This window comes from Lepidochelys kempii, chromosome 21 (genome assembly GCF_965140265.1).
Source record: "Lepidochelys kempii isolate rLepKem1 chromosome 21, rLepKem1.hap2, whole genome shotgun sequence".
NCBI classification, from domain to species: Eukaryota; Metazoa; Chordata; order Testudines; family Cheloniidae; genus Lepidochelys; species Lepidochelys kempii.
Window position 1 is genome coordinate 7,672,992 of NC_133276.1, and position 515,590 is coordinate 8,188,581.

The following is a 515,590-nucleotide window of genomic DNA, read 5'->3' on the forward strand; positions in this document are numbered from 1 at the left end:
GGCTCATTGCAATGAGGTGGGAGGTGTCTCTTGGTTCCTCTGCCGCACCAGGGTGCCACAAGCCATAGCAAGTACCCCAGGGCTCCTTGCGCCACTGTGGCTGCTGACCCCTTGACACCCAGAGCTGCTTCAGTGCCAACCTGCCATGACACCAGAATAGTGTGGGGAGCCCTACAGTGCCTTAGTGCCAAGATACTGGTCTCCATGCTAGCACCGAGAAACATAAGGAACCCCAGGGCAGCGTGGCACCATGGCACCACAAGCCAGTATCGTGTGATGGGAGCGGGAGGAGCCATGGGCACGCTGGGGCTAGGGCCCTGGCAAGCCGGACGGGCACAAACCAATTGCTAGTTCATCCCACAAAGGCTTCCCTCCGCATCTCGGCCTTTTCAACAGCCCCAAACGGGGGAGGCGGGGTGGGGGAAGAGCTCAGACAGAGAGAGACACGTGTCACGTTGAGGGACGCAGGGAAGCCATCTGTGTCCCCAGAGGCGCCGATCTTCAAACCTATTTAAACAGGACGAGCTGCAGTTGAGTCCTTTGATGCTCCTGCCTGTGCTGTGAGGCTCAGCCCTGCCAGCAATCTGCTTGGCTCCCTGCTTCTGCCAGGCGTCTCTCGGCCTTCCGGCCCTCTCTGGCCCCCCTTGTTTACGAGGCAGAGCTTGCTGGCGCCTCAGGGGTTAAGTGGCACAGCAGGCAGGAGCTGATTCAGGTGGGTGGCACATTGCAGTGACAGGGCTCCAGCGAGGAGGAGGGAGGATGGAGAAAGAGGAGGAGGAGGTGGTGGGAAGCTGCTGAAAGCCAAGGAGAGTGGAGTGTGTGTGCTTACAAATGCGACGGTGAGAGGGGGAAGAATGATGGTCCCTCCCTGCTGCTTCCAGATAAGTAGCTGAAGGAGAGAGAGCGGGAGAGAGGGGAAAATTGGCTGGCCATCATCTCTGAGAACAGAAATAAAGTGTGTGTGTGGGGAGGTCGGGTGTGGGGGGCATAGAGCAGAAACTCCTCAGCTTTGGCTGGTCCATTACGCCGGCTGCAGAGGAAACCGCAGCTCCCCATTGTCTGTCAGCTCCGGGGCTCCGTCTGAACCTGATGTGTGCATGTCCGTGTCAGGGAGCAGACAGGCAAATGACAGAGGCGCTAGAAGACCAGAGGAGAGTCCAAGGGTAAGTTGGGATCCATCTATTTGGTGGCGGGCATCGTCAGTGCACAGAAGGCAAGGGGAGATGGGGAAAGCATGGGTGCATTCATGGCTGCATGGTGCGACTCTCGGCTGAGGATGGGGAAGCCTTGGCACCCAGAGTTGGGTGGTGGTTGTTTTTTCCCAGTGCATTTCTTTCTCTCTCTCCCTCTTATTTCTAGGACAGATGCTAAATGCTGAGAAAAAAGGGGCAAAGGGTGTGGGGGGATGTGCATGGGGGGGATGCTGTGGTTCCTGTGTGTTTCAGTTGCGCTAAGATGAACAGGTGAGGAAAACAAGATTGAGTCAGGGACGGATAAGGCAGCTGATAGAAAGGAAGGTTTTCTGTGGCACAGATGTTAAGGGCCTGATTCTGATCTAATTTACACTGGTGTAAATCTGGAAACTCCACTGGAATCAATGGAGCCAGGGCCAGATTCGGCTCTCAGTGACTGGTGTAAATCTGGAATAACCCCAGTGAAAGCAATGGAGAGGCGGTGGACTTTTACCGGTGGCAGTGAGATCAGAATCCAGCCTTGGATAAGAACACCAAGAGGATGTGATCTGGCCAGGAACCAACATTTCCAGCACATTAACCCTTCTGTGGCTGAGATGAATGAAAACCATCAAGCGAGAGAAGTTAGATGTGGGAGAGAGGCTGTGTTAAATAACCTAGCCTGGTCCATTAGCCTCCTACCTCCACCCCTGCCAGCACAGAGCTCAGCTCGCAGATGGGAGAGGGGAAAGCGGAGCAGAGCACAAGAGACTGCAAAGTAAAAAGTGATCCTCAATCCAAAACCTGGGAGCAGCTGACAAATACAGTGGACATTGACTCTGGAATAGCACTGCAAATGTACCCAGTGCTTTTGCAAAGGGGATCCCTGCTCTGGAGAGCATCTGGCAGCAAGCAAACAAGCAAAAGAACTACCCACCATCCACCCTCCAGAGCCCGCAGAGCCCAGGGAAAGGAAAGCCCATGCAGATGGCTGTCTGTCTGTCATCCAGCACCCAGAGGTGGAGGCAGGGTAGCAAGGGGTGAAGCCCATGTGTCAGTGTTAAGCACAGAAGGGAGCAGTCTCATCAGGCTGCTGTAGCAAAGGGCTGGTTAAGCAAGCTGGGGTTGGGGACAGGGTGCCTCCTCCCCTCTCTTGCCCCGTGGTATCAGCAGGAGAAACACCAGGACAACTGATGGTGTTGGCAAGGTCTTGCTGTCTTGCTGTTGGCAAGGTCTTCTCCACACCCCCCCACACCCCACCCACATAGGCTCACACACACCATGCAGGCACTCGCCACCCTATACACCCCTCCCGCCATGGCATGCTAAAAATCCCAGCCCTCTTTTGATGTTTCGTGACTCCAGCCTGCCAGAGCTGTGCAGTGTATAATCATGTGCCTAGCAAGGCTGAGTTGGGAGGTTAGGGTGAGCTCTTGTTTCTAGCAGATTGATGGGGATTTGTTTTTCCTCTGCTATTGTGTTCCGTCATAGACTCCCCCTGCCCCCATCACCAGTAGCACTGCCATGAAACCCGCCCTAGTAACAGAGTGGAGGCTCAGGCTGCAGGGGAGTGGGAGGGTAGCAGCCATGCCCCCGGGTGCTCAGTGTAAATAAGGTTGTGTGATTCCAGTGTTGCTATGCTTAGCAGTGACATCAATTGTCTTCTCTCTCCCCCTCCTCTGCTCCGATGCCTGGACAAGAACCAGGTCTCTCCCTCCTGCTCTGCCTCTTGCTCTGTGCTGGAGCCTGGAACAAAAATGGGCTTGAAAGATCTCAGCAAGTCCCTTGCTCCCTCTAGTACCTGGTTAAGACTCCAGACATGATAGGGTTGTGCCCAGAGAAAGTCATGCCCTGCGGATATCAGCAATGGCAAGGAGAAACTGACCAAAGGAGAGCCAAGCCCCTTTGGGTGGGGAGTGCATGAGAGCTGTGGATACTAGGGATCGGGCATTGAATGGAAGGGAAATGCCCTTTGTGCAGGAGGTCTTGAACAGGTTGCAGGCCGTGGGCCAGTGGCGATGGCCCTAGGGGATGTCATGTGCTCAGTTCCAATGTGTGCCCTTATTCAGGACTGGAATGGGAAAGAATGAAGGTGTGAGAACCTGCAGCTCCCCTTGGTCTCAGTGGGCAGCAGCGGGCGCTCAGCACCTCGGACACTCAGGATCCTGTTCAGAGGCTCTCAGAGGGCTGAGACTGTGGGAATCTCCTTCCCTTTCACCCCCTCACACGGCCATGCTGGTCCTGAACCAATGGGGCACACAAGGCAGGTAGTGCAGATCCTTATTCCTGGGTCAGCAACTAAAGTATAAGCCCCATGAGCGCTTCAGGGCAGGGAGTTTTGTGCTTTGGGTAGTCCCGGCCACACTTCTCGCATTTAGCAAATGTTAAGCAAATGGTGGTAATAATACATGCGAGGGTCCTGGGTCCAGTGGTCCCTTCTTCAGCTAGGGCAGGTTCCACGTTAAATCCGAATCTGTATAAGGAGACTTGTGGGTTTGTTTGAGATTGCCAGTTCCAGTGCACAGCCCAATGCAGCTTGCCTTGCAGCCACAAGAGGTCTGATCTGGCAGCCCAGAGGCAGGGCAAATGCCTAGCAAAGCCAGGGTGAGTTTTGCCTGCATAAAGGCTTCAGGGTCAGATCCTCTGCCTTTAAAAGATTGAGTTGATACTCACAGTAGGGTAACGAAACCAACTCTCAGTGCTAGCATCACGATCCTACCATGCCACCTGCTCCCCAGTCCCTTCTCTGCTCAGGGGATCAGGGAAGTCTGGATTCATTGATCTGTCCCCTGTTCCCGGCTCACCACTCATGGATGGGAAACACAGCCTGACCCTCTGATTTGACTCCTGCTGTTGGCGCCCCCCATAGTTGTGAGGGAACCCCCCTCATCTGTCTCCTACTCCTGGCTCACCATCCTAGGTCACCCCAACTGACCCCCACCCTCCAGTTCATAGAATCCAAGAAATGAAGGGCTGGAATGGACTTCCAGGTCCATCTAAATCATCTCCCTGTGCTGAGGCAGGATTCCATATACCTAGACCGCTAATCTGGTTCTAAATAAAGGGCCTGATTCCCAATCAGTCTGCAATCTGCACCCTCTTACAAAGCGCGTGTCAAACGCTACCAACTCAGAACGCACTGGCTCACTGTGTGGTGGTGGTGTACAGGTGTGAATGCCAGCATTTTGCAACCACGCTGCTCTCACTTTTGCACTAATGTAAATGGCTACCCATGGTGCAAGGCCAGGGAGACTCTGACTCCCCCAGAGGTGCATTGATTGCTGGGGAAAGATAGCCGACGGACAGCCTGGGGGCTGTTATTCATTCCTAGATCAGGCCCAACCTGGGAGCAGCAAGGCAGGCACTCACCCTGCTACCCTCTTTGTCCAATAACTGCCCTCCTTGGAGAAGGGACATTGGTGGGTCTGAAATGAGCCCAGCTAAATATCGCTGTCCTACTATTAATCCCATTCATTTCACCTGAGTTATTTTTGACAAGGGGATGTATATTCCCCCACCCTTACATTTCAATCTTGCCCCTTATCTTCTCCCATAGCCGTGCGGCTGTAATGTAAAAACAAGGAAATTGTCTATCGCTATTGGGAGTGGGGGGGTGGAGTGGGTGAGCAGCGATAACGCTACCTGTCTTTATGAAGTGGCGTCATTAGAACCCTGATAAAATTCCGCTCGCACAATGGAAATGAAAGTGGTTTGTTGAGTAGGACCCTTTGTACCCAACCAGAACAGATCTGATCTTGTTATGCATTATGTGGCACTGAGCCACATTATCTGTCACATGCGCCCGGAGATGTGTCTCAGTTCCAGGGAGATAGTTGTGAGGGCGGAGGGAGGGAAGAACTTGCATGCAGGATACAGAGAGACACAGCGCTGCCTCTGCGTTCCACTGCATGGGCACATTCAGCAGAGTTGGAACCCTGCTGAGCTCCCGGTGGCATCCAGCAAGAGATGTCTGCAACTCTGGGCATAGCAAGGTCAGCACCTAAGTTCTCCACACAGGAAGCAGAGGAATTATTGGTTCGAGGGGAATATAACTGGGAGTCACCAGAGGAGATTAGGAAAAGGGGAAAATTCTGCCTAAACTTCAGAAGATAACTTCCTGACAGTGAGATCTATTAGCCTGCATAATCACCTCCCAGAATGAGTGGTGGGAGCCCCATCGCATGGCACATTTAAAAGTAGGCGGGGAAGGCACAAATTCCCAGGGACAGATCCTCGACTGGTGAAAATGGACTCAGTTCCATCTACTACAATGGAGCAATGCTGATTTACCCCAGCTGAGGATCTGACTAATATTCCTGGCCATCCCTAACTGATATAATTGTGTGTGTAATAAGCCTAAGAACCAAGAATTAGCCAGAGATGGAGATGGGAGAACCTCAGAAGGCTTGGGGTTCGGTCTAGACAAGCACTTTAAAGGCTGGGTGCATCTCTGAACCTCGTGAGATTGCAAAAGTGGGCTGAGGGATTTGATTGGAGCAGCTTTTCCTGGAAGTTTTCCCATGCTGCCTTCTCAGATGATGATGATAGGCTATGGGACTCTTTCCCCATGGGTAAAGTTACCTCCAGCCTGGTGCACTAAGGATCTCTCTTTGCCTACACTTTTCTTACTAGTTGAGTCACTGTGTTCCACTGGAAGATGGCCACTAAGCACTGACCTTGCTTCAGATTGCAGGTGATTGAAAGAGTCATAGAGAGTTTCCTAGGAGGGGAATCGTTGTGATCCTCATTTCTTTGCATATGCAACTGACAAGTTGCATTGGGACAGACAGCTAGATAGAAAGGCAAACAAAAGGATGTACTGGACATATCCCAAGAACAGCTTTACACATGATATTCTGGCTTGTCTACTTCCAGCTGGAAGCCAGGAGTTCAGAGGCTGCCATAAAATTAAAAGGAAGTGGCGGGGAGAGAGTAGGAGATTATCCCAATGTTTCTCAGGCTACGTCTACACTACGAGCTAAGGGTGTGATCCCCAGCTCATGCAGACATACTTTCGGTAGCTTGGTGAGAACTAGCAGGAATGTAAGTGACAGTGTAGCCACCAAAGCCCAGGCAACTGCAGTGGCAGCATGGCTCAACCGTGCCGAGTACAACACACACCCCCCCGAATCCCATAGGTACACACGCTGCGCGGCTAAGGCAGGCTGCCGCTCCAGCTAACCAGGCTACCGCAGCTTGGCTACTATTTATACTTGTGCTAGCTCTCACCCAGTACGTCTGTGCGAGCTGGGGATCGCACACGGGCGCCTAGTGTGGACATAGCCTCAGAAACATGCTTCAGTCTGAGGCTGGGAGGAAGGTTCCACCGTGAGGAAAGTTCTTTTCACCCATCCACAGTGCGGGAGCGACGGCAGCTTCGGATCGCCATGCCCTCAGCGACTCTGTCGCATGTTACTGTGTTGCGGTACCATGTTGCAGAGCTCACCTTGAGCCAGTCACCTAGTTATGTTGGCTAGTCGTAGATTTATAGATTCCAAGGCCAGAAGGGACCACTCTGATCATCTAGCCTGACCTCCTGTATAGCACCAGCCAGAGAACTGCCCCAAAATAGGCCCTAGAGTCACCCCTGAATGCTGCAGGTTGGACAGTTTCCTTGGAACATGGCAGTCCAGTTGCACCTAGCTGACTTAATGAAATCCATAAAGCTATACCATTTTACATCACTGAAGACCTGGCCCTGGCAGCCAGAAAGTGATCTCAGAGGGGCCCATGTGAGGGGCTTGCTAATTAATTCCCTGTGTATAGAAGCTTGCTGCAACCAATCACTTTTGCAATCCAGCCCTTTTGCCTGGAAACACACAGGAGATCAGTGTTTCGCTTGGACTCTGTAGGCAATGAGGTATGAGCCATCAGAGCACTGACTGATGAAACATCCTTCTGCTTCTTACTCTGGAGTGGGAGGTGCCAGCGACTTTCTCTGATTCTGCTAAGCAGCCTCCTGGAAATGAAATTGTCACTCCCAGGAGAAGTATCTTCCCCTATCCCTTGCATTGGAAACTGCAGGTTTCTGCCCACTTCTGGAACTGGAAACCCCCCAAAAGGAGAATAACTAGACCCTGCAAATCAGGACGATGGCGTGCAAGCTACTTCTCTGAAGCGAATTAAAACTAAAGCAAGATAAAAGTGAATGACACCAAAATTTACCTTTAAGAGGAAGGATGGTCTTGTGGTTAAAGCTCTCAGTCGGGACTCAGGAGAGCTGGGTTCAGGTCTTAGCCCTGCCACAGACTTCCTGTCTGACCTTGGGCCAGTCACATGGAATCAGATTTTCAAAAGTGCTCAGCAGCCATTGCACTGGCACATCATCACTCTATGCCTTAGTTTCCCATCTGTAAAATGGGGATGATAATCCTTCCTATCTCTTGCCCTTTGTACATCATGTTTATTTAGATTGTAAACTCTCTTGGTCAGGGACTGTTCTATGTACAGTCCCTAGCACAATGGGCACAAGATTTCAACTGGGGCCTCTGGCTCCTACAGTAAGACAAATCCTGGCTCATACTTGTCCTCTCATAGAGAAAATCCAGGTGAGTTTATGGACAAGGATGTGTCAGAAATGCAGACAGGGGTTGGAGTTTGCTGGGCTGAGTTGGTGTGATGGGAAGCACAGCTAGGCACATGGTGAGTCAGAAGTTTTTGCTTCTCTTCTGTTTAAGGGTTGACCCTGCCCTTGGACTTTGGATGCACACAGTGCACGTCCCTAAAAAAACTATGGACGCAACTTGCAAAGGGGACTTGGATGCCCAATTCCCAGGGACAATTAAAATAATCTAGGTCCCTAGGTACCCCACACACAGTGCCCCCTGCCACCGTTCCCATGCCACAGCCCTGGGGGTGACAGTAGGCTGATGAATGGGGCAGTTCATGCTTCTTGGGGCTATTATTTCAGGGTGTGTGGTCTCAGGCAGGCAGGTGGCAGGCCATGCAAGCTTCCTCCCTTACCTCAGCCAATGTAGTTCAGTCCTAACTTGCAGCATTCCTCCTTTTCAAGTAAGGGTCGTACGCACACACCTGACCTTCTGCAACCCCTGCTTTTCCAGTAATGGATCACCACACATATTCTCCAGTGCACCTCAGTCCAGACCTCCGCAGTTCCCTTCTGGGGCTCCCATTGCCCTGTCAGTGCACCTCAGGCACCGCCTGATACATCCCGCAATGCTGAAGCCTTCCAACATCTCTGCCAATGCACCCTGATCTTGTACACCCCTGCTTTCCAGCTCTGAGTCCTTCCCATGACGCTCCCGGATATTGCAGAACGGCCCTGCAGTTTGACTGCCTCCCATGCTTCCCAGCCCCCACATTTTTTCCAGGGGAAAGAAAATGAGATGAGAGAGAGAGAAAGAGAGAGAGTGCTGTTTAAAAGCCTGAAGCTGTTCCAGGGCATCAATCAGTGTATAGGCAGTAAAATATACGTGCAGGTTTGGAGATTGTTGATGGGGTAGAGTATTTTGCGATACATATATTTATTGCTGGTTTTGTAAAAGGCTGTTCCAATGAATGGGTTTTAGTAAGGCAATAAATGGTAAAGAAAATTGCTCCGATCGCATCTCAGACCATCTAAAACCATTAAGTCAATGGGGGCCCTGCAAGCCCCTCTGACTTCCACTTCTCCCAGGGGGAAAGGCAGGGTCCAGCAGGGATCTAGGTGGGAAGGTGTGTTGCTGCTTATATGAAGCTGACATTTACATTATAGAAGCAGCTCCCACAGAGATGGAGGGTCTATGATGCTTGGTGCTGTTCATGCACAGAGTGATAGACACTTCCTGTCCCAAAGAGCTTGCAGTCTAAATATCCAACTGGAGGGAGGGAAAACAGAGGCAAAGAGAAGTGACTTGGTTTGCCCCTGGTCACACAGCCAAGCTGAGAATAAAGCCCAGGTTTTCTGAGTCCTGGTCCTGTGCCCTATCCACTGCCTATCCACACTCCCTTTCTTGATCCCTATGGCCCTCAAAAGTTTGTATGCTTGCTCATTTGTGAGCGACAACTTCTCTCCATCTCAGCGTCAGCCATCATGAGTCACTGCTCCAAGACAATTGTGGCATTTCCAGTGCTCCTAATCCCCGCTGAGCTTGATGGCAGGGGTGCTGGAACAATTTTGATAGTAGGGGTGCTGATGACAGAAATCATGGAAACCATGTATGTGGCATTTGTTATTACTACTGCAAGCCAGGCGGTGCGGCAGCACCCCTTGTTCCAGCACCACTGCTTGATGACATCCCCTGCCTTGATTGGGAGCATTTAAGAAATAAAGGGCCTGATTCTCCTCTCCCCTGCACTGGCATAATTCAGGAGTCGCTCTCCTGATTCCAGTAGAATTACCCCAGCATGAAACTCGTGCAAGCAAAAGAAGAATCAGACCCAACAGATCCAAAGCTGCTGCTCATACTCACTTGGGGTGAAATTCAGCTCTGTGCAGAGCAGCCAGCCCAAAGTCTACTATGCCCCACTTGAGTCCCCTTGAATATAGACCACTGCACATGGGTGAATTTCATCTTCTAGCCACAGGGCATCTGGGATTAGGGATAGGCAGATAGTGCAAATATCTCCCTCCAGATGTTCATACAGATTTTCAAATGAATTCAGTTCAGCTGTGTTCATGCCTAATGGCTTTCCATGAGTATTCCAGCCAATGAGTTTACTGGCAGGAATGTTTGTAAGGGATTATTGAAGAATATTTCCAGAAAGAGTTCTGAATTTTTACTCACAGCTATTTGCAAGGGAAACCTGATTCTAAGTGTTATGCACATCCAGTCAGGGAAACAGCAGCATGCCATGTGGCCTGTTGTGGCCTATAAAAACAGCTTGAATTTCAAATGTCAAGCACTCACTGTGAACTGTTTGCAAACAAGGTGTGGAGCAAGAATTTTGTGCAGAATCTGTTTGGTGAATAATTTTGAATAACAAATAAATATGGGAAAGTTGGGATCTGTTCCCAGACAATTCACAAAGGGCTTAATTGGAACTTAAGTGGTGCTTAGGGCTTATGCTGGCTCTTTGCAGTGGGTGCATTTCACCCAAACAGGAAAAAGAGACAAACTTAGTCAATACATTACTCGTGTTGAATTATTCATTCACCAACTCTACTCAGATTTAAAGCCATTTCCCCCTCTAGCACTCTGGTATCCTCTGACCCCAATGAGACTCTAGTGATGCTCATTAGAATTAAAAGACTATCCCCAGGTTCTGTTATAAAACTGTATTTTGTGGAGTTTATAACCAGCCATAAAAATTCTCTCCAAGATTCAAGTTGGCACACAAGGTCTGAGCTTGACTGTCATTGTTTTCCCTTTTCTGTTGACCAGATGTGAGTTGTTTGTTTTAAAGTTCAAGCAGGGGAAATTATTTTATACTAAAAAGAGTCTTTTATGCTTCTGTGAAAAACGTAGTATCACCTGCTTTGATTTATTTTAAAAGCCTTAGTAAAGCATCTATCTCCAACATGGGGCATTTTAACAAACCTCCTCCCAAAGCTAGGAAGAGAACTCAGGCTTCCTGACTCCACTCACCTGTTCTAACCAGGAAGACACACTGCCTCACAAAACCAGGAATAGAAAACAGGATCCCCACTCCTGTGTCCTAACCCATCAGCCACATTCCCTCACACACAAAAAGAACCCAGGAGTCCAGACTTCCAGTTCTAATTAGTAGATCACACTCTTCCCTTGAGAAGACTAGACCCCAGGAGTCCTGACTCCCAATCCCCTGCTCTAACTTCTAAATGAAAGGAACAAGGAAAAAAACCCAGGAGTCCCGAGTCCCTGTCCTCGCTATGTTTTGTTTTTGTTTTTTAATGTACAGGTGGGAGAGACAGTAACTGCCTGTGTGCATTACAGTGCTCAAGTAGCATTGCACTAAAGCCTAGGATATGTAATTAATGACCTCTTCAATACACACCTCAGAGCAGAAAGAGACCCCATCTAAAACACTTGAGAGGAATAGGAGCTGGGGATGCTCCATTGTGACACTGCTGGGTTTTACACAATCTCCCACTGCCACCATAGTAAGCCAGAAAGGCTCTGAAGGGCTATCATGCAAACGATCCCCAGATTACATTGGAGTATCATATTCCACCACTGAGATTTTTTTTTATTGTTTTTTCCTTTTTATTAAACTGCCATTGAAATAAGACAAAGATTTCAATGACACTCTCCAGACATCTTTATGGCTTTTTAATTTTTTTGTTGGCTCCCTCTTTGTTTGTAATCCCGCCCCCCCCAAGGAGGCACAACAAATATATCCTCCCCCTGGCCTCCCGGATCTTTACTGAACTTGTCCCTTTCCATTTGGCAAACAGTGGATTTTCTTCATGTTGTTTTCTGTGTTTAATGGAAGTTAAACGAAGAGGGTTGTTTATGTTTAAAAGTGATAACTTATGCCCCAAATCTATCTCCGTTTATGCACCCGCACCAACGAAGCGGCTAGTGCTGCAATGTGAGAAATAGCAGTGATTACTTCCCTGCTGGTACAGAGCAGCAGGACAGCTGCAAATGGTGGGGTTTGGGTGGTGGGGGAGGGAGGTCCTACAGAAATAGGTTTTCTTTTTAAAATTGCTGGTAAGTTTAAATGATGGGGGGAAACACACACGAAACTATATCTAAGTAACATTGGTTGTTAATAATGGGATATGCTTCCTTTCACTACTTGATAGGGCAGGGTTTGCTCGGCCAAGATTTCCAATACAGGTCAATGCAACTGTTGCCTGAGTAAGGGCTGCAGGATGGGGCCCCTAGTGAGTAAGGATTGGATGCTGATTGGTGCTCCCAGGTAGATGGAGAGATGGTTTGATGGCTGGGTCTGGCTATAGCGAGCACAACACGAATGGACAGATGGATAGAGGGACATATGTATCATTGGAGGGACTCTGGAGTTACACTAGTGTCAGTGAGAGCAGGGTCGGGCTCGATTTGTGTATAGTACGCACAGCCCAATGCAATTTTGTTGTGCATAGGGCCCTTCATGCAAACAGTCTTCCTTACAAAGTTGGTGTGGATAACCTATTTACAGAGTTAAATTACTTTAAAAAGCCAAGGGGAAGAGATGTGAAGAGCCAGACGCAAAGGAAGGTAGAGAAGTTGCTCCAGCTCCCTGTGGCCTGAGTCCTCCATTTGCAACGTCCTACAGAACAGAAGATGCAATCTGCTTTGCCTTTGCGCACTTGCAGGGTCTGATTCTCCCTTGCCTGACCCTTATGCAGTCATTTATCTCAGTGCAATTTGGGGGTGACGCATGCCCATTCTGATATGGCAGGCACCATGCTGTGCCCCACTTTGCACTGATGTAACCTGTTGTCATTCTCTGTATTACTGTAGCGCCCAGCCATGGACTACTAGACCCCAGGCTGTACAAATGCAGAACAAAGACAGTCCCGGCCCCAAAAAGCTTACTGCAGAAATTATAGGGCAATGGAGAATAAGCCCCCGCTCACAGGTGCAAGAAGGAGCCCGGGGAGAAACTGTGCCTAGCAGAGGCACCCTGCCCTCTGTGCTCCTGGGAGGGGTGGCGACAGCTTTGCCCCTCCTCTCCTTCCCCCCAAGACCTGTGGTGTAGACAGCCCTGTACAGACTGAGATGCTATTTCATTATCTTCTGTGATGTGTTTTCCATGGGGCCAGAACCAGAGCCTGAGCCTCAGAGCAGTATAGCTCCAGATCAGAGCAAATCAGTATAGCTCCACTGCCTTCACTGCATATGAGAGGCTTCGCACTTCTAACGAAAATCTGAAAGAACTAATTACACAAACAAGCACGACTATCAGGGTGAAAGCGATGTCTATAAATCAGAGACAAACTGAGTGATATTTTTGAAAACCACGTGCAGTGTCAGAACTAGCTGTGGGTAGTGTGTCCACCAGCAGGGGGAGGTGGAAAGTATCGGACGTGCATGACTGCAGGTAGCTCACAGGAGAGCATGGCCATGCTCAGCAGTGAATGTCTAATTCCCATAGGAAATGAAAGAGAGGGCAGTGTCTTCTCCTGCTCGTAGAACAGAAAGAATCCACGCTGGTAGGTACAGTAAGCCAGATCCTCAGCTGGTGTAGGTTGGCATAGCACCATTGGCTACAGGGGAAATTCTGAGCTGAGATCCCCAATTGGTGTAAATCAAGGTCACTTCATCATCCTAGATTAAATTCTAGCCATACTGAGGTGAATAGAAAAACTTTGCTTCACTTCACTGAGGCCAGAATTTTACCTTCTGTGTCAGATGACTTCACTATAACTATGCTGCCTTACACCAGCTAAGATTCCAGCCCAATATTTTCAGGGAACATTATTGTATCCCAGTGACAGCCAGACTTGTGGTTTTCTGGTTTGATGAGGACTGGAACAAGCTTTTTCATATTTGTGGGTGCTCTGCAGGGCAGATCCTCTGGAAAAGAATATCACTGAGGGGGGGAAAGGGCAGTCATCATTCTAAAGCAGCTGTGGCCGCTGAAGAAAGAGGTCTCTCTAATTTGATTCTTAAGAATGGAGGAAAAAAAGCAGAGAGCAGCCCAGAATGGAAAAGGTGACACTTTTCTAAAGTGTTTCTCAAAATGAGCTTTGGAAAATGAGCACTGGCAGAGGCAAGTCATTGTCACTCACAGCTCAGGAGTCAAAGCAGGGCAGATGGAAATGGCCAGTCAGCACAAACTGAAAGCAAAATTATTACATACCAATATAGTGTACAGTGCATTGGTGACTGGGATGCTGCTTGACCTTGGCATAGGCTTTCTAGTGAGGTCAGATCTTATTGTGTGATTTTATTGTCCAGAATCTCAGAGTTCCTCGTGCCCTTCAGTTTCAATTATTTTTTTTAAATGTATTTCAATAGCTCCTTTCATCTAAGGATCCCAAAGAACTTTGCAAAGAGAAATGATCTTAGTCTCAGCGGTGGGAGGTGCACAGTGAGTGCATACTGACTTTGCACAGGGACACACAAAGTGTAAGGCTGTGGAGACTCAGGACCAGAGAAGGTAAGGCCAGAATTTTAGGAGGCTCAGCACTCACCGTGGAGGAGTGATTATCCAAAGATCTCAGCTCCCATTCAGGCACTGTCCTTTGAAAGTGGCCAGGTTTGTCAGGACAGTTCACAATGCTGGCTGTTGGGTTGCAAAATCCAGCCTTTGGTGTCACAGTGGGAACTGCTGGGCACTGCTGCAAAATCTGGTCCAAATAGTGGGGGCTGAGCTTTAGAAATCAGTCCCAACGTGACTTCCTCAAGATCACACTGAGAACAAGTGGCGGAGGGAATCCTATTTGTTATGATATTTGAGGATCACTAACCAGGCCCATAGCTCACTTTAGGAATCTAGCAAAACAGACAACCACTAGTTGCCGTAGCAGACAAAATCCTCTTCTAATGACGAGTTCAAATCCCTGGAACAGATTTATTTCAGCAGAGGTACAGAATGCCACACCCCAGTGATCAGGTGGAATACGACAGGCCAAAGGTTTGGCTACATTTACATAGACAAAGACTGTACATAAACAAAGGCAAAGCTTAAGTCTCAGCACAGACTTTGTATACCCAAGATGACACCCTACTTTTATCAACACCCCCTCTTCTGATTCATTATATAATCATATAGCTGATCAAACATGAGATTTTGCAAGACACACAGCATTATACAACATGTTTATCTGCTTATTAACAATAACAAAGCTCTTAATCTTATTATTTGACAGGGATTTTTAGGACTTTCCCTGTTTATCCTGATTATATCTGCCAGGTCACCATAACTTGATCCTTGTCCTGCACCCAAATCAGGGACATTCCAAAAACTGAACAACAGGAAGTCAAATAGGTTTTGTTTGCACTCCTTCTCGAAAAAGGTTATTCAAAGGCCACACTAAAAATGAACCCACAATTATATTGAGTACGCATTTTATTATATATTGATAACTAATGTGTGATCCATTAAACCCATTTAGGCCCTTACCATTTTATATGAGGTAAATTCACCTAATCACTGTTTCACCTTCTCACGCTGTTCGTTAGCCCTCTACTGTAATCACCAGACAATCTCTCCCACTCGCTCTATACAGAGAAGTATAGCATGCACTGCATTCCTATGCTTTCAGGATGCAATATGGTTCTTAAAATGTTCCTTTCTGCAATTCACCTGGGCTCACCAGAAACCTGGGACCATTTTTCATCACAAAACATCAGGTCGGGCTTCCACGCTTGACTTTCCTTAGCCCAGCATCCCCCCAAATAAGTAATGCCATAGAATGCCATAGGTCTCCCCAAGAAGAAAATATCCAGGTTTTATGCTCGCAGAGTCCCTTTCCTTCCCTTGCTATCCGTTCCCCCCGGTTCATGTGTTATGTGAAGTGGGTAAATAACACTTCGCTATTCACTTTCTCCCCACCATTCATGACTTTATAGACCTCTATCATATCCCCACTTAGTCGTCTCTTTTCTAAAATGAACAGTCCCTGGCTTTTTAATCTCTCCTCATACGGAAACTGTTCCACCCCCTTAGTCATTTGTTGCCCTTCTCTGTACTTTTTCCAATTCTAATCTCTTTTGAGATGGGGCAACCAAAACTGTATCCAGTATTCAAGATGTGGGCGTGCCATGGATTTATATAGTGGCATTATGATATTTTCTGTCTTATTATCTGTCCCTCTCATGGTTTTCCTAACGTTTTCTGTTAGCTTTATTGTCTGCTGTGCACAGTGAGCAGATGTTTTCAGAGAATTATCCACAATGACTCTTTCTTCAGTAGTAACAGCTAAATTAGACCCCATCGTTTTGTATGTATAGTTGGGATTATGTTTTCCAACATGCATTACTTTGCACTTATTAACACTGACTTTCATCTGCCATTTTGTTGCCCAGTCACGCAGTTTTGTGAGATCCCTTTGTAACTCTTCACAGTCAGCTTTGGACTTAACTAGCTTGAGTAATTTTGTATCATCTGCAAACTTTGTCATCTCACTGTTTACCCCTTATTCCAGATCATTTTTGAATATGTTGAACAGCGCTGTTCCCAGTACAATGGTTGGAGGACTCCATTATTTACCTTTTTCCACTGTGAGAACTGACTATTTATTCCTACTGTTTTTTCCCCATCTTTTAACCAGTTACTAATCCATGAGAGGATCTTTGCTCTTATTCCATAATTCCTTACTTTGCTTAAGAGGTTTTGCTGGGGGACCTTGTCAAAGGGTTTTGAAAGTCCAAGTCCATTATACCCACTGCATCACTCTTGTCCACATGCTTGCTGACACCCTCAAAGAATTCTAATAGATTGGTGAGGCATGATTTCCCTTTACAAAAGCAATGTTGACTCTTCCCCAGCATTGTTTTTGTATGTGAATATGATAATTCTGTTCTTTACTATAGTTTCAACCATTTTGTCTGATACTGAACTTAGGCTTACTGGACTGTAATTACCAGGTTTGCCTCTGGAGCCTTTTAAAAAAATTGGTGTCCCATTAGCTATCCTCCAGTCATCTGGTACAGAGGTTAATTTTAGCAATAGGTTACATAACACAGTTAGTAATTCCATAATTTCATCTCTGAGTTCCTTCAGAACTCTGGGGTGAATACCATCTAGTCCTGGTGACTTATGACTGTTTAATTTATCTATTTATCCCAGAACCTTCTCTACTGACCCCTCAGTCTGGGAAACTGTCCCAGATTTGTCCCCTAAAATGAATGGCTTGGATGTGGGAATTTCCCTCACATCCTCTGCAGTGAAGATCTGTACAAAGAATTCATTTAGCTTCTCTGCAACAGCCTTCTCTTCCCTGAGTGCTCCTTTAGCACCTTGATCATCCATGGCCCCCACTGATTGTTTGGCAGCCTTCGTGCTTCTGATGTGCTTTAAAAAATTGCTCCTGGTTTTTGTGTCTTTTCCTAGTTGCTCTTAAAGTTCTTTTTTGGCCTGTCTAATTATATTTTTACACTTGCCTTGCCAAAGATTTTGCCCCATTCTATTTTCTTCAGTAGGATTTGACTTCCAGTTTCTAAAGGATTTTTTTTTGCCTCTAACAGTCTCTTTTACTCTGTTGTTTAGCCATGGTGGCATTTTTTTGTCCCTCTTACTGTTTTTATTTGTGATATTCTCTAGTCGTACATTGCCTAGGACATGCTGGAAGGGTAGGTCTCACATCCTTTACTAACAAATGGACACCACCCTAAAGCTGTCTTCTCCCAAAGGGCCCCAACTGTACTAGTGACCATATAACATCAGCTATGGATGATCGTCAGGGAATAGGCCAACACACCAGGGATTGAATCGAAGATCTGTAGAGCTAAAGGCATTAGCTGCTACGGCTTGAGCTAAAAACACAACCTCCTGTAGTGTGTACTGTAACAAGCTACGATCCTCTGCGGATTGCTATGGAGGGACCCAGAATACATACATGCTAGAGGGTTATGTGTGCACGTTTCAGTCCACTAGCAGGACTTTCTGAAATTAAAGGTCTCCAGTGCATTTACAGGGTTCTCCTGCAGCACCAGTGATTCTTCTGCTGGTGGCAAAGTACCTTTGCTTCTTGGAGCCTCTAATTAGGGTGACCATATGTCCCATTTTGGCTAGGACAATCCCTTTTTTAAGCCCTGTCCCGGCCGTCCCGACTTTTTTGGCAAAAGTGGGCATTTGTCTTGTTTGCTCTTGCCGATTTGATCAGCTAGCAAGAGCCAATGGGACAAATGTCCACTTTTGTCAAAAAAGCTGGGTGTGGTGCAGAGGGCAAGTGGAGATGCCAGCCCTGCGGGGGGGTAGGGGGCCAGGATTCCGGCCAAGGAGGACGGGCGTGGGGCAGGATTCTAGCACATGGCGGGGCTCGCAGGGTTTGAGTGACAGCCTTGCACGGGGGGCCAGCAGGGTTCAAGCGACTTGCAACAGCCTCATGCAGGGGGTAAGGGGGTGCCTCGGGCCAGCCCCACAGAGTGTCCCATTTTCCCTTTGCGAAATATGGTCATCCTAAGCCTCTAGCTCAACCACCTTATATTAGAAAATACTAAAATCACAGAGCCTGAGGGATGGCTCCTCTCACCTTTCAGCTCTGCCCAAACTGCTCCTCTATGACTTTGAGAACAAGCCTCTTGGTATTGTACATTCTTCCCTTATGTGCCTTTTCTGCTTAAAATTCTCTCTGGATGCAGTCAGGCTGTGTACCCTTCTAAGCCTCATTTCCCTTTTCGAACATTCAGGGTTTCTTTTTAATTCCACAAACCTTGCAGGTGGCATTTGCCTTTCCTCCATGATGCTGTAATCCCATTTCTTAACAGTTACAGAAGGTAGAAGCCGCCTTGCTTGGAGATGTGGTGTGTGGGGGTGGGGCAGAGGGAGGTGGGGGGATATAGGACAGGAAAAGGAATGGAGAGTGGTATTGCAAGGGAAACGGAGTGTGTCATGAAATGCAATCCTGGTGATGGGATTCCAGCACATGCATCCCCCTGCATTGGCTTAGAGATGGCCCAGCTTCAAGGGCATGATGAAAATAGGCTACTGGAGCTCCCTTCTGGAGAAGGAAGGCAAGAGAGGAAACAGACAGAGGGGGAACTTTGATCGTTCCCTGGACTGAAAGAATCAGCTACCCTGGTCCCATAACAAATATAGGGTGAACCCCCACACATACAAAATGAGAGCATTTGATACCCTTGCGGTGCTACACAAGTCCACAGAACGTGTACAGTATAGGCAGGGCCAGGACAGGCATCTCCCTTGTTTACCTTGCTTGTGTTCCTCACTCTGCCCTGGAGGGACCATGTCACAGGGTGCTCTACTCACCGCTCGACGGTGCCTCCTCCTGGCCATTCTGGGGATTAGCTCTGCCTGGCGGGTGCCCTCCGTCATTCTCTGTCTCTCTCTCGGTCTGCAGCCCCTCTCTTGCTCCAGGAGCTGCTGCTTCCTCTTCGTGACTCAGCCCTCTGGCCCGGTCACTAAGCGGTTTTCCCTTCCTTTCCAGGGTATCAAAATCTTTCAGGAACCACTGTCCCAGGCAGTCTTCTCATTCACTGCCCCTTCATGGTGCCACTTCCCCCGGCCCGCCCATATACTGGGCTGCAGCCCAGGGACCCTACAACAAGCAGTCATGGTGTGCATAGTCCCGAACCGTACTGCTGTATCCCTGGACAACTTTCTACCTCGCCTTCTCACCCTCACAGCGACGGCAGCCCCCCGTTGCTCTCAGGTACTGCCCTGTACGCAGGCCCCTCCAGTTCTTGTCCAGCCGTGCTTCATCCCGAATTAATCCTTGCTCCCTGGCTGCTCCTCCAGGTGCAGTGAAGGCGGTTAATTGACACACCTGGTGGCCACCTTAACCCCTTCAGGCCTTGTGTGGGGTGGACAACCCACCACAGACCCCCTCTAGGGGCATGAGGGGAACTCACTCTCCAGGACCCATTCTCTCCTCCTTGGCATCTCTGCTCAGAGTGCCAACAGTATAGGGAAAAGGGGGGAAGATATGGGCTTTGAGCTGTGGCTGCCTCTCCACAAGGACTGGGGATGAGACCAGTTTATGCGTCTCACGCAGGCTGCTGGAGAGCTGTGAAACGGTGACCTCGGTGACGTCTACACGGCAGCGCGTCTCAGAGCCCAGGTCGACTGGCTTGGGCTTTCGGGCCTCACACCACAGGGCTAAAAATAGCCGTGTGGACATTTGGGCTCCGACTGGAGCTCGGGTCCTGGAACCCCATGAGCGGGGAGGCGGGGCGGGGGTCTCTGAGCCCAACGGTCTGCACGGCTATTCGTAGCCCTGCAGCCCGCGCCCATGTCGGTCGAGCCAAGCTCTGAGACTTGCTGTGGCGTGTCAATCGTTGGCTGTGTAGACGTACCCATAGAAGCGGAAAGGTCTGTGTCCCTCACCCAGCACTCTTGGCTATTCGGTCTGCTGCCCCCACCACACACACACAAAATGGAGGACAGCAAATGGGGAAGTTTTTCTCAGCGTCAGCCATCCAACCCGCTAGCTGAGGGGCCTGTGAGCTGAGCTGGGCCCTGAGGCCACGCGGCACCTAGCAGGGTCGGGCCCTGAATCATTTTGCACTTGAGGGGGGACAGAAAGGTGAGGTAAACGGAACACGAGCGAAGGGGGGAGGGGCAAAGTCCTTTCGCAGGTGTTCTGAGGTAGTGACTCCGGAAGAGCAGCCCTCCCCTAGCCCACCCCCCAGTTCTTCCTCTCCCTCATGGAGTGGTATGAACGTAATCTGGAGTTGGGATACAGCTGATGCATTGATCGCCTGGGGCTTAAAGCACACAATGGTCAGGCTTAACCCATGCATGCAGACATGAGGCTCACGCATGCGCTCACACATGCCGACGCATACGCAGGCACCCATGCATACACGTACACGCATCAAAATGCAGGCAGACACTCGCACGCATACATACATGCCCGTCTGCACACGCCCACATGTGCACACGCCAAGGAAAAGGGGCTCTATAACAAAGGCTTTGGTGTTCCTTGCTGAGACTCTGCCTGGCCGGTCTGAGTATTCCCTTCATAACCACGCAAGCTCCTTTCTGCCCGGTGCTTTGTCTCCCCCGCCCCATCACCCCGGTGCGGCTCAGAGCTGCTCCTCTCTTTCTAGCATGTGCCGTGCGCACACCTGAGGAACGAAAGAATATGGCCCCCCGGAACATTGGCCAAAAGCTGTGAATGTCAGTTGCCATGACAACCTTACATTTTTCTTGCACTTCCTAATGACTTATTGGCATTTGTGGTAATTTACAGCTCTCTCTTCGGCAGCTAGAGATTGGCTTGTCTACCCCACCTCCTTCCACCTCAACCTCTTTTGCTGTTAGACATGTTAATTAAGCTGAATTGTGAAAGCAACCGAGCAAGTCTCACATCTCACTCCAGTTTGATGTTTGGGGAATCCACCCCTTCCTCTCATGCGTGCAGCCAACCTTTGTAAATGGATCTACCTCCCCTCTCCCCTCCATAGTACTCCCCACCAGCACTCTCCGAGTGAAACAAATAGACAGGGATTCATTACCCAGCTTGTGGGGAGGTGCTGGTGGTAAATCACTGCTTATTTTGTTCCTGCCACGGCTGGGATGAGGTGAGCAGGATATCTTCATCAGGGATTTGCTTTGGAATCAGTGCCACTCTCATAAGATAGGGCAACCCGCCGTGTTCTAGTGTAGGGTGACCAGTGTCCCAATTTTATAGGGACAGTCCCAATATTTGAGGCTTTTTCTTATATAGAAGCCTATTACCCCCCCCCATCCTGATTTTTCACACTCGCTGTCTGGTCACCCTACTCTAGTGTGCTGAGCACAGCAAGAATCACTGGGGCACAGAGCGAGCCTCCATTTTTCTTCTTAGCCTATGTGCAACGTGCCTCAGGTGGCGTGTGACCAGGATGCATCAGCGAATTTGGGCTGCTGGGGGGATCATTAGCTTCCCCAGCCTGGGCTGGGTTCTGACGGGGAGCGCGACATGAACGCCGATCCATGCCCCCCCCCCCCAGCTTCATTTAAAACAGTAGCACATTCCTAGCCCTTGTGCTGGCGGCAGAGAACAGTTTGAAAATGTGACTCCTAAGGGTTCAAACACCAGAGGGCAAAACAAACAGACAGGCAGACACCCACCCGCCACCCTCAATTTATTACTTTTAAAAATCTTGATTTATTTTTAAGCCACTCCCATGAATTTTGGAGCCTGATTCGCGGTTTTGGAACACTTGGCTTTGGCAAAATACCAAGCGTGTGTCTATACTGCAGTCATGGGGTGGGAGTGCAGGACATGTAGACCTACCTGAGCTAGCTGTCCTCAAGCTGGAGCAGTGAAGATGCAGCAGCCTGGGCTTCATCACGGACTAGTTGCCCACGTATGTACCCAGGGTCCCAGATGGGCTTCACTGCTATTGGTCCCTGAGATAGCTAGACTTAAAGCTAGCTCAGGTATGTCTACATGATCTTACTCCAGTTTATGGGACAGTGGAGGGAGCTGGCTCTGAATACCCCGTGGTTCTAATCACAGAAACAGCTGCAGGAAAGATGAGTGCCTCTCGGGTGTGCCCCGCAGCAGAGGAGCCTGTCCTCAAATCAAAACAACTACAGCAGGACCAGAGAGACTGGAGGAGAAGACAGGCAAACAATCAATAGCAACCGCACTGGCGGTACCATCCGACACTGCACTCAGTCCTCATAGGCTCTAATTGAGGTCAGGGTGCATGTTGGGATGTGCACATGGGGTTTGTGGCAATGGGTGTGGTGTGTTTGTTGTGGGTGTGGTGTCTCTGTGCTGTGCTGTTGGGCTGTGTATGGCTTTTGGGTATGGCTGCATTGTGTGTCGGTGTGTGTGGTATGTTTGTTGTGGGTGAGATTTGCATGTGCTGTGGTGTCTGGGTGGAGGTGTTTGAGGTTATGGGTGTGAGTGTGTTATGTGGGTGCAAGTGCGGTGTGTAGGTGTACTGAGGTGTGTGTGTGCATACTGGAGTGGGTATGGGATGGTGGATGTGGATGTGTTGGTGTAATATACAGTGTGTGGGAGGGTGGGTGTACAGTGATGTGTTGGGGGGGAGTGTTGGTCATTAATGTGTTGTGTAGGGGGGGTGTGTGTGTGTTTGAGATTCTGAGTGTAGATATAGTGCATGGGAGGGTGCTGCACTGGGTATGAGTATGTAAGCTTTCTGATTGTGCTGTCACTTGTGATTCATTGAACAATAACGGGAGGAGGGAGACTACACAAAGAAAACTGTCCATGTGTAATGCCAGAATAAGGCCATGTCCTACCTTAGAAGTGTGCGTGTGTGGGAGGGGGTGTCAGGTGAGGGAAGGCAGAGAGAACTCCATACAGATGGAGGGTCAGATGGCAGGTAAAAGCGGATTCTCCTTTGTCCTGCACCGTGCTTCATTTGCTCCAGTGCAGAGCAGCTGTAAGATGTCACCACTCTGATTTGGCACGCTGTTTTACACTCACTTGGCAACTGGTGTGAGTGACCACGGCAACAGAGAACGGAGCCCACAGAGCCCTGGTCTGAGCATTGGCCGATACGCCTGTTTCAAGGCTTGCTGCCAAGTAAAGAGGTTAAGGCACTTGTCTGGGACCCAGAAGTTGTTGCTCAGTTCCTGGCTTATCCCTAGACTCCTTACGCAGGTCATTTTGTTCATAAAATTGTAATGAATTTAGCTCTCCTCAATACCAATAACTCATCAGCCACTATAATGCAGCTACACTATAACCAGAATCTTGTCTTCACCAAACCACAGACCAGATCCTCAGCCACTGTAAATCAGTCTGTCTCTGCTGAAATCCACGGAGTTACATCGCTTTATGCCAGCTGAGGAGCTTTTTGTGGTAGGTGTGATGCTTTCTACAAAATCCTTTGCCTATACCTTGTCTGGCCTAATTTTAGATAACCCAAGTGGTGGGGCTTTCACCACCACACTGGGGAGACAAAGCTGCAGCTTAATAGACCTTGTTGTCAGAAATTTACCCCACAATATTCAATCTCAATTTTCCTATGCTCAGTTTAATCCTATTACTCCTAAACAACCCTCTATGGACCACTCTAAGTGGTTTCTTTCCCTTCTGGCTATCAGCAGCATGTCATAGCAAGGTGGCTGGCTTATGTTCCAGCAATTGTAACAGGGTTACCCATTGTCTGTTTGTCGCTGGGAATTTTCAGACATCATAGATTATGTGACAGCACATGTCCTGCGTGGCTTGATTTTTATTCTTCCAACCACTTCTGCAGAACATCCTATCTTCTCCTTAGTGAAATGTAGCACCTCAGTTAAAACCAATGAGTTCTTTTTTTTTATTAATATATAATACGATTTTGGATATCTCTTCTAGATTTATTGTATTGGATTAGATGTCTGTTAGTTATTTACAAACTTTACCATTCAGTGTAGCAGGATAGGCTATGTGCATCAGTTCCCAGGGTGGGTTTGAGCCACTAAGTCTTGCTAAAAGAAAAGGAGGACTTGTGGCACCCTAGAGACTAACAAATTTATTTGAGCATAAGCTTTCGTGAGCTACAGCTCACTTCATCGGATGGTAAAAGCACTTCTTGTAGTTTATCTTTAGCAAATCTATAATTTAAAGGCATTTGTTCATAGATTTTAAAACCAGGAGGGACCATTATGATCATCTAGTCTAGTGGATCTCAAACTACTCTGTATGGTGATCAATGGATGAAAAGCCCTGCAGAAGACCTAGGTATAAATAATAATGATTAATATTATTATTTCATTCCCAGCTCTGGCAGAGACTCACTGTGTGACCTTAAGCAAATATCCTAGCCTCTTTGTGCCTCAGTTAATGTGTGTAACATTGTTTAACCACTTTGTAAGAGGTGTTGTAAAGCATCTTGATATCTTTGGATGAAGGGGGCAAGACATGTGCCGTAAAGGTCAAATCCAGCCCCACAGATTCAACCCCTGTTTCCTGAGGCCCCTCTTGGACATGAGGTAATTCTATCGAATCCACTGGAGTTACTGCCAATTTTACATCAATCTGAGAGGAGAATCAGGCTCTTAAAGCTGTTATCATCTGCTTATGTGGGAGGAGTTTGGTGGGAGTCCTAGTTCTCCTTGACAGCTGTCCTGGCATCTCAAACACCATCACTGCCAAGACAGTGCTGCAGAAACTTGCATTGATGTGGTCCATGATGTCAATTACTAGAAAAATCCAGTCTCCGACCCTGTCAACCTGACTCCTCTCATGAGCACATCATTTACAGGCAAGCAAAATATTATCACTAAGCTACCAGGATGTGATGAGACACCAGTGCATGGATGATTTTGAGTGAAATGGTGTCAATTGTCAGACAGGGGGGGAAAGGCCATTGTAGGGAAGAAGGAGACTTGAGAAAAGAAAATGTTTTTTCATCCCTCCATGATAGGCTTCCCCACAATCGTCTGTTTAAAACTTCAGGGGCCAAAAGAGCTCAGTTCCCATTTAGTCACCTACATAAAGTCCAGGGGTAACATTTTCAAAAGTACCTAAGTGACACAGCAGTCTGTCTGACTTAGGAGACTACAGCATTGGCTGCCCTACGAGCATTTTATCATCAGAAGAATATTGGTATCCGATACTGGAAAAGAGCTCCTCGCCTGGATGCCACAAGCTAACCAGCAAAGTGGTGCTTTGTCCCAGTGTAATAAAAGTACTCCCCAGGAATGAAACAATCTATACATGTAAAAGCACAGCTTTGCCAGTATAGTTGCATCTACCCTAGGAACATCTTCTGGCACAGCTATGTCGGTTGGGATCACACATCTTCACACCCTGACTGACATAGTTACGCTGGCAGAAGACTGTAGTATCGATATTTCCTGGGTCTCATTGAAAGTAAGAGGGACTTGAGCCCCGAAGGGTACGTCTACGCTGCACCTGGCTCAGACTCAGGTGTGAGCCCAACCTCCCCCTGCACCGTTCACGCACAAAACTTTCTGACTCAAGTCAGTAAGTTCTTCAGACCCACCTTTTGGGGAGGGGGGAAGTGATATCTGAGCCCAAGTCCTGCTGAATCTCTGGCCCTAGCCCTATTATTTTGCAGGGTGGACGCAAGCCTGGGTCCCCAGCAGCAGACGGCCTGACAGGTGTTAGCACAGCTGTGAGACCTAGGTCCAGCAGCGTGGGCACCCAAGTGCAGGCCTGGAAACAGCGAGTCTGCAGGCATGAGTTCCACAGCCCCAGGTTTACAACGCAGTGTAGACACAGCCTAATTACCTACACCTCTTTTGAAAATGGTACTTAGGATCCTAAATCACTTCTGAAAATGTTACCCCAGATTTTCAGAAGAGCTCAGCAACCAACACACATCCAGCATTCTGGGCTCACCTGCAAATCCAATCACTTATTTAGGCGCTGAAATGCATGCTGAGCTCTCTTGAGAATCTGGCTCCAGATGTGCCCTGTATGATGCTGGACCTCTTCTCCTAGTCTCTCCAGAGCCATTAACTGGTACCCATCACTCTTCCTTTCTTCCAGTGAACAAGTGCCACCAGCAGCAAAAGCTGCTACAAGGTTTCATTCCCACTATCCCAGCCCCATCAACCGAAGAGACTAGAAGGGATCAGGAGGAGAATGGTAGACAATCCTTCTTAATTAGAGATTAGCCTGATCTGAGTCACTTACATGAACTCATGTTGCTGTCCTCCTGACCTTGTGGCTTTTAAAGATTAACCCAACCGGTCTGCACTCTAGAAGCTTCTGCTTGGTTCCCTCTTTGCATGTATGTGGCATTGTCTGCTATTGCTAAAGCTACCCAGTTAATTGGAAACTCCATTTGCTGATATTCAACTCCTCGCTGAAGCTTCTGCCATGCCCTGCGCATGGGATTATCTGCATTCACTCTGCACTGCTGTCCTCAGACAGTTCAAGGAGTGTGGGTTGCAGCTGGGGTCATTAGCATTTCACTCTTCTCTGGGCACTTGGTAGCAGTCACCATCTATTTGTCAGCTGCTGGTGAATCTGCCTTGAAGGTGATAGGCCTGTTCCATTCTTAAGAGGCTCATTTAGTCCACAAATGAAGAGACAAAGGAGACGAAAATTGCAATGGACAAGCTTACATGGGGTGGTTAAGTTTCAGAGTAGCAGCCGTGTTAGTCTGTATTCGCAAAAAGAAAAGGAGGACTTGTGGCACCTTAGAGACTAACCGATTTATTAGAGCATAAGCTTTCGTGAGCTATTGACACCATGACACCTGTCCTGCAGCTCCTGCTTCCTGCAGCTCACCAGGAATTGGGAGCAATCTCCCTGCTATGAACTAGCTATCACCACACTTTTATTTCCTCTCCCCAATAGAACCTGTCAGTCGAAAAGGGCATGGGGTAAAGAGTGAGAGGCAGAAGCAGTGAGCTCAGGGGTGAGTCTGAATGTGATAGCAGGATGCAAAACAAAGAAACATCTGTATGGCAGCTCTGGAAGAAAGGGAATGATGCTGAGGAGACAGCCCTCTCCACAGCGGGGATCAGCTAGGTTTTCTTTCCCTCCTCCCACAGAAGTGGATGTCACAATGCAGCTCTCTAAGCAATTTGATGCTAAGTGCCTTGTTTGAGTCTTTGTTCCCAAATCTCCCTGTCCAAACAGGGAGGGCCAGGATCCCAGGTCTCTTTGCCATCTGTGCAGATGCTGTTAGGTGATGCTTTTAATTTTTAAACATATTTCCTTTCGTTGAAAGCGAACCCATCATTAAAACCAGGGCCACACGAGGATGCAGTCTCCTGCATCTTGCCTCTTTACTGGGCTCTTTTTTTGAGACACTTCCCACCTGGGGCTAGACTGCTTAGTTAAAAAAATATTGTTTCCCACAACATGCATCTCTGGAGAAATAATATAAAATGTAAAATTATCTCTGGAGAAATAACATAAAATGTTATAAAATAATATAAAATGTTCCATCAAGGTTTGGATTTTAATTACATCCAAGAACTTTTTTTCTGACTTTGTTTAATAATCTTTCCCACCCACCACTCACCTCCTAGATTAAAAAAAAAAATTAAAGAGCCTTAATTTATTCATCTCAAAAGATTGACATCAAAGCACTGCAGCCCTGGAACATTCCTGCTTAAAATATCTCTGGGTAGGAGGCAGGAGCATTGTTAAGTGGGTAGAGCAGGGGTGGGGAACGGAAGGTAGGACAATTCAGTTCTATTCCGGGTTTGTGTGAGATTAGAAAATGCGGCTGTAAGAGACTTGCCTGAAGTGGCCCCGGTTGTGCAAAGATTTATGCACGTGCTTAACTTTATGTATGAGGGGTGAGGTCCTGTGCTGTGCCTCTTAGAGGTGAACTCAGAGTTGCAGTCCAGAAGGGGGAGGGGGCTAAGCTGGAATAGTCCCCCCCACCATTATTTAGGCAGCTCTGAGGTTCTGTTAAAGTTACAGCAGCTTTGCTGGGCTGCAGTGCTGCTCAGAATTACCACAGTGCTGCATGCTGCAGCCACACTCTTAACTGGCCTTTCCCACCCCACCATTCCCCCTACTCCAGGGTTTCTGGGGGGGTCCTCAGAAGGCAGCTTAGGCCTGTCATCCACAGTGCCCGAGGTGGGGGAATTCTCCCCCAGCTAGAGTCAGGGCTTCTGGAAGCTTGCCCTGTGCTGCACCTGGTCCGTGGGGAGGGGAAGGAATATAAATCCTCCTGCCCCCGGGCATGAGCCAATCTCACTATTGGGGGTGGGGTCTGGAGGAAACTTTCCCTGGCCTCAGGTTAGTAGCCATCACTGAGCAGCCTGCAGCTGATGCTGATCACTATGGGAGACAGAATTCTAGGCTAGGGTGACCACTCATCTAATCATGTGGCAATTCCCCTGCTCCTTTGGGGGTTGGGTCCGTCTGGTCTTTGGGGATGCTAGGCTGCCATTTTCCCCCAGCATTACCTACATCTACATCTTGCTGCCTTAGACTGCTGCACTCTTGTTCTGGGGATGTTCTGCTTTGACTCTTCACAGGAGGAAATAATCAACCTCCCTGGGCAGTGCCCCCTCGTCTTCGTCCTCTTTGAATTCCACAGCTCACATTTACTTCTCCATGACAGTGCTGTGTGGCATGCAGCCAGCTCCGTTCAAAGGCAAGGCTTTGACATTGCCTGGAGCTCCCTCCTAGACAGGCTCCTCCTGGCTTCAGTGCTGACACGTCTCCCTGGTCTTGCAGAGGGGGAAAAGCTCCCCAAAATAGCAACACCGTGAGAGCCTCAGCATCCCAGCCCTTCCGCCCCCACTCTGGCTTGCTTGTCTGCTGTGTAGGGAATACTGTCTCCGCACCAGTTCGAAAGGCCAGCTGGGGATAGTCACTTGGGCTGATGCAGCAGTAACACACCTGCAGTTGTGCTAGCGAGGAAAAAAATTACCTTGGCCATCAATCTTCTTGCTTTAGGGATAAGATGCTCACCAACTGGGCTGCAGAGAGAGCCTTTCTTCACCACGCAGTGCAGTGTCACACAATTGGAGGGGGACATGGCGGGGGGGGAGGGAGGGGAGCAAGAATGGTTACATTTTCCTATGAAACAGCCAACAGACAGGTTACCAGACTAGAAGGACAGCCCCTTCCAATTCTTATGCTCTAATGAAAGGTGCAAACAGCTCTTGGTCACATGCTGATGTACTGGGTGTGGAATTCATTGTGGCTTGTTCGCTGGATCAGAAGGATGCAAAAATAAATGCAGGCAAATAGGAAGGACTTATGTTAATCCACATGCATCACAAGACATTTTGCTCACAGGTTTCATGCATCTGTGGTCATATTTTTCAGAAGTGCTCAGCACTCAGCAGCTCTAAGTCCATCGGCTTCATTGAGGTGCCTAAATGGGAGCTGAGCTGTTCTGAAAATCTGGCCCCAAATGGTTAACCAGGACCTTGCTCTTTCTTGTACACTGTGGAAATAGCCTATTTTCCTTACTTGCATCGACTGATCAATAAGATGTTTCCATATGCTGGCAATATACAGATGTTGTATACCCAAAATAGACCAATTCCATGTCACCAAAATATGTGGCACACAACTATATATGTCACAATTTCAGTGTACGCACACTCATGCACACACACAAGTCTCATGCTTATTGTAGATGTTGCCATTTCCTAGTACATGTATATATATTGTGACAGGGTCGGGCCAGATGGCTACAGGAGAGTAATAGAAGGCAGATATATTAGCCCCAGGCTAAGTAGGTCCCTTTTCCCTGGGTAAGGTAACAGGGAAGGTTCCAGAACAATCAGGAAACTTCTGGAGACAATTAAGACCGGTTGATTAGAACACCTGCAGCCAATCAAGAAGCTGCTAGAATCAATTAAGTCAGGCTAATCAGGGCACCTGGGTTTTAAAAAGGAGCTCACTTCAGTTTGTGGTGTGCGTGTGAGGAGCTGGGAGCAAGAGGCACTAGGAGCTGAGAGTGAGAACGCGGACTGTTGGAGGACTGAGGTGTACAAGCATTATCAGACACCAGGGGGAAGGTCCTATGGTGAGGATAAAGAAGGTGTTGGGAGGAGGCCCTGGGGAAGTAGCCCAGGGAGTTTTAGTTGTCGCACAGCTGTTCCAGGAGGCACTCTAGACAGCTGCATTCCACAGGGCCCTGGGCTGGAACCTGGAGTAGAGGGCGGGCCCGGGTTCCCCCCAAATCCTCCCAATTCCTGGTCAGACACAGAAAGAGTCGACCTGGACTGTGGGTTCAGAAAAACGGCCAAGCTGAGGGCTGCTGTGAAGCTCCAAGGCGAGCAAATCTGCCAATAAGCGCAAGACCCACTAAGGTAGAGGAGGAACTTTGTCACAATATATATACATACACACACACAATTACTATTATTGTCATAGCTTCTATAGACATACAGTCACATACTTATCAAGTTATCCTCATGATCCTCCAATCGTGGACTAATATTGACATCAAACCTCATGGCTGCAGCCCTAGTAACCCTCCCGGCTCAGTCCTGCACTTGAAAACATCTGAGCAATCCATTCGAGATCCAGCAGGCATTTGTGTCACATATCACATGTGAACGGGAAAGAACTTCATGTGCACTCTGCTCGGTGGGATCTCTATGGAATAATGCAATATTCCCCAGCGAGAAACAGAAGAGACCATGTTTGGATCTGGAGTAAGTTTTGGATGGGGTTTTTGAGGGTTAGGTGTGTGGGTTAGGATCAGCTCTGCAGCTGCTGAAATTTTGCAATCTGTGCTTATAAAACTTTGGCCTCAAATTGTCGCCATCTGTCAAGATCTGCAGTGTGAGATTTTTTTCATCATCCTGGGCCACACCCGAGGCGAAATTCTCTGCTGCATAAATTGATTGTAGCTCCTTTTGGACACAGAGGAGCTGTGCCCCTTCATGGCAGCAGAGCGTGTGGCCCCTGAACTGGATCTGGATTATTGCCTGCTTTTGGTTTGGATCCAACCCAGGGTCAAAACAAGGATTTAGATTGAAGATTAAGGCCTTTGACTCAGAAGCCTCCCAAAACTGGGGGGCAAGGTTCACATTTAAGATTCTGGTTCACCCAAAGAATCTTGCCTACCTGTACCCTATTACTAATCTCTTAGTGTAGCTCTCAAAGCTAGCCCTGGGTGAAGCACTACCCTTTCGTTGTAAAGGGAGCCTGTTTTCAGAGACAAGTTCTGCTATACACAAGGCTCAGTAAACTGCTTGTTCACCTAGCCCTTGATAGATGGAACTCCCGGAACATATTGGTTTTGCGGAATGGGAAGTAATTTTCCTACAGAGGGCAGGGGGGGAGGGACATGGCTCCCTGTTTAGCTGTTCCTTTGGGCTTGTTGCAGACGTGCTAATAAAGTGTGTGTGGATTGACAACAGCCCAGGCTTGTAGCTGGAATGCCAGCATCACTGTTTAATAATAGGTTTCAGAGTAACAGCCGTGTTAGTCTGTATTCGCAAAAAGAAAAGGAGTACTTGTGGCACCTTAGAGACTAACCAATTTATTTGAGCATGAGCTTTCGTGAGCTACAGCTCACTTCATCAGATGCATGCCGTGGAAACTGCAGCAGACTTTATTTATACACAGAGAATATGAAAAAATACCTCCTCCCACCCCACTGTCCTGCTGGTAATAGCTTATCTAAAGTGATCATCAGGTGGGCCATTTCCAGCACAAATCCAGGTTTTCTCACCCTCCACCCCCCCCCCCACAAATTCACTCTCCTGCTGGTGATAGCCCATCCAAAGTGATGGTCCAAAGTGATCACCTGCTGGTGATAGCCCATCCATTCACTTTGGATGGGCTATCACCAGCAGGAGAGTGAATTTGTGTGGGGGGGTGGAGGGTGAGAAAACCTGGATTTGTGCTGGAAATGGCCCACCTGATGATCACTTTAGATAAGCTATTACCAGCAGGACAGTGGGGTGGGAGGAGGTATTTTTTCATATTCTCTGTGTATAAATAAAGTCTGCTGCAGTTTCCACGGCATGCATCTGATGAAGTGAGCTGTAGCTCACGAAAGCTCATGCTCAAATAAATTGGTTAGTCTCTAAGGTGCCACAAGTACTCCTTTTCTTTTTATTTAATAATAAATGCCAAAGGGAAATCAGGATGGTCTGTCAAGTGAAAGCATGCTTGGACCTCACAACTAATTAACCAGGAGAGAGAGAGTTCACAGGACGTGCCACATGTTGGAGTATAGTGTGATTCCTTTAGCTGCTGTGTTCAAAGAGTGGGAGCCATCCAAAGAGGAAATGTGTAGTGTGTAAAATGCAGGGCTGCTTTCTCTATTTGGGTCCATGAGTGGATGTTCTTAGAGACCCCCAGTCCTCCAGTTATTCATGGAAACTGTTCTATTCTGGCTGGTTCCCTGAAGAGGATATAAAAATAACCATCAGCTAGAGGCACTGTAAGAAAGAATATCCAACTTTTGTGGAGAAACACGCCACTACAATCTACGCCACTTTCTAAATAGTAGCAGACAGCTGGTGTGAAAGCACAGGACTGGGAGGTAGGCAGTCCTTTTCACAGCCCTCGAGGCCCTTTCCAGCGCTATATTTCTATGATTCTATGACATCGGGAAACAGAATTTTCAAAAGTCACTAGTGATTTCTGGGACTGTGCATTTTTGGGTGCTCAGTGTGAGATGCCTTCAAGGGGCCTTGTTTTCCAGGTGTGCTGAGCACCTGCTATCTGAAAATCAGTCTCTTTTGAGGTGTCTCATGTAGGGCAAGCAGAAATTTAGGCATCCCAAATCACAACCTAGGGTTTGATTCCTAACCCTGACAAAGATTAATCTAGTTGCCCTCAGGTGACTCACATCCCAATTCAGTGCCTCAGTTTCCCCATGTATAAAACGGCACAATAAAGCCGTACCTACCTCACAGGAGTCTTGTGAGGCCTCTCTTATTCATGTGCAAATGTAGAGTTTGTTTGAAAATGGGACAGTTTTCCTCCCCCACAAAAAGTTCTTCGGAAAATGTTGTTGATATAAAATTTTCCATCCACCTCTTTGTGAGACACTGCATGTAGAGATGGGCATGAGCCGAAGCCCTCAGTCCATCCCCAGCTGGACTCTGGGGAACATTGATTTGGATGCTGGGACTTGCCTGAAATCTGTAATGAGCAGAATTGGGACCCCAGCTCTGAAGTTCCAATGTGATTCTGTGTTTTGCAGCTCAGACCCATGTAGTTTGGAGTTCCTCAGGCAGAAGGCAGTGTAAGAGCAAAAGCGTTATTAATCATAGAATATCAGGATTGGAAGGGACCTCAGGAGGTCATCTAGTCCAACCCCCTGCTCAAAGCAGGACCAATCCCCAATTTATGCTACAAATCCCTAAATGGCCCCCTCAGGGATTGAACTCACAACCCTGGGTTTAGCAGGCCAATGCTCAAACCACTGAGCTATCCCTCCCTTAATGATCACGATTAAACCCTCAGGGGTCTGCCAAAGCAGCCTCAGCAGATGAAGGTCTGCAGTCTCTTACAGTTTCACACAACCTCACCCCCTCCAGCCACCAGCATATGTTAACCCCATCCTAATAGCCACCAAAATCAAGGTCACTTCTCAATCAGCTCCAAACCTGAATCTAAATTCACACTGAATCTAAAATGGGAAGGCAGCCCAAGGCCCGGCACAGCAGGCTGTATGGCATATCTCACCACTTCTGGCTTAAGCTCCTTCCACAGCCAATTAACATTGCTTCTTTATTATCTGAATTCTAGTAGCACCCAGAGGCCCTGGTCAAGATGAGGACCCCATTGTGCAAGTCACATGTGATAGAGACAGACACTGCTCAAATAGCTTACCATCTAAAAAGACAAGGCAGGCAAAGGAAGGACTGATCTCTCCATGTTACAGCTGGGGAACTGCGGCACAGAGACATGAAGTGACTGGTTCAGGGTGAGACAGGGAGTCTGAGGCAGAGACGGGAATTGGGGGCCCAGTCCAGGGACTTACCCACATCAGCATTCCTACTGGGCATCATTCCAGAACAACGGGAAGTGGTCTGTCCACTCAGCCTCTACAAAGCATTCTCCAGCCAGCTTCCTCTCCCCTCATGCCAGCCAGGAAAGTGAAGGCAATATGAGGAATTGAATGATGACACAGAATTTATTGGTGCCCCACTAGACAGGGCAATATCAACATCGTATAGTTGAAGCCAACTTGTCAGGTGCAGGGAAAGCTATCCCAGCTTTGAACCACTGGGAATCCAGTTCTGAGCAGGTCAGTAATGGAAGGAAACAGAATCAGCAGCTGATTTCCAGGACTTGTAAAAGACTTGCTGAGCCCTGAGAGGAGCCCTCTCATGTTGATCGCTTTTCAGACTAGGCACTGTTCAAAGACATGCTGTGAAAAGACCCAAAGGTTCCCTCCCCCCATACTTGTTTTACCTTTTAAAGATGTTAAGAAAAAATACCCTTGCTGTTCTTTTTGTGGGGGAATGCCAACACCCTGGATAACAGCAGCAGGAGGGATGTGAAACAGTGACACATGGCACATTGTTCTAGCTATGGCACAGTCCCTGAGTGGCTTGCCCATGGCAGCCCTTCCAATGAATAGGTGCATGGCAGGAAGGGAGGCAGAATCAGTCTTGGGGTGCCATAAAGCTTATGAGTTAAGGGTCTTATTATTCATAAGAAATATGGTAATTTACTGGCTAATGTGAATGTGCAACACTGCCAGCTGCTGGATGTAATCCAAACTGAGCAACCTTGTGTCTTAGGCCCTATACAGAAACAGCACTAAAAGATTCTCCTTTAGATCAATGTGGCAGGGCCTGCACTTTGGAACAAAATGACCCGAGTTCTATCCATGAACTGCCAGACACCCAGGGTGTGCCGCACCGTAACAACCATGAGCTGACTATGCATTTGTCTCGCAGCTTTGCCCTTCTGTAGCACCGCTCTCTCTCCAGGGTCTCAACACATTTTACAAATAGTATTTCATTAAGAATCATCGGCTTGGTAAACTGAGTGTCAGAGTGGATAAGTGACTTGCCCAAGACCACATACTGGCCAAGTGGCAGAATTAGGAATCAGACTCATGAGCCTTGCTGCTTAGTGCCATGTGTTAATCACAAGACCATGTGACCTCCTGTGCTTTGAGAAGCAAAACACTAGATGAGGGGCTGAATGGCAAGTTTCTCTAGAACAAGTTTAGACAGAACTGGTATTTCTCTCTCAGCCTGATGCCTGCAGTTGAAAGGGGTGGGAATGAAGCCCAAATATTCATTCACCCTGTGAGAGAATGATCAAGCCCTGAGAGCACAATTTCAGGGCCTGATCCGCAGCCCACTGAAATCAATGGACTCACATAGACTTCAATGGGCTTTGGATCAGGTCCCTAACATCAAAAGGCACTGAGCTGAAACCTGCATCCCACATCTGCTTGGAAAGGAAAGGTGTGGTCAGAGAACTCGGGCGAACTCCAGAGAGGCAAACAAATGTGCTTGCACAGGTCTGTGTTGAGGCAGAAAAATACGAATCAAAAGCATAAGGTCTCAATTTTAATTAAAATCTGGCACCTTCCTTCTCTCTGACAGACCAATTAAGAGTTATAATTACATCATGGTGCTAGTCTGTAACAACCCTTTCCCTCAACTCCCTAGAGATGAAGGACAAGAAAGACTCTCTGGCATGGTAGATTTGATTGATGCCATCCTGTTTATGGGTTCTGTTTTGATGTAGGAGCAGCAACGCCTGGTTATGCTTAAAAGCCCTGCAGCTTTCTAGCTAGGAAGGCAGCTTTCTTATCTCCTCTCCAGCCCCTTTAGCTGAGTGGGAGAGTAAATACATAAGAGGGCAAACCCACTTTCATCTTTCATCACTAGGCAGGCTGGGCACTTCTAATTGTATCGTGCTGTCTCACAGACCTTCACAGATTCTCTCCCTTGAATGCCAGGGGAATGGGCACTCAAGGGCTGTGAATGTATTGTCAGAAAAGTGACTGTAAAAGTGCATATTTATCCTGTCATGCTCTAGCAAAGTGCTGGTGATTTCCACCTCTCAGCTGGTCAACTGATGTCTTCCATTAGTTTAGTAATAGGATGACAGACGGGGGCTTTGATTTTGTACTTTCACCCCACACACTGATGGTGATTTTATAATGAATAATAGGAGACACATGTATGTTCTGACAGGTTTCAGAGTAACAGCCGTGTTAGTCTGTATTCGCAAAAAGAAACGGAGTACTTGTAGCACCTTAGAGACTAACAAATTTATTTGAGCATGAGCTTTCGTGAGCTACAGCTCACTTCATCAGATGCATCAGGCTGAGAGAGAAATGTATGTTCTGTTTCACACAAGGATTTCAAAGCTCTTTGCAAATACAGGACAATGCCCTGGGGTGAGTTGTCAGAAGCAGGGACTGAACCTCAGACTTCTGGATCTAAAAGCAGGAGCATTGTGCTGCTCAAGCTAAAAGATCCTGCCCGGGTCATTCAAAGGTTGTACAGATTCATGATTCTAGTATGAATGTAGTCCAGCCACCAGAGGAAGACAGAGAGCCACCCAGTGTTAGCCTGGTTTACAAAACCATGAACAGGTGATGGGAAAATGCCCGATATTTTTAGTGGGAAATTTTGAGAAAACGTGGTGGGTTTTTATGCAAAATACCCCAAGGGAAAAAATGTTCAGCGTAAAAACAAGCAAGCAAAAGAAACAAAAAACCCACCCCACCCCCCGAAAACAAAAACTGACAAAGGTTCTTATTTTCAAAACCTGGTTTTGGTCGTTAAATGAATAAATAAATAAATAAATAAATCAGAAACTAAAACCGGCACTTTTTTTTCTCAAAAAAAAAAAATTTTTGTATCAAAATCTGTTTTTTTTAACCAAAATATTTTGATTTTCATCAAAAAATACAAAAAAAAAAAAAGATGAAATTTGCCTGCAACAATGTTTGGTTTGGCTGAAAAGCCATTTTTCATCCCCCCCACCCCGCCCCTCAAAAAAAAGTTTGGATGAAAAAAAATCAGCCAGCTATAGTTGTTATCCTGGCTTTATAAATAAAGAAACTGAAACGAAGGAACGCCCAGTGGCGAGAAGAGTAGCCTATGACTGGGAAGACCTGGGTTCAAGCCCCCTGCTCTGGCACAGACCTTGTGACCTTGGGCAAGTCACTTGGCTTCTTTGTACCACCATCAATTAAATGGAGCAAAAACGCCTTCCCTCCCTCACAGGGGATAATACATTAAAATTGTGAGGTGCTCAGATACTGTAGTAATGAGGGGTTTACAAGTACTTAAGATGGCATCAGAAGGTGAAGTGACTTGTCCAGGATCAAACAGTGACTCAGTCAGTAAAAGACCCTAAGCATCCTGTTCTGCTCACAGTCCTGCAACGAACATATAGGAGGGAATTCCTCCCAAACACTCCCAGCAACAGAGACAGGCCTTTGTTGCTCTCCAAGGTGCTGAGTTTCCCATGCACTGAGCAGAACAAGGCCAGGTTCCCCAGGCACCAAGTGGAAGGAGCTACATAGTTCTCGCTCCAAAGAGTTTAATTTCCTCTGCAGGGTTCAAAACCAATCCACCTGGGATTGCGAACCATTAATTTCCCCAATCTGCAGAACGATCAGCTTCTGAGAGAAACAATTAGCTGGTCACAAATTGTAATTGTCATCTCACTTCTGATTTTAATTTGGAGTAATGAAGGCTAAGTGATTCTCTCGAACTTCTTCCCCCTCAGCTCCCCCCATCCCTAACCTGCTGTGGTATTGTCATCAGCAGAATTAACACTTGGTGGCACTTGTCCCAGTGCTTCCTCTCCCTGGAGAGCTGAGTACGCGGGGCCAGGCTGGTGGAAATAATTAATTCCTGTTGTAGGCTGTTTGTTTTCAGATATCATTTCCAATAAAAGTTTTATTTCAGGGAATTCACTGCCTGTGTCCACATGCTCTGGTTTGTTACTGTTGTTAGCTTTCCCTGCAGCCCTTTGAATTGGAGGTTGTCATTTAATCTTCATCCCTTTAACATGCTGGGTTTTTTTTTCCTTTCTAACTTTGACTCCCTATCTGCTTGTACGTCTCTCTGTCTCTTTCTCTCTCCCCCTGTATCTCTCATGTTATCATCTGCATCTCCTCTGGGATCCAGCTGCATTTTCAAATGAACTTGTGATTTCACCACAGCTTGCTTTTCACTTTAGTATTTAACTTAGATTAAAGCGGGCAATCCCTGGACTTCAACTACCAAGGGGCTCTTCGATGTAATAGTGGTTGGAAGTTGAACTGTGTCTATAGAAGTAGGGATGGGAAAAGCCAGTGGAATTTGAGAAATTGCAACCCGCTTGAACTGCTTTTGGGGCTTGCAAAATGTCATGCTCACAAACCTTTCCCCCCCGTAATGTAAACCAGGCATGGAAGGTTGGCATGAGAATTTAGCAGCTTAGGCACCAAATCCATTCTCACTCCCTTTGCATCTTCCAGCCTGAAGAAACCCAGGGTATGATCCTCTCCTGTGCAGCATCTTGTGTGCAGTCATTTAAACCAATGCAAAGTGACTGTAAAATGCTTCCAAATCAGAATGGTGGTGTTTTGGGTACACTTTGCATTTATTTTGCACAGGTGTAAATCACTGCATGAGAGGGAAGGCAATGAAATATTAGGCCCCCAGCGTACGTTACAAACAGATACAAAAACTAAGAGTAGGAGCCACTTCTGGGGTGGGGCACAGCAACTGTTTAATAGCACACAGAACCAATTAAAACTAAAGGGGGAGCTTGAAGTTGAGAGGCTGTAATTATCCAAACTGGAATTGGGCCAGGGCACCAAAGTTTACACCCCCATGTTTGTGGAAAATGTAGCCTTTGTGGACCCCAAGTGATCAAGACCCCACTTTTATACTCTCATCCAAAAATCAGCAACTCCAGCAGCACAATGTCCCCTGACACCATGCTGGGGCATTGGTTCAGTATTGACTCAAGGAGGACGACTGCAGCAACTAGGTGTGCCTTCTGCTGTTCAAAACAGATTTACACCACTACATAAGAAGATCTCTTAGGAAAAAGTGCCACCCCCAGTCTTTTTGTTTGTTTGATTGCAACAAACTTTTGATGATGATGAAATCTTTTTTAGGATCACTTAAATAACTGAAACCATTTCCTGCTCATCAAATTTCTGCAGCAGCACAGTATATAGTCAGTATCAGTATTGTGTGACTTAAATTGTACATCAAAACCAATTTCCTATCTGGTGATGTTCCACCTGATAGCCAGGACAACCCTTTTATTTCACTGGCCCCATAGTAATTTTGTTTCTCTGATTCTCCCCCATTGCCTACTGATGAGTTGAAGATGATTATTCCACAGCTGTGCCCCATCACCTGCTCTCTCGATTCTTGACCCAAATGGCTGCTATGTTATGTAGACATCTTGGGCTCAGTTATCACTGATCTGCTTAGCCTTTTGCATGCTACTGGTCAAAGCCCATCTTGCTTAAAGATAGAACCAATGAATATGCCTAGAAGGCCCAGGTCTTCTAATATGGATCCAGCTAAATTCAGTTTGATCTCTAGCCTTTCTTTTATCTCAAAGGTGGTTGGAGAAGATTTGACTGGCTCCCCCAAATCCTTCTCCCTATATAAAATATTCATACTACTCCCCCCTCCCACACCCCCAATGACTCTGCAGTAGCCTGCAGATTGCTGTTGACCAAGGGCTAATGTGATGGTTGGATGTATAAACAGGTGACTATCAAGTAGGAGTAGAAAGGTTATATTGTCTCTGTGTTTGGCACTGGTGCAACCACTGCTGGACTACCCTGTGCAGTTCTGGTGTCCACAATTGAAGAAGCATGTTGATAAATTGAAGAGGGGTCAGAGAAGAGCCAAGAAAATGATTACGGGATTGGAAAATATGACTTCTAGTGATAGACTCAAAGGAGCTCACTGTGTTTAGCTTAACAAAGAGAGGTCAAGGGGTGGCTTGATCCCAGATTCTAAGTACATGCATGCAGTATAGAAATTTGATAATACAGGGCTCTTTAATTTAGACAACAAAAATGTAACAGGATCCAATGGCTGGAAGTTGAAGCTAGACAGATTCAGACTAGAAATAAGGTGCACCTCTTTAAAATGAGGGTAATGAAACATTGGAACCATTTACCAAGGGTTGTGGTGGATTCTCTATCATTGTATATTTTTAAACAAGATTGGATGTCTTTCTGAGAGACCTACTCTAGTTCAAACAGGAATTAATTTAGAGCAGTCCTATGGCCTGTGCTATGCAGGAGGTCAGATGAGATGATCTACAGTGGTCCTTTCTGGCTTTGTAATCTATGACTAATGCTGCTCCTTAGTGGATGCTTTTGTTCAATTTGCAAGTTCCTTGTTTACCGTCCTTGTTCCAAAAAGCTTAATTTGTGTTCCCTACCCTGGGACCAGACACTTCTGGGGTCTCAATGGCTAGCCTTTGTCCTGATTCTTTTCGAGCCAGTTTTACACTGCTTTATAACATCATTGACATAAATGAAGTTGCTCCTGATTTACTCCAGTGTCAGTGAAAGCAGACGCAAGCCCCTAGGTTTTATTTAATTACAATCGTAGTCTACTGTATGATGTCTTTTATGTAGAGAAGGGGCCAGAGTTTCAAAGTAGGGACCAAACTTCCCCACTGTTTGGGAGCATTTGGGTTTAGACTTTTCTTCAGTTATCACATAACATGATTCACCAACATGGTCACCAGTGCCATCTGCAGGGTGAAGATGATATTCCCCCCGAAACAGCTGCTTGCTTTCCACAAGCGCACTCAATCAAGGGTGTCATCATAGATTCTGTAGATTGACCAAATCAAAGCTACATTGTTTCCTCTGATGCAGCAGCTTCAGGCGTCACCAGTGACGGGCCACTTCACTGGGAGCGCTCTCTGCCATTTGGATAATGACAGCTTATGGATTCGTGACTCAGAGTCGCTCTGGGATTCTGAGCCCTCAGCTGACTTTTGCAGCCTTCGCACAAGGATGGTGCCTTATCAGGGCCTTAAGGATACAGTTAGATCCACTTTATTATTGTTTGGCCAAGTGCCAAAATCTTGCGTTGCATCACCACATTCCTGCTGCAGTTCTTTGTTTTGTGGGTGATAGGCTAAACAGATTCACATGGCGCCCTATCCACCAGCTGACTTAAGCTCTAAGGGACTGACCAAAAACCTACTGAAGTCAGTGGAAAGACTCTCGTTGACTTAGTGAGCTTTGGAGCTATGTCCTGCTATCCAATTGTAAGAGAGATTGACTGATTGACTGGAGTGAACTGATTTATATGAGCCTTGAAAATAATAAAGCACATTTCTGGCTTACAACCCCTTCATGAATTAATATTTCACTGCAGTTGTTGAATGTCTTCCATGTAGAGAAGTAATTTACAAATAGTAATTGAGCTTGTGTAGCTCAATTATCCCTACTTTATAGAGAGGTAAACAGAGGCATACAGATGCTGTAAACTGGCAAAGGAGATCAAGCTAGGAAAACACCTTAGAGTTCCTGACTCCCAGTTCCATGTTGCAAAACACATAAAACCTTCCCAAAAGTCAAGTCTCTATAAACCATTTGGAAAAGGGTCTGTGACTGCCTGTTTGTAGAGCATCCAGCCCAGTCTAAGGCCCTGATCTAGTGCCTTGGGGAACGATCTCAATAAAAACAATAAGCAGCCTTTTTGTTCCATACATTCAAGCAGCCACTTATGGACGATGAACATTAGCTTCAGCATCTCTGGCTGTTTTGAAGCTTAACATATAGGGGTAGATTCTCAGCTGGTATGAATCGGTGTGGCACTATTGACCGGGGGGGTTCACCTTCCTCTGCAGCATGGGGCATGGGTCACTTGCTGGAGGATTCTCTGCACCTTGAAGTCTTTAAACCACGATTTGAGGACTTCAATAGCTCAGACATAAGTTAGAGGTTTGTTACAGGAGTTGGTAGGTGAGATTCCGTGGCCTGCATTGTACAGGAGGTCAGACTAGATGATCATAATGGTCCCTTCTGACCTTAAAATCTATGATTCTGTGATTTCAATGGAGCTTTGCAGGTTTACATCAACTGCGCACCTGGCCTCAAACCCATCCACATGATTCAGCTTTTTGAACTCATTTTGGTCGTGTGGCACATTTAAAGTGAATAGCCTGGGGCCAGCTGCCCAAGGGGAACTTTAGGAAGGTAAATATGATTGATATTTTTTCTACCTTGCAAGGAAGAATAACTTTGCATGTCAGTTCTGTGGTAGATTTTTGTCCTGACTATAGCTCTTTGAATGTCTCTTCTTTATCTTCTCTTGTGCTTTTTCAAACAATACTTTTAGGATTTGAGGTTTTTATTACAGCCCTTTAAACCAATACAGGCATATTTGAAAGCTCCTCCAGAAACTGCCACTTTCCCTTTTGTTTCTTATATGAATGGATGAATACCTGCTCAGTGCTCATTCATGGCAAATATGATTTTCTATCTTTTGGAAAATAGTATTTTGTCAGTTTCTACTAAGGAATCAAGCCCTAGGGGTGTTTTTTTCTCCTTGAAGTACATCCAGCCAGGTAAGCAGAAGCAGGCTAAGGTGGAGAGTTTGGGTGCATACATTTCCAGGGATTGGAGTAGTTTTAGGGGCACAGCCATTCAAAATTTGGGCACACACTGGTTGCGTCTCGCACACTGATCCTCTGCTTGATGTATTTTATTATTATGGCTATTTATTTATTCTTACGGTAGTGCCTAGGGACCAACCAAGACCAAGGTCCCATTGTCCTAGGAGCTGTACAAACACAGGCACTTGTGATTGTACAAAACTTTTACAATCTGAACACACAGGATAGTGGTATCCCCATCATGTGCCATTTCACAAATCATCGCTCAAATACAATCTCTCCTACGTTTACAGCCAGGCTGAGTTATTTCCATTTGTGGATGGGACATAACCTAGTTTTTAACTGTGTACCAGAAATGCAATAAAGCCTTGGACACAGTCAAGTCTTTCGCACAGTTCAGGAGAACAGCGAAGGTCCCATCTACACTACAAAATGGAACAAACTGGAATGCTGTAACTTGGTCCCTTGAAACAGATGCAATTATAGTACAATTGGGGCCGATGTGTCATGGTTGCCCTGAGATAGAAAGATAGAACATGTTGTTGTTAATAGGCCAGGTAGGGTGTACAGTAGCTTGTCAGTAGGCTGGTCTGAAGGCTTGAGATGCATCTTTAATGCTCTTCATCTTACAGGCTAAAGCGGCTGTTGCTCTGAAGAGCGCACACGTCAGTCCAGTAACAAATGGGTTAACCAGAGACCGGTTTTCGTGAATGAAAATTTCTGTCAACAGGGTCACCAACAAAATGGCCTGGTTGAGAATACTCTTCCTGCTGCTGCTGCCTTCCCCTACCCTGCCCATCGTCTCCAGGCTCGGGAACAGAGCTAGACTGGACAAAGTATTTCCCTGTCAAGCTGTATTGGGTTGTGTGGGGGTAATATATATCCATCCCCTCCTCTCTGCCCCCTGCCTTCTGGAAAGAGCCTCAGTGACAGGGCCCTGTGTATAAAATTGATGGGTAGAGACAGAATCTTCGCTGGTCTCCATAGAAACATAGACTTAGTTCCCTGAAGAGAAACGATGTGAAAATAAAAGATTTCTTCATGTGAATGAATAATTTTGGAGCAGTAAATCACTCTGTCTGCACGGGTTTGGTTATGCTGGCAGCTTTCAGGAAATAATACACTGGAACCCACTGAATACAAGGAGGACTTATCTTCTGATTTACTGTGAGTGGGTCTTACCTCAAAGGGGACCCTTCCAAGGTGGCACTGGGGGAAAGGGTGCAAAATACTAGCTAATACAAGGCCAGAAAGCTTGAAAGTCCAGTCTGTACTGACAGCTAAAGCTCAAATGGTGCCAGACTGGGTCTAAGCACTTGTCTACACTGCAGATTTTGGCCAGGACTAGCTGCCCCAATGTGTAGACAATCTAAACTGCTCTGAGATGTCACTGGCACTGGTGCAGCTTAGGCCATCTTGAAACGCTCTACGTTAGTAGTGAAATTGAAGTCAAGGGGAATTCTGGGAGGCAGTGACTTCGATGGAGCCAAGATATCACCCTCGTGGTTTGTCCTGGTGCAACACCAGTGGTTATAATTCGGGCATATACTTAGTCTAGCTGGGCTAAGAAAATCCAGACAGTCTGGTTGTAGTCCCACTGACCAGTGGTGGATTCACCCTTTCTGGTGCCTTCAGCAATGATTAATTTTGCTCCACCGAGGTCAGGACACTTGTTCCCGTTCCCTGGAGTTTCCCCTGTAGGAAACTGGTGCTTTCAGCAAATCCACCTATCCTTTAAGTATAAGGGAAAATATACTGGACAAAGTATCCGTGTAATCAGAGAGCATCCACTAGGCAGTAGTGAAAGGTGGAGTGAGTCAAATGGAAATGGAAACATCCTGCAAAAAATCTGCATGCGTGTGTATGTGTGTCTTTTTTTTTTTAATGGTTGGCCTTTGCCCTTTGTTTGCAGCCAGCTTTGACCCATAGGCTCATACATCACTGTCCATGGTGCACATGTGCTGTTTAACTCCTTTAGGCGTGCGTGAGTTACGTGAGGAGTTTACAGATTGGTGACCAAGTGTTAGATTTAAATTCCTGAGAATCCCGGTGGTTCCCACCTGAGAATCCCAAGAGGGAGCTTGGTCTAAATGTACTGTGTACACTGCTGCTCCAATATACCTGCTAGCAAAGGGCGGGGTCTCCTTTAGCGCAGATGGTACAGTAGGTTGGGATTACATGCTGTAACCCGTCCATCACAGATGCATGGTGCTGAGTGCAGGCTGTGGGGTATCTGTATGGTACATAAAGCCACCGACTGAGTATTACAGGAGAGCACCACTTCTAAAACATGGCATCAGAGCTATGCCATTCAGCCCAGCTCCCTGCAGTAAGGACCAACGCTGGAGTTTGAAATGAACTGTGGAAAATTCTCAGTCACTGGAAGGAAAAAGGTTAACCCTTTCCCTGCCAGCCTCTGGGTGGGGTATATGTGTCCAGATACAGGGAGAACCCTTTAAAGGTTGGATGTTTGGATTGGGGCTGGATATGCTCTCTCAAGATCATATACTTATCCCAAGCTGAGTGAAACAATCTATACTTCTTATGCTGGAAAAATGCACAGCACAGGCTTTCTCACTGGATCTCCAGCATTCCCACATCAGGGCAAGGCTAGGAGTAATGGGGGTCCAGACTTACCAAAGGCCTTTTGTCACTTCCTCTTCATCTCCCCCAACTCTAATTCAGACCTCCAAAGGGGAGCTGGGGGTGGGGGTTGTGAAGGAAGGGCAAGGGAGAACCTGAGCAGCCACAGAGAACCTGCCTCCATAACACACATTGCTGTGAGGAAGGGTGGGCTGGGGCTTAATGTAGCGGATGGGGAGTTAGAAGCTCCAAATCCAATTCCTGGCTCTGCCACAGACTCCCTGTGTAACCGTGGGCCAGTCACTTTCTCTCTCTTTGCTTCAATTCTCCACCTTTAAAACAGTGATGATAATCCTTCCTTCATCTTGTCTGCTTAGCCTGTAAACTCTTAAGTGCTGGGACTGTCTCTCACTGGGTGGGTAGAACCATGGATCACCCTAGGCACTCCTGTAATAATAATAATAATAATAATTAATAATAAACTTCCCCTCACGCTGGTGTAATGCCGTTGGCCTCTCTGGAGCGACACCTGACTTATACCAGTGCAAGCGAATGGAGGATCAGGCCTCACATGTCCCCTCCCCAGAAGGGAGGGCAGAAGGGAGCAGTCAGGGCCTTTGTGAGGCTCCCGTTGAAGCTCATGGGAATTGTGCCACTTGTTCCTGGGGCAGCAGGATCAGGCCACAGCGCTGAGCAGACTGGGACTCGGGAATCATGGTCATTGCTTCTAAACAGGCTGCTCAACAGCGATTCCTGCACCGAGGCATCAGCTGCTCTTAACCAGGCTGGGGCGGAAGTCACCCCTGTGCAGAGGGCCGGGCCTGAGCACTCCGCCCCAATATTGCCCCTTGAGACCTTCCGTGGTGGGAGGTAAGTGGTGCCTTGACCTTCCGTGGGGCCTTTGTACTGAGGTGATTTCACCTGCCGTTCTGAGGGTCCGGCTGCTGGTGACAGCTCCCTGGCTCCAGGCTTCAAATGGTTAATCTCTGCGAATAGAATAAACGGCTCCTGCTGGGTGTTTGGACTAGCTGAGGGCTGCTCCAGTAAGTGAGAATTCCAGCAAGGCTGGCAGCGCAGAGCAATGAGGAGCCTGAGCACTACGAGGCCGGATTCCAGTTCTTGTGGTATTCGTATTCTCCGAGGACCCAGTCCCAGGCTGACCAGTTAAGCATTCATCTCCCTGGGCCCACGCTCATTAGCCTCCTCCAGGAGGCACTTGACAATGCAAAGAGGAGCGATGAAGAGGGGAAGCTCTCTGTGGCTGCAGCCTGTGCTCCTAATGCAGCTGGGAGAGGGGAAGATGCTGCCAGTGAGGACAGTGGGTGGAAGGGGAGACGGCGCCAGGACAGCATAAACTGGAACACCCCAGAGTTCTGAGCCCATTGCCTCCCCCTGCAGCTGGGCATGGTCAGGGTGGTTCAGATCCAGCTCTGGTTTGTGCTGTCAACGGTCAACACTGGGGGTGGGAAGAGTTTCTCACCACTATTATTTCGCTTTTGCCCACAGCGCAGACACTGAAGGCTAGACCCTGCCATCCTTACTCACGCTAATTAGCCCCTTACGCTGGGAGCTGTCCCATACACTTCCATGGGGCTATGGATGGAGCGAGGCACTATTCATCTGGAGTGAGGATATCAGAATCAGGCCTTGAGGCATCTGTTGCCTTTGCCTCATTCACAGCTTCTGGAATCTGCTTTGCCTGATCTGTTCTGGTCGGTTATCTCTTCCCTGCCTGCTGCTGCCTTGGACTCATGCTAATTGTGCCTGCAGTGTGCAGAGCTCATCTACTCCCCCACCCATCACACTAGGAGAATGTTTTTCTTTCCTACCGAGTGGATAATTTCCACTCTCAGCCCCAGAGAATGAAGTGGGATTTGTTGCCTGAAATGAGTTGTTGCCCTAGATTTCCAAGGTGAAGCTCTAACCTCCATGTTCTTTGCCAACTCTCCTCTAGAGGAACAGTAAAATATAACAATATTATTTGTAGCTAATTCAGTGATTTATATGGAGCCGTAGAGCAATCATGGGAAGGATGCACAGACACATAATGACACATTGCCCTACCATCCAGGGGGGCTACTTTGCAAGGGTCAGTAAAATTTCCCTAACATCACCAGCACAATTTTACAGGTGGAGAAGTGGAGGCACAGAGCAGGGTTAAGTAACTTGGTGGACATCCTGCAGCGACTCAGTGGCAGAGTTAGTAGGAGAATCCAGAAGTCCTCATATCCAGACCCTTTCTCTAACTACACGACTTACCCCCCTACACTCAAAATTCAGCAACTGTAAACATCCTTTACCCTACAAAAGCTTTTTTATAGCTTCCTATTGGACATTCGGCAGCCATGTGCTAGTTTACATCGAATTATCCCTAACTCTGTCTTTCTCATACAAGAACAATAATACCAAATTGATTGGCTTTTAGATGGGTAGGTTTAAAAAAACCCAAGACTATAACAATCTATGCCCCAAATCCTGCAATTTGGCTGCCTAGCAGTGCCCCTGTATCTGTGTGTAGCCCCATTGACTTTCTTGGAGCTTTGAACTGATGCAGAGGTTAATACTAGCAGAATCAACTGCAGGGTCAGGGTTCCAAGGTGGTTTGACTGTGTTAGTCAGCATGGTCTAGTCTTCAGGAGACCTGAGTTTTATCCTAATGTTGGTTGGAAACAGTGTGTCAAAATGGATTTTCCAAAAATGTGTTAATTTTGAGAAAATTTTGTTTTGGAAAAAAGAACCCGAAATAAAGGATTTTAATAATGTCCCATTCGATGTATTCAAAATGAAGCATTTCCATTTTTCTTTTCTGAAACAAAATTCATTCTTTTTTATATATATATTTTCTGGTCTGTTTTAAAAGATTGAAATCAGAATGAAATGTTCGGATATTATTGAAATGAAACATTTAGATTGACCTGAAACTATTTTTCTTTTCGGAATTTCATTTTGTGGGAAAAGTAGAAATTTTCTTTTGTCTTCCTTCCTTTGTGTAACAAAAAAATGTCAAAGATGTGAAATTTACCATGAAATGGAAAATCTTCTTCCTGGCCAGCTCCAGTCTGCTCCAGGCTCTGCCCTTTGGTGAGATCTTGAGCAAGTCCCTTTACATCTCTGTTTAGACTGTAAGCATTTCATGTCAGGGACTCTCTTTTGCTATATGTTTGTACAGCACTAAGTGCCTTGCACTGCTACCATAATACAAATACACAGTAATGGTGATAATATGAATTTCTGTCAGCACCATATTCCCATCCATGACCACATCCTACCAGTGGATTCAGTGGAGTTGCTCTTATGTAAATGGGGCATGGGGGGAAATATGGACTTTAGCTGTGTCTTTAAAAAAAGCTTTCCTTCTGGCGTTACTTGGTTGTTTTCCTTTCCATCCCATGCACTTATCAGTCTTTGCATGTGAATCTCTCTCCCCAATCCCAGTCTTGGAAGCTATGACTACATTGCAATAAAAATGCCATGGAGTCTCAGAGCCTGGGTCAATTGACTCCAGCTCACAACTGACTCAGACTGCGGGGCTAAAAATTGCAGTGTAGGCAATCGGGCTTGGGCTGGTGCCCCCAGCTCTGAGACCCTCCCCCTTTGAGGGCTTTTAGAGCCCGAGCTCCAACCCAAACCCGAACGTCTACATTGCAATTTTAGCCCTGCAGCCTGAGTCCTGGAAGCCCAAGTCAGCTGAACCAAGCCAGCTGCAGCTATGCTGCAGGTCTCATTGTAGTGTAGACATACCTGGAATGCACCAGAGTGCCTTATTGTCAGGCAGGGAACCCTGATACCAGTAAGACAAAGGTGACAAATGTTTTGCATTTACATTCCAGTTCCTATCTAATTTTTTTAATTTATTTATTTGTTTTATTTTAGGGCCCTTTTGAATGACATCTCTAGCAAAACAGCGCATTTGGAAATGGCAGGTCCATTCTTGATGTCATCAATCTGTGTGATTGGTGCTGACAGATGCCCTGTAACAGTGCTGTGGTATCTAATACACTGTGCTGCTGCCTTTTGTAATATCATATTATTTTATTTATTCAGTGTGGCATGAAATCTCTCCTGCAGGAAAAATGGAAGCGAAAAATTAACTCTTACGATGACATTTTCATTTCCTTTTTTTCTGGACACTTTCAGGACCCAATTCAGGAAAGCATAGGTATTCAGGATAGGACTAAGCTCCTGTGTAACTTTAAGCGAACATTGAAGTCAGTGGGACTTAATTACCCCCTATCTATTTTCTTCTTCCCTGTTTGCCTCAGAGGATATCTACTCACTCCTCATCTCCTCTGTATGTGCCTCTTTCTCTGTTGTTCTGGGTTCCTTCTTGTCTAGCAGGTGCCATTCATAAACAGTGTCTTCAGTGGCAGGTGGATAGATTTTATTGTACAAATGAAACTGCTCTGTGAAAACAATAGCCAATCTTCCCCTCTGTCCCAGTGTGTCTTTTGGAAACATCACACACACTGAATGAGCTCAGGGACCTGGGCATATTAAATTGATTACGGAAAAGCACTGTGGATTTCTTATAGAGGGAAGCAAGAATTTTCTTCAACAAAGCAACTTTATCCAGCAATGCACTGAAGTTCATGCTCAGCTTTATGGATATGACTTCAGGGGGACTTCAGCATGTGCTTAAAGTTAAGTGCTTTGCTGAATCTAGTCCTGAGATTCAAATTCTACAACTTTACTCAAATGGAATGATATTCACCCCATGCAGAACGTCAATACAAGACTTATGAACTTTAATCCCACTTTGGCCCCCAGATAAGGTTGAAGTGGTGCATTGCCTTGGGCCAGTGGTGAATTTTATCCATTGACTTTAATGAGAATATTATTGGCTGGATTAAGGCATAGGTCTGCACCTAAGACCCAGCACCTGGAGTCATGTGACAAAATCAGACTCCAGCCAGGTCTATGCTAAAAAGTTGAGTTGGTTAAGTTTGTAAAGCATGTTGGTGTCCTGGACAGATGGGCCTCAGCTTCAGAGTTTGGATCCAGATGTGAGTCTGAACTTTCCCAAAGTCTGGAGGTCCAGGCTTTTAGCTCTGGCCATATCTCTGGTCTCCTTTGGGACAAAGCATGCTTCAGAAATGTGTGATCATTCTTGTGGTTAAACAAGAGAAGGACAAGCAAACAACATCCTTCAGAACATAAGGTGATCTCAGGCTGGACTCAGAAAGGAAGTTTCGCCCCTTATACCTCATTCATTGTACATTTGCCCTGCTGTGTTATAGAGGATTTGATTGACTGGGGGTTTTTGCTCTTCTCCGATGCGTCAGGTATTGGCCCCAGCTGGAGGCAGGATCTGAATTTCATGGACATAATACATTTAAGGGGGCTGATTCTCTGTTAGCCGGCACCCTGCCTAAGATGCTATTGTTCAGATCTGGTAGCCTGGCTACTGCCACTTGTCACAGGGGAGATCAGAGGCATGTGGTGCAGAGAGCTCAGAATCAGGCCTTTTATATCTGCATTCGTTTCTGAAGCCCCACATTGATGAAGAGCTCTCTTGTTGCCCTGGAATCACTTCCTTTCCCTTTGCACACAGCAGATGACAACGACTGTGAACTTTGCATTAACACTGGGTGCAGGAATCTTTCCCCATCCTGGGGGAGCGCACTGGGTCTGCATGATCCCAACTCTGGGCTGTGACTGGAGAGGGAGACTGGTCCCCCTTCCTTTAGTGACAGACAAGGGAAATAAAACATGTCCATGGAGCTACCAGAGAGGAGAGCCTTGCGGGCATGGCACCAGCTTCATCATTATAAGTGGGGCCCCAGGGGATGGGAGGGGATGGATGGTGATGCTGCTCATGCCTTTTTCACTGTGAATTTCTGCTTGGCTGATGCCAGAGGATCAATCCCAGAACACATGAGCTCCACCAGCTTAGCAGGCTGGAGGTCTGGGTCCTATCACCATTAACCCTACTCTGTACTTGGAATGGCACACTTAGCTGGGGCACTCTGTACATGCATGGCTGTTGGCGTGAGTGGACAGCAGGGAAACCTCCACCCCTTCATGAGCTGTGTGTCTTGTTAATGCCCACACGCCACACAGCAAAAACACAAACCCAGGAACCTATCCTTGCAACAAAGCCCGTTGCCTAGTGTGTCCACATATCTATTCAGGGGACACCATCATAGGGCCTAATCACATCAGCCACACTATCAGAGGCTCGTTCACCTGCACATCTACCAATGTGCTATATGCCATCGTGTGCCAGCAATGCCCCTCTGCCATGTACATTGGCCAAATCAGACAGTCTCTACATACAAGAACAAATGGACACAAATCAGACGTCAAGAACTGTAACATTCAAAAACCCGTCGGAGAACACTTCAGTCTCTCTGGTCACTCGCTTACAGATCTAAAAGTCATAATTCTTCTACAAAAAAACTTCAAAAACAGACTCCAACGAGAGACTGCTGAATTGGAATTAATTTGCAAACTGGACACCATTACATTAGGCTTGAATAAAGACTGGGAGTGGCTGTGTCATTACACAAAGTAAAACTATTTCCCCATGTTTATTCCTTCCCCCTCCTCCCCGTACTGTTCCTCACACTTTCTTGTCAACTGCTGGAAATGGCCCACCTTGATTATCACTACAAAAGGTTTTTTTTCTCTCCTGCTGGTAATAGCTCACCTTATCTGATCACTCTCATTACAGTAAAAAGAAAAGGAGTACTTGTGGCACCTTAGAGACTAACCAATTTATTTGAGCATAAGCTCAATATTTGAGCATATGCTCAAATAAATTGGTTAGTCTCCAAGGTGCCACAAGTCCTCCTTTTCTTTGTGCGAATACAGACTAACACGGCTGTTACTCTGAAACCTCTCATTACAGTGTGTATGGTAACACCCATTGTTTCATGTTATCTGTGTATATAAAATCTCCCCACTGCATTTTCCACTGCATGCATCCGATGACGTGAGCTGTAGCTCACGAAAGCTTATGCTCAAATAAATGTGTTAGTCTCTAAGGTGACACAAGTCCTCCATCCCATATGTGACTCAGTCTTATCAGTTCCAGTGTAGCTGTTTGCTCTGTCATGGAAATGGCCTGAGGTGATGAATCTCATCAGGGCTGCAGCCTTATCTCTCCTCTCCGAGTAGCTTAGACAATACAAAAAGAAAAGGAGGACTTGTGGCACCTTAGAGACTAACCAATTTATTAGAGCATGAGCTTTCGTGAGCTACAGCTCACTTCCTCAGATGCATATCGTGGAAACTGCAGCAGGCTTTATATATACACAGAGAATATGAAACAATACCTATTCCCACCCCACTGTCCTGCTGGTAATAGCTTATCTAAAGTGATTTCCAGCACAAATCCAGGTTTTCTCACCCTCCACCCCCCCACACAAATTCACTCTCCTGCTGGTGATAGCCCATCCAAAGTGACAACTCTTTACACAATGTGCATGACAATCAAGCTGGGCTATTTCCTGCATAAATCCAGGTTCTCACATCCCCCCCACCCCCATACACACACAAACTCACTCTCCTGCTGGTAATAGCTCATCCAAACTGACCACTCTTCAAGTTAAAATCCAAGTTAAACCAGAACATCTGGGGGGGGGGTAGGAAAAAACAAGAGGAAACAGGCTACCTTGCATAATGACTTAGCCACTCCAAGTCTCTATTTAAGCCTAAATTAATAGTATCCAATTTGCAAATGAATTCCAATTCAGCAGTTTCTCGCTGGAGTCTGGATTTGAAGTTTTTTTGTTTTAAGATAGCGACCTTCATGTCTGTGATCGCGTGACCAGAGAGATTGAAGTGTTCTCCGACTGGTTTATGAATGTTATAATTCTTGACATCTGATTTGTGTCCATTTATTCTTTTACGTAGAGACTGTCCAGTTTGACCAATGTACATGGCAGAGGGGCATTGCTGGCACATGATGGCATATATCACATTGGTGGATGTGCAGGTGAACGAGCCTCTGATAGTGTGGCTGATGTTATTAGGCCCTGTGATGGTGTCCCTTGAATAGATATGTGGGCACAGTTGGCAACGGGCTTTGTTGCAAGGATAAGTTCCTGGGTTAGTGGTTCTGTTGTGTGGTATGTGGTTGTTGGTGAGTATTTGCTTCAGGTTGCGGGGCTGTCTGTAGGCAAGGACTGGCCTGTCTCCCAAGATTTGTGAGAGTGTTGGGTCATCCTTTAGGATAGGTTGTAGATCCTTAATAATGCGTTGGAGGGGTTTTAGTTGGGGGCTGAAGGTGACGGCTAGTGGCGTTCTGTTATTTTCTTTGTTAGGCCTGTCCTGTAGTAGGTAACTTCTGGGAACTCTTCTGGCTCTATCAATCAGTTTCTTTACTTCTGCAGGTGGGTATTGTAGTTGTAAGAAAGCTTGACAGAGATCTTGTAGGTGTTTGTCTCTGTCTGAGGGGTTGGAGCAAATGCGGTTGTATCGCAGAGCTTGGCTGTAGATGATGGATCGTGTGGTGTGGTCAGGGTGAAAGCTGGAGGCATGCAGGTAGGAATAGCGGTCAGTAGGTTTCCGGTATAGGGTGGTGTTTATGTGACCATTGTTTATTAGCACTGTAGTGTCCAGGAAGTGGATCTCTTGTGTGGACTGGACCAGGCTGAGGTTGGTGGTGGGATGGAAATTGTTGAAATCATGGTGGAATTCCTCAAGGGCTTCTTTTCCATGGGTCCAGATGATGAAGATGTCATCAATATAGCGCAAGTAGAGTAGGGGCTTTAGGGGACGAGAGCTGAGGAAGCGTTGTTCTAAATCAGCCATAAAAATGTTGGCATACTGTGGGGCCATGCGGGTACCCATAGCAGTGCCGCTGATCTGAAGGTATACATTGTCCCCAAATGTGAAGTAGTTATGGGTAAGGACAAAGTCACAAAGTTCAGCCACCAGGTTAGCCGTGACATTATCGGGAATAGTGTTCTTGACGGCTTGTAGTCCATCTTTGTGTGGAATGTTGGTGTAGAGGGCTTCTACATCCATAGTGGCCAGGATGGTGTTATCAGGAAGATCACCGATGGATTGTAGTTTCCTCAGGAAGTCAGTGGTGTCTCGAAGGTAGCTGGGAGTGCTGGTAGCGTAGGGCCTGAGGAGGGAGTCTACATAGCCAGACAATCCTGCTGTCAGGGTGCCAATGCCTGAGATGATGGGGCGCCCAGGATTTCCAGGTTTATGGATCTTGGGTAGTAGATAGAATATCCCAGGTCGGGGTTCCAGGGGTGTGTCTGTGCGGATTTGATCTTGTGCTTTTTCAGGAAGTTTCTTGAGCAAATGCTGTAGTTGCTTTTGGTAACATTCATAAACCAGTCGGAGAACACTTCAATCTCTCTGGTCACGCGATCACAGACATGAAGGTCGCTATCTTAAAACAAAAAAACTTCAAATCCAGACTCCAGCGAGAAACTGCTGAATTGGAATTCATTTGCAAATTGGATACTATTAATTTAGGCTTAAATAGAGACTTGGAGTGGCTAAGTCATTATGCAAGGTAGCCTGTTTCCTCTTGTTTTTTCCTACCCCCCCCCCCCAGATGTTCTGGTTTAACTTGGATTTTAACTTGAAGAGTGGTCAGTTTGGATGAGCTATTACCAGCAGGAGAGTGAGTTTGTGTGTGTATGGGGGTGGGGGGGATGTGAGAACCTGGATTTATGCAGGAAATAGCCCAGCTTGATTGTCATGCACATTGTGTAAAGAGTTGTCACTTTGGATGGGCTATCACCAGCAGGAGAGTGAATTTGTGTGGGGGGGTGGAGGGTGAGAAAACCTGGATTTGTGCTGGAAATCACTTTAGATAAGCTATTACCAGCAGGACAGTGGGGTGGGAATAAGTATTGTTTCATATTCTCTGTGTATATATAAAGCCTGCTGCAGTTTCCACGATATGCATCTGAGGAAGTGAGCTGTAGCTCACGAAAGCTCATGCTCTAATAAATTGGTTAGTCTCTAAGGTGCCACAAGTCCTCCTTTTCTTTTTGCGAATACAGACTAACACGGCTGTTACTCTGAAACCTGTCAATTAGACAATACAGTTAATTCCCAAAGCGGCTTTAGCGTTTCCCAGTTACTTCAGCTGAACCTCAGACTGTGCTGCCCTCCTGATCATCTGAAATATATTGAAGAACTGGTGGCTCAGGGCCTGGGATATATCCTGCCTCTTTCACCCCCTTCCCCATCCCTCAGATGGGCATGCACAGCTACATGACAAATATGATTCCTTGAGTTCCTGACCACTGTCTGGCCCCTTCCCTCCTCATCCGCACTGACATGGAGCCAGGGTGAAGGGCCACAGGGGAATTATTGTTTTTACTATTTAACTTCATAGCCGTAAGTGTTGGTTTCATCAGAACATTTTATTGCAACCCACATGCTAATGTTGTCCTGTGTGTGTGTAACCCACTGGTGAGTGTGTTTTACATGTCCCTCATGTGCCTGACCCACAGAGAATATCAGTCTGTTACAGCTCCAGCAAAAGTGCCTTGTTTCTTTAGCTCAAGCTGTAGTAGCTCTTGCTTTTAGCTCTGGGGGTCCCTGGCTTGATCCCCAGCGTGCGGCTGTCACACCTGCATAGCTGGTGACACTCGTCCATGGACAGAGATCACTTAGGTCCCACGAGCCCCCTATACTGACAGTTTACGTAAGACTAGAGGTGTATAGACCTCGAGCTGTCTGCTGGGGGCGTAACTTCACCCAGTATGGGTAATATGTATATAGTGTGCCGGCATGTGTTTAGTGATGCATGATATGTCCTGCTGCCAGGACCTAACACCTCACTCCGCCTGTCTCTCAGCCAGAGATGAACCTTTCTTGGCAGACACGGTCCCACTTCAGAATATTCACACATGTGGTGTGGTGTGCCATTCGGTAACCCATCAAAAAGGATCCACAGCACACGTACCTGTGAAGATTGGGCTGGGCTATCCATCACATTAGAGCTGATGGCTTCTGTTGGTACCAGGAGAACATGGTGATGGGTACAGTGGAAACACCCAATAGATTAGATTCTGGTGGGCTCCATTTCATGATGGGCCTAATTCAAAGACAATAGGACTTTTTCCATTGACATCCATGGGCTGCCAATGTCTATATGTCCCTGTATGTACCTTTTCTTAGAGACAGGATTCCTCTATAAACACAAGATACAGACAGGCAGGATGACCTCACAACATCAACTCAAGCCACCTTGAGCACAACAAACTTTGATAATGTCTTTAGATCAAGACTGGATGCCTTTCTGCAAGAGATGCTATAGCCTAATTACTGGGCTCTGTACAGGGGTAACTGGGTGAAAATTAATGGTCTGTGAGAGGACAGGAGGTCAAACTGTCTGATCTAATGGTCTCTCCTGCCCTTAAACTGTTTGAATCTATGACTATGATGTAGGGCTTTCAATTATTTGTTTTAGAAGGCAGTGGGAAGATGCATATTTTAGGGTGCTTTCCATTACTTACCTGGGAATGGTCTGTGTAGCCCCTCAAATGTCTCAGCGCAGGAGGGTTGGGGGCTTTTGTATATACAGTTATTTTAAAGACAGGCAAAACCAGGACTCAGGTGGGTTTTGATTTTGCAAAAATAAACCCAAGGGAAGTTCAGGTCTGAGTTCAGTTCTGTGCAAACCCCGGAAAGTGTAGGAATGGGAGGGTGGAGGGATAAGATTGAGCCCCCCTCTAAATTTTTTTTGCAAAATAAATGATGAGGATAAGGAAGCAGCAGCAGCTGGAAGAATAATCTACCTTTCCCTTGAAAAAAGGAATGCTTGTTGCCTGGTTTAAAGAGATGGAATTGCTCCTTATAAGAAGTCCTGTTTGCATGAACTGATCTGAACTGGGTTCTGCTGAATGGCACCTGCTTTGCTTGCTGGAGAGTCCAGCATTTTGGCATTGTGCTGAAGGAGCCCGGGTAAGATTGTGTGAGTCACCTCCATGGTGCTCCTGTGTATATCTCGCCCGCCCAGAGTAAATTGGTATAAGTGAGCGAGGGGCTCAGACTACTGTGAAGGACACTGTCTGTCCTGGGAGCTGCTTTTCCGCAGTCCCTAATTTGCATCCCAGAGTCTTTGTTTGCTCTCATTAAAGTGTGTGCAAAGTGCCTGATGTGTGAAATATCCTTTTTATTAGCTGGAATTGACAAGTCCATCTGGGACTCAGGTCTGCTCTGCTTTGTGAGGCTGGGGCTCTAAACACACCCATTGTCTAGTTCAGCGTCTCTTGTGCTGATGGCTGAGCGCATGGCATCTGCTTTTGTATTGCTCCTTTCCAGCATATAGAGCAGGCTTGGGATTGATGCCTATGTGTCTCCCACTTGCATCTTTCTGTCCAGAACTGATCGCTTACCGAAAACTTTCCAGTTTCAAATATAACAACGGTATCTAATGGCTACAGCAGGGGACTGAGAGCTAGGACTACTGAATTCTATTACTGGCTCTGGGAGACAGGTCTGGTTATTAGCAGGAAATTGCAAGCCAAGACTTCTGGGTTATTTCACTGGCTCTGAGGATACACTCTAGAGATTACAGAGAAGATGGAGAACCAGGGCTGCTGGGCTTTATTCCTTATTCTGGGAAGGAATGTTTCCAAGCGGTCAGAGTTAGCATTCCCAAATTCTTATCTTTGTCACAGACTTACCTTGTCATCTCACGCTGAGCCATCTGCAAAGTGGGGATATCATTCATTTCCCTTTGTGAAGCATTTTGAGCCCCTGAAATGAAGGATACCTCTAAGTGCAAAGCTGAGAAAATGCATCCTACCAACAAAATGTGTCTGGGAGACTTATTTCAGCTAAAACAAGGACCCTGTGAATTTTTGTCTGAAAGTCAAATGTAATCTGAATCTTTTCTGAGATTCAAAAAAGTGCGGTGAGATATCTTTCCAGTCCCACATGCCTCTGCTTTCCAGGGTCGTTCTGGCCAGGAATGGAAGCATAACAGCCAAAATGCTACTACGAAGGCTCTTCTCAAGAGATAACCAGCTCAGTCGTACGGATCCAGTTATAATCCTTTGGCTAACATTATCCAGAATCTGGGAGAGTTTTGATGCTCAGGTCTATCTCTCCAATTGACCCAAATAGTCCTAGGGGGTCTCTCCTTCCCTTGCAGTTATCTCAGTGCTCTCCAGTAACAATCCAGGGTATCCCAGTCAAGACTCATGTTATTGCTGCAGGCTGTGGGTCTGGACAATGCTGGAGAACAACAATGGTTTGTTCTTGTAAGATCAAGGCAACTACTAGGATAAGTCCAGTTGTTTAACCCTGACCTTTTAGCCCAGGACATTGCTAAATTTCTGGAAAGGCAGGTAGTTTCCATAACAGTCATGTGTTTTCAGCCTCTTCTCGTTCTTTTCTGTCTCCTCTTCCTTCACCCCTCTTCACTGGAATTATTTATTATTTGTATTATGTTAGAATTTAGAGGCCCCAGCCAAGATTGCGATCCCACTATCCCAGGCACTGTACAGACACAGAGTAAAAGAGTCCCTGCCCCAAACAGCTTCCACTCTATGTAGACAAGACAGAGACTGAATTACAGATGGGGAACAGAGGCACCAGAGGGAGCATTTTCAAAAGCACCTATGTGATTTAGGAGCATAGGCCCTATTGAATGTCAATGAGACTTAGACACCCAAACCAATTGGGTGCTTTTGAAAATGTTACCAGAGATTAAGGGCTAGATTTCCAAGACTGCTCAGCTCCCCTGCAGGGCATCGAAATAAGAAACAGATTTCCAGAAGAGCTCAGCATGTTCTGGAGAGCTCACCTGAAGGGCACATCTGGAGATAGAACTGCCAGCTCGATTGAGCTAGAGCACTAAACATAGCAGCCCAGCTGTGGCGGAATGTGCCACCTGAGTGTCACCCCATCCGAGTGCCTCGGCGTGTCCTTGGGCAGCCAGCTGCAGCTACACTGCCATGTACAGCGTCCGAGCTTGGGTACCTGCGCCCAAGCTGGAAATTACCCATCCAGCAGCAGTGTAGACATACCGCTATGCAGAATGTTACATAGCGAGGCCATAGCAGAGGCAAGAACTGAACTAATCTCCTGAGTCTTAACCACGAGACCCCCATCCTTCCGCCCTCGTTTTCTGTCCACTTTTGGTGCTAGCAGCAGCTGTGTCCCATGCAGTAGGCTTTCAGTTCTGCGTTTGCAAACTCCACCCCACTGCCAGAGGTAGCAGAGCGAATATTAAACCGGCTTAATAATGACTAAACTCCGCCTCCCACTGAGGAGCTTCCATCATGCACCCCCATCACCCCCCCCCCCCGCCCACACACTCCCCCATCTCTCAGATGCTTCCATTCCTCTTGGTTTCGGAGGGCTCTGGGGGAATTCACATCCCATCGGCACAGCGTCTACCATCAGGGGTTGTCACCGAGAAGCAGGACGTGACAGGATGTGGCAGATAGAGGTCCGTGGCGATGGAACGAATGACGTTACTGCACTGTCACTCCAGGCATATGAAAGATGAACCAGCCACGGAGGCCCCTCAGACTGGCTCAGGAGTCTTGCTACCGCTGCTGATGGAGCTCCATTGCTGTTTCATCCTTCATACCCCCCACATCGCCCAGCTCCAGTGCCCAGAAGCCACTACCCAAGGCCAGCTGGATTAAAGGGGGAGTCTGGGCATCAGGAGCCCAGTGGCTAGAGAGGGGGGATCTGGGAGAAACTGAGTCTATACAAGTGGCAGGTGGGGATTTAGGAGGTAGAGGAGTCTTTTGGAGAGGTGGGGCAGGAAGATGAGAGCTGGGAGGGAAATTCTGCAAGGGGATGACGCTGCTGAGCCAAAAGACCCTCATGTCACACAATAAGGTAGCGATGGAGGAGTCAGACCAGACAAGATTGCCCTGCGGACGAGAGACCCTCCTGCAGAATCCTGGGGGTTGAGAGCAGAAAGCCCTTGGGTCCATGAGACAAAATCCACCCCCGTGCAGAGGGCCAGCATGAGGACCGAGCACCGCTTACGTGTCTGACTTACTTCAACCCTTGGCAAATGTTGATTGCGCTGTGCACAAACAAACCTCTGAAAAAGTGTTTCCATCAATACCCATCTAAATGTACAGATCGGCGGTGTAAGAAAAATGCTGCTTGAGAACGTATTAATATTTGATTTAAGGATACTTGCTTTGTCTCTTTTGACATGCGATGTCGACATCTGGTGTTTTAACAATTATCAAGCTTTAACTTTTTGAATTTCAAAATCCACTGCTGTTAAGTAATTATTGTTTGATCCCTCCCTTGTCTGACACCTCCCCATAATTTCTCTGAACTGCGAGAAGCTAAATCAATAAAAATCAAAATACTTAAGACCCGTAAGTTTGCACAACTGTGAACATTTAAATTGATAAAAAATTGCTTAAAAATAAACGGCAAGATTATCCATTGAAATTACAAAAAAAAAAAAATCAAATTCTACCAAGCCTATACACAGTATATCTATTTCATGTATAACTCTCTATGCCAATGTCAGAAGGAACAAAGATTCAAAGATTGAAGCAATACAGAAGGAAACCCACAGTCTATGCTTTCCCCCCACCTCTGTCATTCCACTCCACCGTCCCCTCTCTTCCATTTCCAAAAGCACGTGCTTTCTCTTTTCTAATAGGCCTAACTAATCATTTGTTTAAACTACACATTCGGTGCATAATGACTCCTGGCTGCTAGCAGAAATCTCTCAGCAATCTACTGCGGAAACAAGCTGCCTGACCCCTCCCCACCTTTGGCTATTAATATCCGAATGTAGCCAGTCACCTGTGGCGGAGAGAGGAAATGGAAAGAGCCCACCAGGTATCAGCTACAGTTACGCTGGAAGTAAATATTTCTGGAGCAATAATCCCAAGACGAAACAAATCAAAGGAATTTGCGAGGCTCGATGCAGGCGTCTTTCTTCTCTTCCGCTCATGGAGCCTCCACTACGGCTTCTGCTTGACTTTGAGCACTGAATCGAGCGACACAGGAAAGGCCGACTGTACAAAGTGCATGGAGAGGCATTTATCCAGAACGGGGTAGAGAAGAGCCTGCTATATCTTTAAAGGAAAGTTGAGGGCATGTCTGCATTGGAAAGTCTTTCTGCTTTAATTACACCAGTAGAGTTAAACTGGCAATCTTCCCCCTAGTGTGGATGCAGTTATATCGGTATAGAAGTGCTTATACCAGGCCAGGAACCATCATATGCTATACCAGTATTAGGCACAGTTAGGATGACCAGATGTCCCGATAAAATCGGGACCGTCCCGATATTTAGTTGTTTGTCCTGTGTCCCGATATTTTGCTTCAGCGGCACTCCGGCGTTTTTTTGGTTTTTTTTCCGCTTGGGGCGGCAAAAAACCTAGAGCCAGCCCTGGTGGGGGGTGAGCCTGTGGCTGCCCCCCCCCCATGTGTCCCGATATTTTGTTCTTGTCATCTGGTCACCCTAGGCACAGTTGTTCTGGTGTACCCATACTCGGGCTTACACCAGCATTGCTATGTTGGTAAAATTCTTTCTGTGCAGACCAGGCCTAAGATCTGGCATCAGAAAAGAGAGAATTTTTCAAGCGATCCATATTTCCACCCCTTGCACACTCCTTTGGTCTTTGCAAAGCCGTCTGCTGGGGCTGTCCAGCTTTCCCATATTGCTCATTTCATCCAGAGCTGGCATTGGTAAATGCATTGGTTTCTCAGAGCTCAATGTCCTCACCTGAGCCAGTGCCTCCATCACCATCCCTCTACCAATGTGGGACCAAGTTCTCTAGACTACATTTCCAGGAGGACTAGGATCCTGTGCTTGACCTTCCCAGGAAGTGGGCTTTGCCCTCTCTGGTTGGAGGTTCACGCACATCTGGTCCAGCAGGGAGGAGGCTGGTAGAGGATACAAATCAGCAGCTCCTGAGTATGGGCACATTCCTTTTGTCTGGGTCTAGTGGGGAGTACATGCAGGCCCACAGTCTGGCATATACTGGGAAATCTCAGCACATGTCCCAGATTCATGCAGGTAGCCAGAGACATGCAGTAGAACACCTCTGTCCTTAGGGAGGCAATGCTGCCTAGTGGTTGGAGTTAGGCTACCTGGGTTCTCTTTCCCCATCATGAGAATAATGATCTTTATGAACCTTTGTGGAGTGCTTTGAAAGGCTAACGTGAGAAGTGCAGAGCAGGCTAGATTCATAGATTTCAAGTCCAGAAGGGATCATTATTAGGTCCTCTAGTCTGACCTCCATGGAATTTCACCCACTTACCCTTGCAATGTGCCCAATAACTTGTGTTTGACTAAAGCATCTCTTCCAGAAGGGGATCCACGTTTGGCTTGATGATTCCAACATGTGGTGAATCTCCGCTTCCCTCTGCAGTGTGCTTCAATGGTTAATCACCCTCACTGCTAACAACTGGTGCCTTTTTTCTCATTTGAATTTGTCTGGCTTCAGCTTCCAGCCGTTATTATTAGCCCCGAAAAGTGTCCCTGGCTCAGTTAGATGCACAGAACCAGATCCTCAGCTGGTGTAAATTCACAAAGGTCCATTGCAATTCACACCCACCAAGGATCTGTCTGAGCCTGTCACTGCACCAGCAAGTCCCCTTCAGAGCACTCATCTTGCAACCAGATATGCCTCCTGCTACCTGAAATGTTAACATGGGAAGCTGCTTTCTGTGCAAGGCCAGTCCCCTTCCCTCTGCTGGAAGGATGCTTTTCTAAGGCTGATGGCTTCGATAGCTGTGCTGAGGAGACCCGTCCGGCTGACCACAAGCTCCCAGAGCTTCAAGCAGCAGCATAACGGTGCGCAGTCCTGTGAAGTGACTGCCTCTTATGGGGCAGCCTGTTTGTTCACCCTCCTTTGAAGAGCACTCCCTTGTCTTTCAGGGGCATCCCCCCAGTTGCGCGATACATGCTCATGGAGGTGCTTGAGTTCGGCTGCGGTCTGTTTCCTTCCACTCCCCCTTTAGCTGGCTATGGATGGATTGCCTGTGGCAAGCTCATTAGAAAGGACCTGGAGGTCTTTTCTAGGCAGTTCAGGATCTTACCTGAATTATTTAGAGTATCACCCTACCGCACAGCATTCAGGAGGAACCTCATTAAAGGGCCAGGAATGTTTGTCTCCATCTGATAGGCTTGGCCACAGCAGTAACAGGGAGAATAATGTGTATGCAGCAGGATGTTTTATTACCTCGCAAGTGAGGGCCTGGGTAAGTGTTTGCTGGGAAGTAAGCCATGCATATTGAAGTGAGGGCCTGGGTAAGTGTTTGCTGGGAAGTAAGCCATGCATATTGATCCAGGGGCTCGGCTGATTGGAGCATGGTCTTTAGAATAGTGCTGTAGCCTGGAGACCTTTGGTCTCAAGCAATGTAAGTTGGGTGGTCTCTTAAATTGGTCTTCCCCAGGGAATATTTGTCCACATCTCAATCCCACCCCTCATTTGGCGTGGTCTGCTGGGAAGAAGCACAGGACTGGAATAACAGGAACTGCTGCAGGGCAGGTTTGAAATGCTTCGGCAGAGCAGTGCAGGAGCGGGGAGCCCAAGACTGCAATAACCAGGAGGGCTGGCAGGGCAAGACAGAGGTGCATTTGCAGAGCTGGGCTTGGGGAGCTCAGGGTTAGAATAATGGTGGTGTTGAGGTGCAGTGTCGTAGCTGTGTGCAGGGGCCCAGGGCTGGAATAACAGGGGTGCTGCAGGTCAGGACTAGGTGTAGAGGGAGACCAGAACTGGAATAGTGGGGTGTGGCAATGCAGGATTGGGGTGCAGTGGCAGAACTGGGAGGGGGCTAGGACTGGAAGAAACAAGAATGAAGAGCACAAGGCTTTTAGACATTTACACCACCCTCATCCGAGCACCTACAGAGCAACTGCCCTCACTGCTCCTCTCCCCAGTCGGTGCATCTCGGCATATGGTGGTGGCATAGTCAGCAGATGAACAGTGGTGGAAGCCTTGCCTGAAGCCAGCCCAGCCGGATGCAAAGCGCTGGCTTAGTCAGCAGCCAGCCTTGGTGCTGGTCCTCCTGCATCTCAGGCAGCCCATCCAAAGTGGAGGTAACATACTGCTTGCCACAAGCCTCTCCGGGCAGCGTGAGGCTTTTGGGGACCCGGGAGTTAATGAGGAGGCCGGAGGGCACATTGAAGAGGGTCGCAGCCCGAGTCTTCAGCTGAAGGAGAGTAAACTGGCCTGTTTCCATAGCTCCGGCAGCAGAGCAGGAGACACCTGGAGAGATCAGGGCTCCAGGAATCATGCCTAATCATGACGCGGGCCCACTGAAGGGGAGAGAAGGGGATGGAATGTGAAAGAGGGAATGAGAGAGAGAGGAGATGAGGGAGATCATGGAAAGGGACTGAAGGGGGACAGATGGGAGCAGAAGGAGAGAATGAGAGTGAAAGAGAAAAGGAATAAGAGAGAGAGGACTCTCTGGACAAGCTGGGGTTTCTGGTAGGGCAGAGTGGGTCTGTACCGTGCTGAGAGGCAGGGACTGTCTGTCCTGTATCATGGCCAAGCTATTCCATCGACCTCCTGTGTGTCTCCAGGCTTGCAGCTCACCTCCAGAAAATCACCTGCCCCTCCAATCCTTCTGCAGGGGGGTGGGAAATCCAGCATGGTTCTCAGCTGGACGCTTCGGTCCTGCAGGAAATCTATGCCCGGTACGGTGCACCAGAGCCGGTCTAAATTGTTTGTGTCGCAGGGAAATGTTTCCTGTTGGAAAACGTGATTTCACTGGAAAATGTTGAGTTGCAGGAAACAGTTCAGTTTTCCAGCTGGGGGAAGTGAAATGGGGAAATGTCATTTTGTCATGTCTGAGCATTTCAGTTCAATCAAAGATGTCAAAACCTTCTGTTTTCCACGGTACTTATCTGGACGTCTCACAGTTGTCAGTGCGTTTCACGCGATGCTCCTGTGAGGCAGGGAAGATTATTCTCCACATTTTACAGATGGGGAATGGAGGCACAGAATGACTGGGTGACTTGCTCAAGGTCACACATGGATCCTGTGGCAGAGCAGCGGACTGAACCCAGGTTTCCTGTGTCCTGACCATTGGGCATTCCCTCCTCTTTTAATTTTAACAGTTCTGATTCAAGACTTCAGAGAGTGTTTTGGTTTTGACCTTCTGACTCTTTGTTCCAATTTGGAACAGCCAGTAATTTTGAAATGTCGACACTTCTCACGGGAGGAAAATTCCCACGGAACAACTCTAAGGATCACACCCAAAAATGGCCCCTACACAGCATGACCAGCACAACAAGGACTCTGGGACATTGTGGTGCACCTGCTGGGCCTGACTCACGACAGCCACCTGGCACGCGGGAGCCTTTAGATTCTCTCTGGATCATGGCTTGTCCCTCACTTCTGCGTGTTAAGTGGCAGTGACGGGGGGCACCTCTTGCTCACGAATGCCAAGCGGATGCATTAGCAATTGCTAGGGTGAAGAAGGAGAAGGAACACTCTGAATAAAGTGCCACTGTCACCAGAGGCCTCCCTAAGGGAACTCCAGGGCTCCCGTGTTTACAGCTGGCTTTATCATGCCACCCCTCTGGTACTGCAGTCTTCAAGATGGACCTGAACCAAGACGCTGGGTCCAGTTTCTTCCCAGAACTTGGGCAAATTACTGAGCTCGATTCTGAGCTTGTGACTCTGAATGCAGTAGGCCTGATTCTCCTCCCTCCCCCACACTGCTTTTGCACCACTCTTGCTATATTAACTTCAATAGAACTACCCCCGATTTAGCTGAGTGCACATGAGAAGTGACTCAGGCCCAGCATAGTGGCTTTTTTCTCTACGGTGTGTCCATGCAGACAGTGTCGTTCCCTAGCGCTTTCCCAGGATTAATAAGAAACAGGGCGGGGAGTCCAGTGTTCTCAGGTGGGGGTCCTTAATAGCATCTCCAAATCAGACGCTGGGCTGCTCAGATCAACATTTAGGCCGGGGAGAATACACAGTTGATGTAACCCCAGTGACTATCACAATTAGATCAGCACAGTGTCCATCCCATGAATGTCAGCTTCGCATGCATGCACTCCAACCTCAACATCCAAACTCAGGATCTAGACAGAGCCGGATTTACATCTTACGTGCCTCTAGGCAAAGCATCTTCAGCACCACCACCACCACCCCCCCACCTACAGCTGGCCTTCCATAAAAGGTGTTTTATGGTGTTTTCCATAAAAAATTAAACAAAAAGAAATATAAACACAGCCTCCCTGTGAAGGCACGAGACCCTGCGCCATGCACAGCACTCCCAGCCCACCCGCAGCAGGACAAATCCTCCTCTGTTCCACTCTTGTCTCTCCACTGCTACTTGTCTCCTTCTGGGGCCAAAGGATGGCCCAGAATGCACCATGAGACATGGTCATCTGCCATCCCGCTGCATCCTTTATGTGAAGCTAATCTGAATTTCTAAGAGAGGATAGGGTTTGCTCGGTCTGACAGATGTGTGGGGAGTTCTGATCTGCTCTGCATGCAAACGGGAGATAGTCAAATCTCTCTTAGTTTTTACAGCCAGCATTATCATAAACAGTGTCCTGCATCTATTATTGAGTCAGAGGGATTCTTCTCTGGTTGTGTTGTTTCAGAGCCAGAGCTGACAGCTTGGCATTACTGGACTGATCCAAACCCCACTAAATTCAATGGGAAAGGCTCCCGTTAGCTTCAATGAGTTTGGGTTCTGACCCTACGGCTGCAATTTTCCAAGGACCTCAGCCCCCATTGGGATACCTAACGAAATGGCCAGAATGATGTTCAGGACAGCCCAGTGCAGGGCATGGTGCAGCGAGTGCTTCTGAAAAATCAGGCCCCAACTGTGAGGACTGAGGACTTGAAAACCTGGCTTGGAAAATCTGTCTGTGTGGGGTTAGTGTTGTGTCCCCAGTCACTGGGACGTGCTGAAATCCAAGCACGGAGACTCCATAACTCTAAGCTTTGGTGATCACTGGTAGCATTTCCTAAAGCAGCTAAGTGATTTAGGAGTCTAAATTCCATGTTCACAATTGACTTTGGCACTTAGGAGCCCTAGTTCCACTGACTTGGAATGAGACTTAGGCCCTTAAATCAATTAGGCCTTGCAATGCTGACTAAGTCGTTTTTGAAGATTGGATTTAGACTCCTAAGTCACTTAGACACTTTCAAATATTTTACCCCACATCTGTACTGTGTGGGGTTCCCTGCCACACTGACAAAGTGTCCCCAGTGTCATGCCTGACTCCGTGTAATACCCCGGGTGAATTAGCTGGGGGCTGATCTCATAATGAGGCGTTCCAAAGGTCGGATCAGAAATATGGAGGGGATGTCTTCTGGAAATCTTAGGGTACCTCTACACTGCAACAAACCCCAAGTCAAGCACCTCAGGCTCACAAGGCCAAGGGGGAGGGTCTCAGAGCCCAGCTCCAGCCGGAGCCAGAACATCTCCACTGCTATTTTTAGCGCACTAGCACAAACAGTCAAATGAGTCAGGCTTTGAAACTTGCTGCTGTGGGTCTTTTTTTGCGGTGCAGATGTACCCTTAGTGGCTTGCCCTTTTCTTTTCTTTTTTGCTAGCGATGCTTACTTCTATGGACAAGTGAAGCACCAGAACTGTAACACTGGTGCTGAGAAATGCACATTCGATGTCCTAGTGTAGCCGCAGAGCCCAAATAAGGCAAGAGTTCAATAGGCCCCAGCAGGGTTGCTAGTCATTTGTGAAGCTTCCAAAAAGGCAATGTGATGCAGTCCAGTGCAGCATGAATTTTGTTAAATGAAGCAAATTTTACAGGGTAAAGACCGATTGTGCTGTGAGCTGAAACTGAGACGCCGGCTCCCCGGCCTTTTATTTATTCAGGAAAACCAGAGCTGAGATCAGCCGGCTTTCTTCAGTTTGCTTTTGCAAGACATTTACAAATGCAGAAGTTAACTGTGTGACCTGCAGCCTACCCCCGTGATTCTCTGCGATAAAATGAGGTGGCCCCTGCTTATCCATGTATAATGATCAGAGGCTTCCCACATATACAAGCATCATGGTTGTTCACATACTGCTTGGGCAGTAGGAATTTGAAGCTCTCGGCTTTGATGCCCACAGGCCCTTTATACGTGAGCTAAAGGAGAATCTCCATTAGCTGTTGGCAGTACTGGGCCTATGACACAATTGAGCAGAGCTGATTCGAGCCAGTAGGGGCAGTGGCATGTGCCCATGCATACACACACAGTTCCGTACAGCCTTTTTAGGCCTCCAACCAGTAAGGGGTGAGACTATAACAAACTAATGATCACCGCTATTCCGTATTCAGTAGCAGGCAGCAGTACACATGCACAGACAAGTCACTTCGTTGCATCAGCCATGCTCTTCCCCGTTCCTTTTTTCATGACTCCCTGTTGGAGAGTGTTCTTCTCTCTCTCCTCCATTCCCTTCCCATCTCCTTGTGCCGCTTCAGTTTTATCTCCTCTCCCCTTTCTTGATCCCTTCCTCTCCCCATTTCTCGGCACTCACACACTCATCAGGGGTGTTTTAATTCCAGTTTGTCCCGTGAAAGAGGCATGTTTCCTGCTACTGCGTTGGCTGGCTCTGAAGTTTTCCACTCTGGACTGGCTGAAGCATGGCACAAAAGGATTTAATTCTTTGGCTATCCTTGCCACAGACTAGCCTTTGCTCTTGGGGTGTGGCTGTCACTCAGGAACCTAGGTGCTTTTTCATTACAAGCTGTCCACAGTCACTGTGCAGGGGCTGCTCTGGTCTGCTCACTAGACTGAGTCCAGGACAACCTCTCCAGAATTGCTTTACTCCACCAGCTTGGGGTTTTGGTTGGAGCCTTAAAGCTGTGAAGCTTTGGTGATGGTTGGTCTCCTCCACCTAACTACGCCTGGAACCACTATTCCCAATGGGATCACACTGAGGCTTCTTGCCAGACATCTTTATTCTGACCCCAACATTTCATATTATGATGTGTATTAAGGTAGCACTTAGAGGCCCCAACAGAGATCAAGGCCCCATTGTGGTGGGTGCTGTATGGACTTATGTCAAGAGACAGTCCCTTCTCCGACAGCTTACAGTCTTAGCGGACAAGACAGACAAAGGGTGGGAGAAAGGAACCTCCAATTTACAGATGGGGAACTTTAAGAAATTAACCCCCCAACATGCTGAGCTCCAGAAAATCGCATAAAAGTTGGGGGTGCTGAGCAATTTTGAAAAAATTGGTCTCTGTGTGACTTTCCCAAGGTCACAGAGGGAGTCTGTAGCAGAGTAGGAACTCAAACCCAGATCCCCCGAGTCGGTGCCTTAACCACAAGACTCCTCTCATCACCTCTGTTATATCCCCCTTGGTAAAGAAGACTAGCTCCTGTACAGCATTTGAAAAGATCCCCAGAGGCCTCTGGGATATATTCAGAGGCAGCCAAAGGCCAAAGTCCCCTTCCCAAAAGCAAAACTGAAGACCAAACAAAGTATTTTATAGTCCTCATTAAAAAGCATACAAAGCCAGGAGAGAACATCAGGATAAGAACCAGGCACTGTTCCTGCCCATTGGCTCTTGGAGGATTCAGAGAGATAACAAGGCACAGCCAGCTCAGGCTGTTTCTTTAATGATCTCGTAGAGCAGCTTTTCATCTCCCGGCTTCCTCCGAGACAAACAGAATCAGTGCCGTGGCCCTCCCTACAAGGAAATACACAGGAGAGGGCCTGCAAAGAACATCCCAGTGTCTTGCTGCACAAAATACAAGGGTTAAAAAAAATACAATAATTGGTGAATTGTGTTTGAAACAAATAAGATACAAAAATAAGAAGTATGTAAATATGGGCTTTGAAGAACCTGTTTGTTGTGCTGCCTTTCTGTGTCTGGGCAGGCACGTTGATGGCGTAGCTTATTCTCCTTCCCTTGTGGGAATAAGCTATACCACTGTAAGCACTCTTACACTGGTATAACTGTGTCCACACTGGGGCAGGCCCTGTACCACTTTAACTATCCCAGTATATTCAAACCAGTACAGTTTTTGTGTGTACATCAGTTAACAATATGGGTGTTACAGTAGCACTTATGTAGCTCTCTACATCTTCAGACACTGGATCAAATTCTCTTCCTTGGAGCCAAGGATGTTACACCAGCAGGGAATCTGGCCCACAAGCTAATGATTCCTCACCGCCCACCACAACATCCAGCAATAAGTATTATCATTCCTGTTTTATTGAGAGTGAAACTGGGGCAGAGAGAGGAGAAATAATTTGCCCAAGACCCAGAGCTTCTAGGTATTTAAGCAAATAGCTCCCATTGATTTCAATGAGAGTTAGGTATCTAAATACCTTTAAGGGCCTGGCTCCAAGATCACGGAGCAACTCAGTGTCAGAGCAGGGAGTTTAAAATCCCCAGCCCTGTGCTCACTTCAGTAGAGCATGCCTCATTCTCTGGCTGGCTGGTCAAAGAAGGAGACACCCTCTGCCTCAGGGGCAGACATCTTTACTGACTTTAGGCTACAGATGCCCGCAGGAAGGACGATGTGTATTGCACATCTTGCTGGAGGGAGGACGGAGTGGCCAATGCTGGTTGGAACGGCTTTTCAGAGCCAAGCCAACATGGAATAATGCTACACAGGAGATTATCCACTGACCAATGACAGGGTGCCTTTTCTCCCCCACACCCTTCCTCGTATTTTATTTAGCTGTGTTTGAAATAGAAGAAAAAGGTGTGGGAGCTTGTTCTTACTCGTCTAAGCAGATAGCAGAGATGCCGAGCTGCATAATACAATGGAATTTAATAAAACTGACAAAAGTTTTCCCCTTTACCAGCTCCTTAATTAAATTGCCTAATGCCGTTTGCAATCACGGCACAAACTCCTGTGTTTAAAGACCACGGTGTTGCCATGGTGCTAACCCAATGGATGGCACAAGGCTGTGACAGAGCATACAGATTAGGAAGGCTACAGCCGCTGCAGGAGAGTCTGTTGCCATGTTACAGGGGAGGTTTGACACATTTTTTACATATCACCTAAGACTTCTCCAGGCTCTGTTTCAGGGTCTTGCTTTAATCAAAGTAGTGGCCAAATGCACCCCTGTATTCACACCCTACACCCTACTGTAATAATCTTTGTACAAATAATGCCTTCTGAGGTATCATCTGAAAAGTAACAACTCCCTGGTCAGTAATATCATGGTGATATGTGTGAAGCAACATTAGATGTGAAGTTATGAACATAAGCTGGAATGTTGACTGAAATGTGTTTACCAGATAAGTCGGGGAAATGGGGGCGTAAACTTGTTTCTCAAAGACAAAGAACAAACTGATGCTTCTAGTCAGGTGACCTCACAGTTGATTGGCAATCACCAGTCAAGTGGCCATTCTTTGGCAATGGAGCGGGGCAAGAATAGGTCAATCTGTATTTTAACAAACGGAACCTCTTTCACCATGAGACTCCATGTCTCCATCCTCACAGTGGGAAGGAGTTTTGTCTAGGGTAGTCCTCAGGAAGATGCATTTCAAAGGGCAACTAGACTATAAAAGTGAGGGGCAAAAACAACCCAGGGAGTCTCTCTGTCTCTCTCTCACCTAAAAAGACAAAGGAATCACCTGTTAGACTTTGGGAAAGGTTCTGACCTGAGAATTTGGTCAGCCCTGTAGCTGGGAACATGTGGTAAGACTTTTACCTTGAACCCAAGTTTAGTTTGCTAAGTCTTAGTTACTAGAAAAGAGTTTTATCTTTATTCATCTTTATTTATCTTTATTTCTTTTGTAACCATTTTTTATTTTAATGCCTTATGCTTGTACTCAGTTAAAATCTATCTCTTTGTAGTTAAAAAGTTTGAGTCTTTCATCAAAATTAATCTGGTGCTGTGTTAAAACTGAATGGGTTGGAAATTCCAGTTAAAGTAGCAAACTGTTGCATATTGAACCCTTACAGGGGTAATGGACCTATAATATCTGAACTGTCCAGGAGAGGGCTGGACAGCGCAGAACACATGTTTTGGGGAAAATTCGGGACTGGGACTGTAATGGGGTCACCCTGCAAGCAGTAACCAAGGGTGATGGAAGCCGGAGCGTGGCTGGGGTTTGCTAACAGGCTGCTGGGGTCAGAGTTGCTGAACCAGGACTATAGCTATACACAGACACACAGGAGGTGAGCTGCATGCTGAATGCCCACTTGGGAGCTACAACAAGGCAGGGGTTGCAGGGCAGGGGGTGACACAGCCCCTCACAGGTCTGGATTGCACCCTGGAATGTCACAAAAGTAACACTTTGTCTTTCTGCACCTTCCACATGAGGATCTCAAAGCCCCTTACTCAGTGATTTAAACCTCACAACACCACTGTTAGAATATCACAAGCCCCATTTCACAGATGGGAATACTGAGGTACAAGGAGATTGCAGGTCTGTTTTCCAGAGATCATATTGCAGCTCATATTGACTTCAGCTGGAATCGTGGCTACTCTGCACATCTGAAAACCAAGCCCCAAGTAACTTGCCCAAGGTCACAAAGTGAGTGGGAATAGAACCCAGGTGTCCTGACTCCCAGTTCCAGAGCTTTAACCAATCAAAAATAGTTAATTAGACAGAGAACAAACCTCTTTTAAATGAAGGATGTAGTTAAGCCAAAAGATTAGGACCAGGAGAGCTGGGTTCAGTGCCCAACTCTGCCACAGAGTCTCTGTGTGACCTTGGGCAAATCACTGAATCTCTCTGTGCTTCAGGTCTCCATCTGTAAAATGGGAATAATAATCCTGTCTTTCTCTCATGCTTTGTCTGTCTTGTCTATTCAGACTGTAAGCTCTTGAAGGCTGAGAGTGCCTCTGTATGTGCAGCACCTAGCGCAATGGGATGTTTATAACTAGAACATTCTAGTAATTTAGTAGCGAGTCCAAAACAGCATTGAGGTCAAACTATATCTGTAACGTTTCACTGTTTCTGATCCTGGCTGGAGCCAGGAAATGCAGAGGCCTCCGAACAAATGAAAAATAATGTGGAGAGTTGTAGCTGATCTATTTTTCATCACAAAAACAAGGTTTGGTTGGTGAATTGGGAGAACACTGGAGATGGTTATTATATTGGGACTGGTTCCCCATCTCAAGTATCATTTATGCAGCATGGAATCGATGCCGCTTTCTATTCATGAGCAGTGTGGGCAGCTGCAGCTACTGTAAAATGGCTACTCAGGGGTCCAATACTGACAATTACTCACTAAAGGTTTTGTTTGCCTCTTGGTGAAACTGGTGGAAAACTACTGAAGTCAATGAAGGTATGCTTGGGTAAAACTGCCGGGAGGAGAGCTGAGCCTTTAGGGCCACCTGGTGTTCTCAGCTACGTGACTGAAACTCGGAGTAACTCAAGTGAAGTCAGTTGAATTACTTCAGATTTACACTAGGATATAAGTGAGAGCAGAATCTGACCTTGGGATCTTTCACGTGCTTCTTCAGGGTGTGTAATTCTTTCTGGTGCATCACTTTAGTCCTGCATAAGCCTTCAAAATAGGGCTTGAGTGATGCCTAGGCCTCTGCACAGGGATGAATTTCTCCCTTGGTGATTAACCCCCCCAAATACCCCATAAGTTAGAATGCCAACAGCTCTTTTGATTTACTAAGTGATATTTGAAGGATATATCTGCTCTTCAACATGGTGCCCGAGGAGTTACAATCACACGCAGCTCCTGTCAGCATTAGCCGCAGCTGAGCACTTGACCTGCACAGTTTAACTGAGATTTAATAGGACAGTTATTGTATGTTAAGCAACAGACATTACAAACATTTATTTCAGATTAACAACTATGTAACAGATATTGTTAGCACTGCAGTTGTCCTGAGTGGCTGATTCAGAACGCATGTGATTTAATGATCCATTGGGATTTGTTTACCATGCAATTGCTGTCATTTTAAATCTAAATTCTGCGGGGCCTGATTCTGGTGTAATTGACTGCCCAAGGAATAAGGCACTGGAGAATCAGGCCCGAAGTCTGGCATACTACACAGAAAAGGTTTGCCCTCGTGGCTGTAACGGTATAGTTATAGTGGCAACCCAGTCTCCTGTAGATGCTGCTTCTACCAGTGAAAAAGGGCTTTTTCCAGCATAGCTTACACAAGTTCCTCAAACAAAATAAACTGTACCGGGAAAGGATTTTTATGGTGGTTTAACTGCATCTCCGCTTTTTATGAAAAGAAGCAAAGAGGGTAAGACTCTCAATGCTTAGCACAGGGTAAACAGGGCGATGATTTTGCCAGTATAAAAATGTCATTAAAAAATATCTCACATATCCCAGCCAACATTATTATATTGCCAAAAGTTTCTAGTGCAGACTTGGCCTGTTTGGTTCAACTCCTGGGTCTTTACAGCCTGGGTGGGACCCAGCAGAGCACCAACAAGGAAGGAAGACAGGGAAGGAGAAACCATCTTCAAACCTCCAGGACATTATGGATTGAGATTTGGGCGAAGGTTTAGATTGGTTAATCCTTATTCCATAGAAGCTAGCCACTAATTCCTGTGCAAAATTGTCCATGGCTTGTCTGCCCTTAAGACTCTAGTTCAAAGTCCCATCCAGGCTCTATTATTAGAATCAAGGAAGCTTCACTCCCTGGAAACATTTTGAGATTGAACGGAGAGAAAAAAAATCCAGAGAAAGTGTCAGTCAAGTAGCAGGTCCACATAGTCCGACCCCCTCCCCTGAGACTTGGGGGATGGGAAGAACTTCATTAACCAACATTATTAACCCAGAGCTCATCTGGAGACTTTATGAATCATCACTGAATAATTCTAGCAGAGGCTTTTCGGGGTCAGTCGCTAGCAATCATTGCAAGTTTTGCCCAAAGCCAGGAACGTTGCCTTTGCCTTGGGTACAATACAAAGCCAAATAGGTCATTAATTACACACCAGAATGCTGCCGAAGAGGAATGGTTCTTCTTATTAACATCCACCCTGAGCCTTCGGATACAACCACTTTCTATACTGAGCCTGAATTTTATGTCATGTGTATTTATTTATTTTATTTTATGAAGATTTAGTATTGGGGACAAGCTCTGCATGGATGGCCATGTAACCTGAAGGCTCCCACTTTACAAAGGAAATCAGGATCAATATGTGCATTTACAGACAGGGAAACTGAGGCATGGAGCAAATGAGAGCTAGAGAGATGGTTACATAGGGCAACAGAGGGATGCGTATACCGATAGATAGAGCGGCTGCAGAAGTGGTATAGATGTAGCCTCACTCCTGATCTGGAGGGACTTCTTCAAAATTTGTGAAGGGAGTCCAGTCTCCAGAGCTCATTCGACTTCTTCCCAGACTCTGGTGTATATGTAGAACTACACAGAAAGGAGGTGACTGGGGGGAGGAGTCTGTTCTGTGTCAGGTGCAGGTGGCTGGGTGGCATTTGGGGAAGAGGATGCTGAGAGGCTGGAATCCCTCCTGAGACATAAGATTGTGGCATGCTCCTTGTGGAGTACCGTGGTTGTGCTACATGCCAGGTGGGTGTGGGCAGGGGAGAAGAGGTAGCCTGTTGGTAGCCTGAACTTTTCATTTCCTTGCTTGTAAGCTTTGTGTTGGGCCTTTTGGGATTGCTTTTCAAAAGAGCACAGTTCCCCATGAAGAACCTAAATAAGGGTCAGAGTTTCACAAAAGCCATCACGCAATGTGCAAGGCTCTGCCAAAATCTAGTCATGTATTTTGGTGCCTAAGCATTTCTGCGATAATACAACTTGAAAACAGCAAACAGCCTATTCACCTTACTGCATAGTCACACATCTTCCAGTGGAGACCTTGGCAGGTTTTAAAGGACTTCAGGTCCCCTTACTGGGCCTATCTCTGCTCACCGACTCATGTCAGGTCTTGGATCAAGTGGCAGTGCCCATCTCCCAGACTAGGGCTGTCCTTTTTAATACTGTTTCAGGTCCTTTGTCTGTTAAGGCCTCTTGAGCCAGGTCAGACTGGTCTCTGCTATTTCCCCAGGAGCAAAACTTCAGAAGACTTGTTACCTGCATTGTTGCAGTATTGGGGATTTGTATTAAATACCCCCCAGTGTCTTTAGTTTCTGCAGGTAACATCTGTTAGCTCACCCATTGAGTCAGAAATACAATCACTAGCTACCCCACAAAGAGACATACTGATAACATGAATACAATAGTCTTTGAATAATCCATGTTTCCAAAGCAAGCATGCATCTATCTATCTATCATGCACATCACTGTAATGTCTGGGTCCCAACAAAATTGTGAAAAGCAAGGGCAGACCCGGATCAACACAACTGTTCCAATATTTCACAAAGAGGAACAGTCTTTTAAGGTGTCCAGGGACCAGCCCACCATGGCCTCAGAGATCAGAACCAGGATCTTCAAGCAGATCTGGTTGGATGGGAAGCCAGTACAGCACGTGGCACGTTGGAGAGGCAGATGGATTAAAAAGACAGCTCACAAGTCTGTCCATCCCACAGCCACGCCTGCTGGTTATATCACACCAGGGCAACTTTCAATCTCTGGGCCAAATTCAGACCTGGTAGAGGTGAAATGGGAAGTCAACTGAGTTGCTGCTATTTACATCAAGTCTGAATTTGACCCATTTTCAGCCTTGTCTCGCTCTCCCTTTTTGCTCTCTTTGTCTACGTTGGCAAGCGAAAGGCAAAACTTTTGTCGTTCAGAGGTGTTAACAACCCCCCGCCCCCCAAAAAACCAAACATTTTGTCAATGACAAGCGCTGGTGTGAACAGCGCTTTGTTGGCAGAACCGCTCTCCTGCTGACAACACCAACACCGCTCTCTGGGGGGGAAGTTTTTTGTCGGCAGGAGAGCTCTCCCCTGCCGACAAACAGCGGGTACACTGCACACCTTTCAGCAGCACAGCTGTCGCGGCACAGCCCTGTGGCTAAAAGCAGAGTAGTGTAGACAGAGCCTTTCTCTCTCTTTCGCTTTCCCTCTGTTGACTGGACATCAAACTCACTGTCACAAACTCATCAATGATCAGATGGGCAGAGGAGAACAGACCCTCCCAGCGCCCTTGATAAGCATCCCCAGGGCAGCTTCTCCGCCTCACATGGTCCAAACCTAGCATCTCCCAGCCAGCCAGGCGGCCCTCTTGCAATCGAGTATGTGACAGACCCTTCTCACTGCAGTAAGGGAGCGGAGAGGAGAGGAGGGAAAAGGCTGGAACTCAGCTGCAACCATTCATCTCCCAATGCCGGGCTATTAGACAGATGACAAAGGGAGAGAGGCAGCCAGAGCAGGCATCGAGACCTGGCCTCCTTCCACTCTGTGATTTATCTCCTAGCTTCATCTGGCAAACTTGCTGATGAAAGGACGCTTCCCTTCTCTGCGCCTCATCGATTCCCATTCTCGTTGCATTTTTTTTTCTCCCTTTCAGAAAAAGGCTTCTACTTTCTTTACCTGTTATCTCTCTTGTTCTTACGCATTCTTTCTCTCCCAAGCTCTCGGCTCTTTTTCCTCATCCTCTCTCGTTCATATCCTTTTCTCTCTCCCTCTCATTATCTCTAGTCATTTCTCATTCTCTTTAATTCACTGTCTGTCTCTTTCATTCTCTCTTATTTCCTCTCTCATTATTTCTCTGCATCTTCTCCTCTCTCATTCTCTTGTTCTCATGTTCTTGGTTCCTCCTCATTCCGGCTATCGTTATCTCTGCTTCATTCTCTCCTGCTCCCCTCTGAGTGTATCTAGCTGTGGGCAGGAGCAGGGAGAAGACCTTGCATGATCTCCTAGACACCCCCCGCAATGAAAATGGCGGTGGGGTAGGTCAAAGGGTAGGGCCAGATGGAAATCAGCCCACCGGTCCTCCACGCTATGGGTTGGACAATAGGCCAATAACCTAGCCTCATTTTTAAAAAGGTTAATTTAGAGAAACATAACAAGGGAACCAGTCTGTTCAGGGACAGCAGCGCCCCGTTTGTGCCCTGAGCAGTGTTTGGGGGTACAGGAAGCATTCAGAATCAGTCCTCTGGGCCTTGTCAGACCTTCGACGATTGCACATTTCAGTCCCCACACTGTGAGTTTATGAAACTATGCGAACGAGGACTGATGGTAATTACTTTATAGCAAGCTATTAGTTAGTGGATTATCTATCTCATGTCTGATATTTGTAAGGTGCCTATTGTTTTGATATCCATGTCACCCTCTAGTGGCAGCAGCTCGCCGCGGATATAGAGGAAGGCTGTGATTTTCAGAGGGTGCTCTGGCTGTAAGCTCTTTGGGGCAGGGACTCTCTTTTGTTCTGTGTTTGTACAGTGCCTAGCACAGAGGGGTCCTCACCCACACCTGGTGCTCCGTGGCACTACGGTAATTAGTAATTCAGTAATAGTAATTCAGTGGGTACTGCAGATGCTCAGATTAGACACTAATTCCTAATACTATTCCAGCTAGTGAATGTCTCCTTTAGTGCAAGAGACAGGCTTGTGTTTTCATAACACGTGGTCCTGAGCTCCATCTTTTCTGAGGGCAATGAAAACTCATGTGGTCACAGTAAGGAGGGACGAATAACTGCTGTGAAATCCATGCAGCCATGGAATTGCTCCAGAGCTCTCTTGCCCAGTGATCTTCCCCCAGAGAAATGGTTTCTCTGCTTAACTCCCAGCCACATCAACTCAGTCTCATAAGCACAAATCCCAGCAGCTCACCGCCGTAATGCTCAAGGTCGAGGAAGTGTATTTACAATTTATTTGGCAAATAGAAATCCTGGAACTGGCTCCATGGTGTATTTAATTAGGTGGTTAATGGGAGGTATAAAGCAGACAGTGTCAGGGTGGGCTGTAGGGATTAGCATGGTTCTTTTTCTTTTCCTTTTCAGTGAAAACATCTACTCCCTGCTGCCTTCTAAAACATACATTAGCTGTTTCTTGCTATTCTTCTCTCTTTAAGCGCTTCCTTCCAGGTGGAATACTTGGGAGCTGGCAGGTTTTCCTTTTCCACTCCATCAGAACACCACATTGGGTCTCCCAACTTCCTCATGATGATGGCACAGTCCGCTCTGATGCCATCATTCCCCATGTATGGACTTGAGGTCCAGCAGGTCTTATGCATGCACCATTCGCCTGGCTGCAGCTGCCACAATCTGCCCTTTCCTTTGCCCTGCTGGGAGGATGCTGGCTTCCTGGCTGCGTGGAACACCCTCCTATCTCAGAGCCCTGTTGTTTTCACCATATGGAGTTGTGCAATTAAGATGAGATATATATTTATAGGTAGGATTGTTGTAGCTAAATCTCATCTTTAAGGCATGAGAACCAACAGAAGACTCTACCTGAGCCCAGGAACTAGGCGACACCTTTATGAAATGCAGAAGCGGGTGACTTCAGTGACCCATGCAGTTGGCGGGGCTGTGAGTTGGGTTGAGTAGTGGGGGGCACTAGGTGTTTTAGTTCTTGACAAGTCCCTGGCCCCTGGTGAGGAGAAGCCAGAAATGGCAGCAGGTGCTGCCAGTGAGGATTGAGGTGTCTTGACAGCGCAGTAGGGAGGGTAGGACTGGAAAAGCAAGGAAACAGGTTGCATGTCAGGGCTGAGTCACAGAGCCTGAGCTGTGTAGGGGAAACTTGTGTCGCCCCTACGTGTACTGCTCTCTGCTCCACACTTCTAGACTCATCCCAAAATGTAGTTTTAAAAAATTAAGAAAAGATTTGTCTGTGTATGGAAAAAGGGGTGGGGGGAATCATAGTATTTATCTGTCAATGTTTAGCCTATAGTCTCTCCAATCACCTTCCATTTGTATTGAAGGTGGGTTGGGCATGGCACCACATCTGTTTTTGCTAAAAGCCTTCAGTTACCTGGCCAACATCTCGCCATCACCATTCAAGGCAGTGAATCTGTCTGACAGTGGAGATGGGAGCTTGGGCAGGAGCAGTCACCCTTATAACCTCAGCCTCTTCCTTTTCCTGACCTCTCAATTTGTTACTGTCAAATTTGCAGGTCCTCCAGCTCGTAAGGGCTGTTCGTGCCCTAAGCTCTGTTTGGAGTGACACGAGGAGGCTCCCTTGACCTGTTCATTTCTCTTCTCTGTCACAAAGAGCTCTTATTTGGAAGAAGTGTGCGTGCGTGTGTGTGAGACTTTTGCGGGAAAGACCCATAGGGATTAAAGTGCATGGATCACACAAAGATGATGCATCAGTTAGCCAATGTCTAATAAAAGGAATATCTAAAGGGTTTGTCTACACTTGAAGCTGCACAGCTGTAGAGCTTCAGTGTAGATGCTATCTAGGCGAACAGGAGGGGTTATCATATCGGCATAAGTAATCCACCTCCCCAGGAGGCGATAGCTAGGTTAAGAGAAGAATTCATCCTTCAACCTGGTGCTGCCTACACCGGGGGGTTAGGTCAGCTTAACTGCGTTGTTCCAGGGTGTGGATTTTTCATGCCTCTGAACGACGTAGCTGGGTCACCCTAACTTTGTCATGTCGAGCAGGTCTTAGAAACATGAAAGGACCATCATGCCTAGTTAAGGACACTCTTGCCTATCCCATGCATGTTCCTTGCACTCTCTCAATGTGTGGAGAGTAAGGAGCTAAGACCAGGTTTACACTAATCAGTGAGATCAAAAATCCAACCCCTTGAGCGACACAGTTAAGCCAGCATAACCCCCGGTGTAGACAGTGCTAGGTTGACTGAAGAATTCTTCTGTTGACCTAGCTATGGCCTATAGGGGAGATGGATTAATTACAACGGCAGGAGAACCCCTCCCACCGCTGGCGTGACTACACTGAAGGGCTACAGCAGTGGTGTAATAAAAACAGCCATCCTCCAGGTATGCGAACAACTGTGGCCCAACAGACTAAAGGACTCATTAAACTACACATAGAGACCAACCAGTCCAGTGCATTGTCTGTAGCTCAACTGTTCTGCCTGGGCAAGAATCTTGTTCATTTTGTCACATGCAAATAATATCAAGGTAGCCACATGTTGCCATGTTGTAGATCTCTGTGGGCCGTGTTGGGCCTGAGGGGGTGCACCCAAAGCCCTCTGAAATCAATGAGAATCTTTCCACTGACTTCTGTGGGCATTTGTCTCAGATGCCCTGGTCGCCCTGGCTCTGTTATTTAGAAAGAAAGCTGCTGCTGGCTCCTGCAGCTTTACTTTGCACACCAGTTGCCTGGGCCACTGGCAGGTTCCATACAGGAAGGGAAAACGGCCGAGGAGCAAAATAAATGGAGTACAGAAATCCAGGAAATTAAAATCTCTGGCTCCAAACAGAGCAGGAAAGCAGCAGCAACAGAAGTAGCCCAGTTGCAGGGAAGGCACTGCCATCCAGTTTTAGCACCTCCCCTCAATATGCCTCCGAAAGAAAGAGGGGAACATTCATTTGAGTCCAAGATGCTCAGGGTTCTATTGGCTCTATGGGCCAGGGAGTGCTTTGCAGGACACCCCTGGGTACGTCTCAGAAGGAGGTACCGTGGGGGGGCAGAGTGTGGAGGCCACTTTCTTTCATGCAGCTCTGGCGTTGCTAGTGATGCTTCTATGGGCTACAGGTGAGGACAGACCCCATTGCTCAGGCATGTCGGTGGTGATCTCCTGAAGCCATTGGCAACAGGAGAGCTGCATCTCAGCTGCTGTCAGCTGAAGGGAGCAAGGTCTGAAGCCGTAAATTGCCAAGTGCTGACTGACTCCTTGGCATGGCAGGCCTCCGCAGTTCCAGCAGGTGTCACGTGGCTCAGACATTGAATTCCCAGTCACACAGCGAACGCTTGTCTTTCTTACAGACTCCAGCAAGCAGCCCTGTAGGGCCAGTCATTTGAACTGAAGATAACAATCATAAAAAAAAAAGCCTCTTAAAACCCACATTCTGAGCCCACAACTCCCTGAAAACAAGCAGTAACAGACCGCAGGCATCATGCAGTGAGCATGCGCACTTCGGGAAAGCTAAGAAGCAAGTGCCCTGTCGGCTATTCCCTAGCCAGCGGGGGCGGCGGGGGAGGGTCTGATCCAGCTCCCATTAGAGTCTTTCCATTGACTGGAATGGGAGCTAGATCAGAGCCTAATATCTTGCATTTCTATAGCTCCTTTCCTCCCAAAACACCTGACAGCTTTCCAGGCATCGTCTTTGCAAGCCACTGCAAATGCAGTCAGTTCTGGGAAGGAACCTCACAGCAGCTTAACAATGTATGCTGAGAGTTAAGGACAGGGAATGAAGAGAAATATTATATCCCGTTAGAATTGGAGGAGGAAATCAGTTAATACCCTGGGATCCAGAGAGAACAGCAGGTTTAACAATCCCCACCCTTGTGAAAAAAATCCATGGATCCTCAGTAAGAACATAGGGATTGCCAGGCTGGGTCAGATTTGGGGTTTATGTAGTCCATGATCCCATTTCTGACAGTAGCCAACACCAGCTGCTATAGAGGAAGGTGCAAGAACCCCGCAGAAGACAGAGATGGACTAATCAGTGACTACAAGTGGCTAAGATGTTGGCTTTACGTCTCACCCACAAGACGCAGTGCTGGGACTGGACCTGGAGCTGGCCTAAATTCTAGGAGGTAAAGTTACATCTTTACTTTAAATGACCAGCTTTGCTACTTGGGCAAGTCACTTTGTTTCTCTTTCAGAGTAACAGCCGTGTTAGTCTGTATTCGCAAAAAGAAAAGGAGTGCTTGTGGCACTTTAGAGACTAACCAATTTATTTGAGCATGAGCTTTCGTGAGCTACAGCTCACTTCATCGGTGAGCTGTAGCTCACAAAAGCTCATGCTCAAATAAATTGGTTAGTCTCTAAGGTGCCACAAGTCCTCCTTTTCTTTTTGTTTCTCTTGTGGTAGAGAAGAGACAGGGCTGCATTGTAACGGGTATAAATGTGGTTCTCTCTGACGCCCAGACTGGTTGACACAGCTTGTGCTGCCTAATGTCACGCCCTAAATTCTGGCCTGGACTCCACATTAATAGAAGGGGCTGTTAGCAACACTAGGGTGGGGCATTGCCTTCTCTGCAGCCGTGGGATAATAATACCCACCTTTGCAAAGTGCTTTGAGATCTACAGGTGGGAAAAGCAGTTAACAAGAAATTAGCGCTGCTGACTTCTGCTTGCTTCCCAGCCTCAGGAATAAAGAGAACCACGCAAACTCGCTTCTTATATCCACAGACTTCCAACATCAGCATCTCCATTTGCTGAGATTATTCCCCTACTGTGCCCAGCTAAACACATCAGCGATGGGGAGACATTACAACTCAAACACGAGCGTCTCGGGTGGCTCTTCCCACTTCAGAGTCGCTTCCCCTTCCTCCCTGCAGCCACACTTTGGCACAGTGCAATAAAACAGTAAATGATTTGCATGCTACCTACAGGCATCTTCAGTTCCTAATTAAGAAGTAATGAGGAACACTTCATTCTAGGCTGCGTAACGAATAAATGACAACCAGCAGGTTCCCTCCCCATCCCCCTCTACCACCCATCGCAGCTGTATTTCAGCTAAGGAATTAATCTCCCTGGATCCCATTTTCACAAGGCAGAGAGCGTGAACAACGGGTGAGTTCCTGTTACATTGATGGGTGACGGGGACGGGAATAGAATGGAAACCTTGCGCTATGTTCAGATTCTGAGATCCCCTCCCATCGACGTTGTGCGTGTCTACACGGAAGCGCTACAGCTCGGCAGCTGCAGCATTGCAACTGTAGCATTTTCCGTGTAGACGTCCTCTAAACGAGCCAGAGAAAGGAAGGGTTATTATCCGCGCGGGAGGGGGCAGTCCTCAGCTGATGTAGCTTCCTATGTAATCCTCCCCTCTCCTGGGCACAGTGTAGGGGTGTGTGAGGAGGAGCAGGAAGGGGACTGGCAGGAGCAGGATGAACTCCAGCAATCTCCACCCCTTTGGTGTGGTTACTAGTCACTGTACTTTAGAGTAGCCTTGAGGCTGCTCTAAAGAGCACTGGAGCCGAGGCTAGCGCAGAAGCAGCTTCAAGATCAGGGATCTGTATGCGCCTCCTGCTAGCTCCGCTGTGCTTAATGGATATGGGGCCCAGCAGTGAGCCTGGCCACCCTTGTCACACACCTTCTATCATGCTGCACGCCACCCATCCCCACCTGCAACTGCCTCCCGCTTCCTTCGCCATCAATTATCCTCCCCCTCACCCAGAATCTCTCCACACCCTCCACCCTTCCTGCTCTGAGCATGATGGAGGAAGCATCTCTTTTCAGGCAGACGCCTCTGAAAGTGGCAGCGGTGAGGAAAGTGGGAAGACCAAAGGGAAAAAAACACCTGGCAGTTTAATGGGATTATTGTGCTCTGAGGAGCCCAGCAGGAGCCCTTAAAAGGAAGTTTGTCAAAAGGAGCACAAGTGCATCGTGTGCACTTTGCTGAGGTCTTTCTCCCTTTCCCCCTCCCGCCCTCTCCCTTTCCTGTGGTTTATCTCCTCTCAGGGGGACTAAAGTTTATCAGAGTTCAACTCGATTACACCAGCCATATGTTTGCGAGGCCTCAGCCCCGTGCAAGGGGAGGCGATGCTGTAGCAGCCAGCACAACGCAGGCGTGGGATGGTCAATCCCTGCTCAGAGCTGCAATGTGACTGGTACCTGGCTGCTCTCGCTGAGTTCCTGCAGCATAAGCCAAGAACTGACAGGGGAAGAGGCAGGAAGGGTGGAGATTAGCAGGTTCCCGCAAGTTTCCTTTGCTGTACAGTAAACACTTGAAAGGGGCACCCGGTTTCTATGGGTCCAAATCCTGAGGGGCACCATGCCACTTATTTCTACATAGGAGAGCTCCACCCCAGCATGGCCAGTCCTGGGCATGGCCAGGCTGGGACAGCAGAGGGGCTGCTCAGGTGTTCTTAGCCAGGGCCCACGGAGGCCGAGGTGGGATGAAGAGCTGATGCCAAAGACACACCCATCTCTGTGGATCCTGCCCCCTCCAGATTGCAGTAAGCCCTGCAGAGGGGCCTGTGCTCGGCAGGCAGAGGGGCCTGGAGACTCAGAACAGTGTCCTGTACCCAGGCTACATGTCCCAGGCTTTAGCACTGAATGGGGACAGGGTTTAAGCACACTTAGGGCTCGTCTACACTGCATAATGGAACCGTGCTCTCTCCAGATTCTGCCTGCAGTTGATATGGGTGCTCAGCTTGCTTTCTAGCCAGCACCTCTCCTATTCAGAATCCCCTGCTCGTTGCTGACAGCAGTTTGGACAGGCCCAGGAGACAGACAAACCCTGCTCGCAGGGAGGCTCGGAGCTTCCGTATGTTGCTTTTGTGGGGAGAGTGACCATGCCACATCATCTGCCACTACTGCCTTGCTGCGATCCAAGCCTGAGGGACGCTAACATCCGGTGAGAGGGAGCGGGAAGAGCGGAGCGGAGCCCAGTGCCACGGGAAGAGAACGTTAACCTTCTATTCTAATAGGACCTGTCATCTGCCATGTGGACGTCACTCCTCTCAGCACAGAAATGCCGGCAGCTCCTAGCCATGCCACAACAGCTCTTGAACAGCGCACAGTCTGGCAGTGTAGAGGGGGCAGTGAAGGAGAATCTACAAGGGGAGTTGGAGATAATGGGTGGGATTTTGAAACCCTACAGAGACCAAGCCAGTCTGGCCCAGACATTGCTGGTGCAACTGCCTGGACCCACGCCACAACCTTTAACCAAGCTCCCTGGGAAGTGCTGCCTAGAATCAATGCTGCCCCAGTACGGTGGGGTGGAGGCAGCCCTTCTGCTTTGCTCTGTCACAGGGAGGTGGGGAACCTAGCAGGTTTACAGATGATAAAAGCCTAATGGCTTATAAGCTTTTCCTGCCAGAGCTGCTAAACAAGTGTTTATCCGATCAATTTAGGGCAGGCGAGAGAGCAAGGCCATGAATCCCCATGGCCTAATGCTTTATAGTCTACAGAGACAGCTTTCGCTAGAGCTTTACCAAGACCACCTTCTCCACGGCACTCAACAAAGGGGAGAAATATGGCCTCAAGTGGTTAACAATCCCTCACATGTTTGGGCTTTAAAGACCAGGGACAAGTGGGAGAACAATGGGAGAAAGAGCTGCCTATGGTCCTATGCTGTGGACTCTTAATGTCCCCCTCCATGCATTCAAATAGGAAGACAGCACAGGGGAGGAGAAAGAAAGTCAGAAAAAAAGAAAATGCCCTTGCAATCCATATGCACAGTGTGTGTTGCATCCTGCTCTCCTGGCTGGGCAACATAACAAGATGAGTTTCAGAGTAGCAGCCGTGTTAGTCTGTATTCGCAAAAAGAAAAGGAGGACTTGTGGCACCTTAGAGACTAACCAATTTATTTGTGCATAAGCTTTCGTGAGCTACAGCTCACTTCATCGGATGCATTCAGTGGAAAATACAGTAGGGAGATTTATATACACACAGAACATGAAACAATGGGTGTTACCATACACACTGTAACCAGAGTGACCACTTAAGGTGAGCTGTTATCATCCAGAGTTCCTGGTAAAGTGTTAAACACTTCGACAATCATCTCACTAGATAAACAGGCATGCCACTAAAGAGCTTAACAACACTGCTAGTGTGAACACTTGCTCTCATCTGCTGTGTCTGATGAAAGCATGTTGCAGAGTTAAGAAGAAATTATACCCCCATGTTAGGTCTCATCCTAATCTCTACTAGTTAGAAAATGATTTAAATCCTGAAGCATGAGGTTTAATATGCAAAATGTAATACTCCAGGCGAAGTTTTAGCATTCACTGTCATAACCCTATATATTTTTGTTCTCCATATAAACAGCCAATCTCTTTTTTGACTCTGGCTAAATTCTTGACCTCCATGACACCCTATGGCAATGAGTTCGACAGTCTAATTACAAGCCATGTGAAAAATAATTTAAAAAAATAAATAATCTATCATCAGGTACTAAGCCAGAAATGGTCTCAACAGAAAGGCTTTTGACGCCATAGGCTGGAAGCTGAAGCGAGGTGCTTTTCCTGGGTCTCTTTTCATGACCTTGAAGAAATAAAATAGTTCTTCAATATTATTATAGTAAAGAGGAAAGAATTCTAGAGTATTTTCAATGGCCTGAGCGATTTACAGCAGCAGAAGTGCCCATGGGTTTTAAAAGAAAAATGAGGGTCCATAAGGAAAGATGTAAAAATCAATACAGCCTTCTCCTCCTTTAATGCTGCTTTTGTGGGAGACAGCTGAAAAGCTGATGCCCTCGCAGCAGACAAGCAGGGTCAGTTCTGGTGCAGAGACCAGAGTGAGTCAATGCAGAATAAACTTTGCTTGGAAGACTTTTATAGGGAGAGTTGAGGAGCTGTAAACCATGGCAGCCTTTGGAGAAACCTCCCTTCTTGCTCCTGTTTGCTTTGTTTTCTGGAGCGTGAGGTTTTCTGAGATGCGGAAAAGCCACAGGAATGGGTATGATTTGTTTTGTAACACTGTTGGTCAAATCGAAGACAGGGGCAGTAGGTTTGTATAATTTTTGGTGGTGTCCAGGATGGGTCCAAGTCCTGCCACACACACACACACCCCACACCCCCCGCCTTGTAAGCTGATAAATATTTTTTAAAATAATCTAAAAATGGACTGGAAACAATAAGCGTTTAACAGTTTCCCTATATTACACAATGTGGGGGGATGAGGGCTCTGGCTGGAGGTGAGGGCTCTGGGGTGGGGATGAGGGGTTTGAGGTGTGGGAGGAGGCTCAGGGCTAGGGCAGAGGGTTGGGGTGTGAGGGGTGAGGGCTCTGGCTGGGGCGGAGGATGAGGGGTTTGGGGTGTGGGAGGGGTTCAGGGCTAGGGCAGAGGCTTGGGGTGTGGGGGGGGTCAGGGCTCTGGCTGGGGATGAGGGGTTTGGGGTGTGGGAGGAGGCTCAGGGCTAGGGCAGAGGGTTGGGGTGTGGGGGGTCAGGGCTCTGGCTGGGGCGGGGGATGAGGGGTTTGGGGTGTGGGGGGGGTTCAGGGCTAGGGCAGAGGCTTGGGGTGTGGGGGGGTCAGGGCTCTGGCTGGGATGAGGGGTTTGGGGTGTGGGAGGAGGCTCAGGGCTAGGGCAGAGGGTTGGGGTGTGAGGGGTGAGGGCTGCGGGCTGCGGGGTTCACATTGCAGAAGGGGGCTCAGGGCTGGGGCTGAGGGTTGGGGTGCAGTCAGGCTGCCCTGGGGCTGGGGCCAGAGAGGAGCACTCCAAGTCCCCCCAGCCCCGTCCCCCCCAGCAGCACAGTCACCAGGCACCATCCCTGCATGTGCTCCTTGGGGCCAGGCCCCTCTCCGATCCAGGAAGCCCCTTTGCCTCTCCTGGGGTGGGTGCTGGGGGGGAGGCGGGGGGAGAAGCTGCCACCCTGTGTGCGCCTCCTCCCTCTGCAGACAGCGGCTCCGCTGCCACCTCAGCCTGCTGCCGGCGTCGCTCCCTTTGGTAGCCAGCAGCGGCCGGCGAGGGAGCGCAGCCCAGAGTGGCAGGGCAGCCACCCGCAGCTCAGGGCGGAGGCAGGGACGCTCCAGGGGAGACAGACGGGGGTAGCAGGTGGGGCTGGGGGACACTCTGGGGGAGGCACGTGGAGTGGCAGGCGGGGCCAGGGGAGAGACCCAGCCCCGGACATTGGTGGAGCCAGGCCCCCGGGCCCTAAATTTGCTGGAGCACGGGCACCACGGGCCCCATATAACTCACCGCCCCTGATCAAAGACCGAGGTTGGTTTTGGTTCTGGGTCCTGTTTTCTTTGAAACCACAAAATATGGAGGAAAAGGAGATGGTCAGATTGTTACAGATAGCACCCACAATGCATTAGCTGCTGCGTACATGTAACAACCCTCATCTTGGCTGTCATCAAGGCCTGAGCCCAGGAATCCCAGAGATAAAGCATGCGTCTCTCCAGCTTGAGTTAAAGAACTACGGGCTTGTCTACATGAGAAGGTTGCACTGATAGCCCTTGCACTGGATTTTCTAAACTGATGCAAACCCATGAGTGGCTTATATCAGTTTAGTTAAGATTGGAAACTGTTTGTATTTCTCTTTTAATGAGAAAAGAGCCACATTATTTTGACGTAAAAACCCCAACATTCGTTAGTCTGGAAGATGAATGGGGACTAGAGCAAGATGCAGGGGCCAGGATCACATCCAGCACAGAGCGGGTTAATAATTGTCCTGCTCCTACACAGGAACATTGGATAACCACTGAAAAACCCAGTTAGAGCTTCTGACTAGAAGGAGAATGGGCCACACCTGGGATCGCTTCGGAGCAACCAGTCAGATGCCTTTAAAAAGAGACGCCTCCCAGCAGCTGGAGCTTAGGGACTGTGGTTAGTAGTAGGGGTAGCTGAGAACTGTTGATACAGGGGCTAGTGAAATGGCGTTGCTTTAGTTTAGCTACAACTCTCTTTCATCCCCACATTGCCTCAAGATGAAATAGGTGTTTTTCTTTCGCTTTCTGAGCAGGGCCAATTCTTTCCATCAGAGGCTCTCACAAAAATTCTCCCCTTCTTCGCTTGGGGTAGCTCCAGGGCAAAGAGAAGCGAGGTGCTGCGTTTGATTCCTTTGTTTCCCCCCTTCCAACACACGCGCTTTCTCAGACAACCAAGAGAGGCGGAAAAAGAGCGGATGTGACAGGGCTTTGCAGGGAGTGCTCCTGAAAACAATAGCTGGCACGTGCGGATGGTCTAGAGTATCTCCTTGATACGATGGTGGTGAGCATGATGTAAGAACTGACAGAATAGGAAATACAGGCAGCTGGACCCCTCTTTGGTGACAGTGGCAGCAGGGCTCTGGGCAGGTGCAGGAGTCTGCAAAGAGAAGCTCACTGCAGGATTGGGGCCGTGGTTAAATTAAGACAGTGAAGGGGTGGGTCCCACTCCTCCCAGGGAAATGTTATTGAAAAACTCTTGACGCTCGGTGTAATCAGTCCATTCTAGAGGCAGCTAGGTCTTCTCTTCAGTAGAATCGCTGACAGTCCTGGGGCAAAGTCATCTCTGTCTGGGATCCCACTGGGGCATAGGGGTTGAGCTCTATTAGGGATGGGGAAATCATATCATTTCCATTCCTGGACAGAAAAATGAGTCTCCTAGAACATGGCATTTCTCCAGACAAACCCTGAGGGAAGCCCTCTCGGTACAGCTGAACTCTTGTAGGAGGAGTTGGTGGGGATGTCTCTCACACCCAAAGAAATCTCATATGGACAGCTTCCCTGCAAAGAAGCTAAACTCTGTAGCAATCAAACCTTCAAAATGACATCTATCACTCATTGTTGTTCATCCTCTGCCTACCACTCGTTATTAGTGATTCCCTGTCTGTCACTCATCATTAGCACCAACACAGCATATGGCCTGGTCAATTCACGTTATGGATTTAGCAATTTGACTTAATGGAGAAGCTAAAGAAAAGAGGTGCTTAGAAAAGGGACCGGGGACTAATCCATGGCTGGTGAACTCTTTTGAGATTGGTTTCTGTTTTGTAGCACTCTTTCGTTATTATTTATTTATATTATAGACTCATAGGACTGGAAGGGACCTCGAGAGGTCATCTAGTCCAGTCCCCTGCACTCATGGCAGGACTAAGTATTATCTAGGCCATTAGTGACAGGGGTTTGTCTAACCTGCTCTTAAAAATCTCCAATGTTGGAGATTTCACAACCTCCCTAGGCAATTTATTCCACTGCTTGTTCAAGGCACTATGGTAGCACCTAGAGGCCTCATCCAGGATCAAAGCCCCGTTGTGCTAGGTTCTGTATATACACTGAGTGAGAGACAGTCCTTGCCCCAAACACTGGCTTTACAGACCACCACAGTTTGCCTGAGCTATCTAGTATGCCTAATTTTTAGGTACTTAAAATATGTGGTATGGTATGTCACACAAGGTACTTCCTATGCAAGGGGTGATGTAGCAATGACAAGAGAACAGCGTTCCCAAAGCTCCCCAGTGATAGTTCGAGTACTTGGTAGTGCAGGAGGTGTCTGGTGGAGACATCCACATGCCAACTCCTTGGCAGCAAGTTGGGAATCTGTGTTTGGAGAGTGAGAAACACACGGGATTGTGATTGCTTGCAGCAAACTTAAAGGCCTGGGGTTTCCTTTTTTAAGAAAAAGTTCCCCTTGGGTACGTGATGAGAAGGATAAGAGCAGTGAAGGTGTAGGTGATCCTACTTGCCCCCAGAGTTTGGGAATAGAAGAGGAAAGTAAGGACTGATTGTAAGACCTACGTACGGTTTTAATAATTTCATAAGGTGCTTTGGCACATGGTACGAATGCACAGATAGATCAGGCCTGGCCCAATGCCCACTGAAGTCAACACTGGATCAAGCCCATAACAAAGGTGTCAGTTTGTACGGAGACAGGGAGATACAATAATATACCACAACGGCATTTCAAACCCTGTGAAAACAGGCACATCTTGCAATCATGTGAGTGAGTTTTAGAGAAGCCCATGCCCAACTCCCCCCAGATCTGAACCGCTCTCCATCGCCCAAAGTGTGAAGGGGTGGGTTACAGAAACCAGATCTGGATCCAGATTGTACATCTCTTGCCCTTCTATGCTGTATTTCCTAAATGGTTGCTTACAGGTTTCATGCATGCATGGTGTATTTGATAGGAACGTACTAGTTTGTTCTACAAAGGTTTCTATACACTGCTCATCACTGTAGTACTTGATAACTGGGGGAAATAATAGGAGTTGAAAATATAGTCGAATCCCTTGTCATCTGCTTGCATGAACACCTGAGCCCCTTAGGAGGTCAGGAACCTGGAATGTCTCTGCTACTCGGACACTGTCTTCCCTTTATTCCTTTCTAGTGTTTGTGTCTGTCAGGCATCGCCGCAGTCATATCTCACCTACTCTCTTAGTACGTTAATACTCTGACAAAGAATAGTACAGAGTCCTGCTGTAGCCACTGGCTCACAGCCAGAGCTCTCCATTCCCACAGCAGCTACCTGCAGGAAAATCAATGGCAAGGAGTGAGTAGCCTAAATAACCAAGTGGAGAGTCCAGGCCCCAGGAAACGGGGAATAGAAAGGCTGTGAGGTCTCACCCTCTAAGGATTCGCAGGGCATATGCAGCTGTCACACTCCCGCCGGCTAAGGAAACAATGAAAGGCTGGTGGTGCAGAAGAATGCCCGGTTTGGCTGTCCCACCTATTGCAGAGGAAAGTTCAATTCCCTGTAGTGTGGGAACGGTCAGATGCAAGCTCCTTACAGACTAATGCTTCTCAAACTGGAGCCTGTGAAGCACTGATATGCAATGGAGCTGCTACCCCTCCACTGGGTCGCTGTAGGCTGGTGCAGGACACTCAATGGTTCCCATGTTTCTTTGAGCAACTTGACTCAAAAGTGCAAACCCCTCTCTTCACCCTACTTTCTCTGTTTGGGGTTTTTCTTGGGTGTAAATCCAACTGTGACCCAGTTTGCAGGGGACACCAAAACTGGTGGAAGGTTAGGTGGCCCTCCCAGAAAGGTACCTAGCTCTAGGTTTGTAACATGGTCTCAGGTTGGAGTCAGCATCCTGTACAGAATGCGATCTGGACATCCCGGCTGTAGGAACAATTCTACCATGTAACGATATTTTGCACCTTTCATCCTAGGACCTCAAAGCATTTTGAATTTACTATTTCTATGAATCTCTTTTTCCTTTATCTTGGTACTTAGGTGACCCCATTACTGTCATATCTGAACGCCTCCCAGATGTTAGATTTATCCTCACAGCATCCTCACATGGGAGGGAAGAATCATTACCCCATTTCACAGTGATAAAGAAGGGAAAGAATTTGCCCAGTGTCTGGGGAAGGGAGTCTGTGGCTGCTGGGAACTGAATGCAGATCTCCCCAGCCCCAGCTCTGTGCCTTGGGGTACATCTACACAGCAAAAAGACCCTTGGCAGTGAGTCTCAGAGCCCAGCAGGCTCATGCAGCAGGGCTAACAATGGCAGTGTAGATGTTCAGCCTGGATCCCACGCTCCAAGATCGTCCCCCATCATTGGGTTTCAGAGCCTGGGCTCCAGCCCAGCAGGAATGTTTACATGGCTATTTTCAGTCCCGTAGCACAAGCCCGGGTCAGTTGACCCTGCTCTGAGACTTGCTGCCTTGGTTTGTTTTATTTTTGCTGTGTAGACGAACCCTTAGCCACCAGATCATCCTCCCTTCTCTCATTCCCCTTTTCTGCTTCTCTCCTCTGGCTTTCCCTTTCCCATCTGGTAGAAGAGCTGTGGAGAGCACTGTGAGAACAGGGCTAGTCCCTGCCAACCCTCCTACTGCTCATCTTCCCCATTCCCTGTTATGCCATACTGCTCAATACTCACTGACATACCTGTCTCCACTTGGGCCCTGGACCCAACCTCCCTGTAAACAGACTGCAGGAGCGGAGTGAGGCTCTGGCAGGCTGTCAGGGACAGCAGCTTGTAAAAATCCATCTGGCTCAGAGCTGCACCTCCGAGGCGCTAATGAACTCTGCCTTACCGAGCGAACGGCACATCAGTTGGGGAGGTGAAGCTGACAGATGACATGGGCAAAAATCTCCTCCAAACCCAAAGCCCAAGATATCTCACCCTGCACAGACGATGCCTTCAGAAAAGACTGCCACTGGCATGAGGTTCCTGGCACCACCAGATGCCGTTCCCCTATTTGGTATTGGGAGCACATAGCATGGTTCTGTGTATAGATTGGGGAGCCAGAGAGAGTCACAGAGTCGGTCTGTGTCCAGCAGCCTCAATAACGTATTCATTACAAGCGAGCTGGGGCTTTAAGAAAACCACCAAACATCGCAAGACTTGGCAGCACTGCAGAGGGTCCAAACAAACCCCGTCCTGTGAGCAAGAGGAGGTGGTGCCAGGGTCCACCAAACCCAAACCAGGTCTTGATGGAAACCTGCAGGCCAAAGAGACAGGAGAACATGGGTCAAACCCCAGCTCCAGTGCCGTCTTGGCCTCTGTGCTCACAGCAGACTCACTCTGTCAGCGTTGGGTGGAGCATTCCTTCCTCTTGGCTGTGAGTAAATAACATTGTCTGGGGACCAGAGAGAGAGCCCAGAGCACCAAGGCTTTGCCCCAGATGATCTGTTCTGGGGATGCATCTTCAAAGGCAAAGACAGCAGAACTCCATGTGCGACCTGCACTAAGAGTATGGGCCTTTGGGCTCTGGCTATTCCACACAAGAGATCGAAGAGCTACTACTGCTTCCAGCTCACAGGCTTGGCATTTTAGCTCCAGTGGTTGAGACTCTTAGATTTTAAGGTCCTAGATTCACCCCCATTTCCCCAGGATATTTAGAACAGGAAATAGTTGGCGTGTCGTAGACCACCACTGCCCCATAACCGATAGCAAACATTGACTCTTTCATGGCAATCCACCATCACAACATGGCTCACCCACATTTTCCCTTTCCATGGGAGAGCCTTAGGGAGCCCAAGAATAATCACAGCAGTGCTGTAGTGATGTGGGTGGGTAGTTGATGGGAAACAAGACTTTTCAAAGGAAAATATGTCTCTCTGCACCAGGAGGAGTGTTTGATTAAAATGTCCCTGGCGCTACCCTCCACATTAGTTGCATTCTTCTAATGGAGTATCTGAAGGTTTGCCTGCAGCCTGTACTCTGAAAAGTTTGTGTACATTGGAGGCATATACCCTAATCTTCCCCCTCGCAAAAGAGGTGACTGCTGTGATAATATTTAGGCTTCCGATTTTTTCCCTACAGGGAGAGAGAATGAACAAAGGAATCTCTTGATCACTCTCTGTGGAGATTCTTCTACCTTTGGTTTCATGCCAGTAGACTTTTTTGCTGTGATCAAGAATTCAGTCCCTCATAGAATCATAGAATATCAGGATTGGAAGGGACCTCAGGAGGTCATCTAGTCCAACCCCCTGCTCAAAGCAGGACCAATCCAACTAAATCATCCCAGCCAGGGCTTTGTCAAGCATGACCTTAAAAATATCTAAGGAAGGAGATTCCACCACCTCCCTAAGTAACACATTCCAGTGTTTCATCACCCTCCTAGTGAAAAAGCTTTTCCTAATATCCAACCTAAACCTGCCCCACTGCAACTTGAGACCATTACTCCTCGTTCTGTCATCAGCTACCACTGAGAACAGTCTAGAGCCATCCTCTTTGGAACCCTCTTTCAGGTAGTTGAAAGCAGCTATCAAATCCCCCCTCATTCTTCTCTTCCGCAGACTAAACAATCCCAGTTCCCTCAGCCTCTCCTCATAAGTCATGTGTTCCAGTCCCCTAATCATTTTTGTTGCCCTCCGCTGGACGTTTTCCAATTTTTCCACATCCTTCTTGTAGTGTGGGGCCCAAAACTGGACACAGTACTCCAGATGAGGCCTCACCGATGTTGAATAGAGGGGAACGATCACGTCCTTGATCTGCTGGCAATGCCCCTACGTATACATCCCAAAATGCCATTGGCCTTCTTCCCTGTGTGGCTCCCCAATACCTGACTCCATCTCTGTGGTCACTTATCGCTTTTATGTGACTCCCAGCTTATTCCTCAGCTGTGGTATTAGGGACTGTACCTTTAAGGGCTGAGCTTCCCGGACAGGGTCTGGGCAGGGCGCTGGGCAGCTCTTGTTATGCACAGCCAGCTGGTACTGGGCACAGAGTAAAGCAGAGCTTTTGCAAACACCTTAAGCATGGAGTGATCACTGAATACCACCACAGACACATTGATTCTTTCAACCCCTTGTAAAAACCTGCACGAACTGTGCCACACATAGGGATTGCCAGACTGGATCAGACCCAGGGCCTATCTAGCCCAATATCTTGTCTCTGGCAGTAGCCAGTACCAGCTGCTTCAGAGAAAAATGCCAGAAATCCTTTAGGATGATGGGATAACTAGCGCGCAGGGGATGTTAATTCCTGGCCCCATTAGATGGTTTATGCCTTGAAGCTTGCGGGTTAATATCCCTTCCAAAATTCTTGGATTATTTTACTAATATAACACACTCACAATTTGCCCTAATTGGAGACACTGATTCTGAGATCCCTTGGCTTCATTTTAATCCCTTAGTTTTGCGCAGAGACGGGCCCGGGATGGGAACATTCACAGCTAGGTTTAAAGGTTCACAAAGTTCAGGAGGCATGGAGATCCAGAGGCTTGGTTCATTCTGGGGGTCAGGCACTAAGTCTGGAACAGGATCTGGAAGACCAGAGGATGCTGGGTTCCAAGGTCTTGGTTTGACCTCTCTCTAGTTTTCAATTAAGCCAGATAAAGAAATGGGTTATTGTTATTTATATTACAGTAGAATCTAGAGGCCTCTGAGAGCACGGCCCCATTGTGCAAGGTGCTGTACACTCAGACAGTAAGAGACAATCCCTGCCCCAGGGAGTTCACAACCTAAATAGACAGACAAAGGATGGGAGAAAGGAAATATTATCAGCCCCATTTTATAGCTGGTAAGGCACAGAGCGATTAAATAACTTGTCACAAAAGGAGTCTGTAGCTGAAGCCAGAGTTCCTGACCACAAGACCAACACTCCTCTCATTACTGCTGGTGCTGGATTAATCTATATTGCTCTGTCTTGCTTTGTTTGCCACTTGTGCAGTTCTCCTCTAATGTGACCTGTTCCTTGGGCTCTTTCAGGAACGACTTTGAGAGGAAACCTCAAAAATGCAGCAGAGTGAAAAAATAAATCACCTTGGGAGGAAGAAAAGGAGAAATTCCGATTAAAGGAGCAAGCTCCACCCAGCACATTATGACCTCTTCTACAGGGAAGGCCGAGCTGTACAGCCTTCAACAGGAACAATAACGCTGCTGGGAACACCCGTGAATGGTGGAAGAGGCTTGGGGCAGGGGTTTTCTGTGTGGGGCGCGGTCCTATTTCCACCTCTATCTCTCCCCGTGCCAAGTTCTGGATGTGCCCTGTGAAAGTTTTTGCCCTGGAAGGAAATTGGTCTTGCCAGTTGAAAATGAGACACTTTCAAATGAACTTGCTTCTCATCTGTGTGGCAACTGCCACAGCCGTCCCCATAGTGCCCTGGAAGGTGAAATGCCCACTGCAGTGTGTGTGTCAGATCAGACCCTGGTACACACCCAGGTCTGTGTACAGGGAGGCCGCTACCGTGGACTGCAATGACTTGCTCATCTCCACAGTGCCCGAGCGCTTGCCAGAGGGGACACAGACCCTGCTTTTGCAAAGCAACCGCATCGCCAGGGTGGACCAGAGTGAGCTGGACTATCTGAAAAACTTGACAGAGCTCGACCTGTCGCAGAACAGCTTCTCCGACATCTGGGACTTCAGTCTGAAGAACATGCCCCAGATGCTGAGCCTCCACCTTGAAGAGAACCAGCTGGCCGAGTTGTCCGATAACAGCTTCTCTGGCCTGGCCAACCTCCAGGAGCTGTATCTGAACCACAACCAGCTGCGTAGGATTTCCCCACGGGCCTTTTCAGGCCTCAGTAACCTCCTTCGACTCCACCTCAACTCTAATCTCTTGAGGACAGTTGACAGCCGCTGGTTCCAGGTGCTCCCCAACCTGGAGATCCTCATGATTGGAGGCAACAAGGTGGATGCTATTTTGGATATGAACTTCAGGCCTCTGTTAAACCTGAGGAGCTTGGTTCTGGCTGGGATGAACCTGAGGGAGATTTCAGATTTTGCCCTGGAAGGGCTGAGAAGCCTGGAGAGTCTGTCTTTCTACGACAACAAGCTGGTGAATGTTCCCAAGCGGGCACTGCAGCAAGTCCCTGGCCTTAAGTTCCTGGATCTGAACAAAAACCCTTTGCAGAGGATCAGGCAAAGTGACTTCACAAATATGCTACACCTCAAGGAGCTGGGACTTAACAACATGGAGGAGCTGGTTTCCATAGACAAGTTTGCCTTGATCAACCTCCCCGAGCTGACCAAACTGGACGTGACCAACAATCCCAAGCTGTCTTTCATCCACCCCAGAGCTTTCCATCACCTGCCCCAAATGGAGACCCTGATGCTCAACAACAACGCCTTAAGTGCCTTGCATAAGCAGACAGTAGAGTCCCTGCCCAACCTACAGGAGATCAGCATCCACAGCAACCCTATCCGCTGTGACTGCGTCATCCGCTGGGTCAACAGCACTGAGAACCATATCCGCTTCATTGAGCCCCAGTCCACGCTGTGCGCTGATCCCCCAGACCTGAAGAGGAGGCACATCCGGGATGTCCCCTTCCGGGAAATGACTGACCGGTGCCTGCCTCTCATCTCCACCAAGAGTTTCCCCTCCCACTTGGAGGTGGCAGACAGTGAGAACATCTCACTACATTGTAGGGCCCTGGCGGAACCAGAACCAGAGATCTACTGGGTCACACCGTCTGGGGTCAAGCTGATCCCTTACTTGGAGGACAGCAGGTACAAGGTGCACCCTGAAGGGACACTGGAAATTCACAAGATAACTGCACAGGAGGCCGGGCTCTATACCTGCGTGGCCCATAACCTCATCGGTGCCGACACCAAGAGTGTCAGCCTGATGGTCAACAGCTCCTTCCCTCTCAGCGTGGACAACCTGGAGCTCCTGGTGAAGGAAGTCCAGGCTTACCATATCCTTGTCACCTGGAAGCCCCACCTCAACACGGTCTCCTCCAATCTCACCTGGTCCAGCTTCTCCTTCAGCTCCAGTTTGGATGTGACCAACGTGGCCAGGATCCCTGCGGGCACCCACCTGTATAACATCACCAGGCTCCACCAGGGCACAGAGTACTGGGCCTGCCTTCATGTGGCCTTCCTAAACTTGCAGTCCAAGGTGGCCTGTGTGAATGCCAGGACTAAAGAGGCTGGCTATGGCTACCGGTACCTGGAGAGCAGGCAGAGTGTCTTGACAGTGCTGGCCCTCTGCATCTTACTGCTCTCAGCCATCCTGGTTGGCCACTATGGCTTTGGTTCTTACAGGCCGCAGCCTGGGAGCCCTGGGAAGCTGCTCCTGCACTGCCTGCCATGGAACCCAGGCTCCTCTTCGGTGCGCGTGGTCTACCCTCCTTTCGTCAAACACTGGGATCAAGGGAGGCCTGGGGAGAAGCTCCTAGCCGTGGAGGTGCAAGCAACGCCGCTGGACTCTTGAAGGTCGACTCTTTGGAGGAGCGTGGAGTTGTGGTGGCGGTTTCGGGGGTCGGGGAGAAGGCACGTGAAACTATTTTTTGCCAAAAATAAAAAGAAGACTTGACTGACAAACAAAGCAGCGTGGCAAGTGGAGAGGGACATGGCCAACATCCAGGCCTTGCGGTGCCCCTCTGCCCCCATGCCCCACCCAAATCACCGATCAATATTTGGCCAAACAGATTGTTTCTCTTACAGACAACCTGCTGTTACTGGGGGAAAGGTTCTTGAGTGAATCTTCAGCACAGACAGGAACAATGAAAGGCAATGCCCAGAGCAGAGAGCACGAGCAAGAACAGCCATACTGTAGAACCACAGATGACACCAAGCCCCCAGCAGCACAGCTGTTAGTCTGCTATCTGGGTGGTCCCTGTCTCAGAAATACACAAAGGCCTTTCCCTTTGGGACTTTTTTTGTGTGTACAGCCATAGGTAACCACGATTCAAACCTGCCAGCCCCCTTATTCGCTCACCCACAACCACCTCAAGGAACAGAGTGGGGAGGGGGGGAAGATGACAGTTGGGCTAAGAAAACAAGGATGCTGCTGTATCTCTTAACTGGCTAGTGACGTCTTCGTGACTCCGGCTGGATTCTGCCGTGAAAAGCCTATTGGATCCCATAACCCCAGAGCTTGATTTCAAGGCTATTTTGTAAACTTTTGTGGATAAATGTTACAAAAAAAAAAAAAGAGGAAATTCTTGCTTTTCTGTTTTTGTAAAAAAAAAAGAAACAAAAAATCTTTGTACACTGGTCTATAGCGTGAAGGGTTCGTGCTAGAAAAACGTTGCAGAGACAAAGGGGGGAGCGGGGAGGTATGGAAAGGTGAAATCTTTGATGTGACAGAGGTTCCAGGAACAGAGTGTCTTACTTCCAAATAGCTGCACTTTGCTCTCTGCACATGTCCCACTGCATAACTTGAAACATCCCAGGAGATGAAAGTGAGAAGAGGCTTTATGGGTGCGAGGAGAATAAATATTCTGGTCTCCAATGCTGTCATCACCTCTCTTTCTCTGATAAGCAATTAAAATTGCAAATGAAACATACCGGTGGACAGCATGAGTCTCTCCCCCTGCCCCTTCTGTTTCTAATTATGCCAAACCAAGGGATGATGCTGTCTGTAGAATTTCAAATCAGTGAGCTTGGGAGAGTCAGCTTCCCTTCGCTAGTAGCGTATGGATGTTTTTATTTTAAAAACTCATTTGTTTACTTTTAAATTTCTAAGAAGCCTTTAATTGGGTGGGAGGGGGAACCACATGGAAAGAGAAAGGAAGGACAGGTGAGTTGGCTGAGGGAGAAAGAGATGGATAGCTAGAAAGAGAGTGATAGAAAGAAGCCACCAGAAAAGGGTCAGTGTAAATACATGACAAAACAATTTTCCCGCCAGGAAGTATAATGTTCATGGTTATGACCGTTGCTTTATCTTTCAAAATCTGGGCAAGATGGTGGTTGTAAGGAGACAGAAGACAAATGAGTTGGCTATCTGAGATCTGAGACCAGCGCCGATGGTGCCCTGGTGTACTGAGAGTTCCAGGTTAAAAGGCATGGGGAGATGAGGAGCAATTTGAACGAGACACATGCATGGGCTGATCCGATGTGCCCTCATCACCATCTCCGTAATGACCTGCCATCATCCGTGCTCTGACAGCAGCAAATTCAGGTAGGACCAAAGCCTTTTGAAATCCATGGGTTGTGGAGCAGGCCCTTTGACCAGTCACTCCACATAATACTCCCTGCTCCACACAATGCTCCCCATCCACTGTGGGGCACATGGTGCCCATTGCAAACATTAAGAAAAGCTCTACCATAATCATGTACAGTTTTCTGACGTGGTACAATGGCATAGGGAGAAAAATCTCCATCTAGATCTAGCAGATGTGTATCCACATAAAAAAAATCGCTGCATAATTTGGCATGGTTGGCAACCTTTTCTTAGGAAAAGGCCAGGTCTGGAATCGCAGGGACTGCTGGAGGTCAAGAGCAGGGCGCACTGGCAGAATAGTGTGTGTGTGAGAGCCCTGCACTAATAACAGCAAGCTACAGGTCAGGACTGAAGGCATCAAAAGAGCTTTGCAGAGGAAAGTTGCCCAGCCCTTGGCGGTGCTATAGCCGTCTCTTGCTAGGATAATAATTCCCTTTCTTTCCTCCAGAACCAAATGTGTTCCCTCAATTATAAGGGACAGTGCCAGAGGGAAAATTTCAGCCAGGTTAGCTGTAATCACCTGAAACAAAACGTGAGGTACCAGCAAATAAATAAGACCCAGAGACCAAAGTGTACACAGCTAAGCTTTGCTAGAGCGTCTGCAAACATAATCATGCCTTCCCCCCCTTTGGGAGGGGCTCTGAGTTGATCAGAGAGAAGAAATAAAACAAAGATGAAGAGAGATTCCCCTCCTGGTTCTTCTGAGCCCAGCCTAGGGATAATGGCAGACAGATACCTTTGCATTGGTGGTGGGGGGAGTAGGGGGGGTGTCTGAGAGAGGCTTTCATTAAAAATTTAAATGGCCTGGGATGTGAAGTCCCAGACTCTACAGTTTGCTAGCTCTGTTGAGGTGAACAGCAAGGAGAGCAATGAAAAGAAGCCACTATGAGTGTGTGTGTGTCTTGTTCTCTTTCACTCACACGCACAGCTGACCCCTCTACTCCGCAAGCACCATCAGTGATGGTCGATTTTGGGGGATGCACAACCATTGCTGAGCGAGCCCTGGCTAATTTGCATGGACATCTTCATGAATGTTAAGATGCACAAATCAATGAGGGCACCGTGCCCTGCTTGCCTTGATAAAGGAGTAGACATTGCTTGTTCCTGCAAGTCCACCAGCAACACATGCCAGCAGCCCTTCCAGCTCTGTCCTTGCCCTGCAGTTACAGGGAGGCTGTTGGATGCCTTAAGCCACCCGTTTAAAGCCATCCCTGCTTTAGAATACCCTGATATTCTGTTCTCTCTCTCCCCCAAACCCCTCATTCACAGAAAAGAAGCCCCTCAAATGGAGCTGTCAAGACACTACCACCATCTCTTGATGAAAAACCCATCACTCCGTAACTGGCGCTAACTGGCCACCTTAGCAGAGACACCAAGGATTGACTGGGCCATAGAGCCTGAACTTTCCTCTCAAGTCCAGAGGAGGTTGCTCCACGCTGGGGATGAGGTGTGTTGGTGAAGTAGGTGGGGGGAGCTTGCACTCTTCATAGTGGCTGAACTATTCCTTGGATAAACAGCAGCTGGAAAATGACTCCCCTTTAAAAAATGGACATGCCACTCTCCCAGTCAGAACTTGGGAGAAACGCACAAGAAAATGGCACATCCTCCCCAAAGCAAGACAGCCCACCTACAGACCTGTCTGATGTTGTGCTGCAACACAATGTCCTTAACACTTAAAGCTAGAAGGACTATTTGACATGGTGGAAGAACACTGAAGAAATTATGCAATTGATGCAGCCTGTGTAGACAACTTCAAGTGTGGGATTCCATGGCCCAGTCCTCTGTGACCTGCCTAACCTCAGACCTCTACTCTTCCGTGCAGAGTTGGGCTCCAACCCCACATCCCAGTACCTCTCCCCTGCCCTGAACTCTGGAGGGTTTCAAATCCAGATGGGAGGTTTACAGCTTGACTCTGTCTCTGCTTTAAAGTTAGGAGTTTTGTTTCCTGGATCCTCATTCCCAGCTGGGACTGGCAATGTTGTTCTGCTTCAAACATCAGAATAAAAGATTGTCCCCACCAGGCGTACAAACATAACAATTACTGAGTCCCTGTCCCAGCTGGGAGCAGTGAGCAGGTGCCTTCAGTGCGATGCCAGAATAACTCATCCCAGGCAAAGCACGCCCCTGCTTCCTGGGCTGACACCACTGCATGGGGGTTGCCTCTTGCTGGCTGAAATAAAAATGCTGAAAAAGTAGAGAACAGTTTAATTCCCAAAACCAGGGAAAGAGCCTGCGAGCTTGTCCGAACTGGATGAAACTGGAGCTCGCACATCTCACGTGGGAATTGCAAGGCCTGATTAACATTGGAATGTTAGCCACCAGGGCAAAGGGCTACCCCCGGCAAGATTGACACCAGGGCAAATCACACTAGAACACTTCCGTGCTCTAGGGCCAGGTCAGCACTTAAAACTTTTGCTAGTATAGCAATGTCAGCTAGGGGTGTGGTTATTTTTATGACATTTCTATGCTGGCAAAAGCCCTAGTGTAGACACGGTTATACTGGGGACAAAAAATGGTTTTGCCTGTATAGCTAATTTTGTTTGGGAACTGGGTGCATTACAGTGGCAAAAGCACTCTTTGGCTGGTATAAACTTGGTCTACACTAGGGGGGATTTTCTGGTCTAGTGGTACTGGTATAACTATACCAGCAAACATTTCCTAGTGTAGACTAGGCCTAGGGCTTTGACAAGGCTATTAAATCTAAAGACAGATGCATGATAATTCCCTATGTAGCAGAAGCTTTTGCTGCAGCCTTCTCTGATCCATTATTCCATAAGATAGTTCTTACCAGCCACAATTCAGCCAACCAGCACTAATCAGCGAAGTACCTAATCACTGTGCTTGGGACCCATTGAAGATTTGCCATTATCTTCAATGGGACAGGCTGAAAGCTAAGTATGTGCTTAAGCACTTCGCTGAATGGAAGCCACTCTGGAGATTCTATAGGATCCCAAGTGCCTTGGATGGAACTACTCACATATGTCAAGTATTTGGAGGGTCGGGGCCTAACTATCCTTTCTCTTCTGCCTTTCTTTACACTGGGGAAATTTACAAAAAAATCCCCACTGGTTTAGCTGGATCAGTGTGAGATCAGTTGGGAATATTAGCCTGTAAATTTCCCAGGAGAAGGCGTGTCTTTGATTTAATTCCATTCCTCCCAGTTATATAAAAAGCTCCCTTATTAATCAGTCACGGGGCCATATTTTCATCTCTTTCCATTTGAGATGATCTTGTTCCTACGCGTGGCAGAAACGAAGCTAACCCTCAAGCAAAACAAACACACAGCCCTTTTAAAGGCTGTAATTTTGTAGGTGTAGGGAAAGGACATCTGTGATCATTACTATCATTACTGCTAATGTTACACTGAGACCGGAGGTGAGGTTTCAACAGCTGCTTGGTTTGTTTATTTTAACCTACAACTAATTCCTGCAGGCAGAAGATTCTACTTGTTTATTTCTTCTTCTATTTTCTCAGTTGCCTTCAGCTGACTTTGGGAATCACAGTGATACTTACAGAGCTTCAGAATATAATTAATACAAAAATACACCACTCTGATTGCCAGCACTGACACATTGAATTGTTCTCTCCTTTATGGATGCTTCCTTTTCCCCACTCCTGTATGCTCTGGTATCGCAACTGTACTAGCTAAAACCCAGCTGTGCTGGCTACAGCTGCATTTAAACAGTAGTTAGAGCAGGGCACTGGTAGTTGGGAAGCCTGAGTTCTGTTCTTGACTACCACTGACTCACTTCCTGACCTTGGGCAAGTCACTTAGCCCCACATTTTCAAAAGCGGCTGCTGATTTGGTGGGCCTCGGTCATTTGGCAGCCCAAACTGAGAGTATTTGGGGTTGATTTGCAGAAATGCTGACCTGCCATGGCTCGGTGCCTATGAAAATCACATCCTAGGGTCAAATTTTTCAAAAGAGCTCAGCAGCCATCAAGCCCTGAGCTCTTACGAAAAGCTGGCCCCTTACAGAATTTTGGTGCCTGAGCTCTTTGGATAATCTGGTCCCAGGGGTTTCCAGGTGGGCCTCCAAAATGAATGGGCACTTCAGAAAACGTTGACCTCTGCTTCTCTGTGCCTCAATTCCAGCCTCTCTGAAGTGGGGACAATGATACTAACCCCTCCCTTCTAACATGCTTTGAGATCCTCATCTGAAGAGCACTGTGTGGAATACACTATTTATTATTGTGATGATGGTCTGATTCTCATAGTTTCCATAACCAGTGATTGTTTTCCCTGACCATCATGCTAGCTAAATAGTACCATGGACCCTGTCTATCCTGGCTGTACAACCAAATTCAGCAACCGTGCTTAAATATAGGGTTTCTTTCTTATAGGGTTTGACCAGCCAATGCGGAGAGAGCCAAACTATATTAGTATAGAATGGTTCAGCTAGTCACATAGACTGGAACAAATTGATAACAGCTGACCTAGTCCTGTATTCTGCCTCCTATGGAACTTTAAGGGGCCAATTCTTCATCTGCTCTGGGATCTTTACTCTGACAAAGGCCACGGCTAAATGCTAAAGAGGAAACTATTAAACCCCACAACATTCATTTCATGGTGAAGAATGGTATGATTGGGAAGGAGATGGGATTACTTCCTGACCTCTAGTTGGTAATGTGTTCTCTGCAGCCAAACCCCTGCCTAATTTTTACCCTAGCTAATGTAACTGTAGAAGATATTCATCCCGCAGTGAAATTCACTCCTGTGCAGAGGGCCAGCCTGAAACCTTTGTACCACTTAAGCCCTCTTTTGAAGGGCTTACGTGCCTTGTACTAATTTCTGTGCACAAAGGTAAATTTCACCTTAAATGTCCAGTCTCTTTTTTGCAACTTAAGTTGTTTGCTTCAGTAACATCACACACAGATACACACATGGCTGCTACTTCCACTGTCTGTTTTTACCTTGCTTCCAAATGCATTTTCCTTTTGCTGCTTGTAATGTGTTCCTTTCTGAAATGACAGAGTGGCTTATTGTTCTTGTATACGCTGATGGCATAAACAAGGGCACCAGCCTGCCTTGCTCTCCCCTGTTCATTTTGCATAGCTCTCTGCCATTCTCTCTCCTCCCTTCCAAAGTAAACAGTCCCGGTCTTTCTGACTGATGCAAGAGGCGACAGCCTGATTACAAGGGAGGAGCATCTATTTAAATACAGAGCTCTCTATGATTGGAATGGGAAAACGTACAAATGCAACGGGGTTTGGGTAAAGCACTATTATCTCTGCAGCAATTCCGGAGCGTGGCACGAGCGCCACCATTCCAAATGTTTTTCAGAGGAGCAGCATTTTAGCCCCCTACGTAACGTAATCGCTTATCATGTGAGCAGGCTGTGCACGCTCTGTGGACGCCCTTTCGCCTTCCTGCTCTATCAGTTCTGCCCCCCTTTCCTTGCTCTGCTAATGCACCTCAGTTCCCACCTGCAGCCCCCTCTTCTATTCTAGTCCTCATTCCCCCACACTGTCTGCTGATGCTCCTCATTCCTGACCTGCAACACATACTAGTTTCAGCCCTGGGCTTCCATCCTGGAAACCCACTGAGCTCACCCCAGTAAACCCACTCCAGGGTCTGATGGAGTCAAAGCTCACACACGCTGAGCTTGGCAGGGGAGCCTGAGAAAATTCTTTCCAACTAGTCTATGCACGAGAGAGAACAGAATAAGCCGAACTCTCTGAACTGGCCATAAAAACGACCCAGCTCTGCCTACACAAATCATTGCCTGGAAGGTGCCACAGTGATAATATTACTAATCAGGAAGGACTAGTCCAAGAATGAACCTTGCTCTGTGAATTACAACAGATGCAAAGTTTTATAGGACCTCGTGATTGGGACTTATGGGTTCCCATCCCGTCGGAGGCTGGATCGTGCAAATGAAACAGTTGTGCAGATGTATGAGGGGTAATTTTTTGACTGCCAGGAATAAGTCACCTCAGGATGTCCTCTCATGGAGAGAAAGAAAAATGGCTTTTCATTGATAGGTTCCCCTGGTATTCCTCACCTTCCTTTGAAAAGCCCATTGGCTTCTGAGCTAACACAGCAGGATTGCCCGGATAGGAATGCCAGATCAAAACCCCTTGGATCTTGGGGGTAGTTAGGGTGACCAGCTGTCCCGATTTTATAGGGACAGTCCTGATATTTGGGGCTTTGTCTTATATAGGTGCCTATCACCCCCCAACCTTTGTCCTGATTTTTCACACTTGCCGTCTGGTCACCCTAGGGGTAGTTCAGACCTCAGCTTTGTGGCTTGGTCCCAGTCCCTATAACACGATCCAAACTGGAACATTAGCTCTTCTACCTCCTTCCCGCCTCCGCCTCTTGCAAACTTCAGATCTGGATTTGGAGCCAAGCTCTGCGGTGAGGGCATTCAAACACCGAAAGGAATGCTGGCAACTTTCCAAAGTGCCCCAAACACACATAAAAATGCACTGGAAAGAAATGCAATTGAAAAGAAATGCACACAGCCCTAATAGTTGCTTGTACTTGTCTCTTGCCTCTGACTCAGTGAATATAAATAGCGTGGATTTACCAGCAGTATAATCCTGCCCTTGATCAGCTTTGTCCTTGTCACCCTGAGGTTACTGGGAGACTATTTTAGGACTTTATTGGCCACACTTTGGGCATATATGCCCCTCTGCCTCAAATCAGCTTTTTATCCCCAGCTACAGCTTAAAATCAACACTATTCCAGGCCATTCATAGAGGTAACACACTGCAGATTTGAGTTCCAACTCCGCAAACTACATATTCCAGCAAAATGATGCGAGAGTGTGATGCAGTTGCTAGAAAGGGCTAATATCATTCTTGGCTGTATTAACAGGAGTGTCATATGTGAGATATGGGTTGTTCCGCTGTACTCAGCCCTAGCGAGGCCTCAGCTGGAGTACTGTGTCAAGTTTTGGGGCCACGCTTTAAGAACGATGTGGACAAATTGGGGAGAGTCCAGAGGCGAGCAACAAAAATGATCAAAGGTTTAGAAACCCTGACCTGTGAGGAAAGATTAAAAAACTGAGCATGTTTAGTCTTGAGAAAAGAAAACTGAGCAGAGACCTAATGAGAGTTTTCAAGTATGTTAAGGGCTGTTATAAAGAGGACAATAATCAACTGTTCTCATGTCCACCAAAGGTAGGACAAGAAATAACTGGCTTAATCTGCAGCACTGGAGATTTACGTTAGATATTAGGAAAAGCTTTCTAACTCTAAGGATAGTTAAGCACTGGAACAGGTTACCGAGGGAGGTTGTAGAATCCCTGTTCTTGGAGGTTTTAAAGACCAGATTAGACAAACATCTGTCAGGGATGGTCTAGGTTTACTTGGTCCTGGACTAGATAACCTCTTGTGGTCCCTTCCAACCCTCCATCTCTATGATTCCATGAAATCATCCCTCTCCATCAAAAAATTCACCAACACTGACTTAATGAAACTTAAACATAGGCTTAAAATTAAACCTGTGCTGAAACACTTTGCTGAATCAGGGCCTTTATGGCCACTAAATGGAGAGGTATAGCCCTCAGCACACCGGGGCCTTTAAGGCGGGACACAACGTGTGATGAGGATCCGAAATTAGGGAGACACATACTATGATTCCTGCAGGGAACTCAGAATGCAGCGGGATACAGTCATCTAGTGCAAATGACTCAGCGACCTCATTTCATGATCCTTTAATTCTGATGTGTGAGGAGACCCCCAAATATGTGTGGAATGGAATGTACCTTTGGGTCTAAAATGAATGGCATTTGAGCAGCGTGCAGAAAGGCTGTCTTCTATGGTAAAGAATTAGTCTTGGTCAATTTAATAGATTATATATTTGCTAAGGATCCTTTCATGATTACATTCAAGCTGCATTTCCTGCAATAGGAAACTTGGGCCAGATTTTCAAAGAGCTCAGTATTCATTTAGGCACTTAGCTAAGTGGCTGGATTTGCTGGAGACCCCAGCATATTGGATGCTGAGCTAATCTGAAAACATTTTCAAAAGTGTCTCTGACCTAGGCACTTCAGAGCCAAAGTCCCACTGACTTTCAATGAGATTTAGGCTCTTTGAGTGGCTATCGCTTTTGAAAATGGGATTTAGGCACTTTTGAAAATGTTACCCCTCTATTTAAATGGGAAATGAGCTATTTTGAAAATCTGTCTATATGCAAAGTCACCCTGGTTTAACTAAAGGTGTAATTTAAAATCGTTTTAGTTAAACCAGTGAAAAGGGCTGGGTGGACACCCTTAAGCTGATCTAAACCTGGCTCATATTGATTTAGCTTAAATCAGTTAGGAACAGGTTTCAATAAAACTGACATAAACCACTTTTGAACCAAAATTAGAGTGTCTATACAGGGTTTTGAACTAAACTGGTTTAGAAACCAATTTAAATTAAACCTTTTCAGTACGCCTTCTGAGTCTAGACACTCCGAGGGAATACATAGCATGCGACAGGCTGTGTGACATATTCTGCCACCTTTACACTGAGTATGAGAATAGTCCCACTGGTTTCATTAGGGCTAGTCATGGAATAAGTTATTATTTAACAGATGAAATTCCCCCTATGCAACAGGCCACCAGTTAATTCCAACCTACGTCCTATGTTACACACAAGTCATCAGCAGAGATAGGCCCAAGCTGCCAAGTTCCCAGCTGCAGTAGGACCTACATGCCCCAAGTTCATGCATGCTGGTATTTGGGGTTCCATGCTGAATGCCCAGAGTTCCCCAGAGCCAGGATCTGAGCTTGCCCACATTTTGGGAAACAAGTGAAGGTTTGATATCTGGGGTTCATTGTCACAGAAATATCATAGAATCATAGAATATCAGGGTTGGAAGGGACCCCAGAAGGTCATCTAGTCCAACCCCCTGCTCAAAGCAGGACCAATTCCCAGTTAAATCATCCCAGCCAGGGCTTTGTCAAGCCTGACCTTAAAAACCTCTAAGGAAGGAGATTCTACCACCTCCCTAGGTAAAGCATTCCAGTGTTTCACCACCCTCTTAGTGAAAAAGTTTTTCCTAATATCCAATCTAAACCTCCCCCACTGCAACTTGAGACCATTACTCCTCGTTCTGTCATCTGCTACCATTGAGAACAGTCTAGAGCCATCCTCTTTGGAACCCCCTTTCAGGTAGTTGAAAGCAGCTATCAAATCCCCCCTCATTCTTCTCTTCTGCAGGCTAAACAATCCCAGCTCCCTCAGCCTCTCCTCATAACTCATGTGTTCCAGTCCCCTAATCATTTTTGTTGCCCTTCGCTGGACTCTCTCCAATTTATCCACATCCTTCTTGAAGTGTGGGGCCCAAAACTGGACACAGTACTCCAGATGAGGCCTCACCAATGTCGAATAGAGGGGAACGATCACGTCCCTCGATCTGCTCGCTATGCCCCTACTTATACATCCCAAAATGCCATTGGCCTTCTTGGCAACAAGGGCACACTGCTGACTCATATCCAGCTTCTCGTCCACTGTCACCCCTAGGTCCTTTTCCGCAGAACTGCTGCCTAGCCATTCGGTCCCTAGTCTGTAGCTGTGCATTTGGTTCTTCCGTCCTAAGTGCAGGACCCTGCACTTATCCTTATTGAACCTCATCAGATTCCTTTTGGCCCAATCTTCCAATTGGTCTAGGTCCTTCTGTATCCTATCCCTCCCCTCCAGCGTATCTACCACTCCTCCCAGTTTAGTATCATCCGCAAATTTGCTGAGAGTGCAATCCACACCATCCTCCAGATCATTTATGAAGATATTGAATAAAACCGGCCCCAGGACCGACCCTTGGGGCACTCCACTTGATACCGGCTGCCAACTAGACATGGAGCCATTGATCACTACCCGTTGAGCCCGACAATCTAGCCAGCTTTCTACCCACCTTATAGTGCATTCATCCAGCCCATACTTCCTTAACTTGCTGACAAGAATACTATGGGAGACCGTGTCAAAAGCTTTGCTAAAGTCAAGAAACAATACATCCACTGCTTTCCCTTCATCCACAGAACCAGTAATCTCATCATAAAAGGCGATTAGATTAGTCAGGCATGACCTTCCCTTGGTGAATCCATGCTGGCTGTTCCTGATCACTTTCCTCTCATGCAAGTGCTTCAGGATTGATTCTTTGAGGACCTGCTCCATGATTTTTCCAGGGACTGAGGTGAGGCTGACTGGCCTGTAGTTCCCAGGATCTTCCTTCTTCCCTTTTTTAAAGATTGGCACTACATTAGCCTTTTTCCAGTCATCCGGGACTTCCCCGGTTCGCCACGAGTTTTCAAAGATAATGGCCAGTGGCTCTGCAATCACAGCCGCCAATTCCTTCAGCACTCTCGGATGCAACTCGTCCGACCCCATGGACTTGTGCACGTCCAGCTTTTCTAAATAGTCCCTAACCGCCTCTATCTCCACAGAGGGCTGGCCATCTCTTCCGCATTTTGTGATGCCCAGCGCAGCAGTCTGGGAGCTGACCTTGTTAGTGAAAACAGAGGCAAAAAAAGCATTGAGTACATTAGCTTTTTCCACATCCTCTGTCACTAGGTTGCCTCCCTCATTCAGTAAGGGGCCCACACATTCCTTGGCTTTCTTCTTGTTGCCAACATACCTGAAGAAACCCTTCTTGTTACTCTTGACATCTCTGGCTAGCTGCAGCTCCAGGTGCGATTTGGCCCTCCTGATAACATTCCTACATGCCCGAGCAATATTTTTATACTCTTCCCTGGTCATATGTCCAACCTTCCACTTCTTGTAAGCTTCTTTTTTATGTTTAAGATCCGCTAGGATTTCACCATTAAGCCAAGCTGGTCGCCTGCCATATTTACTATTCTTTCGACTCATCGGGATGGTTTGTCCCTGTAACCTCAACAGGGATTCCTTGAAATACAGCCAGCTCTCCTGGACTCCTTTCCCCTTCAAGTTAGTCCCCCAGGGGATCCTGGCCATCCGTTCCCTGAGGGAGTCGAAGTCTGCTTTCCTGAAGTCCAGGGTCCGTATCCTGCTGCTTACCTTTCTTCCCTGCGTCAGGATCCTGAACTCAACCAACTCATGGTCACTGCCTCCCAGATTCCCATCCACTTTTGCTTCCCCCACTAATTCTACCCGGTTTGTGAGCAGCAGGTCAAGAAAAGCGCCCCCCCTAGTTGGCTCCTCTAGCACTTGCGCCAGGGAATTGTCCCCTACGCTTTCCAAAAACTTCCTGGATTGTCTATGCACCGCTGTATTGCTCTCCCAGCAGATATCAGGAAAATTAAAGTCACCCATGAGAATCAGGGCATGCGATCTAGTAGCTTCCGTGAGCTGCCGGAAGAAAGCCTCATCCACCTCATCCCCCTGGTCCGGTGGTCTATAGCAGACTCCCACCACTACATCACTCTTGTTGCACACACTTCTAAACTTAATCCAGAGACACTCAGGTTTTTCTGCAGTTTCGTACCGGAGCTCTGAGCAGTCATACTGCTCCCTTACATACAGTGCTACTCCCCCACCTTTTCTGCCCTGCCTGTCCTTCCTGAACAGTTTATAAGCATCCATGACAGTACTCCAGTCATGTGAGTTATCCCACCAAGTCTCTGTTATTCCGATCACGTCATAGTTCCTTGACATCACCAGGACCTCCAGTTCTCCCTGCTTGTTTCCAAGGCTTTGTGCATTTGTATATAAGCACTTGAGATAACCTGTTGATCGCCCCTCATTGCCAGTATGAGGCAGGAGCCCTCCCCTCACAGACATTCCTGCCTGTGCTTCCTCCCGGTATCCCGCTTTCCCCCTTACCTCAGGGCTTTGGTCTCCTTCCCCCAGTGAACCTAGTTTAAAGCCCTCCTCACTAGGTTAGCCAGCCTGCTGGCAAAGATGCTCTTCCCTCTCTTCGTAAGATGGAGCCCGTCTCTGCCCAGCACTCCTCCTTCATGGAACACCATCCCATGGTCAAAGAAACCAAAGCCTTCTCTCCGACACCACCTGCGTAGCCATTCATTGACTTCCACGATTCAACGCTCCCTACCTAGGCCTTTTCCTTCCACGGGGAGGATGGACGAGAACACCACTTGCGCCTCCAACTCCTTTATCCTTCTTCCTAGAGCCACATAGTCCGCAGTGATCCGCTCAAGGTCATTCTTGGCAGTATCATTGGTGCCCACGTGGAGAAGCAGGAAGCGAGGAAGAGAGACAAGGATCAGGCATGGAGCAGGAGCATGGTGGGAACCAGGAGCAAAGGCCCTGGTGAGGCAGGAGCATCCAACTGCTCTGGAGTGGTGGTCAACTCTCGGATGTGGTGCAGGAGGCAGACCCAGCTGCGGAGCTGGGATTGGAACCCTGTCTGACATCCCAGCTCTCAAATCCGGGCCTGGGAGTTCTCAGACAGCTGTTGCATCCTGGCCTCCACCCAATGACTGCTGAAGCTTGGTGAGCGTCAGCCAAGACACCACCCATGGGAGTGCTGATTGGAAGATTGCTCAGCTTCACCAACTAGTCCACCCATGCTATTTAAGCCAGAAGGAGGCACAGGAATTCATCTGAGCAACTAAATGATTCCCCGTTGCCGCTGCTGCATTGGACCCTGATTGTGCCTTCACCCAACTCTCTTCCTGATTCCTAATCCTCTCCTGCCTCACCAGGGCCTTTGCTCCTGGTTCCCACCATGCTCCTGCTCCATGCCTGATCCTTGTCTCTCTTCCAGTTCCTGCCCTTACACCTCGCTTCCAGCCATATCAGTCCTGGCTTTGGCATTTTGTATCCGACCCTCAGCTTCAATTCCTGGCTCTGACTCTGGTAATCAGCAGTTGGCTCTGGTGCTGACCCTCGATTCCATTCCCCAGCTGGACACCTGCTCTGCCCACTAGACTTGACTCCTGCTCTGCCCACTAGGCCAGACCACCTATGCCCCACTCCTTAACATCCTGGTCCCGAAACAATAGCCTCTACCCACTTAAATTGGAAGAGCTCCCCAAGTGGAAAGTAGTAGTAGGTCCTTTATCTTCCCTGTGGGCTATCCAGTAGAGGCTGATATCATTCACATAACCAAAGCTAGTATATTACCAATTACCCCTGCTCTCCCCAGTGTACCGCTAGTCAGAAGCATCTGAAGTTGAGAGTGGAACTGGTTGAACTATATTCCCCATGAAGATAAAGCTACACCCGTTTCCTGAAGGTGTTTCCCATTCTGACATGACATTAGCCAGGGGCTGTACTTAATGCAGAGAAAAGTTTAGGCACAGCAAACTCTTAAGAGCATCTTAAATTCATTTCAAGGTCAGTCCCTCATGGAGGGAAAGCATCCACCCATTGAAACACTGAATGAACAGAAAATTGCTCAATCAGGTTTTACCTTTGCAGTCTGCTGCTCATTTATTTGGGAGAATGAGGCTTGCAGCACAGAATAATGGTTGAAGATGCTTCAAAAAGGGGGAGATTTTTAGGTGAGTGTCTGACCTAGGATGACTCTATATGTGAGGGCCCTTTCATCCGGAGGACAAAGGCATAACAAGAGCCAGTGGCTGGAAGATGAAGCTAGAGAAATTCAAACTGGAAACAAAGAACAACTTTTTAACAGGCAGGATAATTAACTATTGCAATGGCTTCCCCAAAGGTGTGGGGGATTCTCCATCACTTGCAATTCTACATCTGCTTTTCTAGAGGCTAGTTCAACCACAAGTTATTGGGCTTGATGCAGGAATTTTACTGGATGAGGTTCTCTGGCCTGTGCTATGCAGGAGGTTAGACTAGATAACAGAATGGTCCCTTTTGGCCTTGAAATCTACAAATCTATGAACATAAGGAGGGATAGTCTTTGGGTTCCATTGAGTCTCACTTAAGGGAATACTAATGGGAGTAAGGGCGAAAGATCTATTTGAAGGTGACTATCAAAGGGCAAAGAATGAGTATGTACTATTACACCGGTTTCAGAGTAACAGCCGTGTTAGTCTGTATTCGCAAAAAGAAAAGGAGTACTGGTGGCACCTTAGAAACTAACCAATTTATTTGAGCATAAGCTTTCGTGAGCTACAGCTCACTTGCTGTAGCTCACGAAAGCTTATGCTCAAATAAATTGGTTAGTCTCTAAGGTGCCACAAGTCCTCCTTTTCTTTTTACTATTACACCCTGAGTTTTCATTTGCAATGAAAAGGCTTGTTTAAAATACTTTTCCCCTCATCCTGCCCCAATCAGGTTTAACACCTGTGTTGTGGTTTCTTTCCCATAAACCACAGTCCTTCCTGGCTTTTTGTCCACCTCCCACCCTGCCCCTCATTCCTGTTTTACTTCTATTTGCTTTAGGAATAACAGTGAAGCAATTGCTACCGCTCCTTCTGCTCTTTCTTCCCCTCTTTCTCGGTGTAAACAGCATTGTGGATTTCATATGCAACTTAGCTTCTTGACAAATCCAGTTGAGAACATTGTGTGCCAGATTCTATTTTAAGCACCTAATAAAAATGTTTTTGGAATGAACCCAGGGCTGTGTTCTTCTTTTGCAAGAATCTGATTACTGGCATTATAGAAGCATCCAAAAGCCCCAATCAAGATTGGTGCCCCATTGCACTGGGCACTGTACGGACACATAATAAGAGGAGACAAAGGGCAAAGAGGGGGGGAAAGAGATTTGCCCAAGGTCAGTGGTAGAGCTAAGGATAGCACCCAAGTCTCTGGACTGCCAGTCCAGTGCCCTACCCACTGGGTTATACTGCCTCTCCTGAGAGTAGTGTGTTTCTACCATTCTGCCTTCAAAGAAGGATATACACTTTACCCAAAAGAAGTGCTTTGCTGAACAGGGATGGGATTACTCACGTCCTTAGAGTTAAACCTATGTTTAAGTGCTTTGCTCAGTCAGGGCCTTTACTCTTTTTAGATCTCAGTTCTCCATCTATAAAATGAGGCTAAGACTCCGTCCTTTCCACCCACCCTTGGTCTGTCTGGTCTGTTTAGATCGCAAGCTCTTCAGGGCAGGGACTGTGTCTCACTAAGCATATGCACAGCACCTAGCACCATGAGGCCTGGATCTCAGCTGGGGGGATTTTTGTGCTACCAAAACACAACTAATACATCATGACAGGTTTCAGAGTAGCAGCCGTGTTAGTCTGTATCCGTAAAAAGAAAAGGAGGACTTGTGGCACCTTAGAAATAATAAATTTGTTAGTCTCTAAGGTGCCATAAGTCCTCCTTTTCTTCATACATCATGGTAACAAATGAAGTGGGGAGAGGTCTGGCATAGCGGGACATGCTGCCGTCTGGAATGAGGCATGCGGCTAGAACACTTGCTGTGACTGTAGCCGTGACTAAGGTACATCAGTGTGTTCAACTTTGCAGTTCAGGCTTAAGGGGTTGGAGGATTCAAAAAAATCCCCAGTGATCTAAGAACATCCGCGTGCAATGTAATAGAATTCATTAGAGACATGTTTCCTAGGCACATTAGATCAGATGGGGAGCTGTCTGCCTGATGAGCTCCAAGACCTGCTGGCGCCCTGGGGTTTAACTAGAGTAGGCTGCAGGCAGATTCTCCACTCTGCAGGTGGATTGCTTTGGGTTTCATAGGCTGAAAGAGCTGCGAGCACTGGAGGCAGGTTGCCACTCACTGATGCATCCGGAAGTGCCTGCAGGCAGCAGCCCGGTGTCACTGTGAGGGGGCTGAAAGTCTGGGCTCTTACATTTATCTCTTTGCAGAGGAGTAGCTCCTTTGCAAAGAAGCCCTTTTGGGTGAAAGATCCAGCACTTCATCCCATGGGAGCCTAATGGTGGCCAGGTCATAGGGAGGCCCTGTGTAAGGACACTAAAGGGCCAGAGAGAACCACAGGAGCTGTCTTGTGTCCAGCAGCCTCGCTAAAGAATTCCCTTCTCATTCACAGCTGAGTCCTGTCTTCTCTATACTGCAAGGGAATCTCTTTATCTCAGTGCCAGCTAAAGAGCACCTCATCTGCTGGCTTGTGAGTCCATGGGGCAGAGGAAGGGGTATCAGAGGAGAAGGTGGCCTGTGAGATGAACCAGCAGGGTGCAGCATGACAAAGCGTGGCCAAGGAAGTGACTTACCCACCCAAACTTTCTGCCGTCCTTTTTCCAAAATGGTGTGACCTGGATCCCCCAATGGCACTGGCTGGAGTTTTAGGTAATTGGACTGAGTGCTGCTGAAATGTTGGGGGGTCCTGCATGCTAAGGCTACCTCTACACTGCGAGCGAGGGGGTGGAATTCCCCAGCTCGCGTACACAAGCTGGGTGAGATATAGTGAGAAATAGTCGTGCAGCCGCGGGCAGTGGCGTGGCTAATGCAAACACTCCTGGAAACAGTGGGTGCAGACTCTGCCCGGTGAAGCCACACCTGTGCTGCCCCTGCTATAGCTATCACCATGTCAAATCCCAGGGGAGACAAGCGGCCCAAGCCCTTTGTACTTCAGTGTGGCTAGTCAAGGTCAACCCTACACCCCCTGCCTGGGGCTGACTTCAATGAGATGTACAGTGTGTCTGTGTGGCCCAGAGCTCAGTTGGGGCATCAAGGCTCAGCTATCATACAAACAACAAGAATAGCTTCAGGGATGGAGACCTTGCTGACAATGACACTCTTTAGAAGCCAGGACCTTTTCTCTGCTCTTGTCCCCACAGCTCTGGGTGGGGGAAAATGGGGCACCGATGGGCAGGCCACATTCTTTAATACCATTAGCTGGCATTCATTCCATTGATTGAATGCACTCTGTGTCTGTCACATGGATTCATTCATTATTACAACCCTTTATTTGGCTTATCACCATGGTATCTGGGCTCCATTCAAGCCTTACAGGGAGACTTTCCAGATCTCAGAACAACTCATTGCAGGTACATATTTATTAATCACAATTAGTCTGATTAAATTAGAACTAAAGCAGGCACCCCTTTGTCTCTAAAGTACACATTCAAACTGCAGACGTATTTGTGAAACATTGGCAGTGTTTTCCATGTGCGTGACGATGTTATTATGAAGTGGGTACATTACAAAATCCTAGACAGCTTTATAGAATCATAGAAGATTAGGGTTGGAAGAGACCTTAGGAGGTCAACTAGTCCAATCTCCTGATCAAAGCAGGACCAACCCCAAATAAATCATCCCAGCCAGGGCTTTGTCAAGCTGGGCCTTAAAAACCAATAAGGATGGAGATTCCACCACCTCCCTAGGTAACCCAGTCCAGTGCTTCACCACCCTCCTAGTGAAATAGTTTTTCTTAATATACAACCTAGACCCACTGCAACTTGACACCAGGGCTCCTTGTTCTGTGATGTGCCACCACTGAGAACAGCCGAGCTCCATCCTCTTTGGAACCCCCCTTCAGGTAGTTGAAGGCGACTATCAAATCCCCCCTCACTTTTTTCTTCTGCAGACTAAATAAGCCCAGTTCCCTCAGCCTCTCCTCGTAAGCCATGTGCCCCAGTCCCCTAATAATTTTTGTTGTCCTCTGTGGACTCTCTCCAATTTGTCCACATCCGTCCTGTAGTGGGGGGCCCAAAACTGGACGCAGTACTCCAGATGGGGCCTCGCCAGTGCTGAATAGAGGGGAATAATCACTTCCCTTGATCTGCCGGCAATGCTCCTACTAATGCAGCCCAATGTGCCATTAGCCTTCTTGGCAACAGTGTGCCCTTGTTGCCTCATATCCAGCTTCTCGTCCACTGTAATCCCCAGGTTCTTTTCTGCAGAACTGCCACTTAGCCATTCGGTCCCCAGCCTGTAGCAGTGCGTGGGATTCTTCCGTCCTAAGTGCAAGACTCTGCACTTCTCCCTGTTGAACCTCATCAGATTTCTTTTGGCCCAATCCTCCTATTTGTCTAGGTCACACGGAACCCTATTCCTACCCTCCAGCATATCTACCTCTCCCTGCAGCTTAGTGTCATCCACGAACTTGCTGAGGGTGCAATCCATCCCATCATCCAGATCATTAATCAAGATGTTGAACAAAATCGGCCCCAGAATCGACCCCTGGGGCATTCCACTTGATACCGGCTGCCATCTAGACATTAAGCCGTTGATCACTACCCATTGAGCCTGATGATCTAGCAAGCTTTCTATCCACCTTATAGTCCATTCATCCAATCCATACTTTTTTAACTTGCTGGCAAGAATACTGTGGGAGACCATATCAAAAGCTTTGCTAAAGTCAAGATATATTCAGTTCACCGCTTTCCCCTTATCCACAAAGTCAATTATCTCATCATAGAAGGCAATCAGGTTGGTCAGGCATGACTTGCCCTTGGTAAATTCATGTTGACTGTTCCTGATCACCTTCCTCTCCTCCAAGTGCTTCAAAATGGAGTCCTTGAGGACCTGCTCCATGATTTTTTCAGGGACTGAGGTGAGGCTGACCGGTCTGTAGTTCCCTGGATTCTCCTTCTTCCCGTTTTTAAAAATGGGCACTACATTTGCCTTTTTCCAATCATCCGGGACCTCCCCTAATCACCACGAGTTTTCAAAGATAATGGCCAATGGCTCTGCAATCACATCAGCCAACTCATTCAGCTCCCTCGGATGCATTAGACTTGGACCCATGGACTTGTGCATGTCCAGCTTTTCTAAATAGTCCTTAACCTGTTCTTTCACCACTGAGGGCTGCTCACCTCCCCATACTGTGCTGTGTGATAGTTATGTATCAGAGCATATATAGAACTTGTCTTCTCCAAAGTGCTTTAGAAACCTTACCTGATCCGCCCCCTCCCCCATCTCATGATTATTATCTCCATTGCACAGGTCGGGAGACTGAGGAACAGAGAGGTTCTGTGACTTCCCTTGGTCACACAGCCAGTTAGTGCCAGAACTGGGATGAGAACCCAGGTGTTCCTGAACCCCTCTGCTCCCTTTCATTTCCATGCTCAGGCCAGGAGATAAACATTTCTGAGCTCTGGCCTTTCAGTACAGCAATTACCAGAGAACGAGATGGAGTTGGAAATCAGGGAGGAATTGTTTTAATTCATTTATTTCCTTCTAGGTCTTTTCAGAATTCAAAGCTAAAATTATATCCCCTCTCCACTGGAACAATAGGCCTCACCCAGCTTGTACCAATTAAGTGGTTTCTACTGTATTCAAGTGGGCAATTTACTTTTAAATCATGCTTATTGAAAAGCGCCAGGGCTAGGAAAGCAGCACAGGGTCAATTTCCAAGCTGTCTGGGGCGAGGGATGAATAATCCTTCCCCAGTCCTGATTTGCAATTAAACCACTTTACACATTTCGAATCACATCGGTCTTGGCCCCGTGCAAACTCTGTCAGTTGACTCATCAACTTTCTCCTGTTCATCAAACGCCCCATTGGGCTGTTCTGTATGCTGGGGGACTCGGAGCTGGGCTTCCTGTGCTCAGGAGGGTAAGAAAAAGAACTCAGCCCAGGATGTGACATGCCCCACTGCAGACAGACGAGCACTTGCAGGCTCCCGCATGGTACAGCGGTTCTGAGATTATTTTTGTAGCCCTTGCTCCCTTCCGCAATGCTAACATTCTATCAGGCGATGAGGAATATTACCTGTGCTGTGGTGTAGCATTTAACATGATCTCTGGACAGGAACAACAGCAACATAATACAACAGCAGTGCAAACCCAGCCCTGCCCGGTGACCTTTCAAGAGAATGTCTGCAATTTGAATTTAAAGCGTAGCTTAGAATGTTCTAAAATGAGTGGTGGGGGGAGCGGGGGACGACTTGCTTTAATGGAATAATCCATTTTGATTGAGAACAGAGTACCTGCGGTGTGTTCTGATGAGCTACTGAAAGGCTCCGTCGGGCAGGGAGCCTGGATATCATTGTGTGTGTGGGGAGGGGGGGAAGGGGCAAACAAAGGCTTTTAAGAATGACCTAAATGAGAGGCCATAGCTGGACAGAACAAATGCCAGTGCATGACAAGCGGGGACTCCCCAGCCCTCGGGCGGTCTTTTTGATTTAATGGTAGGTTTCAGAGTAGCAGCCATGTTAGTCTGTATTCACAAAAAGAAAAGGAGGACTTGTGGCACCTTAGAGACTAACACATTTATTTGAGCATAAGCTTTTGTGAGCTACAGCTCACTTCATCGGATGCATTCCGATGCTCACGAAAGCTCATGCTCAAATAAATGTGTTAGTCTCTAAGGTGCCATAAGACCTCCTTTTCTTTTTTTGATTTAAGACACTTGGCTGAAAAGTGGGAGATCTGGGTTTTATCCCCAGCTCTGCCACAGAATCGCTCTGTGTCCTTGGGCCACCCACCTCACCTCTCTATTTCTCCTTCTCCCCATGTGCAGAGTGCGGTTGTGAGGATAAGCCCAGGGATCTTTGTCGGGTGCTTAGGTGGCATAGTGATAGGGGCCACAGAAGCAGCAGACAGACGCTCATCAAGCAAAGTCTGAATAACCAGATGAGTTGTAGAGGGTGCCCTGACAGTCACCAATCTCCGGCTCTGTCAGACCAAGACAGGAAAGCCCATTCCCTAGCAGAGGATGCCAGGGCCCCTGAAGTATAAATCATGGGAGTGTCACCACACTGGGAAGTGGCGGTATTTCCTATCAGGGAATCACCAGTTTAAAGTGGATAAGAGCAGCACGGAAGGAACACAGTAAAATCCACACAAGATCAAGCCTCTGTGCTTTAGCAAGCACCTGACTTGGTGGCTGTAAGATTTTAGCGGGACATCTGGCACCTTCTCTCTGGCTGAACCCTTCCTTCCTGTTGGTTCTCAGAGCCCTTCATTCTGCAGGCCCTGGAACATCCTGAGGGCAGCCCAGCCAAGTTATACACACCATGACAGACAGACAGATGGACATGTATGGTGAGGGAGTGGTTACTGGCCAAGACTCAGGAACAAGCAGAGATAGCCATCCTCCATCCTCGTATGCTGAGCCCAGTGCACACTGGGACAGGACTCTGGGGATACAGTCAGTACTATGTGCATCGCGGACAGGATCAACAAAACAGTTATGAACCTGGCTAGTTGGAACCTGGGTGTAAAGACCTGCTGGTGAGCAAAGGGATGCAGAGAATAGACTAGAGCTCATCCCTGTGCTGATTGGATCTTGGAGCATTTTGTTCTCTGGGTCACCAGGAAGAGCCTTGATGGCCACAATTAGATCACTAGCCCCATCGTCTAGTGATTTCCCAGCCACTGCCCCGGCCCCAGCCCCTCCTCGGGGAAGGCAGAAGCACAATGCAGCTTTCAGCAGGCTGACTGGGCTGTGTCTGGCTTAGCTGGGGAAGGCATCTGAGATGTCAGGGAGGGGAAGGATGGAACATACGTCAGGAGGGAGAAAGGCCCAGGACGGAGGCGAAAGGGAGAGAAGGGTAGTGACTTTTTGCAAGCAGGCAGCTCCAGCTGCCTGCAGTGACAGCTCCAGCTTGTACCTTTCGACTAACGGTCTCCAAAGGGTAGAGCTCCATGTTCAGCCATCAGCCAGACACTGCTGAATACTGCTGTGGATGGCCAGGGTTTTCAAATGGGACAGTGGAGGAGCTGATGGACAAACTCCCCCTCTGGGCTGAGCGGGATCATAAACCATCCAGAAAGCCAACAGCCAGGCACAGAGACAAGATGGGCCTCTTCCCAGGGGTTTAGCTAGTCACACTGCATTGCTATTGGTATGACAGCAGCGCCTACAGGCCCGCTGGTGCATGGTGCTGTACATACACGCTGTACATACACACAGTGATAGCGCCTACCCTGAAAGCTTACAATCTAAACAGACCAGAGAGAGTGGGAGAAAAAGAGGATTATCATCCCCATGGGAGCTGGGGCACAGGGAGATTAGGTGACAGGGAGCTTGTGGCAGAGTCAGGATTTGGAGCCAGACCTCCTGAGTCCCAAACCAGTGCCTTAACCACAAGGCCACCTTTCTTCTCTATGACAAGTAATGGTTCCTCCTGATCAACAACCTTACACCTGTATACAGGGGTCGGCAGCACTTTGCAACCTTGGATTTAGCCTCACTGCTCCCCTGGGAGGTACGTAAAGATGATCAACCACTCTTTACAGACGGGGAAACTGAGACACATTGAGAGGAAGTGGCTTGCCCTAGGACATGCAGCCGCAAAGCCAGAACAGAATCTGGATTCTCTCTCCCACCACCCTCCCCTGCCCTGGCACTTCCGACAAAGGAAGATCCTGGCCAAGAAGGACTTACTTCCATCTAGTCTGCCTCAAATATAGCTCTGAGAGACATGAAAATGAGACAGTCCATTGTATGGTAAGAATAAAGCTTCCGCTTACAGAGCAACTTTAATCTTAAAAGGGCTTTACACACACAGAGGAAAAACTTATCCCGGCCATCTCTGGGGTGGGGGGCAAGACAACACTACACTGGCAAACTGGCACAGAGACGAGGGGGGAGATTTCCGCCCAAGCGCCCCAGAACAAGCCTCCTGATCTCACAGAACGTGCCACAGGATCCTTAGCAGCTGCAAAGAGTTCGGCTGCATGGAGTTCGGCTCCGCTACCATGGAAGGACAAAGGGTCCTTCCCTGTGGGTCTTGAATGTGTCTCACAAGAGAAGAGAGGGTGTAGCCATCCTGATGCAGAGGCCGTTAAGCTCTCCCTTCCAGAGATGATAGCAATAGATAGCAATGATGATAGCAAAGATAGCAATGATCTTTCCCACCCTGAGACAGGCGACGAAACCTTTGTGGCACTAGACCAAGGCCCTGCCAGGCCTAATCCAGGTGGTGGTTAGAACGCGTGTGACCAAAGTGTCACCTGCTCTTTCCCGGCAGCTGTAACTGCTCATCTCTTCAGGGCCATGTTTATTTCTCTGCCAAGCACATGCCCTGAGTGCTGATGAGCTGCCTCTCTGTGTGATCCAAGCTTTGCTTCCCTTTCGGGTGCCCAGAGCAGAGCCGGAGTGCGGGAGCAGCCCAGGCAGCATATGATCTGCAGCAAAATCCCAGGGAAATGGAATCACGGTGAAAGGAAGCAATGTTCCACCCCAGTGGTACAATCACCGCGGGCTGGCAAGGGCTGCCGGGCTGCTGCTGCTGCTGGGCTCCGCATGCCAGCTGGCAATATGGCAGGGACAGACACCCCAAGAAAGATTCAGACAAACACAAAAAAGCTAGAATGAAATGGGTTCTTCTTTGAGTGTGTAAATTCCATTGTCAGGGTGAATGCATCCCCATGCACTAGAGTTCAGCTTTTTTTTGACCAGCAGCATCCATTGTGGCTGCATCTGTGCCCCGAGTGAAGCCTCTGAGCAAAGGTATAAAGGGCAGGTGACCCCAATGGTCCTTCAGTTCCTTCTCAGTGCCTGTGGCTACAAGTCAGACCTTTGCCGTGTCCCAGGTTCTTCGCGCACTGTGCAGCCTATTCTTCACTGTGTGCCTAGCTAGGTCCTTCGCAGAGAGTTGGTGATCAGGGTTAGTGTTGGTGATTTTTGATAGTTTTACAAGGAAACTTGCTTCTCTGTTTTGTCTGTGAGTTCCTCCCGGTACCAGGCTCGACTCCAGGCTTCAAAAATGGCCCTTTATACCAGACTGGTATCCAGACACTTGCTGTGGCTGGGGTGAGAGGCACACTCCAGAGGGATGTGCCATCTCTAAATCTTTTTCTGAGAGAACCCAGAAAGCTAGGGAGTTTATTTCCAAAGGTTTCTTTTGGAGGGATCAATGCATCCCTCAGATTCTGGGTGCCTAGGACAGGAAGTTGGCTCATCGTCTTCTTTTTCTTTTTGTCTGTTTGTGAACTATTTATTTTATTTAGGATGTTTTAACAAGTTTACAAATCCTTGCCATGTAAATATCAGAAACAAAACAATCATTACAACAGTTAGCCTTGGTTAAAGAGACATTATGCAGGACTATAGTCATCAGATCTTGCTGTTTAGCAGGGTGTTACCATAATACAGAGTGAGCCTCATTACAACATCTAAGGGGCAGAAACTTTGGAGCACACCTCCTCTAAAAGCGCTTCCTATTGGCGCCTCTTCCTGTGGGCTGACGTTCTTGCTGCCAAAAATGCAACCTCCTTATCTGATAAAATCTTGGGTGATGGGGGAAGAAAGAGCATCGAGTTCACAAGGAGAAGGTCTCCTTCACCAGGTCTTTTCTCTGCGAGCCACAAAACCTCTTGAGACTCAGAGGTTAAGAGTAGCACAAGCCCCGGACCCTCTGGCACCACATAAAGTGCCTGGTACCAACCTCCCAGCACTGAAGCGTCTGGTGCCAATATGTCTGGCGCTGTCTACCCTACTACCAATGCCAGCTGCTCATTTGCAGTGGAGAAGGTGCCTCTTCCAGTACTGATGGCTGCTCCAACCCCGGAACCGAGGACATGAGTAATATCAATCACAGCACATTTGGAAGGTGTTCTCAGCACACCAGCTGGTACAACTCCTCTTATGCACCCTCCTCCTGAGAGGGCAGTAGGTTGGTATCATCCGTGTGCTCCCTGGGGTCAGGTATCCAGGCCAATTTACACCTAAGGGGAAGTCAAGAGCTGAGTTTCATTACCCTAGGTATAGAAGCTCAAAGAGGGACACTTCTCCCTGGTATTCTTCCCTCCTGCCTTTGGCCACTGTCCTCTCATGCCTATCAATATCCCTGGCCTTAGTGGGCCCAGTGGGAGATGCACCATGCCAGAAGACGAGTGTCTGCTTCCCAGGCCTGGGCAAGATCCTCTTCCTCACCTCAGAAGGGAGCTTTGCAACCAGCTCAGTGTGCTCCAACAGAGTAGATGATTCAGAGTTCTGATGAAGAATCCCAAGTAGAGGATCTTTCTACCCTGGCTCACAGCCTGGATGAGGCTGTAGTCCCCGAGTCATCTACATCCACCCCAAATGACTACAGGCCATTCCAGGACTAGTTATGCAGAATAGCTAACATGCTGGAGATTCCCGCTGATGAGTCTAGGAAGAATCACACAAGCTCCTGGACATCCTTCACGCCATGATACCAGGGTGTCTTGCAATGCACACCAAAGAGAGGCTGACATGTGCCTCTCTGGCAACAGCATTGGCACACTGTTTCCGGATGCTGCCCCATCTGTCTGTGTCTGTCTGTTCTCTCTTGTCTTATATTTAGACTGTAAACTCTTTGGGGGCACAGGCTGTCTTTTTCTTCTCTGCTGATACAGCTGTCACACTCCCCAGGGACCCCCAGGGTTGTGAGGCACCCTCTGCACCACCTGCCCTTAGCGCGAGGAAGTCCTGTGTGTGCCTGCTGTCAATCATCTCCCTGAAACCCCCAGCCTCTGGCGACACAAGCACTGTCCTCCAGGCCCCACGGGCCTTGCTCTCTCTCTGTAGGTTAGCCATAGGCACACACTAACGCCTAAGTCCTTGGAGTGCCCTTTTGAATGCCTGGCCTCTGTTCTACTCAACAGTCACAGAATAACCAGGCCTGCTGTTCCCAAAGAACCAGCACACACCAGCTTGTCAGGCACCACTCTGGGTCAATATTTTTCTGAACCCCATGGCACTCCGATATATTTATAATGAAGACAAGAATAAGTTTATTACCATAGAGCAGACATTCAAGTGGTAGTGAGTAAGAATATTGGAAACAAATGGTTACATGTAAAACAAAATCATACCACGCTTCCTAGAGACTAAACTTCATTAACAAGTTCCTCTCCTGTCTAACAAAGTGTCTCACCTGAAGTTCTCTTCAGCCTGGTTGAGCCTCTTTCATGAAGCAAATTCATGGTCCGTTTATTTCCTAGGTGAAAGATGACAGGGCATCTTCCTTCTCCCCAAAAAAACCCTTTGATGTGCATGTCAAGATAGTCTCTCCGGGCTCCCACCCTTTAGTTCCTCTGGTTTCTTTTCTTTCTCTGAAGTTTTCACAGTCCTTCATTAGCATTCAGTTCAGACTGGTGAGAGGAGACCCATTGTGAACTGGACAATACTTAATTTACATGTAAACAGATAGATAAACATTTCCTGGGTGAAAGAAAACCTGTTTTTCACCTTTCTTGGGGCCCTGTCCCTAGACACCGACCTTTAGAACAAAATTTTTGGTGTACATACTTAACCCCTTACACAATAGCCGTATGTGCGTTTCGCAATGATATCAATGACCAGCGTGGCCCAGGGTTTTATTAGAGACCTCACATAACATTCCTTTTGTGAATGAGAATGTAAATACCAGATGCAGGAGATCCACATAACCCCGAGGCACCCCCTCGGGGCCTCCTAGGAGGATCCTGGGTCACAACAGTGCCTCGCACAATAGGGTCTTTGTTCACGATGAGGTGCTGCGGAAATACAAACAATAAGAATAAAATCAGTAAAATCAGCCGAGTTATGCCAATATACACCTGCACTGAAATACAGCCCATTGTCCAGCAGACTTCCTTCTCGGGGAGGAAAATAAGCAGCGTAGCTGTGGCAGAGGGCTGAAGGTCAGGAGATCTCGGTTCTATTCATTGCTCTGCTATAGACTTTTTTGGGCCAGACACTTCACTGCTTTGGGTTCCAGCTACATCTCAGGAATGCTAGATTCGCAGATGCTGTTACGGTGCTTTGAGATCTTCCAACAGACAGTGTAAAATAGGACCAAAAGAAGCCAAAATTGTTTCTCACCCTAGACTTCGGCCAGGACACAGCATTTGACACCTCCAGCCTACTAAAGGCTCCCCCAAGATCTTTGAGGGTCACAAGTTCAAAGCTTCTCCTTGCCGGTAGGGGATCGTTTGTGCGCTTGCCTCTCCATGGATTCATAGCCCGGCATGCAGCAAGATTTCTCATTTGCTGAAAGATGACCAGGAGAAAGAACAGGCTGTGGTTATGTTTCAGAAACCTCTTGCAAGCAAACGTGCTGCGTCGCAGATTCCACCTCTGAGTCCGCTCACAGCTTTTAGCCGGTCACGTGGAAAAACCTGGGACCTTTTTATAATCTCACTGCTGCCATGTTATTCTGGAACCATGTTCCATCTTAATTAGGAGAAAAATCGGTTTCAGATTTGCATGCAGCAAAAGAAAAAAGAAAAGAAAAGAAAAGAAGGGCTGCATTTGTGCTGATGAGAATTGAATATTAATACACAATAACAATTGTAAAAAGAAAAGGAGGACTTGTGGCACCTTAGAGACTAACAAATTTATTTGAGCATAAGCTTTCGTGAGGTACAGCTCACTTCATCGGATGCATTCAGTGGAAAATACAGTGGGGAGATTTATATACACAGAGAACATGAAACAATGGGTGTTATCATACACACTGTAAGGAGAGTGATCACTTACAGTGAGCTAATGCCAGCAGGAGAGTGGGAGGGAGAGAGGGGGGGAGAAGCTTTTGTAGTGATAATCAAGGTGGGCCATTTCCAGCAGTTGACAAGAACATCTGAGGAACAGTGGCGGGGGGGGGGGGAGGAATAAACATGGGGAAATAGTTTTACTTTGTGTAATGACACATCCACTCCCAGTCTCTATTCAAGCCTAAGTTAATTGTATCCAGTTTGCAAATTAATTCCAATTCAGCAGTCTCTCATTGGAGTCTGTTTTTGAAGTCTTTTTGTTGTAATATTGCGACTTTTAGGTCTGTAATCGAGTGACCAGAGAGATTGAAGTGTTCTCCGACTGGTTTATGAATGTTATAATTCTTGACGTCTGATTTGTGTCCATTTATTCTTTTATGTAGAGACTGTCCAGTCTGACCAATGTACATGGCAGAGGGGCATTGCTGGCACATGATGACATATATCACATTGGTAGATGTGCAGGTGAATAAGCCTCTGATAGTGTGGCTGATGTGATTAGGCCTCTGTGATGGTGTCCCCTGAATAGATATGTGGACACAGTTGGCAATGGGCTTTGTTGCAAGGATAGGTTCCTGGGTTAGTGGTTCTGTTGTGTGGTATGTGGTTGTTGGTGAATATTTGCTTCAGGTTGGGGGGCTGTCTGTAAGCAAGGACTGGCCTGTCTCCCAAGATTTGTGAGAGTGATGGGTCATCCTTCAAGATAGGTTGTAGATCCTTGATGATGCGTTGGAGAGGTTTTAGTTAGGGGCTGAAGGTGATGGTTAGTGGCGTTCTGTTATTTTCTTTGTTGGGCCTGTCCTGTCGTACATGACTTCTGGGTACTCTTCTGGCTCTGTCAATCTGTTTCTTCACTTCGGCAGGTGGGTACTGTAGTTGTAAGAATGCTTGATAGAGATCTTGTAGGTGTTTGTCTCTGTCTGAGGGGTTGGAGCAAATGCGGTTGTATCGTAGAGCTTGGCTGTAGACGATGGATCGTGTGGTGTGGTCTGGGTGAAAGTTGGAGGCATGCAGGTAGGAATAGCGATCAGTAGGTTTCCAGTATAGGGTGGTGTTTATGTGACCATCGCTTATTAGCATCATAGTGTCCAGGAAGTGGATCTCTTGTGTGGACTGATCCAGGCTGAGGTTGATGGTGGGATGGAAATTGTTGAAATCATGGTGGAATTCCTCAAGGGCTTCTTTTCCATGGGTCCAGATGATGAAGATGTCAGCAATATAGCGCAAGTAGAGTAGGGGCGTTAGGGGACGAGAGCTGAGGAAGCGTTGTTCTAAGTCAGCTATAAAAATGTTGGCATACTGTGGGGCCATGCAGGTACCCATAGCAGTGCCGCTGGTTTGAAGGTATACATTGTCCCCAAATGTGAAATTGTTATGGGTGAGGACAAAGTCACGAAGTTCAGCCACCAGGTTTGCCGTGACATTATCGGGGATAGTGTTCCTGATGGCTTGTAGTCCATCTTTGTGTGGAATGTTGGTGTAGAGGGCTTCTACATCCATAGTGGCCAGGATGGTGTTATCAGGAAGATCACCGATGGATTGTAGTTTCCTCAGGAAGTCAGTCATGTCTCGAAGATAGCTGGGAGTGCTGGTAGCATAGGGCCTGAGGAGGGAGTCTACATAGCCAGACAATCCTGCTGTCAGGGTGCCAATGCCTGAGATGATGGGGCATCCAGGATTTACAGGTTTATGGATCTTGGGTAGCAGATAGAATACCCCAGGTCGGGGTTCCAGGCGCGTGTCTGTGTGGATTTGTTCTTGTGCTTTTTCAGGGAGTTTCTTGAGCAAATGGTGTAGTTTCTTTTGGTAACCATCAGTGGGATCAGAGGGTAACGTCTTGTAGAAAGTGGTGTTGGAGAGCTGCCTAGCAGCCTTTTGTTCATATTCCGACCTATTCATGATGACGACAGCACCTCCTTTGTCAGCCTTTTTGATTATGATGTCAGAGTTGTTTCTGAGGCTGTGGATGGCATTGTGTTCTGCACGGCTGAGGTTATGGAGCAAGTGATGCTGCTTTTCCACAATTTCAGCCCGGGCACGTCGGTGGAAGCACTCTATGTAGAAGTCCAGTCTGTTGTTTTGACCTTCAGGAGGAGTCCACCCAGAATCCTTCTTTTTGTAGTGTTGGTAGGGAGGTCTCTGTGGATTAGTATGTTGTTCAGAGGTGTGTTGGAAATATTCCTTGAGTCGGAGACATTGAAAATAGGATTCTAGGTCACCACAGAACTGTATCATGTTTGTGGGGGTGGAGGGGCAGAGGGAGAGGCCCCGAGATAGGACAGATTCTTCCGCTGGGCTAAGAGTAGATAACAATAACACAGTAACAATTGTGCACGCAGCACTGAGGCAATGGAAACTGACACGGAATACAGAACTCAGAGGAGGCAAAGTAAACAGGGCTGCTTCTTGAAAGCACCTCACAATTGATTGGCTTTGGCTCTGTCGAGCGAGGGATAAGAGCTATCTGGGTAGAACAATCTGACCTCATGGTTCTCCCAGCCTGGCATCCTGGCCTTTCCAGAGACCCGGTTCAGCACTAATGGGAACAAGGGCCAGAGTCAATCCAATATGCAGATGAGCTTTATCTGAAAGGGACAACCATTTAATTAAGGCACTGTTCTCACTGCATAGGCTGTCACTGCCACAAAAATCCCTCTGCCCACCCCTCTGTGTTATCCCTTGCAAAGGAAAGGAGTACTTGTGGCACCTTAGAGACTAACCAATTTATTTGAGCATGAGCTTTCGTGAGCTACAGCTCACTTCATCAGATGTTTACCGTGGAAACTGCAGCAGACTTTATATACACACAGAAATCATGAAACAATACCTCCTCCCACCCCACTGTCCTGCTGGTAATAGCTTATCTAAAGTGATCAACAGGTGTCCCACCTGTTGATCACTTTAGATAAGCTATTACCAGCAGGACAGTGGGGTGGGAGGAGGTATTGTTTCATGATTTCTGTGTGTATATAAAGTCTGCTGCAGTTTCCACGGTAAACATCTGATGAAGTGAGCTGTAGCTCACGAAAGCTCATGCTCAAATAAATTGGTTAGTCTCTAAGGTGCCACAAGTACTCCTTTTCTTTTTGCGAATACAGACTAACACGGCTGTTCCTCTGAAACCCTTGCAAAGGGTGTGCATTAGGCTGACTGCCCCAATCTTGCAATTCCCTAGCATGCCTGTAACACCCTGCATCTACAATTACACAAGTATTCTTCATGTCCGGCTTGGTTTCCAAAGGTGCAGAGCACTCGCCTCTCCAGGAAATGAAGCTTACCTGCTATTGGGATTGCACCTGTGCTGAGCAGGGCATAGTGCCATGTTTCCACCACCATGCCATCCTGCACCCCTGGGAGAGCAGGAGTGTCACACGGAGGTTGGCCCTTTAAGGGGAGTTGAGTCCAGCCCTACCTGTGGCTAATCAGTTGCCGCCCAGCTGATGCTAAGGCTAGGGATGGCTTGGAGATCATGTGGTCCCCATAAAAGCCAGCAAGTAGCTCGGTTGCCAGTGAGAGCTGTAGGGAGCAACCCAGGAAGGTTTCTGCCGGAGACTGTACGGCAGGGGAAAGAGAACTCAGTTTATACGTGATTTCCAGATAGATGGCTTATAACGGATAATCTTGCAGGGAGCAGCAGGCTAAGGAAGGAGAAGAGATCAGAGAGGTTTGTCTTGACTCCCAGGCAGACAGGCTGTGGAATGTCATCCTGGAGAGCAGTGGTATTCAACCTGTGGTCAGTGTACCCTTGGAGGTCACAGATTAGGTCTAAGACTTCCAAAGGGGTCTGCACCTCCATTTGAAATTTTTAAGCAGTCTGTAAATGAAAAAAGGTTTAAAAGCGCCACTGTAGGAATTAGACAGGCACCTGCAGAGGGACCTGGGATCAGGGGGAAAGGAGACAATTGAAATGCTGAACGAGCATTAAATAATTTTATTCTGAAGAAATAAAACTTGGGTCCTGAAGAAAGGGGACAGGAATCGGGTTCCTGGAGAGTGTTCTAGCCCACTGGCTGACAAGGGAGTGCCACAGGTCAAGATTAAGGGGCATTGATAGAGCTGGGGGGGAATCCTTGAACTGGAATAGCAAGGTTGGGACCTGAGTTGCCGTGGCAGGAGTGAGGTGTATCAGGAGAACTGTCGGGCAGGAGTGAGGTGTATCAGGAGAACTGTGCATAGTGTATGCACTCAGCTCTGCTGTCATGAGTTCCCACTCCAAATAAATGTCCACGAAAAGAGCAAGGCTGGGCATAAAAAGATTAAGAAAAAGCAAAGGCAAAAATAAACAAGCTGTCTGCCCTAGTGGGATCTGAGCTGTTACATGCGTAGGGAGAACTCTCAGGTCCTACCTAATACCTCCAGGAAGCTGGTGACTTCCAGCACGAATACTAAACAGCTTTGATCTTCACCAGTCCTTTCTAAATCTTGAGCAGTGTCTTGTAAATCTTTAATTACAAGAAAATTGCAACCTGAACAGTGAACACACAAACTGCGTTGATAAATATTTAAAATTGCTACAGCGCCAGATCTGAGGGGATTAAGAAAAGATATATTGGAGTGACAGTTATTAAACACTAAATCCCAGTAAATGTTACAGAATGGATAAATAATGTAGATCTCTGACAGACATTCCACTGCTGACAAACTAGGAGAGACATCTGCTGTGGGGGAAAGAGAGGGGGTTTGGCATTTGCTAAATGATTGGCACCTTGCAAAAAGCAAAACCCTGGGGTATTGGGGAGAATAAAGAAGAATAAAAGTGTATTCATCCCTGAACAGAATCATACTATTTTGTAGGTTCAGATAAGGAGCTGCACGTTTAAGTGTCTCTTAATCCCTTGGGTATGCAAAGCTAGAGTGGAAATCTAGCAAGATCTCATCTTCTGGAAAAGATTTCTAGGACTCTGGTGGCCTAAGGCCAAATGGGGCCTGGATCTATGAGGCGACCTGTAATTATTACCTACCAAGAGAAGCTATCTGTTACTAGCGGGCTCGCTAATCTACCGTGCACAGGCAGAATGAGATCTGACAGCTGGAAGATGAAGTTGGCAAAGTTCAAACTGGAAATAAAATATTTGTATCAGCGAGGGTAATTAACCGTTGGAACAGCTTCCCAAGGGTCATGGTGAATTCTTCCTCACTTGAAAACTCTACATCAAGAGCATGTGATTTCTAAGGCAGATGTTCTAGCTCACCTCCAAGTTATTGGGCTGGATGCAGGGATCACAGTGGGAGGTTTCCTAGCTGGGGTTATACGGGAGGTCAGAGTAGATCATCACAATTGTCTCTTCTGGCCTTAAAAATCTAAGAATCTATCAGGGAAATCTTCTTCCCATCTTCCTTGAGCCACTCCCCTTCTCAGTCTCCCTGATCCTGCTTCCCCCCTCGCAGCCCTTGTGGAGAGTTGTTGGGTTTCTCAGTGACCTACGGCCAGTGGGCCCAAATCGGAAAGATCCTGCATTGCTCCGCATCGGCTGCCACTTGGGGCGGGTAATGCCATTGGAACAGGGACCGTCTCATGAATATATGAGCGTACAGTGCCTAGCACAATGGGCCCATGTCCTCCTGGTGCTACTGCAATATATATAAACAATCATAATAACAGTCCTTCCTGGGGGTGGGGTTTTAGGGTTTCCAGTTGCAATTGGAACCTGGAAGTGCAGAGGCTTCTGTAAACATGAAATATAACCCAGAAAAACAGGACAGCAAGATCCGAAGCATCCTGGCATTTGACGTTTGGCCCTACAGGAAGGGCATGTAGGTGGGGAGGGGCAGTTCTTCTGTAACAACTCTCCCATCTATAATTAACCCATTCACTAGGCTAACAGAGAAGGACTGGAATGTGCCCCAAGCAGTTTTGAGGAAACACTGACCCCTTTTTCAGTTTTTCAAGTGTATTTAGCACTGATGAAAGATTCCACCCTAATGGATCCCCGCAGGGTCCGAACACACACCCACACCCACCTCTCAGCAAACAAGAAGGAAGGGAAGGGGGAGGGCTATGAAAGAACAAAGCTCAACTCATTACAGGGAGCAAAGAATGCAAAACCAGACAAATCAAAGGGCCATGGTAGGGAACAGGATTGCCTGCCTTGTCCTCAACCTGCTCATAAGGTTTGCAGCTCTGCACTGAGACAATAAGTATTATCAACACTCATGCTTCAGGGCTTCAGCCATGTACCTGCAGGGGTGAGGCAGGAATTTTTTCTTCCGATGCAGTTGGCCAGATGTGTTTAGGAGTGGCGGGGGTCTTCCTCTGAAGCATCAGAGATTGGCCACAGCTGGAGATGGGGCACTGGGCAGGGTGGCCGAGCGCTCTGAGGTGGCTGGGAGAAACCTCTTTCTAGATGTCTGGCTAGTGTGTCTTGCTCGCATCTGGGCATATCCCACCTAATCAATTCCCTGCCATTCCAGGACCCTAAGGCATTGGTGGCACTTTGGTCCCACCTGTTCTCTGCCTGTGGCACATCACAGTGTAGTCTGTGGCCTGGAACGCTTTAGTCTATCTGAAATCATTCCGCTCAATATTAGGGTAACCGGGGGACATGTAATGGCCTGTGTCATACAGGAGATCAGATGAGGGGATCTCATGGACCCTTCTGGCCTTAAAGCCTATGGAAAGGCAATCGGAAGGGGACAGCTGGCAGACAGCACTGGACAAAGCCCCCTGTTCCAAAAAGAATCTAGGGAATTACTGGATGTTACCCAGCCAAATTCTGCCCAGACACATGGTTTTAGGGGAGAAAGGAAATATGCCCCACAGCCACAGAGAAACCCTCCTTCCACATCTCCATCGAGCTTCCTCCTCTGGCGAAAGCTTCCAGCCTGACAGCCCTGGAGACTGAAGGCCTCTGTATCCACAGAGCAGACAAGGCATGGGCACCAGCAGGACAAACTGTGCTCTGCCACCTTGTGCTTCAGCCCTCCCCTAGGAAAGCCACCTCTATGGCTGAGGGGGAGGTCTGTCTCTGCAGCCCTTTTGGTCACTGTTGAGCCTGCCAGCAGGGTGGGGTGATCAGTGCTAATTGGAAGGGTCTTCTTCATGGGACGCCTGTCCACTACAGCTGGACTGGGGGCCCCAGTTTTTTTCTGGAAAGGGGCAACTGAAGAGCTATCAGACAGTAACAACTTTTGGTCTGTGCCGACCTGGACTGAATTCAAACCAGCCACCCAGAGGTGAAAGGCTCCATTCACACCCTCTGCTGGTGCGTGGAGGCCCCCCGACTCCCCCGGAACAGTGAGAGTTTGGAGTTCATACTCCCCTGAAATGCACAGGACAGCTCACCCCTCTAGGAGCTGCTGTTTCAGACTCAGGCATTGGTTACACTCGGGTACACTTTCAAGCTTTTCTTCCTGACTATGAGGGCTGGAAATTTACTTTTTTTTTTTTTTTTTAATGAAAGCTGAGATTCTCATCTCATCACATGACTCCACGAACTGGGGCGCTAGGCACGGGCCTGTAGTGACTATGCCTTTAATGCAGCACTGACTTAATCTGTGATCAAAACCCCTTCCATGCAGCCAACACCCTCTGCTTCACCCCACAGCGAAAGGGGACAATGGGTCATATTTAGGTTGCTGGCTTGGATGTTTTATAATTTGGATCAGGACACCAGTAAACACAATTTCACTACCATTTCCACTTCTTCCTGGCTCAGCAGGGCACCATACCTGCCTTCCCAACAGGTTCTTAAATTAAATGTTGCACTAGCAGATTCAAAGGCGGTTTGCAATCTAAACCCTCAGAGCGAGCTTTGCTTTGTTTTGTTTTTTATCCACAGGGATGCCTGGTGGCTATAGAATTGTCTTCCCATTGAAATTTGGAAAGCCAAATCCGTTACAGTTCTTAAATCACAATGACAAAGGCGCGGGGGGGGGGTGGGTGGGTGGGAAGGTTTATGCTGGATGTTGCTTGTTACTGGTCTTTAAACTGCAAGATACCTGGGGACTCTTTGTGGAAGATGCTGTCCTGCTGTATTGAGCTTCTGCTATTGTGTCTGGTGTCAGGAGATGACAAAAATGTGGCAGGTTTCAAAAATTGAGGTTTTTATTGCAACTTGGACAAAAATAATCAAATGTTTACAAGCCCAGACCAGGGATGTCAGCACCCTGAATTTCTTCTTTGGAAAATCTAGTGTTTCCATTGTGTCAGTTTTACCCACAGGGGCCCCAAAGTCTTCCCTTTAACCAAAGGGTGTGAGTTCTTTGGAGCACAGACTGTCTTTTATTGTGTGCTTGGCCTTGTGCAGTGCCTAGCACCTTGGTTTGAAACCTCCAGTAGTAGCGAGCCCCCAAGGCCAGCACTGGGACATTGGGATCAGTACTGATTCAGAGGGAAGATACCCCCTACTGACTCATTCACACCAGTTCTAATCTATCATATTGGTTCTCAGCCGAGCAATCCATCGCTTATTACTAAATTATTATTCATTTATAGTGTTATTAATTATGATTAATTAACGCAAGAAAGAGATGAGAATGCATATAACCACTCGACAGTCAGCTCCCTTGTTGTTCATCATCAGGACTTGTTTTCATTTGTATATTAACATTTCTCATCACCAGAGCAGTCTCAGTTGAATTCCATTACTGTACTTCTTAGCCCCAAACCACCTCCTCCTTACAGGTTTCCCCCACTTCTCTCTTCCCCCTCCCCTCCTTTTCCTTTAAGTTTTGAGGTCGTTGACTAGATTTCCATTGCCCAATTCCCAGCTAGCATTAAAGATTCATTAGTTCACTAAAGGCAACTATCAAAAAGTTAATTATTCCCAACAGTCCAGGCTGCAGTCACACAGAGAAAAGATGCCATAAGCAAGAATTACCCCTGCTTCCTACCTAATAAAATATTGATCCAAAAAAAAGTCCAAAAAGTTTGCTAATTACAAATATTAAGGCGAGGACGTGGAGCATTTGTGGTTTTGTGTAAAGCTGCCTCATTGCTATTCTTTCTCAAAGAGGCCGGGCCCATGCATCAATGCATGAGATGATCAAATTCTCACACAAGAAATCAGGGCCACATTCAGGAATTGAACCCAGGCACGGTGGTGGTTTATACTGCAGTAGTGGCCTTGGGGTCCAGCTGAGATCAGAGCCCAGTCATGCTGTGGGCTCTGCATACGCACCGTGAACTCCTGCCGTAAGAGCGTATCATTCTAGACAGACCAGACGTACAAAGGAAGCTGTATTCTCATCAGGCAGAGAAGCTAAGCAGCACAATCTAACTAGTTTGAAGGAGCTTGCTCAGTTTATGAATGGGATTCTATGACAGGGCTGCCTTTGATTCAGGGGGTCCCTTCCAGTCCTGTGCCTTCCTCAAGGTCACACAGGGAGGTGGGTTTTTTTGGAGGAGCCGGGAATTAAATCCAGCTCTCCTGAGTCCCAGACCTGTGACTTACCCAGAAGATCACCCTCCCTCTCTGAAGCCCACAGACCCTTGAAGACCCTCAGGCACCGAGGGCCCTCAGAGCAAGGTGGACCTGCTGATAGAGAGTGCCCTAGTCAGCACGGTGGTGAGAATACATCCAAGGAGGAATGCTTCAATGCCAATCCTGACCAAGAAGAAGCATAGGGAGAAGAATGGAAGTGCAGTGAGGAGGGAGGAAAAAAAAAACAACCCTTCTTTCTATTTACATTTGATTAATCCTAATAGCATGGAAGTTCTCCGGAGACACCTCTGCAGCTGCTGATCCATATGTGCTGCATTTCTAATTTAGTAAAAAGAGACAGCGCCTGTCTCTTGGTCCATCAGCCAGTGTCAGCAGCATCAGTCATCGGGAGGGGCTCTCCTCCTCCGCTCGCACTGAGCTTCTCTTGGGACTTTGGCAGCTCTCTGATTTGACCCAATCCTGGAGGAAGACCAGGATGGAAACTCTCGGATGTTGTTAGGGAGGGAGGGAGATGCACAAAAGGGCCAAAGGGGGGAGGGGAAATGGGATAGAATGTCTTGGGATATTTGGTGTTTTTCTTAAATCCCCAGTTCCTGGAGTCGTGAATACCCCAGAATCTCATCTTTCATTTAAGAACAAAAGTAAATTTCTAGACTTCTAGCTTATGGGGAAAAGTTTGAAATACGCGACCCCTTAAAGCTTCAGAAGGCATAAAGATCCTGTATTCTTTTAAAAATCTCATGAATTTCCAACCAGTCTCGTGATTATTTGAGGCCTCACTCATGTTTTTGGAATGCTTGGGGTTGGCAACTCTGTACATGAGCCATGTGTTGGGGACATGAGGAATGCCGGGGAATGAGGTACCTGGGTAATATGTACGCTGTGCACTTAGGTAGCAACTTGCATGCTAAGAGCCTACGTTACTTTGCAATCATTGTTGAAGTCTCATAATCTCCTTCCCCCATGACGCAGTCAAGCATCACTGTCATTTTACAGATGGGGTAATTGAAAAGCTACATCACTTGCCTAAGGTCCCTGTTAAGAGCCGCACAGAGGAAGCCATTTATAGTACACAACTAGACAGTTTATTGATCCAACAAAACCCAGGAACTATACCGTCAAGCTGCCTGCAGGGACTCAAGAGCTTGAGCACCAACCTCCGGGCAAACTGTTAGGAACCAGGGCACAAACCCCAGATTGGTTGCGAGTTGTATACTTAGATTTCACTACCCAAGTGTCCAGTGTAAACTCCTCAGGCACTAAAACAGCTTAAACATGGATAGTCACAGATAGTCCCCTTGGGTACTCCAATCTCTCTCACCACCCAGATGAGTGTGCCTTTGCAATAGATGGTCCCTTACACCCAGAATCACAGCAATATTCAGGTTACTCGCAGTCCCAAAAGACCAGTCACTTACCCCAGGTCGGTTCCACCTTAGAGCTCACTCCAAAGATAAGGATCTAAAGATTTATTAATAGGAAAAGGAAACAGAGTTATATTTACAAGGTTAAAGCAGGTAAACATAGATACACAAATGAATCACAATCTTAAGTTTCAAAAGTAATAGAAGCTTCTACCATAAGCACATTCTCTATGTCCCTTAGGGCTAACCCAGGCTAAGCAGATTGGAATCTCATGCTTATACCTAGAAACCTTGCCCTCCAGAGTCCAAGAAGCACAGAGGTACTCAGTTCCTTCTGTGTGGGGTTTTTATTCCCCTTATCCTGTGTGCTCTGATTGGCAAATTCAGCTGATGGGAGGAATCCACTAGTATGACTCATCTCTATGGGGGCAGTGGGGAAGAGCAGAGGAACAAAGGTCTTTTCTCCTCTTCCATGCCCCACAATAGTCTGTTTGGTGTTGATGGACCTTCACTGTTGGGCAGTCATAACACCTTCTGTTGGAGACCGGCACTTCACACTAGTTAATGTCTCTCTCCTGTCTGGTGGTTTACACAGTCACAGAGGCTTTCACTATAAGTGCTTACAATATGGGATACAGATGCTGTTCTAAGTGAGATTAATGCACGCAGCAACTCACATGCGTTCAATAAAGTCTAAACACATGCTTATAATCCTAATACCTATTTTAACAATATTAACACACAGGTGAGTTAGACTCACTCCAGCTGTGTATTTTTTCCATGTTCAATTGAGGCATGGGGACCTTGGCATGAGCTGGCATCTGGTCTGCCAGCGTCACATATACTATATATCGTTGAATGGCATCTACCAGCACCATATTTATTAATTACCTACTTACAGATATAAATCACTCTAGGAACAGTCCCAAAGTGAGTCAGTGGTGGATTTAGAGGGGCTAATGCACTGGACTGGAGTCAGGACACCTGCGTTCTAGTCCTGGCTCTGCAATTTATTTCCTGGACAACTTTGGGCAAATCACATCACCTCTCCATGTTCCTTACAATCCTGTCTATTTAGATTGTAAGCTCTTTGAGTCAGCGATTGCATCTATGTGTATGTGCCTAGTGCAATGGAGCACTGATCTAATAAAACATGGAAGGAAGATGGGTGGATGGATTAACTGTTTTGTGGGTTTTTTTTAAACTTGGACAGCAGCCTTTTAATCAGCAAGACTTAAACTATAGCCGCTGCTTCTTTAGACACATTTCTGTGACCAAATACATGGGCACATAGGGCCCGATCCTGCAATGTGCTGCATGCCTCCTGTAAATTGCAGCACTTGGGGAGTTGAAATGGCCTCAGCATCTTTCCAAGAGGTGTTTGATACTGTGCAGGATCAGGCCCTTAAGCCCTCTCCTGCCTGAATTACTGATGTGCCCTTTTAATCTGCTGCATCAGGACATCAGGGGATAATTATACTGACCCTGATGGAAGCATAGATTGTATTCCCATTTACAGTGAGTGGAGAAGACATAAATAAGCCAAGCAAACCTTGAACTGGGCGCCTGGCTCTGGGGCTGTGAAAACACCGGGCTGAGTCAGTGAGAATAAGCTGCCATGACTTCTCAATGCTTAGACATCGCAGTAGGGACTTCTGTCAGTGGTTTGTCGAATAAAGCTGAAATGGTCACCCTCGTTTGGCTTGCTCTTCGTTTTAGTGATTGTTCAGGCTGTTATACAAATATAGTATGGCTGGACGGATGATATGTTATAGAAATACTATCGATAGTGTACCAGCGATTATGTTCCCTAAGTTGAAGGCTATTTCAGTATCTTGTGCAGTGGACCTTTCTCCAGTAGGCAACAGAGATGGATGGAAAATTATTGGTTTTGCCTTTGAAAATTTTAGATGAGGATGGAACATTTTTCATTTTCACCAAAAAATTTCCAGGAAAAATGTTGAGTCTTCATCATAAAATAAACAAATACAAACAAAACTGAAAACTCACACATTTTTCTTTTTTGTCAACTGAAATCAGACAATCTGATGTTTTAAATTGACAACTGAGGGTTGGGAAGAGTTCACAAGACAGGGTGCAGCAGAGCACCCAGATGGCAGCACCGACTCATCTGATTTCCTGAGAACTGTAGAAACATCAGTGCGGGCAGCGTTCTTGGGCAATTTCTGGCCCTGCTGTCCTGGTAGACTCAGCAGCCGGTAGCCCAGCCTGCCCTTCCTGAGCCTGAAGGGAGGAGGGACTCACAGCCCAGTGTTCTCTGTGCTGGTGGGACTGGAGGTATGAGTCCATTCACAATCCACATCCCCACCTCTGGCAGCACGGAGCCATGAAAATTGTAAGCCTAGCCCTGCTGGGGCCTGCAACCCCGGATCGCAGACAGAACCAGGAAGCACAGAAGGGCAGCAATATGAAAAAAAGCAATGTGTCTCCTGTTTAAGTTTATAGGTGAAGGTCCAGGCCAGGTTTTCTTTGATCTAAACCCATTTCACACACCTCTTACTGGAACACTGCTGCAGGCAGCCCTTTCTGAGGGACAGAGCTCTAGCTCTCTGCAAAGTACTCCAAGGGCACGGGTGCAGGACTGGCTCCTTAGCAGAGGCTGGGAAGGGAGAAGGAGGGGTAGCAATTGCACTGGTTTTGAACTGGCATCTCCTGTCAATTCAGAGTGTAGCTGCTGGTCTCTGCATGGGGTCCCATCTAATCTAGTCACAGCCTGGGGAGGGAGGTGTAGGCTTGCGGTATAGAAGACCTGAGTTATATTCCCAGCTCCACCAGATGCCTTGTGCAACCGTGAGCATGTAGCTCCTGGGAAGTGACAGAGAAACTGTAGCTGTGGGAACAAACAGCGTAAAGTTTTTATACTGCTAGGTGCATCCTTGGCCTTTGTGCAGGGCTCTGCCAGGCAGCGGGGGGCTCCATGTCACCGGTTGCCCCCCATGCAGATCAGCCCCTGGGCTAGGATACAGGAGGAAAGCAAGGCAGTTGGCAGATCCCCAGAGGAACACCCCACTTGTGAGGGTTCTGGGGGGATGTGCTGCTGGGGGCTGGGTGGATGGAGACTGAGGGGGCCCCAAGCCCAATTAGAAGCGATAACAGCCATATCCCTGGAGGGTGACTTCCGCTGCCCCACATGCAGCCACCATGGCGCAAGCCCCCTGGGGAGCAGCCCAGAGACAAGAACGAACGACCCCAGGACTGCGCTTCCCTCAACCCATGACATTATTCAGATAAAGGGATGGGAGAAGTGTTTTCAGTTGCCATGGTCATGCTGCCATGCCAAGCGGTGCTTGGGGCAACAGTGCCACCTTCTGGCCAAGTGGCAGACTGGCACGGGCAATGCAAGGAGAAAAGGTCTCCTTGTCCCTTAGTCCTTCTTGGGGTGAGGGGCTGGGTGTTAGCAGAGGTTTTCCCAAGCTATGGTGGTCCCCCACAGCTCATGGGTGTTTGGAGCCAGGCTTTAGCTCAGCCCAGCGTGGCGCTGGGCCCACGCTGTGAGATTTAGGGTCAGACTTTCTCGGCATTTGGATTTGAGGGAGCTTGCTTTGAGGCCTCAAATAAAATCAAACAAACAAACCGTGGAGGACAAACCAGGCCGCCTTTCCCGATAGCAGCTCCTTTAAGCCATTCTTGGCCTCTAGATAGAGGGTGGCGCATGGCTCCCCTGCTGAGCCCACCCTCCTTCACTCCCAACAAAACCCACAGGCATCCCCGAACAACTGAGCTTGTGGGGTTTCCAGCCATGAAGCCTCCGTTGCACTACGAGGGGCACAATTCTTAGCTAGTGTCATGCTGCACCGATGAGTGGAACTTGGCTTTTGGGTCACGAGGCCTTCAACATGGGAGAGATCCTGAGCAGGAGTAGAAACATAAACAAAAAGATAATCAAGTGACCAAGCACCCTCGACTCTTTCTGGCTTGACGAAGGTGGCTAGAGACGTGAAGCACGCTGCACCCAGCAGCTCCCGCTGTGACACTGATGAGCAGGTTTTCAGATCTGTTCCGTGTCCAACGTGCTGGGTCTCCAATCATCCAGCCACTTGTTTAGATGCCTAAATGAGAGATGAGTTCTTTGGAAAATCTGGCCCCACGTCCGCTCCTGGACTCCTTGGATGATGATTCTGCCCTCCCAACCCACAAACCCTGGCTGGAATCACAGACAGATGTGTGTGTTCTGGAAAGCAAAGCCCCACCACAGATCCATTCTAGGATCCCTGTCTTGGCAGCACACGGCTGCTGCTGCTATGCGTTATCCAAACACTCCCTGCCTCAGCGCTGCATCAATTTATCAAGGCGGTATAAGTGTGTGAGTTTTTCAGACCTAATTTACAGATTGCTCCGCCAGAGCTAGGATAACAAAGCACTTAAAAAAAACTAACAAGGGAGGCTGGTTTGAAGGTCCAGAAGAAGTCCCAATGCCCACGTAGTAAATCTTTAATTAAAAGAGGAATGGAACAGGGAAGCGAGTGAGTACAGACGAGATGGTAAATATTTAATCTGGACACAGTCATTACACTACTGAGATCGGAGGGGGAGAAGATGTATGAACGTGGCACCTGTAGAACATTCAATCCTGATAAAGTCACGGAGGAGATAAATAAAACATCCTGCTGCCAGCAAAGACAGGAATAAACTGATTCCCTAAGAGCTGCTGCTGGGAGGTAAGAGTTAGACGAGGAGACTGAGGACAAGTTAGGGGGCACCTGGGGATTGCCCTGCTAGCAGCAAGGGCCTGGAGTGCCCACTGAAATCCGTGAGACTGCAGTATGACTCCAGCTCTCGGCTCCACCCCTGGAGACAGAGCAGGGGAAGTTTTGGAAACCAGGAGGGGTAGCTTGCAATTGTCAAGGGAAAGGAGAGTGGGAGTGACGGGGCCTCACTTTCCGGACTGCCTCAGAGTCACCCTTTGCTCCTTCGTCACTGTCAAGCCACCCTGTCATGGCTTAAGACTATGAGGACCAACCTCAGGGCAAACTGCTAAGAGGCAGGGCACAAACCGTCAATCTCACACCAAAGACAATGCTTGTAGCCAATCCTATAACAAACTAGCTAAAGATTTATGAAATAAGAAAAGGAAATAAGAATGTTATTTACTAGGTTAAAGCAGATAAACATACACACACACACACACAGATGAGTTAGTTGTAAGTTTCAAAAGGTAACAGAGGTTTCCGTAATAAGCAAGCTCTACATATTGGTTTGGGCTAACCCAGGCTAAACACTGGGGATCTCTTGCTTATACCCCGGAAACCTTGCCCTTGAGACTCCAAGGAGCATAGCGATATAAGAAAAGGAGTATTTGTGGCACCTTAGAGACTAACAAATTTATTTGAGCATAAGCTTTCGTGAGCTACAGCTCACTTCATCGGATGTATTCAGTGGAAAATACAGAGGAGAGATTTATATACCTAGAGAACATGAAACAATGAGTGTTACCATACACACTGTAACGAGATTGATCACTTAAGGTGAGCTATTACCAGCAGGAGAGCGGCGGGGGCGGGGGGACACGACCTTTTGTAGTGATAATCAAGGTGGGCCATTTTCAGCAGTTGACAAGAACGTCTGAGTTTATTTCCCCCCCTGCACCCCCCACTGTTCCTCAGACGTTCTTGTCAACTGCTGGAAGCAGTACAGCACCTAGCACCACTGGGCCCTGATCTCTGCTGGTAATAGCAGTAGTCATAATTGAATTCAGTGGCACTTTGGCTAAGAACTACAGAATTTGGCTTGTAATGAAGACCCAAAAAATGCAAGGACTAATAATAGTCCCTCCTCTGGCTGTCTTTTCTGTTTCTCTTTTAAACTCTTTGGGGTGGGGACTGTGTGTCTGACAGCACCCAGCACAATGGGACCTGATCTCACTTGGGGGTCACTGGAATACAAACAATAGTATCAGCTTGCAGCTTCCCACCAAGTGTATTGCAAGAGACAATTTTTGCCTGGGGCTTTGGCTACAATTAAAATCCTTCACCGGTGGATTAGAAAAGGTCAGTGGGGATGGGCTTGTGATAGAAAGGAGAGTGCTATAAACTAACCGATCTCCAATTAGCACGTCACTAGGGCAGCAAACTGTTGTACCTCATTTTTTGCTGGTTGCACCTTCCAGCCCGCTGCTAAAACCCTAAGCAGTTGTGCTGCTTCAGCTTCTATTCCTAAGGGTGCCTGGCTCTGGCATTGTTTGGGATCTGGGTTTGTGTTGCAGGCTAAGATTAGACAAACATAACAACCTTCCTCTCTTGTTTCAGCATCTATAGGGAGATTTGCTGTCCGTTAATGCAAATGTAAACATCACCCATAGACTTCAGTGCAGTTAGTAAATTACTTTAGTTCTAAAATGGGGTGTTTTGCGGACACCAGAACCCAGAAAAATGCAGAGAGGGGTGGTGCCAACATCAACCACACAGCTGTCATTGGAGCTGCCAGCTGGGAGCATGAAATACAACAGGAGGCAGAAGTTTTCAGAAGTGCATTTTGCTAACCTGAAGCATTTGGTCACTGAACACGTCCCTTGCCCTCTGTGCCACACCCACTGTTTACTTAAATCACTGGAGAGCTGCATGGCCTTGCAACTGGACTTGATCGATTGCAATGAATGCCCGAAAACTGGGAAACTCAAAAGAACATTCAGGCATGGAGCAAGCAGGCACAATGGAGTTATGTATTTCTATTGCAGTACCTAGTTGCTCCAACTGAGAGCAGGACTGGGTTACAGTAGGCATTGTAAATGAACATAATAAGAGACAGTCCCTGCCCTAAAGAGCTTATTATTGGCAGGATAAAGGAAAAATTATCTCCGTTTTCCAGAGGAGTGAACTGAGATCCTGCCCCAGAGAGTGTAAAGGCCAGATTTTTAAGGGCTCACCACCTGCAATTGTGGCCCAATTTTCAAAAACAGCTCAGTTCCCATTCAGGCACCTAAATGAAAGCCAGATTGTCAGACCTGCCCAGCACTCACAGTGATGTTTTCTTTTGAAAATGTGGCTCCAGCTGTGGTTCTTCAGCCATCCTGAAAATATTGGCCAAAGCAACTTGCCCAAGCTCAGACAGGAAGTCTGTAGCAGAGCTGGGAATTATACCCAAATCCCAGTTCAGTACCTTAACCCCAAGACCATACTCAGACTTGGAATTTGGCCTCAAACCTTGCAAAACTGAGTGACACCTTAGAAACCTGCCAGGATCCTGAAGGCCCCACTACATTTGTTTAATTTTTAACATCAAAACTAAATGCACACCACCACCCTTGCTCATCCCTGAATCTACCCTGTCAGATAAATAGACATTACTTGTTGGGAGTTGGCCAGCTGATTAGCTTTCAGCACCTGCTGCTGTTACAGAAGGAGGTCACCAGTTAGCCACACGTTGGGCATCCCAAATCTTTATGAAAATGCTGCTGGGATACAGTTATGCTCCAACACCAAACGGAAGGTTAATCTAGGCTTCTCTTTAGCAGCTGAAGGAACTCTTCCCATTGTCAAATACTAACATCTGAAGGGGAATTTTCAGCTCATTGCATCAAAAGCTGGTTTCTGAAACCATCCTCAAGTCAGCCTCACCTTACCTTATTGCAATTGTTCTAAAAATCTAGTGTAGACTGCATTATTACAGCAGGGTGTTCACATTTCACTCCAGCTGGCCACTGAAAACAGATTAGTCAATTTTTCTTCTAGGCTAGAAAGGCAGGATGGTTTTGTGATTAAGGTTGTGGATTAGGATTTAGCAAATAGTAATGCCTAGCTTTTATACCACGCTTTTCATCAGATCTCAAATGCTTTCCAAAGGAGTATCATCATCCCCATTTTACAGGGGAAACCGAGGCACAGAGGGTAAATGACTTGCCCAAAGTAACACAGCATGCCCTTGGCAGGGCCAGGAACAGATCTGAGCCCCAGTCCAGTGCACCATCATCTAGGTATTTGATTCCTGGCTCTGCCACAGACTGCTGGTGTGACTTTAGACAAGTCACTTAATCTCTCTGTGCCTGCTCTGCCTGTCTTGTCTGATTAGCGTGCAAGCTCTTCAGGGGAGGGACGGTCTCTTACTACATGTCTGTGCAGTGCCCAGCACAACGGACCCTGAGCTCAGCTGAGTTCTCTGGGTGCTACCACAATACAAATAATAGCTGCTTTTGTTTACTTACTTTTAATGTAGGGGTTGCAAATTCTGCTGGGAAAGATTTAAATCCCACCCCTATAACTGAATTAATTAGAATTAAACAAAACATTCCTATTGAACTTAGGTCTTGTTGTTGTTTTGGAAACAAAATCAAAATTTGGGGGCTTTCAGGTCTCAAAGCATTGGTCACCTTTCCTGGGTAGGTGAGACACAGGGAGTGATGGCCTTTCTCATCCACATCTCGTCCCTGCTTTGGAGGGGGAGTCAGTAAACTGGGGAAAGGAGAGTCCCACGCAGTCTCTTCCTTCCCTTTCCCGCCTGCTTTCCTCTGGAGACTTCCATGGTGGAGATTGCGATAGGGCTGTAGCACGGTCCCCTCCCCAGTTCGCTTCAACCTGGCATGCCAGCCAGCCAGCTTTCCTGCAGCAGTAGTCAGTCCAAAGACAAGGGAGAACCTAGACTCTGCACTGCATTGACCTATCTATATACCTGTATGAAAGAGCAGAAAGCAGCCAAAGGCGCCCATGAAGAGCAACGGGAGTTTTGCCACCCGTTTCACTGAGTGGAGGATCCGGCTGTAAGAAGCCCAAACTGGTGTAAGCTTACAAGGGCTTGGAAACACTTGGGTGTCAGTGCAAAGAAAGAGGCTTGAGGTCAGCTTTCAATGGCATTATAAATTGCTGAGTGGATAGCAGTGCATGCATCGTGTCAGCATGTGCCTTTTCAACAATATTCTGGCACAGACAGTGCCAGGGGTGATCAGGAGCAAATCCACTGACTGCAATGGAGCGACTGGCTTTTCACCAATGTATCTAAAAGCAGGTTTCCACCAGTTTTAAGTGAGCTTTCCTGCATGACGCCGTTGCTGTGAATCGTTATTTGTATTAAATTAGAGGGTCCAAAACTGATCAGGGACACTTTGTGCCAGGTACTGTACACATGTATAGTACAACACAGTTTCTTTCCCCAAAGAGCTTGCAATGTAAACAGACAAGATCAACAAAGGATGGGAGGGTAAGCAAGAGGCACAGAGCAGAAGCAGATGCAGGAATTGGACTGAGGTCTCCCGAGTCCCAGTCCTTGACGTGCTACACCACACTATGCAAGAAAAGCTCCCCTTCTCGTTTGCTAAAATGCCAAATAGCAACCTCTCCCAAAAGGAAAGTATCATGGCCCTGTCTGTAAAGAGGATCAGATGCCAGTTGTTCGGCTGCTCTTAACAGGATGTGAGCACATTGACAGGAACTGGATGCATCTACTTGACAAGTCCTCCTCTCCAGAAGTCAGATGGAAGGGTGAACAATTCCATTTCGCTCCAATACATTTTCTAGCTTCATTTTAAACAGAAGATTTGTTTTGCCTGCGGGGCTCTCTGGTGACAGACAGCTGCTATTCAACCAGGGGCAGGTAGAGAAGGGGAAGGGAAATCTCACCAGCAGAACATAGCTTATGGGGAACAGAATTGACGCAAGTTCTCTGAAATCGATTCTACCTGCCTCTGGCCAGGCTGCTCTAAACATCTGGACAGCTGTAGACACGAGGTGAGCGTGCTGCTGCACAGCTCCTCGTCAGGGAAAGCTGATGGAGCTAGGGGAACCAGGTATGCTAAGAACTATTCAGGGTATTGTTTACAAGTGACAGAGGCCACTGGTGGCAGGTGTGTAGGGTCCACAGCAATGGCAGAGTGAACGGGCAAGAGAACACAACGCAGGCACCCAGGAGAAGTGGTTAGTTGTCCAATGTGATTCGCCTGGTGAAGAGAGGTGCAGAAGCAATAGCAGATTGGAAGGGCAATTCTACTTAAGGATGGGTCCATTCTCTTTTATCACACCCCGACCGGAACCCGCATGCAGAAATGTCAACGGCAGCTCTGCATACAGGGTAAGAGCAGCGTCCCACCCTCTGTGTACAGGTGCCAGCAATGCTGCGGGGGGAGTGTGTGCGCGGGGGGCATGTAAGAAAGATCTGAGAAGTTTCTGCCAGCCTGTAAAATGACAATTTCTCTTGACCAGACATGCACATGGGGCTGTGAGGAGTCTTCCGGAGATAGGCAGGAAGGCCCCCTGCAGAGCTTGGGTTTTTATCTTCCCACTGAAGGTCCTGCTTTACGCTGCAAGCCTAGGCTTATGAAATTCTTGGCAGAGTGCAGAAAAAGCTGCCTTAGGTAGAAGACCGTGCAAGTAGACTGAGTATGGAGATCCGGAGGCTCTCCCATGTAAATCGCTAGTTTGTGAGCACAATTACTGCTCTCCGACAGCTGTTTGGCATCTGAAATGGTTGGTGGTCATAGCCCAGGTGTTAACCAACAAGTATTCGCTAGCGAAGCATCACTGCAGAGCTCCCTTCCTGGCAACGGTCAATGACTAAATGGCAGCGTGGCATCTGAACAATAATTTTACCCCCAGGAAGTGGTCCTTTTAAGAGAGGACAGAGCACGGTATGATGTGGGCAAGCTTCCACTGCCCCATCCTTGTGCTATGGCTAAAGAACTCAGTCTCCAGTTCTTTTATTCCGCCACCTTTCACCAACACCGGTTGCATTTATTTATTTATTTTTCTTAGGGAGCATTCCATCTGCTGTTTATTATGAAGCTGCATCTCCTTCTGGGCCAGTGACTAGTGATAAATCACCCCCATGAGTTTCTGACACATATAACACATGTAGTTGAGAATATTTTATATCTATCTAATGCATCTGGTTAATTTGTGTAGAGTCCCTCTTGCTTTTCCCCTTCCTTGACACCTGTTTGCCTGTACTTAGACTGTGCTCCTCCAACAGCGACTGTCTTTTCCTCAATGTCTGGAAAAGTACAGCAGGGATGCTACCACAAATCATAATCATGTCACAATAAAAGCACAGTGGTGCTGTTATAGCCGTGTCCATCCCAGGTTATTAGAAAGACGGGGGGGGGGGGGTTAACATCTTTTATTGGACCAACTTCTGTTGTTGAGAGAGAAGCTTTCGAGCTACACAAGCTCTTTTTGAAAGCTTGTCTCTCTCCCCAACAGAAGGTGGTCCAATAAAATGTTACCTCACCCCTCCCTTGTCTCTCTACTAAACCCACATTACAGCTACCAGTGTCTTTATCATTTTACCGAGTGACACTCACAGGAATAGGAGATAACCCTAATCAAGTGGACTGCATGTCCCACAAACAGTTAAATTTTACTCATGCCAATGTAAACACTCCACAGGTACATACCCACGTACCTCAGTGACGCCAGCTTTGCTGCACAGTTGGCAGCTGAGATTTCCTAACACTGACTGAGCAGCTCTAGCAAGCAGCTCCCGATACCTAGTTAGGTGAAATTTACATTGCCATGTTCTATAGAGGAGTATGTTTCTTTTCAGATACCTAAGCTTCCTCCATGCCCACCCATTTACAAAGGGACAGCACTCCTAACATCTCAGGTTAGGCAAAACTCTCTCCCCATTCCATTCTGTCACAGACGGTTCGGGACCAGACTCTGATCTGAGTTACACTGCTATAAATCTGGTCTAACCCCACAGTATTCAACGAAATCACCAATTTGAGATGTGAATCTGGCCCATACCTCCTGCCCTAACCAGCCATAATCACCTCAGTTACCAAAATGGTACTCTGTACCATACAAGGCAATAGAAAGTCTCAGGGTACTTTTTCTATACTTTGCTCTAGTCCAGTCCAATTGTTTCCAAGATCTTCTCATTCAGTCTCCTACAGTCACAAGCAAATAAGTTACTCATATGAAAGAGGGTCTTGAGCTGCAGAGGATTTCCTATTGATCTGTTAAGCTGCACATGTACACACACAAAGTGAAATAAATAAGGTTGCTATACTGGTAACAAAGGTTTTATTTAAGCTTTGCCGAAACACAGTACAAATTAAAAACTAAACCTTCTAAGTTACCCTATCACAAGATTTCAAATGTCAATTATATTTTGCATGGGAAACAAACAAGTCATGAATTTACTCCAATCAAAGCATTGTAAAATAGTGCAAATATAAATAGAAGTATTTTGGTGAGCTTTATGATACAAGTAGGGAGCATGTATTCCATAGATATTTCACTTTTCCTGGATGAAAATATATTTAGGTGCAAAACAGGGGAAGGGTGCTTAGGGGATTTAGTAAGAAATTACCTTTTGTGGAAGGGAATTGGTCTTTCTATTGTTATTCAAGAGCATAAAACATTTCTGCTACCTACACAATATTTCAGACATCTTCAAGCGCTTTCTCAGATAGGTACACAGGGGTGTTGGAAGGATTCCTGCTTGCACAGCACCTTAGCTCTTATAGCACTTTATTAAGTATTATTACAGGGTGATCAGACAGCAAATGTGAAAAATCAGGACAGCGGGTGGAGGGTAATAGATGCCTACATAAGAAAAAGCCCGAAATATCAGGACTGACCCTGTAAAATCAGGACTTCTGGTCACCCTATATTATTAGAGAGAAAGGTCATCACAAATAATTTGTAAACTGTCTGAATACAAAGAGTTAAGAATGAACGAGGAAGCTGCCACCTTGAAAGCTGAATGACCATTTGGGACACAGGGGATGTATGGAAGCAGGAGTCATTTTCAAAGCAGCTGTGTTATTTTAAAATGTATTAACAGTCGTTTAACATGCGTAACATTCACCAATTATCTTTTAGTAACAGGACCTCAGGCAACTGTACTGCTTCTCATACGTTCAGCTGTCCTCCCTGGCCGACCCTTTCCAACCTGGGCTCCAAAAGGGGGCACCGCTATAAACAGTCAGAATTTCAGAGATGTGGAGTAGCTCACAACTGACGCTCAAGTGAACAAGAGATCCAGGTGTTCAGCCGCTCCGAAAAATCAGGGCACTGAATTAAGGTGCCTAATTCTGGATTTAGGTGGTTAACTTTCTGGTGCCTGTATTAGCTTCCCATCTGTAAAATGCTGACTTCATTTGTAACGCGCATTGAGATCTACAGATCAAAAGAGCTATACAAGAGCTAGGTATTTTATTGAAATACTTTGGGTCCTGTCTCTGCAACTAAGGCATGAGAACATACTTCCTGTTGGGAAATGTCAGTAAAACGGCAGCTCTGATTGAATTAGGGCTTGTCTATACAGAAAGGTTGTACCACTCTAACTATTAAGACATATAGCTGTACAACCCTCTTAGGCCTTGTCTACATGGCCACTTTACAGCGCTGAAACTTTCTCGCTCAGGGGTGTGAAAAGACACCTCCCTGAGCGCTGCAAGTTTCAGCGCTGTAACGTGGCAGTGTAGACAGTGCCCCAGCGCTGGGAGCCGTGGTAGCTACTCCCCTCGTGGGGGTGGTTTCTTCTCTCTCCCAGCGCTGGTGCTGCGGCAGCACTTTGACGTTGGTAGTGAAGATGTACCCCTAGTGTGGACACCGTTACACTGGTGTAAGCATCTATGGGAAGGGGAATAAGCTACATCGGACTACGGTACCTTTATACCGGTATACCTGCATCGACACGAGGCATTACACCAGTATAACTATTTCAGGGGGGAAAAAATCATATCCTTAAGCAAGATAGTTATACTGGTAAGAAAAAGAAGCTGATGCTTCTGAAATACCACTTTTATATCTGCTACATAATAAAAATAAATCTCCAAGCTGTCTAATGTTCATTGTGGCTTTCCTTTGACACAAGGGGATTTCCGCTTAGACTCCTTATAACTCTTAGCCACTGAGTAGAGGCAAGTATCTCAAGCTTTGTATATATTACACATCTTCATAGGGTTTCAGTAAGGATATTATATCCCCACCTGACCCAATACATTGTACTTTCAGGCTTTTTTGATCAACATGGACTACACACTTCACAACATGTTGGGTCTGAAAACTATTCAAACAGAACTCTTAACAAAATGCACTTTTTTCAAGGCACCCGGGCAAACAAAATTCACAGTGTCCAGAAGATGTGCTTTCAAGTTTACGTCCAAGCATCCACCTTGCCGAGCGCACAAACATCGAAAGAAAGGAAGGCAGCTAGCTGGTAACCAACAGTTCCCACTTCTATACGATTGTAAGGAAACCCTGCTGAATCTTCAACGGCCCAAAGGAAGGCAAAGGTGCGTCAGCTTCATTTTAGTGACCCTTCAGCAAGACAGTAACAAGTGTGCTTCAGATATGGGGCCAGAACCCCCAACGGTGTAAGTCAGCATAACGCCACTGACTTCACTAGAGCTATGCTGATTTACACCAGTCGGTGATCTGGCCTGTTTGCAAAACAATATTGTGAAACTGCAATTTGGTGCACTGCAGCTTAACTTGTGATTTAAAAACAAAACTCATTCCATTTATACATGTACAGCAAACAAAAACAGACGCAGTAATCATCACACAGTAAAACAACATCAAGTCAATACAGCGGCAGAATCACCAACAGGTTTGGTGTGCTTTTGGCAGTGATAGCTCTGATCCCACACATCCCATCTCCTCCGATGTCCCTACAGAAGAAGAATAAGCTCAACGTGGTTTTGGTGCTGCTGGGTTTTGTGACCTTCCCTGGCAGATGCAGACGCACGGCTGGCTTGTTACGAATGGGTTGAACACATGGTAAAGACTGGGTTTTTGACTTGAGAGGGAGTGAAAAAAGGAAGGAAAAAGTTGCTTTGCGAACCACCTGAAAGAGTATCAAGTATTTAGTGGCCTGGAATGGTTCCCATTTCTGCTTAGACTTGCTCACTCATAGCTCCCAATGCACTGCTAGTCAGCTAGTACATCCAGGACTGGCGCTGTGCTGGTCAGTCTATGCCAAGTAGAAGCACTTTCTAACTAAAAGCCACAAATCAACAGCGAGAGAGGAAAAGCCTGGATTATAACCATGGAAAAGAGATCCGTTCCCCTCTCCTCCTCCCAAGGTCAAGATTAAACCAGAGGAGAGCCACTGCCCTCTCTGCATACAACATAGCTAAGAGGGTACTGATCAATCAATGCTATATATTCTCTCTTCCCTTCCCATTTGAAACTTTGGAGATAGAGCTGCTTCAGCAGCAGTGTGCTAAGCGCTGCTCTAAGGAACCTTGTGGGGGGCCTGTACCTGCTTTGTCTCTCTACCAGGGAGATGAAGGGAGTTAGAGAGACTACAATAAAAATACTATATCAAAAAGGAATGTCGCTAGAGAGGAAACTACAGTTCTTTGTGAATATGTAAAGCCTCCCGCAGCTCTTCAGGCCCAGCTGAACTGTACACCCTCAGGAACTCTGGGCAATAAGGCTATGATGTACAGCACAAGCTGCAATGACTGGCAGTGATGGTTCAGAAGGGGGAGGCAAAATCTTCCCCAAACCACATGCTAGAGACAGGGCAGTCTAGGTGACCCAAGTAATAGGAATCCCCACCCAACTTGCACTGGATAGACACTTTACAGCAGAAGGCAGGTATGTGGATCTTAACAGTTAGAGGGTAAACACCTGCTAGATCAAATAATCCACCTCTTTGGAGGAGAGCATAGTCTTCACAGCAGAAGACGCAGCCCTTCAATGTGTATTCTATGGACACAGAACTATGGCTTCCCAGTGTATTGAGACGCTACACCAAATGCACATTTCTTGGTATTTAAAACAGAGAAGTGACAGAGTCCACCCTAGAGTTATTTTAAACAGGCCTGGACAAAGCCTTGGATAACAGATTGTTGAGAGCAAACCTGTGATGGCCAAGGAGTGCTGGGCTAAATGGGACCTAAGAGGTGTTGGCCATCTTTATTTTTCTAGATTTTTATTTATTTAAAATAAGTAGGAAATAAAACAAAGGTGCCAAAAGGAGTGTGTGTTTTGAGGAGGGATGGGGGTAAGTAAATTCACTCCACATAGTGAGCTGTATTTGTGGCTCTGGCTCTGCAGGAGAGAAGGGAAAGTGCAGCAGGAGAAGGGCTATATACCTGCTTTACAGCCAACTGATATGCATAGATCTATTGGGGAATGATCTAACCTGAAGGAGACCCTGCACTTGGTAAGATCGTGTGCTTCCATAGCACAGTCTCTTCCCTTTGCATCCTGCAGATGCCTCTGCACATGGTCCGAGGTCTGTGCTGCACAGTGATTCTCTACCTGCCCAGTGGAAGTTACTCAAACCCTAAGGGGTCCCCAGGGTAGCTGTGGCTGCAGGCGGGAGTCTCCGGTAGTTTGGGTCCAGTGGAATGTGAATGACCCTGTTCCCCTACAGATCCCCCAGGCTTGAGGACAGGCACCCCACAGCCATCTCCATGTGGGCAAACCCTGACCAACCTCCACAAGGGACAATAGAGGATGCTCTCCATGAGGCAGTCTTCACAGATTTCCAACCCCTGGAGCTCCTTCCTGCAGATGGGGGTTGAGAAAGATCTGGGCAGATACTAGGATGTGCTCTTTAAGAAAGAATTTAACAACAGTTTAAAACTACAAATTCTAGCTGAGTTCTAACGGCCGATGGACCCTCTATTGCACTGTGCAGATAAGAATACCGCAGAAGGATTCTGAGAAGCGTTAAAACCTGTAAGAAACTACATCAAATTTAAGAGGGTCCAAATGTGACCAACACCACACAACAGATACTAAGGTGGCATACTAAGACGACCTTATTTTTCAAAATTGCACATTAGTAAATCTCTCCAGCACTTTAAATAGAGACATTTCTCAAATGATCAGCCAGCTTAAAAAAGGCAGGTATGCAGTTAAAACAGCTGTTGGTGTGAGGAGCTAATTATGAGCATTAGAATGCTCACATGTACACGCACAACTGTTGCAAGCGCACACCTCACCTAAGGCCCAAATCCTCAGCTGGTGTCAATTAGCATGGAGTTGACTGAGCTATGCCGATTGACAGCAGCCAAGGAACTGGCCCCCCAACTCTATATCTTAATTAAAAGGGATCCAGTAAGAAAGCAAGACATGACACCTTGCTGTTGCATGATTGCTAAATCATACAGGGTGGTTTACATATTGATTAAACGCTGGGGAGGTTTGTTTTTCATTAAGGATTTTGGAGAGTCTCTCATCCTGATCTTACAAAATACTGCAGAGAGTCAGAAGTCTTGTAACCCCCGTTTACCATTACTCTTCTGAGAACTAATCCTTGGAGAATTCAGCCTACATACATGTACACACAGACACACGCTCTTCCCGCCCTGTGTTTTCTATTTTGAGGCACTGCACAGAGTTTAGCTTACTGCAGAGCATACAACCAACCAGAGTTACATACTTATTCATTAACCATCTGGCTTCTGTAAGGATCAGTTATGAAAACAAGACCATCCGGGTGAAATCATCATCTCTAGACCTTGGAAAGAAAAGGATTTAGAAATTCTAAAATCCAGGGCAGATCAGTCAGGCCCCAGCAACGTAAACTGACACTAAAAACTGAACATTGTTTAATTTCATTACTGGGATTCCGCAACTTCCTTTGTCAGTTTGGGACCCCTGTTCTTTAGCTGAGTTACGTGGTTAGCCTCCCTTGCAGCACCATAGACACCAACGTAAACCTTGTGGCAGCTGTCCCCTGACAAGCGACCATTTAAATCCCTGAAGCACCTTGCAGCAGCATGCTATCCCATGAAGATTCTGATCACCATCTGGATCTGTTTCTTGCACACTGGACATGGCAATCTCCCTTTCTTCAACATTTTTGCACATTTGAAGCAAGCCACTAGGTGAGCAGACCTTCCATGGACAATATTCCCATCCCGCGGCCTCTTCTGGCATAGAAGGCAGGGATTCAACAAATTTTTTATATTCTCTTGGCATTCTACTTTTTCCTCCTTTTTGTGTTCACCAAAATGCATCTGTGGCTCCTGGTCCTTGCCCTTGCATTCTTCTGCCAAACCCAGGGACTCCATGGAGCTGCCAGGGTCTACATGTGACTCGCATTCCTCTGTGTACAGATCTTTGGGTCGGCAAACTGGAGCAGACACGGTCCTTCTGCAGTCTGGGACATCGATTCCCTCATCATCCTTTTTGCCTTGAATAGTATCAATGGTGGACAGAGAGAGAGAATGAGCTAGTTTGGGGCAATCAGAGTACCAGTCCTTCCGTAAGGCCCAACAGCGGTAACAGTACCGTTTGACTGGAGAGTTAAACTTCTTGCATTTGGTGCATTGCCAGCAGTCCTGAAGAATGAACGGAGTAGACAAAAACAAGAGCAAGTCAGTGCATTCTTGCTAAGACTGCTTTCCTTTATGTGCGGGAAGCAGCAAAGAAGAGTCATCAAAAATGGCAGTGTGTCAAGGCTCCCGGATGCATGATACACAGTGGCAACTTAGAGAGCCTAAGAAACATTTCACCGTGCTCATAACACCTACAGACTCACGCCCTCTGCTTAAGAGTTTACTTTGTCTTTTCCCACCTCTCAACTTTCATGTCTTTGGAGGAAAGTAAAGTTCTCATTCTGTGCAGTTTATTGAAATTTAAGTGCCCCACTCTAAATTCAAGGGTAAATAGCTCCTTGAATTGGTTAGAAGTGTATTTCTCAGAATCATTAATTATTTAGCATCTACTGGATCTACACAATTGATAGTGGCTTACTTGATTACCCTATATTCCAAGGGCAATGGCTACTCAAGTTTAGAGCTATAATTCTGCTGTCCTATGCCAGGGACAATCAGATTTGTCAAGCCAGCACACTCTAGAAAAGTGTGCTCAAAATTTTTTTGGCTCTGCCAGCTGCAAGGAACAGTGTGACATATTTTTTTTTGACATACAGCAAAACCCTCAAAAGAGAGCCTGCAAGGACTGGGGAAAAAAGAGCACAGATGATAGAACATAGATCTGGTGTCAGTTAAGATACACTAGGAAGGATGCCTCTTGGAGAAGAGTCAAAAGGTACAATTCTTTTCCACATTGTTCAGAAACCGAAGGGCGAAATGCGGAAGAAGGCTGGATCTGTAGTTCAAGTGCTAAGTAGGCTGTGGGTGACCCAGGTTCAATTACTGCTCCACCACAAACACCTTTTGTCACCCTGCACAAGTCACTTCATCCCTCTCTGCCTCAGGTCCCCATCTGTAACATGGTGATAACAGCATTGCCCTACCTTCATGGGATGTAGAGGATAAATACACTAAAGATGGTGAGGCACCCAGATGCTACTGTGACAGGAGCCATGTGTGTAACTAAAACAGATTAGAGTGACAATTGGATTCTCTCTCCATCCTGGGGACCACCTTGAAGCAACCAGCAGTTTAGTAGCTGGTTTGGAGCTCTCAGGATACACTGGAACTCTGATTGGAATACAGAATATTTCAGCAGCATGTTTTCTGATATGACTAACTCTGATCTGGCTATTTCCCTGGCTACCGGGGGCTTAGTTTATACTTCTGAATTTTCATCAAGGATAATATCCCAGATTTCCTTTCAGACTGCAATACAGACTTGGCCCTAGAACAGTGTGCAAACACATCCATATTTACATTTTTCATCTCTCATAACAAAACCAGGTTTTTTTTTTTTCATTCTAATTAATTTAGTGCTGGCTTGACAGCGCCAGACACTGAGGGCCCGATTCCCATTTACACAATTCTGGCTGCGTAAAGAGGCCGTAGCATAACACAGAAGAAAGCCCTGAATCATCTAGCCAGGGAACAGCTACAGCACAGGCAGGTGCAAACTCTTCCACACTGCCCAGCAACACTGCCTAAACCTGCATGCGAAGGGACTGTTCTGTTGTGAGTGGTGTGTTCCGTCTCCATGGCCCATTCAATGCTTGACTACTCTTCAGGCTGCCAACAAGGGGACCATTTTGTGCCAATCCTGGTGTCAGTATTTAAACCGACACCTTTTCAAAGCAAACTGGACTGAGAGACACCCCTAAACTTCATACAGGTGACCAAGCAAAGGGAATGTACTTTTTTGCTACAGAGCACTTATCATGGCTTTTGAAAGGGATATAGTAAACATTCTCCTAGCACAACAAATAGTGTACATTTTAGTCAGACAAGCTGGCACAGCACACTCAGAGCATGGGATGCTGAGCTAAAGATGAATACCTCAGAGGCAGCTTCTACATCTGTGTCGTCACTTAGGCACTGAGAATCCTCGAGGTCATCAGTACACGTAACCTCAATCAACTAGGAAGAGTAAATAAGTTATTAGAATTGTATGCAAAACTCACTAATGACTTTTCTAAAAATGTATTTGTGGATTTTTCTTCATCCTTCAAACATGCATGTGGGTAACTTTACTCATGTGACCGGTCCTGCTGATCATCGACAAAGTTTGCAGGATCAGGCCTAAACCATTAAACTGACTGTGCACAAAGTTTTCGCAAAAAAGCACAAGAAAAATATTTTTCAGTGCTGAATCTTAAAGTAATGGCTCTAGTAATGGTAGAGAAAAAATTCAGAAGTGTGATTTTCAGCTGATTGTGTGCCTTCAAAAATGACTTCAATGGGTCAAAACGAGCAGAGATGTAGGACTCCCAACAGCTGATAGCTTCTGAGAAAAATGGTTCTAATGGACATCCCATCAAGAGACTATTGAGGGGGGTTCCTTTACTAAGGAAGGCTTACAAAGTTGGCTGGTCATTGGACTGACTGTTCCCAATACAGAAGCAGAGCAGGAGAAGAGAAATGAATGGCAAAGGTTTGCAACATAAATTAGATCAGCTAACACAGCCGTACTGTGTATCACTAGGAGATACCTTTTTCTCACTCTCTTTCCCCACTTCTTCACAGTCCACCGTCTCCACTTTGACAGCAACATTGAATTGATCAGACGCAGATTCATTGAGGAACCACAAGTCATCAGTAGTATCTGAAACAATGGCAGTGTCTATGTCCTAGTAGAAAGGAGATGGGGAAAAATATGCATGTATTGGGATATTAGTGATTCAACAGGTGTGGGTATACGGAACTCCAGTGCTCTCAACAGGAGAGAGGGGGCATAACTGCAGCCCTAATGCATGCTCTCCTCTTCTTTTATACCAGACTTCTCCCCACTCAAACTCTCTCAGTGACTCTTGGGGTGACAAGCAATGCAGTAGAACACGCTGAAAAATGGAGACACATTTTCAGAAGTGTCCATTTTCTGACCAGCTCTACAATTCAGTCCCCTTGTTAACAGTTGACACAGGCTAGCCAGCATGCTACATATATCTTCATTATATATTAGTGACTTTTATCCCAAAGGATCCCAATGACCTTCACAGAATATATGCACACGGCACCACTGAAATACAGTCAACACTTTGGCATGGAGAAGAAAACATTGGGGAGCGGGGACATTTTGTCCAGACATACCAAAGCAAACCTTGCATTCATGAAAAGACTTTTAACTGGGTAGATAGAAGGGAGAAGTTGCAGGTCTTGGACAGACTCTGAACTGTGGGGAAAAAAATGACTACAGGAATATTTACTTGACCCACACAAGAGTGGATAGGAAGAGAATACACTGCATTTTTAGCTGTTTAAAGTATCCATTTACCTGGTTGGTTTGTATGTCTGTTGACCCGTTACTTCTGGACTTGTAGTTGTTTCTCAGATTTCCTAAAAACCACCATGGAAGGCCAGCTACATCCCACTCCTCAAATACCAGATCCAGTTTGGGCTTCTTGCTTTTTGAGAGGTTTTCTATTAAGTCTTTGTCTGCAAAAGCCAAGTAGAATCTAGGTCATGACAGGCATATGCAGCTTGTGGCACCAGCAAAGCAGAACCATCCAAGTCTAATACATTGTGTATTACAGAATCTTTAATTCCATACCTTTCTGCCTGAGCTAGGTTAACAAGCCCTTGGCTGTATTTATTACAGCATCACACTGGCATGTTGCACCTCCTGTACTTTTGGATGCTCACGTTGCTTAGCAGAGCAGTCATGTGCATTATTTACAGGTTGCGCATATGTGCACACGGACACGGAGTACAGCCCTGTTGATTCCCTTGACCATCCCCTTGAACACCACCACTACACTGCAGATTCGAAGTGACACTCCCTACAGGGACATGCTTGTGAAACCTGGTGCACAAATAAAACTCATACAATACACTGGGGACAAATTCAGCTTTCGATAAACTGGGCACACTGACACTTAAACTGATGAGTTAGATCTGGTCACACCAGGTTTGGATTTGGCCCCAGTTTCCAGCAATGAGTGCTCCTTGATTCCATGAGAAGGCTCCCAGCCAGAAACTCTTCAAAATGAAGGCAATCTGTCAGTCTTCTCACTCCTTGTCTCACTTTAGCCCACAGAATTCAACCTTTGTTCCCAAACACATGGGGGCCTCATTTCCAAAGAACTTTCACTCCAGCTCTTTATTCAGGCCTGCCGTTTTGAAGGCACAGACAAGGACCACCTCTACGTGCAATCAGGTAAATATCTACCCATCCTCATTTGGACTAACTAATAATCGAGCCTGCGAACAGAGGAGCCAGTTTTTGAACATCAGACCCTTTGATATCAGGGTGGAGTTGGGAGTAATGAGCAAAAAGGAAACAAACCCTCCATATCCCATAATACGCATGCCACTGAACTAGCAAGAAAGCCCCAAGAGACATTAAAACAAATTTCAAGAGAGGAATTTTCTAGTTATGAGGATGGATGAAAAATACAGCAAAACTTAACACTATTGTTATTCAGTTCTCTGATAGGGTTGCGGGTACTGACTGCAGACAGCTCGGTCTGTATTCCAATTAATTAGAAGACAAAGTCCCCATGGAAGATAAATTGATACAAATATAATTTCAGCATTTAAAATACCCCTCTAAGATTTTTGGTGGCGTTGCTTAGTGATAGATGTCCTGTTTGGTGTTAACCTGCCATTTCCTCCAAGTGTTTGTTTATTTATGAGGCCAAGTATCCGGGCTAAAAAGCGTGTACATTATGCAATACCTACGGCAGATATTTATGGTTCTCTAAATCTTTGCACATAAAATCATGACTTTGGAAGATTACTTTCCACAATAGGATTTTTATTACTCTCCCAGCATCCTACTCTGATCGGCTTCTCCCATCCAGAGCACCATGTGCAGTATTCACAAATGTGTAGGTGGGCTTGTGCTTGCCCCTCAATGTGGAAACAACCTGCACTCACCTTCGTAGTTTCCATAGTTGAGCTGTGAGGTAGACAAAGCAGGAGCACCACTTTTGTCCTCTATTCCCTCAGTGTCAGAGCTTCTCCCTGTGCTAGTCTGCTTGAAGGAAGGCAGAAAAGACAGCCATTAATCCATCAGAGCTTATAGGGACAAGGGGATGTAGCACTTCCACTCTGAGTCACCAGCTGCAGTGCAACACCAAGGAGTTCCATAGAAGAATAAAAGTTTTTTGAGCACAACACACAGTATTAACCTTTCCAGAAGGCTGCTATGGATTTATTATCAGCACACGAGGAGTACTTTCAACCCAGGAAAAATCTCAAGATTGGCAAGAAACCAAAAGTTGCCATCTTTAATGCAGTAATATTGTGATATTCATCCCCCACCACCCCCACACTCCAGACTGCATAGGCACTTCCCATACCAAACTGTATTATTCCCCATGTATATGCCCAAAACAAGTTAGGACTAGACAAAGATTTTTCCCAGGTTTTCAGATTCTGCCTGGAAGCTTTCGAAAATGATCCCACTGAGCAAAACCAGTTTACGCTTTTAGGAAGTTCAATCTGTTGTTTGAAGAATGGGAGAAACAAAACAACACACACACACTCACAAAAAAAATCCAAACACAGTGCAAGCCGGAGGGACTGAGGACAGGAAGTGTTACATCCCAGAGAAACGCGCCCAGAGAATGGAACTCTGTTATGAAGAGAACAGAGAAGGGTCACTCTGTCCCTGGTCTGTGGACTCCCAAGAACTTTTAAGGAAGGCGAAGACCTACCAGTCAAGCAGTAAAAAGTTCTGGCAGTCCACCATGCACAGGTACAGAGAAGGGGCCGCTCTGTACAACAAAAGAAACCACCAGGCAGTGGGTTTACCTTCAGCTGGTCTTGGCTTGGATTATCGACGCTCTGATCCTTTGCGAGAGCAAGAGTCTGTGCAGCATCTATATGGCAAGTAAAACAAAAGAAAAAACCTTCCCTGGTAATAACCATTCTCACAACACAGAGGGCCCTCAGCAAGCAACCAACGAGCCAGGCTTGGCAGACAGGTGTGTAGCACTTTACAGAAGAAAGGATTCTAGTTGCTTAGGCAGCTGGCCAATTCCCAGATGGCTATTACAGGGGGACTGCTTATTTCTTTGTTCTTATTATGAGGGCACTGGACTAGGGAGTAGGAAGTGTCTGTGGCCACTGGGAGACCTTACACCTCATTGCAGGTAAGAATCCTAACACCCCGCACATGGCCTGCCCTCCCTCTGCAAGCTGCCAGGTTGTAGGCAGGGAAGCTCAATGCAGCAGCAGAGGTGGTGACTCCAGCATGGAGCCTAGAGCAGCTCCCTGCTGAAAAACAAGGCCACGAGGGAAATGCCTGACGGATACACTCTCTGTCACTGGCCACAGAGACTAGCTGTGGGGAGATGTCATTTTGAAGAAAGAAGAAACCAGACCAAATAGGGGAAGGTCCACATCCTGGCAGACTCCTCCCTCGGTATTCACAGTCAGTGTACATGTCCTCAATACAACTTAATGCAGACAAATACACAGGCCCCAAAGGTTAATCAAAACTCCCCCGCCCCCCAAAAACCTTACAGTCTAAGCTAAAAGCCAAAGCAACCAGGTTAACAAAAATGATTGTAACTAAACCGAAGACCCGTATTTTAGAAAAGACTAAATGAGCAGAATGGCTCATAGGGACCGCTCCCGCTCCCTTTTAATTCCATGGCAACGCTGACTTCTAGGAGAGCAGGACTGGGTTTCTATGCCTGTTGTACTTCACAACACAAACAGGAAGACACAGTGAAGTGCAGTTACAGATAGAAAAGTGACTGTAAAACGACACTGCTGGATCCCATATTCTCTCCCACTCACGTCCCTATCAAATATACTCTATTTACAAGCCCATGGTTGATTTTTCTAATGCCCAACAAAGCAAATCTGAAAATCCAGCCATTTTCTTCTGCCTCTTCCATCATCATCAGCAGTAAAGATTCTGAAATGAGAGATTAGCTGATGTTGCCTGAAGCAAAAGAGACTTCAACTCACTCATCCATATTTGCTTTGGCTCCACAGTGTTAGAAGAGGAAGAATGGCTTTATGATGAAGTCTAACTCTGTCTGAACATATTATATATAGAACACACTATTCTTACAATGGTTGAAAAAACACCTTTCATACTGGAAAATGTCTCTGCCAACATAAATAAAAACACTGAATGTAAAATTTAAAGAAAGCAGATAGCCTAAAGTAGATGTTGTATGACTCAGGCTGAATACGGAGATCTACTGATGAAAAGTACTACATGACAGCTAGGTGTTATTAAGGAGATATGTTCTTATCCCACAGTCACTTTTCCTTCTATAAGTGCACTTTATAGAAGTGGCCTCAATAATTTGCAGAGTGAGGCACTGAGAATCAGAAATCTGGCCAGTGAATATTGTTTGCTGTCCCCGAACATGAAGTATGAGAGACTATGAAGTATGACAGGCAATGGAATCCTATTTCCAGTTGCCTTGTTCTAAGAAAAAATTAAATAAATCCACAAGCATCCTTCCTAGACACTTGTGAATTCACGACTGGGTGTACAAAATAAGGGATCTGTCTGCCAAGCTTGTTTCGTTTTGTTCCCCCCCCTCACACACACACACACACACACACTGGTATAACTTGGTGACCTACTCTCTTAAGGAACATTATTTCCTTTGGCAAGTTTAAAAATAGTTACACCATGACTGGAATGAACAAATGCAAGCTCACCCACACAAACACGCACATACACACCTCTAGCAGAGGGGAGGTTGCTAGCAGGAGAAAATGTTTCCCTAGGGTTCTTTACTTTCCACATATGCTGCTTGTGAGTAAGCCAGGGAATCACCACCATAGAAAGTAGCACTCACACAGTTATTCTGCAGATACAGGTAGGTGGTTAGACAAGACAGTGCTCAGGCAGGTTCTCCATTACAGACAGGAATGGGTGATCTCCAGAAGCACTGATGCACACTAACCAGGTCTGAAAAGCGGAAAACTACACAGCATTTGGCCACAGTTTCTGAAATGGCCTCTAAATTTGCATGCACCACTACTTGTTAATGCAAAAAATAGACTAGGCCCCTCTGAAAACTGTGTCATGGGTATTAAACTGCTTAGAGCCTTAGGAAGTATGGCATGTGACCTCACAATTCTAACAATGCACCTTGCTCACGATTCACATGCTTGCTATTTCAGTATGACAGGTTTCAGAGTAACAGCTGTGTTAGTCTGTATTCGCAAAAAGAAAAGAAGTACTTGTGGCACCTTAGAGACTAACCAATTTATTTGAGCATAAGCTTTCGTGAGCTACAGCTCACTTCATCGGATGCATACTGTGGAAAGTGTAGAAGATCTTTTTAAATACACACAAAGCATGAAAAAATACCTCCTCCCACCCCACTCTCCTGCTGGTAATAGCTTATCTAAAGTGATCACTCTCCATAAGAGAGTGATCACTTTAGATAAGCTATTACCAGCAGGAGAGTGGGGTGGGAGGAGGTATTTTTTCATGCTTTGTGTGTATTTAAAAAGATCTTCTACACTTTCCACAGTATGCATCCGATGAAGTGAGCTGTAGCTCACGAAAGCTTATGCTCAAATAAATTGGTTAGTCTCTAAGGTGCCACAAGTACTCCTTTTATTTCAGTATGAATTCTCTACTGAGTAGACGCTAACAGCTGTACTAATTGAATGGTAGATTGTGACATGCGGGAAAACAAACACAAGGGACTAGGTTAACAACAACAACATTTGTTTCAACTTGTGACTGAATTTCTTTTTATGTGGATGGATTTGACAGCTTTCCCCATGAGCTGACAGAGTAACTGTGATGTTGAGCGGGTAAGTCAGGTATTCAGACCTCTGACACTGGACTGGATTATTTAAGGGAATAGGTCATCATGTCAGATTTCCAACACCTCTATGCGTAGTCCTAACTAAGATCACAATGTATAGACGCAAGCAATAGTCAGGAGCCAGGTGGAGATCACTCAACATTTTGTAGCTTAGCAAAGGTTGAGAGATGAGCAAAGGTTTCAGTGGGGTATTTTTAGCCAAGCCAGTTCACTCACACCTAGCATTTAACCCTGTCAGTTTCCAGGATGTGCCTCTGGATGTAAACTGTCTTCTACTTTTTGAGGTGTAGCTCCAGCCATACACTGGCAAGTCAGGCAAAGGGCTAATTGGTTTTCAACCACGTGAACTGTTTGCAGACACACATGTGACTTGAATGTATTCTCAGAGTGTGTCCCCACAAAGCCTCCACAAGCAGTTTTCCACTCCAGGAACATTTCTCTTTCCTACATATCATTACTTACCCAAATTACATTAACATTGTACTGAATGCACTTGGCTGTACTAGGACAAACCTACCTGTAATAGTAACAGAAGTCAGGTTCCTTTTCAGCATGTCATAAACTGGGCTGCAAGAAAAAGAGGACTCGTGAGTGCAACCACAGCAAAAAATATGATAGCCTTTCCTCATCACTACATTGTTCTCCCAGTTGCCCCATGCCTCCTAACATCCTCTCCATTCCAGCCACTATGCAACAGCAGAAAGCAGCAAGAACCTCCTTGCTCGCAGCCAGTGCAGCTCTCTAAATGAGCAATACTGGCCAGGGGAAGGCACGGTAAGGGAAGTACTGAAACAACTTCTCCTAAGGTAACTCTTATGAACCGTAATTTAAAGGTGCCCCCCTCTGGCAGAGCTCCCAAGGTGGGGAAAACATTACGAGCCCAGATTCACCCATGGTATACAGCAGGCCTTCATCTGATATAATATATATCATCTGATATAATCACTGTGAAAAAACACACTGCCTTTTCCCCTCCCCTAGCCACTTCTCCCCTTTAGGAGACTGTTGGAGTTATCTGAAAGATAACCTCTTCTTGGCCATTTGTTTTCATATCAAGATATTGGTCTTTTGAATTCAAGAGTTCTCGCTTAAGCAGTTGTAATCTATCAACCCCAGTAGTAGTCTGCTGTCTTACATCAGTCATTTTGCTAGCACAGAAATTGAGACACTCTATACCTCACAGGTGTACCCTGTAATCCTCATATTCCTCATTGATATATAAATTGTAATACTGCATATAAAAGCATGCCATTTGAGGTATCAGGAGAAAGAACAATGACTTTCAGCAGATCATAACCCATCTCAATATGTATTTCATTAGTGCATATGAAGTTATGAGATTGTGTTGTATGGTGTCACTAAAACATGCTGTAAATTGGGGAATCAGCAGCTCCCCAGAGACAACAGCAAGGAAAAGTAACCAACCCCCGGGCGGGTTTCGAACAACCATCAACAGCCATTGTCCAGCAAGGGAGCTACAATGCAATGACTCATTTGCACAAGGCGACACCAGGCCAATTGCTCAACCTCGCCTGGTGACTCAGCAATGCCCCCAGACATGCCTGGACTTGTGTTCTCCAAGCACATGGACTTAGGGTATGTCTACACTGGAAACTTCAAAGTGCTGCTGCGGGAACGCTCCCACGGCAGCGATTTGAAGTGCGATTGTGGTTGCGTGCAAGCGCTGGGAGAGAGCTCTCCCAGTGCTCCTGGTAATCCACTTTCACGAGGAGATTAGCTCCCAGTGCTCTCAGCCTGTCTACACTGGCACTTTAAAGCGCTCAAACTTGCTGCACTCAGGGGGGTGATCTTTCACACCCCTGAGCCAGCACATTAGAGCGCTATAAAATGTAAGTGTAGACATACCCTAAGGTATAAAACAGAACATAGTGGCCACATGCGTCACCTTTTCTCCTCCCTCCCACCTATGCTGCAACTAGCAACAAGGACACTGAGAAGACTGAAGATGCTAACAGAGGAGATTGGCCCAGGTTTCAAGGGTGAAACCTGCATACTATGAACTGCAATATCCAGTGGGGTGAGAAAAACTGCTTAATCTAGATGTTGCCCAGTCTAACAGGGTTGAGAGTTTAGACTGCATGCTTATATTTTGGTAACTAACTCTGATGTTTTGCCTATCACTTATAACGTATCTCTTTTGTAGTAAATAAACTTGTGTTACTGTTTATCTTTACCAGTAAGTTTGCCTAAAGTATTTGGTAAATCTGCTCAGATTTACAAAGGCTGGTATATATCCACTTTCCATGGATGAAGTGGTGAACCAATTAAATTTGCACAGTTCGTCTTGAGCAGTGCAAGACAGTATATTCCTGAGGTACAAGGCTGGGAGCTGGGGGATTTGGCTCGTGCCCTTCTCTGTTTGATTCAGGAGAGGCTCTGCGAGCATTCATCCAATCTAGCTAGGTGTGGGGTTGCACCCCGGGGATCCCGTCACAGAAATGAATTCATGCCACAAGTTTAGCATTAGGCCTTCAAAAGGTCAGAGATGCTGGGCTGGCAAAGAACAGGCAAAGCCTTTGACAAAACACACAAATATCTCTGCAAACGAACAAGCACGGCAAAGTAAAGTTTCCCTTCAGTAAAATCCTGAGATTGTGACCATGAAACTTGAGCCCTCTCCCCTACATCCAGAGAAGCGGAAGATATCGCCTCCACAGCAATCCAAGCCCCTGCTGAACTGAGAAACAAGGGACTGGGAATTACAGAAGTTAGAGCCAGAAAGACCTGTTACACCAACTAGTCCACCACCCAGACAGTGCAGAATTGTTCCTTACAATCAAATTCAGGCATGCCAAATGACACTCAAGAGCACTAACAATACGCTGGTGGACCATCGAGGTCCTATCTACATCACAGAAAGGAACAATGTTGTAGCTGGGTCCCCTGCCTCAGCAATACGTAATTACGGTGAACCATCCCCCACAGTGAGCACATTGCAAAGCTGCATCTCTTCCTACCTTGGATCTTTCACAGAGAAGCTCTCCAGTCCCAGCAATTCTCCCAGCTGATCCCCTCCACAATACACCATGTGCTGCTGCCGCTTATCATATAGCTGCCTCACCATTATATACTGTCCCAGATAATGCATGACCTGTGGGTATGTAAGATAGTATTAGTTACATCTGCAGTTGAACAGATTTAATAATTTTATTAAGACAATGTTGAAATAAGAAATGGTACAGAGTTCAAGCACAGAAGTTTCTGGTTGTCAGGGGATAAGGTACAGATTATCAAGGGGTGTAAAATTCGATTTAGGAGCTGGTGGAGCAAGGATTACATAATAATTTGCAATCTCCCCGACTGGGGGTAAAAGTTTAACCGGTCAGAGTACAGACATTGAGATATGGGGTAAGTTATCCACACAACAGCTATGTTCTGTATGCCGAGTATAGTGAGTGGATATGATGGTGGGGATGGGTCTACCCTCATTTGGTGGGATTTAATGTTCAGTGGGTTTATGGTTCCAGTTCAGACGGTCCGATGGGGAAAGCCTCTCAGTCTCTTTTCCACAGTGGGTGTACAATGTCGTACCGGCTCACTCCCTAAACCAGCAAGGACTCCAGGGCTTTGTGTTCCATTTCCTTCTCCCACTTTACACTTCCTTTAGCTGACGTGACACGGTGCCAGTGAAGAACCACCTCTTTATCTAGGACAGACGTCACCCTTCTACAGAGCTTTCCATCCATACATCTCAAGCACTGGAGATACTGACACTTCTACAAATGAGGAAACCGAGGCACAGAGAGGTGATGTGACAATGCGACAATGTGACACAGACAGTGAGTCAGTGGTAGAGACAGGACTTCAATCCAGGTTTCCCAAATCCCAGTAAACCACTAGGCTACACTTGTTCTATGTATCAGGGTATACTTTGGTTATTATCTGAGCCAGGTTCATGATCCAAGCAGGTTTTTTTAAAAAAAAGTTTGGCCACAGTCTCTTGGCAAGTTCTACTGAGGAGAGGCCCTTCTGAATGTTTCAGGAAATACAATCTATAAAACACAAGTAAAGATCACATTCTATTCCCCATTTTCCCTCTGCACCATCAAAATCTCTAATGAGATGGTGCCACAGAGTTTCCCAAAATGAGATGCTGTTTTCTGCACTAGATAAAAACCAATATTCCGGTAACTTCAAGTACAGTTTATTTGGCTCTGGCATTTAATCAAAGCACTAGGTCCCATGTGATCCATCAAAAAAGGGAAGTGTAGTCTTGGCCAAATTACAAGAACTCCAACTTCAGTATTGAATTAAATGGAAAGATTTTACCTACTGCCTTGCCTTCATTAATCCCAGCCACTTAAAGTGTCAGCAAACAAAACAGAAACCTCTTTGCAGTCTCAGATTACAGCAGGGACCACGACAAGGTTGAAGTTATTTATAATCTATGCAAAGGCTCCTTCTCAGCCAAATGGAACCCAGCTGGATGGGTCAAAGGCTCAGCCAACATCCTACACGGTAACAACAGCTATTCAGAAGGACCCTAAGATTGTTCTCTAGTGGCAATGCAGCAGACCCATGCTACAGAGTTGGTACTTCTCTGTAACCACCAAAGTGTGTCTTCAACTGTCCTCTCTCCAAAGTGGGAGGGCAAGAAAATATGGTGACAACATGAAGGAAGGCTGAAGTTAAGTGGGAGAAGACCACTTGCTTGGCACAGGTAGAGAGCAAAGATCACAGATGCAAGGTGCTTTGCATTAGAACCACACAGAAGTGTGGGGAGAAAATGATTTCTCTGCTATAGAAAATGTCCCTTGAGGACTAAGGCCACAGAACTGGTGACAAAGAGGATATTTAGGTGAACTCACATCAGACTCCAAGAGGTAAACAGCTAATTGTTTATGCATAACACAAGCAGGACTAGACACCTGACTAGAAGCAAAAGAGGGCTCACCTGAACAAAGATAAATGCAACCGAAGAACTTGCTAACAGTACTTCTATTCACTCAAAAGGACTGACTACTGTGTACTGAAGCTGGCTGCATTTAATATTGAAACACCCCTCCCCCCCCATTCAAAGCATTCAACTTGTTTTTGCAAAAAAATTTAGACTCTAAATAAGTTGTTTAAATGCATAAGAGTTTAAAATAAGTCACACAGCTCTGCGGGAGTATGTGACACATTCATAATGAAAAACGGCCGCATTTAATTCTTTGCTGACAGGATACCCCTGTAAATCACAGACAGTGTCATTTTTTAAATCTTGTATACATTTTGCATTTTAATCTTAAATGAATTCACAGCGTCTTAGGTTTAGCTGACAAGACCTTTCAAAAGAAACTTAAGAGAAAATATCAACTGAAGTACAATTTAAGAACTTTCAAGCAATGAATGATGATAAAACAATTGCAAAGCATTTCTGACAATCTCACAAGAGTGCAGCTATCCATTACATCTCTCCTAATGCTGTTTCTGGATTCTCAAGATATATAATAATTTAAATTCATATTTTGCACTCTTATAGGGATTCCATTAGAGGATCTCAAAGCACTTTGACCCAGAAGCACAAAGGTATTAAGGCACCTAACTCCCATTCATTTCAATAGGAATTAGGAGCCTAAATACTTTTGAGGATCTGAGCCATTATGCTCACAAAAGTCTCCATATCCCCATATAATAAAGTAGCCCTATTTTACAGATAGAGGCACTAAGGCACAGGAGTTCAAGGACCCGATTCTGTGCCCACTGATTTCCAGGCCCTATGGTCCCAATCCTGCAAGATGATTTACGTGAACGGGTCCCAGTGAAGCCCCACTGACTTCAGTGAGGCTACACTCCCACCAATCAGCTTGCAGGAACGAGGACTCAGTGAGGAGATCCTGACCACAACACAAATCTGTGGCAGAACTACTAAGAAAACCCAGCTCTCCCAATTCCTAATCCAGTGCATTTTAGCTACTAGTGTATTTTATACATAGCCTCAGGGTTATCTCTAACCTAATAGAGATTTCAGAGTAGCAGCTGTTTTAGTCTGTATTTGCAAAAGGAAAGGAGTATTTGTGACTCAAATAAATTTGTTAATCTCTAAGGTGCCACAAGTACTCCTTTTCTTTTTGCTAATAGAGATTGTGTTTATACAGTATCTAGAACAATGGGGCCCTGGTCCATGATTGGGGCCCCTAGGCACTATCTTAACACAAGTAATTCATAATAAAATAATTTTCCATCTTCAAGGTCCTGGATATAAAATTCACAAGGTGGCACATTAATCATCTGTTAACTGGCCATTATTACAGCTCCTTTCTTGGTTTAACCACCGAAGTAGAGTCCTGGACTCACCTCCTTCAATGTGAAGGTTTCACCTTGTGCACCTGCTGCTTGCAGAATCTTCAGGAGTGGCAGTTTCGGTTGTACCTAAGATACAGAACACACAGTTTTGGATTGGCTACATAATGTGGTGAGCTTCTGAGAAGAACTGTGTCCATGGACATCTGTTATGTAGCTAATAAATGCTGGGGGTACACCTCATGGCAAGACGGTCATACAATCATTATAGCAAGTCCAGACAAGTGGTTCTAGAGTGAGTTGTTGGCCAAGGGGGACATCGCTAGTCTTTGAGGTACCCTCCCAAGGACTCATGACCTGCATTTGAGATATGCTTGAAGAGAAGACAATCCTGTCTGGGACAATGAGCTTTGTGCAGATGGACCCTTGTGTCTGTTCAGAGCCCTGCTGAAATAAATATGGGCCGACCCAAGCAGAGCTTATTGCAGGATCAGGATCTGTAATAGTAGTATGCTTCACTAGTCAGAATTAAAAGTCAGTCAGTGAAACTTCTCTACCATATTGATCCTAATACAAGATGAGCACAGCCAGCAAAGTAGGAGGCCCAATCCGGCAGACCTTAGTCATCTGCACTGTGCCATTAACTTGCATGGGATTGGTCATGCGAGCAAGGACTGGATAATTAGTCCATAGGTGAGGGGAATCCTAGAGGCTGACTAGCTAGACATGTGAGGGATAATGCAATGGCCACACCACTAACTTCAATTAGACCGGGTTTAAATCTGGCTCACTGAATAGGAAGAACAGAATAGGTCCCTTCTGCACAGCCCATAGGTGATGTTTGGCTATTAAAAACTTGTGAATAGAGAAAAAAATTACAAGAAGAGGATGCAGCATATAAAAGTTTATTTTAAGTAGCATTAAAGGACTGATCCTGCACTCCCCATGGACCCCAAACTTCCACCCAATCTCTCACCAGAGTTATGAATTTTGTATTAATAGGTCTTGTAGTGGGGCTCTCTGGTCATGGGCACACACTCACACAAGAAGTGTGAACATGAAGCAACTTCATGGTAGTTTCCCTTTGGTTACTTCCACACTATACACCTGAGCAAATCTCAATAGCAGACGAGACAGCTAATGTAGTACGAATGTTACAGAAAAAAGCAGTGGCAAGTTTTAAATAGTTATCAGTCCCCAACTGCCCTACTCAAGTCCATCCGCACAAATCCTGAAAGAGTAACATCCTAGGGAGATATGCCACGGCATAGACCAGTATCGTTCTCCACAAAACCATCGAGGTGCCCCAGCCTGATTGCTCAAATTAGTAGCTGAATGTTACGGTGTTTTAAAAATACAATCAATATTGCTACATTAAACCTTTCCCCCATTTGCCTCTTGCATCCTTCAGGACTTAATACCAGCAGGCCAGAGGGGATGGCGTGTTTTGGGAGGGATATATGCAAAAGCAGTGGCATTTTTCTGAACATACATTGATTAACTTTAGGACAAAATCCTGATGTTGGATAAACACTACATATTGCTGCATCTCCAAAGAAAACATCATCTGTGTGTTCAGGGAGACAGTGGCAACGTATTTGCACTCAGAACCTGGCCTTCAGCATGTAAGCTGCAGCTTTCACAATTTTAGCTCTGTCTGTCAGAGCTTTCTTCTCCCTGTCCCCTTCTCATTTCAGCGCTAACAAAACCCAATTAGGGCTACAATAATGCTACAGCAACTACGAGTGAAGTCTTTAGAAGACTGTGGACAATTTCACCTGCCACTTCTGAAATTGCTCCGTAAGGCTGGAAAAACAAAAGTTCTGAAAAGCAGTGGCAGGGAACAGCTTTTTCTAGCCTGGCCTAATTATTTCTAATTATTTCTGCTCAAATAAATCACTGGAAGCAATGATTCTGTCAGGCTAATGTTATTTTTGAAAGAAAACAGGATTTATGGATTAAGAGAACCAATGATCCAGTCCAGTCCATTCATTAGTGGCATCTTGCTATTCCATAAGCATATAGAAGTAGGTATGAGCTCTCCGTACACACTGTACACACATGCTCTATTCCACATTACGGATGGGTAAGAGATCATTCACTGGTTAGAATACAAGCAGCGAGATGCTTCCGCTGGCCGTGTGGTGGGAAGGGTTTTTGTACACAACACTCTTTACTGTTCTCAGAACACTTATCAGAGGCTTGTTCTATTGAAGCACGCCTCTGAACCTCTTTCCTGCTGTAACTGGCCCTTTATAAAAAGAAAAGGTGTACCTGTGGCACCTTAGAGACTAACCAATTTATTTGAGCCTAAGCTTTCGTGAGCTACAGCTCACTTCATGCATCCGATGAAGTGAGCTGTAGCTCACGAAAGCTTATGCTCAAATAAATTGGTTAGTCTCTAAGGTGCCACAAGTACGCCTTTTCTTTTTGCTAATACAGACTAACATGGCTGCTACTCTGAAACCTGGCCCTTTATATCTTCTCTCCAGCAAAGGTGGGCTCAGCTGTGTCTAGATAGCTCAGATCTCTCCCTATATACATGCAATTGCAAAAAGCCCTCGGTTCCTGAAAGGAGGGGGAAGAGGACAACTCAAAATTCTACACCCTAGCCTCCAGGGAGAGTTGGAACCACCAAGCTCCTGCCTGAGGTAAGAGGAGCTTTATTATCTGTCACCAACTAATTGGTCAAGAACTCAGCTGCCAGACAATACTCAGGCAGGAATTCATCCTATTGTGCACACTGTTTTCAAATTCTAAGAATGTATTTATCTTCGCCTTAAACTAATCTGAGCTATCTACTCCCACATCCTTATCATTGCTAAATTCACTCTTAAAAAAACCTTTCATCTTTTAAGACCAAATCAAACGGAGCAAGGAATGTCCAAACTCATGCCACAATTCTTCTTTCCAACACCAGCCATTTTGCTAGGACATAACAAATTAAGCTCAATGAAAGTAAAAGCGTGTGCCAGTATATATACAATATTCTTATGAGCACAATTAATGCAAGTACAAGACAGTTTTACTTCTCCAAGCTAAAGACCACTGGCATGGATTTTTCTTCATTTTAAATAACTATCTCCTCACCCTCCCCTTTCTGTGTTTAAAAAAAATTGCCTAAATTAATTTGAATATTTAAAATAGCACCTTAGCTACCACAATGAAGCCAAATTGGAGACGAGAATGTTCGTTCATTCCATATTCCCCAAGATAATGGGTGTAGGCAGCCAATATTTCTGTACTAACATCAAAGTCTGCTTATTTATTTACAATTTTTTCAGTAGAATGAGCTGAATAAAGAAGGATGTTAATCAATTCTGCATGGGACTCAGATGGATTTTACCATTTATAAATTAAGTAAATAGGGGAGTTTGAGTCCCTTCAGAGCCTTTTAATTTTACACTCCCCACCCCCAGCCAGACACATGCTCTTACCAATGAAACATTTCTGTCTTGGAGAACCCACTCATCATGGTTTGTAGACTGCATTTTTCTCGCCATAACTCACACTGCAGATTTTTCTCTTTGACTGGCAGCCAACATGTTGATGCAGTGCCAGTTTTCCAGATTCCCACACTCAATGCTAAAGAATGGCCACGCTGGCTTTGGATAGCTTTCCTAAAGCAGTAAGGCTATGACATATTGGCACTCATTCCACCAATGCCCTGGGAAAAGATTGGTATGGGGAACAGCACATGTTCAGTGTTCACTCAAGGTAGCTCCAAGAGAGAGAGAGATGTTATTGGCTTTATAAACTAGGTCACACGGATGAGTGTCTTTTCATATTCTGAGGAACTGCATAATTTAAACAGTTCCATGTAGTCCAGAGTTTTTAAAAAGGAACTCTGTGTGGTCCCGTGTAAGGCTAGGTCTACACTACCACTTATGTTGCTCAGAGGTACGAACAGCCCACTCCCCTGAGCAACATAAATTATAAGAACGACCCTACTGGGTCAGGCCAAAGGTCCATCCAGCCCAGTATCCTGTCTTCTGACAGTGGCCAGTGCCAGGTGCCGCAGAGGGAATGAACAGAACAGGTAACTATCAAATGATCCATCCCCCCGTCGCTCATTCCCAGCTTCTGGCAAACAGAGGTTAGGGACATTGTGCCGGCATAAACACTAGTGCACACGGTGCTATGTCGGCAGGAGAAGCTCCTGCCGACATAGCTACCACCACTCGTTGAGGGTGGATTAATTATGTTGACGGGAGAGCTCTCTCCTGTGGACATTGAGCGGCTACACAAGAGATCTTACAGCAGCATAGCTGCAATGGTACAGTTGTGCCACTGTAAGCTTGCTAATGTAGACATAGCCTAAATAAGGTATGAAGCCTGGAAATACAAACATTATGCACTTTCCTGTGTGGCCAGTTTAACCCACCTCACTTTTCCCCCACTGTTTCAAATGTCAGTCCAATGTTACCGATTTATCATCCATACCAGCAGCACTGCTAGTTAATGTTCACAAACCACTGACAAGATGGAAGACTATTCATTCCAACCTGTACGAGAGGCCACATGCCTCGAAGTCAAAGCTGCTCTAGTATGGCTTCACTGGCCTTATTTTTAACAAGGAGAGAGGAAAGCCAAGAGTGTGTGACAGGGGGAGGGTAGAGTGGGAAGGGGAGATTACCTGATTAGCTTGTCCAAGTGCGATTCTGCAGGCATTCTCAGATGCTGGATACTGTTCAGAGGTCGAAGATGTCATTTTGGCAGTGAAATAGCTGTCTACAGTATAAACTAAAACAACAACAAGGTTATGTTTAGTAGCAAGTCAGAAGCAGCAGGTCCTGAGTTTAACCACTTCCGTTTCTTAGAAGCTTTAGGAAATCCATCTTCCCCGCATGTACATCCTAAAATGTAGCATAAAAAATCTAAAGTTACTGCATCCGCCCATGCAATTGTTTTATAGTTTGCCAATAACCTGAGCGATCCAAAACCAATTCTCTCCTAGGTAAGTTAAACCTAGCTGCTGAACAGGCAGCCTTCTCAGAGCAGGTGGGGCAGAAATCCTTCAGCAACCAAGAAAAATGTCTTCAATTTGCTTTTATGAAATTTACAATTTCTGTTCACTAACCATCTCAGGCTGATCTGCACTGGTGACACTCCCACCCCTCCCCCCACCTTCACGATGCTCTAGAAAAATCTTGCTCACTGGGAGATGAATGCTAGGATAAAATATTCCCACGCTCATCTGCAGATCCCAGACAGTTCTTCTTTCTGTTGTGACCTGCCTGTTCAAAGACACAGAGTCTTCTGTGACATGTTGAGGCAAGTTCTTAATGAGTCAGAATGGACAGTAACAGCTCAGTCACAGTTTTACCCCACTGGAAAGCCTTACAGACAATAGCAGCTTCATGAGTCAGCAAGGGCAGGTACACAGTGGGTGGAAGAACTAAATGCTAGTGATTAAACGCCCACCCTTCAAATTGATGGGATCAACTTAACAAAGAGCCCCAAAGATCATTGGAGCCCCCATCCCCCTCACTCCAAACGACACCCAAGTTCTAAACAAGTTCTATATTGCACAGATGCTAAAGAAACCTGGGATGGGAAGACTGTTCCCTTTTTTGGTGCCTTCAGACATGTATGGAGCTATGAAGTTAGACTCTCTGACAGCCCATCTGTTTAGGCACAGTTAGGATTATTATCCTTTACAGAAGGAGACACCAGCAAGAAGCAACTGTCCAAGGTCACAGACACACCTGGTCTCCTGAGTCCTAGTCCATACTCAACGCTTCTCCTGCTGACATAGCTTATGCCGCTCGCAGAGGTGGTTTTTTTGTGTTTGTTTTTTCAACACCAATGGGCATAGAGCGTCTTCACAAGACTGTACATATAGACACAGCCTCACTCTGCAGTGGAGGCACATACCCTTTGGCCTGGTCTACACTAAAAAGTTAACTTGACCCAGTTCAGTGGTGTGAAAAATCCACAACCCTGTAGACAATGCTAGGTCAGTGCTTAAGTGTTCACATCCAGCTGCTGAGTACCATGGTTGAAAGGCATCTATCTGCAAGTGCAAAGACGCCTAAACTCTCGAAATTTAATGTCTTGCCATCCGATAATATTTTGATGAATCCGATTCAGGAACACCATTTTAAAACCTGTGCCGTCCACAAAACCAAACACTTGTCACTCCACCCTACCAACATAATAGATAGAGCCCTGCAAATCCCCAGATATTCGTGGATGCAGATAGGCACGGACCATTTTTGCGGATTGTGAATGGATGCAGATTCAAATTTTATATCTAAAGCCCTGCCAATTTGCGGATATCAGAGGGTCATTTTTGCCAAATTGAGGATCAGATGCAGACAGAAAATTTGTATGCGTGCAGGGCTCTAGTAATAGATTTTAGCTGTGCAGGTGAGACTTTTGCTGTAAGGTACTAATACACACTAAAAACCCTGCTTTATCTGCTCTTGTACACACATCTTTGTAAGATGACTGCAGAATATGGTACCAGATTACAGGCATTTGGAGGAGAGAGGGTAAGCTTTTCTACTCTACCCAGCCACAATGTACCCTCAAGGGCTTCAAGTGGTACAGCACTGATATAAAGTTATGCAACAATATGGTCTTTCATTTTGTATAACCTATGTGACTTTAAATTAATTTTTGCTGTCCTACTCTCATTTAGAGTTGCATGCTTTTTATTCTTTGCTTTGACGAAGATTTATGACATTCCTCCAAGAACCGTGAAGAGACAGATTTTATTGCAAAAAAGTTATGTAATATATTACTTACCGTAACACAGGCAGTGACACTGCATTTAAGACTTATTTGATTTAATTTTTTTTAAAGTACTGTAAGGTAAATTCAGATCTGCCATTTAAAAAAAAAATCTCCTTTAAGGAGTCAGGGCTTCGTTTGCAGAAGTCTTTTAAAGTCATGATATATCTGCCACATGGTAGGAATTTTGAGTTTATCAAGACACATGAAGGACTGCCAATAAAGAACCAAACAAAGCTAATCTTTGATAGACAACAATAATTAAAACAACAAGGAGTCCGGTGGCACGTTAAAGACTAACAGATTTATTTGGATATAAATAAATCTATTAGTCTTTAAGGTGCCACTGGATTCATTGTTTTTAGAAAAGGAGTACTAGTGGCACCTTAGAGACTAACCGATTTATTTGAGCATAAGCTTTCATGAGCTACAGCTCACTTCATCGGATGCATTCAATGGAAAATACAGTGAGATTTATATACACACAGAACATGAAAAAATGGGTGTTATCATACACACTGTAAGGAGAGTGATCACTTAAGATGAGCTATTACCAGCAGGAGAGCAAGGGCAGGGGAACCTTTTGTAGTGATAATCAAGGTGGGCCATTTCCAGCAGTTAACAGGAATGTCTGAGGAACAGTGGGGGGGGGGGGGGGGAGAATAAACATGGGGAAATAGTTTTACTTTGTGTAATGACACATCCACTCCCAGTCTCTATTCAAGCCTAAGTTAATTGTATCCAGTTTGCAAATTAATTCCAATTCAGCAGTCTCTCGTTGGAGTCTGTTTTTGAAGTTTTTTGTTGTAATATTGCGACCTTTAGGTCTGTAATCGAGTGACCAGAGAGACTAAAGTGTTCTCTGACTGGTTTATGAATGTTATAATCCTTGACATCTGATTTGTGTCCATTTATTCTTTTATGCAGAGACTGTACAGTCTGACCAATGTACATGGCAGAGGGGCATTGCTGGCACATGATGGCATATATCATATTGGTAGATGTGCAGGTGAACAAGCCTCTGATAGTGTGGCTGATGTGATTAGGCCCTATGATGGTATCCCCTGAATAGATATGTGGACACAGTTGGCAACGGGCTTTGTTGCAAGGATAGGTTCTTGGGTTAGTGGCTCTGTTGTGTGGTGTGCGGTTGCTGGTGAGTATTTGCTTCAGGTTGGGGGGCTGTCTGTAGGCAAGGACTGGCCTGTCTCCCAAGATTTGTGAGAGTGATGGATCGTCCTTCAGGATAGGTTGTAGATCCTTGATGATGCGTTGGAGAAGTTTTAGTTGGGGGCTGAAGGTGATGGCTAGTGGCGTTCTGTTATTATCTTTGTTGGGCCTGTCCTGTAGTAGGTGACTTCTGGGTACTCTTCTGGCTCTGTCAATTTGTTTCTTCACTTCAGCAGGTGGGTACTGTAGTTGTAAGAATGCTTGATAGAGATCTTGTAGGTGTTTCTCTCTGTCTGAGGGGTAACACCCATTTTTCATGTTCTGTGTGTATATGTTCTGTGTGTATATAAATCTCCTCACTCTATTTTCCACTGAATGCATCCAATGAAGTGAGCTGTAGCTCACGAAAGCTTATGCTCAAATAAATTGGTTAATCTCTAAGGTGCCACTAGTACTCCTTTTCTTTTTGCAAATACAGACTAACACAGCTGCTACTCTGAAACCTGTCATTGTTTTTGTGGATGCAGACTAACACGGCTACGCCTCTGATAATTAATAATTAAGATTCGCAAAAAATGATGCAACATTCTTTTATTGCAAAACCGGTTTGGGGGGGGGGGAGGAGGGAAATCTAGATTTATTTTCAAGTTGATTATTCCAATTAAAAAAAATAAAAACTGAAGCACTGGCAAATGGCTCTGCAAATCTTCCTAAATCAACCACCACCGACACAGTATTTGTCACTGGTGATACATCTAGAAATCTACTGTAGACAAACATGTTTGCAGTAATCCTATCCTAATGGGCTTTTTTTTCCCCTTTGAAAGGACAGGGCTGTGAGTGATTACTTTCTGTAAGTCCTTTGAGTCTCTACACTACTTGATGAACAACAGAAATCCTAGTAAACTGATTTGGATTCAGACAGTCAAAGGGAAAAAAAAATAGATGGTACCATAATCTTTGATTGTATAACCCACCCACCACTGTATTCTCGGAACACCTTCTTCTACAAGACAAGCAGGGACCTGTAGGGACTAAATTTATGCAAGTAGTATCAGCAAAGATCTGCTTTTTTCTCTGTCCTAAACCAAAGGCATCTATACGCTGAAGAAATTGATCATATTTATTACTGTACCTTAATATGAATTGGTGATGGGTTTCTCATTTAGGCTATATTTTTGCTTGTCCCTATCGTCCCTAGAACACCCTGATTACAGCCTGTAAAATAACTTTTGACACCCAACTTCATATATACAAAGTACATATATATGAAGTCAGTGGAACTTTTGCATAGGCAAGGGGTTCACTCGCAGGAAGCCGTTGCAAGATCATGGTTTTGAAGTTATTATTCGTATTTATAGTAGCTTCTAAAAGCCCCAACTGAGAGCAGAACCCCATTGTGCCAGGTGCTGTACAGACAAAAAAAAAAAAAGACAGTCCCTGCCTGAACTATTTTCAATCTAAACAGACAAAGGGACAAGGTTGGGAGGAAAGAGACACAGAGGGGAAGTGACTTGCTCACTGTCAGCATAAGGCAGATAAGTGGCCAAGCTGGGAGTAGAACCCAGGTGTCCTGACTCCCTGCTCAGTGCTCTGTCCACTAGACAGTATTTCTCAACAACCGGTTGCTGGACCAGCCCCAGCCCCTGAGATCTCCCTGACCAGTTTAGGAAGGCAGCAAGCCAGTCCCTGGTATCAAAGAGTTGAGAAACACTGCACTAGACCACACAACCTTCATACTTGCAACAACAGTAAATAGTTTCCCCCCACACTCTCATCCAAGTGAACAGTGATTTTTAAATTGATGTTGACCCACTGACTTGACTTGACAGAGGTCACACAGCTAGTCAGTGGCAGAGCAAGCAGGAACAGACTAGTGGTCTCTCTGACTTACAGTCCTGTGCTTTAAACACTACATCATGCTTCCTCCATTTTGGGGGATGGAAAACAAGGCATGCTAAGATTATCCCCATTTCTTTCACTTTTACAAGTCACGTTTTAGCTGAGGGTTTTTGCAGCTACAAAATAGAGGTGGTTTTCTGTGCCTGACATTAACATTTCTATTTGCTCTGGGGTTATTTTTCTAGTATCTTTCAAAAGATGCTCAGAGGAACATGTCCCCAAAATCACTTCTTCCTTGCCCTATGGCTCTTAATTTCTCTCCTTTTGCGATTCATAGAATATCAGGGTTGGAAGGGACCTCAGGAGGTCATATTATTTATGACCATAACAGTATAACTCTAAAGCATTTGGAGATCTGTTTTGTATAGTATCTCTTATACAAAATGTTTCAATAATCACTGAGATTTCCAAACAGAAATTTAAAATGAGTAGAAAATCTAGATTTTAAAAATAGGTCTCTCTTTTATCAGGTGTGCATATTAAAGTGATTAAATTTGTATCACACGTCACATATCTTAACAGGTATAGCTTTGTAACTGATGTAACCAGTGCTGTGCCAGATGCATTCTACTAGTCATTTAATAGACACTGAAAAAGCAACTGAGGCTGAGAACCACATATGTTCCAGCAGCAGTGACATAGGAAAGGGAATCCCCATAAACTGAAGTCATGGAGAACTTGACTGTAAGCAGATACAGGCGTATTAGAGCAGAAGTTTACATACTACAAATAGATACCTTTGTTCCACTTCTAGAAATACCAGCTTTCATTATGACCAGGCTCTGCTATATATCTGTCTGCCAGTCTAACTCCACACACACACTTCCAAAACATGGTCACTCACGCTGTCTAGACCAGAAATTTTTACTAAGAATTCCCCCAGTTCAACTTCCACCCATGCAGCTTCAGTCGGGGCAGCTCTATTGCAGGACAGTCACCGTCTAACCCTGCTCCAACCAGGTCTAAGACTAAAGAGGCTAAAATGCCAGCGGAACCATCTCTGCATTAGCATTTCTACAACTGCTACACCAAATGGGCAGTTTAAATGCTTATCAATATACAAGTGAACTTGACTCACTATAGGCAGCATATTAGTGAGACAAGGTGGGCATCAGGGACCAAAGGTCTTGAACCCTAATCCACAGGGTTCTCAAGAGATAAGTAGTCCTGACCTGCCACCCAGTGACCTTGGGGCTGCACAGCCAGTAATACAACATTGAAACACTAATGAATGCTAGCACAAACAAAATTAGCCTAAAATCTACACAATATAGTAACAACACTTCACTCTCACAGATACAAAAAGGACTTCAGATCTGTCTAGATCTCATCCTCATTTAACATCACACTCCCTACTTCCCTCTCCTATCTGCCCCAACTCCCTTTCCGAAAAAGATCTGAACTTCACATTTTTCTTCCATTAAACTCAATCTGATGTATTTAGAGCTGCTTCATCAACCCAAGTCACAATTAACCAGACACTTGCAATACAGCTCATTTTAATATAGCTTTTAAATAAGCCCGATGAGCATAACATGTTTTCAAAAACTCGGCACCAGGTTGGCAGTAACTGTTTCTGTTGATCATTTTGGAAGATATAGACAACACTCCAGGAAGCCCAAAAAAGCACACTTTAAAAACGGACACACACACTTTACAAGATAGTTACGAAACTGCATGCTTTTCGGTCTCATTTTTTAAATCCTTACTAATCCCTTCCTAAAATGCTTCCTTGTTTTTAAGTTGCACTTAGCAGAGTGGCTAGTTCCTAAACTACAGATGGGCTTTTGCCAGCGTTCATTTCTGGGCAGGCGTGCCAGTATCCAACGTCAAAATTACGGCGCATCCGATGACGTACAAATCTGCGCGCGCCCCCGCCTTAATTTTCCCTCCTAATCTGGCAGTAACATGCTCCTATCAGCAGTTCCTCCAAAGGCTGTCAAAGGTACCAAGTCATGCTTTAGGTAACTGTTAGGCATGTGACAACTTAGGAGAAAAAAGGGAAAAAAAGAGAAAACGGTAACCACAGAAACACTTGCCAAGTGCTCCTTTTATTGATGGACCAGGTATAGCAAACATCAGCTAACAGCAAACCATGCATCGTCAGGCAACTGTCAGAGCTCCCTAAAACTGATTGCTGGAAAAGGAATCTAACCGTATAAATATTTTAAAAGTGTTCAGAAACACACACTAATTTCTGAATGGCACAACTGCAGCTCTCCTGGCCCGGGCTCTATTTTTACGAAGTCGCACTGAGTGGATCATCACTGCAAAACAAACGTCGAACAGCAGCACTGTGCCACCCACAGCTGTCTAACGCGAAACCACGGCAGCCCAAACATGAATGTGCTCGCTCTCGGAACAAGGATGAGTCCGGCCAGAGGGGAGATTTTTCTTTTACATGAATGGACGGACGTACACACACCCACCCACCCACCCAACACACATACAATGTGGAGCAGAAATACATCAAAGCGAAAGCCCACAACTTTAAAACTTTTCAGTAGCAGCAGCTGTGCGAGGCTCTGCTCCCGCCAGTGCCCTCTGCAAGGTGTCTTGACAGCCAGACAGGTAATCCAGCCCCTACACTGCCTCCCACTCCCACTGCCACTGCCCTGGCCTTGCCCACAACCTGCATCCCCTGCCTGCACCTATCCCCGCAGCAGGGCCTGCCCCGCAGGCGGATGTCCCCGCCTGCCCCCGCACGCTGCTGCCTGCTGCCCCCTGCCCTGCTGCCTCCACATCCCCCTGCTGCCCTGACCCCTTCGGCCCCCCGCCCCAGGCTATGCCCTCTGACCCCCAAGCCAGCAGGCTGGGGGCAGGGCCCAGGCCTCAGGGCCTCCCCGCCCCTCCAGGCAGGTCCCCGGGCTCACCCTAGCGCTGCTCCATGGGCCCCAGCTCGCCCTTCGGCCTGAGGGGGCCCTAGGCCCCCACTTGGCTCCTCTCCTCCATCTTAGTGGGGGTCCAGGCCTCCACTTCCCCTCCCAGCCAACATGGCGGCGCGGCCACTTCCGCAGGGACTGCGTGGGGAGAGTCCTCCTGGATGGACTGAGACCATAGAGAGCACCGGAAGCCAGGCCTAGAAAGGAGGCGTCGGGGAAGCTCGGCTAGCGAGGCGGCTACCATAGAGATGGAGGGGGCGGGGGGAGAGGGAGTGTCCCAGCCCTGCTGGAGGACCGTGAGGGGGCAAGGGCACTGGGGCAGAAACCGAGCTGGAGGAAGGAAAGCAACCACCAGAACTGGGCCCAACTTAAGCAGTGCACCCCGCCCTGCAGTATGTGCAGGGATCTGTGTCCTCACAGCCACTGGGCAAAGCAAGGCACCCCCAGGGTGTGATCTGTGCCCCACACGGTCACTGTGCAATGCAAGGCACCCCCAGGGTGTGATCTGTGCCCCACACGGTCACTGGGCAATGCAGGGCACCCCCAGGGTGTGATCTGTGCCCCACATGGTCACTGTGCAATGCAAGGCCCCCCAGGGTGTGATCTGTGCCCCACATGGTCACTGTGCAATGCAAGGCCCCCCAGGGTGTGATCTGTGCCCCACACGGTCACTGGGCAATGCAGGGCACCCCCAGGGTGTGATCTGTGCCCCACACGGTCACTGTGCAATGCAAGGCCCCCCAGGGTGTGATCTGTGCCCCACACGGTCACTGGGCAATGCAAGGCCCCCCAGGGTGTGATATGTGCCCCACGCGGTCACTGGGCAATGCAAGGCCCCCCAGGGTGTGATCTGTGCCCCACAGGGTCACTGGGCAATGCAAGGCCCCCCAGGGTGTGATCTGTGCCCCACACGGTCACTGGGCAATGCAAGGCCCCCCAGGGTGTGATCTGTGCCCCACACGGTCACTGGGCAATGCAGGGCACCCCCAGGGTGTGATCTGTGCCCCACACGGTCACTGGGCAATGCAGGGCACCCCCAGGGTGTGATCTGTGCCCCACACGGTCACTGGGCAATGCAGGGCACCCCCAGGGTGTGATCTGTGCCCCACACGGTCACTGGGCAATGCAGGGCACCCCCAGGGTCTGATCTGTGCCCCACACGGTCACTGGGCAATGCAAGGCCCCCCAGGGTCTGATCTGTGCCCCACACGGTCACTGGGCAATGCAAGGCCCCCCAGGGTCTGATCTGTGCCCCACACGGTCACTGGGCAATGCAGGGCACCCCCAGGGTGTGATCTGTGCCCCACACGGTCACTGGGCAATGCAAGGCCCCCCAGGGTGTGATCTGTGCCCCACACGGTCACTGGGCAATGCAAGGCCCCCCAGGGTGTGATCTGTGCCCCACACGGTCACTGGGCAATGCAGGGCACCCCCAGGGTGTGATCTGTGCCCCACACGGTCACTGGGCAATGCAAGGCCCCCCAGGGTGTGATCTGTGCCCCACACGGTCACTGGGCAATGCAAGGCCCCCCAGGGTGTGATCTGTGCCCCACACGGTCACTGGGCAATGCAGGGCACCCCCAGGGTGTGATCTGTGCCCCACACGGTCACTGGGCAATGCAGGGCACCCCCAGGGTGTGATCTGTGCCCCACACGGTCACTGTGCAATGCAAGGCCCCCCAGGGTGTGATCTGTGCCCCACACGGTCACTGGGCAATGCAAGGCCCCCCAGGGTGTGATCTGTGCCCCACACGGTCACTGGGCAATGCAAGGCCCCCCAGGGTGTGATCTGTGCCCCACACGGTCACTGGGCAATGCAAGGCCCCCCAGGGTGTGATCTGTGCCCCACACGGTCACTGGGCAATGCAATGTCCCAAAATGTGCCAGCACACCGTGTGTGGACACCAAACTTGTCCTGTCTGCACCAAACCCTTTAAAGTCTGTTCGGACGATGAGCGATCAGCCCTGACCACACGCCCGCCACACAGAGAGGCCTGGGGGCTCACAGCATGTCCCGTGATGCAGCGGGGCCCCTCCCGGCGCAAGGGCTCGCCCTCCGGCACCGGCTCTGCCAGGGCCAGTTCTGCCCCGCCCCGCTTTCTCCGCCGCCGGGCGCAGCGCCGGGCCAGCCCCTGCCACGGGCTGCGCCCGGCGAGAGGAGCCGCCGCTTCCTGGCTCCGCCCCGCCTGCGGCTCAGCGCTCTTAGCTCTCCCAGTGGCCGGCTGACGCCAGGAGCCCGGATAGCTCAGTCGGCAGAGCATCAGACTTTTAATCTGAGGGTCCAGGGTTCAAGTCCCTGTTCGGGCGAATGCTCCCAACTCTTTTTTTTTTTTATTCTTCCTTCATTTTTCAGTCTCTTTTCCCCCTGTTCCGCCTCCGCCTAGGTTGTTCCCCCCGCAGCAGCCGCTGCAAAGCCTCCCCCCCGCTCCCCTGGGCCCGGCTCGACTCCCCGCGGGGGGGGGCGGGAGGAGCAGCGCCGGGCTCGCGCAGGGGGGTGACGCAGGCGCGCGCTCGGTAAAAAGACTTGGGGGGGCTTTTAAAAACGCAGCACTTGGAGTCCGCCCCACCCCAAGGAGCTTCCACGCCCCCCCCCCCCGAAAAAGCTTCTGCGCCCGAACAGGGACTTGAACCCTGGACCCTCAGATTAAAAGTCTGATGCTCTGCCGACTGAGCTATCCGGGCGCTCTTGTAGGGAAGGCTTTTTCTGCCGTATACATGGTACTTGGCAAACGCAGCTCTGCCTTGGCCCCAGCCGCTCCAGGGATTCCACCCCGGAGCACTGCTTAATGGCTAGGCTGGCCAGGGAGAGGGCTGGGGGCCCTGAGCCTGCAATGCCTTGTTTGGAGGGATCCTTGCACCCACCCGGTTTGCCCCCCTTTGGAAAGAAGTAAGACTCTGGCTGGGCCTGGCAGGATGGGGATCTAAAGTTGCACAGTGCGGGGACTGTGAAAATTGGTGCTCACAATGAATTAATATTCGTATGGCAATTCTAGCCTCTTCTGCATTTTCATGCCCACTGAAAATAAGTGGGTCTAGGCACCTCGGAATCAGATTTCAGCATCGCAGCCCTGTTAGGCTGTATTCGCAAAAAGAAAAGGAGGATTTGTGGCACCTTAGAGACTAACCAATTTATTGGAGCATAAGCTTTCGTGAGCTACAGCTCACTTCATCGGATGCATGGTTAGTTCATCGGAATGCATCCGATGAAGTGAGCTGTAGCTCACAAAAGCTTATGCTCAAATAAATTGGTTAGTCTCTAAGGTGCCACAAGTCCGCCTTTTCTTTTTGCACCTAGGAATGACCATCTCAGCTCAGTCCAGGGGCTGTCTAGCCCAGGATCCCATCTCCAACAGTAGCCAGCACCAACTGCTCTAGAAGAAGGTGTAAGAAACCCTGCAGTGGCAGATGCAGGATAATCCCAGGAAAAGATCTCCCTAATCCCTTATGAAGATTGGTTTAAACCCTGAAACGTGAGTTTTTTTAATCTCTCTAAGAAGTCTTTGTCTGCTTTAACTTTTATAGCTGGCCATTCTTGTCATCTCTATAACCTGTCCCCTTTTGTTAATATCCTGATGCACTGCTCCCCACCCACCCCAGTCCTTGGTGCCTGATCCTGGGAGCCTTGGGGATGAGAAGTGCTATATAATTGTAAAGCATCAATATACAGCTGATGATTATTCAGATCTGTCTCTTAATCCAGCAATTGGTTCTATTTAAGGAGAAAGGATGGGGCCTGGCAGCTAGGGAAGAGGAGTTTATTTTTCGTGTGATTAAATCATGAAGCATCAGTAAAGGCAGGGGAGAGCTGGCCAGCTGGAATGCCCTTGGGTTTGGAGGGCTCAGATTAGGAGGGTTGGACAGGGTTACTGTGAGGTGCAAGGGAACACAGTGAGATGCCTTTGCCTGGAATCCAATCAAGTGAGTCATGGATGTTTAGTATCATTGTAGTTATACTGATGCTTTATATGTATACAGCACTTTTCCTCTCCAAAACTCCCAGGATCAGGAATCCAGGACTGGGGTGGGTAGTGAGCTGTGCATCAGGAAATTAACAAAAGGGGACATGGTATGTGGACGACAGGAACATTAGCTGGAATAATTCTCCTTTGTTTTTGGCTGGCCTCCTCCAGGCCAAATAGGGCTATCACAGGGAGCCTGGCAGAAGGAATGGAATCAAGCAAAGGAAAAATTAGACTGAATATGTGAAAGAAGAGATCTGTTACACAGAGGCATCATTTCCCCGAGGGTAGGAGTGGAAGCCACATCATTTGGGATATTTCAAATTATTCTGGATAAAGTGCTAGGAAATAAACTGCAGAAAACCATCCCATCCTGGGGAAAGGATGAGTAACTAGACCATTTCTAATGGGTCTGATGTCTCTAGCATCTCTGGCCTCAGCAATAAGAATACTGACCTAGGGAGCTTTAACAGCACCATGCTATAACTAATCAGCTTCAGTGTGGTGTAGTGGGAGGGTTAAAGTCAAGCTAAAAGGCTAAAGGGCTAAAGTCAAGTCGAGTAAGTGCTACTCTTCCAACATTTGCATTTCTTTCCTCCAATGCAATTGTTATCTTTCTCCATTGGGGGGCAGATTTTACCAGCAAATTTTTTGGATTATTAGCTGCATGGAAGAAAACACCTTTTATTGAAAAAGTCACTAAGGCAACAACTTGATGTGCAAACCTTAATGTTGGGTGCAAGGTCCGGGGTATAAAATTATGACATTCACTATGGGCTTCTATGATTTGGTTTTCTCCCAAACCTTTTAGAACTGTCTGTAACTGGCCTTTGTGAGGCAAAACTCTGCTGCAGGGCTGGTTAGTTCATGAAAGATTCTTTCCTATGTCGAAGAATCCGTCATTATTGTTAATCCCCAAAGTGCTGTAGGGTTAACATGGTGTTTGACCAAGTGCTTAAAAAGACAAGGCGACAGATTTGCAAAAGTGCTCAGCTCCCAGTTAGGAATCTAAATCTAGTGAACAGATTTCCAAAAGGGCTCAGCAGCTCCCACTCAGAACAACAACTCAGGGTACTGTGCCCTTCTCAGAATCTCCCATTTAGATGCCCAACTGGGAGCTGTGGTCTTTGGAGAATCTGGTCCCACTTTTGGGTGCTGAGCATTTTTGAAAATCTGAGCCAAGGTTCCAACAATTTTATAGTCTAACTAGGAGAGTGGCCCAAGTTTTAAAAGTACTGAGCCACCACAAACTCCACTGCAGTCAATGAGAGCTGCCGGTGCCTTTGAAAATCAGGCCATTGCAACTCAGGAGGGGGGGACAAAATCAAACACACGGCGGTACAGAGGCAGCACAGATGATGAGCTGAGTGTGGGAAGGTGTCTTGGGAGACTGGAGGAGGAGCAGGGCGCTTGGAATAACCAGATGGTGATGTGCTGACCCCAACCAGCCCATAAATTAAAGGGGCTTGTGACAGTAACCTCAGCTGGCCTGGTGGTGAGCTCAGTGGAATAAATGTCCAATTTGTTATGATCTCATAGGGTGAGTTTAATTCCTGATGTTTGAAATATATATTTTTAAAATTAATTTCTGGTGAAAGGTCCCAGATTGACAGCCCTGGAGTAAGGCCCATCTCTTAGTAATACACACAGCATGTCCGGCATAAGCAGCTTCGAGGCAGGTGTCCTCCACACTTCTCTGTCATGTGCTTCTAGGCTCCCCAAACCTGGGGACCCTCTCTAGCTCTGAATGGCAAAGTTGGGTCTCCATGTTCTTGGCCTTGCTGCTGAGACTGAGGTTGGCAGTTTTGCCCCATGGGTACCATTCAGCTAGAACTGGACAATACTTTTATTATATGAAATTACAGATATTTATTGTAGTCTCTAACACCTCATCAGTGGGGAGCACTTTGAAAATTAGCATGGTAGTTTGGACTCTAAAAATGTTGTAATTCTCCAAGCCTCAGGGGAAAAGACAGAACTTCCATCGTACCTCTGGGATGGTCACCTGTGTGTCAGTGAAACAAAGGACAAGTGAATGTTAAATATAGGGACATAGTTTGTTCCTGAGAGACAGCAACCCACAATGTGTTATTCATGTTGCAAAATCATGCACCCCACTAAAAGCACAGATTTGTGTCACAAGGCAGGATCCTGTGCATGGTTACTGCTGAAATACAGGACAAACTGAGAGCTCTTAGTCATGTCACATAATGGAAGGTGCTCAGATACTACTGTGATGTGGGCAATATAAGAACCTGTACAGAATGCAATAGAAAGTACACTCCACAGCGTTGCCAACTCTCACTATTTTGTCATGAGTCTCACAATATTTGGTGTTTTTCTTAAAGCCCTAGTTCCTGGATTCATGTGAATAGGTGAGAATCTCAGCTTTTATTTAAAAAAAATTTAAGTTTAATGGATATGACCCAAGTGCACTCTGAGGGCTCAGAAACAAATAAAATGAACCCAAAACTTAAAAAAAAGAAAAAAGATTTGCAAACTATTCTCATAATTTTTGAGACCAGATTCATGATTTTTTAACTCTGGGGTTGACGAATCTAAGACCCCTATTACCCATGGAGAAGGGGGTGGGAAAGAGGAAGGGAGGCACTGGGTTTAGGGAGCTGATTTGCCTTTGGTTGCTTCAGAGAGCAATCAGTGTGCTTGTGGCTGGCTCTTTCAAAGCAAGCTTTCAGGGGTGCAATGCTTGAGGTCTCCAGGAGATGGCACATCCCTTTTCTTCTCCTCTTCTCTATTGTCTTCCCCTGGCTGCATCGCTTTCTCTCTCTCTTTCTGTGCCTAGTTCGCTTTGCTCTGTGGGGATTTTGCAGTCTGATGGCTTCACCCCTTCCTGCCATCTACCATCCGAGGAGGGACGCTTTTCTGCATTTACTCCTTTGATTTTGTCTGTCCCACAGATGCACAAGCATCTATTCTGGACAAGATCACACTGAGGATTTTTGGAAGAACCATCCACAGGAGGAAGAGGGGTGTGTGTGTGTGTGTGTGTGAAAGACTCAGAGGGAGGAAGAGTAAGAGGGAGCACACAAAATAATACACGTGCACTATTTTCACAGCCCAGGAAATCGCAGTGCGAACATCAGGTAAGAAACTGACCAGCGGCTGCTCTCGGGAGTGGAACTGGGCTGGAGGGGGGACGTGAAATTGAGTCGGAGCTGTTTGACATTGATTAGGCAGAGCCTGGGATTAACATGGGGAAGGAATTTCCCGTTTGAAAAAATGGAAACATTGAAGGTGCAACAATACAGGGAGAAGGAAAAGGTTCTTCCACTGCAGTCCCAGCCCTAGATATAATGTAGCAGCAAAAGCCAGAAGTCGGTAGCAGGTTGCTGGAGGAGGGGGGCTGTTGACTGATCCCAACTGCAGGGGAATGTTTGTGGGGGTGCAAGGCAAATCCCTGGTTTATTTTAACCTCCTTTCCTAGCTGCAGGGCGTTCTGAGATGGTTATTTCAAATAAGTGAAACCGGTTTTTATTTTAATCTCCCCCCCACCCTTCCCCTTTTGGAGTAGCGGGGAGCGGGTCTTTCAGTGGATTTAACATGTGACTAAATGGCCAGGATCTCCTTGGAGACATTTGTTTTGCATTCCAGCCTCCTTCCAAGGCTCTTTCTGCTCCCAGCAGAAAGAAGGGAGACCGGGCCACAAAAAATAAATACATTTCACAACAAAGCAGAGCGGATCCTGGTATCTTCCCCTCTGCTGTGACTTTTCCAGTTGGCAGGATTGAGAAAATGTTTCCCCCTTTGTTAAGATTTTTCTTTTTCCTATTTGCAAGCAATAAAACAAGCCTCCAAGGAGTGGGAAAGTGCATGGCGGCCTTGAAAGAGGTTTAGGATTTGGGATCTGTTCCTGTATGTGATTATATTTTTTAAAAGGTGATGTGCAAACACCAGGGGAATTCGGCCCCCAGTAGGGAACTTGTAGAGTTCCATTCCTTCTTGAAGTCTCCCATTGGTTAACGACACTCGTTTCTGTGTTTATTTTCATTCTGGTCCCCTGTTGCGTGACAAGACTGTTTGTATATTACATTTAAGGGAGACATAAGGAACTTATTTATGCATTGTATGTATAGACTGCTTTATCTGTAATGTATATGGATCCTACTGTAAGCCTGGTTAAAATGATAATCAGCATAGCAAAATCCATAATGAAAGAGACACTCTTGCTTTTTTCCTCGTAAAAAAAATCATACCTGCCCTATTAAGAGAAAGTTTTGGTGCTAAATTGGATCATATACAGAGTTATTGTGATTCATTTCCTGTGTGCAGTCCAAAAAAATCAAGCCCAGCCTCTCCCCCCTCTCCTCCCCAAACTGTAAACCCTAAAAATAATAGCAAAATAAAACAGGATTTTGGGAGAGCTGGATAGTGCACTAAATAATCGAATCGAATGAAAACAAAATGTTGGAACTTGACCATTAAGTGTACAGTCAGCCTGAAAAAGTTGCATTATTTTTATTAGCCAGACAATACAGCAATCTGCATCAAATTATAAAGTTGCCTGTCAGCAAAGATCTTAGTGGTAGAGAGATCAAGCTCTAGATTTTCTGTTCTATTCCATGATGTCAATCTCCCCCTGCTGCTCCAGATTTCTGCTGGGTTGGAGCAGGGTGTATATATGTGTTTCTCCTAACTCACAAGGGGCATAGATCAGATTCCTTGTGCTGCTCGACAGGGCTCCTGTTCTTAGCCTGGGGAAGGAATGTGTGTATGTGTGTGTTAGATATTGCATTTTTAAAAAGAAGGCACTTGTCATTTTATTGATCATGTCACAGTAAACTGTGATGTTTTCCTGCTTTTGGAAAGGAATATCCTAGGCCCTGCTCTTGCAAATTCTTATGTATATGCTTAATGGTAAGCACCAGGGTTTAATGGGGCTATTCATGTGCAGAAAGGTAAGCATGCGCTTAACTGTTTGCAGGAGCTATGCTATAGCAAGCTGATATCAGTGTGATCCGATAAATACAACCTTGCTTTTTAATATCAACCGCAGTGTAGCTATTCAAGAGAGAAAAAACGTGATTGGCAAACCAGGCTTTCTAGCCCCACCAATATAACAACAGGGCAGATGAACACTCATTAGCCACCTTACTGTGAATGGATAATGTTAAACAAAAGGCAAAGTGGGATCAGGGAGAACATCAGCAGAGCTTCTGGGTCCTAAAAGTGTCTGCCTTTGGCCTTGTACTTCTGTGGGCAGCCAGTAGAACAGACCCCCCCCCCCCCCCCGTCATATGTTTATAGATAAATAGATCAAGTTTGTGTGTATAATCTGAATACCGGTAATGGATACATTTGTGTGTGTGTGTGTCACTGTAAGGTGTGCTCCCATCAGCTCCATACATGTAGTGGGCCAGATACTCCCAGGGCGTTGTGCAGAGTTCCTGGGGCAGCAGGTAGGGGTAGGGGTGGGGGTGGGGGCTGTAACAGTAGATAGCCAGGCAGCCTCACCCTCCTTACGGGGAGCATGGAGTATGCTAATGCAATGTACCATCTCAGCAGCCTCCCCTGGTGGGATAGGCAGGGTTCTATGGGGCACCAGCTGTGAGCTAAGGATCTCCCTGGCAGAAGCCCAGAGGCTGGGGGTAGTAGGGTCCTGCCCTCCTTTGGGATGAAGCCCCCTGTAATTTACCTATGTCAGCATCAGTGCATCTGGCCCTGTGTGTGCACACATAATACAGAGTCCCTCTAGGCCTGCTCTCCTCTCACTTACACCAGTCTTGATCAGGAGTAACCAGTTTGAAACTGAGATGAAAATCCTCACTGTTATACACAGAGTGGGCCTGAAAGTGTTAGGAGATGGTCCCACTTACAGACCGGAAGGCGGATTTTCCTCTTATTTACCCTTGATGTCAATCGGGTATAGCTGCATCAAAGCCATGGAGTCACTGGTGTAAATGAAAGGAGAGCGACCCCCTGATTGGTTTCTAGCAGCTCCGTTTGGTCTGCACTTGGCGCAGCATTGCTGATGCATAACAATGTGTGTCCAGCCCTTGGCCAGGTTGCTCGGTCTGACTTAGGCCTGGGATGTCTGAAGGCACGTGGGGATTGTGCAGGGTCCTTGCCACTGCAGCCACCATCAAACCCAAGAGAATCATGAATGGTTTAATTGTTGAGCATTCTCCAGCTGATTTCTGCTGCAAGAATGAACGTGCCAGGGAGAGGTTGACTAGCGCTGTACAAGCAGGAAATGGAGATTGGAGAACAGCTGAAGGGACTGTCTCTGTAACTGTGGTTTAAACTTGGCTTCAGCTGATTTTTCTCACACTCTTGCCATGACTAGATCTGTCTGGGTCTAGCTGTGCCACCCAGCTTCAAAATTCCCTTTCCCAGGCCCTTACCCTGGCACCGTGCTAACTGCACAGGCCTTTCCCCAGGGCTGCAGAGGGGCGATGGTATTTGCAGAAACTTGGAGAGGGGCGGGGGGGGGGGGCAGAGAGGGAAGGAAGGAGTACTGGCCAACTCCTACATCACTTTCAGTGCTGCCCAGCGGTAGTTCCTCTGTGGGATGCCGCAGGCTGCTCTGTGAGGTGACTCTATAACCCAGGCAGAGAGGATAAAACAATCATTTCATTGGCAATGGGCTTGTGTTACTGGGGGGTGGGGCGAGATTTTGCAAGTACCTTTTTCTTCAAGGGTTGTGGGATGCTTTATTTGGGGAGAAAGAACTCCACCTGCATAAGGACTGCAGCTGTAGATTCACCTTACAGGGGTGATCCAGGAGGATCCACCAGATAGTGACTTCCAATGCAAGCTCCTTCACAGGATACATCGTCCTTGCTAGAAGTGTGTAGGAAAGGATCAGACATCCAAAGGCAAGGAGGCACAGCGAGCTCCAGAGGGGAGCCAGGGAGATAGAGATTATGTTTATAAAGAGGAGAGAATTCACTCTCATTTGTGCTCAGGGAGAGGGAGGAGCAGGCCTGAGAAGCATAAAGCACCAGCCTTCACCTTGTGGGCTGCAGGTTCTATCTATCCTACAGCACCGAGTCTGAGTAGCCTCATTCCCAGCAGCAGACAGTAAACGCTGTCCCCAGGGCCTAGTACTGGCAGAGTCAGTAACTGCAAGTGCACCAGAGTCCAGGCATGAGTCAGTCCTGTCTTGCTCAGAGCTGCCAAGGTTTCAAACCCCTTGTAGGGGAGGGAACAGGCCTGCAAGGTGCACCCAGTTTGCAGCTGCTGCTTGTGTCAGGTGAGCTCTTCTGGCTCTTCCTGGATGCCTGTTCTTAATCGGCACCTGTTACCGTGTGGTGCTGGATCAGCTATGTAAACATGCTTCTGGAGGGGGGTGTAGCCCAGATAGCTAATGCAACTGCTTGGGAGCTGTTTACAGTTCAATGGCTAATAGCCTTTCTGTCCTAAGCACCTCCTGAACATTCAAGGACTCGGCTCTATCAAAATCCAGAGGGGCTCTGAGAAGGGATACAAGACTGCTGAGGGCTGCAGAGAGTGGAAATACCATTGGGGTATGTGTATGTGTGCAGACAGCCACACGTAGATCTGATTTATTAAGAGTAATTAGGGGTAAGGGTGACTATTGATGTATCAGAACCCAGCAACCAACGTGCTGAGCTCCTCTGACAATCTGTCCATACACATCACAATCGCAGCTGAGCTGTCTTGAAAATCCCAATCTGATTTTGAGTGCTGATCACTTGAGAATCTGGCCCAGAGCTCTTTTGAGCCTCTGCCCCCTGGATGTGCCCTTTGCCTGAGGCCACGGTCGAGGGAAGGGGCCTTCCCCAGCTGTATGAATTGACATATGCCGTGGAGCTACAAACCAAACCGAAACCCTTGCACAGGAAATGGAAGTGGGTGCGTTGCAGAAGGTTCTGGCTTATCGTGGGCTTTCAGACACCAAGTGTCATTGCAGCACCAGCGCACTTGAGGACAGAGATGAGAGACCGCCAATGTATAGAAAATGTGGAAAGGGGGAGAAGGCCCCGTTTCTGCTGATTCTAGCCAGGCCTGCCCCATGACAGATTGGACACCTTTGAGGTCTTGACGTGTCACGTTTGCACGATGTGCCACCAGGCTCCTGGGGCTGATGTACCCCAGTGTAAATGGAGGCTATGTAAGTTAAGGTGAAGTCACGGCTCCTCTTTTGCACTTGCTCCCTTCCTTGCAAGGGTGCAGAGTCAAACTGGGGGGAAGGGAGGTTCAGAGGGAAATGGGCTTCGCCTGATCCCCATCGTACTAATGAGGGGCTTGGCAAATGGTCCCCTCCTCGGCACTCTCTCCTAGGCTGCAGTAACCTGATCGCTATGCAGCAGCATCTCCCTAATGCAAGATTAGGTTCCCCCGTGCTTCCCATCCTGCTCAGCACATTGCACCTTGCACCTGTCTGTGCAGCATTCTGCACCAGTGCAGCGCAGAACTGACCTTACCGGAGCTGAGTGGGTGGGCAGAACATCCAACATTCCCAAGAAGCCCCCCAGCCCACCGAACAGTAGGTGAGATGGCCCTCTGTCTAGAGTTATAGGTTTGAAGGCCAGAAGGGATCTTTCTGATAATCTAGTCTGACTTCCCGCATAACCCAGACCAGAGAACCTCCTGCAGTGACTCCCACATCCAGCCCATACCTTGTGATTGAGCTAGAGCATGATTTTTGAGAAAGGAGTCTTGTCTTGACTGAAAGCCTTCCAGCGATGGGGCCCGGAAGTTGTGTCTTCTATTAGTTACAGTGGTAGGTGGCATAAGCCCCCATCTGTGCTACAAAATTGAGAGACCTCGTAGTTAGAACTTAGTAGGGTCTCCCCTGAGTGACTGACCTAAACCATATGATGGACCCTCACCACAGCAGGAGGTGGGAGACTTGGACCGAACGTGGGGCTATATATAAATATAAACCCTGCTCCACCTGCCTAGTCACAATTGCCCCTCACTCTGCTTTCAGGCTTGTTTGGCTTTGATCACAGGGAGCTGCTCAGTTGCAAGGCCACTGGGCGATGCAGAGTCCAATCCAGATGTGCTGGAAGCCTCCCATCTCTGTCTATCCATCGCTCAGGGGTTTCCCGTCCTGTCCTCACCAGCTACCCACCTTCCCGCAGCAGGATTTCCTCCCGAGGGTGGAAATGCGTAGAGAAATGATGGAAGAGCCTGTGTCATCAGCAGCTCCACATCCTGCCTGCCTGATCCAGAGGGCCTCGGACTGAATTGGACTCAGCACCGCTATTAATAGGAAACATCGTGCCTTAAAGAGGAAGAAACACATAATGCTCCAGATTGGAGGCAAACTGCTCTCTATTCCCCGGGCACCTTCCCGTCAGTGTGCATATATAGCGCAATGCAGGAGAATATCTGGATTGCTTTAGCATAGCACAGTTCCCAACGGAAAGGTCTGATCCTGCTCGATGTCAGCACTCACAATGCCTCGTGGCTTCAGAGGGAGCTCTACACCTTGCCGGATAGCACACAAAGGCCTCCGGCTCATGGCAGGGAGTCTAAAGCCATGGGCCAAGATTTCCAAAGGGCAGCTAGTGATTTTGGGTGCTCCACCTGAGACCATTTAAAGGAGCCTGATTTTCAAGGTGCTGAGCACCTGCCCTCTGCAAATCAGGTCTGTTATAAGGTGTCACAAGTGGGGTCCTGAAAATCCCTGGTCACTTTTGAAAAGTAGGCCAGAGTATGTAGGGCAGAGGGAAAAGGTGTCAGGGACACAGGTGGGTCAGGGGATGGCTGCTAAGGCTGGATCTATTCCACACTCACGTGAGCCTCTGAAATGTTGTCGTAATTCATCGATTCAGAAGGTTTCCTGCAGTCCACAGAGAGATGTTGCCAGAGTGGCAATTAGCACCTAGATAGCTGCAGTGATCAGTGCTGTTTAAATAGCTCTGATAGAAACTGACATGAGGCAGGTGGCCCTGTTGCAGATCCTGTTAGTTTCACTGTTGGAGAGGGATTGTGCTGGGCAGGGCCGTTAGAAATCTACAATCATGCATTCATTGATCAGTGGACACAGTCAGAATAATTGAAGCCAGAGCACTGTCCAGTAACATGGGCCCCACACACCAACTGGGGAAAAATGGTTTGTACAACTGGTCATTGGGGTTTGCAAAATCTAAGTTCTATTGTACGTACCAACAGCCACCCTATGCGTTTTCAGTGTAACGGTGCTCATCTCAGAGAAATAGCTCTGTGTAGCGAAGCCCGTTGGCAACAACCAGCTGCAGGCAGGCCCATCTCTGATCCAGTTTTGAACAGGGGCTTACCACTGAGACGTTCTGGGGTGTAGCTGGCCCCGAGGGGTGGTCAGGAGTGTACAATTTGTTGGGAGGAGAGCTGCTCGGAATTTCTTTTTTGCTGCCAAAAGTCTGGACCGAAAGGAAAATTCTTTCCTCTCCACTGACATTTTTCTCTCACATTTTGGTGTTTTCATTGAAAACTGATTTGTATTCTTTGTTTAAAATTTTGGTTGCCAGAAGCGGAAATGTTTCTATATTTGGGTTTTTGTTTTTTAAAAAAACTGAAAGACTTGAAAAATGTCAGTGAAAACCCAAGAATGGACAATTTTTAGGGTGAAATTCTCCTTTTTGTTGCAAAGGCCGTTTTCTGTTCAGTATTCGGATGGAGAATTTTTGACCAGCTCCACCCCCAAGTCCTCCAGATGTTGTTGTTATTGTCCGGGGCCCCCTTCATGTAGTTCAAATCATTCCTTACACTGGATGTTCCTTAGACTCCCTCTCTTTGCTCTCCCCATTCAGGGCCTGACCCAAAGCCCATCAATGGAAATTTTTCTTTTGCCTTCCATGGGTTTTGGATCAGGCCTTCATTTCCTCTCACCTTCCTGCCCCCCTCCCCGACTCCCTCTGTCTCTCTCCCTCCCACCCCACCCTCACAGTACACCTCTTTTTGAGCCAGAGGTGCAACTTTTCCATGTGTTACCAATACATAGGGTGACCAGATAGCAACTGTGAAAAAACAGGACCAGGGGTGGGGGGTAATAGGTGTCTATATAAGAAAAAGTCCCCGAAAACGGGACTATCCCTTTAAAAACGGGACATCTGGTCACCCTACCAATACATGCATCCCACTCTCGGTTGCAGATGAAATGCAGGGAGTATGTAAGCAAAGGCCACCTGGGCACTGAGTGCTTGCCCTGCTAAACCACACTCACGTTAAACTACGGGCCTGGATACATCTCTTCCTTGAAAGCTCCTGCTATTTATTTGTTTATTTCCTTGCTTGAGGGGACATTCCGGCAGGAGGTCTGTGAGCTGCTCCTAGGGTGTTCAGATGTCCCGATTTTATAGGGACAATCCCAATTTTTGCATCTTTTTCTTATATAGGCTCCTATTATCCCCCACGCCGTGTCCCGATTTTTCACATTTGTTGTCTGGTCACCCTAGCTGCTCTGGCTGTAGCAGACTGCTCTGTACAAGTCAGATCCCCCTCTCAAGGTGCTGTCCCTGTCCTGTGGCTTTTCCCACAGGGCTTCGCCTTGATCTACGCTTAAGGCACCAGGCTAGGTCTCAGGAAATCTGTGGTCACTTCCTGGCTCTGCCTGTGTGACCAGTTAGCCTTTGCTTCAGTTCCCCATTTGCAGAATGGGGAGAATTACCCTTCTTTTCTCCCAGCCTGTGTCTACTTTGATTCTAAGCTGTGGGACAGGGACTGCTTCTTACTATGCATTTGTGCAGTGCCTAGCACACTGGGGCCCTGTTCTCAGGTGGGGTCTTTACGTGCTACGCCACTCCTGTAATACAAATAATATGACTACTAGTGTCTGTCCCACGTGAACCTAAGGTTATCTCGCATTTCCAAGCCCCAGAGATGCTGAATCAGATCCGGAGCAGGAAGGTATGGGAAATGCTGCCTATGCTAAAGGAGCAAATCCCAGCAGGTTTAGCTGGGTCCTTCACTTCGGGTACAGAGGGTTGTGAATCTAAATGCCCTCCACCTTGGAGGGAGTTTGGAGCTGCTCTTTGGCTTACAGCCCCATCACTAACTCTGAGTCTCTATCCCATGTCAGGGTTCTCTGGCTGGTGGAGAGGCGTTGTGTTCCTGCTTGCTCTGCTCCTTCGCCATTCTCCAGTTATTCATATTACAAGAGACTCTAGAGACTGGAACCCCATTGTGCAAGGTGCTGTACATGCACACAGTAAGAGGCAGTCCCTGCTCTGAACAGCTTACAATCTAGATAGATGAGCCAGACCAAGGAAGCATTCCCTCTACACACACGCGCAACGTCACAGGTTAGGTACCGAGAGGTGAAGTGACTTGCCCAAGATCACAAAGTGAGCAAGTGGCAGAGCTGGGACTAGAATGTAGCTCTCCTGCCTCCCAGCCTGGTGCTCTATCCACTGGGCCATACTGCCTGCGAGAGGCCTGCCCTGGGAATGACCCTTATAGATGCAGTAGCCAAGGCAGAATGCCGCCAGCTCCAAGCTGCTGGCTGGGAATGAGGCTGCGCGGATGCAGTTAAGGTGGGTGTTGTAGGATAGCTGGAAGCTGGAGCCTGATGGAAAAGGCACTGGACTTCACCTTTCTCAGGCTTGCTCCTCCCTCTGTCTGGTTATAAATGGGTGTGAATTGTCCCCTCTTTATAGGCATAGCCTCCATCTCCCTGACTCCCACAGGCCTCCCTCCGGGGCCTGCTCTGCCTCCTTGACCTTGGATGTTTGATGCCTTCTCAGATGCTTCAAACGTTTCTGCCTCTGAACAGCAGCTGTGGGAGAGGGGAAAGCCCACGTTGCACATCGCTCTGCAAGCATCCAGGGGCTCTCTCCAGGCAGATGTGCCTGCATTGACTCCCCCTTCCTAGCTAAGCCAACATGAGCATCGTCTCCCAGTCCCTACACCAGAGCCTCCATCCGCTGTATGTGCTGCATCTGCTCCAGGGCTGAGCAAGAGGCGTGGGGACTCGCTAGAGAGTTCACTCTGCTGTGAATTCCCACAGATTTTTGCACAATTTTCTGCTTGGTTTCCCTTGTCCCTCCCCGGAGTGGAGCAGGTGGTGTTCAGTTGCTGGGAGCGGAGCGGGCACACAGCAGGCTGTTCGCATTTGGGCTGGTTTAACCCTTAACGTGTGCAGATGCATGTCTGTGTACCAGATGGGTGACACCCATCCTCATCCCCCACCCCCTCTGATGCTCATCTCTTTGGACAGGGTTAAACTCATCCTCCCTGGTTCTGTGCTGTCTGACCAGGAGCTGGGTTGCTTGGTAAACCGGATAATGTCACTCCGGTTGCGATCCCACCTCTGCCCTTCTGGCTTTGCTGCTATTCCAGGGACGCAGCTATGTGTTGCCCCCCCCCCCCGGCCCCCTTCCCCCCCGTGGCATCTCCGTAATCCCCACTGGAAGGCAGACATGCCATGGCATACAATGGGATCACTAATGCAGCAGGTGCAGCTAGCAGGGTGTAAAGAAAGGCTGAAAGAGAACAAAAGTGTCTCTCCAGTCCTTTTAAAATTGTACCTGCCATTGACCTGGCCCCATGCGCTTGGATACTATAGGTGGGGGGGGGAATAGAAAGTCCTGAAATAGAGAGCGTGAACACAATATCTTTGGTGGGATAACAGCTCCTAATGCTTTGTTACGATGCACCCACATTCCAACCACAGACAGCAACTATGAGGGGGGAAAGTGGCTCCTGGTTGGGCTGATTGATAGCAAAAGGGAGCAGGAGAGGAAAATCAAAGTGAACGTCGAACAGGCCATAGGTCTAAAGAAATGGGGTGATTCTGGACTTTGGTGATGGGGATTTAGAACCATTTACCAGTAGGTCGCTGGTTTGAATCCAGGATCATGTTGGTGGCAAGCAAAATTATTTCCATCGGATAACTGTGGGGTGAGCCATCTGGAATCAGCTTTGCAGGTGTCGGTCCAATTCCCATCTTCACAACCCCCCTGCCCCCGAATTTCTAATAAGTACATTATGGAACCAAAGCCACTGCCATGACTGCTGGCTGCGGAGGGAGCACGTCCCTCTTGGTCATTTTCCCCGGCAGTGCAAGGCGCAGGCGTATTGGCAGAAGGCGGTGTGGGGGAAGTTTGCCTTGCAGCCATCTGTGCTGTACCGGAGGATAGCTAAGCAATGGTTCTCAACCAGGGGTAAGTGTACCCCTGGGGTACACAGAGGTCTTCCGGGGGTACATCAACTCCTCATCTAGGTATTTGCCAGGCTACATAAAAAGCATTAGCAAAGTCAGTACAAACAAACATTTCATACAGACAATGACTTGTTTATACTGCTCTGTATACTATACACTGCAATGTAAGTACAATATTTATATTCCAGTTGATTTATTTTGTAATTACATGCTAAAAATGAGCAAATCAGCAATTTTTCAGTACTAGTGTGCTGTGACACTTTTGTATTTTTATGTCTGATTTTGTAAGCAAGTAGTTTTTATGTGAGGTGAAACTTGGAGGTACGCAAGACAAATCAGACTCCAGAAAGGGGTACAGTCATCTGGAAAGGTTGAGAGCCACTGGTCTAGAGGATGTCAGTACCCAGGGCTGCAGATCTGGGACCTCTAATCAGCATGAAATGATTTCTCTGTAAATCTCCTTGCAGGACATGTGGGAGAGGACTGACTCTTCTGAGACACCCAAGATGTAGAAAGGAAATGCTCCTGTTGGAGCGTGTGTGTGTGTGTGTGTGTGTGACAGAGAGAGAAAGAGAGAGAGAGGAGTGGGGTGTGTGGTGGTGAACTTTCCCCTCCGTGTGTCTGAAAGGCCTGCTGCTCCAAGCCATAGGGCTGCCTCCTTGTGCATCACACCAGCTGTGCAAAGCAATCAGTTCAGCCATGCATAGCAAAGAGAAAAGGGGGCTGGGCCTTTCTTCCCCCCCACTGCCCCGTTAGATTTTCAGCATGGTTCTGTCTGCCTCACTGCCTCCCCACCAAGCCCCTCTGCCTATGCCCTTGGTCAACCCTTGAGGGTATCTGTCTGTTAATTTACAGTATCATGTGTGCTAGGAGGAATCCATCTGCACGCAAGGGGATGGGGGTGGGGTCTGGATGGTCCCCTGTGACGCGGCGCTGGGTGGCCAAACATTGCTGTAGATCTGGGTGAACCATGAGCAGCGAACAGCTCATTAGACAATTCCTCAGCCCCTTGCTCCATTCGCTAATTACCTACAAACAGACTTAGGGTCAGATTTTCAAAAGGGCTCAGCCCCCAGCAGCTCCCGCCGAGGACAATGGAGAATCCACCCACCCCCTGACCCGTGCACAGCGAGAACAATGCGGGCTGCTGAGGGCTGCACTCTTTGGAAAATCTAACCACTTGATTTTGATGCCACAAATGGTTCATGCCGATGGGTTTCAGTCTCGGAGTCGCTATTCGCTGCCTAAATCACATGGTATGGTCTCCGCTCCTTGGATTAGACATTTCTACCAATAATAGCAACCTCCCCAGTTGCACTGGATAGGATAAAAAATAGATATCCTCATGCTTCAGGGCTAAACTGACCACTAACTGAGTGGGGTCAGGAAGAAACTTCCCATCTGGGCAATAAGAAGAAAAGGAGGACTTGTGGCATCTTAGAGACTAACCATTTTATTTGAGCATAAGCTTTCGTGAGCTACAGCTCACTTCATCAGATGCACGAAAGCTTATGCTCAAATAAATTGGTTAGTCTCTAAGGTGCCACAAGTCCTCCTTTTCTTTTTGCGAATACAGACTAACACGGCTGCTACTCTGAAACCTGTCATCTGGGCAGTCTATTCCCTAATGCTCCATGAAGAGGTTTCATGAACAGCTGGTGCTGGGCACTATCAGAGGCAGATACTGGACTGCATGAATCATGGGCCTGATCCAGCATGGCAACGTTATGGGCCTGATCCAAAGCTTGTTGATGTTGATAATGGAAAGACTTCATTGGATCACTTAATCAGGTCCTATTTATGTAGCAGCCCTGTTGGGGGAAGTTCACTTGTAATAGAAAGGCCAGTAATAATAAACGCATCCCTGCCCTGTGCATTCTGTGGCAGGCCTGTAATGGGCCAGATGGGAGGGCTGAGTTTGTATTCTCTGACTGGCAGACAGAGTTTTCATATTTCGGGGATCCCTTGGGCTGGAAAGGAAAAGTCCCCATTAACTGCACTTCGGCAGCAGCATCCACTTTGCTTTCAGTGCCCTTGGTTTTTGCTTCTCAACCTGTTGTTGTGTTCAGCAGAGGCTGGTGCTGGAAATGAAATTTCCCTTCCCTTGGGCAAAAAACCGTCAAACACTTAGGTCTCGATCCTTCTCTATTAAAATCAGTGAAAGGGTTGGTTGTTTTTTCCCATTGACTCAAATGAGATGGGGATCAAGCCCACACTTTTCTAGCCTGGCAGCAGGTGCGCTTCGTCCGAAGGGTACCAGGTATGGTTATTGGCCCAGCACTTAGGTGTGTTTCAGTTATTGTATATGAAATAATAATAATACCTACTGCTTACCAAGCATTTTTCATCCATAGATCTCAAAGCACGTTAGTATCAATATCCCCATTGTATAACTGGGGAAATTAGCTGTAAGCTCTTCCGGGCACGGACTGGTCCTAGCGTGATGGTGCCCCAGTGCTGAGTGGAATGTTTGTTATGTGCTATTTTGTATTGCACTCAATCAAGGAATTGTAAGTGACACCAGTTCATTCCAGTTTAACAACCCGCTCATAAATATACATGTTCAGTAGCTTCGAAACCTCAGTAAACATGTTATTCTTCATAATCAGCTGGTACTTAACAAACAACTGCCTTTTATAGCATAACAAAGAGCCTTACACCTGCTCTCTATACATATTTTGTACTGGTAGAACTATTAGCGAGGATGATTTTTATTTAGTTAGTTAGTTAGTTTTTTAACTGGAATAGTTATCAGTACAGCCCCTAGGGAGGACGCCGCTACACGATTAGAAAGATGCCTCATACCAGCATAGCTCATTCCGCTTCCTGTACAGGAATAAGCTATACTGGTAAATGCTTTTTTATGCCAGTAGAATTGCATCCACGCTCAGGGAATTGTATTGCTTTAACTACACCAGCGTAGTTGAAGCGGTACAACTTCTGCATGCCGACAAGCTATGATAGACTTAGTTTAAAGCTCCAATGAGTAATTCCTCCCCATCACCCCCACCACCCCGGTGGCCCAGAGCAATTGCATTTGAATTGCAATAAGAATTCTAAACATGAACGGCCAAATTCATCCTAGATACAAATGAACAGAACTCCATTAAGGTCCCTGGAGTTGCACTAGTTCACACCAGGACTGGATTTGATTCAAAATGTTTAAAACCCAAATCAACGTAAACATGTTTTACAATTTTTCAGAAGGGTTTTATTGTTATCGTTCAATCGTTTATTGTAATCGTTAATTGTCATTGTTCAATTAAAATCCCATATGTTTGTTTTCAGACTCAATGCTGCTGTTGAAAACCACGAAAATCCAGGCCTTGAAAGATGGGATTTTGAAACCCCACACTAAAGTCTCCCATTCCTCTCCCTTTTCCTGAGCCTGATCTGTTTAACCATGTATCTTTCCAGGGGTTAAATCTACCTGTGGGTCTCTTCAAAAATGCCATTGGCCATTCTCTCATGGTTACACAGGAAAGTGCATTTTAAGCTCTTTTTATTGGCCTTCTGGGCTTTGAGCCTTTAGGGTTCATGTTTTCAAGATCTTCCTCACAACCAGGAGGGCTAGGAGCTCCCTTTTCCGCTAAATGATAGCTGAGAGTCTCACCTAAATCACATGACTCCGGGCACTGAGGATTTAAGAGAAATACCAACTATTGCAGGAGTCATGATAAAATCATGAGAGTTGGCAACACTAAATTTGGAGACCTTCGACCGGGGTCCTAAGATGCTGAACTTGCAAAGCACTTGGGCGTGCGCTTAATTTTAAGCATGCAAGTAATTCTACTGAAGCCCAATCTGACCCCTCATTGCTATGCTTTGTGGGCTCAGGGCCTTGCTCCTGCTAACAGGCTTGGTTTGTACGACACCATCTTAATGAACATTTGCAACATGCTTTGTTCATGTGAAGAGCTGGATAGCAGCATGGGCTAGTTTGTCTTTATCTCCCAGTAGTCTTTCGTCAGAGAAAGTTTAGGACTAGACCCTCATGGGGCATCTCAGTAACGCTGTGCTTGTGCTGCTGATATGAGATTCAAACCTAGTCACTGGGCTTGGCTCTGAGCTGCGGATGCCGAGAAGGAAATGGGGTTAAACTTTAACCATAAGACGTGGGAGGGATTTCAGTGCACAGGAGTGAATTTCACCCTAAGTACCTATCCCTTCTCAGCCAGGCCACAGGCCTGCATGGTAATATGCAAGCACTGGGGAGTAATTCTTTGGGAGGGGGCACAGAAAGTATTGATTTAAAGACTCTCCTAGATCTGACGTGACCCTGACAAATGCTAGGAAATTCAAAGTCAGAAATCTAGTCTTTTATTGTTATTTTCTTTTATGGAGGAAAAAATTGTTCTTCTCTGTTCCTTTGCAGTTTGGTTCCAGCTCCTTTCACTCCTAGGCTGAGACCTCACCAGCCAGATTTCAGACCTATGTAATTTTTTAAATAGCTTTTTGGGAGGAGAGAGAGTTTCTAATGGAAATGCAGACGGATGCTTGCCTAACTGGCAAAGAATAAGCAAGGCAAATGACAGGCTTTTTCAGCAGAGCTGAGACTTGGAGAGAACAAATGGAAATGGGAGGTGGAAAAAGACCTATTAGATTTTCTAGCCCATCACTTCGGCAGTGCAGAACTTGCTTGAATCTCTAAGGCATTGGCTTTCCATGGGGGGCAAGCAGGGGAGTTAGTGGAGGAGGAGCCAGCTCCCATGTCTAATGGAAGCCTATCTAGGGCCACCTTCTTTTAAACAATGAGATCTACCCCTATGCAGAGGGCTTTGCTCGCACAAGACTGAAGCACCACTATGCTGAACACTTTACTGGTTCTTAGGCCTCACTCTGGCCCTCTGTGCAGGGGTGAATTTCACCGGCTCATGGTTGGCTTTTGAAAGCAGCCCTCAAATACTTCATTCTGCTGTCTGTACTTTGGAAATCTGGAAAAAGACAGGTTTCAGAGTAGCAGCCGTGTTAGTCTGTATTCACAAAAAGAAAAGGAGTACTTGTGGCACCTTAGAGACTAACCAATTGGAAAAAAACAACAACCCCAAACCCTTCAGTTTGGGTCCGTAGAAATGTTTCTGTAATTTTGAAATGTTTCATTTTATTCGATAACTTTTTATTTAGATTTTTTGGATGTTATAATTACCTTAAATTTCAAAACAAAAAGTCATTTGGAACCAGAAGACTGGACTTTTTCATTATATTCATAGATTCCAGGGCCTGGAGGGACTGGTGTCATCATCTCGTCAGATTCCCTGAAGAACACAGGCCAGGGGACTTGCTCAAAACAATCCCTTTTTGAACTAAATAATTCCAGACTGAAACACTTGGACAATTTCAAAATGTTTTGCAAAAACATTTTCAAGTCAAAAAATTCACCAGAACTGACCCTTTCCTGTGAAAAGTTTCGGTTTTGATGAATCAGCATTTTCGGATGGAAAAACGTGTTGTCAAAAAAATTCCCAACTAGCTCTGCCCCAGAGCAATGTATGAAACAGGAGAGGGGGCCGTATGTTTCTGCTGTGAGGGCAGGTGTGACTGGGTTGAACCCACCTTGCTTCTTTCAGCAATGTCTCCTCTCTTGATTCTTTTTGTGAGATCTCACTGGACCTGATCTGAAGGCCAATGAAGCCACTGGGAGTTTTTCCCACTGAGTGCAGTGGGCTTTGGATCAGTCCCCCCAGATTTGTCCCATACTGCTAGGCCTGTGCCGGGCGTCTTCAGATAAATACTAAGCACTGCTTTAGCTGCGGTCTGGAGGGTGACCAGGAAAGATGCTGAGGCAACCAGAACACAGATGGTGTTAGAACAGTTTTTTGTCTGGCTTTTCAGTTCCCTTTATCCTCTGCTGTTGCCCACACACATGTGCATGTTGCTTTATACAGGGCTCCTCTCACAGAACGGCAGACACTCTTACACTGATCTTACTGACCCGGCTCTGCATTTGCTTATGACTCGGCAGCAGAGGAAAGCTGCTACACAAACTATTTTAAGAAGGCATCCGTAGAAAGCCACTGGAGTCTGAGGAGCTGGGGGGTACGGTCTTGGTTATGTCACATCCCACACGATCCTCTTCATGGCCAGGTTACTGGCTGCAGGAGGAAGTTTATTCTGCATGTGGCATGGCCTAGCTCTATGATTTCAAGTGGGTTTCTCGAGGGGTTGCTGTTCTCTCCCCTGCTTCAACACCAAGTCGAAGTGCAGGCAGTTCATCGCTGCACCTGGCTGTGACTCAGAGGACCGCTCCAGGCAGGTTTTAGCCCTGACTTTCTGACCACTGTATCCCACTGTCCCCTGCATAGTCATTCACACTGTGCTTTGCCTGTAGCATATGTGCCTGATGGGTGCCACCCCACAGCCTGGGAGGAGGGCGGGCCGCGTGTGTAATGAGATCATGCTCGTCCTCCAGGAGCCCTTACCTGACAGCTCTACAACTATTTGCATGAAGAGACTACCTGTAGTCAGTGCTCGATTTGTAAGGAAAGAGGTGCCAGGGCTCATGCAATTAGGTGCTGGGGCTCAAGTCATTTTTTTACATTCATAACTGATGCTGCAAGCCCAGAGGTGCCGGGGCTCTGAACTGCCCAGCCCAGAGGTGCCGGGGCTCTGAACTGCCCAGCCCAGAGGTGCCGGGGCTCTGAACTGCCCAGCCCAGAGGTGCCGGGGCTCTGAACTGCCCAGCCCAGAGGTGCCGGGGCTCTGAACTGCCAAGCCCAGAGGTGCCGGGGCTCTGAACTGCCCAGCCCAGAGGTGCCGGGGCTCTGAACTGCCCAGCCCAGAGGTGCCAGGGCTCTGAACTGCCAAGCCCAGAGGTGCCGGGGCTCAGCCCTGCTGATAGTGTAACATCTCCCTCTCTGCTACACACCAATTATGAAGGTTCCTTTACCTCCCCACTCACCCAGGATACAACTGATAGCGAAAGCTGATGGAGTTTTGCCCATCTCTTATTCAGATCAGCATCCAGACTCCTGGCTGCTCATCTGACACTTCTGAGCCTGGCCCGCTTCCTGTTTCAGAAATGTTCAACTACAGTTGGCTGAGAAGATGTTATTTTCCTGTGAAAAACAGGGACAAAACAGACTTTTTTGGGTCAACATTTTTCTTTGAATTTTTTTCAGGTTTTCACCCAAAAACTCAAAAGGCTGAATTGTTCTTCGCTATAAAATTGAAAACGTTTCAGTTGCCAAAGCTCCAGAATGTTCCATATTCCAGAGCTGGCAGCTGGACTCCTGTGTCCAGTTCTGGTGCCCACAAGTGAAGAAGGAGGTTGATAAACTGAAGAGGGGTCAGAGAAGAGCCATGAGAATGATTAAGAAAACCTGCCTTACAGTGATGGCCTCAAAGACTCAATCAATTTAGTTTAACAAAAAGAAGATTTAAGGAGTGACTTGATTAGTCTATGACTATCTGCCTGGGGAACAAATATTTCATAATGGGCCCTTCGATCTAGTAGAGGAAAGTACAACATGAGCCAGTGGCGGGAAATGGAAGCTAGACATGTTCAGACTGGAAATAAGGCATACATTTTTAACGGGGAGAGTAATTAACCACTGAAGCAATTTACAAAGAGTTGTGGTGGATTCTCCCTCGCCGGCAATTTTTAAATCAAGATTGGAGGTTTTTCTAAAAGTTCTGCTCTTGGTATTATTGTGGGGCAGGTCTCTGGCCTGTGTCCTGCAGGAGGTGAGACTAGATGACCACAATGGTCCCTGCTGGCCTTGGCATCTAGAAATCTGTGATTTCGGTTTTTTGACAACCCCCTCTCTCCCCAAATTGTCAACCGAAATGGAAAATTTTCATAGTGAACTTTTGTTTTGTGGAAAAGCCGTTTTCCATTTAAAAACAATATGACAGAAAATGTCTGAGCAGCTCTGCACTCAGCGGCACGTTATGGAAAGAAAGGACTCTGGCACGTGGGCGGCAGAGGGAACAAACAGACTCTCTGAAACTCATGCAGCGATGGGATAATCTAGCGCTTGTGTGTTGGGAAACAAGCCCTCCGTCAGGAGCAGGCGGTGCCTAGCTCTGTGTCACTGACTAGCTCACTTCGCCTGTGTAGCCCACTCCCACGCTGGCAAAGGTGTTGCGGTTTCAATATCGCTGTTGTCATCGGTTCTCATTACCTGCCTGATTTTGATAGACCTCTTCAGTGGCATGGCGTTACCACAGGCCTCGGCAGGCTGTGGAAACTGAACTCCGCTCTGACACCCTGCGGGGGTCCTTCCGGCTCAGGGCTGAGCCGCACAGGACAGGCCCCGCATGTCAGGGAGGCTCGCAGTATCCGCACTCTAGATAAATGACAGTTGCGGCGGCTGAATGCCCCTCGGCACCCCTTAGCTGTCCTCACAGTAGGAGTGAACTGCAGACGGCAGCCCAGGCAGGGCTTCACAGCGTCGTTGGCGCCTCTCATGCTGTAGTCATGTGTCTGTGGGCTTCTTTGTTTAGGCCACAGGGAAGGCTGACCACCCGGGGTCAGCTCAGCGCGGTGCCGGCTGGCCACCGATAACTCAGTGGAAATCCTGCTGGAGCGTCACTCACCACAGCAAGGGATCTTGTGGGGACAGGGCAGGCTTGTCTGCCACCCAGGGAAGGCTTATGTACGTGCCCAGGAAGCTGCTTTGCTCAGCCCGCGTCCGTTGCAGGGCACTGAGAAGCAGGGTCCAGGAAGGGGAATGAGGCTGGGTGTGTGTATTTTACCTGGGAGTCTGCATATGCTCTTCCTTTTCTTTCTCCCTCTCTTTATAGCCCTTCTCTCCTTCTCTTCTTCTCTCATCTCGGTGCACCCGCCTGCCTCATAGGACAGCACAGACGACACTGAGCTGCCACCAGGATGGGTTCTCCCCGCCCCCCCCACACCTATTCCACTTTCTTTGCTGCAACTCTTCATTCCAAGCTTCCCCCTGACCAGAGTTTGCAAGGCCTGAAATTCAGACCATGTCCCTGGACTGCTCCCACGTATCCCTGTTACCTTGGGCATATGGTCACTGCCATTGCCAGATTTCCCCTCCTCCACCTCTGGTTGCTTTTCAGGAGCTCTAAGAGGAGTATTTCCAAGATGTGACTTCACCGCTGTACTGGTGCGTCCAGAGGGAGACCTCTCCTAACCTCGTCCTCCCCGTCTGACGCAGGGTGTGAGATCATTTCAGTCACTGCTTTATATTTTTTGTTGGTTTTGTTTCCTGCTGACGTTTGGCCCCCTCTTCCCATTGCTGCTAATCGCTGGCTGGCTGGGTTTCTCTGGGCAGAGGGAGCGGTGCTGTGTTACTGCCTCCTATTCAGACGCTCCGAGCTTGGCACCCACAGAACGATGGCCGCTTTGTTTCCAATGCAGATGGCAGCCAGCCCCTTTTCTCAACGCAGTCTGTTCATGTTAAAGTGTGTGGCGCTCTGGTTGGCTAATGGGGAGCAGGCTCGGGAGCGGACCCCTCTCATTGAGAAGGGCATCCTGCACTGGACCGTTGGATCCCTTGAGCCTGATTCTCTTCTTAAATCATGAGTAACTCCACTGAAGTCAATGTAGTTACACCTACTGGAAGTGAAAGGAGAATTGGGCTTCTGTTCCTCCTAGAAACCCCATCAGCCTGAAAGACACTGTGACTCCATGATGCTGCCCTCTTCTCTTTCAGAGGGTGGGCCACATTTGCAGCAATGGAAAGCTGAGGTCCAGGTGCAAGACATGTGCATGCAATTAGCAAGATTGCACATGCAAGTGGCTCAGGTGCCTAATGCCCTACCTGCCTGTCGGCTCTGTTGCCTGATGTGTGTGTGGAATTGCATGTACATGTTTATGTGCGCGAGCCCGGAACAGGCCTTTGCCCTCTGAAGTGGAGCCGCTGGTATTTGATTTTACTGAATTACGCTGCAATGAGATTTTCAAGAAAATTTTTCCTCATGACCCTGAGGAGACCCAGGGAACAAAACATCAACCCTATGGGGTATGTAGCTGTGAGAAAGTGTCTTCCATACTACGGAACCATGGATTTGGAGATGGGGACCTGCTGGGCTTGCAATTGGGGAAACTGTAGGTGCTACATTCCCTCTATGCTGGGCTAATTAGCACCTCCAAAATGAAACTCATTGCTGTGGTGGTATACTGCGGGCCAATTTATAGGCAGCAGAAATGGGATGTAGTTAAAACTTGGATGATAGTGATGTAGAATGAAAACTCAGTATTGTTCCCAGGCTTCTGATGGGCACATTGCAATAAGAAGGCTGTCTGTCTGTCTGTCTCCAAAGTGGTCAGGGATTGGTCTCTTTTCAAATGACTTGCAGCGCTCTCTCACCCCATAATGAGCACCTCCACCTTCCAGTGGTTCCATCACCATGTCCTCGGAAAGGTGCTGGGGTGGTGTGGCAGGGACAGGGTGACACACAGGGGAATGCTCTCCCATCAGAACGTGCCCATCCCATGTTACCATCCAACTATCCAGGTCCCATTGGGTGGGGTGCGGAGTGACCATCCTGTGACTCACTGGCACACCCAGCCATGAAAGCGATGGTTAGCCATGAAAAGGGGCATAATATGTGCACGGATTTTATTCGCTGGAGTGACTCATCCAGAGGCTCAGAGCTTTCAGTGATATGGTTTCCTATAATCCATGACAAAATAGTGTAACAGGTCCTAATTGTCCATGTACTCTACACCTTCATGGAAGCAGTGGAGACAGAATTCAGATCTCCTGTTCCAAAAGTACAGGGCCCTACTGCTTTCGCAAAAGGAGAATCTCTGTTAGCTAGCAGCAGTGTAAGGTTTATGACACACAATTGCTGATTCCATCCAGTAGAAGTTGTGTGGGCACACACTCTCTCTCTCTCTCTCTCACTCACATTCACTCTCTCTCTCTCCCAGTTGTAATGTATTATCTGCTTCTCCCCGTGCCCCAGAAATCAGGATAAAGGGAAAAATATCCAACTCTCCCTTTTCAAACTGTACTAACCTACCCGCAAATGCTGTTCCTTGCAGAGCTGTGAGAGTGTGGATAAAGAGCAGCTCTATTTCATAGTAGTCTCTCTGTTAATGATCCTCTGCCTTTCCCCTTATGGAAATCAAGAGTTAGACTCCCTCGACTGGAGAGTGAAAATACTGACCTGGCCGTCAGCTCCAGGGATTAAAAAAGCCGGACGCCTGTGTCTCCCGAGGTTTGGTCTCACTCCATTCTGCTGTTTAACATCCATGTAGTTATTTATTTTGCTAAGAAGGGAAGAGGAGGTGAAATATCCTTCCTCTGAGCAATGTCGTGTTGGCCAGCAGAGACCTCAGCGGTCTGCACTTCTGAGACCAGAGTTCCAGGGCATCAGATCAGTTGGAGGAAAAGGGGAATCTGGCTCTGTGCTACAGAGTTCTGTGGTCACTGTGGTTTAGATGTTTTGGGCTGGGGCCAAGAAGGAGGAAGGTGGTTTGCATCTGACTTCCCCCCTGGCTCTTTCGCCTCCTTCTTTCACATCTGAACTTGGGAAAGTAACTTGTGTTTTCAAGGCTCTGCGATCCAAGGAGCACCTCGTGCAAACTGCTCAGCACACTTGGGAGCAGCCTGCATTAGCGACAGGCTTTGATTAGTCTTGGTTGACACAGAGCGCTGCAAGTGTGCTAGGTACATTCCAGCCAATACGGAGCCAACGAGCTGAGATCATTCAACCTGCCCTTAAAAAAAGTGGCACTGAGTACAACTGGGAACTGAGTGTCCAGATCCCACAGGTGGTTTTGAACAATTTCAGCCATGAGATTTCCCCCAGGCTGAAGGGTTGAGGTTAAGTCTAAAGTTACAGGACAGGATTCCCTGAGTGGCCATTGTGACTTGGTAGCAATGTACAGGGTGACGCAGGGGTAATTCAGGCCCACATTGTACATCGATTATAATGACTAATAGAAACCCTGCCAACCCAGAATCTCCTGTGGCCTTGTTACGTTTCCCTTCCATTGTAGCGGCTTTCTGTAACTGTGGGAGATCCGTGATTATCTAAGATGCTCAGGTAGCCTTCTACTCAGCCATTTCATCATTATTTGTATGGGGGGAGTGCGTGGGGGCCAAGTCTTCACTGCACAACAGGTGTGTTTTTACATCCAGGTAAAGGAGACCAGGGCTCTGGTAGTTTTTACCTCGATGTAGCTAGTTGAAGTCACCTCTATACCCTCCGTCTGGAGTTGGCCTCAGCTACCTTCGGTGAGGCAAAAACTATGTGCGCCTTGTCCCCACGGTAGGATTTTACATCGAGAGAACTCACAATGGAATAACGCACCGCCTGAGATCAGGGCCGCCTCATGCTGGGCACTGTGCAGAGTCATGGACCAATCCTGCCCCAAGGAGCTTGCAGTGGGGATGGAAATCCATTTGCAGTGGATAAGCAATAATACTTCTGTCTGAGTCAAAGTTATCAACCCCCAGTGTTTGAGGGTTAGAATGCATTAGGCCTCTCCTCCACTCAGCAATCCCTCCATCTAGAATCACCACTATGGTTTGTGGGATCAGTTAATCTGGACAGCACTTTAGGAGGCAAGGGGAAGTGAGTGCCATTAAGTAACCCTGAGATTCTGCTTAATTCCCTTACTGCCACGGGGCAGGTCAACGCTATAGGTTCCAAGACTACAGGGGCTTGATTTCCAGAAGTGCTGGGTACCTGGCTGTCCCCTTGTCTCTAATCAGAGTTGTGGTTAGTACTTCTCAAAGTCAGGCGCTATATAAACGCGAGATCCTTATTATAGCGAAGCCTTCGGTGAAGCAGCAGCCAGTGTGCTGGTACACTGACCCTGTCTTTGTTGCTCTCTCCTGCAGGTCACTGGTGGTGCAGTATGTCTTTGTTCCTAACCCCTGAGCCCAGCAGGAAGTAGCAGCTGGTCCCTGGCACTTGTTCCCCTGAGAGATGTCTGCGACCAGAGGCAATGGAGAGCACTGGAAGTCTTTGGAGTCAGTGGGGATCAGCCCGAAGGAGCTGGCTCTGGCTGAAGCCCTGCAGATGGAGTATGACGCTCTGTCCCGCCTGAGGCAGGACAAGGAGGAGAATCAGGCCAAGCAAAACACTGACCGCTCCCTCATTTCCTGGGATGACCCGGCTCTGGATTATAACAAACCCGCTGTCAGGAATGACTGCCACAGCATCAAATTAATGCGAGGTCTCTCTGGCTCGGATCCCACCCTCAACTACAACTCCCTCTCAGTTCAAGGGAGCTCGAGAGCTCCTGGGACCAACAACACTACCTCATCTGTCCTGCCACCTGAGCCGGAGAACCAGCCATGGCTGAAGGGCCCTCTTGCCAGTGACTACTTGTACATCTTTGATGGCTCAGGGGAACACTTCCTCAGCGAGCCACTCAACGGGACCACGGGCCAAGATGGGTCCCCCAAGAAGCTCTCCCCTCCCCCACTGCCCCCTCGCCTCTCCATCTGGAGCTCCTCTGAGGTGAATCACTCTTCCCTCAAAAGCTCCTCACTGTCCTACAAAGGGCCCCAGCCCAGAGACATCAACATGTTCTCCTCGGCCCACGAGCTGGCTGATGGAAAGCTGCTGGCCCGCAGGATTTCAGAGGAAGACCCCTATGGCGCCATGGACTACGACGGCATCAATGACGCCATCACCCGCCTCAACCTGAAGTCCACGTATGACACCGATCTTTCGAGAGAGGCCACCTGGGGCTGGAAGGAAGGCAGGAGCATCTTTGAGAAGGAGACCACTGGAAAGCCAGTGGCTCGGAGCAAGACCATGCCACCCCAAGTCCCTCCCAGGACCTACGTCTCTAAATTCGGCAACCGGAAGAACGTGGCGCCCAACAAGAACCGCAGGATCTCGGTGGATCCGGTAAGAGGCTTTTGGCTTTCTCCTTAGAGGCTTGGCTGAGACAAGCAGGTGTGAATCCCACCCCAATCCTAGGCTGCTCCTACCCATTCACAACTGCCCTTTCTAAACTTGACCTCTAGGATTCAACTGGGAGTGGGTTACACCTCCATTAGTGGCCTCACAGGGTTGTCTTCACTGCATTGTGCACCTGAGTCTGAGGTGAGATTTGATCGGGCTCCCTGTGCAGGGGTCAATGGGGGAAGAAGTTGCTGGCTTAGCAGGGCAGGGCTCATGGCATGCCTGTGAACTAGCACTGTGCACAGCTGAGGCCAGGCCTGCTGCTGGAGGATGGTCTGCTAGAATAGATAGCCAGGGAGCAGACGTAATGACAGCGAGGCAGCAAGAGCCAGGAAAGTGATGCATACCAGGGGAGCCAGGATGTGGCCTTGCACAGAGACAGCCTGACCTCCTCAGGCTTTTCTCTGCATGCAAATAATCTGTGTGTGTGTCTCTCTCTCTCTCCCCTCTCTTTGTCCCCTGACTACTGTAGGGAAACCAGCTTGACTCTGGCTCCCGGTGTCATTCTGTGTTGTCCAATGTGTTGTTTACGCATCTTTATTAAGTACGTCTGTGCACTGGCTCAGGCCCCTTTCCCTGGGGGCGTCAATAAGATCTCCTTCCTGAAAACACATTGCCCAAGAGGTGCTGGATCATGAGGCTGATCAGCCTCTTGTAGCAGCAGGGGAGAAGAAATGCAAATCCTGTGACAGCAGCTGGTTGTGATATTGCTATGAAATGATCCGCCCGGATGCTGGAGACCTCGTGCACATTCCCCTCTTCCCAAGCCTCAATTCCCTCTCTCCTTTCAGTTCAGGCAATGTCTGGGCCTCACTGTGCAGTTCTGGGTGTGGCCACAGCCACCAAGTGAATTTGTGGGACTAGGCAAGGCTTCTCAAACTCTTCCCTAGTGTGAACTGCAGCTAAACCAAGGGATGGTCTCATGATTCCTTCCCCTCCCATCACCCACTTCCCCTGCTATTCCCACTTGCATAACTTCCCTGGGGCAACTACAGCCATTGCTGGCATCAGAAAGCAATAGGGGGAAAGCGTTCCTGTACTTATGGCAGCTGGAAAGAAGGATGAGGAACTGGCACCTTGTGATCAGCTGGGTCTTTGCAGATCCTGAGCAAAGTGCTCCGCACGCCGCAGTTTGACAAGCACTGGTCTAGGGGAGAGTCTGGTCTGAGAGTCCTTTTCCCCCATCTGTACCTGCTCTTCCCCCCACCAGGTACACCACACCCGGTGGTGATAAACCTTTTGTCACAGAATGCCGGGATCCTTATTGTTGCAAAATTGCCATGGGGCCTTGATGGGCCATTGACCACCAGGGTTCAAAACCTTGATTTTAAGACTCAGCTGCAGGTCTCTAGCACCCAGACCTACAATGCCTTTTAAAATCTACCCAGGATCATTCGGGAATCCATCCCTATTGATTTGGGTTGCTACCCCAACAAACAAAGCTTCTGACCGGGGCACTTTGGCACTGCCCGTACATTGCTGCTGGTCAGTGGCCTGTTGTGACACAGGCCTCTAGGTCCTTCCTTGAACTGCGGCCCTGAAGATTACAACTGTTTGTGCTATTTATAAGGTCCGGGGGAAAGTCCAAGCTAAAAGTGGTGTCCAGCAAAAGCCTTCCCCAGCCAGGCAGGATCTGCATCTCCAGCCCTGACAGCTCTATCTGCTCTTCCCGGTAGTGAGGCTAACAGCTTGTGAAATGTCACAAGATCCTCAGGAAAGAGACTGGAGTCTCCTTGTAAGCAGCAGTGTGACTGCTTTCCTGCCAGGGGTGGAGGAGGGTACTAAAATATCCTTCAGATCCAACCTTGCTTTCTTCCCCTGCCATCCCCTTTAAAATATATATATTCCCGGGCCCTTCCCAGTGCTGTCCTAGCTGGATTCCTGCTGGAAAGGGGGCTGCAGCACATTCCTTCCCAAGACTCTGTGGCTGGGGATATCCCCTCCACACCCCAGCACAGGGTATCAGCAGGCAGCGGCTAATCAGGGAATGTGTGTGTGCGGGGGGGGGGGGGCGGGGGCGAGTGAGGATCCTTCTCAGATGTGATGCAGAGGACCATGCCTCCAGGACTCGAGGGATATAAATACAAGTGAAGTCGCCTTCCCTGTTAAATCTTGCAGGATCCCTCTCTCCTCAGTCAGTGAAAGATGCAGCTGGGGGCCGCTCGTGGGGGTTATGTAAGTCACTCTCTGTTTAATCAGAGCCAGACACTAATCATGAAAGAGTATTAAAATTGTCTTTAGCGGCGGTTGTGTTCTCTCCCTTTCTCTCCCTCTCTTTCGCTATTTGGCGGGTTAATTGCTCTGACAGCGAGCCCATTGTTTGCTCAGAAAGAGCAAGCGAGGCTCTGAGACCCGTGCACACACACGCACACACGGCGTGAGACTGAGCGTGGCGCTCGACAGGCTGCTGCATGCCCAGCTGGCATTCAGGAGGGAGGGAGAGAGAGATTTTAAACAGGTGGTAGGGGAATGGGGGCCCGTGCTGGAACTGATACCCCTTTGGGGGATGGTCCTCTTGGTTCATGGTTCGAAGCACCAGGAATTTTCTTCGTTAGCTTTTGATGTTTGGATGTGCTTTGTTTCTACGGAGAGGCCACGTAGTCCAGAGGGGAGGGCACCAGGCTATTTGTGGTCTCTTCCTGCCTCTGCCTTGCTGCATCACCCTGGGCAAATCGCTTTGCCTCGTTCCCCCATCTTGTCTATTTAGATTATAAGTTCTTGAAAGTAGGGACTGTCTCTTACTATGTGTATGTACAGCGCCTAGCGTAAAGGGGCTCTGATCTTAGTTGGGGCTGCTAGGCTTTACAATAGTACAAATACTAATATGGGACTGTGGAACAGTCACCACTAGGAAAGCGGGGGAAGCCTCATTGCTTGGCTCTTTTACAAGTAGACGAAAAGATCTGCTCTGGTTCAAAGGAATGATTTAGGGGCAGTTCTCTTGCCTGTGTTATACAGGAGGTCAGACTGGATGATCACAGTGGTCCTTTCTGGCCTTGGACTCTATGAATCTATGACTAGCCGTTGTGCTGAAAATGCTCGTGAGGAACTGTTCTCCACTGGTCAGATGGGACCTGTCAGAGCTTTTCTATCCCTAGTTGCTGTGACTCTGATTCTCTTCCCCTTCTCTGTCTTTGTATTAACACGACCGTGAAAATAATTGTGAAGCCACTTGTAGCATTCACTGTTCTGGTGCACAGGGTGGGATGAACTGCTTACTTCATAGGCTTATACCTGCAGTGTAAAGCCCAGCCCAAGGCTCTATGGCACTTGGGAGGCCATTGGTGGCTTTGTGCCAGGCAACTTGCCCTTTCCCAGCCGATTGGGCTGCTGGAGACTAAACTGCCCTGCAGCACAAGTGAGAGTAGCTTGAGAACTGTTCTAACTTATGCCAGCAGAGAGCATCTCCATCCGCTGGCCAGGAGTACTGGGGTGCCGGTCCTAGGCCAGCTGAAGATTCCCCTAAGGAAAGGCAGCTTTTAATCCCCTCTGTGCTGATCCAGTAACGCACAGGGGCATTTGTGAGGTCTGAGGATCTAGCCTCTTGTGTGTTAGCTACATAACTCCATGTAGTAGATGTTCTCTGTGTTCAGTAGTAATAACATTCTGCATTTCTCTAGCATCCTCCAGCTGATCATCTCCAAAGCCTGCGGGTGGGAGCATAGTCTTGTAGCAAAACTGAAAGACGGGCATTCCTGAGCTCCTGGGTTCCCCGCTCAGCTCGGCCACTGACTCACTGTGGGAGCTTGGCCAAGGCCTATAAGCCTAAATTTTGAAGTGCCCTCAGTTTTTGGGTGCCTAACATGAGCGAACTGGGGCCTGATTTTCAGAGGTGATGGACCTGCAATGAAGCCAGTGGGAGCAACGGGTACTTAGCACCTCTTCAATTCAGGCCAATGTGTCTCCAGCTGGGCACCCGAAACTGACAGGCACATTTGAAAATCCACCCTAAATGCTGTACCCAAATTACTGTCAGGAATAGATTCCAAGAGTCCTGACTCCATTTCTTGCTCCACTTTGCCCCTAGAATATATGTGAATGGGAGCACTTTTCAGTTCCCCTCCTCCCCTGGTCACTTTTGTTTCCACTGGAAAATTGGGGTGACCAGGGGGAAAAGGGATGAGTGCGGGAATACTTTTTTACTGGAAAAAACCCTAGAATTTCAAAGCAAATGAAAATTTCCTGCAGAAACTTTAATTTTGGTTGGAAAGCCATTTTTAAAAAAAATCATACCATGAAAACATTTCAACCCACTCTAATTACTGTACTCCTCCTTGGCATGCTGCATCTTACCTTGCTCCCTAGTCAAAGGAGAAATTCCTAGGAATTTCCATGAAATGCATTAGCCCCTCTCTTCAGTTTGTAACAGCGATGCTCAGAGAGGAACAGTCTCGGCAACAGTGGCGGTAACACCACACCAGCTTGTGTCTGGCTGGGAGATGAATTTCCCAGGCCTCTACCACTTTTGCCCACAATCCCTCTTGGGGCCAGCCAAGTTGTCCCACAATGCTCAGCGAAAGCAAGCCCAGAGTGACCAAGTGAGCTGTCATAGATTATCAGGGTTGGAAGAGACCTCAGGAGGTCATCTAGTCCAAACCCCTGCTCAAAGCAGGACCAATCCCCAATTTTTGCCCCAGATCCCAAATGGCCCCCTCAAGGATTAAACTCACAACCCTGGGTTTAGCAGGCCAATGCTCAAACCACTGAGCTATCCCTCCCCCATGAACCATGGGATGCGCACCCAGAAATCTTTGCGTCTCTCACAACTGGATCCAGCAAAAGGGAGAGGAACCATGTCTTTGTCACCCAACTTGAGGGTAGACTGCTGTGAAGACATAGCCTATGCATGTTACGGGGGTGGGGGGGGGGAAGGGAATAAGAAGCATCCCACAGTGACTTGGAAATGAGCTCAGCGGAGTGGGAAATTGGAGCCCTTCCACTCCACTGGCTGCTGTTTGCGTGAGCCTTGTTGCTACTATCTCTCTATCACTTGCTCTCTTTCCCTGTTAGGTTGCCTCCCGACCGCACTCCTTAGCTAATGGCTATGAGCTGTTTGAGGTCTCCGAGGAGAGGGATGAAGAGGTGGCTGCTTTCTGCCACATGCTAGATGTGTAAGTATCTGGGAGGGATAGAGACGTATTCAAGCCGTCTTTCTGGGGTCTCCATGAGTTAACCTGTCCTACAGCACAGGCCATAACTCAGAGGTCCATCAGTGCACGGGTGGCTGAAATGCCCTGGGGATTTAATTACTGTGGCTTAATTAATCGTGGGAGAAGGAAGACATGCTTTTTGTTGTCTCTGCTGTTTGTGCTGCGTGGTAGCCAAGCAGTGGCGCCGGGGAAGGGTCATTCCCGGGGTGCGAATGAAGAAACAACAAGCCCATTTGTGCTGGGCCCTGATTGGAATCCTTGGCACAATTCTGTGCAGAGCGGTGCAGTGGAGGTGGGTGGGGGTGGCGCCTAGTGGTGTTTGAAAGCTATAAAAGAGGCATTCGGGGAGACAGCATAAGGATGCCCCTTTCCGCTCTCTTCAACACTTTGGGGCTGGGAGAGCTTTATAGAGGGACAGCATGGGGAGATGGTAAATATCTTCTTAACATTCAGGGCTCTCCTCCCTAACAAAGGAGATTGACGCATGTGGGTGAGGGAAGGAGGGGGAAGCAAGAGGGGGAACTAAGACAATTTAGGACTCTCTTAGGTGGATGGTTTCCCGACATAAGGAGCTGAATGCACCAAGGCAAGCAAACAGAGGCCTGCTGTCTGGCTAGCTGCACTATCAGTTGGTTTCAAGTCAATATTAAGTATGATATCGGTGATCCCTGCTGGCCACCTGTGTAGCTTAGTCATTGCCAACCGGCAATTTCCCAGTGGTGTTGCAGCCTCAGTTCTGGAGTGGGAGGTGGCTTTGCAGATTAGTTCGGAGAGGGTGTTCCATGCATAAGGGGTGGCTTGCAAGGATGCACAATGGCTCATGGGAGAAATGAAAAACAGGTGATAGAGGCAGGTATCTCAGCTAGAGAGAGAGGATGGAATCCAAGACACACCCCTCCCAAGCTACAGGCCTGAACCGCTTGGAGGAAAGTGGTGCTGATGGTGACAGAGAAAGAGGGGAGTAGGAGGACTTAGCTGGCATGGGCCCGAGGAGATGGAGCTCATTTTGGGCCAGGTCAAGCTCAGGCTGGCCATGAGAAACCCGCGAGGAGACATCGAAGAGTCAGGCCGAGATGCAGGACTGCATGGAGGGAGGCGAGTTGGAGAGAGAGCGGTAGATGGTGGGAGTCACTGGTGTTGGCCCTGTGAGCCAGTGAGATCGCTTGGAGCTGGGTTGTAAAGGGAGGAGAAGAGGCCAGGAGAGAGTCCTCTGGTGCCTCTATGGAAAGGGGGAGAGAGGATTGGGAGAATCCACCACACAGTGAGGGATAAAGCCCTTTGTGGGATGGGGCAGGGATCTCTAACTCCTCTTCTGCCTGCAGCTTGAGATCCGGCTATAGCACCAAGGATTATTCCCTCACCGGCTTTGTCTGGAGCACGGTCAACCTCAGTTCTGAGCACCTGGGCCACGGCATCAGCCTGAAGGTGACCGTGGTGTGCGACAGTGTGCAGGAACCGCTCACTTTCACCTGTGACTGTAAGTCCCTGCTTGGGTGGTCAGTATGGTGCTATGCTGACCCCGTGTCCACCTGTGAACACGGTATCCTCGTGTGGCGAGAAACCCACACCTCCACCGGTCCCCACAGCAACGAGGGGGCTAAGATGGCTGCCATTAGCAGCTAAAGCAGTGGTGTCTTCTGCCTCGTCCTACAAATTCATCTTCCAGCTCCTATGGGACAGACATGATCCTGGTGACAGTGGCTCCTCTCCCAGAGGAGAGAGTGTCTGTGTCGCTCCCATGGGCAGATATGTGCTAGAGATGGGGCCCCCACATCTAAACCCTGGGTTCTGAATTTCTCAAAACCCTGTGATGGACAGCACCAAATGCTGAGTCCAAGAAGGCCAGAGGGGGGTTAAGATCCAGGTGCAGATGTCTCAGCTCGTTTTTACTCTCCATCACTGCATGTGCACCAAGGTCTTTGGTCCTCTTTTGGATGTGGTTGCTTGGATACGACTAAGGCAGATAAGCCTTCAATTACAGGGCTGATCCGAAGCCCATTGAAGTTAACAGGAGTGTCTCCACTGACTTGGATGGGCTGCTTGTGGCCCAATCAGCACGCAGCTGCGGCCCATGTGACACCTTCAGGGCCATACGAGTATTATATATATTGTGTGGATGTGGCCCACATAACACACAGAGAGCTGCATATGCAGTTCACAATGGTAAATAGGTTGAGAACCACTGCCCTAGGCGGTGGCTCGCCGCATGGGTTAGACGCTGCCTGGTGTCTTGCCAGGCAGGAACGGGGCACTGTGGAGGCAGCGTGCACTTCCTCGCGTGACTCCACCTCCAGCCAGGCGCAGAGAGGGATTGTGGGGAGCAGAGTCTCGGTCACTGATCAGAGAGAAGCGGGTGGGATGGGGAGCCCCAGAGAATCGTGGCCTGAGGCTCTCACCCTGCTGGGTTTGTTCCCTCCCCACCCCCACAGGCTCCTCCACGGTGGACCTGCTCATCTACCAGACGCTGTGCTACACGTACGACGAGCTGCTCGGCATTGATGTGGACGACTTCGTGCTCAAGCTCTGTGGCCTGGAAGAGTTCTTGCAAAAGTGAGTGAGCAAGCGGTGGCCAGCCGGCCGCACATAGGGACCTCAGCGAGCCTGCCCTGGTGCAACCAGAACACTCCCTGGTGTCCGGGGGAGCGGTGGGTGGTGGAGAGCTGTCGAATCCTTGCTGTGCTAGGGGCAGGGAAAGGGGAGCGAGCCTCCAAACATCTTCCTCTGTCCCCTCTTTCGTTTGTCCTTCCTTTCATGCTCCTTTGCATGTTCACATGACAAGCCCTGTGGTTGCTCTTGGGCCCAGCCCCTCCCACTTTCCCTGGGGCAGCGCGTCACCTGAACGGGTCGGGGCTGTGCGACAGCTGGTTTATCAGAACACAAGTCAGGAGTCCCCTGGATTATTCCGTTTCCTGCCTCCCGACATCACTGGGGACTCTCCTGCCAAGAAAGGCAAGAGCCTTATCCTCCTGCTGCAGGATATAAGTAACTCCCCTTGACCCCATGCGCTGGGGAGCTCATGTTTGGAGAATATGAGAGTGGCCAAGAAAAGCTCTTGAAATACTTATAAAAATCCTGATGATACTCCGCAAAGTGGCTGGGGCAGGCAATCAAGTTGAGAGCTTAATTTTTGGTATTTATTTTTAAGTGGCTGGCAAAGGGCTGCCAGCTGGAGCCAGCTGAACAGGGTACAAAGAAATTTGGAAGGGGAAGGGGATTTTGAAAAAGGCTTGGTTTTGCCAAATTTTCCTGCTGACAATGTTTTGCTTTTATGATGAAAACCCCCAAATGTGCTGGTGCTTCCTCCCAGTTAGGAAGCTGAAAAATGTCAAACAAAATGCAACTTTTTGTTTAAAGAAGAAGAATCCTTGGAGGGGAAATTTTAATGGAATATGTTTGCCCAGCTGTGGTGCGAGCCTGTTTAACCTTTATGGAAGGCCTGGGACACCTGAAACGACCCCAAAGCTTCCCTCTTCATTAGAGATGAAGGCCCACAAAAAAATAGAGGCCAGCAAAACATATGGACAAATAAAGTGTAGGGGTGGGTCTGAGGTAAAACGAAAGGGGGAACCAGTGGGGACTGAGGAACAAAGAGATTGTAAGTTCTTTGGGCAGGGACCGTCTCTGTTCTGTATTTTTACAGCACCTAGCACAATGGGGCCTGGCCCATGACTGGGTTTCCTAGGTGCTACAGCAACACAGGTAATAAATAATCCTGTGGGGAAAGGTGCCACGGTGACTGACATCCTCTGCGTAGCCACAGGACAAGTGTGAATGCAAGATTTCCCATGCTGCCCTGTGACGTGTCTCACCTGGTGGGACCACGTCTAGGAGGGAAGAGATTTCGTTCAGTCTCCATGGCCCATTCTGTCCTTCTTGGGGTAGCTAGTTAGTTCTAGTGGCTAGTTTTTGTGATGTGGACACGTATCCTTTGGGAACTAGACTGAGACCCACCTTCTTGATTTCGCATGGGCCACCAAACAGCCTGCAGGTACCAGCCTGAGCTGGTAGTGAAAGCCTCCTTGCCCCTGAGCCATCTGCAGTCCCCCACTTTGGCTTTTTCCTTTGCTAACTCTCATTTTGCAAAACAAGGATGCTCAGGGGGACACTGGAGCACTGGCTGGCCAGTGACTGAGGTCACCCCTCTTGTCATTCATAACCATTAAGTGTCAGTCTCTCCATGACGGAGTTACTCATAGTTGGTGGGACTTTAAAGGTGGCTTTAGTTTTGCTTCTTCAGAGCTTGTGGCCTAGTAATGATTCCGGAGAATGCGAGCTGGCAAGTGAAACCCCCTATTATCCTGGCTGGGCTGTCAGTGAACAGACTTTTAAACCACATGGAGTCCTCAGCAGAGGATGGCTTGGAGCGTGCAGGAGACCAGATCCAAGGGAATAAACCACCCAGACCAGTTTGCTGTCCAGCATGGAAAGCAATAAAAGCTTTCTAGTCTCAGGGCTATTTCCTGTTCCTCTGCAGCCCTGGCAGGCTGTACCGTAGCTTTAACCACAGACTGGCTTTCTCTGCAGTAATGGAGGGATGAGTCTGTATGTAAATGGCTTTGAGAGCAAAGTCTCAGGTTTGGCATTACTAGACTCCCTGAAACCACAGGTTTTAGCCCCAGCAAGGGCTGCTCAGCCTTTTAGCCTTCCCAGGTAGAAGGGTTGAGTACTACTGAGGTCCTTGACTGCTGCACATGGGCATTAAAGATCGCCTGGTGCTTTTTGTAATTGCAGCTGTTTGCCCTGATACAAACTTCCCCTCCCTGCTTTTTGACATTGCCTCCACCCCAGAGGTTGCTGCATTTCATGGGTGGAGGAAGTTTTTTTCTGTAGATAAGCTACCTGTAAAGCTCCTTAGGATGAAAGGCGTTCTCTGGGTGCAAAATCATATTGATGTAACATACATGGCCGTATGGGCAAATAAAGTATCTCCTGGTAATTACATACAATAAACCAGAACAAGCTGCCCTAAGGATCTGACTCTGCTTCAACAAAGTCATTGGAAGCTTTGCTATTGACTTGACTGGCCACAGAATTAGGCCCTAAAGGGGCAGTGGAGAAGTCTCCTTGTGCAGGGGCATCTCCTGGTTGGCTCCATTCCAGCCATTCCCTGCCCTCTGCAGAAAGGGTGTGATTAGGATTGGGCACAGGGTGAGGCCGTCCTCCTTGTGCACCAGCAAATCTTGCCCGGCTGGCAGAATGGCCCTAGTTGCTCCAGCCCTTTAAAGCAGCCCTTTGTCTTAGAATCACCTTTGCCCTGTTTTCCATCAGCCCCGAGCTCCTGCGTGGCTGAGGAATCAGCCCAATATCTATGATTGTGTGTGTGTGTGTGTGTGTATTTTAGAAAGGGCCGTGTGCAAACCATATATATTAAATAGCCATATTTACCAAAGCAAATAGAAATATGACCTATATAGAAAAACTCTTCGGATGATTGCCATTGCAACTGCAGTGGATTGCTGGAAATGCCTCTCTCCAGGCAGAGTGTGGCCAGCCTTGAGGGGAAAACTCTGCCAGTTGAGAACTGACAAGATCATTCCAGCCTCGGAGCTAAGGGACCAAGACAAGCTGCAAATTCCCCTCATTAGCTGCTGGGCTTTTTCTACTGATGCTGTCAGCGTCAGCAGAAAAATTGTCTTCCTTTGTGTATAATGAGCCTTAACCAGAAGCAGCCTCCCTCTGAAAAAGTAATTTACATCAGATGCGGGAATGATGCTCCCGACTTGTCATCTGCAGGCTCCTCTGGGGCTTTTTTTTTTTCTTAAAAGAATCTGGTGTACTGTTACAAAAAGAGAAGACAGCTTTTCTCTCATCCTTGCATCCAAAGCACAAACTGATTGCAGAGGGTGGCAGAGAAAGGCAATGTTGAAAACTTTTGCACAGGCACAAGAGGGTGTCTGATGTCAGGTTTGCTTCAGGGAGGGAGGAAGGCTGGTCTTGTGGTTAAGGCACTGAGCTGGAACTTAGGAGAGTGGGATTCCAATCCTGGCTCTGCCACAGACTCACTCCCTGTGTAACCTTGGGCAAGTCACTTCATCCCTTTCTGTGCTTCAGTTCCCTATCTATAAAAGAGGTTGTAATATTTTCTTTCTCCTATCCATTGTCTGTTTAGATTGTGACCTCTTCAAGACAGGGGCTGTATCTTATGTGTATTTACAGCACCTAGCACCGTGGGGAGCCGATCTCGGCCCAGGCATGTTGGGGCTAGAGTAATACAAATAAGTCCTTTTTTCCAGCTATCTAATCGACATGCCCGGCTCATCACTGCGAGTCTTTGCACACATTTGGCAACAACACGGCTCGTCTTTGCTATGGGCTGTGTCCCCTCTTGGCAGGGAACAGCAGTCTTGGGGATAGAGCAAAGATATTCCCCATCTTCCCCCGCACACACACACACACTGAAAGGTCCATAATGAGCTGGGGTGGGAATGCTGTGGTCTATCTCACTGGTCTCCTGGAAAGACCTTGGAGGAAGGCCCATGAACAAAGCCACATTGTTTCTGATCCCCCGCCCCCCCTTCTCTAAAATGCAGTAGACATCAGGAGTGCTCAAAGCCTCCCCTAGCTGTTTTGGCCAAACAGGCTGCTCAGCAATCAGAAAACATCCTACACTGACACGTCAGTTTCTGGAATCTCTGGGCTCGATTCTTCTCTCACTCACGCCCAGTGCAAAGCAGGAGCAAGTCCACTAAAGTCAGTGGAGATGTACTGGTGTAGACAAAAGGGACATAGAGCCTGCAGTGTTCAGTGGGGGGGAAGGGTGCCTAGCTGAAGACTGAAGTCCCTTCTTCAGAAGATATAACATAAGCTTCCCCTGCTCTGTTGTCGCCAACGTCCTTTGCCCCTGATCCGGAGAGATGAGAGGGGAACTCCTTCTCCACAGCCTGTTCAAACTTTGCCACTTTCAATAGTGGCTTGTGTGAAGGAGGCACCAGGCTGACTGAGACTCAGCAAACTCACTTCACTCCCGTCAGCACTCACCGGTGCTCAGTTGGAGTCAGTGATACTGAACTGAAAGACCCCATAACCATTAGCCCCTTCACTATGCTAGATATGGGCTGTGCTTAAATCCATACCTAGTTACCATGCCGGATGCCCCAAAAATGCCTAGATTAGATGGCAGATTTCTCGTCAGGCCGCTGCAAACATGCAGAGCCTGTGACTATTTCTGGTCCTACGCTACTACGTAACTATCTATCTAAAGTTCTTTTATGAGCCCCATTAGTATAGCATCTGAGCACTTCATAATCTTCAGTGTATTTGTCCTGCCCCTGTGAGGTAGGGCAGGGTTATCATGCCTTTTCTATAGGTGGGGAACGGAGGCACAAAGAGGCTAAGTGACTTGCCCAAAGTCACATAGGGAATCAGTGGCAGAGCTTGGTATTGACCCATCATCTATAGAGTCCCAGGGTCATGCCCGAACCACTGGACCGCCCTTCCTTCCTAACTAGTTTCTATTTTTTTTTTATCATCAACAACCTGTTGTTGAAATAATAACACACAAACCAGAACCCAGTGTGCTACCAATGTGCTAGCTCCCCTGATGGGTCTGCAGTTAATTAACAAGCTGGTCACAAAACCACACACACACACATACCAGTTACCAGGGTGTCCAGGCCCCTACAACGAGGCAGCACTAAGTATTATCTAGCCCATGCCTGACAGGTGTTTGTCTAACCTCCTCTTAAAAACCTCCAAGGACAGAGATTCCACAGCCTCCCTAGGCAATCTATCTGTTCCAGTGTTTAACTACCCTGACTGTTAGGAAGTTTTTTTGATGGTCTAACCTAAATCTCCTTTGCTGCAATTTAAGCCCATCACTTGTTATCCAGTCCTCAGTGGATTGTTCTCAGTAAGGAGAACAATTTATCACCCTCCTCTTTATAACAACCTTTTACGTACTTGAAGACTGCTATCATGTCCCCCCCTCAATCTTCTCTTCTCCCGACTCATCAAATTCAATTTTTTCAGTCTTTCCTCATAAATCATGTTTTCTAGACCTTTAATCATTTTGTTGCTCACCTCTTGACTTTGTCCAATTTGTTCACATCTTTTCCAAAGTGTGGTGCCCAGAACGGGACACAGCACTCCAGTGGAGGCCTTATGAGGACTGAGCAGAGAGGAAGAATTACTTCTCGTGTCTTGCTTACAACACTCCTGCTAATACAGCCCAGAATGACATTCACTTTTTCTGCAATAGCGTTACACTGTTGACTCATATTTAGTTTTTGATCCACAATCACCCCACATCCTTTTCTGCAGTACTCTTTATTAGTACTCTTCTGGATTCTTCATTTGCCATTTCCCATTTTGTATTTGTGCAATTGATTATTCCTTCATAAGCGGAGTACTTTGCATTTGTCCTTGTTGATTTTCATCCTGTTTATTTCAGATCATTCCTCGAGTTTAGACCTTTTTGTCAAGACCTTTTTGAATTCTAATTCAGTCCTCAAAAGCATTTGCAACCCCTCCCAGCTTGGTATAGCCCACAAACTTGATAAGTGTACTCTCTATGCCATTATCCAAATCATTGATGCTAGAACCAGACCTAGCACAGATATGTCCTTCCAGCTTGCCTGTGAACCATTGACAACTGCTCTCTGAGTATGGTTTTCCAGCCAGTTGGAACCTTACAATAGTTTCATCTAGGTTGTATTTCCCTAGTTTGTTTATGAGAAAGTCATGTGAGACAGTATCAAAATACTTACTAAAATTGAGATATATCACATGTACTGCTTCTCTCCTATCCACAAGACTTGTTACCCCGTTAAAGAAGGAAATTAGGTTGGTTTGACATGATTTGTTCTTGACAAATCCATATTGACTTACTTATCACCATATTATCTTTTAGGTGCTTACAAATTGGTTGTTTGATTATTTGCTCCATTATCTTTCTGGGCAGCAAAGTTAAGCTGACTGGTCTATAGTTCCCTGGCTTGTCCTTATTCTCCTTTTTATAGCTAGGTAGCATATTTGCCCTTTTCAGGTCCTCTGGGATCTCTCCTGTCCACCACGAGTTCTCAGAGATAATCTCTTATGGCTCCAAGATCTCTTTAGCCAGTTCCTTAAGTATTCTAGGATGTATTTCACAAGGCCCTGCTGACTTGAAGATATCTAACTTGTCTAAGTAATTCTTAACTTGTTCTTTCCCGATTTTAGACTCAGATCCTACCCCACTTACACTGATGTTAGTTATCTGATCTCCGCTAACCTTTTTGGTGAAAACAGAATCAACCAATGATCTATTGTTGTAGACAGAGTGCAGGCAAGAGGTGTGTTGGAAGTGCTGAGGATGTGGAGAAAATCAGAGAACCTGAATTAAAAATCCTCTTACTAGGACCAGAGTCTGGGCACTTCTGCCCCAGCGACCCCACTCGCAACCCCCCTCCAGGGGGTTGTGATATCACTGTGCACTTTGTCTCACCACCTCAAAGTCCCTCCTCTTCCCCACTCCTGATCTTGCCTGGTTATGTTATGGCAGTTGTACCAGCTGTGTGTGGGGTGCAGGTCAGGATGCAGGCTGTGCTGAGATAAGAACCAGCCATTCCTGCTGGAGCAGCCTGGGAGAGGCAGGGCTTCCTGCTGCAGTTTCCCCCCACTCCTGCATTGTTCCCTCTGTCAGAGGAGTTTGAGGCAAGGGCCCGGCCCAGCTCGGTCTCTGGTTCCCATTCATTTTAATAGGAACTGGGCATCCGTGTTCCCTGGGCATCTCTGAAAGCCTCAGCGTAAAGCTTTGAAAGGAGCTGAGACACCATCCTCCTGCTCCCATCCCATCTGTAGCTCTGTTCCCTGTTCTCTGAGTGCCATATTTTCACCTCCCAGCATGCTGTCCCCAGCCCCCCCTTGATCTGTACCTGCACTGCCCCCATGTGCTCCCATCTCTCCTACTCCACATTCCTTCCTACACCCTGCTATTTCCAGGCCATCCTGTCCGTGAGCTTGCAGGTGTTTTAACTCTGTCTCCCCTTCCCTGGGCACCTGGCACTCTGCTTTCGGGGGGCACCAGTGAAAGCCGTGCTAAGCGATCCTCTGCTGCAGCTGACAGAGAGAGATTCTGTATCGCAAGCTGCCGCCAGAGCACTTCAGCTCCTGTCGCTTCCAGATAAGGCCCTACAGCCAGGCCAGGCTGGAGCCAGAGTTTGGTTCTACCTGAGTTTGGTCTTTACTGAGTTTGTACGTGACAGTCGCCACTTGGGCTTTCCGTCTTGTAGGGCTTTGCCCAGCCCCCACGGTAAGTTAGTGCAAGCTCCGGGCTGCTCTTATTTATGCTATGCATCCCTTGGCTGCCCATGTGTAACCAAGAATGAGGCCAAGACACCCTGGTAGCCAGGTTCTTCTTCACCCCTGCTGCATCCCCATGGTGTATATTAACTGGGGAATCTCCCCTTTTCACCCTCTCAGCACGGCACTCTTGAGTGATGGCCCATTTTTCGGTGGGTGAGGAGCTGAGAGGGCAAGTGCCTCAATAACAACTTTCTAGAACTTACTAACTAATCCCCATAACATCTGGTTTAAAGTGGTGGGGGAGGGTACTGAGGCACTGGGTGTGTGTGGAGGGGGGTGGAGTGACTTGCCCAGGTTTAGCCAGCCAGGCATTGGCAGAGCTAGAGTTAAAACCCAGCCCCTCCTGCTCCCCAGTGCTATGCTCCATCTGCTAGAGGCCCGGAAGATCCTTATCAAAGCGGAGGTCTTGAATTTCCAGGCCTTTCCCTTCTGAAGCCTGTGCCACAGGTTGGAGTGGGGCCTCGGATCACAGCTGTCTTTTTTCTGTTCATCCTTCCAGCAAACACGCCCTGGGCAGCCACGAATACATCCAGCACTGCAGGAAGTTTGACATTGACATCCGGCTGCAGCTGATGAAGAGGAAGGCAGTGCGCAGTGACCTTGCCAGGACGGTGAGCAGCTGCTCTCGAGGGGGAACTGAGAACGCACTGAACTGATGCATGCTGTTGCCACTGCTTGTTGCATTGATCTCCACTGCTGTCAGGGCAGGGGTGGGGAGGGTCACCAGCTATCCCCGGGTTGCTGATTTGAGGGGACAAGGCTATGACTGTGACGCCCTGCGAATTGCTGCCTCGCCAGTTCCCTTCCAGCAGGTTCAGTTCTGCGGCTGCTTGCCACCTCGACCCCTGCCCACCACCAGCTAAAAGTTCCCTACTCCCTGCCTTTCCCACTGCAACCAGGGCTTCCTTTGGGACAGCTTCTAAGCTCCAGCAATTCATCCTTGAATCCTTCCCAAATGCAGAGAGATTTGCTAGGCATGGCTCTACAGAGGAAACCATGAATGTAAGAGATGGAAAAGACCCATTCGATACATCTAGTCTATCCCTTGCCAAGTGTGAGATTCTTCCTTGCATCAGGCCCCTGCTAGTTCTAAATGTACCAAGCAACAGGGCTCTGGGGGTAATACTCCACAGCCCTGCAGATCTTGATGTCAGGAAATGTTCCCCGATTATTGTCAGCATAGGTTGTCCCTTATGTTAATTTAATCACAACACTCTTGGCTAGAACCCATTGGCCCTCCTCAGTGATCCCACCGAACCCAAGAGCCCCTACACGCGTCTCAACGGACATGGAGCTCGCGGCTGAGATCTTCAAAGATACTTACTTTTCAGTGGGAAGTTGGTATCTCAAATGACTTCAGTGACTTTGCAGATGTCAGCCAGAGTCTTTCAAGTATCAGCAGAGAGTGCTACTAGGTACAGCCAGCATCCCTGACCAGGAGGGGTTAACGCTAGCAGATCAGATGCACCTAACAGGTCTCTTGCTCCTACAGGTGAACGATGACCAGAGCCCTTCCACGCTCAACCACTACATTCACCTGCAGGAGAGGCCAATCAAGCAGACCATCAGCAGGTAAAGAGGAGGGGAGAGGTGGTGCTGTGAGGTGTACAGCTCCCATTGGGGGTGTGGAGGGGTGTGGATGCGGGGGTGCTGAGCAGGAGGGTGGAGGGAAATAAGTGGATCCAGGCAGCAAGGCACTTGCACTTTTTTTTTTTTTTTTTGCAAACATTTGCATGCCGTTTGCGTGAGAGGGATGGGCTGTCCGGTGAGAAATGGTGCAGAGGCACCTCCATCGCTCTCACCTATCTCCTCCAATCCAGGCAGGCCCTGAGTCTCCTCTTCGACACCTTCCACAATGAGGTTGACACCTTCCTAGCAGCCGAGGTGAGTGTGGCTTGCCTGGGACAGGATGGGCCCTGTACTTGGACCCACGCCGGTACAGAGTGCAGCAATTTAACAGTTGGGGGTGAGGGGCATGACTGGGCTTGTCTATACACAGAAGTTGCTCCAGTTTAACTTAAATCAGCTGTATAAACAATTTTAGCAGAGCCAGTGCAAACCCCAGTGTGGACAAGCTTATTAGATTCCACCTGGCGTATAGCAGTTTTGCTTGCACTTGTAAACTGGGCCTTGTCTACGTGAGAAAGTTGCACCTGCTTAATTTAAATGGGTTTTTAATCTGATTTCATTGAATCCGTGCACACGGCTGTGTGGACACACATTTCTGCTTAATGGGGTTTATTGTAGTTAAGCTAAAGCAAAACAAACCACTCTTAAACTGATCTAAGCTCAGGTCCATGCTTGGAAGACTTTGCTGGTATAGCTACGTCAGTATAATATACCGGCAAAGCGCTCCTAGGCCATGTCTGCACTCTAGTTACTCATAGCTACAGCCATAGCTGTGCCAGCATAACCCTACTCTGTGACACTGCCGACAGGAGTTTTTCCGTCACTGTAGGAACTCCACCTCCCTGAACGATGGTAGTTAGGTTGACACAAGCGTTCTTCTGTCAGCATAGCTGTGTCCCCCTGACCCATATAGTTATGTTGACCTATATTTTAAGTGTAGACCAGGCCCCAGTGTGGATAGAGCTTATACCAGCAAAATTGCACAGCTGTGTCAGTCACGGACCACATCTTCTCCCACCCCTGACCAACATAGTGGTGCCAGGAAAAGTTTGTAGAGTAGATCTGGTTTCAGAGTATCCACACACACAGTTGCAACAGCTTAACTAAATCAGTTTAAAACCACACCATTAGTTAATCCAGCGCAATTTGTGTGTGAAGACCAGAGTTGAGAGTGTGATTGGACTCCACAATGCCAGTCTTAGTGCTTCTAGCAATACTTTGCCACTCCATAGCACGTTTCATGTACAGATCTCAGAGCACCCTCCATATGTGGGTCAGTGTTCTCCCCGTTCTACGGAGATGGGAAGGGACTGGCTCAAGGGAGTGGGGCCAGAGCCCAGATCTCCTGACTTCCAGTCCTTTGCTCTGACCACTAGGGAATGCTGATTCCTGTAATGAAGGTCCCATGGGGCTTTCTGTTTTTGGGGTGGGGGCGGTTACTTAGTTACTTCATTTTCAGTCCTGTCCTCTGGGACCTGGTGCATGTCTGCCAGTCACCCACATGCAGGTTTTTCCTGCTAAACCCTAGGGCCAATAAGCCTCTCTTGTTTTCACTAGGCATGGCCACGCCTGTAAAAGGATTGCTGACCTGATCCTGAACCTGAACCTTGTCCGCCTTATTTCACATTGTGTTGACTCTCTACTTCCTCATTGCAGTCAGGGATTCCTCATCAGAGCCAGTGCTCACCAGTTTTCCAGCCCAGCTTCGCAGACACAGGAGGCTGAAATAAGTCTAGAAGAGTGATCCCCACCTAGGGGTTAGAGCAGAGAACTGAGCGTCAGGACTCCTGGGTTCTTTTATGTTTTTGCCACTGACTCCCCTCAGGCAAGTCGTTTCACCTCCCTGTGTCTTGGTTCCCCATCTATAAGATGAAGATAGAACTTACCTACCTGCTGGGATGGCTGTGAGAGTTAAGTCATTAATGATTGTAAAGTGCTTTGAGATCCCATGACGGAAGGAGCTATAGAATGTGTATAATTACTGTGATCCAAAACAAAAGCTGACCCTTTATTCTTGGTCATTAATTTTTACACAGTCTTTAATTGATAAGAAGACCAGGCACTTGCTCTATATGCACCTTTCATGTGTGGATCTCAAAGTGCTTGGCAAAGGAGGGTAGAGGCCATTATCGCCATTTTTACAGATGGGGAAACCGAGGCACAGACCAGTGAAGTGACCCGCTCAGAGTCACACTTGAGGGCCATGGGTGGAAGCCAGGTCTCCTGGCTCCCAGCTTGGTGCACTAGACCAAGGATTCCCAAACTTTGTCATAGCATGGACAGCAGCAGCCCCTAGAGGCAACTCCAGCTCCATGGTTTGAGGTGTCCTGGCTGGAGTTACATATAAGGGAGTGGAACTGGCAGCATCATGAGTGTCCATAGTGCTCAGCTTGGGAACCTCAGTGTTAGACCATGCCACCTCCATTTCAATAAGTGTAGGTATCCGCTCCCTACCCAGTCCAAAATCAGTCCTGAGAATCAAGTCTCAAGCCAAACTGATTAAAGAGTGCTGAGAGTCCCACCTCCCTGTGACACTGGGACCTGGGGAACGAGCCATAGCCTTGCTTAGCTGATGAGGTATGGCCACTGGATCTCTTGCATGTGACCAGGCGAGGAAGAGCCTCAAGCTCCTGTGGGATTCTGTGGAGCCGATGGTGCTCTCCCATCGCCAAACCCACACGTTGAAGGTGCCAGGATCCTGCCTGCTTAGCAGCAGGCCTGCTCCCAACCAGGAAAGCCAGGTCTGCAGAGACTCAAGGACGTACGATGAACCGCGAGGCAACAGATACTGGGCTGGGAACTTGCTCTGCAGTGGCTGTGTCTTTCCTTTTGGGGTGCCCTGTTGGAGGGTACACGAGAATGCAGGTGCAGATGGGTACCTACAGGACATTATTCCCACCACCTCCTGTTGCATGTGACTTTCTTTAGGTGCCACAGAGTCTCCTCTTTCGCCCTGCCCTCTCCTGGCACCTTCTGGCTACATGTACCTCCCGAGGGTGGAGGGGGTACAGAAACGGGGGACAGCACAGTGCAGAGATTGGAAAGGGTCTCATTCCCCCCACCCCAACTCTGTTTTTGGTAGCTGGGATGCAGAAGCATGGGCAGCAATTTGCCATGGGACCCTTCTCTCCACCTCTTCTGGGCAGGTCCACTCCCTTCCTCCTGGGCTGCTGCTTAATCTCAGGCATAATCCCTCTGTGCTCAGCCTCCTTGCCACCACTCACCTGGCCCAAGAGAGAGAGAGGTCTGTCTCTCCCAGGATGCCTGAGCCGGGGTAGAGCTGCGACTGGCTGGATGCTATCCCGGAGTCAGATAGAATGTGCTGTGGTGGAACAGAGGTGGCTAAAACGCCGGCGTCCTTGGGCCAGAGTCCCAGTGGATCTCCTTATGGCCCTTGCTGTACGTCCTTAAGATAACTGTCATGTCAGCATACCTCAGCAATGGTGGTCAGGTGAAGCCATCTGGCTGCGTCGCCACACAGTGCAGTAAGCCTCTTCCTGCCTTCCCTTCCAGGGAGACTTTCAGCTGAAAGCCGACCGGGTGATCCAGTCCGTCATGGCCATTTGCAATGCTCTGGCTGCTGTGGAGTCTCAGGAAATCACTGGAGCCCTGAACCAGCTGCCAGCCTGCCCTGCTCGCATGCAGCCCAGAATCCAGAAGGTAAGAAGCCAGGACCCAGAAGCTCCTCAGCACAGGGGCTGAGCTTGGAGGAAAGGGGTGAAATTAAAGGGAAACTGAGGCTGAGCATTAGCGGTGTATGTGAGCCGGGGGGAGCTTCTGGCTGGGGAGATCTTTCTAGGCTGTGGAATAATCTCCCTGGGGAAGGGTGTGAGCCTCGTCTCTTGAGTCTGGCCAAGCCCTACATAACAGACAGGACAGTGGGGAGCAGTCCTTCCGTGGGCTGGCTTCATAGGGCTTGATCCAAAGTCAGCGGGAGTCCTTCAGTGGACACTGGATAGGGCCCATAGATTTCAAAGCCAGCAAGGCTGTGATAGGCTACCATGAGCTAGTGATCAGGATCCCCCGGACCTCTTGTGTAGCCCAAGGCCAGAGAGTGTCACCTAGTGGTTCCCTCCACTGCAGATGTCATTCTTCCCTGCTACAAAACTCTGAGCCTTAAAGCTCGCCCCTGAACTGGACTGTATCTCCTAGGCAGAGATCCGGTCTCATTTTAAGGACTCCCAAGAGCTGGTTAATCTAACAGTGAAGAGCCCATATGTGAGAACCCAGCTTCCCAGACTGGAGAAGGCATCTATTCACATTTAGGTAGCATAGTGGGTGCAAATGAAGGGAATCTGGCCCCTTTTCATCCGTTTTTATCCCCCCCCTCGCCAGCATACCACATGTAAAATTCCTGAACAGCCAAGACCGTGCAACTGCCTTTGTATTTCCTTGCTTGCTGCAGCTTGAGTGGCAGGGAATGGATAGGCTCTGGGAGGCTGTTACATAAAGTAGCTGGCTTGGACAATTGCTTCCAGCTGTGTCTGAGGGCACTGGAATAACCTTAACATTGCTTTTCTGGTTTCTTTTTCCTCGACAGGATCCAAATGTTCTGACCGTGAGGGAAAATCGGGGTAATTTCTCTTCTCCGCTCATTCTGTTGCAGAGTTCTTGGTGCTTTTGATCTGCAGACCCTTTCCCCCTATTTAGAGTGGGACAATCTTTAAAAAAAAAAAAAAACTTTTTTAGATGGAAAAATGGCCTTTTGAGGGAGGGGATTTATCACTTTTTCTCTGTTTCCAGAGAAAAAGCTTAGAACATAAGCTTTCCTCTTTTTCTTCAGTTTCCAGGGGTTTTACGCCCCCAGTTTGTTCCCCCTGAAAAAGATCCACATGCAGAGTCCCATTGGCTTGAAATAACTTAATCAGCTCCCTAAAGCGTCCCACAATGTGCTTGAGCCCCTAGGCAGGTCACTGTGCAGGGTGTGAGTAGGGCATGGCCATCTGTAGCAGGACAGAGGCAACCGCAGGTTTCATCATGGGCTGGCACTACTGGAGACCAAGGCCCAGCATGGAGGAAGGGGAGATGGGGGGCGAGGGGAGGCAGCCTTCCAGAGCATCCCTGTTTCATGCCTCATCTGCGCTCCCTTACAGAGAAGGTCGTGGAGACCTTGACGGCTGCCATCTTGGATCTGGTGGAGCTTTACTGCAACACTTTCAACGCCGACTTCCAGACGGCAGTGCATGGAAACAGGAAGCACCACCTGAGCCAGGAGGCCTGTCTCCTCACCTGTCCCCTCTCCTTCACTGTCTACGCCACGCACCGCATCCCTATCACCTGGGCAGCAAGGTACGAGGGCTTAGCCGCATGTCCCTGCTGGGCGGTGACGGCTGATTGGGGTAGATCCCTGCCCTGGCGCCTGGCTCCTTGTCTGGAGTGACATCTCAGGATACCCCTTCACTCCGTCTGCTCTGCGGCCGTCTAGCCCATGGGGACTCTCCCCAGAGTTCAAAGGCATGTTCAGTGTAAGGAATCCCGCCCTCATTCTAAGGCTCTCTGCCCTGCCTTAGTCTGACAAAGAGCATCTGGGCTGATTGCCCCCGATCCCTGTCGCCCTCTCGCCTCCTCTGGGCCGGGATCCTACAGGCAGCATTGGGAAGAGTCTGCAGCAGGGCTGGGAGGGGACAAGACATGAGCTGGGGCGGCATGACAGGCTTTTAGCATCCTTTACGAGGACACTCGGTCCTCATGTTCCAGGGCGTCACTAGCTGAGGTCAGGGAGATATCTCCCTTTGTGGTGGAGTATGGGTATCTCACGCCAGAGGTTAGCACAACTTCCTCTGGACCTTCTGGCAAAGGCCACTCTTAGGACCAGAAGCACTACTGATGGGCTCTGTTCCAGCCCCAGCTTAGGCATTACTGAGCCATGTGGATACCTGGCTGCAGTGAACATATAATGTGTGTCTACCCCCTCCCCCCAGCCCTTCCATGCCATGTTACTCTCACCCCTGTGTGGTGAGATGTGTACAGAGCTCCAGCTGGATTCCTGCAGGGAATGCACAGGGGGGTGTCTTGGCCCTGGGCACTGCAGTGGACCATAGAATTCAGAGCTGGTAAAGGCCTATATCGGCTCATAGTCCATCCCTCACAGCCCTGGCAGGGCTGCAGAGAGCGCCCTGATGAGGGGTGTATCAGAGCCAGTGGGCTCCTGGGGATAGACAGGTCAGAAACAGAATTGGAGCTGGCTGAGGGGTTCGTTCCTAGCTGGAAAGGCTGCAGCAGCTGTTAGTTAGTTCACTGAATGGTTGTCTCATCCCTGCCATAATCTAGAAGCAAAAAGAGACCTTCCCTTCCCTACCTGCATGGCCCATAATGATAATACAGAATACGCCAGGAATATGGGCCCTGGCCGGATCAAAACTTGGGAGGCCAGAGGCCCCGGAAATTCAGCCCGTTGGTGCCATGCTGGTGGGTGCTAGAGGAAGCGCTGGCAGGGCGGGAGGGCAGCTGAGCATTCCCTCTTGCCGCAGGGAGAGGAGTCAGAGAGCGGGGCTTGAAAGAGGCTGCGGAGAGCGAGTGGCACCGGCGCGGGGGCCCGGGGCAGCTGAGCTCTGCAGCGCTCTCCGTAGCCCAGCCCAGCCCCATTTGCGCAGGCTGTGCTGGAATGCGCTGGGAGAGCTCATTGCAGCAGGCTCCCCCCAGCTCCTGCCTGCTGCAGCCCTACAGGCCGTGACAGATGGGCCCGTTCTCAGCGAGGGCTTGGGCCCTGGCGGCCAATGGCTGCCTGGGCTTTTTATCCTGGCTGGATAAGGGGACAATGAGACGTGTGTGGTGTGTGGGGAGGGCTGAGGGGGGGTGAAGGGGATGCTCCTTTGTTAGCTGCCTGGGCTTAGATATGTGTGTTTCACCCAACGTAGGGAGGATGCCCATTGGTAAACCACGCTCCTGGCTATGGCTGGCCGCCTTACAGAGCTCTGCAGCTCCAGCAACACAAGCCTGCGAAGGGGGGTGGCATCGGGGGTAGGAGGCAGCAGCAGTCGTAGCAGCCGCCCCTCCAGGGACCCCTCGCCTTTGTCCCGTCCTTAATGTATTCCAGTTGGTGACTGACTCCAAACAAAGGAAGTAGCCTGGGAAATCCAGGCATCCTCTGACCTTTGTTACCCCATGGCCCTCCCTGGATCCACGCTCAGCACCTGTCACATGGCCGTGTCCTTCTGGGAGACTCCCATGTGATGGCATTGGGTGGCATATGTCAATCTGGCTGTGTGGAAGGAGTTGGGCCTTCTCTCGGTAGCTTCCCACCCCTTTCCCAAAGGGATAACAGCCTGGGAGAAAGATCCCATGGCTGATCTGGAGAGGCGGTGGAGAAAATGGGATAAAATCCTCCACCCTGCGCTGAAATGTTCTGGGGAGGGGAATGGGCTAAGAGGAGACATGGAGTTTGCGCTCAGATTTAGCTGCCTCCTCTGGGGAGAGTCGTGCATCTGATCTCAGGGCAGATGAACCAGTTTGGATTACAGTAAGATTGCCATGAACCTTGGCCTGAAATTCCAGCCTTGCTGGCCACCCAAATCTGAGAAACGTTTGTCCAGTGTCACCCCTCCCCAGTGTCTTGCGTTATCATGGAGGTGCCCGCGCCTCTGGATTCCAGCCGCAGACCACAGCAGGGGACCCCCGGGCAGCATTGCTGACCCTTCTGGATAGGCTCCAGAAATCGGGTGAGGGAAGCTGTCCTCCCCAGATCTCTGAGCCCAGTTTCATGGACCCACGGACCATATTCTGGGGCCACTGATTTCCATGGAGCATTGCACCAGCTGAGAATTTGGCCCCAGAGCTGGGCTAAGGATCCAAGGCCTGGTTCTCCCCTTGCCTCATAGCTGGTGGTATCACTTACCCCTATGCAAAGCAAGCACCAAACCCTACAGCAATGCAAGTGAGTGGAGAAAGTCTGACCTGGTAGCATTTTACAGACCCAAGGTGCATGGTAGTGGGGAATCGAGTCTGGAGGGAGACTTATCCAGATCTCTGAATCTTCGTCCGAGCTCAGTCCATGGCTTGTCCAATCCCATTGGGGCCCCTAGAAAGAGGTCAGGTGCATTTGAAAGGCTTCGGTTTACCTGTCACCTGCTGGATTTGGAATCAACCAAGCCATTCCCCCCGCACACTGCTCCTGCTTTGGGTACTGCTAGGAGACGGGAGGAGGGAAAGGGGCAGGGAGGAGAGAAGGAAGGAAGAGATGAGGAATTGGAGGAGGGGGAGATGGAAATGGGAGCAGGTCAATGTGCACTATGGAACTTTTAGTGTGCGGTTGCAGGGTCCACATGGCCTGTTAGTGCGTGGCAGGCTAATGTGCTGTAGATTCACACCCAGCTTACAGTGCACCAGTTGTCCATGTAGACGCACTCACAGTGACTGGAGAAAAGCGGAGGTGAGGCCCCTTTGTTTCTTTGCTATAAGTTGCAGGCATGTCTTTATCTCTCCACTTTATTTTCTCCTGTTGCAGTTACGAAGACTTTTACCTCTCCTGCTCCCTCACCCATGGCGGCAAGGAGCTCTGCAGCCCCCTGCAGACCAAAAAGGCTCATGTGTACAAGTACCTCTTCCACCTCATCATCTGGGACCAGCAGTAAGGCAGCTCCCTGCTTAGCTCTGACCTGCTTCCCTTGGCCTCCGGTGGGGAGGGGAGAAGAGGGACACCCAACAGGCCGGGTGTCCTGTTGAAGGGGGGCTGGATGCAGTCTGCCAAGGACTGAATGCGGATGGCTAGGCAATTATGGCAGAGGCAGAGCTGAACCCGTGGAATGAGATGGGGAGAAGGGGAAGCTAGGGAAAACCGGCTGCACCCTTCGGTCCTACCTCCATTCTTGCTCAGTGCCCCACCAGATCTCACAGGGGAATGAGAACTGGATTCACAGAGTTCCCTTGTAACACTCCCTGCCAGGGAGCGATGGCATTTCAGGTGTCCTCACAGCAGGAAACATGAACAGCACTTGGGGCTTAAACCCTCTGTTGGAGGGAAATGCTGCCGGTGAATTAGAGCACCAGAAGCTTTGTAATGAGTACCCAGGGAGATAGCTGTGGGGTAGGTCAAACCCAAGTCATATACCAACCACTTGTTCCCCCGGAACTCAGGGGACTCTGAGTTCCCGGAACTGAGGAAATGGACCCTGTACCCACACTGCACCCTGGTCTGGTCTGGAAAACCAGAAGCCCAGGGGAATGAGGTTTTGTTCCATGAGCTTGTCTATAGGGGGAAAGTTACCAGCAAAATGATATCAGTCTAATTCTACTGCTACAGTTGGACTGTATAGTCCTCGCCAGGAGCAACACTGGTATAATCACAGCTGTATAATTATACCACCACAGTTCCCCCGGTAGACAAGCACCATCTCTACAATACACTCATCACCCCTGGGGCTCTTCTGGAACCATTGCTGGCTGACGATAGTCAGCCCAACTCCTTGCTGTTGGGGTGAATGCAGCTCTGGAACAACAGGGGCGAGTGCCAACCCCACCCTCAGCAGAGCGCACAGAGTGCGTGCAGCTTTGCCAAAGAGCTCAGGGCCTGGTGTCCCAGGGCTCAGCACCCAGCAGCTCCCTTTGGGACCCTTGTGGCCAGATTATATGGTAATATTTTTGGGAAAATGTGGCCCTTAGTATCTACACCACCCACCCCCAACCCTGGGGTGTTCTCTACTGGTGACTCTAACACAGCATGAGCTTCAGCTTCCTCCCAAAGCCCGGCTATTCCAGGGACTCCCCTGCACCGTCAGTTGGTGTATCATCCCCCGCCTCTCCTCCTTCTTACTCCTAGCTCCCAGAGACACTCCTGGCCCCAATTATAGCCTGGTTGGAGCTAATTGGACCCACCTGCCAGCATGTCTAAGCATGACCTAAAGCAGTGCTGGCTTTTTGCACTGGCATCCAGGGTGATTCAGAAGACAAGCCCTGCAGGGACTAAGCAGATGTAGAATTTTAAGATAAAGCCAGTGGGAGCGTCTGAGGTCCTGGTGAAATAACTTCTGAGGGGTGTCGGATCCCCTGGTAGAACTAAGCGCTCCCTGCTTCACCTCTTGCTGGTGGGTCTTCTCCTTTAACCCTGTGTGCAGGGGCTGTTTGTTCTGGGGGCTCTAGCTACTCCAGAGAAAGGGGATCTGATCTAAAAATAGCCCTAGCAGCTGAGAGGGCATGTGTACTAAGCCCACAAAGGGGAGGGGAAAGGGCTAATTTTAGAAGGAGCCCATCCCCTGAGAAGGACCCAGGGAGAGAGACACAGCAGTGCCGGCATGGAGCGGTGTTATTAGATGACTCCCTTTGTGTGGATCTTTGCCCCCTGAAAACTGCATGTTCAGAGGGGTTAACACCCAGGTTGCATGGGCTGGGCTCTGAGCCACCTCCCTGAGTCCCCTTTGCTGGCTACACGAGGGACCTCAGCCATGGGAGTCAGCTGCTTCAGCCAGCATTGCCCTCTTGGTAGCTATGATACTGCTTTGGTCTGGCACACCCCTGGGCTCTGCTAGCCCTGCAGGATTGGCTCCAGGACCCTGGGGGCCACCGCCCTTTAAGGTGACTGCATGGGCTGGGCAAACAAGCTGGGTCGAGGTTAGTGTGTGTGTGTCTGTGTCCTCTCCCCCCACCCTATCCCCCTTGCTGAGAAGCTTTGGAGCAGCACTGGCAGACTCCAGAGGGTGGTGTGTCCAGTCCTGCAGGTGGTGGCCCCACCAGACCTTGGCATGGGAACAGGATGGGGGAGGAAAGAAGGGGAGGGATTGGGGAGAAGTAAAATGTGATCCTCTGAGCCCCGGTGTGAGGAAAGCTCCCCAGAGCTGTTGTCTCAGTCCCCTAGGACCAGGTGAAATCCACCAGCATGCAATCTGACAAGACAGGTCGGCTGGCAGAGCTTCCTTATAGAATACGTTTGCCCCCTCCATTGATGCCTATGGGGTATCTATAGTGATCAGCCCTTTCTGGTAGGGCCTGCGGGGCTTCCCCAATAGAAGATCAACTGAGCTCATTCTATGCTCTTCCCCATCCCCTGCAGGATCTAAAGGAATCCCCTATAGAGGGGGAACTCACCCCCTTCTTCCCTCTATAGACCAAAGAGGTAGTAGGGACCATGGCCACCCAGCTGCTTCCTGCATAGGATCCATGGCCATCTCCCTCCCAACACTCCCCCCTTGCAGGGGGTGGATTGAATGCTCCTAAACCGATCCCTTCTCTTAGGTAAAGGGTCGGCATGGTTCTCTCCCCTGACAGCAGCATGTGTAGCTGTTGGCCTGTTGCTCTAGCTTTCATGGCAGTTCTCGCTGTTGCCCTTCCCCGTGCAGTGCTGAGGAGCAATGCTGATCAGGCAGGAGTGTCTCTGATCCCCAATGTCCCAATGAACAGTGGGAGAGCAGCCGTGCTCTCTCCGAACAGATCTGCCTTCCACCCTGCCTCATCTCCATGTTACTTCAAAGCTCTTCTAGAACCCACTCCTTCCATTGGTGGGTCCTGTTCCTGAGGGCAACCTCTGTTGGGCTAGCCTAGGATCAGGAGTCGGGATCTCTTGTATGACCTGGGGCAGGTCTCAGCCCCGCTCCCTGCCTCAGTTTCCCTGTCTGCACAATGGAGATCCCAGGCATGTTGTGAGGATCGGTACATCGGGCCATCATCAGCTGGTGTGAACTAGCACAGCTCAATTCAAGTCAATGGCGCTGCAGTGACTTCAACCAGCTGGGGGCCTGACCTGTGCATTGGTATGAGGTGCTCAGACATGACCGTAATGGGGCGGGAGGCAGCGTATAAGCACCTAGATACATAGTGAGGAAACCACTCTGTCAGATCTGGTGTCTCTGGTTCTGAGCGGGGGCTGGAAATTCCCTCACCAGCCCCTGGGTTCAGTACCAAGAGGCACCGATGCCCGAACGCCCCTGAATTTCAGTGGCTGCAGAGGTTGCTCTGCAGTCTTAGGGTTGGGCCCTACAATCTGTAGCAGTTCACTGTAGTGCAAGCCCTGTCCAGACTGGGGAAAGGCAGCTCCCTCTCTGGAGAGCCTGATGTTGCTGAGGGCACAGCAGCTGGGGGGGTGCTTCCCAGCCTGGGTAGACAGATGCATTCGCTCTGCTCGAGCTTGCACACTGAAGTATGTACCCAGGGGGCCAGGTGGGTTTGTACTCGGCTGGCTAGCCTGCACTGCTGCCCATGCCACCATGGACCCACTGGGTATTTTTAGCACATTCGCTTGAGTGGAGCTAAGGCGACTGTCTGCCTGCACTAGGCTGGGATGCGCTACCAGGAGCAGTATGCTGATATAACGCACAATGAGCCCCTTGACTATGAGAAGAGGGATCCCCTAGCTGTGAAGCCAAGGCTCTGACTCGCAGCTCCCCGGGTGATTTCTTCTAGGATCTGCTTTCCGATCCAAGTGAACCGGCTACCGCGGGAGACGCTGCTGAGCGCCACGCTCTATGCTGTGCCCATCCCGCCTCCGGGGAGCTCCTCTGAGACCAACAAGCAGCGGCGGGTCCCTGAGGCTCTGGGCTGGGTCACCACCCCGCTCTTCAACTTCAGGCAGTACGTGCACCCTCCCTGTCCCCATCCCCTGGGCAAGGGGCTGGGCACAAAGGATATGTTGGAGGGTGTTTACCGAATGCACCGACTCAGCTGGGATACCAAACCCAGGGGATCTCCTGGTGCCAGAGCCCCACCCGCCTGGCACCAAGGTCGCTGAGTTGGCCCTTGTGTCAGGCTTGTTGCTGAGCCTGGCAGCAGCTGTCAAACCCAACCCACTATGGGCTGCTCCCATCCTGGAGGGGCTCTGCAATGAAGCCACCCGTACTCAGGAAACCACCGTCCCCTGGGTCCTCTCCTTGTTCTTAGCCTCAACAAAGCAGGTTCTAATGCCCAAGGCTCTAGATTCATAGATGCAAAGGCCAGAAGGGACCACTGTCATTATCTAGTCTGACTTCCTGTGTAACCCAGGCCAGAGACCTGCCCCACAATAATTCCTAGAGGAAGTCATTCAGAAGAACATCCAATATCGATTTAAAAATTGCCGGTGATGGAGAATCCACCCCAGCCCTTGGTAAATTGTTTAAAATGTACACCTTATTTCCCATCTGCATTGTCTAGCTTCAACTTCCAGCCATTGGATGGTGCTATACTTTTCTCTGCTAGGGAAGGTCATAACACCCTATCCCCTTCCTTTCTCCAGGGTCTTGACGTGTGGGCGGAAGCTCCTGGGCTTGTGGCCAGCAACTCAGGACAACTCCAGTGCCAGGTCGAGTGCCCCCAACTTCAACCAGCCCGACAGCGTTATCCTGCAGGTGAGTGTCTGACTCTCTGGGCCAAAAATCTTCCAAATGGGACTCTGGGTTTTGGATCCCTCAGTTTTGGGGGACTCAGTTAGAGCCGCCCTGGGCCTGGTTCTCGGAGGCAGCTGGGCATTGAAATCAGGTAGAGCTGGCAGGGCTCAGCACTCTCCTCTGCTAACCAGGCCCAAGGGGTCTCAAGCTGGACATCCTCCCATCTCTGGCCACTCTTGAAAACTCCTGTCCCAACATGCGCTGGGCTCGGTGTGAAACCTGGGGTGGATGCTGTGGGGGCCGGTCTCTTCTTTGCTCGTCCCAAAGGCCTGGTCAGGGACCTGGAGGTGGTGGCCCAATCACAGAGTGGGCTAGGAAGTGGATGCTATGCTCTGGGCTTCTGCCAAGTCAATAGTCAGATACAAAACATAACTATGTCACCTGTGATAGGAGCTGCCAACCTAATAGCTCGTCATCCGTGGGGGGGGCGGAAAAAAACCCTCTTGGCAGGTCCATAGATGCTCTGTATTTTCCCCTGGGCTGTTTCCTTTCTTCTTCCCCCCCTCCAGCTTGTGTCTGCATTCCCTCCACCCTCGGCTGTGCCTCTCTTTCTCTCTTTCCTGTGAGTGCTGGCGAGGATTCGGCTGAGTGCTCAGCGGCAAAACCAGCCCCGCACACAAGGCGCCAGCTGTGGCCCGGAGCAGAGGGGAAGGAGGCAGCTTTGGAAGACCAATATTCCAGCTGGGATGGATTGAGAATCTCCTCCCTGTGGGTTGCTGGGGCTGGCCTTAAAGGGGGAGGATTGCAGTGCAAACAGCGCTCGGCCCTGCCTTCTCTCTGCTCTGTTTGTCCTTACGGCTCTGGTCTTTCCTCTCTCTCCTGCTTCAGTGTCCAAGCCACTGGGGCTTCCCCAAAGCCATTGACAAATCCATCACAGTTTCAACTGAAAATGGGGCAGCTGGGTGGGTCCTGCGTGACCTGTCGGTGAAGGTGCCTGCCTTGGCTGTAGCATGTTCCTGCTCTGCCCCGTCGGCTCCTCTTGCAGATAGGAGGAATGGCAGGGTGAGGCTGCAGCTTTCCAGGGCTGGGGCAGCTTCACCTCCTCTTCCTCCCTGAGGAAGGATCAGAATGGAAACTGGCCCCGTTTGTCCCAGCTTGGTCTTGGGGTGAACCAGCGTTCAGTGCAAGAAGGGAATGTGTTAGAGCCACAGCAGACGATGGCCCAGCTGTGAAAGTGGGACTCTTCCCCCAAACTCTTCCAGGCCAGGAAGGAGAGGATCCCCCAGCAGGAGCCTCTCCTTAACCTGACCGAGCCCAACAGGCAATGGCAGTGTTACCTGGGGTTTTCAGAACCCCCAACAGGGGCAACGTAACTATTTCACTCCAGGCGGTGTAAGGAATAAATCAACAGGAACACAGCACTTCCCTTTGATAAGATTCATGCAAGTCAGTGTGTTTTCACGGCAGTTCATTAGATTTAAGCACACACAGACATAAGCAATAGGTTTAGAACATCCGGAACGGTCTCAAGTAATTAACAGCAGGTTCGCAGTGGCCAGTTGCTCACCCCCCAGGGAAAAAGGGTGTCAGGGAAAAGGTCTCTCAAGATGGCTTCAGAGGACTACTCCCAAGCAGACTCTATTCACTAATCTTTTATAACTAACGTCTACAAAACACACAGGTCATAATGACTCCTACTATGTCGTCACTTTTCTAACTTTCAATAAACTTTTCATCTCAGAGGCATCTAGAATAGAGGTTTTCCAACCACCAAGGTTTTGAGTCTCAGTTGTTTACTTGTCTGTCCCCTCCTCCTATTCTGATGAATAGAAACTGCCAGCTCGATATGACCTTGCTTCTGAGAGCTTGTCTCCAAATTAACTCTTCACTATGTGGTGTTCTATTTCATTACTTCAGGGTGGCTGAATGCACATAATATAGTTGCAATTAACTGGCTCACATTCTGGGGTATACACACCCCTCAAATCCAGGGCAATGTCTTAGCACAGCAGAGGGGTGAGAGGACTGGTCCTCCATCTCACTGCACCAGCCAGTCACTAGCCATGCAGCTGGGACTCTGTGTCTGGTCACGCCAATCAGATGGGGACAGCCAGCTGTGCGTCCTTGTGTGCCCCTCACCCGCCTGTGGCATCCAGAACATGCAGGGGAGAGGAAGCAGTTGCTCTGTTGGATCCAGAGTAGGGAATGCTGGGAGTGGCAGGGACCAAGTCAGCTGGCCTGGCTAACTGGGCTCCAGACTGAGAGACTGCGCAGAGTGGGGTGAGCGGTGTGTCTCTTTTCTCACAGGTCCTTATTCCTAATGGCCCTTCGTGCACCTGGCCTGGAAGTTTCCCAACACTTCCCAGTTCGTGGCTCACTGGGTCAGTAGGGCCTGGCAGTGAGGCAGGCGTAAGGGCAATCCCGCCCCTGTCGGCTTCACGTTCCCCTCTGGGAGGGCCCCATGTGTGACGAGTTTCACAGCCTTACTAATGAGCGTTGCAATGGCCAGTTGAGAGAATACATAGCAATTGCACTGCACGTGGGGCTGCAGGAAGCCTGGGCATCTGCTTCAAAGCAGAAGCACAGGGCGAGGGGGTGTCGGCCTTCCCAGAATCCCACCTGCCGTGGGGGAGCAGTAACATGGGGTGGGGGATGCAGGTATCCTGAGAACACCATGTGCCTTGGGGTCAGTAATATGAGGCAAGAGCATCCCGAGTGTCCCAGGTGCCCTTGAGGAGGGCAGCAGCATCTTAACAGAGCCTTCTGGGTGACCTCTGACCTGCTCTTCCTCCCGACCTGCAGATCGATTTCCCAGCCTCTGCCTTCAACGTGAAGTTCACGAGCCCACCGGCTGCCGAGTTCAGCCCCAAGTACGAGTTCCGCAGCTTGGGCGAGGAGGACCAGCGCAAGCTGAAGGAGGTGATGCAGAAGGAATCGTTGTACTGGTGAGAGGCCGTGCCCGCGTGGTGGGGGGATGCACACTCCACAGGGATGACATATGGGGAGGCGAGACCTCAGCCGAGATGGTGTCTCCAGCTCAGCTGCCGGGGGCTGTAGCTCACGGCACTGCACAACGAAGCAGTCACACGTGGATATCCATGACTGGGGGGCCCGCTGGGGTGGGTGGATCTCCACTGGGTTTTGTCCTCAGAAGTCTGTCTGTGGGAGGAGGGGTCTCTTGGGTCCTGATCGAGAAGTTGAAGGCAACAGAAAAGCTCCCTCTGCCTTAATAGCCTTTGGATCAGGGTCTGTGGCCAGGCAGGTTTGTGACTCTCAGGCCAGCCCGATCTCACACTCTTTCCCACCCCCCACCCCTGCCCTGCACACATGTGCTGCCTGTCAGCAGCAGGACCAGAGGGGAGTCATGTGAGGACCTGACCCTCATCTCTGACAGGCTGGGGCCCCAATACTGGCAGTGCTGGTCCTGAGAACCACACAAGGAGCTGGGAAGCTCCCTCGCGAGTGGCGAGGGCTGAGGGTCAGGGATCAGGTTTGATGCTTCCGCGTGTGCGGCTGCCCCCCATTCTCCCTGTCTGAAGGCAGCTGTTCGCAGGCTGTTCACCTGTCCTTCCCCGGAGCGCCCCTGCCTCGTGCTCTGGCAGATGGCTGAGAGGGAAGAAACTGCCTTCTCCAGACGTGTGTACAAGGAAGGTGTCTCCAGCCGTCTCTCCTCCTCACCTCGCTTCCCCCCCTCCCCGCCCAGAGGCCCATGCCTCTGCATCACAGACATGTCTATAAACAGGAAGGATCGGGTGTCGCTGGCCACCCGCAAGGCAGCTCACTCCTAGGGCATGATCCCGACCAGCAGAGCAGGGAGAGGGGGGCAGTATCTGTACCTCTTTTTTAATGGACCGTGGGAAATGGAAAGGTCCCAGGGGACCTGGTAGGGCCCAGTGTCTTGGAGCCAGGCTGGGAAGAGCCAGCAACGTTCTCCCTCTGTCAGTCATCCCCACACATGGCTCCACAGGGCGTCCACACCTCCTGCCAGGCTGCCCCGCATGTGCCTGCTGAAGCGGGGAGGTCCACCCCCAATCTAAGGTTCATTACAGCCCCTGTCTCATATGGCACCTGGCCCACCTCTCCCTCCTTCTCCTCCAGTTCTCCATCTCTAAGCACCACAGAGCCCTGGCACCCCCCCCCAACCCCATCTCATCTCTCCTGCTCCCCCCCAATCCCTGTGGTTTTGGGGAGCTGACTCTTCCCCAAGCTCAGGGGCCATTCTGCATCCTTGCTCCCTCCCCACAGTCTCCTGTAGGCATGTACCCCTGGCTCCTGCCCCTGCCTTTGTGTGCCCTCTACAATAGCTCCGCCCCCTAAGGCCAAATCCAGAACACAGGCACATCCCGGTTGCCAGGTGCGATATCTGCCCCACAGCCACACGCCTCCTGCTGGCACCCACAGGCAACAAACTCTCTGCCAGCTGCTCCTGTGCTGGGCACAGCGTCTGCTTCAGCCTTCTTCTTCTTCTTCTTCTTCTTCGGAATGATCCTTATGACCATCGCTGTCCCGGGTGCTCTGCGAACAGAGAGGTGCTCACAGAGCGTCTGGGCTAAGCAAGGCCCGGGAGAGGTGGGCGGGGGAGGCAAGCGAGAGACTAGGGAGCTGGGAGCAGCTGGGGCAGGGGGGGGTTTGGAGACATCAGAGGGGAAGAGGCAGCAGAACTTGATATTGGTGCTGGGAGGAGGAGACCGAGACAATTGTCTTGGGAGAGAGAAGTAGGAGGGTGAGGAATTAAGTTCTGCAGAGACTGTTCTACCAGCACCCCGTCCCCCAGCTGTGGGGCGGGTTGGGCCTTAGTGCAGGGACGAACTTCCCAGAGCAGCTGGGTCCAGAAGAGCAATAAAAAGCCAGAAGTGGGCAAGCAAGGCCCAGCTCAATCCTCCATCTTCGTCACTCCCAGCTGGGGCTGTGGAGCTGGGTCCCAAACCCACAGGCTGCACTTCCCGCCCCATCCCCTGCAAAACACCCCCGGAGTCCCGACTCCAGGTGGCATTGGGTGCTCCCCCTCTGGCAGAAGAGACAGACAGAGGCTCAGCAGAGAACAGCTGGAGGGCTGGACATGAGGCGTCCGAGCCCACTCCTGCTGGCCGGAATGCTGCCAGCCAGGTATGCTCCAGTCTCGGACCGAATGGGAATAAGGGGCCTTGCTGTCCCTGTTCCTTTGCCAGCTGATCCAGGCCACGTGGTCACCCCACACACGCTGCAGCTGTTGGCTTGAAACGGGACACTTCCTAGAGGAACAGGGCGCAGTGCTGGGAACCGGCAGAAGGCACCCAGCCCTTCCTGGCATTGTGCTCTGGGAGGGCAGTGCCCGGCCTGCCTGCTCCACAGCTCGCAGGTTCATTGCCAGGGTGGGTCGTTCCCACCTTCTCCTACGCAGGCAGTGCATTCGCTTTCCTTTGCCTTTGTTTGTTTGGGGCGAGCGCTGGAGTCATCGTGAAAGGGAGTGTCTGGGAATGGACCCAGGCCTGGGAGCTGGGAGGGTCGGTTTCCCACACCTCCAGCTCTGCTGATGCCCCTCAGTACCGATCTGCAGCCCCCAGCCCTGAGTTCCCCCCTACAGGCTCTGCCGATGCACCTCAGTGCCAGCCCCCAGCCTGCCCTCTTGCCGCTCTTAGCTCTCCGGAGCTGCCAGTCACATTGGACTGTGCACTGGTCTGTGATATGGAGAAATGTCCACTAGGCACGCAGGTTATGTCTGCCAGCTAGCCTGGGTAACAGAGTGCTGAAGCCACAGCAGCACGGTCTGTACAATCCTGCCTGCAGCCGGAAAATTACTCAGGTGGCTAAAGCACACGCTGCTGCAGCTTCACTGCTCCGGGACCCAAGCTAGATCGAATCTAGCTCAGGTAAATCTACGAGAGCTGCAAGCGCACCCCATGATTGTAGTGGAGACACACCTTAAGTTGAGACCTGCCCAACTCATTTCACCGGGGCCACAATGCACTAGTGCTTCTGTAAGATCCAGGCCCAGGAGTGAGGGATTGTCACTCCCTGCAGTCACTGGAATGGAAAATCGTGTGCAGCCCAGAGGCTCCAGGCTGCTACCCTGCTGATCAGGATTTTCAGGGGGAGAGAACAGAGGGGGTTTGAAATTCCCCTTGTCTCACCTTCCTCAATTTCAATGCAAGCTGAAAATCAGCTGAGATGTGTCCGGAGGAATCCATGTCACTTGCCTCCGCCCAGCCAGCTGACCCCTGGATCTCTCAGGCTTGAGGTGAAAGGGTTTATGCTGCTTGATCAGGACTTGATCCAGCTGCCTTCCTCAGAAAACGGGATTGATTCAGAAGCCACTAAGCCGCATGCGTCTCAGGACAGTAGAGAGACAAGGTGGGTGAGGGAATATCTTTTATAGGACCAGTTTCCATAGGTGAAAGCGACAAGCTGCAGGTCTCCTCTTAGGCAGCCCTACCCAGCCCGAGTAACAGGAGCCAAAGTGGCTGTCCCAGGGTTGACTTTCCTGCTCTCTTGTGGCCACTCAGAGCACTGACCCTTTTATTTCTTGTCCCGCTCCTGAGATTCCTAGAGCCAGACTCTGTTCCCAGTAACACCAGTGTCAAGCCCTGTCTTCCGGGCACTTTGACCCTGGGCAATTGACTCCCCCGCTCCAGGCCTCAGGGCCCTGGGACGTCCAGCCAGGATGGAAACACACTGTTCTCCCAGGGGACTGAGGTCTGTGTCTTGTGACCTTTGCTGCCCTAGGCTGACGGACGCCGACCGGAAGAGACTGTGGGAGAAGCGCTATTTCTGCCACGAGCAGCCTGGATCGCTGCCTCTGTTGCTCACCAGTGCCCCCAGCTGGGAGTGGGCCTGCCTGCCTGACATCTACGCCCTGCTGAAGCAATGGACTTACATGCACCACCAGGATGCCCTCGGGCTCTTGCATGCAACGTAAGCCACTGCCTGGGGAATCCGTCCCGGGGGGTGGAGGTGCAGTGGGCAGAGATCCCTCCTTTCCCTCGCCCCAGCCACTCACTGAGGGCTGTGGCTTCTGCCTCTCAGCCAGTCGCCGCATTAAGATGCAGGCACATCCTGTGAACATCTGAACCCCAAACAGTCCTAAAGCTGTGCTGTGTCAGGCTGGAGGGGAGGGGGAAGAATGGGGCTTGGGGGGACATGGGGCGTGGGCTGGGCATATCTAGCACATGGGTTTAGAATCTTTGCCCACAGGTTGGGCATGGGGGAGGTGGACACAGACTGGCGACTGCCTACTAGTGTTCTCTTTCATATGGCAGCCACGACCCACTGCCTGGTAGTGAGCACAGTAGGGGAGCTGGGGGAACCGATCTAACAGGAACCCTCCCAGAAAATAAGAGGGTGGATAAGAGGACCAGAAGACTTTCTGGAGATGGGCCAAGCATCTCCGTTCCCATGTTTTGTGGCATTCCCAGTGGGATGATGTGGTTTGCCTGGGAGGCTGCGGCTGTGCTTTCCCCACAATGCGCCCATGAGATGCTGTGATGGCAGCAGCAGACCCTCTGCAGGGACCCCAGCGGTCTCGTCTGCAGGCAGGTGGGCTGGGGTCCTCTGGAGAGAGCCTGCTGTGACCTCCTCCCAGTGATGCGGGGCTTGTGGCTGTAGGTTCCCGGATCAGGAAGTGAGGAGGACAGCTGTACACTGGATCGACTCCATGTCGGATGCAGAGCTGCTGGATTACCTGCCGCAGCTGGTGCAGGTGAGTCACTGAGTCATTCGGCCCAATGTGCACAGCATGGCCTATGGTTAGGGCCAGGCCCGTCCGACTGTCCTGCCTGCTGATGGAGAAATGTCCTTGCTTCTCCCCTCCCAGGCCCTGAAGTATGAGTGCTACCTCGACAGCCCCCTGGTGCGGTTCCTTATGAAGCGAGCCATCTGTGACCTGAGAATCACCCACTACTTCTTCTGGTAATGTTGGTGTGGGTGCTGCAGCCTTTGGGAGGGGTCTGTGCTCAGCTGAGGCCTGCCCAAGTGATGGGAGGTGCCTGGGGAGTGGGCATCCCACCATTTAACATCACCAGCCATGACTTGTCCCCCTCTTAGCCTGTGAGGTACAAGCCCCAGCTCCCCACCCTGGAGTTCCTGCACTGGGGAGAGTAGGAATGAGAGGGGTTGGGGGCCCCTTGTCCTGACATCTCCATGCTGCCCTCTTCCCCCAGGCTGCTGAAGGACGGACTCAAGGACTCCCAGTTCAGCATCCGCTACCAGTACCTGCTGGCAGCCCTGCTCTGCTGCTGTGGCAAAGGCCTGCGAGAGGAGTTCGACCGGCAGTGCTGCCTGGTCAACACCTTGGCCAAGCTGGCCCAGCAGGTTCGGGAGGCCGCTCCGTCCTCGCGACAGGTTGGTGCTTAGCCTGTACCTCTGGGAGGGGCATGAGCGGCAGGGGGGTCCGACTGAAAGCTGCTTGCTTTGCTTACGGACAGCACTCCTCTGTCTGCAGGGAGCAGGCCAAGAGCGCTGGCTGTCAGGGGACCTCCCAGCTGCCCCAGTTCCCACCTCGCCCAGTGGGAGGCGCTGTCGGGAGCCATGTAGGAGTGCTGGCTGCAGCCCCACCCTTCCGGAGTTGCTGAAGGGTCATGGGATAGGAGCGTTGTTCCCCCTTTTCCTCCAACTCCCATCCCCCACTGAGGGGCCTTCCATACTCTACACATGTGCCGAGGCTCCCCCAACCTCCTCACCCATAATTCCTTGAGGTCACGGGCACCTCCCTCCAGTTGAGGGTGACTAGGCAGGCCTGCCTAGCGCCGCTCCTTCAGGGGTCACTGCGCAAAGCAGGGTTCCCAGGCATGGTGCATCCGCATTGCAGCTGGAGAGTGAGAAGCTGTCATTGCAAAGGGATTGCAGAGCTGCAGCTCCCCCTCAGCCAGTCGATCCCTCCGGGGGGCATTGATGCTGGAGTGGGTTGCTGGCAGGGCTGGCATGCTGGCAGGGATGTGCATGCAAGGCTGTGACCCACCCCTCCCCACGTCTCCGGCAGGCCATTCTCCGAGACGGGCTGGTCCATGTGAAACAGTTCTTCAGTGCCAATGGCTCCTGCCGCCTGCCGCTTAGCCCCAGCCTGTTGGTGAAGGGGATCGTGCCCAGGGTGAGTGACTGAGCCGGGGTGAGAAGGGAATCAGGACCCGGGCTGCTGGCCCACCTGCTGTAGTAGGGCTAATTCCCCCAGAGGCACAGAATTCCAAGACAACGGATTCTAATGAGAAGACCTTTTGCACTGTCCATCCATCAGCTCTTCCCCCTAATCTACGTACCCCGCAAAGAGCACCAGTATCTGCCCGCGTACCTCAGACCCATGTGCTCCTGACCACCAGCCCTGTGTCTCCTCTCCACCTGCCCCAACATTCCAGATTGTCTCCTGATCTGCACCCCATCCCCACGCACCCACCCGCACCTGCCTCAGTGCGGTGTGTCCAGCTCTCTGCCTCCCCCGAGCAGCAGTGCCAATCTAGCTGAACCTTGGTGTGGATTTGGGGACGTAAGTCAAATGCCTCCAAGGACCTTGCATGAGCGAGGCAGAGAGAAGCCTGGTGACTGGCTAGTGCATAAATCCTCTGGCCCGAGTGTTGGGCCTGGTGGCTCTACGCATCACAGATAGCCAGGGCCCAGAGGTGGTGATCCCTGCAGCGGGCAGGTTGATCGATGCTGCTGGCCTACTGACAGGCAATGGACCAGTGGGAGCCTGTGTCCCCCGGCAGACTGAGATCATAACCCTAGGATGCTCAGGGCTGCAGCAATGTTCATATCCCCAGGTAGCTCTGGTTCTTTCTGACAGTCTCCTCCTTCCCTCCCTGGCGGCAGGACTGCTCCTATTTCAACTCCAACGCCGTGCCCCTGAAGCTCTCCTTCCAGAACGTGGATGCCCTCGGGGAGAACATCCGCGTGATCTTTAAGGTGAGCCCTGCTGCCGCTGCTTATCCGGTTGGCTCTGTGTCTGCACCTCTGGCACGCGGTTCTGATCAAACAGCCATTGCTGAGGCTTCTGGGTCAAAGTGCGGAGGAGTTCATTGCAGAGTAGTAGCCAGTAGGGCACGTCCTCCTCTCTGGCTGCTCCCATCCCTGCAGCAGCTGTGAGACCAGCCGCTTGTCAAGCAAAAAGTGAGCAAAGGTCTCCGAACGGTGATGGGAACCAGCTCCACCGCAAGCCATGGCTGCGTGACGAACCTAGTTCCCCGAGAAATGCCCTCACTAAATAGCAAGATGGGGGGGCGCCCTCTGGATACCGTCAATGGAAGGCACTTGAGTCTAGTTCTTCACCCACAAAGTCCCTGCCACAGAAGGTTTAAAAAGCCAGTTGGATCATGTAGCTCATGGGCAGTGTCGTTCCCTACAATCTATTCCCCCAGGCTGGTGCTCAGTCCCGCTTTCAGTGTCCCAAGTGAGGAGGCTTCCACCCCTTCCCTATTCCACAATCTGGACCTGACTGTTGGCACCTCTCCCTGATGTTCCCACTTGCTCAGCTCCCACAGAATCGCATCTGTCCCCGAAAAAAGTGAACCCCCTTAGCCCCAGACACATGGTGGAAGAGACTGGTCCTGCATTCATAAATCGTGGGGTTTGGGAAGGCTTTGCTGGGCAGGGACAGAGCTGGCAGTGCCCTCTTTAAATCTGAGAAGAGCCTCTGTGGGGAGGGTGCGAGATCGCTCCTGGGAGAGGGAACCCCAGAGAGGGAACAGTGAGCTGTTGCCTTCATGGAAACACGCCAGTTGTGACCATGCACCTTCCCTCCTGTGACTGCCAGTGTGGAGACGACCTCCGGCAGGACATGCTGACGCTGCAGATGATCCGGATTATGAATAAGATCTGGGTGCAGGAGGGGCTGGACATGCGCATGGTCATCTTCCGCTGCTTCTCCACTGGCCGGGGCCGGGGTAAGTCAGAGCCCGGGTGTGACTGTCTCCCGCTTCCCTCCCAGGAAGTTGCTGCTCCTCTGGGGCTGTGATGCTCTCGGCATGGGGCCATTGTCGGGAATCCAGCGGCTGCAGAGCCAGGATGAACAGTGCTCGAACCCAGCAACTGTCCCTTTGGGTGTCTCTGTGCTGCCACCAGAGGGAGATGCTGCGGAAGACTCTTACGGCCCGATTTTCAGAGGCGGATTTTGGTCCGTGCAGCTGCAGACATTCAGCCCTTCTGCAAATCAGGCCCGAAGTGCCTCAAGTCAGGCTCTCAAATGAAGGCATGCAGATTGGTGATGGCTGGCCCCGAACGCTGACCTCTCAGAGGGCTGCTGAGACTTTGAGGACCCAGGCTGGGATCTCTCTGTGCCACCCGGGGCAGGGGGAGGGTTTGGACGGACAGAGTGAGTGGCGATTCTGGGTGCTGACCCTGGTACCTGCTGCCTCCCCTTCCAGGCATGGTGGAGATGATCCCCAACGCAGAGACTCTGCGCAAGATCCAGGTGGAGCATGGGGTGACGGGCTCCTTCAAGGATCGCCCCCTGGCAGACTGGCTGCAAAAGCACAACCCCACGGAGGATGAGTACGAGAAGGTAGTGACGTGGGAGTGCAGCGGGGTGACTTTGGAATGGAAAGGGGTCGTACAAATCCCTCTGTAGGGAAGGGAGCAGGGGTCCGAGGGAGGCAAATAGCCTCTGCAGTTTGGGATGATGCACAAACGAATGCACCTTCCAATATGCTTAACTTCTTGTAAGCCCTCCACATAAACAATGGCCGACAGATGCACCCTGAGCCTGGCTCGGGCATGGCGCTGGGCTTTGTTTAGGCCCTTTGGTAAGTGAACTTGATCTTGACCTTTTGCATAAAGCAAGCCAGCCAGATGCACCTGTGCTCCTGGATTGTGCCTGCATCTAAGGACAAGCTGGACGGATGGTCTAGATATACTTGGTCCTGACTTGGTGCAGGGGCCTGAACTCGATGGCTTTTTGAAGTCCCTTCCAGCCCTGCGTTTCTGTGATTCTGTACCCACAGGTTTGTTTATATGTAGGACCTACAGCAAGAGTGCAAAGGTTTTTTTGTTTTTTTTTAATGCTTTGTTACTTAAAACAAGTTCCTGGTGAAAGCAGGTGGGGGAGCTGAGCAGCATTAAGTGCCCCCCTCCACCTCACGGACCAAGCTTGCTCCTGAGAGTGACTAAACATTCCCATGCTCTCTCCCCTTCCTCTCAATTCCTTTTTGAAGTATCTCTCCCTCTCTTCCCCTCTCACCTGCTTTAACCCCTTCTCCCTCTCCCAGGCAGTGGAGAACTTCATCTACTCATGCGCCGGGTGCTGCGTGGCCACCTATGTGCTGGGGATCTGCGACCGGCACAATGACAACATCATGCTCAAAACCACCGGCCACATGTTCCACATCGACTTCGGCAGGTTCCTGGGCCATGCCCAGATGTTTGGCAACATCAAAAGGTGGGTGTCACCCACAGGCGCCTGGCAGAGGGGTGATAATACAATGGGATTGTAGGTGCACGCTGGAGCAGAACTTAGCCCTGGCTCCCTTTACCAAATATCTTCTCCCTGCAGCTGTTGTGCTCGGGGTGGCCATGTTTCTGTGAGACTACAGGGCTACAGTTTGTACTGTGGATACAGTGGTTTGGAAGGTCTGCTGTGCGGCTGTCAGGGAGCCTGGCTGTTCCCAGCTGGATCAGGGTGTCTTTTGTCGGATGCAGGACAGACTGGAGTGGCTATCTGTTCCATTTCCCATCGTCGACCCCTCTGCTCCACACCCTGTGCTGATCTGGGCATGCGTGTCTCTTTCTCTGGTGCAGGGACCGGGCCCCGTTCGTCTTCACCTCGGACATGGCCTATGTTATTAATGGTGGTGACAAGCCCTCCAGCCGCTTCCATGACTTTGTGGATCTCTGCTGCCAGGCGTACAACCTGATCCGCAAGCATACCCACCTCTTCCTCAACCTGCTAGGCCTGGTGAGAACACGGGAGGGTTGCCCTGGTCCAGGCACCGCGGCGGCTTTGCTCTCGCTGGGCCTCATTACCAAAGGATCTCCAAAGAGCAGGCCACCCTCCGTGCCCAGGCCTTGAGATGCCTCCCACCCTCAGTGCTGGGAAAATTCCCTTCCCCCTCTGAGTCTACAGCTGCCCCTTGGCCTCTCGGGTTCTGCCCCCTACCCTGGGCTCTTGGGTCCCATCTGACAGCGCTATGAAAGCAGCATGCTCCACCCTTGGGGGGAGGCATGTGCTTAGTGTCATGCAAGCCCCCCTCCAGCTGTCTGAAGTGCGGCAATGACTGCCTGATCATACGGAACTCACGCCGCTGTCCTCACCCACATGAGTGACTTGGATCCAGGCAGACACACCCAGCGCTGGGCTGGGCTCGCTAAGTACATCTCATGGGGTGTGGATGTGAGTGATGGGGAGAAGGCCCCTGTCCCTCTCCACTGAAGGAGACTTCAGTGGGGATGCTGGACAGGCCATCTTGACCCGCACCTGGGCCATGTTTAGCATAGAGGCCCCAGGATCGGCTGGTCCATCTCTCTCTCCCTGCTCCTTCCCCACCTCTGGGCGCCTGGCACTGACCTGGCTGCCCTGCTCCCCAGATGCTGTCCTGTGGTATCCCGGAGCTCTCCGACCTCGAGGACCTCAAGTATGTCTACGACGCCCTGCGGCCGCAGGACTCCGAGGCTGATGCCACCACCTATTTCACCAGGTAAAAGAGTGCACCTGGTGCTGGGCGACAGGTGGGGAAGGGGAAGGCGCCCCTCTGTCACCAGGGAGAGATGGAAGGGCCTTCAGTGGCTGTACACCCCACTCCTAGGAAAGGAGCCCGGCTCTTTGTGTCTCAGCATCCCTGGTTGAGGGGCCTTTGTGCACTCAGGAGAGTTTAGGGGCCTGGGTGCCAAGAATGGCAGCTGCCTTTGGCCCAGGATGGCGTCCCCCCTCTCTCACTGTGACGCTGCCCTCCCTCATTGCAGGTTGATCGAGTCTAGCCTGGGCAGCGTGGCCACCAAGCTCAACTTCTTCATCCACAACCTGGCGCAAATGAAGTTCACAGGCTCGGACACCCGCCCTGTGCTTTCCTTCGCCCCCCGCATGCACACACTCAAGACAGCTGGCCGGATCCGCGACGTCTTCCTTTGCCGCCATGAGAAAGTCTTCAACCCCAGCAAAGGCTATGTGAGCACTGCAGCTCTGCTTCTTCCGGATACGTGCCGGGGGAGATGAGAGATCTGGGAGAGGGATTCTGTGCTGGGGGGTGGGTTTGGAGGAAGGCCCGGTCTACTGCCATTCAGTGGAGTCCTAGGGGCAGAGAGACAAACCAAATTAAGGCTGCTGCAGTGGTTCCTGATTCTGGCCTCACTAGGAACATTTAGTGGTTTAGAGGGGGCAAACCCAGTCCTCTGGAGGAAGGGAAATGTGGGACCTATCAGTGGATGGCTGCCCTCACATGTATGATTTCATTAGAACCCAGGTCTCTCCACTTACCCTTCCATGAGGCCTTCAAAGGTGACTTGACTTGAATGTCTGCCTCCCTTCAGACGCATGTTCCTGAAAACTTTCCCCAGCTTTTAACAGGGTCTGAAGTGATGCCAAAAGAAACCATTTAACCTCTGTCTGATTTTCAAACTTCTTGCATTTCAGTGCATGCACGGTGGGTCTGATTCTGAGGTAATCTGGATGTCAGTTGGGCTACTCCCGATCTGTCCTGGTAATAAGTTAGATCAGACGCAGGCATGCCAGCGGTAACAGGCTCTGCCTCCCTGTCTTGCAGACGTACGTTGTGAAGGTGCAGCGGGAGAGCCCCTGCGAGGTCACCTATGTCCAGCGTACCTTTGAGGAGTTCCAGGAGCTGCACAACAAGCTACGCCTCATCTTCCCCTCCTCCCACCTGCCCAGGTAGCCCTGCTGCCCCTCCTCTCTTCCTCAGCGCCACTTCTTGTCCCACCCCCAGAGAAAAGGGGCTGTGCTCTGCAGCTGGTTTGGGGCTTGGTTCATCTCTGGGCAGGTGCATGCTGGGAGGAGGGGATGCACCTCCCTCATGGGCTTTGCCTGCCTCCAGGCAGCACCCACGATGACAAGTCTCCCCGTGGTTTGTTTGTTTGTTTGTTTGTTTGTTTTTCCCCCATGCTGCTTCCTGGCTTTCCCAGACCACTGTAACTTGACTCAGCCCACTACAGCTGTCCCTGGCTCCAGACAGCACCCACCCAGACTGAGCCCTTCTTGATTCTCTTGGTGCTGAGAGACACCTGTCAGGATCCAGCTATCCTTGGCTTTAGGGCCCTCTCACCCTGCCAGTATTCCCTGCCCACCCATCCTCCAGTTTTTGCTGGCAGCACCTGTCCAGATTGGCCCGGAAAGTCCTCTAGATTCTGTTGCTGAGAAACAATCGACTCGGCACCATTGTGGTGTGATGTGCCTCAGTGCAACACTGGCTGCCTCTGGCAAGAGCAGCTGACTTAGGGGTACTACTGCTTCAGCAGTGCATTCTGCTGCCCTCAACTGGGGACTTGCTAACTGTTCTCTCTCTCTCTCTCTCTCTCTCTCTCGCCTACACCCACACAACTGGTCAGTTTTCCCAGTAGGTTTGTGATCGGCCGGTCACGAGGCGAGGCAATGGCCGACAGGAGGAAAGAGGAGCTGAATGGCTACATCTGGCATCTGATCCACTCAGCCCCAGAGGTGGCTGAGGTAAGATTCTCTTCTCAGCGCCTCTCAGTCTACGGTGGAGAAGGGATCTAGCATACACGGCTTAATAGATAACACTCCCTTCTAGAACTTATCTAGTGAGTATAGCAAGTGACTAAGGGAAAGGATTCCTGGGCCCTTTTCCAGACTGTGTTAGTGAGAAGTGGGCAAGTCATGTCTCTCTGTGCCTCAGTTTCCCCATCTGTAAAACGGGGACAGGAACATGAGCTTTGATCTCAGGGAGCTTGCAAGTCTTAACTTAATTCCAGTTTGTAAAGTTATTTGAAGATCAGACACGCCATCGAAGTGGTGAGTTGTTCCTCTGGCTTGAGATTCTGGAGGATGGAAGGTGCTATATTCATAACTGGTGGTGGCGTTACATATCTTGCTTTGAAGTTTGCGGAACATGCTTACGGATGGAGAAAAGAGCCTGTTACCTCTGTTGTGTAATACAAGCCAGACTTGTGCTATTCTTGCCTTGCAGTGTGATCTTGTGTATACGTTCTTCCAACCACTCCCGCGGGATGAGAAGGCTGCAGGCACCAATCCAGCTCCAAAGCCCGCAGGTATCACTATTCATTGTATATGGTCCATCTAGTCTGGTATGGAGGCCAATATCAGGCGTGTCAAAGGGAAGGTGTAACACACCCACGCAATGTACCTGTACTATGCTGTACTAAACCACAGCGGCAGATTCCTTCCTGACCCCTTGATGGAGCAGGAGAATGAGGGTCAAAGTAGTGGTTACCTAAAGGAAAAACAGCCCCTCCAGGGGATTCCATTGTGGTGATGTTGGGTATTTAGAAGCACGACTTTTACGCTTCTTCCTAAGAAGCTGGCATGTGGTTTCGAATTGCTGCTGCACCGCTGTGTCGCTGCTCGGTTTCTAACCTGTGCTGGCCTCTGTAGCTCACCCCCTGTGCTGGTAGGCACTGCGCCCTATCTCTTTCCTTTGCCTCTTTCCAGATGCCACGTGGTCCCGGCCCATCGGGAAGGTGGGAGGGGAGGTGAAGCTCTCCATTTCTTACAAGAACAACAAGCTCTTCATCATGGTGATGCACATCCGAGGCCTGGTAGGTGCCTGTAATCCCAGCAGCAGCCATGGCTGCTGCGCAGGCTCTGTCTGTATCCTGGTGCCGTGGAAATGACTGGGGTTTTTTTTGGTCTCTCCCTCTTGTAGCAGCCTCTCCAGGATGGGAATGACCCTGACCCTTACGTCAAGATCTATCTCTTGCCTGACCCCCAGAAAACCACCAAGAGAAAAACCAAAGTGGCTCGGAAAACCTGCAACCCCACTTACAATGAAATGGTACCGTCCAATTCCCTTTGACCCTCATATAGGGCTCATGGAAAGAGCATTCAGCTGTGATGGGGTTAGGTTAGATCTAGGGCCAGCTAAGTGAATCTTTGTCATCTTTCCCGGACGAGGGTGGACTCCAGTTGCCTGCCACTACTAGTGCACTGGCTGGATTGCTTGGGTCAGTAGGGATCAAAAATCGCCGCTGACTGAGGAACGTTCAGCAGTTTGTCAAATGAGCTGGTGTCTCAGACCAGTTTCCAGGGAAAAGGGCCCATCTCCTATCTGGTCCTCTCAGCGGAGAGGCCAAGCACTGAATGGCTCATGGAGACTGAGCTACACTCTCCCTCCAGAGCATGGTTGGGGCAACAGCAGGGACTCCCCATTCCGTAACCGAGAACTTCCTTCTCCAGGCTGCCAAGGTACCGCGTTCGGACCGGTAAGGGCCTTCCCCATTCTCTGTCTTGCAGCTCGTCTACGACGGGATTCCCAGAGGAGACCTTCAGCAGCGGGAACTGCGCCTGAGCATCCTGAGCGAGGAGAGCTTCTGGGAGAACATCCTTCTCGGGGAGGTCTGCATTAAGCTACGGGACCTGGACCTGACCCAAGAGAAGATGGGCTGGTTTGAGCTGGGCTCCAGGAGCCAAGGGACCATGTGAGGAGAGCAACAGCAGTGGCAGTGTCTTTGGAACCACGTCAGCCCTGCAGTGCTAGGCCGTGGGAATGGGCGCGAGTCCCAGGAGTTGTATCCTGGATCCAGATGGATTTTGTTTTCTGCAAGCAGGACCTAGAGACAAACCCTCTCTCTGCAGATGAAGGTGTTCATTTTTGGGGGTGGTTTTTTGTTACATTTTCCCTGTAGAAACTGGGAACTCAACATCGCAATAGGAAATCCTATTGTGACTTGAAAAGGCTGCAGTCTTTTTTTTTTTTTTTTTTTTTTAAGTTTACCTTGTGTCAAGGGAGCAACAATGAGGGAGGGGGGAATATCGGGGACACTTTTTTTTTTTGAGATTTTTATTTTTAAAAAATAATGAAAAGTAATTTGTGTCCAGATGGGACATGAGGCTTTGATGAGAAGAGACCTGTGGGTGTGGAGGGAGGAGAGATACTTCATCAGTAAGGTTCTTATTGGACTGTCTCTAGGGAGTTTGTTTAAAAGAATGTATATATCCATAGGAACTTCTGGGGGCAGGGGGGACCTAAAGGCCACAAGCAGCAGATAAGCCCTCCTTGTCTCTGGTTTAGGAGGTGGTATGCTAGGATCCAAGCTGCCTCCTCTGTCCATCTCAGAGAATTTGCTTCCAAAGGAGAGCTGTATAATTTGTGAATGTGTAGAGCCTTCTGTTCTGGATTCCCGCCAGAGAGCATGCAAGTCTGTGAACCTTGCTCCTGGGGAATGACTGTCACAGTTGATTATCTCCCCTGCCCCCTGAAAAAATGCCAGCAATATTCACTTCAATTCCAGCTGTGCTTCACTCCCCAAGGCCCTTTACTCTGGCCTTGTGGCGATGTTGGACATTCAGAAGCATGACTTTTACCATACTTGGCTGTCCATGTTTTTCTTCCCCCCCCCCCCCCGGGTCCCCTGCTCACTAGATTGAATTGTTCCAAGGGAGAAGCAGCAGCGGAGACTTTGCGAGGGGCTGGGCTGGGCTAAGTCTTAGGGGTAGAGGCAGTCAAATCTTGGAAGCGGGAGATGATCTTATCCTTCATTCAGGTGACTTCTGGAAATTGTTCCTTGGAGCTTGAGATTCCACATGAAGGAGCTGGTCACTTGGAGCTCCACCACTTTGTACCAAATAGGGGTGGGGCTTGTGCAATGCCAATCTGCCCCTCTGGGAAGGGTGGGGCTTGCTCACTGATCAGAATTACGCTGGTATTGAGCACGATGCCATTTCTACTGAGACTTTTCCATGCCTGGAGGAGAAGGAGCCACTGATGGTCACGCAAAGAGCAGAGAGGCTCTGCTCTTCCTCTCGTCAGCCTTTCAGGGGAGAGAAACATTTGTAGAAGATATGATTTTTTTGTTTTTGTTACATTCATATTGTGTGTGTCTGTGTAGAGGGGAAAGGAAATACCCCCTTCTTAACCTTTTTTGGTTTTTAAAGATCTAATTCCCATTGTAAAAATGATTTTAAAGGATGCCTGTTTCCACTTGGTGTCAGAGAGGGGAGAGCAGGCGATAGGGCTCCGTCCATGGGGCAGGCAGAATAGTGGGGTTGCCCTAAACTGCAGAGTTCAAGAGCTCAGGCACCTCCCACCCCAAGCAGCTGTCTCCCTCCCCTGTCCCCTCTTCTCTCCCTCCCCCCCGAGGTGTCAATGGTGCTTTGTTTACAGTGAGAATTCCGTAAACAGATGAAACATTTCTCAGGATCGAGAATATGAACTTATCTTTATATTAAAAGTTTTAAATATTGTATCTAGTAGGTGAATGGGTTTAAATAAGCTGGGGTTGAGGAAAGGATCCCCCCCTCCATGCCATGGTATTGACTAGTTGCAGATGTGTCGGGCGGTGGCATCTCTGAACCTCCACCGGTGGGTTTGGGAGAGGTGCATTAAGGAGATGTCCTCAAATATAGCCAAGTTCTTCAGTCAACGCTCTTTCCCCCACAATCTGTGTTGGGGTGCAGTTCGGGCTCCTGAAGAGGCACCTTTCAGATACCTGCATCTCGCTCGGTTGTAAAATAGTGGCATTAAAATAAAAGGAAATGAAATACAATGGAAGAACGTGTGGCCTCATGAATCCCCAAAGCCAGTGTCATAAGGGTGGACCTGCCCACTGAGCAGCAATCTTGGCATTTCAGAATCACGCCGGTGAGGCTGCTACTCTGTGAAAGTGGCTGTACTGCACTCCAGCCCAGCGAAGGGGGGGCAGACACCGTATCTCTGTGTTTCTGGGACACGCTGGAGAATGGGAATGAGGTAGGGAGCCTTTTGCCTCTATGACATCAAATCCCGACCAGCTCAGTAGTGAATGAAACTAGATACCAAGGGATGGCTACCTACTTGCCTTTGCGAAATGATTTTGGTGGATCTCAGCCCACTTTCCTAGGGAGAGGACCCTATCACAGAACTGCCATTGCTGTTCGCTCTCTTGCTTGCAATCTCAGCAGAGAGGCCAAGGACTGAAGGCCCCTTTTCATCCCTCTAAGTCAGAGTTGAGGCACACTGATGGGGCCCGGAAATGGGATCTTGCCCTGGGGCTGTTTTGCCTGTTATAAAGAGAGGATTCCAGTCCCCTTAGTTGTCAAACCAGTGCTCACTAACACTAAATCAAAATGTAAAAGGGGTCTAAAGAAACCATATTAAAAGAGAGAAGATGAAAACCTAACATAGGGCACGGAGCAGAGGAGGAAAAAGTAAACCACTCTCATGGAGAAATGGGAGTTCGCTCACAGTATCCATTCCTTGTGAGCGTGCTGGGTGGAGAATGGAAAGGCCAGCACAGGCTTCCGCACTTACTGAAGCGGCTTTATTATTGTCCGACACTGTTGCTACAGTAACACACAATCCACGTTACAAACATACTTAGTTCTTAAACTACCACCTGTAATTACAACTGCCGAGGGGCTGCATCAGTCATAGCTACAGCATGCTCCCATGCGTAACTGGAATGCGGAGGAACCTTTTGCTGTTACCATGATGCCAGGCCGGGATGCATGTTAGCTGCTGCAGGGAGGCTGGGGCTGAGGATGGCTGTTCCTTGGGTTGGGCTTGCAGGAGTGTGAACGGCAAGATACTGCTAACAGATTTAACCCTTTGAGGGAAGTGAGACAGCAAATTAACCCTTAGAAGCTCAAGGCCTCATGGTGTACTTCCACACCAACTCTCCGTCCTCCTATGCCTTCATCTGTCAGGAAAAAAACAAGGTTTAAATTAATCCTGCACCTCAGGCTGAGTCTAAGGCCTGGTCAGGTTATGTCTGTGATTCAGCAGAGAGTGCCACTAGCAGAGCGGAGCAATGTGGATTACAAAGCGTGCGCTTACATGCAAGGAGCTGAAAGACACTGAGCAAACAGAGAACACAATGTAATAGTTTAATTGGGTCTTTTTTTCTCCTCGCACACCTAAGAAACAATGATTGCTGGGTTAATGATGTTCTCCAGCCCACCTATTGCTAAATGCTGGCTTTGGAGTGACCTGAATGCCTCACCCTTACTAAATTAATATTTTGAAGGGTAGAATTTCTTAATTACCAGTTACAATTTTAATGAACACACGGCTCAACATTAGCCGCTCCCTACACTACAGCTGACACGAGGATTATTAATGCTCTGGCTGGTCACTTATTTGGTAAAATAAGGAAATTAACTGGCTATTTCCTGTCCACCGGGACTTGTTGTGTCAGTATTGGAATTTTCATTGTAACTGCCTGTCTTTCAGTTTGCTCACTAACAAAAATTAAACGTCATCCCCATCAGTATGAGTTTTAGTGGGGAAATTATAGTAATATATATTTTACTATGTCTGTGGGAGGATGAACAAAGAGACTATTCTTTCCGTAGGAGTAGCAGGGCAGTCTCTCCACTAGTGCAGATACATAATGTTCTTTCAGCAGTGACAGCTTGGTCCTTGAAAATACACCAGAAGCTTAAGAGGAAGAGCTAACGAGAACCAACTCTCGGCACCTTTCACCTGTGGAGCTGTAGCTGCTTTATCACACACCTGAGCTATAAATAAGTATCATCCTTTGTTTTATAAACAGGGAAACCGAGGCAGAGAGTCTTTCAGGCCTAAATTTTCAAAAGTAGTCACTCAGTTTGGTACCTTAATTTCTAGGTGCTCAATGTGAGATGGCTTTGGCCTGATTTTCAGAGATGCTGAGCACCCACTAGTCTAGCTCAAGTCAGCGGGAGCTGCATATGGTTGGTACCTCCAAAAATAATTTGGCCACCCAAAATTAGTGGACTCTATTGATACTGTATGTAGAAAGAAGGAGCCTAAGACATAAGGCCTTGTATAAGGGGCTTGATGTAAGGCCTAAGGCCTGAACTAAAGTAGGCCATGCCAATATAAAGCAAAGTGAGCAAAAGTCAAGCTGTGAGCAGAAGTCAGGCCCTGCCGCATACATGAAGTTGGCAAGAATAGGGCTGGAGTTGCAAAAACCCAACATATTCACATAAACCCATTCCAGGAGGGTAGCACCAGAACATACAGGGTTATGTGTGAACGCACTCTCCAAAGACGATACAAGGACACACTGACCCCTCTTAAAGATAATGTCAGGCTGACAAAGTGATGACTATAGATGTTTTGATCTAACTTACATGTACAAGATAAAGGGTGGTAACTAATCACCTCCGAGGGGCAATAAGTAACTTGTTCGTATCAGTGTATAAAAGAGAGGTCACAGGGTCTGTGTCTTTGTCCGAACAAGGGGGGAATGGAAAGTCCTGCCATTCACTGAGCTGCATCCATTGTCATGGGCATACATGTCCTAGTATAACTGTAGACACTGATCCGGGGAGCAAGGATTCTGCTTTGTGGCCAATAAACCTGGCCGAGTACCTTCACTACAGAAACAGAGTCTGTGGTCTTTTGGGCAGTTCGATTGGAGCCTGCTGTACGAACTATCTGGCCTGAGCCAGTAAAGCACGCAGGGAGAACCCAAATGCAGGCAATGACTGACTAGACTGGTGATCCTGACCGCTGATCTGAATGTAAGTGAGCCGTCCTCTGTAGGAATCACAATCTAACCTGGCAGAAAGTGACGAGCTAGGGAACTCCCTTAATCCCTCCTTGCAAATCCTTATAGAGTTTAATAAGGTATGGACGCTGCACTGGGTTGCCAGCAAAGGAGGTCCATATGAATTTTAAAAGGTAGTGGGGAAGAAACATGGAATGGAATCTGTAAGGCTAGGGCAGAGACTGTAGCCTTGAAAAACAAGTGTAAGAAATGTAGAATATTGCAAACTATATAGCCTTGGCTGTTAAATGGTTAAGACAACACACCATAAAATTGGCAGGCCAAATAACAGAAACAAAGATAGAGTTAAAAGAAGCAAGAGAAGCCACAGAGCCCTGGAATGCTCCCACTCTCCTAGCAGGGTGGCAAGCAGGCCAGAGACCGCAAGCACAGGAACAGACTAAACCACTGGGAACAGCTGTAAAGAATCTGCAACAAAGAGAAGTGCGTCCCTTGTTATAAATACTGGTAGTCAACAACGGGCTTCAGGTACCTATATAGTGCCTGAAGAATGGGGACAGAAATGGAAGACGGTGGCCCTAGCAAAATTAAAAAATGAAACAGGGACCACCACATTGGAACCACTACCGTACGATACAAGCCAGATTCTGGTAAAACTGAAACAGAGACCTAGACTGGTGCCTGTCACAATGGGAAAAGTAAGTGCACGGGAGGGAGAAGTAGCAAATAATACTCTCACTGGATTGGTAAATCAGATAAAGGGAAAAATGGAACAATTCACAGAGCACATTAGGAGACAGGAGTTGTGACTTAATCTCAGGGGAGTGAATAAAGAATTTCAAAGTGAAAAACTGAGATTGAGTGATTTAACAGCTAGAATTGATGTGTTAACACATGAAGTTGCCCAAAAACAATTAACTGTAGCATACAAGGGTGCTCCTGCAACCCATCTGGCGTGCAGACAAAAGCAACAGACACTGGGGGAACAAATTCAGGTTTCACAAGAGTAAGTAATGACCCCATCTCTCCTCTTAGAGCCAGGATAAAAACAAGGAGTGTGGGTTGCCAATTGCTTTAACCCATGGAGCCCTACTCTTTGCTCAGAGTTAATAATATAACCTTATTTCTCAAATATTTGTACATACTGGTTAAGTTTTCCTTTATATCCTTTCTCAGTTTGCTAAACTCACTGCTGCTGCTGCCTGTACTTTCAGATAACTTGATAGACTTATTTCAGAGTAACAGCCGTGTTAGTCTGTATTCGCAAAAAGAAAAGGAGTCTCTCTTGGCTCAGGTATCCCTCCCTTCCTAGGCTGCTCTTCCCCCGCTTTTCCCTGCCTCTCCTCACTCCTGGTCTCCCTCTTTGTTTTAAAAGTTACAGTTTCTACAGAATCTCCAAAAAGATAAAGCAACTGCAAACAAAACAAAAACAGCAAACAAGCAAAGAGAAAACAAGGTCAAACCTTTCAATAAATCCAATACATTAATTATTTCTACCCTTCAGGAATGCAACAGCTGGAAATACTCCTAACTTTCCTAAATATATGGTTGCCTAGCAACAGAAATTCCGACTCCGCTTCTAATCCTAACCACTGTCGGCTATTTGAAACATGGGCTTTCCTTATTTCCATATAGCAGAGTTTTTAAATAAAGTAATGAAAAATAAAGGAAAATGCCTGACGTTACTAAATTAATACAACAAAGGGGGGGAAATAACAATATGAATTTGTAACCAATTTTTATTAAAAGATTCAATAAAAAGATAATACCTTGCTTATTTAAATGTTTAACCCTTCTGTTTACTTGTCTGGTTTTTAAACTGCATTGCTTTAGTAACTGAAGTTTTAATGCCTTATCTTGTATAGTTATAAATAGAATTCTGGTGCCATTTGCTTTTAATTGTAAATTTGTCCTGTACAGTATGTCATGTATGTTGTCCTGTGATGTACGTTGTATGTGTCACATAATTACTTTTTTTTGTTTGTTTTTATTTTGTTGCAATGAAAGTCAGTTATACTTCTTTTTAATAGAAGTAGTGCCACACTATTTTAATACTGTGGTTGGGATATAAACATAATATTATTAACACCAATTATTATTTTTTGCAAAGTTCAAAAAGGTCTCAGTTTTAAAGATATGAACATATATTTCTGCCTTAACAAATAATGCAATTGCACCCCCCTCCCAAAAAAAATCTCTTTTATGAATCACAAAGTTTTGGGGTTTTTTTAATTTAAAGAAAAATTGTAAGGGGAAACCACAACATTAAGGTAACGGTAATATTAACAAAATGTCAATTTCTTGTTTGGGTTTTTATAAACTTGTTTTCACTTTTAAATATAGTTATAAGAATGTTTGTTTAAAAATAACAGTTTATGCATAAAGCTAACCAAACAATTTCAACAGGTTTTCATCTTTGTCTCCCAAACACAAGTGTCATGAAAGTCTAATAGCCTCCAGGTATTTGCATAGACTTGTATTTAAAATTCATTTTGGTTTCATTTTTATTCTCTTTTATGTTATGTTAAAGGAAAGGAGTGTTTATTAAAGTTTGTGCTTCTAAACAATTAGCAAAAGTGGAACTGGTATCACAAGCAAATTAACTCTAAAAAGCTTGGGTAAAAATTCTTTTACTAACTCTTTTGCTAAAACAGAGTGCTCAGCAGGGGAAAGCAATACACCCTCTCCTAGAAAATTGTAAGCATCTATTTTAGCAGTTAAACATTTTATTTAGTATAAAATATTAGTAATGCCCCACAAGTGAAAATGAACGTCTATACAACAATTGCAAAAGTATAGCTTGTGTTATAAAACACTTGGTCCCTATTACATTGTAAACAAAGTTAATCTGTGTATTAAATTTGGGTTACTGAAAACAAGAGAAATGTAAACAAGCAATCAAAACATTATGATGTTAACTAATTTAAGCTGTTTAAGGTTGCATCCCACAGACCAAAGCCACCAGAAGATACCACACCCTGAAGACACTAGAAGATATCAGTACACACGGAAGAAAACCCCAAGCATCAAGAAAAGAAAAATGAAGTGCTTTATAAATAACAGACTGGTCAAGTACACCTCAGTTTACCGTATATGGACTATTAAGTAGGCAATCAGCTAAAAACCACTAGCTGGACCATGTCTATCTGTCACTTAAACTGTATATTAAGCAAAGTGGATTCATGTGTCAGTGATTTTAAATCTTTAGCATCAAAATATGGATGAATTTGGCTACTGTGTAAAAGCAACTATTATTGTTGTACACCATTCACAGTGTGCATAACATTGCTAAACTGTTTCACCAACACACAGATAAAAATTAACAAACTAATGGCAGCAAACAACAAGGCAAGGGAAAAAAAACAAATTGGTAAAGAAATTACGTTTTGTAGTAACTATGAATTGTGTAGGCAAATCCCGTTAGTACTCGTCACAACTTGGGGTCAGTGACACCGCATCCTAACTGAGGCAAATGTTATTCAAAACAATCTTGTTCATTGTCTGGATACCAATACTAGGACCTGACACAGCAATATTTGATAAATTGGCTACTATCCATTCAAGTTAGCTGGAAGACAGCATCTTTAGGAAAAAACTGCATCCATGTCACCTACTGGTGTGTCACAGAGCAATGCAACCAATGGGACAGAGAAGCTAGCTGTTCCTTTTTTTGCGCAGCGAAGCTTACCAGAGGGTGACAACCAGCAGTAAGGGTAACCTGTAACATGGATGGGCAGTACTGTGTAGTAACTAATTACAAGAAATGTATATATAAAGGCCTCATTTGTAATGTCACTACTACCAATTTCTGTTTTACTTCTCATATACATAGCACTGTGGGACACATTGTAATAATGCCTAACCCAGTATTTCAAAATACTCAGCCTACGACTAATAACGATACAGGTGGTAACTGTAATTGCCCTAATAGGAGTGTGTTGCTAAGTAGCGAAGTAAAAGGGCCACACTACAACACCAGTTTGGAAAAGGATTGATATGCTTGGATATGAGGTGGTGTCGTACGTACACATACAGACTATACATATATATCTATATATACTGCAAATATTTTAAAATAAAATATATAAAAAACTATAAAATATCCATATATTTTAATTATTTGGGGGTGCCCCCAAGGCTCAATCATAAAACTACATTCCTCAATCATGGTCCCGGGACTAACATTCCCTGTCCCATCATAAAGGACTAAAAACAATTGGTGCCAGAACACCCTGATACAGGGTTATAGTGTAAATGAACGCTCTGAAGATGATACAAGGAAACAATGACCCCTCTTAAAGACAAGGTCAGGATGATGAATAGAGATGTTTTCACTGAACCTACATGTACGAGGCAGAGGGGCAATATGTAACTTGTTTGTATCGCTTTATAAAAGAGGGGTCACAGGGTCCGAGTCTTTGTCCCGCCAAGGGCTGGGGAGAATGGAAAGTCTCCCCATTCACTGAGCCACATCCATTGTCACAGGCATACATGTCATAGTGTAATTGTAGACACTGATCCGGGGAGCTAGGACCATACTCCGTGGCCAATGAACCTGGCCAAGTGCCCTCGTTACAGAAACAGAGTCTGTGGTCTTTTGGGCCGTTCGATCAGAGCCTGCTGTATAGGCTAACTGGCCTGTGCATGCAGAGAGAACACACATGCAGTCACTGACTGACTACACTGTGGACCTCAATGGATGGTGCAAGAACAACTAGTAGTGGTGAACAGAACCCAGTGATCCTAACCTCTAGTCCCCTGTTCTAATCAGTAGGCTTAAGACTAGGGAGAGCTGGCCCGCTGAGTGTCCTCAGGCAAATCACTTAACGGCTCCATGCCTCAGTTTCCCCATCTGTAAAATGGGAATAACAATATTGATGTCCTTTGTAAAACACTTTGAGATCTACTGCTGAAAAGAGCTAGATAAGAGCAGGACATTATTATTATTAATTATTATTATTATTAGTCCACATTCATCCTTAAGTCTCTGATTACCATTTGCAGTTTCTGCTGCATATCTTCTCATGTGAAAAAGATCTTCATGCACCCAATCAGTTCCACGCTTCCCATTTCTTCCTCAAGCTCAGAGATGTCTCAATGTCACTGTCTTTCTATTAAAAATTTGCGCTTTAACATCTGCAGCCTCTGCCCGTTGGAACCAAAGTCTCCTGGTGCTTCACTGAACAGTTTATCCTTGTATACAATATTTTCTGGTTTGCATAAGACACCCTATTGCAGTCTTAGGATACCTATGATAGACCAAATAGCCAATTAAATAAGCTGCAATTAAGTTATCTGCTCCTTTCCTAGATTTCTTCACTTTTACTTTTAACCAGCTATGTCCTAAAAGGGTGAGTGGAGTGGACCTTTGGCAACTTGCTCACCCTAATCTCCGTGACCTTGATGAATGTGCCCTTTGATAATGTGGTTACCAGCCTCTTATCACTGTTTGCAGAGCAGTCTCACCCTATGCCAGCTGATAACGGTACCTACCACAGGCTTTTCCCCCCACACTTTCTATTTCGTTTCATAATTGTTCTTTGCCTCTTAGCCACGTCTAAAAATAAAGGACTCAGTAGACTTACGATAAAAGATTAAAAGGACTAAATTAAGACAGCCTGGCCAAACTGCAGAACATGGGTTTCAGGTGGAGGTTCTCATAAGTTTAAGAGAAGCTGCAAAACACTAAGATACCAGGACAGTACAAGGGGTGTAATTAGAAATGTGATAAAATTAAAAGGAAAATTTAAGATGGATATTAGGAATAATGGCCTCATTGGCTCTGGAACAAACTCCCCAAGAAAGTAGAGGAAGGAATGTCTCATCATTTGGAATCTCTAAACTGAGAGTGCAGAATGGATTGCGGGACACAATGCAGATTCTGTTTACCAGTCTGTTCTGCAGTGCAGCCTCTAGGACAGTGTTTCCCAGCCTGTGTGGCTGCCCCTCCATGAGATCAAGGATACTGCAACAAGATGTAGGAAAGGTACCCACCCACTCCTACCACCAATGTTTTGCTCCACTGCCATATCCTCTAAGGCAGAGCTGCTGAAACATACTAGCTGATCCCTATTGCAGCTGGGGCTTTGCTAGACATCTAGTAGGGTGGCAGCAAGAAGAAGGCTTGCGGAAATGAAATAATACTCTTCATGAAGTATTAAATCCATGGTCCAGGTGGAGAAGCCCCTGCAGGGGTAAGCCAATGGGGTAGCTGCCAGTATGGAGGTCAGGGAGTTGAGGGTAGCAAGGGCCTTGGAAACCTGGGCTCAGGGGAACATAGGGGGTGAACATATAGGAAGACCCTGCCTACAGCAGCAGCTACCTGCAGCCCCCATTAGTGGCTGCAGGGGAAGGAACCCCAGTCCTCGCTCTGGAGCCTGCAGCTGGGGATGGGATGTTGACTGCTAGGCCCTGCTTTTTAAGGGGGGTTCCCAGGAGCGCAGGGAACCTCAGCTCAGTGGGACAGGGCCCGGCCTACGAGAAGCCAAGCTGGGCCCGGAGCAGGAGTGGTCAGCGCCACAGCAGTGCCTCGCCATCCCTGTTGCCCCCAAGCCAAAGGGGGGAAGGCACAGGGGAGCTGGCAGTTTGCAGAGCAGCCCCCGGGGAACCAGAGGGAGGTGGAGTGTGGGGGGGAGGAAATCTGGGATGCAGCCAGGAGGCGCTGGAGGTAGGACAGCAGTAGGAGTGCAGTTCCCGCAGGGTGTCCAGAGGGGGCGCTGTCGTGCAACAGGCTCCGCAAGGCCTTGCGTGACGGGCGGTGGCTGGGCAGCGCATGCGCTCTTCCCCCTTTCTCCTCCGTGGCTGATGCAATTCTCCAGGCTGGGTGCGGGCGGTAAGTCGAGCTGGCAGCAGCTCGGGTGGGCGGTTGCAATCCAGCAGGGAACCAATCACAGGCCGGGGGCGCTGACGCAGTTGCCCGGATGTTGCGGGACGGCCCCGCCCACTCTCCCCTTGCGACAGCCTGAGCCCTGTCAGGTCAATGGGAGTTGGCCGCGGGCGCGCGCCTCACAGGCTCGTGTGGGTCTCGCGCCGGGTGGGCGGTTTAACCGTCGCTCTCGCGGCTCCGACGCCATTTTGCTCTCGCTCCTTTAGGCGAGGCGGCCGGCCGGGCTGGCCTGGGTCCGCGGGCGGGCTGGGCTCTATGGTGCCGCCGCGGGCCTGAGGGGACTGCCGGCCCGCTGCACTATGGAGCCCTGCCCGAGAGGAGACTGCAACGCCGCTAGGAGATCCCGAGCTTCCGCAGGCAGCAGCTGGATTCCGGCGCCGGAGAAGCGGCCGGGCCGCAGGGAGCGCTGAGGAGCCCCGCTATGGAGCCGAGGAAGCGGGAGCAGGCGAGCCCCGGGCTCGGCCAGGCCAGCTCCCGGTTAGGACTCACCTGGCTGAAGCTCGGCCCCTGTCCCCCGGCTCCTGACGTCGCGGCCCAGCCCCAGCTCAGCGCCCCCTTCTCCTGGCTGCGGCTCTTCTCGCAGCTGCTTTCCCCGCTGCCCGGTCTCCTCCAGCGGCTGCTGCCCGGCCAGGGGCTGAGCAGCGCCCTGTGCCCCGCGGCGGGGGAGCCTCCCGCGGGGGCATCTCAGGCCGCGAATCTTCTGCTGCTGTCCGAGGCCAGCGCCTCACTGAGTTGGGCCGACGGGCATCTGCACGGCGCCCCGGAGATGCGCCGGAAGAGTAGCCTGGAGCCTGCCCAGCCGCTGTGGGGAGCTGGGCTGGTGCGGAGCGGCCTGGCCCCGCTCAGCGTCCGGCAAGTGGACCTGGTCTCCTACATGCTGGGCCCCGGCGGCAGTCTGGGGTCCGGCTACGGCCAAGCCTGCTGCACCGACAAAAGCCACCTGCCCCAGCCCTTGAGCGCCGAGCTCCCCGCGGACGGCTGGCGGGGACCCCCATCGCGGGAGGGGCTGCCAGAAATCCAGCACCTCCGCACCAAGCGCTTGGAGTTTCTCCAGCAGCAGCAACTGGCGACTAATTGCTTGGCCGTGCCTGACCCGGACCATGGCTACCACAGCCTGGAGGAGGAACAGCAACACAGGGGTAACAGCCAAGAGGCTGGGATGCTGAGAGGCCCTGAGGAACTGCCTGAGCACAGCATAGTGGGGCAAGCTGGAGACAGCCCCCTAGAACAGGAAGTATGGCGTCCTGAGAAGGAGGCAACTGAGGAAGCGCCCGTCTCGGAAGAGGATGAAGATGAGGATTCTGATCTAGAGCAAGACCTGCCAGTGTCGTCCAGGCCTGCCTGTGCTAACAGACTGATAGACTACATTATCAGGGGCAGTTCCAGTGGAGAGGAAAGTTCAGAGGGTGAGGAAGACTGGGATGGGGATGATGATGGGTTTGATAGCGAGGGGTCCCTCTCAGATTCAGACTCAACTAGCCAGGATAGTGAGAGCCAGCACCTCTGGAACTCCTTCTGCAGTTTGGATCCTTACAATCCTCAGAACTTTACAGCTGCTATTCGAACTGCTGTTAATAATTCAGAGAAGGTTTTGTCTGGTGAGTCATATGTAGAGGAGGATTCTTCATGGGCTGAAAGCCTTCCTGGCTCTCCTGCCCTCAGTTCTGAAGAGGATGATGAATGGGAGTGTAATAGTGCAGATGAGGAAGATAATTTGAAACTTTGGAACTCATTCTGTAACTCAGATGATCCCTATAACCCCTTCAATTTCAAGGCACCATTTCAAACTGCAAAAAAGAAAGGGAAGCATGACTTAGAAGGAGCATCAGGGCTGTGTATGGTCAGCTCTCAGTGCAATCTCTTATTCACCTGTCAGGTGCAGCTGCTGGAGAACCATAACTGTGGGGGTTCAGATATTGTGCAGCATGGCATTCTTTTTGGAGAGAAACATACAAGTACCAAGAGAAAAAAGGTATATTTCATATTCATGTACTTATGTACTGGTATTGTGGTACAGTTGAACCTTAAAGTTAAGAACACCTTTGGAGTGGAGGTTATTCATAGGTTATTCATAACTCTGAAATGTTCATACCTCTGAACAAAACGTTATTCTTTCAAAAGTTTACAACTGAACGTTGACTTAATACAGCTTTGAAACTTTACTATGCTGAAGAAAAATGGTGCTTTTACATCTTAATTTAATGAACAAGCACAAAGTGTTCTTACCTTGTCAAATCTTTTTTAAACTTTCCCTTTATTTTGTTACTAGCTTCTGTGTAACACAGTACTGTACTGTATATGCTTTTTTGGTCTCTGCTGCTGCCTGATTGTGTACTTCCGGTTCCAAATGAGGTGTGTGGTTGAGCAGTCAGTTGGTGTTCCTAACTGAGGTTCTGCTTTAGTGCCTAGGCACCTCACTCAGGATCAGGGGTCCATTGCTTAGGACAATAGGTGAACACATAAGGAGATATTCTGGCCCTTTGAAGTCATTGGTGGCAGGACTTTTACCCATAGCAAGAGATGATCCCTCCCCCCAACAAGCTTAGAAGCTAATTGTTCAATTAATATTTGAGTGTACATTACTGTTTGCCATTTTATCAAAAACTTGATGTGTTGGTATGATGTGAGTTAACAAAGTTTTGTTTCCGTAATCCTCTGAGTTCTGGAATTTAACTTTCATTTTAAAGCAGGGTTTCCTTGTACTTTCTGCTTTCTGACACTGTCTACTGGTTTTTTTTTATTTTTCTCCTGGCAGTATCTGGAAGCATTAAGGATTTAGTAAAGATTCCTTGTTTTCTTTTAATCTTAACAAAAAAATTAATGTGACATACAAATGTTTGTATTTGTGTCAGGCCCTTATTTGCATTTTATAAATTACCCAGAAATTATTTCTTCAGATTGTAGCCAAGTTACTTTTAGACTAGTTTGTGTAAGAGCACATAGTCATTTTAATCATACTTCTCGTGCAGTGAGAGGAAACTGTTTAATACTATAAAAAGAAAAGGAGTACTTGTGGCACCTTAGAGACTAACCAATTTATTTGAGCATAAGCTTTTGTGAGCTACAGCTCACTTCATCGGATACATTCAGTGGAAAATACAGTGGGGAGATTTATAAACACAAAGAACATGAAACAATGGGTGTTAGCATACACACTGTAATGAGAATGATCAGGTAAGGTGAGCTATTACCAGCAAGGGGGGGGAGGAAGTACCTTTTTTCTTAACACTTGGTAACAGAAGTCAAGAACTTAGTTCTTATAGAGACTTTCCAAACAGTCTGAGTCTTTTAAAAATGCATCATAACACTTCTATTGAGTTTAAATGATAGTAACAATTCTTACTAGTGAGATTGAAGTATTCTTATAGTAATCCAAGGAATTAGTTAAAATATTTTAACACGATACTTCTAAATACAAATAGACAAGTATGGAGATCTGTGTATGGGTTCACTGGTTTTGCTACCAAGTCTCTGAGGAGTTGGCTTGCTAGATGGATGTTGATCTTGTGTACTAGGATTTAGCTTAAATAGCTGTCTAAAAAGTTAACCATTACTTTTAGGCTACTATAGATTGAGTCCCTTTACAAGCATATTGTAAAATGGTGTCAAATTTTGCAAACACCATATAAGGGTTTGTAAGATTGAGTTCCATAATACTGTAACAGCTTATCAAAATAGATGGAACAAGTAAAATCTGTTTTTGTAGTGGTCATAGTGTATGGCCATTTTGTGATTACTTTGAGAGCCTGGCTTGGGGGCATTCTGATTTTCAAGGCTTGTGCCCTGCAGCTTTATGAACAGCCCAATTTCCCAGTCCTTCACCTGTCATTCCAAGTACCTTTTCTTCCAGACATGATCTGATCAGATTGTGATTTGAAGTAGTTTGCCAGCTTTTCCTTATAGGAGAAAGGAGAGCATTTCCCTTATGAGCACCTCCCTGAGGTTTGACTAGGGAGAACTACATCTCCAATCTTCTCTCCCTCACCATCTTATGATGGTTGTATTTTTAACTTCTGCTAGGTCAGGGAGTGGCATTTTGTACTTCCTGACTCACCTAGCATCAGGTGCTACTGCTTTTCTTATTTTAGTTTGTTTTTAACATCTCTACTTTAAAATCTTTATTTTAGAAATTATATTTCTATTCTTAGGTTTTTCCCCTGACAATAGCAGAATTTTTGCAACAGCAAACTTGCTGGGAGATGGGAGCTTGAGGTTGATAGTTTTCTTTGGATGCTGTTGACCCCACCCTTTCCTGCTACTGGGATGGAATATATAAACTATGGCTGTTTGAGCCTAAAACTATATGTATATCTAAGTTAGCCTTTACCATGATTATGGGAATTTAGCATTTCCGCTATTTAGCAGAAAGTAGCTCGACCTGTGTCCTTTTCTAGTATACTTTTGAAGATGAAGCGAAGGATTAGAGGGCCTATAGCACATAACTGCTCTCTTATCAGATTGAGTCCTATTCCTTTAAAAGAGTAGAGCCATCTAGATCAGCCTTCGCATTTTCTGAGCCATAGCTCAAAGGTGAGTTTGAAGGAGCGCCCCCTAATGATATGTCAACACTCGAATAAAAGACCCAAGGCAGGGCTGTGGCTTACTGTGGCTTGGCGGGGGTCATCTCGGGTCCCAAAGCTCTGGCTCCTGTCTGAGCCTGAAGGCTTACATAGCAATTTGACAGTCAGCTGACCTGGGGCAGGCACTAATGAATTGCTGTGAAGATGAACTTCCCTACAGTCACTTGGGGGTACATGTGTATATGTCAAAAGTCCAGCTCTTAGGATTTCACTGTAAAGTCCCACTTCATAATTTGAAACTCTTCAAATTAGGTGTAACTGCATTTTAAAAATATTAGCTGAGTTGTAGCAGCAAATTAACATTAAAAACTTAATGCAAATTTAACACTGAATAGCTTTTCATTCTGTTTTGTGGAAACAGTGAAGACATGAGACTGAAAAAAGATTCTAGAAAGTGACTCATTTTAGAAGCAACCATTTCGTGCGAAGTGCACTTCGTGTAATGTTGAAAGTATACTTAACACTTTATAATGGACAGTATATTAGACAAAGATCGGAATCCTCACCTGAAGGGTTTAGTTTTAAAGAGTATGCACGTATACTACATAGCGCATACACATACAAAGTGGCTAGTGGATATTGCAGCTGGAATGTTTTCATATAGTAGCAACTTTTAGTTTAATGTCAGTGTAGTTATGTGCAAATTAACTCCAAGTAGATATTTACTTTCTGTTCTTCGATTATACTTTATTTTTTTGGCTTTGTGTAGGCATTCTAAAGAGCCACATAGTGCACTTGTATAAAGGTTCCTGTACTTATTCTTTTATCTTCAGTATCTTGCTGCATGTCAGATGAAGGCTTTTAAAAATAAAAGGAGTACTTGTGGCACCTTAGAGACTAACCAGTTTATTTGAGCATGAGCTTTCGTGAGCTACAACTCACTTCATCGGATGCATCCGATGAAGTAGCATGAGCTTTCGTGAGCTACAGCTCACTTCATTGGATGCATCCGATGAAGTGAGCTGTAGCTCACGAAAGCTCATGCTCAAATAAATTGGTTAGTCTCTAAGGTGCCACAAGTACTCCTTTTCTTTTAGCGAATACAGACTAACACGGCTGTTACTCTGAAACCTGCTTTTAAAAATGTTATTGGAATGCATGAAACTTGAATTTTTAGGACCACCTTACCTATTTCACTTGTTTGCAGTGGTAATTTAGATATAGTAATTTTCAAACAATTTTCAAACCCTTTACGTAATCCTTCCTAGTAACACAGTGAATGAACAATGATCTGTATGCAATATCTAGCTTGATATTACAAAAGTTGATAATTGTACCCAAGGGCGTGTCGTAGACTGATGTAAAGGGGATGAAATTAGTAGGCCACAAAGGGACAGGCTGATGTAACTATCCAGTTTATTTGAAAGCAGATATTTAATTAGGTATGGCTGATCTATTACCCAAAGATTGCTAAAAAGTGCCAGAGGGTTTTAGACAAATCACCTTGTGCAAATTGTGCAAATCACCTTGAATAATTTAACATACAACATTGTGTTCATTTTCCTGTTCAGGTTTTAAAAACTTGAAGACCCTTTAATTTATAGGGGAACAGGGTATCTGTTAACACACTGTGTTGAATTAACTAAAGATTTGACTTCCAATGGGGAATTAAAGCTAAAACGGAGTTTTCTGGACTAGTTTTAAGACTATGATGACTCTTTTTGATCAGTCATTGTATGATCCCTTTGATAAATAGCCCAGTAGGTCACTACATAGAAGCTTTATCTTCCTCACTGCCAGTGCTCAAAGTGTACACAGGTGTGGGGTGAGGGTGGCAGTGGTAACTGAAACCTCCTGGAAGTAGCCTTGAGGAAGTGTAAAACTAAGGCTTGTGCACACTGGGGATTTCAATCTTTGGCACCACCGGAGTAAATGCCCAGTGTAAGGCAAAGCTGCAGCCTGCACCAGTGTGCTTTACTCCTGTTTCAAGCAGGGATAAGAACACAAGTGCATATAGCCTCTTTGCCTGTTTGAACTGGGATAACTCTGTAGTGTAGCTATGCTGGAGGCTGTCACTGATGGCTGTTCCTGGTACGAAGTATGTAATTTTAAGAGGTACAAAAAATTATTCTAGGCAATTTCTGCATTTACATTACTTTAACTTGCAATTGACAAAAAGCTGGATGACTTTGAGGTTGCAAATGAAGTGCTTCTTGGATGACTGAGGTTGCAAATGAAGTGCTTCTTGGCTGAGTGGCTAGCTTTAAAAAAAAATTAAGCAAGTTTATACAGCTTAAGTTAAACTTCTGACAGACTCACATTGCCCCTCTTGTGGTTTTATTTGAGTACAGAATCCATTTGCATTGGAAATGCCTTTGTCTAGATGTTGGCATCAGAGGTTTTGCCTTTTTGTTAAATTATAGAAGCTCTTTTCCTCTTGAAGGATTCCATAGTAGCTATGTCAGTCATACATTTTGGGGGGACGGAGGGGGAGGAGAGAGATGCAAAGAACAGCTTCTCAGTGAGAATGTTTTGCAGAGTATAAGGGCCTGTCTACACTTACAGCACTGCAGTGACACAGCTGCGGCGCCTAGAGCTTCTCCCATTGGCATAGGTACTGCACCCGCCTGAGAGGTGGTAACTAAGTCCATGGGAGAAGCCCTTCCATTATTGTAGCATTGTCTGCATTGGGAGTTAGGTCGGTATAACTGTTTCACTTGGGGATGTGGATTTGCAACACCTGAGTAATATAGTTATACTGACATAAGTTTGTAGTGTAGATCAGGGCTGATTGTTCAAAGTGGAGTGTTTCCAAGAAATTGGAATTAATACACTTGTTCTGAACATTGCTATGGGATCTTTAATGACAAATAGTCAGTGCTTCAGGTTTAAATTGCATCTGAAAGACTGACCATAGCAAAACGAAGAGGTACATAATTAGATACTGTATGTTGAGTTTAAAGTACAGTATGGCATTCATTTTAGCCTATTAATAGCTAAGATCAGAAGGATAATACAGTAGTTAAATCTTTAAAATAGTATTTGGCTAGGTGGTGAGCTAATACTGTGATTCGAAATATTTTGTTTGAATTTTAAATATAATGAAAATGTTGTATAATCATTATGGAAGGGGACACTGCCTCTGTTTTAGTAGCATGCCTGTCAAAGGTTTGGTCATAGCTTTAAAGATATACTTATTTGCTGCATCATGAAGCTTAGGGTTGTGACATTTGAAAATACCATTACTGTAATTTCAAAACTCTGTTCGTGGTATTTAAATAGACATGCTGAATTTGCTGAGAGTCCTAAATAACTGATCTGTGTTGTCCTAGCCATGTAGCAATAAGAGTGCCGCTTCCTTAAGTTTAAAAACTGTATGACATCCTCTTCTCTATATTGATGTGGGGCTTCTTGTTTACACTTTAGTACCCATACAGTCTATTCAGAACAGTACACAACTTAAGTAACCTTCAGGAACTAAGTTATCCTGTTTTTACCTTTGTAAAGAGAAACTAAAATACACCGATTTAAAAACAGGCTTGTGTTGTCATAGTCCAATGTTAGTGTAAAGACCACGCTGCACAAGTCAGTCAACATTGAATTATGTTTTCAGTAGGTTTTTTGGAACAGTTCTTAATTTAAGAGCCCTCATGGCAAAATATGGTAACAGTAACTGCAAATACTAATTAAGAATGAGATTGCTTTGCGTAAATGATTGTCCAGTGCTTTAATACAGTGGCTCTCAACCAGGGGTCCGGAGCGCCCTGGGGGCCCACAAGCAGGTTTCAGGGGGGTCCGCCAAGTAGGGCCACCATTAAACTTGCTGGGGCCGAGGGTAGAAAGCCAAAGCCCCACCACAAGGAGCTGAAGCCAAAACCTGAGCAACTTAGCTTTACGGGCCCCGGGTGGCATGGGGCCCTGATCAGTTGCCCTGCTTGCTACCCCCTAATGCTGGTCCTGGTTTTTATATGCAGAAAAACAGTTGTGGCACATATGGGCCATGGAGGTTTTTATAGCATGTTGGGGGGAGGGCCTCAGAAAAAGGTGGAGCGCTCCTGCTTTAATAAATATCTTATCTCTTATAGGTAACATTCCTTGAAGAAGTTACTGAGTATTATGTAAGCAGTGAAGAAGATCGGAAAGGACCCTGGGAAGAACTTGCACGGGATGGATGCAGGTTCCAGAAACGAATTCAAGAAACAGAAGATGCTATTGGATACTGCTTAACCATAGAACATAGACAGAGGATATTTAATAGACTCCAGGAAATATACACCCCTACCCAGATATAACACGACCCAATATAACATGAATTCAGATATAGCGCAGTAAAGCAGCGCTCTGGAGGGCAGGGCTGCGCACTCTGGCGGATCGGCACGTCCGCGTGTCTGGCTCTGACATGCAGCTCTGAGTGGCGTGTTAAGGTGGCCGGGCCGGGGCCGAGGGGTTGGATAAGGGGCAGAGGGTCTCGGGGGGCGGTCAGGGGACAGGGAGATGCGGGGGAGGTTGGATGGTTCGGAGGTTCTGGGGGCAGGGCGGTCAGGGGATGGGGAATAGGGGCATTGGATAGGGCATGGAGTCCCGGGGGGCCTGTCAGGGGCAGAGGTGTGGATGGGGGTGGGGCAGTCGGGACAGGGAGCAGGGGGGTTGGGTGAGGCTGGGGTCCTGGGGGTGATTAGAGACGGGGGGGTTTCTGGAGGGGGCGATTGGGGACAAGGAGCGGGGGGGCTTAGATAGGGGTTGGGGTCTTGGGGGGGTTCTCTGGAGGGGTCAATCAGGGGACAAGGAGCGGGGGCTTGGATGGGTCGGGGGTTCTGAGGGGCCAGTCGGGGTGGGAAGTGACTATTAATAATGGAAATGCTCGAGGCCAAAGCAAGTTTGATATAATGCAGTTTCGCCTATAATGCGGTAAGATTTTTTGGCTTCTGAGGACCGCATTATATCTGGGTAGAGGTGTACTACAAAAGGTTTGATGTTTTCTAGCCCCCTAAATTTGGTAGCCCTGCTACCCTACTGTTCCTATAACAGGGAGCTAAGCATAACTTTAATACTGCTTCCAAATTTAATGTTCAGCCAATAAAATATACCTAATTATGTCCAGTTTTGACATGGAAACAAAAAATACCTTGGTCAACTTGAAGAATAAGAGTGGTGTAATTGTATTGCTCTGAAAGCGGTTTGTATCTCAACTGTTCAGGTAAAATCCAGTCCATAAATGCCTTTTGTACACACTGTCCGTCGCTACAACCGATTGGATGGTTTAGTGAGGTCCTCGGATCGGCCCTGCTAGGGTCGGTCATGGCTATGGTGGAGTACCGAGAAGATGGTCAAACTTGACTATCTAGGGGAAGTAAAAGTTGTAACAAGGTTTCCATAGGTGAACTTAATGAAGGGTCATTAATGGGGTGTGTGGGGAGCGACAGGACCGGGGTGGGCAACTGACCCTGGACCGGGGGGGTGGAACTCAATGCAGGTGTGTGGCCGGGATGGTGCACGAGGGGAGGGAAAAAGTCAGTGGCCCCAGTCATGTCCACCTCCCAGTCATGCTGGGAACAGAGTGAAACCCTGGATCCCTGGGAGAGGGCAAGGCCACAGCAGCACTTTCTCAGCGGGCCTTCTGGGACGATGCCCCCTGAGGTCACGCAGAGCTGGCTGGTGGGTGCCGGGCAGCACTCCGTATGCCGTCCATCACTGCCTGCCTACCCCATAGGTCGGAAGCGGCAAGGGAGAGCACCCCAGAGGGATTGGAGCAGTTTCCCTCAACCAGGAGCCGGGTACCTAGCGCGCTCTGTGAGCTTTGCAGCCCAGGGAAGGCGGTGGTTCAAAGACTTGTGTGGCACATGCCACCCACCCCTATCCCCCCCCAGTCCACGGGAAGCCCAGGAGGGAGAAGGGATACCCTGCTTCCCTCTCTGCTGTGTCTCTGTGTGCCTCTGTCTGCCATATGTAGGAGAAGAGTGGCTATTAAGTTGGAATTTTGCACTTTTGAAAAAACAAGAATCTGAAATATTTATAGGGTTCAAAACCCAATGATTACAGTTCTGATTTAAAGTTTGAATTGGTAGTTGCTGCAGTTCAGTTGTCTTTTTCTCAACTTCTTTTTTTATTTTTCCTGCTAATTGTATTAGTTAACAGTGCTTGGTCTCCTTCTCAAGAATTCAGTTTTGCTTATCAGGTTTTTTCGTTGTTACATAACACCTTCGATAATGTATGTATTTAAATATTTTGAACTAAAGCTGGATTTCAGGAGAGCTGAAAACTACCAGTGCTGCTGTTCTTGTGTTTTCTAAATATAAAATTCTTGCCTGGTACTTATCAAAGCTAGTTGTGCAGTAGGTCCGGGTTCTTTCAGAGCTCTGGAAAGCTCTGTTACCCTGATCAGCATATGCAACATGTAGTACATGTACTGATGTTGAGGGTGACAGTCTGAGCCTAGACTGTATCATGGGCAGGCATCTGCCGGTTATGCTTTAGTTTTCACTTTAACAGCTTGTGGCAGTTGACCTGCAAAGGACAGTGAAAAGTGCAATTCTACATCAGGTTCTTGGCCTTTTGAACCAACTCGTCAAGCTCTAAAGCTACATCCAAGTACACACGTTCTTTACAGAAAACAAGTATTAATACCACCCTGCCTCAGCACCTCCAATTAACGGATAGTATAAAACCATATACATGGAAACTGACAGTTAAGATGTCTCCAATTGAAGAAAAATGCATTCTTTAGTCACGTTCTAAGTTTACGATCTCAATCGGAAGCTATTTATTCTTTTAAACTAGTAGTAATCTTTCTTTATTTGAATGAAGTTGAATATTGCTCAAAAAGACAGTAAGATATTCTGTCTTCCTGTAAAATTAAAGGTCTACTTTATTGTAGAGCTTGTCTGATAAACTTGAATAGCCATAAAATTGGCTATACAGAAACTATACACCAACCTTGTTCAGAGTTTTTTTAATCCCTATTAAGCAAGCATGAATTGGATTGCCTTTTCCTGCAAATTGTCTTAAATTAGTGTGTCCTGGTGAAATCCTCTTGAATCTTTTTTGGCATTTCAGCTTCTAGCAATTTAAGAAATGATCTCAGGTCAAATTTAAACCCAAAATTGGGTTATGTAAAAACTTACAAAACATAAAGCTAGTAGAACTGCTTCCATGATTTAAAAAAAAATTCCAATGGCAACAACTCTTAAACCACCAGTTTCCCTACAGTGCTTGCAAGCCAAACTGTGTGATAGTGAGAGGAAGGATGGTCTTGTGGTTAAAGCACACGAGATCCCATTCTTTTCTCAGCTCTGCCAGTCTCCCTCTAGGTTCGGACAAGTCACTTTTTTGCCTTGATTTCTCTGTAAAATTAAGAATGCTCCCTTGCCTCAAAGGGTTGTGTGAGGTTTTAATTCATTAGTATTTGTTAGTGTTGTGAGATCATGTGAAAGACAGCATTATAGGAATATAAATATTGACTCAATGGGGAAAGAACTAGAAAGGAGCTCAAAAGTGAAGCTGACTAGTGAGTGGGTTTTCATTGTCCCTAATTAAGTAAAATTAGACTAAAATTCTGTCAGTTTTTAATGTAAGGAATCTGCTTAATTTTCAACCTGACAGCATCTCAATCTTTTCCATACATCTTCATCATAGCAATAAACATAGTTTTCATTGAGGTACATATCTGCATAGGTAAGCACTTCGAACTAAATTGCTGTCCCCTTCAAAGCATTAGGTGCAAAATGAAAAGAGGGGGATTCTGGCACTAACCTCTCAGCCATAGAAATCCAAAAATAAAATCCCTAAACAAAAGCAAACCAATTTTAGTTATCTATTCTTTCCTTTCTCTACAACATATCTTAAAATAGTAATGAAGGATATGGAAGGCTGTTTTTTGTATGTATAAGTGTTTCACTAAAGAGCACCTGTTAATTTTGAACTTTAAATCAAAGCTGTAATTATCAGATTTTATTTTTATATAATTTTAGAGAGGTGAAGTTAGAAGCCTGACAACCTTCTAAATTGGATTTATACAGATTTTAATTGATTTGATTGTATCCAATTTGTTGGGTTTTTATATCTAATGTTATATTTCTGTATATAATAAAATTTATTCAGAACTAATGTGTAAATTGAAATAAAGATATTTGCAAGATAGTGCCAAGTTGTTTGTCTTTGAAGGGTATTACATGAGGTATGAGGGGTGGAACTGCAAACAGAGTCTGCTAAACATCTATATGTAACTTGTACCCTTGTTTCAGACAGTAGCTGTGGTCCAGTAAAAACTATAAATGTGTATAGAATTTTGATGTGCAGCTGTTGTAAAAGAGAAATACGGTGCTTTGTTTTCCTTTAACAAGCTTGTTTTATTTGATATGTGAGCAGTTTTGTGCTGTTATTTCTTAAACTAAGCTGCTATGGGCTTGATCAGAGGTTGGAGAGATCTTAAGGAAAACAAATTGATGTAAAAGTGACATTGGTGATTCAGAAGTTGTCACTCTTCACTCTGACCCAATAGCTCTGCGTGGTGGTAAGGGATACTCTGTAGCTGAAATGTCTACCTTTTGGCCAAAATATAAAGTTTAGGGTCCAGGCTACATGCAGTCAAGATCTTGTGTCCCTTTTTGGAACAGTAGGGTTTTAATCTTGATCAGATTTCTATTTGGATAATACATTTTGTCTGCTGAAATTCCCCTTGTAGTTGACACTGGATGTAGTATACATACATACTTCTCTCGTCAAGATATGTAGTATTATGCTGTTAAACAGCTGTTGTGTTTTAATAGTGAAGTGAATATATATAAAGTATCTCATGTTTCAGAGAAACAGCCATGTTAGTCTGTATTCGCAAAAAGAAAAGGAGTACTTGTGGCACCTTAGAGACTAACCAATTTATTTGAGCATAAGCTTATGCTCAAATAAATTGGTTAGTCTATAAAGTATCTCGGGATCTTCCGAAAAAGACTTGCTCTCCCCCCCCCCCTCCTTCCATGGAATTTATTACTTGTTTTGTTTCATGAGCTAAACATCTAATGTTGCTTTAAATTAGAATCACTTATGTTTTCCATGTGTTGCTTTCTGGCATCACTGTCTAAATTTTTCATTTTCTTCTGTATGTGTTTCAACAGCTGTAATAGACCATGAATGTGTGGTGATTGGTACAGAACAGCAGGCGCACAGATCCAGAGGGTGGCTAAATTCAGTGGAGACCTAATCCATGGTAGTACCAGCCCATGTCACTGTTTTGTTTTCCCCTTCCAAAAGATGGTGTATCCATTTTATGCAAACCTGCTCATAATTCCAAATTTCTTGTAGATCAAGGAAAAATATTTTGTTACACATAAAATGGGAGCGAGTTGACAATGTTATGAAAATGTATTTGGGGGGGAAGGGAGGAAAGGAGCATGATGCACCACAATGAAATGCTATATTCAAATGTACAATATGCTTTTTAGGTAAGTGTTTATGAAGGTGGCAGTGCAAAAATCACAACTGTACAACAGCTGTTTTCTTAAAAGGGCAACAGAGGTCACTGTTGGCAGCAGAATAGAATGCACAAAATCAGGTGATGCAACTACGGTGTAAATCATTTATCAGATTTGGGATTTCTACTATTTAGTGAATGGAAGCGTTCTTAAGTCAATTGAATTAAGAGGTTCCCATCTTGAATATAGAATGCACAATTGGTCAATATAGCATAGGAAGGATCAAATTGTTTTAAAGAAGCAACATCATAGGATGCTAAAGATAGTAGGTCTGAAAAATTTGCTGAGAGGAGTGGCTTAAAAAAAAAGTTGGGTTTATGCTAATTAGTAAAATAAATTATCTGAAGGATTAATATGACTGTTTCCGATGTTCGTATTAAAGGCTTCAAATAACTACCATTTTTGCATTATCTCCTATAAAGAGGGAAGTGAGTCCTCGCTGATTCATTCAAAGAGTAATAATACTCATTTGGAATGCTTTATGAGGGAAATGCAAAACCAAAGAGTAGAAATAAATTGAGGAAGCAGATTTCAGTGCCTGGCATTGGACAAGCCTGGCAAAGCAGGAACATGGTATTACAGTACAAGTGAAAACTGTTTCAAGATGTCTTGCGTTATCAGTTACTTCATTGCTCTTCCTGTTGAGAGCATAATCTATTGATATGTAATGTCTCTTGGTAAGCAAATTCTTAATAGTGCAGATTAGTATTTGCTGCTGTTGCAGCTGTATGGGTGTAATAACCATTTTAATCTGCTTTGTGCACTTTTCAGTTATCGGAGAATTGGCAGATGTGAATAGGGAGATGGGGCAGGTCTGTGTAAACTGGAGCTTTAAGTAGGCAGATGGTGCTCTGCGCTTCCTTGCCATCTCGTGGTCCGTTCTATTCTTTGAGTGCCTCCGTTTTTAGTAAACATGGCCTGCTTGGAGCTGATGTCTGCTGCTGTTGGTGCTTTCCCTCCAGGCCATGCAGTCTGCTGACAATGGAACCTTCAGTATAAAGTCTTGATGGACATTCAGACAATTGCACTGCTCAATTGGCTGACCATTTCTAACAGCAGACTGCCATTGTGACTGTTTCAGGGGGGCTTGGTGCTTTTGGATAATGGACCTTTCAATGGTGGTTCTAGAGGCAGTGTTTCAGTAGACTGTAGATTTGAAATTTGACTCAATTTTCAATTTCAAGTCAGTAGCAACAAATATGAGGAATTAATGATGTTGGCTAGGGCCAGGCATTACTGTGGGGTATCACTGTTTTCCCCCCTCGCAGCATAGAAAATGCACCTGAGACTGAGCCCACAGCTCTCCCTGATCTCTCTTGAACCAAGATTGCCACACTTGTTTCCATAACAATGGCTTAGAGGGAAAATTATCATTCTTAGGCAATGAGAGAGATCCTGCTCAGCTTGTGGAAATCCTTGGAAATAATACCTGAGTTAATCACAAATAGTTTATCAAATGTCCGAAAGCTATTGTCTCCACATATTCTGACAATAAATGTTTCTGAAAAGCTGTTTTAACCCCTTTCTCAAATGGCTCTAAGGTCTGTCTTATGGTGCAGATAATGAATAAAAATCAACACTCTAGGGTACCTTATTTAGTTGAACATAGCCTTTAGTTGGTTCACGAGTCAAAAACTTTATTTTTTTCTCCTGTCTGCCAGCACATCTAGCTGCAAGCTGGAATGTGAAAATCTTGTTGGTAACTTTTTGCTTTTTATTCTACTAGTACTAAAGAGTCTGCACTTTGAATTTAGCTGATACATTAGGTAGCGCACAATTTCTTTTGCTGTCCTCTAGTTCTGTATCATCTCCACAGGCCTAACAGGAGTAACTACTGACAAGTTAAACAGCTATGAATAATTGACACACGGAGTAAATATGCTAGCTGCTATTGTTACCGTTCACTCTATCAACACCAAATTCCATTTATGCATTGCTTGATATTACTACATGGAGATAGTTTTGCCCTACCAAGGAACAGGTTTCCTCAGAAAATCCACCATGTGGATGGAGGAAGGGACACTGCACAATGACTGGATCCTAATGAGTGGAATTCAGGAAAAGTTCCATTCGCACCTTTTATCCACGCTGTAGAACTGATCAGCTGTTACTGTGAAAGGAGCTCAGGTTACATCAGCTCTTGGCTGGTTGGTGGTTTCACCAATGGGGAGACATTTTAAAAAAAAACAAAAAACCAACCTTATAAATGCTGGCCATTTCCCTTGGGGGAAAGAAGCACAAGAAACTATTAGTAGCAGGCATCCATCTGTTAGTGCTGCCTGATGCTACAGCACGTAATGACAGGTCTGTTGGTAACAAAAACAATTGCTACTTTCCAGTTGGCCCGGTTGTTTGAGGACATCTTGCGTTCAGCACTCTTTTTCTGTCCGCTATAGCTGAGTAGAAAAGACACAAAGCTAGGGGAAAACCAGCTGTATGCAGAATGCTGTCTAATGTCTAAAATTTCAATTATAGTAATGTTAGATGCTGCAATAGTATGTGGAACAGTTTCAGAGAGGTCATTTAAATTAGTGTTCCTTTAATTGAGGGATTTAATGCCTATAGAAGTTCCTATTTTTCCTATAAAATATCTATTTGTATTAAGTTGTACATAGAAGTTCCTATAGAATATCTGTTTGTATTAAGGTTGCACGCAAAGCCCCAGCCAAGGTCAGGGTCCAATTGTGCTTGATTCTGTACATACATACAGTAAGAGAGTCTCTGTCCTGAACAGTTTATAAGCGTGTCTTGTGTATTTAGCTAAGGATGGGAGAAAGGAGTATTATCCTCATTTTATTGATGGGGAACTGAGGCCCTGTTGACACACAAACTTGCACCAGTATAAAGAGATCTTGGTTTTTAAAATTGATTTTGTTAAACCCGTGCACGCCCCTAGCAGAATACACTTATCGATGTACAACTGTTTCAGCAGTTTAACTTGTTGGTAAATCTGCTATGTCTGTTGTAAAGACAAAATAAGCAAAGGTGTGTCCACATGTGACATGTTTGTGCCAGTTTAAATCTGTTTGCAAACGAATTTTAGTTAAATGGATGCAGCTTCTGTGTGTGGAGCAGACATGAGGCACAGAGATTAAGCAATTTGTTTATGGTCACACACAAAGTTTGTAGCAGCTGGAAACTGATCCCAGAACTAAGCGTCTGTTAAAATGTAGTTATTGTTTAGTTGAGGAACTGCACAAAAACACAATTATACAGACTAGAGCCCTCTTATAGTGAAAACACTGACCCTGTAATAGATAAGCTATTACCAGCAGGAGAGTGGGGTGGAGGGAGAGAGAACTTTTTGAAGTGATAAACACCCATTTTTTCATGGTCCGTGTGTATAAAACATCCTCACTGCATTTTCCACTTTATGCATCTGATGAAATGAGCTGTAGCTCACGAAAGCTTATGCTCAAATAAATTGGTTAGGCTCTAAGGTGCCACAAGTCCTCCTTTTCTTTTTGTGAATACAGACTAACACGGCTGCTACTCTGAAACCTGTGTATAGAGAAATTGGATGAAAGTCCTATGTTGTAATGCATCTTAATGAACAGGTTGCAATCTGTTCAAATGAAATTTCACAGAATGAAGCTTTCTGGGGGCAGGGAGCGGATAAGAGGCTTCCACTGTATTTATACTTCGTGTCATTTTACTATGTCTCAGTGACCAGGGCTGCTTATTTTAAATTTTCGGTTTTAAGAAGATTGCTTCTTAGCAATGAGTTTGTTGGCCAAATCTCAGGCTCAAGCCCACTCTTCTCCCAGAGAAAAGATAGAATTTGTATTAGAGTCAGAGAAATGCTAGGGATTGGGATTTGTACTGTGAGGCTCTGGGTGGGAGAACAGGTTTACAGTGTTATCCTTGTGGAGCATCACAACTTGTGGAGGCTCCCAAATGCCATGGTGACAAGCATTGTATAAATACAGGGATGGAGAGAGATTAGAACAAACCTAGAAAGTGGTACTTAATCATCATGCGTGGTGGTAATACTTGCCAATATAAGGCTGTTGGACATCTGCTCGGAATGCAGTTCTGTGGACTCCATCCTGCCAGCCTACGTTTTCTCCCTGTGGTTAGTATTCTACAGCTATTAGCAAAGCACAGCAGGATCAACTGCGGGCTTTACAGCAAAACTTGCAGCTGTGATGCTCCTCAACATATTAAATTTTAAGTCCTTAACAATGCAGACAGAAGTATAGAATAATTATACTTTCCATTTAGCTAGAACTTACCATCCAAAGATCTCAAAGAGGGGTGAATATCATTGTCCCCATGTTACAGATGGTGAAGCCAAGCTGGGCAAATAACTTACCCAAGTCATAAAGCAAGGTGGTTCCAAAACTCGCTCTAGAATCAAGTTTCCTGACTCTCTATTCCCTGCTCTATTAACTATAATTCATGGACTCCTATATTGTCCATTACATGATATGACCTTTCAACTAACTTACCCGTGATTTAAATTTACCTCCTCCTTATCCTCAATGGTCCCCAACATGTTTCAAGCACTGTAGAGTAGTTTAATTGCATAGGCAGTTGAATGAGCCGTATCTCTGAGGTTGAACAGAGTAACCAAACTGCATAGCAGAAATCAAGAGTGATTTTTTTTTAAGGGAGAGAGGTGGTCATGGTGGAATAAATTGCAAGTATAGATTCACTTGAAATTAGGTAGGAAGAATTATTATTTAGGCGGGAATTGGGCCCATTCCCTGGGCTTAATCCTATTGTACAATTAATAGTATATTACTGAGATGCGCTAGACCCCTTATAAACACCTTATCAATACATTCCATTGGACTGCTTGAAAATGTCTTCCTGACAAACTAGTTCTGGTGTAGAATTTTCATTCGGAGAAGAAAATCTTTTGTCCAGAAGGTGGTGCCAGAATTCCTTTATTGAAGTGCAGATTATAAATAGGTGCCTGGTTGTGACTTATTCCTCTAATCAGCATAGTCTTTCTGACACTATTAAGAAATGTGAACTCCATCCGGGGTTACTGTGAGCAAGGGTAGTCTGAGGTGTGTGTTATATTATGACCACCATACACTGCTGAGAGCGTTACTGATATAATATGGATTTTATCTTAATAGAAATAAATAGTCAGTACCCTTTGTTGACTGTGTGTGTATATGTATGTATGTATTGCTATGCATTCATATAGTTGACAGCCTGGATATATTTTATGTCTACACGTTCGTCTGCAAGGAGCTCCAAGTGCTTTATGCATTTCTGGGGTTGACTAGCCAGTAGCACAGCATAGATAGGGGAACGTGGGCCAAAGGCAGTGGCGTGGCTCCTTCCCATACAGAACGAAGTCCTGTACATCTTTAACATTCCTGGAATCTTAGTAGATAAGGTCCCAGATGAAAGATCTGCATAAAATAAACCTCAGAGCATTTGATTTATCTGCCTCAGAAGGATGAAGGGCTAAGTTTGCCCTGACAGTTTGAATTTGTGGTTCCAAGGACGGGAGGAATTTCCTACTTAACTCTTCAACCATTAAGCTGTACCTATGTGTGTATAGCATCAGTGCTCCACCTATCACAGTCCTTTTCAACGTACTTTGACCTAAAAGAGTGACCTAGAATGAGTAGATTGCATTGCCCCCCTTTCCTTTTTTAAACTGAGCCACACACATCGCACTGCTATTCACAATCTCTGCAAGCAAAGGCTTTTAGCATTATCTAGAGGTAATCAGTGGTCAGTCTAGCCACTTGTATTACAAACCTCATTACAGTGCTGAGCTGGCTCCAGCCCCTAAACCAGAACTGGATTGCACCAAGTACGCTTGGCTGGGAAGCGGCCTCAGCACAGAAACAGCACCGTACAGACTGGACTTCTCACCAGCTGACAGATAGCAACTAATTGGCAGAACATAATTTCTGAGCTCCCATCCTTTCTTTTAAAAATAAGCTGTGATTGACTGCGCTCCTCCTTACGCACAGGGATGCTTGGCAAGTCTCCTCCTTTTCGGACTGCACCTCACCCTGACGTGCCCTACTATTAATGTAATTCATGCATTCTTCCCTACACCCTCCTTTTAGTACTGTAATGACACTTTTAGTACTGCAATGTCAAGGTTGCAACACACACCAGCCTATGCCAGGAAAGCTGACAGGCAGCGTGTGAGTTAACTCAGCTTTTCTCTGTATCTCCTGAGTTTTCCTGCATTTGTGTCATAGACTTAACAGATCTGGATCTTTTTAGCTGGGAGCCCATTGATGAAGCTCTCTGAGAAAAAGTGGAATGGGGACTCCTGGGTTCTCTTCTCAAGATGTTCTGGGAAGTTTCTTCACCTCTCTGTGCCTTGGTTTCTCCATCTGTCAAAAGGGCAGTAATCGGACCTACCACCAAGGCCGGTTGTGATGTTTGATGGATGTAGATCTGCAAAGTGCTTTGAAAGCCTCAGCGGACATGCTGCAGACAAGTGCAAAGTCTTACCACAACAGTAGTTTGTATGGTGCGTCTATGTGCCTGTTCACTTCCTAAGATGTGTATTTTTGGTGAAGGAATGTTTAAGGAAGGTTTTTAAAAAACCCAACACCCTGCTGGTATTTTCCACTTGAGTTTCCATTGGATTAAGAAATAAAGAAGGGAAAAAATCTCTTGTGGAAAGTAACAAAAGTTGATTTTTTCACCTGACAGGACAGAGCCTGGAGCAGCTCTGGATTCTTGGCAAGGAGAGTATTAAATCTCTCCAAAAATCCACATATTATTTACCCTGGAGTCTGGAACAGCTCATGCTGGTTCCTTATGGTAATATTGGATTAGCAAGTTCTTAATTGCCATAGGCATTTCCCCCGAGTACATAGGGAAAAGGAGCCACAGGGTGGGGGGAGAATCAGCTTACCCAGGAGAATTACCCTGGGAAGGAAGAGACTCTTTTTAAGATCAAATGAGCGTATACCACATGTTCCCTGATCCTGCAAACCCTTGTGCTTGTGTTTAACTTTTAACAGTTCCATTGAACTCAGTGGGACTTCACACCATGTTTAGTGTTAGGTCTGTGAACCAGTGTTTGCAGGATGAGGATCTGGTTCAGGATCCTGCAACTGCACAGTGAATAGTGATGGGCCCTGCTTCTTCCTGTCATCTCCTAGGTATCTATATCATGCACAAAGTTTATTCAATTGCAGAAAAATAAACGGAATGAGTTTGGCCCTTGATCCAGGAAGCCATGCCATTAGGGCAAACCCCTATGCCCAGATAGAGCCCTGTTAACTTAAATAGGGTGAATCATGGGCACAGAGGTTTTACCTGTCCAGAGCAGTTTGCAGGAGTAGGGGATTAGAGAGCCTGCAAACTCTTAAGCGCTAGTGGGCCCTTGCACATGTGGGGAGCCCTGTTACAGTTAATGAGGCTGCTCCCATAAGTAAAGTTACGGATGTGTATGTTTGCAGGCTCAAGGGTGGGAAAAGAAGTTTGGGGTTGAAAAATGTGATTTTTTTTTTTTTAACCTCACAGCACCTCACCTAGGATTAGGGCATCTTATGAACAGATCTCTTGTGACATTTGACTTTTAAAACCTTTCTTTTTTTTAAACTTAAACCAGCTCAAAACCCCAATCCCTGTCCCAAAGCCAACTCTGTTGTTCCCTCCTCATCTATTGAAAAAGACTGAAACTATTTAACTTGGCCAGACAGATCACAGAATCTGTTCCTGGCCTGAAACCACATGTTCCAGATCCCAGGATCAAAAGAAGCCACGGCTGAGTCACCCCTGCTGCTGTGGTTCTAGGAGTCTGTCCATTAGAAGTGTCTGCCAAAAGTGACAGTACGCACTGTCCCTTTGTGCACCAGCTCTAAGCACCAATCCTTAGCTGTTTATTATGATTATTCACTATTTATATTACTGTAGTACCTTGCCTACAAATCTGAAAGCATCTGGGTTGGAAGGCTCCCTGTTTGTTATTTCTGTTATGGTATGCGGCCGAGACCCTGACCCCATTGTGCCAGGTGTGGTAAAGCCACACAGTAAGAGACCGTCCCTGCCCTCCAAAGAATTTAGGGTGAAGTCAATGGGGCTGGGATTTCACTCTTGCAGTCATAGGGTGGGACAAATGAAGTAGTAGTATTCCTATTTTAATGATGGGGAATTTAGGCCCAGAGAGATTAAAGCCCCAATCACACGCTTAACTTTAGGCTCATGAGTAATGGAATTAATTTCAGCAGGACTGCTACACGGAGGTGGTTGACGTAGTGAGGCCTAAGTGACTTACGAAAGGTCACACGGAACCAGGCATTGAACCCAGATCTCCCAGGGTAGCACCTTAGCCGTAATGCCATCCTTCTTCTCACAACCAACATTAGCCTAGCCAATCCACCAACATGGTGGCACCTCTGTCGTGCAAAACCATCACCCAAGGACTGACTCTAAATCAAAACCAAGCTCATCCATTTCTTCAGTGCTACACTGTGACTTATCAGACATGTTTGTCGCTCCCAGTCATTCAAAGAGCTATTGAAATGTCCCTCTCCCAGGCTTTAGGCAAGCTCCATTCCCCACAGTTTGAGCAGAAAGCTCAGCCCTGTCCAGTCCCACTCATTTGGAGAGAGAGTCCTTCATTTGTTGCATTATCTTTTTCAGGCAATGTTTCAAAATGAATCTTCCCCCTACTGCCATCAGGGGTTTTGAAAAGTACTGCAGACGTGCAGCCACTTGGGATCACCTTGTTTCCAGTCTCCCCAGCCCTGTAAGAGGTGCCACCCAAACTCCACCTATCCCCTTTAAAAGAGGCTGTGAAGAGCGAGAGCGAATACCTGTTGGACAGCCCAGATACTACTGTGAATAGTAACCACGATCCCTGCATACTGCCTCCACTTGGCTTTGAGATCTGAAAAGCAGAAGAATTTGACAGTGTTTAAAGTTAACAGGAGAAGGGAGTGAAGATGTCATAATTACTCACGAGTTAATTGATAGTAATTAAATAAAGTAGGCAGTGAAGGAAGTGGCTATGCACTAGCCCTAAGAGTCATGCAGGGAGCTGGTGCTGCAGGAATGTCCTGTGTGCTCCAGGTCATGGGCAAATCAGCAGGTTGCCTCTGACAGGGTTAAATTTATGGGTCCCCCCACCCCTCACGGCTGTTTGCAGCAAACAGAATCTCGCTGGAAGGTCTGAACTAAACAAGTGTTTGTCTCCTGGTGGAACTGGCTGTAGAGGGTTTCTCTAGGTACTAAGCAGCAGCCAGCCTTCTCTCCCCTCCAGCCCTGCCTTGCAAGGAGCACTCAGGTGGGAGTGGCTGACTTCTGAGTTGGGTGGCTTTGGATTTCTCTCTATCTGCTGGTGTCCTGCAGCAGAGGGGCTCCATGGCTGATGACATTGACTGGCTGGACCTGCCTGGCAGGTGGACGTATGGAGTGTGTGGAGGCGGGCGAGTCTTCTTCATCAAGTATGTTCAGCTGGCTTTCTTTGTTTTCCTACTTGCAGTGTGTGTGTGTTTGTTTTTCATCTCCCCCCTCTACAATCTAGTGCATGTTCTGAGCCAGGTGGTGTCTGGACAGTGGTGGGAAAGGGGGCTTGGCAGAAGAGCTGTGGGAGAGGGGGACAAGGCAGAAGGAATGGCACAGAGAAGAAGAGGGGGATTGTGGCCAAGTGTAGGGAGTAACAGAATTACTGGGGGCTGTGGGAGTTAGGGGTTTACCCCCAGTTCTTACTAGTCCCCTTGATGCCTCCACACCTGACCCTACACAGACCTCAGGCATTTTTATTCCTCATTCCCTTCCCCCCCTTTTATTTCACTGCCTGGGAGGAGTTCAGGGGTGACCTGGCTGATACTCCTTCTCTCGTGCCCTGGAGCCTGGCACAACTATTGGAAGGAGTGGAGCCCCTCCATAGTGCAGCCACTGATAGGATCTGCTGTCTGGCAAGCCCTTTGAGGAAGCTGTAGACCAGCCCTATCCCTGATCTTCACCTTCTCCCTTCTGCTTCCCATTCATGCTACTGGGGACCTCCAGAAAAGGGATAGAAAAGGGCCCTTGTAAAGCTCCCCTCTGCAGGCAGCAGGGTGAGCACCTACCCCGCTCCTCCAGACAGGTGTGATGTATTTGGGAAGCCAGGATAGGAGTCCTCCCCAGAGTCAAGTGCATGTTCTGACTTTCTGTTGTTGTCCCTCACAGCGATGACACAAAATCTACCAGCTGGGTGCACCCAGGCACCGGATCCCCCATCCAGAGTGGGCACTTTGCCAGCAGAGGTAAGGAACAAGCCTGCTAAAACTGCCAATGGCCGACTGTGTTGTCAAGACTGCAGCTGCTCTCCTGGTCACATGTGTTTTCCCTTCCCCCTCTGCACAGTTAATAGAACATCCTGCAGCTGTCAGTGTTAGAGGATCTTTTCTAGAGCTACCTTGTAAACAATCCAGAGATGAAGGGGTTAATACATTTTGCTCCTTACGCCAATACTATCAACCTCTTTCAAGAGCCAATGTGAAATGTCGGCTAGTTTTAGCAGTGTTTGTCTCTAACAGTGTTGAAAAGGGGGGTTGATTCCTTGTATTGCTGAGAACCCAGACATGCTAGCATTGGATTGCTGTGAGAGGGAGCCAGAGAGCAAAACTGGCTAGAAATAAGAGTTATACCAAGCTGAGTGAAATACTGGAAATCCTCTTGTAGCCTCAGCGGTGAAAACTAAACTAGCTTAACAAACTGTTCCGCTTCCAGTGGTCTGCAACGTTCTACTCCAATTTAGGGACACTGAATTTGTCTCTCTGCATACACCCAAAGGGTTTCAGAAGGGGAGTGGGTGAGCTGTGATGTACGGAGGATTGTGGGAGTTGCAAGTTATCTCTTTGAATGTGGAGGTTGGGGGGAAGGGCTCCCTGGCCCTGCTTGCATGCTAGGGGGCCCCTGCAGTGAAGCCTGGGAGCAGGTGTCAGTTTGCAGCCAGTAAGTTGGGGGTCAGTTGTGCCTCTCAGTTTTAGGGTGCAGCCTGCTTTGTGTGTCTCTGATTTGGGGTTCTTATGTGTTATCCTTCTGAATTCTAAGAAATCAAGTCATGTTACATTACAACCTTCTGGCAAGAGTATTTGTTTTTATGTAACTTCACAGCACACATGCAGGGAACATAACTGGGCCTGACTTGAAAGGCCTGTAAGGAGCCTAATTTCCCAAGGGCGGGTGCTCAGCTCTCTCTGAAAATTGGATCTCTTTACGGGGCCTCACATTTGAGGCAGGGGCTCAAATCACTAGGCCCTTGGAAATGCTGTGAGCGTCTGAACAAGCGAATTGTCCCACAATCTAGTTCTGTGCTGCTGTCCTCTGTGTGCTTCAGCCAGACCCTCGTAAAACCATAGGGGAAGAGCTAAAAACAACATGGGTTGTAATTTCTGACTCCGCATGGGTTGGGAGGGAGGGTGTCAAGACGGGTCACTTTCAGCTGAAATTTCCTGAGATGCCGCATTCCAGGTGCATAGTAATGGGTTTGTAACTCGGGAACAGACAGAGTTGTCAGACTGGAACTGACTCAGTGGCCCTTCTATTCCGGTACCCCACCTCCTGCCTCCCTAGAACTAGCTCATTGTCTCTCTGGTCCCTCCCTTTTCTCAACAGTGACCAATGATGGGTGGGAGACTGGAAAGATTGCAGGTAACTGTGCAATACTACCTCACGTGAGGGAAGCTCCTCTGAGCTTAGCTGGCAATCAGTTTGTGCCCCAAAAGCTGGTATCCTGGAATAATTTTGAGCTTGCCTAATGTAACTGCATAAGATATTCTTATTCAAATGAGTGCTTTCTTGAAAGGTAATAAGCTAAAAATTGCATCTGTAATATCCTGCAACAGGGAGTTCCGCTCTTGAACAGATGAATGACGTCTGCTTTTGCTGTTGTATCTTTTCAGACTTGCCCAAAGGCTGGGAGACAGGCACCACATGCCAGGGGGCCATATATTTTATCAAGTAAGTGGGAAGGTTTTTATTGTTGTTTCTTGCTGTTTGCTAACATTAGGAGCTACTCCCCCCCCCCCCCAGCAAATGCCTTTAGCTGTTTTCTGGGCTGGGGGAGTGGGTATAAACTGGGAGGACAGAACTATTGGGTAATTACTGAAATGTTGGAAGGGCAAGTGGGGCTGACACTGCTATAACATTTGATAGCTTCTTGTGCACAGTATGCAGCTATGCTGTGGGTAGGATTGCTTCAGACGCCGCTATGCTGGTGGAGGGTGAGTGGGTGGGGGTGTGGAGTTGGGTGGACAATTGCTATCTTCAGATCACGCATTGCTCCGGCTGCACTGAGTCAGTTGCACCTGCCCTCAGTGGGACTAAAGGACAATGCTGAAAAGGAGGGTAGCAGCCAAAACCTCATCGGTGGCAGAGCTCCCAGTGTTGCTACAAGCCGTGGAGTGGAACCTGTGTTAGCACTGTCGGAAACTAGGTAGAAGCTTGATAGCAGCATGCGGTGCCTTGTCCTTGTATACCCAGACAATGCCTTTCAGAGGCCTAAATGACCTGCTGCAATCAGCAAAATCCTCCCATCTTGCTTAGGGGTTGCATATCTCTTAAACAGGATTTTTTGGGGGGGAGCAGTGGTGCTTTCTCTCTGATTCACTTCCTGCCTTAAATCGGGGCCATCTTGTCTGTAACTCTGCAGTGGGCTGCTGTGGAACGGATGCTGACGCCCCAGATGGGAGGATTATGGCTCCTGGGCCACTTGGTTCAGCCTTCCTTTCTGCCAAGGCACTAAGCAGAGTTCCAGCTTGCTTTGTGGCTGGCGTTTCAGAGAAGATCTCTACACCATGGTGCTATCTGCTTTGCAGAGTGACATCACAGAATCTGAAGAGGCCACAGCACTGGGTGCAATAAATACCTTGAGAGATCAAAAATCCTAAGGTGGCTGATTAGCGGCCTAGATCATACTCTCTCTAGGCAACGACTGTCTTCTGTTACTTGCTTGTGTAGCACGCAGTGCAGCTGAGCCCTGAGCCTTGATTGGGCTCCTAGGAGCTACCAAATAATAAGCTGTAAGCAGAGGGTTTGCCCAGGTGCCTTGGCTAGAGCTTCCTCCTCTGCCACCCCTCCTGTCTGTTGTGCTCTGTGTAGTTCTGTTTGCCTGCTGCTCTCCATACTATCTGCATATTCCCTGCAAAGTGCTCCGCCATGCAAGGTGCTGGTGGTGTGGCCGCATTTGCAACAGCTTCCCACGAGGTGGTGCCAAAGTGTGCAGGAAATGTACAACGGGCAGCTTTAGAGGTCTGTTTTTGTGTGTGTGTGTGTGTGTGTCCCTTCACATTTCCACACACGTGAGGCGCAACCCTCCATGCTAAAATGCGTGGTGGGCAGAATCTTGCTTGAGTGTCCTTTGGTGCCAGTGTGATGCGGGGGGAGGGTGGTGGGTGGTAAGAGAACACAGCTTAGCATCAGGGCTACTGTATTGGTCCTCCTTAGCCACCATTTTAGTGTGACTGGCTCTGTGAAATCGCTCCCTGCCCTGTCTGCTCCAGCCCCTCGGTCAGCCTGGCCCTCTGGGGAGGAAGGGAGCGTTGGCTGTTGCTTTCCGTGCTGGCTGGGGGCTTGGACTCCTCTCCCCAGCACGGAGGCGGCAAGGAGAAAGCACTTTCCTCTCTTGCTGCCTCGCCTCGCTCTGTTCATCAGAATTGTGCCCTGAAAAAGAAGGGCCCTTTTGTGCCCAGAGCAGGAAGCAGGGGCTCTAGGCGCAGGGGCTCTAGAACTGACCACCGGCCTGTGGGCCACGGCTTCTCCCACTGTGGTGAGGGGTAAGGGATTGAAACAGCCTCCGGCTGAAGGCTGACTCTTGTCAGGAGCTGTGCCAAGCCCCCTGCCCCTCCAGCCCCAGGTGCCAATGCAAGGGTGCTCGTGAGGTTCCCCTGGTCTCTTGTGCTGGCATATCCCTTTTCCTCCTTTGGGCCTGGCTGTGATGTAACTTTCACCTCCTTAAGGACAGCCTGCCTCGCCAATTGCGTTTGCCCTTGACCTTCTCCTAGTGCTGGCTTTTGGGCCCCTAGAAATCCCTGGACTGTGGGGTGGGGAGCAGGGCATTTTGGCAGTGGGGGAGAGGGCTGCAGGACAAGGCCAAATTTACGGTGGGGCTGTGGGGCCTGCGGTTGTCAGAGGTCAGCGATGGGCGAGCTGGGTGGAGGGGGAAGAGAGAGGCCGATGGAACAGGGGAAGGGACTGCGAAAGAGGTGCCCACACAGGATGTTGGAGTGAGTCTGTTGACCCAGGATGAAAGGCTAAGGCTCAGCTGGCTCTCTAAAATTAGCTGTATTTGAAGCTGTGGCTGGAGCTCTGAAGCCCGCCCTTCCCTAGGCTTCAGGGCCTGAGCTCCCTGCAGCCTGAGATGCGACTTCAAAGCGTTGTCTACTCTACACAGCCGTTTTAGAGCGCGAGCATGAGCCCTGCTAGCCCTCGTCTGTTGACTCGGGCTGGAAGGCCTCGTGCCCCCAGATGGTGCTGGCCCTGCACCTAGGTAGCTATTCATTAGCAGTGCTGTTGGTCCAAGGTCACCTTAGCCCTACAAGCCTGGCAGGGAGGGGGTTAACCTGGGTCCTCAGCCCATCACCGGTGAGGGAGGGGTTTGGAGATGTGGGGCAGGGAATTCAGTGAAAGCCAATCCCCTCTCAGCCCCTAAAGCTTCCGGCTAACATGGATTAGAGGATCAAGGGTGTTTTTCTTTTCAGAGAACCTGTGACCCTCCCCCACCCTGTGCCAGCCACATCTCTGGCTCTGCTCCAGTGCCAGAGAGCCCTGCACTGCTGGAGGGGGGAGAGAATAGCCTCTCTCCCCCCGCCTCCCCCCAGCATGGTGACTTCTCTTAATGTTGTGGTCCCCGGCAGGGCAGGGAGAACCAGGGCAGTGCTGTGTGCCAGGCCCCTGCACCAGCAAGGGACCCTCTTCAGTTAAGAACTCTCCGCCTGTTGCTCAGAAAATCTCTGGCTCTGATCCCTGAGCACCAGGATCTTGGTGTCTCACCCTTCTCAGCAAGGTACCGTGAGGTTCTTATTGCTCAAACGGGACAACAATGAACAGCTGTGGCCAGACAGTCTGGTTAATCAGTGTCTTAAAGAGGCCTGTGCCCATTCAGGGTTGTGCTGAAAGTTAGCTGTAGAGTGTCTGTCTGCTGGCTGCTGAGGACGAGTCTGTCTGTCTGTCTGTCTCACTGCTTCTCTTCCCTCCTATCAGCCTGTTACCAGTTCCCCTTCATGCTGACGTCCATGCTGCATCAATAATTGGACATCCAGATGCTCAAGGGCTGTGCTCCTTAGAGAGCCTTTCCCAGCAACCACAAGTCAAACCCAAGGTGGCTGTGGGCAGCTGCTTCCCCGGGGGCAGCTAAGTCTTCAAACAACCCCCCGATCGTGTTCCCTGCTGCTGCTGGGAGTGTAATTGGGAGCACTGGGATGGAAGTGAATGTGGACAACATGCAAACATTTGCCCCGGCAGTGTTTTAACCCTAAGCTGCAGCCTAGGCTCTATAATGCTGTTATAGTAACACAGGTTAGATCATGGATATGTACAGGATTTCAGAAGCACTCAGCATTGTCCACGGGGTTAGGCCATTGGAGTTGATAAGAGGATGGCCCAGTGGTTAGGGCACTAGCCTAGCACTTGGGAGATGTGGGTTTAATTCCCTGCTCTGCCACAGACCCCGTGTGTGGCCATGGGACAGTCACTTGGTCTCTCTGTGCCTCAGTTCCCTATCTGTACAATGGGGATAATAGCCATGCCTTGCTTCAGAGGGGTGTTGTGTGGATAAATACACTAAATATGTCCAGATACTACAGCAATGGGGGGCAGATAAGTACCAGAGATAGGTAGTAAACCTCCCACTGACTTAATGGGAGCTGAGTTAAGCCAGGGCTGAGTGCTATTGAAAAATCCACTGTAAGAATCCAAGTACAGACACCCCCGTAGTGAGACCTTTCCAGCTGGGAATTGTTTCCCAGGGGAAGGAGTGGTGCCCAGTCACATGGCATGAATAAAGCTAGGTTGAACAAGACACTGTCTGATGCCCATCCTGCACTGGTGAGAGGTGGCACTGCATGCCTTGGGTGATGTACTGGAGACTGGGGCAGGAAGCCGTTTTCCTCTCCTGTGAACATTTTCAAGATTGACATATGCTTCCCATCCCGAATTGGGCTGAAAAGTTGAAACCTCAAATTTTGCCAACCAAAAGGTTGTTGAGTTCGCTTCAGTTGAAATGGGTTGTGGGGATTGGTCCTGCTTTGAGCAGGGGGTTGGACTGGATGACCTCCTGAAGTCCCTTCCAACCCTGATATTCTATGATTCTTCTTCTTTATCTCTTTAAGTCTTCATTGACTCAAATTTCTAAATGAAAAAGTCATTTTGACTCGAAAAACTGAAACTTTCCGGTTCAAAAATGTCGGCATGGGGCATGGTGACCATTTCAAAGCTCTCTTCCAGACGGGAGATTCGTAGAAATTGACCCTGTGTCATGAACAGTTTTGGTTTTAACCAAAACCATTTGCAGCAAAAAACCCCAAAGGGTTAGCCAAAAAATCCACACCCAGCCCCACTGTACAGGGGTGGATCCTGGTGCATTTACTCTGTTGAGTTGCCTCCCTGACAGCGGCGGGGTTACTCATGGGAGTCAAGGCTGCAGGATTGGGCACCGCTCAGTGGTCCTGGCGTGGCCCCATCCCCTACGTTAGCCACCTTTCCATGCGGGTGACAGTAATGATTAAACTGCGTGGCCTGCCAGGTTGTAAGGGGTCACCCAGCTGTGGGGGGCTGCTGTCACTGCTCTTCCTAGGATCAGGACAGAGTTAATCCTGCTCCCCTACTACTTACTTCTTGCTCGAAATGACAGCTCAGGCATCACGTGACCTTTAAGTACCCTCGGGAGCGCATGGAGCATGCCCAGCTCCGGCTCCCAGGGAAGGATGCCGGATTCCGCAGCAGCATCTTCTTGCCGAGCTGAGCCCGGTGACTGTCTGGAGACAGAGATGAGTGACTAGCAAGGGAGGGAGGGGGGGGGGGGATCTGAGTGGGTGGGGGGGGAGAGAGACAGCGGCTTCCATTCCCCAGGGAGCTCTGCAGGGAAGGAGAAGGGGATCTGGCCGGAGGAAGTTGCAAGGAAGGGTCACCATGGCTTGGGATCTAGCCACACGGCGAGGAGGGACGCGGAGCGGCAGCACGGTGAGTCCTTGTTTAATGCCTCAAATAGCTGACATCATGCACAGTCTTGTGCTGGCAACCGCTTTCACCACGGCGCCCGACCTGGGCTGCTTCCCTGGCAGGTGCCTGGATCATGGAGGCTGTGAGGATGCTAATTATATCCAGGGTGAAGGATAAATGTTTCAAGCGCAGAGCTCCCCTCCTCCAGTGCAGGGAATCCGCCTGGCAAGGAGGCTTCTAGATGCCAGATTCCTGGTCTATTGCAGCCTGCACTTGAATTGCATCCCCCCCCTTCCCCCCCTCCCCCAGTTTCTGTATGGACAGCCGTCTTGCTGCGCTGTGCCATGAATATTACTGAGCTTTGCTGCCACAACCAGGGCTGAATGTGCCAGCCAGTGCATGCTCCTGGGGGCAGTGTGTGTCGGCCGGCTTCATGGGCAGCAAGAGGCTCCCCTGCTCTGTATGCGTTTGTGGTGCATGCCTGGGTGTATGTTTATAGCGTGTGAGTGGACGAATGTCCATAGAGGGGGCTTTGACAAGCTCTCATGAGGCTGTAGTGATCTCGCGTCCCTGTTGCGGTGACACCCTGATGAGCTTGTCAGTTTGTATCAATTGGTTTTTGGCATCCCACCAGTGCTGGGGACCCAAGCCCTTCTTAAGGGAAAGGGGATCTAAGCAGCCAGGGGTGGGCCCTGCCTTTGCACAAATGGCTTTCTGAGTGTATGTCCTCTTGGAGGAAAGAAGGTCTGTAGGCACGAGGCAACAGTGTTCAAAGGGACAGAGCACATTCAGAGGGGGGGCCTGGGATATGGTGAGAGAGGGAAAACGCATCAGGTGAGATTGGAGGAACACCACATCTGTGAGGTAAGGGGGGGGATCTGTTGTGTTTTTGGGGCTCTTCATTTTCCAGGTGGGGAAAGTGAGGCACAGAGGGAAAGTGATGTGGCAGAGCTGAGGTTAGAACTTGACTTCCTGGTCCTGTTCTCTGACCCTTAGACTACAATGTGCTTCCATTGCAGGATGCTGCTTGGAAGGGCTAACTGGAGTCAGTGCACTGTCCTGAGGGAGTGCTGGTGGTGATTGAGAATGTGGCAGTCTCCCCTCTAAGACAGTCCTGTAGCCAATGCCCCAGAGGTGCTATGTTGCTGGAGAAGGTGCCAGGCAAAACTGAGCCCTGACCAGTATGTTCAGTAAAGATCCCTGGCATGTTTCATTGGGGGCTGGGGGGACCCATTGTCTTGGCCAAATTCCAATGTGGATTGCTACATTCTGCCAAACTAAATTTCCCCTGCAGTTTCAGTTCGATAAAGAATTCTTCATCACCTTGTGTTTTTGTGTGATGCATCTGTGCCAGCAACAACTGTCATGCTCTGCACCAGCCATGGCTGCATTTCAGTGCTGGAGAAGTGATTCCTGCATGTGTACTTGAGAGACCTCTCAGCAAAAAAAGGGGAAGTATAAATGTAATAGATATTGTCATTGTGCTCTACTGAATGGATCTGGACATACTCAACTGCATGTCCTACTAGTATAGTGGGTTGGAGACTCTCCTTTAGCCCAACGGACAGAGGCCTGGGCTTTGGGAACAGGAGGATCTGGGTTCTATGCCTGCTGCCCCTCTGAAGTCCAAAATGGCCACATTGTACAGTCTAGTGACATACAGAAAGGCCTCTATGCCTAACGATTTGTTTGTAATAGGCTGAACCCATATCTTCCCTAACAGCCGTGCATTGTTGGGTCTAGTCTCAGATCTGGAGAGATCTTTTGCTTAGGCTACAGCCTAAACAGATCACGATCGATGTCGTCTGAGATGTTGTCTGACACTTAAAGGAAACCCCAGCCTGTCTCTGGGACTTCCAATTGTTGGTGTCTCTACCAGAAAACAAGCACATTCCTCTTCTGCCAGGAGCCATGGTCAATACTTATTTATGTGTATTTGTTATTAAAGATCCCAAATGCACTCAACTAGCCAGTGCGCGCAGGTGTTCTACTATGCAGGGGCTGAAGGAATAAATCCTGGCTGATTGTTATGAGCCTGTCATTCAAGTGATGCTTTAGTATGTTGCTGTTAAACCTCAAGGAAGATGTTCTGATTCATCACCTGGGCTGATTTTGCATGTATCATCAAGTCTATTACATTGTGGTGTAGTTTTGCTTTGTGAACTTAATGCTGGTGTGAGGAGCTGGCTTGACCGTTCTGGAGAGTACCTGCCTCTCCGTCCCCAGAGCAGGCATGGTACAGGTGAGCCTCACCCTGCTGCTGTGCCTCATCCCTGGCCTGGTGGCACTTGCTCGATGGGTGAAAGGGGAATTCAGCCCCCCATGGCGCAGACAGTCCTCTTCTAAGCTTGCTCACAATGGGACTGTTGGGTGGTGGGTGGCTTGTCTCCACTGTGGTCATATCTGCTCAGAGTTGGACTGAACCCAGCAAATTCTCTTCATGTAGTCCCCCCTACTGGCCAACAACTGGGCCTTAAGGTAAAATTCTCCATCTCTGAATCCCCCGAGCATCCCGTTGCCCTTCGTGATTCTGTTTAGTCCAAGTGAAACGAAGATTAGAGATGCATCATGGGAGCGGGAGGGGTCAAAGTCCCTTCCCCACCTGGGGCAGGACTGGAGGAAAGCTCCCATGCAATAGTGGAGTCTGGGATGCTCTGTGGAGGGGGCCTCTGAATGCTGGTGCATGGGCTGGTGAATTGTTACCCTCTCTAATACAAAACAAACCCAAGACCAGCAGAATTAAAACTAGGTGAGTGGGGCAGCCTTTGCCAGGCCTCTTAACTTCCTACTACTTGGCACATCATCTCTTTCCAAGTAGTTTCTTCTACCCAGCACTCCAATCTCCTCTTTCTCTTCTGGGCTAGCTCTGTTCTTTTCTACCAGGCATCCCTACCCCCAGCCCCAAGGGAGATCCCCCCGCTCCTTAACGGCAGCCTCTCAGAAGTAGCTATGTGGCTCGGTTCACCCTTTGCTTTCTTGGCTGCTCTGGGGCAGGGGGCATTAGGAGCTGACACCGTCTCCCCTGGCCAGACAGGCAATCGGAATACTGTGCATTTACACGGTGGCATTTCAGGTGTGGGCATTGACCGATCCCAAGATGTCTCTGCCCCAGGTGTGAATAAATCTGCATGAATTCACTCAGTGATGAGTCTTTCATTTGTCTTGTGCTGGTAATGAGATTCAAGCATCCCCCTCATCACTGAGGTCACTTCTTCTCTCCTGCCCTCGTTAGCGGCAGGAATGTTTGGGCTGGTCCCAACAGCCATGTTCCCCCTGCTCAGGGTGAGGCGGCAATGGAGGGAGCAGAGTATTCCCTCCTGAGGGGCAGGAGAAGAGTGCTCTGTGTTTCCTGGCTGTGGCTTGCAGCTGCCGTGTCCGGCAGGAAGGGCCTTAGAAACACAGGCTTGGAAGATGACTGAGAAGCAATTCTTGTTGAGGAGCAGAACCTCTGACTCTTTCAGGTGTCGTACTGGGAACTGGAGATTTCCACGGCATTGGGGAGCCACGCGTGGCCTCGAAGGGTTTGTCACTGCAGATGAGATGGTTAAAACTTAGACCAGTGTGTGCCCCTCCTCTTACACATGTTTCAGAGTAGCAGCTGTGTTAGTCTGTATTCGCAAAAAGAAAAGGTGGACTTGTGGCACTTTAGAGACTAACCAATTTATTTGAGCATGAGCTTTCGTGAGCTACAGCTCACTTCATCGGATGCATAAAGTACTCCTTTTCTTTTTCCTCTTACACATGTACATCCACAGACCCCTGACCTAGGGAGAGTCAGATCCCAGAACTCTGCATAAAGAGAAGGAGGACTTGTGGCACCTTAGACACTAACAAATTTATTTGAGCATAAGCTTTCGTGAGCTACAGCTCACTTCATCTGATGCCTTCAGTGGAAAATACAGTGCGGAGATTTATATACCTAGAGAACATGAAACAATGGGTGTTACCATACATGTAATGAGAGTGATCACTTAAGGTGAGCTATTACCAGCGGGGGGGGGGGGGGATCTTTTGTAGTGATAATCAAGGTGGGCTATTTCCAGCAGTTGACAAGAACATCTGAGGAACAGTGGGGGGTGGGGGGAGAAGTAAACATGGGGAAATAGTTTTACTTTGTGTAATGACCCATCCACTCCCAGTCTCTATTCAAGCCTAGGTTAATTGTATCCAGTTTGCAAATTAATTCCAATTCAGCAGTTTCTCGTTGGAGTCTGTTTCTGAAGTTTTTTTGTTGAAGAATTGCCACTTTTAGGTCTGTAATTGAGTGACCAGAGAGACTGAAGTGTTCTCCGACTGGTTTTTGAACATTATAATTCTTGACGTCTGATTTGTGTCCATTTATTCTTTTACGTAGAGACTGTCCAGTTTGACCAATGCACATGGCAGAGGGGCATTGCTGGCACATGATGGCATATATCACATTGGTAGATGTGCAGGTCAACGAGCCTCTGGTAGTATGGCTGATGTGATTAAGCCCTATGATGGTGTCCCCTGAATAGATATGTGGACACAGTTTTCAATGGGCTTTGTTGCAAGGATAGGTTCCTGGGTTAGTGGTTCTGTTGTGTGGTGTCTGGTTGCTGGTGAGTATTTGCTTCAGGTTGGGGGGCTGTTTGTAGGCAAGGACTGGCCTGTCTCCCAAGATCTGTGAGAGTGATGGGTAGTCCTTCAGGATAGGTTGATGATGCTTTGGAAGGTTTTAGTTGGGAGCTGAAAGAACTCTGCATGTGTGCCCATCCCCGCTGCACAGAGCTTGCTCCAGGTGCTGTGGGTTATGGTGTTTGAAACAGATGAATAAAAAGAGCATCTCGGTCAGCAAAGCAAAAGGCTGTGCCCTTAAAAGATGCCACAGTGGCAGAAAGAGTTACATTCACTGTCTCTTCCAGAGACTTATAGGGGCCTAAGTGAGCAGGAATTGTGTGTGTCTCATTCTAGCTCCTAGGCCTTGCTTGCCCGCAGGATTCTCCCACTAGTATGGCTCCATCTGTGCTCACAGTGGTGGAAGTCTTTGTGTAGACACTCTGGTGGTATCTAGACTTCTTTGAAGTGGGGCTCGACAAAATGCCAGCAGCTCATTCGCACCCATGCCTGGGAGGAATTAGAGAAACCCGAGTGGGCATTGTGCAGCTCTTCACACAACTCTGCATGACAGGCTGTTTCTCTGTTCAGGTGAAGCCCAGAACTGGAGTAGCAGGGGGAGGCTGCAGCTCTGGGGTTGAGGTGCATTGGCAGAGCTCTGGTGGGGGTGAGGGCAGTACTGGGGGAGAGGCGGGATTTGCAGGTCAGGAGTGAGGTGTATCCACAGCTGTGGGAGGACACAGGAATAAATCGAGAGCAAGAATAAGGTGCATCAAAGGAGCTGAGGGTGGGCATACTCTAGGGCTGGACTAGAGATGGGCAGGTCAGATGGGAGGTGCATTGTAGGAGCTGTCTTAGGTTCACGTGTAAGGACTTTGTTGGTCTGAAGTCCAGTGTAAATAAACTAATTCACTGGTCCAATAAAAAACACACCAAGTACCTTTCACTTGGAACGGTGCCCAGCAACCCCTGACCTGGCCTCATCTGATCCCTGAATGACGTTAATGACATCCTCCCATCGTGAATACTCCAAGCCTGTTATCCCTCAAGGCCATGCTGGGCACAGCTTACCCCTTTGCCAGATGGCTACTGTGATGGCTGTGTAATCTGCACAGATCTGGGAGTCGGAAGTGAAACCGAGAGTGGCAGATCCTCACTGAAATGCTCCAGCAGAGAGGGGAGAAGAGGCAGGCGTTGTTCCTGGGAGGTTCCCTGGAAGGATGTTTCTTTGTTCACACAAGGGGTCCTTGTGTTCTGAAATCCAGCCTGAGAGGTCTCCAGGGAGGCACACTCGTAGGTACAGGAGGAGATGGAGGGCGGCACGGCTGGCACCGCTACCCAGGAAACTTAAACATCACAAGTGGCTGAAGCGGCCTTAGAAAGTATCCTCGAGTGGGGGAGGGCTCCTTGGACAGGGGATTTATTTTTACCAGAGGAAACAGTTTCCTTTGGAACAAGGACATTATCAGGCACTGCATGTTGCTCTGCAGCCTGGAATTAATAAGACCATATTGGCTTTCTAGCACTTGGCTGGAGTGAAGGTGGAACGAGCCCCTCAGGAGGAGGGAGATGGCTTTTTTTCCCCTTCTTCTTCACATCCACACACACACATCTGAATTAATTACCTCCTGTTTCCCCAGCCAGGCTTATTGCTGTCAGAGCGCCCACGTGGACAGCTCTTCCGGGCTGCTGTGCACAGCCCAGAGGGGGGAGAGCAGTGCCTCTTTGGAGGGGAAGCTGCAGCTGCTCTTCTGGTCCTTTTCTTCCCACTCTCCCATCACTCTGAATGTCTTGGAGTGTGTTTTTTGCCACCTTGAGAAATGGCAAATTAGGACAGAATGAGCCACATGGGGAATGGAGCTGTCAAGCAGTTGCAATTCCAGCAGGAGGCAGCCTGCCAAGCCCTTAAAATCCAATAATAATGGTTTTCAACAAATCTGCAGCACCTGGGACCTGGACAGTGTTCAATCTGCTGACAACCATGACTATTCAGAGCTTCATTCCCAGGGCCAATCTAGACCCTCTGATTACAAAAGCACAGGCTCCTGAGCTAAAGGAGACTCTCCCTTAGGTGTTTGCAGTATGGAGTGTATGATACACAGGTCAACTATTCTGATTTTCTCCAGTAGATAGCAGTGGGGGGACGGAGTGTATATATATCTTTCAAAGGGCTTGTCTACTCAGTGTGTAGGGTGTAGTCCACCAGCTTGCTGTGCAGTAGCTCACTATGTGGACGCTGCAACCGTGCAGTAAAAGTCTTGGCGTGCTGCGGACTGAGGCCCTGGCTGGCCGTGCACTAACTCTCCTTATAGACAAGCCCTCACGCACGCTACTCAGCTGCCTGCAGTAGGCTTCTGTGGTGCCTTTTGTCTGAGGACCTCAAAGTACTTTACAGTCAGTAATGAATGAAAGCAGGCCAGTGTTCTCACCCACGTCTTACAGATGGAAACACGGGGGCACAGAGAGGCTGAATGCTTTCACACTCAGGCCCCGAGCGTTAGATGCTGTAATCAACGGCCTGACACTTCTCGTTCTCAGAAGTTTTGACTCTGTTTGGAAATAGGGTGCTCAGAACCTTTGCCATTAGGCCTCTTCCTTAGAGGTATAACTGTAGGCACTTAAGGTTGAAAAAATTTGGTCTCTCAGAACCCAGTAAACTCTGGAACTCCTGGTGAGAAGGGCAGAGATATTAAAATTCTTGCATGTCTGGTAACCATATGCGGTCCATGCGAAGGGTGGCCCATCCAGCTGGGTTGATTAACGAGTCGGGCAGGGTGAACTGGCTGGGATACAGTAGCCACCCTCTGAGACCTCAGCCCAAACCTGTTTGCGCGGGGGACGGTTCCCCTGAAGTCGGTGGGAGGCGTTGTTTAAAAGCGCCGGGTGTTGTATGTAGGGAGACACGTGGCCCCATTTTAAGTCTCACCTAACGAGTGTACCCGAATGTGCAGCTGCTTCCCCAAATGAGCCCCTCCTGCCTCATCCGTCCATTGCAGCGCTCAACCCAGCAGGTCCCGAGGGTGCTGTCCTTTTTGGCCCGCTTGTGTCTATGGCCTCGCTAGCTCTCTGGTCCAGAAAGGGAAGCAGGTTTGTGATAAAGATACAGCGCCAATTTTGGGCTCCGTAGGGCCCTGCATCCCTTTCTTCCCAAAGGACGGGGGGGCAGGTGAGATGGGGGTGGAGGTGCACTGGGCTTTAGGCTTTATCTCTGGAATGGGCCTGTGCCTCCAGCAGCTGCACACGTGGCTGCATTTCGGCATCCACGCTGGGTAATCTTTGACCTTGCTGGGGAGCCAGCTTTGCCTGTGGAGTTCCCATGGAAACCAGAGGGTAGCAGTAATTGGCCTTGGAGAAGCTGGGGAGGAAGAAGGAAGGGCTAACGGTGAGATTCTCTGAGGCCGGAGCGCCAGAGAGGGGATGAGCCTGGCGTTCAGTGAATCATGCCCTCTGGAGACAGAGCTGGGAGCCGGCGCCGTTGCGGCCAGAGGAGATTGTCCAGGCAGAGATCTTGTACGAGAGAAGAGGGGTGCAAGGGTTGGGCGGCGCCTGAGTTCTAAGGAGATGGTGCTGGAGGTGCCTGTGTCTGGGGGCTCACTTGCTGGGGATGCATGCTGCCATCTCCTGGCGGTGCATGCCACATCCCAGTGGAGAGGGTCCCCATTCTTGATGGAGAAATCCAGGCCCATGGCTTCTTCATGGGCTGTCAGTGCCTGGCAAGCCCTTTGCCAATGAACTGCTTTGTCAAATCCCATGGCAGGCAATTGTCAGTGCTGCCTAGCCTCTGTCCTCGACTGGCATAGGGCAAAGGCATTGGGCCGTGCGGGCACGGTCTTAGCAGCTGGCTGGCTGAGCCCCTCACTGCTCAGTGGCTCCCTCCCACTAGCATCCTGCAGTGCTGCTCAGTGCCAGCATCTCCTGTTTTCCCTGGTAGTGGTTTGGAGAGGGTTGTGTGCGTGTTTGCACGCCCTCCTGTCTCCTGGGCGGTGGCCAGAGTGATCCCAGAGCCCTGCTCAATCTCCAGCCCAGACCTTATGTCAGTTGGAATAGAATTCAGTGCAAACACCATCCAGACATGTGCATTACGGCCTAATCCTCCCTGGTGGTTGGTGAGGTTTGGTTAACCCTTAGTAGCCCTGCAGGATTTTTGCCTTGCTGTTTCCTCTCCTACCAACGCCCCTGTTCTGTGTGGGAGCTGGGAAACTAAAGGAGAGGCGTCATTAAGCTTTCTGTGCAGGGTATCTTTTAGGCGTGGGAGGAATTTCTTCTACCTACGGCCACCCCAGTTCTCTCTTGTGTTGCCTTCCAGATATGGAATGTTAGAGGCAGTCACTGCTCGCTTGTTGTCTCTCCCGCTTGACTTTGTTTTCCTTAATCTGAAATAAAATAATCTGTATTTCAAATAAATATCTTGTGCTTTGCATATGGGGGGAAATCACTCCCCCTTACCTGTCACTTCCCCCTGCCATCACTGTGGCTGGTGGGTTCCTTTTCTCTGCAACGTTGCCAGCTCTCTCGGTAGTCAGGGTATTTCTTAAAGTTGCAGCTCCTGGTGGGAAAATGGTGTGTGTGTGTGTGGGGGGGTGTTGTGTTTTGTTTTAATGAAAGTTGCAAGCCCTCAGCTGCATAGCAAAGCTGGAACATGTGACCGGAGAGCACCTCGAAGGATTAGAATCGAGAAAGGTGGTAATAATAATAATTAATTAATTAATAAAAAGGACACGACATCTATTGGAGGGGTCGATCATACTGCCAGTGTACTAGACTAGGGGTTCTCAACTTTTTTCTTTTTTAACCCCCCACCCCCCAACATGCTATAAAAACTCCACAGCCCAGCTGTGCCACAACAATTGGTTTTCTGCATAAAAAAGCCAGGGCTGGCATTTGGGGGTAGCAAGCAGGGCAATTGCATGGGGGCCCATGCCATGGGGGGCATTGCAAGGCTAAGCTGCTCAAGCTTTGGCTTCAGCCCCAGGTGGCGGGGCTCAGGGCAGTGGTGGGCCCCAATGAGTCTAATGCCAGGCCTATTTGGCAGACTGCCTGAAACCTGCTCGTGGCCCCCCAGGGGGCCTCTGACCCCTGGTTCAGAACTGCTGTACTAGACAGAGTCACTTCTGCTCCTGCACCTGGTGTTTTTGCCCCACAAGCCAGGGCTGGGCAGAAGAAGAAGATTGCTAGACAGCGTCCCCCGGCATGCCCGGCCAGCTCTTCAGAGGGCTGTTCCTGTCTCCTGCTGCTTGGCCACAGCGAACCTAGCCCATGGGTACAGCTCCCTCCAAAGCGTCTCCCTCTCTTCCAGCAGGGCTCTGGCTGCAGCTGTTTGATATGCAGCCCTGGTTCTGTGCGTTGCAGTCAGAGTGGCGGTGGGATGAGTCTGTTTCTTGTTGAGCAGGGTTCATCAGCGTGCAGGGTGGAGCAGTTTCTGGAGTGAGCTGAAGGAAGGACAATACTTGTGGCTAGAGGTGACCTGCAGCTGGGAGGTAGAAGGGTGGGGGGGAAATCAGCTTGAGCCCTTTGTGATGCATAGAGATGCTTGGAACGTGGTTTTACACTAGCAAATCAGCTCTTGTCAAAACCTGTTTTTCATGGGAAACTCCAGTAGAGTAAAGACCTAGGAGTGTTTTGATGTTGGGGATACAAGGCAGGGAAAGCTAACTTACTTAAGAGAAGAAGCAAATTGTACTTGGGTTGTGTAACACTTTGTAGGCATTTTTCTCTTTTTCTGTTAAACCCAAAGACCTTTCAAAGAGTCAGGAGACAATTCTGCTGGATGCGGGAATCACCGGGGGAGATTCTCTGGTCAGTGTTATGCAGGAGGTCAGACTAGATCATAAGGGTGCCTTCTGGTCTTAAAATCGACAAAGATAAAAGCTCTTTGATAAAGATTTGACACCCTAATCCCCCAAAGAAGGGAAGAAACCTCCCACTCCCTATTTCTGGGTCATCCAAGGCGACCTTCATTTTAAACCAGGGAGACTTGAGAGTCTTGGTATTTCTAAGTGGCGGGGGGAAGGACTTTTGGGGAAAATACCTTTTCGATGCAACCTTCATACATCAGAGTGAAGCAAACGGACACTGAAGCGTTCTGCTCTCTCTCACATCCCCTTGACCAGTCACCATTAAGACACTGGGAGTCAGGAAATGTGGATTCTAATCTGCCCCAATTTGTTAAGGCCCCTTTTGGCACTGTCAAGTCTTCTGTGCCTCAGTTTCCCCATCGGTACACTGAGGATAAGACCCACCTTACAGGGATGTATGCAACTCCATTTATCAGTGTCTGCAAAGTGTTTTGAGATCCTTTGCTGGAAGCAACACAAGCTTCTCATGCAATGAAATCCCCACTTCCAGGAGTCTGCTGCTGCCTAGCTGCCAGTCTTCCTCTCTCCTGAGCAATGCAGAACCATTCCTGACGGTCCGGGGTTCGGGGAGTGTGAAGTGGTGAAAAATGCCCCATTTGCAGGAAAATCAAAGCTTTTGTCCCTCCTTGTTTGATTTGCAATGGAAAAGGCAGCTTCTGGCAGGTGGGAATCCTCCCAGCCAAGGGGGTGAAGTTCTACTGCATCCCCCCCAAACCCCAAAGAGAGGAAGAGCATTTTGGTCTCCATGACATCAGGGAAGCTGGAAGTGGGTGACTCTCTGTGGGGTTCGGTCCAAGAGACTCCTGGTTACCTCTGCTAGGCCTGAGCCATCTCAGGTAGGGGCCACATGCCTCTGGGTCCTCCTCCATTGCCCCCAGGGTCCCGTAGCACAGGAGTTTGGTGGTCTGGGCTCTGATCAACCCTCCAGCAGCCTGATTGACTGTAATGTCTCTCTAACCCTTTATTTCCCCCTACAGCAGCCACTCAAGCAGGCGTTAATTGCAGGAGCTGCCAAGGCAATAATTAGGGGATAATGAGCCGGCTTTTGTGGGAGGCTGGCAACGGGTGCTCCATGTCGACAAACACCCTGTTTTGTTGCTAAACAGCCTGGTTCCTCCCCCTCTCACGCAGAGCCAGCCTCCCAGCTCGCTTCCTTCTCAGCTGGTGCTACCCAGGGTGCAGTCTGCCCTGGCTTCCTCAGGGCTGCCCCTGCAGGATTCCTCTTGGCACCAATCCTCCGCCCTCCCTGCCCAACTCCAGCTGCTGCTGCTTTTAAATTGGCAGGTCCCCAGCACTTTGGGTTGGCTCCCCTGTGGCTTTCCCCATTTCCCCGTGGTTTTCAAGGTAGCGTTTAAACGCCAAGTGAGGCCGTTCCTGTGGAATGAGAGTTGTCCCGAGTTAGCGTAAGCCATGGACAGGAACAAGGCGGGCCTAGTCCAGACTAGAGAGTCCACCCCAAGGAGATCGTCAGGAATAAATCCATGTGTCCACGAGCGCCTTGACAGTGCCCCTGCTGTGAAATGGAGCCTATGCCTCCCTCCCTCAGGAGGGTGCGGGCTCCGAGAGTGCAGCGGGGGAAGCCAAAGAAGAGCCTAGGTCGAGAAGGGAAAGGAGGCTCGTTTGGGTGGCTCATTCAGGCCCCGGGGGCGCACGGAGCGTTTTCATGGGAGAGCCAGGCTGGGCGAGCCCCCGCCCCAGTATACTGTCTCTGGGCTGCCCTGCACCTTCCTTGGCTATCCAAACTCAGGCCCCCCTCCTCCTTTTTCCTTCTGTGGCTTTCCCGGGCGAGCAGGGACAGGAGCTGCTGCCAAACAGCAAGAGGCTCTTGTTCCTCCTTCAGGGTCAGCACTCGCTTTCCCGGGCTAATTATGTAACCCTCGACAGTTCAGCAGCCGCAGCACTGGTGGTGCAGAAATGGCGCCCGGCTCAAAGCAGCCATGGATCCAAGTCTCCACCTGAGCCCCGCTCGGGGGGGCTCCCAGCCGTTAGCGCTCAAGGGAAGGGAAGGGAAGGTCGGGGCCTGGGCCGCCCAGACGAATTGAGGGCAGCGCAGAACTGCTGCCCTCCGTTCCCTCCCCCACGCGTAGGGGCTGATCATGCAGGCTGCTGAGCTCCCTCTGCACGGTGACTTCACTGGCAGCTGACCGTGCCCGCAGGCTCAGGCCAGTCAGCCTCAGGAACATGCTGGCTCTGGTGGTGCCCGCTGGTTCTGGCTAGCTAGGCCGGCTGTGGGAGGCGTCCCCGTGGATCGGAATGGACGATGAAGAGGTTTGAAGTCAGCCGCTGCAGGGCGTGTATACAGCTAGGCACCCAGCCCGCAGTGTTACCGAGCTCCCGTTGGGAGTGACATCCAAGCATGGAGGAGTTGCAAAGCCAAGACTAGCCGGACAGCACCCATATTCCTGTACCGGGGATTGGGGGGGGGCATGACACTGCCAGCCCTGCTATACCGGTTCCACTTGCTCTCCCCAGCCGGCAGCAGCCTGCTGCTGATTTTGGGACTGATTCTCTCCTCTGTCGTTCTCAGTGCCAGGCCGCATGTCCGGAAGAGCATTGTTCTGGCGTGCTTTATCTGGGTGCTCTGGGGGGGAGGGCCGGCTGTCTGGTACCACAGATGACTTGCCCACAGATTCAGTCTGCAGCCCACTCGCCCTCATTGGGAAGGGGAGCAGGACATGTTGTTCTGGATGTTTGCAAGAGGACCTTGGTGGGGGGTAGCCTGCTGGTTCCTGGGGCGAATGGTCCTCTGCCAGAGAGCAGGAAAAAGCAAGAGGGGGGAACGAATGCTGACTGTGAATGGTGAGAGGGGGCAGAAAATCCCAGGCGGTTACAGAAAACTGATAGAAAACCCCACCCAATTTGGGAATGTTCTCCGTTCCAGATTGTCCCTTAGTCTCTTACTGGTCTCAACAACCCCCCGCTGAGCTGCGAAAAGAGACGCAGCATATGGGGAGTCAATGTGAGAAAATCTTAACCCAGGTGCCTCCTGACTTTGAGAGGTGACACAGTATCTTATTTAAGAACAGGCAGGGGGCCCACCCCCTCTGGCTACGGAGCAGTCCCAGGGGCTGGGTGAGTGGTGGAGCTGGTGAGAGCTAATTACAGTGCACCCCCAGTTTGCCTCCAACGGCTTTCTCGGCTCTTCCAGTACAGGTGCTGCTGGGGAGGAGCAGGCGGTGTGGTCTGAGCTCTCATCCCACAGCTCTTCTAAGCCTGTGCAGAAGCCACTGTGGGACCTGTTGGATTGTGCTTGCGGGAATGTGTCCGTGCACAACCAGATCAGATGGGGTGTATCAGGGCTGGCGTTAGCTGGGGAGGGTGGTGGAGGTGGTTGATTTTCCTGGGGTTGCGTGGGGTGGCGGTAGCATTCAGCTGGGATCCCTTGCTGTGTGTCCCTTGCCATGGGCCGTCGGGTTCTCGCTGCTGGGGTTCTGTGCTGTCTGTGGTCTCCGTTACAGGGGCGCTGGAGCACAGATGGAGGTTTAGGGAAGGGGTGGCACAGGGAGTCTGGAGACTTCTCTCTTCTTCCCCCCTCCTCCCATTGCTGCCCACACTGGGCTTGAGACAGTCTTGCCTCATGGGCTGGGGGAAGATGGGTGATGCCCCTGGGGGTCTGGGGGGTGCCCAGCACGCCTCTCCCAATATCCTGTCATAGCAAGTGACTGTGGACTGCAGCAGACCAAGCATCTCTGTATACACAGGGCCTGATCCAAAGTCAATGGGAATCTTTCCATTGACTTCACTTGTCTTTGGATGAGGTCCTGGGGACGGAGAGGCTAGGGGAAAAGGCAGCCCTGCACAATGAGGTGAAAATGTGCACACGCGTGCATACAATCTGCCTGTCCCTAGGGCTTTACTACGCTGTCCCCCGGCTCTGGGTGAAGTTAGGAGAGCCAGGGGCTCAGCAGCAGAGCTGGACAGAAACTGCGAGCTGGTTTTTCATGGGATGCTTTTTTTCCCCCCTCCCGTTCAAGGGTTAATTTAAAAAAAAAAAAAAAAAAGCTTTTTTATTAATGAATAAGAAATTGTTTTTGTGATTGTTCAGCACCCAGAGCGCTTTTTTCCATCAACATGCACGATCACTGCAGGGCAAAAACTTCAGGGGAAAAACAGGGTATGGGGAGCCCAGGACTCCTGGGTCCTATTCGCAGCTCTGCCACTGACTCAGTGTGACCTTCACTGAGTTCCTCTCCATGCCTCAATTTCCACTCCTGCAAAAAGGGGCTAATTCACAAGGCCATTGGAGGAGCTAAGTGATTGCTTGTTGTAAAAGGCTTTGAGATCCTCAGATGAAGAGCCGTGGTAGTGGTCTCTGTGCAGCCCTTGGATTTTACTTGAGATCCAGCTGTGCAGTGGGGACAGACCTAGGGTTTGACGGTGGGAGGCACATTGGAAAATAAAACCAACCTCCACGTAATCCTCGGCCGGGTGTAAGAAAGTGACGGATTAGCTCAATCGGCTTTAACTTGTCTTGACCTGTTCTGAGCCCAAGTCAGGGGCTGTGGGGAAAGGAGTCTGAGCCGTGGATTCCAAAGGAAGGATTTCTAGAGACCAGCGCTCCTATTTCAAGTCTCTGTTCTTTCTGGTTGCCCAGAGTATTTCCTGGGGCGGGGTCCTATTGTCGAAGGAGTTTGGCTTGAGGCCGAGGGGGCTGTGTGGGCACGTCTGACCCTTGCTAGCTATAGCCTTTCTTTTAATCTGAGATCTCTGCCTTTCTCCACTCGTTAAGTGCAGAGCCCTCTGGTTGGTCTGTTCTCCATGGCATAACAGCCCCATGCATGAGGCCCAAAGCGCGCACAAGCTGTTAACACTGCCCATTATTTCATCCCCTGTTATGTGAAAGGGTAAATAACACTTTCTTAACTGTTATGATTTTATAGATCTCTATCATATCCTCCATAGTCATCTGTTTTCTAAGATGAACTGTCCGTCTCTTTAATCTCTCCTCATATGGAAGCTGTTCCATAACCCAGTCATTTTTCTTGCCCATCTCTGTACCTTTTCCAATTCTTAGATATGTTTTTTTTGAGATGGGGTGACCAGAACTGCATGCAGTATCCAAGGTGTGGGCATACTATGGATTTATATATGTCAATATGATATTTTCTGCATTATCTCTGTCCCTTTCCTAATGGTTCCTAACATTCTCTTTGCTGCTGCACATCGAGCAAGTGTTTTCAGACAACTGTTCACGATGATTCCAAGATCTTTCTTGAGTAGGGACAGTTAATTTAGAACCCATCATTTCGTATGTATAGTTGGGATTATTTTTTCCAATGTGCATTACTGTGTACTTACTAACATTGAATTTCATCTGCCATTTCATTGCCCAGTCACCCACTTTTGTGAGATTCCTTTAACTATTCAGAGTAACAGCCGTGTTAGTCTGTATTCGCAAAAAGAAAAGGAGTACTTGTGGCACCTTAGAGACTAACCAATTTATTTGAGCATGAGCTTTCGTGAGCTACAGCTCACTTCATCGGATGCATACCGTGGAAACTGCAGCAGACTTTATATATATTCTCTGTGTATATATAAAGTCTGCTGCAGTTTCCACGGTATGCATCTGATGAAGTGAGCTGTAGCTCACGAAAGCTCGTGCTCAAATAAATTGGTTAGTCTCTAAGGTGCCACAATTACTCCTTTTCTTTTAACTATTCAGTCAGCTTTGGATTTAACTATCATGAGTAATTTGGTATCATCTGTAAATGTTGCCACCTTATTGTTTACCCCTTTTCCAGATTATTTATGAATATGTTGAACAGCATGGGTCCCCATGCAGATCCTTGGAGCACCCCCGCTATTTACCTCTTTCCATTCTGAAAACTGATTATTTATTCCTATCCTTTGTTTCCTATCTTTTATATCCTATCAGTTACTCATCTATGACTGCTTCCCTCCTATCCCATGACTGCTTACTCTGCTTAAGAACCTTTGGTGTGGGACCTTGTCAAAGACTTTCTGAAAGTTCAACTACACTATATCCACTGGGTCACCCTTGTCCACATGTTTGTTGACCCCCTCAAAGAATTCTAATAGATTGATGAGGCACAATTTCCCTTTACAAAAGCTGTGTTGACTCTTCCCTTACGAATTGTGTTAATCTATGTGTCTGAAAATTCTGTTATTGACTACAGTTTCAACCAGTTTGCCTGGTACTAAAGTTAGGCTTACTGGCTGTAATTGCCAGGATCATCTCTAGAGCCTTTTAAAAAAATCGACGTTACATTGGCTCTCCTCCAGTCATCTGGTACAGAGGCTGATTTAAGTGACAGGTTACATATCACAGTTAGTAGTTCTGCAGTTTCATATCTAAGTTTCTTCAGAAGTCTTGGGCAAAGACCATCAGGTTCTGGTGACTGATTACTGTTTAATTTATCAATTTGTTCCAAAACCACCTTTCTTGGCACCTCAGTCGGGGACAGTTCCTCCGATTTGTCACCTACAAAGAATGGCTTAGGTGTGAAAATCTCCCTCTCATTCTCTGCAGTGAAGATTGATACAAAACATTCATTTAGCTGCTCTGCAGTGTCTTGTCTTCCTTGAGTGCTTTTTAGCACCTTCAACATGCAGTGGCCCTAATGATTGTTTGGCAGGCTTCCTGCTTCTGATATTCTCTTGTGGCCTCATTTCAGGCACCTCTCCACCCTGAGACCTGCTCACCCCTGCTTAATAGCAGCTGGACAAATGTTTCTCAGTACAGCAAAGTCTGCTCTGGGGAAGGTTTGTGGGGACCCAAGAAGCTAAGGGGTGTGTGGGGGTAAGAGAGGGAGAGCAAGAGAGTGAATGACTGTGGGTGACCCACAACAGTGAGTGTTTGCCAAAGGTGATGCAAGTCCCCCAGTGTGTACCTGGACACGAGTAATGGTAGGAGACAGCTGCATCATGGATGATGATATTCTTGGCTCCGGCTCCAGCTGGCTCTCACAATCTGAACACTGGCAGGTTCTCCATTTCTGAATCTTCCAGTTACACCCTGGAAATCTGGGGGCAGATCATCTGGCATGAACGGGCCCGGCTCCAGTGAAATTGGTGGAGCTCTGGTTATTGACACCAGCTGTGAAGCTGGCCCATGGATTGCCTGCTTGCTCGTTTCCCAGCTCTCTTTGTGATTCCGTAGCCGGGCAACAAAGGGCCAGTTTCCCTTCTGCAGGCCCAGCTGAGCAGCTACATCGCTTTCTGGGGGGGTTTATGCTGTTTTTGTCCTATATTGGGTGGTGCTCAGGGTTTTGCTCTGATGTGGGCTTGGTGCCTGATTCTCTCCCCCTTTGGCTAGCTTCTAACTCCAATTTCCATGCCCCTGTCTCAGGAAGCTGTGCTGAAGCCTTGTCTGTGCTGGCGATTTGCCCCACTTACTGCCACTGGTGGCCAAACAACCCAAATGTCTGGCACAGGCAGGGTGAACCGGGGTTTGCAGCTTACGTGGGGTTCAAGCAGGGTGAAGCCCCACTGTTGCAGACTGCCCCATATAGAAGTTTTGGGGGGCTGCCCCAAAGGTTCTCCACTGGTGTAGGGTGTGAATGGCTGAAATCCTTAGTGTAGGCAATGTCAGCAATATGATGGTGATAGCTTTTCTATATACGTTAGAGCATTCCACTGGTGACCATGCGCCCCCATCGGAGGGGGAGAGACTTATCCCCACATATAAACTTGTTCTGGTCAGTGTTTCTCTGGCCATTAATTGAAGTTGACAGATGGGAACTTCTCACTGATCAACTCCTCAAATGGGAGCCTGGTGCTTTGTCACATCATCCTACAGGGCCTCATTGTGCTAGGTGCTGTACATATTCAGAGTACGAGACAGTCCCGATCCCAAAGAGCGTACAATCTACATAGACGTGACAGACAAAGGAAGGAATGTTCTCCCCATTTTAGATGCACTGTTGCCAACTCTTGTAATTGTTGTTGCATGTTTTGCAATATTTGGGTTTTTTCTTCAAGCCCCAGCTCCCGGAGTCAGGGGATTAGGTGAGAATCTCAGCTCTCGTTTTATAACAACGTAAGCGTCTAGCCCTCGTGTGTGGAGAATAGGTTGGAAGTGCAACACAAATGCACTCAGAAGGCAAATAAAAAGACCCCCACCCAATCTACAATTTAAAATCTCATGAGTTTTAAGCCAATCTCATAATTTTAGAGGCCTGGCTGCCTTTTGAATGCTTGAGGTTGCCAATGCTGTAGGTAGAGGATTGGTGTACAGAGGGACTAAGTGATACACAGGGTCACACAGGGAGTCTGTGGCACAGAAGGGATTGAACCTAAATCTCCCGACTCCCAGTCGGTATCCAAAGCACAAGGCTAATCTTCCTATCTATAGGTAGGGTGTAGTTTATAACCTGGCTTCCCGCTAGCTGGTTTTGTGCAGAGGATCCTTTGCAACGGCTATATTAGTGTAAATTAAGGTAGTGTGCGGTGGTGGGTTTTCCCCCGCTAAATCTGCAGCTGTAGTGACCTTTATCTGGGTCTAATTGGAATCCCAGCTCTGACTGCCGTCTGCTCCCCATCTCGCCAGGGAGATCAGGCTTTCAAGAGCTGTGCACAAACGCTGGGACCTCTGGGCTCCAACACTCAGTTGCAATCTGAGTGATGAGTTCCTGGAGGGGCGGAAAGAATTTTATTTTGCTGTGGTTTGATGGGGATGTAACTTTTTGTTTTTAATCAGATGTCAGTGCTAGCATTCTTCATCTCGCCCTCGTCTTAACGAAGTCCCTTGCTCCCTCGTAGCTGCTATCTATTATCAGCATGACCTTGGCCACGTCCGCTGTAGCATGGGGGCTCGGTTAGGGTGATCAGTCATCTCTGTCCAGGGGCATGGCGGGGATTCTTACACTCCCAGCTGCCCTCCTTTGAGGGCAGTTTTCTACCTGAGGCTTGTGTCAGGAATGCAGGAAGCGTCTTCTCTTGTTCGCTTCCAAGAAGGGTGACCGTATTTCCCAAAGGGAAAACAGTACCCTGCACGGGGCTTGCCCGAGCCCCCTTCCCTGCATGGGGGGCAGGTAGGGCTTGGGTGACCAGCAATGCACATACTGCATAGGGTGACCATATTTCCCAAAGGCTGGTGCTGGTGTCACTGCTCGCCCGAGCCCTGCCTCCTCTCGCCCCCCTGCATGGGGCTGGCATCACTGCTTACACCCCCCTCCCCCCATTCCTCTGCACCCCCATCTCCATGCCGGCCATGTTGCAAGGAGGAATGCCTTTAAATGTCCAGGGGAAAGGGATTCAGGGCCATTGGCAGAGGGGGAGGCGGTGTGAATGGGAGTGTTTTGGCAGCCAGCCCCATGTAGTGGCTGTCGGCGCCTGTGCTGCCTTTCCAATTCTGCCTTTAAAAGCAGACCCCTTTCCCGTTGAGGGGGCCCTATGTCCAGCAGCCGATTCACGGCCACGTAGGGAAGTCACCACAGGGACGTATGTGACACCAGGATGCTGAATTTGGCTGGCTCAGCCTTGTGGAGCTGTGTCGGTGATGTTCTGCATGAACTGCTCTTTCCTTTTGGGGTGACTTTGAATTACCCTGGCATAATGATGAATATTTGTTTTCTTGTATCCCCTGGAGACCACAGCTGAGATCAGGGCCTCTTTGCACCAAGCACTGTAGATAGTTCCCGCCCCAAATAGGCATGTCAACAAATGGAGTATTATCAGCCCCATCTCTCAGAGGGGGAACTGAGGCCCAGAGAGATGAAATGACTGGCCCAAAGTCACATAGGCACTGAACTCAAATCTCCTGAGTCCCAGCCCAGTGCCTTAACCCCGGCCCGTCTTTCCGCAAACCTGTGAACCTGACACACTCGTGCCATCTGTATTTTATTACTTGGGTTATGCTCTGGGTGGCGCTCTGACACTGGGAGAGGGGCTTGCTGCACCACAAGCCATTCCTGAGAGCAATTGCGCTGGGCAGTCGCTCGGAAGGCAGTGCCTCCCCCCCTCCCACCTGGTTGGCAGGCTGGCATGGTAGGAGGGGAGGGAGGAAGGTGTGCGGTGCCCTGACCCACTCGTTAGCTGGAACAGGCTGTAAACGTCAGTTGCATTGAGGTGGGGCTGCCCGGGCTTATTCCTCTTGACAGCCCATCCTGTCTGATTAATCAGCAGCTGGGTCACCTGCTGCAAGAAATCTCTAGCCTCCTCACTACGGTGAGCGACCTCTGTTCAGCTCTGTCTCATGAGGGGAGACCAGCCTGGGTTTTGGGTTGGCAGTCTGGCATTAATTCCTTCCCTTCTCCTCTGTCCCAAAAGGACATTGTGCTCTGGGTCTGGAGGACTCCCTGCTGTGTGGCTGATCAGGCTGACTAAGCCAAACAGTGTGGCATGTCAAATATTCTCTGTCCCCTGCCCCCAACCGGATGGCACAACCCATGTGTTGCCTGTTAATGGCACGCTGGGAGTTGGTCACTGGAGGAGGGAGGTGATCGGGTTGCCCAGCTGCTCAGTGAACAGTGTAGTCCAATGGTTGGAACAGGGGACTGGGAGGCAGGACTCCTGGGTTCTGTTCCTGCTCCGTGGCCCTGAGAAAAGCTTGCCATCTTCGTTCCTCTGTGAAGTGGGGAAAAGGAGAATAAGATGAACCGACTATGCAGGGATGTGGGCATGACCAGGCTTAATCCGATAGCAGGTGCAAAGTGCCAGGGCTGTTCTCCAGAGTCTGGCGGAGTTGAATGGAGAGATGTGGAATTAGCTTTTGTTGCAACTCATTTTTGTCTCTTCCGCCCACGATCTTGTTGTTTGTGAGTGTGTCTCCCCCCCCCCCGCCCCCGCCATCCCCGCCCATGCTCACAGTTTTGCGTGTTTGGTTTTGTTTTAATTTGGCTTTGGAAGAGGAATAAAAAAACGAAACCTACGTAAGTGGTGAAACTATTCCTGAGCAGATTTAGCCCTTCTCTTAGCTGACACAATGTGATGTACTATCTAAAGGCTTGTCTACCCACACAAGTTGTAATGGTATAATTAAAGCAGTACAATTTCCTCCCACCTCCCCCCGGGTGGACACAATTACAGTGGTCTACAAGAGCTTATTTCAGCTCCTCCAATATGGCAATAAACTATCCTGGTTTAAGGCACCTTTCTGCTACATCAGTTCTCTGAGGTTATACGGCTACAATCCGATCAATAAAAAATCATACCCCTAACCAAAATAGATCTACTGGTAAAACATCTCTATTTAGATCAGGCCTGAGTAATCGCACGCGCGTGTGTGTGTGTATCTCTGTACCTTGCTCCAGCAAATACAACAGCCTGCTTGCAGGCATACCCCTTTAGCTCCATGTCTGAAGACCTATTGGGGTGCTGAAATTGCCCGGCATGTATTTAGCCATGGTAATTTACAGTGGCATAGAGCGTAACATTTACCCATAGCCTGGTCCGTGGGCAGGCATTAACATTTTCCTTTTCAAATGACCTCTGCTGGATGAAATCCCAAATCCCGGATCCAGATGGGACTTGTATTTAACATTGACACTTTTTTTTTTTTTAACGGATGCTATCCAAGCCCCTGCGGTGCCAGGACTTGGGGTGTTAATAGAAATGTATCAGATTGAATTTCTCAGCCTTCCTAGTTTCATTCCATCGCTTGTGTGTGTAGGCCTTGTTTGTTTCCGTCACGTGTGTCTCAGCCCAATAGAACTGGTCATGTTTGGACATACTATCCTTTTTTTTAAGCTCCTGGATTAAATTTGCTGGTGGTGCCTGACCGTGAATTAGGCAGCTATGGTCACATGATTGCAGTAGCACCCCTCCCCCCCCACACACTGGATTTACCTATATCTCCAGTGTGGGTCAGGAAAGGGGGGTGGGAGCTAGGTGGTAACATGTTCCTTTTATCCCAGAGTGCTTTGTAAACTACATCTGTGCAGCACTGTTCAAATGCAGCCATTTCTGGGGTGGAGGGCAGCAGCCAGAGGACAGGACAAAATAAGAGAGCAAAGGTGGAAGAAATATCCCACACATATGCCAATTAGAGAGACTAATCTACATAAGCATATGAAGTCCTTGCTTTCCCCAAAGCCATCCTTGGGGACTGGGGAGGGAGCCTGCAGAAGATTCCCACGTAGGTAGGTGTCCCTTCTCAGGAAGGAGCAGAGGGAGGTGGAGACGGGCGAGGGAGGGAGCGGCCCTAAGAATGGCGGGGTACAGATCAACTTCTGAGCACCTTGCTCCCACGTCCCGGATGTGGCTTCCATCTGCTCTGCTTTTTGAGACTCCCCTGCTGCCCGTTAACTCCCCCGTCCACCCCACTGTGTGGTTTGGACCTGTGATTCCCATGGTACCTTAGCGCAGAGTGAAAGCAGGCTAACAATTAACAAGCCCACCCCTGCGCCCCGCCCCCCGAGGCAGAGGCGAGCAGGGGAGCGGCTGGACATAGGGGGGCTTCTTGAGGTGCTGGGAGACCGTATGGGTGGCAGAGAAAGGTACCGCACTGGCCTGTCAGCTCTGGAGAACAGACTTGCTGTGTCTTTTCTTAGGGCCCAGGTGGAATAACCTAGTTTCTTGTGGCTGTTTGGCAATACCTGCCCTGAATAGTCTGGTATCACTGGCAAGTCGTTGCAAAAGAGAAGCTCAGGGCAGGACTGGAAGAGCAGGGCGGGCAGCAGGTTAGAACGGAGGTGCATTGATAGAGACAGCTGTGTGAGTGGAGCTTACACAGCACTTACCTCCCTTGCACCTGGCTTTGGTGGTCCGTGTCCCTCACTTGCAGCCCCAGGCTCACCCAGTGTCTTTGAAAGTGGGACATGGGCCCGTGTCAGGATTATTTGAAAGCCCCACCCCGGGTATGCTGAGATAAATGACCAGGGCTTGAGAGCACGGTTCCGGACCGGAATCCAGAGAGGGCACAACCTACGGTCCCGTAGGACTGAGTCTCTTACACCCTCCAGGCACTAGGAGTGACCCTGCTGTACAGGGATCTGTCCCTTCGTTAGCGCTGTAGCCTGGTCTTTTAAAATTGGGTTCGCAAGGAAACGTAAATGGTCAGAGAAGCCTGACGCGGTGGCCTGGATTAATTCAGAAGTGGGAGGAAAGTGTCAGTGAGCAGTGCCGGCATGTAATTAGCGTGGGTTAATTAAGGCAGGTTTTCTGGTTCACTCTTTCTATTCAACAGCCGCACGCATGCTGAACGCAGCACAGATCCCAGAGCGCTTCCTCCGCTGAGTGCTGCAGGACAGCTGCCTGTCAAAGCTTTGCTCTCACCCCATCTTCTTTAGGAAACCAACCTACTGCTGCAAATGGCTTTGTTTACTCTGCATGTGATTGCAGCAACTGGTCAGATTTGTGGTGCGAATGGATCTTCTGCACCCACACTGGCCCCAGGGAACTGGGTCGGGAGGCTACTCTGTGCCACTTTGAACTGTAATAAGTGGCTATCGTCGTCATTCAAATCCAAGAGCAGGGACCTAGCAAGCAGACACGCTGCTGACTGATCCAAGCCCATTATCCAAAGGGAAACGGTGGCCATACTAATACTTTAACCTTCCAACAGAAGGTCTTAGAGCATATTGCAAACATTAATTTATCTTCACATCACACTGGTGATGGAAGCAAAGATGATATCATTTTATTAGTAGAGAAACTGAGGCAGAGAGGAGCAGTCACTTGCCCAAGATCAGACAAGTGAGTCAGTGACAAAGCAGAGAATAGAACCCTGGAGTGCTGGCTCCTGGCCCCCTTGCTCCAACCACTAGGTGATGCTTCCTTCCTGAATGTCTGTAGAAAAAGCTCTTTATTCACAGCCAATCTTTCAAAATGTATGAAAAGTGCCTTTGAATGTGAATCCAGGGGGTGGCTTATTGTGCAGTGCAAGGTCATTCACGCTTTAAAACTGAACCCTTCATAACAGAGAAGACAAATGCCTTTTTCTGGCATCTTTCTTTCACTCCCTGCAGTAGGTCAGTCCTCTGCTCCTGGTGCTGTTTCGATAAAGGGCTGACTCTAGAAGATGTAGCTACTCTTTAATCGCCAGTGGTTCTTCTTCTTCGGAGTGTCCTTGTGCAGAGAGATAAAAACCTCTGGCTTCCTTTGCGCCGAGGGCTCTGCTTCTCTAGGAACAGGCTTGTGCGAGCCCTCCAGCCCTGCCGTTATCAGTATTTGTGACGAATTGGAGCCACTAGGAATGTTACTTATGCGGTTAAAGTTCAGTTGTTACCTGCGCGTTCCCTGGCGCTCTGCTCCTCTGGGCTTAGGTCTGAGGCTTTGGAATCGGTTCATACTCGAGGCCACATTTCCATCCTGTATGTCGCGCGTGTGGGGTCCTGAGCTGCGCTGTTAGTGTCGCCTTCCCGTTCAATTCAGAGCATCCCTACCTCAGAGAGACGGACGCTTCTGCCCGTGGCTGCGAGACCTCAGCCTAGCTGAGCGCTGGAGTAGCTGGTGCTGGCCTGCTTTAGGAATTGCCGCTGTCAGTTTCTCTGGCTCCCCGTCAGTGGCTCCAGGAGTCAGCCCCAGCATGAACTGTAGGTTCGATGGCCCCTGTTGGGGGGATTGGGCTGCACACGAACATCCTTGTTTGTTCTTTTTTGCCTGGGGCAACAAAATGGGATTTTCTAGAGCAGACCAGGGTATTTAGCTGATTGATTGGGGTCCCTTGGGAGGTGACCGATTGATGCCTCCAGTTACCTCCTGCATGGCTCCCTTTGTCCCTGGTCAGTGGCTGCACAGCTGAGCCCTACAGTGAAGGGTGCTGGGCTGACACCCTGGGAAGCTGGTGCCTTCTGATGATCTATAGGGGACAGACAGAGCCTAGGCAAGTGTCCTCCATGCCGCCGAGCAATGTGCCCCCATCCTGACTTGGGTGGGAGGGGGCACTTCTGCCTCTTGACTGGTTCAGCCTTTGGCCTCTCTGCTGGCTTTGCAGACAAAGGCGGGGGGGCAAGCAGGATGTTGGTTTTGGGGGATGGGGACGCTCGCCTAGTGAGAAATGGACTGAGAAGCTGGGGTGCAGAGCTCTGCCTTGCCATGGCCAGCTGAAGCAGCAGGAGGGGCTATCATAACCCCTGCTTCCCAGTCGGCTCTGGGGGTGCAAAGGAGGATGCTCCCTGGCCCTATCAGCAGTCAGATGGTTGAATCCAGGGCAGATGGTGGATCTCTTCAGTGAACAGGCCCATTCTGTTACCAGGGGCCCAGCTCCCCACTGTGAGCCGAGCTCTGCTTCGGAGCAGCCACAGGGACCTCAAGGCTGTGATGGCAGGAATGACCCTTCCTGGGTGCTTGGGGATCGCTGGTGGATTGGTTTACTAGCTCAATGCAGTCACTGGGGCATCTCCTCCCTGAGATGCTCCCCGTGTATTCAGTGCTTCATCCACTTAAAAACAGGTGGAGGAAACAGCCTGGTGGAGGCTGAGAGACTGGTTCATGTTGGCTATGGGTTTTTGAGGGGCCTCCTTTTAATATCTCAACAGACAGTGGACAGAGCACAGGGCTGGGCATTGAGAACCCTGGCAGCTAGAATCCGGGTTCTGCCACTGACCCTGGACCAGTCTGGTCTGTATCTGTTTTCCCCTCAGGCAAAAGAGGCATGGTGGAGAGAGGCATGTCTCGGCTGTGCTTTGAACACACACCGCCCTGTATTATTTTTATTGTTGTTTGTTTATGGAGATAACCATCCAAAACGCCCATACTGAAAGCTCCAGGCACCCGAACAAGTAAACATACGGCTGCACCTGATGACAGTCCCACAGCAAAAAACAATTGCGTGAGACTCGTGAATCAACTCGGTCAACCAGTACATCAAACCAGCCCCTTTAGCCCCCTCCATTGGGAACAAAAGCCTTGGCCTTATCCCCTGACCCGTTCCAGGAGAAGTGGTTTTTGCAGCGTGCCCATAGCCTGGTCTATTTCAAGCTTCTCATACCATTAACGGTGCAGCGAGGGTGGGAATGGAGCCGTGCAGGTAGCGGACGCTCAGAAGGGCAGCGTCCCTGGAGTCCGTGGGTTTAGATAGAGGCCGTATCTATCCAGTGCTGCCTTTCTGCGCATCCACTGAGCAAACACTCATTGATGCCGCACAGGGTTAATTATGTGGCAGAGAAAGGCAGCATTAGACAGTAGAGCAGTCAGCCAGTGCCAAGCGCTGGGTAAATGCTCACTATTATTAAGGCAGGGCTGTGCCGCTCATCAAAGCTGCCACCTCTCATTCTCTTGCCAAACAGTAAGAGCCTCTGCCGGGCAGGGAGGTGCGAGTCTATTCCTTGCTGTTCATATGGGGGCTAACTGTGCAATTTCCTTCTTTACATCATTCCGTGTGAGTGGGGGGAGTCGCCATGCCACACATTCCCCGCATGTGCCACATGCGGGAGATAGAGTATAGTCTGACCACTCGGCCCCTGCCTGGCCTCTGTGATTTTGGTTTATTTGTCTCTCAGCAGCTAGAGGCTCCAACTGAGATCGGGAGCCCCTTGCGCTAGGTGCTGTCCGTACCCATTGCAAGAGACTGTTCCTGCCCCAAAGAGCTTATGCTCTAAATCAACAAGGCAGACAGGACTGGGGGGAAAGGAAGGATCATTTTACAGATGGTGAGCTGAGGTACAAAGAGAAGAAGTGAGGAAATCTGTTGGCAGAGCCAGGCTTTGAAACTTTCAGACCTCCTGAGTCCCAGTCCAGTTCCTGGCCCACATGGCCATTCTGTTTTTTTGCTTCTGGTTGATAAATTCCCTGGGGTGGAGACTGTCTCTCCAGGTGCCTGGCACAACCAGTTTCAGAGCCTGATCGGGACCTTTGGGTGCTATTGTAACAGAAATATTTAATAATTAGTCTCAAATGAGGTGACAAATCCCTATGGCAGGATTATACTTGCAACGTAAAGGGCATTTCTCTACTGGGCTTCCTGCCTTTCCCTCTGTCTGTCTGGCAGAGAAAGGCCCTCAGCCTTTTGTGTCCTGCTGGACTTAATGAAACCTCCCTGATCTGGCTGCAGGGCTGAGGCAGCAGAAGAACCCTGCACCCCAGCAGAGTCCTGTAGCCTGGTAGCTGGTTGCACACACCCTCTTCTGCAGTCTACGCACCTGACCAGTACGTATGGAGAAGTACAGTGCTGTTCTTCTCTTTGCTGGTGGATGGGGGGCTGACAGTGAGCTCTGGAATAGGATGTCCCGAAAGGGGCCCTTTTCCTCCTTGTTCTCATGAGCCTGTGCATCACACCTATCCTTGCCAGCCAAAGATGGCTGGTTGGAACGCCTGTGTGTGTGTGTGTGTTTCGACACTGCCAGGAGTGGTCCCCCATGAACAAACCAAGGCTCATCCCTTCTCTTCACCTGGGTTCGCCCTACTGATGGTCGCTGCTGTGGGATACCGGGAGAGGTTGAGGAGCTAGAGATACAGCAGAGATCTGGTGGGGAAGTTGGAGAGCAGAGACGTCAGCCCTTTGGGGAGGAGTCGCCATTACATCTGGGAGGTTCCAGCTACAGAAACTGGGGCAGCCGGGGCTGCGAGCCAGATCCCTCCATCGACACTCCCTTTCACTCCCTGCTGGCACCGGCTCCCTCAGCCTCCAGGGCCCATTAGAAATCTCCTCAGACGCGCCGTTCTCATTTCCCCTGGGAACGTCCGGCCGCCCAAGCCCCTGTCCGGTCAGGGAAGAACTCTGGGGGCCATGTTCAAGTAGAAGGAGCGAGCTGTTCCCAGCCCAAAGGTCACGGGCCGCTGCCCCACCCTACATGGGCACGCCAGGGGAAGGCTTGTTGGCTGAATCCCAGCCCCTTAAATGGCATTCATCAGTGTGTAACTCAGGCAAAGCTGTAAATAGCAGTTTTATGTACCTGCGTTCTCCCTGCCCTCCAACCAATGACACCATGTGCTTCTGGGACCCTGTGGAAAAGGGCTATAAAGAGGCTTGCAAAGGGGGTAGCCCCATTTTACAGGTGGAGAAAGCAAGGGACAGTGAGGCAGTAGCTCTGTGGGGAATCAAGCCCATTTCTCCTGACTCCTGTGCTCTAACCATTAGACTGCATGCTCTCTCCCCAGCACACAGAGATAGCAGCAGTCTAGGACTTGGAAATAGATGCTGCCTGGTTTTAATCTCTACTCTGCTACTGATGTGCTGTGTGACATTGGGCAAGGCCTTTCTGTGCCTCGGTTTCCCCAGTGGGGATAATGACTCTCACCTACCTGACAGTGTGAAGTAGAATTAGCGAAAGCCTGTACAGTGCTTTGAAGCCACGCTTAGTGTGTTTTACACAACCAGGGCTCAATCCTGTTCTGTTACATGGGTGTAAATCTGGAGTAACACCTGGGGAGCAGGCCTGGGTCAATGAAACTTGTTGGAACAGCTTGGGATTTACATTCGGGTGAGCAGATGTCCCAATATTGGGGGCTTTGTCTTATATAGGAGCCTGGTTTTTCAGACTTGCTATTTGGTCACCCAAATGTATGTTGGTGTAACAGAGAGTAGCACATGGCTCCCATGTGGCCTCTCCAGGCACGCACCTACACCGGCACCTCACTCTCCCCTCAGCAATCCTGTGCCATACACACTTGCATACCAGCACGCGCATGGATTTTTGAACACACACACGGGCATGCCTGCGGACACGTGGATTATGCAGCCCGCGGGGACAGCTGCCCTGGAACAAAAATCTCTTGCCTTCACTAGCCTGCATTCCGGTGGGAACCAGGAGCCGTAAATCTGCCAGTGGGTGACACGAGGTGAGAGGCACATTCCTCCCTCGCACCTGCCCTTCCTGGGGCTGCCTATCTCCCCAGGCGAGTGGTGGGGAACCCTGCACCTGCTGCTGAGCAGGCACTCGAGAGCCCAAGCTGTGACCAGCTGGGTGAGCGTCCTGCCTATCCAAAGCCGATGGTCCCCAGACAGTCCCTGTGTTCCTGTGATAGGCCAGTCACTGCTGCTGGAGAGCTCCATGCACACAGAAGCTGCAGCACTGGATTGACTGGGGACCCTGCACTGGTATGGACTCCATCAAGAAGAACACGTGTTCTGTCAAAGGCATGAGAACTGGAGGAAGGGTCGGCTGAAATGTGACCCGATTTGGCTGGTTCCTTCTGTCCCAGCCCCACCTCCCTCTTTAAAAGCTTTGGGGGAGTCTTCCGCCGTTTCTCCTTTTAATCTCAACTTTACAAACTGCTATTCAGGACAGGGGATGGCAGAATCCCCGGAGCCCAGTACTGAGAGTTCAGTTTATTTATAGGCTGGGATAGGCACTTAGAGGCTAACTTGTTTTTTTCCCATTCCCCCCCTCCCCACCCACCCAATTCAAGAGGATGGGGCTACCTCATACCCAGGACGAGGGTGCCAAACTCATGGTTTCTGCATTGCTAGTTCATGCCTGCTTAGCATTCCTGTGCCAGTCATTAGAGGCCACCTGTGTGCAGACGGAGACGCCCGGAATTGCTCTGCTCAAGTGGAGAGACCTGATGACTGGCACAGCAGTATCGCAGCGCCAGGCCAGCACTAGCAGTGAGCCGAAGGATTAGTGGTGCCCAGGACATTGCAAGGCTGGAGTTCTTGGCCATCCTGAAGGCACAGTCAAATCGCAAGGCCATTCTCCCTCCTCTCCCCCCCAGTATTTCTGCTGCTGGGGGAAAGCATTGTCCTAAGGTTCAGTGTACATTTTGTCAAGTATCAGAGGGGTAGCCATGTTAGTCTGGATCTGTAAAAGCGGCAAAGAGTCCTGTGCCACCTTATAGACTAACAGACGTATTGGAGCATAAGCTTTCGTGGGTGAATACCCACTTTGTCGGATGCATGTAGTGGAAATTTCCAGAGGCAGGTATAAATATGCAAGCAAGAATCAGGCTAGGGATAACGAGTGTACATTTTGTCACCACTGAGCTGGTTCAGCGGCACACGTGGCAGGGATGATGGGAGCCCTAGTGTAGACAGGGCACCTGCAGTAGACAGGGGACTGTGGTGGAGCTAGGCCAGTTCACACCTGCTGAGGGTGTGGCCCATAGTTTAGCGTAGGCAGAGCCTGTGGCGGGAGGGCTGCCAGGCAGGGGAGTGCTGGTTTGTGGCTGACTGGCAGGCGGCAGGAGCATGTGTAATAAAGAGCCTGCCAGTGGTTGCTAGGGAACCCGATGCCTTTTCTCCTTGCTTGGCGCCCGGGTGGCTCTGCTGCTCTGGCAGTTGTGTGTATGGGAGCCCGGGACTGGAACAGCAAGGGGGCTGCGGGGCAGGGTCGAGGGGCATGGGCAGACCTTGCCAAGTGCCTGCCTTCCCAATGTCAAACCCTAGTGTAGACAGGGCAAGTAATACGAACGCTTGTTAGCTGGCGGTGGTGATCCCGAGGGAGGAAGTCTAGATTTCAGCTTGACCATCTTAGCCCCCTGCCAGAGTCTACACAGGAGTGTTAGCATGGGTTGGCTACCCCCCCCCACCCCCCAAAAGCCACACCTTTGAATCTCCATCAAGACATGTCTCTAATCTAGACAGACCCTGTATCTGGCTCATTAGCCACAACAAGGTGTCCCTCTCTCTGATCTGGCCCCATCCCAGCGGGCCCATGTTGGCTTGGGTCCATCACCCCCGAGTACTCTTCGTCAAACACTGTAACGTTCCCTAGCCAAAGCCTCTTCGGTCTCTCTCCCCCATCACTTGTACTGTCTCTCTGTTTCTCCTCTGCAGGCCCAGGGCCCTGCTTGGCTGAGGCTGCCTCTGTCCCAACATGCCTTGGTATTTGCCTGCAGGCTGCCCCGAATGCCAGGCCTTGCCAAGCCACCCCCACATCCCTACAGCCTGGACTGGTCTGATTCTGATGCTTGTCATAGCCTGATGCAGAATGGCAGAGCTGCGCCCCCATGCCTATGGGATGGGGGTTCACGGAATCCTAGCATTTAAGGCTAGATGGGACCCTCAGATCATCCCAGTCTGGCCTCCTGTATACATCACTAGCCACCAGCACCCACACGCTAAATCCAGCAACCAAAACAGAGCCAAGTAGTTCAGCCCACAGCAGCCTAGCCTATGTGCCACAGGCAGAGAAGAAGAGGGGCCAAGGTGCACCAATGCCTGAGGCCCCTGCAATGCCGTTCATGCCACTAACACCCAAGTCACCATCACAGCTGTCACTGCTGCCCAGTAGAGAGTGGGATTGTCAGTCATTTTAACACAGCCCCTGGTGCACGTGGGGCAGAGTACAAGGAGACAACTAACAGCAGAGGGGAGACGGCATTGAAGAGGGGAGGATGAGGGAGGGAGTGTGTCTTGGGTAAGGATTAAGGGATCTGGTGCCTTCTGGGGAGGGGAGTTCTCCTTCCTCTGCAGCATCAGCTCTTGGCCACTGCTGGAGGTAAGATACCTGAGTGGGTTTGCTGGGTGGCAAATTGTAGGCTGGAGAGGAGGGGCCATGGATGGCTGGGGCTGGTGTCTTTGGTCATCTCTCTTGCTCACAGTCCATCTGTGCATGGTGAGGTTGGGCCACTGCACTCTGCATGCCCCTGCTCCCACATTCACCATGTTCATTTTCCCTAGCACTGTGTATCTTTTCAGGTTGGCTGAACAGCAATGATGAGCTGTTCCGGGTTTTGTAAGTCTAATGCATCCTTGTTTTCCATTCCTACCTCCCCGAGGTGCACGCCGCGCTCTCTTCCTGTCAAGGGGAATCGGCTGCCAGCTTGTGTGAGACAAATTGTTTGCTTTGGTGTTTTCTGAATCAAATAGATTGTCCTATTTGGAAACAACAAGCAACTGCTGGAGTGTGAATGTAATGAATTCTTTAAAGTGCATCAAAGTGAGGGATTGACAGTGGGAGCTGGAGCCAGGGGTAGAGCAAACAGGTGCTGTACAAGCTTCCTTGACTCAGCCCTGCCAGTGCTTCTCCGTCCTAACCTCTTATTCCAGATGTACCTCTCCCCAGCTCCGCCAATGCACCTTTGTCCTGACACACAGCAACCCTCCCGATCCCAGTTCTTGGCTCTGCCAATGCCCCTCAATCCTAATGTGCTGCTCTCCCTGTCATCCCACCCCTCCTGGTCCTCTCCTGAGCAGGGACCAGATGGGGAAGGCCTACTGGTTAAATAACGGGACTGGCAGTCAGGAGTTCTGGATTCCAGCTCTGACATTGATTCACTTTGGGGCCTTGGGCGAGTCAGCTAACACGCGCTCTCCTTGTGTGTAAATGGTGATGACAACGATGTCCTGCCTCCCTGGAGAAGCTGTGAGGCTAAATCCATTCATACGGGAGGGCGTTTGGAGGCCTTTGGCTTGAAGGGGCTACATGCAGAAAGGCCCGGTGTGGCTGTTTGTTCAGCCTGCTATGCTCTGTGACACAAACCACCAGTTCTGCATGGAACTAGACTGGACTCACATTGCCAAGCCAGATTCCAGCCGGCGTCTCTAGGGAAAGGCGAGCTCACTAACTCTGTTAGCCACCGCTTTCCTCTCTTTGCCAGCCCTGGGAACAGCTTGTTTCATGTCTGGATGAGGAGAGCGGTCTGCCACAAACCCCTTGGCAGTTGGCCGTTGATGTGGGACATGTCCCGATGTGCAGCCTGGGAGGTAGCCGGTAGGTGCTCGGCAGGTACGTGTCACTCCAACACGTTCCAGTGCTGTGGAGCAGCAAGCAACAACTTGGAATGAAATCCAGGGGACTAATGGGACTGGAGGCCTGTTTACGTGTGGGGCAAGTATAAGACCTTGATTTCCTCTCTCTCACATGCGAAAAACCAAAACCAAAAGGCGACTTCCATGTGTGGAACGGGGTGTGGAAGGGAGAGACTCTGACCATGAATCAATTAAAATCCTTCTCATCTCCCTGTCCAGACACTGCCTAAATAATGAGTGACATAATTTAAACGGCTTTAAACCCCCCTCGACTCTCCTTGGAATCCCACTCCTGGAGGTCGAGACCTTGCATGCCAACTCTCGGCCTTGGGGAAACTTTTGCAGACAAGTTAGCTTCCTTAGATCCCTTTTAGGAGGGGTGCTTGATAGTGTGTAGCCTGATGGGCCCTTATCTTATCCCTCGTAATGCCTACATTATCGTTGGGCATTCCTGCCCGAGGCTGCAGGAGATAGGGGCAGCCTTGGGTTCACTCTAGGGCTTCCACCTTGTGTTTACTGTCTGGGCCCCGACTCGTCACATCTGGATGTTGCACCATGAGCACCGTTGCGTCACAAATGCAGCCTTTCTGCAACGCACAGCACATTCGGGACGTGTCGGGGAGAGGGGATACGGCTCCTCTCTGGTGCTGTCCCACTCCAGTACTCTCCCATGTACCTGGTACTGTACATCCTATAGCAAGCATTGCTCAGAAGTCTGGAGCTGAGTTCGGCTACAGCAGGGAAATGGCCTGCAGCCCTCATTCGAGCTACAGCTTTCTTAATGCCCCCAGCATCTAGGCATCAGGGGTGGAGGCAGCTGATTCAAAATTGGTAGGGTCCCACAGCAAATGAGTGGCAGCCTTACAAACCAGGCCCAGATGTCCCTTGAAGCTGGGCTAATTCTGCCTGACCAGATACTAACCATCTGAACACTCCTCCTTGTGTCCCTAGATCAGCCGATCTCTTCCCGTTCCAGTCAGTGATAAGATTCCATGCTTGTTCCCTCTTTGGCTTTTATTCCTGATCGGCAGCCCCCACCTGGGTCCCTGGACAAGCATGGCCAAAGCATCTCTAGACTGATGTGCAGCACCCCCTGCCACTCCAGTTTGGATATGCCTGTTCCTGCCGAACTATACCGACTATATTGCTCTTGCAGACCTATGATCAGCTGGGGTCATGATCAGCTGCAATGAAAATACCTGATGCTTGAGGCAGTTTGGTCTATACCATGCTTGATGCAATCTGGTCCACTCCAAGGGCAAATTTGCTTTCCCAAGGTATTTTTATGAGCCCCAGGGATAAGCCCCCGGCAGCAGGGATAATTTAACAGCATTTGGGGACGCCAACCAAGACACAGAAATCCTCCAAACCCCCTTCCAATTTGGCAGAATTTTAGTAAAGACTTTCTGGATAAAGGAGGCCAACAGGGGGGCTGGGGGGGGGGAGTAAAATTTACCTCACCCTTCCAAGGGCTAAACCAACTGAGGTAGCGACTGCCTGCTGCCCTGCAAGCGACGGGAACAGAGGTGAGCTCCAGAGTGAATGTATATCCGTCCATATGGATGTAGTGTCCTCCCTACCGCCCTCTCCCCTTAAAGGAGAGGCTGGGAAGGGGCTAGACTGGGCAGCGGGCCAAGCTATTTGGCGTGGCAAGGTGGAGTTTATCCAGCTGATGCAGTTAATTAAGGATTGGCGTGTCTCTTTTTCCTTTGCGAGACATTAGCTGTCATCGAGCCGAGTAACCAGCCAGGTGGCTTGGGGGAGTCCTGTGAACGTCTCGGATGGGTGTCTACTCCCCAGGCAGCTCAGGCCAGTCCAACAGGGTTCTTCTCAGCCCAGCGTTGGCATCTGTTGCTCATAAGCAATGTTGCAGTTGTGTTTAGTGTGTGTGTCACAGTAGCTCCTGGGAGGCCTACCTCACTTCACTACACGCCGCACAGACACCTAGCAAGAGACAGTCCCTGCACAAATTGAAATATAGGAGACCAGCCCCCCCATTTCAGAGATGGGGACCTGAGGTCTGGAGAGAGAACGAACCTAGATCCTCCATCCAGTGCCATAGCCCCAAGCCCATCCTTCCTCGCTCCCTAATTTGAACTGTCTAATGAAAGACACTAGGCACAGTCCAGTATTCGCTGTTCAGCATAGGAGCCCAGGTGTACAGCTGTTCCAGCTGTGGGACATAGGTGAGCACAGCGTTTTGAAAACAGGGGAGGTGCCCGTCAAAGTCATTAGGTTTCCTAACTGTGCCAAGAGGCCAGGCAGGGTGAGCTCCCCATGAAATGAGCCTCCCTTGTGAGTGTCTTGGTTTTGCTCAATTTGTTTCTTTCAGCGGAAGTGAGTGAGGATTGTTATAACATTGGCATGAGGAAATCTTGCAGGGTGTCTTGGTCGACAGCGTTAGCTCTCTACTTTGGGTATCAAAATGCCTTTGTTTATCTTGCTTAATTCTCTCTGTGGTCACCGAACAGCTCTGGGTCATATGATGGCACATCAGCAGTACAGCTAGAGCATATGAGTTGGTGGAGCAAAGCGACAGCTCCCGGGAAAAGGCTGCTGGGCGAAAAAACTAAGCCAGCTCACAGGTCTGAGTGGTGTTCGTGCTGGAGAGCAATGGGCAGTGGCTCCTGCCTCTCCTGATCTCTGTGACTCCATCATGGCCATCTGGAGCTGCTCTAATGCCAGGGGAGCAATGGGGCCAAGTGATGAAGGGACTCAGAGAGCTGGGTTCAGATCCTGGCTCTGCTGCTGGGTAACCTTGGGCAAGTCACTTCATCTCCTTGTGCCCTGAGTTTCCCAGGCATAAAATGGGGATAATGATACTGACCAGGTTTGTCAAATGCTTTGGGATCTATGGGTGAAAAGTGCTACGTAAGAGCTAGGTAATATTATTGTGATGACTCCAGCCTGGTGTGGTTTGGCCAAAGCTCTGACCACCTGCCCCTCTTGGAGATGCAGGTTTGGCTCTGAAATCCTGTTTCATTTGGTTGGTGCATTTAACATGCTTATGGACTTCCCAGGCTCTCAGGATCCTGGAATCTCCTTTTAACAGAATGATCACAGCGGCACCATTTGGACCCCGTAAATAATCTCAGAAAGAATAAGGTAGCATGGGGCTGAATTTGGATCCCACTGACCTCAAGGCCGTTGATTTTGATGGCAGCAGGGTTTGGGCTGTAGAACTCAGAGCTGGGAAAGTCCGGCTCATAGGTTAGGTAGTTCTTTTCCTCTCCTGACACTACAGGAGAGTTCCCTCCAGCACCGGTGAATGTTTGTTTTTAGAAATACTGGATTACCGGAAAACCCTGTCGGATACTGGCCACAGGCTGGGGAACAAGACGGATCTGCTGTTGGGCTGAAAAGCCACGTCAGATGAGCTCAGTGGCGCTTCGGAATGGAGCACCGGTCAACCTGACGCCATGCCGTGTATCTGGGCCAGCTGCTGTGCAGTTTGCAGACTGAAGGTCCTGTCTTAAAAAGAGGCACTATGATTGTCCAGGAGCTTTCATTGCAGTCTGAGAGCGAGCGCCAAGCTCACAAGCCCTTTTTGAGTCACTTCATTTGGGGTCCCGTCTTGCAGTGGTCTCGCCCGGTCAGGCTCTGAAATGGCGATAAGACAATATGCCCTAAGTAATGTAATATTAGTACATATAAATGCATACAGTGTATCATACAGTATAGATACTATTTCATTGCCTGAGAGAGGCAGCTCTATCCAGCAGCTAGAGCACTGGATAGTTCCCTCCTGGGATAGTTCCTGGGAGTTGGAAGACCTGTATCTTATTCCCAGCTCTGCCACTGACCTCGTGTGACCTTGGGCAAGTCACTTCCCCTTTTTGCAACTCCGTTTCCTCACCTGTAAAATAGCAGCGATGATACTGACTTTCCTTTCCAATGTGCTTTGAGATCTCTGGATTCTGGCCCTGTGGAGATCAATGACACAGATCATCTGCTCGGTTTCATAGGGTCAGGATTTCACGCTTAGCAGTAGGCCATTAAAAAAAAAAATCTCACTGTGCCAAAGTTTCCCCTTCTGGAAAATGGGGGTGGCGATGCCATCACATTGCAGCGTTGCATGGGTGAGTTAATAATGTTTGGTCTGGACTTCAATGCTCTAGTTTGATGGAAGTGCCCGGTGGTGGTGTTGATATTAGTAAACGTGACAGCTGTGCAGGTCAGAAATGTGCTGGAGTAAACACACTAGCTGCTGTTCCTTAAAACAGGACTCCGGAGCCCTGGGTTCTGTTTGCAGCTCTGCCATTGGGTGACCGTGGCCGTGGGTGAGTCACTTCTGTGTCTTGGGTCTCCTGTCTGTGAAATGGGGTTGGTGAGCCTTGCCCTCCTTCGCAAACCGCTTTGCAATCAAGAGCAGGATGTTTCTATGCTGGCAGCATGGTGGCTTGGAGTGGTTTCCGTCATATGCAGGGTTTAGTTTTGGTTCAGTGACTCTCAGCACCCCCACTGTACAAATGGTTCCCACCCCCCTGCCTGGCAGGCTGTGGAATCAGAGCTGTCCTCCAGGGGATATAAAACAGATCGGTTCCCTCAACGGCATTGGAGAAAACGGATGTCAGGTTTTGATTTTGTTCTCTGAGCAGCTTTTCTTCCAGAACTGATCCTGAGAAGACACGGGGGCGGACTGCTTTTTTTGACAGGTCTCTCTCTGCCCCCGCCCCCTGTGAATTTCATTGAGCGCCTATTTTCCAGTGGTACAGCTAGAGGGCTGCCTGATGTTACCAAGGAAGCGTGCAGGGGTGGCGTGAGAGCAGAATGAATGGGGGTGTGTGTGTGTGTGTTTATATATGACTGAGCCAACCTGCAGTTTCAGATTTCAAACCTCGCTTATCAGCCCCTCCAGCATTGGGACGGTCCTTTCTCACAGACAGCCCTACCAGGACAAGGAGAGAAGCTGTTGCCACTTCTTTCCCTTCCCTTTTCCCCCCCTTTCCCCTTCTACCGGGAGCTTCCCTTGCTTTCCCAGCTCTGCCTCCAGTCCCTCCACGTTGGAGCCACAGGTTGGATTTTTAGCCCTCTCATTCCTTGGCATCGGCAGACGTGGCAGTCTCTGGAGTCGAGGTAAATCTGGGTGTCTGGTTCCCATGGCTGCCCTGACTTTGCAGCAGGGTATGGGGTGACAGGGAATGTCCTGGGGGTCGATCTAGCACAAAGAAGATCTGCTGCCAGACAGAAGCGTGGGGGAAATGTTTTCCTAGGTGTTTGTAAAGGGCAGTGGTGCTGGAACAGTTTGTACAGTGGGGGGGGCTGAGAGCCATTGAACCAAACTGTAAACGCTGTATAAGATGGAAACCACTTCAAGCCAGGGGGTGTGGCAGCACCCCTAGTTCCCGCGCCTCTGGCAAAGGGTGGTGTGAAGACCGTTACATGGTTACAGTGCAGTCTGGGGTTCGGAAAGGATGTGCCTTGTCTGGGATTCCCCCTCAAAAGATGGCTGCAAGAGAGCCTTTCCCGGCACGTAGAGTTGCCTCTGGATTTCGAACATGCCAAAGTTTGTGGACCCGGGATTTTGGATTGGCCCATGATATAGATCGGCGGCTCTTTACCAAATTCAGACTTGTGCTCAGAAATGGAGGGCAGGGGGAAGGGAGGGAGAGACAGGCTGTTTTGTCTCACACCCCCTTTCTGCTGCCTCAGAGTGTAAGTTACACCGAATGCCATGTCGGTGCAAGCTAAAAGATTTTACTACTTACCCTGGTGTTTGGACTGACATACACCTGACTTGCAATGAACCCTGCTGTTTGTGGGGATTAGAAGTGCATGGGGCTTTAGCTATATAAAGTCTCTGCTTTGTGGAGTTTATAGTTAGGTCTCCAACGGGTTAAACCACTTCATAGTGGGACTGAGATAAATGAAAGGTGTAGGAAGTGCCTAATAAGGCTGGCGTCTCTGAAAGAATGAGTAGAGTTATGCGCTATAGGGCGGGAGGTGAACATATGTATGCATAAAGCATTAACTTTACACTGCCTGAGATGTGTTGAGCAGAAATTGGTTCCTGTCTCTGCTCCAGAGTGTTCAGTGGCTTATGGCCCAGGAAGGGTCAATTTCGCTAGGGTAATTGACCATGCCATGGGGCGGGTGGCTGGGCTGTGGGCACATTGTGCTGTAGGGGCTGCAGACAGACTGTGGTTTGTGAAGGGCTGTCGGCTTGCTCTGAAAAGGATGTTCTACTGTCCGAGCCCGGTGAGCAAAGTCAGGCAATAAATCCAGAGAGAAACACAGATACGGCTGAGATCTCTTGGCAGAACAGTTCAAGTCGGGCTCTGGTATAAGAGAGAGATCCAGCCTTTATTGACAGCTTTGATTATTCTTGGTGAAGTCTTTTCAGTGCCTCACAAAGGAGGAAGTGGGTGTGTAAAAAGACAGACCTGTATGAAAGACACGCACCTGTACATATGATCAAGCCATTTTGAGCTGTCAGACTGTCCAGTCGTCTGCCTTTTGAACTGACACTGGATAGGCTCTGGAGGCTGGCCATCTGCAGCCACTGGAGGGGCAACCCCAGGGCACAGTCCCCAGCCTCACTCCTTGAAGCAGCCTGGTGTTCCCTCTGTTAATAAATTGCGGGCTATGTGGCTAGCCGGTCAGTTCCAACCATCCGGTTAGAATGGTTTCCCCCATACAGCCAGGAGCTGTTCCCAATCCATTTGATAACTCCTCCTTCTCTCCCCCTGGTCTTATACAAAGCAGCAGGATACTGGGCTTTGCAAGCAAATCTAGCGGCTGCACCTTGTAAACATTAAACAGTACTCCCAGCCCATGGTGCCGTTCAGGACTGGCCCCTCCATTTTACAGGCTAGGAAAACTGAAGTGCAGAAGAGGGAAGTGACTTGCCCAAGGCTTCGTACCAAGTCTGTGTTGAAACCTGGACTAGAACTCTGTTGTTCCTAGGTCCTTGTGTTGGCCTGCTTTAATATATACATGATTCGTCTTGCGGTAGCCCCTAGGAGCTCCAGTCATGGTCCAGGACTCCGATGCGCTAGACACTGTACAAACACAGGACAAAAAGACAGACCCTGCCCCAAAGAGCTTACAGTTTTCCATCATTGTTCCAACTTGAAGTTCTAGTGATGGCACAAACCCCAAGATCAAAGTTTAATTGCCCAGAACCTGCCTCCCTCCGGCAAAATAAACGTAGCCTTCATGTTTTCCTGTAACCCAGACAAGGTGGACGGTTACATGATACTTTATAAATACTCTGGGAATGCAGTTCTCCACTGTAACCATCCAAATTAGGGCTGGCCAAGAAATGGTTTTCCCGTCCCATGAGAATTTTTGACATTTCAAAAAACTCTCCTGTCCCAAATCAGAAGGGAAAGTCAAAATCCTGACAATTTTTGCAAACCGAGATCCTCAGTGTTTTTGGTTCATGTCAATTGAAACATTTCATTTCAATTTCAACCTTTTTTTTTAACCTTTCAGTGTAAATTATGAAAATTTCTAAATGAAGTCATTTCACTCAACCCCCGCCCCCAAAAACTTTCCAGTTCAGTGTTAGAAACAGGATGTTTCGACAATCTCTAAACTCTTTTTACCAACGTTTTTCAAAGAAGGTGTCTTCTTGAACCACGCCCGGTTTTGCAAACAGTTTTGGTTTTGATGAATTGGCATTTTGGGGCAAAAAAACCAAAACACATTTAGGCAAAATTTCTGACTAGCCCTTGTACAAATGTGTACCGCTTATAGCAGAGACTGCAGTGTGGTGTGCCTTGCTGTACTCTGTTGTTTCTGCTTTCTAAACCCTTTAGAAATGGAACCTCTGGTATAAAGGGTTAATAAACGATGAACCCCCTACTATGGGCATGTTGCAGACATGAGTAGCATATATGCGAGATGGTTGTAAGCACGTCAGAAGACAGTTATAGACAACACACTGACATCTAAGAATTGATTACTGTTTATGAAAACCTCTATTGATCATTGATTTAACCCTTTAATGACTGCTTAGAAATGAAACCTTAATGCCAAGCTCTTATACGGCACTTTCCCAGCAGTAGATTTCATAACACTTTACAAAAGAGGTCCACGTCATTATCCCAGTTTCACAGATGGGGAAACTGAGGCACGGAGCAGGGAAGTGATATGCCTGAGCTGACCCAGCAGGTCAGAGTTAGGAATATGTCTCCTGAGTTTCAGTCCAGTGTTCTATCCAATAGGCCACACTGCTCAGACAAGAAATCGTGGTGAGCAGTATCTCTTTATAAGGGAGACTCCCTAGGGGAAGGTGAGGCTGAGGGTTGATAACCTGTGTTAGCCACCCAGAGACTGGGGTGTATATGTGGAGCATGGGATCTCCTATAGCGCTCCACTCCCGTTGGAGTCATTGGCAAAACGCTCATTGAAGTCAATGGGGCAGAGCTAGGCCAATGCTAAGTGCTTCCAAAAATCCTACCTGTAGCTGCTTCTTTCTCCTCTTGCTTAGGCAGAGTAGGTATGAAGTGCACTAATTCCCTGGCCACGGAGATGACTGAGGTGCTCGCCTTGTTGGGCTCGAAAATGTCCTGACTGCTACTAACACTCCTGCCTGGGGAAGCGAAGGACAAATCCAGCCTCCTGTCCATCCATCGCTGCAGGGGGCAGGAAGGAATTGTACCCCATTGGGCCCAGCATGGCCCGATGCGGAAGGGTTTGCTTCCCTCCGAAGCGTCGAATATCAGCTGGCAGATCCCGCAGTGCTACATTCCCCATTGCCGCTGGGATCAGTGTTTTCATTAGGAAAAATCCTTTATTTCTTGCAATGCAGCAGGTTGGTTTGATTTCAGTTTTGAGAATGGCCTGGAACATTGGCCATGAAGACTCAGGGAGGGGGCGGGGGAGAAACATGTTTGCCCTCCCCTCTCCGAGAACCTCGAAGGGCCAGCGTCAAGTAGTGCAGGGAGGGGAACCTCTGTCCCAGTTTTTAATTCCCATCCACATACTGTGCTTGTCCTTCCCCAAATCTGGTTTCAGTCTGGCTCATCGGGCTGACAAGGTTAAGACACATTAGTTTCATAGCCAATGATACACAAGGCAATGATGTGGCCAGCATCGCGTCCGACCACCTTTGACTGGCCTAACCTGATGGACCAGGTACCCATTTTGCAGCTAGGTGAACTGGAGGTGACCTTTCAGTGTGAGATCACGTCAGACTCAAATTCACAACCTTCAGGAATGCTGTCAAGCGCCTTAACCACTCAGGCACCGTGCCTCTTGGAGCCGCATCAAAGCCAGGCGCCATCCGCAAGGCTGCTGGGGTTTGTTGCCGAAGCCTTGCGTGACTCTAGCGCAAGCCCGACTCTCCGATCCACTTTGTTTTCTTACTAGCCCCCTCCCACCATCAGCATGCCCTGGGAACTCCGGGCTGGCTAGGGCCTTGGCTGCACACCAGGTTTGCCCCAATTCCAGCCCCTGGCATAGCCACGCTGGTGCAGACGCCTGGTGCATGCGGCAACGCTGCAGTGTGACGAATGCTAGGCTACAGCAGTTCATGCTAGGGGTTTGGCAAGACCTGACTTCATGCAGGAGATGTCTTTGGTCACTGGCAAGCAGGAAACCTGCCTCTAGGGAGGCAGTGGCCACTGTGCCCCAAGGCAAGCAACCCATTAGGGCAGCGTCTGGTCTCTTATCTCCAGGTGCCATCAAGATGATGAGGGCAGCAACTGCCACTTACCTTGCCTGGTTGTGTCAGCTCTCAGTGAGCCAGCCCGTGATGTGTGACTGGTGCCATTTGAATCATAACACCTCCAGAAAACAAGGGGCGGCCCTGGGTTTTGAAAGAGGCTGCCGCCTTTTTTTTTCTTTTCTTTTTCCTTCCTTCTGTTCTCCTCCCTCTCTGCAACCAATTGGCTCTCCAGGCTGGGGCTTGTTTGCCAACAGTGGACTTCCCTCCCATGCCACAGGTGGGTTTGCAGGGCCCTTGCCTATTTCTGGCAGCAGGAAGTCGTCGTCTCCCCGCCCCCCCGGTACCCCCAGCTCTGCTCTGATTATGATAATCAGGTGAGGAATGCAGCTAGGTGGTGGTTTTCTTCCTAGTACTTCCAGTCATTTAAAGGGCTGCTCGGCCCCAGGACTGTTAGAACTGTTAGAAGGCCTAATCATTAAAGCTGCCCATAACCGCTATCCTTAGGCATGCACAGGGGGTTAGATCTTCAAACCAAATTTAAAATCACAGCCAGACAGGTCTGCGGATGCTGATTCAGGTTGGACACAAGCAGGCATCTCTTTCCAGCCTGTTTCCTCTTTTACTTGGTGGTGGTATGGGGGCAGAGCAGGGCCATGGGCGTTAGGACAGTGACTAGGTTTTGAGGTCAGAAGGGACAGGACAATCCCCAATCTGATGCATAACACAGGCCAGAGAATGCCACCCCAGCTTCCTGCATCGCATCCGGTGGGTTCTCCTTGAGTATAGCTGTGAGGATGGCACTGGTGATCTTGAGGAAGATGAGCACATGGTGTCCCCCACCCCGTGCATGGGAGGTAAGCAGGATGTGAATGCAGGACCTTCAGAGTTGCAGCACTTGAGCTAAAGGAGACCCCTGCATGCGCACATGCTCAGTCCTCCCAACCTCCCACGTGTCCATGAATTAGGGCTGTATCCTTGTCCCCATTCTACGGAAACACACTGAGGGGAAGTGACCTCCCAACTCCCTCCGCAGCTAGAGGAGGCAACAGCTTCCTGGCTCCTGGTGCTGTGCCCGGACCTGTGCCCCCTGCCTTTGTAGGTGAAAATCCCGCTTTTATTTCCAGCACTTCCACTGTGTGATCCAACAGCAAGTTACTCCCCCGCTCTGTGCCTCAGTTTCCCCTACTGTAAAATGGGGATAACGATCCTGGCTCATCTCGCAGGGGGGTGATGAGTCGGAAGAGGGGCAAGCGTGACTGTGAATTGGGAATCTCCCTTTGAAAGCCTCCATGATTTTGCTTGGGCCTGGCAAACCATAAGGGCCCAGTCCTGAGAGGTGCTGAGCACCTGCAGCCTCAATTTCTCCAGACCTCTCAAGCCTGGGTCCTTTTAAGCTGCTGTAGAATCTCTCTGCTGGTGATCCAGCGCTTGCTTGCGTGGCGGTGGTAGGTTCTAGGCACCAATTCGAGTCTGATTGGGTGTTGGGGAGATGCCCATGATTCACAGGGCACTGTACATCTCAGTCCCAGCTACACCCTGTCCCCTTTGCACCCACCTAACTCTCTATCATGCTGCTGCCTGGTGTTAAACCCTGTACAGTCACAGCTTCTGTGATCAAAGGGCATGGCAGACCAGTGATAGCTATAAAGTCAGGCCCACAAACTGTCCGTGCAATGTCTCTGCACCGAAGGCAGCAAGTAAATTGCTGATCTCGCCCTGACGCTTCTTTTAATGACCGGTTTGAGGCCCAGTGCTCCAAGCTTTGGGGCACTGAGAGTGTTTAAAGACCAGCTAGGAGAGCTGCTGGCTCAGTATAATTATTCCAGGCTGCTTATTTATCCTGCATCCATTGGTGGAGTAGCTGTGCTCCTTGCAGAAATTGAAGTGAAGTGGCCCAAATCGAAACCATCCTATTTGTCTAAGGTACTTGTATGGTTTTCATCACCATAGTAACTGAGCACCTCACACTCTTTAACACCCTTCTGATGTAGAGCAGTGCTCTGATGGGGAACTGAGGCACAGAGAGGCAAAGTGACTTGTCCAACATCACACAGGAAGTCTGTGGCAGAGCCAGGAATTGTGGGAGACCCAGTTCTTCCCAAGTCTGAAGCTAGACTGTCCTTCCTCTGTACTATTATTATTATCCAACGTCTACCATCCCTGGCCATGCGCAGGATAAATGCACTCTGGCTATAGGTCTTGTCCACACTAGGTGCTTTTAGCCACGCTTGTAGCTACATCAATGGAAACCTCTAGTGTAGACGCTGCATTGGTGTAAGATACAGCTTGCAATGGTGCAACTTATCATGACTGCAAACCACGTTGGTGCGGTGCATCTACACTAGAGGTTTATACTGGTGGCTAAATACCCCAGTGTAGACGAAGACAAAGTGCACTGCACTCTTAACAGCAGCCGTGCTCTGGCTCTGGACCAGAAGAGGGAGTAAATTCCAGAGCATAGGGCTTTCCTCTAGGGACACTGATGTCCATCCCTGGAGTTCAAACTTTGGGACCGATGGCAAAGAGCATCTTACAAACACAGAGGAAGGGAAGGTATCAGTTATCTGTCCCCAAGAGAAATACCGTAACTGACCAGTGTGTGCAACACAGTCCTCTAGGGGATGAGACTGGAATGGCTCAGCTGTGTCGCGTATCCCCTATACACCCAAAAAGAGTCACCTTTGATTCAAGCTGTGAAGTTCTGTGCTTTTGGAGTAGGAGGGCCTGAATTATTATCCCTGCTGCTGCCATGAAGTTCCAACTGCCCTGGGGCATAGCCCAGCAGCTAACATGCCTAGCAGTCTCAGATTTGTTAAAATGCCACACAAAAAGAAGAGATCAGTTGCTAGCATTGGGAGCAGGCAGCGTCGGAGAACAGGTTGACTCTGGAAGGCTGAGCAGGTGTGAGGGTGGAGAGATGAGCTGTGTGGAAGGAGACATGAAGTCATGCTCTAAGAAAACACTCAGCAGAGATGATTGGGTGGTGCGTAGGAGGAAATGAGCTGAAATCCAGGAGGGATCCAGGCAGGGTAAAACTTGCAGGGTGAGGGCGAGACCATGGCCTGGTGCCTTTAAAACTCAGGAAGAGGGAGTATTTTTCAGGCTCTTCTTTCTTAAAAAACAAAGTGCTGAGGTCATAGTGGTGCTCGTCCAACCCCTTCAGTCTCTGCAAAAATGGGCTGAGCTATTTATATGAGCATGAAGCACCCAGTGCTGGGGATGGGCCAAAAGGCCGAGGAGGGGAACGCCTTGTTTTCATTCACAGAACTAGTCCACTCGCAGTAAATATGCGTGGAATGTTATGAAATTCCAAGGTCATGTGATTAATAGTCTTTAGCCAATCAGATCCCAGCATTCAAAAGATGTGTTTAGTGATGCCTCTCTCTCGATTTAAATGCTGTCTCCTTGCACTTTGGGTAAAGCGATGCTGGGGGTTTGTTTGGTTGCTGTGTACAGTGCATCTGGTTTATTGAAGACTCCTGGTATGCTTATTTCTTTTTTTATGTATGGAAATTGTAGTCCTTGTATGTTAGCAACTCTCATGATTTTATTATGAGTCTCAGAATATTTGGTATTTTTCTTAAATCCCCAGCTGTTGGAATCAGGTTATTAGCTGAGGAGCTCTGTTTTTTTAAAGTCTGTTTTTTAGCTCTTGTGGTTGCAGAGAAAATCTTTAAAAATGTGACCCCAAAATGTTCCAGCACTAAAAGGCCAATAAAGGAACCCAAAATACGTTATTTTTTCAACCTCCCGATTTTTGAGCAAATCTTCTCATTTTTGGTGGGGCTAGAGTCCTGATTTTTGAACTCTTAAGTTCAGATTTCAGAAAGTGGCTGCAAGGAAAAACAACAGTAATGTCTCCGTGAGAGAGAGCGTACAGTGTGTTGCATCTCCTTTGTAATAAGCTGCAACAGCTCTGGGAACAAACCTGGCTGCTTTCTGTATGTCCTGGCACTACATGTCACAGTTACATAGTTCATAGATTCTAAGGCCAGAAGGGACCACTGGGACCATGTAGTCTGACCTCCTGTATAGCACAGGCCAGAGAACGTCACTGAAATAATTCCCGATTGAATTCGAGCCGTTCTTCTAGAAAAACATCCAATCTTAATTTAAGAACTGCCAGTGATGGCACATCCAGCACAACCCTTAGTAAGCTGTTCCAATGGTTAATTACCCTCACTGTTAAAAACATATATACCTTATGTCCAGTCTGAATTTGTCTAGCTTCGACTTCCAGCTGTTGGCTCTTTTTGTCTGCTATACTGATGAGCCCATTATCAAATATTTGTTCCCTATGAAAGTATGTACAGACTGTGATCAAGTCACTCCTCAACCTTCGTTTTATTAAGGTGAATAGGCTCAGGGAGCTCAATCTATCATTATACGGAATGTTCTATCACTATACAGCCCATGAAATGCACTGGAGTAGAGTATGCTGATAATAATCCACCATGCTTTGTTATTCTTTCACTCAAAACACAGACACATCCAGCTTGCTGCTATGAATTCTGGGTTTCAGAGTCCACCAGCCCCTTCTTGCACTAAGTCTCATAATTAGAATTGCTACTTGAAGTACTCTGGGCCCACTTCTGCCCTCAAATACATGCTCACCACTCCCATTGCAGTCAGTGGGAGTTGTATGCACGTGTTGAACTTGCACACCCAGTGTGTGTGTGGCCATGTTACAGAATCCATTGCAAGTTGTTCAGTGTCCACGAAACCAGATGACCAGAGTCAAAACTGTGAGAACCTCCCCACAAATAAGTAAGTGTGTGTGTGTGTGTGTGTGTGTGTGTGAGAGAGAGAGAGAGAGAGAGACAGCCATGTACAGGAAACCATTGTGTTACCAATAGAACCTGGTTGTGGGAAGAATTTGATGGCCAATCTAGGAACCTCACTGCCAGGGAAGAGTATAAAAATATTGCTCGGGCATGCAGGAGTGAAATCAGGAAAGGCAAATCACATCTGGAGTTGCAGCTAGCAAGAGATGTTAAGAGTAACAAGAAGGGTTTCTTCAGGTATGTTGGCAACAAGAAGAAAGTCAAGGAAAGTGTGGGCCCCTTACTGAATGAGGGAGGCAACCTAGTGACAGAGGATGTGGAAAAAGCTAATGTACTCAGTGCTTTTTTTGCCTCTGTCTTCACGAACAAAGTCAGCTCCCAGACTACTGCACTGGGCAGCACAGCATGGGGAGGAGGTGACCAGCCCTCTGTGGAGAAAGAAGTGGTTTGGGACTATTTAGAAAAGCTGGACGTGCACAAGTCCATGGGGCTGGATGCGTTGCATCCGAGAGTGCTAAAGGAGTTGGCGGATGTGATTGTGGAGCCATTGTCCCTTATCTTTGAAAACTCATGGTGATCCGGGGAAGTCCTGGAGGACTGGAAAAAGGCTAAAAAGAAACAGAGGACTCCAATTGCTAATGGAGACTAACAGTTTACTAGAGCATAAGCTTTCGTGAGCTACAGCCCACTTCATGGGATGCATGCAGTGAAAAATACAGTGGGGAGATTGTATATACACAGAGAACATGGAACAATGGGTGTTACCATAAGCAGGAGAGAAAAAAAACCCTTTTGTAGTGATAATCAAGTTGGGCCATTTCCAGCAGTTGACAAGAACATGTGAGGAACAGTACAGGGGGGAATATAAACATGGGGAAATAGTTTTACTTTGTGTAATGACACAGCAACTCCCAGTCTCTATTCAAGCCTAATGTAACGGTGCCCAGTTTGCAAATTAATTGCAATTCAGCAGTCTCTTGTTGGAGTCTGTTTTTGAAGTTTTTTTTTGTTGTAATATTGCGACTTTTAGGTCTGTAATCGAGTGACCAGAGAGATTGAAGTGTTCTCCGACTGGTTTTTCAATGTTATAATTCTTGACGTCTGATTTCTGTCCATTTATTCTTTAGAGGGCAGAGGTGCGTGCGAACACCCACACATACTCTTGTCAGTTATTTAGATGCCTTTAGTTTGCCTCATCCCTATCTGTGTTGCTGCAGTGCTGACAGGTAACAAGCTCAATGCAACAGCAGGATGGACAGGCCAGGTATGCATGGAATCTGCAGATCCTGTCATTACCTGACTGTGTGAGGATGCTTCACAGAGCAGCCACAACAGCTGAGAAATCACCCGGGCCTCAGGCAAAAACAATCTGAGACCTAGCCAGGCCGCAGACCGAAGAAGAAGCCAAGCAAAGCTGCAACAGCCTCTGCATTGCCCATGGATAGATGATGTGCTCCAAGAAGAGTGGGGTTTCTCCCCTGTGATCCTCTGGCTAGATCCTGACCCGTCCCTGCTCCCATGCAGCGCAGTGGGCCACGGGGGAACAGAGAGAAGGATTCAGCGTCCAGTGAGGAAATGGTTGTCAGACTGACAACGGTTCCAGCTGCACATGAACAAACGATGGCATAGTCCTGAGCTTTTCAAAGAGAGATGCTTCCTGCTCTTGGACTGAGTGCGGGGCCCAGCTCTGCCAAGAAGGACAAAACCGGCAGGGGATCAGGGCGGTGGAATGCCCCAGTAGCTGAGTGATGCTGTCAGAGGGCGATGAGGGCAACTGGAAATCTACTGCTCCTCCTCTCCTCCAAGGATTTCTATCTCTATTAGCAATGGATATTTTTATTTATAGAGCACATAGGTATATACCTGCACACATACAGATCACTAACAGAGGCAGGGACATTTCGACCCCGAGACCTAACAGGGTGCTAATAAAAGATATGACAAAGAGTAGTGGAAACCTGCCAGCTGCCATGAGGAATGTCTCTCCTAGGAAATTGTACAATCCAATCTGCTGGATTGTCTCTGCCTGAACCCCCAGGGCTGACCTCTTTTTTGTGTGCCCAGGACAGGGAAAATAAACAGACAGAGGGCAGACCTTGGGCAAGTCATTTTCTTGCCCTGTGCCTCAGTTTCCAAATTTGTAAAATAGGGATCATGATACTGACCTGCTTTTTAAAGCACTTTGAGTTCTACCGATGAAAAGCGAATTGGGTAATTATTATGAATTCTTTTAATGTCCTTCACCTTGTGCTTGAACTCTTCAGTTAAAGTGCTACAGTACAGCTTTCAGTATTGTTCTGTACAGTCCCTGACACAAAGTGTAGTGTTTTAGCCACACAATTGTTATGCCTTTGTGTTCTCTGTACTGCACCTTTTTAAATCTTGGAAGGATTCTGCTTACCTGTAAAGAAGAGATGGCTGCTGTGTCCAGTTCAGTGCAGATGTTGGCGAGGAGACTTCACTTTGGTTCTTTCTTGTTCCCTTCTAGTGAGTAGTAGGACAGAGGACAGTGGTGCTTTGTGTAGCTTTGTGCAGCTCAGGTGCCATGAGCCCACCCAAGATGGTGAAGGATGGGACAAAACTGTGAAATGGTTTGTCGTAACAGAATGGTAGGATCCATTAGGAAAGGGATAGCTACTAAAATAGAAAATATCATACTGCCAGTATATAAATCCATGGTATGCCTACACCCTGAATACTGCATACAGGCCTGGCTGCTCAATCTCAAAAAAGATATATTAGAAATGGAAAAGGTGCAGAAAAGGGCAACAAAATTGATTAGGGGATGGAACAGCTTCCATACAAGGAGAGACTAAAAACAGTCTATACTGTGACTGTTCAGTTTAGAAAACAGATGACTAAAAAGTCTATAAAATAATGAATGGAGAAAATGAATAGAGACATGACATCTACCATTTCATATAACACAAGAAGTAAAGGTCACTTGGTAAAATTAATAGGCAGCATGTTTAAAACAAAAGGAAGTACTTCACACAGTGCATGGTCAACCTGTGGAACTCATTGCCTTGGGATGTTGTGAAGGCCAAAAGTATAACTGGATTAAAAAAAGAATTAGATAAATTCATGGAGGAAAGGTCCATTAGTGGCTGTTAGCCAAGATGGTCAGGGATGCAACCCCATGCTCCGGGTGTCCCTAAATCTCCGACTGCCAGAAGCTGGGACTGGATGACAGGGTATGGATTACTCGATAATTGCCCTGTTCTGTTCATTCCCTGTGAAGCATCTGGCACTGGCCACTGTCAGTAGACAGGATACAGAACTGGGCTGACCCAGTATGGCTGTTCTTATGTAATATCCGCCGGTTTGAGGGTGAGATCTTATAGTAACCAGGTGTCTCGGGGGGTTGCAGCCTCTGGGGACAAGAGGCAGATGCTGCCTTTCAGCCAGGGCATATACAGCATGTGATGAAATTAACAAGAAATGTTCCAGGGAGCTAACTGGGCTGAGGGTCTGTTGCCTTAGGAACAAGAAGCACCTGGTTAGAGCCAAGGATAGATAGCAGGTGGGGTGAAGCTAGCCCAGCTCCAGTATCTTAAAGGCACAGACCTTGAGTGCAGGGGGACGATGAAGCTGTCTAGCACATGGAGACGGGGCTGAAATTTCAAGTGATGGTTCCATCATTCAGATTTGCTGTTCGATTAGCAGGAGCCGGGGCATGTAATGGAGTTACCAAGAGGCCCGCGGTGATGGCTGCTGATAGCAGAGGGAAGGCGAGCCCTGTTCTTGTCAGCCAGGCACTGGGTAATTCACTTTCCTTCTAAGAGCTTCCAGGAGGCTTCTTGTCACCAACGAGGCTCTTACATCAGCAATAAATAAAGGTATCTCACTGGGGCTGTGGTTCCATAGTGGGGAGCCCCTAGGGCCGGAGAACAGACCTCGGGTGATCTTTGGTCACTGGGGCCCTGGTTATGGCTCTCTGAGCTATAATGTGCCTGATCATTTTAAAATGCTGGGCTGAGCCCCGGATGCCCCCTGCCCCCTAAAGGGAAACCCTCCTTATAGCCACAGGTTCAAATCCCTGCAGGTCTGAGTGAGCCCCTCAACCAAAGCTTGAGTCCAATGTGGCATGGAAGGGTTTTTCCCAGCAAGAACTTGAACTCCTGCTTGCTCTACCCAGACCTCAAAGATCCAGAGGCACTTTATAGATGAGCAGGGGTTTTGTTCAGATGGCCTTGGCCAAAATGTTTCCCTTTACATGTATTGTTCTGCTGCATGCTAGCTGGCTGCCACCTTCCACCCCAGAGGTAGCTGCATTTCGGTGGCGGTGGTTCACGAAGCATTCTCAACGTGCAAAACTGCATTATACTGTGTGAGATGCTACCTAGATAGGTGTGAATTAGAAGGCTACCTCCATATGCTAAAGGGTACAGATGATATTAGGGTAACGATAACAGCAGAGCTCTGAGATTTTTGTTCACGATAGTTGGACAGCCGGGATGCTGGGGTTGTTGGCCCATTCAGCCAGTGATTGTCGGGCGGAGGTGAAGTTCATGCCCCTGGTGCTACCCTATTGGTTTTTGAAATGCTGCTGCAAAAAGTTGTCCCGGGCATTTCTTATGATTTCAGGAAGTGAAAGGTTGCAGCTGTGATGTCAAAGCCATGAGCTAGTCACCCTCTGGTGGCATCCTAGTTTGAGTATAAATATTTTGGGAGAGTTCTTGCTCTGTCTCTTAGGTAGCTACTCAGGAATTTAGACCGTTCTGAGTGGCATGTAGCCTAGTGCTTAGAGCAAGGACTCCTGGGTTCTCTAAACCTTCTCTTTAGCTCTGTTTTCCCCATCCATACAATGGGAAGAATAATTTCGAAGCCAGCAGAAGTCTTGAAATGCTTGGTTTGAAACTGATGGGCCAGTCTCCCATCTCTTTCGCCTCTTCCCGCCAACACTACTACCATTTTGTTTTCCAGGTATGGAAGGTGTTTAACATGGTCACATGCGCGGAGAGGCCAGACCCAGTGGATGAATGTCAGGAATAGTGGAGGGGAGGGAGGAGAGGTCAGAAATACTCAAACAGCCTCTAGTGTGGGGGCCGTTCAGATCCAGATGCAAGTATCATGTCTGCTGTCTCTAGCAAGCCATAGATCAATCCAAACGTATATCCTGGGCCCCGGCAGAGGTTGGCTGTTGTAGCTAGTGCTTGAAAAGATCCACTTAGGTTTAGGTTTAGGGCTGACCTATGTGGAATGCGGAGGCCAGGGATGAGCCAGTCTCTGTAGTGTATCTCAAAGCTCTGGCTGCACCATGGTGCAGTGGATAAAGCACAAGATGGGGAGTCCAGAGCTCTGGGTTTTGTTTGCAACCCTGCCACTGCCTTCCTGTGTGACTTGGAGCATGTCACGTCAACTGTCTGCCTCGGTTTCCTCAGTCTATAAAATGGGAATAATGACCCCTTTCCACCTTTTGTAAAGCGCTTTGAGATCCAGGGATGAAAAGAGATCAAGTACTGTTATTAAAGTAACCCCAAGCAGAGCAAATGGACAGGGTTGGAGTCCAGAGCCACAATGGAACTGGTGTTGCTTTTTTTGTTTTGTTTTTTTAATGTCTTTTGTTCTTGCCTTGCTGGTCCCTGTCTCTCCCTGTGCAGCAGCAGCCAGCAGGCCTGGAGAATGCTCCAGATCTCGGAGGCGAAGGGGAGAGGGAGCCTGGCGCTCATTTGGGAGACAGCCGGGCCTGTCGTTTTTTGCAATCACAGGCTGTGATTCCAGTTGCAGTGGGACTCGTTAGCTGCCTCTGATCCGACCGAGCCAGATGTGCTCAGGGCGTTTGCCTTGGCGAAGGGGCCGCCGAACAGGAAAGGGGCGGGTGGGGGATAAGTAGAAGCCAGGATATTTCAGCAATGCACACATCAGCCGCGCTGTGAAGGTCAAAGCCTGGCCACTGTGTTCATGGCTGGAGATGGAATGTGAGGGGCTGGGCTTTCCAAGCAGCAGGGAGCTGGGGAGCTTTGATTTTTGATTCCACCTCGGTTAAAAAGTGGAGTGCTGGAGCAGCGAGGAGACCAGACGGAGCCCCAGGTGCCTCCCTCTCTGTGGGAAGGTGCTCCCTGGCCCAGAGCTGTAAAGCTAGTTGCCTGCTGCATCTAGAGTTGCCATTCCTCCAGGATTGTCCTGCGGTCTCCAGGAATTTAAAGATTAATCTTGACTGAAAGATTACGTCATGTGACACAACCTTCCAGCCAAAACTGGCAACCCTAGCTGGATCTTGTGAGTCACAGGAACTGGGATCCTACCACCTGATGATGTACCCCCAGGCCGTCTCCTGCTGCTCAGGGCTGGCACCAGCTGCACTAGCGAAGGGACTGATTTCAGGGTCGCCACTCGCTAGTCCACCTCATTCACCTTCCCCTACAGAGGGTCTTGCACACGGTCATTCACGTCATGCCTGCATGTGCACACACACCAGTGCACACAACACGCATGCACACTCGCACTCCTACACCCTGGCACGTACATGTAAACACATGCAGTCATGCTAACACCAGGGGGTTTTAACCTCCAATTGCAGAGCCAGGCTTCCTAGGTTACAGGGAACAACTGCATAGTTTTGAGGTTAATAATTCAACATCTTCCCAAGCCTGGCCAAGGCTCCTGAGGGGGAGGCGGGGAGCATTATATTCCTGTGGGATTAACTAACCCCTTCGTCCTACAATAATAAACCTCTAGCCCCTTAAAGTACCAGTGTCTCAGTGGTATAATGTGTGACCAGGGGCAAGTCACTTAACCTCTCTGTGGCTCAGTTCCCCATCTGTGCAATGGAGATAATACTTCTTACCTCACTGGGTGCTGTGAGGCTAGATACATTCATGGTCGTGAGCTGCTCAGTCACGACCGTAATGAGGGGCCAGGTAAATATCCAAGGCAGATAGCTGGGAGTTCTGCTTGCATGCGCCCCAAGTGACAACTGAGCAGGACCCTTGGGAACTCGTCCTACGTCTGACTCTGTCGTACGGCCCTGCGGGAGAGGGAGCCAAATCCTGCAGCTGGATGTTAAACAGGGTTGGCTAAAGTTACAGCCATTAATCACCTTTGTAGATAATGCAGGCTAAGATCCAAAGGGAGCCAATGAGCTAATCGGTCTCTTCCTTCTCTGACTGCTCCTGTCATTACAGGCTCCTGGTAATGAAATCTCCTACTTCATGGCTAAGCTGGCTGTTTGCAGGGGGTGAGTGTGGAAGGAATTTTCCCCCTACCCCCTGCATTGCATGGCTCAAGTGTATTCTGGAAGAGTTTCTGTCGTCCTCGCAAGCGGTGGCTGTTGGCTACTGCCCAGGGGGAGGCAGGGAGCTGGGTCAGAATGATGGGCACAGTATGAGGTGGCAAATATTATAGTCCTAGCAAATGCTCCAAGAGTAGGAAAGGGAGGGCAGACTTGTGGCCGACGCATTGTCCTGGGCCTCAGGAGAGCTGGGTTCAATTCCTGGCTCTGCGAAAGACTCCTTGTGGGACTTAGTCTCTCGGCATCTGTAGTGCCCTTTGTCTGTGTAGTCTGTTGTAAGCTGGTTGAGGCAGAGACTCTCTTACTGTGTGCAATGGTGTCCTCAGCTCAGCTGATGCTGGAATAAGCTGCATTGCATTGCTCCTTGCAAGTGAAAGGTCGGATTGGCCCCCCATACTGGAGTTGCTCCTGATTGACAAGAGGAGAGTCAGCACCTAAATCCTCCCAGGTGTTCTCAACCCCAGAATCTGTGTGTGGCCAGAGAAGCCCTTGCCTTCTGATGTTGCATCGGAGGGGGCCTCTTGTTAGGGCAGCTCCTTTCTGGAGGAGAGCATCTCTTCTTGCTGCAGGCCTGCTCTGTCCAGAGAGGTTGGGTAACTCTCCCCGCCCTTCCGGCCGTGTTTACATTCAGGCGTTCTTTGTCCTTTTGCCTCTCCAGTGTGGGGTTTTTGGCCGGGCTCCTGGCCAGGATCTGATCGGACACATGCAAGTGGGATTTGCGGGCTGCTGTTTTGTTTCCAGCTGGAGGAGTGTGTGGGGCTGGGGATGAGAGGAGCAGCGTTAGTGTCCGAGGCAGGGAGTGGGGTAACAGCATCCAGCTGCAGCTTTGCCTGCCATAATAGCCTTTGGCTGCTTTTACGTTTCTGTGCTTGTCCAAGTGGGGGATGGAAAGCCGTGGCTCGAGTTAGGCAGAGGGCATGCAAGATTCACCCACGCCGCCGTTCTGCCGCTGAGTGCACGTCCTCCTGACGGGCAGCATGCCATGGTGTTCCAGCCCAGGGCTCCTTCCCCACAGGCCAGAGCACCTCCCGCCTGATTTGGAGCCCCCCTGCAGTTCCAGTCCTGGGTCCTCACATCGCATGTAGTGCTGCCAAATGCATCCCATTCCTGACCTGCCACCCCCTGCTCTGCCTGGGTCTCCCCTCCCCTGCAGCTCTGCCAATGCCCCTCAGTCCCAGCCCCGCCGCTGCTCCAGCCCTGGGCGGAAAAGGCCTCTCTGCTGGGCACAGCCGCCGGTGCTGAGGCCGAGGCGGCGTCAGTCCTGACCCGAGCTGGCGACGGACCCCCGGCGTGGGGGGGAGCTGCTGGGCTGAGGGCAGCCATCGTGGGGGTGCCAGTGAAGCTGCCATTATGCCCGGCCAGGCCAAGGGGGGTGGCTGAGGCCTTGCTGGGGGAGAGCTTTTGAGGCGTGCCGGACAGCATGTGTCCGATGCGGGAGCAGAGCAGCAAAGCGCGGAGGTGTGGACTGCACTCTGTGGGCTTGTGCTGCTGCCAGCCAAGCACCAGGGGACCATGTGCTCCAAAGGGCGCCCCGTGTTTGCCTTCTCTTTGAGGAGGAGCCGATGTTGCTAGCACCTGCTCGGTAACCCAGGGCAGGGTGAGGAGCTTCCCCCAAGCGGACCCTTGGGCTTCCCCGGCTCATGGCACCATGCCCCAAGGGGCAATTCAGTCATCTTTTCTGTGCGACGTTCCCCCACCCCCTCCCTTCCACCCCTACACCCTCAGTATCACCATGTAGGACACTGAAATTGCTACCGAGCCACCTAGCTTCTGTCAGGAGAGAATCCAGCTTGACGGGTCTGGAGGCTGGCCCAGCGTCTCCCAGCTATGCACAGATCCAACGTGAGACCAGCTCTGAGGTGGAGAGAGCCACTCAGTTCAGCTCTGGGCCTCTCTGCGGATGGTGCCTGTGAAGGGGCTGATGGGAGCCAGGTGCGATCGGGGTGCCTGCCTGCTGGAAGCTGGGCTGAGTCCCACCAAGCTCATAGAGCCACCAATCAGCCTTCCTGCAGTCTTGCTGTCGGTCCGAGTTGGTTTTGAACCTGCTACCGTGAGGCAAGTGGTTCCATATCTCATGACCCCGAAGGTCGGTCAGTCTGTCTTCATAGCTTGGACTTGGTGGTCTCCTCCCATCACCTCCTTTCGAGGGAAAGCCCAGTGGGGTCCATGGGGCAGATGCTCAGCAGTCATTATGGGAACAGGCCCACAGATGGTATGAAATAATGGAGTTGTTGTGTGACCGTATGCCATCGGGATGCCCTCACACATATACCTCCTGACAGTGGGCTTAGGAGAGTCAGTTTGCTCTGCCTGAGGTGATGGTGTGGGGACATGGGTGGCAGGGGTCAGACTGAGGGGAGGCGGGAAGTGGGGAGCTCAAGAGCCTCCCAGAATCACAGAGCAGTTGGGTGTTTCAGGTAAAATGATCAGCCGTGACACAGTCCATGTGTTTAACTGTCATCATTAGGTTTCAGCGTCAACACCTCCTTGAGTGGAATGTGGGCAGCTCAGAGCTATTGTTTCACACTTCAGGCAGGCAGCCTGGGGGGCGGGGGCATGGCACGTCTGGGAAGTTTTCTCCATGACCCCATGGCCAGAAACATTTTTTAACTTTGAAATGAAAGCTTTAAATTCTGTAAAAAGAAAAGGAGGACTTCTGGCACCTTAGAGACTAACAAATTTATTTGAGCATAAGCTTTCGTGAGCTGCAGCTCACTTCATCGGATGCATTCAGCTGTAGCTCACAAAAGCTTATGCTCAAATAAATTGGTTAGTCTCTAAGGTGCCATAAGACCTCCTTTTCTTTTTGCAGATACAGACTAATATGGCTGCTACTCTGAATCCTGTCATTATGCCAGACATTAAATTCTGTAGAGGCCAGCAGGGTCACTGTGGGGAAGGGCTGGTCCAGCATCCAGCTGAGCGCTCGCTCCACTCTAGGCCTCGCAGGTGGTTCCTAACGGCGGCTGGGGCATTGCAGGTGCTGTTCCTTTAAGACTCTGTTCAGTGCACACAGCCCAGCCGGGAGATGTTGACTAGAGGAGCCAAGACGGGAGGTAAGATAAGGCGGGTCTGGGCTCAGCCTCTGGCATGCCTTTGTTCTGGCTGGGCTGGCTGCTAGGTGAGCAGGAAGCGGAGGGCGTGGTGCCTGGGGTCGGAGGAAGGGGTTGGAGGCAGGGCAGGTTGGGGGCTCAGGCTGCTGGACTGGCAGGATCTCTGAAGCTGAAGAAAAAGGGGAGGGGGTGGAAGGAGCTGCTGAGAGCCCCACCAGGTGCATGTTGGGTGCTGAGCTCTTTGGAAAATCTGGGTGCTGTGCCCTTGGAACTCTGGCCCTGGGGGTCCTATATAAATACTCCATGGAACAGGAAGGCTGGAGTTTAGCCCTCTGGACAAGAGAGGGCATATGCCAGTGGAAGCTGGCAAGCAAAAGCCATAGCTAGCAGAGACCACCTTGACACCCTCCATCTCCTCCCAGGAACCTGGGCATGACCATGTCTGCTCTTGTGCCTGTCCATTACTTCAGACAGTCCCCATGTTGCCTAGGTCTCTCCCAGCCGGCCCAGCAAGCGTAAGCTCACTGGATGGGCCGAAACGCTGGTGCACGACTGCCCTGGCTTTCACAGCTGCCCCAATGCCAGGAGGGAGGCCTGGGGTGGGGAGGAGCTGGAGCTGAGCTTGGCCACGTGGAATGTGGGGGCACTCCTCAGGTAAGCGCTGTGTTATGGTCGGGTCTGGATGGTGCCAGAAGCACAGGCCCGCTGTAACAAATGCAAGGCTTGCCTGGCCGTTAGCAGTGTGGGAGCATTGGGCAGCCCTGCTGGCGTGGGGCAGCGAAGGGGTTAAAGACCTCTCACAGCTTAGGTGGCTGTTAATGATTGATGATAATGACCGGCTTGTGGGTTTTAAGGAAAAACGTTTTTCAGCAGCATGAAAACCACCGAGGCTTGGGGCTGGGAATCCAAAGAGGGGATGTGGCGGCACTGGAGGAGTGGGGCAGGGAGGTGGGTGTGCAAGGGAGTCAGCGCACAACTCGATAGTGTGGGGCACACAGGTGCAAACCTCAGCACCTTCCCCCCCACCCCCAGCACCCTCCTTCCCCTTCCAACCCCTTGTCTGCAGGGGGAGTGGGGAAGGGATCACTGCTCAGGGAGGTATGTCCCTGCCACAAATTCCGCAGGAACCGCTCTGTGCGGGGGAACAGCATCCGGGGCACATGGCGTAGGGGCTGCGGCTCCTTGTTCTCCACCTGGTTGATTTGAAAGAAGATGCTGTAAAAACAGCCAGGCAGGGCAGAGGGGTAATACCCTGAGCTGTAAATCTAGAGCGGGAGAGTGATGGTAGCGAGGTGCTGCTGGAGTCTGTCTAAACTGACTGGCCTGAGCTATAGGATCCTTCCCTGCAGACTCTAGTGTTTACTCTGTGCAGGGTGGGGGCCCATTAAGCATGCACAGTGGTCTTGCCTCTGACAGGCAGCTCAGGGTCTGGGAGCAACCACTTTAAAGCATCCCCAAGGCTCCCAGTGCAATTTCTTTCAACCAGTGCTTAAAGAGCGACCTCTGCTCCACAAGTGATTTTTTCGCTGGCCCCTTGGGTGAGCACTTAATTCAGGCTTTTCTGTGCAGTGGACGGCACTGCTGGGAGAGACGAGCCTAGCAGCCAGGAACACACGGGTCTCCTCTCTGAGACACGGAGCAAACCCAGAGACCAGTGTCTGGCTGCCAGTGACGCACGCTCTGGGGTTGTACCTGCCTTCCCTAGCCCCTCAGTGAGCCATCCCCAAAGCAGGGAACTAGCCGTCCATCCATCCAGCGTGGCCTCTCCTTGCTGCAGCTGTTTCCCGTTGAAATCCGGGAGGTCCCAGCTGCTTCTCTGAAATGCACGTGGTGGAATCTGCGAAGGTTCCTGTCCCCAGTGAGGGGGAGGACGAAGGGTTTGGGATGTTCCAGCCTAGCTGTGTGCCTCTGGCCTGCTCTCCGGGAGTTCCCTCTGCGACCCCAGGGTTGGCAGCTTGCAGTTGTTTGCATTGGACAATTGAAAACAGAGAGGGGAATTTTTTGGACTTAAGCAGTTTCTGTTCTACCCGTGAAAAGAAAAACAGCCTGGTTAACCATGGGGCCGAGCAGACCACCAAGGAGGCTGGAGCCTAGCACAGGAGCAGGAGGCTGGGGCTTGGAGGGGAGCCAAGCATCCTGGAATGCCCAGGGCAGCTCCAGCTTCAGCAGATCCATCCTGCAATGATGAGTTTCCAAAGTCCCATCAGGCCCATGGTGGGAGTGGCGGTGCGTGGCCAGCGCCCTCAGCTCTGAGCTTCCCTCGTGGCTGACTGGACGCAGAGGGGATGCCCGTGTTGTGCCGCGGTGCTTGACCCAGGCCCTAGCGCACACCTGACCCGACCTGCGCCGGAGAGGGCCGAGTCATTTTCTGGCTTGATCCCACCTCTTGTCTGTAGGGTGGGCATGATGGCAGCTGCGTGGCCCCACTCCCACCGGCTGCCGCCCCCAGCTGCACTGTGCACGGTGCTGTACGGTGCAGTGAGAGGTGCTGCAATGCCTCGCCATGCACGCTCAGTGGCGGTGCCTGGCAGGAGCGGGCCACGCAGCCACCACCACGCCGACCCCACAGGCAGGAGAAGGCCTTCAGCGGTGACCCAACTTGACCTGAGAGAGTTGTTTTCCCTCCCGAACCCAGCACTTGCAGTCTGATCCCACCGGGTTTGGGTTGGGTGGCAGGGCTCTGCCCAGAGCCACTCTGGTCTCTCCCCTACTGCACCCACCTATGCATCTCTGGCCACCTCCTCCACTAGACTTCAGGCTTAGTGCCCCCCCCAGCAGAGCCTTTCTCCTGAGCCAGCCTGGGGGCTGACCCGATTCTGTTTCCTTCCCTTGGCTTGTTTCTCAAGCCACCAAAGGATCTCCAGGCTGTGGTGAAGCTGGGACTGCCAGGGAGATAGAAATAGAAGCACCCAGTGCTACCTCCTTGCTGTCTGTTTCAGAGGTGGGTAGTGGTAAAAGGGCCGGTTCTTCACGCAGTCACCTGCTGTTTGTTTGCCAGGAACGCAGTGTTCTCTGGAAAGTCCCCATGTTCTCAAACTAATGCAGAGGCAGCCTGACATCTCGGGAGTGATTTCCCCAAGCATGCATGTCTTGGGGCTCCCTCCCACCCCAGCATCTGGAGCCCCTTGCAAAGCAAAGGGGTCTCTCCCCGTGCAGCGCTCAGCCTGCCATTCTCTGCCTTCTGCCAGGCCAGCAGGTCTGAGTGAGGAGAGCAGACAAAAGAAAAATACATGCCAGGGCCTGGCCAAGTCGGAGAGATAGCGAAGGGTGGGGGGGTGGGGATTTCGAGCCGGTCTGTCAGTTCTCTAGACCTGTCCGTAACCAGCTCCCTCTTCCACCCTGCTTGACTCTGGGAAAACCTGCTCTGGAGCGGATCCCACAGCCTCGGCCAGTTGTGTCTCCCGCAGGTGCAGTGCCATGTCCCCAGAACGGCCAGCCTTTGTGACGCTGCTGGGTGGGATGGGGAGAAGACGGTTGTACCCCATGAGGGGTAGGAGTTCAGGGAGTCCATTCCAGGAGGGCGTGGTGCCCAAATTCCAGGTCCTCTCCTGAGGATTATGCCCAACGTGTCCATTATGGGTAGGCAGAGGAATCTGAGCAGAGCCTATGGGAGGATACCTGGAACTAATGTCCAGGGAGGTCAAATCCAACTCAGGATTCCCCCATTTCTCTCTTCTCAGGGTGGTGCCCTCGTGGGCAGGCTTTGAGAGCTAACTCCTTTCATTCCCGAGAGCTGGGGAAAATCCGAGCTGGGATGCCTCTAGCCACATGGAGCCCCCTCGGTCTGGCTCCGTCGGACTGTCCTAGGCTGAAGGTTCCCTCTGGGGCAGAGGGCCAGTTGGTCACGGCATCAAGCCATGTTAAAGCCTCTATCCCCCTGCCTGGTGCCCTTTAATACGAGTCTCTTTCCAGACAGTTGCCCTTGAGCTTGGTCACAGGCAAGTGATCATCGTTATGCATTGGGGAGGGGGAAGTTTTGCTCATCTGTAGATGTGAGTCTTGAGCCCTGGTGAATTATTCACTTGGGTCCTCCCCTCCCTGCTGCCCTGTCACCAGCATGATGAGATCATGCCGTGGTTCTGATCTCAGATGCTAGGTTCACCCGGCGGGGGGAGCGGAGGGGCCTGGAGCTCAGCTATTGCCCTGGACTCACGGGCTGCTGGTCCGGCTCTTCCTCTCCTGAACACAATGGTCATCCTGGGGTCATTTCTTCCTCTAGTGCAGGGTCCTCTCTTGCTCCTGTCGGATGGCCATCAGCGAGCATAACAGTGTGTGTGTCTTTCTCTCTTTTCCCCTTTACCTTCCACTGTTCAATCCTGGCGGATGGAGATGTTTAAAATTCCCCTCCAATCTGTCAACACCTGGGCCAGTCTCCATTCCTCAGGGCCACGAGCACCAGTCTGGGAGCCACATGAGCCCTTTGCTGAGCCAGAACAGAAGCAGGAGTGGCAGTTCCCACTTGGTTTGATTTTCTCTTCCCTGTTCCACAAGGGGCTCACATAAAGCCACCGAAGGCTCAGCGTTATCCGTCCATGCTGCCGATTCACAGTCCGGCCCCCTGTGGCTGGGGTTTCCTCGTATCCCCTAGACTACAGCGCCAAGGTGCTGCCAGAAGTGGTGTGGGTGTGATGGGGCTCTCTTCCAAAACAAACCAGTGCCCCAGCTTGGTGGTCAGAGGGGCTGTGATATTCAAGGCATCATTCTGATCCATGATCCTGACTTGCCTAGGCATTAAATTGCCCCTGGCTGCATGCACGGGTGTAGGCAGTGCCCTGGCCAAATCCCAGATTAGGTCATTACTTTCTGCTTCCCTAATTCCCCCTGCAGTTTCATTTGGACACGGTATCCTTCTCTTCGTGCCCTAAACCATTACGTAGCGTTACTTTTGCACTCCACCCCAGAGGTGGCTGCCTTTCCGTGGCTAGCGTAGTCATTCCTGTATCTATGGTAAACTGCTCAGGTTGCCTGGTGTCACACGATGCCACAGTACGGTTGTTCCCAGAGGGGCTACAGACTTCTGATGAAGGTCAGGTGCTATTGGATTCTCAAGGGAAGGAGCCCCAGCCTCTGCACTGCTTAGTGACCATGTTAGGTCCAGAGCGGGTGGCGAGATTCCCAAGGAGCCTGCAAATTTATGGGCTTGCTTGCATTTGAGCCCTACACTGCGTGAGAATATGCAGTCCTGTGTGAGCATACCCGGCTGGGGGCTCTGCTCTGCAGGCTGTCTGCTCGATGAGCCTAGTGGAGAGGGCACTGGAGGGGGACATGGGCTGTGGATTCTCTTCCCAGCTCTGCTGCTGAGCTGTTAGGTGACCTTGGGCAAGTCATGTCCTGTGCCTCAGTTTCCCCATCTCTAAAATGGGGATAATGATACTGACCTCCTTTGCAAAGTGCTTTGAGATCTACTGATGATACAGTGGAGGTGGTGAACATGCAACACAGCAAGCTCTTAGTTTCTACCTTGGCTGACTGAGTGCAGAGAGGAAAATGCTGCTCCGCTGAGTGGCAGGGGAAAGAGGAGAAACCACTGCCTGAGGCAGGAAAAGTCTCCCCGTTCCCTAATGTGATTAGAGACTGATCCACACCCAGGGGTGGGGAGTGGGTCTGCTGACCAGCTTTATATATTTTTGTAAGAAACCCCCGGGTGCAACTCCACACCTGGGACTCAGTCTTCAAATGCTCAGCACCCTCCATCCAGGGCACATTTTTAAAAGAGCTCAGCACCTCCTAACCTGGGAATCGGCTCAGGGCTGGCATTTTAAGACCTGTAGTTCCTCATGGTTATCTTATAACACTTATATTGGGCCAATGCCTGGAGGCTACTCAGGTCCGGGCCCCATTGTTCTGGGCACCGCGTAGGCAGAGGAAATGACAGGCCATGCCCCAAAGAGCTCCCCATCCAAAATGCTGGCAGCTCAGGCTTTGAACTTGAGCTGTATTGGTGGGAAGGCAAGTGTGTGTGGGGGGGGGAATAGAGGATCGACCGGCTGGCTGGTTCAGCTGTGGGACTTTCCTCCATTTCCTCACTCCTTGGCCTTCTGCAGCCCCTTTGCTCCCAGTCCCACTTCTTTTTCTTTTTTCATTCCCTTCTCTAAGGCCCTGAGTCAGACGTGCTCATGGGTAACTTTGAAGCACTGAGACAACATGGGGTTAGGTGGCACAGGAAAACCCGGAAGCTAGCTACGGCCAGATCCCCAGCTGGTATAAATCAGTGGAGCTCCCAGCTGGGCAGTGGCCCACAGATTTTTGGCCTTTGAGAACAGAATCCCATCTGACGCGACTGACACAGCAGGAGGCTGGACTGCAGGACTACAACACCCCTCTGCCCACCACCCCGGGAGGTCACAGCCCACAGATGGGGAAAGGCAAGTCGAGTGGCTATGTGTTTTCTCCAAGCCACAGCCCTCAACTGCAGGGCTTGATTGGTACTCTCTGATAAGCTGCCCTCACTTGGCAAGGCTGGCTGATAAGGAGCAAGCCAGGCAGGGGGTAAAATGCTCGTAGGGGAAGAAACTCAACAGCCAGTGGGGGGAAAAAAAATCAACGGCCGGTTTATTATTATTTGGGGAAAATAATAAATCCTTCCAAAGCGCCGCTACTCTCCTTCTCCCTCCTTGCTGTGTGCTGATTGATTCCTCTGGCTCCTCGGCCCCAGACAAAGCCTCCCCTTTGTGCTCCTGCCTGGTTTATCTGGGCACAGATGCACCGCTGGAGGAGAGAATGTTTCCTTTCTTTTTTTCCCCTCTCTCTATCTGCCTCCGACCCGCTGTGTCCCTTTGTCTGACGGGCTGGAGGCAGCTGCCGTGCAGATAGATGCCTTCTGGATTGGTAGCCAGCAGAGGGAGGCTGCTGGGTCTGGGGTTCGGTGGAGGTGGGAGTTTAAAACAATGGCAGTTTGGAACGTAGCTCGATGCTTAGGGGCTGGATTCTCGGAGGGGCTGAGGGCCTGCAGCTCTCCTTGAAGTGAATGGGAGCTTTGGGTGCTCAGCTTCTCTGAAAGTCAGGCCCTGAAAATCTCTCTCTCTAGGCAGTGCTTTCAATGTGGCTGCTGTTCCCAGGGATGGAGAGTTTCACAAGGCAGGAGGGTGTAGTAGCTAGAGCTCAGGTTTGGGACTCAGCAGACCTGCCTCTGCCACTCACTCGCTGGGTGGCCTTGGGCAAGGCACATCCCTGCTCTCTACCTCGTTTTCTCCATCTGTAAAACACAGGGAGAGACTGACCTAAGTTCCTGCCTTGCAGGGATCCACATTTGCCGCAACTTCCAGATCTTCACCGGCCACAAGTGGGCAGCAGCTTTTGGGTTTTCATTTGCTGTACCTGCAGCGAAGAACTCACCTAGCATTCTGCATTGGCTGTCCTTGCAGGTCTCCCATCCACAGACTGAACCAACCTGACCTAGGTTAATTAGCTGAGGCAATCTGACAGCACTAGAGTTAATTAGCTGAGGCAATCTGACAGCACTAGCCTACGGTGCTGTGGGGCCAAAGCATGCAAGGAATTCGTAGCTGTTCGGGGCAGCTTGTAGTTACATCAGGAAGCGTGAGCTATGGCTACCCTGCATTTAGAGCCCAGGTGTCCTTACTCACTTTCCACAATGCGGGGTAACAATACTTATCTCCCATTTTGATATGTGTGGCTGATTATTATTTGTATGGCAGCAGGGCCGGGGGGACCCAGTCCTAGATCCAAGGCAGGTGGTGCTAGGTGCTGTACAAACAACAAGTGGATGCCTAGTGTCATGTCCGTGCTAAACCGTACCATTGTGGAGAGGCTTTTCAATCAGGACTTGGCAAGTGTGCTCAGAATTCAGCCTGATGCGCCAACGTCTCCGGTGAGGTGGGTTGGTTTGTTTTTTAACAAAACCCAGGACATCCAAGTGTCCGCTGCAGTCTGAGCGACGCTGGGTAGCAGGTGCCCGCATAGTCACGAGGTGACGGCCCGGTGCTGAGAACGCAAGTTAGACCCAGGCTACTTCGTTCAATTGCTGCCCTCCCATCTGGTCCCAAACGCATTGCAGCAAATTGCTTCCTCAGCAGAAAGTGCTTCCAAAGGCTCCAGCAATGCCTTAATCGGAAGAGAGTGATATGGATTTGGGGGAGGGGGAGAGGTGAAAGAAGGGATAGGAAAACAAAGGAGGCGGCCAAGGACTGGTTTGGACTGCAGCCACGCCAGCCCCCTAGGTTTAGAGCAGCCTGGCTCCTTGCCCCAGAGCCGTGTCTAAGAACATGTGCAAAATCTCTAGACAAATCATTTTATTCTTCGCTTTTGAAAAGGTTACGGCAAATTGTTGGCCAAATGTTGACTTTCCTCCAACGACAGCCCAGTTAATCCTCAGCCCCTGCTGACATGCGTGGTCCCTGCTGCCTCAAAGTGCTCGTACCTGTCGCTGTGCCTGCCGCTGAAATGCAGCTGTCTCTGGGGTGGGGGCGAGGAGGTAGCCCATTCTGCATGAGCAACAGGGCTTTGGAGAGGGTGGGAAAGAGAGGGGAGGAGTAGCTTCCATCTGAAACAGCTGGAGTGGGGCGGGGCAGAATGGAAGCGTCTGAGTTTAGATTTGGTTGGGGTGCTGGAGCAGACAGGGTTGTGCTTTCATATAAACCTAGTGCAGATGCTGGTGGGATTTCATTGGCGCCCCCGGCTCCTCTCCAGTGAAAATGGAAGCAGGCTCTGGGGGGGGGGGGGGGGTCTGTACTGTGGGCTCTGACAGGTGAGACAACTGGGGGAAGGGGTGGATGTGTCGGGTTCCCCCTCCCTCACATCCCAGTTCCCATCTCCCTTTCCAGTCTGGCCTGGGTTGAGAGCTCAGCACCCAAACAGCTCAGTGCAGAGGGGAGGCCCAGGTTGGGCTGGATTTTTTTTTTCCTCCCCTTTCATGAAGGCCCCACCAGTCTGACCATTACCTCGGGCCTGCAGGAATCCCAGATGCTCCAGCAAGGGCAGGGGCTTGGGGAGATGGTTTCCATTAGCCTGTGTATCCCACACATGGGGTGTGTGTGTGTGAATCAGGGTGGTTAACCACATCAGTCCCGGCCAACAGTGAGGGATGTGGTGGTTGCATTTCGCTCTCGGTGCGACACCCGGGCGCGTTCTCTCGTGGCGCATGAACCCCAGAGAGACCGTACCCTAGGATGAAGTCTAGCCAGCTCTAGGGCTGAAAGCAAATGCATGAGGAAGCATCCCCTTGCATTGATCTGGAGGTGTGTACTAAACATATACCCTCCAATGCTAGAGCCAGTGTCTGGGATGTCCAGTGCCCCCCCGCACCTCGCATGCTTGGCACTCCCTGCCTGTCCAGTGCCCTCCACAGATTTCCAGTTTCCACCCAAAGGCTGGCAAGCAAACAGCCGTGGCCATGCCAATGCCACAAGCTGGTTTGCTGTGGCTCAGAACAGCTTGGGTGAGTCTTGCCCTGGTCTGGTGCCCGCTTATCGAAGGCGCTGCATCCCCGTGGATGGCAACACGGCTGGTGCCCGCTCTGTGAATGTAACCAGCCAAAGTCAAGGAACCGATTGTGTAACGAAGGGGAAACCCCCTGCTGCAGCCCTGCGGGCATAGGCCTGTTGGACCTGAATCACTGTGTATTTTTAGCGGCGGTGGCTCACACGGGTGGCCCTCTCTCCGGCCAACCCCTTTGCAGGGAGAAATGGAAACTATCTCAAGCAAGGGGGTGGGGAGCTAGTGTATTTCATGGGGGTGGGGGAGAGGGTCATTCCACTCCACCATTGGGTGCGATCACCTCCTCTTCCAGGCCTTCACTGCCTCCTTTGTAATGACACCTTGTCATGGTAATTGCATGTCGTCTTATACATGGGGTTTGGACGCTGCGTTAGTCAAGCTGATGTGTAAAGTAGGCAGATTTAAATTCTGTACCTGAATTCCCCGCTGGGGTTTCAATAGGCCGGGGGGGGGGCAGGGGTTCTCTTCATTTCCTCTCCCAAGCTGGCTTCTGGGTATACAGTTTGGTTAACTGGCTAATCCCAGTATTCCTGGGAGATAGGTAAACAGCTGTCCTGTCTCAACCCAGACACAAGGCTGCACCTCAGTGGTGGGGAAACAAACCCTCAGTCAGGCTTTCCAAAGTGGCCACTGGCTTTTCAGTTTGTGAGCGTGTGCACCTTGAGCCGCCTTAGCCGGATTTTCAGGGGTGCCGAGTGCCCACAGGAGACAGAACCGGTGGCCACCGTTGAAAATGTTGGCTGCTATGAAGAGACCCACTTAAAAACCAGAGCCTGCAATGGCCTTGCATGCAGAGCCCCTGTGGCTTCAGAGACATGGGCATCCGGCTTAGGATCCTTCAGGTGAAAGATGTTGTAAGGTCATCATGAGCGTAGTCACTGGATAATCATTAGAGCGAGCTTCACCCCACGGTCTCTGTCCCAGGAAGCCTGATTTTTGGGTTGGTTTCCTGTATATCCACAGGTGGGTGCCAGCCTTGTGATTTACTGTAACCTGTCCAAAATGAGAGCATTGGGGGTCACCCTGAAGGGTTACGTTTCCAGCAGGGCCCACACTGAGGCCATTGGCCGTGGCTCGGTGCATACCCCACCATGCCCTGGGACGCAGATGCCCGCCAGGTCACTGCTGGGCGGTGTGTGTTCTGCCCATTAGGTTACAGAGATCTGACCGTTGCAGAGAAGGGAAAAGAAGCACAGAAGTGAGCCATGTGGCTGGTGCCCACCTCCCCTGCTTCCAGTGTAATTAAAGAGGAGCCTGAGTCACTTTGTAAACTGCGGGCAGCAGCTGCCAATTAGCCCGAGGCAGGTGAGGCTGGGGTGTGCTAGGGGGGGCAGGGGCTGGCTGTGATTCAGCGAGGAAGGCAGGGGCATAGGTGACTGCACCCAGGCCTCGCTGGAAGCCAGTCCAGCCGCTTGCTGAGCCTTGGGGTATTGCATTGGCTGGCTCTGAGCCATAGCTTTGTTCAGAAAGCGTCTCAACATGGCTGCGTGGAGGTGAGAGGGACACGGCAGAGCTCCTGCCAAGAATGGCCTGCTCACAAATTGCCCTGCCCTTAGGCCCTGCTTGTGGTTCACGAGGAGGGGGGAGGGAAGAATCAAAAAAATAAAATCAAGGAAAACAACTGTTTGCAGGAACTGGGGCGAGGCCCCGTGCCAAAGAAATGAAACCACACCCCAGATGCCTGGTGGAGAGCTGGCCAGAGGGATGCGTGTAATGTTGATGCATCGACAACTGAGCCTATGAATATTGCATGGAGGGAAGACGAGACTGCCAGCGGGTACCCTGCTGCGTCTCTAGAGATCCGTGGCAGGATGCAGCCCAGGTGGTTGCGTCTGCTACCCTGGAGCTGACTCGCGTGCAGGGCAGTCCTTGCTCACGCTCACTGTGTGTGCTACCCTCATATTGACCAGGGTGCAGTACAGTCCTTATCCACTGCTGCCTGGGCTCTGACTTGCGTGCAGCATGACTCTCCGCCATTGCTCGGGCCGCCTGCCTGTATTCAAATATCCCCAGCCTTTGGCAGATTAACTCTTTCCCTGGGGTGAGACTAAAACCGGTGCCTGCTTGCCACAAGGGCAGGAAGGTGGAGGTCGGGGAGGGGGGGGAATCATACCACCCGCTGTCCGTTCATTGGTCACCGGTGGGGCTGGTAACTAATATTGCCAAGCAGATCTTGAATCGGTGGCTGACTAACACTGTGACTGAGACCTTTATTAATGGTGATGGGGAGCATAAGGCACAGTATCTGAGTTAGGAATAATGCCACCCGAACACAACACAAGCCGGTCAAATTAGACACAGCTGGGGAAAACTTGAATGGAGACTCACGGGTAACCCTTTGCTCTGTTTAACTTCGGGTCTGATCCAGGGCTTGGCTTACAGGTACTTTAAATCCATCAGTGGCCTCCACTGACTGAAAAAGGACCCTGTAGTCACCCTAGGGCTCTTCCATGTATCGTGAGACTAACATCCTGTCCAATGTGCAGCGGCAGTTAAAAAAGCGAACAGAATGTTGGGAATCATTAAGAAAGGGATAAATAAGAAGACAGAAAATATCATATTGCCTCTATGTAAATCCATGGTACACCCGCATCTTAAATACTGCGTGCAGATGTGGTCTCCCATCTCAAAAAAGATATATTGGAATCAGAAAAGGGCAGCAAAAATGATAAGGGGTATGGAACAGCTTCCGTATGAGGAGAGATTAATAAGACTGGGACTTTTCAGCTAGGAAAAGAGACAACTAAGGGGGGATATGATACAGGTCTATAAAATCATGACTGCTGTGGAGAAAGTAAATAAGGAAGTGTTATTGACTCCTTCTCATAACACAAGAACTAGGGGCCACCAAATGAAATTAACAGGCAGCAGGTTTAAAACAAACAAAAGGAAGTATTTCTTTACACAATGCACAGTCAGTCTGTGGAACTCTTTGCCAGAGGATGTTGTGAAAGCCAAGACTATAAGAGGGTTCAAAAAAGAACTAGATAAGTTCATGGGGGATAGGTCCACCAGTGGCTATTAGCCAGGATGGGCAGGGATGGTGTCCTCAGCCTCTGTTTGTCAGAAGCTGGAAATGGGTGAGAGGGGATGGATCACTGGATGATTCCCTGGTCTGTTCATTCCCTCTGGGGCACCTGGCCACTGCCAGAAGACAGGACACTGGGCTGGAGGGACCTTTGGTCTGACCCAGTAGGGCTGTTCTTACGTTAATGCCATCTCAGACATCTCATGAAGATACAAGTGGAGGATGAGTCTGAGGGTAGAGCTGGTCAAAATGTATCTGTGGAAACATAATTTCTTTGAAAAATGGTTGTGTAGAAAACTTTTTTTTTTCATTTTCAATTAAATATTTGGGGGTTTTTTTGAGGAAAAACAAATTTGAATATTCAGTTAAAATAGTCAGTTTTCAAAAACTGGGGGGGAAAAACCATGGGAAATTTGAATAAAAATGAAATGTGTTCAAAATTCCCCATGGAAAAAGAATTTGCATTTTTCTGGCAGCTGTAGTAGGAAGCCTGGGTAGGGCCACCCCTTCCTGCTGAACTTCCTTTTTAGGGCATTTGTACACTAAAGTTAGAGGCGCTGACGTATGGAACTGCACTGAGCTGATCTTGTGTGCAGGACTCCGGGCGCATGCATGCGTACGTACCCCCACGTGTTGGTTTTAATAACCCTGAAACGGACTGGGTTGTATATAGAGAGCACAGCTAGACCCACTCGTCGCCAAGTAGTTCAGGCCTGGATCTAGATCTGAAACTTCCCAAGGTTTGGGAGAGCTTGAATCCAGGCTGCTGGTTCTGACCCGTTTCCAGAGGCCCACCGCATATTTCCACAAAGCTGCTGGAAGCACATCTGCTCTTGTTCTGTCCATCACAAACCGGAGGTGAAGGGGGCAGACTGGGCACTGAAGGGGGATTCCTGTTCGTCACACCATTGCCAATGTGTTAGCACTGACTTGGGGTACAAGGCCATGCATGGATGTTTGTTCCTAAATTCCAGCTCCACTGCAGAAACTTCCTTTTATCTTGTGCTGAGGTTCTTTGTTCTTAGGGTTAAGCTCTTCTCCACTGCTGTTGACACAGTTCCAGCCGCCATGGCCTTAGGCTGACTCTGTTTATGGAGGTTACCCTGCACAGAGGGGGGATATTTCTGAACAGTTTTGCACGGAGGGGATTTTTATGAAGGCCTGTGTGGTGCATAGAAGAGATACTTATGTAGGGGGTAATACACCAGTGAAGGGTTGTCATTGATTTGCAGCTAAGGAGATGATGATGTTGGGAAGTTGCCATAGTAAGTTACCTTGGTCTACAAGAACATAAGAACAGCCATAGTGGGTCAGACCAAAGGTCCATCTAGCCCAGTATCCTGTCTTCCGACAGTGGCCAATGGCAGGTGCCCCAAAGGGAACAAACCGGTAATCATCAAGTGATCCATCCCCTGTTGCTCATTCCCAGCTTCTGGCAAACAGAGGCTAGGGACACCATCCTTGTCCATCGTGACTAATAGCCAGAGACAGAGATGAGTCACCAGAGGCAGAGATGAGTTGAAAAGAAATCAGGAAAGCTGAGACCTAATATTACCTCCCCTCCTCTCACTGGGCAGTTGTGTAAACGCACTAGAGAGCGAGCAGAGCGTCTCCCTGGGCAGAGCCGAGCAGTGCACCTCATTATCTATAGGCGGTGTTTCTGAGGGCCGGGGCAGTGTGTTTTGAAAGTACCATGGCTTGCGTCAGCCAGTCAGCAGGGACTGTGCACTCCCAGCTGTGGGTGGGATCGTGATAAGGATGTTATGGTTATTAACGAAAACGGGTGGCGCTCCAAGGAGCGTAAGCTTCCGGCGATCCACTGTGTACTCAGCTCTGTCAAATGATCATTAAATACACAATGCTGCTGCCCACTGAAACTGACTAGGAAAGTAACCGTTCTGGTTTTACTGCCCAGGCTGGGTGACGCATAGGAGATAAACTGCACCCTTGGCATCTGTTGGGTGAGACCCTGGTAGATTTCACAACCTAAAGAGGGTGGGCCCAGGTCACTAGTAGATGGGGGACTTTGAGGGGGATGGCATCAGTGACTGAGCAGTGGGGCACGCTTCACCCTGGCCTAGTATAGATTCCACCGTGCTTTAACCTTAAAAATAAGACCCTTAACACCAAAGCCTAAGCAGAGCTGTTTTAGTGATGATGACAGGCGGTTTGTCCTGCTGCACTGGGTCCATGTTTCTCCTGGTTGGTTTGTCTCTCTCACACCCCCCAGAGGTGGCTGCATTTCAGAGGTGCTGGTACACTTTTCAGAGCAGGGAATGCATCTCAAGTGAAAGGCGCTGTGTACCATACGTGTAAGATGATTCTAGTCTGTTCAGAGCAGGATGGTCTTGTGGGCTGGGACTCAGGAGAGCTGGGTCCAATCTGTGTGACCTTGAGCAAGTCACTTAATTTCTCTGTGCCTCACTTCTCCCTCCCCCTTCTATAAAATTAGGGTAATAATATTTCCTTTCTCCCATCCTTTGTCTTGTCTATTTTGACTCTCAGCTATTTGGGGCGGAGGCTCTCACTACAGTAGAACTTCAGAATTACGAACACCTCAGGAATGGAGGTTATTCATAACTCAGAACAAAATGTTATCATTGTTCTTTCAGAATTTACAACTGAACATTGACTTAATACAGCTCCGGAACTTTAATCTGCAGAAGAAAAATGCCGCTTTTAACCATCTTAATTTAAATGAAACAAACCCAGAAACAGTTTCCTTACCTTGTCAAATCTTTTTTCTAACTTTCCCTTTATTTTTAGTAGTTTAGCACAGTACTGTACTATATTTTGGGGCTTTTTTGGTCTCTGCTGCTGCCTGATTGCGTACTTCCGGTTCCAAATGAGGTGTGTGGTTGGCCTGTGAGTTCCTAACTCTGGTGTTTGTAACTCTGAGGTTCTGCTGTATATGTACCGCCTAGCACAATGGGGCCTCAATCTTCTGTGGGGGGTCTTGGTGCTCCTTTGATACAACAAATTATAACTGGAGAAGTAAAATACAAGAGACATTTATGGGCCTGTGAAACTGGCTAGTTATCAGGATGTTCCAGAGGCGAGCGGCACTGATTAGGAAACAGACAACTGCTTTGTGGGGGACACCTCCCCTTGTCCGAGGTCACAAAGCAGATGGGGCGATATGCGTATCATGTGTGGGGAGTTTTATAGGTACTCAGCTCTGTCCCTTATTGACTTTGATTGATGGTGCTTATGCATGAAATGGCCGCTGCGTGTGATTTAGAGAAGGAGAGAGGATCGAGGAGGTAAGGACAGGCTGCCCCTCTCCTCCTAAAGCATGGCGTAAAACCAGGGAGGATGCAGAGGCAATAATTTCGACAGTGACCTCTGTGGCATTTCCTCCATTGCTGGCCCAGCTGCCAAGCACTGGTGGTTAACCTGACACTCGGGTCCCTGCTGCTGGGGAGGCAAGAGGCTCTCCCTGTACCCGTTGCTGTGCCCCCAGAAACCCTTCTTAACTGGCAGCCTGTATTATGCCCCAGCATTAGGGCAATCAGTGCAGCACCCTGATCTCACCCAGAGTTTCCTCCCCCAGGGAGTTGTTACTCCCCACTTTCTATCCCCCACCCTCTCAAATTCCCTTCCCACCTCACTGAGATGAGTAACGTAATCGGTACGTGCCTTGAATATCCAAACTTCTCCCACTGCTGCCATAAGCCAGAGGGATGCGCTGGAGAGGGTGAGGCCCAGCGGCCTGAGCGCAGGCAGAGGAGCCAGGCGTTCCCTAATTCTAATCCTGGCTCTGCCCCGACTCAGTGCGTGGCCTTGGGCAAATCATTCATTGGCTCCTTCTTCCCTGCGGATAACACAGCCCTGCTCTAAGCACTAGGCAGCATTTCCCCTGCCTAGCTCTGCTGGGACCACTCTCGGCAGGGCCCAGGGGAGGAGATATCTCCTGCGTCCAACTCATCTGGTAACTGCTGCGAGGAGAGGGGACAGCGCCTTCCTCGAGCACAGCTGCGTGATCTCAGTGCAGACACTTTCAGGGCTCAGAGGAGCCTGTGTGGGGTTTCTGTGTTATGCATCCAGCTGTGAATGGGGCTGAATCCCCAACGGAATTAACAAAGTTGGCTGCTGTCAGGATGAACTGAAGCTAGACGGTCAGTCTGATGATCAGTGACTAGAAGCGTACGCCAGGAATTAAAAATTCTGTGACGAATGGGGCTGGGGCTAATGTGTGGGTGTTTTGGGGCCTGACCCTTCTCTCCACGGACTTCCAGGAGGTTACACCTGATTCATGCCAGGGATGGATGAGGAACCCGCTGTGTGTTTAGAGCCCAGCTCATTTGTTTAGGATTAACTCCTCCGTGTGAGGGCCCCAGGCCCAGAATGAGCTGTCTCCAGCTAAAGTTCAGGGAACCCCTGTAACATGGAGTCACATCCAAGCACATGTACATGTGTGGTGGTGGCAAGTCCGGTCAGATCGCTCCACATCCCCTACCCCCATCTTAAAGGTTCCCCCTCAGGCTGCCACTCTCACTGCAGCCAAGGAGGGCAGGACACCTGTGTTGTCCAGAGGCAGCTCCTTGGAAGGAACAAATGTTGCTCCCTCCAGCTTGGAAGTGTCAGGAGCTGCACACCAGCAACCAGAGGCAGTGAATTAACTGATTCACACACAATGCTACACATCCGCATGTGTCCATAAGTGGTGGTCTTTCTATCAACTGTCTACACAGATGCAGCATATTATAGAGCAACAAGAGGGATGAGCATCCATCCTCCAGGCCTGCCTGTCCTCCCATTGGCCTGGGTCATGCAGCAGGTCTGACTAGATGATCATAATGGTCCCTTCTGGCCTCAGAGACTTTGTCTCCCTGCCCAAGCGGTGGAGCGGGAAGCTTAGCATTGCCGCATGGGCTGTCGCCTGTCCCCTCGGGATGCTGGCTCGGTTTTAAGGGCTTCCGGGAAGCGACGGCCTTTTGGAATTACCCAGCGGAATGATACGATGGTAGCAGAAGTGCCGATTCGTCGGCTACTCGTGACACCCTTTGGATACGTTGCGCCTCCCCAGAGCTCTGCGGCGGTAGCGTGCCAAGGTGCTTGCAGCCCCGGGCTGGCTGTACTGCTGCGATCCTGGCAAGGGGGAGCGAAATACTGTGTGATATAAGCCAGCTGGTATCCCAAGCTCTACTTCCTTGTTTGGAGGTTTCCTTTAAATGTCACTGCTTCATTCCCCCCAGCCCCCCTCCCCACCCCAGCGTCTTATGCTAACAATCGGGATGGACTGAAATGTGCTTTTTAAAGCGTTGGCCTAAGGGGGAGAGTGGGTTGCTGTGTCAGTGATGCCGCCCCCGGCCTCCAGTGCTTTCCCCTTTAAATCTGGGGTTGCACAGGGCTTTATAAACCCTAACGACCCCGCTCTGGGAACAAGGGAAGCATTCTTGCAATCAGTCCCACCGTCAGGAGAACCCAGCTTTTCCGCCTCTCAGCCCCCTGTGCTAGCTCTTACTCTAGAGGGCAGTCTGGTCAGGAATGGAACCCAGGAGTCCTGACTCTCAGGCCACACTCCCTTCCTAAAAGGAGACCGCTGGGCCTTCGCCTAGGAAGAAGCAATAGTGACTAAGTGCAGGGAGGAATATAAGGCCACACTAGAACTGTCTGAAGATGAGCGACTGTAAAAAAAGAGCAGCAGGGGGTGGGCCCAGTTTAATAAATCCTGTGCCATGACCCAGGTTAGCAGTAAACGTCTGCTCAGTGTGTCTGCAATTTACTCTGTTGACAGAGGTCGGTCGGTCAGTCTGTCTGTCTAATCACTCCCATCCCTGTAGCATGCTCCTTCCCTTGTTGAGCTGCAGATTTCTCCAGCGCGGGATACGAATAATTCCCCGGGAGGGGTCAGGGTAGCCGAGTGTTTGTGTCTCAAGAAAACCCAGCACCCTCCGCTTTTCACCTTCAGCTTGGCAAAGAGCTGCTCCCTTATGCCCAAGTGGGTACGGCCAGGCTGCAGCATAAATCCTCCTCTGTCTGCACCTGCCGCATGAGTGTGCGGCCGTGTCTCTGCCCTTCACCTTTCTCTCCTTGGGGAGCCGTGCTGGGGATCTATTTTTTTTTCTTCTCACTCCATGCTCGGCATGCCTGCTAGCTGCTCCGACACGCGAGGCTGCAAGCGTCGTTCGCTTTGAATGATGAGCCTGGACGGGTCCAGAATAGACCCCGCTGCCTAGAGAGAACGGGTGCCTCTCTTCCCCCGCGTGTGCCCAGGAATAAAGGGGAGAGAGAAGGAGCGGGAAGCAAATGCAACCAGCGTGGAACTCAAGGGAATCGGACAAGTTGAAGATAAGGATGGAAAGCTTATTAGATCACCCACTCTGTCTCCCTGCCAGTGCAGGATCATCCCCCACGGTATATTGCTTAGTGCAATAGAAGAGCCGCTGGAGTGGCAGGAAGACTTACCTCTCTCCCACGGGATGGTTGTAGCTGGGGATCCCTGCTGAGCTTGGCAAGGGGACCTGTCATGATGCTAAAGTTCCGGGCAGACCGTCGGGTCAGGTAGGGCTCACCTGGTGATAACAGCAGGGCTGGCGGGGGGAAGAGGAAGCAGGCCAGGAAGGCAGGCCCGGTTCGTCGCCGATGGGGGGCTTTGTGTGTGTGTCTGTGTGTCATGAAGTGGATGAGGGAACTTCAGCTTGGTCAGTAATTGCTGCATTGCAGTGCTTCAGAGGAGATGCTTAACTCAGGAGTTTATACAGCCGGGTCAGGCAAGGCAGCTGCCAGGAGAGGAATTATTTAAGGAGGTTCTGAGGAAGTGACTTTGCTTTGGAGGGGGCCTGGGAAGCTGGAGGAGAGGGTGGTGGGTGGGATGGAAGGAGGCAATTGAATGAGTGCCAGGAGGAGCTGCACGGAGCTACCAAGGATGGAAGCTGGGGTGGGGGAACTGTGCCCGAGGATAAAGAGAAACCTGCTGCCGGCTGGCAGAATGAATGAACCTCTGACCAAAAGCTGCAGGCAGGCTAAGAACCGTATGGTTGAGCCCCATCCACAGATGCTAATTCCGGCAGCACCGGGAATGTCAGCTTTGCGAATGGGGCCCTCCAGGATCTCAGCTCCTGGGTGCAGAAACGCTTGCTATAGCAAAAGGTGCTTCCCCTTGAATGGACATTCCCTGCAAGCTAGAGTGGGGCAGAAGGGACTTTTCTCACCTGCCTATGTAATGCCATTGTGATCCTTCTAAAGTCACTGGTGTTTATGAGATTATTTTTAAAACCAGGTGCAACCAAGAGCAACCAAAACACAGCCCCCCTCCCCTGCCCATCAGATCTAGTTAGAAAAGTAGCAGTAAGGAAGTGGGGTTATTTAATGGTGTCAATTTCTTTGTTAAATCAGCTTCCTTATTTATAAAAATAATAATACGGCTGGCCCAGTTTGGAGAATGAGATTTCCCCCCTCTTTCACCTGGGGCGCATGCTAACAAAAGCCCTTTAAGCTAACCGAGGAGGGAAGGAAGCAACTGAAAGAGAAATAGTATTGGCCAAGGGTACTGGGGTTTGGGCAGTAATGGTGCTAAGCAGGAAGCCCTCCTTTTAGCAGGATTCCTACCAGCAAACCTTTAATATCCTCTAACCCTGGCCTTATCTCAGACATTCAGGTGAAACTTGCAAGTGGCTGGGTGGAGGGATGAGCGGTCGTGGTAGCTATTTTTCTTGCTCCAACTTTCACCGTTTTGCTGACTCTATGCAGAGTCTGGCTGTTTGCATGGAGACTTCATCGGTGGGCATTCAGTGCACAGTGGCCTGGTGCCCAGCTGTGCTGCATGTCAGTGCTCAGATTCTGTGATGCTGGGGGGCCATGTTATACGCAGACAGCCGTGTGCAGGTAGCCGGTGTCTTCCTAGGACGATGGGAGCTGGAGGGGAGGTAATTTATATTGCAGCCATTCTCTGTGCCCTTGAAGAACATTGCAAACAGCCATTGAACAGGATCAAGCAAAGCTGGTACTGAACTGGTATTTGTGCCTTAACCTTGACTTCTAACTCACCAAAGTGAGGAGAGATCCAGGGTTGTAACACAGGCTGCACCTGAAACCTGCTCATCACTGGGGTTCTCCAACCTGGCAGTCAAAGGCCTGACTCAAAAGTCAGCGAAGTCCTTGGGGAAAATTCCCCTTGATTTTAGTGAGTGGCAAATCAGGCCCACTAACTGAATGTGTGGAAGGTGTTTTTCATCCTGTCTCTACTGGAATGAGGAGGAGCTTGCGGGCTGAGTCATCCTCCACTGCTTTGGACTTCCCGCAACCATCCACACCTGAGTGGAGTATAAAATGCTGCTGTTTTCAATCAGTCACAACTTGGAGTTTGTCCGCATGTGGGAGTTGCACTGGATTAAATGAAAGTGTGATGTTAAACTGGTGCAAATTTGTGTGTGGATATTCCTCATATTGGTTTAAATCTGGCTTATGTTGGTTTAGCTGATGTAAGGTACAAGCTAAATCACTATAAACCAGGTTTAAACCAAGTTGAGCATCTACATGCAAAGTTGCCCTGGTTTGTATTCACTGTACACAGGTGCAAATGGCTACAAAGGTATGAGGCAGAGAGGACTCAGACCCTGGCTGGCTCCATCCATACTAGGAAATTAGGGACCCATAACTCTTGACCAGTGGAAACTGTACTGGGCATTTAGGGTTAGACACCACAGTGGTAAAAGCGCCTGAGTTCTGTCTACATTAGGGTCCAATGGTTAGGGCACTAGCCTAGGATTTAGCCACTGCTCTGACACAGAATCTGTGAGTGACCTTGGACAAGTCACTTAGTCTCTCTCTCTCTGTGCCTCAGTTTCCCATCTGTACAATGGGGATGATAGCCGTGCCCGACCTCCCAGGGGTGTAGGGAGGATGCATACATTAAAGATTGTGAGGTGCTCAGATAGTACGGTAATGGGGAGGGGGGACAAAATTATTTGTGTCCTACAGGAGAGCCTAGGGTCCCTGGTCATGGCGCAGGCTGCCATTGTGCTGGGTGCTGTACAAACACAGAGCAAAGAGACGTCTCTGCCCCCAGTGAGCGTACAGTCTAAGTACCTTAGCTAAATAGATTACTACAACCCTTGGAGCTGCACCTCTGGTGGCTGGTTTTCCTCGCATACCCAAGGCCCCTGGCATTAGTGCTGCCTGCGTTTTGATAGCATAACAGGGCAATTAGCCAGTTTAAAGCGTTTTTCATAGAATCATAGACTAGAAGATCAGGGTTGGAAGGGACCTCAGGAGGTCATCTAGTCCAACCCCCTGCTCAAAGCAGGACCAATCCCCAACTAAATCATCCCAGCCAGGGCTCTGTCAAGCCTGACCTTAAAAATTTCTAAGGAAGGAGATTTCACCACCTCCCTAGGTAACACATTCCAGTGTTTCACCACCCTCCTAGTGAAATAGTGTTTCCTGATATCCAACCTAAACCTCCCACACTGCAACTTGAGACCATTACTCCTTGTTCTGTCATCTGCCACCACTGAGAACAGTCTAGAGCCATCCTCTTTGGAACCCCCTTTCAGGTAGTTGAAAGCAGCTATCAAATCCACCCTCATTCTTCTCTTCCGCAGACTAAACAATCCCAGTTCCCTCAGCGTCTCCTCATAAGTCATGTGTTCCAGTCCCCTAATAATTTTTGTTGCCCTCCGCTGGACTCTCTCCAATTTTTCCACATCCTTCTTGTAGTGTGGGGCCCAAAACTGGACACAGTACTCCAGATGAGGCCTCACCAATGTCGAATAGAGGGGAACGATCACGTCCCTCAATCTGCTGGCAATGCCCCTACTTATACATCCCAAAATGCATTGGCCTTCTTGGCAACAAGGGCACACTGTTGACTCATATCCAGCTTCTCATCCACTGTAACCCCTAGGTCCTTTTCTGCAGAGCTGCTGCCAAGCCATCCGGTCCCTAGTCTGCAGCGGTGCATGGGATTGTTCCATCCTAAGTGCAGGACTCTGCACTTGTCCTTGTTGAACCTCATCAGATTTCTTTTGGGCCAATCCTCTAATTTGTCTAGGTCCCTCTGTTTTTGGATATATGCTAGTGGTTTGGGGGCTTTGCCGAAACTGCCAGGTTTTCTGCTCCTTAATTTGTTGACTTTGAGTTTTGTTCACGTAACCGCACTTGGCAGTGGTCGCGTTTTCACTTTGTAAATGCTTTAATTTAAATTAACGGCTGGATTTTCTTACCCACTGAAAGCAATTTCTGAACAGGCCCACAATCAAATCAGTTATCTGGCCTGCAGGAAACAGGGAGCAAAGCTTTGGAAATGGAAGTGGGGCCCCGCCGGAACGCTGGGTCTGCTGAGCAAATTCTGATTCAAACGTTGCAAGTCAGCTCCGCCCAGAACCACTGATCTTGAAAGTCGTGCCCTTTTTAGGGGTGTTAGGAACTGAATACAATTCTGTAATCTGCTCCGTTTTTATGCTGATATAATAGTCTGGATGGGGTCGTTTACCGAAATAGCTCTACCAGTTCAACCCATAATGTGGACACAGTTATACCAGTAAAAAGGTGCTTTATATCAGTACAACGTATTCCCCTTCCTGTACAGGAATAAGCTCTAAGATTTTATAGCAGTGTAACTGTACTAGGGAGGTTAGATTGTTTTAACTACACTGGTATAGTTAATCTGGTACATCTTTTGTGGTTTTAATTCAGGGCTCAATCCAACCACCATTAAAGTCAGTGAAAGGCTTCCATTGACTCTGAGAGTAGGATCAGGCCATTGGTTTCCTTGGGGCTGCTTAAGGCACAAGGTTCTACTCACACGCATGGCAGAATCGAGCTCTTAGTGACGCAATGCCATCTCTAATTATAAACAGACTTCCCACGTGCAGTCTAATCTCACTAATTTGCATTTAGGAGGGGTGCAGGGCCATTAATATTGTGAATGACTCTTTTCCAAATAAAGGGGTAAGTGAAAAAACAGCAGGCCAAGTGGAGTTACACCAGCGTTGAGTTTTCCCCACTTACAGCCAGCGTGTCGGAGAACATTACCGCGCTAATTTAGTTGGACAGCAGTAGTTCAGTCTTATGTTAATAACTCATCATGTCACAGTCGGTGTCCTGTGATATGTCCTGTAAAGCTAATAAGGTCTCAGCAATCAGAGACCTCCCTTCGGCTCTCCATTCCGCAAGCTCTGCTGGGAAGTGCAGATGAAATTTGTTGTGCAAATTATGCAGCGTGTGGATTAGCAAAGGGAGAATCTGCTGCAATTTGCCATTCATTAAGTGTTGCAAATCCATCAGCTTTTGCAAGTGGCTCTTCGTGCCCTGTTGTGGCTACCAGGCTGTTGGATGAAGTCATGTGGCTTGTGCTGCTTTGGAGCCCTCTGCCGGCATCTGCACATGATCTGGGGTTCTACCTCCATTCAGATCCTTCGTGAAAGAGCGGATCTGTTCTTAACGTCTGTGAGCGGCGCGTAGAAGGGGGACAAAGGTAAACAGATGTTTGCTCTGGTGTTATTGTGCCCGTTTTCTGCCCTAGTTGCAAGCTGGCATCTCATCTGCTTCTCCCTGCAGCCAAAGCCAGTAGCCACAGCCCGCTCCTTTAAATTCCACTTGCAGAGCTCCCCCAGGGGATTCAGACTGCTGCCATACCTGGGAAGACTGTGCCTATTGTCTGGAATGGAGAAATCCGATTTGTTCCTGCAAGTGTGGGTGCCAATCACTGGCAGAGAATGTTCTCTCCTGGTCAGTCTCAGACAAAATGTGAGGCAGAGAGTCTTGTCTCTGTAGTGAAGCCCTATGCTCAGGGCCGTGGAAATCAGAGGGCTTGGGAGCAAGATATGGGCCTGTGCATCCAGTAGCCACTGGTCCCACAGACTGGGTTTGACAACAGTTAGTTGGGAGCTGGTGTAGTCTAGTGATTAGAGCAGAGGACAAGGAGCCAGGACTCCTGGATTTTATTCCCAGTTGCCGCGGACTGACTGTGGATTTAGTGCAGATGCTGATACCCTCGCTCATAATCAGTAATGCTGTACTCCACATGTGGTCTGAGTCATTCCAATGCAACACTCAAGGAGGAAAGTCCTGTTCTGTGTGAGGGTGTCTGGATCTGACCCTTGCAGCGTGCAAATGAATTCAGATAAAGTCTGTAAGAGCTGCGGCAGCTCAGTCCCTCTGAAAATCAGTCCCTTTTAACCGCTCTGTGCCTCCATTTCTTGATCATAAAATGGGACGACTAATATCAACCCATCTCTGTAAGGGGCTTTGAGATCCAGTCTGAAAAGTGCTGTGTGATAACAGCGCAGGGTGATTGCTATGGGTACTGACTGCCACGCCGATAGCGAGGATCTGGAGCAGGTAAAGAACCACGGTAAAGCCAGGTCTTTCCAGGGGCCGACTGGCGATATCGGTGTGGCTTTGGGCGTGTCACTCATTCTTTATTTACGAGTGCCTGCATAACCCTGTCCGTGCTGCATTATGTACATCGGTGCCTTGTAAAAATGTACACCAATGGGCTTGCTGTTTCTTTGGCTGTTAGAACACGTGGCTGCGTCACACAGGAAAATTAATAGGGAGGAAACCCCCCTGAAGACTGAGATGTAATAGGTTGTTTTAACAAGTGAATGCCACTAGGGGGCTATTCATTAGTCCGGTCTATTAACACCTGTGAAAGCTTCTCTTCCAATACATGCCGCTCATCCAAATGGATGCTCCATAGGAAACAGCCTGTGGAATTCAAACATGGACTAGCTGGCAGTGAAGGGGCTAATGCTAGTCTGGTTTTGTGTGCCGGGTCTGTGCAAATGTGGCATACACGCTTCCATCCATCTGGTCGTGTACCTGGGAAAGTGGATGTACTGTGGATACTGGCCTGAGGAGGATCTGCCTTTGTGGCATCATTGCTCAGTGAGAAGAGGAGAGGGAGAGCATTGTGCATGGATGAACTCCGTCTCCCGGCACCATATGTCGGCCAGGCCTACTGGCAGCTGCTAGGTGGGCTCTACCATGTGTTTTTATCTCCACACTCTGCCCTGACCTTGTCTCTCTTCAGCCACAGAGATGGTCCAGCTGGTTTGCCAAGCCTCCTGCGTACAATCCCACTTTGTCTTAAAGTAGTAGGGCGGAGTTGAAATTACAACCACAAAGCCCAAGAATTTAGGGCTGAAATGGGCATATGACTGGGACTAGCACAGCTTGTGTTCTGTCCAGCTTGTGGGGCAGACAGATTCTTCTGTCCCTAATAAATAACCGGGCTGAAAGATGGGAGGGGGCAGTTATAACTGAATCACAAAACCCTCTCCTTCTCCCCCACCCCCACAACCCACCAATATTTCAAGTTCCTGCATCTCCTAGACATGAATTAATTTTACAAATCCCCAAAACATACTGAGGTTCTATCCACCTCAAACTACCCAAGGTTCACTCATTCTTAGTCATGAGACCAGCTAGACAAGAAGAGACCAGTTGCCACCTAGGCTGGCAACCCATCTCCAGCAGTGGGCAGTGCAGGAAGTTTCAGGGATATGTATACATATATATATCTATTGGCACAATGCCAATAGGTACATTTTAAGGAGGTGACCTTGTATACATACTCTATGGTAGAGGAGGGGAATCCTTCCTGACCCCATCTGGTGATAAACATATGCCCTGAAGCATGTGGCTTGGTAAACCCGGATCATTTTTTACTAGGGTAGAGTCACTGCAAATGTTGTTTCCACCCTTAGTGAATTGAAATTCATTCATGAGCCGTGTCAGAAAGAAGCCGAAGGCTAGGCACAGTCAAGCCTTCAGTTATTTGCCTCCGTAATATCCTGAAGCAGCAATTTTCAGCATTTTGAACTGGTATACGAAGCAAAAGAAGGGCCGTGATGCTTAACCATAGCTCAGCCACTCCATTCACTCCAAAGCCGCTTAATTCCTGCAAATTCTCCTCTGTGTTTTCCAGCCACAATGAAAGACGGAACACGTTCCTGCATCCCGTGACTGGACACATCCCAGAAGAAAACGCAAGATTTGACTTACACTTACAGAAGTAGGTTTGCTTTAGAATGGTGTGTGAGTGTGTGTGAGTGAGTGTGAGTGAGTGAGTGAACCAGAGGAGAAAAGAACTAATAATACCAAGGAAATATTGAGAGCAAAGACCACAGCAGGGGATCTACGGGTCAGGCATGGTAGAGAGTAGGGAACAGTGTGGCTTTGCTGTGAGACGAGGGACAGCCTTACTTTGCTATGTCTGTATGTGTAGTCTGTGTGTTTGCACAGCGTGGGCCTCATCTGTGGAAGTCAATGGAAGGACCCTCTGCTGGTTGCAATTAGCTTTGGCTCCGGCCCTGTGCATATAGGCAAGCACCGTAAGTGTATCAGTCTGTCGTACGTATGGGGCAGACGCTTAGGCCGTTATTCCTCAGCTGTCCTTGCAGAGATCGCTAATAAGCTTCTTTCTCTCCCTTCCCTCTCTGTCTTGATGGCAGCTCTACAGTGGACATGTCCAGCAAAGCAGGTGGGAAGCGACCGGCGACCATCAGCAGCGAATCATCCAACCACACCATGGTGTCAGAGATGCCTCAGGAGCGACCAAACGGCAGGGTATGTTCATGGAACACTGGGCACTGGCCTGGGACCCTAGGAATCTATTCCCAACCATGCCATTAGTCAGCTGGATCTAAGCTGCCCCTTACACCTAATGTTCTCATTGCCTCTGGACATCTGAAAGGGCCTTTCTTCTTGCTGAATGGGCTGGGGGTAACCAAGCACACCTGCCCTGGCGGATGCCTGCTGGTAAGCAGATGTATTTGGCCTGCTGGAGTCGCTGTGGGCAACCAGAAGCCCCCAGCCCGCACAAAAGGCATTCAGGGAGGGAGATGGGTGTTTAGGCACTGGACTGGCACTCAGGAGATCTAGGTTCATTTCTCAGCTCTGCCACAGACCCCCTGCTTTCGGCCAAGTGGCTTCCCTGCTCCATGCCTCAGTTTCCCCCTCTGTAAAATGGGGCCAATGATTCTGACCCACCTTTGTGAGGTTCTTTGAGATGTGGAAATGAAAAATGCGGCATAGCAGCGAGGGGATTGTCACGCTCCTTCCAAACCAAGGGGAAGTAGCTGGCTGGGATCAGAGCATCAGCAAAGTAAAGACAGCGATTAGGATCCAACCCTATTTTGCAGCAGAATCATAGAATCATAGACTATCAGGGTTGGAAGGGACCCCAGAAGGTCATCTAGTCCAACCCCCTGCTCGAAGCAGGACCAATTCCCAGTTAAATCATCCCAGCCAGGGCTTTGTCAAGCCTGACCTTAAAAACCTCTAAGGAAGGAGATTCTACCACCTCCCTAGGTATGGAAAAGATAGGCCGAGCTGGGAGCTGGTTGCAAGAAGGAAGCAATTGCAAGCCTGGGACAAGTAGATAAAAGGCTGAGATTTCCCCAGGGGTGATGTGGTAGGTGCACTGGCGGTAAGATGCGGCTCTCCCTCGCTCACCAGATGGCAGCGTTGCATGGCATCCCTCAGCCGCATGCTCAGTGAGCTGCATGGCTGGGTCTTACTATTCCCCGTGGGTTTGCCTGAAAAGCAAACGCCCCCAACAGCTGCTGCCGCCACCCCTGGGAGAGGCTGTTCCACAGCCTGCGAAAGCCGGTGCATTCTGAGAGCCTCCTCTCTCCTTCTCCAAAGGCCTCGCGACCTTCCCGGAAGGGGATCGCCTTTGGGAAACGCTCCAACTCCATGAAGCGGAACCCCAGTGCCATGGTGACCAAAAGCGGCTGGCTGTTCAAGCAGGTAGCATTCCCCTGGCTGAGCCAGGCATCTCGCAGTGCCACCTTCCTCTGTCGGGACGATGTGGTGACCCTAGGCCTCATGCTGCACTAGGACTGGTGTGGGACTGCCTGGGGCGTGGCTCTTGGGTGCCCATTCCAGGCACCTGCCAAACTCCCCCCGCCCCGGAGGGTCTCCATGTAAAAGCATGAGGTGTTATGCAGGGTGGGCTGCCCTCTATCTGTCCCAACCTCTCTCCGGTGCATCCCCAGGATCTGGCTGTGACAGCAGGGAGCGCTGCTGCTGGGTGCCTGCCTCATCTGGCCTGCACCTCTCCCCAGTAAATCCCTCTCGCAATGGCTCCTGCAAGCCGTGCAGCTGGGCTCTGTGCCACCCTGCGCCCTCTCCTCAATGGAGTTCATCCCGAGCTCTCCCTGTGATGCACAAGATGCTGCTGCTTCCCCCACTTTCCCCTCTCTCTGCTTTACATGCAGCTACGGGTCTGGGGCGCCCTCTCACTCATGCCTCTCTTGCAGGCCAGTTCTGGCGTGAAGCAGTGGAATAAGCGCTGGTTCGTGCTGGTGGATCGCTGCCTCTTCTATTACAAAGGTATGTGGTGGGGCCGAGGTCTAAAGAGCCATCCCATGGGCCCAGTCCTGATGGGGCAGGGCCGCGGCAGCTCCTGGTGCACTCACAGCCCCAAAGCCAGGTGGCCAGGGTTCAATCTGGGCAGCTGGGGTGGGATCTCAGAGTCCAGCGCCAGGGAAGAAACCCAGTTTGTTTGATGCAGAGTGAGTCCCACCGAGCAGGTGGCTGCAGGGAGAGGGGTGCGGCCAGTCAGAGGAGGAGTTAAAACCCTCCTCTTCAAAGGGAAGGCTCTGCTATTATGAGGAGCTGAGGGATCCTTGTGGGGTGCCGAGCATCTTCCCCCTCAATGGGAGCCATGTACGGTTAGCACCTTGCAGGACAGGGCTCGGAGAGAGATTGTACAAGGTGCTCCCAGGGGTGAATGCTGCGGAAGGTAGCTTCGTCCATGCATCCTTAGGTTTGTTTTTCTGTAGCCTTTTCTCTTGTAGTATTCAAGGTGGGGGGGAAGGTTGCACGGCCCTCTGGTTAAACACTGTGCAAGGGATCGTGCTTGGTATAAATTCAGCTGTTCCCTTACTCACCTGGCCCAGAGGAGACCAGAAGCTAGCCCTGCCTCTCTCCGTGGGGAGCTGTGGGTCTGAATTCCAGAGGTGCTGCTCTTGGCATGCCCCGGTTCTGAATGCTCAAGACTCCGAATCCAGCATCCCTGTGTAAATGATTGACATCCGCAGACAAACCCGTCGCCCTTTTGCCTGGACCTCCTAGGGCCAGGTTGGCTTTTCGAGCAACTGTTATCAATGGTGCCAAGAAACAAAGAAGGCATGAGGGACCATACAGCAGCTCCAGGTCCATGGGAAACAGCCGCCCCATGCCATAAAGGAGTGACGGAAGTCAGTCCTGAATTTGGGTGCCAAATCAGTCCCCAACCTTCTCCCCACCCAGCCCTGGCCTCATTCGGGCTGGAGCACCCCTCGGTATGGAGATTCGCCCCTTCACACAGCCCACACCTTTTGCAACCTTCGCTTTCCAGCAGGCCGCTGGCTCGGCCTAATCCCTGGCAGCAGGTCTGGAGGGCGGGCATGAATAATTAACCAGCCTGTATTGTGAGCTGACACTGATAGGTTTTTGCGGGGGCGGTGGGGAGGGGCAAGAAGAGAACAACAGATGGGCAGATGCGACAGGGAGGAAGCCAGCTTCCACAGGTAGGCTGGCTCCAGTCCAGGTGCGGCGTTCTCAGCTCCCTGGGTTGTGGTCGCTCTCAGGAGCCCAGCTCCCATTTCAGCAGGAGAAGGGAGGGATGCATTCCTAGTCAGAGGCACCTCGGCCACTTCCCTCTCTCCTCACTCTCCAGCTTTAAAGGGGAGACGGGTCTTGTCAACCACTTGGCATCTCCAAATCGGCCTAAGGAGGGGAACTCCCCTCTCCTTATCTAACTCCCATTTCTCCCCCTGGGTCAATGCAGATGAGAAGGAGGACAGCATCTTGGGCAGCATCCCTCTCCTCAGCTTCCGGGTGGCGGCCATCCAGCCGTCGGACAACATCAGCAGGAAACACACCTTCAAGGTCAGTGTGTGACCGTGACGGCGTCTCGGGGGCAGCGTTGCGCTCCCATTTGTTGGCCCGGTTCCCGGAGGCCACGAATGGTCCCGCAGTTTGTAGCGTGACCCTCCCTTCCGAGAACCTAGCTGCCTGGTAGGGCCGGACGTAGGCTGTCTGGTAACAGCAATGCTCAGAGGTCTCTTGGCTTGTGCTCTCCGCTGCCTGTGGTGACCGGCGCTTGGGGGAGGTGTGAGCTGCTGTGGACGGTCGCTAAAGACAGGCATGTACCTGAAAGGGAAGAACGGGCATTAGTGACCTGGTTGCCTGCTGCAAAATGGGGTCCTTGACACACCACTAGGAGTAGTGGCGGTGGAAGCTCTGCCCCAGAGAGAACTTCCGCTGTGTCCTCTCACCATGCTCAGAGCAGGATTAAGGGGTCCAGTTCTTTTAGCCTTCTCTGGCATGACCCAGCCCTGCCCCTTTTGTCCCTGGCCACACCTGCACCAAGCGGGGTGGGGGGCATATGGCACCCCCACTCTGAGCCACCTGCTTTGCTCAGATGTGAAGAGGACCACATGAGAGGTAAAGCAGAGGGGAATTGGGTCTCTAGGTTTCCTGTCCAATAACGTTTAGCCAGAAAGCAAAGACCAGATCCAAACCAAACTGCCCCATGATTTGGGTAGGGGGCTTGGATTGTAGGAGGAATCCTGCTGCTTCTTCCTCCTCTGAGGCTGTCCCTCTGTCCGTAAGAGAGATGGGTGGAGGAGCTGGCGTGCAGATCCAGACTGGGTTAGAGCCTGTGTGATGGTGAGTCCCTTCAGCTCCTAATGCCTTCAGTGGGAGTTGAGGGTGCTTAGCAGTCTTGCTGCTAATACGGGGTGAAATTGACCCCTGTGCAGAAAGCAGCACAATAATAGCACCACCGAGTGCTTTACACCATTGCTCTCAAAGCACTTTACAAAGGAGGTCAGGATCATTACCCCTGTTGTACAGATGGGGTAACTGAGGCACACGGAAGGCAAGTGACTTGCCCAAGGTCATCCAGCAGGCCTGTGGCAGAGCCAAGAATAGAACCCAGGTCTCCTGATGTCCAGTCCAGTGCTCTAGTCACTAGGCCACACTGCCTCTAACTGGAAGCCTTGTGTCAACCACATGGGTTTAAGTGTGTTAGCCTGCTGCACAAGAGTGAATTGCTCCTAGCCGGAGGTGATCAAAGCATGCTAGTAACCCAATGCCAAGGAGGGGCTTCTCCTTCTTAGCTGACAGCTGTGGTGTCGCTGATCAGCCGTTCCCCCTGTTTTGAATTACTCTCCCATTTCAATAAAAACAACAAACGTACGTAAGCCAGCGTTGCTATGTGCAGGCGAGCTTCCCCCATCTCCCTTCTCAACTAGTTGAGACTAGTGTTCACACACTCTCTCACACACACACACACTCACACACACACGGCAATAAATTGTCATGGTTTAGCACGTAATTAGTTTCTACTTGTCAAACCTCTGTGCTGAGGGACGCAGCTGCGGTGGAGCAGCGACTGAAGCTGTGAAATTCCTGCTGCGCTGTGGGCCAAAGGAGCCGTTTGGTTTCATCCTCCCAAGAACACTTCGTGTTACGCACGCACGCTCATACACGCACAAGCACCGTTGTACACGTGGTACACGTGCAACTCACCTAGACTAGAATAACCTGTACCTTCACATATGCACATTGAAATTTGCATCCAACCCATGGGCCAAACACAGACTCAAAGGCTTAATTTTTTTTCACACTTGTACATAGGCATATTCACACTTGCACGAGCACACAGACCAAACACACCTCGCGTGTGAACACACACACACATACTCCCGCACACAAACACCCACTCACTTGCACATGTTTTACGCTCCGCTCTCGCTCAAAGAAAACCCGGCTCGCCCACTGATGCACACAAACGTACACACAGAAACAAAAATCCGCAAGTCACAAAAACACACTCCTACGCAGAGTGCTTCTGGATTCTCTGCAGCTGGGGGCAGAGACGCACACAGAGTCTGGATTCTCTGCAGCTGGGGGCAACGCTACACATGCAACCTTGATTCTCTCCCGCCTGGGCCGTGCTACACCCACCCCTCTATTTTGTTTTTATTCTGAGGCATTTTTGGGTGCGCATCACTGGAATATTGTTTGCACATTCACTCCTGCTCCAAACCTTATATTGCAACATTCAGCACAGGGCGAAAGGTCTGCTCCGCCCTCCAGAGCCTGAGCTCCAGTCTCCCTGTCCTATCAGTGGCAAAAAAAGAAGAGAGCAAGGGAAGGAGCCTTCAAGAACTGGCAAGTCCTGGGAATGTTTGGGTCATTAATAAAGAATGGATCCTGCCTCCTGAACTCGCTGCCAGTCAGGTTAACCCCTTCAGGCCCATATGGGGAACAGAGGGAGCCCGGGTTAGAGAAAACGCGGCTCAGACCCAACGTCAGCCAAGGGGAAAATGAGAGATTTAAGGCTTTATCATGTTTTATTACTCTCCTCAGTCGCCTCCTTCCTGACCCAGGCCAGGGTTTGGGGGAGGTCAGAGAAGCACTTAGTAGCTGGTTTGTGCCCCCACTTACTCTGTGCCGTCCCTTTGGCTTCTGTGGAGCTGCAGCGGCTGGAAGGTGCCATTTGGGCAAAGCACATGCTACGTCCCATTGACTGCAATAGGACTCAAGCACGTGCCTAGGCCCTGATTCAACAAAGTCTCTGGTGAAGCGGGGCAGGATTTGGGGCCTGGCGGATGCCAGCACTGAGGGCAAAATTAACCTCAGCGCATCACTGGAGCGCCCCTCTAGAGCTTGTCTGGTTCCTAGGGACTGTGCTGAGCCTTGGTGCCACTCGTGGAGCGTGCTTACACTCATGTACCCCTTTCCACTGGAGCTGGGTGCAAGGTTCCCATCGACATACAATTCTCTGACCCCAAAAAGCCATTTTTTTTTTGCAAAAGAAAAATTTTGACCCACATGTGTTTGGGTGACGTTTTTTTTACTGAAAACCATTTTTTTCTCCTTCCCAAAAAAGCCTGAAAAGCTTTTTTTATTTTGTTTTTCATTGAAAATCTGGATGTTTTCATGGGAAATTTGGATAAAAACATCAGTGTTTCAAATTGGAGTAAACTGACATTTTCCAAACAGCACTGCACAGAGAACCATTTTTCTTATGGACGCCGATATTTCTTAATTCTGTACGGGGCTTAGGGACTCGAATGGCTAGTGCCTTAGAACTAAACTGGTCAGCTAAACAGACAGGCTAACCCAGCGCTGACCATGCCCTCGGCTACCCTCCATCTGCCCTTCTTTGGTGACGGTGCTGCTCCTGCCATGCTCTGCCTGCCTGATGCATCTCCCGGTTGAATTCTCTGCTGGGTGGTTTGACCTGTTCTCTGTGTTTCCTCCTTTCTTCCACGTGAGGATCTCCCCCCTGGAGAGGAGGTTTCTTCCAAGTGCCTGTCTGCAATGCCAGCACACAGCCACCACATAGGTAGTATGCTCCTTACATTTCCAAATGCATGCCAGAAAGAGAAGGGATGCGGCCGGTCACAGATTGCCCAGCATGCCTTATTCACCCCCACCCGACGAAGGGGGACGAAACACTGGGGTTTATTTCTCTCTTGCGGCTCGCATGCTTAGACCTTCCCAGTGTAGGGAACTTGGTGGAAAGACCGAGGTTTGTATGAGCCTGGCAGGAAAGATTCCTCTGGGGCTGGGAGCCCTTGACTAGTAACAGCAGTTGGTCAAAAAAAGCTACATATTGCCCCAGGGGGGACGGGTTCGAACATAAGGAAGAATTTTCCATTTTGTTGGAATATTTGGGGTTTTTTGGCAAAACAAATGTCAAAACTGTGGTTTTCAGTCTTTGGGGTTGGTGAGAAGGGAAGGGGAAACCCAGGGAACCAGTGAGAATATTTTGACCAGCTCTGTTCTTATCTTACCATTGCCAGCCAGCTCCTTTTTGAGCTCTGAACATCCATGTAGGGGACATGCACTGACATCAGTGGCCAACCTGCAAGATTTGCATCCATATTTGCAAAGAGCATTTGGATCTGGAGTTTGGCTCAGTGTAGCATCCTGCCACTTCCTGGATCTGAACTTCCTTGATGATCAGCTGTTTCAATCGGGGAGGTTTTGAGTCAGGCCCGTCTATAGTTGAAGTTGTGAGTTGGATGAGCCTGGATAAATCCATTCCTGGCGGGACATATTCCTCCAGTTCAGGATTTACCTGTGCCTGCCCCAGGATAGAGCCTTTATTTGTATGCTGTGATAACTAGCAGGTCCTGCTCTGGTGCAGGGTGGGAGTAGTGACAGGACTAGGGAGCGGTAACAGTGATGTGCAGAGCTGGACTCCAGCCTTCGGAAGGGATCAGGAGGATATGGAGGTGGGTTTCTCTGTCCAGTTCTGCCCCTGGTCCAAGCCAGAAACCAGAAGTCCTAAAAATGCTCTTCTCACTAGTCCTGGTCAGGGTCAGAATTGTGAACTCTTGTTAAATCAGTGCTCCGGTGTTGTGCAGTGACTGCCCCAAGCCTTGCAGCATCCCTGGAACAAGCTGTCCCGCTTGGGATCAGTACTGCACAGTGCTGTAGTATTTTATTTTTAATAAGGGTTCCATGCCAGGAATTCCCAGAGGGGGCCCATTCTGCTGCGGTTTTTCACATCTCAGGGTATGGGGAGAGCTTATGATAAGATGGTGCTCATCTGAACCTGTCTAGATCCTGCCCATCACTAGATATGGGTCTCCCTGAGTCAGTGAATCCAAGAGAAAGAGCCTTGCATTTGCTTTGTGTGTCTTGCTCGAATGGGTTGTCGGGAGACCCCTGGCGATGGCATGTTACCCAAATCTGACCTCTCCCGATGTCCCAGGGCATTGGGTCATTTTCACCTGACTGGCTGGGGGGCGGACCTGATGATTTGATGGGTCTGTGTCCATCTCTCTGACCCTGTGGCGGGGCGTGTGGTGGACTTGGCCCTGGGGGAGAGCTTGTCATGGCTTTGCCTACGATTCCAGGCGCCCTCAGCTGGACGACTGACTTCTCTCTCCTTCCTCTGTGTCTGCGCTTCTCTCCCTCCCTGTAGGTGACCGTGTGCTGGGTGGAGGAGGCACTGGGGCGTCACACGCAGTCCCTCTCTCCCCAGGCCGAGCACGCCGGCATCCGAACCTACTTCTTCAGCGCCGAGAACACCGAAGAGCAGGAGTCCTGGATCCAAGCCATGGGCGAGGCTGCCCGGGTGCAGATCCCACCCCCCCAAAGGTCAGCACGACAGGCCCCATACGCTATGCAACAGTGGCCAAAGACTCTGGGTCTCTTCAGAGAATTGGGGGGAGGGTGTCTTGGCTCAAGTTGGGGGCACACTGGAGGATACAGTGGCTATTAACTTGGGGGCACAGTTGCTAGGTAACTTGGGGTCCCTTTGGAGATGAGGGGAAGTGGCCACTAACTATGTGGTCCTTTCAGCACTTGGAGGGACAGTGGCTAGAAAACTGAAGTCCTTTGGAGCATGCAGGGTGTGCAGCAATTTGGGGAACGTGTCAGAGCCAAGAGGGTCAGTAACCATCCACTAGGGGTGCAGGGACTGGATCGGCCCCGCTGTTCTGGGATGATTTGGGCCCAGGGTTGCTGTCCAGCAGGAGGTAACGGTCTGCGTTTCTGTGCCTGGCAGGCGTGAGAAGACGGACTCTGAGAACATCCCCCCCAGCAAGCACCACCACCACCGGACCACCGCTCACCGGGAGCACCCCAAAGCAGACCTGGAAGCCAAGACCAGAGGGGAGGGTGATGGGCGTGGTTCAGAGAAGATTGAAAGGAAGCCAGAAAGGATCGACAGCAAGAAGGAACCCCTGGTGAAAGCCAATGGCATTGTGGGCCAGGAGATGCCATCTGAGCCCAGCAGCCCTTACCCTGAAGCCCCACGGTTTCCGGCGGGGGTGGAGAGGTCCACGCAGCCCAACGGCTGGCAGTACTCTTCCCCCAGCCGCCCCGGCAGCGCCGCCTACCCGCCGCAGGATGGGGAGAGCGTGGTGCACCGGCAGGGCTTTGTGCCACGCACCAACCCGGAGAAGATCGCCCAGAGGAAGAGCTCCATGACGCAGCTGCAGCAGTGGGTGAACCTGCGCCGGGGGGCTGCCCCGCCAGAGGAGCTGAGGAGGTGAGAGGGCTGCATGGTGTGCCGTGCTGGGGTTCACATAAGGGAAAGGGCTGCAGATATTCACCTCTCCCTGACTGAGCAGCATTCCCATCCTTCCCAGCTGATGGGTGGGGAGCGTTCCCCGTCCTGTTCTCCATCCACAGGGACGGGGGGGAGGGCCAGGAAACCTCCATCCCAAGCGGTACTCAGTGCCAGCACCAAACTATGTGCTGCTGGGCCTTGCAAACCAATAGGCCTGCCCCCCAGGACTGGGACTAGAGGGCAGTGAGTTTGGAGCATGGGGAGCAGCAGCATAAGCAAAGGGGGCCAGACGTAGAAGTGATCACAAAGCCTAACTCGCTGCTGCAGCCTGCCCACCGGGATAGGGGAGCAGCTGTGTGCCAGCCATGCCCAGGGGAGGTGGCTAGGCAGAGGGGAAAGTCGTGGCCTAAGGTCTTCCAGGACCTACACTGACTCAAGTTAGTTTCCTAAGGCAGCTGTGTGGGCCCCTGCTCTGAGATCCAAAGGCTGGTGCAGTGGGGAGCAGCCCCGTGTCAGAGTTCTAGCAGATTGCCCTCCGGATGGGGTCCAGAGGTCTGCCCCATCGCTGGCAGGGGATGCCGCACTGCTCAGCACCTTGGGCATCCCTCGCAGGATCTGCCCTGCTAGCAGGTGGCAGGTGGGCACTGGCCCGTCAGCGCAGTCCGAGGCCGTGGCTTTCTCATGGGGAAAAGCCTGCAGAGCCAGATGGCGTTGAGGCGCTGGATCCAGGTTTTACGATTCTCTCTTCCTTCCTTCCTTCCTTCCTTCCTTGCGGGGTTGTAGCCCCACCAGGTTTTTCCCGATGTCTCGAAGGGTCCCTGACTACTACGCCCCTTACTCGCCCCAGTACCCTGAGGATTACCAGTACTACCCACCCGGCGTGCGCCCTGACAGCATCTGCTCCATGCCCGCCTACGAGCGGGTGAGCCCACAGTGGGCTGTGGAGGACAAGCGCCACTCCTTCCGCAATGGAGGCCCCTACCAGCTGCGTGAGTGGAAGGAGCACCCAGGTTACGGCAGGCAGGACGTCCCAATCTGGATCCCCAGCTCTGGCCGGCAGCCCGTTTATTACGACGAGATGGATGCTGCTTCAGACTCCCTGCGGAGGATGTCCCTTCAGCCCCGCTCCAGGTCCGTGCCCCGTTCGCCCAGCCAGGGCACCTACAACAGGGCTAGGATGTACTCCCCGGTCAGGTCGCCCAGCACCCGCTTTGAGAGGATGCCATCCAGGAGCGAGGAGATCTATGCTGACCCCACGGCCTACATGATGAGGCGATCGGTCAGTTCCCCAAAGGTAAATGCCTGCCCTTTAGAGGAACAGCAAGGGGGACTGCAGGTCAGGATCAAGGGGCATTCGCAGAGCTGGATGGGGGGAGCCCAGGCCTGGAATAACAACGGTCTGCAGGTCAAGATTGCAAGCTCAACTTGCACCCCCGCTTGCACTGTCCCTGGCTCAGGGTGGGGGAGTTAGTTTCTCTCCTTCATGACTGCTCTGCTTGTGCCAGATGTCCTTAGACCAGGGCGCTGGCCTTCAGAGCTTCCTCCTGGCCTACCTCCTCTGCCTCCCCGTGAAGATACCCTGCAAGGTTATTTGTGTTTGTTTCCTTCCTGCTTCTCCTCGTAAGATGAGCAAAGAGGGCAAGCCTGTGCTAGCGTGCCAGGGCAGGGGATACAGCGGGGAGAGATGGCAATGCTCTCAGGGGCACAGGGTAATTCTGTTATCTGAGCCATTAGTGGCTTGAGGAGCCCCCTCTGGGTTTCCCTGACAGTAAGCGCAGGGGTCTCGGAGCTGTGACAGCGCAAGGGAACACTGGCTGAGCTGTTGTGCAGCCAGAGCTAGAGATGGGCCCGACCCAAAACCTGGATCCAAACACCCCCGTACTGTAGACCTGGGATCTGTGTCTGAACTCAGACCCACTTGTAGCCAGAACCCTTTTTCCTTTCCTGCCCCCTTCCCCACTAGAAAATCTCCTCCTAAGGAGTGGGAGCTGTCCATAAGGCAAACAACTTGGAGCCAAGTGAGTTGGGTTCTGCTCCCATCTCCGCGAGTGGCTCACTGTGTGATCTTGGGCATGCAAGCTCACTACCTCAGCTTCTCCATCCCTAAAATGGGCATAATTTAAACTGAGCAAGCTGAGATCCAACTGCACAGTGTGAGCGACCACAGTCAGTTTGTGGAGTGGTATAAACATCTCACATGTCTTGTGGGGGGGGTCTCTTCTTTTCTTAGTATGATTATCTGGGTGACAGGAGGCCTGTCCCTGCGGGAATGTATCCCTACAACTACCCGGCGTCCCCTACAGTCCACGACAAAATGGTATGTGCTGTCGGTGTCCGGGCGTTTTGTTGCTGACCTTGTCTCTCCCGAGCTGGTTTCTAGCCAGCGGAGCTCACGGGAGCTGCTGGAGTCAGGGATAAAGGAAGTGATACTGAGATGCCTGCTTTGCTGGCGTGGGGCCGGAAGTTTAGAGCTTCCTGAGATCGCGAGTGTGTCCAGCTAAGGGACATGTGTGGCAGCTGGGGTGTATTTCCCTTTCCTCTCATTGCACCGGACACCCTGTGAGTCCTGCTGCCTGGATGTGCAGGGAGCATAGCTGGGACTCAGACTAGACTGACTTCTCATCCGCGGGGCGGGAGGCTGGGTAGTGGGGTGCATCCATTCTCGGAAGACTGAGGAGGAAACCGATCTGCTCTGAGTCCTTTGCAAAGATTTGAAGGGGATGCACCATCTGGCAGCGGGGGTGCCATTCGGGGCTGGGTCCAGTGAACACCATATGGAAATGCGCTCCCACCTTTCCCCACCTTGTCCACTGCAGAGTGGCGTACTCACTGTGGAGCGGAGGGTATTGGAAGGTGGGCATGTGTTACCCTGGGGGTACTTGCCTACCCTAGGACTCATCACTCTGACGCCCCTCAAGGGGTAACGAAGGTGCACAAATGTTTGGAAATCCCGGTATCCTATCACCTTGCTGTAGGGCTTTCAGCCGGGGGGGTGGGGAAAGGGGGTGTGGATGCGAAGGATGGATCGAGCCCTCCATTTCCTCTTTCTCTTCCATTCCCCAGTTTTGGCTTCAATAGCTGCTTTTCTTTTCCCAACCAGCCTTAGCTTTGCTTTTTGATTTGGGTCTTATAATAGGTCAGGGGGCAGCAGCCAGAATCCACTTGACTGGGCTGGAACCTCCAGCCTGGGACTTAACTGCTCTGTGCCAGGGCCTTGATCTTTCTGACCTGATCTTTTAACCGGGGGAGCAGTGGGTAGACCCCAGACCGGGATTTAGACGCCTCACGGAACGGACTTGAGCCGCACACTCCTGCTGCACACAGCTTCTCCCCCTCACTGCTCCTGTCTTGTTGCCTAGCTATGCACACAGGGTTTCAGTCTGATCGGTAAATGCATGTGGCTGAGCTGGAAAGGTGTGACTGGAATCCTGCTGCCATTGATTCCATTGAGCCGATCCAGGAACCATGTCAAAAAGCTCCATTCCCAACTTCCCATGCTGCAGGGCAAAGGGGCAGGGAAAGCAACGAGCAGTGGGGTGTGGCAACTCGTTAGAGGAGCTGCTGGCTCTGCCAGCTCCCCTCACATGGAGCAAGAGGCACTAATGGCAATAATGCAGGAGCCCTAGCCGTGTGGAAGCTCCCAGCTGCTGCAGACCCAGCCTCTCCTAGCAGAAGGCGATGCAATGCTGGCTGTCGGGGAGCTCCTAGCTGCTTTGAACCCAGCCTCTCCCTGCCAGAGGTGCTCTGGGAAATGGGGAAGGAGCATTGGCTGTAGGGGAGCATTCACTGCAGTCCCAGCCCGACCCAGCGGGAGGCGCTCTAGGGAATGGAGCAGGAGCACGGGCTGTGAGGACGCTCCCAGCAGGAGCCCCTGCCAGGAGCACAGACAGAGCTCTTGAAAAGGCTGCTCGTGCTAAAGCACACACCGCCAGTCCTGTGTTCGGGGCTGCTTCGCCGCAGGAGGCAGTACTTGGCCTCCCAGCCCGAGAGCTCTTTGCCTTTCTGCAGCCTTCACCTAACCGCTTTGCTTCTTCTTTGTGTGTTTGTTTGTGTTTCCGTTTTTGCTGCATGTCTGTTGGCTCCTGATAGGATGAACTTTTAGACCTTCAGTTGCAAAGAAACCTAGAATATTTGGACCAGCAGGTAGGCAGAGTTGGCCGCGAACGTCACGCTGCTCATGTCCCCTCCTGCCTCCGTCACTGCGCCATGTCCCCTCTGCCTTCAGTACAGTGTCATTCCCTGCCCCTTCCCTGAACATCCATTCTGCAGCCTTTCTTGGCAGCCCGGCAGCATAAGGCATCTTTGGTTTGCTTCCTCCATTCTTCCCTTCTCCAGGGTCACCCATCACTTGGCTGGACAAATGCCTTCTGTGTGTCAAATGACTGCAAGGTACCACACCAGAGTCAGCGGTGCAATGAATATGTGTCTATTGAACGCCCCTTCACGCTGGTGCGAATCAGGAGTAACTTGGGTTGGGTCACTGGAGATTGGCTGGGGCGAGTGGGAGGAGAACGTGGCCTGTCCAGATGTGATTGGATCAGAAAATGGGTGCGTATGTAAATGTAAATTTCACCAGTCTGGGGCCTGGATTCTCCTCGCACACCCATGTGTCACTAATATAACTGTACTGATTCCAGTGGGCTCATTCCTGATTTGCACCAGCGTAAGTGAGAGCAGAATCTGGCAGCAGACCAGCACAGATTATGCTAATGTGGGACCAGATTCCATCCCACCTCACTCATCCGAGTTCCTTACTCTTCTGGGAGCCTGTCGATTGGTACAGCATGACTCAGTGGAAGGAAGGGGAGCAGAAACTGGTGCTCAGGTTCTCCACCTGCTCTGGGTCACCACTGAATATGGTGCAGTGAATTCTCCGGGAGCCGTGCATCTGCTTACGCTGAGTCTGATTGAGTGTACGGAGGTGGCAGATCATGGAGTGCTGGGGGTGGGAGGCAGGTAGTTTTCTGGGATGCGGCAGCAGACTGTTTTCGCACACGATACCGTGAGGAGGGGACAGCCAGGACCCAGCAGATTCAGGGCCCAGCAGAAATTGGAGATAATTGTTAAGAAATTCAATAGCATAAAAACCAGTTCCCTCTCATAGGTGAGAGACTTGATGCAGGTCTTGTGGAAGCATCATGCGGTTCTGATACAAGAACTGCCCTGGACAAGCATCCCCCAAGCCAACCCTCCGCTGCATGCCAGGGTGTGTTTGAGGCAGGTTGTAAACTCCACATCGTCCTAGGAGTAGGAAAGCCTTTTGGGGAACATCTGCAGGAGCATCGAGATGAAAATTACAGACGAGGCGTGAGATTAAAAAGGGAAAGAAAAAGAAATTCCCCAGGCAAGTGCTGCAGCCTGATGTTTGCCTGCAGAAGTCTGTATTTCAATAGGGAAGCTGCTCCAGAGCCAGAGTCATATATGCCCATTGGTAGGGTACTCCCCGCGGTGTGTCTGGCTGGCTTGGAGCAGAGCCAGAGATGAGCGAGAAGGCAGTAAAATAAAAAGCTCTTCAGATTATTTCACAGCCATCAGCAGCAGGGTTTCCTCTCTGAGTTCTTTGAAAATGCTCCCTCAAAGGCCTCTGTCTTCTCCTTCCCTTCTGTCCTTTGGAGAGACTAATCAAGAGTCCCTTTAAAGCACTGTTTGCTTCTTTATTTTCTCATTCCCTGTTTGTCCGGGAAGCTGGAACGGAACATCTTAAACATGATCCTCAGCTAGTGTTCGCTGACGCAGCGTCATTGGCTTCTCTACAGCTATGCCCAGTGACATCAGTTGAGGATCTGGCCCTTTTTGTGCTAAACTGACCCCTACCCCTGTGTGGTTACTGGTGGAGTGTGAAAGGAAAGGGACAATGGCAAGATTTCATGGTGCAGAATTAGATCTCCTAATTGTGGTGTTTGTCTGGTTGTTTGCAATGCTGATTACATGTGGATCCCATCCACCAAAACAAACAAAAACATTAGTGCTATTTATAATTTTAAAAAGGAAATAAATCCCAGTAGCCAAGTACTAATGACCAACCCTACAATAATAAGCTAGCTTGTGCAATCTTCCCACAATACACGCCTATGTGGTGGGTAGCCCGACAGTCAGTCACAAACTGGTGGGTGAAACACTACACTTGCAAACTGGAGTCTACCAAGCTGCCAGTCACTTGAACAAAGCAGTTTGCACAGCCCTGCAATAACGAACCAGGTTATCCTCGCCCTAGGAAGAGGGGGGAAACCCAGCAAGATAAGAGATTTCAATGTTAAGTTTCCAAGGGGTTGTTATGAACAACTGTAAGAATGTCGTCTTAAAGAATCTGGTGCATGTGCTTTTGCTTCCTTTTATTCTATTCAGTGGGATCATCAAGATATCCTCTATCTACGTGTTACCAGCATCATTCTGGGGGCAGTGTTTATTCATTAATATGCTCAGACCAGCAGAGGGCACATTAGAACCCAATTTTTAATATGTAGGTCTGACATAAATGGTGTCTTTGTTTATCTTTTTATTTCACAATTAAGACTTTTTTTTTTTTTATTTTTTTAAAGGAATATGTAGTCTTGCTCCCCAGATAATAACACTCTTGGGGGGAGGGATGGCTCAGTGGTTTGAGCATTGGCTTGCTAAATCCAGGGTTGTGAGTTCAATCCTTGAGGGGGCCATTTAGGGATCTGGGGCAAAAATTGGGGATTAGTCCTGCTTTGAGCAGCGGGTTGGACTAGATGACCTCCTGAGGTCCCTTCCAACCCTGATATTCTATGATTCTTGACAGGCTGAATTTTAGGCCTAAAATTCCTTTCAGCTACTCCTAAATAGATCCAGCATTGGGATCTGACTCTCTTGGATTCAGTCGGTGTGTCTCAGTGACTGAGTTAGTTTCCATGTAGCAGGGTGCAAAGGCTCGTTTCTGCCTCGCACATCTCAACTCTCCATTCATGCAAGGCCTGGGGCATAGCAAACACCGCAACATAGAGCGAACTCCAGCTCCGAGGGCAGGACGCTTCCTTCTGCAGCACCACCCAACGTGCCATCTCGCCCCCAGGCAGACCACGGACAGTGAGCGACGGGGTGGGAGAAGTTAGTGACATACGTGTGATACAACACAGGCTTTCCTTACCAAGAGACCCTGAAAGATTCCCCGTCGTCCACGTGCCTTGTAACCCTGTGCAGCCTCTCCAGCACTGCAATAATACTGTCGCAGTAGCGTAGATGTTAATGGAAACAAAGCAACCGATCCTGATCTTTGGAACTAGAGCCATGGGCTGCTGTGAGGTCAGACCCTGCTCCCGAGTTCCGATGTAACTCTTCTCTGGGTGCATTCAGCTCAGCAGTGAAAGGAGAACTCTGGTTCCTTCCTTAGCTCAAGGTTCTTGGAGAGAAAGTCCCTGGGCTCCCCCTCTGTTGAGGACCTTGGGGAGTCAGTCTTCTCACGGTGCAAGGAATAGCTGCAGACCATGAAGTCTTGTGCAGCCATGGGGGGCATGAGGTTCACAGCATGGGGAAGGAAGTACGCCTGCAGCCTCCTGTCTTTGTAGAGCAGAACCGCTGCTTCTCATCACTTTGTGAGAGCAAGGGAATTTTAGTGACCCTGCGGGACACATGCCCTTTGGTCTATCCCCCAGGACTGTGGCTGGTGCCAGGCTTGCCCCGCTGTGGACAGTAGGGTGGCCTTCCAGAGCAGCTCACTTCTGACCCATGAAGGTTTTCGCCATGTCTCCAGAGCTTTGACAGGTGGCCAGGCAGGGAGCCAAGCTGACTTCATAGAAACTGGGCAGCAATGCCCCAGATGTGCCAACCCTGCACGGGGCTGAGCACCTCCTGTGAGGTCCTGTTTGATCCCGGCCCCTGTCGGCTTCCAGCAGAATTGGTGGCACTCAGCACCTTGCAGCACGAGGCCTGAAGAGCCCTGTCCAAAGCCTCCCTAACCGACGCCGAAGATCACCCCGTACTATGTCATGACCGTTAATGCTGGAACCGAGGGAGAATCCATGTCTCTTCTGACGTCTGAAATTTCCTTCCTTGTCTGTCGCAGATGAGTGAGAGCGAAACTTTGATCAGTATGGTGAACAGAATGGTGGAGAACTCCTCCCCTAGGGCCCAGCTGTACATGCAAGTAAGACACCACAGCAGCTCTGCCATCGATAGTGCCATTCCAGCTGCTTTTGCATGGCAGACCCATCGTCCAGCCTCCTCCCACACACGCAGTTCATTCGGGAATGCGCCACCCCCATCTCAGCTCATTGCAATGCCTCACCCGCCTGCGATGTCTCCATCACAAGCTTTGCTGGGACATCCATAAGCCATTCCAAAACCTACCGTCTGAAGGGACATAGGAAGTCCTGAGTTCTAATCCCCCTCTCCCATCAACTCCCTGGGCAGCCTCGGGAGAGACACTTACCCTCTCTCTGCCTTGCAGCTCCCATCTGTGAAATGAAGGTGATAAATACTTTACGTGTCTATGAGAATTAATTAGTTAAAGACTCCACCACCACTGGGTATCAGCAGGTTTAGACTTTGGGGCAGGCACTGTCTTTTTGTTCTCTTTGTACAGCGCCTAGCGCAGTGGAGTCCTGGGCCATGATTGGGGCTCCGGTGCACAACAATAATACAAATAATAATAACCCAGGGTCTTCATCTCCAAAGCACAATCCTCTGTCCTTTGAGCTGCAAGAGCAACCCCATTAGCTGGGAGCAGAAATAGGCTTTTATCTTTTCTGAGCCACCAGAGGAGGGATGTGACACACACAGCAAGCATGTTACTTCTGCACAGTGCTTTGTATACAGAAAGTACATATAAGAACTAAGTAGTATTATTCTTTCCTCCTGTAATTCCAAACTGCAAACACACGCCAACCAGGGCCCATTCATAAAAGTCACATCAAGGAAAGCTTAGCGTCACCCATTCATGTTTTCAAAGTCTCATTCATAGATCTGCCATCTGTGTTAACCGAACTCACTTTTGCTGAATGTTTCCGATGTATATTTTCCAGACGTTTGTACAGAACACAGTGGGCCGTTGATGGACATAGCAGTGGTCAGGCAGGACCTTAGGCAGGGCGTTGTTCAATGTACGTAGAGCTAGCTCTGCCTTCTTGTACTGGACCCCGGGGCTGTTCTGTTCAGTGTAACCTCCTGGTTGTCTCGCTAGGTGGGTTGTTGGGCATGTTGGGCTGTATCGCACTGAGGAAGGGATAGCTATGGATGGAAAAGTGAAGAAGTTTGTACCCGGTGTGTAAATGGAACATGCCCCCGGCTGGGACGGATGGTGCAGTCATGGAGGATTGAATACAAGCCTGGAACGCAAAAGAAGTCTCTCACTGGCTCTCCTGTCCTGCTCTGAGACAGCAGGGTCCCTTGGGCCAAATCCTGCAGCATGCTGAGCTCAACATAGGGTCAGGACCTATTTGCAGCTGTGGGTTGTCGTGGTGGTCCCTTGCCGTATCACAGTAATAATCCCATGCTCTTATTGTAGACCTTTCACCTCTTAGACACTGATTTGAGGTCTCCGTGCATCCTGTGCGTCGCCCTGGGGAATCACCATTACTCTAGTTTTCCAAGGGAAGGAAAAGTTCTTTAGAGTAAACGTTTTCAGACGTGCCCACTGACTTTGGTGCCCCACTTGAGACACCGTAGGCCAGCGTTTCAGAGGTGCTGGCACCCACCAATCAGTTGAAGTCAGTGGAAATGGTGGGTGCTCAGCACCTTGTGCAAATCAGGCCCATAATGTCTCTAGTTGGACACCCAAAGCTTGAGGCACCCAAAATGAGTGGCCATTTTTTAAAATGTTGTGCCTTTAGCTCTCTGCCTTAGTTTTCCCATCTGTAAAATGGTTGGAGTAAAAAGTTGGGGAGCTAAAATAGAAAGACCCCAAATAAAGAGCCTAACACCAGCATCTCACTGAAAGTAAGCCCTCAGTGGGGAATGTCGGTGCAGTGTCCCCTAGTGACTGCAGCAGCTGTTTCTTTTGGTTTGCTGTTGGTCGCTACCCCTTAGCCCACCACTCCGGTGACGATCAGCTTGTCTCAGCCTGCCATGAAAGGGGCACTCTGGGACCTTATTCAGCTATTTCTTCTTGCCTCTTGTAAGCTACATGCTGAGTCTTTAGCTCCTCCTAAGCACACGTGCACCCCAGCACCCTCCTATGTTACAAGGGCAGGCAAGGCCCGGCCTTTCTTTAGAGCTCTCGCATTTTGAGGAGCCCCCGCTCATCTAGAACAGCTTCGTTCTGAGAAACTGAGGCACATTGTGAAAGCAGTTTCGTGCACGATGGCACCCACAAAGGCACCACACCGATTTGCACACCAAGCTCCTCTGGCTGTGAATGGAAACGGGGTAACTGCACGTGCAGGTGGCTAATTACCATTGTTCACAAGGCCGCGTCTAACCTGTTTACAAATCCAGGCCCCAGATGTGGTTAAATATTGGAAATCCTTTGCTGAAGTGGCTGGGAAAGGAGCATTTGCTTGGCAGTTCTCTCTTGGTTTGTACATGGAAGTGCGTGCTTTCTTGGCTTCTCCAGGACTAACTGTATACTGAGGAGGCATTTCTAAGTCACCATCAGAGCCCATCACTGGCCTGACTCTGGGGAACTGGGTCATCCTTCTAATCACTGAAGGCCAATGCACTGCACGTGCACGCCCTTCACCCCTCATCATTGCACCCCATGCTAAGTGTTGTGGGGAAAGAGGACTCGATCGGTAGGGAAAGGGGGACGGTTGGGCTGGAAACCTTTCTCACCAAGGGCTCCAGCAGCCACTTCAGCTCTCCCAAGAGGCTTGTCGTGATGTGCTCCCCGCAGGAGGGAGCAGCAGTGACTGGTTCCTGTTGTTGCAGGTGTCTCCCTTCCCAGAGGCCTACAGAGAGACTCTGCACGCCTACAAGATAAGCGAGCAAGACACTGATGTAAGAGCCACGCTCTCTGCTTGCTTGTCCGCCCTGCCCCCCTGCTGTCACCCACCCATCCTCCGCCCCGCAGCAGCTATGCCTTCCCCTGCCTCTTTCTGTGAGGCTATTTATCATTGGACGAACATCCTCTCTCAGAGCAGAGCTAGAAAGACGCGGGCACGATCAGTATCATTTCTGTCGCTCACTCGTGTTGCTTGCTTGTCCTCTCTAGTTCTCAGCTTCCTTTCCACTGCCTCCCTCCCTCCTGCTGTGCGTGTATCGCTCGTGCTGTGTAATTGTGTGTGCTTCCTGTCTGCTGGGCTTGTGTGTTACCTGCGTGGGTATTTGCGTAGTAAATGTCCCCTGGAAGATGGCAGGTTGCTGCAGGTCCCCACTGTGCAGATCCCAAAGGGATTTCCCCTGTCCCCTGCCCACCTGTGACACAATGACGTGGTAAATAGACAGTGACCCCTCTAGTTGCTAGAGGGGTCTTGTCCTATATCTGTGGCCTGATAAGTCACCTTGGAAATGAAACTCGGTTCCTAGGAAACCCAGTGGATCCTACTGACTTCTCATTTTCTGTGCTGCCAAGTGTGACTGACCCATCTGCTTCTGAGCTGGGGAAAAGGGGAAGAGGCCCACTGAATGAAGACTAGAAATGAGATACTGTAGAGTCTCTGGGCTATAAGCTAGCGTCATAGAAGATGTATCAGGTGCTAAACTGCTGTCAGGTGGACTGGGTGCCAAATCCTCTTCCCAATCAAATCACTGGGAGCCACTGACCTGAGTGGGATCAGAGTTTGGATCTGTGCCCTGCCCAGGTGAAGATACAGACTCGCTGATCTACCATAATGAGCCTTCTCCATCCTTAACTGTGCACCATGGCGCAATGGCAGAACAGACCCTATCTCCTCTCTCCTGTCAATTATCCACAGCTGGCTTGGCATCAGGGCTCTGAGGCCCATGGTAAAAGCCAAGGAAGGGCTTCCACGCTGAAGGGCTCCAGGGGAATGGGGCTGGGAAGAGGTGCAATCCCCATCCCTGTGCGGCTCAGCACTCCCCGTTGCGGTGGACTCCCCGCAGTCGGGCCTCAGACGGGTGGTACATTGGCCGATCAATAATCAGAGGTGCAGAGGTCATACAGCACCCTGGGGTGTGGGGAGATGCGTGGAGTGGGGGAGACCCAGCCTTCCAACCTGCCCTGAACTGCCTTAGTTTCCAGCTGATCAAATGCTATTAAAATACCCAGACCTCTCCCTTGTTTGCCCAAAGTGATCTCAAGACAGGAATGGGGAAGCTTCACACATACCAGGCAGCATTGCAACCCAGAGCCTGGAAGTGGTTGTTACTGGCTAGGCCAGCTTCGTGCCTGATCTGATGTCCCCATGCACCTTTACACCTTGGACCCCAGTGGCCCTTGCTCTTCATTCTCCCCACCTTCCCCTTTTCTTTCCTTGCCCGAGGACAGAAGCTACTGGGAAAACTGTGTGAGCAAAACAAAGTGGTGAGGGAGCAGGACAGGCTGGTGCAGCAGCTCCGAGCAGAGAAGGTAAGTGGCTGAGGGAGGGGACTGGAGCAGGCTGGTTCCTACCACCGTGGGGGCACCCAGGTGCTGGGGCTAGCCGTGTCTTCTGTTGGTGAACACTTCACCAGTAGCAGGGTTGTAGCTGTTTGCAGGGATCCCTACGCCATCCCCCATGGTGGGTGGATGAAGCATGCACAGGCCTCCCGCCAGGGTGGGTATTTCTGCCCGGGCAGTTACACAGTGCTAGCTGCTTTCAGTTCTCACTTGGCCCCCATCACGGTAGTGACAGAGTGCCTCATATGGTAATTACGGTCCACTCCTGACACCACCTGGCAAGAGGGCAAGTGTTCTGCCCACGTTGCAGATAGGGAATGGAGGCGCAGAGGGGCCAAGTGACTTGCCTGAGGTCACAGGGAGACTGGGGCAGGGCTGGGAAATGAACCCAGATCTCCTGAGTCCCAGGCCAGTGCCTTAACCCTGTGATGACCAACCTCCCTGCTTGCAGGGCTGGGCATTGCTAGCTGCCTGCAGCCCCATCCCCAGGTCAGCCAGATATGCTTACCCGCTGGCATTGATCAAGACGGGAGCATGGTTACCCACAGACCATTCTGCTGCAAATTGGCCCTTTCAGATGCCAACCTCCGGGCTTGCCAACGCCGAGTGCTTTGCGCGTACGAGGGGAGGGAGGTGATGAGGGTTTAATTACCATCTTTCCCTACCATTAGGAGAGTCTTGAGAGCGCCCTGATGGGGACCCACCAAGAGCTGGAGATGTTCGGGAGCCAGCCAGCCTACCCTGAGAAGCTGCTGCACAAGAAGGAATCCCTCCAGAACCAGCTGATCAACATCCGGGTGGAGCTGTCCCAGGCCAGCACGGTAACAGACTCTCCTCTACCTGCCAGTCCATGAGACTGCTGGGGTCCCCTCCTCCTTCTGGGGGTGTCATGGGGACCCAAACTGGCCCAGTGCTTCAATTTCCCCTGTGCCCTGCCTGAAAGTGAAAAAATGACATGGTAAGGGCCAGTGGTCCTCAAGTCACTAGAGAGGCCTTGCACTATATCAATGGGTTGGATGGGGCGCTACACGCTTGGGTACTTCTTAACTTTGGGGAGGATGGGATGCAGGAAGAGGCCCATGTTCCCTGGGCCGCAAAGTGCCATGCAATTTTAACTCACGCAGTGCCATGCACCCCCACTGTTCTGCTTCTGAGGGGAGCAGCTGCCCCGGCATAGATCCTGGTCTGCATGCTGCCCACTTGGCAGGGCAGCAAGCATGGACCTTGCTGGTGCTGGAGGGGGGAATGTCTCTACCACCTCAGCCTGGGGGGATAAATCTCTTCTCCGCTTTCCTCTCCTTTGTCTGTGCATCACCCCCTTCTCTTTTTCTTTCATTAAAAAAGGGGGGGCAAATCCCATCATCCCACTGGGAACTGAGACGAGCCAAAGCATCTCGTACAGGGACAAAAACTATTAACCCCTCCAGCACCGAGTTGGGGTGCATGCCAGGGAGCAATATTTTGGGTTCCCACTTGCAGTTTGCATTCCTTGCTTTTCTGCACTCCTGTTTTGCCTTCCAACCCCTGATCCCTAATGATGCAATACAGTCATCACTTGCTTCCCTTTGCTTCCAGCACCAGTCCTGCCAGCTCCCAAGTAACTGCAGATAAGAGATGGCCACAATTCCCTGTCTACCCAGGGGGTCATTCTGTACAGATGACACCTGTCATTACATCCTGCCTAATCCACTATTGCCACCATCTCTCCATGGATCACCTCCCCGACTGTCTGCTGTTCCCTGTGAACAAATCCCCCAAACCATTTTCTGTTGCCTTCCCCTGATATGCCCCCTGGCTCAGTGCCATTCACAGCCAGGCCTGGTATTTCCAACAAACAGCTAAAACAAACGAAGAGTAAGCTTGTCCCTGGAGAATGAGTTGAGCATCCGCTCGCAGAGGGTATGGGCTATGGCCTTGCTGACCGTATCCTAGCCCCATACTCAGCCCCGTGCTACTACACGCATGCCAGGGCCCACCCGCTGCCCAAGTGCCTCTTTCTCCAAGGTGGGGATCCCCCTCTTAGCAGCCCATCCTGGCTCTGGCAGGCTGGTGAGGGCTGTGTGCTGGCATATATTCCCTGTGCCCGCCATGGACACAGACAGACTAATTGATTTTCTGATGGAAATGTTTGGAAATTCCTACAGGCCTTGGCCAACAGCACCATAGAGTATGAGAACTTGGAGGGCGAGGTGTCAGCCCTGCACGATGACCTGTGGGAACAGCTGAACTTGGATATCCAGGTGAGAGAATGGGACCGTGCCCTTTCAGGCCAGTGCTAGTGAATCCAAGCAGCCTGGGATCTGGCGGGGTGCACGGAAATGGAGATCTCAGCCATTCTGGGCAGCTAGACCAGTTCACTGGGGCCTGATTCTGCTCTGATGTAAATCAGGAGTAACTCCATTGAGGTCAGTAGAGTTCTCCTCTGTAAAATTGGTGTAAATAAGAGTAAATTCTAGCCCTAAGAGCCCATCACTTGGAGTTCTTTGGGTTTAAGTCACAACTTCAGGACCTGCTTTTCAGAAACCTTCATGTGCAAAAACAAGCACGTGTTTTTGTGTGCACAATTATCATGACTGTGCCATGCTATTTGTGCAGTAAATGGCCAGTTAGATGCACAAGTGGTCGTGCAATTACTGGGATTACATGTACAAGCTCAGTAACTGCCTGTGCAAATTAGGAACGCAAATCCGCGTGGAGTTTACGCACAGTCATTTGCACACATGGTTCTGAAAATAGAGTCAAGTTCTCATAAATCCAGAGTAATTCCATTGAATTCAGTACTCATTACTCCATAATCACACTATGTAACATTGAGCAGAATTTGACCCCTAAAAATGACTTGGGATTGACTAATGACATGGGGATAGATATTCAACAGGATCTGCCCAAAGCAAGGTCAAAGTACACCCCATCCAAAACTATCTTTCTAAAGCCAACCCAGTAACCTTCCTTCCTTCTGCTTGAACCATGTCAGTCATCCTAGACTAAACCCTGCTCCTTTGAAAACTAAACTCGACTGGGATATAATCCTAGCTCAGCCTCTTCAAGCTTCGCCTTTACCTCTATATTAAGCAAGCTCTGCCTTTGTGGGTAATTACTCACTCTTCCGTTCCAATAATGTATTTATTGGGGTCTGTCTGCTTCAGAGATGGAGCCAAGGTAAACTGGGCATTAACGTCCCTCGCTCTAAGGTAGCAGTTGCTGTGATATAACACTTAAACAGAGCGCCATGCCAATATTACCCAGCCCGTCTTCGCAGCTGCCCCGCTGGGTAAGCAGTGTTATCCCCATGTGGCCGAGGGGGAAGGCAAGGCACAGCAAAAACGCAACTCGCTTAAGACCACTGAGCCAGTCAGTGGCAGAGCTGGGATTACAGCACAGGAGTTCTAAGTGCCCCAGGACTCACGCCACTAGATGGCACTTACCCTCTGCTGTTCTGAAACGAAGCTCTCGTTAATACGCTGCTCTTGGGAAAGGCCCAGGGTTACCAGGAGGGATGAATTCACAGGATAATTGTCACCTGCTGCTATAGAAATGCCCTGGCAGCAGCATGGAGGAATCTTTGCAAGATAAACATTGAGGTGGGGATTGAGGTGCCTAACTCCCATTGATTTCAGTGGGAGTTAGGTGCCGAAATACCTTTGTGGATCCCACCCTAGCTGTTCATTTTCCGAGCAGGTGACTGATTCTGAGGCAGTGTTCTTCTGCAGGCCCCCTTTGTCTGTGACACCAGACGGTGGGAGGGAGAGGTCGGTAGTCCTGGCCTGCCTTGCCAGTGCCCTGGTGAACGAGCCTATTGTGTGCTCCAGTCATGCTGGGGCCAGCTTCCCCTGCAAAGCCCCTCATTATTCAGTCCTTGCTCATGCCACCTTCCAGTGACTCCTGGGGCCAAATCCCTGCAGGTCCCGCTCCTTGCTCAGACATCCCCCTCAGTGATGGCACTGGGAGCTCCCTCGGAGTGAACTCAGAGTGAAGGCCCCACGGGTTGGTGCTACGGTATTAGTGGGCGGGAGGAGGTGCTGGGTCTTTTTACTGTCGGGCGATGAGCACAGGGACACAGGGTCAGCCAGGCCTGGCCTGCATCCAACACTTAAGTCGCCTAGCTACTTTCCTCGGGGGGTGTAAAAATTCACACCCCTGAAAGAGGTTGTCATGCCAACCTAAGCCCCAGTATAGACAACACTAGGTGGACAGACAAATTCCCCCTGCTACAGCTTCTCGGCGGGGTAGATTAACTACGGCGACAGGAAAACCTCTTCCATTGCTGTAGCAAGCACCCACGGTACAGTGGCACAGCTGCAGCTCCGTAGCTAGGCAGCTGTTGTGGCTGTCACATAGACCTCGCCTCAGAGGGCAGGTTAGCTGGGCCGTGCCACGCCCCTGTGGCTCGGGGTGGCTGGCTGCGAAGTGTGGTGCGGCGCCTGCCAGCTGCTCTGACTCGCCGCACCTCGGCCCTTCCAGAACGAAATGCTCAACCGGCAAATCCAGAAGGAGATCTGGCGCATCCAGGACGTGATGGAGGGGCTGAGGAAGAACAACCCCTCCCGGGGCACGGACACTGCCAAACACAGAGGTGAGCGCTGACTCCTCCCTACCCGGCATGGGCCTGCCACTCCCTCCCTTTCCCCGGCCGCAGAGCTAGATGCCGCTGGCTGCCCGGGTGTCTCAATGCACCTGTCCTCCTCCCTGTTGACACAGTCACACTGCTTTGTATTGGCTCAGAATGCCACATGCACCTGGCGCTCGGCGGCATTCCAGGCCCACTCCCGGCTCTGCCATCACCTCGCTGTCCTGTGGCTGCAGCCCGCAGAGGGCAGGAGCCCTAAGGCTAATGGAGAATCGGACAGCAAGGGCTCTGTGAGGTTTTTTTTTTTTTTGGAGCAAAAGGATGTGGGTTGCAGCCCCAGTGCCGCATTAAACGCAGTCCCGCTGGTGGCCATGGTATCTGGCAGGGTCCCTATGGCAGGTACCTGTAGTTTCTGTACATCACACGCCTCTCTAGACATCCCTGCCGGTTCTCTGGACGTCCCTCTGCTGCTTCTGCCCGAAGGTGTCTGCTGCTTGCTCTTGATAAGTCCAGGAGAGAGAGAAGACCGTGCAACGACCTCCCTGGGCACATTGGCCTCTGGCCTGGCGTTGAATGCCGCTCAGAAGCCCCGGGCCCTGGTTCACTGGCCCCTTCCCTGCTGTGCCACCCCCCCCCCCCTTGCTCAGTGTGAATGAGCTGCACGCTCACTTCCGCTCTCTCCTCTCTTGTTTCTCCGCAGTGGCCGCTGGCCCCTCGGGAACCTACAGCTCCAACAGCCCCGCTAGCCCCTTGAGCTCAGCCGGCCTCACTAGCCCACTGAGCCCTTTCTCCCTGGCGTCAGGCTCTCAGGGGTCGCCCACCAAGCAAGGGGCAGGCGAGGTGAGTGGAGCCGCTGTTGCGTGGGGCTAGAATAGTAGCCCGGGGCAGGAAGTGTCCCTGGCTTTTCTCCTCTTGAGATTCTCTTTGCACCAGCAGGTGTCACTCCCGGCTTTCTCATCCGATGGCCGGGAGAACAGCGTGAACTGTGGGTTCTAACTAGAGCTGGGATCAGGCCGCACAAGTCAGGGTCAAAGTGAAGGTGGGTTTGGACCTGGGGCTTTGGTTTGGCCCATTGGGAAGATTGGGGGAGGGTGGGACACGCACATTTTGGGTGCAGACTTGGGTCCGGAGGCTCTGAAGTCCTGGGGCGTGGAGAACCAGGGTTTTAGTTCAGCCCATTGTGCTCTACTCTCCTAGTTTGGGTTTGAGTCTGGCTTTCGTTGGAGCCCATCAGACAAAACCACAACAGTGCCTAGATGCCACGGTGTTGGGCACGTTGGACATTTTCTAGGTAGAGAGGGAGAAACTCAAACCTAAGCCAGAGAGTTATGCTCTGCTCTGTGGTTCGGCTTGTTTTGTGGGGCTTCTCATTTGCTGCTGTCTGCCCAGCTGGTACCAAAGATTCACTGTGAAGCTGAACCAAAGGGCAAGCGCCCAGCCTCAGAAAATGGGAAGAATGGCCAGGGCTGGGTAAGTGGACCTACTTGTCCTTTCTCCTGGGGGCGCATTCACAGCAGCAGGGTGGGGTTACTCTGCCAGGCTCCCATTGGCATAAACACATGACATCCAGGTAAGTGGTCCCTCTGTTGAGAGCTGTGACATAGCAGGGGGTGCTGGATGTGTGGGTCTGGGCCCTAGGCTAATGGGGCGAGTTGGAATTGCTGGGTCCCAGAGCGAGTGCTCACCCTGGATGGGGAGGGACCAGCGGTACTGTCTGGGCTCCAGCTGCCCTCGCCCTGGGCTCAGTGCCTTCGTTTGTCTCAGTCTCTTGCTAACTGTCTTTTCCTTCCTATTCTCTCAGTTTTTCTGCTGTTGCGCCTAACACTTTGGCTTCCTCTCTGCCCCAGGAACCAGGCCCGCCTCGACCTCCCCTGCCCAAATCGTATGTCCCTCTGGAGTCTCCTCCAACTGTTCCTCCACTCCCTAGCGAGAGCCGCTTCTGGCCGTACCCTAACTCCCCTTCCTGGCAGCAAAGCGGCGAGGCGAAGAGGGGACAGGTATCCAAGCGCCTCCAGAGCGGACCTCGGCATCCAGCAGCACACAGTATCCCCATCCCCCACTGGGAACCGAAGCCAGCTAAGGGGAGAGCCACGGGGATAGCTGGGAGGGGGCAAAGCAGAGCTGACCCTCTCCCTACAGCAGCAAACGCTGGAGAGGTATGGGGAGCAAGCTGCCCCAGGGAACAGACAGGCAGGGGCTTAGCTCCGTGACTGCCCTCGGCCAAGCTGGAGAAGCATGGCACACTCCGGGCATCCAGACCCCCAGCACGGGCAGGGGCTTTCCCAGGGTCAGAGGCCATGCTTGAGCCCTCTCTGCAGCCAGGCCCTGTCAAACAGGAAATACTTGTATTGAATTCTAGATTTATGCAGGCATTTTAAGGTGGGCACTGTAACTAGAATCCCTCCCCCTTTGGGGAACTTAGTGAGCTCTGTCCCCTTAATGGCTTATTGGCAGGCAGCATTGTCTAAAGAATAGGGCACTGGCCTGGACCCAGGATCTATTCCCAGCTGTGCAACTGACCATGAGCAAATCACTGCCTTACTCTGTGCCTCGGTTTCCCCATATGCCCAACAGGGGTAATGATGCCCTCCTTTGAGATCAGTGCATAGTGACACTCGCCATGCAAGAGCAGACTATTCTTTACTGTCCAGGGAAATCAATGGTCCATAAAACTTTGCCCAGAGAGGGCACTCAAGCCTGTTTCTGGTAAGGCCGTTAAGCTAAACTGCTGCTGGATCCATTTGAACTGAGGTGACTGATGCTCAAAGGCAAATGCTCTGAAACACCCTTAAAGCCAGTCTCATCTCAGTGTGGAAAAGGGGATACTATGCCGGTCACTAGGATGCCGTAAAAGCCTGGGTGCAGGGATGCAACCATTATGAGCCCACCACACAGCGGGATAGAGGGAGAATTCCAGGGCCTCTTGCTGGCCTCACTGTGATTCTTGCTTGGTCCAACGTAACACCATTGATGTGAGTAGCCAATTTCTGACTGACACCAGTAGGAGAGGAGACTCAAATATGCAGCGTCACATGCTGAGCAGCCTGGTTCCTGTTTGCTTTTCTCTTCCATTCTCCCTCTGGCTTTCTTTACTCCAGCCTGGATAATTGCACTTCCAGTTGTCATCTGCAAACAAGCACTCGGCTGTAGCGAACTAATTGTACAGGGCCTGATTCTGATCTCACGCCAGCATAACTGCATTAAGTTCGGGTGCGTTACTCCTGATTTATACCCACGTGTAAAATTCGAAATACTCACTCGCACAAAAAAAGCACAAGCATTCATGCAGCCAAGTGATCTCACATGTGCGAAAGGCATGCTAGTGTGTGTGGATGGATACTTGGGCATGCAGTACAATGCACATGCACCATCAAGTAACAGCATGAACGAGCTAGTTAATTGTGAGTGCAGATAGGTGATTTGTGCATACAGAGGTTGCATGTATAAATGCAAACGGGCAGGAAGACAACTTTTTGCACATGCAGATTTGACCCGCATGCAGCTGCACATGTAAAATAGGTGGCTATGTGTGCAAACAGCTATCTGAGCTTGCAGTCAGCTGTTGAAAACATGCAAACAGTTCCCTGGTTGCATGTGCAATCTCTTTTTTGGGAAGGGTGCAGTTTACCCAAGGCAAAGTTATTTGAGAATTTGCCTTGCCATGGAAATATTGGGCAGGAATATTTACTGGCGTGAGCCCGTTGAAGCCAGGGGATAAATGTGGCCTATTTAATTTTATCACAGGATGTCTTTGCAATATTTAACGTTTCTTGTGGCTTCAGCCTTTCATGTCATGAAAGGGGATTCTTAAATAAGAACCACAGTGGACTGTGGGGGATCCCGGACTCTTGAGTTCTGTCCCCAGCTCTGTCATTGGCTCGCTGTGTATGTTGGGGCCAGTCGTGTCTAACGGGGTAATAATAGAGCTGGCTGGAAAATATAAGAATATTTTGTACAAATATTTGAAAGGAAACAATGTTTCCATTTCGTTTGAAACTTTTCCTGAAATTTTCTGGAATTTTTTTTTTTATTAAAAATTGTTTTGTTTAGTTGGGGGAGGATAAATCCCACTTTTTAAACTTTCTCCCTCCCTTCCCCACTGAAGTAAAGAAGGGGGTGGGTTTGTTTTGTTTTTAAAGAAAGAGAGAGGAATTAAGGAATAACCTATTTTTAAACTTTTTTGTTATCCTCCAGTAGAAAAAAAGAGAATTTTTTAAAAAAAATTCCCACCAAAATGAAATTCAATTTTTTTAAATTTTCACTTGGAATTTTTTCCTTGAAATTGTTTTTCTTTTTGGTCAAAATGTTTCATTGAAAAAGGAAAACGATTTGACCAAAATGAAAATGTTCCAAAAAAATGGTTGTTTCGGTCAAGAAGCCTTTTTCATTTGGGGAGTTTTTTGATGACAATGTTCTGAGATGCGCTCGTTATGAATGCTGGCCGCTCCGAGGCTTAACTGACCCTCATGAAGCCGACTGAGGCCCTTGGAAAGGAGATGAGCTGCAAGGAAGTGCCAAGCTGGGGCTGAGGGTAGTAGGGGATTCAGTGCAAGTGGCTGATGTAATGGTTGCAACCCCCGCTGGCTCATTCTTCCAACCCATCCCATGTCATCTACACCCATGGCCTACCTTGCCCACTCCCCCATTCCTGCTGTATTCATTGACACACTGTAGCAGATCTTGTCCACAGGGAATGTTGTCTGAGCTGAAATGGAAGCAGGAGGAAGATGAACTTGAGCAGGTTCATTGCAGACATTGTGGGAAGGAGGGTAGAGGAATAGACCTACAGAGGAACCCTTCTCCAGGCCCCGGCTGCTCTTCAGGGTGTAGTGGCCAGAACCTGATTTACATGGCTCATCCGTGCAGCCTCCTGTCCCTGCTTTGCAGACTCATGAACTTCAGAGACTGGGGAGCAGGATCCAGAGTTGCTGGCTCGTCCAACCTGAGGAGCCCAAATCACTTGAGCATCTCCCACCTCTAGTTCATGGATCAACACAAACATAAGCTTTGGTTAACCATCCCTGTGGTTAAGGTGTGGGGCCTGGAGCTCAGCAGCCCAACCCAAATCCCGCTGGAGTTAGTGGGAGCCTTTCCACAGACTTTAACGAGAGTTAGTTCAGGCTGTCTGTCAGCAACCTCGGGCTGATGATCACGGCCCGTGGAAATCAGCGGGAATCTTTCCATTGACTTCAAAGGGCTTTGGGTCAGATCCCAGGAGACTACTTCCACATTCCCAAACCCAAAAGAAAAATAGCAAAGGGTCTGACCACGGGGCAAAGGTGTCTCATATTTCACAAGGTGAGCAAAATGTCCTGCACAAACTAGTTCAGTAACGATCCTGCCGAGAGATGGGGCAAAGCCAGGACAGCGTACCCCAATCTACCCGTAGCCCCAGCCTTCAACACTTTGGCGAAAGGGGTGTCCCAGACCATGCCTGGTTATGGCTCTGCAGCTCCAAGCCCAGCCTGGATTTTGCCTTTCTCTCTGTCCAGACGATTGGATCTCGTGCTTTGAGCGTGTCTGGGCTGAGGGGCGAAGGGTGTTGATCAAAATGAAAACCTGCCTAAGTGCCTCTCCCGATTGCTATTTCGTTCGTGTGCGTGTGTGTGTGTGTTTTGGTCTTTTCGGTGTGTGTGTCCTTTGCGTCTGCTGTCCCCCGGCTAATGAGTGGCAGAGGTCTGAAGGCAGGGTGTCTCCCCAGCTGCCCTGCCAACAGCTCCTCCTGAGCAGGTCAGCTGCTCACCAGCGAATCCACTCTCTTTCCGCAGCCCAAGTCCAGCTTTGAGCAGAAGAAGCAAGATGCTCATCGGAGCTCCGCCCCCATCCCTCCCACAGAGGCCAGGCTCACGCAGACGAGGCAAGAGCCAGATGCTGAGAAGCAAGCGGCTCTCAACAAAGGTACCTCCCATGGCCTCGCCATCTCAGTGGGGGCAGCAGCTCCTCTGTCACCATAAATAACGTCCAAGAAGGGGAGATCAGGGCTGGAGGCACTGGCCAGCAGAAGCTTTGGGTGGCCCCTGAGGGAGGCTTCATCTCTTGGATTTTGGGTCTGGGGATCTCCTTATCAAAATCCATGGTACCTTATGAGCGCAGAGCACAATTAAGAGGACGCAGTAAGCTGGGTTCAGAGCTCGCTGGGGCCATGTGCTTGCGCCCAGTGGAGCATGCTACCGAAAGAGAGGGAGTGAGTTGGGAGGAGACTATTACTCTAATATTTCCTCCTGCCCCTCTGGGTAGAGGCTATTACACCTGGGAGAGTCAGGGTCTTGTCACCAGGCCCCCAGGATGCCGAGGTCCCTCTGCATCTGGGGATACTCCTTCAGTGGGGTTAGGAGGCTCTGCGCCTCCATGTCATCTGCTGTCTGGGGGCTCTTTGGTGCATTAACAGATCAGCTTCCCAGCCCTTCCTCTGCATGCTCTATATGAAGCACACAGTATGATTGCATTGATCTAGTAATCCCAGCAGGCAGTTGGAGGATAGGACTCCTGGGTTTTATTTCTGGCTCTGCCACTGACTGGCTATGTTACTTTGGGGGGAGGGATAGCACAGTGGTTTGAGCATTGGCCTGCTAAACCCAGGGTTATGAGTTCAATCCTTGAGGGGGCCATTTAGGGATCTGGGGCAAAAATTGGGGATTGGTCCTGCTTTGAGCAGGGGGTTGGACTAGATGACCTCCTGAGGTCCCTTCCAACCCTGATATTCTGTGATTCTGGCTCCATGCCTCAGTTTCCCCTCACTGTAAAATGGGGTTAATAATAATCTCTTGGGGTGCTGGGGCTGTGAGACACTCAGGGGAAAGGTATGAGGGATGGGCCATGCATCCTTATGCATTCCCAGTGCCGAGTGGCCCGGTAACACTCCCCGGAGTACACAGTGAGTACGTAGCCACCCCCCACCAGCGGCTGTGGGAGCATATCCTCTGCACCCAGCAAAGATGAGCAGTGTAGAGAGAGGGCAAGGAGCAGTGAACCACCCAGGCAACCTGCAGCTCAGGAGAGCTGTTGCCATGTCCCAAACCAGCATGGGGCCCTGGAGCCACCCTCTGGGCCTGCAGTGCCGTGAGCAGCCAGCTGATTTGGGTTCAAGCATTTATCTTCTCTTCTGCTTCTCCCCAGTTGGTATCGTTCCCCCAAGGACCAAGTCTCCCACCGATGAGGACTTGGCTCCCGCTTCAGGCGTGGTCAGGAGGAGCACCAGCAACATGGCCAATGGACTGACCTCCGGGGTAGGCTGCGGCTCTCGGCTTTGCATGTCACTGGGGATCCTGGGATGGGGTGCAGGGACCTGGGAGGAAATGGAGGGGATGCAGGGGTGTGGATCAGGGCTGGGGTAGGAGATGGGAGACTGTACAGGGTGCTGGAATGGGCTGTGGGGAGGTGGGACTGGTGCAGAGGTGGAAGAGAGTGGGATAAGATAAAGGAAGCCCATAGGAGGTGTCAGGCTCACAGCCCATTTGCCAGCTTCCCTGGAGCATTCAGGAGAGGGGCACAGGAGCTGTGTTGGCACAAGGAGGTGGCATTTGAAGCTTTTAGCAGGAAATACCACCTGTGGAGAACCCCCTGGCTTCACTAACCGGATTAGCCTCTGCCTGCCCCTGCAAGGCCTGGGAATCCTCCCCCCGGCTATTGACCTTGGTCTGAATGTCTGAGCTCCAATTCAGTGACTGTCTGCACCTCCCTGGCTGCCTCACAGCTGAGCCGAGGCTTCTCCTCGCCACTGTCCCACCCACGGCGCTTCTCTCCTGACCTGCCCTCCCACCTTCACCAGTACGCACCACTCTGCCAGTGCCCTTCAATCCCAACCCACGGCCCCCTGCTAGCCCAGCCCTGCACTCCTCTGCTCCAACTGATGCTCTTCAGTCCAGCCCCCCATGTTCTTCCCACCCTGAGTTTCCCAGGAACAGCTGCTGAGATGCTAATTGTCTAGCATAGAAGCCTTTCCCTTAGACAGCAAGTTGAGAGCAGCACATCTGAACCCACTACTGGGGGACACTAGGGTCCCAACCCATGTTGAGGCCCTTCTGTAACCGTGGGGCTTTTGGGATTCTCCCCAGGAGAGGCCAAAAAGCGCCGTGTTCTCCAATGAGATGAAGGCAAAAATGAGCGTGGAGGAGCAGATTGACCGAATGAAACGCCACCAAAGTGGATCCATGAAGGAAAAAAGGCGGAGTTTGCAGCTCCCGGCCAATCAGCAGCCAGACGCTCCCAGCACGAAGGCACCCGCGTCATACAAAGTGGTACGGTCTTCCCATGTCAGTCGTGAGGTTTGGGGGTGGAATTTGGATTTATGCCACAGGCCTTCCTCAGAATAACATCCCTGAGCTTGTCCAGTCCCCAGGCTCCTCTGGGGTTTCTGGGCCAGCTCCCTTGGCGTGGGTTAGTCCCTGCTGTCTCCCAGAAAGAGGGTTTTCAGATCTGGGACTGCAAGTCCTCCCCTGACCGAAAGGCCCTGTTTGGATTTGCCTGGAGGCAGTGTGGTCTAGTGGCCAGAGCACTGAACTGGGACTTGGGACACCTGGTTCTCTTCCCAGCTTTGCCACTGGTCCACTGGGTGGGCGAGTCACTTCCCCTCCCCATGCCTCAGTTTTCCCATCTGTGAATTAGGGCTAACGATACTGTCTTTCTCTGAAAAGCACCTTGAGATGTTCTCATGGAAAGTGCTGCAGAAGAACCAGATGGTACAATTATTACTAAGGCTGGGGCCTGCCATGGGTCAGCAGTCAGATGTTTGGGGGCATGAAGTCAGAGCCGGTGGGGCCCAAGGTGGGGTGCTTGAAGGATGTGAGAGATGGGGACATAGGGAAGTGCTTACCCAGGGAAGGTAGGTGTGCGTGTTGCTCTGAGGCTATGGTGATGGGCACAGATGGACGGACAGAACAAACCCTGGGGTTTCTGGAGGAGTGGGGGAGGAAGTGGAGGGGAAAAGGCCAGCGAGACAGAGCCACCTCTTGCATTTGTGAGCCAGCAGGGGCATGACCCTGCTGGGGGACCGACCTGGCTCTTAGGTGGCAGCTCTGTGGCCCGTTCCAGGTGTGCCGACACCGCAGCATCCACGAGGTGGACATCTCCGACCTGGAGGCAGCGCTACGCACCGAGGACTCCGGCAAAGTCTACGAGACGCCGAGGGAGGAGATCGCCCGGCTACGCAAGATGGAGCTGGAGCCCCAGCACTATGACGTTGACATCAGTAAGGAGGTGAGGCCTGGCCCCACTGGCGCAACACACCTGAGGGATGGCAATGGGGGCAGGTTGCTATGGAGACCGTGTGCATGGTGCGGGGAGACAGCTCCTCTGAGTTGACGTGGGCCCAGGGCAGGCGGGAGAAAATGGGGCCTGGGCTGAAGGGACAGGTCCCTCTTGGCGTTTGTGTTGCCCAGGCCCTTACGTCCCATCTCCTGGGCCTGGGGGCTGGAGCAGACACCAGGGCTGGGCACTGGGCAGAGAAGAATGCAGTGTAGGGTGAGTGTCATGTGGGCTCTGGTCCAGGGATGAGTGTTGTGCTGGTTCTGGATTACAGAGAGTTGCTGGAGCAGGAACAGGTGATATACGAGTGCTGGAACAGGCTGGGTGAGCCCTGAAGGAGGGACTGGGTGCTGGAGAAGGGACCGAGGCTGGCTGCGGTGCTCTCCCCTATGCATGCAGTTACAGAATGCTCATGTTGACGTCAGACCCCGGACTTAAAACCTGCCTTTGCCTCCTCCTAGCTCTCTACCCCAGACAAGGTCCTCATTCCGGAGCGGTACATTGAGCTGGAACCGGACACCCCCCTAAGCCCCGAAGAGATGAAGGAGAAGCAGAAGAAAGTGGAAAGGATAAAGACGCTCATTGCCAAATCCAGGTGATGGTACTGTTCTGTGCCCATTTCAGCACCGGCTGGGCCACACCGCCACCTCCTCCATCGTACCCTCTCTCTCGTGCCCGTGTCTGACCTTCCACCCATCCACTACGGCCGCTGTTTGTCTGTCCACCCTCCCTTCGTGCACCTGCAAATCCATTCAGCTATCTGTTCATGGAGCCTCCTGATTCATCTATTCAGTCGCCCACTAACTCATTAAACTCCTCGCCCATCCAGCCACCCAGCTATCTGCCATTCCACTCATGCATTCACCCACCTCCCCTCTACCCATTCATCTCTTCTACCTAATCTTCTACCTGCTCACCCTGTCGTTCTGCCCAGCCATATCCTGCATCCTTGCAAGCATGCCCTGTAGTTCGGGCCGGGCCATCGCTCCAGGGGCACTGGGACAGTAACACCGAACTCTCTCTGCCGCAGCTTGCAGAATGTGGTCCCTCTAAGCGAGGGAGAGGTGGACGTGCCCCAGGATGCAGAAACCCAGCTCCAGGAGCAGGAGAAGAGGATAGAGATATCCTGCACCTTGGCTACAGAAGCCTCCAGGCTGGGCCGCATGCTCTCCGGTAAGGCACTAGGGAGGCGAAGAACTGCAGTTTCATGGTAAAAATATGAGGCACAGGAGATGCCTTGGATGCCTCAGTCAAGGAGGGGCAGATCAAAGCTGGGAGGTACTTATGACATGGACAATTCCTAATCATCATGGATTTATCGGCCTTAAGGGCAGAAGACTGAACTCAGGGTAAAATGAGTGTTGGGGATGACCAGGCAATGCACCTGGCAGCAGCGGGGTGTAGGCAAAAGGCTAGATACAGCGAAAGGGCCTTTAGAAATAAGACAGATAGGTATATAGGCCAAGATCCTCAGCTGGTATAAATTGGGGTAACTCCTATAATTTTGATAGAGCTATGCCAATTTGCGCCAGGTAAGAATCTGGCCCACAGAGACAGATCCACCACTGGGCTATTCCATTTTCCTGTACTGAAATCAGTGGAGTTACACCAGTGTAAAAGTGAATTAGCGCCCTGGCCGATCAATCCCGTCGACTTACCCCGGCAATTCCAGTAATAACCACAGGTGTGACTCTCCTCTCTCACCTGTGTAAATCAGGAATAACGCCACTGAAGTCAGTGAAATGACACGCATGTAGGAGCAGACTCGGGCGTATTCATACCATGTGCACGCATGTAATGGGCCAAATCCGCAGCTGGGGTAAATAGTGGAGCTCTGACTCTCATTGCTGTCCTTGGTCATGCATAGTACTTCTGTGAACTTCAACGGGCGTCATCATGAACAGACAAGGGCAGAGAATAGAGAGTCAACAGTCTTGTTCTCCTTTCACTTACAGCAGTGAAACTCTAGGGGGCCAGATCCTCCACTGGTATAAATCACTGAAGTCAAGGAAGCTGTACCACTATACACCAGAGGAGGATCTGGCCTGTTGATGTCAGTGGAGTCACACCAGATTTATACTCTCAGTGCTTTTGGTGGTCTGCACCTGTCCTCCCTGAGCTGACCCATCTTATTTTTGCATTGGCGCTATTCAACCGTGAACCTTTGGGAAGCGGCAAACCCTCAGCTCTTGCTGTGGCAGCACACCTGTGCCTGGAGATCCCAGCTTCTGGGCTAGCCAGCTGGTGACTAAGAATCATTCCTCATGTGGCAAAAACCAGCTGGGAAGATGGGACAGCCTCCAATGCACGTGGAGCTGATGAGCGATATTGGATGGAGAGGGTTGTGCGTGGAGAGAGGGAGGATGGCCCAGTGGTGAGGGTAGCGCCGCCCTTCCTGACAGGAATGCTGTGGGGATAATGTGGGGCACTCAGATACTACAGTAATGGGAGCTGTGTATGTCGCTAGACCAGACTAGAATATGGTGTATGTTGGATGGTGCGGGTTGGGTTGGGCATCTCTCTGGAAGGGCCTGTTTCCCAGGATCTTCGATGGAACTGTGGCATTCTGCAGGGGAACCAGCTGAAGAAAGGGATGCGTCTGGGGGGAAGTCTTATGAAAAAATATAACCCTTTTTCTCTGTCAAAAAATGTCAAAACTACGTTTTTCGCAAAACTTGTCACAAAATTAATCCATCCTTTTCTGGTCAAAAGCTTTGCACTGTCTCGCCCCAGCTCTGGAGTAGACTAGGAAACGCCTGAGCCCTGGTGTGTGCAGTGCGTTGTGGGAGGCTGTACTGGCGAGGGGGTGTCATGCTGTGGCCCATGCCCGTCTCCCTGCAGACAGGCACTGCCTCCCATCTTTGCCTTAGTCCATGAGGATCCCAGCATGGAGCTCATGTGTGCGTGCTGGGGGGGAACCATTTGTGCCTCTCTGTTGTTTCTGACCTCGCTTCACTTCCTTTTTTATATTCCCCTGTCGTCTCTAACCTCTCTGCCTTCCTCTGGAATTTGCTCCATGCTTTGTTTCCTTTCTCCCCTTGCTGGCTGCAGCGCTGTGTTCTTCACGTCCTTTTCCATTTCTTGTTTCCAGCTCAGTGTGCCACCCCGAGTCCTCCCACTTCCCCAGCCTCCCCGACTCCACCGACAAACCCCCTCTCGTCTGAGTCATCCCGGGTCGTCGACAGCAGCCATTTTATGCGTGTTTGAGCCATGAAGTAAGCACCTTTTCTATTGTACTTCATCTCATCCTGTGTACATCTCAGCGTCCTGGGGCGATGGGAAGAACCTCATTCAAGAGTCTCCTCTTCCCATCCATTCATACATTGCTTCTCACCAAGCTAACACTCTCCTCTGCCACGTTAGCCCAGTCTCTTTCCATGGAACGAGCACAAGGGGCTTAGAACTTGAAACACTGAGGGTCCCGGACCTTGTTTCGAGTTCCTGGGTCAGATCCTCCACTAGGATAAACTGGCATAGCTCCACTAAAGTCAATAGAACTGCCCTGCAGGGTGGATTGATTTAAATCACAGTGATTTAAAATCAACAAGCCTTGATTTAAATAACCATTTTTAATTTTTGTTTTGCATTTATACTTTTCAGTTATTTACTTATTATAAAGTTGATTCTCATTGGTTGGTACAATTTGGTACTTCTTTTTGCTAACCAGGATGTTACACTATGTCCATACACATTTATTTAAGCAGTTATATTGCTTACCATATGTTTATTCTGAATTGTAGCTTTTTACGGTGTTAGGAAATGGGAATGATGCATTTCTTATGTACTAGATTATGATTCATTTTTACTCATGATTTGTGCCAACCTAATTGGATGAAAATTAGAATTCAATTTAAAAGCCACAAGAAGAACATTTTAAAATGTTTTAATTAGTTAAATAAAAGTACCTTAAATGTGCTGAATACATAAGGAATAAAAGTTGAATAAATCAATTTTAAATGCAAAACATGTTTTGATAAACAAAGGAAGCATCATCTGTAGTTAGTGAATAGACCTGATTGCTTCTGGTCACCCTGTCCATCATGATTTTAGAATTAGTAGATCTGATCCTCTTACACCTTGTTTTCAGTCACAGCTGGAAGAGGAGAGCAATGTTGCATGTTGTTTCAATTCCTCGTTGATTTCTCGGCTTTGAATGCATAGTCATTGAACTGAATAAACTGAACTGAAGAAAATACTCTCTGCAACTGGAGAAGAGACTAGTGCTGTCAAAAGCTAGTTTTGCACGTCAGGTTCCAGCTGCTTAGCCAGTGACTTTGACCAGTTCAGTGCTTTGACTTTCTCTAAAACTTCGGCAGTAAACATGCACTGCTTGAATATTATATTTTTTTTAAGTAAATTTAAATTATTTGAATCATCTATAGTAAGTTTAGGCCTGAATGTAGGTTGTCATAATTTCACTTTTAATTTTAAATACATTTATTTTTAAAAAGAATGATGTATTGAATTTAAATTTTTTTAAAATTGATTTAAATTTTAAAAAAGTCCATTTTTAAAATCATTCATTTTTATCCACCGTGCTACACTGCTTTCCACCGGTGGAGGAGCTGGCCCCATCCCTCTTCAGGATCAAGAGTCTTTTCCAGGATTTCTGGGCACAAAGGAAAAGCTAATGGTGTAGCTAAGTTGTACTAAGGGTTCGGTTACGTGGTAGAATGCAGCTGGATGGGAGCATGTGGTTTCTGCCCATTCCAGGACTAAGTGGGTCCTGGCTACGCCAAAGCCATTCCTTATAGCCTACTTTGGCCATGCATTGAATGGAATAAGCTGATGATGTGGGCCAAATTCTCGCCTCACTTAGATCCACTGTAAATTAGAAGTGACCCCAGCTGAAATCCAAGGGTGCAAATTAGAGGAGAAAACAGGCAAGAAAAACGACACATCCTGCACCGAGAGAGACTGGTTCCGTTCACTGCATAGACAAAGCCATGTAAATAACTGACATTGGGAATGATGGCCATAAACCAAGGAGACAGGATGAGCATGAGCTCCAGAAACCCTTTGCCTCTAGGTAGCAGGTTCAAATCCAGGCCAGGTCAGTAGTGAGTCACTGGAAGCTGTTACAATCTGGTGGCTGTGTGTTGGCCTGTGTGAGATGAGATTGGTGGCTCTCAGTGCAGGTTCTAGTGGACACACAGCACCAAGCTGGCACTGCCTTGTCAGCAGCCTCAGCAGAGATGCTAGGGACTAAATGGCCATGGAAACTGAATTCTCCTCCCATCCCTGGGGGACAGCCCTCCGGGGTTGGGCCGAGGCCCATCAGCAGGGCAGTGCAGGCGGAAAGGCTGCTTGTGCTGGACCTGCTCTGCGGATGAATAGTGGAGCCTGTTTTCCATGGCTGTTGGCCCAGCTCCTGTCACCAGCACTAGAGTGCCTCCAAAATGTCCCTAATTCTTTTTGGTGAAAGTGGCCAGTTACCGAACAACGGCCTTTTCTGCCCTGGGATTTTAGCCATTGGTGGAGCAGCAGCACTGCACACCCCTGGCATAGATACAATTCACCCCAGCGCAGTGTGGTTTGCAGGGGTGCAGAGCCCCCTGGTTTGCACGGGTGGAGATTGGGGCATCCCTCTGTTTACCCTGGCTTTGCACTTGTGCAGCATTTGAGGTGACTGTATCTGGGTTGAATCCTCAGTACAGACCAGGCCTAACAAGGGTCATTTATTTTTTTCAAGAGTGGACAAAAATCCCATTCGCTCCCGAGCGTTCCTGCCCTGGGGCGTGATGCAGGTACAGTTCTGCCACGCTTCCCGGTGGGTGGAGGGCTCGGCTTTCTGACTCCTTCTCCCCTCTCCTCTCTTCCCTCCAGCACAAGCCCTGGCTGCTGTGAACGCCGTGAAGTTCCATGGAGCCACGTTTTAACACACAAACATGTGCGTCCTGACTCGACAACCAAATCTTTCCCCGCTCATCGCTTTTGGTTCTCCCCAAGCCCTGCCGCTAACAACGGTGAGATCGTCCAGGACGAAGATGGTGTGCGTCGGCACCTGTCGCCAAGAGAACATGGGAGCCTTATCCCTGCACTGGTCCCCACAACTGGCCGTGTACCATCCTGGGAAGAAGTGCCATGGGTGGGCTGCCTGCTGGAGCACAGAGTGGCAGAGAGGCGCTGGTAAATCACTGCTCCTGCAATGATGGATGTTTTGTGTGAGATGTATTGCAGTCTGGGAGATGGGCCCACTCCACAGCCGGCGTGAACTTCAGGGCAGGGGATCTGACAGCTACCCACCAGTCTGTTCCATGGCCGGAATATCTCATGGAGGGGATGGCGTCGCACTGGAGGCTGGGGGGTTTTCCCTTTGCTTCCTGCACTGAAATATTTGTCTCCCAAAGCTCGTGTCCTGAAGGGGCTTTTGCATGGGGACCGAGCCGTCGCTGCAGTTGGAGCTTGCTCTTGCCCTCCACTGACGTGAGCACCCTATTTCCATTCTCTGTGCACCTTCCACCTCCCCAGGCCCTGGCCTGGAACGGCTACTAGCATCTTTAATCTCTGGAGCTAGCCACCTGTGCCCAGCCACATTTCTCCACTCACACGCATGAGCATCCACGGGAGGGAAGGAGTGGGCATCTGGGATGGACAGATGGAAACAGGAGCCAAGGAGGGAAAAGGCTCCTGGGCAGAAAATGGGAGAGGTGATGGGATCTGCAAAATTAGGATATAGCTATATCTGTGAAATACTAGTGTTTCCCCTCCCAGGGCGAAGGGTGGTGTGGAACAGCAGGTCTGTGCAATGTATGCGGACATGTAGTAAGGGAATTAGCTGAACGATACAGGGGGACGGGGCTAGGAGAGCCCAAGTGGCTGGTGTTGGTGACCAGGCGAAGTCTTGATGCTTTCTGAGGCCAGGAGGGATCTGTTTGCACATAGAGACAATGAGGAGAAAGGGGGACAGGCTTCAAGATATTTTTTTTTCTTGGACCAGAGCAGGTTCTGGATGGTAGCAACAGGTGCCCTTCCTCAGAGTTTTGTTTTACCCAGTGCAATGCTCATTTCTTGCATTTTTATGGGGATGGGAGTGGTGTGAAATCGAGGGCTGCTGCCCACATACTTAATACTAGATTGGGCAAAATACTGGAGAAATGGCTGAGGGAACAGCACTGTCTCGCTGTCTATGGCATTTCTAGGGCATCTTATCACCTTGGATCTGAGTGCCCCATCTAACCCTTGGTATCTAATTCTGAATGGCCTAGAGTGGACCTAGAGGGGCTTTCCCTGCAGTGGTTTTGGCACGTACTATGTCGATGCTGTCACTGTCTCTTGCCTCCATCTGGAAAGCACTGCCTTGCCCCCAAAATGGAGGGGACACCAGAGCTGTGAGGCCCAAGGGAATAGGAGCATAGCTGGGAGGGGACCTAATCCCTTCAGTTTTCAGGCTAGAAGCCAACTTCTTATGGATGGGACAAGGGAGAAGCTTCCCCATGGACAGGTGATTACATAATTGCCCACTGCAGGGTTGTTGCACCTTTCTCTGAAGCAGCTGCTACTGGAGACATGGGATATTGCACTGGATGGCCCCCTGGTCTGGCAATCCCTGCATAGAGAATAATCCTGCTCTGGGCTTAGGGAAAGGGGCGAGATACCCATCTCTAACTTCTATGGCTTCCTGCTATATTTGCATCTGGAACGGCACGCAGGCAACTGACACTCCTAACTCACTGCGCTGAGACAAGCATGCCCCAGAAGTTCTTTTCTCCTGAAGAACAGCAAGCTAGAATAGTTCCTCTGATGTTTTGGAGTGACTGAGGTCAGGTGTGCATGGTGCTGAGTCACTGCTGCATGGTCTCTCTTCCACGTTCTCTGTTCCTGCAGTACCTTATGAGATGAGCCTGCTCTTCCAGATGTGGCTTCATAGTTTTCTGAATACATTGAGAGAATCATCATCGCAGGGGGACGTATCGGGGGTGATGGAAGAGACATAGTTCAGAGAAGCATCCAAGAGATTGTCGGTTCTTCTGAAGCTTGTCAGAACTACCTGAACCATCGGGGTCTGCAGAATCTAGCATTATTTCAGCACTGCTGCTTCCCAACGGGAAGTGAGAAGGTCCATCTAGACCTCAGCTCAGTTCAAGCAATGGTTTGGAGGAAGGAGGTTTCTTATATCTGTCCAAGTTGGTTTCCTTGTCCCTTCTCAAAATTAGGGCTGCATGCAGATGCAAATATATTTTCCACCACGGAGTGGATTTGCAAGTACTCAGCTCGCATTTAGGCATCTAAACACGGGCAAGATTTTTTAAAAAGTGCCCACACCCAGCAGCTCCCGCTGTGATATTGATGGGCAGATTTTCAAAACAGCACTGAAAATCTGGCCACTTATTTTGGTGCTTAAGTGGGAGATGAATTCTTTTGAAATTTCAGTTTTTTGATAGAATGGAATTTTAAAATTCCCAGATCAGAAATTGAGGCCTACGCTCAAAAACAAGACCAATCTGGGTTCAATATGGGCTTGCTTTTGCACTCCAAAATCTACTTTTTCAAGCGCGAAGCTGTGAAATGTTGCTGGCTGTATGCAAAATGATCTGGTGTAAGGAAACTGACCTGAAATAGAAAAGCCCCAAGTGTCAAGCTGTCCCAGTGTTGCTGTGAATATTATCTGAGCTCCTCTGACAAGAGCCCCTCTTCCTATGGACTTTCCAATACAGTTAGATGCCCTGTTCTAACATCGGTCAGTATTGGACTTCTGCACCTGATTCTGCTCTTACCTACACTGGTGCAAGTCAGGATTAACTCAAACGAAGACAAACTGAATTCAGAGCAGAGCATAGGAGTGGACAATCAAGCTCTATACCTTATACTAGAGACTGGGGCTTTGTCAATTCACTACATGGATGAAGAACTGTCTTGTCCCAGCACTTGAAACTCCAGGGGATAGTTCTGAAAAAGGCAATGTGATGTAGATGCGCAATCAAGCTCAATCTATTGCTTAGCTTTCTTTCTCCATTGGCCTGATCCTGATTGGTGCTGAGAACCCACATCTCCAGCTGAAATCTAGAGAGGGTGCAGATGCTCAGCATCTAACAAGATTTCTACTTCTTCCCAGCCATGCCACCAGTTGAGTGAAATGGGACCTGGCTGCCTGCCTGCTGTAGCCTGTGAATCAATTTTTCTTTCTAGTTTGGCAATACACATAAAATCCAAGGAAACAGATCCTCTCTGCCCAATGGGATCTATCTAGCATCTCCCTAGATTATCTGTCTATCTATTTTTAATTTTGGCAATACACAAAACGTCCCAGGAGACAGAACTTTCCCCAGAATCAGATCTATGAATCAATCTTTCTTTCTTTCTTTCTTTTTCTTTTTCTTTTAGCAATACATAGAACATCCCTGGGGATAAAACAGTCCTGCTCCCATAATGGAATCCCAAACAGCCCCTGTTAGCTCATGAAGCTGGCCCTTTATTTTGCTATACATGCCTTAATATATGTTTTATGGAAATTATACATTTATATAATATATATATATATTTGTTTTTCTCTCCTTTTCCGGGTGGTACTGTTTTATGCTAACTTTCTCTCTCTTTCTGCTGGGCTGTTGGCATCAGCCCTGCTGGAAAGTTACAAATGGAGATTCTTTGCCAGTTCATCAGAAAAAAAAAAAGACCTATTTAAATATACATATATATATTTTCTGCTTTTATTAAAAGCAAATTTATTTAAAATAAAATATAAAAACTGTAAGTTTTGAGAAATGATGCATTTATTTCCCTGTTACTGAATAGGTAGTGCTCTGTATACGGCCAGGTCCTCAGCTGGTGTAAACTGGCATAGTTCTGAAGTCATTAGAGCGAGGCTGATTTGCAGATGCTGAAAAGCTGGTCCACGAGGCACAGTATGTGAAGACATATAGGACTGTACCCTATTGGGGATTGCAGAGGATGTCTTGCTGGTACACAGCTGTCAATCATGGATCCTTGTGACTGTATGTGGAATTTTTAATCTTGAGTTTCAATGTTACATTTTTACCTCCCTTTTGTTTTTGTGAATGGTTTCTCTGTGATGGTGTGACTAGTGCAGAGGGCTATCGGTAGCCTAGCTGCTAACCTCACCAACACACCCGAAATGTATACCCAAGGGCATAGGCCCCCGGGGAGGATGGTCTCTGCATGGTGGATGTGTCCCCAGACGTAAAATGGGGTGGCTGAACTGAGAAAAATGCAGCCAAGGTAGGAGAACCCCCAGGACCAAACTGGGGTGCAGGAGCTGAGCAGAGGCAGGAGAGAGGTGGATGGTCAGGAGGATTGTTTCTAGCGGCCCAATTGAAAACTCACCAACATCAATGGAAAGACTCTCACTGACATTAGTGGCCTTTGCGTCATGGATGGAACCAAGAGACAACCTGGAGTTCCCACCAGTGTGTCAGCCCCACAACGGGCTCCCCCTTGACTCTCCAGTCAGTCCAGTCTCCCATCATGAAGAGGGCTCTCCTGCATCTCAGCTCCAACATGGTTCCTAGGGGAGGGTATTGTACATTTAAGGGAAGGGGTGGGGGAGCAAGGCAACCCCACTGGTAAGCATCCTTGAAAGGTATAGGGATTCCCACGAAGGACACAGGGAGCTCCTAGAAGAACCTTCCTGGCATTAAGGCATGACCTAGCAGATGTAGAGGGGACAGCGAGGAAACCTCCCCACTAAGCGAATAACAACGTAGTGTCTGTGACCAATCCCTGCTACTGTCACTTTAAGAGTTTCCTAAGTTACAAGTTGTGAGTTCTTGGTGGCATGGCTGAGGATCACAATATTGCAGTATTGTGGAACTGTTTTTAATTATTTTAATTTTTAATTTTATTTTGGTTATTTTTTCATAACACCTTCATATACCAGCAACTCTTGTTAAAAAAACAAAACAAAACAAAAAAAACCTGTTTGCATCAAAAAAAGATCTATTTATGCACATTATTTTGGGGGCGTGGGGTGGGAGGAGTGGCAAAAAATTGATTTTTGCTAGTGTTAGGCAAATAAAACTATCCAAGAAACAATGTGATGTTGGTGTCTTTCTTTCTGTATAAAAGTGACCTTAGATGACAACTACTATAACATTAGATCGAAGAGACCATGGTCAAATGGCTGTCACATTTCAGCATCTTGAATTCTTCACACCAATCTTCCCAGTAATTAAATCAGTGGTAGTTTGCTTTGTAATTTTCCCAACAGCGTTTGTTTTAGATGTAGCTACTAAAAGATCCAATCTCACACAAGGAAAAAAAATGCATTTGTACTTTGCAAGTTTGTATAAAATAAAAATTGCTGGTTTGTAAATAGATCATTTGTTGAGCTTGTCCTTCTTGCGACTATAGCTAGGGGACGGACATGCTTGGATATATTTAGGGGACCGATTTTCAGAGGTGCTGCAGCTTCCGTTGATGTTGACTTGAGTTGTGGGTCCTTTATTATCATTGGAACAGATCATAATTTCTGTTGTAAGACCTTGTTTGAGTTGAGTATAGCTTTGCCAAACTAACCATTCAGGCTGAAATTTTTTATAATGACTGTCTACCCCAAGCTGATTATTGTTTTAAAGTTTCAGCTTAAAGAGTTTGGCCATTTCAATGAATGAGGCTAGGGGGGAATACATTGCTTTGCCAATGTTTTAAAAACAAAATTCTAGCATCACCATACTTTGAATGAAGGACTTGAAATTTGGGGTGCAGGTCGCCATGGAGCAGGGGATGTGTCTTTTACATCCATGTGAAATTTCACCCAAATTTGCCTCTGAAAATCTCAGTTCACACATGCTCAGTGGAGATAGAGATATGTTGGAGTTTGGCAGGTAAATTCTCCAAAGACTCCAAAGAGGGGCCCTATGGGAAAAATAGTATATGACCATGTAATTGAAGACTATATCCCACTTCTACACCAGCTCAGCTGCACTGCCCTCTGGGATGGTTATCCTAGAGTTCCACGTACACAGCTCCGTAGCAATGCCTTCTGGGTGATTTTGAAGGACCTTGTGGGAATCCAGATGGCCACCCGAGGGAACTATGGGAGGAGAGGCCAAACTCCCACTATCCTTTGTGGAAACTCCAGAGCAAATCCCACAAGTCCCTTGGCTCCAGCATCATTTCCAAAGAGGGAAACTCAAGCAGGGGACTTCCAACTCTGCTGCCCATGAGAGGCAATTAGTAATGAAAAGTGAGTATGCAATCCATGGCTTAATGGGGATTCTTGAAGGGTAAGAGCTAACTACAGGTTCAGTGGGGAGCAAATCCATACTCATCGGGATGCTCTGAGGGTACAACCCAACTCCAGAAAGCAGTAGGGTGGGATGGAACTGCTCAATGTGAATACATGGGGCAGAAATAGACCTATAGAGGGACAATTGTGAATAGCAAACGCGTCTGAGCATTTCCCAACCTCCTTGCGAATGTTTCACAGACAGAAAAAGAGACCAATTGCTGATGAATAATTAAATTCTCACAAACGATCCCTCCTGCATGTGATGGCTGGAGCCCATGTCTGGTGAATCAGGTGTACGGCACGCCAGAGCACGCTCCCTGCATCAGACAGATGGCAACAGATGTGCCTGGCTGTGTACTTAGCCTCGCACAATAAAGATTCTCCACTTGCTATTCAAACGGGGACTTGCATATGGAATGAGCGCGCTCTGTTCTGGAGCAAGGCTGTGCAGTAGAATAGAGAATCCTGCCACAGCTGAGTCACGGGGTAAGGTTTAACCCAGCAGGATGTGTGCATGAGGTAGACATTGCTGCTCCTTGGATCAATTGGTAGCAGATTTGGGGTCTGGCAATGGGGCAGTTTTCTGGTGGAAAAGAAATTAGCCACATGCTAATTAGAATTAGAGGCAGCAAAGCTTATGTGGCTCAGAAGCACAAGCCCGGTCCCGGAGAAGCGTCAGCTCTCTGGGGCGGAGGCTATCTTTTTGTTCTGTCTGTACAGTGCCTAGCACACAGAATCATAGAATATTAAGGTTGGAAGAGACCTCAGGAAGTCATCGAGTCCAATCCCTTGCTCAAAGCAGGTCCACAGTTAGAGCTCCTAGGCACTAAAAACAATACAAAGCAGGGGAGACTCAGGCCTTGCAAATTCTCTTCTTTCGTCCTCATTTACAATGGTGTAGGTCAGATTCGAATCAGGCCCTTGCTAGGCAAGAATGGGCCATTAATAGAGGTCTCTGGGAAGTAGGAACAACAGAGGGGGGCAATACAGAACTCTGCTCTCCCAGGTAACAGTGGTGGCAGAATCCCCTGGGGTACTTTATGCAGAAGACGCTCCGGGTAAATGACCACAGGCCTGTGCTGGTTTCAGAGCGGGGACCTAACGGTGATGAGCGCCACATTTACAGCTGGCCCTTTTAAGGTGATTGCCACTGCTGGGGAGTTAATGATTTGCAGCATGATGAGGTAGGGATTAAAGACCTTTCCAAGGGTCACCGGTTGGGAGCTCGTGGAAGCTGTGGGTCCGCCCCCCTCCCCACCACACCCCTCTCCACACACACCTTGTTTCACTCCAGGCTTATGCCAGGAAAGATGGTGTCTCTCACGGAGTTTCAGAGTGAGTAAAGGAGGCAGCCTCAGGGGGGTTGGTTGTTAACTCGTCAGTGATACTTGGTGAACCTGGAGAACAGCCTGGCTCAGAGGCTGGGGCTTATCTGCTCCGTCCAGTGTGCGATGCTGCCACGGCCGGAGCTCAGAGCCAAGTCTGGGCTGGAGCTGGAGGTTGCTCTGTCAGCACCGGTCACAGCAGATCAGGGAGTGTCAGAGGCAAACTGAACTACTGTCCTGCCCCTGCCCCAAAGACCCTGCGTCTGGTACTGTCCCTGCAAACCTTGATGGCTGTTTGTCAACACCACAGAAACACCATTCCACAGAAGAGGGAAACATGGATTTCGCGGCTCTGCAGAACCCCTAACTCACCACAACTGGCAGCGTCTGCTCAGATGAGGTCTGGGTCTACAATGCCAAGGCCGGGGGGTGTAGATCAAGGGTGAGCTGGCAGTTCTTGAGGTTTGGAGTGGGGGAGCCCAGGACTGGCATAGCAGTGGGCTGTGGGTCAGGATGGAGAGGTGCTGGCAGAGCTAGTGGGGGAGAGCTCAGGACTGGAATAGCGGGGGTGGGGGGGCTGTGGGTCAGGACTATGGGGCATTGGCACAGGTGGGGGTGTTTGGGGGGAGCTCAGGCCTGGAATAGCAGAGGGGGGCTGTGGGTCAGGACTATGGGGCATTGGCACAGGTGGGGGTGTTTGGGGGGAGCTCAGGCCTGGAATAGCAGAGGGGGGCTGTGGGTCAGGACTATGGGGCATTGGCACAGGTGGGGGTGTTTGGGGGGAGCTCAGGCCTGGAATAGCAGAGTGGGGGGGGGGCTGTGGGTCAGGACTATGGGGCATTGGCACAGGTGGGGGTGTTTGGGGGGAGCTCAGGCCTGGAATAGCGGGGGTGGGGGGGGCTGTGGGTCAGGACTATGGGGCATTGGCACAGGTGGGGGTGTTTGGGGGGAGCTCAGGCCTGGAATAGCGGGGGGGGGGGGCTGTGGGTCAGGACTATGGGGCATTGGCACAGGTGGGGGTGTTTGGGGGGAGCTCAGGCCTGGAATAGCGGGGGGGGGGGCTGTGGGTCAGGACTATGGGGCATTGGCACAGGTGGGGGTGTTTGGGGGGAGCTCAGGCCTGGAATAGCAGAGGGGGGGGGCTGTGGGTCAGGACTATGGGGCATTGGCACAGGTGGGGGTGTTTGGGGGGAGCTCAGGCCTGGAATAGCAGAGGGGGGCTGTGGGTCAGGACTATGGGGCATTGGCACAGGTGGGGGTGTTTGGGGGGAGCTCAGGCCTGGAATAGCAGAGTGGGGGGGCTGTGGGTCAGGACTATGGGGCATTGGCACAGGTGGGGGTGTTTGGGGGGAGCTCAGGCCTGGAATAGCAGAGGGGGGGGGGCTGTGGGTCAGGACTATGGGGCATTGGCACAGGTGGGGGTGTTTGGGGGGAGCTCAGGCCTGGAATAGCGGGGGGGGGGCTGTGGGTCAGGACTATGGGGCATTGGCACAGGTGGGGGTGTTTGGGGGGAGCTCAGGCCTGGAATAGCGGGGGGGGGGCTGTGGGTCAGGACTATGGGGCATTGGCACAGGTGGGGTGTTTGGGGGGAGCTCAGGCCTGGAATAGCGGGGGGGGGGCTGTGGGTCAGGACTATGGGGCATTGGCAAAGGTGGGGGTATTTGGGGGGAGCTCAGGCCTGGAATAGCAGAGGGGGGGGGCTGTGGGTCAGGACTATGGGGCATTGGCAAAGGTGGGGGTGTTTGGGGGGAGCTCAGGCCTGGAATAGCAGAGGGGGGGGGCTGTGGGTCAGGACTATGGGGCATTGGCACAGCTGGGGGGGTGTGGGGAGTTCAGGACTGGAATTGCAGATGGGGGTTATGGGTGAGAGCCATTGGCAGAGCTGGGTGTGTTGGAGGTTTGCTGAACCTGCCCTTCTCTCAGCACTGTTAGTGAGCGCCAAATCTCCCTGCAGAAGACAATAAGTGAGTAACTCATGCCCTGACACACACAAGGTTTGCTGGTGCCTCCTGGGTTTTCAGATCAGCTTCTCATTGCTCTAAACTCCCACGACATCCCATCCTTAGCTACTGTTTGGCTGATAAATAAGTTGGAGAGCCCTGGGCCTGACCCAAAGCCCACTCAAGGCAATGGAAGACTTAGTGAGTCCAGAGCTTTGGATCAGCTCCATTTTGAAGAGGGTGGGGATTAGGAGGTGACCCCTGCCATATGGAAACCACTTCACATCTTTTCAGGAAATCATTTTCCTAGTTCCAGCTGGTTTAACATCAGACTGTCTCCTTCTCCCTAGATACATGTGGGGAGAGAGGCGCTCCGAGTCCAGGGTGATGGGTGAGCTCTCAAAAACCTACAATAGATAGAAATTGTCTTGACGTGTTTCTAAATATTTGACGCAACCCACAAATTAAACTTCCTTGCTGAGGTGGTGATGCAAAGAGGAACCACAGGGGAGGATTTGGTGACCTAAGCTGGCACCATCCAACACTTCCTTCGTAGTAACTACATCTGGCTGCTGTGCTCCTAATTGCTGACCCTCCATCTGTTGCAGAGATTGGTGTCGGCCTTGTGGGCTTTGGCCTATTTTTCATCTTTTTTGGGGTGCTCTTGTACTTTGACTCAGTGCTGCTGGCCTTTGGAAACGTGAGTACCTCAAAACCTTGATCCCCTTCCTTGCCACTCCTGAGGGCAAAATATAGCACTAGGACAGGGGCCCAGACACCACAAACCCTCTGCAAACAGTCACGGCTCCCATGGTGAAGCGTGCTAGCCCTTTGGCCCTGTACAGCTTCCTATTATGAGAGGAACAGGGCTAGTCTCTGTTCAAATCCCACTCAGGTTTGTGTGACATAAACTTGCTGGGTTTCAGTCCAGCTGTACTGGTGTCCCCATCCTTACACTCACCACAACTGGTGCTAACTGATCCCCTTGTAGGCAACCTTGAAAGAGAAGCCAAGAATCTAATCACATGGAGACTAAACTATTATCTCCCTATGGGGGATGCTCCTTCCCAATCAGGGTTGAGACACATGGTGTGGGGGACTCTCGTATGGTGCAGCCCATACCTGTGGGCGGTAAACCGAGCAGTTCAGTCTCCAGGGAAGTCAGCCCAGCACCTCTCCTCCCAGACACTAAAGTCCTTCTAAAAGTTGTCTTGAATTTACAAATAAAAAGAACTAAGGGCTTGTCTACACGTGGAAGTTCATTCAGATTCAGGTAGGGTGTAAATTTAAAGTGGATTATCTATTCCTGATTAACTCCATGGATGGATGCTTTTATTCTAAAGTAGTTTAATCCATTTCCAGAGTGGATTAAACTAATTTGAAATAAGGCACTCTTACTCTGGGATAAGAGCATCAGTGCATGGCATGAATTAGGAAGAGTTAATGAGGAATAGCTATTCTGGAATAACTCTCCACATAGACGAGCCCTATAACATGAACACGGTTTCATTCTCATGATATATCAGAGATGTTTCCTTCTAACACTGAAGGGATCAGCTGGCATCAGAATTCTACCGCAGTCAGTGCGATCCTAGTGGGGCTCTACTGGTAGGACTGTAACAACTACAGTGGGGTAATGATACTGACCTCCTTTGATATCTACTAATGCAAAATGCTGTGTAAGACCTAGGTATTATTATAACTGAGAGCAGAATTTAGCCCTTCATTCTCTTATCTACTGCATTTCTGTTGTGTGGGACTTAGGCCAGAAATGCAAGCCTGTTGCCTTACTGCTTTATTACAGCGGCTTTCTCCTGGAGCTGCTATGGTGGAACTAAGCCTTCTGTGGCTTATATGCATTGTCCTTTGTAAGGGTTACATGGATTGCAAAAGCAGGCAAGTAGGCTGCTGCGTTAACTTGATGGATGGTGCCTGGGTGATGGGAGAGGGGGATGCCCATGTCAGCTGAAGGGTTCTCTTTGATGCACACAGGAAAGAGGAGCTAAAGTCGACGAATGAATGAAGGGAATGTGTAGACCTTCTGTCCTCTAACAAGTCCTGTGCAACTCCATTTCCTCCGCTTAGCTCCTGTTCCTTTCTGGCTTGGCCATCATCATCGGACTGAGAAGGACTTTCAGCTTCTTCTTCCAGAAGGAAAAGCTAAAGGGCACCAGCTTCTTCCTGGGAGGCATTCTCATTATGCTCCTGAGATGGCCTCTTCTGGGCATGTTGCTGGAGACCTATGGCTTCATCACCCTCTTCAGGTGACTTGTTCTCTAAATGCCTTTAGTTTTGGCCTTTGCCAATAGCCTTGCTAGGGTAACTGGCAAAACTCCATCGGTGTGGAGCATTGTGGGTGCAAGAGGCTATCAAGGAAACCCCATTCTCATTCCCTTAAGGAATTCCTTAGCAAGCATCCAAAGCTCCCCAGAAAGCCACACAAATGTCACAGGATCAACTCCCCTGTTGTTTGCAAGGCTCTGATTTCAAACACTGTGAGCCAAAAGAAATTCTACCAGGCCCCATATCCGTACCAAATGCACATGGCCGCTTGTGTGCTGGCAACAACAGGGAAAACCTGGCAAGCAGCTGGATGGGACAATATTTCCCAGCTAGTGAAAGCTCACAGGAACTTTTTAGACCTGGGTTTACTTTACCCAGTTATAGATCATGGGGAAAATCCTTCCCCGACCCTAAATCAGCCTTCCTCAGCTTCCACCAAGTGATTAACAATGATCTTTGTTTTGCTCCAGGAATTTTTTCCCAGTCATCCTTGGATTTCTGGGAGCTTTGGGAAATATTCCACTGCTGAGCAAGGTAAGCAGGGCTTTGGGGTTGGATTTCGTGCAGAGTCGGGGGCTTTGGTTTTGCAAGGTACTGGCAGAAGATCCCAGTAAGGATACTGGACCAAATTCTGAACTGGTGTAAATCGACAGATCTTTATTGACATTTCCAAAGCTTCACAGATTTACACCTCCTGAGAATTTGGCCCATTCTCCTCTCACACTGGCTTCACATCTCGTTTGATGTGATTTCAAATGAGTCACTCCTGATTTACAGGTGAAAGGGAGAGGAAAATCTGGTCAAAAGAGGCAGTTTCATTTCTGCCCTCAGTTACACTTGAATTGTTTGAATGTCTGTGTCTCGCAGACATAATTTAACACAGACCAAGTGCAAGTTTTTAAGAGTTGGGATTTTAAAAAGTCTTCAGATTTGATGTTCCTTCTCATCCGATGTTAATTCTTCCAGAACGTCTCTTTTTCTCCTGCTATTCTGCTGCCGACTTCGTTAGCTGATCTTCCGTCTTCTGTAATGATGCTTCCTAAGTAACAGTAATTTCTCACGTGTTGTACAGCTGTGTCACTCGCTGGAATCTTGCGTGTTTTCCCAGGATCCTTGCATATCACCATAGTTTTTGCCTTGTCCACATTCAACTCTAGACTCTCATTGATATTAGAATTGGTCAAAAAATTGTGAAAAATATTTGACAATTTTTGTTGAAATGTCACCAACAGGAACAGTTTTGACCAGCACTAATTCATAGGCAACAATGTGTATCTGTTTGCCAGAGGTCTGGACTGTATCTTCTGTGTAGAAAAAAGTCTTAAACTGTGAATACAGAGTTGCTGAGGAGACGGGTTGTACTCAATAGCAAATAGCATCAGGACTTCAACTGGTCATTCCTTGTTACAATGCCAACCAACTTTGAAAGCTGCTTTCAACTACCTGAGAGGTGGTTCCAAAGAGGATGGTTCTAGACTATTCTCAGGGGTAGAAGATGACAGGACAAGGAGTAATGGTCTCAAGTTGCAGTGGGGGAGGTTTAGGTTGGATATTAGGAAAAACTTTTTCACTAGGAGGGTGGTGAAACACTGGAATGCGTTACCTAGGGAGGTAGTTGAATCTCCTTCCTTAGAAGTTTTTAAGGTCAGGCTTGACAAAGCCCTGGCTGGGATGATTTAATTGGGGATTGGTCCTGCTTTGAGCAGGGGGTTGGACTAGATGACCTCCTGAGGTCCCTTCCAACCCTGATATTCTATGATTCTATGATTCTATGTCCTGGGGCAAGTCTGGGAGAGACTGACACTGTCCTGGACAAATATTGTTGAATTAAGTTTAATACCTTTGTGGTCCATTTCTTCAAAATGCAGTTGTGCCTGGATTATTGTGGGATTGTACGTAATTTCTCTAGAAGCCTGACCAATTAAATCTCTGAAAGTATTAGAAACTTCAAAGGGCTTTGGAGGACAATCTCTCTGATGTGGCTATCCTGGAAAGTATTTGAGAGGAAGGAAATGCAAATTCTCCCCTAGGAAACCAGCTTTTTGAAGCTATGTCCTGGGGAGCAAGACTCTTCCCCCCCCCCCCTTTCTAGTGGTTACTTGCTCCTGGAAACTTGAGATCAAAGACCCTTAAACTGTATAATAGATGGACTAAACTTTACCTGAATGTGCGAGTTCTGAATTGAGGCTGAATTTGAACTTGTGACCACAGAGGAGCCCCTCTTTATGGGGTTTTGAAGGACAAATTAGCCACCAGAGCCCGTTGGAGTGATCTCTGGGAAGCTTATTAGCATGTATGTTGGTTCCTTTTTGTTTTTAATACATTTTCTCTGTAATGCTTTCACCTTAAGGATAAATCAGCTTGCATCACAAGCTGTATGGTAGCTTACCTGCGGGCAGATACACTGTTCTAGTGTCTGAAGAGGAAGCAAGGAGTTCTGCTTAAGCAGTCTGTCTTTTCCTGGGAATAGCACAGTGAAGGCAGGGAACCGCTCAGCCTGGGAATACCTCAGTCAGAAGGGAGAGACGCGGGGCTCCACCCAAGAAAGGCAACCAAGCCTGCCCGTGGGTGCCCTTGCTGAATCTCTAAGGGAAATACAGGCACAATTGTGCTGCAAAGCAAGAGTCACTGTTATGTTCAGCCCATTGTACAGCACGCTGGAGTTTATTACTGCTGCTAATGAATTGTCATTGTTGCAGCTATTCCAGAAACTAGGAGACGCCAGCTCCTTGGTGTGACCTGGAAGAGTTTCCAACAGCTAGTGGAGATAAGGTCACCTGCTATAGACACCCGGATCCCTGGGCAGCTGGCTGTCATTGCACAGACACTAATCTGCAGTCTCTCCAAGCCAAGAGCCACCTGGACTGGACATGCTCTTTTATTGTGTGACGGAAGAAGCTTGGAGCCAACAGATCCTGCTACCAATTGACCCCAAAATCCAAATTGCTCTCAGTCAGACAGATCTGGCGGAGATTCTCACCTTCCCATGAGCTACGCTGGAATGAGTGAATTTCCCAAGCCAGATGGTTGTGCAAGTTGTTGATTTACTCTTTTGTCAGGTCCTCATGAGAGTGAAATTGTATGTAGATTAAAAAGCACATCTGAGATAACATTGCACCCTTGTCCCATTAGAAGGACATGCTGCTGTTAACACATTGCTCAGAGTGTTAATATGTCCCCATTCTGATGGCTGCTCCATACAGGGTAGGAGCCTATAGCCTACAACTCGGAGGGAGAGGACTTATTCCTTTAGCTCACGTCCGCTAGATCAAAACCAGTTCAGGTATGTCTACACATGCTGCAGTCACACCTCCTGGCCGCAGTGTAGACATACCCTGTATGTGTAGCTCTCAGGAATCACTCTGGACAAAATACCTTATTAAAAGCTCTTCTTGTTCTTTTTCATGGGGGAGTTTTATTGTTGTGTTTTTTCCTGGAGAGGGTCAGGAAGAGGTGGGAAACAGGCTTTCCCAGCCCTTGAAGGGCTCTGACAGAAACAAAAATGAAACAGGGAACTTGGAAAGAAGCTGCCAGATTCCAGTGGGTGTTTAAGCACAAAGCTAAAAACAAGGGTCATGTCTGATGCCTCCGGGGTGAGATGGGAAGCGATGCAGAGTGTCTAGGGAACATTGAGTCCTGCAAGGCCAATGAGCACCTCAGACCCTGTCTCATTCCTATAAATGGGAAAGATCTGGTACAAGAGACACATTCTGATGCTATGGTTTTAATCCTGGTTTTGTAATATTTTAAAAATCACTACGCAGCAGGTGCTCAAATTGCTGACTACGATAATGTTCCTCTCTGGTCTCTGAGTCTTAGCTGTGAAACAGTGAGCTGCATTCTCTGGCCGAGCAGTCGAACTGCTTACATTGTGCCTTTTGTAAAAGCTCAAGGCGCCTTTCCGAACCAGAGTTTGCTCCCATCGAAGTCAGTGGCAAAAGTTCCTCATCACATTAAACTGTACAGGATCAGGCTCTTAAAGGGCGTTGTGGCATTCAGTACGAAATAAGGTGAAGTCTCATTCCCTGGGCCAACCCACTGATGGCGCCAGCTCCTTGAGGCCGGATTCTGCACCCCACTGCAGCATGTTGGGGAATTCTCCTAGTGCAGGAGTGACATAGCTTAGGGGCGCGGCAAAAGCCGTGGGGGAATGATCAGAGAGCTCTGTGCTCCATCTCTTCTGGGCTGCAGAACAGCCATCAGGCAGCCATGCAAGGAGGCCTTAAAGGCCGAGGGCTGCTCTAACTTACTGCAGAGGTCACCTGCATGTCTCTGGAGCAGCCTAGGATCTGGGAGGTACCACGGAGTTATAAAGCTACCCTGGAGCTCCCCCTGCCTGGACTGCTCTTCCCACGGGGCACAGCACAGAATCTGCCCCTTAGCATGCAGCCGCTCTCAGAGAGGGCAGGGGAAGTTGTGAAAACTCCTGTTAAGCCCCATTAACATTTCATGACCCGATCCAGGGAGAGTAAATTACCCTTTTCGTGTGCAATGACCATGAGAAACCAAATGAGATTTGGGGCCATTAATTAATAAAGAGCTGCAGAGGGGTGAGCAGGTGGTTGCGGGGGAGAGAACACAGCCGTAGACCGATGATTACTTCCGATAATTATCTCTCATTTTTTAAAGACCATTCTGCTGCCAAACAGGAGAAAGCTGAGCGAGGAGGAATGTACTGTATTGGAAGCCCAGATGCCAAGCCGATAGCTCATGGCTGATGTATTGAGAAGTAGGGCATGTTCTTTTCAGTCCACTGCTGGCTGCGGATGCTATGATTAAGTGCTAAAGGACTTCAGAAACAATGGGGCCTCTCCGGAGCCCGCATGGAAGCTGGAGGCCACGAATCTGGCTGAGGACACATGGGGAAGCAGGAGGAGTGAACCCATCTTGTCTTCTATGAGGCAGGTTCCACAGACAGTGGTGCATGGGGGAAAGGACAGGCAGAGCGCTAAGCTGCTGCCGGAACAAGGCCAGATCTGCCGCTGGTGTAATTCTGCGCGGATCCGTTGGAAGTTAATGGAGTGATGCCGACATACAACAGCTGAGAATCTGGCCCCGTTACCTTGCATTCTAACGCAGCGGTGATCATAAGATCGCATCCTTAGTCGAATGTTCTCGCTGACTTTGGGCTCAGCCTTGTCTTAAGCCCTTGCCTGGCTGCCTGTTGGCTGTTCTGCCGCCCGAAAAGCCAGAGCACTGAGCACTCTGGTCATTCCCCCTCCCACCCTGTTCTTATGCAAAGGGCTGCACAAGCCCTGTGTTGCCCAGCACGGGGCGAGGGGGGGGGCGGATTGCACGAGGCGCTGCGGTGGGGGCCAGCAGGGTACGAAGTGCAAGGTCATGGGCTAGGAAGCTCCCCAGCACCCCCAGTTCAAGCCCAGCCTTGTTGCATTGGGACAGAAAAGCAGCTACATCTCAGAGCGCTGTTTGGTGGCCCCGGTGTGGAATGAGTGTGTTGGGTCTCAGGCCGGTTCCTGCTGGCCGGGCATCTCCATCACAAACAATAGCAACCCTAGGGCTGTCTCAGCAAAGAGGCAGCTGAATATTGAAGCAAGCAGGGGCACTTAACAGCCCTCTTTTGGCAAGGTGCCATGGAGGGCAAAAGGAGCACGCGCTCTCCCATCTCTCGCCCTCGAGGGCACATTCTTAGCTACCCTAGTTCTAAGGAGGCCACAAAGCCAATCCTGCTGGCTCCCTTCCTGCAGGTGACAGTCACATCAACTTGTCCTATCATTGGCAAGAGCAGGGCACACAGAGGTGGGCAACTCCCACTCCCTGGCCACTTGGCATCGCCTCTGTGCGGTGGGTCCCTCCTGAATCCCCAGTGCTCCACACCACTCTGCCCTCTGCAGCACTGACAGCAGCTTCATATCCAGGGTCAACTCCCAGGACTTGCCCGAGTAAGCCCTGGGTATGGGCTACTAGACTTGCCCCTCGCCCAGTGACTAATGGAGCAGCACGTCTCTGTGGTTCTATAGCTGTGCAATATCTCTATGAAACTGAGCTAGCTGCTGAATTCCTCCATGGCCATTCCCAGGGAAGCCTTGGGCCTGGTGTGATGGGAGTGTCAGGTTATGGGCAGCTCAGCTGGCTTCCTTGGGAGCCTCTCACTAGAGCTTGCTGTTCCCCCCGCGTGCCCTGTTAAAACGGCTCGTATTCATTAGGTGCATCTCCTTGAGAAAGAAGGAGAAAATACATGAGGGACCTTGACTGATGCAACTCATTGTGATCTAGGCCCTCTGGAGACCGTCCTGGGAGTCGGCAGGCCATGGCAAATGGTATTGGTTTGTGGGAGCATATTGTTTAACAGCAAGGCCATCCACAATGGAGCTTCCGTCTCCTTACTTGGAGGTCACTGTAGGTTCTTTGCTTTGCTTCCTGTGGCCTCGTCAGTGCTAAGGCCATTTCCACCCTATTTTGAGGATGAAAGTGATGCCTAAGTGCTGAGCCGGCACTCTGAACTGGTGAATTTTAGCCCATGTCTCTTTATCCCGTAGATTTCTTTAAATAACAAGCTTTAGTTTGAAGCCTCTTAGCTCCTGCCACTGCTGGCTGCAGCCATGCTCTCTGGCATCCCGGGGCTGTCCAGCTCTGAGAATAACATGGGGCGTGAAGCTGTTAGGGCATTTTCCACCCAACCGTTGTTTGGCTGCAGAATGCAGAAACCGGAGCTTTGCAAAGCAGGGTGAGTGAGTGTCGACGCCTCTTCTGACTTGACACACGTTTGGGGAAGAAGGCTTGGAAATTGCTGGAACAGCCCGTTGTGACATTCTGCAAACCAGGAAGTTATGCCAGTATAGGTACATTGGTATAGCCTCTGTAGTATAGATGTACCCTGAGTGAAAAGGAAAAGAGTCTGGGGGGGGGGGAGCCAGATCCCCAGCTGGTCTAAATCAGTGTAGCCTTGTTGAAATCAATAGAATTAGGCCAGTTTATACCAGCTGATGATCCTGCCCAGAGAGAGGCAAGTTGCGTTCTCTTGTTTAAAGTGCTGTATAGTAAAACTGAATGTCACAGCAATAAGCAATCAAGAGAAGAAGAAAAGTGGCAATTTTCTGAAGTGAAATGGCTGGGAGGGTGGGGGGAAAGCAGAGGTGGGCCCAAGCCTTGCTGACATCACAACCAGCCCCTATAATAAGGGGGAGAGGTTTCTACTGAAGATGAGAGAGATCCAGCCAGCCAGGGCAGCTGCTCACCTTCTTTGTAAGGGACCAGAGTGGGGAGAAGTGTCTCATCAGTTGCCTCCCACACTTTGCACACGAAGGTCCAAGAGCAGCAGAGGTAAGTGGAGGATAAGATCTCATAACAACTAAGCTGTGGTTCATTTTTCATTTCTCCCCTGATGAAAATTTGGGTTCGCTTTTCATGGAAACTTTTTAAAATTAAAACCCAAATGTCCTGTTTTCGGGGAAGGGTATGTTGAATTTTGGTCAAGGAAAGAGACAGATTTTAAATGGTCAAACTCATCCTCATCGTCATCAAATAGAATATGATCATGCTTTGTGCTTTGGTAGTAAAAGGACCCCAAGCTCTCGAGGAGTTAGACACTGTTTGATCACTAGGGTTTTCCCAGACAGCAAAATGGTTTTCTGCACCATTGTACAGATGGGGAAACTGAGGCACAGAGAAGGGAAGCAACTCTCCTCAAAATCACCCAAGACTGTTGCTAACACCAGTTCTGTTGCACCGGGGGAAGCAACACTGAGCATGAACATAGCCCAGGCTCCCGCCAGCATTTGAAACACCGTGTTGTCTAACCGTGTTCAAAATCAGGCTAGTCAAAATGGAACTTAAAACACTGGTAGCAGCAGGTGACTCCCTACGTTGCTACCACTGATAGATATGAACTGGTGTTAGCAAAAATGGGAATTTTTCAAAATGTCCCCAGTGTAGACCAGGCTACAATGAGCTGGGGGCGGAGTCTTGGGCTTCTGGCTCCCGTTCCTGCGTTGGCTTTGCCCCAAGAGCATGGAATTGCTTTTGGACCCTGCCATGAGGAGCAATTTGGGGCTAAAACTAAACACTTTGGGTGGAATCCTGACTCCGTAGAAGTCAATGGCAAAACTCCCACTGACTTCAGTGAGGCCAAGATTTCACCCTTTAATGTCTCCCTTGTCTGCATGACCACTTGCTCTTACACCTCAAATATTTAAAGTAGCTCGAAGAGGAATTTTGCAGGGACTGTCAGTCCAACAAATTTCTCCACATTTACAGTCGTGTGTGCATGTATGTTGCTAAGTGGAAAAATGATCACATAAGCCTGTGTTTCTTATGTTTTCTCAAGAACTCCAAAGACCTAGAAAGGAATAAGAATCATTCAATCTAATTTTAGGATGTTCCTGCATGTCCTAATTACCCTGTGTATCAAGGCTCTTTTTTTTGATTGTTCGGATCTGCCCTGCGTTAAAAGGGAGCATGTGCACTTTGAGGAAATGCAGCGTCCTTTTTCTTTAGAAGATAGGGACAGTTTCCTGGAATTGATTAAAAGCCCATTTGACGTCTTGTAAGATGCAAGGGAGCAAACGAAAAGGGTGAGCAGCCCTGTTCGTTCCAGATAGGCTGCTCTGTTTAGAGAGATACGGAAATAAAATATCAGCCGGTTGCTGTGATCCGTAGCAGGTGACAGACCAAAGTGTCTCAATCAACCAGGAGAAATTGCAGTGTTAGCCTGATGCAGTAAACTTGGGGACTCCTTAAGATAAGCACATTAACTCCACTAACAGAGCACAGTGAAGGGTCCAAGGACCGACGAGAATTCTTTGTGCAGTTTAGTTAAGGGTCCTTATTGCCAACAAAGAGTGCGGGATTGGCAGCCCTGGAGATGAGTCTCTTTATTTATGATGACAGGTTTCAGAGTAGCAGCCGTGTTAGTCTGTATCCGCAAAAAGAAAAGGAGTACTTGTGGCACCTTAGAGACTAACCAATTTATTTGAGCATAAGCTTTCGTGAGCTACAGCTCACTTCATCGGATGCATTCAGTGGAAAATACAGTGGGGAGATTTATATACACAGAGAACATGAAATAATGGGTGTTACCATACACACTGTAACCAGAGTGATCAGGTAAGGTGAGCTACCCATTGTTTCATGTTTTCTGTGTATATAAAATCTCCCTATTGTATTTTCCACTGCATGCATCCAATGAAGTGAGCTGTAGCTCACGAAAGCTCATGCTCAAATAAATTGGTTAGTCTCTAAGGTGCCACAAGTACGCCTTTTCTTTATGATGGCAGTAGCGCCTAGAAACCCAGTCCTGGCCCAGGACCCATTGTACTAGGTGCTGGATAAACACAGAACAAAAGGATAGTCCAGGGATGCTCCAGGAAGCTCACAGTTGAAGGTGAGATGACAGTCGGAGACAGACAGATGGGAGAGCATAAGAAACAGACCGAACGGGCCTGATTTTTCAGAGGTGCCAATTCACCAGCAGCTCCCGCTGGCCTCGCGTAGGGCTCTGGGTGCTCGGTGTTTCTGAGAGTCAGGCCCAGAAGTTCATCAGCTACAGAACAGGTACAGCAATGCAAGTTTCCCCCACCCCCCCAGGAACGAGCCTCAATTCTGAGCAGCAGGCGTCCCTTGCCAGTGAGAGAATTCAGGCCCGTGTTCCATTCCAGCCCGCGGGCTGCGTTGCTACCTTGTTGATGCTGCCAGTGAATGGGAGCCGGCAGCGATGACATGTCTATGCGGTTAATTGAAGGAACAGGGCTGAGTTAGGGCTGTCGGCTCGTATGGGCCACTGAAGAGCCCCAACAGCCGCCGACGGAAAGAAGGACGTCCCTGTGGTTAGGGGGCTGCCTTGGAACGTGGGGCATCCAGGTGCCATGCCCAGCTCTGCCACTCCCTGGGCGCCCTTGGTCTCTCTCTGCCTCAGTTCTCCCTCAGTAACATGGAAATAAAAGATTGCGAGACGTTCAGATCCTACCAATATGGGGGCCAGACAAGTACCTCAGCTTAAGAGAGACAGGCAGGATTCAAATTCGTGGCCTAGACATAAAAGGCGTCATGGGTAAAGGTCTCAAAAGTGTGTAAGTCCCATTTCCAAAAGCAGCTTCGGCCCCCACCAGCCTAAGCCTGGTATGTCCCAAGGGACTTCACCATCTCCTTTTCCTCCTCTCTCCCGGCCACCTCTCGTTTCAGCAGGGAGCCCTTTGTAGCTGCCTTTGGCATTACTCTGCTGCATCACTGACTCCCACCTGCAGGGACGGGGGTGTTTTTTGATGCGTCTTTGGCTGGGCTTGCTTGCTGAGCACATCTTTCATCTGACCATATTGATCCCCTTGTTCAAAGGCTCCGTACGCTGTTAGCCACTCCCTGTAGCCTTTATCACCGCTCCTGTAGCTGCTGGCAGGTGGATGAAAGGGAGGGGGGTGGCCGTCCTGCCACCTTCGTCCCTGTTTTGCTTTGTATCCAATCAAAACCCCTCTGTAAGGCGCCGATCCCACATGCATGTCCCGTGCATCGTGTGCTTCGCTTTGTGCAGGGGAACAGCCCTGTTAATTTTGGGGGGAGACAGATGGGGCGGGGATGGGGAGGGGGGATGAAGGGTGTCTGAATGCCTTGCATCTTGGACTCAACTCTATAGTCTACTCACAATTCCCTGCAAAAGGGGGAGCCATTTTCAATTTTACTCAGCTGAGCTTGCTATTTCCAGCAGAGTGACACTGCAGTGATTCCACTGCAGAGCACAAAGCCACCCCGGGTTTGTATCTGTGTCACCGAGAGCAGGCTATAGCCCAGAGACTCTCCCTTTAAAGAGCTCTGTTTAAAGAGCAGAACGTTCCTGGAGATTGGAAACCATCTGACCAATTGTTGTTGTTTTCTTCTTCCTTCCTCTGTGTTCTCTTCCCCTTTGTCTGATAATTCAGGTCTGGGCCAGCCCGGGATGAATCCCTTGAGCTCCATGCTCCTGCTTCTCTTCTTCTCCAATGCTCTGTTCGGGGAACCCACAGAAAGATATCTCCCCCTCTGGAGCCCTCGACACACAGGTAGTGCGTCTGCTCGTGGAGATCCTGCATTGAGAGCCACTCCCTTGGAATCAAAAGGGTTACGTCTCCCAAAGAGGTTGTGTGAGCTTAGTGCAGAGCCCCGGCACCTCGGGGCCTGCCGATGCAGAGCCCCGGCACCTCGGGGCTTGTCCAGTTATGAAAGTACAAAAATTGCTTGAGCCCGGGCACCACTTTCATTACAAATTAAGCACTGCTGGTTGTTAATTGATGCCTTGAGGCCAGGAACCCATTGTGCCAGGGGCTGTACAAACACAGAACAGAGAGACAGTCCCTGCCCCAAACAGCTTCCATGTTTTTAAAAATTAAAAATGTTTTTATTTGGTCAGGTGTAACTGTTCAGGCTGCCCTCAGTCTAAATGAATCTGATTTTCAGAGGTGCTAAGCACCCACAGCTCAAGTGAAAGGCACGGGGAGCTGCAGGTGCTCAGTCCCCTTCCCCGCCCCCCGAAAAACAAATCCCCGAGGGCTGCATTTTCGGAAGAGCTCAGGGCGAGATTTTCAAATGCTCAGGGCTCCCACAGTTGGGGCCTGGTTTTTCCGAAGTGCTCGGCATATTGGATGCAGAGCTCTTTTGACAATAGGATCCATATTCAAGTGCCTGTGAGCTCTTGGGGACAGAGACTGTAGGTCTGTACAGCACCGAACACATTGCTAAATTTCCAAAGCTTGGCGGCTGAATGTGGGGAGCAGGATGGAGAGGAGGCAAAGAGAGGGAGTTGGGGGAAATGTGGGGGTAAGATTACGGCAGGCCCTGGACGACGAGAGGCAGCCAGTGAATTCTTTACTATTAGTTGTTTGGATTGCAGTGGTGCATAGGAGCCCCAGTCATGCACCAGGACCTCATGTGCTGGGTGCAGTGCAGACGCAGAACAAAAAGACAGACCCTGCCCCAAAGCCTTTGCCACTGGTGTGTCTGACGCTGACCACTTTCCCTCATCAACTCTGTCTGCGCCTGTCTCTGTAGGTGACCATTTCAAACACCTGGCCAGCCCGGCCCACGGGGATCAGGCCATTCCTTGCTCAGAAAGCAAGCCCAGCCCTGGGAAGGCAGAACCGAAATCTGTGCTGCCCCTGCTGTGCAAGCCTCAGGAGGAGAGCCAGGTCCAGCTGGGGCAAGGGATCCATCTGGCCAGGAGCAGAGCCGTCTCTGTCCCCCAGGGCTCGCCGCTCATGGAGCAGGAGAAAGATCTCTCCGCCTACAACTGGAACACATTCGGCTTGAGATATGGCAAGAGGCAAGCGGCCATCGGGGAAGCCAAGGTGAAAATATTGTGACACCAAGGAGCAGCTGGAGCTGGGGGTGAGGGTGGGGGGATCAATTGCGGCAAGTGTAGCTTTATGATGGATTCTCCAGCATTCTCTGCTTTCTGTCCTAAGGGTGCAGGAGGAAGGCATGGGGTGGGTTGGAGGGGGATGGGGGGTGGGGCTGATATGCAGCACGGCCATAACTTTCCAGAGGGATTGGGAGAGTTTCTGTTTGGCGGGAGGGAGTCAATCTGAGATACCTCAGGCCTGATTTTCTGAGGGGGCCAAGCACTCACAGTTCCCATTGACTTCAGTTTGATTTGTGGGGTGCACCACATCTGCAAAAACCAGCCCCAAATCGTCATAAGTGTTGCTAGCCTCTGTTTGCCAGAAGCTGGGGATGGGTGACAGGGGATGGATCACTTGGTGATTCCCTGTTCTGTTCATTCCCTCTGAAGCCCATGGCATCGGCCACTGTCAGAAGACAGCATACTGGGCTAGATGGACCTTTGGTCTGACCCAGTCTGGCCGATCTTATGAGTTTGGGCACTTAAAAAATGGAGGATCTTCAAATCAGAGGGCACTGCTGAAAATGTTGGCCCCAGAGGCATATGTGACCGCAAGGCTGAAGTCAGAATCAAATTGGTATAGATGGTGCTGCATGGGTAGTTTCTGTAAAGGCTCAAGTGTAGGGACATCCTTGCCCAAGAGCCTGATCTGCTAAGACCCCCCAGGGCCTCTTTCTCTCTCAGTCCTCGCACAGGGCCTGATTCTGAGGAACAGCGACGCAGGAAGCTCGCCAGTCCTGTAGCATTCTGAGCATGGCGTTTTCAACAGTGGAAGGACCCCTGTGGGTCACCCAGATCTCACATTTGGACAGTGAAATCGAACCAGGTCCATACATACCAACGGGAGGGCCCACAGGGGGACTTGGTTTAGATGTTCCATTGTGGAGCCCGCTTCCAGCCCTGAATGTGCAGCATGCTTTTGCACACATTCTCCCTTTGATGCACACATGGTATTCAGGTGTCTGGTTGGTTGACTAGCCCCCATCATCCCCTGTATATGAACCAGTCCACACCTTCTGGGAGTCTCAAAATTTTTCATTGCGTGGCCCACATCTTAGAAGAGAAAGAGTGACTCCTGGTTGCGTCACATCCCATCCCATTTGCGATTCTACAGACCACTTCCTGCCCTGTTTGTAGAAACACAGGGATTGCCAGACTGAATCAGACCAGGGTCCATCTAGCTCAGTACGCTGTCTCTGATGCCTCAGAGGAAGGTATAAGAAACCTTGCCACAGGCTAATGTGGAATAATCTGCCCCACATATTAGGTCTCTAATAGTTGAGAGGAGATTGGCTTAAGCCCTTAGGCATGAGGTTTAATGTCCCTTCCAAAATTGTTAGCCTCAATTATAACTCTGGATATTCTTTTTAAATCTTGCTCATTTTTGGCCACACCCTGTGGCAATGAGTTCCGGAGTCCAACTGCGTGTTGTGTTCAAGTGTTTGTTTCCTTTAATCCCTTTAGAATTTGATTGACTGGCCCCTTGTTCTTGTGTAATGGAGCAGGAAGGATCAAAGCTCCCCATCTCCCTACTATTCATTATTGAATATACTTTTACCATGCCCCCCTCATTCACCTCCCTTTTAAGCAACACCCAATCTCATGGACCTCTTCTTCTCCCAGCTGCAGTTGTGTAATGTCCCTGTAGCAACCACAGCAATTGCTCATATAATGCAGTGCCCCTGGGTGTGACGTTGGCAGCAAACCTGGGCCTTCTGGATCTCAAAGCACATAATCAGAGCTTCATAAATAATAGTTACATGGAGCCTGCTCACGGTGCACTTGCCTAGCGTGGATCAGGTGCGCTCCAAACTCCCACTGAAGTCCACAAGGAATGCGGAACCAGGCTCCACATTTGCTGGGATGGGAGCTCTCAGCTCAAGAATCTCTGAACCCTCCAGTGTAGAGGGATGAAGGATTGAGATTCTTCTTCCCCCTTCATTGTTCCCTCATGTTGGCTCTGATTTCCAGGGGTGCTGAGCACACAAAACGGAGTCAGCTGAAGTCACTGAGAACTGCAATGGGCCCATCCTGGCTACCAAGCCTTTGGCATTTAAATACTCACGCGCTCTTGGATGAAACGTGTTGTGGCCCTTGGCATTAGTCAGTGTCCCAGCAATTCTCGCAGACCTATTATTGAACCTGATCCTTACTTGGGCTCTACTCACTGAGTGATGCCTGAGGATACTCTGAGTAAGGATTCTAGGGATAAGGTCCGCTGTAAATAAGTCCCCAGGTGGACACTTGATTGTACCGTTTGCTAAGCTTTTGGGAAGCAAGAAGGGGGAAAGGCTGTTTTAGAAGTCACCCCTTGTCATCCGAGTTTTTCTGTGGGTGCCTGTGATTCTCTGACATGGTTCAATAAAGGCAGCTCTATCTTCCTCCTCTGTGTGTTGTCAAATCCTCTGCCCTCAGGGCGCTGTCAGCAGCACGTTAGGCATTTTATAAAAAGTAGCGTCTTGATCAGTAAGAACTGCGATGCCCGGAGCAAAGGCGCAGCCAACTAAAATATCCTCCAGCCATCAGGGCTGTGCAACGTGCTTTGCAAACAGACGGGCAGGGCGGGGAGACTTGAGTACTCCTACAGCACCACGATGGCTGGATACATGTGTGATGAACCTGCTAAGCAGGAGACCACTCCTGTTGGAACCTTCCCCACTGTACAGCGGAGGAAGGACTCCGGCAGGAGGCACTTTTGGGAGGCCGTGGCCACGTGGCTAGCCCGGAGGTGCAGAGACGCCGCACACGGAGAGGAATTCCCAGGAGCTCTGTGCAGAGCCGCATGTGAAACAGGCTGCAGCTATCAGATGTTACAGCTGGGTGAAAATCTGTGCGGGACTTTACGGGGAGCAGTGATGACTGGGTAGGGAGCCCGTGCAGAGGGGCCCCAGTGAGAGAGACACCACTAAGTGATCCTGGCCTGGATGCCTGCTTGCATAGAGACTGGACTGGAGAGGGCACCCCAGGCACTAGCCCTGAGGAGCTTTGACTCTCCATTGGCCAGCCCCCGGGACTCAAACAGGAACCGCTAGAGCTCACTTTGGACTGTAACCGTTTAAGCCACTGGACCTAAGGCATCTGCAACCTTTCCCTCTCCTGCCAGCCCGAGCAAAGTGCCCTTTCCCTTAGCCATGTGTCTGCGTGGTTCTTGGGACCCCCCCGGGCTAGCACCTGAAAGCCCTGTCAGAGCTGTGACGTACCTGGCATGCTACTGCTGCCTTAGGGTTTGGTGTGCTCCAGCACCCAGCAGCTACCATTATCGCACAGGGACTGTAGCAGAATCGCGGTCCAAGGAAGAAGTGAGGGGTAATACTGAGCAAAGGCAAACTGGCTGAGAGTCAGGAAAATCGGCCAAGTGGTAAGGTCTGATTAAACTGCAGAAGAGTCTCCCCAGACACACACACCCCCCCGACTGCTTTGGGGCAGCGTAGGGCACCCTGAGCTTGGGGGTATTCCCAGGGAGTCGGTCAGCTGGCTTTGGGGCTCCTCCCTAGCAGCTGAGCCCCCAACAGAGGGGCTGCACCAGAACTCTGAACTGGCTGCAGCTGCTTTAAGGAAAACCTGCTCTGAGCTTCCCCTGCTGCAACCCTTCCAGTGTCCTCTGCTGCAGCCGAGCTCAGGGCGTGAAGGCAGAGCCCCCCCTTAGGGCCTGGAAAGCTACAGATGATCCTTGCTACGTTTAAATTTGAAACACGCAAAGGACAGATTCCCAGTCTGTCCTTTGCTCAGCCAGACCGGGGCAAAGCCCTCTTCCATCTGGGCCTGTCGCAGGGCCCCATTCCCTTCCCACTCACTGCATTTACACCTCTGCTACCATGGAGTTACTTTCGACTTACACTTCGGTAAAGGAGAGGAGAATCCAGCTCCTGCACTCGCCACTGTGGACTGTACTGCGTGGACAGTGAGTCAATGCCGGTTCCGGCCCTTTGACACTGTGCTGGTGGCAAAGACGGGCCACAGCAGTTCCGGGATGAATCCCCCGGCTCAGGAGCAGCCTAGAGCTGGTTCCCATGGCCCTGCGCTGCCCCACCTCACAGCATGTAGCGCAGGGGTGTCTGGGGACTGCAAGGGTGATGACCAGAGTGCTCTGTGCTCAGGGGATTTGGCCTTCCCCACCAGCAGCTGGAGGGCTCTGCTGTAAGTTAGAGCATCCCAGAATCCAGGAGGCATAAAGCTACATCTGTCCTGCTCCTCTTTGGTGAGACACAGCCCAGAATCTGGCCCTCCCAGCTTGTCTCTCCCCTCCCTTCATCTGAGCCCAGCCACTGGCTCGTTATGCTCATTAATTTGCTAATCAAGGCTCCTGGGTTCCTGTAGCCCTCACACAATGCCAGCCCTGAGCGGGTAATGAAAGCCCTGGATGGGCCTTTTCAGTTCTGCCTCCGGCCCCAGCTGCTAATCTCGCAGGCAAGGCTCTGGGCCACCGGACAAGGTGATTGAAAAATTCCTTGAGGGGCTGTGGTGAGTATGAGAGCAGCTGTCCCAGCTGGCCTGGGACCAGGTAAAGGACAGGGGAGGTTCTTGAACAGCTGGGACAGGATGGGGGAGATGTGACTCGTGTCCTTGAAAGCGCTCAGGGCCCCGGGAGCTACTCGGGCCTTGGAGGAGCGCTGCTGGCAGTCCACATGCACAAGTGATGGGCAGGTGCCAGGGGAGCCTTCCCAAGGGGGGCGCCTGAGTTAAATGCAATCCAGGGCAGAGTGGGGGAAGGGTGGGCTGTCACAGAGCTTCTGGAACTTTCCTACCAATTGGGGGCACCTGATCAGCTGATCTCTTCAATCATGCTGCTTTATTCCACTAGCAGGTTCTCTTTAGCCACTCCATCCCGATCCCACTGGAAGGCAGCTGTCTAGCGGTGAGAGCAAGGGATTGGAAGCCAGGACTCCAGGGTTCGATTCTTGCCGCTTTGTTGCTGTGTGTGACTCTGGGCAAGTCACTTTCTCGCTCTCTGCCTCAGTTTCCCCACCTGTAAAAGGCGATCATAGCACTCACCTCCCTTGCAGGATGAAGTTTAATTCATTCATGGTGTTGAGTTCCTCAGATGCAGGATGCTGTAGGGGGGCAAAGGGCTATTCCCACGATCCAGCTGTGGAGTATGGTCGCTCTTCCTCCAGCTACAATATACTCTGCATTTTGGCAGAACTTGCCCTCTGAGCCTCTCACATGGATTCCGAGGCCTGCTCTATGCTTGAAACTTAGGTCAACGTAGCTCCGGCGCTGGGGTGTGAAAACTCCACGCCCACAAGCACTGTGCTGGGTGGGTCTACAGAAGAATGCATCGAGAAGAGTCCCTATGGGCGCGCCACGCATCTCCAAGAGCCACAGTTCCTGTGCAGAGTGAGTAAGCCCTCCTTCTGTTGACCTAGCGACTCGTGCTCGGAGAGGGGGAGTTCCTACAGGGATGGGGAAACCTCTTCCGGGGCTGGAGTCTGCGTCTACACTACGGCCTCGTAGAAGCACGGCCACAGTGCCATGACGACGCTGCCATACCTCCAGTAGCGTTGACGTGGCCTCACGCATCACTGAATTGAGACCCATGTCCCTTCCCCTTTGGACGCCAGGTCAGGAGAGTATTATTCTTCCTCTACAGATGGGTGACGGAGATTAAAGGCCCCAATGCTCCCCACCCCCACTGCTTTTATGACAAGAGCCAAATCCCCCCAGATATGGCCAGAGGTTAAGGCACAAGTCCAGCCTCATAACGTGCTTCCCCCTCAGCCCCGCAGAAGCCCATCCAGAATGGGATCCAGGCCCCAGATGGGGCCAGGTGCTCCTGGCAATGTGGCCCCCCCATGACTCGCTCAGGGCCTAAAGCAGAGCTGGAATATGTCCCCAGGCCCCTTGCTCCCAGTCTTGTGTCCTGACCATGAGACCCTCTTCCCTTCCAGGAGCCATCAATTTAAGTGGAACCCTTCATTGTGAAAGCCTCTCCTCTAGGAAACTCAGCTCTGCTATGTAAACAAAGCCCGCGGGATGCCCTGGAAGGGGATTTATATCTGCCGGCTCCTGGCCCAGCTATTTCTCATGTTCCTGCTGCCCCCGTACACAGCTCAGAAACGCAAGCAGGAGGCTGGTGGTTTGTGACCCTTTCCTCTGAGCAGCCAGCTCAGAGGGCACCAGGTTCCTTAGTGTGACGCATCCCGGAGCCCCTGGTCCCAGAGGGACGGAGTCTCCGAGTCCCTCTATGGGAAATGACGACAGGCAGGACTGGCTCATGGGACAGAGGTAGCTCAGCCATGACCCCGCTGGGCCATGCAAAGCAAAGGCGCAAAGATGAGAATGAACAGTTGCCTTCCCCGAGGATGCGGGGACATGGAGCGGAACCAGCATTACAAGGGAAAGTCCCCAGGGGCCAGTTTCACTGGGGGGGCGGATTTAGCTGTGGGGCCAGAAACAAGCTGCCAAGTCAGAACAAACTGCATCCAGGGAGCATCTAAACACGCTGGCTCTGACTGTGTGCTTGAGGGCCGGAGGCACAGATCTGAGGCTGAGCGGCCTGTGCACCAGTTGTCTGTCTGCCAGATTCTGGGCTGCAGCCCCAGCAGACCCCAGCCGCTCTCATTTACAGCAACACATCCCAGTAGCGCCCCGGATCCCTGTAGGCCCACCCTGTATGTCTCACCCCAACACAACCCCCTGCACTGGGGCTGGTGAGGGGGGCAGGCAGAAGAGGGCTGCTCACAATGAGCCTATGCTGTGCTGGTACCCTGGGGGAATTTGCATTAATGGTGGCAGATTGAGGCGGGGGCCAGGCACAGAATCTGCTCTAACTGCTCTTTTCAGTATTCGTTTCCGCAGCTGACATAGGGCCCAGCATATCATCTCTGCTCTATGCTTAGCCTGAACCAAACTCCCAGCTCTAGGCCCCAGATCTGTGTTCAGAGCTTCCCCTTGTCTCTGTTCACTGGTTGGGTCTGAAGGCCTAATCCAAAGCCCTGACCCCAGGGAGGTGTGGATCTGAATCCAGATTTCGAGCCCTGATATTTGGACGAATTTGATTTTTGGGTCCGGATTACAAACCCTGACGTTTGGCGAGTTTTCATCTTGGAATTAGGATCAGCCTGTTACGGAGATAGGAAGTTTGGACCCTGTCCCAGAGATGACAGGTTTCAGAGTAGCAGCTGTGTTAGTCTGTAGCTCACGAAAGCTTATGCTCAAATAAATGTTAGTCTCTAAGGTGCCACAAGTCCTCCTTTTCTCTTTGTCCCAGAGATGTTTCACACCGCTAAGCGTGGTCTCCAGTGTTAAGGGTGGATGGGGGATCTGGAGTCCTCTTCTCAGATGTTCTTCAAGTCTTTCCCTTCCTCGGGCGCTGCTGGCAGAGTGCAACAGCTGCATTCCAAACCAACATGCTGTTTGAACTAGGAATGCATTGGTTTGTTTGTTTAGCTAGTTATTTCATGGCATGGGCCGTTATGTAACCAGGTTCCTTGAGAAAACATTTTTATTGCCTTCCAAGTAATTTCCCACTGCGGTCCCTGAGCCATTGAGATCGTTCCCCTGGCTGAATGCTCCGAGGGCCTTATCCAGGGCCTCTCGAAGTCAATACAAAGATTCCTATTGACTTCAGCTTGCGCTGGACCATTGGCTCGTTTGCTGATGTGTGAGACTGAGTTTTCTACACACAATGGGGGAAATGCCCCATGAGAATAAATCAGCCTAGCTTCAATTATGCCAGTTTAAACGAGTTGACCAGCACTGTACCTTCTGCAAAGAATGCTAATAATGCCTAAACAGATTCCATCTGGCGAAGCTTGCGCTATGAGTTATGGATGGAGTTATTCATTTTAAAACGTGGCCTGTGTGTTTTGCTGGTAGCGTGATCAGACGTCCCAATATTAGGGGCGTTGTCTTATATATGCAACTATACCCTCCCATCCCCGAAAAAGAAAAGTGTCCCCATTTTTCACACTTGCATTCTGGTGACCCTATTAGCTGGTTGCATGCAACTGTCTCATAGATGTAACTTTAAAAAGAAGCTGGTCTGGGTTTTGTTAATATTGGATAGGTTAACCCCCGGCCCCCAGCCCTTTTCACAAGACCATGGAGAACTCAATTCATCCTTGAACCTCACCCGATCATTTACACCAGTGCAAAGTGGCGACGTAACACAACCATTCTGATTTGGTGGCATTCAGCATTAACTTGGCATTGGTGCAAATGACAGTGCAAGGTGGTGATGGATCGAGTTGTGAGGCCCAGCTTCTTGGCTGGCATATGTGAAGCCGTGGAACTATCCCGATTTGCATCAGCTGCTCCCAGATCTCCACTGTGTTATTTTTTCATCTTTTGATTACACCTGGGCAAAGTGTTCTGTTCTGGGAGCAGCTGTGTACAGGGGTAAATGACTCCACAATGAACAAGGCAGCGGGGAATCGGGTCCACGTGTCGGCTAGCATGTGACAGTGACCACTGCTTCCAGCGGGGTCCCAGATTTTGATCATTTGAAAGGATGCTTTGCTTTGATGCCTTGCCTGATAGCTAAAGGGAGTGCTCTGCTGCTCATTGGGAGACCAGGGTTTCAGCCTGATTCCCTGGGCTTGGCAGGAATCGCACCAAAGCCACAACATTTCATTTGAACCAGCGCTTCCCACCCTGCGTTATTTACTGGATTGCCACACACAGCCAGAGCTCTTACGTAGTCTGACCTGTGTGCCAGCCCCTCAGTGCCCTTTAACCTGTGGGGAGGGGAGTGAAACAGCTGGGTTTGGGAAAATCCCTGCTCATCAGGGCTGCGTCCAAGGCAGCCTGTGGGAAAATAAATACAGAGTCAATTAAAGAAACCCAACCCCTTTGCTGACCCTTTAAGGCCCATCTTAAGTCTCCTGTGCTCCACTCAAGAACAGGCCTGTGGCTGTGTGTCACTGGGCAATGGCACCTGCCAGAAGGTAGGGGACTCAATTTCTCTCATCCAAAATAGAGTTGGCCTCCATGTTTACTTGACTGCTTGAAGCCAGGCACCCGAGTTTTTCAGAGCTGCAGAGCGCCCACAGCTCTCATTCATTTCAGCGTTAAGTCAGGCCACTCACACTGGTGCCTCAGTATGAAGTTAGGAGATGCAACCACAGTATTAGCCTTTCCCTACATGACTTGTGCAGGACAACCGGACAGGTCAGATCCTTGAGTAGTGTAATTGGGCACTTCTGCATTGACGTCAGTGGGGCTGTGCTGATTTACATCAGCTGAAGATCCTGCCTCAGGGCTTCAGTGGAGATAGCATGAGCTAGTGGTCAAAACAGAGGGGACTGGGACCAAGTTCCCTGGGTTCTATTCCCAGCTGTGCAACTTTTGGGCAAATCACTCCGGCTGTCCAGGCCTTGGGGAGGATAAAATTCACCCACTTTTGCAAAGTCTATCAAGTTCTGAGAATGAACGGCATTATTATGGGCTCAGCTGGGGCCAATTCACCCTCATTCTATGGATTTCCATAGAGCTAGCCTGATTTACGCCAGCTGACGGTCTGGCCCATGTGGTGTAAATGCCAAGTGTTATTAAATACTTTGAGATGACTCTGGAAATGCTAATAAATTAAAAGAGCACAGGTTAGCTACATGGAGAAATTTTATTTTTTAAATCCTTTTATTAAATGCTTTTGCCGTAGTATACCTGAAGAGATTTGATCTGCATTATTGGGATGTACACCGCATTCTGTGTGTGTGTGTGTGTGTGTGTGAGACCCAAACTGCCCTTTGCCAGGAAGTGAGGTCAAGCTCAGCTCCAAAATCTGTGTACCTATGGAGCGTCCCCATTTGCAGGATTTCTTATCCCCCAGTCTTCCTCCAATCCGCATTGAGCACAAACTTAAACAGATGCAGAAGGTTTGGCTATAAAAACACAATGAGTTTTTCCTCTCCTTTGATGCAAGCAGGAATCTGCTGTCCTAGAGAAAGGTTATAGCAGTGGAGAGAGAGAGGGGTCCATGCAAACGGAGCAAATTAGAAGAATGCAGCGCTTTCTGATCTTTGCGTTGGCTACCTGGGCTACCTGCTCTTCAATTGATGCTTTCCAAAGGTAACGTTCTGTATGTTACTAAAGGCCTAAGGGATGGAGTGTGTGTGTGTGTGTTAATCTCTCTTGCATGTTTCTTTTCACTTTGGCTGTAACTGATGACAGAGGCCCAGATCTTCAGCTGGTGTAAATCAATGCAGCTCTGTTGACTTCCATGGAACGATGCTGATTTACACCAGCTGAGGATCTGGCCCTCACTTTTTAAAAGTTCACTCAACGGGTCTGGGCTTGCTTCGCTCTCGGTCCCTTGGGGAGGTTGCATTGGTCAGCAGTGTCTCTATTTTTAAAAATGAAGAGGGGAAGACGAAGGGTTTTAATTTAAGTCTTAGATTAGCTGTGGAACGGGTGAAGCAGAGGCTGTGCTGTCCTCAGCCAGCTGAGCTGGGTTTATTTCTGCTTTGTGTCACCAGAGCAGCCCGAGCATTTACAACTATTTTGGCCCGTTTGCCTACTTAGAGACCCCACCAGCGATTGCCAACCTCTGCCATGTCACTCAGAGAAGGACAGGTAGCGCACAGCAAGGGCTTCCTCTGTTTCTAAATGCATTTCTCCAGGCAGATTCAGATCTCATTTACACTGGTATAAATTCAGAGTAATGCCACTGAGACTAACGGAGTGACTCCAGATTTCCCCAGTGCAAATGAGATGAGGATCCGTCCCACGCAATTTAAGTTAGGCCTTTGAAGGGGATGTGGGAGAAGTTCCTACCCCTGGGTGATGGCTGCAGGGCCAGGACAGAGCATTCTCCACTCCTGGTATCAGTTAATGTAGAGAGTCTCTGGGGCAGAAACTTCACTGGAATGGCAAGTTGGAGGCTTTGTTGCCCCTTAGGAGACGTCTCTTACTGACAAAATAAGAACCTGAGTCAGGTCTCTGAGAACCAAGTAATTTTTTTTGCCTTGTAAACGCTTATTGGGACCTTGCCTCAGGGCCCAACAATGAGGTGAGGGGGGTTATTAGTGAATTGGTCACCCAAGGGTTGGTCCTAGACTGGAACACTGGACCCCATTGCTTCTGAGCTTTGGGAAAGGCGGGACCTGAATTTGGCTGCTTGGGTCCTCCTCTCGTAGAGCAGGTGATATTTTTCGGTTGAATTCTTTTTTTGGCAAAAAATGCAAACTTGGAGTCATGGAAACGCTTCCCACATTTGTGTTGGTTTTTGCCAAATTGTTTATGTTGGGCAGGGGGGAAACTCTGCAAATTCTGAAACAATTGAAAGGTTTTGATTATTTTTTGTTTGAAACCACTTTTCATTTCCAAATTTCTTTCCCTTTTATTTTATAAAATGCTCAAAATCTAAACAAAACATTTTGTTCAACCCGAAACAATATTTCATTCGACTTTTCAACTGGCTAAAATAAAGCTTGAAAATGTTCATTTGTGGGTGGATCTAAAAGGATTTTTGTATTTGATTTTTCAGAATTGCCACTAAAAAAAATCTGTTCTTATCTCAATTCAACACACATTAGAATGTGGGAAGAGGGGCACGGAAATTAAGGGTAACATTTTTCTAAAGCACCAAAGTGACTTAGGAGCTGACATCTCATTTTGAAAAGTGACTTGGGCATTTTTAGGACGCTATGTCTCATTGAAAGTCCGTGAAAATTTTACTCCAGATTGCGGACAGGTAACATTAAGAATGACCGGAGACAGAAAGACAGACAGATGAACATGGAGAAAGAGAGACCCACAGAGAGAGGAAAGGAAAGGCAAAGAGAAGTGGTGTAGATCAGGATGGAAACAAAGAGAGGGAGAATAAACTTTGCTGGAGGAGAACGTGGAAGAATGAGAAATGTTCACAGCAAAAAGAGAAGGCGGAGGGAAGACAGTAAGTGCAGACGCTCAAAGATAATTAGCCAGGTGCTGTATGAGGAGGTTTCCTCTCCAGAATCAGGGCCGTTCTAGAGGAATCCGAAATGCTCTTGACTTGGTGGACTGTTGGTTCGGTCTGATCTGACAAACCCTCTGTACAAAAGAGAAGCTTGTGATTAGCACATGGATGGGGTTTCAGGGGTGAGAGAGACAGGGGACCCAGCAACCAAGGAGCATTGGGAGGGAAAAGAAAAGTGACTTTATAAAGCTATTCGTGGCAACTGATACCCTGTATTGTGATCCTGTCCCATCCCATAGGGGTGCAGCCCACCAGCTGCTGGGACTCCGAAAGGAGCGGCCTCCCCTTGGAGTCACTGCTACACCAATGCTCTGATACAGCTCTCAGGGGTGCAGCATGAGACTGAAGTCCAACAACCCGAGTGACCGCATGAGGGTATGAAAGGTCCAGTGGCATATTCTGCAACTGCAGAGGGGAGGAACCACCGTGCCCTGGCCAAATTCCACCTCCTTAAACTCCCTCTGCAGTGTCCATAGAATATAATAGTCTCCTGCATCCTTGGCCCCGTGAGCATGGGATCTGGCCTCATGCAGTCGTTTTGCTCTACTCAGCTGTGACTGGCCTTAGGCGTGAGCAGCAACCGGTCATCTGGGGATACGTTTCCATAGCTCTGTGCTGATTGTGCCGGCCACCGAGCTGCTTCATCTTCCACTGGGATAAGAGGGGCAGTTTGGGGCAGCCTGTGAGCTCCAGACTCCAGTCAGGCTGGCAGATCTGCCATTCTGAGCCAGGTGTCTGCTGCCACCTAGAGTAACTGAGTTGCATTCGCCAGGCCAGCTGCCGTGGCTTAGCCTAGAGGAACGCCGGGTCTCTCGCCCAGCGTGGCTTTCTACAGGCCCGATTCTGTTCTCAGACCAGTTCTGCAGTGGAGTTGCTTGGCTGACTTCAGTGGAGTCACTCCTGATTTACACCAGCATCAGAGCAGAATCGGGCCCAGATTAAAGAACAGGAACATGGGGATTTTCAAGTGTTTGTGCGTAACGGGTCAGCTCCTCAACTGCTGTCGGCGTAGCCTCCTTTGACTTATATGACCCCAGCTGGGGTCTGGCCCCGTCTTCTCTGAGATGCAGAGGAAATCTGACAAGCTATCCGGCATCTTATCTTGCTGCTCACTCCAGGCACCTTGCAACCGTCACCCTAAGCCCCTGGCATTTTTCCTTCTTCCCCCAATGTATAGGATCCCACTAAAGAAAATGCCCTCAATCCGTCAGAGCTTGCAGGAAATGGGTGTGAAAGTGTCGGATGTCTTCCCTGCCCTGAAGCAGAATAAGTATGCCGGTGTCGCAGGCCCTCGGAACGGGACGGCCCCCACCATCCTCACCAACTACCTGGACGTGAGTTCCCCTATTGCTTCAGGACCCATCCCCAGGTCTCCTTCCGGGCCTACGGGCTTGTCAACACAAGAGTTGTACTGCTTTATCTGTCCTGCTGTCGTTAAAACGGTACAATCCCCATAGCGTGGACGTAGCACTCTCTACTGACAAAGCTATTGCCACGCAGGAAGCCGATAACTTCTGGCCAAGCTATAGTATGTCTTTTAGAATGACATCTGGACTTGATTAAAAGACTTCAAGTGACGGAGAATCTGCCATGTTCCAAAGGTTCGTTACCATTTACACGGAAGCACTGAGGGAAACAGACAGGACCGTGAAATACAGAGACCTCTTCGGGGCAGGAACGATCTTGTGTCACCCTGACACCACTTAAATAAGACTGTGCTGTCGGGAGGCAGCATGGTCTAGTGTTTAGAGCCGGAGTCGGGGCTCATTGTTTCTGCTTCTGACTCGCTGGGTGATGTTGGGCAGGTCTCTTCACCTCTACAGGTACCTCTGAGCCCGGGTCCACAGACTGGGGCTCGCAGGGCTCCCGCTACAGTGCTAAAACCAGCAGTGTAGGCAGCATTCTTAAATTGTGTGTCGGGCCCACCCCCTTCCCTAGGCTTCGGGACTGAGCTGCAAAGTTGACACAGCTCCTTTTAGCAGGGTAGCACAACCCCTGCGAGCCCGAGTCTGTCGGCCTGGGCTCAGAGGCTTGCTGCCATGGGCTGTGTAAACATACCCAGTGCATCTCCATTTACACGCATGTAATACCACCCTGTCTTAGGTGCTTAGACCGTCCCCGTTGCCAATGTATCTGAGTGCTTCACAACACTGAATGAGTTTATCCTCACCCCCCTGTCCCTCCGAGTGGCAGTGGAGTAGTATTTTACGGGGGTGGAGGGGGAGCTGTTCAGAGACACGGGGGCCTAGCCCTGTTTCAGTCTCGGTGATGCCCGGCCTAAGCGATTTAGATGGCTAAAGTCCCATTTTCAAAAGGGACTCAGGCTGTTTGCAAGTCAATGGGACATGGGCTCTGAAGTGCCTACATCGGTTTTGGAAATTGCTCAGGCCTGGCAATGCTCAGCCTAAATCCCTTTAATAATCTGGGCCTAAGTGCCTTGCCCAAGGTCCCCCAGCATGTCTGTGGTGGAGAAGGAGCAGGTCTCCCATTGCCCAAATGGGGATGATGATACCTCACGACCAGGCTTGCAGGGAGTGACTTAAGTATTAAAGCTTGCTAATGGCTTTGAGGCCCTCTGATGGGGCTCTTGTTACGCTTAGGGTGCATCGATGGGAATGCAGGTAATTTTTCCTAAGGATAATGCTCTCTCCAGCACAAATCAGGATTGCCAGGGCTCACATTCAGTTCTAATGCTCCTCCTGTCGTGTATTCTCCAGACCCAGTACTTTGGCGAGATCAGCATTGGCACACCAGCGCAGACCTTCAAAGTGGTCTTTGACACGGGCTCGGCCAACCTTTGGGTGCCTTCCTGCAGATGCTCTCCACTCTACAGCGCCTGCGGTGAGCCCTGGAGCGTCTCATGCCCACTGTCAGGGGCCAGATTCTGGGCTTGTGCAAATCAGGACTGACTCCATTTGAGTCAATGGATTGAGAGCAGAATTAGACCCCACTTCTTGTGGCTCCTGCAATCAGCCTGTATCATTTTCAGTAGGAAGATTGCATAGGACCCGGAGTAGGGAGTATGGAAGAAGCCTATGGTGTAACAAAAGTGCACACTCACACCTCAACGTGCATGTGAAATGATAGGGAAATACTACTTCCAGGTGGGACTGTATGTGTCACGATGCAGAGAAGGGTTCTGGGCTCGGCCACTTGGTGGGAGCATATACGTGGTCATAGCAGGAGAGAGCATGGTTGATGGGAGGAAAGGACTTGAATGACATCTCAGAACAGATCTCAGGGAGTTGGGAATGTGGGAAAACTGCCGGAAACCACAAGCACCTGTGGAGGCAGTCTGAGCTTGTGATGAAGGGAAACGGAGATCTGGGCATCTATTCCCCACTCTGACACTGACCCCCTGTGTGACCTTGGGGAAGTCCCTTCATCCCTCTGAGCCTGATCCAAAGCCCAATGAAGTCAGTTGAAAGACTCCCATTGACTTGGATGGGCTTTGGCTCAGGTTCTTGCTGTAAAAAGGGGATAATTCTCCCCTGCATTGCAGGGAATGGAGGAATTAATTAACCTTCGTGAGGCACTCACATACTATAGCGATGGAAGCAGATAGCACCAGCCTGTCATGCTGATTGGCTTTAACTCCCGCCACCCTCCTTTCTAATGTATCCCCAGTGTCTCACAACCGCTACGACTCTTCCAAATCACGCACGTACCTGGAGAACGGAACGGGCTTTGCTATCCAGTATGGATCAGGAAGCGTGAAAGGCTTCCTCAGCCAGGACGTCGTCATGGTAAGTGCTGGCAAAGCCATGCTAAGGATAAACTCCAAAGCCCATTGAAGTCAATGGAAAGACACCCACTGACTCCACTAAGCTTTGTATCAGGCCATAACCCCCCTCCCCTCCCCCCCCGGTATAGGTCAAATCTTCCACTCAGTGGAGCACCATTGACTTCAATGTAGACATACCCATTGCACCAGCTGGGGATCTGGCCCATTGACTCAGTGGATTTCTGTCACACCTTTCATCTGCAAAGATCCCAAAGCACTTTACAGACTGACAGGATTGCTTCCCCCATCAGTCAAGCCAGCTGTGTGTCCTGGAACATGGACACGCCAGACAACCACGTTCCAAAGCTGGGTAGAGCAAAGTAGACTACAGCACTTTGAGTGCACGGCAGCAGCGTCCACACGGACAGTTAGTGTGCGGCAGGCTACAGAGGGGTCGATTTACACCCCATCTTGCCTCAAGCTAAGTGTTCATGTGGACAAACCCTTCCTTTTCCCTGTAAATGAAAGCAGAGATTCTCCCATAATCACTGGATTCCTGGAGTTTCGTGCTTTAAGAACCATGCCAAGAATGGGAAGGGTCCTGAAAAAATCAAGAGAGCTGGCAACACTGGAATGTCCAAAGCGAAGAGTGTAGCGGGTTTTGTTTAAACTCATGTCACCACAGGCATTGTTAGTTACACAGGGCTAGGAGCCTGTCCAGCTTTCCCCCAAAATACAGGAGAAGCCAGGGTTTTTATGGCTCCACCTGCAGTGATCTGGAGCCTGCTTGAGCACCACCAACTCCCATCAGAGGTCAGTGGGAGTTGTGGGGCTCAGCATGAAAATCAGGCTTTTGAGAGGGATGATCTCCATTCGCTTGCAGTCCCTTGAGCAGCAGGAGTGTTTGGGGTGGATGGGGGGCAGGGCAGCTTCTGCAGTGGTTCATAGTGGCTGTGGACAGGTGTGCACAGATTAGAGCAGCCCCTGTGGCAGCTCTAACCCGCACTGCAGACTGCAGCAGCCCCTGAAAACCCCAGGATCAGGGAGTTTCGCTGCTTATCCCTTGGCCCCTGAGCTGGGCTCTGCACCGGTGCATGGATGAATCAGGATCCTATGTGCTACCAGCCCTCTTGAGTGTTTAAATGAGCAACATGCAGAATACCCGAGTGCACGATATTTGTGCACCAAAGAAAAGAGCACTAGACCCCCTTGTACGCTCCACTGATCTGCACTGTCTCATACTCTCCTCTCCCCAGGTGGCTGATATCCCCATCATCCAAGTTTTTGCTGAAGCCACGGCGCTGCCTGCCTTCCCCTTCATCTTTGCCAGGTTTGATGGGGTGCTGGGCATGGGGTACCCCAGCCAGGCAATCGATGGCATCACCCCAGTGTTTGACCGGATCCTCTCCCAGCAGGTCCTGAAGGAGGATGTGTTCTCCGTCTACTACAGTAGGTGGGTGTTGCTAGGAGCAAGCAGCCCGTACCACAGAGGAACTGGGAGCGCTGCATGAGTCTATTAGTCTTGTATAGTGTGGTGGGGGTCCCCGGGGTTCACTGCTGCAAGAGCAATGAGTATAAAAGTTGTCTGGGTTCAGAATTATGGCCTTGTTTAGCATGGCCTTCACTGTCCAAGAAACAGAAGAGGCGGAAGGTTGGCAGGGTTCGGGTGCAGCCTTGGAACTGAAGAAGAGGGGAGCTTTGGGCCAGGATGGAAGGGCACGGGGCAGAGCTCAGGTGCCCAGGACTGGAATAGTAGGAAGAGGGGCTGTGGACCAAGATTGAGAGGCAGGGCACAGTTGTGTTGGGGACCCATTACTGGAATAACCAGGGTGTTGCAGGTCAGAGTGAAAGGCAGACCTGGTCAAAAATTGTCATTCAAAACATGTTTTGGTGGAAAATGACTTTTTTGTGAAAAAAATAATTTTTCTGTAAGAAATACCCATTTGGGACCCCCCAAAAATGTTCAGGTTCTTGTGAAAAACTGGAAAACCCCCAAACAGAAATTGTTTGGGTTTTCCGCAAGTGAAAATGGGCGGAGGAGAAGTCGGTTTTTCAATGAAACTCCGAAAACTTTTGAGGAAAAATATTGATGGAAATAAAAATGTCTCCATTTCCAGCAACAATGCGTGTGGCATCGACCCCGCTTCCCAGCCAGCTTTAGGGAAAGGCTTTTGGAAGCGTGCCTTGGGGGAAGCCATCTGCACAGTGCCCAGCCCACACTGGTGCTGTCACTTCCTGGCTTTTATGAGCAGTAAAACTAAATTCAAGAGACAAAAAATAATGAGAAACAAATCCAGAAATCAGAATGTGAAGCGAAACCTGTGGATCTCGTGCTCCCTAATAAAGGTGCGACTGTCAGTGATGGACAGAGCCTAATGACTCCTTTCCCAAAGTCCTTGGTCTGCAGTCCTAGGCCAGATCCTCAGCTGGTGTAAATGAGTGTAGCTCAAGGCCAGCTTGCACCAGCTACGGATCTGGCCAGCTGGTATGCAGAGCTCCTGAAGGCAAAATCTCCCTAGGATCCTTGTTTTATTAGATTTCTCTTTCTTTGCAGAGCTTCGAAGTAAGAAGATGATCAAACACAAACCCTCTCAAGGCATCACCACACTAACAATCACCCTTGCACCCCGGTTCTGGGCGGTAAACTCTGCTAGCTCTGCCAGAAACATACCAAAAAATGACTCCCTTTAGCAGCCCAGTACTGGTTAGTATGAGCTCCCTCTGCACTTATTGGGCCACTGACACAAGGTCAATTACACTTGCTGGAACACTCTTCAGCCTCTAAAGCACAGCCTTGCACAAGCAGCCTGGTGGCAGCTTTGCTAGGTGTGAACTTGAGATTCCCAAGAAGCCTCTAAACAGAGCTTTCTGCATGCTGGAGCCACCTCCCAGATGCTAGTCACCATGCCCGCTAACTCCCCTCACTCGATTCATCTAGCACATATGAAATCTGCAAGGCATCATGTCTTGGTCCTTATGGGGTTTCCCCATCCCCTGCCTTTCTGGAGTGGAGACCTAGAGAAGGGACAAGATAGGAAGTTACTCTGTTGTGTTTTATGTCCTAGGAACTCTCTTCTGAAACCCGGAGGGGAAATTATCCTTGGAGGAAGTGATCCAGCCTACTACACCGGGGATTTCCACTACCTGAATGTCAACAAGAACGGCTACTGGCAGATCAGCATGAAGGGGTCAGTAGCAGGGAGCACACCTAGGCCTTACATAGCTCCCTCCCTCCTAGGTGGGGAGGCACGATAGAGTTATCAAGGCTGGAATCAGGCTGGATCACTGGGGTTAACCCCTCTAATGCCTGCAAAAAGTGCTGGGGGACAAGTAACATTGGATCCCAAAGGTTAACAAGAATAGTGCTGAGTCCGTGTGTAGCCCTCCTTGTGTTCAACATGAGAGGATTACCCCACGGTCCAGTCCTGAGAGGTCGGTAAGCCCAGTTCACAGGCAGGGAGACTGAGACACTGGGTGTGACTTGTCCAAGGAGACACAGAGTCATTGGCAACGCAGGGCCAACGCAGGGCAACGCAGGGCCATTCAGCACGCACGTGCACACAAGCTGCCCCGTGCCCTGGGGTTCCTGACCCTGAACTGTGTGTGTTACAGGGTTGGGGCTGGGAGGAATGTGTAGGAGCTAGCAGACTGATGGGGTCAGGGCCCAAGAAGAGCGCTTGGGTCTGTTGGAAGGGTCAGAGCAGATGTACGTCAGCACCTAGCAGAAGGATGTGAAGGGAGGTGGAAGGAAATGGACTGGGAGGGAAAGAGTTGGTGCTGATTGGAGGGGCAAGCAGAGAGAGCGAGGTACCTAGATGAATGTAATTTCTAAGGCTCCAGTTGACCTTGGTATTAAAGGGCAGAGGTGACCGGAGTGCTGTCGGGAGGGAGACGTTAGGGGAAAGTCAGAGCTCTTTCCTTCACTCCCTAGGGTGTCTGTCGGTGCTGAAACGTTGTTCTGCAAAGAAGGTTGTTCGGTGGCCATCGACACGGGGGCTTCTTACATCACCGGCCCAGCAGGCTCCATAGCTGTGCTGATGAAAGCCATCCAGGCAACGGAGCTGGCAGAAGGAGGGGTGAGCAAACCCACCCTTCGCTCCTGTCCATCTGCTCGCTGGTTGGCATGTGACCAAGCAGCCAGCTTCATTAGGTCCCGACCTGGGAACTAGGGCAGGTGCTAGGGATGATGGGGATGAGGTTACAATTGATTCCCAGGGGGGAGTGCTCAGCCTGCACTCCCTTGGCTGTGACAGGGCCCCTGTTCTTCCAGACCATGGGGTAGCACTGGCCATTCCCACTGGCAGAGACAGGTCATCTCATCCTCTCCCAGCGGTGCAGGAGCAGATGGAGTGTGTTGATGACTTCTCCTTTATGAAGCCAGGGGTCAAAGACTCCATGTGCGTTAAGGCTGGCCAGGGGTGGATAAGGAGAGAGATTCCTTTTGGGAGCATAGTCACAACCCCAGGCAGAGGGAGGCAGAACAGGATCCCTGGCCCCCAGGTTTTTACTGTCTTGTTAACGCGCTCTTGATCTCCTTCCAGCTTGTTCTGTGTGGTTGCACCTCTTTGGGAGACCGAGTGAGGTAGTCCAAGAAGCCCAAATGAGCAGTGAGGTGGGAGGGGGGTGATATGGGATGCCCCCACACTGGTCAGTCTCTGTTGCTAGCATGGGTCTGCTTTATCAAATGAGTTGCAACAGCCTCTAGCTGAGGCTACTTGTGCCTACAGTAGATTCTTTGCTGGACCATCCTTCTCTGAACCCCAGGAGACCACCTCTATAGGACCTAATCGCCTTCTCCTTCCTTCCTCTGCTCCAGTATATTGTTGACTGTGACAAAGTCCACCTGCTGCCCGATATCTCCTTCCACCTTGGCGGGAAGGTCTACGCACTCAGTGGCTTGGCCTACGTCCTCCAGGTGAGACGCCTGTCCTGTTATTCCTGGCGGTGGGGGTGGAGAAGGCAACTGCTGCTCCTGACAAGGGATTTCTAGGTGATACCCACTAAAGAACATGTGTGATTGTGTTAAGGGCAGAGAAGGGTTTAGTAAGAGATCACTGCAGGCAGTTCCCCAGTTGTGTTCTTTATCTGGTTCAGAGCTGTTATTTTGAATTTCATCAGCCGTGGACTCCAGACTTATGCCCTGTATATTGTTCCCATAACACACCTAGGAATAAAGATAAGCCTAAACCGGAACTAGTTTTTTCAAAGCTCACGAAGTTTGTGGAGATGTCTGGATAAACTAGGACCTGACTCCAAACCCCACCCCCTGCTTTTACAAAACACAAACCCTCCTTGGGTAATTTCTCATGTTCACAGCAAAATCTCAGAGTGAAGCAGGAGAATCTGGTGTGCGGGGCAGGACCTGAGGTGGGGAGCAGAAATCTGGAGCAGGCCTGGCTGGAAAGCATAAACTGAAGTGTGGACCAGATTCCTGGGAGAGTTGTGGAGCTAAGTAGCAACCGGGAGGAGGCAGTCACCTGGGGCATTTCAGGATCTAGGGAAACAAATTCCAATCCAGGGCAGGATTCTCTCCCCCGGCGTCTCTCTCCTCATGAGCTGGGTCTCTTTCCTTTCATAGCAATCCCAATATGGAGAGGACATCTGCACTGTGGCATTCGCAGGTCTGGACATCCCTCCTCCAACCGGCCCCCTCTGGATTCTGGGAGCCAGCTTCATCGGGCAATACTACACTGAATTCGACCGGCGGAGCAACCGGATCGGCTTCGCCACCTCCCTCTGACAGCAGGAGTGGGGGAGAGGGGTGGGGGGAAGAGGAGAGAGGGTATCGGTTTGGAGAAGAAACACAAGACTGCCAAGGAGAAGCATTTTAAACTGTGAAAGAAAATAGCTTAGCGGAGTAGTTCCTTAAAGGCACAGAAAACACATCCTGTCTATATTTAAGTAAAACCCCCTTATTAGTCCACTTTGAAAATCAATGCTACACTTCAGTGATAAGCCTCAGAATTAACCCTCTTTGCTCCAGGACTCCTCCACTCCACTGTCCCCATCACGCAGGCACTGATCTCCTCTTCCCCAGGGACTGGGTCTCATCACTTCAACTTTTATTTTTCCAATCTGTTTTGAGCCTCTTTTTGCCACAGCTGGACTTACTGCTACTTTCCTACCCTATGAGTCAGCTGAGAGAGACGCTTTCCCATAGGCCCGAATTTTCTATGGGTGTAATACGGTATATTTGGGTGAATTTGACCTCTACCTAGGTGCCTAAATGAGAGCTGAGAACTTTAGAAGATCTGGCCCTAATTGGGCGTACTAAGTGCTTGGAAACTGGGCCCTGAGCTCTTCTGAAAAATTAGGACCTTATTGGCACAGTGATAAGAATGTTTTGGAAAGGTGACCTACCAAAAAAAGTCTATTTTTAATATAAAACCGAGGTGGTGTTTTTAAGGGGGATATTTCCTCCCGTCCCCCGCCCCAGGTTGTTTATTTACATTAGCATTTCAGATTTTCTCTCCCCTGACAGACCATATGGATGACTGGCGAACAGGTAGGAATATGACATCAGACTCTAGGAAAGTGAAACCTGATGGATCCATAGTTTTGTTTCTTTGTTGTTGTTTTTTAAGGCCAGAAGAGACCTTTGTGATCTGACCTCCTGCATAACACAGGCCAGAGAATTTCCCAGAAATTCCTCCCTCGAGCCCATATCTGAGAATTTGAGCAGAGAATATGTTTTTAGAAGGAGACATCCAAAATTAATTGGGAGGCTATGTGATTTTTTTTCATTCCAGATGCCTCAGAATGCATTTTTGTTGCTCTTGCTCCTTTTTGTTCATGCCTAGTGCAGATGTTTGAGAGAGAAGCTCTTTTTGTTCATGAGGAGGACGGAGCAGCAAACCCTTAAGGCAGAAAGATGCTCAGATGGTCGTGAAGGGACCACATCTTGATAGAGACACCTCTCTCTTCCACAGTCTCCCCTTCCATTTGCCGTCACGTAGCAGCCCTGTGGCGATTGCTGAGATGGAAGAGCGATAACCGGAAAGGCTTAAATAGATTTTTAGCTGGCTGCTGATGCAATTTAGCAGGAGAAATGAGGCGGAGGAGCTGGGCACCATAAATCAGCCAGCTCTCCATAAACCACCAGCAAGTCTCCACAGCAGTTCGTCTATCCCAGTTTGAGAACCTTTGAAGTAAGGGCTGGGAAAGCACCCATCCCAGAACCCCTCTGACAAAACCCGATAGAACCAGACTCTGCATTCCTGAAATGTTCCCTTGAAAATATCAAGCGAACGAAAAAAAGCCTTTAAAAGAAAAATCTTTCAAGCTTCCTTTTTCCAACCTAAAAAAAGGGCAAAAGCTCATTTTATTCCCCCTTAGTGGGTCACCTTTAGTGTGCTGATGCTTAACGGCACTGCCAGGATTAAAGGGAAGAGCTCTGTGAAATACTCCCTTGAAGCTGCACCTCTCAGATTGGTGCCTGGCTCTCTGGAAGTGCTTGCAGGGATCCAAAAAGTTGGAACCTTAAAACCCAGCAGGCCCTGGAAATCAGGTGGAAGGTTGGAGGCCTCTATTCCCCCCGTGCCGGCACTGGACAGTCGGTTCCAGGAAGGTGCCCTGAATCCTTACAACCTTTTCAGACTTTAAAGTGGGCTTCCGTTCTGAAAAGTGACCGTGTAAAAAGTGGTTCCTTCCTACTCAACCAATCAGCTCCCTGGGTTTGACTGACCCTCCCCCCTGCAACACACTGCTATTCTGATCTGGTGTAAATGACTGCCCAAGGTGCGGGGCAATGGTGAATTCCTTTCCCCCCCACCCCCGCTGCCCCATTGCACATGCAGTTGGATCTTGTCTTGCAGATCCTATTAGACCTGCAAAGCTAGTGCTGCTGCAGGAGAGGGAGCCGAACTGTCCTCTGGCTTACGCATCGCTGACAGCAACGTTAATCTGCCCTCCGTTACACCACCACCTGTGCAACTCCATTGCTGAGGAGGAGGAGGATACAGAGGGATAGTTCAGGGCAGAATTTTATTTGGCACTAGCCAGGGTTTCATAATTCATGAGCCAAATGGAACCAGCTTGCTTTTCAGATCCCAGGGTGAGCGCAGGTAGCTTTCAGTTAAGGGAGCAAGGGGCAAGGTCAACTCCTCTACCTCCAGTGGAGTTGGACGGAGTATAAATGGGGGTACAACAAACCTTTTTTAAAAATCTTTTAAACTGAGTGTATTTGATCTGGAAATCCAAATCTGCACAACAGACCTGGATCTCCAGAGTGTCATTTGTAGAAATTTTTCTCAGAGCAGGGGCACACTTTAAGGTAACAGTCTTAAGTTAAAAGTATTAACAGTCAACTTACTAGTGGACAGAACACTGGGGATGCTACCAGGTTGCCGATGGCTGCCTGCCAGGAACAGCTGAGTGTTTTGTCAAACTTTTCCACGCTGTTTGTTTGTTTTTGAGTGGTAGAAAAACAATTCATGTGTAGTTTAATGATATATTTATAGCTTGTGTTAATCCTGCCTACTCCATGACCTTTTGTATTAAACAAAGGCTCAAAGCAACAAGGACTCTGAACTGATGTTGTTTGTTATTGCAGATGCAAGAGAAAGCAAACGGATTTAAGAGCATAACAAGTGTTTCTTTATCCGGGTTTACCATAACAGACACAACGTGTATGTCGATACTGCAGCTGGGAGATGGCACAGGCTAGCTGCTGGAGTCAAAGCCTGCCCAACTCTCTGTCTGAGTTCAGGTGGCTAGCTCGTAATGCCACCTGTGAGCCACTAGCCACTCTGCGATTTTTGGCATGTTAGCTTGAGTGAAGCTACCATGAGTCTGTCCACCTGAGCTGGGAGGTGGACAGACTCATGGTAGCTTCTCCTTCTCTTTACTCCTAGCTGCAGTGTAGACAGACCCTCAGTGTATGTACAATATAAGAAAAGGCAACTGCAAAATACTCCATCAGTGAATCTAAACACACTACGGATACTTAGTATATGTGGCCAAAATCCAAATCATTAAAAAGTTAGTCCTGTTGAAATGAAAACAATGTATTCCTTCTTGAGTGCTCGTGCCTACATAACTGCATTTTGTGTGTGCGTTTCCAGAGTTTGACTGAAAATACGTGGCCATGAAGAGTGCGGGGCTGCGGAGAGTGGGGAGCGAGATTTGCTTTGCTTTGGACTGTATTCATATTTTCAACCTCTCACAACCCCTCAGGCTGGTTTTTGTTACACCCCCGGGGATCGCAATGCAGCAACTGAGAAACACGGGGCTAGAGCAAAAGAAAGGTCTCCTGCCTGAGGGCCGGGCTGCTCAGAGGGAGCCCCGAGTTCAATTCCCGGCTCTGCCAGACACACAGTGTGACCTCACGTACGTCAGCCAGGGCCCGATTTTCAAAGGGGCGCAGTGTCAGATGTACAGCACCCAACGCCCTGGGCTCTTTTGAAAATCTGACTGTTAATCTCTCTGTGCCCTGGTTCATGGAGATAAGACTTCTCTCCCACCCTTTACAAGCTAAATAGATGAGAAACTCTTTGGGTCAGGGAACGGATGTGCCTGGGAGGGGAAAGGGGGCACTAACCTGCTCAAGCTCCTCCCATGAGCCTAAGCTAAAGAATTTGACGGGAATGAAACAAGTAGGAGTCTATAGGCATTAAACAGGGGTCTGTGGCAGTCACTCAGGGACCCCATGGAGTTGAATAGAGTGTTATACCAGTTGCTATGCTGGCGGAGGGTAGGCGGTGTTTCTTGGTGCGCCCGCAGACCAACCCCAAGAGATGGGGCTGCTCAGAGAGGGTTTCAAGCAGTGCCTCTGGGGGGAAGTTCTGGGGTGTGTCTGCTTCTGGAAGAATGGGCAATAGTGTAATAGCAGCTGCCTCTGTGCCCTTTTCCACTAATAAATAGATGCTCTCCTGGCCTCATGCTGACATCGTGATTCCCGGGGGGCGGCCTGCTGGGGATAACCCACCAGGAAGTGGAGCATGAGGTCACGGAGCGGCAGCAGGAGACCGAGCTGCAGCTCTGCGGTCCCCGTCCCCGGGGCATGTGATTCCAGGCAGGGCACATCACTTCTCTAGCCAAGAGGAACAACATCCAAGTATCTGGAGAAGAATTAAACGGAGTCGCAGGCTTGAAGTAGGCTATACAATCCCCTCACAGAGTATGAGAGGCTGCCCTACATACACACCCTGCTAACCCAGTGTAAAGGTATGCACCCAGGGACTGGCATGGGTTAACGAGCTCTATTTAAAAGGTGGTTTGAATTAAAGGCTTAAGGAAAACCTTTCCTATTCTATCCCTGAGAGAGGGGTTCCTTGGGAGGGAGGATCCTACCATATATGGTCTGGTCCAAACAGCAAGGGAACCCCTGCAAATAGGGGGTGGGGCCTCAGCAGGCCCATGCCATGGGGGGGGGGCCTCCTTCACAGGGGACCCCTTCTACTGGAGGGCATGGCTTCCCCCCACTCAGCCTGTGGAGGGCTGGGCTGGAGCTCAGGCCCCCTAAAAGGCTTCCCCCTGGATTGGGAGCCATGGCCGTTTCCTGAAGTACAAAGTTGGGGGTGATCAGCCTTGCCCCCTCCCCCCCAGAAGACTCCAAGGGCAAGTCTTGAGCGTGGAGGAGTACTCAAGGAATGGGTGAGAGATTGGAGAGCAGAGAGTAAGGAAGTCAGAGTGAGGAGTTGGAGCAGTGGGGGGGATGTGTGGTAGTCGGGGGGGTCAGAAGATGGGGAGACAGGAGAGTGGGGAGCAATATGAGGAGAGAGTGTGGGGGAGGTAGCAGCATAGTCTGTGTGTGTGGCGGGGGGTCACAATTCCTCCCCACGACTGCTGTGCTCAGCAGCGGAAGTAAGCTCTGACGTTCCCCTTCCCTGTACTGCTCCCCTCCTTCTCCACATTACCTCCAGCACTGGAGAAGGGGTTCTAGACTCCCCCAAAGCCCAAGCCATCTGTGTGGGGGCAGCAGCATAGAGTACATCTGTGCTTCCTCCCAGCTTGACCCTGGAGCACTCCAAAGAGGCCCCTACTTACCTCCCTTTCATAGCATGGACAGGGGGACAGTGTTAAACAATACCCTCTGTAGGTTTGAAGGTCTGGCTCTTCCCAGGGAGCTGAGCCCGGCCTATGCCTGTAGCTCTCTGGAGGCCACTGTGTTAACCCGGGAGGTCCCAGGTTCAGTCCGGAGCGAGGACAAAGACGACGACTGCTACGTAAGCGTGTGTGCATGTATGAATATAAACAAAACTAGTGATTGCCCAATGTTAAAATCTTAAATTAATGCTGCCTGTTTTCTCCCGTTTCAGATTGCTGTTATGTTTACAGACAGTGTCCGTTTAAATAATTGGGTCAAGACGTTTAGCCGTACATGCTTTTGTCAGCTTGTTAGTGTTCGTTTTTGTCGCAAAGCAGCATGCTTTCATTCACAGCTATAGAGTTAGCAATACCCAGGTAGGTACGAAAGGTTAGTCACTACTTCGATCGTAAACGCTCTGAGGCAATCTGTCTCTTTGTTTCTGTGTTTGTACGGCGCCGAGTGCAATAGGGGCCTGGTCCACGACTTGGGCTTCTACATGGTACGGCCATACAAATAACGACACCACGACGTCTATGCGGGAGGTGAAATTCTGCAAACTGATCTGTGCCTCAATTCTCCATTTGTTAAAAGAGGATGCTGCTTCCGTGCCCCAGAGGGGTAAATTCATGCGAGACACTTGAATACTCTGGTGATGAAGAACATAGATAGTAGGTGTGAAAGGCTGGACTAAAATACCTGGCTTTGCTTTTCAGGAGCCAATGCTTGTAGGAGGGCTGTAGAATGTTTGTAAAGAGCTTTGCAGGCAGTTGTGCGGTGTCTAAAAGGGCAACACATTTTCCTAAAAAATAACCACAGGTAACAGCCTTTACCTACCAGTTGCTTACAGCGAGGTGCTTTAGGTCTTTTTAGGAGCCCTGGTTGTATCCTCTGGACATGTCTGTTTGGGTTTTAACACTAACTTTCGGGGGGGGGGAATGTCTCTATGGTGCATGTCCAACGAGGCCTCACTTCAGTCTCCCGAGGGGAGACAAAGGGAAGGTGTCCTTTTAATATCTCCCTCCACTCAACCATACGGACGACTACAGAGCAACATTTGTGTGTTGTGGGAGAGAAGTCTGAGCTTGGAGCAGAGCCAAGACGCACCCGCGCTGAGTGACAAGCACAAACATCTACTGGAAGCTCCTAATCCTAGTCTGTGCACTGTGTCCCCCTCATCAGCTGCTCACTGAACTATCGGCATTGCCTGGGTACACAGTTGGGACGTGGGATAGTTCATAGAATCATAGAATATCAGGGTTGGAAGGGACCTCAGGAGGTCATCTAGTCCAACCCCCTGCTCAAAGCAGGACCAATCCCCAATTAAATCAACCCAGCCAGGGCTTTGTCAAGCCTGACCTTAAAAACCTCAAAGGAGGGAGATTCCACCACCCCCGTAGGTAACACATTCCAGTGTTTCACCACCCTCCTAGTGAAAAAGGTTTTCCTAATATCCAACCTAAACCTCCCCCACTGCAACTTGAGACCATTACTCCTTGTCCTGTCATCTTCTACCACTGAGAATAGTCTAGAACCATCCTCTCTGGAACCACCTCTCAGGTACTTGAAAGCAGCTATCAAATCCCCCCTCATTCTTCTCTTCTGCAGACTAAACAATCCCAGTTCCCTCAGCCTCTCCTCATAAGTCATGTGTCATAAGATAGTTCTCCGACTGCGATCTCCAACTTTCAGGCTCCAGCTAAATCCAAGGGAAAAACGCTTCTCTAGTTTAATGACACTTCTTGCCATTCAGTTCACAGGGCGGCTTTCATTAAATAGCAGCCTCTGTGCAGCAGTAAGGGAGGGTAGGGAGTGGGATCAGGTAACCCCTGAGGAGCAAAAGGGGGTGGTGCTAGGGGCCAGCTTAACTCCTGAGTGCACAGGGAACCAGCGGCAGATGTGTTTTACAGCTCAGTAGATTTGTGTGGAAAAGCTTGCATCCCCCAAAGGATAGGTACCTGCATGGTACAGGGGTACCTCCTGCTCCGTTTCCCCATGCTGGTGGGCTCCTGTGTTAGGTGTGCGTTGTGCTTATGGCAACCTCTTAATAAAGCCAGATCCTAGGGCTGGAGTGTGTCCTGGACAGGCTGCAGAACCCTGCTAGGAAAGGGTGGGGTGGTGTTTTTAACGGGCAGACCACAGGCCAGCTCCTGGGCCGCATTCTCACTTCTTTACATCATTTGGGAGGCACAGAGGTGCTGGACAGCATCTAGCTCCCCCCCAGTTTGGCCAGCCCTACCCCATTTCTGTTCCCCCAGTCCCCAAGGGTCATGGCAGGGGAGGACTTTGGGAGAGTTACTCCTGGGTTGGAGAGTGGAGAAGCAGGCCCAGTATATTCAATAAATGGCTGATCTGCTTCTCCATCCTTCACTGGTATATTTCAGCCTCAGCTAAGAAGCTTCATACCTATGCCCCATGGCTGTTTCTGGCTATAGCTTGCAGCTGTAATCTATTAACATTACTTAAAGGGGATATAGGTCAGTAGATTCAAAGGTGTCTCCTAAAACAGCCTTCCCATTTCAACAAAGTCCTTCTGAACCGTCCTGTGGTAACGAAACAGCCCCCTCAGAGCCTTAGGCCTCAGTAATTGACAGGCCCACTTCCTGGCGACCACTCTGCAACAGGCAGAGAGCACTGGCCGGGAGCCCCTGGGGACTGGCAACTGATGAGCATTCACACTTCTGATTGCACTGGACAAGGCAATTAGGCCACACTCAGCCTAGCACAATGGCAGGAGCAATTATGACCGTCCTAGTAAAGTGACAGCTCCCCTTCTATTTATAGGCTGGCGGAGGGGGACTCAGCTTCCTGAGGGTAAAGTGACTTTCCTGACGAACTGTGTCCCATTTAGCAAAAAGAAAAGGAGGACTTGTGGCACCTTAGAGACTAACCAATTTATCTGAGCATGAGCTTTTGTGAGCTACAGCTCACTTCATCGGATGCATACTAAGTATGCGTCGTAAGTATGCATCTGATGAAGTGAGCTGTAGCTCAGGAAAGCTTATGCTCAAATAAATTGGTTAGTCTCTAAGGTGACACAAGTACTCCTTTTCTTTTTGCGAATACAGACTAACCCGGCTGTTACTCTGAAACCTGTCCCATTTAGCCGGCTCTAACTGTTGTCTGAGTGCTTTGGAGAGGGCTCTCTTACCCCATGTCCATACTTTCCTTGGATAATCAGGCCAATCCGGACCACGCCAACAGGCAGCAGAGAGCAGCGGCAAAGGAGACGAATTCCTAAATTAGGGTGACCAGATGTCCCCATTTTACAGGGACAGTCCAGATATTCAGGGCTTTTGCTTATATAGGCACCTGTTCCCCCTACCCCCTGAGTTTTCATACTTGCTCTCTGGTCGCCCTGCCCTAAATAGCAGTGAGATGCCACCTTCCCTGCCTTGAATCTTCAACTGTCCTAAAAGTTCCTGTTCCTAAGACTGGCCCTCACTGGGCCAGGGAGCCTTGCCCAGGGGGCAGGGCCCAGAGTAAAGCCTGGAGGGGCCGCAGGGTTGTGCGGTGACTGGCCCAGGGCTCCCGCCCACTGAACAACAAGCCCCTGGGCGATGCCGAAATACCTGCGAGGGGCTGCGCCCCTGAGCCCAGACCCCTCTGGGCCGCCCCCACAGTCCTGCCCACGGCCTGCGGCACCAGCGGGGCTCCCCCTGCCAGGCTCCGCCTGCGCCCGGCCCCGGCGCACCTGCCCGGAGCGGAGCGGCCCCTCCGCAGTGCGCAGGGCCGGCGGGACGCGGGCGGAGCGGCTCCCCGGCTGCTCGTCCCGGCCGCTCGTCCCGGCCGAGCCGCGCAGGGGGGCCCGCCCCGGGGCGGGATGGCGGCGCCGGGGGACCCCGGTGACATCACAATGGTGGCCGGCCCGAGCGCCGGGCTGGGCACGGAGGGGCGGCGGCGGCGGCGGCGGGGCTGACTCATGGGTTCCCGGCGGCGGCGGCTCCTCCCCGCCCAGCCCCTCTCCAGCCCCTGCCCATGGGCCGCTGCCCCAGCGCTCCGCGGCTAGCGGGGGTGGAGTCGCCGGTGCCCGCTCCCCGCCTGCCGCTCCGGCCCGGCAGAGGCCGCGGGTCTGCCCGCGCTGCACGTGGGCCATGGAGGAGAAGCTCTCGGCCGCCGCCGCCGCCCCCGCCGGGCTGCCCGGCCGCCGGGGCCAGCCGGCCGTGCGCTGCCTGGGCATCGCGGTGGACGAGGACAACGTCCGGCCCGGCGCGCTGCGGCTGATCCGCGAGCTGAGACCGCAGTGGGCGCCGGAGCGCGTGAAAACCAAGGTACGGGGCGAGCGTCCCGTCCCCTCCCGGGGGCTGCGAGGGGCCGGGCTGGACCGGCTGCCCCCCGCCGCCGCCCCCGGCCAGCCCGGTTTCCATGGCTCTCGCCCAGGCAGGCGGAAGGGAAACCGCTTGCTGGGGCGAGATCTGGTCTGGGCAGCCGCCTCCCGCAGCACCCCGGGGGCGGTGCAAGTTCGCCTGGGCTCTGGAGCTAGACAAGCCCCTGGAAGGGGCGAGGTTTGCGCCCAGTGACCTGCTCCGGGTCTTTCCTCCCTCGCCGGGGGATGTTGCCGGGCACCTTTTCGCAGCCCCCCCGTTCCCCCCCCCGGGCGGTCCCAGGGGCGCTAGGGTGGCCGCGAAGAGCTGAGGAGTGACTGGGCGGATTCATGTTCCCTGCAGAACTCTGAAATGCCTGTTGCACGTTGGAGATTTTTAAGAGCAGGTTAGAGGGGCACCTGCCAGGGACGCTGGAGGCCAGCGCGCTCCTCCAAGTGGTGGTCCGCGGGCCATCGGCTGCCGGTCTGCCCGCACAGTGGGAAGAACATTGCCAGCCCCCCACCTCAGACAGCTGGAGAAGCAGTGGTCTGGAGAATACCTGGGCCTGCTGTGGGTGCAGGGGGCTGGGCTAGATGACCTCTCGAGGGCCCTTCCAGTCCTGTGATTCTGTGATCCATGAACCCTGGTTCTCCCCAGGCAGAGGCATCGAATCCTTAGAGCCAGAGACCAGGCACTGGGACTCCAAGAATCTGTTCCTGGTTGTGCCACTAACTGGCTTTGCTGCTCTGTGCCTCGGTTTCCCCATCTGTAAAATAGGGATGGTAATAGGCACCTGAAGAAGTGGGGTTTTTACCCGCAAAAGCTTATGGCCAAATAAATCTGCTTGTCTTTAAGGTGCCACCAGACTCCTTGTTGTTTTTATAGGGATGGTAATGACACATTGCCTAGCTTAGCTCATCAGTATTTGTAAAGTGCTTTGAGATCCCTGCATGAAAATATTCTGTAGCTGGGCAGCAAGGGCACAGTACTAGTACAGTATCGATGTAATCTAGCACTCAGACAAGCCCGTGCGCTTATTTCCAGTGTGCCTGGAGCATCCTTAGTAATATATTAGTAGCCCAGAGTCATTTAAATACAAGAAGCTGTGTCAAAATATCTGTGCCAGGGCAGCTGCTAATAGACAGGAGACTCTTGAGTTAAGGCTGTGATCTCTTCAGGGCAGGGGCTGTCTGTCATGTGTTTGTACAGCCCCTTGAGCCCCGGTCTCAGCTGAGCCCTCTAACTGCTACCTATAATACAAAGCGTTCGTAATAAGACTCTTGTCAGCCGTCTTGTATCCATGCGTTGATGTTGTGTTGAACAGCAGATCTTACTTGTGTAAGCCTAAGGGGAAGCCTTAAATCGTAGCCCCAGCTGATGTTACTTTATATTTGTTTGTTTTTTTTTTAACATGGGGAGAGAGACTTTCTTTTTAAAAAAAATTTTTCAAAAAGACCATTTTTTTTATTAAAGAGAGAATTGGAGCAGATCCTTAGCTGGTACATATCAGCACCATGATGGGGTGACGCTGATTTACCCTGCCTAGCTCCATGGTGTCCGAGCCAGCCTCTTAGGTACTGTGCACCACTGCAGATGTTAAAGGCTAAGTCTTTAGAGTGGCCAAGGTCTGCTCGGTGTAGGACCCAGGAAAGCTGGGTAAAGGTGGCTGTACGCCCCCCCGATGCCCACACACAATTCTGGGGCCAGCTGAAGATTGTCCAGCCCCCCAGTGCAAGTAAAAGGAGCCTACAGCTTGCACTCGGTTACGCCCAACTGCAGTGGTCTCCAAGGATCTGGCCCCACCACCAGTGCATCCCCTAGTTCTGCCACTAAGCAGAAAGCATCTCCCTGCAGGGGACTGGAATCATAGAATCATAGAGTCATAGACTATCAGGGTTGGAAGGGACCCCTGAAGGTCATCTAGTCCAACCCCCTGCTCGAAGCAGGACCAATTCCCAATTAAATCATCCCAGCCAGGGCTTTGTCAAGCCTGACCTTAAAAACCTCTAAGGAAGGAGATTCTACCACCTCCCTAGGTAACACATTCCAGTGTTTCACCACCCTCTTAGTGAAAAAGTTTTTCCTAATATCCAATCTAAACCTCCCCCACTGCAACTTGAGACCATTACTCCTCGTTCTGTCATCTGCTACCATTGAGAACAGTCTAGAGCCATCCTCTTTGGAACCCCCTTTCAGGTAGTTGAAAGCAGCTATCAAATCCCCCCTCATTCTTCTCTTCTGCAGGCTAAACAATCCCAGCTCCCTCAGCCTCTCCTCATAAGTCATGTGTTCCAGTCCCCTAATCATTTTTGTTGCCCTTCGCTGGACTCTCTCCAATTTATCCACATCCTTCTTGAAGTGTGGGGCCCAAAACTGGACACAGTACTCCAGATGAGGCCTCACCAATGTCGAATAGAGGGGAACGATCACGTCCCTCGATCTGCTCGCTATGCCCCTACTTATACATCCCAAAATGCCATTGGCCTTCTTGGCAACAAGGGCACACTGCTGACTCATATCCAGCTTCTCGTCCACTGTCACCCCTAGGTCCTTTTCCGCAGAACTGCTGCCTAGCCATTCGGTCCCTAGTCTGTAGCTGTGCATTGGGTTCTTCCGTCCTAAGTGCAGGACCCTGCACTTATCCTTATTGAACCTCATCAGATTCCTTTTGGCCCAATCTTCCAATTGGTCTAGGTCCTTCTGTATCCTATCCCTCCCCTCCAGCGTATCTACCACTCCTCCCAGTTTAGTATCATCCGCAAATTTGCTGAGAGTGCAATCCACACCATCCTCCAGATCATTTATGAAGATATTGAATAAATCCGGCCCCAGGACCGACCCTTGGGGCACTCCACTTGATACCGGCTGCCAACTAGACATGGAGCCATTGATCACTACCCGTTGAGCCTGACAATTTAGCCAGCTTTCTACCCACCTTATAGTGCATGGACTAGATGACCTCTCGAGGTCCCTTCCACTCCTATGATTCTATGCTGGAGAGCTTCAGGGCATTGTAAGCAAGCTTGATCGCATACTATCAGAGGGGTGCCTGCTTCTCTCTCACCTTAGATGTGATAAGGAGAGCCAGCACAATACATTCAGCGCTGAAGCCCTGTCTGGACTGCAGCAGGTTGGAGATCTATGCTGTGCATTCCAGTATCTTTAAGGCTGTGTTGGCAACACAGAAAGGCCCCTGCTTAAATACTCATGGAGTTACCATCCAATGAAAGAGACAGGAGATGCACGGGAGCACTTTGGGGTGAAGAATGGCTGTGAGAATGTCTGAATAGGCAGGGATGTGTGTGTCACATTCACTCTGCAGTTGACACTTCCGGGAACGTCTCAGGTGGTCTCCTGAGCAGCTGTCCTTGTTCCTGGAAGCTGGAGGAGCTGTGAGATGCTGGGTACGCAGGTCGTCAGCAGTGCTGAAATGAACGTCATGGAATGCCAGCAGGATCAATACCAACAGTCCAATTCACACCCACAGGAAAGATCTGAATGGACTTCAGATCCGAAAATGGAGAAGAACTGAGGCAGAGTTCAGTTTGCCGAAGAGGAAGGGGCTGCTGAGCTAGAACTGCTGGGGGAGTGGGACCTGTCCACAGGAAATTCCGTTCTCGCCCTCACGTAACCTGGGGCTATTCTATTCCATGTGCAGGGGGCTAGTTTCAGTGGGTCCCACCCTTAGCTGGTATAAATCTGGATAGTTCCAGTGATATCAATGGAACTATGCCGGTTTGTACCAGCTGAGGATTTGGCCCATTGGATCTGAAAGGAGGAGGACAGGGAGAGGCTGAGGGCGAAGACTTTAAGGAAATATGAGTCTTATGGTATTTACTTCTCTCTGGCCTGTGAAGCTCAAATCAGTTTCCTTTTTACTTATAGGGGAAAAGCATATTGTCACCTACAGCGAAGCTACTAAAGCTCCAGATCATGTCCCGGGCAGTGCTGGACAAAGGTAGCATCAGCTTGGGCGGTACGGCACCAGGCTGTGCCCTTGGTGCTGCCGGTTCTGCAACAGCGGGTAGCCTGAGCAATGCCTGCTTTGGGCATGGCATCCCTCCCCTGTGCATCAGGCCATAATGCTGGGCACTGCCCGCCCCGGCAAAACAAGCCCCATTGGATTGCACCCTCAGTGCCACTGTCTCATCAGCACCCAGACTGACTCTGCCCGTCCCATTGCACTCCCGGGCAGCACCAGATCTGCCTTCTGAAAGGCCCAAGGATCCAAGCCTGCATTTCCCACAGCAGGATGGCTCGGTGGGTGGCAAGGATTGCCTTTGCGGGGGCGCCTTGCTCAGCACTGGCTTGCAGCCGGAGCTAGCAGCCCCTCGCTTCTTTCCACAAGCATCAGATTCCCCCAACTTTTAAAAAATCGAAGAGAAAAGTGGCCCTTGGAAACAGCATTAATCTCAACTTAACCCGGGGCTAAGGGTTCCGCTTCGCCCCCATCTCGTTGGCTCCTTTGACTTCCGTGGAGTTACTCCTCATTTACTCCAGTGTGAGTGAGAGGGGAATCAGGCCAATATTTCTTGCCGTCCCCAGACCATCTGGAATGGCCTCCCTTCCCCATCAATCCACACCTCTGTGCGTTTCCTCTGCTTCCCAAGAGAGAGCATAGACAGGAGCATAGAGGGAGAGATCTGCAGGAAGAAGGGTCATTGAGTTGGAGAGGACGGGGGAAGGGGAGAAGACTCCGTGTATCCGGGCATCCAGCCAAGTTAAGGAGAAGCCCGAACAAAACCCTCTTTCCATCTGTGAGGAGCCATCAGATTAGTGACAGAGGCATCCCCAGCAGAGACATCCCCGCTGTCAATGATCAAAGTGCTGTCAATGATCCCTGCGGTTGGTTGGTTTGTTTCATTTGCTCCTCGCTGTGTTTTGTGCCTGAGGCTCTGTGCCAGTTCAGGGATTCTGCCCGCGGGGCAGCTCAGAACCTACAGAGGCCTGAGCCGCGGCCCTCAACACCTCAAGGTGGAACGGTTCTTTTAGCTCTCTTGAGTCGCCAGCCGGAAAACAGCCCAAACCACCCAGCTGTGCCTGGTGCCTTCATCAGCGCCTCCAGCTAGCTGAGAACTTATCACAGCCCCCTCCCCCACCCCACCCCGGTTCGAAACCCTGCTGAGCGCCCCCATTGAACTGGGATCGAGTGTCAGGTTTGTAACTTAACCCAGTGTCATGCTTTGCTACTAAATCTCCAAGCTCCACTTATAAGCCTGGGCCGTATGAGGAGTGCAAGACAGGCCCATGTTTGGGATGCTGTCGAGACCTCCCAAACGTACGTTGTCTTGTGACTGGTGCGTCTCCTGAGGCGAACCAACAAGAAAGGTCTCCAGAGAGAGTGCCCGCTGATCATAACCAAGCTCTTAATTAAACCATGCGGTTCCGTGCGGTGGTGCTGCTGAGACCCCTTCTTTCCTCACCTTGTCCCTTTCCTGTTCTCTGTTGCCCCCACATCTTACTGCAGCCTCTTTTGGCAGGGACCGTGCACAGGTGCACGCATTCATTCACAAGCAGCACCCAGAGGGCACAAAACAGAACGGCTCCAGCAATGACCCAAGTTGCAAGGCGGGGGAGAATCAGACCCGGTATCTTGCAATCTGTCCTTGTAAAGTGCCTAGTGCAACTCGGACACTGTTCAAATAATATTGCGCCACGCTGCGCATTTAACAGCCTCAGCCCATGTGCCCTGAGTCACAACCTCCATCCTGAGCCAAAGGCTGGTGACCTGGCTAGGACTCCGTTCCAAGTGTCTGTGCTGTTCCCTAGTCGGCATTTTGACTGGCGACAGTGGCAAAGAGAGAAAGGGTGGTTGCCTGGGACTCAATTCCCTGCTTCACCACAGACCCCTGTGCGACCTTGGGCAAGTCCCTTAGCTCTCTGGGCCTCAGTTGCCCATCTGTACAATGGAAATAATAGCCCCGCCTCACCGGGGTGCTGTGAGGATGGTGATAGCAATGCCTAGCTTTTATATAGTGCATTTCATCAGATCTCGGAGCACTTTCCCATGGAGATCGGTTTCATTATCCCCTTTCACAGATGGGAGAACTGGGCAGTTCCTGGCCCAAGCAGGCTGGGCATTGAGCTGGGACTTGAAGGCAGGTGGAGTGCTCTGTCCACTAGACCACACTGCCTGCCTAGGTCAAATCCATTGGAGTGTGAGCCACTCACATGTAATGGTTGTGGCAGCCAGATAAGTACCATGGACAGACTCCTGTGCCAACCTTTTTCCTTTTACACTCGGGGCTGTTCGGATTCTACATTAGTGTCTCTTTTCCCCCTTCCCACAGGGCATTCCCCTGCGCACACACTTGTTAATGGCCCCTACGGCCTCGCTGCTTTTCCCCACACCACACCACGCCCTAACCCTCTCCCTCTGTCCCTCCCTCGCCAGCTCTTCACCGATGGCATCACCAACAAGCTCATGGCCTGCTACATGGACGAGGGGATGGCGGACGCGGTCCTGGTGCGGGTCTACGGCCGGAAGACGGAGCTCTTTGTGGACAGGGAAAATGAGCTGAAGAATTTCCAGGTGCTGCGAGCCCATGGCTGCGCCCCCAACCTCTACTGCACCTTCCAAAACGGCTTGTGTTACGAGTTCATGCAGGGGATGGCTCTGGAACCTGAGCATGTGCGGCAGCCACAAATCTTCAGGTGAGTGTGTATGTGTGTGGTTTGTGCCACGTTTCCTTCCTCCGTGGTCCTGCCTTGGGAGGGGAAAGGCACGTGGGTGGATTGCTATGGGCCTGATTCTGCTATCGGTCTTAGGGTGCTGCATGCAGGGAGTGACGTTTGGGAGAAGCCAAGCCAGATCAGGGAATAGGTTCCTGACACCTCTGCAATGCCCCGTATTGGGCTGCTAGCAGGAACTTGGGTGGGAGGCAGCATAGGGCATCCTTTCTCCCAGCAACCAGAGGCAGCTGCTGGCAGGGGGGTGGGTGTTGCCTTTCTCTTGCAGACTGGCCTTTCGTCCGGCAGATGTGTAGTGCGCACAGCCATTGCAAGCCCCACAGAGGCTGTTCCCCCGAAGTCTCCCATACCATTTGCCTAGATAGAACCAGGACAGCAGCATTCTCTGGTAACTGCAGTCGGCGACCAGATTCCCTGCTCGTGTAAATGCCAGCAGTATTGCCAACTCTCCTGGTTTTCTGACAAATCTCGTAATTTGGGGTATACTGATTGAAGCCCCAGCTGCTGGAATCAAGTGATCACATCAGAATCTCAGCTTTCATTTAAAAAGAAGTAACTTGTAACCCTCAGGGTTGTTGTGAAGAACTTGAAAACATGATGCAATTGCAACCTGAGGGCTCAGAAACCAGAGAGCAAATCACAGGAACAACAACAACAAAAATTTGGCTTGAAAATCACAAGATGATTTTTTAAAAATATCCCATGATTTTTGAATCATTGAGGTTGGCAATGCTGAAATTGGCATTTCTCCAGAGACTTATACCAGCAGAGAATTTGGCCCAGTGAGTTTGGAGATTTTTGAGATGGTACCTTGAAGCTTTTGGAAGTCACGCCACTAAAATGGAGAGAGAATTTAGACACTTTCAGTCTGAATTTTTAACAGTAGGCGCTGGTTTTGTGGGTGCCCAACTTGATGGCCCTGGGGTGTGGCTGACAGAAGGTGCTGAGCATTTCCCATTGACAGAATCTCGAAGTGTAGCCACCTATTATCGCTGCCCGTGTGATTTGTTATAGGTTGATAGCCTGGGAAATGGCCAAAATGCACGCAATTCACGCCAACGGGAGCCTCCCCAAACCCAGCCTGTGGCACAAGATACACAAGTACCTCACCATCATGAAAACTGATCTCATCACCAAGGCATCCAACCCCAGGTAAAGAGAGAGAGAGAACCCAGCAACAAGACTCCTGCTAAGGGCATCCTGTATCCACGCAGTTCTAGCCAGCTGCACTGGGCTCATCTCTAGTCCTGCGTATGGGTTCAGGCAATGCAGCCAGGCAGTTGTGGGAAGGGTAAGTGACATAGAATCATAGACTATCAGGGTTGGAAGGGACCTCAGGAGGTCATCTAGTCCAACCCCTGCTCAAAGCAGGACCAATCCCCAACTAAATCATCCCAGCCAGGGCTTTGTCAAGCCTGACCTTAAAAACCTCAAAGGAGGGAGATTCCACCACCCCCCTAGGTAACACATTCCAGTGTTTCACCACCCTCCTAGTGAAAAAGTTTTTCCTAATATCCAACCTAAACCTCCCCCACTGCAACTTGAGACCATTACTCCTTGTTTTGTCATCTGCTCCCACTGAGAACAGCCAAGCTCCATCCTCTTTGGAACCCCCCTTCAGGTAGTTGAAAGCAGCTATCAAATCCCCCCCTTACTCTTCTCTTCTGCAGACTAAATAATCGCAGTTCCCTCAGCCTCTCCTCGTAAGTCATGTGCTCCAGTCCCCTAATCATTTTTGTTGCCCTCCGCTGGACGCTTTCCAATTTTTCCACACCCTTCTTGTAGCGTGGGGCCGAAAACTGGACACAGTACTCCAGATGAGGCCTCACCAATGTCGAATAGAGGGGAATGATCACGTCCCTCGATCTGCTGGCAATGCCCCTACTTATACATCCCAAAATGCCATTGGCCTTCTTGGCAACAGGGGCACACTGTTGACTCATATCCAGCTTCTTGTCCACTGTCACCCCAGGTCCTTTTCTGCAGAACTGCTGCTTAGCCACTTGGTCCCTAGTCTGTAGCGGTGAATGGGATTGTTCCGTCCTAAGTGCAGGACTCTGCACTTGTCCTTGCTGAACCTCATCAGATTTCTTTTGGCCCAATCCTCCAATTTGTCTAGGTCCCTCTGTATCCTATCCCTACCCTCCAGCGTATCTACCACTCCTCCCAGTTTAGTGTCATCTGCAAACTTGCTGAGGGTGCAATCCACACCATCCTCCAGATCATTAATGAAGATATTGAACAAAACCAGCCCGAGGACCGACCCTTGGGGCACTCCACCTGATACCGGCTGCCAACTAGACATGGAGCCATTGATCACTACCCGTTGAGCCCGACAATTTAGCCAGCTTTCTATCCACCTTATAGTGCATTCATCCAGCCCATACTTCATTAACTTGCTGGCAAGAATACTGTGGGAGACTGTATCAAAAGCTTTGCTAAAGTCAAGGAATAACACATCCACTCCTTTCCCCTCATCCACAGAGCCAGTTATCTCCTCATAGAAGGCTATTAGACTGGTCAGGCATGACTTGCCCTTGGTGAATCCATGCTGACTGGTCCTGATCACTTTCCTCTCCTCTAAGTGCTTCAGAATTGATTCCTTGAGGACCTGCTCCATGATTTTTCCAGGGACTGAGGTGAGGCTGACTGGCCTGTAGTTCCCTGGATCCTCCTCCTTCCCTTTTTTAAAGATGGGCACGACCTTAGCTTTTTTCCAGTTGTCCGGGACCTCCCCCGATCGCCATGAATTTTCAAAGATAATGGCCAATGGCTCTGCAATCACAGCCGCCAACTCCTTTAGCACTCTCAGATGCAACACATCCGGCCCCATGGACTTGTGCTCGTCCAGCTTTTCTAAATCGTTCTGAACCACTTCTTTCTCCACAGAGGGTTGGTGGTCTCCTCCCCATGCTGTGCTGCCCAGTGCAGTAGTCTGGGAGCTGACCTTGTTCGTGAAGACGGGCAAAAAAAGCATTGAGTACATTAGCTTTTTCCACATCCTCTGTCACTAGGTTGCCTCCCTCATTCAGTAAAGGGCCCACACTTTCCTTGACTTTCTTCTTGTTGCTAACATACCTGGAGAAACCCTTCTTGTTACTCTTAATATTTCTTGCTACCTGCAACTCCAAGTGTGATTTGGCCTTCCTGATTTCACTCCTGCATGCCCGAGCAATATTTTTATACTCCTCTCTGGTCATTTGTCCAATCTTCCACTTCTTGTAAGCTTTTTTTTTGTGTTTAAGATCAGCAAGGATTTCACTGTTAAGCCAAGCTGGTTGCCTCCCATATTTACTATTCTTTCTACACATCGGGATGGTTTGTCCCTGTAACCTCAATAAGGATTCTTTAAAATAAAGCCAGCTCTCCTGGACTCCTTTCCCCATCATGTTATTCTCCCAGGGGATCCTGCCCATCAGTTCCCTGAGGTTGTCAAAGTCTGCTTTTCTGAAGTCCTGGGTCCATATTCTGCTGCTCTCCTTTCTTCCCTGTGTCAGGATCCTGAACTCGACCATCTCATGGTCACTGCCTCCCAGGTTCCCATCCACTTTTGCTTGCCCTACTAATTCTTCCCGGTTTGTGAGCAGCAGGTCAAGAAGAGCTCTGCCCCAGTTGGTTCCTCCAGCACTTGCACCAGGAAATTGTCCCCTACACTTCCCAAAAACTTCCTGGATTGTCTGTGCACCGCTGTATTGCTCTCCCAGCAGATATCAGGGTGATTGAAGTCTCCCATGAGAACCAGGGCCTGCGATCTAGTAACTTCCGTGAGTTGCCGGAAGAAAGCCTCGTACTCCTCATCCCTCTGGTCCGGTGGTCTATAGCAGACTCCCACCACGACATCACCCTTGTTGCTCACACTTCTAAACTTAATCCAGAGACTCTCGGGTTTTTCTGCAGTTTCATACCAGAGCTCTGAGCAGTCATACTGCTCCCTTACATACCATGCAACTCCTCCACCTTTTCTGCCCTACCTGTCCTTCCTGAACAGTTTATATCCATCCATGACAGTGCTCCAGTCACGTGAGTTATCCCACCAAGTCTGTGTTATTCCAATCACGTCATAATTCCTTGACTGTGCCAGGACTTCCAGTTCTCCCTGCTTGTTTCCCAGGCTTCTTGCACTTGTGTATAGGCACTTGAGATAACTTGCTGTTTGTCCTGCTTTCTCAGTATGAGGCAGGAGCCATCCCCTCTTGCGCTCTCCTGCTCGTGCTTCCTCCCAGTATCCCACTTCCCCACTTACCTCAGGGCTTTGGTCTCCTTCCCCCGGTGAAGCTAGGTTAAAGCCCTCCACACTGAACTTAACTGGAACTGGGCAAAACCAGAGTGAAAAAAACAGGCAACAGGCAAAGCCCTTGCTGGGGTTTGTCACAAACCTAAAATTCACAACAGGTTTGTCCAAAGATTCAGAGAGGTCAGTAAAACATTCAGCTTAGCTCCGGGGAGTCAGGCCAGTCCAGGGATTGGGCAAAACCAGGCCAAGTTTTGGGTTGAAACCATGTAACTCTGAGACTCTGACCTGAAACAAGACACAATTTTGAGGGCTTTGGTTGCGTTTGGGGGCTTGTTTGAATCCCCAAACTGCAGGGAAGGCAAAACACGTGAGCTAAAAATGCAAGGAAAGAAAGGTGAACATCAGAACTGAACTGCTGAGTGTGGCAGAGCTCTAGAGGTAACGTGGGGTGGCGTTTGTCAGTGGAGCAGCTGACACAATTACAGCAAGGTTTGAAATTTGTCATGTTAAGGAGCAAACCAAGGTGGGCCCTTCCATAATGCAACAGGGAAACATGGTCTAAATATAGCTATGGTCTGTCTACTCTACAAGATTGGCCAATTTTTGTATCTGGGCCCACCGACAAGCAGACTTCCCAGTATAGATGAGACCGCACGGGAGAATGAACCTGGTTGAAATGGGAGATCTCTCTCAACACTTAACTCTCGGATTACACTGCCCAGCCTTTGCTCTGAGTTGCCTTGGAGAGACCTTCGCTGTGTCACAGACAAAGACTTTGGAGCGATCAAAGTGGAGACAACTTCGATTGTAAGCTCTCTGGGGCAGGGACTGTCTTGTTGTTCTGTGTCTGTACTGCGCCTAGCACAGTGGGGTCCTGGGCCATGACTAGGATTCCTCTGTTACTAGCAGTAATAACTCCCAGGAAAATCACCCCAGCTGGGATTAAACTGGGACCTGAGCCCCACTTACACTGGGCATTGATCCCAATTATGTGGGCTGATTTTACACCTAGTTCAGGGTAAATAGGGGTTAAACCAGGGGCCCTTGTAGCTCCAGTACACTGGCTTTAAAACCATCATAGGCCTAACGCTGTTTTTCGGTGATCCAGACAATGCACGTTTAAAACCAGTCCATCTAATGTCCAGTGCAGACAAGGCCTCAAGGGAGATTTAATCCATTCCAGGTGGGTGGATCTAGAGGAAGTCTCAACCTGCGTCAGGATCCACCTACTTGGACGCCATCAGTACCCATAAACAGTGAAGGTGAATGAACTAGGTGGCACACAGAGTGCATTAAATGGCCAGTTAGATTTAATTATTAACTAGTTCATTTTTTTGGTATCACCGGGTTGCTTGAGGTTATTAATACAACATGTGTCACTGTGGGGTCTTGAAAAATCCCGTTGTCCTTGTGGCTCTGGGCCTGGGAGCTCAGGGAACTGAACCATCATTTTGATCCACATGGACCCTTTGAAGGCAAATTGCTATGAGAGTCTTCTGCTCCTGATTTGACTGATCTGATTGTTGCTGGTTTGTGCCCTATATGTGAGACGGGTTTGAGTCTTGGTCTAGTTCCCTGTGGGACAGGGTTTTACATCACCAAAACCACCAGTGCAATTGAGCTCACTTGTTAGCAAACTCCACCTAGAGGCTAAAGAGTCAGCGGGGCACGGAGATAGAATTATCCTTTTTCCGCCTAGAGAGAGTACATCCACATCACCATGGAGGCACGTTGATAGGATAACATGGGGAAGCTTCTGCTGCTTGATTTGTCCCTGCTCTGAGGCTAAGTAGAGGATCCCAATCTCCAGGACTGTCAAGCCATTCACCGCTGCTGAGTATCAGAACTTGAAAGTGCATGGCTCCCAGCCTGGTGTTTAGTCCCCATTGATCTTCCAGTGAACAAAGAGGTTTTTGCTGGACCAAGTACCCATGCGATGTGATTCTCCAAGACTGTGCTGCCCTAGGAGATTTGCCCGCGCGCGCTCTCTCTCTCTCTCTCCAGTTATTGAATGTTACTGAGCTTTGCATTATTTAAAAAAATAACCCACATTTGAAAAGAAACTTACTGTGCATGGACATGACCTCACATCCTTTTCTCCCCTAGGTTCCGTCAGGAAGTGCCCAGTCTGGAGGTGCTGGAGCAAGAGGTTGCCTGGCTGAAGGAATCTCTCTCCCAGCTGGGCTCTCCCATTGTGCTGTGCCATAATGACCTGCTGTGCAAAAACATCATCTACAACGAGACCGAAGGTTTGTTCCATTCCTGTCCAGTGCACACGAGCTTTGCACACGTGTCCCTTCCCCTGATGGTGGCTTCCAAGGGGTACAAGGATGCTTGAAGAACCAGAGGCGTCTACTCTAACCGCTCCCCGTTTTGCCTTCCACAGGGCACGTGCGGTTCATAGACTACGAATACGCTGGTTACAATTACCAGGCTTTCGACATTGGGAACCACTTTAATGAATTTGCAGGTGAGTCAAGCTCCCCTGCCTCCTTCTTTCCCTAGCCTGAAAGCTGGGCCCCTCAGTTTGGTGGAATGTTTCCCTTTGGCCATGTTTACTTACAGGGTAACTGATGAGGATATTTCATTAATGTAAGTAACTGTAGGAAACATTCCTTCCTCTCCCCATGTGTAGCCCCAAGTGCAGGTAATATTTATGTATGTCGATAGCCATTTCAGCTTGTACTGTGTAGCCTTCAGCTCTCACAAGCTAAGTAGGGTTGGACCAGGTCAGCACTGGGCGTGGAAACCTCTAAGAGGATTTGGAGGAAGTGTTGTGGGTGATTCAGTATTTGGTCCTTCTCCCTTCAAGTGACTACTGAGTCAAGAGCCACGTTCGGGGGGATTGTGCTGGTGGACTTGCCAGCACCTTTCAAATGAGACCTAAAACTGAGATCCTGGCCACTTGTGGGCATTAAAGTTGCCATGGCAATAACATCAGAGTGCCTGGGTCATTCTGTTCTGCCTACCCGATTTCCCAATGTGGTCTCTGTTGGCTTCTCTCCCAGCCCTAAACTTCTGAGCAGCGTTGCTGCACGTGGTTGAATGAATAGCTGCCACGTTCCTCTCCAGAAGAGTCTACAGGAAGTTACTCCTTGCACTTGGAAGACAAAAGGGGTTGTAGATGTACCAGTAATTTTTACCTTGAAGACTTAGGCAGGATTATTGCAGCCTGAAGCACAAACCCACACTGAAATTTTTAAGTCCCCTTCTGTGCGCCACTGCTGAGAGCAAACAGTAAAAGAGATCAAATCCAGGCTCATGCATGACAAGGTGCTCATGGGCCGGACTAGATCTAGGGGGAAGGGGGACTTGGTATGTATCGTGGCTCCCTGTTGTTTCCTAATTCAGTGGCCTTTCTCAGAGATCATCCCAAATTATTTAAAAGCCTCTGAAGAACTTCTAGGAGTAAAATTCACATGGAGCGCAGGGAAGATTAGGAATCAGCTCATGTGCCCTGGAGAGGGAAATTACATTTAGATTGTAACTTCAGGGCCAAAATCCCAGCGCCAGAGAGGGATGGATAGGACCCACTTGCTAACAGGATCTTGTAACAAGTAGATAGGATCAGTGTACTTGCACCCCATCCCTAGCTCTGGGGAAATACCTTGTCTTCCACTAGAATGGCCCTGGACTTGCATAGTGTTTTTCTCCCAGGGGCTGGTCCAACAGCAGTTGAAAGATTCCCACTGACTTCAATGGGCTGTGGTTCATGGCCTGGGAGAGCCCATCTTCATCAGCACTTTGCCCTAGAGGAGCTGCCTTGTTCTCCTTGTCCGCCTCCAGTCCTCCTAATTGCTAGCTTCTGTTTGCAGGCGTGAACGAGGTGGATTACAGCCTATATCCCAGCAGAGACACCCAGCTGCAGTGGCTGAGACATTACCTGCAAGCCTACAAGCAACTGAGCCGGGAGAACCAGGGAAGCGGAGGGGGAGTCATCTCTGACCAGGAGCTGGAGACCCTCTACGTGCAAGCGAACCAGTTTGCTTTAGTGAGTGGGCGCCCGGCGGGGCGGTGGGAGGAGGCAGGGCTGACCAAGTGATGTGCGCTGGGGCGGGGGTTCTGAATATACTGAACCCACGGGAGAATTGATTGTTGGGGAATAGAAGAGGTATATTTACCATCCACTGGAGCATGTTCTTCTCTGACAGGCAAGACCCAGGGCTCTTGGGTGGGAGAGTTAATCTGCCCTGAAATGCACTCTGGGATTCAGTTACGGGAGTGGACAGGGAGAGGAAATAGGATCTGGTCCGGTGGCTCAAAGACACTGAAATTCTTCACTGTGCCTGTGTGTCCGCTCTGCGTTTAACATCGCTGCAGCCCCAGGCCCAGGAGTGAACCAACTCCGTCCTCATGGTCCTGGAGCTTCACCGTTCATGAAAGGAACATAGGAATTGCCGTACCTGACTAGAGTAATGGTCCAGGAGCAGTAGCTCGGCAGCAGTTCTGCAGAAAAGGACCTAGGGGTTACAGTGGACGAGAAGCTGGATATGAGTCAACAGTGTGCTCTTGTTGCCAAGAAGGCCAATGGCATTTTGGGATGTATATGTAGGGGCATTGCCAGCAGATCGAGGGACATGATCGTTCCCCTCTATTCGACATTGGTGAGGCCTCATCTGGAGTACTGTGTCCAGTTTTGGGCCCCAAACTACAAGAAGGATGTGGAAAAATTGGAAAGCGTCCAGTGGAGGGCAGCAAAAATGATTAAGGGGCTGGAGCACATGACTTATGAGGAGAGGCCGAGGGAACTGGGATTGTTTAGTCTGCGGAAGAGAAGAATGAGGGGGGATTTGATAGCTGCTTTCAACTACCTGAAGGGGGGTTCCAAAGAGGATGGATCTAGACTGTTCTCAGTGGTAGCAGATGACAGAATGAGGAGTAATGGTCTCAAGTTGCAGTGGGGGAGGTTTAGGTTGGATATTAGGAAAAACTTTTTCACTAGGAGGGTGGTGAAGCACTGGAATGGGTTCCCTAGGGAGGTGGTGGAGTCTCCTTCCTTAGAAGTTTTTAAGGTCAGGCTTGACAAAGCCCTGGCTGGGATGATTTAGTTGGGGGTTGGACTAGATGACCTCCCGAGGTCCCTTTCAACCCTGATAGTCTATGATTCTATGGTTCCATGGCCAGCACCAGATTCTTTAGAGGGAGATGCAAGAAGCCCTAGAATTAAAGTTCTCCAGCGGAGGGAAGGGAACTGCTGTGGAAGCAGAGAGGGAACAGATGTGATGGATCAGATCTTGCTAAAGAGCTCAGTAGGTTGAGCACGTGTTGGTTTTTTTTGTTTTTGTTTTTTTGTTTGTTTATTTGAAGATCTAGGCGCAGTGGTACGTTCAGAGCTGTTAGAGGCCTGGTCCAATGTACATCAGCAGAGTCTGCCTGCCTAGCTGGAAGTCCTTCACGTTATTAAGTTCCTCCGACAATAAGGCAGATCCTCTCTTGGAGTCAGATGGCCAAGAGCTCTGAGTGCCACTTAATTCCTCAGGAATCCAGACCTAATGCCACCACTGACTTTGAGCAGAGTGCTCAGTGGGGGAGAGCACTGGATGGAGCAGCCAGAGGCCCTTCCCTGATCGCTTTTCCCCCCAGCCATCGTGGTTCTCTACTGCCTTCCACCTTGTGTAACATTTACAACTCGTAGGTACCTGTTGTTCAGGGGTTAACAGCATCGCCGGCCTCAGGCACTCCAGAAATCATGAGAATGGCTTTGACAAGCAGGTCACCTTTTCGAGTTTTTCCTCTGCAACCACACACACACACACACACCCTTTCTCTCTTTCAAGTGAAAGCCGACATTCCCATGCAGTCTCTTGATGGGGTTTCCCACCAGCTATCACAAAAGTGCTGTTAAAACCACAGGAGTTGGCAACACTGGACCATGAACCTAGCCTGTGGGCTTGCTTTATGGTTTGCAGAGTTGCGAGAAAGAGCAGGCTCCCCCAGAAGCCACAATCAGGCTCTGGGTTGAATTACAGCTCTTCTCCTGCCACTGAGGAGGGGCAGTGGAGGAAATCAGGCCAGGCAGTGGGTGGCTTCCTCTCTTCCCCCTGCCCTGCTTGAGGAGCTATCCCACAAGTAGCAGAGCTTACATGGGATCCAAGACTCTGTGTCACTTTGAGATTTCCCAAAGGGCTACGAACCCATTTAGACACCAAAATAAGCGGCCAGGTTTTTGAGAGAGACCTGCACGTTGGGGTTAGCCACTTGAAAATCTGGCTCTGAGCTCTTTCTCGGTGAGCATAAAGACACATCTGACTGGGTGGTCTCAGGTTGCCGGGCTGATGGACAGACGGCGGTGCCCTGTTAGCCATTATCTTGTGCATCCTCTGCCGGACAGCAAGAATCCCAGAAAACTGGCTGTCAGCCGTGCACATGGGGCAGGAGGAGCCCTGGAAATTTAGAGCCAGATTCTCAGCTGGTACAAACAGGTGACGTCAATGGAGCTGCACTGACTTACACCAGCTGAGAAATGTTCTGGCCTATAGTTTCTGAGGACCGGAGTTTCTGTCCTCTATGGCAGCAAGACTGGGAGAGCTCAAGGAAGAAGTTTTTGCACTGGTAGCCACCTGCTCATAAGCTGGAGAAGAGAGGTGGCCACATCTTCCATGAGACAGGAGGCCAAAATAACGAGTGATGCGCTTTGACTGTAGGTCAGTGGGGTACTAACAACAGGTGAGCAAAGACTGCAGTGACCTGTTGGCCTGAACCTGGGCCAGAGCCCGCTGAGCCCTGGAATACAAGGAAATCTGACTTTGCCAAGGTTACTTACATAAAATCTCCAGAGAGAGCAATGACCCTGTTGGAGCTGCTACAGCGACCTTTGAACCGAGCCGCTAGAGGGGAATTTACCTTAGCTGAGAGCCAGGCAGTAAACAACTTCAGACCTATCCATCGTGATAAGGAAGCCGAGGGCTTGTGGAGCTAGTTGCCTGTATTTTAACTCCGAAACATTTAGAGAAGAATTGTCAGTGGACACGTTAGGGAACATGCTCTTGCTATTTCAAACATGCAGGGGTAGGGGACCATCCTAGAGGTGCTGTGACCCAGGTGCTGCCAGCCAAGGATGGATCAAACCCAAGGCTGTCCCACTCGGAGGGACCAGGTGGTAACATCCCCTTCCCCCTACCCCGTGCAAGGAAGGGGATAATATTTCGCTTACTTATGACTGTAAGATCTTTGGGGGCAGGGACAGCCCTTTTGTTCTGTGTTTGTACAGCACCTAGCACAACGGGATCCTGCTCCATAAAAACGTCACACAGATAATCGTTAATAAGACAGGAGCTGACTGTTCATTAGCATTAAAAAGCTCATGGGCCAGATCCCCAGCTGACTGCAAATCAGCATAGATTCATTGAAGCCAGTGGAGCTGACTTAAACCAGCTGAGGATCTGGCCCTGAGTGCTGGGAGAAGCGGGTGACATGAAAGGCTTTATCGTCCCGCAGTGGTATGGGAAGCTCTAGGCAGGTTCCTGATTCTTCTCTCTGTTGCAGGCCTCTCATTTCCTTTGGGCATGCTGGGCCCTGATCCAGGATAAATATTCCACCATAGACTTTAACTTCTTCAGGTGAGCAGGTCCCTGCAGCAGGGCTGGTGGTGGGTAGGGCTTCCCCTTTGCCACGGCACAAGCAGGCTGCCACGCTACTTCTGCACCCAGGCTGGCATGAATTCCTCTCCTGTTTTGGCTGCGGTGATCAGCACCGAGGTCCTCGTTGGATCCGTGGGTCACTGCAGCACCCAGACAGAGCACGTGGGGAGGTGCAGTGTGATGGGATGTGTAACGCGGCAGGGATCGACGCTGGGACCCATGGATCCTAACAGGATTGCCGCTCCAACCTGGGCTAAAAGATACACCTCTGTTAGCCCGAGCTGCAGCAGGCTCTTCAGATACGTAGCCCAGCCCCAGATTGCCGCGGTGTTACTGACACCCAGTGTATCAGCATTCTGCTGCAAGCACAGGAGAACGCAGTGAGCCCCAGGAAGACAGGGCTGCCCCTTGATCTGTTATCTCCTGCAGAGTTTGGACCAGAAATTGCTAGAATGAAGGCAGACCATCTCTCTCCAATCCCATCTAGCTCCTTACCCAACAGCTCAAGCAATCAGGATTCCAGCATTTCCCCTTGGAGATTATTCCACACCTTAAATCGCCCCTCTCCTTCATTGCAGCAGACGTGAGTAAGCAAGGCCGTGGGCTTCACCCTTGAAAGGAAGTGAGGGGAAGTCCCCGTAGCACTGACAGGGTGGAGGCAGTCAGATGTTCCCACTCTCTTGTGTAAGATCTGTCTCTGTCTCTCTTCACAGGTATGCAAGGCTAAGATTTAAACAGTACTTCAAGGCAAAGTCTGTGGTGACAGCCCTGGAGATGCCAAAATGACGTCTCAAGGCTGCTTCAGGGCCACAAGATTCCCCATTATTTTCTCCTGCACGAGTCAGCTGCTGCCATGACCTCAGACCTCAGTCAGCCACTGGCTAGTGGAGGGGGCAGATAGTCTGGAGGGAGAGGGGGAAGGGGAAAGAAGACTTTCTGGGAAGCCAAAGATTAAACGAAGCCCCTGGAGCACAGTTATCCCATCTCTGGATTTAGCCCCATGGTTGATTTTGCTGATGGTGCCATTCCGGGGAATGACGACAGGCCTTGGCTGCTGGCAAGACACTTGGTTCCAAGACTGGAACGTGAGACATTCAGGAAGGCCATGAGCTCAGCTGGACTTAAAGATTTCGGGACTGCCTTGCAGATTAGTATCGCCTTAAGATTGGAGCTGTGTTCCTTGGGCCGGGTGACCCGGCAGGTATGTGCTTTACTGAAACAAACCGTGCTGCTGTTTGGTGTCACATCCTCCACAGGGTATGGGGAATTCTGCTCAGTCAATCCTGTCTCAGGTGGGGATGGGGCTGACTCTGTGCCTCTCACCCCCACAACTCCCTTCTGCCCGACACTGTGAGGGGCTGGCTCTAGACCCCTCCCCCTTTATTTCTGAATGCACACTTAGGGCTTACACAAGGTGGCCTGCACAGGTCTGCAGTCAGAGGGTCTGGAGAAGGGTCTGCTGCTAGGCCCATGGGAGAAAAAGGGGGGCCTTAATCATAGAGGTCACAGCAGCTGGCAGTGACCTCTCCACCCTCACCACTCAGCGTTGTGTTTGCCTAAGTATCCCGAGGAGGAGTTGAAGATCCCGACTATGAAGAATGGTCCCGCGTGCCCAAAATAAACTTCTCTTCCCAAATAGGGCTGCTCACCTGGTGCCTTGTCCCACAGCTGGGTGTCCTGGAGACGTGGCCGAGGCTGCACGTACCCCTTCCCTCCCCCTCCCCCATCCAGCACACTCCTCCGGCAGTGAGGACAGCATGTAACTTGCTATAAAGCACAGCTGGCCCCAAGCTGCTAAGTTTAGATATGAACTTTCCCTGAATTTGGGGAGCACGTTGGGAACTGGAGTTTGCTTAGCTCAGTAGAACCAGATCCCCGAATCTGGCTTGGAATCTCCCTTTAACACTACCCAGGACATGGTATGTTTGGGGTGTGGGTGCTGTGCAGTCAGCTTCCACTGGACCCCCCCAAATACTTTCCTAGGTGTGTGGTTTTGCACAAGCTTTTTCTTTTGCCTCAGATCTATGGGGCCACGCACTCTGGTCTCCTCACAGTGTTTCCACCAGCCCAGGGACTGCTGTACCCCACAGCCTCCCTGAGACATGTAACGAGTCTGCAGGAGAAGCAGATAGAAAAGGTACAACCCCCGCCCTCTCCTTGTGACTGCTAATTCCCCCCACACACACATTCTCAGTGCCTGAGTCATTCGTGCCCCGCACCTTTATGCCGGCCTTGCTGGCAGAAAGGGGCCATAAGCCCCTGGCCTGCGGGAAGAGCACAACAGGGCTCACGGCAGCAGCAGGGGTCGCGCTGGCGGAACCAATGGCCCTGGCTGTGCAGTGGGCCCGGAGGTCCTAGTGAGGGCACCTCGGCTTTGCCTGGGTGGCTGGGACCACCCCTGACGGCGCGAGCATCAGGAATGTGGAGCTCAGTGAGAGCCAAAGCGGGTATGTCTACGGGCGCTGGGAAGCGCACCCCCAGCTCCAACTGCTGGGGAGCTGTGCGGCCAGTGCTGATCCTTTGAGCCTTGTGCAGCAGCTGGGAGTACCCCGTTTATTCTGGCAGAGGGTTAACCAGGGCAATATCAGATTCTACTGCAGACCAGAGCCTACAATGGGTGCTATAACCTGGGGGAGAGGGTGTGCGTTGCAAAATAGGCATGTTTCTCCCAGTTGGATGCCAAGCCAGCGTCCCATGTGCTGCTTAGTGGCTGGTTTTGCAGGGGTTAACCTTGCTCCCTTCATCGGGCCCACGGGCTGGCTGAGCACTCCAGCTGCATTCCCCCCCCCCCCGGTCGGCTCAAGTTGTCAGGGCAGCCGCAGACTGCTGGCGTAGGGCCCGTTCAGCCTGTTGTCCCCCTGCCCTGCTCTGTCCTGCGCTTCGATACTTGTGGTTCAAATCTACGCTGATTGGTGTCTGCAATTACCCGTGGTGTTAAACAGCTGTGCCTTCTGCCAGGAGAACGAGCGCGGAAGAACAAATCTCGCATCCTTACCCTGCAAGAGCCAGTATGTCTGGTATTGTCTCAAACGGTGATAATAAAACGCTGCTGTTGTCTGGATCTTAGTGGAAGGAGGCTCTTTAATAACAGAGGGTAGGGGCTGCGCTTAGGGCCCCCATCTGCAACACCATGTGGGGGCCTGGTTCCCACTCCTCTGGGTCTCAGGTGCCTGGCTGACAGGCAGGAGGGGTGTATGGCCGCTTAGGAGACTCCGCCATGAACCCACTTCTGGAGTGAGATGCCTCATGCAGGTCAGCGTCCCTTTCTCATGAAAAACCAGCGTGAGAAAGGATCTCCTCCCATCAAGAACAAATCCTGTCAAACTAACCTGATAGCTTTCTTTGACGGGGTAACCAGCCTTGTGGATAGGGGGGAAGCGGCAGATGTGGTCTATCTTGACCTTAGTAAGGCTTCTGACGCTCTCTCACATGACCTTCTCATAAACAAACTAGGGAAATACAACCTAGGTGGAGCTACTGTAAGCTACTATAAGCTACGACCTATGAGGGAAGATTGAAAAAATTCAGTTTGTTTAGTCTGGAGAAGAGAAGACTAAGGGGGGGACATAACAGTTTTCAAGTACGTAAAAGATTGTTTGCCTGGGGGGTCAGTGAAGCGGGTTCCAATCCTTCCTATGTTGGTGGCTGTGTGCGCCCTCGGGTGCTGAGTGGCTCAAACATGGGCTGTGTTCTCCAAGGGGGTCTGCTGTGCCCAAAATAGAGTTGCAGGTTATTAAAAATATTTTAGTGGACAGCACTTCTGTCACACTTACACTCCACCAGCTAACACACTCCAGCCTGCCTGGTTAGGGACAAGCCCCCCCACTGCATCCTTCTGAGCATAGACTTGAACTAGGCTTTCCCACACCCCATGCATAGGCCTTAACCAACATGCTAGAGAGTCTTTCCTGGCTAAGGTCTCCCAATCTCTTCTGTTGAAGCTACTCCACTGTGTAGCCCTAGTTAACTCTGTGTGGGGCCAGCCTAAGTAGTTGAGTGCTGTGGTCTAAGCATTCGGCTGAGCTGTATGCATGTCAGGTTCAAGTCCCTGTCTTCGTTTCAGCTGAAAGCCGTAGTTCCACAGCTGGCAGGATTCTCAAGCTAGGAATGTCTCTGCAAAGCGTTTTTGTTCCAGTACAAAATAGAGCGTGCATTTGACTTTACACAGCAAGTGCTGCCAGACCTCCAGTAACTAGCCACACTTTGAGGAAGGCCACCAACAAATGCTGGCTTGTGAGCAGCACCTCAAACCTGGGCTTCCCACAACCCAGGTGCCCAGCCAACCATGGCAGGACTTTTTCAACCGTTCCTTGTGAAGTTGTTGCACGTTGTATTGAAATAATTAAATAGGTATCGGGCCAGAGAGCGAAAAAAGGGAGGTGGGTTTCAGTGCCTCGGCAGCCCGGGTGTGGGGGGGTCATGGGAGGGTGAGTCTGGTTCCTTTCATAGGTTTCCAGTACGGAGGGTGCGTGTGTCGGGCTGGTGCTGAGGTCTGAAGAGCTAGTGAGCCTTTCAAACTGGTCAGGTGTCCTTTGAGAATATTTGATGTGCACAAGCTATGGTCACATATTAGAAACTTTGTAGACAGAAGCACACTCCACCGGTCAGACAACAGGGATAGACCACCCCCCTTTGAATGCCTTGAGAAGGGAACAGGGCTCTACCCTTGTCCCACCACTGGGTCTTAACCAACAGGCTAGAGAATCTTTTCTAAGCAGAACCTCCCAGTCGTGTCTGCTGAAGCTGTTGCACTTAGTAGCCATAGTTAACTGTGTGTTGGGCCAGAGAGCAAAACCAAGCAGTTGTCTCTAGCCCAGCCACATGGGCACTCAGCTAGGCTAAGGCAGCGTTGGGTTCAGGTCCTTGCTGCAGCACCTACAGGCATGTGAGTACAAAGCTGGCTGCCTCGTGAGCAGGTCTTGAGGTTGGACCATTGTAGTGCTCTCAGTAGGTATGCCCAGAGCCTTTTCTGCCCAGCACAAAATAGATCAGGCCTTAAACTACTCCCAGCTCTACCCATCCCAGAGACTGGGACACTCACCTAGGAGGGTCACCATGAAATCCTAGAGCTGGCTCACACTCTCAAACCAGCATCTCTCCCACCCCTCATGCATAGCCTAACCACAAGGCTACAGGGGAACCCACAGCTGGAGTTTCTTAATCTCTCCTGTTGCAGCTGATCCACTTTATATTTATAACAAATTCAATCTGTATTGGGCAACAGAGAGAGCAAGGGGGGAGCTGTATTTGAGTCCCTTGCTAGTGCAGTGGTTTGGGTGCTGAATGTGGCAGAAGTAGAGAGTGCCTCAAACAAGGGATCTTCAGAGACTGTCTTCTGGGCCCCAAACATAGTTGTGTAGTTGAAATTTTGTGGGCAGCAGCTCTCCCAGCAGTATGCTCTGCTCGTCAGCCAACAGGACAGGAGCCCCACCTTCCTGTCCCTGATGGTGGTATTTGAACTCAGCACTCCCACAAAGAGGCTTTAGCCCCATGCTAGAGAGTCATTCCTAACCAACATCCCTCAGTTACCGCTCTGGAAGCTGTGCCACGGTGAAGCCATCCTTACCGCTGTCCTGGGCCAACGAGGCTGCTCAAGCAGTTGACTCTTGAGTCCTGTGGTGTGAGCACGCTGTTGGGCTGGTTCGGTGTCAGGTTTAAATCTTGCCTTGGTAATTGGCGGCATGTGTGTGAGGTTGTTGAGGCTTCGCAGCGCTCTCCCCTCTTGGCAGTGCGTGTAGAGCTTTTTTTCCTGACACAAAAGGGATTATGCCTTAGACTGGCCACAGCAAGCAGGACCAGCCTGCCAGCACACTCACCAGGGAAGGCTGCCACCTCTGAGTCAGAGCACAGTCTCAAACCAGCATCTCCTACACCCTAGGCACAGGCCCTAACACAAGGCTATAGAGAAGCCACTAGTTAGAACCTCTCAAGCTCTCCTGTTGAAGCTGTTCCACTCTATAGTCATTGCTAATTGACTCTGTCTGGGACTAGAGATAGAAAACAGGGCTGGTGCTTGTATCCCTTCCTAGCCTGGTGGCTTGGGTGTTGGCTTGGGGGCCTTTGCAAGGCAGGTTCAAATCCCACCTTGTGTTCCTAGCACTGTGGGTGCTGAGGTGCTCTCTGAAGAGAGCTTCCCTTTAGTTTGCGTGTTGAAACTGTTCCACTTTACTTAACTATTAGCAAGGCCAAAGAGAAAATCAGAAGGTGTCTCTAGCCAAGTGGTTAGGCTACCTATCAGGAATGTGAGAGACCTGGGTTCAAGTCCCTCAGAAGGCTGGGAAATGTGGTGCCCTTTGAAGAGAGAGCACCTTTAAACTTTCCTCTTGGAACTGGTCCGCTTTACTTAACTATTAATTGGGGCTCTATGAGAGCTAGGATCACTCTGTAGCCCAGTGGTTGGGTGCTTGCTTAGGAAGTGGGAGATCCCTGAAATTTCTGGTTCAAATCCTGCCTCTGCCCCTTAAGAAGGGGTTGGAATGAGGACATCCTATCTCCCAGGTGACCAGTGAGATGGGAAATTCCTGTTTAAGTCCCCTCTCCTTTGCAGGAGGCCCTTGTCTTCCAGGCAAAAGGAGGGGGCTTGAACAGGGGTCTCTCACCTCTTAGGGGGGTGGAGGGGAGGTGGGGTTGGTGGGGTGGAGGGGAGGTGGGGTGGTTGGGGTAGGGGGGTGGGGCAGGGTGGGGGGTGGAGGGAGGAGGGGTGGTCCCTGGGATGTAGGAGCTCCTCGTTCCAGTCCCTTCGCGGAGAAGGGATTGGAACTGGGATCTCCTACAGCCTAGGCGGGTGTCCGACCAGCGGGGGTGAAAGAGTGATTCAGCTTTTGCTGGGGCCGGGGCTGGTGGCCACTAAATATTAAAGTAAAAGCTGCTGCTCAGACAGCAACGCCCTCTTCAAAGATCTCAGGCCCTGGGGACTTGAACCAAGGACTCCAGCATCCCAGCAGAGAGCCCTCACCACTAGGCTATAGAGGGCTTCTTGCTTTCATGTCTTCGTTTGTTCTAATTACTATTGAGTTAAAGTGGACCAGCTTCAAGAGGAAAAGTGAGCACCCTCCCAACTGACCAGCACCCCTCTCACCAGCCAGAGGAGTGAATTGAACCAAGGACTCCAGCATCCCAGCAGAGAGCCCTCGCCACTAGGCTATAGAGGGCTTCTCGCTCTAGTCTTTTCGTTTGGCCCAATTACTATTGAGTTAAAGTGGCACTGCTTCAAGAGGAAAAGTTTCCATGAGCACCTTATGGAAATCCCTCTTTTCAGGGGGTAGACAGAGGAACTGAACCAAGCTCATCAGGATTTCTACTGAGCACTAACTTTTGGGGGCTACTTTTCTTTTGGTCCAATTAGTGGTTAATTAAAGAGGAACTTTAACAGGACTCCTAGGCTGAGTTCCCTGCTCAAGTCCACTCTCTTTGTTAGGAAGGAGAAATTGAATCAATCTCATTTATGGAGACAATGGGTTTAAATGATGAGACAAAGCAGAAGGGAAATAAAGAGCAGAGATTAGGCGAGAAAGACACAGGGATGAGTGGGTTTTGACACGTGTTCTGTTGCACCCTGTAGTGGGGTGAAAGTGAAAGCTGGAGGAAATACAGCTAAAGTTGAAAGTTTCTGTCTTTGCTGCAGAGTAAGCTCAGGGTTATAGAACCCAAGTTAGCAGACCCTGAGTTTGTTAACTTAGGGGTTGAGCATCTACACTCACTTGACATACCCCAAGAGACTCCCCAGCCCTCTTGGAGGGTGGAAAAGAAGCTGTGAAATTTAGGGACCCCTTTTGGAATCTTGGGGCGGCCACCAGGCACTGGGCACAGACTCACCCTGAAGGCTTCAGGTCTGACACCAGAGCTCTGGATCCTATTGAACCGGGCATCGAGCCGCACGATGCTGCTGGGCAATATGGGCAGCGCAGTCAGCCTGTTCTCAGCTAGGATGAGCTCTTGCAGGGTGCTCAGCAGCCGGAAGGAGTCCTCACCCACCCAGGAGATGAAGTTGCTAGTCAGGTCTATTCGCTTCAGCTTCTCTGATGGAGGGGAGGATAGAGGTTCTGCCTTCACAAACCCTTGCCATCGCTCACAACGGTGCTGAGCAATAATTAGGGGCTAGGCCTGGCCAGAGCTGTAGGAAAAAAAGCCAGCACTCCAGCAAACAGAACTAGAATGAACCAGGTCCTCACCTAGTGTAAATGAACATAGCTCCATTGAACTCAATGAGCCAATGCCAATCTATGCTAGCTAAACTCAATCTAGCACCTAACACAACAGGCCAATATCCTGACTACGGTGGCTGGATGCAGCTCCAACAGAAATGTGAAATTCATTTATGTCTTTGTTATTATTATTCCTCCCAGATTATTCCTCCCAGGGCCAGATTTTCAAGACCTCAGCATCCCCTCTCAGGGACAGGTTTTCAGAGGAACTCAGCATCCATTTAAGGGCCTAAATCAGAGCAAGGTTTTCAAATATGTACAGCACCCAGCAGGTCTCATTTTAACAGTGCCCAGCCCCCTCAAACATGCACCTACTGTGCTGAGAGTCTCTGCAAGCCCCAGCTCACTGTTTTCTAGCTAGTCCTGCAATCTTAAGGCTCCATCTTGGCAGGGTTCATTCCATTGACTAGCACCAGGTGCAATTCCTTCCTGCAGGAGAGAAAAGATTTTAAAGCTACAGGGCTCCTATTCCAGCCAGCCAAGGGGGGAGGATTGTGCAAAACCACTGTCCTGCCTCTAGAGGGA

General features: G+C 49.4%; 7 protein-coding genes and 2 non-coding genes across 22 annotated transcripts; 7 read left to right on the forward strand and 2 right to left on the reverse strand.

Moving 5' to 3' along the window:
- The first annotated feature begins 794 nt into the window (after window positions 1-794).
- Window positions 795-99,916, forward strand: LRRN2 (leucine rich repeat neuronal 2). Of its 2 annotated transcripts, none has more exons than XM_073319619.1 (2): window positions 795-1,163; window positions 96,422-99,916. In XM_073319619.1, exon 2 carries the CDS (start codon window positions 96,694-96,696, stop codon window positions 98,866-98,868), a length of 2,175 nt encoding a protein of 724 aa, XP_073175720.1. In that variant the 5' UTR covers window positions 795-1,163; window positions 96,422-96,693; the 3' UTR covers window positions 98,869-99,916. The 2 variants fall into 2 exon arrangements, with proteins under 2 accessions (XP_073175720.1, XP_073175721.1); XM_073319620.1 differs by lacking the exon at window positions 795-1,163 and adding an exon at window positions 23,400-23,439.
- Window positions 99,917-150,396: 50,480 nt separating this feature from the next.
- Window positions 150,397-184,539, reverse strand: MDM4 (MDM4 regulator of p53). 4 transcript variants are annotated; one of them, XM_073320261.1, is made up of 11 exons: window positions 184,374-184,538; window positions 176,327-176,433; window positions 171,745-171,819; window positions 168,423-168,556; window positions 165,962-166,011; window positions 162,440-162,507; window positions 161,561-161,660; window positions 159,957-160,117; window positions 159,175-159,312; window positions 158,522-158,602; window positions 150,397-156,649 (listed from the first exon to the last, which is right to left on the reverse strand). In XM_073320261.1, exons 2-11 carry the CDS (start codon window positions 176,399-176,401, stop codon window positions 156,089-156,091), a joined length of 1,443 nt encoding a protein of 480 aa, XP_073176362.1. In that variant the 5' UTR covers window positions 176,402-176,433; window positions 184,374-184,538; the 3' UTR covers window positions 150,397-156,088. The 4 variants fall into 4 exon arrangements, with proteins under 4 accessions (XP_073176362.1, XP_073176363.1, XP_073176365.1 ...); XM_073320262.1 differs by having other exon boundaries at window positions 161,561-161,657; window positions 184,374-184,537; XM_073320264.1 differs by lacking the exons at window positions 150,397-156,649; window positions 158,522-158,602; window positions 159,175-159,312; window positions 159,957-160,117; window positions 162,440-162,507 and having other exon boundaries at window positions 161,582-161,657; window positions 184,374-184,539.
- A 2,077-nt stretch (window positions 184,540-186,616) lies between these two features.
- On the forward strand, window positions 186,617-186,689 carry TRNAK-UUU (transfer RNA lysine (anticodon UUU)). The gene has a single exon. It is a non-coding gene; the product is annotated as a tRNA-Lys (tRNA).
- A 302-nt stretch (window positions 186,690-186,991) lies between these two features.
- On the reverse strand, window positions 186,992-187,064 carry TRNAK-UUU (transfer RNA lysine (anticodon UUU)). Its single transcript has one exon. It is a non-coding gene; the product is annotated as a tRNA-Lys (tRNA).
- A 600-nt stretch (window positions 187,065-187,664) lies between these two features.
- On the forward strand, window positions 187,665-266,133 carry PIK3C2B (phosphatidylinositol-4-phosphate 3-kinase catalytic subunit type 2 beta). Of its 3 annotated transcripts, XM_073319542.1 has the most exons (34): window positions 187,665-187,852; window positions 191,260-191,445; window positions 215,186-216,206; window positions 221,274-221,374; window positions 222,736-222,890; window positions 223,843-223,963; window positions 232,194-232,305; window positions 233,187-233,266; window positions 233,515-233,578; window positions 236,837-236,983; window positions 237,864-237,897; window positions 238,417-238,612; window positions 241,767-241,889; window positions 245,651-245,818; window positions 246,459-246,564; window positions 249,346-249,494; window positions 253,252-253,440; window positions 254,131-254,224; window positions 254,339-254,433; window positions 254,685-254,865; window positions 255,503-255,610; window positions 256,324-256,416; window positions 257,264-257,393; window positions 257,874-258,010; window positions 258,714-258,883; window positions 259,243-259,399; window positions 260,029-260,138; window positions 260,404-260,605; window positions 261,201-261,325; window positions 262,000-262,117; window positions 262,599-262,680; window positions 263,081-263,187; window positions 263,295-263,423; window positions 263,882-266,133. In XM_073319542.1, the coding sequence occupies exons 3-34, from the start codon at window positions 215,274-215,276 to the stop codon at window positions 264,068-264,070; spliced, it is 4,905 nt and encodes a 1,634-aa protein (XP_073175643.1). In that variant the 5' UTR covers window positions 187,665-187,852; window positions 191,260-191,445; window positions 215,186-215,273; the 3' UTR covers window positions 264,071-266,133. The 3 variants fall into 3 exon arrangements, with proteins under 3 accessions (XP_073175643.1, XP_073175642.1, XP_073175644.1); XM_073319541.1 differs by lacking the exon at window positions 187,665-187,852 and having other exon boundaries at window positions 191,113-191,445; XM_073319543.1 differs by lacking the exons at window positions 187,665-187,852; window positions 191,260-191,445; window positions 215,186-216,206 and adding an exon at window positions 221,961-222,063 and having other exon boundaries at window positions 221,293-221,374.
- A 10,088-nt stretch (window positions 266,134-276,221) lies between these two features.
- PPP1R15B (protein phosphatase 1 regulatory subunit 15B) lies at window positions 276,222-284,932 on the forward strand. 2 transcript variants are annotated; one of them, XR_012155802.1, is made up of 3 exons: window positions 276,222-277,353; window positions 277,824-277,919; window positions 284,553-284,592. XR_012155802.1 is itself a non-coding variant. In XM_073319679.1 (2 exons), exons 1-2 carry the CDS (start codon window positions 276,369-276,371, stop codon window positions 284,757-284,759), a joined length of 1,758 nt encoding a protein of 585 aa, XP_073175780.1. In that variant the 5' UTR covers window positions 276,222-276,368; the 3' UTR covers window positions 284,760-284,932. The 2 variants fall into 2 exon arrangements, 1 of the variants encoding a protein (XP_073175780.1); XM_073319679.1 differs by having other exon boundaries at window positions 276,222-277,919; window positions 284,553-284,932.
- A 14,254-nt stretch (window positions 284,933-299,186) lies between these two features.
- Window positions 299,187-438,339, forward strand: PLEKHA6 (pleckstrin homology domain containing A6). Of its 7 annotated transcripts, XM_073320380.1 has the most exons (28): window positions 299,187-299,320; window positions 300,048-300,124; window positions 301,766-301,823; window positions 390,977-391,063; window positions 391,503-391,617; window positions 392,698-392,802; window positions 393,315-393,387; window positions 394,829-394,929; window positions 399,992-400,167; window positions 400,577-401,062; window positions 401,867-402,377; window positions 403,314-403,400; window positions 405,173-405,226; window positions 409,107-409,187; window positions 411,908-411,976; window positions 413,427-413,507; window positions 414,209-414,358; window positions 415,682-415,777; window positions 417,999-418,110; window positions 418,805-418,944; window positions 419,952-420,101; window positions 423,873-424,002; window positions 425,221-425,330; window positions 426,159-426,341; window positions 427,135-427,299; window positions 427,809-427,942; window positions 428,378-428,520; window positions 433,174-438,339. In XM_073320380.1, exons 1-28 carry the CDS (start codon window positions 299,238-299,240, stop codon window positions 433,224-433,226), a joined length of 3,810 nt encoding a protein of 1,269 aa, XP_073176481.1. In that variant the 5' UTR covers window positions 299,187-299,237; the 3' UTR covers window positions 433,227-438,339. The 7 variants fall into 7 exon arrangements, with proteins under 7 accessions (XP_073176481.1, XP_073176483.1, XP_073176484.1 ...); XM_073320382.1 differs by lacking the exons at window positions 299,187-299,320; window positions 300,048-300,124; window positions 301,766-301,823 and adding exons at window positions 306,913-307,040; window positions 430,439-430,562; XM_073320383.1 differs by lacking the exons at window positions 299,187-299,320; window positions 300,048-300,124; window positions 301,766-301,823 and adding exons at window positions 344,663-345,002; window positions 430,439-430,562.
- Window positions 438,340-441,012: 2,673 nt separating this feature from the next.
- On the forward strand, window positions 441,013-481,979 carry LOC140901198 (renin-like). Its single transcript, XM_073319603.1, has 15 exons — window positions 441,013-441,262; window positions 443,153-443,193; window positions 444,888-445,066; window positions 445,556-445,619; window positions 455,951-456,070; window positions 457,056-457,351; window positions 467,273-467,415; window positions 470,481-470,637; window positions 472,021-472,144; window positions 472,931-473,049; window positions 474,284-474,480; window positions 476,093-476,215; window positions 476,959-477,103; window positions 477,844-477,942; window positions 478,606-481,979. The coding sequence occupies exons 1-15, from the start codon at window positions 441,150-441,152 to the stop codon at window positions 478,765-478,767; spliced, it is 2,082 nt and encodes a 693-aa protein (XP_073175704.1). The 5' UTR covers window positions 441,013-441,149; the 3' UTR covers window positions 478,768-481,979.
- A 5,824-nt stretch (window positions 481,980-487,803) lies between these two features.
- Window positions 487,804-509,916, forward strand: ETNK2 (ethanolamine kinase 2). The gene is made up of 8 exons (XM_073320065.1): window positions 487,804-488,324; window positions 494,752-495,011; window positions 496,062-496,199; window positions 501,388-501,530; window positions 501,668-501,751; window positions 503,097-503,272; window positions 506,767-506,840; window positions 507,575-509,916. The coding sequence occupies exons 1-8, from the start codon at window positions 488,148-488,150 to the stop codon at window positions 507,645-507,647; spliced, it is 1,125 nt and encodes a 374-aa protein (XP_073176166.1). The 5' UTR covers window positions 487,804-488,147; the 3' UTR covers window positions 507,648-509,916.
- The last annotated feature ends 5,674 nt before the right edge of the window (window positions 509,917-515,590 follow it).

What these genes read in the sequence shown, in the direction of transcription:
- LOC140901198 (XM_073319603.1), top strand. Translation starts at nt 441,150, where the DNA reads ATGGCTGTTTGTCAACACCACAGAAACACCATTCCACAGAAGAGGGAA. An exon ending in CTGGAGCCCTCGACACACAG is followed by an intron (nt 456,071 to 457,055) that starts GTAGTGCGTCTG and finishes CTGTCTCTGTAG; the next exon opens with GTGACCATTTCAAACACCTG. An exon ending in TCCTCACCAACTACCTGGAC is followed by an intron (nt 470,638 to 472,020) that starts GTGAGTTCCCCT and finishes TGTATTCTCCAG; the next exon opens with ACCCAGTACTTTGGCGAGAT.
- MDM4 (XM_073320261.1), bottom strand. Translation starts at nt 176,401, where the DNA reads ATGACATCTTCGACCTCTGAACAGTATCCAGCATCTGAGAATGCCTGC. An exon ending in AAACCTTCACATTGAAGGAG is followed by an intron (nt 168,557 to 171,744) that starts GTGAGTCCAGGA and finishes ACATACCCACAG; the next exon opens with GTCATGCATTATCTGGGACA. An exon ending in CAGACATACAAACCAACCAG is followed by an intron (nt 159,313 to 159,956) that starts GTAAATGGATAC and finishes CCTTTCTACTAG; the next exon opens with GACATAGACACTGCCATTGT.
- ETNK2 (XM_073320065.1), top strand. Translation starts at nt 488,148, where the DNA reads ATGGAGGAGAAGCTCTCGGCCGCCGCCGCCGCCCCCGCCGGGCTGCCC. An exon ending in CGGCAGCCACAAATCTTCAG is followed by an intron (nt 495,012 to 496,061) that starts GTGAGTGTGTAT and finishes GATTTGTTATAG; the next exon opens with GTTGATAGCCTGGGAAATGG. An exon ending in ACCAAGGCATCCAACCCCAG is followed by an intron (nt 496,200 to 501,387) that starts GTAAAGAGAGAG and finishes TTTCTCCCCTAG; the next exon opens with GTTCCGTCAGGAAGTGCCCA.
- LRRN2 (XM_073319619.1), top strand. Translation starts at nt 96,694, where the DNA reads ATGTGCCCTGTGAAAGTTTTTGCCCTGGAAGGAAATTGGTCTTGCCAG.
- PIK3C2B (XM_073319542.1), top strand. Translation starts at nt 215,274, where the DNA reads ATGTCTGCGACCAGAGGCAATGGAGAGCACTGGAAGTCTTTGGAGTCA. An exon ending in CTCGGGCTCTTGCATGCAAC is followed by an intron (nt 253,441 to 254,130) that starts GTAAGCCACTGC and finishes TTGTGGCTGTAG; the next exon opens with GTTCCCGGATCAGGAAGTGA. An exon ending in CTCCACTGGCCGGGGCCGGG is followed by an intron (nt 257,394 to 257,873) that starts GTAAGTCAGAGC and finishes CTCCCCTTCCAG; the next exon opens with GCATGGTGGAGATGATCCCC.
- PPP1R15B (XM_073319679.1), top strand. Translation starts at nt 276,369, where the DNA reads ATGGAGCCGAGGAAGCGGGAGCAGGCGAGCCCCGGGCTCGGCCAGGCC. An exon ending in CAAGTACCAAGAGAAAAAAG is followed by an intron (nt 277,920 to 284,552) that starts GTATATTTCATA and finishes TATCTCTTATAG; the next exon opens with GTAACATTCCTTGAAGAAGT.
- PLEKHA6 (XM_073320380.1), top strand. Translation starts at nt 299,238, where the DNA reads ATGGCTGATGACATTGACTGGCTGGACCTGCCTGGCAGGTGGACGTAT. An exon ending in GATCGGTCAGTTCCCCAAAG is followed by an intron (nt 402,378 to 403,313) that starts GTAAATGCCTGC and finishes TTCTTTTCTTAG; the next exon opens with TATGATTATCTGGGTGACAG. An exon ending in TAGAATATTTGGACCAGCAG is followed by an intron (nt 405,227 to 409,106) that starts GTAGGCAGAGTT and finishes TGTCTGTCGCAG; the next exon opens with ATGAGTGAGAGCGAAACTTT.